We start from the raw sequence: 576,716 nt of genomic DNA on the forward strand, positions 1-576,716 counted from the left end.
GCTACTGAGTTATAAACAATGTAACTTCTAACTGAGAATAAGGTCAGGAGAAGCCCATGCTATGTTACCTTTGGACCATCTAGCTCTCATTCTCTCATGGGCTCATCTTCTTTGTCCTGAGGAATTGTAGTGAGTGTACCTCACATTACTCAAACCCTTATCTGGGTATCAAAGTGGGGCTTTCTAAATTCAATTTGGCTTTAGATTATCAGTTATTATCTTTCTAACCAAAAAAAAAAAAAATTCCAATAATAGAAGTAAAGTTATCATAAAGCTTTGATATAGGATTGAATATGATATAAGAAAAATAGAGCAACCATTTCCCAAATGAGCACATTCCCATTCTTCTCTTTCCCACTATAATCCAGAGAAGAAGTTCCCCTTCATCCATTTTACCTATAAAACCATTGTTGGCTGGCACTTTGACCTTCCATATCAGCACTCACCGCTAAAAGATCCTACATGTCTTTTTAACTTTGCTGCCTCACCTCATGGCAGCCAGCAACCTACCACTCTTTTCTGATTCTCCCCCTTCCTTTCTGGCTTCTCCTCTGTCTATTTGCTGGCTGGCCCTCCATTTCCTTCTGGGTCAACCCTCTAGGAATACTCTTTACCTACTCTGCACTTCATAACTCCTCATATGCTCAAAGCTTAACTCGGTTCCAGCAGGTATATAGTAACTATTGGTGGTATTGGTTATCCTGGATTTTCATCTCTTCCCCAGATACCACAACCTCCTGTGCCCAGACATGAATCTTTGAAAAGTCAAACCCTAGTCAATCAGATTTGTGTTTGCTGTACGTTATACATGTGAAATCATGTAAAACTCATTAGCCACCTTGCAAAAAAAAAAAAGAAAAAAGAAAAATTTAAAAAGTGAAAGTGCTTCAATCTGAACTCAAAATTCATCAGTTCTCTCTCTGGAAGCAGATAATATTTTTCATCATGAGTCCTTTGGAATTACCTTAGATTATTGTCTTGCTCAATGTAGCCAAGTCTTTCAGAGCTGAGCATAATTACAATATTGTTATTAATATGTACAATATTCTCCTGATTCTGCTCACTTCACTCTGCATCACTCTGCAAAAGTCTTTGCAGGTTTTTCTGAAATCATTCTGCTTATTCTTTCTTATAGTATAAAAGTGTTCCCTTACAATCATATACTACAATGTATTCATCCATTTCCCTCAATTTCCAGTTCTTTACCATCCCAAAAGAGCTGCTATAAATTTGTTGTACATATAGGTCTTTTTCCTTTTTATTTTTCATTCTTTGGGATACAAACCTAGTAGTGTTATACAAGCAAAAAAAAAGTGAAATGAAAGCAGCTAATTCTAAAGAGAATTTTTTAAAAAGGAAACTATGAAATTAGCTGGATGTACTTTTTTTAACCTATTCTTATGAAACACAAAACCACAGAAACCTAAAATCTCAGATTTGTTAGAGCTTTCTTGTGTGGTTCATATCAAATCTCTTCTGGGAAACCCTTAGGTCCTATCTGCTGGGAGCAAAAAACTGTTAGCTTTGTTTCATGTCATTCACTCTCTAGGCCAGAAAATTCATTTCAATATCTTTATTTGATTGGGCTATGGACCATATTGAAGTAAATGATTAATTTTTTATTAAATCATTTTACTTTAAAAACATATGCATGGATAATTTTCAATATTCAGTGTTGCAAAAACTTGTATTCCAAATTTTTCCTGTCCTTCCTCCCACCCTCCCCCCAAATGGCATGTAATCCAATATATGTTAAACATAGTAAAATACATGTTAAATCCAATATAGGCACAAATATTTCTACAATTACTTGCTGAACAAGAAAAATCTGATCAAAAAGTAAAAAAAAAAGAGAGAAAAAAATAAAATTCAAGCAAGCAACAACAAAAAGAATAAAAATACTATGCTGTGATCCACACTCAGTTCTCACAGTCCTCTCTCTGAGTGCAAATCATCACAAGACCATTGGAACTGGCCTGAATCATCTCATTGTTGAAAAGAGCCATATCCATCAAAATTGATCATTGTATGATCTTTTTGTTGCCGTATACATCCTGATTCTGATTCTTTCACTTAGCATCAGTTCATGTGAGTCTATCCAGATATCTATGAAATCATTCTGCTTATCATTTTTTATAGAATAATAATATTCCATAACACTCATATGCCATATGAATTTGAATATGAATTCAGCCATTCTCCAATTGATGGGTATCCACTTTATAATATAGTTTTAGGTCTGGTACAGCTAGGCCACCTTCATTTGCATTTTGTTTCATTAATTCCCTTGAAATTCTTGACCTTTTGTTCTTCCAGATTAACTTTGTTATAATTTTTTCTAGATCTGTAAAATAATTTCTTGGGAGTTTGATTGGTACAGCACTAAATAAGTAGATTAATTTAGATAGTACTGTCATTTTTATTATATTAGTTCCGTCTACCCATGAGCACTTGTTTTTCCAGTTGACTAGATCTGATTTTATTTGTGTGGAAAGTATTTTTTAATTGTGTTCAGATAGGTCCTGACTTTTCCTTGGCAGATAGACTCCCAAATATCTCATATTTTCTAGTTATTTTAAATGGAATTTCTCTTTGTATCTCTTGCTGCTGGACTTTGTGACTCCATGGATTTGTGGGTTTTATCTACAGGTCATAGCCTGTCTGTAATTGGCCATCCTCCATAATTTTTGTCCATAGTCTTCCATAAGTATACCACATAAGCATCTCTTCACAATCCATGCCTTACCATAGGACTTAAAAAAAAAAGTCTATCCCATTAAATCCCTCTCCTGGGGAAACTAATCATTAAAAGTAACATAGTATTCTGGAGATGAAAGAGACATTAGAGGTCTTCTAGTAGCATAATTAAAACAAAATTTCTCTTTTTAAAATGCCTTACATATCTATTTACCTCATTTGACCATTAGAACAATTCTTCCAAGTAAATAGTTTAAGTATTATACCTGTTTTACAGATGAGGAAAGGCAGCAAGCCCAATGATTATAGAGGCTTAGATTGGGTTAACCTGACTGCTTCTCATCCACTTGAAGAGCCTTGGTAGTCACTTAAACCTCCTTGTCATCAGAAACCTTCTTTATAGGAAGAGGGAGTTTAAGTGGCTGATCTGTAAGGACCTCTTTGATTCTATTATACTCCAAGGGTTTCTTGATTTGCCCAAAGTAATACCACTGATAGGGATACAATTCAAAATCATATTTTATCAAAAGTATTTCTTTTTCTAACTTTATTTTATTCTGAACTTAAGAAATAAAACAACCATTTCCATCATAGTAGAATATTTAAAAATTGATTATGCATGAAACTACAAATCTTTCATGTACAACTTGGCCTATTCCCTTTAAATATATAATAAAATTATCATGTAACTTCCCCTTCCCCCTCCCCCAACCCTGCCTGCCCTAAAGATGGATATTATTAGGTACATATATGTGTGTGTGTATACATATATAAATATATATGTATCTATATATAAATATGTAGAGATATGTAAAGCCATTCCACATGTATTACTATTTATCACTTTTTTTTTTCCTTTGGATGCAGATAGTATCTTACTTAATGTCCTTTGAGTATTTATAATAGCCAAAATTATATTCATTCAAAGTTGTTCTTAAAACATTATTGCTATTTCTATATACAACATTCTCTTAGTTCTGCACATTTAGCTCTTAATTATTTTATGCAAGTCCATCCAAATTTTTCTAAGATGATTGAGATCATTATTTCTCATACCACAGTAATATTCCATCACAATCATATACCACAATTCATTCAGTAATCAAACAAGATTACTTAACCTGGGGTCCATGGATAGATTTCAAGGGGTCTATGAATATATGGGGGACAAAACTAAATCTTTATTTTAAAATATAATTTCCTTTACAAATCTAATATTTTATTTTATGTATTTAAAACATTATTCTGAGAAGTGACTCAAAGACTTCATCAGATTACCAAAGGAAGCTCCTGTTCCTCCATGATGATGGCAATTATTTCCAAGTTAACAGGCTCTATTAGAAAAAGACAGCATGGCAAAGCAGAGGAGCTTCCTCCCCCAGAAGATCGCTAGCGCAATGAAATTATTGGTCCATATTTCTATTATATTAGCAGATTTGAGAGAAATAGAATATGCCCATGAGGAAACTAGTACTTCTGCCTTTTCTTGCCTTTGAAAATCATTAGAGTAAGGTCTTAAAAGCCAAGAAGATCTAACAAATGTCTCTTTAATGGATTCATGGTTTTGTTTATTTGACTCACCCTGGCTGAAATAACTTAACCTTTTGTGCTTCTGATATTCTTGGTTGAATAGACCTGCTAACACTTTAGGTAGTTTTCAGTGGCCATAAATGAAATGGCCCTATTTGGATAGAATAGGTCAATAGCAGCTAGGCAATTTTTAAAAGCAGGTGCTTGGAATTTTGAAAGTGACATTTATTTCTGTTTTTTGTCACTCATTACCAAAATTATTTCTAAGAAAAAAGTTTGAAAAGAATATTTCCTTTATTTTTTCATGACATGAAAATTCTATTGTCAGTAGACCTACACCTCCAAAGATATCAAAAAGAAAAAGGATCCAGCATTGATTTTTGTAGTAGCAGAAAAAAACTGAAAACAAATGGAATAGGATGCAGGAGTTTCCCATTACTGGAAACAACTAAACATATATGGTTTATGAATATAATGGAATATTATTATATAATAAGAAAGAAAGAATTGGATAGTTTCAGAGGAAATTGGTAAGACCTCTATGAGCTGATACAATGTAAAGTAGACAGAACTAGGAGAACAATGTATACAATGATAACAGTATTACAGGGGCAGCTAGGTGATGAGATGGTCCTGGAGTCAGAAGGCATGAATTCAAATAGAAGAACATGAAAGGAAGAAAAAAAATATATGTTAATTGGAACAAAATAGTAAAATAAAATTCTTGGTAATTTCTTTTTAAAAATTCTATTGAATAGTTTTTAATCTCACCTAAAAGACCTCAGGGGCCATGGGTGATGTTCAAGGATGCTAAAAGGGGGAAATGAGGCCAGATTAAAGGAAGGATGGTGAGGAGATAGTCAGGAAATGGATTAAAATCCAGGTTCTGGACAAGAGAAGGTGAAATATTACCTATTGGAGTCAGACAAATGGAAAAGGCTGATGAACTGGAAAGCCACTTAAGTTAGAAGGATTATCAGGTTGCTAAAGCTACCACCAGAGTGAAAGAAGTGGTTAAAGACCAGAGATGAACAGTAGTACAGCTCCTGAAGTCTTTTTAAAAAGCAGGAGATTAGCCTAAAGGCTGGAAGATGACTTAAAGAAGGATCCAGACAGGGACCTACAGATACATGGAACAAGCCTCAAAAGCAGAGTCATCACTAAGAAATGGAGACATGGGAGGACCTATTCTTTCTGGCCAAACATGTCAGATGATATAGGAAGAGTACCAGTACTAGAAAATGTACTTCCAGAGGGTTCCAATTTTCTATTAGTGCTAGAAGGTAGAAAGACTTTTTTGGGTCTTTCTTTGTATTTTAAGCACTTAGCACAGTATCTGGTGCATGTTATTCAGTCACTTTTTTAGTCATGTCCAAGTCTTTGTGATCCCATTTGGTATTTTCTTGGCAAAAACACTAAAGTGGTTTGCCACTTCCTTTTCCAGCTCATTTTACACATGAGGAAACCGAGGCAAACAAGGTTAAATTATTTGTTCAGGATCACCTATCTATTAGAGATCCAAAGGCAATTTGATTCAGGAAGATGAGTATGACCCCAGAATCAGGCACTCTAGCCATTGTGCCACCTACTTGCACCACATGGAGCACCACACTTAATAAATGTTTGTTGACTCACTGAGAATGAGAGAGGATGAAGTATAGGATGAAGGATAGTCTGCTGGCATAAGAACTGAGTCTTAGAAGGCATAGTGGAAAGGGGCACAGAAGGACAGGTTCTGGCAAGAAGGTACAGCAGAACTAGATGTAGATAAGAAAAGTTACAGGGAAAGGGGGTTTTCAAATCAGTAACTGATGATTGAATCTCATGTAAGAGCTATGTCTTACTAGTTCAATAGGCATATTCTAAAGAGCTTCATTTTGCAACATCTGCCAACCATTTGTTGACACTGGGGCACAGTTTCAGCACTCACTTGTTCTGAGATTAACCATCTAGGCTGGTAAAGCTCTCTTTCTATTACCCAAAAGCAAGAAACATGAAGGTTAAGATACCAAATGATAAGAAGGAAATGGAAATAGAGAGCAAAGGGAATAGTGATCACAGTATTAGAGAGGAGCACCTTTCTCTATCCTATTCTACTGGGGTATTGGAGGCATTCATCTGTTCTTGTTCCAAAGAATGTTAGGTGTGAGGACTGATGGGGTAGAACCATGGTACAACAGTTAGACTTCTTTCATTCCTTTCAATGCCAGAGCTATAGATTCCATGCAGCTATGTAATACTTAGACCTTATCTTTTAACTAGGAAGATGGGGTCACAAAAAGCTTTCTGGAATGAGGGACAACAATATCACAGACATCAAAATGTAGCATCAGTAGCAGTCTTCTGCATCAGGGTATTAAAAGAGAACTATTTCCCCAAACCTGGCCACATAAACTAGAGTGAGTTTTTTCTAAAGTCCCAACTCATGCCACGTTAGATGAATTTTTTCTTAAAAGAAAATGAACTCGGCCAAAGGGTTATAAAACTGTGCATAATCTTTGATCCAGCAATGTCTCTACTGGGTCTGTACCCCCAGAAAACAGAGCTTTTTGTAGTGGCAAGGAACTGGAAACTGAGTGAATGCCCATCAGTTGAGAAATGGTTGGATAAGTTATGATATATGAATGTTGTGGAATATTACTGTTTAGAAATGATCAGCAGGATGATTTTAGAGAGGCTTGAAGAGACCTACATGAACTGATGTTAAATGAAATGGGTAGAACCAGGTAACATTGTATACAACAGCAACAAGATAATGTGATGATCAACTCTAATAGACTTGGCTTTTTTCAGCAATGAGGTGACTCGGGTCAATTCCAATAGACTTGTAATAGAAAGAGTAATCCACATTCAGAGACAGGACTGTGGAAACTGAATTTGAATAATAACATAGTATTTTCACCTTTTTTATTGTTGTTTGCTTGCTTTTTTTCTTTCTCATTTTTTTTCATTTTTAATCTGGTTTTTCTTGTGCAGCATGATAAATGTGGAAATTTAAATAGAAGAATTGCACAAGTTTAATATATATTGGATTACTTGCTGTCTAGAGGAGGAGGAAGGGAAGGAGAAAAATTTGAAACACAATGTTTTGCAAGGGTGCATGTTAAAAAACTATCTTTGCATGTATTTTAAAAATAAGAGGCTATTATTAAAGAAAAAAGAAAGAAATTGAGCTCTCTGAAAACTTAATTGTCCCAGGGAATTGATACTTCGGCTATCAATGTAGCTTCCTAGTCTCTTGAATACAAAAAGGACCAAGAAGCATGAGAAACTCCAATTAATCTTTCAGGTTTCTAACTATGAACCACAGAGCCAAGGAAGCTTCATTTAACTGAACTGAGACCATATACTTGTTGTATCTTTCCATGTTATGATGGTTAAGCAGAGCTCCTTTTGTTAATTGCTAAATGTTCCATAATTGTCTCATTTTATTATGCTCTTGAACATGACCCATCTGGCTGTCTCAAAGCAGACCTGACCAATTACATTGATGATAATGGGCAGGATTAGAATGGAAAACATTCCCTGAAGAGGAGGACAGGGATATGCAGAAGGTGAGAACAGGGTGGCCCTGTGTCTGGTGGTGTTTCTGGTGACATTGGCTGCTGATGAGAATTGTCCTAACAGTCTCTAGGAGATTAAAGTAAATTCTCTGTGGACTTTTAGCAACTAGAGACAGATGCTCTCTGTTTCTTAAGAACTATGTCCTGAAGATGATAACTGCAGTAACTGTTGTTTGTGGAACAGCCATTATCTTTATATTTGGGAATGATAGTGATCTCCAGACCCACCAACTGTAAAGTCTGGGTGCCAGTCCCACCCCAGTCAGAGACTGGAATTCATTGATTGTCTTAAAACTTTGCTGAAGTAGTTACTTTGGACTTTTTATGTGGCATTTGGGAAGCCATTAAGATCTGCACATTGTGGACTTTATTGGTGCTTTCGGTGAAGAGCACTGGGGAGGCACTAGAAAGGACAGTGCTTGATCCTCCTCAGGAATCCAGAGATCTTTCCAGAATGGAAAATATACAAATACATTCCTGGTAGGGAGAAGGGGAGGAAGCAAAGCTTTTATGATTTAAAATGTTTAAAAAGAGGGACAGCTTCTACTCTTACTCTGAAACAGTGAATTGTAATTTTTCTTTTTATCTCTGTCTCTGTCTCTGCATCTCTGTCTTTGCCCATCCTGGAAGAAATGGTGACTGCTTGTATATGGCAAATAGAGCATGTTTATTGGCCTAAAAGAGTCCCTTTTGCTTCATGTCCCTTTCTGTGAGCAGGGAGGATTAATCCTGAGTAGACACCTTAGTCTTAGCAGTAGTTTGGTAAAATCAAGAGTTTCTTGGTCCCTCAATTGGAGATGACTGGCAGCAGGAGGAATTTCCTGTGTTGGAAAAGATGACCACTGACAGGTGGAGAAATCCAAGCTCTGGACTAGCTGAAAAGATATGGAATTTCATGGAATTTATTTGGAATTTCCTGACTGATATTCCTGATTTCATCAATGTGACTGACCAACCAGGATCCGTGACCCTTTGGCTTGAAGCATTGGAGACATGGGGATGGGGTGGGCCTCACATCTAATCTGGCACATATGGCATTGGCCCAGGATCTGGGCACAGTGATAGCAGGCAATGGCAGGCTCCTTAGCAGCAACAAGCAGTATCTTGAAACCTAGTGGCAGCCACAAGATCTATGGCCCCAGTGGTAGAAAAGTAGGCAGAAATACAGGCCCCATTGGAGTGGGCAGTGATATGAACAGTGAAGAAGACAAGTCAAATGTAAGACTTTATTCACTGTAACCTGAAAATGATCCTGTCCCTTCATATTGCTACCACAAACTCAAAGGTAATTATATGACTCTTCCCCAAGAAGAACTTGGAGAAGCAAAAGGTTGTGTTGATGAGAAGCAGCATTACAGGAAAAGTAAAGTAGTTTATCTCCTTTCCCCTCAAAAAAAAAAAAAAAAAAAAGAGGCAGAAGCAAAAATCTGATACTCCGAAGTTAAGAAACTTGCTCAAAGTTTCACAGTCAGTATGCATCAAAGCTGGAGACAAACCCTATTCTTCCTAGCTTTAAAGCCAAATCTTTAACCATTAGACCATGATGCCTTTTTGTTTTGTTTTCTTTCTTTTCTCCTGCCCATGCTATCTATGACAGGCTTTTAATATCCTCATTGTTAAAGTTGTCTATAAAAATCATTTAGGTAGCAAAAAGCCTCTAGAAAACATTTAGAACCTAAGCACAAGGTAGTAGATTGTAAGAGGAACAACAAATATTTCCCAAGTTCTTGCCACATGGGCTGAACAAGCTTTTCCTAAGGCTTCATTCCTTGAAGGTTAGACTAAATTTTTCTTAAAAGATATTGAAGCTATGATCCAAACTTAATGAATTCAAGGGACAAAAGCTTCAACCATTACCTTGGCTTCCTGATCTCTGACTACAAAAATGACAAAAAGCATAAGGACCATTATCTATTTCCTTAGATTTCTGACGATGGACCAGCATAGGCAATGTAGAGGCAGAGAAGCAGCACTCTACACAATCAAGGCTATATTCTTGGTGAGTATCCTCTCCATTTTTTAACTAGGTGAAACTCCTTTTGTTGACTGCTAAGTGTTAACCATTATTAGCAGCTAAATATTTGTTAAGTACCAAATTGACAAAGACCTTTTATTCCAGTCTTAAATCTGAAGTCCTAGCTTGTTATATAAGAATCCAGCTAGGGAGCTATGATGCACAGAATGAACTTCAGAAGAGGAAGAATAACTGACAAATGGAGACATTGGAGAGGTCTGAAATTTGTAAAAAGAGCAAGTCTGAAGAACAAGAATTATGGCTGTTGTTACTGGGTAAGAACGTCCAGTACTAGAGAATGTAGTCAGGGATACAACATCTAAAGGGTTCCAGGTTTTTGTTAGTATCAAAAGAAGGAAAGAACTTATTTATTGTTTGTTTGTTTGTTCATTGCCTTTCTTTGTATCTTCAGCATTTAAAACAGCAGCTGGCACATGACACTTAAATGCTCATACAAATCTTACTATATTTACCCCTACCTCCATGATTTTATTGTAGCAACCAGACTCTTTTTTTTTTAAATTTTTTATTATAACTTTTTATTGACAGAACCCACGCCTGGGTAATTTTTTACAACATTATCCCTTGCACTCACTTCTGTTCCTACTTTTCCCTTCCATTCCGCCACCTCCTCCCCTAGATGGCAGGCAGTCTTATACGTGTTAAATATGTTATAGTATATCCTAGATACAACATATGTGTGCAGAACCTTACAGCTCTCTTGTTGCACAGAGAGAATTGGATTCAGAAGGTAAAAATAACCTGAGAAGAAAAACAAAAATGCAAGTAGTCCACATTCATTTCCCAGTGTTCCTTCTCTGGGTGTAGCTGATTCTGTCCATAATTGATCAATTGGAACTGAATTAGATTTTCTCTTTGTCAAAGAAATCTACTACTCTCAGCATACATCCTCATACAGTATTGTTGAAGTGAGACTCACAATCTTAAACCAAACTTCTTGAAGTCTGGGTCTAAGAAAGTACAAAGAGGTGGCTTAGGGTGTTGGTAGCATTTGACATATTGTATTCTATTTGTCACCACATATTTATTTGATATCATAATGTTTTCAATTTTAAGTATACTTGTTTTTGCTCTCATTACAATTGAGATCATGTGATATATCCTGACTGATCTGGAAAGTTATCTTCAATGAGTGGGACTCAAAAAAAAAAAAAAAATTCCAAATGAGTCAATTTCTGGGTTAGTCATTTGGGATCCTGTAATAGTCAGGAATAAGGAGAGGAGGAGGTAGAAGTTTTTCTGACAGAATCAGTTCTGACAGAAGTTCCTCCCTTTCTGGATCTTGTGATGACTGAGGATAACATTAGCTTCTTCTCCCTCCAAACACAATGAAGTAGAGAATAGAAGCAGCGAAAGGATTAAGTTGTGTGTCTGGAACCCTAAAGGCCAGTTTCAAAACTGGAAAGAAACTTAGATGTTCTCTAGTCCATTTCCCTCATTTTATAGGTGAAAAAACTGAGGCCCAAAGAAAATAATGATTTTGTTTAAGTTTCCACTGATAGTAAGTTGAACAGCCTAGACTTGAATTCAGGTCATCTGACTTCAAAGCTGACATTGGGAACTCTTTCTAATATTACACCAGGCTCCTCCAAATCAACTCAGATATTACTAGGTGGCACTGGGGAAAGCCACACAACAAAGTTCATTGAATACACTATAAATTTATATTATTGTAAATAATTTATGAAATGTTATTGTTCTATAAGAAACAATCAGCAGGATGATTTCAGAGAGGACTGGAGAGACTTACACGAACCAATGTTAAGTGAAATGGGTAGAACCAGGAGAGTTATACATGGCAACAGCAATATACAATGATCAATTCTGATGGACGTGACTCATTTCAACCCCAAGATGATTCAGGCCAATTCCAATGGTCTTGTGATAGAGAGAGCCATCTGCACCCAGAGAGAGCTGTGGGGACTGAATGTGGATCACAACATAGTATTTTCACTCTTTTTGTTAGTTTGCTCGCATTTTGTTTTCTTTTTCACTTTTCCTTTTTTGATCTGATTTTTCTTTTGCAACATGATAATTGTGGAAATATGTATAGAAGAATTATACATGCTTAACATATATTAGATTATTTGCCATCTAGGGGAAGGGATAGGGAGAAGACGGGGGGGGGGGAATTTGGAAAACAAGGTTTTGCAAGTCTGAATGTTGAAAATTATGCATGTGTTTTGAAAATAAAAATCTTTAATAATAAAAAATGTTTATTATTGAACCTCAACTAGGCTCTTATTGCACATAAGAAGTTCTTTTAATGTTCACTAATTAGGGCAGTTAGGGGGCAAAGTGGAAAGAATACAGAGCCTATAAGATGACAGGAAAAGATAATGATGAATGTTGGAGGGGATGTGAGAAAACTGGGACACTGATGCATTGTTGGTGGAGTTGTGAACTGATCTAACCATTCAGGAGAGCAATTTGGAACGATGCCCAAAAAGTTATCAAATTGTGCATACCCTTTGATCCAGCAGTGCTACTACTGGGCTTATATCCCAAAGAGATATTAAAGAAGGGAAAGGGACTCACATGTGCCAAAATGTTTGTAGCAGCCCTGTTTGTAGTGTCTAGAAACTGGAAAATGAATGGATGCCCATCAATTGGAGAATAGTTGGGTAAATTGTGGTATATGAATGTTATGGAATATTATTGTTCTGTAAGAAATGACCAGCAGGATGAATACAGAGAAGCTTGGAAAAACTTACATGAACTGATGCTGACTAAAATGAGCAGAACCAGGAGATCATTATACACTTCAACAACAATACTGTATGAGGATGTATTCTGATGGAAGTGGATATCTTCAATAAAGAGGAGATCTAATTCAGTTCCAATTGATCAATGATGGACAGAATTAGCTACACCCAGAAAAGGAATACTGGGAAATGAATGTGGACTATTTGTATTTTTGTTTTTCTTCCCAGGTTAATTTTACCTTTCTAAATCTAATTTTTCTTGTGCAACAAGAGAATTGTACAAATCTACACACATATATTATATCTGGGATATATTTTAACATATTTAACATGTATAAGACTGCCTACTATTTAGGGGAGGGGGTGGAGGGAGATAAGGGAAAAGTCAGAACAGAAGTGAGTTCAAGGGACAAAAAAAATTACCCATGCATATGTTCTGTCAATAAAAAGCTATAATTAAAAAAAAAAAAAAAAAGAATACAGGGCATAGAATAAGAAAGAGTCACCTTCCTTAGTTCAAATTCAGCCTCAGACACCAGCAATATGATCCTGGGCAAGTCATTTCATCCTGTTTGCCTCAATTTCCTCATCTGTAAAATGAACTAAAAAAAAAAAATAACAAACCATTCCAGGATCTCTGCCAAGAAAACTTCAAAGGGGGTCATGGAGAGTCACACATAACTGAAAAAATGATTTAACAACAACTTATTTACTATCCCATTCCACACAATAACTGTTCCAAGCCATCCCTTTGCTCCTTCAGACTCACATGCCTTCTTAGCCACTCAATTTTGGACTTTTCTTCTTACTTTACTAAGAAAATGAGACAGTTCATTTTAAGTTACCTCTTTTTCCTTTCTCTGCATCTTAAAATCCTTGGCATCAGCCATTCTCACTTTGTCTTCTTTTTCTATAGCCTCTAATAATGAGGTGGCCCTTCTTGCCAAGACCAGCCCTTCTCCATGTACCCTTGATCCGATCCTCTCCCATCTTCTCCAATAAATTGCCCCTTTAATCAAACCTTTTCTCTAATATTCAGTATTTCTGAAGTTACTCACACAAGCCATTCAGTCTTGCACCTCTGAACTTTTGTACTGGCTGTCTCTTATTCTTGGAATAGTTTCCCTCAATCCCTCCATCTCATAGAATCTTTTATTAACTTCCTCCTGGATGCAACTAAAGTACCACTTCCTGCATAAAGACTTTCCTTAAACTACTACTTCCCTCTCTAATTCTTTGGATTAATTTTGTATTGGTTCTTTATATATTGACTCTTCTAATAGAATGTCAGCTCCCTGAAAATTCAAGATTCTTTTTTGTGTGTGTGTGTGTGTGTGTGTGTGTGTGTTTGTATTTTCTACTCATATCACACTGCCAAGCACATAGAAAATCACCAAAGTGATTTTCCTAAAGCACAGAGTCAACAATGTCAGCCACTTATTCAATAAGCTCCAGTGAGTGACTCCCCGTTGCCCCCAGGATAAAATATAAAACCCTCTGCTTGGCATTCTAAGATCCATCCCACTTTTCCAGTCCTCTTATACCTAGAGGCAGGTAACCTTGCCCAGCCCTCCCTCATTCAAATCCAATTCACTTTACATGTCATGGCATCCCCTCCCCAATATCATTGTATTCTTTGAAAATGAAGGACCAACAACTCTTTAGTTCAGTGACACTGACCTCCAGATTGTTCCACTAACAAGATGTATCCCTTGACACTAGACATGTCTCCCATGCTTGGAATGTTCTTTCTCCTGCTTCCTGACTTTTGGTTTCCTTTAAATCCCAATTAAAATCCTAATTTCTACAGGAAATCTTTCCCAACCCTTCTAAATTCTATTATCTTCCTTCTCTTAATTATTTCCTACTTACCCTATATGTAGCTCAATGGTATCTTTTTTTTTTCTTATTGTCTCCCCGTTTAAAATATAAGCTCTTTGAGGACAGACACCATCTTTTACCTCATTTTGTATCCCCCAAACTTAGCACAATGTCTGGCATATAGTAAGCACTATTAAATGTTTACTGACTAATACTATAGGCAATTAATAGATGCTTAATGATAGATAGCATTTATATGGGACTTATTATGCCCCATATTACAAAGCAGTAAGCATTTTGTAAATATAATCTCATTTGGTCCTCATAAACACTCTGGGAATTAGGGTACTATTATTATACCCATTTTAGAGGTGAGGAAACTGAGCCTGAGAGACATTAAATGACTTGCCCAGGGTCACCCAGCTAGTACATATCTGTGCCCAAATTTGAACTCACTATTCTTGATTCTAACTCCAGCATTTTATCCATTGTTCCACCTAGCTGCTTGATGACTGATTGACTGAAGCCAGTTCTTTTGCTGTTGTCCTATATGGCAGGAGTTGATACACTCCCAGAAAATATAGCAAACATGTCATTTACGCTTAGCTCCTGGTTAGTTTTGATCTCGGAGATCTTAGTACTAGCAGCAAAATCACAATGCCTAGGGACGTAACTGAGGTGGGGCTTGTGGGGGCTTTGCCCAATGGCAGACAATTGCTAGTGAACTGTCCGCAGAGTCACTTACTGAGTGATTCCGTTCCTCTAAGAAAGAAGGCAGGGTGGGGCAGAGTGTCAAAGAGGGCTTAGGAGTGGGGAAGGGGTAAACCTGGTGTTTAGCATGGGGTAAGGTCATAGAGTCAGTCAGGAATGGAAGAGGAAGGGGACAAAGAAGGGAAATAACAACTCCATTCCTGCTGGAAGCTTGAGCCTTTCTTGAGTAACTGCCAAATCCCAGGGTCCTTCAACAGATTAAGTGTTGGGGAGGAGGTATTTGTGGGATGGGCCAAGGGTAGGGGATTGGACTTGGCTGGAGAAGGAAGTGCCCTTCCTCATAGCTAGCCTAGGAAGTGGGAATGCCCTCAAGGGAGGAGTTCTCCACTATCACCTACCATAACTCAGCACCTTCTGCCCCATGAGGAAGGAGATGGAAGTGGGGACATGGGAGTTACTCTGGTGACACAAAACAGCAAAAGGAGGAGATAAAAAGGGCACCCTCCCAAATTTCTTTACCTTTCCCAGGATTAGGGGAGGGGGATGAACTTGGGAAAACTTTAAAGGATTGAACCTCCCTCGACTCACCTAATTAACTGCTTATTCTTGAACCCTTAGACCAGAGACTTCTGCTACAGTAAGACTATTGCTACTCTCAACCCACCTCCAACTCCCAGTCAAATTTCACAACTTGGCTGAACAGTCTCTGGCCTAAAAATTAAAAGAACTGAGTTCTAGTATCCACTCGGACACTAACCAGGGGCTCTGTTTCCTCTTCTATGAATTGAGGGGCTTTGTACAAGTTGGTTTCTGAGGTTCCTTCCAGCTCTGACAGTCTGAGTTTTTGAGCCTTGGTCTCCTCTTCAGCATAGATTCAACTTCAAGAATAACTAAAGAATAACTGAGCCTTCCTTAGTGACATTGGACAAGGCACTTCCCCTCTGGGGCTTTAATTTCCTCGTCTTGCAAAATGAACAAATTGTGTTAGATGATCTCTAAGATCTTTTCCAGAACATGATATTTCGAACGTGTAAAGTTGGGGACTGGGAAGAAATTGGCTTCCAGGCCTTCTTTAGCCTTGCCCTTAAAAACCAGAATTTTGCAAGGTTACCACTCTATCCTTAACCCCTAATAATCAAGCTTCTCTGCTGCCCCAAGTGAAGAAATTACTGACCTGAGATGATTTCTAAGAGCTTTTCTAGAACATGATACTTTGAAAGTTTAGCGCTAAGGGCTGGGAGAAGGTTGTTTTGGAGTCTTTCTTTAAAAGAATTGCCCCTAAAAAGCAAGGGTTTTACAAGGGTTATCACTCTATCCTTCATGCCCAATTATCAAGCTTCTCTGATACTCAAAGTGAAGAAACTCTGACCTCATTACCTAGATATTGAGAAGAGTTATTAGTTTAAATAGGAAGCAACTTAGCAAATAGTCCAATTTCTTGTGGGAGGCTAGCCTCTTTATCTGCAGCTGCCTCGTGGTTTTCTAAGGTCCCTTTCTCCCCAAAAGGAATGGAATTCACCACTACCACCCCCCAGATGAGGGGCTCTTTCATCTACTTCCCTTAGATGCTCATTCTACTTTGACATTCCTAATTATTATAACTTTTCACTCATCAAAACCAAATTTACTTATTTTCAACTTCTATCAATTGTTCATAATTCTGACCTTCCAAGGCCAGGAAAAAAAAAATCTAATCTTCATTCATCAGACAACTTTTAACTCCTTGGAGATGTCCCCTTGTCCCTCTCCTCCAGTCTTCTCTTCCCTAGGCTAACTGTCCTTGCTTTCAGTTTGTTCTCATTGGGCTTAATCTCCCATTCCCTAATTATCCTGGTTACCTTCCTGTGGACATACTCTAGTTTAACAAATGTGTTTCCTAAAATGTGGTAACCAGAACTGAACACAATACTCTCTCTATAATCTGACCCTGGCACAAACACACACACACACACACACACACACACACACACACACTTCCTTCTGCATGACCTAAGCCTAAAACATTAGCTTTGGGGGTTAGGCAAGGGAGGCTGTCATGTCACATTGTTGATTCACATTAGGCTTGCAGCCCACCAAAAATCCCAGCTCTTTTTTCACATAAACTCCTCTGTAGCCATACCTCCCTCACTGTGCTTGTGTATTCTCTTTTCCAAAACAAAGTGTTGGTCTTTTGCCTTTGTTTCAATTTCTTTTTATCTTATAAGATTCCTCCCAGTCTCCTTCAGTACCTCCTCTCCCAGTCCTGACTATCTCATACTCTTAGTCTCTGTCATTTACAAGATGATGAACCGGTATGCAAGGGTGCAGTCTTATTGCCACAGAAGACAGAAAAGTTAATTGACCTATACAGGGATTGAACTCCTGACCTTGGCCTCATTAGCACTGTGCTCTGATTAGCCATGGAGATGAACTTGCATTCTCTTGGCCCCTGAGGTTCTGTTTCAGGGTATGAAACATAATTGTAAGACTGTTCCCTTAGAGTTCCCAGGGGCTGAAGTCAGTATCCTTCACTGGGCAACTTTTTTCTTCAGAGTGTTTATCTCATAACATAATAGGCACTTAGGAAATTCTTCTCAATTGACTAATAGAATATATAAAATATCTTCTTTTTTACTACTTTCATCTGTTTGCATATTTTGTCCTCCACTTAAGACTGTAAGCTGTTTGTGGACAGAGACTATTTCTATTACTTTTTTTCCCCTTCCTATAATGTTTAAAAAGAGTTGTTAGCTAAAAAAAATTTCAGTGTGTTAAGTTTGGATGAATTAGAAAATAATGTTGCTGATGAAAGGGATTTGACACTGGGAATAAAAGAGCAAGTTTGTAGGAAAACAAAACAAAACATTTGTTTGGACATAATGAATTTCAGATTGTAGCATGAACTATCCATTTAAATATCCTATAGACAGTTGGAATTACAAAACTGAAGCTTAATTGAGAATTAATGAATGGAGGCACAGATTTAGGAGTCAGCAAGAGAAACATGATTTGAGCTATGAGCAAGGATTTCTTAATGGATTGTACAAAGGATGGAAGACTCAGCTTAGTGGTGGGAGGGGTTGAAAGTTGTATCAAGACTCTGGGGGGGAAAAGGAATTTAGAGAGCCAAATAGGCATGGAAAGATCATAGAAGTTAGAAAATTTGGGTGATTTAACATGAAGAAGCCCAGAGAGAGTTTAAGGAGAGAGCCATCATCATCTGGACTGTTGAGAGATCAAGGAAAATTCAGGGATTGAAAAAAGTTAAAACAGTTTGCTCAGAAGGTTTACCAAAAAGAAAAAAAAAAAATCAGACTAATGGTAGATACAGAGGATTGATTTTAAGGGGTAAAAGAAAGGGGGTGATAAAATCAAGGTCACTTGGAGGAAGGCAAGAGATAGGCAGCTTGAAGAGAGAGGAACAGTAAGCGCAATAGATTTTTTTTTTAATATAGGATAGCACTGTATATACTTTGAAAATAGGGAAGGAACTAGTACAGAGAGAAATAAGAGGTGATGGAGAAAAGAGAGAGATGGGAAAGGATCAGAGCTCTCCAAATGATTTACTCTAGCTGGTAGTTGGTCTTTAATCTTCACTTCAATGGTCATCAATGTAAATATTCTCCCAGGGAGAGCATACTGAGCTGTGCAGCAGAAAATCCCTTTATAGAGCTATTCTGAAAGGCTACAGAGGATCTCTTCCAAATCTTGCCTGTTTACTTAATGAGGTATGTGATGACCTCTACTGGTTCATGTGTGTGCATACAGAAAATGTCATTCATAGCATGTGGCTGTTTCTGACATCGAGATCCAGGTTACAGGGCTTAATTCCAGGAAAGCAAAAGAAGGATTTGGAAGCATAATATTGTAACCAAATCCTAGGCAATTTCTCTGGTCTCTCCCTTTTATGTGGGAACATGAAGAGGATGAAGAAACAACCATAAAAGTGTGATGATCTCTTGAATCGGGTTACAGGGGAGTTGAATCGGAGGTTGCTTGGGTTAACTAGGTTGTCAAGGGAATTTATCTCTTACCTACAAACTATTTACATCTTTTTTTCTTAGAGTAAAATTTTCAAGAGCTTATTACATACTTTCCTTCTTTCTCTTCTACGGGGGAGGCAAACTGGAAAGAGTAAGGAAATCTGGTTTTATTTAGCCGCTATAACTGTATTAGCTAATTGTAGGACTTCAGTTGTGGATACTCTCTTCACTTCAGGGTCTTCATCTATAGGATGAAGCTATTGCACTAAATGATTTCTAAGCTCTAATGTTCTGATTGTGTGAGTCATGAAATTGATTTGAACTACACTAAATATAATAATAGAAAATAATAATAATATAACTCCTTTATGTAGGCAAAACACTTTTACATTAATTATCTCATTTGACAAAATCATAGGAGCATAAATTTAGGAACAGAGGTTCCTATTCCCTGCCTACCAGCTCCATTTTGCAGATAAGGGAAACTGAGTTACTCGAAGATTGGACATCTTGATAAAAGCTCATGAGATTAAAACATTATTGTTTGTATACAAAAGCACATGGTGATAAATGTGAGTAAATGTAAATAAATACATATCTATATACAAAGAATATCTTATTAAAGTATATTTTTAAAGCACAAAACAAAAGAGAAAACCTCTTTAATTAAGCTAATTGGATCTGTGTGCACTGCAGATTGAGTGATTTGGATCATAATGCCCATTTTTTGACTAAGATTTTTCGATTGGGCTGTCTAATGAATTCAGGAATCAATGTCAAATGTGTACCCTGTTGTCTGCAGACTGCTTTAGCTTGTGGATTTCTTAGGACTCGGCAATAACATTTGGGGCCAAAATTGAAAATGGTCTTGGAAGAACAGGATTGTCGTTCTGTAGTTTCCCCACAGACTGTGCATCTTTTCTTGTCCACTGGAGCTGAGAGAGGGAGAGATTAGCTCCCTGGGTCTTCTGAGACCCCCTAGAGTGAATAGGCAGCCTCCTGGGCAGCCACCATGTTCGGCAAGCAGCTTTTTAAACGCCTGGAGAGAACGAGTCGGTCTCCGAATGCAGTACAGCCTGTGACCACAAGGGGCGCTGCGAAGGGCTGCGATTAAACCCCCAAGCGCCCGGCGCGCTCTCTCAGAGTGCAGCTGGGGGCCCGCACACGCTGCCGCTGTTGCAGCTGGAGCTTCTTCCTCTTTTCCTCCTGCTCCTCTTATTCCTCCTCCTTCTTTTCTTCCTCCTTTTTCATCTTTTCTTGCATCTTTTCTTTTTTTTTTCTTTTTTTTCCTTCCTGTGTCTCTCTGAGCTTCCCCACCCCCCAATCTTTTGGGGAGGCTCCGGTCGCTCCTGCCTTCCCCTACTGCTCTCACATTTCTGCAATCGCCGCCGCCGCCGCTGCTGCTGCTGTTGCTGCTGCTGCTGCTGCTGGCGCTGGCGTTGGAGCATCTGCATCCGCGCCACCCCTGCCGTGCTTGCCTGGAGGGGGGCTGCTTTCCGCTCCCGCCTTGCCATCTCTGGGTGTATTCCGCATCCTTAATTGTGTATTGTCTCTAGGTGAAAGACCTTTACCCCTCCCCTCTTTCATTCGCTCCCACCTTCCCAAAGACCCAAGACCAGGGGCTGAGCGGAGCGTGGGGAACGAGAGAGCTAGAGAAAGACTGGCCACGGAAGAAGCTGCTGCGCACCGTCGCTTTCCTTGCACGGATTCCATGTGGATCTTTCGGGCTTCCCCTCTGGTTTTTGGATTACAAATCAGCACCTGAATGATCGCCTTGTCCCGAGCCGGGAATCTGCGTCCGGGCCAGCGGTAGCGCCTGCAGACCCCAGAAGAAGAGCTGGAGGTGGGTGGGTGGGAAGGGTGGGAACACTGGGGGAAGAAGAGGCTCCCGCAAGAGTAGGACGGATTGAACGGGCTGCATTGACAAGAGAAGAGAGTGTGGAGAGCGGAATGGGGAAATTTCAGTCCAAACACGGTAAGAGCTGGAGTTCTTGCTGCTGTTGGGAAGTGGGAAGAGGAGAGGGTTTCTGGGATTGGGTTAAAGAGGGAGAGAGCAGGTTGTGGTGGGCACTTTGCATCAAGATGTTGCATCCTTTTGCATGTTGAAAAACCGATATCTCAACTGTGTTTTTCCCCCCTTTTCCCTTCTCCTCTCCTACTCCTCGGCTTCCCACCTCCCGTCTCTTCCTCTTTTCTATTCTGCCTTTGCCAACTGGTGACAGCAGCATGCAAGAGAAGAGAAAACCCAGAAGGTGAGAGGAAAGGGGGAATCCGGGGTTGGGGGGGGGGGGGGGGGGAGGTGTGAGTGGAGGGATAGCGATCCGACTGGGGTGCTTGCTGTGAAGTGCCTAAAGCGGGCCTGCTGGGTGCTAGCCGGGTCTGGGCTTGGTCCCGTCCCTTTACTTCCATCTGGGTGTGCGGGAGGAGGTATGAAGATGCTGCCTTCGGTCCTGGGGAGAAGATGCTGTTCTCCCTGCAGTTTGGTGGTTGGTGTCTGCTTAGTTCACTGACCCGGGAGGGATCGGAGGAGGTTAATAAGTAACCCCGGGTATCTCCTTCTAAGCCCTCGGGGTAAGTCGTCTCAACTGACTGCAAAATTTGCCTTTTCCTACCCCCGAAGGGACAAGCTTTGATCACCCTTTGATATCGGAATCTAAAAGACTGATTTTCCTCTCTTGGGAGAGATTGGATTCTGTATATCTTCCTCCTCTCAGCGGGGGGTTAAAGAGAAGTTTGGGAAATAGTTAAACTGGCTGGGAAAGACTGCTGGCTACTGTGGGACCTCACTTTAGACTGGGTGAGCCCCTCCTGGCTGCTTATCTCTCGCGGACTCTCTCCTGTAAAAGGAATACTCCGCCCATACGACCCCGCTCCGCACATGCCCCAATTCAGTGCAAGTCTGTAGTGTGAGAATCGGAGGTCGGGTTGCCTCCTGTCTCTGGCTTGTCCCTGGAAGCGCATCTTGTAACCACTAGGAAGTGTGTGGTTTTGCCTTCATTAATAGTTTGCTTTCCCCCCTTTCCTTTGGGTTGTCTTTTCCTCGTGTGTCCCGTGCTGACCGGGTGTTGCAGGGGACAGCTTTGTAGTGAACTCCTACGTGGGCAACCGTAAAGGCTTGGAAGAAGGAGACAGGTTTGGAGTCGGGGAGCACAGGTCGAGAGACAAACAGGTGAGAGACGCTATTATGTATCCCGCCTAGTTTGAGCAGCTGCCTAACCCGACAGAGGAAAGATCTTTCATTCTATCCTTTTGGTTCATTTCTAGTGATAAGTTCGTGTTGATGGTCTGGCTTCTTCCAGAGAAGAAGAATTATTCTTCTTTCATCCTTACTTGGAACCCCAGTATTTATTCAGAAATAATAGGAAGTGAGCCGGTTCCTAGTGTGAAATTATGCATCAGAAGTGTATAGTATCTCCCATTTGTTTGGGTTAGAAGATTTAAGATATGTGTGGAAATATAGGGAGGTACAGCCTCTAGAGCAGACTGATTTTTTTACCCGTAAAGTGGAAATAGAAAGCCCCTTTTGTATTTAAATCAGTTAGAATGCCATTACCTACCATTTACCAACCATGCTAAAACCTGAAGACATTAGAGCAAATGCCATCAGTTGTTGGCCACTTTACCTCTTCCTTCTGACCAAAAGAAGTATGTTCCTTGGAAGAAAAAGGAAGAATCATGGGTCTAGGTTAATGGAGACTGAGAGGAGATTGAACTCTGATTGACGTGGCTAGACTTTGGAAAGAACCTTTGATTAAACTCTTAACAGGTATTGGAAATGCATTCACACTCATGGATCATTCCATAGGAGTTTACTTATTATAAGAAGGGTAATTGAACATTTTTACACTTTTCTTTATTCTTCTCATTGTTTCCCCACTTTGAAGTATACAATTTCAAGAGTTCCTAAGCTTTGGTCTGTGAGCATATTTTTAAAAAAAATTCTGGATGACTATATTTCAACATAATTTTAATTGACTTTGTAATATTGTAGATTTTGTTTTATGCATTTGAAACGTTATTCCAAGGAGTCCACAGACTTCACTAGGCTGGGGGAAAAAAGGACCTATGCCATAAAAAAAAAAAGGTTTAGAGACCCTGGTTTTTTTTTGGGGGGGGTGGTTAATTTATTTTTATTTATTTTTTGCTGAGGCAATTGGAGTTAAGTGACTTGCCCAGGGTCACACAGCTAGAAAGTGTTAAATGTCTGAGGTCAGATTTGAACTCAGGTCCTCCTGACTTCATGCCTGGTACTCTATCTACTGAACCATCTAGCTGCCCCTAGAAACCCTGGTTTTGATGTAATGAGGCACATTGGTCTTTAGGCAATGAGAGGTGTTTTGAATGTAGAACAGCATTTTCTAAAATAGAGGGAATCTTGCCTTTAGGACTGACATCATGGTCTTATAGTAGAGTGTAAGCTACTTGAGAACAAGGATTGTTTCATTTCTGCCTCTGTGACTCCTATCCATAACACTGACTCAAATATTTTAGACATGTAATAAATGCTATTGATTGATTGATTCATAGGATATTCAAAAGTTTAAATACCAAGTTCAAATTCTGCTGCTTCCAAACTGTATGACCATGGACAAGGTACTTAGTTCCCAAGCCTCTATAAAATTATGATAATAAAGCCCTATACTTTATAGGATTGTTGTAAGGTTCAAATAAGATTACATATATATATATATATATATAATATGGAAAAATACACTAGATTAATATAAGTATTATTCTGTTTTATCAGAATCTCACCTCTTTATTTGCCAATGTGCACAAACCGACTGCAAGTAGATAGGAAAATTCATTTATAGAAAATTGAAAGGGAGATGGTTCTTGGATATTTTCAGATGCCAGAGTCAGCTTTCCAGCAGCACCAATCAAGCATAAAGGTGGCTCATACAACTGTGGCCAGATCAAACTCTACCAAAAAACATAGTTGACTTGGATTCATTCATGAGCTTGGATATGGCCAAAGTGGATGGTAGGCACATGGAGTCAGCAGATTTGTTCATGTGTGGAGATAACATCTGGTAAACAGGACCCACCAAATTTTTGTCCCCAGGCAGAATGAAATGACTACTTGGCAACCCTCCCATCAGTGTGATCAATGTAGACTGCCAAACCAAGTAACCCAGCCCACTCCCCCATACCACCCTCACCCCCACCATAACCATCCTCCCCAAACTTTCCAGTGGATTTTATGGCATGATATTAATGGAATTGCAAGACTGTTCTAATGAAACTGATCTCCAGAGCATTTAGTTCTGCTCTTTTCCCCTATTAGTCTTACCCTCTTCACATAAATGAATTTGAACCTAAATCATTTAAGATAAGTTCTAGTCTATGTATATGTTTATATGTGGGCAAAACACTGCTGTAGTTCCCTGAAGCTGGGATTAGAATGTGATATATTGGGGGAAGGGGGGTATGTGTGTATGGTTAGGCTAGGTACGTGTGCATATGTGTATATATATGTGTATGTATACATGCACTCCTAATTTATCAAATCACATATCAAAAGTGGTAGAAAGTATTAAGCACAAATCTTATACACATACATAGAATAAGAATCATGCTTAATATTCCTACCACTTTTAATATAGGAAACACAAACTCTTCTCAAACTAAATATTTGCAAAGATGATAACATTTTAAAAGGTACCAACTATGCAAATGTTTTTACATATTTAGGAGGCATACTTATATATACTATTTCTCAGCATTTTTTTCCATCTACAAACTTGCTTAAGATGTTCACCCATTCTTATTTCTGGCAGAATTAAAATATTGTCTATTTGTTTTTTTATGAATTCCCTATTGTCTCAGGTGGATAGGGAGATTTGTGTATGTGTGTGTGTGTGTGTGTGTGTGCATGCGTGTAGATGAGTGTACACATATGTTTATCTCTGTCTTTATCTCTTTCTATGTCTGTTTCTCTCTTTAGTTCTCTCTGTCTTTATATCTTTCTGTCTATCTGCTCCCCATCCAACTTGGTCTTACACATCTTATCTAGCTCTCATTTATATGTCATTAATTTCCTTACAGTTTTTTAAGATGAAGGAAGGAATAGTTGTGGATTACCAGGTTGTGGTAAAGACTTCCTAAACTTGCTATTAAGTCTTGTTCTTTTATGACTTTAGGTGTTTTTCATTTTCCATACCTTCTCCCTTATCTGAAAACAAAGCACTTATTAACTGCTCCATAGGGCATGATCAAATCAATAATAAATGTTTCTAAAACCCTTTGAATTAGTCTAATTTGCATGCTTTGGAAACTGATCTATTAGATAAAGGTAAGTTTGCCTACTTGTTCTGAATGGGGTGTGGAGGAAAAATAAAAGCAGGTTCAAACAAGTAAGATTCAAGTATTTTCCCCAAGTGTATCTGATATTGTAAACCTCTACAAAATTTGAATTGATTATCCTATCTTATGTGTGTTATTGTGCTGCATCTTATTGAATTAGGATTGCTTTTAAAAGGGCGAATGTTTCTTGAAGAAAAGTCTCCTCCACTATGGTAGATATGAAAAGCTTTTGCTCATATTCTTCTTGAACCCATAGCTTCTTGGAGTTGAAAAAGACCTTTGAGTTCAACCTTTGCTGGATTAGGAATTCCCTTCCAACATCCCTTATAGCCTCATTGGTACTTCTCCAATTGTAAGGAATTGTCTCCAAAAGCAATTCCATTTCTGACTAGCTTTAATTATAACAAGATTCTTCCTTTTGTTCAGCTAAAAAATGCCTCCTCTAACTTTCATCAGTCAGGCACGGAGGCTATGGAAACAAAAATGAAAATAATTCCTCTTCCCAATGACCTTTTTATCAACTAACTTCCTGGTTTAGCCTACCTCTTTCTGCATAGAATTCCTCTTCCATATCACCGCCCTTCACAAGTATCATGCTCTGCTTCTCTTTTTGAGGGTAGAAAAATCTCTTCAGTTGTTTTAATTGTTCCTCATACACCATGGTTTCCAAGCTTTTCAATATCCTTATAACATATTCTAGTTCATCAGTCTTTGTCTTTAAAATGCTAGCACTCAGAACACATAAAGTCTACCCTGTATGTACTAACTAGTTTCAGAGTACAGAGATTGTCTCCTTTGAAAATATGAGTGTTTTACTTCTCTTTTGGCAGTATGTTAGCAGTGGATGACAATGAGCTTGCTTTCAGTAAAGTTAAACCACTTAGCCAGATTATTAGGACAAATCTTCTTTATTCTATACTAGACCCTTGACTTTTTAAACCTATGTTCAAGACTTTATATTTATCCCTGTTAAATTTCATCTTATTTTTTTCAGCTCATTGTTCCCAACTTGCTGATATGCCTCAAGCTTCTCCTCACTCCAATCCATATACCTCTGTTTGGTGTTCAAAGCACTTTATAACCTAGTCCATCTCTCCTCCATATTTTTCCAATCTTCCTACACCCTTTCTTCCTGCCACATACTCTTCTGATCCAATGACAAAGCTCTCCTGTCTGTTCCAAGAATAATACTCCATCTCTCATCTCTGGGCACTTTCTCTGCTTGTTCCCCATACCTGGAATGCTCTTCCTCCTAATCTCCACCTCCTGGCATCTCTCACTTTCTTCAAGTTCCAACTAAAATCCAATCTTCTAAAAGAAGTTTTTCCCAACCCCTAAAATTAAGATTTTAGTGCCTTTACTATTTTAAGTATTCCTTTTTTATTTGCTTGTTGTCTTCCCTATTAGGTTGTGAGCTCCTCGATGGCAGGAACCATCTTTTGCCTCTTTTTGTATTCCCATATGATACTGTGCCTGGCATATAGCAAGCACTTAATAAGTTTCTATTGACTAGCCAAGAATTTTGATAAACTCTACTTGACAAAAGCAAAGGAAAATGGTGCAATACAATTGCCTTTCCAAAAAATGACTCAGTTGAAAATTGTTTGGTTATTAGAATGGGGAACTATGAAGCCATCTTTTGTCACATCTGCTTTAATATAAAGGTCCTGGAAGAATCATTAATAGAGAGGCAGAATCACCAAATAGTAGAAGCAGAAGGAGTCTCATTTAGACCAACCTATTTATTTCCTCAGATGAGGATGCTGTGGAAACCTAAGGTTACAAGGCATAAGTGAGCTGTTCTGAGGTTAGATGGGATCCTGGCAACTTAAGAGTCCTCTGAAGAACTGAGATTTCATTCACAATTTATTTCTTATGATTGGATTCCATAAGGTCATAGCATATTAAACCTGCAAGGGAGAATGCTAGTGATACATCATCTAGTCCAGTTTTTTGTTATATACCATTCTAAGAGAAGAAGAAAGCCCTCTAAGTGTTATCTGGCTCAGCAAGGTCCCCCAAGACACCTTCTTCTAAGCTGATAATAGTTCCTCCAGAGCAATTTCAATTTTAAAAGATGAGGATGCTTTGAACATTTAGAAAATGTGGACTGAATCTTCTCTGATGGTCTGCTGGGTACCTGACAATATTTTGTTTTGTTTTGTTTTTACTTTCCTTTTTTGTTTTTCTTTTTTTTTTCTATTCTGTTTTTTCTCAGTTTGCAATTAGTTCAAATAAAAAATAGAAAAAAAAAAAGAAAATATGGATTGAAATTGTTGTATATAACAAGTGCCCTATGGAGAAAAGTAATGTTTGTATATTTATCACTGTCATTCAGACATAGTCAAATTTATGTTTGACATACAGTTCTCTTAAAAAAAAAAAAATGACCCTGCCATTGAAAAGTGTTTTAGCTAGTGAAGAAATCTATATTCAGAGTAAATTTAGCTAGTTCTTGGTTAGGAAAGTTTATAGTCTTAGTTTGGGACTTTAAAGAAGGTTTGTTTTTTGTTTTGTTTTTTATAAATGAGGGATAGTTTAAACATGAAATAGTAATGGCATTCTATTTCAACATAGCATCATTGCTGACACAAAGGAATTATCCTAAATAATTTAAAAATGGTTTTTCAATTTCCCATGGAAATCAGATATGAAAAAACAAAGAGTTCTCTTCTGAAACAGATTGGACAAAAGGGCTAAAGTACAATGACAAGAACAAAGAATTTGGATTCAGAATAGTTGACTTCTCTGACTCTGCTGTGTGACCCTTCAAATCATCTAATCTTTCTTATCCCTAAAATTAGTGAGTTGAATCTCAAAGATTTCTTCCAAAGTAAATTTTATGAACTGTTTCCTGCTTTTGGAGGTTACCTGTATCTGTTTTACCAACTGACCAATTCTACAGTCCAGAAAGGAGAGATAATTTAAGAACATGTCCTGTGTTGCATATGAGTCAGTGGGCTGAAATTCCAGTTTTTGAAAGCAAAGCTTTTTGAGCTGTAATATCAGCTCCCCTCCAGTTAGTCTGCATGATTTGCCATGGTTTTATTAGCTGATTTTTGGAAGTTTGTAAGAAAAAGAAATTCATAGGCAGGAAAAAAGGCCAATATACACAAAAATTTTGTGCCAATTGAGTAACAGTTTGTTTTCTTTCTCCATCACTTTTATATTTGTGGCATATTTACCTACAGAATTTTAGTTTTATTAGTTAAGAACTTACATATTGCTTTTCCTTAAGAGAACATAAGGCCTATTATAACTATCAGAAATTCAGATCTTGAAAGAAAATCATCATTCCCTTCTATGCATTCATGAATAGATGTCTATATGTTGCCATCCATCTAAACAGAGACCTAATTTTAAAGAAAATATTACAAATGCAAATAGCAAATTATTACACTTTGGATTCACTTAGTAAAATTGTTTAGTACGTGGTAGTAATGAAACTATAGTCAAAAGTTCAATAATCCCCATGTTCTCAGGCCACAGATTCCCACCCAGATGTGTACAACATTCTTTGCAAAGTTTTCCTTGGGTGCTAGTAAGAACAACTGGGTGGAAGTGTGAATGGATTGGCATAAATTCATCTCTGCTACTGGAAAAATTACTCTAAGATCATGGTAGGCCATTATGATCCAGAACAGAATATTATGGTAAAATATGGTATTATAGTTTAACTAGAAGGTGGTAAACTTTAAGACACAATCAATTTTCAGTCAACTTGACAGATTTTCCATTAAAAAAACTATATACTTTTTAGGGGGGAAAATCATCATAGTTGAAAAATGAACATCTCATGAAAGGTTTAAATATAGATTTCAATAGACAAAATTTTGGCAACCATCAAGATTTTGTAGTTCATATGAAAAGACAGTGTGGAATACTGGAAGGAAGAATGTGATTAGCATCAGGAGAGATCTCAGTTTAAATCCTATCCCTGATCCTTGCTGGCTATGTGATCATAAATAAGTCAACTAGGTTTTTTGAGTCCAGATTTCCTCAGCTGTGGGATATCTATGGTTCCCATCACATGTTTTGGGTTTTTTTTTTGAGAATTTATGTAAAATACTTTTAAAAGGCCTTAAGGGTTAGAGCTATGATGAAAATAAGCTATTAAGACATCTCTGTTCACTTTTAGTGATTTATTCTTTATCAATGGAAATAGTGGTTTTGTTGTTTATTATTTGTACTGTAATCTTTTGATAATTGCTTTTAGGGATCAATCAAAAAAAGCAGCCATAGAATCCTGGACCAAGAGAAAGAGTCAGAAAGATGTGAATTCAAATTTGACCTCAAATACTCTTGTGATTTGGGGCAAGTCACTTAATTTCTGTTTGCCTCAGTTTCCTCACACACGCAATAAGGATAATAGTCACCCAACATCCAAGGTTATTATGAGGATTAAATGAGATAATATTTGTAAAACTTCTTGTAAATCTAAAGCTCCATATAAATATCATTATTATCAATTAATATCTTTTTAGGATAAGCCTGTTTGATATGGCTGTTGTTAATAAGATTTAGTTTTAGTTCTAATTTGGAACAGCTATGCTAAATAAGGTGAATATTATTATAGAGATCTTGACTATCATCTCTTTTAAAGTTATTTCTGGTGGCTGAAAACATCTGGGCTCTCAGCTAAATTTGGTGCAATATTAATATTTGAGAGAATTACTATTGTTTCTTTGGAAACTAGCCAACCATAGCTTAAATCCTCATACATTTAGAAAAGTAGAAAAATGTGGGCATGGGAAATGACAGAATTTTAGCCTGTATGTCTCAATTATTCACATTTATCTGTATATGGGATACAGCAATAATGTAATGGGACTTGGTAGAAGAGTTTCTAGTCCAAGACAGTATTTTAATTTGGTATTCTATCCACTGTGCCATCTAGCTTCTCCTGATCAAACCCTTATTTAAAAGTTAGTCTGATTATGATCCTTTTGGTAAAGCCAAATTTTTTAAATGTATAAAATACATAGGATTGCAAATATAAATCATTTCATCAAAATACAGTTATCAATTTTTTTAGTTCATAGCCCCAGATTCAGAACTCTCAATTTAATCAAACCGATTTAAAGAATTTAACAGCCTTCCCTCTTCTGTAGGAGAGAAAAGAAAAGAAAGGCAGTGGAAAGATTCACGGAGGCTCCTTGGCATGGAAAAGTCTCCTTTTGGCTACAGTCTCTGTATCTCTTCCTTGCTCATTTGATTTAGTTTCATATCCCTCACTTACTATATTTGTTCTTGCTAGACATGCTGTAATGCTATTTCTCCATTGATGAAAGGAAGCCATTTCTGTCTTTTTGGCTAACTTCAGTGAGTTAGTGACTTCTTGTTGTTGTTGCCTTCTTAAATGGAAAAAAGTTTCTGAATCAGAGTCCGGCACAGTTTATCTCTTGATATTTGGAGCTTTCCGAAACAACCTGGAAGTGTACAGAGAGTCATTCCAACAGGAACCAGGAGTTGATGAAAGCAAACCAGGTTGAGTCAGTGCTTACGTTTCAAAGGAAAATGACCCAAACTGGACAGAGCCGAATTACATCCTGCAGGTGTCTTACAAAAACCTCTCCCAGTTTGGGTTTGACTAAGGCTTGTGAGGAAACCATAAACTGACTTCAGAAAAATAACTAGGTTTAGAAGGAAAAGCCTTATATAATCTTATGAAGTTATTAAAGAAATATTATCCAGAACTCTATGGAAGTCCAGAATGAAATGCGGTCACGGCATCCTGCCAGTGTTAGTGTGTGGTTTGTTACCAAGTTGAACGAGACCTGACAGTTGTTTCTAAGAGAGGAAAGGTATTGCTGAGCACTCTCCTTGCTGGAGATCCTATGGGCATTGTGGTGAGGCAGGCAACTCAAAGGATTTATTCATAGAGCAGCCCCAACTTGAATCTCTTTCTACTTCTGAGGAACTTTTTAGAAAACATCATTGATGGCTGGAAGACGTCATGCTCCTCGCCTCACATGTTAATTTTAGATCAGACATGAGTACAAGTAATCTAAGAACCCCTGTCTTCCAAGGGGAAGCCAGTGAAAAATGTGCTCAGTAAGTAGTACAGATCCAAATGGAGGAGTGACTTCAGATTCAAAACTGGATCTCCTAAGTCCCAAATGTCACCATCTCCTCCAACCATCTTAATTTTTAGAAGAAGAAATGGGAGTCCACATGGATGAAGTGACCTGTGTAGGGTCACGCAGGGAATAAGCTACAAAGGTGGGATTTATAGTCTTTGTTGAACCTTCCTCCTTACACTGCCACTGACCATTTCTGATAACCTCTAGGATAACTATCCTGCCCGCCTTTGTCTTGTTTAGTTTCCCACAAGTTCCTTTCAATTTTGATTTCTCTTCAAGTTCCTTTCAATTTTGATTTCTCTTCCAGGCAGCCAGGTGCTCTCTGTCCACTGATGGGTGAGAAAAAGGAAAAAGAATGTCAGCTCTCTGTTTTTATTACTTCTGGAGGATTGGTCAGCAGCTATTTTCATTCTGCTCACAGTTAGTTACCTCTTAGACTGGAGGGAGTTCTGGTTTTTCCCTTCCTTTTAAATCATTCCATTTGTAGTCTCTTCTGTTCTCTGTTTGAGCTTTCATCTGGCAGAAGTTCCTGCAGGTGAGGTACATATTGGAGAATGGATCAGTGCCCAGGGAAGCCACAGGCCTGCTCTTAAAAAGAGTAATCAAAGATTGTATGTCAGGACATTTAGGGGGGAATCTTTTTCTTCCTTTTTTCTACATTCTCATCTCTTTTCTACCAAATTATAATTTCTCAGAGGTGCCACCTTTTGTTTATAATTATCTCCTTATTGGGTAGGCCTGTTAAACCAATAGCATCCATCATATTTTCTAGAGAGGAACCAAGGGATTCTTATTGTCCTTTTTTCTTTTCTTTTCTTTCTTTCTTTCTTTCTTTCTTCTTTTTTTTTTTTTTTTTTTTTTTGGCTTCTTTTCTCCTTTAGTTGCTCTTAGAAGCATGTACAAAAGTCCCTGTAGTCAGGTTACAAAAGCCCTTTCATGTTGGAGTTTAAACTTTGTGTTGTTTGGAGTGAAGTTAGAATCCACAAGACAGAAAATAGCAAAAATTCTTCTAGGGAAAAGAGACCTCTTTCTCCCAGGATTTGGATTTTTTTTTATTTTTCATTTTTTAAAGTATGGTACAGTCTGAAGTAATGTTGCCTCCTAATATTCGCTTACATCAGTTATGTGGACTACACTTTCTTCTCAATCCCTTTAAGGAGTAAAGAAGTTGAAACAATTCTTAGCTTTCTCAGGGGAAAAAACACAACCTATTCATTAGGCCGAGAAACTTTGTTTTCACTTCACATGGAAATAAAGAAGAGACTATTCTAGATTTGCTTTGGTTAAGTTTCCAAAGTCATAAATGTGGAAGCATAAGGAACAAAACCCAGCTCATTACACCCTTTGGATTTGGCTTTGTTCCACTAAGCAGAGGAGTGGTTTGGTTCTCTTCCCTGAGATTTGTGTGTCCCTCCCATCTCTATAAGGTCATCATCTTTTCCCACCATCATCCCCAGCCTCATCAGCTCTATTAGTCTGGAGCAGCAGTTCTCAAAATGTGATCCAGGGACCCTAAGTGGTCCCTGGGACTCTTTCAGGAAGTCCATAAGACCAAAACTATTATTATAATAACACTAAGGTATTTTAATTTGTAATATCATAAGACATCAATAGTTATAACCCATATAAACAAAAACTTTTTTGAAAGGATCTTCCATAATTTTTAAGTATATAGGGGTCCTGAGACCAAAAATTTGAGAACCCCAGACATAGAGCAGAGGAATCAAATCCATAGCTCTGTGGTCTGCAAAACTTCCAAGTTTGGCCCAGACTAGATTACAATTGAGAAATGTTTAATAAAATAAATTTAAAATACAATACAACATAGATAATATTAACTGGTGGTTTCCTCAGTCAATACGCAACTCACAAAGATCTATTTCTATTTGAATGTGATACCATTAGTCTAGAGAATGAAAATTTTCAACATGGTGCAGCTCACTGGGATTTCTTGATTATAACAGGTTCTTCCACCCATATAGGGAACAGGCAACCTGTGGCACTGGGGACCATGATGATCTGTGTGATATCGGACATAGTGTTATAATGGAGAAAACTTTGGACTCAGACCATACTGCCTCCCACCAAGTCCTGGTCCTAAAGCTTTAGGCTTCCTTGATCCTCTGTGGCCAATGGAACTCCTCTCTTGGGGAGGACTTCATTGCACTGAATTTCTTTACTTCCTCAGGGTAGATCTAATAATTTAAACTTTCTCTCTCAGTTCATAAATGTTCAACACAGACTTTTGAGATCAAGTAAGAGTTCTCCTGCCACATTATATTTTCTTCTAGAATGGTCATGAACTTCTCAATGAAACTAATGTTATTGCTGTGCTTTGATTCCCCTTCCCCCTACATTTTAGAAAGCCTTCCAGCACCCAGCTGGGATGTGTCAGTGTCACCATATTGTTAACCCACATTTTTACATGGTGAACCTTTTTTTCCCCCTGGAAAGAGTTTTAAGTTGGAGGTAGGACTTGGGGGGGAGGGGGGAGGGTTGTGCCTTTTTTCTTTCATTTCCAAAGCCAATTACTATAATTCCTCCATGTTGTTTTAGTTGGAAAGGAGGGTGGGCTTTTTTTTTTTTTTAACTGTGTCCCAAATATCCAATTTTAATAGACCTTGTAAACGTGTTTCCCCTGTATTCATCAGTAAAAGAAAATGTATTTAAATGCAATTCAAGCTTTGAGCACTAATTTCCTTTCACTCCAATGAAATAGTAAAGAGTTTTTACAAGGGCAAAGAGAAGGTTGGTGGATAGGTTATAGGCTGGAGAAGTGCTTGGTTGGGGGATGTTTTTAAAGAATGGGGGAGGGAGAATGGTTGGGCGTTTTCTCAAACAGTTGGTTAATTGGATTTGCCATCTGCTCCCGAGAAACATCAAAGAGCTTGAAGGGGGAGAATTCGAGGCCCCTCTTTCAATCACTAGCAGTGATGATGATGTCCTGTCTCATGACCAGCTGCTCCATCTTCTATCTTCTCCCTAGACAGAATTTTTTTTAAAAGAAATTATTGGTTTGGCTGGGAAGCAGAACTAACACCTGCCTGAAGTCCTTCTAGGCACAAGAATATGCAAACTCTGGCCAGTGAGGCAGTTGGCCAATAGTCTATAAGCTGCATCTGATTCTGCTGAAAGTTACACCACTGATCTGTAATGGGAAGAGGCATCTTGGGGACCATGAAGGTGCTAAGTGACAATGTTGACTCTTATTCCTAGATGCTTTCTTTTCTCATAGCATCCCATTGGCTCTTATATCAATCTTTGCATCCCCACACTCATCCACAGGCCTTTTCCATCTTACAGACTTAATGTTCTCTCTAAAAAGAACTCAAGTTTTTATAGGTTTATCAGTCATCAGAATACTATATGTTGTATACCTAATCTGTACCATTAATCAACCTCTTTATTTTTTTAACTAATACCAAATAGTTTTGACATTTACAGATTTATAGTGTAACTTTAGATCTGGTATTGAGAGGCTCCTTCCTTCCCTTTTTTTTTTTTTCATTATTTTCCTTGAAATTCTTGAACTTCTTGTTTCTCTGGATTAATTTTGGTTTTCTTTTTATTTTAACTCTGCAATGCAATCCTTTGGTGGTTTGATCAGTATAATGCTGAATAAATAAATTAACTTAGTTTTATTTTATTATATTGGTACAATCCAACCATGAGCAATTAATATCTCTCCAAATTATCTAGGGTTAATTTTCGGTTTTTTCCTGTAAATGGTATAGATATTTATGAAGTTTCTCTTAAATTTTAGTGGGTAAATTTCCGATATTCTGTAATTATTTTGAATGGAATTTCTTTTTCTTTCTTTTCCTGCTAGGAAGACCATATAGAGTAGTCAGGAAAGCCAACATCATGTTTCAGAAAGAGGATTAGATTTAAAGTTAGAAAAACTAGGCTTGGGTTAACTAGTTGGTACAGTGGATAGAGCACTGGCTCTGGAGTCAGGAGACCCTGAATTCAAATCTAGTTTTAGGAATATAACATTTACTAGCTATATGACCCTGGACAGGTCACTTAATCCCAATTGCCTTAACCAAAAAGAAGAGCTAGATTTAAATCCCATCTCTGTGTGAATTTCCCCGTGTTAATTTCTGCCAGTCACTTCATTCTTCTTGAACTCAGTTACCTCATCTGATCTGTAAATTGAAGATTTGAACAATAACTTCTAATGCCCATTCTAGTTCTAAATCTATAAGGCAGTTAAGAAAAGCTCTGCGCCTACCCTGGGATTAAGTATTTCAAAGGAAAATTATATTAAATGATGTTTACTTGTAAAACCTGAAATGGGGAGAAAAAAATTAGAGGTAGGCTTTTAAACTTTGTGACACTTTATAGAACTCAAATATAGAACTGCTTCATCCAAGACTTTCATTTGAATTGTGAATTCTTACTTTGTGGTTCTCTAAACGAAGGAGAATTTGCCCATTAAAATCTTCACATCTGACAGAAAATGACTTTCGTGGTTTTCACTGTGGATATTGCTTAATTTTGGAAACAATGGATATAATCTCAGCTATTCCAACACTATACCATACCATTCTGTGCCTTATTCCTTGCTTAGAGGTGGCTCTGTGTTCTTCAAGATCTAAACTAGAGGAATACAAGTTCTAACAGCTTCTAAGAAGATGGGATGGCTCCAAGCAGGGAGGAGCCCAACAACAGTTTACATGTGTCTGTCATCTGAAGACCAGCCTAACTAAATTCAGAGAGCCACATCACTGGGACAGGTGGTGACATTTTTGGCTGTAGTAACTTACATAGCTTGTTCAGTAAATTATGGAAGGATCATGATATGAATCAGTAGGGAGAGGAGAGAAGGATTATCTAAATAGTTGTTCATAAAATCACAGAAGCAAATGATGAACTTGAGAAGTAGCATGATGTTATATATTGAGCTGACTTTGGAGTGAGGAAGACCTGTTATATATTCTTACATAAATATCATATATATATATGTATATATTCTTATATAAATTCTTATTTTGATATCTATTGTCTATGTGAGTCTAGATAAGTCACTAGGTGGCACCATAATGCATAGAGTGCTGGACCTAAAATCAGAAAGATCTGAATTCAAATTCAGAAATGACATTTACTAGCTGTTCCTGAGCAAGTCACTTCACTTATGTTTGTCTAAACTTTCCTTATCTGTAAAATAGGAATTTTAATAGCACCTATCTCATAAGATTGTTGTGAAAATCAAATGAGACAATATTTCAGAACAGCACACAATAGACACTCTGTATGTTAATTTTGTTAATATTATTTAATCCCACAGTCTCATTTCCTCCCCCCACCAAAAAAAAGAAATCCCTAAGATTTTAAGACTTCTCTACTGCTATTTGATGCTAGTATTTTCTCTTTGTGGATTATCTCCAATTTCTCATGTATATTTTGTATGTATATATTTGTTTAAATGATGTCTGCTTCATTAGACAGGAAGCTCTTTGAGAGCAGGTACTATCTTTTGCTTTTCTTTGTATCCTCTGCCTGGACATAATAGGTACTTAACAAATGATTACTAATTGACTAAATAGCTATAATTTGCAGATAAATTTCTAATCTGCATCATTGTAAAAGGAGACTTCATATTGGGACTTCCCTACACCATTGAAATCAAAAGTCTAGACCAAAAAAAATTCAAGAAATATTTTCTTTTCCTTCAGTTAATTTTTTTTTAACTAGCAAGTTATGTAAACTTCATTGAGTAGACATTTTTAATGTAGTGATTTGATTTTTATTTAGCAGTATAGATGAGAATGGTTGGATTTTGATCTATGTCTATATCATTGAAAAAAATACCCATATTGAAGGGGATCTATTAGCACATTGGAGTAGGGTGATCTGGCTAAAGAAGGGAATGTTTGAAGATGAGATGGATAGATGTCATGGAAACAATGAACATGAACCTGGACAGACTTGAAGAGAGAATGGAGGACTAGTGTGCAGTTAGTGGTCCATAGGGTCATAAAGAGTCAGACATGACTGACCAACAAATTCATATATTCCCTGATGCTTCATCAATCAACTTTTGTGCTTCCCACCAGGTCACAGACCTAAAATGACAACCACCTCAAATTGGGTGGTAGGCCAGCCTCCAATGAGTTGTGACTCTACACTTAACCAGGTAGTCCAGATTGGCAAGTATTTTTAGCATCCTTGGATTTTTTTACGAGTGGTATATACATTGTATGTACATTTATTTAACTCAGATAATGTGGACTTTTCTCTGCAATTTATAGATTAATCGCAAAGATGTCCTTTATATTTGCCTCCTAATTTCTTCCAAATTGTTTTGTTTAACTGATAATCACAAAGTAAATAGAGGAATAATTGCAGTCCCTTATAGCTGAGGAAGTGGCTAAATAGGAAAGCAAATTCTTCCTCTTCTTGAGTTCAAATCCGGCCTCAGATACTTACCAGGTATAGTGATCCTAGTCAAATCATTTAACCCTTTTTATCTCAATTTCCTCATTTGTAAACCTAACTGGAGGAGGTAACAGCAAACCACTCCAGTCTCTTTGCCACAAAAACCCCAATAGGGTCATAACAAATCAGACATAACTAAAACAACTGAACAACATTTAAGACCGGTATTTGGAGACATCTGTCATATATATGGCGATGTGGGAAGGGAGACCCCAAATTTTTTTGTAGCATACATTCTCCATAATAACTTCACTAGTCTAAAGCATTATTTTCTCTCATCAGTTAGTTTCCACTTCATATTATATTAGATGCAATTTATGTATGTCATTTCAGAACTTGAGTAAAAAGTTGAAGAGGATGGAAAGTCAATTCAAGATGAAACTGATATTCCTCTTTTAGACTGACATCAAATGGCCTGACTCTGAATGTTGTTTGCCTTTTTTGAAGGCTTCTATGGCCTCCTTAGTTCACATGAAGCTAGTAGGAAATTTTGTCATAAATGAAACTAATGGAAACAATTATATTTAATTGCCTGCCAATTTAAAAATAGATTTCATTACTTTTTCTTTAAACTTAATGGTCTATTTCAAGTTGTCATGAATAACCTTTATCTGCCTTATCCTATTGCAGCATTGAGCTAAGTGATTGATAAGATAGATTATTGCTTTTGGTTGGTTGGATATATGAGTACTTCAGATCATGAAGTGGGTCTTCCTGTTATTTAAGGTCTTTCATGTTAACACTTCTAAACATTAATGAAGCTTAGCTATACTTTAATACTGTTGTTCATTCATTTCATTCGTATCTGACTCTTCTTGATTTCATTTGGGGTTTTTTTGGCAAAGACACTGGAGTTTTTTGCCATTTCCTTCACCAGTTGGGTTTACAGATGAAGAAAATGAGACAAAGTGGGTTAAGGGACCTGCCCAGGATCACACAGCTAGTGTCTGAGGCCAGATTTAATCTCAAGAAAGATGAATTTTCCTGACTTCAGCTACCTCTGTGGTTCTTGAGTAAATTAGGAGGCAGTTTGGAGGAACAGAATGATTTCTTTACTTGAAGTCAGGAGGATCTGTGTCCAAATTCCATTTGTGATATTAACTAGCTGTGGGATGTTGGGAAAGTCATGTATCCTCTCTTGAGTAAAATTCCTCCTTTGTGAAGTGGAGGTAATGATATCATTTATCTCACAGAGTTATTGTGAAGCTCAAATAGCATAAGATCTGGAAAATACTTTAAAAACTTTAAAGTGCCATATAAATGTCAGCTCTTATCTTGTCCACCCTCCTTTATTTACAGATAAGGAAACTGAGACCCAGAGAGGCTACTAGACTTGTATAAAGTCATTTTTCAACTAAGAAACTAACCTGTAAAATGGGGATGATCAAAAGCCCTGAGATAATAAGTATAAAATAGCAAATCTCAAAGTTCTATACAAATATTAGCTAGTGTAACAAATTATTGTTTTCATCTTACAGGTAGTCAATGTGAGTCAACAACAAACTTGAATGACTTTAAGATAACTGCTATCATTAGTGATAGAAATTAAAAGTTGCACATGTACCAGTTAATTCATAGTTATTTCCTCCAATCATATTCCCAGTCTTTGTGAAGTTGCTAACAAAGGTACTTCCCTTGAAGGTTTCTTCCACCTGCATTCTGTACAGTTCTTCCTCCAGGTCCATGTGGTCTTGGCTATTACACAAGAATGGGTAGTTTAAGAAAAGAAAGATATTATGAAAAAATATAAGAAGAGTTAAGGAAGATGTTTGAATTACTTGGGAGAATAAAGAAAATTGCTGATAGCAAATACAGACCTGAATTACAAATCTTATCTCTTCCTATTTTGTGAAGCATTAAGAAAAAAGCATTATTTTTTTCAGGTCCCAGGAAAAATGGAAACCATTAAAATTTTTTGGAACTTAAACAAAAGCAAACCATTATCCAGCCACTCTCTCGGATTAAAAGATTATTGTTAAGTGCAAAGAAATGTTTCAATTAAAGTTTTAGAGATAGAATTCAGTCTACTGGCTACCAGGTAATCAATCAGCAGGTATTTAGGGAGAATCCACTATGATAACAATGTGTGTGTGTGTGTGTGTGTGTGTGTGTGTGTGTGTGTGTGTGTTTCTGAAATCATGCAGGTCTTTGCAAGTGTGTCTAGCATGTAACCCAGTGCCTTATATACAGTGGTTCTCTAAACCATTTTTATTAAATTGACATACGGATATTCCTGATTTAAGTTTGCATTCAGCATTTTTGGGAAAATCTGCAATGTTGAGGTTGCAAATTTGTTTATTATCCACAGATCCTTAATCTTCCTTTTATAATGGACCCTTTTGGCATTCTGGTGAATTTTATGGACCCCTCCTGAATATAACATTTTTAATGGACAAAAAAAAAAAATGCATGAAACTACAAAGGGGACCAAATATATTGAAATACAATCATTAGGTGGTTTTTTAAAACAAGTTCATGTACCTCACATTAAAAACCCCTGGGCATGCTACTCTCCATTTTACTGAGAAATGCTCAATAAGCTAGATCCTAAATCTAAGGAATAAGCTTCATGTCCCTAGGAAAAGTTCATTAGTGATCCCTGGGATCTGCACATTTAGAATGCTGACTAGAATTTGAGCATGCATTAAAGCTATACTCCTGGATTGTGATATGATCAGTATGCTAATGCAATCAAATAAAAAAAAAAAAAAGAAAGGAGATAAATGATTGTTTCCCCACACACACAGGTTCTTAGAGAATAATGCCTTTTACAATCTTTATCTTATTATACCTATATAACCTTGTGAAGGAAGCAGAGCAGATATTATTACTATAACCTTTTACAGATGAGGATACTGAGGCAAAGAGATTAAATTTAACTCTTTGGGGACAAACACAAGATTGAAATTCAGTCCTCTTTGTTTAGTATTTTCCACTATATTATAGTGCTTCCTATAGTTTTTCTATCTGTTGTCTATATATCTTCTGGCAGTGATTGTGGGTGACCCAAAGGGAAATAGCAGTCCAAGAGGTGCCTGGTGGATGCAAGTAAGCAAAAGAGCTGACTTGAGCTCTATCACTTCATCCTTGAAAAAGGACATAAACTGCCTTGTATGGTGAGATCAAGGGATAGCAGGTACACAACCTGAACAAGGTACATCCCTCTGGATGTAGAAAGGTGATCCCTGAGGTCCTTTCCAGATCTATAGCTGACTTAGAGGAATTCTTCTAGTGTGTGAAGACATCCTCTGTGGAGAATTGTGGACAAGAACCGGGGGCACTCAGGAAAAGTTTGGATGGGTCACAGTCTGCACCAAGGAAAGGAATTTCTTATAATGATGAGATGACAAATCTGTTTGAAGCAATGAACTGGGAGTAATGAATGCAGGGAAGCTAATTCTATCATACTTCCTCTGCCTCTTTGGACTCTATATTCCAAAAAGTGATTGTGATGGTCTAGCATTTGGCAGATGGGTTTGACCCTGCATGATAAAGCTACCTTGCATTTCATATTATTTTTGGAAACCAGGCATAGTCCTGGGTGTTGAGTGCCTGTTATTCATCTTTCCTGTTACTAGAGAAGAGCTTCCTCTCTTCAGTTAATTATAATAATGTGAACCATCCATCTCCTTTGTACAGCTTTCATGACTTGGATCCATGCTTCAAAAGCATTTAGCAAGCACCTAGTTATAGAGGGGAATGGTGTTAGGCACTGTTTCCCAACTAGAAAGGATAACAAGAGCTTAGATCTATCCCATTGATGCAAAGGGACTTCAGCATGAGCTTGGGGAGCTAAAGCTGTGTCTATGTCTTAGAATCTGGTCTCTTCCTTCTTTTAAGGCTACACTCACTAATGACTTAATTTCTAACCTGAGTTGAGAGACATTCCATCAATGCACTAGAGACATTTTCCACTGCATAGTAAATGATCTGTCTTTGGCTAAGTCCCACAGTGAGGTTCTAAAAATTTAAATGTAGCATTGGCTTTGGTTTGGGCCATCTCCTTGGGATGCTAATTCTTAGCATTAAGAACCTGAATGTAATTAGACATAATGCTTTTCAGAAACCCAGCTCTCCCCTCAAAGTGAATTACATCAACTGCTCTCGTTTATGTGAGCTCTCATCTTCTTTCATGTCTGGGGAGTATTTGGCAAGGCACCGAGCTGGCAGGCTTTTATGCCAACATTAAACAAATTGGGTCTGTTAGATCCTGTTTGTTATGCTGTAGCTAGAATTTATTTATAATGATAGCCAGCTCTTGGCAGTTTGAAGTAGGGGGATTTATTTTCCTTTTGTTCTACACAGTGTCTTCCCAAGGAAATTGCAACTAGTTGTGAGCTATGAAGTCAGGAGGAGCTAGCTCCTAGCAGAGAATATTTTAACATGAAACAATTCAAATTGGGGATTATGTTTATGTGATAGTTAAAATGTCAGGGCTGTTTTGAGTTTACTGCTGATGATGTGGTTGGGTTATATTTGTAGCTTACAATTGAGAGTTAAGAATACTGACTAATAGGAGCCATCATTCTCCTTCAGGACTCATAGAATAAGCACTAGATGAGGGAGAGCTTTCTACCTGAGAGATTCTGTCATCAATGGGTAACCCCTTCTTCCATTTTTTGTTTTCTTACCATTTATTAGCATTGGAAATCAAGTGTTAATTTACTTGTGTACCTCAGAATTATATGGTATGCAGTACCCCTAAGGGGGAGGAGATTTAGTTACTGAGCTTTTTCTCCTTTCAGTTCACTTTCATTTTAATTGGGAAAGCAATTGAAAATAATTTGAGTTGTTGATGCTCTCATTTGCCCTTTGACAAAATACTCTTATCTTAATAGAATCTCTACCCCTGGAGGAGCTCTGCCTTTTGTGGGAGCACGTAGACCCTTCCTGTCACTTCTCTTTTCTTATGGGTTTTTAGCCTTCTGTTCTTAGCTTTCAGGTCTAGTTTTCAGGCTAGGACTTGCCACGCTATCCAGGAGAAGAAGGGAGCTATGACGCTCCTGATTTATTTTCCAATGCAGAGCCCCAATGCTTCTCCAATAATCCCATGTGTGATTCATTATGTGCTTTTTGGTTCCTTTGTTGTACGCCTGCTCATTTCTAATCCTTAGTAGAGACTTCTGGGCACAGAGAAATGCCAGGCCCAAACTAGAGCCCTAGCAAATGGTGACTTCAAATGCTCCTCAAACAGTTCTTGTCTGACTTTGGGGAATGTGATCTGGTGGACAAAAGGGAGGGATACTCAAAAGGCACCAGGATTCTGTGGCTCTGCTTTTGATCATTTGTTGGCTTTGGGAGACTAAAACAAGAGAGACATGCAACTGTTCTGTGATTCCCTCTTCCCTACCCGCCCCCCCCCCCCAACTTGGAAATGGAGAGGATTTCATCTATACCTTTTGCTCTGTGATGAGGAAAATATTTAGAGATTCTTATGCACTGAAAAGTTATGGATCTTAGAAACATGATGTTGAGAGCTTTTGAAGGACTTCAGAAGAGCCCAACCTTTCTCATTTGACAAATGTGGAAACTGAGGCCCAGAGAAAGATAGTGTCTGTTTCCTCCGAGGCCCATCTATTTCATAGCAGATGAAAGGAACAAAAAGCATTTTGCATTAAATTGGCCTTAATCCAATTAAGTTGGAGTTATTTAATTATTCCTAAAAAAACCCAGATGTGAAAAAAAGTGGGTCAGTCATTTCAATAGGAAAGAAGTTCCATGAGGACAAGAATGGTTTAGTCTTTTTCTTTATCTCTCTGTTTCTAGGCCAGTTCCTAGCACATGATAAATAATTACAAAATTTGCAGCCAGATTCTACAAATGGGCTGCCAGAATGCAGATAAAAGACTAAAACCATAGCCCTTTTCTCTCAGGGCAACTACTGCATAAGCATATGAAAAATAGCTGAGTCAAAGCAGCCTGGTCTCTAGTGGACACCAACTTCTATCAAATCAGGCTCAGATGATTGGAAATGCCAATGGGCAGAGAGCTTGTTAATTGTCACAAAGAATGATGATGCCTTGTAGAGTTTTCTGAATTCCAAGGGCTCTTTATTGTGTCTAGCAAGACACTTTTTTGTTGTTGAAGTTATCATGGGAGGGGATGAAATAATAGGAAAACAGAAAGATAGGTTATTTGTTAGATACAAATAACAACTCTAGTCTACTTCAGATTATTCTCTAGTCATGGGACTGAAACATATAAATTGTGATAGAACCAATATTATGTATAGATGTATTCAATATTGGCAACTTGGGAAAAAATTTCCAAACTCTTCTTGAGTTAGAATTCCACATGTTTTATACACATGTATATACAGTCAATCCTCAGCATTCATGCATTTAACTTACATTACTTCAGGCATTCATGTGATTTTATAAGTAACCTCATTTTCACTTTTGTGTTGGCAACCACATACATTCTGGACTGTGCACAATAAAGAAAAAATGAGAGGCACGAAGCACCAAATTTTGTGTAGCAGCTGGTATCCTTCTAAGTGTTTTGCTGGTCTTGTTCACTCTATCATAGTAAAAAAATTCACCATGTATTCACTGCAAATTTTCATTGCCTTTAAATTTAAAGTTTTATGTTGTCCCCAAAGTCATGAAGAGGAGTCTTTCTGATTTCAAGCCCCATGGTAATCTACTGTGCTAAGACATACTTTATATTTTCATAAACTGATTTATTGTGCGTCCATTTTTGGAAGAAAATTTATACTGTCTTTTACATCTACAAAATGATTTCCTTTTTTCTTTCCTTCCTGATCTATTCCCACCTGCTGTCCTCTTTTTCTTCTTCCCCTTCTTGATGTTCTCTTCTCTACAAGTCCCTTCATAAAATGACATTAAACTGAACGAACCATTTGTAACTGAAAAGGTGTAATTTGGGCCACCTAGTCCTAAATCTCAAATATCTGCAAGATGCCTTACAGCAGTGTTCTGATTTGGGTTTGGGTAATCTCCAACTTAAAATATGCAAATTGTAATGAAATTTCCAATTCATAGGGATTAATCAGATTTTACTTTAATCGAATTTTGAGTTGTGTAACCATATGACAGGTTATTTAAAATAACCCACCAAATATAAATGCATCATGTCCTGAATTTCTTCAAGTAGTTCTTAAGATTTAAACTGGGGGGCAGGGAAGAACTTGATTTATGTCCATTAGTACTCATATTACAATTTTAGATGACATATTATAAAGTAGTAGCATTGAAGAAACATGTTAGGTAATGGAAATAGTTCTTATTTAGATTAAGAGAACCTATGTTCTAATCATTACTCAAATACTTACTGCTTATATGACTTGGGGCGGGTCAATTCCCAGTCATGGCACTCAGCTTGTCTATCTGTAAATTAAGGAATTTAAAACAACTTCCCTTTCCAGACTCATTCCATATTATTCTTCCTTCAGAACTCTATTCCAGTCAAACTGGTCTACTGGGAATTCTCTTTACATAGCACTCTGTATCTTGTCTCTGAGTTGTTTCCTGGCTATCCCTGATTTCTGGAATGTTTTGCTTCCTCATCTCCTCCTGACCTTCAAAGGCCAGCTCACAAGACACTCCCTACTTTGAAGACTTTCCTGATTTCCCAGGCTGCTAGTCCCCCCTTCTCCCCATTTGTGTTGTTCAGTCATTTTCAGTTATGTCTGACTCTTCATGATCCCATTTCTGGTTTTCTTGGCAATGATTTGCCATTTCCTTTTCCAGCTCATTTTACAGATGAGGAAATTGAGGCAAACATAATTAAGTGACTTACTCAGGATCATGCAACTAGTGTCTGAGATCAAATTTGAAGTGAGGAAGATAAATCTTCCTTCTTCTAGACCTAGGGCTCATCCACTGAGCCACCTAATTGCTTTTCATCAATTAAATCGATTTAATTTGTATATCTTTTATATTTATCTATCAGTGTGCATATTACTTCCTGCTAACAATATAAGATTCTTACAGGCAGGGACTGTTTTGTTTTTATCTTTGAACTTCTAGCACCTAGTGCAATGCACAACACCTAATACATGTTGGTTTTAATTTTGCTGAATTTGACTAAGTGACTTCTAAAACTCCTTTCATCTTTATATCCTATAATAATGATGAGGATAGCTGATAGCTGATATTTATATGATGATTCATTATTTATTACATTCATAATTTTGTCTCATTTAATATTATATCATTTTAGCCTTATATCAATCCTGTGAGGTAAGGACTATAGGCATTTCTTACAAATATATCCATAACAAAATATTTATTGCTGCCATTTCTTCTTTTATCTTTCCCTTGTTACCATCCTGATTCAGGCTTTCCAGGTGACCACTCAAATACTATCATGACTTCCTAACTAACCTGTCTTTTCCTTCCTACAAAGTGCTGCCAGATTAAGCTTCCTAAAACAATGCCTCTTTGTTTCATGAGCTCAGACAAGCCATTCCTTTTCAGACATCTGTTTCTTCATCTTTTAAATTTAGACTAGATAATATTTAAGGTTACTTTTCATCTTCAGAGCTCTGTGTCATTCCTGAGCTCAGAAATCATCAGTGACTCCCTATTATCCACAGAATACAGTACTTAGTCTGGCATTCAAGGATCTCTCTAATTTGACTGCTTTCCTCCAGGTTTATCCCTTAATAAAAATAAAATAATTAAGGCATCAAGGTGACAGAGAAGTTAGAGCAGGAAGACCAAAGACTGTGGGATTCTGGGCAAATCACTTAACTCCTATTTGCCTCAGGTTGCTCTGAGATCAAAGAAAATAATCATTGTAAAGTACTGAGCATAGTGTCCGGCACATGGTAAGCACTATATAAATGATAGGTATTATTATTAGTAATAATAATATTCTCAGAAACAGTCCTGAACTGACTGTTTCAGCCAAGCTGGTCCACTCATCATCCCTCACTTTCCTTCCCCTCATGCTGTTATTCACACCCTTCCTTCCTTTGGAATATTGCCCTCTCTCTTTATCCAAATCCAAACCATCTTTTGAAGTCCATTTTTCATTTCTCTTCTTCCCCTCAGGCTTCTCAGATCACAGTAGTCCACAGTGATTTTTGACTTCCCCAAATTCCTAGCTTTCAATGGCAGTTTGGCAGTTACTCCTTTCCTACCTGCAACATAACCTCCTGCCCTCAGTTTCCTCACATGATAAAATTAGGAGAATTGGACTAGATAATCTCTAAAGTCTCTTCTAGTTCTAACGTCTTTTTTATGTTTTTTTGTTGTTTGACTTTCCAAACATGTGTTTCTTAGAGTCTGAACTCTTTAAAGACAGGGTACACGTACCTTTGGCTTTTTAATGGCCCCAAAGGAATCTTGAACTAGTAGTTGCTTAATAAAATACACTTATTTTATTTTGATTTGATTGTAGGTTGGGCTTATCAGTTATAAATCCATTTTTGAAATATTTTCCTATAAGGTTTGCAGATGGGCATCTGAACCTGAAAGAGAACATTGTGTTCCTTTCAAGAAAAACCCTTAGTCAAACAAGACAACACAAGTGAAATTTCAGTGTATTTCCTGGAAAATTGGCTCAGGCAAGAAGTAAAATTCCCCCATATGTTAGAGATAAAAAACAGTCCTGTCCCATCTACCTTTTATTTGAATGAATTTAGAGCCATTATGTTTTGGTTTTGGTATGATATTTTGCCAGACTAAGTCTAACTTTTCTAACCCATTTGAAAAAAAAAAAAGTTGCAAATACATATACTATGTACAGTTTTTAAAAGGTTTTGAACTTTCTTTGGATATGAGAAGTTATACTGTGAGTGGTTGGGGGATAATTTGACTAAGGAAAGAGTTTGGGTTTAAGTTCTATTAATAGTTTGGGGAGGACATGTGGAAGAAAGGAAGGAAGGAAAAGAGGAAGGGAGGGAAAAAGAAGGAAGGAAGAAAGGGAAGGAGGAAGGGAGGAAAGGGAAAAAAAGGGAAAAAGAAGGAGGGATGGAAGGAGGAAAAGGAAGGAAGAAAGGAAGAAAGGAAGGAAAGAAGGAAAGAAAGGGGAAAAGGAATTATTAATCACCTGCTATGTGCCAAACATTATGCTGTGTTTTATTTGATCAGCAACCCTGAGAGATACATACTACTATTGTTCCCATGCACAGTTGAGGAAAATGAGGCAGTCAGAAGTGACTTGCCCAGAGTCATTCAGCTAGTAAATGAGAATGTGGTTGAGCTCAGGTCTTCACCTTTACAGCCCCAAAACCGCCTGTTGAGTACCACATGCTAGCATATTTAAAAAAGGCCAAAAAACAAAACAAAACAAAACAAAAAAACTCTCTACTTTGAATGAGCTCACAATTTAATGGGGTAGGCAATGTGCAAAAAACTATTTAAAAAAAAAAAAGATATACATGGGATAAATTGAATTTAATCTTAGAGGGTAGATTTCTGCTTAACTAAATAAATAATGTTAAAATAAAAATACTTTAGCTTTTATAAATACTACTAACAATTAGTTTTTTGAAAAATTTGGGCTTTGCTGTTGTTTTTTAAAGTGGTCTCCACAGTGTTTTCTTATCATTAGGATAATCTATGTCCAAAAAGGCCATCCAGATTGGTACTAGTATAAAGGAAAGACCACGGCTTTGGAATCAGAGGACTTGGAGCCACATCCTCCTCTTACACTTACTACCTGTCCAACCTTGAATAACTTGGTTAATGTCCCCTGGATTCCTTTTCCTCTTTTAAAATAAGAAGACTGAGTAAGACAATTTCTAAAGTTCCTTCTGTTTTTAAATGATCATGCATTTGGATGATACCCAAAACAAACTAAAACAGAAGAGGAAAAGGGCAAGGGAAGAAAGTGAAGAATTAAACAATCAGGTTTAATTCTGTGGTTCTGAATCACTTTCTTCTTCGTGACTTTCCCTGATGTCTTTCCTGTTAGCTTTGAACCCAGTTTTCGCTCTATTGTGTATATATGCTTAAGTTCATAATTTTAATAGCACTCCATTGTAATACAGATCAAATAAACTTAAACAATTACCACCTACAAAAATCCTAATTGTGTTTAATTTGTGGTTCATGATACCCACTGACATTGCTGACACATTCCTGAATCACTCTCTGCACTTTTGTGACTGTTACTTGCTTATATGCCATGTTCGGCCTTGTCCTTCTAAGTAGACTAAAAGCTCCTTAAAAGCAGATATTTTGATTTCTACTTATTCTTTTCTCTCTTTTCCAGCTTTTTCACCTCCCAGTGGTCCTATAGTAATTACTGAGTAAATTGCTTCTCCTATAATAAAAGAATATTAGCATTATTTTTTCCCAAAGCACCTGATGCTATACTTAGCTCATGATGGTTCCTGAGTATATTGTTTCTTGATTGAATGGATGAATATCAGCAATATGTATTTTTTTTCTGGATATCTAATATAGGCAACTCTCCTAAAATTAGATGGGTTGGTCTTCTTTTCTCTGACTTCATAATTTTACAGGAAGAAAATTGAAACCATTCTGTTTGTTTGAAAACTAATCCCTCTCTCTCCAGTTTTTCTTTCATCCTCTGAATTTACAGCTGGATTCCTTTATTTTCTGCTGATTTTTGGGAAATCTTTCCTGTTCTCTCCCAGCATATGTTCTTAGCCCATAGGCCAGGCTAGAAAAAGTTGCATCATCCGGATTGAGCAGATTGAACAACAGGGCAAGAGGAAAGATTAATTTTGAACCTTTGTAAGGGGATCTTTTTTGCTTTGAGTCTTTATTGGTTTTGCTGAGGCATTTCTTAATGCTTAGCAGGAGTAATGAGGGCTCCTAACTCCTTCTCCCAGGATTTGATAGGAAGCAATTAACTAGCTTCAGACTCTCCCTCTTCTTTTCACAAGAGAAGGCCTGATGCTCTCAGCCAGGGAATATAAAGACAATTCAGCATAACCTAGTAGGGTCCTGTGCAGTAGAATGTGCTCACTCCAAGTCCTTGATCAATATACAGTTTACCAAAAAAAAAAAATAAAAAAAAATAAAATAAAATAATTTATATGTATATGTGTGTGTGTGTGTGTGTGTGTATATATATATATATATATATATATATATATATATATATAGTTTACTTTTGGGATGTGTGCTAATAAAACCAGATTAGTGGGTTTGATTCCACATGGGCCTTTTAACTTACTTCAATGACCCCAAAATGCATGCTACTCTGACAATGGCCTCGGAGCCATGTCCTACAATCTCAAAGTAAATGTCCTTCTGAGGATGGACTCATCATATCATCTTCATGCACTTCTACAGCATTTGACGCCCTGACCCCAAAGCAAGGATCATGGATTTTGCAATGGAAAGGACCTTCAAGGACATTTGGTTTCACCACGATCAACAAATAGGCTTCACTTTTCATTTGTGAGACACTCATACCTGAGATTATACTTAACAAATCAAGCATTTCCAGAAGGTCAGACAAGGCTATCATAGAAAACAAAGGAAAGCTGGATAACCCAAAAGAAGTACTTCCAGAAGGTCAGACAAGGCTATCATAGAAAACAAAGGAAAACTGGATAACCCAAAAGATTTTGTAATATGGCTGTGCTTTCTTGAGCAACTCCAGAAAGTTTTGCACCAAATACTCTTGATAACCCTTTCTCTGATTACATGGGCACTGGTGCTATAGTCATCTGCTCACATGGTCTCTTGGAAGGGAATAAATAGAAAGCACTTCCCAAGTTAGGAACAATTTATCAATATTCATTCTATAAATAGCTAAACCAGTCTGAGGCTGGGGAGGGATTTCCCTGACATCCATAAGGAGAAATAATTCTCAAATCACCAAATTCTCTTTTCCCTAAGAGTCCAGAAAGTCTCATAATAGTGGGAGGGAGGGGAGCTTTTATTCATAGTGCTAATGCATTCCTTCCTCAGATTGTCCCAGAGAATAGTACTATAAATTGCAGTTATGTTTCCACATCAGCCCATAAAAGCCTTTATTTAACTGTGAAATTGTTCAAAATAAGAAACAGATATGATTTTATCAGTGGAAATGATATTGAAGAAAAGGGATTGCCATCTGCTTTTCTTGCCACTGTAACAAATGGACCCTGGAACCTTTCTATTTGACTGACAGCTGAAACCCAGATGTTGTCTTCCTCATTAGAATGTGAGCTCCATGAGAGCAAGAGCCAACTCTTTATTTTCTATTCCTAGGCTTAGAACACGTGATCTTTGCACGTGATCTTATTTTATTTTTGTTGTTCAGTAGTTTCATTCGTATCTGACTCTGTGACACCATTCTTGGCAAAGATACTGGAGTGGTTTGCCATTTCCTTCTCCAGCTCAATTTACAGGTGAAGAAATTGAGGCAAATAGGGTTAAATGACTTGTTTAAGATCACACAACTAGTAAAGCCCTTCTGATGGATTTGAATTCAGGTCTTCCTGACACTCTATTCATTGCACTTTCTAGCTGCCTCCTTTTACGTGGCTGATGCTTAATAAACACTAAGGTTTTTCATTCATTCAAATATTTGAAAGACATGTCATGTGAAAATTTTAGCAGACTCATGCTTTTCTGGTTTCTAAAAGCAGAACAAGGAAAAATGAGTGGAAGTTGCAAAGAAGTCAATTTTAGAGCAATAGTTTGGGGTAGAAGGGACCTCCCCTCTCTTGAGGTGTTCAATCAGAGACTGGACAATCCCTAGTCCAACTTCTAGAGGGAAGATTCCTTTTGTGTGCAAGTTGGACAAAATGGTACCTGAGGTCCCACTATTTCCAATTCTCAAATTCCATGATTAATGAGGCTCTTCCACTTGTTCCAAGTTTTCTCTCTTCTATCTTCTTTCTCTCTTCCCAGTTTTTACTTCAGGTACCTTCTTCTGTGATAATTGTTCCTTTGATCTGTTCTGAGTTTCTGAGGAAATAAAAAACAACTCATGAAATGGCTGAAAAACAGGATGAAAGGATATCAGTGGAAAAATTAATAATAATAATAACAACAGGGTCACAGAATTTAGAACAGGAAGCGACTTTAGCATTCATTATTCAAACCCCATCAAGACACCAAGGCCCCAGAAGATAAAATGGAGGATAAAATGGAATAAATTTTCAGCTCTTTTCCCTGCTTCAGAAGGGGAAGGGAAGGAAACAAGCATTTATTAAAAGCTTTCTGTATGGTAGGCACTGAATTAAGGACTTTACAAATGTTCTTTCATGTAGTCCTCACCACAAATTATATGCTACTATTATCTCTGTTAACAGTTGAGGAAACTGAGGCAGGCAGAAGTGACATGCTCAGGGCCATACCAGCTAGTTAACCAAAGCTGGATTTGAACCCATACCTGGTACTCTATCTATAGTGCCACTTGACTGCCTCTAAATCCTATAAGATTGCTTCTCCATCTTGAAAATAACATAACAACTCATACTTTTATAACAGTTCCTACATAATGACCCTTTAAGGTAAGAACTGCAAGTTTTATTCATCTCATTTCATGGTTAACTGAGATTTAATGATTTTATTCCTAATGACATACCTAATAAGTATCACAGGAAGTATTTGAATCTGGCTCTCCTCCCTGCATGTCTAGCAATTATTCTTTCTACCATGCTATTTCTCTAATAATAAATCAAAAGTCAATAGCACTTCAAGTTCCTTTGTAACAACTTTATAAGCCTTCCCCCCAGAAGCCATTGTTCTCACCCTCCTTAAATTATGTTATGTATTTGCTTTACCATTTACCCATTGTTAGTCCAGAAGAGAATAAGATTCTTGAAGTCAAACACTTTTTCACACGGTATTGGAATCACCAGAGCCAGTACATAATAAGTCCTTAAATGCTTTTTGGGTTGGATTGGAACAAAAGACAGAAAAGAAAGAACAGGAAGAAGAGAAACCCATAAGACAATGATCAACTCGTTGGAGAAGCTGACATTAAGACAATTGCTACATTGTGGACAAGATAGGTTTTTGTAGAACCTTACAATCCTTCCCCCAGAGCAACCAGGTAGTGCAGTGGATAGTGCAGGACCCAGAGTCAGAAAGATCTTTCATCTTTTTGAATTTAAATCTGGCCTCAGATACATACAAGCTGTGTGAATCTAGAAAACTCACTTAACTTTGCTTGCCTCACTTTCCTCATCTGTAATATGAGCCAGAGACGGAAAAGACAAACAACTTCAGTATCTTTATCAAGAAAATCCCAAATGTCGTCACTAAGAGTCAAACCCAAATAAAAACAACTGAACAAAAATTAGTCCTTTTTTCACATCATTTCTGTGAGAAAAAAAGAATTTATTCTGTGTTTCAAACAAGCTCGTAGCATAACCTGTAAATTGGAGCCCATCAACTTTAGAATAGAATTTCCTATTAATTGCATTTTTGAGGAGGAATTTTAACTCAATGTCATTACTTATTGCCCTTAGCTTTTCTCAGGACAATCCCACCTTACTTACATGCTTACATGCCAAGGTCCATCCATGAGAGAACCAGAGAGTAGAAGCAAATATTGTTGGTGTCTTCCCCTCACCCAGCCTTCTAGGTACCAGGACTTCCTCTATACCACATTAGATTTTATCTCAGGAGAGAGTGCCACCTGCTGAAGGACCAGCACCAATGCCAGAAGCATCCGATTTTTCTTGGAGCTCTCCCATCTGCTGACCTAACCTAACCCTGCTTAACTCTGGAGAGTTCCTGGGCTTCTGCTCCAGGATGTGGAGGCTACACGAGGAGATTGGCATCCCCCAGCAGACCAAAACCCACACAGTGGATTGCATTGCCATCTGCTTTCATTCCACTGATTTTTTCTTAATGACCCATTTTTTTTTTAAATTTCAGAAGAGAAAAAAAAAAAAAGCACAACTAACTATTTTAGGACCAAAGATAAATATAGCTTCTGGATTATTTCATTCAATTATCTTTTAAAAAGCCTGAAATATATTTTAAGATCCAACCAACTATGATTTTGTAAAAGCAAATCAGGCAGAGGGTATGGTAATGTCTCAATCATGTTTGGGCATCCTTTGGGAATGATATGTAAAGTGCCACTTTATTTCTTTAACCCTCTCCTTTTTTATTTTTTAATTAAAGTTTTTTTTTTATTTTCGCAACATATGCATGGATAATTTTTCACCATTGACCCTTACAAAACCTTAGGTTCCAATTTTTTCCTCCTTCCCTCCATCCCTTCCCCTAAATGGCAAGTAATCCAATATATGTTTAATCCCCTCTTCTACAGCACAAACTGGCTAGCTCCCTATTGACTATTGTATTAGTTGTATATGTGAAATATATTAGTTATTGCCTCATAGATGGAAGGGTGGGAGGTGGAGAGGAGGGAAGAATGTCAAAGTTGGGGCAAACGATGCAATCCCCAGGAGCTGTGCTAAACTGTTTTCAGCTACAAATCAAAGCATTTCCCACAAAAGAAGAGCCTCCCAGTCAAAACACTGCTGACTATATTTGCTGCTTCCAGCCTTCAATTAAGATAATAATGCTCTGTATTTACACAGTGCCTTTCATCCGAGGAACTTAAAGCACTGTACAAACATTTTCTCATTAGATCTCACCACACTCCTGTGAGATGAGCTGAAGGCAAATGCTATTTTCCTTGACTTCATAGATGAGAACACTCCCTGAGAGATTATCTCTAGGGGACTTTTCTTTTCACCAGGTGGCTTCTATTTTTGTTTCTTCTCTCCTTTCTTTCCTTTTCCCCCCTGAGGTCCAACAAGAAGAGCCAGGAGAAAAAGTCAGTGTAGAGAATGAAGATGCTGAGCTGGCTCTCCCTATTCAGCTGAAGAGTAGGGAGACAGGAGAGGCTTGGAATTCCCCCAGATCAGAGGGTGACAAAGGAATATGGGAAGGATCTATCGTTATAGGATCAGAGTGCCTTCCTTTAGTGGAGGGCTCCCCATCACACACCTGGGCTCTGCTGGACTCAGAACTAACCAACTACCTAAAGTTCTTTCTCTTGAAACAATCTACCTCATTGCCCACTTAGTTTATAAAATGTGAGATTTGATGAAATCACAGCTTAAATTGATGTGATTACTACATATGTAAGGAGAGAGGTAGGGTCTGTACCTGAGATTTTACTGGTATGGGAGTTCCCTGATAAGGAAACCCTCCCTATCCATGAAAGTGGACAACTATTCTACCATTTATAAAATTTCAGAGAGCTGTACAGCATGATAGCTTAAGTGACTTGCCTTGGATCATATGGCAGGATCTGAGTCTAGGTTTTCCCGGCTTTTTTAGTCAGCTCTCCATCTACTACTGAGCTGGCCCTTTCCTTCTCCCCTCCCCCTCTCCTCCTTGCTGTTTCTGATCTCTTAGACAGAGAAAAGTATATTTATGTATATACTTATAATGATGTGTATATGTATATATCAGTGTTGCATGTATTATATCATATATTATATGTATATATGCATTATGTGTATATATCACTGGGAATTCCTTATATTCATGAGATCACAGATCCAAGCAAATATATATATATATATATATATATATATATATATATATACACACACACACATATATATACATATAAATGTATATATATATATACATTTATACATATACCTTTACTTATATCTATAATACCTATAACTACACTTATAACTGTACCCATGCCTATACTTATACCTGTATTCATACTTATACCTACAATACCTTTAACTATATTTATACCTATACTTGTACCCATACCCATAACAATATCCATACCTATATATCAGTGTCAAGATTTTGCCATTTGACTTTCTTGATGAGGGAACTTTCTCCACTAAAGTTTCAGAAAGTTACTATGATAAAGAAAAGTTAAACAATTTGTTCATGATCATGCAGCAAATAATTATCCCAGATAGGATTAATTCCCAGTCACTGTAACATCAATACCAGTCCTCTGCCCTTTATGTAATTCTGCCTCCTCTTAACCTAAATACAGACTACAAGTATCTGTCTCCTGAGTTTGTATTTGAATCATATGAAGTCTGAACCATCAGAGTTAAGCAGAGCTCTTTTCCAGCTCTCAAATTTTAAATAAAACTGAGCTTCATCTTATTTTAAAAACACACTAGGGTTTTCCTTATGTCCCTTCCTTTATAATGGTCAAAACCACTGTGTGAGAAATGCTGTGAGCACTTTTCTATCATTTACAGTTTTTCCTGTTCAAATCATTTTTGCTGTTTTCAAACTATTGCCTTTTCTGGTACAAGATAATTTATTGTTCAGTAGAGATGTGTGTGTGTGTGTGTTTGTATACGTTCTTTTATAATATATATGTTATATCTGTGTAAGTTTTTTTATAATACATATGTATTATGTATATGTATCTTTAATCTTTATCATGTGAGGTCCTGACCAAATTCTTTTAATTTATTGGGGGATTTTGGTTCGTGTTTGCATGAATTACTTATAGTCCTCTGGCCCTTTAAAATTCATCTAAGTCCTTGTTGCCAGATATCAAAGCATAAAGAAAATACCATGACTTGAAGTTGAGGCTTACTGCAGACGTTTTTGGCTTAGTCTGCTGGATTTCATTCCCCTTTTGATCTCGTGTTGCTTCTAGCCAACAACAACAGAGCTGGGTTTAAAGGTTATTAAATTGTAGTGTGCAAGGTATGTTTCCACATAAACCTATGTAGGTTGCTTTAAAAAAAAGTTTTATTACTGTTTTTTCAAAAAAGCTTAATCCTCAGGGTCCTAATGCTGTAATCAAATATAACCAGTTCAACATTTTCAGTTTGTTTATCTTTCTTAAGTACATTCACATTGCACTTTAATATATGGTGCCTTCTAAATTTAAAAATATAAAATGTAGTAGGATTCTTTTCCAACTTTGGAATTAATCTTCCTTTGAAATAGGAAACATGAGGTTTCAACACCCAGGGAAGAAAGCAAAAAATTGTCCCAATGAATTTTTCCCTTGTACTGGGGAACAAAGGTAGAGTGATTGTGGGCATTCATTTTAAACAACACAGTTCAATTAAGCCAACTCTAAAAATAAAAGATTTGAAATTGGACTCTTTTTTTCAGATTTAGGGATAATTTTAGTGGGCCTTGTGGTTCTAATAAGCCATTGTTCCTTTGATTTTAAAATAGGCTGTAAATTTGATTTTTGTAGATGCTTAAAAATGCAAAGAAAATTTTGTCCCTTAAACTTATAAGTGGTCTTAGAATATGTTTGATAGCAGCAGTATCTGTATCTTTATAATAACTTATTTAGACATTTTACCTTGTTTATTAGATTACAACTTGTCCATTTAAGCACAGCCCAGTATGAAACAAAGGATCTCCATATTTAGAATCAAAGGACCCAGATTCAAATTTTGCTTCCTATTAGTATGAATTCTGGCAAGCGGATTCATATTTCTGGGCTTTGATAGTGCCACTAATAAAATGAGGGGAATGGGACAAATGATATCTGAAGTTGCTTTCAGCTCTCAATACTATGATTTTTCTAGAAGACTGATCTGATGATTTGGAGGAAGAACTAATAAAAATTGTGAATATTTTTAGAAAAAAAGGATTAAATTATTAAAATTTAAAGTGATAAAAATCCTTTTTATTTGTATTGTATTTTAAAGCTTTAAAATTTATTAAAAGCTTCTTTTAAAATTTATTTTTCAATGCATAATTTCCCTCTATTCCACCCAAAAAAGTTGTCCCTTTATTATTAAAAAAAAAATTTTAAGGGAAGGGAGATACAGTTAAGCTAAGCTAGCTAACTCATCAGCCAAGGACATCATTACATGTAGCATCCCACATCTAAGGTCCCTCAACTCTGAAAAGAAGTCAGATTTGTACATTTTCATTGCTGTTCTTTGCTAAACTTGATCATTGTCATTTCACAACATTCAGGGGTTTTTATTTTTTTCTTCCAATTTCAAGGATTTTCTCATATTGAGAAAGTAAAGTATTGGTTCTAGAATCATAGGAACTGGATCTAAATTCTGCCTCTGATACAAGAGGTGTTCTGGAGCCAACTGAAACTGAGTCCACTTGTTAAATTTTCAATGTCAGTATTGCCGATCAGAAATTGGCAAAGCTATATATTGACTTGTTTTATCATTTTGTTGATTTCTGGACTTAAGAAAGTGATGGGATAAATCATACTAAACTTAATGGGGATATTTTCCCCTCTTTTCCTCCCCACCTAGAGAACTTGTTGTAATGTTTTACTAGCATAACCCTATTCTCACACTTCTTTGTTTCATTACCTTGGTCAAGTTACTCACCTCCCTGTCTATCTTCAGTTGTAAAATGAGGGTTTAAAATACATGACTTCTGAGAACTCTTTCAATTTTAGGTCTAGGATCCTAGAGTGTCATTTGATTTTCACAACAACCTTTTGCTGGAGCCAGGAGAAGTATTTGGAAATTAGGGAACAGCTAGGTGGTCCAGTGGATAGAGCACCAGCCCTGAAGTCAGGAGGACCTTAATTCAAATCTGGCCTCAGACACTTAATACTTTCTAGCTGTGTGACTCTGGGCAAGTCACTTAATCCCAATTGTAGAAAGGAAGGAAGGAAGGAAGGAAGGAAGGAAGGAAGGAAGGAAGGAAGGAAGGAAGGAAGGAAGGAAGGAAGGAAGGAAGGAAGGAAGGAGGGAGGGAGGGAAAAGGAAAGAAAGGGAAGGAAGGAAAGGAAAGAAAGAAAGGAAAGGAAGGAAGAAAAAGAAAGAAAAAAATAGAAATTGGGTTAAATATGGTTCCTTGATGCCCTTGGTAAATGGAACACCCTGGTCAGTCAATTAATTAATAAACAGTTATTAAGTACCTACTATGTTCTGTATTGAGTTCTGGCATTGACCATGAATCTTCTTATATACAGAGTACTGTTAAATTAAATGTCTTGAGCACTTTTTCCAGTTGTAAGGATCTATCTTAAACTTTTGTCTTCCATCCCTGGTATCTACAATGGCACAAATTTTCTAGTTGGCTTCCTAAGATTAGATTGTAGTTCATGGCTGTAAAACAAAGAAAAGCTGTTGGCACATAGGGAAATCAAACCCACAAGCTTAGCTTTGTTCACTGACCAGTGAATTAGTTTTTAGCATATTGATGAGCACAACAATAGTTGCTCAACAAATTCTTGTTGAATTAATAACAAATATATGTCTATGTGTGTGCATAATCCCAAGATCCCAGCATGGCATTTACTTTATGCATCATGATGTAATTCATACAGCATTGGATTGAGGATTGGTACTTCAGGATTCAAGCCCCCAGTCTCAGCTCAGTCATTGATACCTGTGTAAACTTGGGCAAGTCACATAATTTTCTGAGCTTCAATTTCCTCATTTGTAAAATAAAGATGATACCCCTATAATAGAATTCATCAGCAAACAAGGGATAACCACAGAGTGGCTTATATGGTCCTGTTATGTCAAGTGAAATCAAGGAAGGTCCCCAGCCTGTTGGGGACTGAATTTATAGGAAGATTAGGTTTAACTCCCATGTGGGGCTCACTCTCTATATGACCTTGAGCTAGTGACAGCTTCCCAATTTCCTTGTCTGTAAAGTGATGAGGTTGGATTACATGGTATCTCTGAGAGATCCATTCTAATTCTAGAGCTATACTATAATGGCATAGGCAAAGGTAGCAAATTTATTATTGTGTGGCAAAGATACTGGAGTTATTTGTCATTTCCTTTGCCAGCTCAACTTACAGATAGGTAAACTGAGGAAAACAAGATTAAGTGACTTACTCAAAGTCACACAGCTAGTAAGTATCCTAGGGTACTATGAAGCTACCTAGTAGCCCCATGACAAATTTTCTGGGGAACAAATTTACAAGGGTGGCACAAAACAGATGTGAATAGGTGGCAAACACCCTTGTTGGTAACATCCAAATCTATGAGATCACAGGGAAATCTGAGTGTTTGAGTACTTAATACCTGTCTAGCCTACCTTACATTGCTTTTATGAGCATCAAATGAAAAAGGTGGTTATGAAACTGTTCTATAAGCACTATGTCTGGGTACAATCTGAGCAAAACAAGACACTGACTATTTCATGGGATTTTGAATAAATCCTTTTGTAAATCATAAAGTGCTATAGAAATGGGAACTATTTATAATGATTATGAGGTCATGATGATGGGGATGGAGGAGATGGTAATAATGTGTTTCACATCCTTGGTTGCTAAATAATCCTCAATCATGAAGTAGAACTAATGGGAATGAGAGTTAAGGGGCAGTGGTGGACAAAGAGGGTAAAAGAGAAAAGGAGGAAAAGAGAGGTTTTATTTTTTTTTCCTAGCCTAATATTATATTCCCCGATAACCTTGTGGAAAATTATAGAACTTAACATTCATAGAGTGGGAAATTTATGTTTTTAATAGAAGACCAATTGATCCCAAAGTTTCTCAGCTTTTAAATTTAGCATCTGTTCTTTGGTTCATACAAAAAAAAAAAACCCCTCTGATTTAAGTAAGCATCCAAATAAGTAGAACAGAAAAAAAAAAAAAAAAAAAAAAAAAGAAGTGAAGCCTCTTTAAAAACACAGCCCTTCAATGTAATTTAAAAAGAAACATACCAAAAGACCTAGGAGTTTCTAGCCAGGAACTCTGTATCCCGACTCCTTTTCCCTCCCCCACCCCTCCAGGAAGAATGCCTGGGTTTTCATAGCCCTTTAAGCCTTTCGTTTTAAAATCAGAAGTTCAGAATAACATTTGAAAAGTAGGCCCCTTTTAGAATGGAAACCATCTTTCATTATTGTTGTAATCTACCCTCTGTGGACCTCAACTGCACATATGTAGGTATTATTAAGCCCATAAAACTACATTGTCACATCTGAAACTGTTTAGCTGTTGAAACGGAGACTTTGACTTCAAAGCTTGCCCTAGTGTTTCCAGACAGACCCGGCTTTCAGATCACCTTGAAATCAAATTCCACTCAGATGGTGAACATGTAGAAAATGTGCCTTTATTACCTTAACAGATTTTTTTTCTTTTTCTTTATTTTTAAAGGAAAAAAAAAACAACTTGATTTCTTTAGACATACAGAGGCAGATGTGCTCACTGTCACCACAGACACTGGGACTTGGTCACATTTTGGGAATTATGATTGCCTCTGATTTTGTAGTACAATGATGTTTCAAAATACTTTTTTTTTTAAAAAAAAAAAAAAAGGGAATTTGAAACAGTCACTCTACTTTGATTCTTTTAGAAACCCCATATGTGTCTGAAGCAATGGTGGGTAATGGGATATATACCATTGTTAGTATATAGGTGGATAGGCCAAACTCAACCTGGGGAAGGATGATTGAAAGCCTGGATTAAGTTCAGTTGTTGATTTTAGTTCCCAGTGGACAAGTATCTTTAGGAAAATTCCCACTCACTGGAATTCAGTAAATATTTATTAAGCACCTACTATGTGTAAGGCATTTTTCTTAGCCCTGTGGGAGGTCCTTATTAAGCTTCCCACCAGAGACTCCAGTCATTAGGTCTGGTCACTTAAATCCTCAAAAAAAAAAAAAAAATGGTAACAGGAGTAGGTCATTTATCTTTGTCAGGATTGAGGTACAGTGATAAGGAAAAGCTATTGAGTCAAATTGGGATATTTATTGAATGTTTGCTATCTGGTGAGTAATAATGCATAACCTCAAGAGAAGAAAAGACAGGAAGGGACTAATAGGAAAGTATGCTGGGGGAATAGAGAGGGATGGTGGATTGATTGGCCATTGGATAGCAATTCAGATCAAGAATTATAAACAGCTAGCTCCTTAAAACAAATACAAATACAAAAACAAATACAAGCAAAAGACAACCTCTGCCCTCAAAAACATTATATTCTTTTTTATGATGTTTTCTTTTTAATTTAATTTTTTTAAAATTTAAATAAAAAAATTGGAATAAAACAAGCATTTCTATAATATAATATAACAAAAAAGATAATTGCACATAAAAATACAAATCTTATATACAGATTGCTGTCCCTTTTCAAATAAGGGATAAGAAATAATATAATAAAATAGATTATGCTATTTTAAATCATACATATATGATTTATATTTATATAATTTTATAATAAAATTATCATGTAATCATGTAAATATATAATAAAGTTATCATGTATCTTTTTTTCTTCCCTTCCTCCCCCTACCCCCACTTTAGAGATAAGTACTATTAGATACAAAAGGGTATATTTGTGTAATTTAGTATATGCATACCTCTATATATTATATTTAGTATATGTATACATCTTTCTCTGGATGCAGATAGTACCTTTCTTTTTATGTCCTTTATAGTAAATTTGGGTACTTAAATTAGTCAAAATGACTTATTCCCCCCAAAGTCATTCAAAGGAATGCTAATCTCAGTTTGAGCTATGCTTTGAATTTTTTTTCCTAGGAAGAACAATGACTTTTTGCTTAGCCTTCTACACTGTTTTGCCTGATCTAATTAATCATGTTCCTTAAAGGTATGCTGGAAAGTCTCACTTGAATTTTTGAAATTTTTGACATTTACTTACCTGGCCTGAGAATCTTGTCCAGCTCTGATCAACACAGTAAGGTATCTGTCACGTGACAATTCTCACCAATATAATCCAAAAGTATGCTCATCCTTATCCTGCTATCTTGTTTCCCATGAAGATCCATGTTAGGATGAATTTTCATGGCAATGCTGGACTTATTAACCTGTGGATGGGTTGCAGCACGTGCAGCAAATCTATTCTAGAGTCTGGACAATCCACTTATTTACTAGGAAACTAAGTGTCATGGTGGATAAAATGGATAAAGGGGTGGACTTTTTTAGTTTAAATAGCCTGGAATTGGAATCTTGCCTCAGCCACTTATTAGAACAAGTCACGTAATTTCTGCCTGCCTCAGTTTCCTCATCTATAAAATGGGGCTAATATATATTATGTATTATGTATAAACATAAATGTGTATATACATACCTTTCACAGTCTTAAAGCTCTGTAGAAATGTTAACTGTTACCAAGTCAGTTCTTGGGGCTTCAGTTTTTTTATCTGTTACATGTGAAGGATAGACCAAATAGCTCCTGAGATCCTTCTTAGCTCTAAATCAAAGGATGCTATGCAGAATGTGCTCTTCTTCTGCACATGGCTACAGAAGGTTCTGGGTAGCAGAATTGTTTGGAGAAAGCTACACATCTCGGAGACTTTCACCAAAGGGGAGGGAAGTTTTCCAAAGGCCTCTATATCCCGGGATAGAGTGGTCCTAGTCTTGTAAAGAGGACATTTACCTACTTAGCCTTGATGCCCAAACTTCCTTTTGAGGACCAGAACAAGAAATATAATAAAGGAATTAGATAAACACAAAATAAAAATATCCTTTACAATGTAACATATATTCTACCATGTTTAACATATATTGGACTATTGCTATCTAGGGGAGCGGGGTGAGAGATCACAAGGTTTTGCAAAGGCTAATGTTGCAGAATTATTTATGGATATGTTTTGAAAAATAAAAAGCTTTAATTAAAAAAATGTAACATAGAAATAAGTGCTAGTATTATTGGCAGCCTGAATGTGACTTCTTTTGGCAATGTGTTTGTACACACGTGCATGACACTTTCCACCCAGCTCCAACTTAAAGGTCTTTTTGGTTAATAGCCATTCTACCTTGGATTTCTGACCTGACAGGGATCTCTTTCCCACCACCTCCTTTCTTTATCTTCAGAAAGATCAGGTACAGATCAGGTCATTCTTCCCTGCAACCACAACTCCTTACTTTCTTTCTTTCTTCTTTGGCTCTAGACACAGTTAAATCCCCCTTAGGCAGTTCCTTCTCTCACACACATCCTCTTTAACATTACTTCTGCTTTTCTCTAATAATTTCTGCTCAATTACAGGGGAAAAAACTTCTTATTTGTGATATTTCAAAACAACCCTAAGCAGACTGATTAGTGTACAAGTAATACCAGTGACACTCTCCTATAAGAGAAAAGGAAAGTCTTTAAATTAGATTTTGTAATGGTGATTGTTCTTTGTTCTCAAATAGGACCAAAATGACATCACTTTGTTGGAGTTGAATTATAGTGTGACCGACTGTGGCTAGTCAGACCAATATAAACTTTAAATGCTCTGTCACAGGTCGAACACAAATCGTCCCTATGAATGAATGAACGATTATTATATAGAAGTGATGTCTGTATGTTAAGCAAGAAATGTAAAATGCAGATTCATGATTTCACAGAGAGTGCTTATTTTGTATTATGTTATATATAGAAATACTATCTTTTTTGGTGTTTAAATTCAGAATTAAAAAAATATTTTTAAAAACACCCCAAAGTCCCCTCTAACATCTCCACAAAATTTCTAAGATTTGTTTCATCCTCTTTTAAAATATGCATTTCCTTAATCATCAGTATTCAATCTTATATTAAGAGATTATGCAGGATTTTTTAAATTGGTTCAGTTATTATCATCTCTTAACAGAATTGTTCTCCATTATTTTCACTTGAAAATTAGGTGACCTTATGTACCACCAGAGGGACTGTAAAAATTAAGGTGACTTCATGGATAAAAATCTTTTATTAAAAGATTATTCAGGATTTTAAAAATTGGATCTGTTATTAGCATCTCTTGACACTATTGTTCTCCATTATTTTCCCTCGAAAACTAGGGAGCCTTATGTACCACCAAAGGGACTGTAAAATTTAAAGTGACTTCATGTATAAACTATATCAAACTGCTACAGTCTTTGGAAGAGGGGAAGGGAAAGAGGGAGAAAAACCGGGAACTCAGAATCTTGTAAAAGTGAATTCTCAAAATTTTCTTGACATGTAACTGGGGTGGGGGGAGGGAACTTTTTTAAATTAAGGAAGATTTTAAGGTCTTTGGATGTCACAGATTTTTCAACCAGAGGATACTTAAGTCAAAATCATGGTTGGGAGGGAAATTTACTCTCCACAGGACCCTTCTCAGGGGTGCCCTATCTGTTACAGAATTCCCTTGGTCACTCTGAGAAGTCTCCAGAGGTAACTCAGGACTGCTCAGGATATGCACTTGGGTGGTCCCAGTGAACCTTATCTTGCCCATAGCCACACCAGTAGACTATCTGCTGGTCATAGTTGATTCCGGGAATTTGGGAGATTTGTCCACTGGACGGTTTTATCAAAGGGAAGAAACCAGGGTCAAAGAAAATCTTAAGGTGCAGATGTTATCCAGGGAAGAATTTGCACTTTGGAAGAAAATTGCATACCTAGATTAACTTGTATTATTAGGTAATTTTTTGATGAGTAATCAGGGCATTGCTTCATACCAGATCCCAATTAATGTGAACAATGGACCTCTGGAAATGCTCTTCTATATTTGAATACACAATTCAGAGTTTAAGTTATGAAAAACAAAGTCAATGAAAATATGCAGTGAGACTTCAAATAATAGTAACACATCAGGGAAATTCATTATTCACTTTACTCAGTTGTAGTTGTCTTAACTATTAAAGTTATAGGCTGCCATGTTACACTGTTGATTTCAATCCACTAACACTTTTAGATCTTAACAAAAATATTGATATTATATATAACATACTGTAAAATTATATAAACACTATATTTTTATCCTTTACTATATTTGTGAAGATGTTTTTTGAACCCATGGGTAGAACTTTACATTTATTTCTATTAAATTTCATTTTTCATTATAGCCTTTTGAGATTTTTGGACCTGGACTCAGTCCTGCAAAATGTTTGTTGTCCTCTCTAGTGGGAGCAAGGTGGGACGGTACACGGAACACTGAGCCTAGAGTCAGAAAAACCTGTGTTCAAATTCAGCTTCAATCTCTTCAGGCAATCAGTCAGTAAACATTTATTAAATGGCATTGTGCTAAGCTGAGGATACACTGAAAAGCAAGACAGCCCCTGTTTTCAAGGACCTCACACACTGATGGGGCAGACAACATACAAACAATTAAGTACAAACAAACTATAGACAGAATAATCAACAAAGGGAAGGCACTAGAATTAAGGATTGGAAAAGACTTCCCACAGAAGATGGGATTTTAGCTGAAATGTTAAAGATGCCAAAAGGCAGAAATGAAGAGGAACAACCTTCCAGTATTATAGGATAGCCCATAAAAATGTCCATAACCAAGAGATGAGATGTCTTGTTCAAGGACAGAAAAAGGTCAGTATTAGTGGATTTCAAAGAATATATGGTGGGATAGGAGGTGTAAGAAAACTGGAAAGGGCAGATCTCCTTCCTAGCTTTGTGATCCTGAGCAGGTCACTTAACTATTACCTCCCTCAGTTTTATCAACTGTGAAATGGGGTTAATAATAGCATGTAAGTTTCTATGAAGATTAAATGAGATGATATTTTGAAGAACTTATTGCAGTACCTGGCACATAGTAGAGATTTAATAAATACTTATTCCTTTAGCCTAGTTTCATGTCATTTTCAGAATTTCACAGATATGTCATCAAAGCTTTCATTCAAGGAACTGATTTAAATGTTGAATAGTACAGGACTTGGGATGAGGCCAGCTCCCTAAGGGCACTTTACTGGAGACCTTCCTCCAAGTTGGTATTAATTTTCTTGGTCTAACAAGGCGACATAATTATATCTTTGCTCATGTGTTTACTGTTAATTTTTGCTTTTGTTTTTATTGATGCTTCCATTTTTTTTTAATACCATAGCTTCCCAAGATGCTCCTTTTTTTCTGCTACTATTTTTGTCTGCTCTTTTTTGATTACTTTTATGGATATTTTGCTGTTTCTTTTTTCTGCTACTATTTTTTGTTGTCATTGCCTTGTAGAAACCTTCCTTGTATCAATGAAAGCAGTTCATAATAACTTCATTTGTATGGTGTTTTGTAGTTCCTTCTCATTTTCAAAAATATTCTCTTAATTCTTGTGAGGATTGTATAAGGGAAAGAAAGGTTTATCCTCACTTGACAGAGGTGCCATTTAGATGACTTGACCAAGATCACATCACCAAGTAGTTCAGAGTCCACATCTTCTGACCGCCACTTCACTACAATGTCCATATCTTACTGTCCATTCTTTACTTGTGTCACAGTCCCACTGAAAAGCTTTTTAAAATTACTATTGTAAGTCACTGAGATCTACAGATAAAAGAAAGAATAGGTGTGTCTAGTGCTATTAAAAGCAGCATCATTATTACAGTTCTGTAATAACCATCTAGTTCCTAATTATTTTAAATGTGCATTTGTGTTCATCTAGGAGAAATAAAGAGAAATTCTGCTCCATTCTTAGGAGCTATTAGTCTGGAATTTTGTACAAAAATAAACTTTTTGAAAAATAGCATCCTATTTCATCATAGTAATTCCTTTGAAATTATTTTTGGAGACATGATATTAATCGCATTTATTTCACTGTTTTTTTGGTACAGATTAAGTTATGTGTGAGGCAGACAGGCGCCATCCCCACACCTCTCCTCCTGGCCACCCAGGACTTGCTCTAATATCCCTCTCTCTTGCCTTCCTCCTTGTCAACCCCCTGAGGGGGCAGAGTTGGGTTCTAAGTGATGGATGGCACCACTCCTCCCAAAAAGGAAATACCTTTTGTGCTCTTTTCACTTTTCTACCCCACACCTAAGTTTTTTCTGATGGCAGTTATACTAAGCTATGGCTTTAATGCACATAGATTCTTATGGGTGACCAACACCGGTCTGTGAATAACTGTAGTTGTTATTCAGTTGTTTTTCAGTTGTGTCCTGCTCTTTGTGGAGCTTTCTTGGCAAAGATAATGGAGTGGCTTGTCATTTCCTTCTCCAGCTCATTTTTTATAGATGAGGAAACTGAGACACACAGGGTTAGGCGACTTGCCCAGCAGTAAGTGACCATATTTGAATTCCGGAAGATGAGTTTTCCTGACTCCAGGCCTGGCACTCTAGCAACTGTATAACATAACTGCTCCCTGTGAATAACTAGTCTTTCCTTATTGCTGGAGGGCCCAAGCTATGAACTTTTCTAATTATAACTCTGGTTTAAAAAAATAACCACCAAAGTGGGCCAAACCATCACAAAATATTGAAGTAGAAACAAATAACTAGATTCATATAAGGAGTTCAGAACACTTCTAGCTACCCCAAACCAGGCATTATAAAAATCAGTGTGCCTCACTATACTATTAAGTTCTTAGAAGTTATAACTCTGCACAAAAATAAAGGTGACGCCTATAAATTTCCCCCAACCTTATGTGTTCCCTAAAAGTAGTCATTTAAATAGACCATGAAAAATTGAATGAACTGATCTGAGTGAATCCTGTATGATTTCACTGCATTTGTGTAGATGCAGCCTTAATGCCAGTGGTCTGATGGGCTCACCTTAGAGTCTATGAAGGAATGTCCATGTTTGCCAACATTTAGTTATGGCTCTATGTAGGTGAAACTGGATTTTTATTAAAACAAAATGTTCTTGGATCCTTTCACACACACACACACACACACACACACACACACACAAAACCATGATCTCGTTTCCTCTTGAATCCAGAGTATAAAGTTAATAATTGGCGTAGGAGTAAATATTTGCCCCCTGGAGAAAATGGAATTCTCAAATATACAGACTCTGGATAGGATTTTTTTTGGAATATGCTGTGAAGAATTCACTTTTGGCACCAAGCATGTAGATGTTTCATCTAAGTATAGCTTTCTGTGAACTTTTCTAGTTAGAACTCTGGTTTAAGAAAAAGAATAATTCATAATTGTAACTGTAATCTTTCAGAGCTCACATTTTATCCTTACTGTGGAGCAGCATGACATAGTGGAAACAATCCTAGATATATAATCTTAGGCAAGTGATTTTTACCTTTCTGATTCTCATTTTATTCATCTGTAAAATGGGGATTTGACAGCTGAATGGAAGATGGATTAGAGGAGAGAGAGATGAAACTTTCACAAGAATTATTGTTTTGAGGTAAAATGTTTTGTCAGCTTGAGAGTACTGTATTCTTGCTGTGGCATAAGAATACCACTAACAACTACCTCTGGTTTTTTTCTTTTAGTTTAGGAGTCTTAACACTCAGCATTACAACCTTCAATGAGAATCAAACGCATTAATTATTACAAAATTCAACTTTGTTGGGAGGAAAAAGCCTCCAATGCTGCTGGCCTTGGTCTAGGCAAACTTTAACCATATTATAAAATGTGATTGTTTGCTGTGACTCATCTAGAGGATCCCGGAGGGATTGGTCCTGATGATCATGTAGGATTAAGAAGCTTTAGTAAATGATAGTAACTAATTTTTCCACCTAGATATATCTTGATTATATTTTATATGTGCCTGCTCTGGAATCCATCAAACCCTATTTCTATGCTCTGCTACCAGACTTCCAGTTCTATCAGGACTAGCTACTTGAAACTCTACAAGAGCTTTAAATATGAAAAAGATGCAGGCGGTTAACTGACCCTTGGAAAAAGTAAGTATTCAGTGGAATTAAAATTCACAGGACCCTAGTTTACTCTGAATATTTTGTGATTATAAAGGGGACAGAAATTTTACATTAGAGAGATACCTTCTAGAAAGTTGTGTGAGATCCAAGGGAAAAGCATTGCCCACGAGAAGGTTTTATTTAAAATGTAGCATTTGAATTGGAGATAACTAAGTGGATCAGTGGATAGTGTCAGAAAGGATCAGAAAGACTCATCTTCCTGAGTTCAAATCCAGCCTTGGACACTCAGCCAACTATGTGACCCTAGACAATTCACTTAACCCTATTTGCCTCATGTAAATGAGCTAGAGAAGGAAATGGCAAACCACTCTAATATCTCTTCCCAGAAAACTCTAAATGAGGTCAAGAAGTCAAGGTCACAAAAAATGGGGTCAAACTGAAAAAAATGTAATTGGTCATTTATACTTTCATAATTTTAAGTTGTTGTGGTGATGCTTATTGTGATTGTTATTGTTGTTGGTAGAGCAGCAATCCTGAAACCAGTCAGGAAGACTCATCTTCTAGAGTTCAAATGTGGCTTCACTTAATCCTATTTGCCTCAGTATCCTCATGTATAAAATGACATGGAGAAGGTAATGTCAAACTACTCTTAATATCTCTGCCTATAAAATCTCAAATGGGGTGTCAGAGAGTTGAATACAATTGAAATGAATGAAAAATAACAGTGCCAAAATCCTTTCTTACTCCTACTTAATGTTAATGCTGAGATTATCTCCAATTTATCCTGTACATATATTCTTTGTACATTCCCCCAATGAACTGTGAAATCCTTGAGAGCAGGGACTATTGTTTATCTTTCTTTGTATCCCCAATTAAATCTTCCTAATTCTGGGCCCAGAAAGTTATCCATTTTCTATACTGTCTCCTAGATGAACCTCAAGGTCCCTTTAAGCTCCAAATCTGTGATCCTGTGACCTGAAATAAAAGGAAAGCAACTCATTTGCACATAGCAACCAACATGAATAAAAGCATATGGATGGAAGAGGCAAGAGATTTAGGTTTACAGACCTCACCCCAGAATAGAAGTTTACCCCTATACTGACTGCATACATGATATACCTGAGTTATCAACTCCCATCTTCCATCAGAAGACCATTTTCCAAAAATTCCCCATGCTGTCTAATGATAGTATCTTAGATTTTTCTTAAGTACAATATCAGGTGGATAAGACTTCTAGTTCATTTATCTGTTGGCAGCAAATGATCACCAAACAGTGATATTGATAAGTAAGCTTTCCATGTCATTTTCTACCTCTATGTTCACCAGGAATGTGTATTATATAGGCTAATGGAGTCTAATTAAAAGTTTAGCCTTGGAGTTTTCTCATAATAATGAGCCATAAATAGTTTAATGACTTAATACTTTATATTTGTATATTTCTTTATATTTCATAAAGCATTTTCACTTCCTGTCTTTTTTGATTCTCACAACAGCTCCCTGAGATAGATAAGTCAGGTGTTATCATCCATTTTTTACGGATGAAGAATATGGAACTTGGAGAAAATTGGTGGCTTATTCAAAGTCACATGACTTCTGAGTATCAGAGCTTGGAAGAGAATATGAACTTTCCAATTCCCAGTCTTTTTTCTATATCACATAGGGAAGTATATCTTTTAGAAAATGGACACTCACCAGTGCTAGATTGATGCTTATAATTTCTGACCTATTTTTGACTCTTCCTTCTTCTTGAGTCCACACACCAGAATGCATTATGTCCACATCCTTCTCCTTTACCCTCATGATATCCTACTAATTGTTCTTACCATTTATTGCACCTCTAATTCAGACCTTCCTTATCTTTGGTTTGGATTGTGGAACACCTTAACCAAGTGTCCCTGACTCCAGTATTTTTCCCCTTTAATCAGTTCCATATATCATTAATATATTAGTCCTTGGATATGCTCATGTCCCTCCATTTCTCAAAACCTTCAGTGATCTCCTATTGAACACCAAAGAAAGAGATAATTTCTTAACCTGGCTCCAGCCTTCCTCCAGCTTGATCTCACTGTCCTTCACATACTTGGTACCTCAGTCAAACTGGTTTTCTCACTGTCTCCTCTGACATTCTTGTTGTGTCTCCATTTGTTCAGTTACTCAGTCATGTCCAACTCCTCATGGACAACAGCATGCTAGTACTATCCAGTTTTTCTTGGAAAAGATACTGGAACAGTTTTCCGTTTCCTTCTTCAGTAGATTAAACCAAACAGAGGTTAAGTGGCTTATCCAGGTTCACATAGCTAGTAAGTGTCAGAGGTCAAATTAGAACTGAATTCAGGTCCAACACTCTAGTCCCTGAATGGTCACCTCCCTGCCCCTTCATGTTTTAATTAATATTTAATTTATCTGAGCATATCCCACTACTAGATTGGAAACTCTTTAAAGGTAAAGATCATAGTCTGCTTCTTTGTTTTTCCTTTAACATCTAACACAAGGCATTGTATGTTGATGGTGTTGGTATATAGAGTAGGCACTTTAAAAAGGTTATTGAATAAATGAACAAACATACTTTGGACGTAGTTAGTCAGGCACAGATGTGAGTGATAACACAGCTCATTCAGTCCATAAACTACTACTTTACCCATGTGTCACATGTGTTCCTTTTATTAGGATCAGAGATCATAAGATTTTAGAGTCAGAAGGAACATAAGAGATCATTTAGTCCAATCCCTTTGTTTTGGTCTGTGAGGTCTGAGACCCTAATCTCTCGCCTCTTCTATCCATATGCTTTTATTAAGGCTGGTTGCTCTGCCAAAATGACCTGCTTCCCCTTTCTTTTAAGTCACAGAAGTATAGATTTTGAGTTTAAAGGAACCTTGAAGTTAAGCTAGAAAACAGATGAAGGACTCAAGATCCAGATTAGTAAAGCAATTTATTTCATAGGCTTCCAGGAACAAATCTGGGATTCAAAAGCCAAGAACTCCAAATCCAAGATTACATATTACAACTCAATTTCCTCCTGTGTGGAATGAAGTGGTTGGACTAAATGGCCTTTGAGGGCCTTTCCAGCTCCCAACCTATGATCCTAAGAACTCTGTTCACATATATTCATTCTTTATATTCTGTCACTCATTTAGAATAGTACTTATGCTTAGAAATGGGGAGAGGAATAGAGGAAACATTTAGCCTGGAATTAAAGTAAACTGGTCAGGCCTCTGGGCAGCCCTGGCAGGGGGCATTAAGCCGATTAGATTACAAGAAAAGTGAATTCCTACTCTTTGTTTAATAAATGTGATTGCCAGTCAAGTAGACTTGTCCTCACTAGGGAAAATAGCTGCACCATCAGTCCGGTGGGCCCAGCTCCTTAATTACTATTTTTTCATTATAAACTCAGCTGGAAACTAACTGCAGTTGGAAAGTCACCCAGGCAAGTAAACCAAGTAAACCACCACACCCTCATTTCTCTCATCTTCCTGAAATATCTTTCCTCCACTATTCTCTTTTTGTTGTTGTCGGTTGTTGTTGGTTGTTGCTGTTGAGTCATTTCAGACATGTCCAACTCTTCATGATCATTTGGAGTCTTCTTGGCAAAGATACTGAAGCTATTTGCCATTTCCTTTTCCAGCTCATTTTATAGATGAAAAAACTGAGGCAAATAGGATTAAATTATTTGTCCAGGATCACATAATTAGTCAATGTCAGAGGCTGGATTTGAACTCAATTCTTCTTAACTTCAGGCTCAGGGCTCCATCCATTGAGCCACCTAGCTGCCTCCTCTAGCACATAGTATTTTCTTAATAAACACTTTTTTCATTTATTCACTCCAAGTCAATACATATATACATTTGAATATTCAGAGCGAGAGTATTGTCAATTAAAATGAAGACATTACTGAAAAGAAGGATTTTTCGTTTTATTAACATCTTGTAAATGTCTCAAAACAAGTTTCTTGTTTTCTCTGACCTGGTATATAAAAGGAATTCAACTGTTATGTAGATGATATAATAAAAGAAGGAAAAGTAAATGAAACTTGGGGAAACAGTTTCCCCAAAGAGCTTGGGGATAATGTTTTTACTGTGTCTACCTCAGTCAGAGTTCTCTGAAGAAAGCTCACTTTGGGGGAGATGCAGACACTTTCAATGGAGCACGCCTCATTTGGAGCCATCAGATCTGTCCTAGGCACAGGAAGCTGTCCATAATTTTAGAATCATACATCACCATACTCTTGTCATCACCGTCCAGCCAGGAAAGCCTCCAGTGAAGGTGAAGGAGAAGGTAGCCATTTTCCTCACTGGCTCTCTAGCTAGAGGTACCTTTTCCAGAACTGATTAATGATTTATCTATATGATAGTATTAAAACAACAACAACAACAACAACAACAACAACAACAACAACAACCCTCTAGTACCATTGCTAAAGGGTAATACAAAGACTCTTATGAGTCTTCTGCAGATTAGTCTCTTACTATTCACTATTTATAGCATTTATAGCATATCCCAAAAATTATTGAGCTATAAGCACAATACCACATAGGAGCTGCTCAGATGCAAAGAAGAGCTTGATTAAGGACTTAAAATTCAATGAAATTGTCTTTAATGATGCTTTCTGATTTTAAATGATGTTCATTTCCAAATATAAATTTCTTCCTACCTTTTCTAACTCCCAACTTACTATCCACTAACAAAGATTGATTCTAGCAAAGATTTTAAAAGAAAGGGAGAGGGGGAAAGTAGTAAAGCCAGCCAATACATCGATAAGTATGTTCAGTATTCCACACCCATAGTGTGCAACAAAAGGAGATACATTTTTTCAACACTTCTTCAGGGCAAGAGTTTGTTATTATAGTAATGCATCATTCAGTTTGGTTTTTATTGCTCTTTCTATTGACATTGTTGTAGTCATTTATATTGTTTCCCTGGCTCAAATTTTATCACTATGAACCAGTCCACAGAACTCTTTCTATACTTCTTTGAATTGAATGAGAGAGAGAGAGAGAGAGAGAGAGAGAGAATACATTTATGTAAAAATTTCCCATTTGATTAAAAAAAAATCTATTGGGAAAACTAGAAAACAGTTTGACAAAAATAGGTTTAGACTAATATTTTATACAAGAGACCTTACTATGTGCCAAATCAGCACTTGACTTAAAACACAAAAGGTTATCATTTTAAAAAAATAGAGACAAATATATGAATAATTATAATTATAAATATGAGTATAGACATAAATATATTCATATTTCTCAGTTTCCTCTTTGACCATCTTGGTTCAGAAGCATATGGGATCTCAATATCTAGCCACTTAATTACTTTTTTAGTGTAATTCCTGAATAGTTGGACCAATTCGCAGCTCCATTATCATTTTTATCAATATGCCTATCATTCTATTATCTCTATTTATTTGTTTTTGTAGCCTTAGTTGTAAAAGAAACATCCATTCATTTTTCTCTATTCCTTCTTAATTGTCATATAGTAAGTGTAAATTATGTCCATTTGACATTTTATGGAATATAGCATAAAGTGCTGAGATTTAAATCTATTTTTGTGAAATTATTCTCCGGTGTTCACAGTAGTTCTTGTCAAACAGGGAGTTCTTCTCCAAGAGTTCATTTCGTCAGATTTATCAAAGATTGGGGTATTGAATTTGGGTATTTATCATTCTTGTTTTTCTAGTTTGTTCTACTGCTCTGCTTTTCTATTTTTTTAACCAGTTATTTGTTGTGTTCAGTGATTTCAGTCATGTCTGATTTTTCATGATTCCATTTGGGGTTTTCTTGGCAAAGATTTGCTATTTCATTCTCCATCTACATATGAAGAAACTGAGGCAACAATTAAATGACTTGCCTAGAGTCATATAGCTAGTAAGTATCTGAGATCACATTTAAACTCAGGTCCTGCTGGCCCCAGGCCTGGCACTCTATCTACTGTACCACTTGGTTGTCAACTTTATTAAATGCCTATACTAGTCATTTAATTAAAATAGAAAAGAGTCCATGTGAAAATATGAGTGAGCTGTGGGTTAAAAATAAAGGCAATAAAAGCAAATTTTCATGCAATTTTTTAAATGGGTTTTTTAATGTTTTTTTAATTCATTGTTTTTCAGGTGTAAAAAAAAATTCATCTAAATCAGGGCTTCTTAAACTTTTTCCACTTGTGACTCTTTTTAGCCCAATTGATTTTTTTAAGGCTTCTGGTATGTAGCTATGTAAAATAGGTATACAATTTCAAACATTTACTGATAATAAATCACAATTTTGCAAGCCCCCATATTCAATTATGTGACCCTATAAGGAGTCATAACCTATAATTTAAGAAGTTTTGATCTAAATGATTTATAGCTTTTTATTTTATTTATGTTAACTGCATTAAGAAACAAATCAAGATTTTCTTGGGATATACATAGCTATATCTCATCTACATATTGGCAGATTAACAATTTTTCAACAGATAAGTCTTGAATCAATCAAACATCTATGCCAAGGCAGGCGTTTGTTAATTTGAAAGAAAATTTAGAATTTAAATGCCTCTACTCCTAGGGCTGTGCTAGTTAAGCTTTCTTTTCAATTTGGACTGTGAAGAAATTCTGTGAAAAGAAATCTAGATCCATTCCTGCCCATCAAAGCCTAATTAAAAAGCAAGGTGGCATAGAGTAAGATGCAAGACCACAGTGGAAGAGCCTTGAAAACTATTTGGGATTTGATTGGGTAGAAAGAAAAAGGGAAATTCCAAGCTCAGAAAATAATGCAAATAAAAAGGAGAAGGGAAGAATGAAGATCTTCAGGGGATACTGAGGAAACCTCCCTGGATAGAGTAGAGAGTGCTGTTGAGAAATGGTAGAAGAAAACTTTAGAAATTTAAGTATGATGCAATTCCTTAAATTAATGAATTTGGACATGATATGATAAGCTATAAGAAATCATTCTAAGTTTTTAAGAAGGAAAATTGCATGAATAGAAAGGTATTTTTCTAGATTAACTTGGCAGTTTGGGAAAAGAAAGAGTCTAGCCTTGAATATTAGAAGACCATCTAGAAGACTACTGAAATAAAATTAGGAGGCAATCAAAGTTGTGACTTGCCCAGGGTCACACAGCCAGTAAGTATCTGAGAGGCTAGATTTTAACTCAGATCTTCCAGTACCAGTGTTCTATCTGTTGTACACAGATACACAGGCCCAAATTTTTAACAGTATTCTTCCAATGATGCGATTTGGCTTTAAGTTGGAGAGTACTATTGTCTCCAAAGAATTGAAATTAAGGATCATCCAAAGATCAGTGGAGAGATACATGTTGGATATGAGCATAAAGCAACATGACACAGATATGCAGTGACAGGAAATAAATAAAATATACAAGTTAAAAATAAAAACAACAATGCCCACAGAGATAGCAATATAAAACCTGAATGGTTTAGAAATTTCCTTCTTAAAAAAAAAAATCAGGAAAATTCAAGGTAGACTTATCACATGCTGGATAAATCCCTCTCTAGCAGGCTTATGGGAAGACCTACTACCCAAGGATGGCTGTGTTCTTTGTTGTTAAAAGTAATGATTGTGTTGATGAGCTCACAGATGCATTGAGTAAGTTGAGGAAGACCTGGATTGGGGTAGTACTAATGTGAAGGAGAAAAAAAGTAATGAGAGACATTACGGGTATAGAAGAAATCAAAACCTGATACTTTTGTAAAAAGTCCATGATGACTTCCAAGCTTTCAACAAAAAGGAAAAATTAGAAAGCCTTATTGTATAAGATTTTATGGAGCCATAAAAATAATCAGAAGAATTTTTTTAACATCCATAGCAGAACTTCCTTACCAAAGCATAAACTGCTTGAGGGCAAATAACCATCTTTTATTTATCTTTATTCTTTCTTCAGCCCTTTGCCCAGAATAGGCATATAATCAGTAATCTTATAATTAAATGTATACTTCCTAATGAGTTTTCCTGGGGGGAATGATGTCCTTATTCCAATGAGGCTGTTACCACTAAAAGCCTTTTAAAAACTTCCTCTTTGAGAATTGACTTCCAAGCCAAAAGCAATGCTATTTGGAATAGACTCACCAGTGCCAAATTTTCTCTCTCTCTTTTTTTCTTTGTGAGAGTGGTTTTGATTTTTGGAAACAACTAAAAGGCATTCAGATTCAGGTCTGTTGAGTGAAGTGAGTGATGAATGTTGTTTAACATTCCTATTTTTGGTCAAAAAGTAGGACCATAAAATAACGAGTTCTCTCAAATCAATTATAACTTCTTTTAGCATTTATTAAATTTATTAATAGTGTCTACTATGTGCCAGGCACTCTGCTAAATTGTGGGCATACAAAGAAAAGCAAAAGATACTCTTGGTTCTCAAGGAGTGCATAGTTCAATGGGAGAGAAAACATGCAAAAAGCTATGTGGCTCATAATTTAGCTTTTAATACAGTCCCCCAAGAAGACTTTCACAAACATTTGAGCACTGGCAGAGCCTCTTAAGGAGTTGTTGCAAGTAGGTGAAACAAACATCATTCTTCTCATTTTACAAGTGAGGAAATAGAGGCTCAGTAAGGTTAAATATGCTGAATCTAGTCTTCTTGCCACTACAAAATGCAATCTCCCTATTGAAAAGTCAGTATCCTTTTGTATGTGTAAATTCTCTTATATTTATTAACAAATTAATCTCATTATTTTGTATTTATGCCTCACATACCATAAATGGATTATCAATTTTCAGAGGATTAAAATACACCTAACACCAAAACCATACAGAACCTAATTCCTTTTCTTTCCTTTATGATTAAAGTGTTTCAGGATACACAGCACCTACAGATCACTGCAAATATCAATTATAATTATACCAGAGATATACATCAGTGTCTGTTCATAAGAAACCAGATCCTAAGATTTAGAACCAGAAGTCACTTTATGATGAGCAATCATCTCATCAATCCTCTTATTCCAGAGGTGGGGCTGAAGGAGACAAAACGATTAGCTCGAAGTAACATAGCTAATAAGTAGCAAACCTGGTATGATTGAGGAATTACTGCACATTTTAGAAATGTTAATTTGAATTAACAATTTGCTTTGAAATTTTCTGGAGATTTATTTAAAAGGTGGTTCCTAGAGTGCTACAAAATTAGCTATTCCAGTATAATTCAACAAACATTTCTCAAGTATCTGCTATAACCAAGGCACTGCTGTAGACTTCAAGGTTACAAAACCATAGTTTTTGTTGAGATATGTACAGAAACAGAAGACACATCCTGCCTTCAAGAAGTTTTCATTCTAGTGGGGGGGGGAGGGAGAGGAGAGGAGAAAAGTACTGATAGAAGTATAAATACACAACACATAAATAAATCAAAGTAATTTCTAGGGGTGGGAGGAGAAAGAAAAGAAGTACTAGCAGCCAGAGGGCTCAAGAAAAGTCTTTTGAAAGGAAATTTTGAAGGAAATCAAAGATTTTAAGAGAACAGGGCAAGAAGAAAATAGTTAGGCATGGAAAGACAATGTGCATAGAGATAAAAGAAAAGATATCATGTGTGAAACTCCAGGAAAAAATACCCCCCAAAAGGAAGCAATTAGATGGTGCAGTGTTAGAGCACTGGTCCTAAAGGCAGGAGGATTTGAGTTCCAATAAAGCTCAAACATTTGCTAGCTGTGTGACCCTGAACAAGTCACTTAACCCCAATTGCCACACAAACAGGAAAAGGAAAAAAAAATACCAAAAAGGGTAGGTTGGCTAACTTTAGAGTACATAAAGGTATTATGAGGTTGGAAAAGTAGCTGGTAACTAAGTTGTGAAGATCCTTAAATGCCAAACAGAGGGGTTTGTATTTTATCCTATAGTTAATGGGAAGCTACCAGGGCTTATTATTGAAGAGAGTGACATGGTCAGAACTGGAATTTTTAAATATTATTTGGAAAGCTTTGTGGAGGATGGACTGGAAGAAAGAGAGACTTGGGATAGGGAAACCAATTAGGAGGTTATTGTAATAGTCAAGGAGAGGGGGGGCAGGGAAGGGCACAGATGTTGACAGATATAGTACTATCCATTTCCTAACTGGGCATTTTCTCTGGCTATCTCTGATATCTAGAATTCTTTTCCCTCATTTCTGCCTCCAATTGAAGTCCTACCTTGAAGAAGCAGCCTGTCCCGGTTCTCCTTAATGCTAGTGCCTTTGATCTGTTGATTATCACCAATTTATTTTACATTTATCTTTATTTATATGTAGTTTTCATGTAGTCTGTCTCAGTTTGTGAGCTTCAGGGTTTCTTATTTTGGGAGAGGGGTTTTTTTTGGTCATTTCTTTGTATACCCAGTTTTTAGCGTTGGGTTTAGTAACTAGTAGGTGCTTAATAAATGCTTGTTGATTTTATAGTAAGTAGGGTTGTGTGGGGGAGAGGCAGTCAGTTGGTAGTGAGAAGTCCAGTTTGACTTAAATATAGACTTAAAAATGCTGACTGGGTTTTGTAAGTACAGGCTAACTCTAGAGAAAAACATTGTATTGAGCCAAATACCTAAATGGCCACAATTGTTGCTGTTCAGTTGAGGTTTTCTTGATAAAGACACTGCTGTGACTTGTTCTTGCCTTCTCCAGTTTATTTTAAAAATGGGGAAACTGAGGCAAACAGGAGTAAGAGATTTGCATAGCTACTAAGTCTCTGAGGACAGATTTGAATTCAGGAACAAAATTCTAACAGACTTCAAGCCTGGTATTCTATGCACCAAGCCCCCTCATTGCCAAGGTGTATTATAGTACAAGAAACTAAAGTTTGATTCACATACCTACAACTATTTCAAAAGTTTCAAAGCAAAACTTAGCAAGTTCAAAGTGCTTTCTAGGAAAATAACAGTTTACGAATATGTTCATTTTTAGGCTCTAGTAGAAGTTTAATAAAAGAAAAGGGGAAAGGAATAAAGGAAATAAAAGGAAAAGGATATTTGTAACTGCTTTTCTCCCTCATTTGATTGTTTAAATAAACCTTTACAAAATCATTTAGAATGAGGAAAATGAGAAATAATTACTGAATAAATGTCATGATGTTTGACTTTGAAAAAGCTTTATATTACAAAATCTGCTTTTGGAACCTTCATTGTAGAGATAAGGAAACAGGACCATAACAGTAAAGGGATTAAGGTTTAATTAGTGACAGAAGCAACATTAGAATACAGATCTTCTGAGGTTTAAGCCAGGAATCTTGACACACCTGTAAAGACTTAGTCTATTAAAAAAAAAAAAAAAAAAAAAAAAAAAAGATAAATCAATAATGTTTGTTTCTATTAGAAGAGAACTTTTTACTTTATTTTTAAAAATTCACCCTGAGATACTTTTAAATGTCATACTCCCCCTGAAGTGCTAGAAATATGTTTTGATTTATACACAATTTTTCAAGGAGAGAACTAGTACATTTATTTATATACTCCTGCCCTCTCACCTTTCCCTGATATTTTATCCTAAAATATGATGGTAGATATCTGGGGTTATAAGACCATAAACCCTAATTGCTGCGCTGCAATCTTCTAGAATTCTCAATATGCTCGGACCCTACCGGGAGCTTCATTAGCAGCAGTAGACTCTTTTCAGTCTGAATCAATGAGAATTATTACAAAGGTACAAACTGTGATTATTCTTTGTACTTTGCCCTCATAAATTTTATAACAAATGTATGTTTATATATTTATATGTATGCATATATATTTATATATATATATATGTATGTTTATATATCACCTGATTTATCACTCCTATTATTAAAAATTAAACACTTATAGGCCCAGGACCCATAGATGTGGAGTTAGCGGAGACCTCAGAGGCCAATTTATCCAGCATTCTCATATTACAGATGAAGAATATGAGGTAGATTTATCTAAGGTCACACAACTAGTGAGTGTGAGAGGCAGGATTTGAACCCAGGTTTTCCATATTCCAATTCTAACACTATATCTAGAGGCAGCCAGGTGGTACAGTGGATAGAGTACCAGACCTGGAGACAGGAAGATTCGGCTTCCTAAGTTCAAACCTGATCTTAGACACTTAGTAGGTGTGTGACTCTGGGCAAGTCATTTAACCTTGTTTGTCTCAGTTTCCTCATCTGTAAAATGAAATGAGGGGGAAATGGCAAACCATTCCAATATCTTTGCCAAGAAAATCTCAAATAGGATCACAAAGAGTAGAAGACAACTGAAAAATGACTGAATTGAATCCACTATGCCATGCTGTCTCTTTATGTTCACCTATTAACTTTATTCCTCAATTATGGAATATATCATTCTATTCATGCAATTCATGTTTTGTTTTCTTTTTATAATTACTATGCATTATCTTTATCAATACTCACCTTAAGTGGAAGATGAAGAGGGCAAGGAAGAATTATATGTGTTAATTCCCAAAGGCATTTCACAGAAAATAGAAATTCTAATATCTAATAACGACTATCAGGTTATTGGGTATGAAAATGAATACAAAAATCTCCAAAAATTCAGACTGACAGACTGATAATCAAAAGACAATAACATTTCTCAGGTATTTTGTACAAACCAAATCACATAAGCTGGGTAGCTTTAACTTTTAAACAACAAAAGTCATACTATTGACAGATTTTTAAATATATAAATATAATATATATCATGTCATATAATATATAAAATAAATATATGTAAATCCTTTTCCATTGGATTATCAGTACATAAGATGATGCTACTTGTCATCAGAGAAAAAAATAACCAAAATACTAAAATTCCAAATACTTTTATGTATATGCAAAAACCTTAGAATTCCATGAGAAAACAAACCTTTTTATTGAAATAAACTGTGCAGTATCAAAGTGAAACCAGATATCTAAATGAGTTTCAAAATATTGAAAAATCAAACCAGTTGCCAAATATGGTAACAAGTTGTATGTGAATATAAAAGAAATATATATTAAAAAAAAAAAAACTTCCATAGCTTATGTCAGCAGCAAATAGTGACAGGATTTAAAACTGATCATCTCAGGCTTGGAACTCATTCACATGGCATATCCTGTTAAGTGCTTTCAGTAGAATTTTGAAAAATTCCTTTTCTTTTGTATTAAAAGGAAAAAAGATATCTTTAGATATTCACCTTCACATAGGAAACATGGTTTGCTATATTAGTTGGGTCTTAGGAAAACCAGAGAGTTTTATTAAAACTTAGCCTTTGCCAGAAATTGAACATGCAAATCAGACGTCAGCAAATAATGGATAGTGCCTGTTGATGCCAAAAAGGAACCTGCAATAAGACTCATCTTCTTAAAATACTACTTTAGTTATTTAATTCTGTTACTTAGGAATCTTCCTTACTGACCTCAGTATAAAGCCCAAGAGTTCTTTTTAGTCCAGTGGGCAAAGTCCTTTACAATTTGGCCCAATTTTTGCTTTTCCAAATTCCCTTAAATGATGCTTACACTTTAACCAAACTGGTATACTAAAAATTATACAGTATGAGAATTAGAAATGGGTCCTAATAGGAATTCCCTAGACATAATGACTTTCCTGTCCACCCCAACACCTGCCCTCATATTTATTTGGAGACTTTAATATCTATCCTTACATCTTTTCTAACACTCCAGCCTCCAATCCCTGCCAAAGAGGTGAACCTTAATCCCAGCCCATCTGGTCTGCTACAGAAACATGCCTATTCTATCATTCAATCTCACTCATCTTTAAATTCTATATACTGGCTCTTCCTCCATTACCTAAAATACATGAGTAGATCAGAGCATCAGAGATTTAGAACTTGAAGGGACCTTAGAAGCCATTTAAGTTCTTACCCCTCATATTACACAAGAGGAAACAGAGGACAAGGGAGGTGTAGGGATTTGCCCATGCTCTTTTCATATATCTGTGATGATATAACTAGCAAGAAGTCACTGAGGTGAAATTTTAACCTCAGACACTGACACTTGTGTTCCCCTGCACCCCTGCAGAAGTCATTTAACTTCAGTTACTTTGTTCCCCCCCCAAAAAAAAAAAAATTTCGACCCTAGTGGAATAGGCAATGTGTTCTGTTCAGGCTTGGATAGGCCATAAATTCTTTGAATAGATTGCCCAAGGCTAGGAATGGTCTGGGTATAGAGATAGTCTCTATCATAATAGACATAATAAATATCACTCCCAATTCCTCTTTGAACAGCTCTTTTAAAGGTATATAAATTGTGAGCCTGCCGCTATGATTGTCTTTGGTCTAAGAGAGAGATGGCCAAATAACCATCCTTTTATTAATAACATGTTTACCTTATTAATAAAATGATTAATTACTTAGAAACTATCTCTCTAACCTTTTTAATCATCACACATCTGTTCTTGAAAGATCACTACTTTGTTCTGCCATGCCCTCAAGGTTTATTCATATTTATCTTCTTCCTTTCACAGCCAAAGGGAGAAAAAATAATTTATACTCATTGCCTTCAATTTCCTCTTCTCACATCCTTTTCTCAACCTCTTTTAGTCTGGTTTCCCCCTCAACACTTGAATTAATTCCAAAATTACCCAGGATTGGTATCCTCCATGGATGTCCAGTGACCTTTTTTCAGTCTTCATCCTCTCAGTTTTTGTTTTGTTTTTTTTGCCCTTTTTGACATGGTTGACCAGACACCCGCAGGATATCCTCTGCTGCCTAGGTTTCTATAACTATTTTTTTCCAGTCACTTTTATAAAATGATTGTGTGAGTTGAATAAGAGCAAGAACTGTTTAATTTTGACCCAACAATGCAAAAGCCTTGCATAATATCTTGCATGTAGTAGATGTTCAGTATAAGATGTTAAATTAAATTTCCCACTGGCCATGCTATGTTCCCACCACCTGGAGTGCCCTTTTCTGCTCCCTCTACTTTAATTCTTCCCAACCTTTAAAATCCAGCTCAAGTTTCACCTCCTTTGTGAATAGCCTCCCTTGAACATTTTCATCTTGCAAACTATATTGATTTGAATATGAGCCATTTTGTTTTTGTTATTCAGTCATGTTAGTATATCCAACTCTTCATGACCCCATTTGGCAAAGATATAGAGTGGTTTGCCATTTCCTTTTCCAGCTCATTTTTCAGATAAGGACACTGAACAGGATTAAGTGACTTGTCCAGGGTCACATAGCTAATAAGTGTCTGAGGTCAGATTTGAACTCAGGAAGATGAGAGGTGAGTCTTTCTGACTCCAGCCTGGACATCTATCTATCCCACTATCTAGAGGCCATATATAGGTCATACATTTCCCATAAGATAGTTTATATAAATCCTAAATATAAGTATATATCTATATTTATATCTATCTATATACATACGTATGTATGTATATATATATATTTGTATTGTGTGTATATATATGTATGTATATGTATTTGTATGTGTATGTTTGTGTATTTTTATGCATGTATTCAAAGAGATTTCATTTTAAGAGAGAAGGTGGCTTGTGTTCAGAGCAATACAGCATAGATGTTATCTTCCCAAGAAGTACAAGAAGTTTGTCTTATGTTTCCTTATGTCGAGTGGAACCTATCACAGAATATCTTGTGAGTGCTCATATAGTATTAACAATGAAATGTCAGCTTCTCAAAGTTTATGCCTTTTTTTGTCTTTGTGGTCCCAAAACTTAGCATAATACCTGACATATAATATTCAGCCCTAGATACTTGTTAACTGATTTTCAAATTATTAGTAAAAAGTATATAATGAATTGCTGGTCCTGAGAAATTTTAATCAACATAAAAGAAATTATGTTTGATTGATATCTTTTTTTAGTATAAAACTTAACTTCTTGTTCTGTTTTTTATGGCTCTACCAAATTAGACTTCAATCTCCTTTTCCAAATCTCCTTATGTGAATTCTCCCCTTCAGCCAAATTGATGTATTCGTTGTCCTCTGATTATGCTATGCATATTCTCCAGAACAAGGCTGATTTCTCTTCAAAAATACATGGATTAAGTTTTCTGAAAGAAAATGCTTATACAACATACATTTTTTGAATACCTACTATGTGCTAAATATTATGCTGAACTTCAAAAATACAAAGAAAGGCAAGACAATCCTAAAGAAGCTTCCTAAGGGAACTCTATAGTCCAGTGGAGAAGATAATATATTAACAACTATGTAAAAATAAGGTATATACAGGATAAAGAGGAAATAATCAGCAGAGGTGTTATAATTGGGAGGAGTTTAAATAAGGGCTCCCATAGAAGCTAGGACTTGAAAGAAGGCAGAGATGAGTAGGGAGAGCATTCCATATATGGAAGAGAACTTAAGAAAATGCCCAGAGTCAAGTAATAAATTAATGCATCTCTTGCTAAGAACCTTTACAACCTGTTGAAATCAAGACAGAGAAGGGTCAAACCAAGCAAGTGCAAGTGGACTGGACTCCACTTTAAGTAGTAATCCTTCAAACAGGGATTCTTAGTCAAAGTCTGTGAATTTGTTTTTTAAACTATTTTTGATAGCTGTATTTTAGTATATAATTGGGGTTTTTTTTTTGGTAATTCTAAGTATTTTATTTTATGCATTTAACAACATTAAGGCATAAGTTTTTCCAAATTGCCAAATGGTCCAGGATACCCACAAAAAAAGGTGAATAACCCCTTCTTCAGAAGTCTGAAAAAATAAAATTTTATTTCAAGTGCCATGGGACAGTTCCTAATTTAAAGGATCCTTAAAAGATAGAATCCTTTTTGTAATGCAAATAGTCATTTCCTAATTCCTTCACTTTGAAAAATATGTATATTCACATATATTAGATATCCTCAAGGCTAGGCTCATCTGTAATCTTTGAACAAACACATTCCAGTGTTTTAAGGGTGGTCTGTTTTCCTTGGAATCCACAAAACCCCTGTACCAAACAAAAAGAACTATTTCCACAGATTTTTGTTTCAAGAAACTTCTTAAGAAGCATAGTACAGCCAAAAAATGATTCCTTTCTTGAGAGAACAACCTAAAAGAATGTAAACATTAAAGAGAAAGGAGGAAGGGCAAGAAGTCATCACCAACTGGAAAGCTGCCGATGCCTTTCTGAATTTTGCCAATGAACTAAGACATGAGACAAAACTTTTTAGAAACTCGCTAACCCACCTGTTTGGTCTCCAAGGTGTTAACATGCATATTTAGCCTCATTTCTATATCATCATCAGTCAAATAATATAAACAATGCTCAAATGAAACAGATGTTCCCTAGCTGAAGCAACTCCAAGGGAAATTGTTCAGCTGAATAAAACGAAAACTGAAAATGAGCATCCCTACTGGAAAACAGAGGGACCATTTCGGTCTGCTAACAGAGCTCATGTACATAGGAACTTCCAAGCCAGATTTTCTTCTCTCTGTGGCTTTAAAATGGGGCATAAAATCTCTGCACATTCAATCCAGACTCACATTGCCTATTAGGCAAAACCTACTGACCACAGGATAACGCAAAGAAAACAGAGCAAATCCATATCAAAGGCCGCCAAGAGTAGTGTGGGAAAGGAGTTTCACAGTTCAAACAGGATGTTCACCCTGTTTCTGGCGATCGCAGTGAATTCTTAACACTCCATTCCAAGATTCTGGCCCATCCAGCACGCTCATGGTGTGCACGCGAGAGCTGATAAAGCTGAAGGGATTTGTTCCACATTCCAGAGACCTTCTTCAGAGCACACAGCCCTGCTGTGAGAGAGATGGTCTCCCAGCTTGGGCCAAGTCCCCCGTGCTATGAGATACAGCCAGAAACACACACACATAAAATAAAGAGCAGGACCTGGAAGCATCATAGTATGGGTGGCAATATAATCCTCATTTTGTTCACTCAAGGGACATATCAGGATTTTTTGTTATTTTTTTTTTCATTTTTTAACAAAATGCAGTTTGAATCCCGTTGGTTTTTGCCATACTCCCATTAATTCATCTTACATTTCTTTATTGTAGGATTGGGCAAAACAAGTCTCGGTGACATTAATACGTGCAAATAGGATTTGTAAGAGAGCAAAGGGCTAGGAGTCTGTAGACTGGAATTCCAGCTGTGGCTCAGTTGCTAACTGACTGTTTAACTTTAAGCAGCTACAGGAGAGTAGCAAGAACACTGATTATGGTCCTGTCACTCACTTCCTGGGAATATTTTAGCCAGATACTACTTCTATGAACTTCAATTGCTTCATTTGTAAAGAAAATTAAACTAGATGATCCCTGCAGCTCTAAATCTTATAATCATAAGTCACAGAACTATTCTTCCTCATAGTCTTCACCCATTTTTAGATGCAAATTTATAGGTAGAATTATATCTAGGTATGTAGATAATACACACAAATATATGCAAATGTATATATGTGTATGTGTACATGAACATGTATACATGACATCAGACCAAAGAGAACGCTATAGTCAAGCAATGAATAATTGGATGACTTGCTAACAACCTTCACTCAAAAGATGTTCTGTTTCCAGAGCCTGTGTCAAACCAGATAAGTGTTAAATTTTGTGTGTGTGTGTGTGTGTGTGTATACACAGGCAGCATAGTATAGTAGATGGAGAGCTGACCTCCAAACCAGGAAGGCCTGAGTCTAGGTCTCATCTTTGACATTTACTGTTTGCACAGGGTGGTGGGCAAATGACTTTACTCACTGCTTTAGGCAACTTACTGAGATTCCTCCTTCCACTCTAACTGCTTTTTCTCTGTCTCCTTTACTGACTTCTCTTCCAGATCATGCTCTCTAATTTTCCCTAAGCTATCCCTTCAAGGTTCAGTCCTGGACCCTCTTCTTTTCTCCCTCTATACTGCTTCACTTGGTGAGGTCATCAGCTCCCATAATTACCATCTTGATACTGAAGTAGAGTAACTAGGAGGTACAGCATTAGACCTGATATCAGGAAGACTCATCTCCTGTGTTCAAACTTGACTTCAGATTATTAGTTCTGTGACAAGTGACTTAAACCTGCTTGCTTCAGTTTTCTCATCTGTAAAATTAGCTGGAAATTGAAATGTCAAAGAGCTTCAGTATCTCCAAATGAGACAACTGAAAACAAAAACAGTGCTGATGATTATCAAATCTGCATATTTTATCCCAGTCTTTCTGCTAACTTCCTATCTTCTATCTCCAGCTATCTTTAAAACTTCTGAAAATCAATGTCCATCTTAAACTAAATGCATCCAAAAGAGAAATCATTATCTTTACCCCTAATCCCTCCTTTTCTGTTACATTCCTGTTGCTGTAGAGAGCAGCACCATTCTCCTAGTTCCTTGGGCTCCCAACCTAGGAATCATCTTGCATTTATTATTTCTCATCCTCTCTATCCAGACTGTTGCCCAGGGCTGTCAACCTCACCTTTACAACAGCTCTTAAACATATCTCTTTCTCTCCTCTTTGGGGACCTTGGATCTCAGTCCATCTTCTATTCCAAAGGAATTTTCCTAAATGACATGGTCCAACCATGTCATTACTCCTACTCACTAAATTCTACTGGCTCTTCTTGCTTCCAGGAGCAAATACCAAATGCTTTGTTATTAAGAAGTCCTTCATAACCTAAGTTCCTCCTACCTTCCTGGGTTTTTTTTTTTTTAATCTTATTGCCTAACACAAATTTTTCAATCAAGTGACACTAGCCTCCTGGCTATTCTACAAACAAGACACTCCATTCCTCACCTCCAAGAAATTTTGTCTGGCTGTCATACATATCTGGGACACTCTCCCTTCTCTACTCAGACTATTAACCTTCCTGGCTTCCTTTAAGTCCCATATAAAATCCTGCCTTCTAAAGGAAACCTTCCCCAAACCCTCTTTATTCTAGTACCTTCCCTCTCTTAATTATTTCCCATTTATCCTCTACATAACTTGCTTTGTATATTTGTTTGCATGTTGTCTACCCATCTGTAAGCTCCTTGGGGAACTAGGTGGTGCAGTGGATAGAGCACCAGCTCTTTAGTCAGAAGGATCTGAGTTCAAATCTGGTCTTAGACACTTACCACATCCTAGCTATGTGACCCTGGGCAAGTCACTTAATGCCAATTGTCTCCGCAAAAAAAAAAAAAAGAAAGAAAGAAAAGATTGTAAGCTCCTTGAGAAGAACAGAGGCTTTGTTTTGCCTCTTTTTGATTCTCAGAATTTAGCATAGTGTCTGGCACATTGTAGGGGGAAAAAAAGTGCTAGCTAATAAAGTTAGTACAGAGAATTCCTCATCCCACCGAAATCATCAACTCAGTCCTCACTGTTGTCCTACAGTTATACCAACTTTCTTTTCTTCACAGATTTGTGGCCAAAAGGGAGTAAAATTGTTATATGCATTCTCATCTCTGCCTTTCGACAATTCAGTTCACCACTTAAGAAACTATTGTGTGTCATAGAGTAGTGTATCAGATGGAGAAACAAAATCATAGAAACTATGGCCTCTGTCTTTATTACAGCTTATAGTTTATGATGGAATAAGAAACACAGGTAACTATAATATACCATATCTTATAACAAATGCATTAAAATAAGGTTTGTAACAAAATACTGTGTGGTAAGCAACGCATGGAGATTGAACAGCCCAAAGCATGTTAGATGTTAGTTCAGTGGGGCTAGGGCAGGAAAGGAGCAATATGAAATAAGCCAGGGAAGGTAGGAAGGAACTAGGTTTTAGAGAATTTTGAATGTTAGACAAAAGACTTTGACCTTAACCTGTAAGACTGTAAAGAGAGATTTTTGAACAAAGGTGTATGTGTGAAAGATTTTTGTGGTTTTACCATGAAGGAAGGGTGGGAGGAGAGTAGAAACTAGGGCAAATGTACCTGTTAGTTGATTATTTTAATAGTCTAGGCAAAAAAGGCCTAGCATGGCAAAAGTGATAACAGAGCAGAGAGGATGGATTCCAGAAATGATAAAGTAGACAGAACCATTGAGTAGTGAGACACTGGAAAAAGCCAAAGAGAATGCCAAGCTTTTGAATGTGGGACAGGGTAAAGGGTGGGACCAATGAGAGAAATTATGTAAAAAATTATAAAAAGACAGAATGAACTCAATAATTGGTATTGAGTATGCAACACATGGGGAAGAATCCAAATATATATATAAACCTGGACCTAAGTGTTGTGGTCAAAATCTTCTTCCTCCCTTCTTCTATAATAGACATTTTTATATTCCCCTTTCTCTAACACCGCACAATGTTCTCCCTAGGCTGCATATGTAGGTGACTATGAGAAGTTAGCTGTATCTAGCAGTAACAGTAAGGAATAAGAGATGGTTAGCTAAGTCAGTTGTTGTTGCTAAACATAGTTAAGAGTTCCTGTGTTAAGCTTAAACATGAATGAAGGAATTGTGGATCTTGACCCTCATCATGGAAAGGAGTCTCCATTTTAGACTCTTAGATCAATTCTTTTCATGTTATGAGCTGCTCTAGGAGGAATAAGATAGGAATATAAAACAGCAGAGGATTATCTCCTTCCAGCCTCAGCCTGCCTCTTTAGAGTTTGCCAGTACATCCCAAAAGAAAGAGTCAGATTCTCCAGGGAAGGTTTTTCAGGCAATGGCTATCCAATGCATAATATTCATTTGTTTAGATATTTATAGCTAGAAAAGAAATTGTAAATTTATAATTGAATCAAGTAGTATATGAATAGAAGTTTTAATGAAGCTATTAATTTTATTGCTATATTTATTAATTTTTAGATAGTCATTTTCATGGATTGTTAATCAAATCTTGGCTTACATTTCCATACTCAAACATATCTATTTGACTTCAAGACATTTGGTAGCTTTTAGGAGCATATTCATTCCCATAACTGCCTACCACATACACACAGACACATAGAGAGAGAGAGAGAGAGCTCAAACATAGTGCCCCTTGACTTAGGATTTTGACAATATGAATATCTCTTTAGCACAAAGACAGAAATGGCGAAAGTGGAAGTCATAAGTGTAGACTGGGAAGCAACAGACATTTGTGCCTTTTTAAAAATGAATTTTAAATATATTTTATTTTTACATTCCTTACCTTTCCCAGAAGTTATTAAAAAAAAAAAAACTTAAGAGAAAAATACTTCAGAAAAACTAGATCAGAAAAACTTCATAGGAGATATTATATGCCTTGTTCCATACCTGTAGTCTTCCACTTCTACAAAAAAAAAAAAATGAGAAGTAGAGGATGGGGTTAGCTATCTTTTCATATCTCTTCTTGAGATATGAGACAAATCCAGGCTTGGACATCATTGTTATCATTAGGCAGCTGGGTGGTCCAATAGATAGAGTGCTGGGTCTGAAGTCAGTCAGAAAAACATATTTCTAAATTCAAATCCAGCTTCATACACTTCATACCTTGGTCAAGTCACTTAATACTGTTTCCTCAGTTTCCTCATCTGTAAAATGAGCTGGAGAAGAAAATGGCAAACCACCACAATACCTTTGCCGAAAAAAAAAAAAAAAAAAATCATCTCACAAATAATTGGACACAACTGAAAAAAAAAACAAGAAAAAATATGATTTCGTTATTATACTTTTATAGCATTCAGTTTTCATTGTTTTTATGTTTGTTCATTTTGCTTTTGCTTATTTTCATTGTTGCAATTATTTGGCATTTTGTTTTCCTGATTCTACTTACTTTATTTTGATTCAGTTTACATAAGTCTTCTGTGTTTATATTGGCTGTTTATTACAGCACAATAATATTCTATTTCATTTATATACCATAGCTTGTTTTTCCATTTCCCAATTATTTGGCATCTACTATGTTTCCATTTCTTTGCTGCTTCAAAAAGTTTTGCTATAAATATTTGCCCTTTTTTTTTTAAATAAATATGGGCCCTTTTTTTCTTATCATTGACTTTATTGGGGTATGTGCCCAACACTGGAATCTCTGGGCCAAAGAATATGGACATTTAGTCATTTTCTTAGCATAAATACAATTGCTTTTTAGTATGTTTAAATCAATTCACAGATACACTAACAAAGCATCAATATGTCTTTTTTTCCCCCCACTACCCTTCCAAATGGTGACTGTTCTCATCTTTGGCAACTGGTCAGGTGTAAGGTGAAACCTTAGAGTTGTTTTGATTCACATGTAGTGTGATAAATTTGGTGCATTTTTATGTGATTGTTACCAATTTGCAATTCTTATGACCCTTTATGTATGGGAGAATGACTTTTCAAGATCTTCATTCTGACTCCTGACATCCTGACTCTTGAATCACTAAGCTGCTTCTTTGCCTTGCCCCAGATTTCCTATCTACTTTCCTTTCAAGACCTTGAGGAGTTAGCAGTATCTTTGGCTTTAGTAGTTTGAGTCAAATGAGAGTGTGTGGTTGCCACACAAAATCCTATGCAAACTATGAAGGCATATCACTGTTCTCTGACTGTTACAGACAGCTGTGGCTAGATAGAGCCAGATGTTCATCAATTAAATCAAGTTAGTCTCTCTTTCATCATTAACTTTACCATTATTTGTTAAATGTCAACATTTGAATTGACCTTCAATTGATTATTCTTGGGTCTCACACCAGCAACAGAACAGTGGAAGAGCTGATCCTCTCAGGGGACAATGAGCTTGTGCCCAGAACCCTGCAGAATAAGAAATCTGCATCATTTGCACTTTTCCAAGGGGTGGGGGAGGAGTTGATTAGAGATTCTCAGTAACCCTAAGATCCAAAATAATCTGTGCCTGATATCTTGAGAATGCTTATGCTTTGTAAAGGTGATCCCACCTTCTCTTAGAGAGTAGTTATTTAAGTTAATAAATAATCATTTACTAAGTGCTAACTATGTGCCAAGAACTGTGCTAAGAGATAGGTATACAGAGATAGGACTCAAAAAATTTACATTCAAATGAAGGAAACAATGTGTAAATAACTGAGTATGTGTAAGATATATGCAGAATAGATAGAAAGTAACCTCATCTTTATAAAAATAACAGAATGATGCCGAGGAAAACTAGATTGAAGAAAATGCTACCAGAAAAGAACCAAGCAGAATCTGGTAACTTGGCCACCTAGGAGTCTGCACATTGATGAAAGCTGGCAATTATGAGTGGAAAATGAATTGTGGCCCCATGAGAGATTAAGCTACTCTCCAAACAATTGGAAAGTGTGCCCCAAAATCACTAGGATTAGCACAACATAAGTATTTAATAATAATTTGTACCTATTAATAGTTCAGCCAATACCCACATGCTATGTGGGAGATTTGGGACTTCTCTAATCTTATTTAAAATGAGGTAAGGCATCCTAATGGCCCCTGCTCAGTAAAGCACTTGGAAAATATTTACTTTGAAACTCTTTCAGAACCTCTCTTGTAAACAGGAGATCCTGTAGGGTCACACTTCAGTGTCAAAGGCCACTATTGTTTCAGTAATAGTAAACAGGCTTTACAAGGGAAGAGTCTGCTAGTGCCAAACAGTCAACTCTATACTACAAAGCCCTGAGCAAGATGCCTGAAAAAGAGAGGAAAATAAGAACAGTCTCTCACTAACCTCTCCAGACTTGTAAGTACTCTCCTCCTCCTCCCCTTTTAGAAGAAAATTTTCCAGTCAGGAAATAGTTAACATCATCCCACCATTGTCCACCCCTTTACAATGACATGAATTACATTGAATTTTTTGTTTAAATTCAATGGCCAAATTTGAGTTTCTGATTGCCTAAAACCCTGAAAAAAGACATGAATAAGATATTGGACTTTTATTTTCAATGTTTTAATTCATCAAACAGGATTTTTAAGGATTGTTGATTTCCCCCCACCACTCCTCCCCACCCCGACTTGACTATCCCAACTGATTCAAACATCAGTGTAAAAATCCACAGAACTCCTCTGGGATGGTTTCCTGTTAAAAGGACTGGAACACTTTCATTCTGTGTGGAATATAGCTTTTATTATAAGAGTTTTTTTTTTTCTAGTTATAAAGGCAGCAATTGTTAGCTTTTATTGGGAAATGTAATTTATATTCCAAACTTGAGTCAGAATATGTAAAGAATTAAGCCTTGGTACAAGGATCCAGGAAACAATGGTTTGTACTTAGCCCAAATCTGCTATAAATGAGAATTAGAGTAACACTGGACACAGTTTAAATCTCCTCATCCTTCCCTCACTCAAACCCTACCCCCACCTCCAATGTTCTTTTATTGGAAGCCTGAGGAGAAGATAGCTGAGTTCTTTGTGCTGTGGGAGGTGGTAAATATAGGAATGATAGCACTTTGCCTGTATGAGAACTGCTAACATGCTGAGAATAATGTGAAAGACTGAACTTTGATCATCCAAGCATTTTTTTTTTTAAAGAGGGACAGTTTCCAGAGTCAGTCTGGCTTTGATCATGAAAAGAGGAAAGTCAGCCAATGGGAAAAAATGGCTGTGTCTCTCAATAGTTACCGGTGCCTGGAGCCCTTGGAGACCCAGAGATCTTAATACTTAGGAAATAACTGTTGAAGTTTGAGCCACTGCATCACATCTGTTTTAGTGTGGCCAGCCCAGCCAGATGTAAATGATCTACAGACGATTTAATAAATTGTAATTAAAGTTCTTGGCCCCTTATATTGAACAAAAACAGCCTTCGATCAGGAGAAGGGCAGATTTATTGGAACTAAGTTGAGTTTCCTTTAAATCACAATTTAAATCGCTATTCAAGACTAGATTTAATTGTTTTCAACCAAAAAGGACTTTCTGGTCATTTGTCACATAACCTCAATACTTGTTCTTCACAACCTAGAGATAGATGCAGATGTAATTTTTAGAAGGAACAGACTGTACATTTTAAAAACACTAATTCTTTCTGCCCCCTCCTTTTTTCCTTAAGATTAATTTTGCATCTACAGCATATTAGAAAACTAAACAATGGTTTGTTTGTTTTATTTGCAAAAACCATTTGAAGCAGATTCTTTTGAAGTCACTGGGAGTAAAACATCTCCAGTTCAGTAACTGATTATGAGTCTATTGATGATCTTTTGCCAATTTTAGAAGAACCATCACTCCCCTTCTAAAAAAAAATTGTATTATTTAACTGAAACAATAAATGCATATTTTCTTGTTATTTTTCTTAACAGCAAATATATAATGATTTTACAAAGTAAATATATACAATGTAGCATTAAACTTTTAATCATAAATTAAATATTTTCTTATTATTTTTTATTATTATTAGGAATAAGGAGAGGCCAGAAGTGTTTTCATTGGTATGGGGAAACTCTAAGTAAAGATACTCTTACAACCAATGCAGATGGCCACTAATCTTAGTATTATATAGTTGTTTGTAGCACAAAGAGGTTAAAATTTGCCCCAAAGTTACATGGATTGTATATGTCCTAGTTAGAAGTTGAAACCAGGTCTTTCTAGCTTCAAAACTGCTTCTGTATCCTTGCTGCTAGTTTTTCTATCCCTACAACTATTATTAATAACAAAGATAATAAGCTCTCAGCTACAGGCCAGTATGAGAAGTCAATTCTAGCACAGTGACTGGAATATCATAGACAATAAATGCTTGTCAATCGATTGACTGAAATCTACTTACTTTTGCTTAATCTAGAAAGCATCTTTCCTGCTTTTTTCAATTCCCAAACTGTTTCTCAATTTATGATAATTTTTCAAAGTATGAAAAACTTTTTTCTATATCTGAAGTTACCATTGTTAAAAGATGTTAAAATTTAAGTGTTGCATTATCTCATGATAAAGTGATTTGTACATAGTGATAAATATAGTGATTATGCTGAACATTTCTTAAATGGTATGACCTTAGAATTGATATTTATATTCTATTTGACATTACAGAGGAATAGATTGAAGGATTCCACATCTTATCCAATTGATCCCTGATCATTAAAGACTGATCCTAGTTCTAGTATTGAAAATATTGGCTCCCCCAAATCAGCTGAAAATAGAGCATGACCTGTGGTGAACTGTTTATAAAATCCACATGGCTTAAATGGAAACTGTACATTTAAGCAACTTCTAGTTCACAAAAGACCTATACATTTCCAGAATATCTCCCCTTCAACTTAAAGAATCCCCACAACTGAGCAGTTGGCAAAGTTCTGTTTCCTACTACTGGCATGGTTCCCATGAAAACTACCCTCCCAATGGAACCTTGGGTCCCCAGCAAAGCCACTCTAGCAATTTGGAAAAGGTACTTCTTTAGAATTTTAGGTATATATTTCTATCATCCCAGTTTGAAACTACAAATTTTGTATCATTACACTGAGGGACGTGTGATTTCCTTGGTGCTAGTACAGCCTATATGGAAACTCTTTCTCTACTAATGCAAATCACAAATGGCCTATAATTTATAGCCTTATAGAGTTACCTGTAAAGTTAAATGGCTTGTTCATTGTCACACACTCATAAGTCTGAGAGGAAGGACTTGAATTTGGGTCTTCCTGACTCTGGATCCAGAATACTATCCATTACACCACTCCACTGATAAGGTTTCATCTTATTAAGATTACAATTCAGCTGAATTGAGCTTCAATAAGTGTTTGTGTTTTACTGTTTTTTTTTTTTAATCATTGTTCAAGTGGAGAAAACTGAGTTCCAAAACCCAAGCCATCTACATGTAAGGAGCTTTTTGAACAAAACTTTAATTTCTATACCATAATTCATTCACAGAATGAGATTTACCACCCCCTCACCTAAGTGTAGGTAATCACAGATGAGGAGTACAGTTGTTCCTTGCCACACACAGGTTAGGTTATTTTTTTATAAAAACACACACACAAAAAAAACCTTTTCATAAAAACATCTTCAGGCTGTTTGAAAAAAAAAAAAAGCTAACTTCTTTGAAAAGTTATTGCTTTTTTTTTTTTAATCCATTAGGATCTAAGCTCTTGATGAAATGCAGTCAGATAACCCAAAGAGACCCCTAATATCTTTCTGGTGCCTCTGTTCTGGGCAGTTGAGGTTGTTTGTTAAGTAAGAAACTTGTTTAGATATGACCCCAAGTTAAATTCATTAGATATGTAACTCTAGCCAAAATATTTTAAGTCTTTTGAGCTGGTGTGGTAAATCAGAGTCTTTTGAAGTTCAGTTGGCTACTTTGCTAGGTTGACAAGACAGTGTTAATGGAAGAAAGGAAATAATACTTAAAAATAAGAAAAATGGATGACATTTCAAGTCCATATAACTTTTATTGCCTGCGGAAATGAACTGATTCCAAATTTATGTCAGCCTATACATGATGGTATCATCCACTATCAGAAAAGGGACCTAGAATTTCAGAAAGCTTATCAGTAGATCTTATCCCATTTTTCATCCCAGTTGCTTTTTTGCTCTTATCAAAGTTAGCATGCTTAATTTCATTGTACAAGATGTTTATATAATTATAGATTCTTCACACTGGTGAGAAAGAATTGGATTTTTTAAGCCATCCAGCTGCAAAAGTTGAGCTAATAAATGACTTCTTTCTAACTTTACATTGACATGGTACAATAGTAATATTCCAAAAATCTAATGAACCTCCAATCCAAGTAAGTTACATGGATCATTTACAATGGGATGTCACATGAAACATGTGCCCTTCCACACTATCCCTTGACTGATGATTACAGCCTGCTATATATTAAGAAAATTTTTTCTTTTTCATTTAAAAATATTCATGTTTTTTTATTGGACTACCTGCCATCTAGAAGAGAGGGTGGGGGGAAGGAGGGGAAAAGTTGGAACAGAAAGTTTTGCAAGAGTCAATGTTGAAAAACTACCCATGCATTTGTTTTGTAAATAAAAAGCTATAATAAAAAAAAATATATATATATATATATATATATATATATTCATGTTTGTTTCTCACACATTTAGGGAAAACTCCTTTTATTCTTCCTCATTTTCACTTGGAACAATGATACTTCCACAGTGGTAGAGTAGCTAGAGTGTTGGTCTTGGAACCTGGGTTCCCTTGCATTTTTGACATTGGCAGCCATGTCACTTTGAAAAAGTCTCAGTCTCCCTCCTTCTTCCTAACTTTCTCCCTCTCCATTTTCTTCTTCCTCTCTCCCTCCCCCCCCCCTTCTGAGACATCATATATAAGGCTAAAAAATAATTTTTTCATCTATGGGAAATAACAATACTCATTGTTCCTACCTATAGACATACAGACCTCACATAGTGATGTGCTGGTAAATGTTTAATAACCAGCTTTCTGAGAGAAAGAGTAGGAATGATATACTTTTAGTTTTTTCCACAGTCAGGATTAAATGACTTGTCCAGGATCACATACTTAATAAGCATCTAAAGTCAGATTTTAACCCAGGTCCTCCAGGACTGTTACTCTATCTACTTGGCCATCTAGCTGCTAAAGAATGATATACTTTTAAGTTTATTCTGAATTATTAATATTTTCTCTATCACTTTCTTAAGTCTGTACAATCAACATAACAATAAATCAAGGATTAATTTGTAGTATTTGCCAACTTTGGAGGTGTAAATGCTCATGTTGAAAATTTAACAATTGGCTCTCACTAGCTGGTTTATGCTGGCTCCTGCACACCCCTGGGCTCACATGAGATGAAGCCTGCAATATGCTTTATAGTCATTTCAGTGCTAAATCAACGTCCAAAAAAAAAAGAGCAATGGGGCCTTTTAGAATTTTATGTAATGGTTGAAAATCTACCTCCAAACTTTTATAAAACCACAGTTTGCACACTTTGGAAGAGAAGAGGACAGGATAGGGAAAAGATTTTCTTTTTAGTTTAATTTTAGCTGTTGCATCATGCAGAGGAAAATGTTACTCCTGTAATTATTTTCTTCATTTATCACAAAGCCACCTAATTATTTTTTTAAGCAGCTTTGCATTTTCAACCTTTCTATGGAGTCTGCTGCCTTTCCTTTTAAGTCCTGCTGACTGACATGTGCAAGTCCCCAAAGGTGGAATTTCTGATAGTCTGATAAGTTTGCCTGGTTTTCTTTGAGGAAAAGGTTGAAACAAAGATCTGTAGTGTTCCCCCAACCAGCGGGGGTGGGTTGAGAGAGCTGGAGATTTGGCTGATGTCACTGGGTCCTTAGCAATGAAAACCTCAGAGTAATCTGATATCACTTAAAAGGCTGGTAAAAGGCCCGGCTGAAGGATGCTTGGCAGTGATGTTGCAAAAACAGGAACAAACAGCCAGCTGATTCTTTTGTTTGTTTTCCAAGTGCCTATCAGGCTGATCAGAGACCTCTCTCTGTCCTTGTGGAGCAGCCCCTGTGTGTAACTGTAGAATAAAGCCCTAACTGGCTTTCACTATAAACAAAGACTCAAACAGTCATTTACAAAGGTGATGGATTTCATTAGCGTTTCGGTGTCTTTTGGGGTTTGTGTGCCTTTAATGAGACATAAGGCGGGAGAGGAGAGAGTCAAGGTTTCCCTCATAAAGGCTGGATGGCTCGCCCCTCCATCCGGCCCAATTGGGCTGCCAAACCCTTGGAGATTGGCACTTCCTTTTATTAGAAGCCCTGGCTGCTTGCTGGGGAGATGGCCTCCCTCATTGAGTTAGGCAAACACAAATACTTGTCATTCCAAAACAGAATGCTGGCCCTGGCAAGGTGAGGGCCCAGAGCCGCCCCAACCATATGGTGAGGTAATACGCTAGGCAATAGCTGGCCGGGAACCCACCAAGCAAGGCTTCCTTAAGGCAGCAGCTCTGTTTCTGGAATTTAACCTTTCAGTGGAAAAGGTTGCCCCCGAACACTCATTTTTTTTTTTAAGAGACAGATCAATACGGTAACTTCTAGTTAACTAAATAACAAGGCAAACTCAAAATTGACTGTGGGGGTGATTTTATTAAGGCTTCGATTTTGAAGCCTGACTGGGGGGGCTGGGTGAGTGCTCCTAGCTCCGGTTTATTGGCCCTTTATAAACATCCATGTGGACTCAGCAGAGGGCAACTGGAAAGGGCCCTGTCTGGTACTGGGGAACATTCCTGGCCGCTCTCCTGCTGGGGACCCTGATTAATGACAGCTGCTCGCAGGAGGGACCCAGAGATCCCTGGCTATTTACCTCCATCTGTGGGCAGCATGCACTTTATGGGCATCTGGCTGGAGATAAAACCATTTTCATGATGCAATACTCCGACAGGGAGGCAGCTGGAGAGTTGAGAAGCCCTCGCTGGGGTAAATCCTTCTGGCCTCCTGCCCAAGACAGATTCTGCAGAGCGCCACTGATGCTTTGGGACTTAAGCCACACAGAAGATCGGAAAGGGAGATTATGAGGTTTCTCGAGTTACATAGGATAAAGCTCTTTGTCAGGAAGAAATAATAAAACTGTAGGAATTATGATAGCAATGTCTGAGGCAGTTAAGCAGGCACAGTAATTATTCACTTCGAAACAAACTGAGAGAGATGGTTCATTTTCAGAAGCCAATATTCATCCAGGGAGATATTTTCAGCTAAGGCTTGGAACAAAAAGATCAGTTTCTCACCTACATAACAACTTTCAGGAGTGTCCTCATTAGATTTCTCCTTAGGATGGAACTCTATTACATGGCATAGGCTAGTCCTCTGAGCATTACTTTGCTATTATTGAGAACATGGTGACAGTAGTTAGGGTTTGCATGAAAACAAAAAGATGGTGAAAAAAATTAATTCTAAGCTAATGGGGGAGCAAGAGTCTTGCATTGTTTTGCATTATTTTGTAAGGATTTCTAAGAGTGCTTTCAAAATGACATTTTCCCATATTACTTTTCCCCAGTTGGGAATTTATTAATTATTTGTCATTAAAAAAAAAAAAAAAAAAAAAAAAAAAAAAAAAAAAAACTTTGTTGTTTTTTGGTTAACTTTATTCACCTGTGTTTGAAGTCTTCCCTCCCCCATATCTGATTCAGAGATCTGTTGCCAGAAGTGTTGCAGAGTTCTCTCTAAGGCAAGCATTCCCTCACTTTGGCCCTTAGAAACGCCAAAGAAATCCTAATAGCGCTTATCTTTCATCTCCTCATACTCAAGCAATTTTGCCCAGAGAAATTTACTGACCCTGGATTGCACAAGGCAACTTCATCATGGAGCAGGACAATTAAGTTTTTTACATTCCACACCAGAAAGTGTCATCAGCTAGGTCAGGGATGGAAGGGGCCAGAGTTTCTGCTAAAAATTGCTTTGTGAATGTGTGTCTGTCTGTCTGTCTGTCTGTCTCTATCTCTCCCCCTCTTACTAATGGATCTTCAGGTATATCGTATCATTGTCATCAGATAAGAGAATCTAGGGCTGATAGAGGCAATACTCTTTATTTAAGATGCAAAGATGAGTGAAAGCCATTTGTGTCATTTTCACCAGCATTTTCTCTAATTGCCTCATTTGACATGTCAGCCATCATGTACTGAGCAACCCTATTTTTGTCATAAAGACTGTCACAATGAAATCTGACGATATAATAGAGTATGTGTGGTATTTTGATTTCTGAAAATCTGAAACTTGAATGAGGCATAAAGGATTTGGCAGTCGTTAAATTTTTTGGACTCAGACAGTGTAACACAATAGCCTTGCAGATGTTCGGTTCATATGATGGGACTTGTTCCCAGATCTCACATCTCAGAACTCTAGATGTAGGAAATGCTGCTGCCTGTAACTGTTTGTTTTCACTGGGGCTGCAGCTGAAATCCTGCATATTCACTTACAGCTGGGCCTTGTTCTCTCTGCAGGAGTTACTGAATGGGGAACTGAAAGAGGGACATTTTCGGGAGGACCAATGCCCCCTGGAGGGTAAGTACATAATCTTGCTCCTGCAGCTAGGGAGAAAACTCAAAAGTCCACTTACTTTCCTGTCCAGTAATTTAAAAACATCCACATGTGTATTCAAAAGTCAGAGTCCTTTTGAAAATCTGGATTGAGATGCAGACCCTCGTCAGCTTTTCAAATAACTAGTACACCTACATTTAAATCTAAGCAGAATTCGTATTGATGCCTTGGTTAAAAATATAAAATCTAAACAAAGTTCAGAGTGATGCCTTGATTAAAAATATAGTGTTTGTAATATAAAGATGTTAAACTAGCAAGCATTTGGTGTCAACTTTTTTCTACGCACACACTTATTGTTTTCATTTTAAGTAATTCGTTCTTCAAAAGCAGCTTACAACATATTTTTAGCATTACTACTTCCCTACATCTTATAGGCTTACACCTCAAAACTCGAATTTTTAGAGAATGAGAAATTTGCCTGAATTGTATAAGAATCATTTTCTTGATTTTTACAAATTTGGATGATGTGTGATAACAATAAGAGCAGTATACATTTATACATTAATTGATGGTTACAAGGCACTTTTACATTGATTTACATTGAAAGCAAGACGTTCCTCCTTTCAGTGCAAAGGTAGGAGCTACAGATGTATATAAGGGGATCTGTATCATCAAATGTGATTACTATGTTGACCATGCTTAAATGATGAGTGGGGATTTTTGTTTATTAAAATATTTTCAGGATGGGAAAGGTAAAAAAAAAAAAAAAGATTAAAAAAAATGAGTTGTTAACCCCATTTTACAGAACAGGAAACTAAAACTCTCAGAAGTAAAATTACAGGCTTGACTACACAACTGATAAGCTAGAGAGCCAAAATTTGAATCCTAGCCTTCTTAGTTTACATCCTAGAGTAATCATTCTCAAAGCGGGGTTTAGAAAATCCTGAGAGTCTCTGAAACACTTTCAGAGGGTCTAAAATTCAAAATTAATTTTTATTTGTAATATGGTAAATATCTATAAATATAAGCCAAATAAAAACTTTTTGGACAGAGCCTCAATAATTTTTAATAGTATAAAGATCTTGAAAACAAAAGTGTTAGAACCACTGCTCTAAAGTATTCCTTATATTCTACTATGGAGCAAAGCTTCTTAAACTGTGAGTCACAACCCTCTATGGGGTTATGTAGTTGAATGTGGAGATCATAAAATTATGCTTTAGTATAAGCAAATATGTAATTTATATACCTATTTTATATACCAAATACTTGGGGTAGTGTAAAAATTTCTCAGGTGAAAAGGGGTTGGGAGTGGAAAAAGTTTAAAAAGCCTTGCTTTGGAGTTCCCCAGTATGAAACCCTAAATTAAAAGGGAAAAGAAACTAACTCCTAAATAGAAGGAATGAAGAATGGGGGAAAAATATACTGTTACAAAAGCTTTGTGATAATTCATCAGGTATTTGTAAGTTAATAATACTTTCTCGCCCATATACCATTTTGTTTCCCTTTTCTACTCTCTATTCCCCTAACTCCACCCTGGAGAAGAAACCTTGAGAAATCATATCCATAAAAATGGTTCTATTGATGAGTTAGGACATTCTTTCTTTATGCTATCCACATAGCAGTGAACCATTTATTTTCCTCAACAAGATCTTTATTAACTTGTTAAAAGAGCCAGTGGATGCTATTTGGTGGATAAGGCTGAAGTTTCCTTTTTTTAAAGATAGTATTTTATTTTTTCAAATATGTGTAAAAATGGTTTTCAACATTCATTTTTGTAAGACTTTGTGTTCTAAAATTTATTTTCTCCTTCCTATATCTGCCCTCTGCCCAAGACAGCAAGCAATCTAATATAGGTTAAATATGTGCAATCCTTTTAAATTATTTCCATTATTTGTCATGTTGTGCAAGAAAAATCAGAACAAAAAGAGGAAGAAAAAAACAAGAAGAAAGAAAAAAACAAATAATTCAATCTCCATAGTTATTTCTCTGGATATGATTGGCATTTTCCATCCCAGATCTATTGGAATTGCCTTTATTCACAACATTGTTGAGAAAAACCAAGTCTATCCCAATTGATTATCACATAAACTTGTTGTTATTATGTACATTGTTCTCCTGGTTCTGCTCACTTCATTCAGCATCAGTTCATGTAGGGTTTTTTCAGGCTTTTCTAAAATCAGCCTGCTCATCATTTCTTATGGAGCAATAATATTCCATTACCTTCATATGCCATAATTTATTCAATCATTCCCCAACTGATAGACATGCATTCAATTTCCAGTTCCTTGCTAAAACAAAAAGAGCTGCTACAAACATTTTTGCACATATGTGTTCTTTTCCTTTTTTAATATCTTTGGGTAGTAGTAGGAAGTAGTGAGACCAGTAGTGAGACTGCGGGATCACAGGGAATATACAGTTTCATAACCCTTTGGACATAGTAAGGAAAACATTTCTTCTCCTTGCTGTTCCTTAGCCTAGACCTGGCTTTGAAGGACTAGGATGAGAGAGATGAAGAAGGTAAGAACACAGGTTCAAATTTCTGACTCCTGATTTTAAATATGCTGGTCCAGCCAGTAGTTACACCCTGGAAGAATAGTCCCCCAATGTAGTTGAATTAATAATTAAACTGGAGAGATTCCATACTCTTCTTACCAGTTTTTCTTTTGGCTTTACAGTTGCCCTTCCTCCTGAGAAAATAGAAGGATGTGATGGTTACATACAGCCTTTTAATCTAGAAGATGGAGAAAAAGTTGCGAATAAAGACATAAACCGAGGAATGGGAAAGAAGCGGTTAAATATTGATGTATGTTGTGTCTGTATCTGTTTTACTTGTAATATGTCTCTTTTTTCTGCGCATCAGTTCATTAGATCCTGAGTGTCTTTAAGGTACATACTGGCCTTTTGGCCAAATTTGGGTTCCAATTTGACTTTTCAGGAAGGAAATTCTCTTTTATATTCTACCAAATTATAGTGTGTTAAAATACGTGGTGGAATTTACTTAAAATTTGGCAGGTTTGTAGGGGGCAAAGGATCCTGCCATGGAATTTTGCTAATAAGGCTAAAATTGTTTTGCATTACATTAAAATCTTCTTTTAAAAATTCATTATTTTGCTTGGCTTTGCACATTTTGCACTACAGAAGTGATATAAAGTAAACTTTAGCAAACAATTTAGAATTCCTTGGCATGTGCACAAGGTGCCCATTGTAAGATATTTGGTATTATTGGAATAAAAAGTTATTATTTTGCAAGGTAAGCTACAGTTGGGGATAGAAGGGAATGAAAGAATGTTGCTTTTCCTTCTTCCACTTCTATTTCTGAACTTTAAAAAAAAAATGACATTCAGTGATTAGTTTTATAGTATGTGATAGATAACTCATTTTCCAGGTATTATTAGCAGTGTACACAGTGGAGAATATAAAGTGTGGCATCATGAGACAGGAATTATAAGCCATAGTTCCCTTTCCTCCATTCTTCTCCTCATTATGACTTAGTTCTTTAACCCTCTTGAAGCCTCAGTTTTCCATCTGCAAATTGGGAACAAAGATCTCAGTGATAACATTGGGACATATGAATCTACATAGCCAAGGTAGAAACTTCTAGAGTAGGTCGGAAAGGGGGTTTTCTGCATTCCACCCTAATAAGTTAAAATATTAGTTCCTACCCAGAGTGAGAAGGGAGAAGAATTTAGCCCACTGTTTTCTCTGAAGTACTGTGCTTCTAAGGTCTTTCAAACAGCTTTGGCAAAAAAAGGAAGGTTTTTCCATAGGAGTATTTAAAATTCTTACTTAAAGTAATGTAAAGCTTAAATTGTAAGCACTAGAAACCTTCCTTCAGACTTTGAAGCTTATTTCCTACAAATGATTAACGACCTTGCCTTAACATAAAAGCATACAAGTATGCTTCACTACATGCAAAAGACATTTTTTGAAAGTTCTGAAAAAACAAGGCTCAAAAGAAATCTTAGTGATCATCCAATCTAACACCCTCATCTTTAACAGATGAAAAAACTCAGGTTACTCAGCAAGTAAGTCAAAGGACATGATCCAAATTCTCTTAACCCACTCCAGTGTTTTTGTTGTTGTTGTTAAGTTGTTTCGGTTATGTCTTACTCTTTTTGATCCCGTTAGGGTTTTCTTTGAGTATTTTGCCATTTCCTTCTCCAGCTCATTTTACAGATGAGGAAACTTTGCCCAGGCTATTAAGTATTTGAGACCAGATTTGAAATCATGAAAATGAATATAGCTTATCAGGTCTGGAATCACTAAGACTTATACCAAATGAATTTTCATAAATGGAGTAATTTTATTAAAATTCTCTAAGGGAAGCAAATGATCTTTTAATCTGTTTTGTAAATTTTTATTTTTTATTTGGATTTTTATATATCATTTCTGCTTAAAGTTAAGTATTTGTTTATAATTAAACAAAATCAGAAAGATATACCAATATAAAGCACATAAGCATATGCATATCATAAAATAAATAGGAGAAATTATTAATTCCTTTCCCCTCTATCCCATTATGTTCTATAAAACTGGAACAGAAACATGGTCCCATCTTTTGCTACATATGGCAAAGATGTCACATAGTCTATTGAGGATTTTTCATTTTGGATAAAAAGAAATCCTTGTTTTCAGGAACTTCAGTGTGATGTTTCAGTGGAAGATGACAATCGTCAAGAATGGACATTTACCCTGTATGATTTTGACAACAGTGGAAAAGTAACCAAAGAGGTAATATTTATTTTTACCCAGAAAACAGACTGACCCCTTAACAGGATAGACTATAACCTTATATGCAGGGATTGGTCAGAATCAACCAAGATTTGAATATGCAGCAACAACAATAACAATAATTAATATTTAATGTAGTGCTTACTATGTGCCAGGCACTGATAAGTAATTAAAATTACTATTTCATTTGATTCTCACAATAATTCTGAGGCACATGCTATTGTTATCATCCCTATTTTACAGAAAAGGAAACTGAGGCAAATGGAGGTTAAGTGAGGTACCCACAGTTACATATCTTCTAAGTTTCTGAGTCCAGTTTTGAATTCAGTTCTCCCTAATTCTGGGCTCATCACTTTATCCACCAAGTCACCTACCTGCCTTTAGTATAGTCAAAAGACATCCCAAACACGCTCTAACATAACTGCTGACTTAGTAAACTTTTTTTTCTTTCTCTTCTGAACATACCATGGCCCTCCTCTACTGATATGTTGCTCTACTTCTCCCTTAGAAAATAATAATTCCATTAGTAGAGCCCTGCAAATGCTCGTAGTCATTTCAGTGGCAAATGTTGAAGGTCCTTTGAGTCTTTTTTTCCAGTTTCAGATAGCTAAAGTGCTTTTAGGGGAGCACCCCCGCACTCTAAATGAACCTGGCATCTAGAACATGGGTTTGGCCTAGGAATAAGTTAAAAATAAACCTGTGTTGAGACCAAATCTGTTTGAAATTTTAGACACTTAGAGATATGTCTTTCCAAAAACAATAGGAATACTTCCCTTTTTTCTCTCAAGTTGTTGCAACTAAATTCAAAGATGAAATTCTATCCCTGACTACTAGAGAGATGATGCTAGAGTTCTGTCAGAGCTGTTTAAATGAACTGAAAATGAAAAATAAAGTGGAAAGAGTGGACATGAGTTTCTTGCTTGATTAACATTAAGTTTTTGGTAGTATTTGTTGTTGACTCATTTCACTCAAGTTCCATTTGGGATTTTCTTAGCAAAGATATGGAATAGTTTGCCATTTCCTTCTCCAACTCATTTTACAGATGAGGAAACTGAGGCAAATAAATGCTGTTTATTTTTAGAGATAAGATGTTCATTAATTCTGGATACTGATATTTTCTTGCTTTGATCCTTACACAAGGACATGTCCAGCTTGATGCACACCATTTATGAAGTTGTGGATGCTTCAGTTAACCATTCCTCCACCAATAGCAAGACACTTCGTGTGAAACTCACTGTGAGCCCCGAACCTTCCAGCAAGAGGAAGGAGGGACATCCAGGTAAGTGTGCCTAATTAGTGATTGTACTGGTGAACTACCAAATGTAACTTTTCATTATAAAGCAGTTCTCATTATGTGTCATTTAGATAGAGAAGCTGTTCGATGTAAGACCGAAGGAGAGCACTTGGAAGAAATGAGGATGGCAGACAAGAGACTATCTGCTCATGTGAGGTAAAACCTAAAAAGTTTGCAGTCTTTTAACCAGAAGTTGCCTTGGTCTCATCTCATATGAGGAAAAGTGATAGAAATAATAGCGGACAGACTTTCACTTTTGATCAAGTCACACCTTACAAAAGACTAAAAAGCTTCAACAGTGAAAAGATGATGTCTACTAGAAATGGCTAGCGGGAGGTTAAGACATACCTGTTTGTTTATTATGCTTCATATGCAGGAACCAAGGACTCCATTATTCTTATGAACATGTGGTATCTGACTTAAGCTCAGTCAAATAAACAAATCCCTGCCCTATTTTTTCTCTACCTTTCAAAAAAATACCAAAACAAGCTTTTTAGTTGGTTCATTGTTGTGTTCAAGGAGTGATGGCATATGTATTACTATCGGTCTTTTTCAAAGAGTAATAGTGTTCCATTTTGGAGTTACCTTAAATGAGCAAGTATATATACCCAGTGAGCAAAATATATTTAGAAATTCAAAACACTTCTCTTAAATTATTCGCTTCCTTCTTGCTTTTCCTTTTATAAGGGTTATTCATTTAAAGTATCTAAATATAATATAGTATTCAACTACAATATCCCCAAAAGTGTTTACAATTTTATCATGTGATTTGTTTCCTATAAATTATTGATTCCCATTTTAAGCAGTATTACATGTCATCTTTATCAGATTGACCCCACTATTATACCTTCTTTCTCTAATCTTCATTTTCTCTCTGACTGTTGTTTTTTTTTTTCCTATTACTTTTAAGCACACATTTAAATCTCCCCCATCTTTTGTCTCTAAGTCTCCTTTTCAAAAGGGTTGACTTGAGAAAGCTGCCTGAGTTTGGCAACTTCTAATAACTTCATCATTCAACTGTAACTACTGTCTCCAAAGTTACCAGTAATCTTAATTTAATCTTTTTCTTCATCCTTCTTGACCTCTCTGCAGAATTTGACATTATTGATTTTCTTCTTCATTGAGTATTCTCTTCTGCCTGAGTTTTCATGATACTACTCCTTCCTCTGATTATACCTTCTAAGTCACTTTTGCTGGATCTGCACCATATCATACTGATTACTGTGAGTGGATCCTCCAATGACCCTCTTCTTATTTTTCTCTATATTCTTTCAGTTCATGATTTCATCAACCCCATGAAATTCAGTTATCAACTTGAATAAGTTGAGCCTGTATTTATCCAGCTACTTATTTATTTATCCTAAGACTATTTATCTCTCAGGTCTCATTTCTCTCTTGAGTTTCAAGCTCGCCTTAGGGCATATCCAAAATAAAGCATATTATCTTTGCCATCCCCCACCCCATCTGTGTCTCTTCCATACTTCTCTATTACTATTGAGAATGCTGCTATTCTTCCAATCACCCAGGATCACAATCTCAGTATTATCCTTGATTCTTTGTATTATTCATCCACACAACATATCCAATTGCTTGTGAAATCCTTTCATTTCTAGCTCTATTAACATCTCTTGTATGACCACCCTAGTTTAAACCCTCATCACCTCTTGCCTGGATTATTACAGTAATTTCCTAATTGCTCTACCTACCTCAAGACCTCTCCTATCCCATTCCATGCCCTTCCCAGTTGTCAAAGTTCTTTTCCTAAAGAGAATGTCTAACAGTGTCACCTCCCTTCTCAATAAATTCATGAGCTCCTTATTTCTCTAGGATCCAATATGAATTGCTCTGTTTGTCATTTAAAGTTTTTCACAACATGACCCTATTCATGTTATTCCAATTTTCTGACACATTACCCCCTTTCACATACTCTATGATCTAGTTGTACTGGCCTATTTGTTGTCTCTCAGGTCTAACATTCCATCTGCTTTTGCCCTGGATATCTCCCATGTCTGAAATGCCCTTCTTCTTCATTTCTACTTCCTGGCTTTCCCAACTTCTGCCAAAATTCAACTTATATCCTTTTCTACACAAGATCTTCCTCATTCTCCCAAATGCTAGTCTTTCCCCCTGTAAAGTTTTCTTATATTTACTTTGTATGTACCTTGGATATACTTCTATACTATATTGTTTTCCCCATTCAAATATAAGCTTAAGAACAGGGTCCATTTCACTTCTTTTGTATATGTAGCCACATCAGTGTATATAGTAGTGTTTAATGAATGCTTGAGTACTGCCTATAGAGCACTGAACTTGGCTGCAGTTCTTTTTTTCCAGTTCTACTCTTATTAATTAAGTGATCTTCAGTCAATTACTTTACCTCTCAAAATTAACCCAACTAAATGAAAGCTATTATTACTGTAATGCCTTAATACCTCAATCAGCCCTCTGCTGTCCTTAAAGTATAAAGGAAATAATCATTATAGTAAATCACATTTATACAACAATTTAAGTTTTTGAAAATCCTTCTCTACTCCTCACCAGTAGTTGTATGGCTGGTAATAGAAATATTATTATCCTTGTCTGACAGATAAAACTCAAAAAAAAAGTTAAGTGAATTGAAAATTGTCACACAAATAATAAATATTGGAACTGGGATTCTGAAGTTTGCCTCTTGAGTTCAAGAATGACATCCCTTCCACTTTATCATACAGCCTCTTAAAGACACTTAAGTAGGGATTTTGGATGCATGTATATTTTTTGTGTGTTTTTACCTCAATCTGATTTTTGTCTTGTAACTAAAATATTCATATCCTATTCATTTTTTAACCCCACAGGAGGCCAAACAATGACCACCACCATTACACCGTGCGGGAGCAGTACTGTGTTGATGAAAATACTGAAAGAAGGAACCATTACCTTGATCTTGCCGGAATTGAGAACTACACTTCAAAGTTTGGGCCAGGTAGACATTCCAGACCAGACACAAGAAACCTTCAAATATAGATTAATCTTCTTTTTAGGGATCCAGAAGCTAAACAGTAGAAGGATTTTAGAGCTCCTGTAAAACAAAAATCTAACTTTATCATAACTCTTCCAATTTCAGGGAAACGCATGCCCTATTTACTTATTGAATGTATGGTTTATAAACTTTTCATGCTAGGTAATTTGAAGAGCTGTGTCTTCCCAGCCTCTCTTTTCTATGATTTTGCTGTTGTTTGGGTTCAGTCATTAATTCTTTGTGACACTGGAATAGGCCAAAAGGAATTGCCATTTCCTTTTCCATTGGATTAAGACAAAGCCAGTGAGTGTCTGAGGTCAGATTTTACTCTATGCACTCAACCTAGTTACGTCCTATTCAAACAGAGGTAAAGTGAGTGACCCAGGCTCACAGAGATAGTAAATATCTGAGACTGGGTTTTGACCTGAAATCAGACCTAGCATTAAATCCACTGAATCATCTAGCTGACTCCATATAAGTAACATAAAATTATCTATCTATGATAAAGCATGAATTCACATATCAACAATTCTCAGTAGAGCAGGACACTTCTCCATGGGCTACCCTGTAGGAAATGGTCAATAACATCCTTCCATCTCAGCTTACAAGGCAACCTGTTGTTCTCTGTTTCAAATAATAATTTTACCAAATAGATAGAGGAAAGATGCCATAGAATTTCTGAATTATCCTAAATTTTTCTTATCAACAAATTATCACAGAAACCCAAAGTCTAAAAGGGATTTCTAATGTATCTGGTACCTTGTACCAGCAGATCTAAAAAACTGTCAATCAGCCATTATAAAGAACATCTACAGCAATGGGTTACTAAGCACCAGCCAAGGTACAACTGATGCAGAGATTATACTGCTTAGTCATTGTTTTAAGGAGAAGTAAAGGATTCTGTTATTTATTTGGGTTCTATGCACATAGAATCCATGCAGCTAGCTGCAGCATGGGCCACTATGGTTGCAGCAGATAGCATGTTAGATTTGGCTTTAGGAAGACCTATGTTTACATTCTGTTCAGTTCAATTTCTTTCTTAGACATTAACTGTGTGTCCCCACTTACTCTCCCTCAGCCTCAGTTCCCTCATCTGTAAAGTAAGGATAATAGTTAATGCTCTATAAATTGCTAGGTATCATTATTATTATCATCATATAATTCAAGTGAACATTTAGGGTAGGAAATAACTAAAATAAACATGTGGATGATCATTTGCTAATCTGACCTTGAGTTCTAAAACATTTTCATCATGACCTGTTTCTTGAACCAATAAGTTCTATTCTGACATGTTGAAAGGAAACCTGTAGCAAAAGACTTCCTGCTATGTTCTTACTGGCCTCTTTTCACTCTTTTCTGCTATATTTTGTTAGTCTCTAAAGATCTAAGAAAAGCAAAAGGGAAAAAGCAAAGGGAAATTGTTTTACTCTAAATAGCATGGAGTGGAAACACTATTGTAGAAATGTTCTTGAAATATCCTGACCCAGGGGATTAGCAAAACGGTGAGGCATAACATCCAAAAAGATACCTAATGGCTTCTAAATCCAAACTAAACTTGGAAGTGGTTTTTTTTTCACCTTCTAGAAGTACCAACAGTTTAACTGATATATCCTGTTTTTCTAACAATGAGTCAGATGAGTGCATTAATTAAAGAGTATTTTCTATTGGATATCTCTTTCGTTAACAGTGGGGTGCTTGCCATCTAGGGGAGGGAGTGGAGGGAGAGGGGGGGAAAAATCGGAACAGAAGTGGGTGCAAGAGATGTTGTAAAAAATTATCCTGGCATGGGTTCTGTCAATAAAAAGTTATAATAATAATAATAAAAATAAAAAACAGTGGGATTTGTGCGTGGATTGTGGGGAGGACCAAATGAACACTTTAAAAAGAAATAATACCAAAACATTTTAAATTTCTTTAATTTAAGATGTTGGAAGGATATTCAAGAGGAGTATAGGTAGTAAAGGAATGGCCTAAAAGTTAAGAGACCTTAGATTCAAAACCCACTTCTGATATCATTATCTGTGTGATTCAGGGTCAATCACTTAACCTTTTATTACTGCCAAGAAAGTTTCTAAGGCTATAAATTACAGAGTAGTTGTTGATCTGCTTTAATGACAGGGAATTCTCCGCTCAGAGTTTTCTATATTGATAAGCTCATAGGTTCAGACCAAAAGAACAAAATAAGAAGATTTGAAGGTAATTCTTTAAAATGAATAAACTTAATTTGCCCAATATTGAATTATCTGATAAGATCATTTCCTATATTACTCAAGATAGCATCTATCTTTAAAAACTCTAATGGCAGTCACAGGTGTTCAAAGCCATTTTCAGGCTCATTTCTTGGCATGGCATTTCCATACCTTAAATAACCTCATTGTTGAAAAGAGCCACGTCCATCAGAATTGATCATCCCATAATCTTCTTGTTGCCATGTAAAATGTTCTCTTGGTTCTGCTCACTTCACTTATTATTAGTTCATATAACTAATAATAAGTAACTTTCCAGGTTTTTCTAAAATCAGCCTGTTTATCTCAATAAACATTTATCAAGCACCTTCTATGTGCTAAGCACTGACCACATGCATTTTCATGCTTCTCTACAGAGGAGGCTTAAGAGAGAGACCTTAACTTTGTCTCCCTTTCTATTTGCAGGTTCCCCTCCAGCACAACCCAAACAAGAACACCATGGCAGACCCTCTCATTCCCAAAACAGGTCCCGTTCCCAGGAGTCCGAGGCCCACATAGTGCATCATCGGAGGTCACAGGTGCTTGCTGATTATTCTGTCCCGGCTGCTGACCCTACCCCGAGGGTCTTGGAGATGCAACAAAGGTTGAAAGGTCAAGAAAAGCAGTTCCTGAAGTCGCCAAAGGGTTCGGGAAAAATGCCAGCCATGGCAGGGGGGAGTGGGAGCGGGAAGCCAGGGAAAGCATTTAACTACTACATGCCCGCCGCACCCTCCCCAGCGGCTCAGGATGTATACCATCTCCAACAGCAGCCACATCCTCACAAGAAGTACCGGCAGAAGGCTAAGGACTCCCACTCCCCCCTGAAAGCCACTCACTCCCAGCCTGCTGTCTTGGAGCATGAGGTGATCAGGGATTTACCCCCTGTCCTAACCAATGAGGGCTACGTCATTCCTGTGATTCAGAGACACGAGCATCATCACCACCACGAACATCACCACCATCACCACTATCACCACTATCATCAGTCCTGAGGCAGGAGCTGAGTTTCACTCAGGAGGCAATCCCAGTGAACTGTGTCTCCAGGAATGGAGTTTGGGACTGGAGAAAGAGAAGGGGCAGCAGGGACTGGATCAGAAGGGAAAGGAGTGTATTTATCTGTTTACTAATTATAGCCTTGGGGTCATCTTTCCTTCTGAAATGAAATGTTGGCAAATCCATGCAAAAACAAAAACAAAAAATGCTGGATTTATAATTGCTATTCACTTAAAAAAAAAAAAAACCACCCTACAGATGTGCATAAAAAATATTCTTTTCTTTTCTATTAAATATTTAGCTCTAGATCTCAGGTGTGGGTACAGCTATAAAGTTGTACCATGATGCTCTACAGAGAGGTCTTTTTAAAAAATATACTGTAGTCTCATAATGTTTTTAATGAATGCGTTTGAGGCCACTGCCACCTCTCAGTTAGAATGCTGTTTTATGTACTCCATAAAAACCGTATATATATTTGTAGAAAGATAAATTTATATCTGCTTATGTTTATAATTCCAAGATGAGGCCTTCTTTTTGGTAAATAATAATAATAATAATAATAATAATAATAATCTCTGCTCAGATGATCTTAAGATATTTTCTCACAACTTTGTTGGTTATTTTTATTGGTGCTTCCAACCATTTTCTGGGAAGTTGTCAGATGATTGGTAGCTAACCTGTGAGGTGTGTATGTCCAGAGTGAATGTAATGCATTGTAACCTTTAAAGTAACTTATTCATTATGAGATCATGATGGTAGTTTGACTAACAACAGCTTTTTCATGGTCTGCAAAGTTGTGGGTGGTTCCTTTTGATATGTGGTGTCAAGCACTGAACATAGTGAGGGAAAGGCAGTAAGTAGCATGGTGTTGAGTGTTTGCCATTGGTCTGAGTGTTATTGCTGTTTCTGGGATAGGAAACTTAGGTGGCTTTCTACCTGAGATCCAACTACGTGAGTCATGTGACTAGAGAAACACCAGTAGGACATCAGTTCTAATCCTAGCTCTTGCCCACAAGCTGGGGGTGTTATCACAGACAAATCATGACTCTTCTGGACCTCGGTTTCCTCATCTGTAACAGGATATTCTAAGTTACCCTTTAAGTCCCCTCCAGCTTCCTAACTCAGTGACTCAAAGAAATGTTAGATTTGAGTAAAAAAGGAAAAATTGGAGAAAGGTAAACATGATTAATGGCTACCATTTTATTATAGCAATGATACTAGTCTGGCAAACTAAGGAAAAGTAGTCCTCTTTATTTGGGGTACAGCCAACAATAAGTAGATTTAATAGATGGAAAGTGGAATTGTAGTAGAGAAATGGGTGGTTTTGGAAATGGAAGGGAGCAGAAGGGGGTAGGATCAGTGGATTGGAGGAAGAAATCTGTTCCTAGTTTTACGATCCTGAACTCTATTTCTTTATGCCTCAGTTTACTGATCTTTAAATAGGCATCTCCCACATTGGAAGGATAGTGTATGGATTTTATTGTGAGTCAGTCACGTGAAGAGTAGAGAATAGCATGATATTAACTGGAAGTATTATTGTAACTATGACACAACTATTTTCTGAGTTGAGAAAATGAACATTTTTAAGTCCTATATCCCCGCCAAAGCTACCTTCTTAACAGTTAAGTCACCTTTTTCAATTAAAAAAGGATGAAAAATTTGGGATGCACTATCCAAAAGTTAGGCAGGACCTTGAATAAATTTTAATGTTCTGTAGTGTAAGGTAAGCAGTTGAGACTCATGATTCTGGTGAAGGTGGGGAAGTGTACAGGATACACTAGTGGAAAGGTCAGAGATATGTTGTTTGGGTTTGTTAGGGTTTGTTTTGGGGGATGGGTTACTTGTGAATTTGTATATCTGACAATGTATTTGCTTTCTTAACATTGTATTGGTATAATAATAAGTAACATTTCATTGGATTTTTTCAGATGTCATAATAAAGTGTGTGTCTTTATAATATTATACACTACTTTAAAAGCAAGCTTTTCCTCATATATACAGTCCATATATATCTATGTCAATGTATGATTATAGATATATAGATATGCACACAGTATATATGCACTTGCTATATAGAGAGCATATCTATCTGTATATATACATTTATATAAAAAAGAAAAATTAATATATATATATATATACATACACACATGACTCCATATTTATGGATAAAGTTATATCTTTTCCATTATGCTGCTCTCAAAGAAAAACTGAATTCTAAAGTAGATTAATGATAGAGGGAACAAATTCTATACCATTGCCTCAAGTTAGAGAGACCAAGTTGTAAATGAGAATTTTGGATCTTTGTAAATAGAAGTTTGGTTGTTGGAGCAAAGCAAGCCCCTACTTTCTTCTAGGCACTTATTCCTATTGCTCTCCCATTTAATAGATTTTTATAATTGTGTTCAACATGAAAAGTAATTGGTTTCCCCTTCCACAATCTGAGGCCATAATTGACTCACACAGAAAGGGAAGTGGAGAACTGAGGGAATTATCTGGCTCATTCAATCCCCAAACATCTTTTTTGTCTTAGCTATCTAAATGTGTCAAGGCAAAAAGCCACTAAGCAGGAGGAGGGAGACTACAGGAGCTCAGAGTTGCCCTTTTTCACATTCCATTTGCATGGAATCTCTGTGAATGCGTGTGTGCCACTAAATGTTTTGGACAGTATTCTTCCAATAAAATCTTAGTGTAACAAAGTAGCTCACATCACTGTATGGATATTTTTTTGCAAAAAAAAAAATGCTTTGTAATAGCTGTATTGGATTTCATTTGTACATGGACTTAAATAAATTCATTATTTATTTAGTTCCAGCAGATTTATTGAGTGTTGTATAAGGGTCTCCAGCATAGTATTACAGTCTTAAGACTGAGCTGTACTGTAATCAACCTGTCAACTCACTGACAAGGAGCGGGGAGTGTGGAGAGGAGATGATGTTTCTCCATGGCCCCTCTGAGTTTGGACTTTGAATTATTTGAATTCAAATCCTTGTTTGAAATGGCTTTGAAACACTCCATTCTTCAATGATGAAAGAAATGAAATACCGTCAGGTCAAAACCAAGAGCTGAGCAAGTACTGCCTTAGTGAAGGAGTCTGGGAAGCCAACAGCCAGATGGATGTCATTCCTGCATTCCCTTCTTTTCTCCCTCCCCCCACTCCACTTTCCCTTTGAAAACTGGAAGCTTGGATCAGGCAGCAGGAAGAACATGCTCCTACATAGAGTCTCCAGCAACAGCTTGCCCAGAGCAGGGCCACAGGTCAGCTACAGACCTGTGAACTCCAAGTGGGGATGCTGATGGAGGTATAGTGGATAAGAATGGTTATATTGATTTAAAAGAAACCATCAGAAAAAAGTCTGAGATAAGAGAGCTGGTAGGCAGAAATAATACATAGAAAAAAACATTCCAATAATATTATGGAAGATAATTATGCAGAGTCAGGATAAGATACTCACAGCTTCTCTAGATTTCAGCTCATTAAGTACAACATGAAAGCTATGGTAGCTTAGTGAATTGAAGGAAAGCCTGAGTTTTAAGTCCCATTCCTGAATTCTGGACAAGTCATATAACTACTCGATGCCCTTAATAACTCTTAAAGATTATAATTAGCAGAAGAGTTGACAATCTACATCAGTGAAAGGAGTTTCCTTATCAAGAGTTCCTTGGAACAATGAAATCACAGATCTAGTCCAAGACTATCTCGTCTTGGTACACCTTGTTCTGTTCAAGTAACTTCATCTTCTTTATGAACCAAAGTCAAATTTTTATGAATGATTTGCTAAAGCAAAAGAAAACCTTTTAAAACCAGTAATAGTAACCCCTCATTGAGTTGTTCTGTAAATTGAGGTTTTCATATATTGGGTTCTCTTAGAGGGGAGCCCACCCATATTGTATTTTCTTCTTTGCCTTCATGAGCCCACATAGACCTATGCATTTCACCAAAAATATGTTTGGTTTCACAACTTGAGTCCAACAGAACTTTCTTGTTGAAGTCTGCAATGATCTCCTCCGAACAAGATTCAATATTCCAGGATCTGCCCATTGTTTCTGACAAGACTCTCTTCCTTAAAACCCTTTCTAGTCTCAGTAAGGAAATCATTATCATTTTCTTTTTTATTTTGTTTTTAACTATGGAATAAAACATTTCCATAAATAGTACAATAAAAAAGTTATTGTACATGAAAGGATATGAATGGGTAGTTTTCCAGTGAAGAAATCAAAACAATTTATAGTCATATTTTTAAAATGTTCTACATCATTATTCAATAGTATGCAGATTAAAACAATCTTACTATTTCATTTTACGCCTACCAGATTGGCTAAAATTATCGTTTTTCAGCACCTCTCTGACCACATAAATTTGGGTCTCTTCTTTTCCTTTCTTTCTCATTCCCACTAATTATCCCAATATCAGGAATTTCATTGCCAATCCCACACCATCCCCTACAGAGAGCTCAGTTGCATGCTTGATATCAGATATGTAAAGGATTCTCACAATAATTTTTCTCAACTTCTCTCGAGCATTACATTTTGTCTTCTCTGTCTGCAATGTATCTATCTAGGCTGTTGCTATCTAAGATTACATTGAAGGAACAAAACTCATCTTCCCCTATCTAACCTACTCCTATTTTTAAGCCACCTTTGTGTCTAGAGCATTCTTCTTTTTCCCTAGGTGCAAAAACTTACTGCCATCTTGAGCAGTTCTCTCCCTTGCCACACATTCACTATGTTACCAAATTCTAAAGATTTTGTGCCATTACTTTAAATGTGACACTCATCATTTCCACATCCAGATCCCTAGACCAGGGACTTCACATTGTAAATTCCAGGATGTCAGAAGGGCCTGATTTTTGCCTTTTGTTCCCATGGTACTTAGTTATAATACTCTGCATGTGGTGAACACTCAATAAATGTTATTGACTGGTGGCCAACAAATGCTTAGCTAGGCCATTGCAAAAGCCTTACTAGTCTCTTTACCTTCAGACACTTCCTTTCACAGTCTACTCAAACTCCTGAGGGCTTTCTGTGGTCCTATTTAAGACCACAGGGATTATCTTAGTTAAATGTAATTTTGTACATAGAATCTCCTTTTCAGAACTTTGAAATGGCTCCTAGTTGGGATCAAAGTCATGAAGACTTGAGTTTAAATCCTGTCTAGGACACTCATTATCTGTATGACCCCCAGACAAGGGAATTTAACTTCTTTCAAGATAATAATAGTTCCTACTTCCCACAGTTGATATAAGAATCAAATGAGATAACTTATGTACAAATACTTTGCAAAGCCCAAAATGCTATATAATTACTGGCTTCATTATTATTATGTTGGGACCTGCTCCAATTCTCCCCTTCTGCAAACTTCTCATATTAATAATCAGAATTTCTTTCATACTTTCCATTCTAGTCAAGGGGCCCTATCTGACATTCTACCCTAGATTGGCCCTACCCTATGATATGAGTTACTCAGAGAAGCTCTTCTCTCAGTGCTTTACTTTATTAGAGCATCTAGCTTTGGCTATTATCTCTTGTCTCAGTGAATTCACCTTTAAAAAAAAAAAAAGCATTCCCCATTTACATCCTCAAAAAAACTTCCCTTGATTACTCCTACCTGGCCTTTCTCTATTTATTGCAAAAATAAAATACCCATGCCTTGAGAAATGCAATAATTAAAAGTTCAGGACTTAAAGTCAGTAAGATTCAGGTACAAAACTGGGGTAGCTGAGTAGCACAATGGATAATTTCAGGCCTGGAGCCTAGAAAATATAAGTTCAAATCCAGTCTCAGAAGATGGCTGTATGATTCAGGGCAAGTCACAACCTCTGTTTGCCTCAGTTTTCTTTACAATACTTCCCCCACTTCCCAGAGTTGTTGTGAATGGAGATCAAATGATATAATAATTACAAAGCACTTAGAACAGTGCTTAACACATAATAAGCACTATATAAGTGTGAATAATTATTAAACCATGCTTCAAATACTTACAAATCATGTGACCCTGGATGAGCAAGGCCTTAGTTTCCTGTAAACTAAGAGTGGCAGATTCAGAATTTGGATTCAATTCCTCTGACTTTAAGACCAATCTGTCTTTAGGAATTTTTTTAAGTGACTCAGTTTCCTTATCTGTAAAATAACAAAGTAGAATTAGATATAAAGTCCCTTCAAATTCTAAGATCTATACATAGCTGTACTGACTGAGAAGTGAAGTACTATTATGTCAGGAATACAAGATTTCATCACTATATTAGAAAACTATAAACATAACAGCTGGCCATTATTTTTAAAAAATAAAAATTATGTCAATAGATATAAAATAAGCTTTTGACAAGATGTGACAAAAATTTCTGTTAAAAAAATTTTTTTAAGTTCCTAGTGTAGTACCACATGTCTTCAATCTCATCTACTGGGGATGCTAAGATTGTGAAATCTCTTGAGATCAGGAGTTTTGAGCAGCAGTGAACTATGCTGACCCTTTGGTATTAATATAATAAGCCCTCAGGAGCAGGGGCCACCAATTTGCCTTAAAAGGGGCAAACCAGTCCCAGTCAGAAATAGAGTAGGTCAAAGTTTCCAAAGCAGTCAAAATAGGATCACATCTCTTAGTCCTTGTACTTTCTAGCTAGGACAAAATGGGGAGTCACAGTCTTAATTTTTTTAGAATTTAAAACAACCATTTAAAAACATAGAAAACAAAGCAATTAAAGCAATATATCATGAAGATCATATACTAGGATCATTATGGATTTTATGCCAGGAAGGCAGTCTTAGTTCAATATTAGATAAGCCATAAACAAAATGAACTATATTAACAACAACAACAAAAATAAAATCATATGATTATGTAAACAGATTCAGAAAAAAGATTTTGACAAAAAAAAAAAAATACCCATTCCTATTAACACTGGAAAGCATGGTACTAAATGAAGACATTTTTTTTTTTAAACTGAGGCAATTGAAGTTAAGTGACATGCCCAGAGTCATACAACTAGGAAGTATTAAGTATCTTAGGACATATTTGAATTCAGGTCCTCCTGACTTCAGGGCTGACACTCTATCCACTGTGCCAGCTAGCTGTCCCTAAAGCCATTCTTAATATGATATGTAATATCCATTTAAAATTCAAATTACTCTTAAATGTAAATAAACTAAAAGCCTTTCCAATAAGATCAGGGGTGAAGTAAGGATGTCCACTATTACCATTACCATTCATTATTAAACTAGAAATACTAACTATAGCAATAAGACAAGGAAAAAAAATCAAAGGAATTAAGAAAAAGCAATGAGGAAACAAAATTATTACTTTTTACAGATGATATTATGCTATACTTACAAAACCCTAGAGAATCAACTAAAAATCTAGCTGAAACAATGAACAACTTTAGTAAAGTTACAGGATGCTAAATAAATCCACATAAACCATCAACAGCATTTCTTTAAATTAAATTTCTTTAAATCAGCAAAACCCAGCAAGAAGAGATAGAAAGAAAATATTATTTAGAATAACTGCAAACAGGATGAATACAGAGAGGCTTGGAGAGACTTACATGAACTGATGCTAAGTGAAATGAGCAGAACTAGGAGATCATTATATACCTCAACAACGATACTATATGAGGATGTATTCTGATGGAAATGGATTTCTTTGACAAAGAGATCTAACTCAGTTTCAATTGCTCAATGATGGGCAGAAGCAGCTATACCCAAAGAAAGAACACTGGGAAATGAATGTAAACTGCTTGCATTTTTGTTTTTCTTCCCGGGTTATTTTTACCTTCTGAATCCAAGTCTTCCTGTGCAACAAGAGAACTGTTCGGTTCTGCACACATATATTGTATCTAGGATATACTGTGACATATTTAACATGTATAGGACTGCTTGCCACCTGGGGGAGGGATGGAGAGAGGGAGGGGAAAAGTCAGAACAGAAGTGAGTGCAAGGGATAATGTTGTAAAAAAATTACCCAGGCATGGGTTCTGTCAATAAAAAGTTATAATTATGAAAAAAAAAATAACCGCAAACAGCAAAAAGTATTTTGGAGTTTACCTGTTAAGACAAACCTAGGGACAATATAAACATGAAACACTTTTCACACAATTAAAGACAAATCTGAAAAATGGGAGGAATATTAATTACTCATGGAAGACCAAGCCAATATAATAAATGATAATTATATCTAAATTTATTTATTTATTAGTGCCATAACAACCAAATTACCAAAGACTTTATCTTATAGGGCAAGAAAAAAAAATAAAATTCATCTGGAACAATAAATGAAACAATGTGAAGAAGGTATTTAAGCAGTGTCAGATTTCAAACTATATTACAAAATGACAACCATCAAAACAATCTGGTATTTGCTAAGAAATAAAGTGGAATGGATTGAACACACGATTCATTATAGTAAATGCCTAAAGTAACCTAGTGTTTGACAAAATGCAAAGATCCAAGTTTTGGGGACAAGAACTCGCCATTTGATAAAAAATTTCTGGGGGAAAAGGAAAATAAGTTTGTCAGAAATTAGGCATAAATCAACATTTTACATTATATACCAACATATAGTCAAAATAGGTACATGATTTAGATATAAAGGATGGTATGATAAGTAAATTAGGAGAGCTGAAAAAATTTACCTGACAGATCTATGGAAAAGGGAAGCGTGTATGACCAAAAAAGAAACAGAAAGGATCAGGGAAGTAAAATATATAATTTTTATTAAATGAAATTTTAAAACTTTGGCACAAACAAAATTGATATAAACAAAATTAGAAGGAAAGCAGGAAACCAAGAAAAAAATGCAACAATTTCTCTTTCTCTAATAAAACCTTTATTTTTCAAATATAGTGAAAACTGATCTAAATGTAAAAAAGAAGAGCCATTCTCCAATTGGCAAATAACCAAAAGATTTGAGAACCTATCACCATTCACATGAAAAAAAATTGCTCTAAATCACTAATGGTTAGAGAAATGCAAATTTAAAAAAACATACACCTCATACCTATCAGATTGGTTAACATGACAGAACTGAAAACTGACAAATGCTAGAATGAATATAGGAAAATATGTACACTAATCCCTTACTAATGGAGTTGTGAACTCATCTAGCCATTCTGGAGACAATTTGGAACTATATCCAAAGGGTTATAAAACTACATACTCTTTGGCCCAGCAATACCATTACTAGGTCTGTGTCCTAGAAATAAAAGAAAAGGAAAAAGGATCTATATGTATGTACAAAAATATTTATAGCAACTTCTTTTTGGTGGCAAAGAATTGGAAATTGAAGAGATGCCCATCATTTAGGAAATGGTTGGCCAGGTTGTGATATATGTTTGTGATGGAATGCTACTGTGCAAATAATGCAGGGGATCCAGGAAGATTTTTATGAACTAATGAAAACTGAAGTGAGAAGAACTAGCATAGTATTTCCCATAGTAATAGTATTATTATAACAGTGATCAACTGTGAAGGACTTAGCTATTCTAATTAATACAAAACTCCAAGACAGTTCTAAAGAATTCATGATGGAAAATGTTCACCTTTAGAGAGAGAACTGATGAAACTCTGAAGGCAAATTGAAACATACTTTTTTTTCACTTTTTTTGCCTTTTTTTTTCAACATCACTAATATGAAAATATGTTTTGCATGACATCCGATGTAAATGTAAAAAAAATGTAAATGAATGCTAAAAAATAAATAAGTTAATTTTTTAAAATATAAAAATAAATGGTATCTATCTAAAAGCAAGAAACACTATTCTATAGAATGGAGAAATGCTAGAGACTTTTCTAATAAGATCAAAGAAAAAGGAAGAATGTCCATTGCCACAACCATTATTTGATAGAGCGCTAGAAATACAAGCCATAGCAATAAAAACCAAAAAAAAAAAAAAAAAAAGTACCTGAGGGAATAAGACTAAGTAAAGAAGAAAGAAAATTATCAACTTTTCAGATTATGTGATGGTCTACTTAAAGAATTCTAGTGATTCAAGTAAAAATTAATTTAAATAATTAATAACTTCATCAAAGTAGCAGGATATAAATAAACCATACAAATCATCAGCCTCTCTATATATTATCAACAAAACTCAGCCGGCAGTAATAGAAAAAACTTCATTTACAATAACTACAGAATATATAAAATATTTGGGAGACCACCTACCAAGACACACATGGAAATTCTATAAATACAGTCCTAAAAAATTCTTTACAGTAATACAGACCTAAAGAAGTGGAATGATATTAATTACTCATGGTTAGACCATGCCAATATAATAAAATTAACAATGAGACCTGAATTAATTTACTTATTAGTGCCATACCAATCAAATTACCAAAGGGTTACTCTTGAGAGCTGGAAAAAAAAGTAATAAAATTCATCTGGAGGAACAAAGGTCAAGAAGCTCAAGGGAAATCACAAAGGAAAAAAGTGAGAAGAAAGCTGGCCTAGCAGTAACATATCTCAAAGGAGGCTACAAAGCAATAATCATCAAGAACCCTTTTGGTACTGGTTAAAAAATATAAAATTTGACCAATGGGACAGATTAGGAACGTAAGATCCAGAAGCAAATGAACATAAGAACCTAGTGTTTGATAAATCTAAAGATTCCAACTTTTGAGATAAAAACTCACTATTTAAGAAAAATTACTGCCAAAATTAGAAAGCAGTTTTGTCAGAAATTATGATTGAACTACTATCTCATACCATATACCATAATAAACTAGATATAAAGGATGAAATCATGAACAAATTAGAGGAGAACAAAAGGAGATACCATTTTACAACTGCGGAAAGGGAAGGATTTTTTGACCAAACAAAAAAAAGAGATGGCAAGAGTTAAAATGGATAATTTTTGTTACTTATAACTGTAAAACTTTTGCCCAAATAAAAATAAATGTGGATAAAATAAGCAAGGAAACAGCTAATTATGAAGAAAAAATCTTCAAAAAAACTGCTAATATCTAAAGTATATAGAGAACTGATTCAAATATATAATAACAAGAATCTAGTAAAATCCCATTAGGTAAATTGTCAAAGAATATAAATAAGCAGTTCTCAAGGGAAGGCAGTTCTTAAGAGAAGAAATCAAGTTATCAACAACCACCACAAAATGTGTGAAATAATAAATAATAAGAAAAATTCAAATAAGAACAATTTTGAGTTCTATATTAAATCCATCAAATTGGCAAAGATGGACCAAAAAAAGGGAAATGTGTAAATTTTAGAGGTTTCTATGGAAGGACAAGAATGCTAATGTTGTGGGAGCCGTGAGTGGTCTGGTTATTCTGGAAAGCAATGTCCAACTACATACCAAAAGTCATTAAAATGTGGATATTTGATAATCTTGGAGTATTATGGTTAGTCATATATAATAATAATTAACTTTGGTGTAGTGCTGTACAATTTACAAAGCACTGCACATAAATTATGTTTTTACTTTGTTTTAATATTTCTTATTATCTCATGGAGTTGTTATCTTCTATTTGTTCCATTATAATTTTCAGAGAGTTTTTTGTTTGGGAAAAGTTTTGTATTTCTTGTGCCAGAATTTTAATCCCCTTTCTAATTCTTTCTTCCATAGTTCTTATTGTGTTTTCAATTTCTCATTTCATTTATAAAAATTATTTTAAATTCTTTTTAAAAATCTCTTGTTTTATTTCTTCTAGGAAATCTATTTGAACTTGTATCCAAGCTGTGTTTTGTTTTGAGGTTTTGCCTGTAGATGTTTTGGAACTGTTTTCTTCCTCTGGGTTTGTGGGTTGAGTATTCCTGTCATCAAGGAGATAGTATTTAATAGTTGAATTCTTTTTTTTTATATTTGTTTGCTTATTCTAGTGTGTTTGGACTTATGTTAGAACTACAGGATCCCTTTTGTTTGGGATTCCTGCCCTGGTTATTTTGCTATAGACTTTAGACTAGGCTGGAGACTGGAATTCCTAGGAGCATGTTCTCTTTTCAGTCTACCCTGCATCTGTGACCCAGAACTGGAGAGTAACAGAGGGGGCAGTTGGTATTATCCCTGCTCATTGCACAAAGTCAAATCCCTCTGTGCTGGATTTCAGGCCTCATTTTGCCATAGTACACAGCCTTTCCTTATGTTAGAATGTTTTATATGGCTATACCTGTCTCTATAGAAGGTATCCCCTAACATGTAGCAGGATAGTGTTACATGTGGCTTGTAGAGATATCACAAAATGGCTGTCTCTATCATCTCCTTCCCTACCCCTTTTCCAATGAAGACTTCAATTATGCATGGAGAAGAAGCAGGAGGTTGGAGGTAGAAGGTTAAGCATCTCCCATTAGCTATACGTACTAGCAAATGCCATTCCATTAATCTGTCTGAGATGTTTTGCTAATTCACTCCCTCATCTTCCAAATAACTTGTTTGAAAGTCTGCAACTTGACTCCATTTCTGCAAAAGGCACATTGTGGGATCATAAATACCAAGTGCATTTCCCAAAAGGCCAAGAAGAAGAAGAAGCAACTCTCCTCACATGCAGAAAACCCCCAGGAGAATCAAATATCCAAAAGAGGGCCTTGTAAATTTCCAAAAATATAAAAAAGACACCAGATAAACAAAACTCTGTTGCCCGAGAAACCAAAGAATGAAAACAACAGTTTCCTTTAGAGAAAATTCTACTATGAATTTGGAGGGGAATAAAAGTCACTCTTTAGATCACTACCTTCTGACAAAATCAGAATGCTTATTCTTAACCATAACTACTCTGTTTTCTAGCCTTATACATGAAGATTTTCAATCCTGAGATCAATGTGATCATCTTATCTTCCTGGGAAGGTATTTGGTCTTGGGGAGAGGTTCAGCAGTTGATATGAGGAGCCCTATCACAAGAAGACTAGTGCTTAATGATGGAGAAATCAATTGGGGGAAAGGAGTAGAACATCAGGCAAGTATTCATTCATACATAAGCATGGCAGCAGCCAAGTTACTGGTGTTGTCCAGAGCCCTCTCAGCTAGATCCAGGCATTTGGGGGCCAATCATATCTTAGACTTTACCAATATATCTTGTACTAGACCAAGTGACATGGTATTAATTAAAAGCAAAAAGAAGTCAATTAAAAGATAATAACAGGGTTACATATTAAAGAGAAAATCCACATATACAAAGGATAACAATTTCCCACAGAATACCAGTGGAATAGAGTGGAATGCTCCTAAAGGGGTTCCCCCCCCCCCCCCCCCCCCCCGCTTAAATCCTTCTATCATTTCTTCCTCTGATCCACCTACTAATTTCCCTGGCTTTCTTCAAGTCCCAAATAAAACCCCACCTTCTACAGTAAGCTTTCCCCAACCCCTATTAATTTCAGTGTCTTCCCTTTTTAATTATTTCCTATTTATCCTGATAAAGCTTGTTTTGTATATATGTGTGAGCATGTAATCTCCCTTTCTAGACTGTAAGTTCCTTGAAGACCAGAGTTGTCTTTTGAATTTTTTTGTACCTCCTGCTCTTTGCACAATTTCTGGTACATAGTAGGTATTTAATTTGATACCTACCTAGGTAAAATGTAAATGTTTACTAATTGATTGATTGTGTCACTTCAGTTTCCCAGAAAATTGTGCCTTCTCAATCAACTAAAGCTGCCATTCTATATTTACCTAAAGAACTGCTGTTATCATTTGATCCTAAGCTACTTTTCTACTGGACTCCTAATTTGAAGAATTTTTGCTGCTGAGAATTCTTCCTGAAAGGGAAGTCTTTCACTTCTGTGGACTCCAGATTAATTACCCCTGCACTAGATGATGAGCCCCTCCATAAGCTGTTTTTGGGAGGTGAAATTGTGCTAATTACATGAAGTCCTGAAAGTTAAATTGTGATGACCACACTAGCACCCAGGATACCTTAGAATTAGCCAGAGTCAGGATAAGCAAAAGTCCTTAGTCTTTATTCTTGGTCTTTAGAGGTAGAAGTGAAGGGGATGGAAATAGGATCTCCGCAGACACCTACTTCCTCATTCTCCACCAAAGTGACTCTGGCTAGTCTTTCTCCATCCCCTAGTCCCTCCTACAATCCTCTGTATACACCAATCATTGAGCCAGCACAGGATAGTGGGAAGGTCCATTTTCCAAGCATATGATCATAGAGTATTGTCCAATCGGTAGTTAGCCTCAAGTGCTCAGCTGTCCTGATCTCAGTGCATCAACTCAAGAGTTTCAGCCCTTTACATTAAATAACCAATTTAAGCAGGTTCATTATCATTCAAAAGAACCATTCATAAAATTTGGAAAAACCAAATGAATTAAAGATTTCTATTGTTCTGCCTGTGACAAGTAGTTGAATGCCTAGCCATTTCTTGGGCTAGTCCAACAGTGCTTATATCTAGGATGAGTAGTGCTAATGGAAAATGAACCAGACCTAGAATTAAGAGAACAGAATTATCTGAGCTGCATGTGGGAAAACTGTTGTTATTATTGTTCAGTCAATTCAGTCTGTCCAACTCTTTGTGACCCTATTTGGGGTTTTCTTAGCAAAAAATACTGGAATGGTTTGCAATTTCCTTTTCCAGTTCATTTTACAAATGAGGAAATCAAGGCAAATGGGTAATTTGTCTTGGGTCACACAGCGAGTAAGAGAGCAAAATTAGAGGGTATGAGCTGGTAGGGGATCCAACAAAGGAGATAGAGAAGGAGCAGTCAATTGGAGAGCAGGAGAACGAGGAGAGTAATGTCCCAGAAAGTTAGAAGAGAATATCAAGGAGAGAATGATCAATGACAAAGATTGCAGAGAGGGCAAGAAGAATGAGGACTGAGAAAGAGTCATTGGATTTGCCAATGAGATGATCATTAATGAGTTTGAGAGAGTAGTTTCAGTGGAGTGATAAGGTCAGAAGCTAGATTGTAAAGGATTAAGAAGAAAGTGAGAAGAAAGAAAATGGAAGCACTAGTGGTAGGTGGCCTTTTGAAGGAATTTAGCCACAAGATTAGAAGAGATATAATATAATAATTAGCAGAGATAGAAGGATCAAATGAGGATAGAGGACATATGAGCATCTTTTATCAAATTTGCATTAGGGGATGAGCCCAGCTGATGCAGAAAGATTGAAAATAAATGGAAGCATGGGGATGACAGAGGAGACATTCTGTTGGAGGAGACATGATGAAATGGAATCATTTGAACAAGGCTGTTTCACCATTTGAGACAAGATTAAGGAGGAGATAATGGTAGAAAGCATCTCAATGATGGATAATGAGAAAGAAAGAAGAGAATGCTTATAGAAAATGGCCTCCTTTTTTTCTGTAAAACATGAAGCAAGGTTTTCTTGAAGAAAAAAAAAAGAGAGAAGATGGAGAAGGAGAGATGAGAAGGTTTAGAAGAGCTGCTGTGGAGACTGGAAGAGGGAGCTATTGAGAAAACTTTGGTCCATTAGTCCTAAGTCTGCTCTCTGGGGTCAATCAGTCAAAAGTAATCTCTTTTTCATGCAACAGTCCATTAGATACTTAAAAACAATGATCAAATCACTTCTTAAGTCTTTCCTAGTTATGTCACAAAGTCTTCATTTGTATTACTTGCTTCTTCTAGATACTATCTAGAATATTTAGATCCTATCTAGGTCACTATCTTTCAGAAAAGATGGTGCTTAGAATTGGACACAAAATTCCAAATGTGGTCTGCCCTAGAGAGAGAGAGAGAGAAAGAGAGAATGACCTCCTTCGTTGAAGAATGAATCTCTCTTAACATTACATTTACTATGATTGATTCGTTTTCTTAGCTGCCATACCCAGTGTTGACTCATACTGAGAATGTAGTTCTATTAACTCTCACATCTTTTTCTGCTACCTATCAAATCTTGCATTCATGAAGCTGACATTTTGAAAACCAAGTGTAAGACAACATAGATTCAAATCAGTGTTTTAACTTACTAAGCTCTCTTCAATTTCAATTCTATCATCTAATACATTAAATGACTTTTTCAGTTTTTTGTAATTTGTAAATTTATAATTCTGCCTTGTATGACTTGACCCAAGTGATGGATAAAAATATTAAAGAGCCCAGGACTAAGCCCAGATCACTGGAGCGCTCTCCTGGAGACCTCCTTCCAAGATAGCATCTCAATGCTTACTCTTTGAATCTGGTCAAGCAAACAGTTCAGAAAGTACTTTGTAAAATTATAGATAAAGTATGTTTACATTTATCACATACTTTGCCAATCTGACCTTAAAACTGCATTATGATGGACTCAAATGAGATATCATAAGTGAAGCATTTCACCAACTTCAGAGAACAACATACCAGGGACAATGATGATGATGATGATGATGAAGCAACACATTGTATACTAACATTAGAAGTTGGATATATAGATAACTATTCTAACAGAAAAAAATTTTTTGATAAAAAAGTTGACAAGTATTTTCCACTTGGTTTGTTAGTATTTTCCTTCCAGTTTCATCTTTAAATGTTCTTGGATGATCTGGCTTAATTGGTTCTCTAGTCAAGGTATCTTAAAATGTGTTTGCCTGACATTATTTCTCACTGTCTTATGAGGTAATATTGCTCATTTTATTGCCCCATTCTTCTTTGGCATATATATTTTAAATTAAACTATAATCTAAACCATTGTTTCCCTTGTTTGCCATCTCTTTCCCCTTGGCAAGGAGAAGCTTCTTCCAAGAGATCAAGTTGTTGCTGGCTGAGGCAGTTTCTAATTCTTTTTGGCCTATAATTAATTTTCATGGGTTAAATTTCTCAAATAAATGAAAATCAACTGTATTGTTTGTGCCTTTAATCATTTCTTAATTGTCATCAAACATTTTGTTTAAATAGATTAGGTAAGAGCCATTTTATATGTAATTCAGACCTAATCTTTTTAGTTTTTGAATTTGGTATTGATTTTTACCTTTGTTCCAACAAATATATGGTCTGACTAAACACTGGCAGCTGTTTAAAATATCACCTCCACAATGGCAACTAGTTGATTTCTGTATGTTAAAATATTGCCAAGATATTGTGACTTTTTTATGTGATTTGTCTAGTAGAACATGAGATATAGGCTTTCGAACAGAGATTTTCTCTCTACTTGTGTCCAAAACATCTAATGACAGTGTCTGGCAAATAGCATAAATACTTGCTGATTTATCCAGTGCCTATTGATTCTGTTTTTGAAGGAAATATACATAATAAATAGGCATAAGAGTTATTTGTCTAGAGTCTACAATCTTTTTGTCTCTTTTGCTTTTTTAGCTTAAGCTATATTTTTTTTTATTTTTTATTATTTTTTTTATTTAATAGCCTTTTATTTATAGGTTATATGCATGGGTAACTTTACAGCATTAACAATTGCCAAACCTCTTGTTCCAATTTTTCACCTCTTACCCCCCCCCCCCTCCCCCAGATGGCCAGATGACCAGTAGATGTTAAATATATTAAAATATAAATTAGATACACAATAAGTATACATGACCAAACCGTTATTTTGCTATACAAAAAGAATCAGACTCTGAAATATTGTGTAATTAGCTTGTGAAGGAAATCAAAAATGCAGGTGGGCATAAATATAGGGATTGGGAATTCAATGTAATGGTTTTTAGTCATCACCCAGAGTTCTTTCTCTGGGCGTATTAAGCTATATTTCTTAACACATTGTTCACCTTCTTCCCTTTAGCTTAGATTACTGAACATTAAAGTATTTGTTGATTTCATTTGTGGAAAGGGCAGGAGTATAAAATTGTTAAATTTTAATGTGAACATTTATACTTTGGAAAAGCCAAATGCTACAAATCACAGCTTGATTTATTGTTTTGTTTATTACCTAGATTCAAGAAAGAAATAGAGAAAATGTTAATATAAATTAAGCTTTAAATGTGTTAAGCATAGTTCATTTTTTCCTTTGGAAAGATAATTGTTAAACATTTATCAGGAAACCCCTAGGGAAAGAGTTGTTTAGTTGTTCAATGATATTTTGCTACCTAGTCTCCTTTGCAGGAGATGAATATTAGATACAAATATCTCTATGATGGTTTTTTTGTTGTATGCTCATCAGGAGCATTGAAAAGAAGAATGACCAAGCATTCCATGAAATTGGGATTCTTGATGCCTGGGGACATGCATTAAAATCTGACTCTGCTGCTTCTTTTCTTTGCTTCTTTAAGGAGAACCTGGGAGTGATAATTCTACCTAATAACAATCTCTTTATTGTCTCCTTGTTTAATTTATATTAAAAATATCAAGATTAATATGACTTAATTCCTTTAGTGGTATGCCGATTTGTTGAACATTGCACAAAGATCTTATATTTAGAATACTAACACTTAATGTTTACTGACAGTCCCCAGAGTGATGAGATTCATAGCAGGATTCTCTGTCCCCTATTATTGTTTATTCTACCCCACCACCTTCACTGAAAAAAAAAATGGAAAAAACCCACATATAAGTGAGAGATATTTCATTTTTTCCTTTGTATGTTGCTATATTCAAAAAATTAATTAGCTAGTATATGGCCTATTAGTAGTAGATATATCCATAGACGTACCTAGATCAGTTCTTGAATAGTAGTCAAAGTGTGAAACTGGGATCATATTTTAAAGCATGGAGTTAGAGTTTTACCACCTTGAATTCTTCTACCATCACAGAAAGAATCAGAATAGGATTTTGGTCACAAGGGACCTCAAAAGTGAAGTTGTCCAACCCAAAGCTTTCTATGCAAATTAATACAATTCTTTTGCTTTCTTTCTCTTACAATATAATTGGGGGCAAGTGGAGACATATAGTTAGGCGGAAGTTGGAACTGAATGTTTGGATGGATCCAAAGAGTTAACCAATCAATGAACCATTGTCAATGTAGAAGGTTTTCAGAACAACTTTTGGATTTGTTCTTGACCTTCATCCATTCAACATTTTTAGCAATAACTCACAATCTGGCTAGAAACTAGCAATGAAGGCATCGGTGATTGTTTATCAAAATTTATGGGTAACATAAATCTGGGAAGGAGTTAACATTTGGATGGTAAACAAGAACAAATGAAAGTAACAAGATGAAACTTAACAGGGAAAAATATCAAGTCTTGTTTCACGAAATCAGTTGTACCAATGAAGAATGGAAGATACATAGCTAAAAAGTAATCCAAGTCAACACAACCTAAGTGTTGTTGCTGTGACAAGGTGCCATAGTGGATAGGACTGGAGTCAGGAGAACCTGAATTCATCTAGCCTCAGACACTTACTGCCCTTCTATACTATATTGTCTACACTAGCTATATAACCCTGGGCAAGTCATGCAACCCTGTTTACCCCAGTTTCCTCATCCAGAAAATGACCCGAAGAAGGAAATAGCAAACCACTCCAGTACTCTGCCAAGAAAACCCCAAATGGGGTCACAAGGAGTCAGACATGAAGTCAGCAGGAATAACAACGTCTGAAATACATATTCAATTCTAGGAACCTCATTTTAGAAAGGATATTGACTCTGAATTACTAGAGGAAAGCAATCCAAAAGCTGAAGGGACAAGAAACTGTGGCATTTGTGGATCGTGCCATGGAGAAGGAAAGGCTTAGGTGTATGATGCCAGAATTCAAATATTTCAAGAGTTGTCAGGTGGAAAAAAGAATTAGCCTTGTCCTGCTTGGCCCTGGAAGGCAGAACAAAGAAAACATGGGGAGAAAGATTTCGACTGAATATACAAAAATTAGGAACTCTTGATTCATGAATATTGATTCAGGGGATATGTTGGACAAATGATTTCTTTGGTCCCACCAAACACTGAGATTCTGCAATTCTATGGCAAGTTCCAGGCATTTAAATCCTCCAGAAATAGCCCACACTTTCAGGCCATAGAAGATTGAGGAGGAATTTTTTTTTTTTTTGCTTTTTAATTCTGCAGCCAAAAGGAAAGATTCATACATTCAAAAAGTCTCTGAAGGGCCAGGAATATATGTACTTATGGATGACCGGCTTATGCTAAGAGCCTTGTAGAAGAGGGCCATAGGTAACTCCTATTCACTCTGGCAAGTACCTTGTGCAGGTAAACACCCTAAACATCAAAAAGGATGACTTAAGATATGAAGATATAAGGCAAGGATGTTCTAGGCTCCATTTTGCCTGATATGCATTTTGGGGGAGAGGGAGAGAAGATCTGGACTTATGTCTTCACTCATGTGGGGCTTTGCCAATATGGCAACTCCTTCCATGAATTCATGTCACCAAACTTACTTTACTATGCAGTTTAAGAGGCACTAGAGGACTAAGTGGATGGAGTTCTGGGTCTGGAGTCAGTTTAGATCTGACTTCAGACACTGACCAGCTGCATGACTAGCTGGTCAAGTCATTTAACTTCTGTTTGCTTTAATGCACTGGAAAACAAAACAGCAAACCACTCTAGTATCTTGGCCAAAAAAAACTCAAAACAATACGAGCTGACAAAAAGTCATTCACAACTGAACAACAGTTTTACAGAATTGTCTGGAGGCACTGAAAAGTTAAGAGACTTCTTCATGATCAAACAGTTAACATATAATAAGGATGTTACTAAAAGGCAGGGCTGGAACCCAGGACTTTCTGACTCTCACAGATCTGCCCTGTATATCTATTATGCCTCACTACCTCTCATATAATTTATAATGGAATAAAGAATCGTGAGTCATTCTAGTATCCTCTTTAACAGGACTATAGAATTTTGTACCAATGCAGTCCCACACATAATAATGGTGTCCTGCTAAACCCAGATAACTGGAGAGAAGGAAGGGGAGTGTCCACTGGCATCTGCATATTCAGGGACAGGAAAAGGTCTCCAAATGCCTAATATGATCTTGGTCCATAGCCACAAGTGGAGAGAATCTTATAGCAGTGAGACATGAGAAAGGGACCTGATTTCTTAGGAGTTAACAGAGATGAGGTTCCCATTCTTGGCAGTCATATTTTCCAGTTTAGCAGTCACTTTCTTATTTCAGACTTTTGGAAGCTGGGTGCTTCACTAGGTTATAGATTTTTGAGACTGGAAAGGACTTTGGAAAGGTGCCTATTCCGCCTCCCTTCGCCTGACCAGGCTCCATCTAAATGGCTTCAAACAGATAAGAATCTGGCCCTTCTTTAAGATCTTTAGCAAAGGAGAGGCTGCAATGTCCCTCAGTAACTTGAATGTTTATTTTTAGTATATGTTTTCATAGAAATGTCTAATCCATCTTTGGTTTCTCAGAGGTGGGGAGGAGCCAAGCGTTCCTTTAAGCCTTCCCCTGTGCCCTAGATTTCAAAGACCAAGTGATTTGGTTCCTCTTTTCAGACCTGCCAAGCTTTTGCTTGACCCTTTCTGCGACCTTGCCTTCATGCTCTGCCATGTTTCCATTTCCCGCCGATCTATTTTGAGTGAGTCCTTGTCTCTGGGCTGGAAGAAGCTGCCAAGTTTCTTGATTTCCTCAGCCCTCCCTTTTCTAAAATCTTTCTTCTGTTGCTGTGGGACTTTGTTGAGGACTCCAAGGAAGGGGAATCCTGTAGGAGAGGTCTCCTTGAAATGGTTCTATTTCCAAGAATGCCCCCTCATGTTCAAAAAAGCTTGACATGAAGGAATCCTCACAACTCACACGTACCTAATAACTTAAGGCTGAGTAGTGTTGGTGAGTAGAGAGGATGAAGAAACAGTCTGGTCATTTCCTCCCATGTTCTACTTAAACCCTAGCCAGGTAATGTTGTGCCAGGAAACTAGCTCCTATAAGAACTAGAGAAGAATGGACCACAAGAGTGCCTGTGCCTCCAAAATTTTGCCATTTCTGCCAGATCTTGTCAGGGGCTAATAGTTTTTGTCAGTCTATTAACACAAACTTATTAAATCTGGCACCTCCTCTAGAATCTGCTCCATGACTCTGGATTCTTTTCTGAATCTATTTTCTTGGTTTATTGAGATAAAATCCCAGCCACCTCTCTTGCCACACTTGGGATCATTTCCAATCCCTTCTCCCAGTCTCAAATTTCTGCATTTCTCTCCCCTGTATTCTGAAGCCAGCATCTTCTTCAGGACAGGTGTCAATGACTGGCCATCAGCACAAGTCTGACTCAGATGGCTCTCGGGTGACCTCTGCTGGTAGTGGTAATCCCTGCCAGATCCTGGTCTTTCTTCACAGGAGCCAGAACCATTTTACTTAAAACATATGAGCCTAAAATTTGTCAAATTATCAAGCTCTCCTAATTCTATTAAACATTTTCTATCATCATCAATGTTCAAATAATTTTTAATATTTTTGGTTTTTCAGTATTATAAGTTTCTAACTGGAAGAGATCCCAGAGTCAAATCCTCTTCAATTAACAGATTAAGAAATTGATGTCCAAAGGTTAATAGACAGAGTGATCAGTGAGATGTGAGGACTTGTTGAGCCCTTTCCAGGGCTGCTCCTCCACCTTTGGTGTCCATCTGGCACTCAGCTCTCATTGATGGCTCCAAGAAGTTGCAGCATGAATGGCCACACCTACATAACACCATTTTGGCCGACAGACTAAACCAAGTTAAGAGTAACTGATAAGTCGCAAATCTGGCAAATCTGTCTACCATGAACATGTGAAGATTTTCCCCCAGTAGAATGAGCAGATGAGAACAATTTGTTCCAACAGCTATGAAGGTGACCAAAGAAGGAGCTTGAAGCCCATCAAAGATGTCAAGATCATCCACTTGCATCCCAAGCTCCAAGACCATAGTCAGTTATCCTGACTTTTGTCTTGCTACTGGACTTCGATGGATAGGGAAATAAGTGAGTTTGTGCAACTCTGCCTCATTGAAATCCAATTCACAAGCAAGCCAAGTCATCATCCATGAAGTCATTTGTCCTCTTTGAAAATGAAGGATGGACAGCAACAAGATCACAGCCTATTTTTAGTCCCAAATAAGAATTTTTGCCTTATTGTTGTTTTTATTTTTCCTTCATTTTACTAGAAGCACTTTTATTTTACCAAAAATAATTTTTTAACTCAAAATATTATCATGATGTAGATTTCACTCAAGCTACACCCAGACCCTAATCAAAGCCTGAGTTTTTCAGAATCTAGCGCCCTTAGGGATTAGTATTCTAGTGGAATCAAGTCAAAACAGTCTGAGGTCATTCCGGGAGAGGAAGTGAGTTGATTAAGCCAGAACATAAATAAAATCCAAGTTGGGGAAAGTTAGAAGAGGTGAGAACTGGATAAGCTAGACCAGAGTCAACAAACAGAGCCAAGGTTTGGTACACAGGGGCATCCCATGGAAATCAAGAGGAAGGAAAGCAAGCATGTATAGCAGGTTGACAGGAATTACAGGTTGGAGAGCTGAGACCTCCTCTATTAAGAGAGACAGAGACAGAGAGACAAAGAGAGACTGAGAGAGAGACAGAGAGAGAGAGAGAGAGAGAGAGAGAGAGAGAGGGGGGGGGGGAAGGAGGGGGGGGAGAGACAAAGAGACAGAGACAGAGAGAGCCCACTAGGAAATTATACTTACAAAAAGGGCAGGTAACTCTCATGCTTGCTGTGCTGGTATTCATATTGTATATTTCTAGGTACTGGGCATCCTAGAGGTGTCAGGGAGCAACTAAAGTTTATTGAGTAGGTGACACTGTCAAATCTGTCCTTCAGGATTATCACTTTGATAGCTGAGTGGGGAAAGGATTGGACTGGGGGGATTAATCCAGGTACGAGATGATAAAATACTGCACCAGCGTCAGTGTCAGTGCACCACCAAAAAGGAGGTATCTGCAAGGGATATGACAGATAAAATTAACAGGCCTTGGAAACGGAGTTGATGACCCCCAGGTTGTGAACCAATCATCAGGAAGATGGTGATACCCTTGAGGGAATTTAGGAAGAGAGAATAGATGGGGACGGGGAGAGGGAGAGGGAATAATGAGTTTGGTTTTAGGTCATGTTGAGTTTAAGATGTCTACAAAACATCCAGGATGAGTTATCCAATGGATAGTCAGAGATGTGAGTCTAGAGGTGAGGAATGAGGATTAGACTGAGTAAGTGAATTTTCAAAATCATCAGCATGGAGATGATAATTGAGCTCATGAAAGGTATTGAGCACCAAATAAAATATAATAGCAGAAGAAAAAAAAAAAAAACCTAAAACAGACCCTTGAGAGATATCAACAGTTAGCAGATCTCGCATGGATAAAGATCTAGCAAAAGAGATTGAGAGAGAGGGAGCAGCCATATGGATAGAAAAAAAATCAGAAGAGAGCAGTATCATGAAAACCTAGAAGGTCTAAGAGTGTATCAAGGAGAAATGTGGTCAATACTGCCAAAGGTAAGGTCAAGAAGGATGCGGATTGAGGAAAATCCATTGAATGGGACAACTAAGAGATAGTTGGTAACTTTGGATTGAGCAGCTTCAATTCAATGATGAGATTCAAAGCCAGACTATAGAGAATTGAAAAGAGAGAGGAAAGTGGAGATATTTATTGTAGATACTCTTCTTAAGGAATGTAACCAAAAAAGGGAAGACAGATAAAGGGATGGTAATAGTTAGCTGAAATGGATAAAGTGAGGGTTTTCTGAGGTTATATAAGACATGAACATGTTTGTAGAAAGAAGGGAAACAGCCAGTATACAGAGAGATTAAAGATAAGTGGGGGAGTAGGGAGGATAAAAAAAGGTAATTTGCTGGAGAAAACAGGATAAAATAGGATTATTCATGCACATAGAGAAATGAGTGTATTTGAGGAGAAAGTCCACTTCATTATGAAAAATGTAGCATCTAGATGATGTGAAATGGGGAGAAATAGAGAAAACTCTTGGTAAATGTCCTCATTTTTTAAAGTAAAATATGAAGTAAGATTCAAAGCTGAGAAGGTAGGGGAGGAGAGTAATGGGAACTTTGAGGAAGGATGAAAAGATTTGAACCCTCATAGGAAAAAACTCCAGATTTGATTCAATTTGATTTTATTTGAATCAACCCTAAAGTTAATAATTCTGGGAGAGCCACTTCCAGGGGAGGATCAGAGTATTGTCAGGCCAGAAAAACATTTAACTAATGTGCAACCAAATGGGAGAGGGGGTTATGGAAGAGGGAATGAAATAAAGGCACTATTTTGTAGCTTCTATGTTTAATCATTCTTGCTGACTATTTTCTAACCTACTAAAGAAGTGCTCTCACAATATAAACATTTTTAAAATTATACATCTTAAAATCAAACTTTTCTGCCCTTTAATTGTCATTGTCCAAAGACAAAAATCTAGTTTCTCTGCCTTTGTTATAGTTCTACTTGTCTTTGGTCAGACGTTGAGCACTATATTACTGAAGGCTCTTTGACTTAAGGAGCCAGGACACTCAGGGCCTCAATAGATACAATGTTACAATGGAAGTAATTCCTCTTCCAAAAGAAATAATAGTGTAACAAAGAATCATATGTGGCTTTCAGATTTCAGAAGATTTTCTCTTTCTCAGAGCAAACATCTTTTATTATTTCAACTGATCCCCAAAATGTTATTTTGGTGGGGAAGGAGAAGGGAAGGGCAGCTCAGTGGTGAAATGGATAGAACACTTGGAATCAGGAAGTCCCATCTTCTTGAGTTCAAATCCTGCCTCAAACACTGGTTGTGAATCTGAGAAAGTCATTTAACCTGGTTTTCTTGAGTTGGAGAAGGAAATGGCAAACCACTCCAATGTCTTTGCCAAGAAAACCCCAAATGGAGTCACAAAAAGTCAACAGGATCAAACAACAACAAGAATCCTTTTGGAAGTTGTCTTATTTTTTTTTTTTTTTTTTGACTTTCATTATGGCTGAGAGCCCCTGGTATTTGTAAGCTCCCCAAAGGGCAATAACTCTTTCATTTCTATCTTTGTAAATTCTACAACAGCTTTCTTTCATAAAGCTGATGATTAATAAAGCTAAATTAAACTGAATTGAATTAAAACAGTTCTAGCCTCTCCAAACCTTTGAAAAATGCTAAATGCAATATCAATGTGGAATACTGCATGTTTTCCTCTTTTTTCCTCTCTTCTTAAAATCTTTGTTACAAAAGATGGCTTGCTGGATAAGGAGAAAGGGGGAAGGGATATATTTAGAAATGAGTGGGATGTAAATATGAAAGACATTAAGTTTTTAGCTAAAGTAAAAGCAACAGGTCATTCCAAACTAGCTTCATTTCTTTTGGTTACTGGATAACTAGTTAGGCTAATTAGATGTATGAGTTCCATCATATGATCATGGATTTATATCAGGATCTTAGAATTGAGAGACACACTCAGAGACAGAAAGAAACAGAAACAGAGGAGAAATGGAGAGATGGGGGAGGGAGAGAAAGACACAGAGAAACAAAAACAGGAACGGATGGAGGGAAGGAGAAAGGAAGGGAAGAAGAGAGATAAGGAAGAAAGGAGGGAGGGATGGAAAAACAGAAGGAAACAGAGCAAAACACAGACACAGAGAGACAAGAGGGAAGGAAGAGGGAGAGGTAGTGAGAGAAAACCAAGAAAACAAATTTATAAGGAGGCTAGACTATAGATATTGCTGGTCCCTGGTATGACCTAATGACTTCTAGAGAAAGCAGAACTGATCTGGCATTCTATTCTGGCACTAGCTGTAGGATAGGATTATCCTACATGGATAGGAATTCCTCTCTGAACCTGTGTCTTCACCTGTAAAATGGGGACACTAAACTAATCACCATTCATCACAAGGTTGTCATGATTAGAGTACTTTTTAAACCTGAAAGCCCTATGAGATTCTTTTTTTTTTTGAGGCAATTGGGGTTAAGTGACTTGTCCAGGATCACACAGCTAGGAAGTGTTAAGTGTCTGAGATCACATTTGAACTCAGGTCCTCCTGACTGGTGCTCTATCTACTGTGCCACCTAGCTGCCCCTCAATATTCACATTTGCAAAACTTTCTACTCCAAATCTTTCTCCCTTTCCACTCCAACACAGCAAACAATCTGATGTAGGTTAAACGTTCAAATCTGAACATAATGCTTCACCAAAAAAAAAAAAAAAAAAAAATCAGCTCAAAAGGGGAAAAAACTATGATGCTCACAAAGTTCTGAACCAGATGCTGGGGTGTTCAACAATATAATCTTTGGTTTAGATACATGGAAAAATATTGAGCTTGTCAAATTTGCAAATGACATGATGTTTGGAGCTTATGAAAGAGACCAGATCCAAAAAGACATTAACAAGTAGAATCAAGAAGATTAAATGTAATAGGACAAATGCAAATTGCTCTAAAACTGTTTTACAAGACAATTGGGTATAGTTGAACTTAGAGACCCAAGACCTCAGTTCAAATCTTGACGGTACCACTCATTACAGGAATGATTTTGAGCATGTAAATACTCACACCAAATTGCCAAGAACTCATATGAGTTGGCTCCAATACTCTCCTAATAATTTTCCAATCAATGCACACTGACTTTAGAGTTCTTTGCTAAAAACAACAACAACAACAACAACAACAACAAACTCGACATGAATATTTCGGTGTATATGAGACTAGTACTGTCTTTGGCCTCCTAAAATAAAACAGAAACTCTCCTTGAGTTATGTGCCTAGCAATGAGGAATCTCTGGGTCATAAAGTATGAATATTTGGGTCATTTAAGTAATATTTTATTTTTCATTTGTGAACAAAAAAAAAGCACATTTTCATAACATAGTATAAAAAATACAATGGTTGCACATGAAGCTGCGAATCTGCTATGTACAACTTGCTATTCCTTTTAAATATATTACATATATTTAAATTTATAACATTTTAGTGATTTTTAAGTCTATTTCCAAAGTTGAACCAACTTATTGTTATCAATTTACCTGTGTATTTGGCAGTGCCTATCTTCCTGTAGTCCCTTCAACCGTATTTTCATCTTTTGCCATCTTTACCAATTTGCTTGTTGTGAGATTTAAACTCAGTTTCCTTATGCGTGATTTAGAACCATCTTTCACATGGTTATAAAAAGTCCATCTTGTGAGCTGTTCATCTTTTCCCCTACTATTCACTGAACCCAAGACCCCTGACTCTAAATTCACTTTTCTTTTCTCCACCCAATGTTTCTATTGGGTAACTGTTACATACTCATCTCTTCCTCTCCTTCCACTAGATCAGGATTTCAAGGACAGATACTTATTTTTTTTTTTTTTGGTCTGACACATAGCATCAGATACCTAATGCATTTTAATCTAAATTAAATAATGTCTTCATTTATTTATTCTGCCTCATAGGTCTTTTACAATTAGGAGCAAAGAAAGGATCATAATAACCCCAATTGCCTCAAAAAAAAAAAAAAAAAAAAAGAATCTCATAGGGCTTTCAGGTTTAAAAAGTACTCTAATCATGGCAACCTTGTGATGAGTGGTGATTAGTTTAGTGTCCCCATTTTACAGGGAGGAAAAGAAAAAGAAATGCATTTTGTACATGCAATGCTGGCATTTTTTTCAAGATTAATAATAATCACTGACAATACTTTCTCCACTGTGATTTGTACTTTGATGGTCCTGTATAGGTGAACAGTAGCATCCATTTGCTATTACAGAAGTTATAGCTATCTCCTTTATCCAAGACCATTCTGGCCTTTCCAAGCCCAAGCTACTTGGATAAGGAAGCCCCATTTTCTCTGGTACTCATTAAAACTACACAGTCAACATGGCAAGTTATTATCATACCTGCTTCTGTCAGTCAACCTCAGCAGAGAAGCTAATGAATTAAAAAATATATCCTGTGTTTTGAAATCCCATTCCTCCTTCCATCTGAACCCATGCTGGCATTTGAAGCTCTTCTTTGAAATCTAATCCTGTCTCTTTCCTTACTCTGGTTCACTCCCCCCTTGTAACTGCACATGCCTTTTAGGTCAATTGGTTTTTCTCTTCCCACTCCAAAGTAACTGAGCACCAGTATGGTCCATTCCCCTGTGATTCAGGTTAATGCACAATGCATTAGTGCCTAATGGTGCCAGAGCCCAATTTCCCATGTCAAAGGGTTAAATACTACTTTGGGTAGAAGTAGCCAAACCCTATTTTGATCTTTCAAACTTGAGTGGAAGCATGACAGACACCGTATCCTGCACTTTCTTCCTCTCAGATGCTAGTCCTACTTACAAAAATTCTGTATTTCTCCAATAAAAAGCCTTAACAAGAGTTTAGAAAGTTTTGATGAGGCAGGGCTCATTGTGAATTCATCAAAGGAATTAATGAGACACCTTTTGCAAAGGAGGAGACATGCTGTTTTATGAGAGTAAAATAGTAACAGCTAATATTTACATTTTGTTCTCACAAAACAGGTGTTAATTTATACAGCAGAAATTAAGACTAAATTACTTTCCCAGGTTCATACAGCTAGCAAACATTTGAGACAGAATTCAAACTCGGGGCTTCCTGATCTATCTAGTACACTATCCATTAGGCCACCTTGCTGTCTCCTCCAGATGTTCTTTTCTAGTTCTGCATTTTTTCAAAGAAGGCATCATATCAGAGTATAGATTAAGACATTAAAGACATGAATAATGGAGAAATAAATGGAATCTAAACATCAAAAATTGAATCAGCAAGGACAGGTATGTGGTGTAATGGATTAAATGCTGGGTCTGGAATCATGAAGACTCATCCCTGTTGAGTTTGGTCTCGGGCACTTGTAGCCATGTGACCCTGGACAAATCTCTTAAAACGTTTTATGTTTCTTCATCTGTCAAATTAATTCAAGAAACTCTAGTATCTTTACCAACAAAATCCCAAATGAGGTCAGAGTCAGATAGACTCTTTTTATTAAAGAAAAAGTAGATGGTAAAAAAAAATTCATAATTTTTTAAAAGTTTAAAAAGCAGATTGTTTTATAATTTTCTCCTTAAAAGACAAAGTTAGTTATAAAGCAATAAATGATGCATGTATTAAGTTTGTGTGCGATTTAAATAGCCACTTCTATCTCTAAATCAGAAACGTAATTTTTTAAAGAAACCTCACGGATATTTTTTCCTACTACGGTTTCTGCTTCTATTTGTTGGGGGGAGGGGGAGTTTGTTTCTATTATTACTATTTTTAATGAACATTTTTTATTGATTCTATTTGAATTTTGCAAAGTTCAATGTCATACAAATCACTGTCAACTTTGTGTAATCACACAATTCTTGAGGAACCTCTTGTTCACTGGCATCCCTCCCTCAATCCCACCAAAAATTGACTTCTACTAGTTAGTTTTGGAAACTACTGGAATTGCCTAATGATTTTCTCAGGAGCACAGGGAAAGAGTTTAGAGGTCACAATGGTAATGAAGAATAAAGGGAAGGGAGGAGACAAAGTTGTAAAACTAACTACAAGACCAGATGTTTCCCCTTTTCTTTTACATTTTAAGAGATTCTCCAGATAGATTACATATTAAAATTTTGAAATTTGGATTTATTTTTTTTTTTATACCAGATTTGGGAGATGAGTCCTTAACTGCCTTCTTTTTTCTCTTGGGCAAATCCAGCCAAAGGTACCTCAGAGGAGAGATGAAATGCCAAAAGACTATTGAAATCAACCCTGTCTACATATATACAACTATAGAAAGAAGTCACTCAATAGAGACACTGGGCATCTTTTTAAACAGATTTCATCCCATTTTATTTTTTTCTAAAGAGAATCATACAAAGACAAGAAAACGTCAAAAGCAAACATTAAATCATCTCTAAATGGCTGCACTTAACTGGTTACAAAAATGGTTACCAAGTAGAAAAGATACACTTGTTTAAATGAACAAAATACTGCAGAACAACCAAGGACGAACTGTGGACACATCAACATCTGGTGAATATATGCATGGTTTTGTACAAAGAACATTGGTGTCAAGAAACTATCTTCAACCATCCCAAGATGACCTGGATTTTAGCACCACGTATGAAGTGTGCCCCATTACATAAGCTACTTTAAAGTAAAACTGGGCAAAGCAAGAAGCCATTTACCCTATAATACCTTCTCTTTGATCACCCCTGTGTGTCCTTATGATTTCTCAGCAGGCAGACCTCCTTTAACAATGGTCACACACATGCACATGCACACACACGCACATGCACACACTCCTTTAAGAGCAGGAGTATGGCATAATTGTGATTATTGCTAGACATCATCTCTGAACATACAAAGATAAGAGAAAGATCAACTCTTTGCTAAAACATCATTTTGGCACACATTACACGTTCGATGGTTTTTCCACCCAGCTGAGGGTAAGATTTTGGAGATTTGGCTTCCTATTCAGCTGGATTCCCAGGGCGTCTGTTAATTCCTTCATGCTCAAAGATGTGCACTTGTGCAGAGGGATGAGAAAGTGGGAATGAAAGAAACCCCACTCAATGAAGGATCCAGCGCTGATTTTCTGTGCTCATTAGTGACCTGGAACTTGTAGACTTCCAATGGGCTGAAAAGGAAGACCCTTGTATCCCCCCTCTCCTGGAAATAAACAAAAGACTTGGCCATCTCAATCCTTTCCTCTCTTCTGATCATGGAAACACTGCCCTTTTGGGATTCTCTTTATGCAGCCAATCTATTCATTAAAATGTCACTTGGCATGTATAAATAAATAAATAAGCCACAAATACCAAAAATCCATGCCCTCCCCCCCACAATAATAAAACACCCTACAGATTAGATAATGGAAAAACCAGGAGATAAAGTGCAATAATCAAGCATCCATGTGAAAAAAAAAACAAAAACAAAATCAGCCTGTCCAGACCACTGAAGAGATATATTAAAATTGTTTCTTTTGGGATACTGCTGTAGTCATGTGCTAACAAGAGACATTAGGGAGATATCCTAAAAGAACAATAATAGATAGGAGATTTTAAGCAAAAACAAAACAAAAAACCCATCCAAAAGCAACCATGATGACCAAAAAACCCAGTGCCAGCATGTTGGCTCAAATACAAGACTAATGATTTCTTAAAGGTTGCCATTCATTTTTTTCAAAATACAAGAGGTCTCTCTCCATCCCAGACTCTCCCAAAATGATTCTTAGTTCTGATGATGAACAGAATGCACACTTATACTAGTGGCAAAATGATATGTGCATATCTGATACTGAAAATGTTGGTATGCCCACAGCTTTAAATAACCTTTGCCATTTAAAGTTCTACTTGGGAGTCTCAAAAAAGCATATTGCACTTTTGATGTTCAGGATACTTCTTTCTATGAAGTTGCTTACTTTTTGAGTATTTAAGACATTGGCAAAATTTCCAAGATGTGGGCTAGAGCTAGCCAGTGTCAATGCTTAGTCAAAGACCAAAGATTATTTACAAATCAGAAAAGTGAACACAAAGAATGCAATAGTTGGGGAGAGAATAAAGGTATCAACAGTAATATGAGTCATTAAAAAAAGTAGAAACAGGATATCACAGAATATAAGAATTAGTTTGGGTTGTTTTGTAAAATATAAAACCTGGATTATCATACAATTTATAAAGACATAAATGAAATATCTTTATTTTTAAAAGTCTCAGTAACAGTGGTTGCTCTTTCAAGACAACTGGAGTTAAATTGTCTGCCCTCCATGGACCAAAAGCAGATGTCTGACCATGGGCTTATTGTTATGGAAAGGGTACCACCCTCATCCCCTACACAAAACTTGCCCTCTCCAGGGCCAGCAATGGAAACATCTCTTTATGCACATTAAAACACTAAAATGACTGATCAAATGATTATATTTGAGGGAAAAGGATAGGGGGTGGGGAGAAAGACTTGACTTTAGAAAAGTAGCCAGTTTACTTCTTTATAAAATGTACTTCTGAGATCACCCAGAAAATAAACTTCAAGAACAAAAGTGGACTTCATATAAATCCATATTCTAGAGCTAGTAAAGCTAAAACATAATGGTTAGAAAGACTGTTAAGAGGCACATCCCAAGAAAAGTCTGAATCCAGAATTGTAAAATATCAGTTTTAGCCAATTTCAGTTTGTCACTGAATAAACTCGGATTTTGCTGGTACCAGTTAAAAAGCAAAACAAAATTTAGGATTTTTTTTTTAAAAGAGATATCAGTTTTATCCCCAATACATAGTACAATAAAGTAGTGAGAACACAATTATTAATATTCCAGATACTACAAATAAATGGAGGGTGGGAGAGAGAGAGGAAAGTGTGCAGAAAGGAGGGGGTGCTTTTGAAATTCTCTCTCTCTCTCTCTCTCTCACACACACACACACACACACACACACACACACACTTCTCTCATACTTCAGCTTCCTATCCCCAACCCCTCCCCCCAGTCTTTTATTTAACAGTGCAGACAAGGTTTCTTCAGTAATAATAAGAATTTTGCCCTAGGTTTAAAAAAAAAAAAAAAAAAACGATCACTTCTTTTTGTTTTTTAAAAAAAAAGCATTATCATGGATCAGCAGATCAAGCTGGCAAATCATTTCAAGTACACAGGAACATCTCAACTTCCAGAAATTCAAAACCTGCTTGTCCAGTGTTTCTATCCACCTAGATATTCAGTGCCACCATGTTCTAAATAAAGCTCTGGATGGTCACCAGCAGCATTAGGAGTAGATGGTGATCACCTCCCGACCTCCACCTCTCACCAAAAGCACTCGGTTTAGTCCTTCTGTCAAGACTTCTAGGAATTCCATATCTGTGAGGTGAGAATTAAGGTACAAGTGGTCCAAGATGTTGAAAGATGAGGGGAATGAGAAAACCAATCAACATTTCAATCAAGTAATTTGAAACTTTGAGATATGGTCTCTTATTCAACTATAGTTTTATCTAAGAAACAGGATGAAACAGGCAGAAAGGCATTGAATTTAATTTTCAGGAGATAAATCTGCCCAACAGTTTCCACAGAAACAAAAGGTACCAGTTAAGATCCTTTACTATATTTAAATCAAGTAATTTTTGAAAAACAAATCAGAAAAAGGGAAAGAAAGAAAAGAACTATTAGACATGGAAGGGAATCTCAAGTCATATAGTCCAAACCCTCATTTTACAAATTAGTAAACCGAAGCTGAGAGGTTAAGTAACTTCTCAAAAATTTCCCACATATTATATGAATGTTATGGAATGTTATTCGGTAAGAAATGACCAGAAGGATGAATACAAAGAGGCTTGGAGACACTTACATGAAATGATGCTGACTGAAATGAGCAGAACCAGGAGATCATTATATACCTCAACTATACTGTATGAGGATGTATTCGGATGGAAGAGGATTTCTTGGACAAAGAGAAGATTTAATTCAGTTTCAATTGATCAAGGATGGACAGAAGCAGTTACACCCAAAGAAAGAACACTGGGAAATAAATGTAAACTGTTTGCATTTTTGTTTTTCTTCCCAGGTTATTTTTTACCTTCTGAATTAAATTCTTCCTATTCAACAAGAGAACTGTTCTGCACACATATATTGTATCTAGGATATACTGTGACATATTTAACATGTATAGGACTGCTTGCCATCTGGGGGAGAGGGTGAAGGGAGGGAGGGGAAAAGTTGGAACAGAAGTGAGTGCAAGGGATAATGTTATAAAAAAAATTACCCAAGCATGGGTTCTGTCAATAAAAAGTAATAATAATAATAAAAAAAAAATTTCTCACATACTAAGTAGCAGAGTAAGATCAAAATTCAAGTCCTTTGACTCTTTAATGAAAGCATTTTCCATTGTAAAAGGAAGCTTCTTCCTGGTCCCAACCTAAGCTCATTTTTATTAATGAAAATGGGGAAGAGAAAGTGACTACTGAGGAAGGGGTAACAGGGCTTGTGAAAGTTCATTTTAATTTTTGGATATGATACTAAGCAGGAGCAGAAACTTAAACTGCAGCATCCATGCCCTAAATGAACAAGATTAGCTCATTTGGGTAACCCAAGTACATCATTAGTTAATTAGAAACAGGGCTATGATTCATGACACAGTAAGCTACTAGGCAGACCATGATGCTCCACAGGATAGCTGAAAAACCAAAGGCAGACATGGTGGGCTTTAAAGCAGGCTACTGACCATTACTGAAGCCATTTCTTTGTTAGGGACTGCTGCCATCTGAGGTAATCAGAGTGCTTACTGGAGAAAAGCTAAAAAAATTTAGATAATTGCTTCCAATTTTGAGGTCTTTGTTTATTTCAAGGAAATATTTCAGTTTCTGGTTTCTATTAAAAACAACTTACATAAGCTGTATCACATTTTGCCAATGAAAAGAGTGCAAGTTCTCTCAATGGGGGCTGTTCTCTGCATTCTCTCAACCTGTTTGTGAGAGTAGCTACCAAGGAAACAATGATAAAAATTAGATAAACTGTAAGCAAGAACATCTTTGCAAGAAAAAGTGCTGGGGAGAGGGAAGGGAGGAGAAGAAGGATGTGCAATGCATCACAATATTTAGTTACAAGAAGACCTCCTCCCCACAAATCCCTCAGTTGCGAATCTTCCACACAAGTGGTCAAAGAGATCTTAATCTTAAAAAAAAAATGATACCATGTCAGCACCTCAAAATTAGGAGCAATTACTTGTAAAGGCTGAAGAAATATGATTTCACAAACACTTTAGATTCACAGGGAGATGAGCATCACAATTATTAGCACTAAACATTTGTAAATTTGAGGAAAAACTCTTAAGGCATAAACAATCTAACAAGATCTCAAAAAACAAAAGCAAAACAAAACAAAAAAAGAACAAACAAAAACCCCACAAGAATAGTCTAATTAGGTTATATAGTACATTGTTCTGTATTTTCTAGCCTTACTATGTTATTTTTAAGGAAATTAAAGGAAGTCAATGCATAAAAATGATATTTTTATCAATACCCAAAGTACTTTACAAATATTATCTCATTTGATCCTCATATAAATCTTGAAAGGAAAGTGCTAATATTTATTCTCATTTTATAGAAAAGGAAACAGAAGCAAGCAGAAATTAGCTAATTTGCCAAAAGTCACAATATCCGAGATGTAGGTGAGGCCAGATTTGAACTTGGTCCACATCTATTGTTCTATGTACTATACAAGCTGGCTGCTTTGTAGTAGAGGATGGGGGATGCGAATAAAATAAAACCTACATTAATCTCAAAGCCTCATATTTAAGTCAATGGTTTGAAAATTCAGTTCAATTCAACAAACATTTACAAAGTTCCAACTATGCTTTAGGCAATAAGGATATAAAGCCAAAATAATTTCACTCTCAGGAATTCTACTGGGAAAAAGCAGCCCTCCCTGATAATTAATATTCCTTTTACTAAGGCTACTCAAAGTTATTTAACTGATTTGGGTCATATCTAACATCTCATTTTCAATCTTCTTTTTGTCTCCTCCCATGTCCTTTATATTTATTTGCCAAGTACACGGTCATTTGTATGTTACCTCCTCTATTAGAATGGAAGTTTCTTGAGCTCAGGAACCTTGTTTTTGCCTTTCTTTTCATCCCTAGTATCAGTGCCAGGTGTCTATACACACATGCATGGATGGACACTCAAAGGATAGAAGAGAGCCAGTATAGTCTTGTTCTTCCCTTTTTTATGAGAAACCTCATTCTATTTCATTCATTTTATGAGATACTTCATTCTATTATATATCCTAATTACACAAATCATAAAATGTAAATAAATACATGATCTCATCTCCCACAATGACAGTAAGTTCCTTGAAGGTAAGGATTGGGTTTCATCTTTGTATCATTTATTCTAAGTTCTTATACACAGTAAATAAATACTCGATCAATGTATTAAATGAATATGGAGAAAAGAGAAAAGAAACCACCGAAAAACAAGTGTTTTGGAGTAACTGGGGGCCTTTATAATCCTAGATCCAAGATGGCACTAGTTAAGTGGACAAAAAGAGTTTATGGTTAACTCCACACTAAGGGACTCTTCCTATGATGTATGATCTGAGAAAAGCTATTGTAGGGTTATGTTAAATCAACAGAATGGTCATTTCAAAGGCAGGAAAGCAGTAGCATAAACCTTGGAGCCTGAATGTTCAGAATAATGGTTACATTGTACATGTATTTAGCTCTTTTATCTCAAGAACAGATGCCACTTTGTAAAAGCCTTCTTCAATATCTACAGTAATGTGGGAAATTCTGTTTCTCTCTTGTATATAATGGAGAAAAACAGAGGCTCAGAGGTTAAAGTACAATGATCAAAGTCCAACAACACATTAGTGATTTGGGAATACAATCTTGGTCTCCTTGTCCAACAAACTTGCCAAAATCACCTGGCCTCCTTCCATGCTCACTGACTAACACAAATCCAGTTTTCATATAGGGCAAGTAACCCCAGTATTTCCCAATCATCTATTGGTATTCCAATTATCATCACCATTTGGACATTTTGATCTGATAAAGGCTAAAGTTTTCCATGTTCAAGTTCACCCCATCTATTATTCTTATCGATGCCCGCTGGGACTCCTTCATGCTTTTCAAATATTTGGAAGATAGTGTCACTTTCCATTAAATGTTATTAGGGAAGCAAAGTACATCGAGTTAATTTAGTATTTTCTTGTAATTCAATCTCTGCATTCCTTCTGTCTCCCTCTCCCACCTCATTATATGTTGTTATACTTATTGTTGTTATACTTATCTTAAATTTCTAACAGACTATTTTTCTAATGTTTTAGTAGTTTAACATTTGCTGATAGAATTCATCTCTTCATTCTAAACTATACTGTTTTACCAATCTGTATGGGAGCATAACACATAGAGAGCAAATATATAGTGGGCAGAGCTCTTGCCTCAGAATAAACATAGAAGCACATAGGAGGTTTAGTAGATTGAGTGCTGGATGTAGAGCCAGAAATATCTGAGTTCAAATTTGGCATCAGAACCTTACTAATTGTAAACCCTTGGATAAGGCACTTAAAACTCAAATTTCCTCACCTGTAAAATAGTTATAATAACAGTACTTCTCTTCCAGGATAGGATTATAGTGAAAGTTATATAAAATAGTATTGGCAAAAGGCTTTTTATTTAAAGTTGTAGATAAATGTTAGCCATTTTATTATTATTGTTTTTCTACTGTCAGCTCTAGCAACTTTACTTTAGTGCACACTATATGAAGTGGTGAAAGAAGCTAAAGATTATGTAGACTCTTGTCCCCAAAGACAGTCTACTCACTTTACCTATGAGAAAACTGACTCTTCTTGAAGAAGAGGGACAGTTTCATTTGTCTTTTATATACACCTCCAGCACATTGCTGAAGAAAGGCATTTAATGAATAATTTGCTAAATTGAACTTCCCAACCTGAGCTTCCTCTTTTTGTTTAGACAGAAAATTCTTACAGAAAACCTGAGTAGAACCACTGGACAGGCAGTGTGGGGCAGTAAAGTGCTAGACTCGGGAGCCAAGAAAACAGAATCAAAACCCATCCTTGACACGTCTAAGCTATGTGATCCTCTGAAAAATGTTTAAAACAACTGCAAAATAGAGGTTCAATTCAAAGGCCTCCGATATTCTTGAAAATCCCACGAACACAAAATTGAAAAAAGGTGATTTGCATGCATTTTTGCACAGCATAAAACGCATCAAGAAAGGATACAGTTTTCATCTCCTTGTCGATTTTTGGGGGGACCAGGCATATTCAATAAGACCAGCTGGGCATCCTGGGATTTGCTGAGGACCACCCCATTAAGCTTCACTGCTGTATGCATCCTCCTGACGTTGGACTGGTTTCTAGAGTATGAGAGGAAATTGAACATTTATCATAATCACATTTTAATCCTATTCAGCTAAAAACCAACCATTTCTCTTAATCCTATTTGTCCCATACTGTTGACAGTGATTTTTTATTTTCCATTGTTTAGAGCTCTAAAGGGTATGAATGAGGTAGAAATGAACTAATTCAATCAACTTCCTCAATGTAGGGAGACAGCTAATGATAATGTTGAAACTCAAAGATGCATGTTAAATCAAATACTATATTTTAGTTGTTTTTATGATTAACAACTGACTTTATATAATGCTTTAATATTTGAAAAACATTTTATATTTGAGGCCCACAATCACAGAATGACAGGTACTCCAAATACGAAGGTAAATATTGTATCAGAGGGCTGCTAGACTTACCACATTGCCACTGTTCCATGTGTTCCATTGAAATGACAACAGAATGACTATAAAATTATTTCTTAAAACTTTTATTCCACAGGCATTCTACAGAAATGGGAACAGGCTATCATTTAGTTCAACTTCCTCATTTCATAGATAATAAAAAATGTGCCCTTAATGGCAAATCATGCTTATCTTGAAAATATATCTATGCAATAAGATGACAACAGATAAGATTTTATTACACATTTAACATGCACTGCAGATTAAGCATTTTGTTGACATTCCTGATGCCTATATGTTTGATTCTGGGGAAATTATAATCTCCCTCATCTGTAATTTCCCCATATGTAAAATGAAAGATTTGATAGCTGCTGGGATTCCTCCTAGCTTAAAATCTATAATCCTATGATTTTAGCCAAGTTTGTTGTCTTAAACAGAAACAAAAACTTGCTTCTTAATAATAATTAGTACTTATCATTTATATAGTGCCTTAAGATTTGCAAAGCACTTTCAAGTCATCTCATGTTTAAAAAAAAACACTTTTAGGATATGGGAGGGGAAAAAATCCCTGAATTTATTAAGCTGGATTTTTTAAAAAAATGTATTTATTAAACACTTCTGTTTGATGCTATCATAATGCTTACCTATTATTATTTTAGTTACTTAAATTAACCATTGCTTTTTTGAGTTAAAATCAGAACCCATGGTCAAATATTTTTACACCAGAAACACTCATTGGATTAGTCTCTTCATGCTAATAAGTCCCCCTGGGTAGAAGTCACTCTTAATACACTGTACAGTGCAAGGGAAAGAGAACTGGTCTTAAAAAGAGAAATTGAAAAATGATGATATCACTTAGTTCTCACAGAGCCATCATGGGGGAAAGCATCATAGAAGACTTAATATCCAACAAAAATCAGTTATTACATAAATGGGATCCATTATACTTTCAAGTTCTTGATTCACCCAATAATAATTAACCTAATACATGATAGCAAAAAACGAGTCCATATCATCATTATATAGCCTTTTTCTAGATCCCAGGAAACTAGATTCTTCCCTCCCCCCACGCCCCCCTTTGCTGGTCTTCCTTAATTTGACTTTCAATAGCATAGTGTATTGAGCACTTATAAGGAAGAAAAGCAACATTGTGACTTACCACCTAAGTAAAAACATCTGAACAGAGAGAATGACAACTGTCATTACACTTACAGATAAAAAATCTACCCAGTGTGAGTCATTGATGCTATTATCAAGTCAAGAATCCTTTTCTTTTGGAAGATTAAATAATAGATAATTCAAGGCATGTATAAGTCATATCACATTAGGACACTAATAGTTACTAAATACAGAGCTGCATGCACATTAACTAGAAAACTAAAATCTAGCATACAGAAAACAAGGCATTGGTGTGCTACATGTTTAGATTAAGAGAATGCCTATACTCTGCAAGTTTTTGGGTAACAAAAGCCACACTGAAAATCAAAAAATAAAAAATAAAAAAGCCAATCCATAGAAGTTTGCAATGCAAGCTTAGCAATAAGCACTTACAGTACATGTCTCCATTCAACTAATTTTTCATCAACTCCAAAATCCAATACTAAAGTCCAATTATCAGGAATAGGATTACCAATTTGTTCCCTTTATTTCTGACCTACCCAATTTAGTCAAAATGAATTGGAGGGAAGGGGGGGAGGAGGGAGATGGATATTGTCTATCTATATAGTTCAAGCTATCCAATTTTAAGGATAAGAATTACATGTAAAAGACTGTGTGTCTGTGTGTCTGTGTGTGTGTGTGTGTGTTTTGTGAGACTGAAAGAGTATAGGTATATAAACATAATGTATACATGAAAACATGTATTTATGTATACATATATAATATCTACATACATATATTACCTACAATATATACATTATATGTATATAAGATTTATGTATATATATACAAATACACATGCGAGTATATGTATGTTATATGCCTGTACCTACATATACACGCATACACATTATTTTTCCACCCCCAATTACAGGGTAAAAATTACAAGTCAAAGTGATTTTTAGCTTTCATTTATAAAATTTTGAGTTTTGAATTTATCTCTTCCTCCTCTTTTTGAATTTCTCTCTACCCTCTTCCAATAATGAGGTAATTCAATAGATTATACTTGTTCTGTCATATAAAACACATTTCCATATTATTCACAATTAAGAAAGGAACTGATCAAAAGAAAAAGAATTACAAATAAAGAATAAAGTGAGTGAAAAAAATGCTTTGATCTGCATTCAGAGTCTATCAGTTCTTTATCTAAATGTGGATAGCCTTTTCGTTTATGAAACCTTCATATTTATCTTTCTGAATAGAGTTCACACACATATATACATGTACTAGGGCACACATAATAATATTTCAAGTATGAGCTTAAGAATCAAAGAATGTCAAATGTATGTCTAAGGTATGGTACCCTGATGCTTATGATCCAGTGCTATTTGTACTGCAATATACGTTGGTAGAATATGTAATTTTCAAGCAAAGAACAAAGGAAAACTCCTCCCTATTATGACACTGTATAAAGGAAACAGAATGATAATTGTATTAGATAAGGATTTGTGTTTAGTTTTCACTAATAAATCATGGTGATCATGATTCATAATATTTCTCCTATGATTAGAAAACATCAGTTTCCAAAAACGGATATTAGAGACACTAAACAAGCAATAAATAAAATGTACAATAAATTCTTTGGAACACCAGACCCTTTGGAAAATTGCAAGCTTGGCAAATAAAACTACAGGTTTGGAATCTCATTTTATCTCAGTATGACAAAGAATCACTTCAAAAAGACCATTTTTTGAAGATTCAAATGGGAAATGGTTATCTCTCAATTATCAACTTCTTTTGAAGGTCTGTTGTTCCCCCACAAGGCACTCAAGGGTAGAGGGTTCTTTAAGCATCTCATGCCAATTTAAGGAATAATGCCTTTTTAAAAAGTGCATTTCAACACAAAGACTAGAATTCTTTATAAATATACATTAAATAACTTGATTCTTGATTCCTGCCACCCCCCCAAAAAATACATTAAAGATCATTTATTTGATAAAAAGAAGTTCATAGCACAAGTTATGAATAGATCAGCTACATAAGATATGAAGGATTACTACAGCAAATGGAGAAGAGTTGAGATCTGATAAGCAGAAAAAGTGGATATATATACTCTATAAGTAGATGATGAAAATGACAAGACAAATCTGAACTATCATTCTTACCAATATTATTAAGGCCATTAGCCTATAGGTCTTTCTTATCCTCTCTTCTTTATTGGTTCATCATTCAAATGTTTTCTCCCACTCACTCTATATGCATAAATAATTACACTGCCATTCTGTCTCCTCCAGCAGACATCCACCCTCTACTATATCTTTTATGTCAGGGTTCTTCATTCTTTCCCTATTTACTACTGGTTGGCTGTCTACAACAAACAATTCCATTCCCAAAAAAACCCGCACTTGATTTATTCATCATTGCTAGTGATATATTCCAAAGCTGTCATAACCCCATAAGGGGCCACATGATTGAATTCAGGAGTTATGAAAAATTTGGCAATAGTAAAAGGTACCAAATACTCTGCCAAGATTTAATTCTTTTTTTACAAGCACATATATCTTGTTAATATGAATTTCCTTTCATCTTTCAAAAATGGTAAAGTTTTTTATATATTTATATATATGAAGAATTGTTTTAAAATAAATTTATTCATGATTTTTATTATCACTAAATACTACACCTATATACAAGTTCACATAAAAATCTCTCAGACAAAAAAGGGGTAACAAGGCGAAAAAGTTTAAGAAGTCCTGTTACATTCTATATTTTCTTCCTTTTGAGGCTATTTTTCTTGCTTCTAACCTCTAAATTCAACTGAGACTGTTCTCAGATATACATGCAAAACTGAACTCATTATTTTTCCCCTAAATTTTCCCCACTTATTAATTTCCCTATTATTGTTGAGCATACCACCATTGTCCCCGACACCTCGGCACATCACTTCTTACTTTCCCTAACCCCCAGTCTTTTGCCAAGTCCAATCAATTTTACTTTTTAAAAAACTCATTTCTCTGACAGAGCCAAGACCTAATGTAGACCTTCATCATCTCACATATGCTCCACTGGGAACAGCCTCCTGACATGTTCCTACTCGTTTAACTCCATTTAAATTGATCCTCTGAAACGGAAGGTCTAACTATGTCATTTTCTTAATTCAATCAATTCCAGTGGCTTCCTACTGCCACTAAGACATAATATAAAATCCTCTGATATTCAAAGTCTTTCAAAATATAGCTACCTTCCATTTTTACAGACCTTACTCCTCCCTCCCTCCCCACATATTCTGCTATTGAATAATAGACCAAAAGTTACCATCCAGATCAACTTGGATGGACTTTCCAAAATGAAGTGATTCAGACCAGTTCCAATGGTTCAGGAAAGGAAGGTGATAAAAAACCAAAATATATCAATATTAAAAATAATAAGGAAGGGACAGCTAGGTGGCACAGCGGATAGAGCACCAGCCCATGAGTCAGGAGGACCTGAGTTCAAATGTGATCTCAGACACTTAACACTTCCTGGCTGTGTGACCATGGAAAGTCACTTAACCCCAATTGCTTCAGCCAAAAAAAAAAAAAAAAAAAAAAAAATTAGAATAATTGTTTTCATGAAAAACTTTCTAGAGGAACCCACTTACCATTCCACCAAATATGGGGAGAATGGCAGAGAAGGACATTAAGTATTTTACATACTTATCAGAAAAAAATCTGAGTTTTTACAGTTCCTTTTTATAAATCATCTAATGTAGTTATTTCAAAAGAGCTGACATTTTATGTTCTCAGTAATATATATGACTAACTAGATCATTAAATAACTTTGAATCACCAAGTGCTTCTTCCCTTTCCCAAGGCAGTCTTAGCACACCTTAAGTTGGAAAGTACAGCATAGATTAAACAGGGATTTGCAAAAACATCCTTCTGCCCCTCATGCAGGAAAACCACCTGGGAGACCAAAGTTGACAAAAGTTTTGCAATTTTCCACAGGTTGTAGTGATCCCTATACAGGTGACAAATTCATATGTGATTATTAAGAATGAATAATTTTAGGGGTGGGAGAAAAGCAAAACTTCAAAAATCCCAGACTTGCAGGAGACATTATGCAGATCACATTCACATGCTTCAACACAGGGGTCAGATATAAACGATAGCTAATGGAAGGGGTTTTTTGATAAAGGAGACATGCAATGTAAAACACTAGAAAACCAGGAAACAACCTAAAATAAATCAAATGTCACTTACAGATTTCCCCATTCTCTACATGGAAAGGAAACAAATATATAAAAGATTGTTATTTCAGGAACAAACATAGCACATTTTCAGAATAATTCCCTGGGGCTCAATTCTGTGGGGACCTAGGGCAAATAAGCAAAGCACAAAGAAAAAAAAAAAAAAAAAAGGCTTACCTTACTGAGGGGAAAAATAACTCTTACTGCTAGGCAAAGTCCTGTACTCCTTACCACCCTTTTTTTGTACAACAAAGTGCTTCCTTTTTCTATCATCACCCTGAATTTTTTTTCCTGTTGTCAATTAGCATGTCCTCACAGAGAACCTTGCATTTAAACATCTAAAAGTACTAGGGTAAACAGGAAACAAACTCTGAGACAGCCACTGCAGACCCATGGATGGATGAGTCACAAGGAAATCATCCCCTTTTTCATAAACTTATTATAAAGTAATAAAAACATAAAATAATACACTGAACTTTTCATTGTTTCAGATATGAAGGGAGATGATATTAAAATAGCAATTTAATAGTAATTTCACATAACCAAAAGTTTCTACTTTTCTATACATGAGACTATTTGCAAACAAAATGAAGAATAATGGTTTGGGAGGTAATGGACCAGAAAAAAATAATGAGAAATTATTAAGACTTATTTCTAGGAAATGGCTAACATGGATTTCTCTGGCTTGTTCCAGTTGTTATCTGAAGAGAAAAAAGCCAGATCCTTTTGTATCTTTCCTATAGAATTAGAACTGCAAGGGAAAAAAAAAAATAGAAATGAATGGTTTAGTCTAGTGGCTGGCACATAGTGGGCTCTTAATACTCTGAATTAAACAAGGTGCCTTTTGCTTAATCCAATTCCTATAGCCAAAATTAACTTTCTCCAGGCTAATTAAAATTCCCAGTACTAGTTGACTACCAGTAGTCAAAAGGTATCTCATTTTTCTATGTTATCTGTACTAAATTAAGTAGAGAATCTACCCAAAAGGCCAAAATTTCTACTCACGGTTTCAAAGTGAAAATGTCCCTGAATCCAGCTACATATGTGTCTTTGTTTTTATGTTTTTCAGAGGTGAGCTTTTCCTTAGTCCATGTCATCTGAACTTTCTCAGGTGCAGCGGCTGCTTTTGTCCTCGCCACTGCTGCAGTGTTTCTGTCATGTATCAACTGAGCCTGAGAGATGAGAAAAAGAGGGAAATTTTTAAACTTCAGAATTTGTGGAATGTTTGCACAAAATCAAAGAAGTATCAACATTTAGTTTTATAAAAACTAAAGAATGGTTGAAAATAGCTTGATCCTAAAGATGGATCAAGACCTTGATTCATCTATAGGTAAGATTGTGAAGAGGTCCTAGTTTTAATTTTCATTGCCCTTCTTCCTTCCTTCTTTCAAAATAGATAGTATGGGTGCAATTATCCGACTTATTCTAACAGCCTGCTAAGTGTAAATCCTTAAGAATATATGGACACAATACCTTTATCCAAAATAATGCCTTCCTAATGGTGTACTACACCAGCAAAATTAAAAAAAAAAATTTTTTTTTGGAAGGGTATTGGGCTTTCCTAGGACCTCTTCATTCCATTATCTATTGGTAAATGCAGCCTTCCTATAGATACATCAAAAACAGCTAGGATAGCAGGGGCTAAAGGAAGAAAGCAAGGTTTACAAAACACACACACACAAGAGCTAAGATAACACACATAGTATTATGTAGACCACCTAAATGACATTAAAAATTATATGACTTGCTTCATTAGATGTAGCATCAGATATTAAAGCAGGAAGCTTTGTGCTTTTCATAGGCAGAGGAAAAGTGAATTTTGATAGTGACCCTTTTTTTCCTTCCCATCTCCATGCCCCTCCTACCACCTCACCAACAGGCTAATAAGAGGTTTATAAATATATGTACCTCAGTTTCCCTTTCTGCAAAACAGGCATGAAACAAACCATTTGCCTGAACCCTGGAGGGATCTTAGAGGAATGAATTAATGCTTACAAAATGCTTTGAAGATGAAAAGCTAAATATTGTGATTATATTTAATTACCGAGTACTTTCTTAAATACATTAATATTCAGTATGGCTTGAAAAAGAAGGGTTGGAAAGATGGAATATACTGAGAAGATGGGAAATTGTACTGTCCACAGCTTGCCTAAACTCTGCCAACAACCAAAGCCTAAAACTAGCAATGAGTGAGTGACAGTATGAACTTTTATAGTGTTTGAAGATATCACTAGGCTAGCACTAATTTCCAAGTCTGTTCCATTAGCCAAAGTATCTGGATGGATTTCTTTCCCATTCCCTTCTCTATTAAACACCAAAACAACAGCAACAACAAAAAGAAATTCCAAATTTCAAATCACTCACTTTTTCCAGATTCCTATAGCCCAAAGGAGAAAAAAAATGAGTTGTTTCTGAGTACTTATAAGTCTAAGTTCTTGTTTTGAGTTCTCAAATTTACCAAAACCACATAATATTAGTAATGTTTTTCTAATTAATTAAATTATTCACGTTTTCAGTGGTTGCCTTCATTTTAAAACTTCAACTAAAAATGCAGGTGTAATGGTAAACAAATTAGACCACTATTCAAATAGTAGTTCAATGAGTATTCATCTAGAGGTATTTTTATAAAGACTTCCTATAAGATGCCATAAAATAAAGTTAGTTGAAAGCAAGTTAATTAAGTTAATCCAACAAAAATGTGAATAACTAACATGTCTGTTATTTCCCTGAAGTTTTTCTTGTTGAATCTCTTAAGGAAACTTAGTAGGAAAAAAAAGGATAGCAGTTAGAACTATGATTTGATTCCCAAGTAAGAAAATTCATTCTTAATATCAGAACACTGCCCCTTTCTCAAAATTCTTAGATCTATAAAATTGAGATAGCAAGAGCAAATTGACGGAGGGGGGGGGGCTGTCGGTTCACAATTATTTAGAGGAGATGGGGGAAGAGAAATGTGAAGATAAAGGCCAATTTGTAACCCCTGGATCAAGTTTCTATCAAATGAATTGCAGCACAGACAAACAGGCTGGTCTTATTTAAACCAAGCCTATCTTGGATATCAGCATACAGGCCAGTACATTATTACATTAAATTATTACATTACCCTATTGACTGTTAAAAATTTTATTTTCTTACTTTTGAGATGTGAAGACTAGTATTCAAAGCTCGTTGATTTTGTAGCACAGCTGTCGGTTCACAATTATTTTAAAATGAAGGGAACACTCTTTACAAGGCAAAGAAATTTGAATTCTTTTGAAGGTAGCCTTCACTATGTAATCCAGTGAATTGCATTTAGTCTACTATGGAGAGTAGGCTGTATAGGCCTAGTTTAATGCATTTTATGGTTCAGTTCTATATAAAACATCTGTCCCCAAAGTCTTACTGTATACAAAGACTTCTGGAACACCTTGCAATGTAACATTAACTTCACATTAAACACCAAGTTTGTTTTATCTTATTAATGCAGTATCAAGTGCCAAATTGATTGTACCAAACTGTGCCAAAGCCTCACAGTATTATGAAGGAGTCCCACAATTCTTCCTTTCTATAAATGTTGATACAATTTCTCTGATTTTAGACCACAACAGTAGCAAAAGGTCTGTGGCTATTTTAAAACACATACCTCTAAATCAGAAGAGACCATACTTAGCAAAAATAAGAAATCATTAAAGTATTTCCAAAAATACATTACATTGAAATGCTCTGGAAAATAAATTCCATGCAATTCAAATTCAATTCAAATCACAGGCCCTAAAAATACCATAGCAGAAATAATGACTAAAATATTTTCCATTCTGCATCAATTTGACAATCAAGATTTAGCAAATATATTAAAATAAGTAAAAGGAGGAAACACTTTCAGCAGTTATAATTAAAGCTTTTGATTTCATAAGACTATTCCAAATGAAATCAAGCAATTATATCTGCACCAGGTAGGAAGAGAACAAAACAGTCATAATGCTATATAGATGGGTAATATTCCTGTCTGTACAGGAAAAACACTTAAAGTGCCATATTTTATCATATAATTTAATTGGCTCATTTCATTCTTTCATCATGACAAAGCAGATAAAACATCAACAGAAGCTGAAAAACAGATTTTTTTTTTAAATTAAATTATCTGGATGAACTTGGAAGTGAAGATGGAGGGTCAATTGGCTGAGGTCAGACTATAATATCATGCATTAAGATGCTTTTTGTTGTTCAATCTTTTCAGATATATTGTCATTCCATAAGGGTTTTCTTAGCAAAGATACTGGAATGGTTTGCCATTTCCTTCTCCAGCTCATTTTACAGATGAGGAACTAAAGCAAATAGGGTTAAGTTGACTTATTCAAGTTCACACAATAAGTGTCTGAAGCTGGATTTGAACTCGGGCAGCTACCCATTAAGTGGAAAAAAGAATGGATTGTATTTTTGCAGTGAACATTAGCAAAAAATCAAAAAAAAATTTTTTTGAATCAAAGTTTCATAGTAGTTTCCATGTGAAAATGATGTCAAGCTGCTCAGTCACAAAAAGTTATCTCTCTTATATCAGTCTTATATTTAGTGATATAAAATGGCAATTCATGATATATCCTGACCTCAGGAGATTCAAACTTATAGGTGATTCAAGGACACATAATATGTGAAGGGTAGGCAATAACCTGCAACTTATGAAGTCTTCTGGACGACTAAGATGAGGGCAAACATTATCAAGGAGATACATGACAAGCAAAAATGGGTCAGTCACAAAGCAGATGTAAAAGCACAAACAATCTTCAAGAGAATCTGCAAATGGTCATATCATTGGAAGGAAGTTGATGTTACATTATGGTCTACTGCATATTACTATATAGGATGAGAAAGCCTGGATTTCTTAATTCTTGTGGGGGGAAGTATCCACAAGAGTAAGATTATGGAACCAAAAAAGAAAGTAAACAAAATAATTTAATTTCTGGTTTTTCAAGGCCATCCATTGCCACTATTCTGGTATTTAAAAAAAATTAAAGTTGGACATCTAGCATTTCTTAATTGAAATTCACTGCCCAACTGTTTAATCTTCATTTGAAATCAATACAGCCAATTAGCAGCCCTGGTTTCTTCCTACCAAGGTATAATAAAGCTGAAAGCACAAATGAAGAATGCCTTTGTTTAAACAGGTATTTTGCATTAGCTGAAAAGAATTCTTTATAATCCCAAGAAGAATAGGAAAACAAGTCCAATAAATAGGTAGACCTGTTTTGTTTAGCATAAACTCCCAAATTAAGACAGCACTTTATTCAAACTAAAAGCACAAATTAAATTCCACAGCTGAATGGAAATAATTATCTAGAGCAGAGTTCTTTTCCATTTGGAGAGATTCTTGATTCATCACTGACAAAGCATAGTATAATAAAAGAGCACGGGGGAAAAAAATTTTGCTATACCTTAAGTGTTTTAGTCTGAAAAGATTGAAATAAATGTCTAATGTGACCCCCAGGAATAAATTCCTAAAAGAATCAAGCAAGGAAACTAGGAAGAATGTAAAATAGAGCAAAGCATAGAGGAGAATATCTAAAATCTGCATTTTAATCTTTATTTTTTAATTACTGACTTTGTACGTAACCTTAGGGGGAAAAAAATCACTCAAGCTCTCTGCCTCAGTTTCCTGTATTTCACAAGGTTGTGAAAAGAACAAATAACCAACCAGGTGTGAAACACCTACTCTACAGAATAGTACAAAAGTAAGGCACATTATCTAAATAGTAAGATCCTGGGGATTCTAAATAAATGGTTGTATTTGTAATATAAAAGCTTTAAAATGCAAAATGTGAGGGGGGAGTGGACTAAGAGATTGATTTGAAATATAGAAGATTCAACTAATTCCCTAATTGGATGTCACTCAATGTTCTGTTTCCACATCCATAAAGGTTCCTTTCCAGAGATGGAATTATGGCCTTATGAAGACTTTTTTTTTCTTAATTACAAAAATACCAAGGCATAACCCAGACAGAAGTATCAAGAAAAATTGATCTATAAACTGTCTGTACAATTAAAAGAATTCACAAAAGACAGAATGTATCTAAATTAAATTGTATATCTTGTGGTTTGACAAGAAAATGGTTAAAACACTTAAGGCAAATAAAGACAACTAACTGTAAGAAAAATTTCAGATTCTGAGATTTGTTGAATTAACTGAATAGAATGGATACTTTGAGCCCAATTTTCAAAAATAAAATAACATGTAGTCACCATAATCCAAGATGCACAGCTGTGGCACTTTAAGTGTTGGAACTGGGATGGAATGTGTAACCAGTACAACTTTAAACTACCTCATTCTCTTGACTGTCATTAGGCAGCAGGGCCTGTACATCCTGACCAATGGATTGTGGATTAGAGCGGCTCTTCCTTCTGATAGAGCAGCGAGATTCATTAGAGATGCTCTGAATCTGGGACATCGAGGTCACCAGGTACAAGCAGACAAAAGAAAAAAATTTATTACTCTTAAGACAATCTGTTCAAGTTTACAATTACTACTACTACTACCACCACTATTTTACTACTACTACAGCTACTGCTTCAAAATTCAATTATGTTTGATGTCTCACACAGATGATATAATACACATTTTCTTCGCCCAGAAGAAAGTACATTATAGTAGCTGGATATAGCCACATAAAATTCTTAAGACTCCTTCAAAATATAATTTGAAAATCAACCATAAAAAATTTATTTCAGGTAATTATATTTTTCTACATTACTACTACATAACTACTAGTAACAAGCAAATGGAGCAAATTGGATATTGAATCACATATTCAAACTTGTCTACTGAGCCTTAAGACACAGGACACAATCAACCACAAGTTTGTTTTTACTGAACATCCATTGTACAGAGTGTTGAAGGAAGAAATGTGGACTCAGCTCTCCCATTCCAAGAGCTTACAAATGTAATTGTGCTTTTTATTAATTTGAAATTTTTTTGAATGTAAATGCACTGTGTTCTTTGTGGCCCCCAAGACCCTTTTATGGCCAACTCTAAAGAGGCAATATTAAATCCCCAAGTCAGAAGGAAATGAAAAGTAACTATTACTAGCATCAACTGTCCAATTTTTCCAACCACATTCAGGCAAAGGATTATGGGATTTCTGGTGAATTGCATCTCCTTTTCATAAACAAATACATTAGCTGTCTCAAACAAATGAATAAGCAGGAACTCTATGGTGGGAACCAGATAACAAGGAGAAACACATTTCCTACTTTCTCACTTTTTACTTTATGTTGAAGGGACCAGATTCACGTTCTCAGGATCTTTCTCTAGATTATAGTGCTTTAGGAAAGAAGCAGGGCCCTAACAATGGGAAACATTAAATCTAGTTTAAAGAATGAAGTAATGTAACTTTTGCTCATTCATTGAACAAGTATGGAATAAAAATTGATTTAAGTACAAGGCAGTGATCTAGGGATCTAAGAGCTCTGAAAGTGTAAGAGCATGGACTTTATAGGAAAAAAATCACAATATAAGGTCCAGAAAGGTCTTGACTATTATGTATTAGGTCACAGTGATTATGCACTCATAATTTCTGTAGAAGCATGGCCAGGATGTTACACTAGCTTCTGTGTGATCTGTCTTCAGGTTGTGCATCTAAGCTATAATAAAAGTTAGATGTGAAAGCAGGGAGAAAAAAACATATTAAGAAGGAGGAATTTATAAAAACTATGTTCAGACCTGGTGGAACCCTTTCCCTCACTGCATCAGGATGCAAGGGTACTTCTTACATATGCATACTTTCTTACTGGGTCCAACAGAGAATCCCTGGCCTTCACAGAATGAAAAAGCATGGAAGAAATGGTTCTTCAAGACACCTGCTATTTGTAGAGCTAGTGATTAGAGATAACAAGATAAGGAATAAAGGGAAAAGATATATTAGAATGTACTTCAAGATTTCCTGTCCTAGAAAAGGCACTATACACTGTTGCATCCTCCAATTACTCAGCTTCCACCATTAATAGTGAATGCAGTTGAGAGCCACTGCACCTAGCTACAATTCATTTTAAAATGAAAAATATTTGAAAGCAGGAAAGTGATATGCAACTAGTAATGAAATTACAGTAGTGAGTAGGAGGCTGCTTATTTAGGATGAACACTAATCCTGTTCTCCAAAAATTCCAACTCCTGTTGAACCATTTGCAGAGAAGAGTGAAAGCTACTGAGTTATTCACTGCTCAGATTACCATGTGGTTGGTTGGTTAAGTGCCCATATCAAAGTAGACAAGAATAAGACAAAAACTTTACACAAGAATCAGTTTTGCCTTTCCAAGTTTAACAATTATTAACCACTTATCTATATCATGTCTCTTTCACCTGGTTTTGCCCACTCTGTATACCTAAATAGCTATTCCTTTACAACCACATTTGGAATAAAAGGTCATTCATTATTACAAACTATCAACAGGAACAGATCTGAACACCAAATATCTATAATAATAAATGATTTTTTTTCAATTTCCTCATTTATAGAGATAAGAGGCACCAATGAGAATTTTCAGAAGGGATCCTTGAGGTAATCATTGCTTGTGTATAAAGTCAACAGATTTATAACTGAAATCAGAAATTCAGCTCAGTGCCTGCCACATAGTAAGCACTTAATATACTGTTTGATAACGACCCAAAATTCCAAAGGGGGAAAAAAATACTTCTCAGTATTGTCACCAAATGGCATACTCGATTTTTATTAAGTAAATGGCAATAAGAACCTCCCAGAACAAGACAACTTACTCAGGATCCTCTTTCCCATCACAGAATGAAGAAATGAAAGAGTAAATTATTAGAGGAAAACTATGAAAGATGCATTATATATAAGAGAAATGACTCCAGTTTTATTCGAGCATCCCTAAATCCCTAGTTGGACATAAAAAGAACTAGGTTGGAGTTGTCATTCTGTACCACCACCTATGTGACCTTGGCTAAAATGCATCTGTGCACACGGCCCCAGAGAACAACTAGGAACAATGAATGGGTGTAAATGGCAAAGAAGGGATTTTACACTTGGGTTAAGGACAAATTTGTTAGCAATTTAAAGGTAACAGAGATGGGAAATGGATATGCGATTTCAATGGTAATAATAATAACAACTCAGAAGTGAGGAATTTGCCTTTACACATGGAAGTGGGCACAATTTTAGGCATTCAAGAATCAAAGGAACTGCTAATTTAGGACTAGAACAACCACTCCCTGGAGACAATGTAAAGGGGATTCAGGATCAGCTACAAGTTGGAGTAGATAGGTTTTAGATGTCTCTCTCAATGCTGAGATTCTGCATCCATTTCCTCATCTGTAGCTGGACCAAATTATTCCTTAAAGGTGTTTTTGTGTTAAAAAAAAAAAAAAAAAAAAAAAAAAAAAACAGATGATAATAAAATTACAGATTCAACTGTACAATTATCACACTACTTAACAGGCTAAGCAGTGATAATCCTATAAAAACATCTGTACAGACATCAATATGAGCACAAAGGTAGCATGACTGACAAAATTAATTTAGTAGGTGGATCACTGCACACCATCTTATAACATGTGCACACTTTAAACAAGCTTCTTTGTAGGACTCAAGAAGTACAGGGATGCCTCCATTTATGTAATTACATTTTTGGCTACAAGGTAATGGGCAGAAACTCGGAGGGGGGTGGCAAACACACTCAGAACAGTCTAACCTTACGCTACAAAGTTTGCTTTACATGGCAATTTATTGCAGCTGAATGAGTGAGTGCTTTAAATTTCAATTAAATCGAAATTTAATATCTCACTCTCTTCTACAAGGACAGGGCAATCAATTTTACTTCTCTCCTTTCCATTCCCTGATGTAATCCTCAGGGGAATACTTTGACTCATTCAGCAATGTTTACATAGCTGAAGGAGAAAAGCAATGGAGTCTTTCTGAAGCTTCACATCCTTCACAAATGATATTTAGACAGTCCATGGCCATTTGGATTTAAATTTTGGGGGTTTTCCCCTTGTTCCAATTCAAAATGAAAGCCTGAGGCATTGATACTCGTGGAGTAAGTTCCAGACAGTTTATGAATACCTTGCTAGAGTTGGCAGTACCTGAAAACAATTTCTGTGAAAGATTCTGATTTGGATCTAAAAACTCATATATTCAAAGCCATTAAAATCTGTAGAGCTTTAGAATGTTGGATATTACATGCAAACTTGCCATTTTGTACTGTGGTTACCTGGGGTAAGAGAAGTTAAAACATATGTCCTACAACTCTTAAATTTTAAGTTGCAAAATTAAAAAATGACAATTTGATTCAGTAACATGCTATGAGATTAAGAGTAATATTAGTTCAGAATGCTAAAAGATAAAATGTGTTAGTAATTATATTGCAGGTTACTTTAAACTAGGCTTAAAACATACCTTTTAGAAAATAACATTCCAACCCAATAATATTCCAGATACATTTCTCTTAAGTGTGAAATCATAAGTGACAATGGAGAGAGGTAAATAACAAGTGACTTTTGCAAAATTGCAAGCAAACATTAAAGCTTCAAAACTATTTACCTCTCTTTCTCTTTCATTCTTAGAAAGCTGCATCTGCGTCAACATCTGGGATCTCTGCTCCATCATTAATGTTTTTTCATAAGTAAAAGCTGAAATATCATTTTCAACCTACAAGATTAAGAAACAAAGGAAGTATAATGTTTTATAAAGTATTCATTGTGACAACAACATTTTCCATGAAAAATATTCCTGTAGTATATTACCCTGGGGGAAGAAGGGATTTTTGAAATTGTTTTACATAGCTTCCCTATCAGCACTGGTTGGTCTTAAAGGTCTTTAAGATGGGTTTTAAAGGAATGCAGTGCTTTAGAGCAGAGGTGGGAAACCTTTTTTCTGCCAAGGCTCATTTGGATATTTTATATCATCATTCAAAAGCAATACAAAATTACTGACTTATAGAACTCAAACAGAGGTTGTGGCACCTAGCTTTCAGCTCATCATGACCTGATCATTATGCAATTGGTTTAATTGGCCTTATATAGCCCAGGGGAAGGGTGTTCCCCACTCCTGACTCAGATGTACCAATCTCTTTTCTCTCCTCTCCTCTCCTCTCTAGTAATACCTGAAACAAACTAGACCAATACACGAAACTTAGTTAATCAAGTCCAAATCCATCCACTTCTACAAGGGGTGAAGGAAGAAGATAAGAAAGAAAAAAAGACACAGACACACATAGACAAAATAAATAAATAAATAAAGTCCTGTTTCTGACTTTCTGGACTTCATAGCTACTGTCATATCCTGGTATTTCTATAAAGCATTTCTGCATGGAGACAGAAATCAAAAGGATATTAAAAATCAGGCAGCCTTCTCTTGGTGCTGCCTCATAAATCCCACTTGGACTTAAAGATAGGGAAATTTCTAGTATCTTTTGAGGGAGTGAGAAGATTTCTACAGCCCTGTTACCTTTCAAACTGGCAAGCCTGCCGATGTGGGAAAGTCAAATATATGTTCACAAATACACCAAAGAAGTAAAAGCCTTCAGAAAAATAAAGGCCAAGTCTAGCTTACCATTTCAACCACCTCGACCTCAGCACTGATTCGCAAATGATACAAAAACATCTGAAGATCTTTCTTCATTTGAATGCTGTTGTCATCCATTTGAGCTACAGTAAAGATACGCATTCTGCACTTTCTCCATACCTATCAAGAGCAAGGAAAGTTACTTAAGGGCTTTAAAAAAAAACAAAATAATTGTATTGAATCAAGTGCACACAAGCTTGAAGATTCAGGGTGTAGCAGAATAATTTCTTTGCTCTCCAGGTTAAAACAATAAAGGGGAGAGGCTATAGTTTCATGGGTAGCAGTTTTAAAACTTCCTGCAAAAGGCCTTTCTTGAACCCCCCTATAGTACACACCTTCCAAACTCAGTAATGCTATTTATTTTGTACATTTTTTAAATGTACTTATCTGTGCATGTCTCCTTCCAATAGAATAGGATCTCTTTGAGGACAGGATCTGTTTCATACTCTTTTGTATCCCCAGTTTTAGCGGAATGCCTACTATATGCAAGGCTGAAATGCTAGCTGAAGTGAAATGAATCTACCTAGTAAATCTATCCAACACACACAGTTTCAGGCCCAATTCCAAAAGGAAAAATGGGATCAATTATGGAACCTTGTGCTGGCGAAGCAGAAACGGCAGAAGCATTAGCATGCCGCCATCATGAACAATCCACCACACATCGATGTTCCCTTCCCTAAAGCGCTCCTGGTTTTGTGGGAATGTGTCGATATTTTTAGCCACCAACAAAGCTTGCTGTGCTGCAGTTGTGTCTCGGACAGTATCTGTGGGAATAAAGAGAAGATTCATTCAGCAGATGTGTCTACACTGGCTCAGAGCCAAAAAGGAACAAAGTCATAATGATCAACAATATTCTAAGCCTGAAAGTTTTCCTTTCAGCTAATGGATTGCTATAAAAGCACCTTCATCCTGAAGATGAAGAAGGTCAGACCCAAAGAGATAAAAGCAATCCTTTGGCAGATTTACAAGGAAAGGGGAAAAAAAGCCCAAAGACTTCCAAGAAGCCATTTCTTTTAAAAATGGATGGCAAGTCAGAGCCAAATGAGCTCAGAGGCATTCATTAGTTTTCAAATTCCATGTGCTGCCCCCAATTATTTTAAGATTTCAAAGAATAGCTGGGTGGTGAGCATTCATGGACAGTAAGCAGCAGGAAGAAGCAATAAGCCATACAAACCAACAAAATTCTTCCACGAGAAGGGGTTATCTGAGAGCTTCCATGACGATGGCCATGCCATAAGTACGGTGTTGTGCTTCATCCCACCCAAACCAGCAGATTGAATCAAGTGGGACATCCCATCTCTCAAGGTGGAAGAGACCACCAACTGGCAGAACCCTTTGGTCTTTTCTACGGACATCAAGGAACGGATGTTCTAACAAAATAAAAAGAAAGAAAGAAAACAAAAAGAATAAAAAAGGATTATCGCTTACAATGAAAAGAAAAAGTATCTGAAACATAGATTCATCACAATAATTATAATAAAGATGGGCATAACACTATGGTGACGGGTTTTTTATCCATTTGCTTTGAGGGGTCAATTCCCTTTTTAAAGCCATTGCTATGGTGGTGTTAATTAAAAATGGATGAGGAGATCATTATACATGGTGACATCAATGATCAATTCTAATGAGTGTGACTTTTTCTAACAATGAGATGATTGTGGCCAGTTCTAATGATCTTATGATGAAGAGAGCCATCTACACCGAGAGAGAGGATGTGGGAAATGAGGGTGGATCACAACATAACATTCTAACTATTTTTTCCACTTGCATTTTGTTTTCTTACTCATTTACTTTCCTTTTTGATCTAATTTTTCTTATGCAGAAGAGAACTGTATAAATGTTTACATAGATTGGATTTAACATATTTTAAGGTTGAATAATTAAGGCAAGCAGTAACCAATCTTCAAAATTCTATAATAATGCCATTAAATGTGCCATGGGGCTTTTCCTTGGTTCCTGTAAATATTTGGGTTTAAAGTCAGAAAAAAAAAAACAACAAACTCTGCTACTTTCTGCTTGTATGTGACCTGAAGAAACCAAGTCCCAGAAAAGTTAAGAATTGGCTTGAGGGACAGCTAGGTGGTGCCATGTATAGAGCACCAGCCTGCCGGGTTCAAATCTGGTCTCAGACACTTCCAAGTTGTGTGACCCTGGGCAAGTCACTTAACCCCAACTGCCCCAGCAAAAAAAGAATCGGCTTGAAATAAAACGACAAAATTTCCTATATGACCTATACCATCCTTTCCCAATTTAAATGCAAAATAATACTGTGTGAAAGTGGAGAGAGTTAGGTCATTTTGATTAGAGCTGTCAGTGCTAGATATAAATTGTCAACCATATAGGATGATTCTCAAATGTAGTTCTAGTGTTCCAAAGCAGATAACTAAATTCTGTTTTTAATGTTAAGATACACAATCACTACTTATTTCTTGTGGATAGTTTTTCTCGCTTTGCTATATACATATGGTTGGTTTAAAGCTTGGCTACAATGTTTCACAGCCAGCAATCCTTTCTGAAATATTTGTGAGGTATTTTATGAGTTCAAAAATAAAATACCAGACAAATGATACACGACACACCAGACAAAACAACCTTGGTATTGTTTCTTTTTATTGTTCCCACATGCAGGAGAATTCTGGGGCACTAGAACAACATTTGGCCTTAAATGCAAACTGCATTTAAAGCTACATTTAATTTTCAGAAATTCAAACCATTTTGAATATTTTAGTAAGATTTTTTTCAGTTCCTAACAATCATACAAAAGATTGTATTGAGATCTAGTAGCTACAGGTTTTCCAAGATATGAAAATAAAGACAAGCAATTTAATTTCTTTGGGGGTTGGGTTATTTATATGCATTCAAAATGAACATCTAAAATGGAGAAAGGGAAGAATCCTCTGAAATTTGATTCATAAGCTTACAGTGATTAATTTTGTTCATTATTCCCCCCCCCCCCCAAACAGAGTTATTCCCTGTAAATAAAGCCCCGGAGGGTGGATGGAAGGAAGAAAAGATAGAAGTTCAGAACAACTAAACAACACAATCTCCTATCTCAGCAAATAAAGGAGGAACAAGGAACATTCTGTGGATAATTCAAACTAGTGTCACTTAAGGATTTATTGATGGGCAGCTTTTATTTACAAAGCTAATCACACAGCCCAATATAACAAATAGCTATTCCATTTCCTCTTCCTACCTTGCCTCCCCCTGAATTCAAATGAAAATTCAAGAGTTAAACCAAGAAGCTCAAGCGATGAAGCAGCTGCTCTACTTTGGGAATCCCTGTTCCCTCCACACTAAATACTATGATCCTTCTAGTTATACTAGAAACTATATATAGCAATAGCAGCATCTCCTATAAAGAAGCTATCTTGATGGCAGATATGTCATGTGTTCCTTTGCATTCGTATTGCCCTGTTCACATTATGGTACGCGCACTCTAAAAGGTTCACCTACATCTATTGTTCTAAATGCTACCAATTGGGGCTTCCCACATCTCTACCCCCATCACTCCATGCCTGCTGCCAAAAATCCCCTCATCTTATTACAAGCATTCTTATTTCTTTGCTATTAAACCCTAAAACACATCATCTCCTGCTACATCAAAAGAAATTTCTCTAATATACAAAAACATATTCTGAGGAGGGATCCAATCCAAATAAAACTGATATGATACAGTAGAAATATGGCACATTGAGGGTTTCAACTCAGAACACCTGGATTGTTGTTGAATTGATTGAGTTGAAACCTCAGAACACCTGGATTAGATCACCCCCAAAAAAACTATTTTGTGTCCTATATTTATTTTAAGCTTTGAAATAGCTACTACCCTATCCACATGATGACACATGGATTAACTAAAAGGTTCAGCCACATGTACTGGACACTACCACTGGGGGGAGCAGGGGGGAGAGAGGGGAGAGAAGAGTTTCCTCTGATGCTAAAAAAAAAAATTCCCTAGTCTTATTCTACTACAAGACCTTTCCATATCCTATATCAAGGGCAGAATCTATAATTTACAAACAAACAAACAAACAAAAAAAAGTTTGAAAAAGGATATCCTCCTCCAAGTTGATCTAAATACAATAGAAATATATTACCCTGGGGATTTGGATTTAGAATATTTGGGTTTAAACATTACCTATGTAACTTAATGAAGGTAGTAATACATAGAATCTAAGACCCTTTTCTAGTTCTAAACCTACATACTTACATAGTAATTTTATCCATTGAGGACCAACAATTTGCCACACTTAGCTTCTAATCTACATCAGGACATAAAGATGCAAAGAAATGGGATGTTCTCAGTTTACCATCTAGTAGTCTAGTTGATGAACATGGGGGAAATTGAATTTAAAAAAAAAAAAAGATGGTTAACATGGTTAGCTGTCAAATAAATGAGAGATATAATTGTTTTTAAATGACCAGAGCAGGGAGATCACTGAGCTGAAATGTTAAGATCATTTCACAGAAAGTTTTAAAAGATGACTAGACTTTTAAGCAGTTATAGAGGTCTACAGAGGGTAATCCAAAAGCAAGGAGAAGGAAAACACCAAATGTTTAGCAGAAGGGTTCTCCAATCTCTTTTACAACATGAACCATTTTGAAGTATGGCGATATCTATGGGTCGCTTTGTGGGATAAAATCCACAGGATTACAAAGAAAACCAATTACATTGAAAATGAAAAATGAAATAGTTATCAAAATATTAAAAGAAAAAAAGTTTAAAAAAAAAAAAGTTAATTGACCCCGGGTTAAGCATCTTTCTACAAGGCACAAGTTTTCTGTTCTAAATAATGCAGAAGGTCCAAGAAAGTTGGAAATATAGGAAAATTAGGTAAGAGATTTACTATGAAAGACCTTCATTCTTAATACCCTAGAAGGTAGAGGTACCAATCTATTCTTATTTCTAAGTGCTACAGCCAAGCATGATTTCAGTTCTTAAATGTTATAAAAATCAATATCTGTCAATGCAAAAAAAAAAAAAAAAAAAAAAAAAACCTTTCCCCCATTTCTCTAAGTACTCTTATATACCACTTTTTATTTCAGTACTACTGATTCTACTGTGCCTTCTGAAATCTTGAATATGGTCTACCAAGCTCTCCTCTTATTCTAGATCTCTTCATCTGGAGTATTTGCCACTTTCTTGGTATAATGGAAACTTGGCTCCCCTAAGAAAACATTATGTCCCTAGTTACACAGATGATCCATTATTGAGAACTCATCTCATCTCCCTCTTCTGCTCTAACACTGAGGCAATAGGATGAACAGGTGTGTCCTTTGCCACTCCATGCTATTTCCAGAGGATCCCTTTGTCAGAACCAAACAGCCTCTCCTCTTTTAAGATTTACTCCATCTGTCCTTATTTCCAATTCCAGATGTACCATATAAGCTCATATAACCTCAAAAGAGTGGCTTTCCAGTTCAATCAGCTCCTAACCTTCCCTGACCTCCAATCTTCATTTCACCTCAGTCATTTATGGAAGGCAGTTCCTTTGCAAAGAGACACACTTGTTGTAGAACACTCTGTCCATGACTGTCTTCAATAGTCGAAAATCACTTACCCAAAATTCCTTTGGAAGGACAAGCTAAGCCTGACCTTACAGGAATTAGCCCAAGTGTCCCCTAGCAGGTGCTTAGCAGACATCTGCTAATGTGCTTATCCTACAAACAATGACATATTCATCAAGCTGACACATCTCTCCTCCCTCAAATTTATTCATTAAAAAAAAAAAAAAAAAAAAAACATAATCTCTTTTGCTGTGGTGAAAATTTTTCCTCTTATCAGTTAGTCCCAAAGAGGGAAGAGGGGTAGAAAGGCTAAAACACCTTTTAAAAAATGAAGGTTTGACAACAGGAAAATCATCAAAGCACACCCTTTCCCCATTGTCTTCCAAGTGTTTCATAAGTCAGAATATAATGAGAATGCAAAAAAGGCTTCCCTCAACAATTTTTTTGGTGAGATTTTTGTGGGCCACTGAGAGAGATATTGTATAAATTGGCTTTTTGTCTAATCAACAATTCATCTTGTCATTTTAATTTTTATTTTAAGTTTAAATGGCTAGAAGATTTTAACTCAAAAATTCGTGAAAATATGAATGACTGGAAAACTGGGCTTATTAGTAATAATGCTGAAAGCACAGACCGCCCCGCCACCGCAAAGAAAAAAAAAAAGGCCTAAAGTAGTACTCTTTCAGCTACTTCCACTATTGTCCATTATAGCCATAATTATATATAGCTCCATTTGGGGTTTCCTTGGCAAAGATAGTAAAGTGGTTTGCCAGTTCCTTCTCCAGCTCATTTTATAAATGAGAAAAGAGTTAAGTGATATACCCAGAGTCCACTAGGCTAGTGTCTGAGACCAGATTTTAATTCAGGTCTTCCTAACTCATCGATCTTACCATAAGCAAGGGCCTGTATATTATCTCTTTACATTATTCTCCTTTGATCACAACCTTGAAAGGTAGATAATATTACTTACACTCTCACTTTGCAGCTGAAAAAACTGAAGTAAATAAAGGCCAAGGTCCCAATGCTAGTGAGTGTCAAAGTGTTCAAAGCTGGACTTGAACTCAAGACCACTGTGCCACCATATTAGTTATTTAAAAAAAAAAACAACATTAAAATATATTTTAAAAATAACTAATATGAAAATGTCTAAAATGACTGTACGTGTCTTGGGGAGGTAAGAGAGGGAGGGAGAAAAAACTGGAATTCAAAAGCTTGACAAAAACAGAGGTTGAATAATATCTTTATATGTAATTGAATAAAATATTATTAAATTTTTTAGACCATTTACCTTTTGATTATACATATGTTTGCTTGTGGCACAAAGTTTTTTGCTTAATTTTCAGGCAGCTTCTTATTTAGGGTGTATCTCCCAAGAACCCTTCTATAAATTAGAGCAATATCAATGAATTCAAACCCATAATGTGTCAACACAAAAATCAATGAGATTAATGACTACCAACCAATTAATTGCTGTATTCTAAGCTATGCAAAATCCAAATGATTCTAGGCATTATCTGCTCCCTTCTATTACTGTGAAGAGTCAATAGATACATGCCAAAATTCATACCTCCTATTCTAGGATGTGATACTCACATTCTACCTCCTACCTAATCTACCTCCTAGCTAGAAGTTGTATCTCTAAAAATTTTAAAACAATTTTTTCAGAAAGCGATCAATAGTAACACAGATTTGGGGATCTCTAAGCATGTAGCTTTCCGTTACAACCTTCTTAGGGAGAATACATGACACGTAGATCTCACTGGAGATATTGGAAGAATACTACCGATCATTCTAAAACTTAGTAACTTAATTAACTTTTAGTTATTTAAAACTATAGAATTTAGCTAAGTGAAATGAGCAGAACCAGGAGACCATCATATACCTCAACAACGATACTGTATGAGGATGTATTCTGATGGAAGTGGATTTCTTCAACAAAGAGAAGATCTAACTCAGTTTCAATTGATCAAGGATGGACAGAAGCAGCTACACCCAAAGAAAGAACACTGGGAAATGAATGTAAACTGCTTGCATTTTTGTTTTTCTTCCCGGGTTATTTATACCTTCTGAATCCAATTCTCCCTGTGCAACAAGAGAACTGTTCAGTTCTGTACACATATATTATATCTAAGGGGTGGAGGGAGAGAGGGAAAAAGTCGGAACAGAAGTAAGTGCAAGGGATAATATTGTAAAAAATTACCCTGGCATGGGTTCTGTCAATAAAAAGTTATTTAAAAAAAAAATAGAATTTAGTTCTAATTATGTAGATTTTTCATTGAAAAAAGAATAAGATAGGACAACTCCATAAACAGTCTAATAGAGAATTCTTGGATCCAGACTAGAAGATAATATTGCCAACTTCTAACTTTAACTCCATTCAAAGTGTGAATGCAAAAAGAAAATTACTTTTCCTCCTCCTTCTCCTAGTGTTCTCAGTAAGAAGGATAACAAAAGCTTCACAGAGTTAGTTGCTCTTAAAGGGCTTCAAGTATATTTTATGTGAACCTGGAATTATATATGGTATTGAAAATGGAATCACAGTTAACTTCTAGAAAATTGGGAGTTAAGCAATTAAATTGCCTGTGCCCAGCAAGCAGTCAGTATTAGGGGCCAATCTTGATGACTCCAAATCTAGTTCACTATTCACTGAGCCATATTGCCCAAGACATCCGAAGTTTCTCAACCCAGTCAGCTGAAATTACAATCCTGATGTCCCAAATATTAGAACACAGTGTAATGGGAGACATTTCTATTTTGGAGAAGAAATGTTGCTACAATATGATCATTAAAAGATGATGTGGCTGGTTTTGGACTCAAAAAAAATTTCTATGGATGCCGATTACGATGCATGTAAATGCACTAAATTAGAAATTAAATGTTGGGCAAGGAAATCTTAAATTCAAATGCTATTACACTTTTGAAATGACACACTGAATTTTCTAACTATAAAACTCTAGGTTTATACTATCTGTTACTATTTGGCCTTTGATAACCAAGAAAAGTGTCTTGGAGGGGGAGAAGAGGGAAGGTGGAGGTGGGTGTATACCTCTTCAGCTCTCTGGGCTTCGTGGTGTTTATCCAAGTATGTTCCTTCCAGGACAGAGCCAACAATTGTTAAGCCTTTTCCAGCCTTCAATTGGGTAGTAAATGAGAGTAACCTTGGATGCTTTACACACTGCTCTGAATCCAAATTCAGCATCACCAGAACTTGAGGTCTGCAATATAAAATAAAATTAGTAAGAGGAAAAAAAAAAAAAAAAAAAAACAGGAAAAAATAAATCAAGTGACAAGGTAGAATTTGTTTTAAAAATTGGTCTAAAAGGCCCAGTAGTTCAAGACTGCTTTTTGTTGGTTTGTAGCACCCTCTGCTGGATAAAAGTACATATAGATATTTCCAAATTATACTACAGATCACTCATTAGTAGTCTATAAACTGAATTCTTATGAAGTAAAAATATAAAAACTTATTTTTCACAACCTATCCTGTTATAGATGTATAAGATCCACACGTATTATATGCTCACACCATGTTTTCAACATATTGATCTGCTGTACTGATTTCTTCCCTTATGTGGGTCAGTTATTTCAATCATGTCCGATTCTTTAGCATCCCATGTGGGGGTTTTTGGGCAAAAGTTGTTTGCCATTTTCTTCTCCAGCTCATTTTAGAGATAGGAAATTGAGGCAGCCAGGGTTAAGTGACTTGCCCAGGATCAGGCAACTAGTAAATGTGAGTTCAGATTCGAGTTCAGGAAAATAAATCTTCCTAACTACAAAAGCCAGCATTGCATCTACTTCAACACCAAACTGACCTATCTAAAAATAATTTTGTCATATAGAAAATGTCTCTCTGAGAAGGGAGGGAAGGTTGGAATAATAGTGGTGATATATGAAACTGATAATATTAAGAAAAACATTTTAAAAGTTACTTCTTGCTTCTGGTCAATAATTCAAATGTTTGAAAGAAAATGAGATTCCTTAGCAAACCAAGAGCTGTATTTTGATTTCTTGTATGTAGTTAAGCTAGAATTTTAAGTGTTTGATAAGCCAAATAGTATCTCAAATCAGAACAAGGGGCTTCAAAAACTCATGAAGTCAGATGAACTACTTAGACAGGAGAACAGAACATTCAGGGTAGGGGTGAGGGAGAATACATGAGAATGTTTGAAGGAGTGTCATGGGAAAGATGTTTATTGGAAGTCTTAAAGGGGCTAGATACCTATATTTTGTCAGAGAGGCTCTGATGTGATTCTTTTTCAAGTGTAGGTAGTACTAGATGGCAACTAAAATTCTTTTTGCTTTTGGGAGTTTTTTAGAGGCAATTGGGGTTAAGCGACTTTCTAAGTGTCCCACAGTGTCTGGAGGTCAAATTTTAACTCATTATAACCATTATAACACCTAGATGATCCTGCAGGTCTCTGATCCTGTGATTATCCCCAAAATGAGACCAATATTATCTGTTTCCAAATACAGTGACAATTTTTGACATAAGTCATCCGTGGACCTCAAAAATCACCATTCCCCTTCACATCTCACCAAGACTTTGTTTTGTAATTCTCAAACATCCTTTAGCTTTCTATATGGGTATCTAATCTCCTGTCTTGACTGTAGGCTCTTAAGAGTAAAGAACTCTGTAGCTTCACTAGGACCTAGTACAGTGTTTTGCACACAATGAGTGCTTAATCAATGTTCCTAATTAAAGTAAATTAATTAAATAAAATGCTACAAATAAAAACTAATAATTTATCTTTTGCTTCCTATAATCTTCCTCTTGTGCTTCTGAATGAACATGCTAAAGTCTACTTTGTAATGCATTGACTTTGCTTCAGATAGGACATGATAATATTGGGCTGAACAAGAATGGGATTTAAGACAGAAGGATCATGGGAAGCTTACCTCCAGTTTTTAGTGTGAGGAGGGCCATGTTCTACCCGTAGCAATGCATAACGAGCTGCATTCAAAGATAAACCTCTTATTCCATCACCCCATTCTTTCTCGGCTCTTAAAAGAAAAACGAAACTCACTTTTAAAAACAGTTTGACAATGTATGGATCAATTGTGCTGACTTTTTTCCCCTCTCTAAAAAACATACTATTTGTCATATTGGATGGTTGTTCAGGAGGACAGAGAAGGAGGGTTACATGGGATACCATGGAGTTATATAAGAAATAGAAAATATCAATCAAAAACATTTTTTAAAAAGCTGCCAGTCATTAGGTCATTACATTAAAGCTTAATAACCTGAGCCAGAACATATTAATCACTGTGCTGACTAAACAGCATACCACAATAAACTCCTATTAAAGAATAGACTGTGTTTCAAAGACATATCAGATAAAAACTTCATTATCAAAAACAAACCTTTGTTCTAAGATGGCATGAGGCATAAGTGTATGCAGTTAATCAAACAAAATTATTATGTACCAATTAAAATAATGCCAAATGTCTATTTAAAATACAAGTATGTTCACATACCCACACCCAATTATTTTTATTTATTTATACAGATAATTATACATATAATGAGAACATAATATATAAAATAGGCAAAAAGAATGGGGGGGGGGGAGAGAGAAGAGGAGAAAAAGACATTAGTGTATAGAAAATTGAAAAGTTACAGAAGACAACCATTAATGAAAATGACATTTTGAGAAATGAAGTTGAAGTGGAAGTATATCCTAGGCACGAGAGACAGCCAGCAGAGAGATATGGATATAGGAGATGGAATACTATGTATCTAAAATAGGTTTGGGGTTTTTTTATGTTTGTCTGTTTTCTGGGGTGCAACTTGGCTTGACCTTATAACTGGGAAAGCGAATAACACCTTTAAATACATATACTGAAGTCTCAGTGAAGAATGAAGTATTTTCATTTATTTTTCTTGTTTTTAGTATTTTTTTCTGCAACACAAGTTGGGAAAGGTATACTGCCTTCAGATTGTGATAGGCTCTAAATGCCAAACAGATAATTGACATTGGATTTTCTAACAAGTAGTTCAGAACATAGGGTTGAAGATGGAGTTGGCCCAATTTTCCATCAAACATGATGATAAATAATAAAAACCACCCAAGAAAGGATTTTTTGTGTTTTGTTTTTGGACAAATGTGGCAGAAGATACACTTGGAACAAGAGGTGTATTTTATATGCCAATAAAATTAAAAAAGCAAAGAAAATAACCAGGGGCAATGTGCCAAAAGCTCACAATAACTCTTCCCTTTTAAAATGCTAGTATAACAATGCTACAACAATTAGTATACAGTATAGACACCATTTTAAATTTTCACATAGAGCAGAAAATTCAAGGGATGCTATCAACACAACAGGCTTCAAAGCAGGTTACCAGAAAATTGAGGTTTTGTCATATATTTCATCAGATATGAGATACTGTGTAAAAATATACCCAAACTTGGACCTCACTTGTCGCCCATAATTTGTTTGTTGTTTTGTACAAGCCAAGGGCAAAGAACATTTTTACACTTTAAAATAAAGTTTTACTGCATTTATAAACATTAAAGATGTCCTTTAGCACAAGGGTCAAAATTAACCAAAAAAGTCAGTGGGCTGGACTTGGCAAATGACACCTCTGATTTTTAATCAACTAAAATGAATTCTATATCTCAGAAAAAAGAAAATGGAGGGGATTCTTAGTTTCAATATAGGCATGCATATACATATATAATACTGATACATGTAAATTATGATATTCATTCATTTGAAATTTCCCATTTTTTTGAGCACATCTCCATCTTTTATGAGTGCTAAATTCATTAAGCTAATTAATGCATAATAAACAAGAAACTTAGAAGAAAAACTGTAAAAGAAAAACAGAACCACTTACCCTCTGTATTCAATGTACTTATAAATACAGCCTGCAATAAGCATGGCAAACAAAGCATAATACCAAGAACAAATGAACATCAAAGCAAGACATAAGCTCATCCCAAGAAAGGAAAGAGTCCTATGGAAAAAAAAAAATTTAAATATTATAAAACTGGATTATTTTTTTCCACCAATTGTAAATTGGCTAAGATGGCTAAAGGTAGAAACGTATTTTACCCGAGATAGTTGTGAATTAGTAGCTACCTCTCAAGTTAGTATGTCAGAAATTACAAAAAAAGCTCTCTTTTCAAAGGTAAGTTTATAGCTTTGATATTAATATATCTGTAAGAACCTAAGATTTTGATATGAATTCCATTAAAGAAACTAAAGGATTGATTACAATGCTGTTTTGAATGTAGAGGTTTTGGAAGTCAGCAAATACATGGCTGTGTGATAGGCAGCACGGCTGCCTGGTTTTTTAATCCAGAAGATCCAGGTTCATGTCCAGCCTCTTTTCCAACAGTCTGGGCAACCCTCCATAGCTCTGAGCAACCTTCAAAGGTCATGGAAGTTGCAAGAAAAAATGACATTATTCATTAGCATTATCAGCCAAAGCTCCCTTATATCAATAGAATCACAGAACTAAAAGTTGTCCAAACATATTTAAAGTTGTTAAAACCTAATGAACAGAGCCTACATTTATCCACCAAACGTTGCACCAACAACTGAAAATGCTGCAAGCTGAACAGAAATAGAGAAATTAGCTTACCAATGATAATATTTGAAACGAGGACGCCAGTTTGGGGTGCGCAGAAGAGTTTGTAGAGCACAAGCCAAATTCACAAACATGTAGCACATGAGGAAAAACCTGAAGAACAGAAAGTATAAGAGATCACACTAAATGTTGCACAAACACCGCAGTCTTGGTTTGCTGCTGAAAGACCAGAGCTCTTTCTGGCTAACTATCATGGGTCAATGAAAGTTGGGCAGGGATAGGAAAACTGAAGGCTGGGTGACCCACCTTGATTGAGGAAACCGATAGACAGTGGGTACACAAAATGTAAGCTGTTCAAGTCATCAACGAACTCCCTAAGAAAAAAAATCCCCAAAGTCCAGATGGATTCATAAGAGAATCCTATAAAAGGGTTCACAATGAAAAATGCTATCCATCTTTAAAGACATATACTGAACTCTCAGTGAAGAATGAAGTATTTTTCATTTATTTTTCTTGTTTTTAGTATTTTTTTCTGCAACACATTGCTAATATGGAAATATGTCACAAATATAACTGATATCACATTGGTTGCTTTCTCTCTTGGTGGGGAAAGAGCTGTAAAGGAGAGAATTCAGGAACTCAAAAATTTTTTCAAAAACAATTTGTGTGTGTGTGTGTGTGTGTGTGCATGTGTGTTTGTTTACATTTAGTTACAGACTTTTCTAGTATATTTATGAGGGGGACAAGGAGAGGAGGAAATGAAATTATAAAGCAAAGAATAAAAAGAAAACCTAGAAGGAAGAAAAGTATTTAGAAAATAATGCATAGGATTTATTATATAGGTTTTATGAAATAGAAATTTAATGCTTTTGTGAAATGGAAATTTAATGTTCAGCTGCATACAGGTGGAAGATTTTTTTCTCATTTTATATTTAAATTTAAAATGAATTTAAAAAAACCTTTCTTATTAAAGCATTCCAAGAGGCTTCAATTACATTAATAACTTAACTCTATGAATTATTATTCTTAGCCTTGGTCGCAAATCCAATGTACTATTTACATATATAGTAAATGCTAAAATTTATTTCCATTGCTATCTAATAGGAAACATGGAAACCAAAATAAAGTTAGGAACACTGCTCACTAAAAAAGTTGTCTAATAAACTCATGCTCCTTCCCAGCATTCAGGAATATGTGTTCTGTGAGAAATCCCTTCCTCTTTAGTGCTTAACTATCTCACAGGTTCAAATGTTTTATTTACTGCTGCCAAGAAGCAATCTCTACTTGGATAATCTGTCACCTTCTACTATAACAGGTTCAAAACTAAACTACTGTTTACATTCAAAGAGAATTTTCTTTCAAGGTTCAACATTTCCATTCATGGTAACTCAAGTCACCTGGTGCTACAGATTTTTTGATTCCTCAGCAGTCTTGATTCTCCCATACATTGAGATATCAGATCCAGTGTCATTCTTCAAAAAAGATTTTCAGATCCATGGGTACTGCTATCAGTCTATCCCATAAACAATAACTTATTTGTTCTCTCTAGTCCAGTCTTGCCATCTTTCTCATCCATTTTTTACACTCCACTGACATACCAATCTTTCCAATGTCTTCCATCATGATTTGTACTACCTCCACAGTCTAGTTATTTTACACAATTCACCAAAATAAAGCCTCTGATGCATTCAGGTTGTTATTAATTGTCCCTTTTCATTTTTTCCCTCCTTTTCCACTTTTTGCCTCCTAAACCTTTCTTATTTCACTTTCCCACTCAAAGAGCTTCAAGGACAACAGCTGCTGTGAAGTCTCTTTTAGATAACCAAATTTAAGGCTACCTCCCACCTTCCTTAAACTTTTATGGCCATGAGCAACAACATATGTTGCCAAGCACCTCTATAGCACAGTAGAAACTAGGCAATGTTAAGTCAGGGGACCAGGTTCAAGTCCCATTAGTCTTGACCATGAATAAGTCTGTTTACTCTTACTCATCTGTAAAACTGGGGTGGTACATGGCTAAATTTAGTACTACTACTACTACTACTTAATCTCCTTCAAACCTAAAATGATATGCTATGTATTTTACCTATTTGTATATTATGTATTTTATATATCGTGGGATTTTTACCGTACTCTACATTGTTTCCAGTTAGCCTATTGAGGTCTGAATGAGAACATATCCTCACAACACTCCAAATATTCAATGGATTATTTGTGCCCAATCTGTGGAAGAGCCTTTCAAACTTTTATTGGCCTAATTAGCCACAGTCATACCCAACTCCAACTTGGTTCTTTTGAGAACCAAGGAAAATGACCATCCTCACTAGCAGTGTGCTTACATAAAAATTTCAGACATTTGATAAAACACATTAACTTGGTCATCAGGAATTCTCAAATGTATTTTTAAAGTGTCAGATGGATTTTTAATTCAAGGAATTATATTTGATAAAATGTTTTAAAAGGCAGTGTAGATTTATAAGCTCTTGCCATTTTTAACAAGGATGATTTTTCAATGGAGACATGGAAAACATTTGAATGTTCCATAAAAGAAAGTAAAAAATAGAATAGTGCTTCTTTGACAAAGTCATATTATCCCAGGTTTAGCGCACAACACGCAACACTGAGATCGCTCTAAAAAACAAATATTTTGTGGGAAATCAACTTAAGTTCTGATTAAGGTACTTTGGGAGGCTATCTTTAGTTTTTCTCACTTTCTCACTTTTAGAAGTAGTCTTCTTCAAAACCAAGTCCTACATAATCAGGTTGCTATGTCAGGCAGCTGAGGATCAATCCAAAGAGCTTGGCTTGAATTAATGCCTTGAAATTATTAAGATTAAAGCCATTTTCTTTCAAGTTAGAATCTTCCAGAATTTGATTCTTACACTCCTAAAAGATCTTTTTGATAAGCATCTATTCCAAGAACAAGGAAGGCATTATCCTAGCAATGAGATTGAGTCCAGAAGCATTTTGTGCCATCTTTGTCTTTGAGAATCATCCAGAGTTTTCAGAACTCGGAGCAAAATAGTTTTTTTGGGTTTTTTTTTTTTTAAATAAGTTTATAGCTAGTATTGCCTTCATTTAAAAAAAAAAAAACACAATGATATTATAAGTTCTCACATACCAATCTGCTGTCATTTGTTGTATGGGTACTTCTTGAAAGACAAGCTTAAATTTTTCCTACATTCCTTTTGGGAAGCTCACAACAAAACCCTTTCTACTGCTTTCACCAAGTGAACAAAAGAGACAGGATGCTAGTCCTGCATTGTCAACAACAACAAAAAAATCAAGGATATTAAAACAGAAAAACCAACTTGTGTCAAAAAAAAAAAATAATAATAATAATAATGACTGGTACCTATCCTGAGGGGCCATTCACTTTTTCCTTTGTTGAAAGGTGTCTCTGATAAGATATCTATCACTCCAGAGCCACCAGCAGGGCTAGCCAAAGGGAAATCCAGGTTGGGGAAGGCTGGGATGGAAGCTTAGTGGGGCCAGGAGCAGCCATCTCACAGATTCCCTGATTCAAGGTGCTAAATTGTTAAAAACTGGAAAAGCTATTACTAAAAAAGAAAAAGAATTATGGTCTGGAAGAATGAAGGAGAATAAAGAAGAAAACAGTATTAATGAAATTACTTAAACAATGTTGCATTTCTGTAATGTAATAATGTATTACTATATTTCCATTCTGACAAGTATACTTACATTGAAAGAATTGGAGCCACGCTGTCCAAAGAAGCAATTAGGATTCCTATTTCACAGATGAGAGCAGTAAGGAGCAAGGCCCATGTGGGCTCCCCATTGGCTTTTCCATGACCAAACACCTAATTCAAGTAAAAAGCATAAATGTTAATTATTTTTCAAGTGCATTTTGTGGCAGAGGTATGACAAAGGACCACATTCCAATAAATCAAAGTCCTCTTAAAAAGAAAAAAAACAAGGCTGAAACAAAAAAAGCCTGCTCAGCTTTCTTTGTGCATAAATTTCCCACCCTCACATAACAAAACTTAAGAAAAACAAAATATTTTCCCAAAATGTCAACATAACTGCAAGACCAAATAACTCAAAAAGGAACCAAATGTTGGGGGCTAAACTGTTTAACTGCTTCTGAGAAGCAATGTCCAATACAAATAAGAAAAAGCTATCCTCAAGAACTCTGCATTTGTCTTCAAAGATGGATGACTCTGGAGGGAACTGAACTAATAATTCTAAAAATTATTTTAGTTGGAACAATAATCAATGTGCATTCTCTTGACTGCAGATTAGTGTACTGACCTCAAAGCTGTGAAGTAAAAAGGGGGAAAGGGTCAGGAATTGGCCCTTGAGGCATACAAAACACATCAATAAGGGCATAAACATTCTTCATGGTCAGCAACTGCTTCAAGCCAAAAATAATTCTGCAACACATATACATCCATCTGGTGGCATCAGTCAGCTTCTTTGGGAGGATTTTTTTCATTGTTAATCTCATTCTCCTGAAATAAACTCCTCTATATTGCTCCTTCAATGCCTTATTAGCTTAGCATGGTTACTTTGTGTTCCTTAATACTTTGCCAATAGAATATAAAATGCAAGCTCTGAAGTCTCGGGTTGCTGCTGATAATGACAATACATTTATTGTCTGAGTTCAGCCAAGTCCAGAAAGAGTCAGCACCATAAATCTGATTATCATAAAATAATGATTTGGGGGAATCCAATAAATCAATTAGGGGCAGCTGGGTAGTACAATGGATAGAACAGATAGATCCGAGTTCAAAGTCAGTCTTAGACTTGTTCCTCATCTGTAAAATGGAGACACACTAGAGAATGAAATGGCAAACTATTCCATTATCTTCCCCAAGAAAACCCCACAGACATAGTAGAGGAGGGTCACATAGATTCCTGCACTACTATGTAATAATAAATTTGGACTTAACCTAAAGCCTGAAAAAATTATAATGTATATCAATTAAAGGAGTACTTACTCTAATGAAGACATAGATCAATAAAGTGCCCAATAGAAAATAGTGTGCTGTAAACATCTACTAAAAGTTGAAAGCATTGTAGTCATCATTTGCAAATCCAGCTACCCAAAATTTTTTAAAACCAGAAATTCTAACATCAATCGTTAGTGACTGGGATAAAGACATTCAGAAAGAGTATGAAATTTGTCATTTCACATAAATTATAAAATATCTCAAATAGAGAAAAACAGTGGTTCCATTTTTTTCCTTTTTTAAAAAAAATAGTTTAAAACTGTATACATCTTTGGCACCATCTTTGGCACTTTTCATTGAAAGGGAAATGTAAGATATAAGTGAAATGTAAGTCTCAACATACATCACCATAAGACAGTTGAACAATCAACATATGTTTAGCTTAAAGAATAGAGAAGGGAACAAGATAGCATTTCTCAAGTATTTGAAGGCTTATTATGTAGAAGATGGTACAACTTACTCTCTATAATGTCAGTGAGTAAAGTGGCCAGTGAACAGAAGTTATAGGAAGCCAAAGGCCTCCTTATAAAATGAGCTTCCAAATAACACAACTGTCCAAAAATAGAAGGTGAACTCCTTGTTAACTTATAAATTCTCTGATCCTGGAAAAAATCTTCAAACAGATAACTACCTCTTTAAAATATAATTCACAGGATTCTTATGTCACAATATGCACAGAATCTTAAGGACCTTAATGAATTATATTTGTGTTTTATCATCGAGACAGAGACAGTGTGACAAAATGCATAGAATGTGGGCTTTGGAAGAATCAATCTAGGAGCTGTGTGATCCTGGGCAAGTCACTTAACCCCAATTGCCTCAGTTAAAAAAAATTATCAATCTGGGACCTACACTTGAGGTAATTAAAATTTTCCATTTCTGATGCTTACTGGTGACTGAGTAAGTGAAGCTCCTATGCCTCTAGCTACTTTCTTAAGACTTCTTTTCTAAGTGAAAGAGGGGTTTCAATCTGCTTTGAAAAGGGAGTTTTTACACAGGGACTGCCCAATACACTGACAAAAGTCATAGACCTTTTGTTTATTGATCTTTTAAGGAGATTATTGTATTGAGTGGATGACTGGATGAGAAGACCTTGAAGGCACATTAAAACTAAGTCCTAAATGAATGTAAACTGTTTACATTTTTGTTTTTCTTCCTGGATTATTTTTACCTTCTGAATCCAATTCTCCCTGTGCAACAAGAAAACTGTTTGGTTCTGCACACATATATTGTATCTAGGATATACTATGACATATTCAACATATATAGAACTGCTTGCCATCTAGGGGAGGGAGTGGAGGGTGGGAGGGAAAAATCAGAAAAATCTTACAATGATATGAAATAATTCAGGTCAATAACTACCTAAGCAAAAAAAAAAAAAAAAAAAAAATACAAAGACAGAAAAAATTGAACAAAAAACTGGACTATATTACTTTATTCTGACTAACTAAAATCATCTCATTGTAAGTAATCAGGATAATGATAAAATGATCAAGGTCTTTAAGGTCTTTTTGATGTTGCTGCTCATCTTTTCCACTTAAAAAGGCCAATAACTTTGGGAGGGTAATGACTGGCAAGTAAATTGGATTTAAGTGAGGTAGGGCTGTGCAGTCATCAGCCTTACTGTCACCATGGCCAGTGGCAAGACAATTTGGGTCAGAACAACTTGTAATGGCCCTACATCTGAGCAATATCCATTAAGTGATTTAAGTCTAGATAAGAAAAAAGGCAAAAACAAGGCTTGGGAAAAAGCTTATTGGCCAATCAGTGATAAAATGATCAAACGATCATGGTCTTTTTGATAAATCCATTCAGAAAACATTTTTGCAGAAAACATTCATGATACAAGAATATAAAGGTCACTAGTAGTTTTCTTTAAAACCAAAGTCACTACCCACTATTATATTCTTCCCTTGTGAACCCTTAAGAAAGGCAGCTTTTATTTTCTCTCCAGAGTTCATATGGACATGTGATGGACATCAGCATAATCTTATGGCCATATTCCATGATAACATGGTTATGTTTCCTTTCGAAAGTGTCAGTCCATCATTTCAGAAGAGCAATGTGATATCTCCCTGAAGAAAAACGAAGTTGAGGACAAGAATTGTTCCGTTTTTGTCTCTATTCCATTAGCACTTACCACAGTGCCTGCATCAGAGCTGCTGTTTAATAAGTACTTGGTGACTGCCATACCCAAGTTAGTGAGAAAAATTGTTTAAAAAAAAAAAAAAAACTGTCCTCCCTCACCTGAAGGAAAGGTACAATTCCATCTCTTGCAATAGCCTGCAGGAGCCTAGGTGCACCTGTTAAGCTCTGTAGGCCAGCCCCACATGTAGAGAAGAAGGAACCAATGACAATGACCCAGGGTGATGGCCAGGCCAGCATACCAATCACAAGTTTTCCATTCAGGGCCTCTCCAAACCTAAAAAGGAGGAAAGGATGAGTACTAGAAGGGATAGGTTTTTGATTTGCTAAAACAAAAGCAGATGAGTTCACTGATTTTTTTCACTTTTTTGGGTTTTTTTATGGTATTACTAATAGACAAATAGAGGTAATGTGAACTTGACTCAGCATTTTTGATTCAGAATGAAGAAAATTATTATTTAAAAGTAACTACAAATATTATTGAGGATTCTACCACGGAAGATTATTTAAACTAGACTCATTTATGTCTACATGTGAAAAATATATTCTGTATTATGTAGAATATAAAGCACTATTATGTATACTATATTTTATATATATATGCACAGCATAACAGTATTTTGTATATTCAGTATGACTATATATGATGTATATTATATACACAAGCATAGTATACAGTATATGTAACATATAGTTATATATACATTAAAAATTATATACCCACGCAAAAGAATACAATAAATTATTTATCATTCCCAGAATATACATTATACAAATGTATATAGTAATGTTTTGGGTACATAACATTTTACTAAACTTTAAATCAATCTCTTATTTAAATACATTTTAATTATACATTTAATTATACATTAAATAAATTTAAATAAATAAATGCTTGATGAAATCAAAGCTATCAAAGTTTGCATGTTACAAACTAAAAATTGAAATGAACTTACTTATCTCTCAAGATAACACCTTCTATACAAGCTCCAAAAAGGACAATGCAGGACAAATCTATTTTGGTAAGTTAAGAAACAATTCTAACAACAAATATAAAGAAACAAGTTCAAATAAACTCAAGAACTAACAAAGCTATATACTTCTTAGAGGCATTGCCAAATTTCTCCCCACAGTATGACAAAATAAAATAGCCTCAAAAGATTGGGAATGTTCTTAGAATCACAATCAGTCAAAAAACATATAGACTGTATCTCTAAACCCATTCTACCCACTCCCCAAGAAAGAATTTCAGCGTGTGTATATGTACGTTTCCTTTTTCCTCTCCCCAACATTCTGCTTTTCTCCAAATTTACTGAACAACTTTCTGCTGGCACAAACAATTCTATTTGCTTCAAATATTTAGAAAAACAACAATTATGGTCACGGCTTCAGAGAAATTCTTTTGGAAAAAGAAATCTGCATTCTGATTCGGATCAGTACAGTTGTTAGAAAAGAAATATGTTAAGAGAACTGGGATGTGAAATTTGACATTCCACAAAAGAAGACCAGAACAGAGACGCTTAACTTTTCAACATATTTGCCCAAAGGATACAGATAAAAGATGTGGTCACAATTGCCAAAATTGTTCCAGTAGGGATGGATTTCTGAGCATCCCTTAGATCACCAGATCGATTTGAACCTGCCATAATACCTAAAATACAAACAAAAACCAGTTATTTTATTCTATCTTAAAATCTATAAGAGATATGCAAATGTTTTTTGGAGAATCATTTGGGTTAATTGACTTGCTCAGGGTCACATAGCTAATAAATGTCAACCGTCTCAAGCCAAATTTGAACTCAGTCCTCATGATTCCAGGGCCTATGCTCTCTCCATTGTACCACCTGGCTGCTCCAATTTGCTTTTGTTTTTGTTTTTAAAAGGAATTCTTTGGTTTTTTTATTGATGCTGGGTACTTAGACATGATAGCATCAGTTTTTTAATAACCAAATTGGTTTTCATTCTATAAAATGGAGGCACATATAGCAAAGCAGAACTAAGGTAAACTTCCTAATAATATGGACAAAAATTATACCATTAAACAAAGTCACACTTTTAAATAAAAGATAATATTCTTTCTCTTCCCTCATTTAAAGCATCAATTTTACATTTAGAGCTGGCTACACATCCCTTCTCCATGGCAAGGATAGGGACATGGCAAACCTGTAATTGAGGAAATCTGCATAAAATGTTACGATCTTCCCCTCATATCAGAAAAGAGGTCTACATCATTATCTTATTAAAAAATAAAATATGCTGATATTTTACAATACTATGCATATATTATATGGATTTCTGACTTTGTAAACTTTCTCAAGTCATTGATATCTCACAGCTTATCTGCAGCTTCCTCAAGACCAAAAAATTCCCATTTAACTTATGATAACCTGCTATACCAAAACCAAGAGGAGGAAAATCATAATGTGAAAAAGTTAACTGTACTCACTCCTACATTAGAATTTTATCTCAAATCTCAACAATTGCTTAACTAATCATTGGGTGTGGTCTTGTTTAGAGGGCCTCCTACTTTATAATCTGAATGGCCTGAGGAAAAAGAATTCTTGGTAGAAAGTTCTAACAAAGGTTAACTGACATTACTACTTAAAAGTCTGTCACTAGTGAAAATAAATCTGTTTAGTTCTCATAAAACACAATTAACTGAGCTCTTGTAACAAAGTAATAAAAAATAAAAAAATAAAAAAAATTTAACAAGTAACAAAGAATACATCAATCAGTACAAGAGTTCTTAACTGGCCATGGCCAATATAAAAATATATTTTGTATTATATTTCTTAATTGGTTTCCTTTCATTATATATATATATATATAGTTTTATACATATATATTATGAGAAGGGGTCCATGAAATAAAAAGCTCAATAACCCTATAAACTCACTGTTACTGGGCAAGGTACAGGAGAGATAAGGGATTCAGGGTAAAGATGATGACTTCTTGTTTAGACAATGCACAACTATTTCTATGTTGCTTAAGGGCTACAAGTACTGGTACTCACCCTCTAAATTTCCCTCTCTTAGGACAATACCCAACCCTTTGTCCTTTTTTTTATATCTGTTAGAATATCATTTCTATTGAAGGAATCCTGTTTCTTTCTGAACTCCAAGTGAATATAGCTGATCTTACAATAGTAAAATTGGTCTCCAGGGCCCAAGGAAAATAAGTTAGTCCATTAAAGCCTTCTTTAATCTACCTTGTAGGTAAATGCTTTCTCTGTCACTGGCTGAGAAATAACTTAATAAAATATGTGATCCAAAAAAACTCTGCTGTTGGAAAAATGTAGTCTGTTTTAAAGAGAAAGAAACAATGACAATGAAAGGATTTCTTAGTCACAGATTATGTATGTGTGTGTGTATATATATATATCCATATGTATCTGTGTAAACATATTTAGCATATTATATAATATATATAAAATACACACATATGCATATACAAGTGTGTGTAAATTATGATTTCCCTCCTCGTGGTTTTGATATATTGCAGGTTGTCTTAAGTTAAATGGGAATATTTTGGTCTTGAGGACACTGCAGATAAGCTGCGGGGTAGCAATGACCCTGATATATTATTTTTAAAATTTCGCCATCTTTATTCACCAAGATGATTTCATGCCATGCAACAGGAAAATCTGGCTATTTCCCAATTAAATGTAGAATACATTCTACAAAAATGAGATGTTCATTCTCAGCAATTTGAAAAAGCATTCACTTAGAATAAAGAATCTTAACCAAGTAAAACTTGGATGAATCTAAAGGTTATACTTTCTGTCCCAACGACATCAAGACTGAATGTTACCAAACCCAAGACATACATAGCACCCCCAGGTTCAAAAAAGAGGATTAAGCTTCCCTTCTTCTTGGACTGGCTGAGGATCTAGTGGAACATGGTGGTAGCTAAGTAGCTCCACAGTAGAAGCTCATCTGAAGCTATTTTTACATGACCACTGGGAGTGACTCCTTATCACTAAATTAGAAGTTTCATGATTCTATTCTGAATGATTCCATTGCGTGGTGAGAAAGGCAGGCAGAAAAAGTTGGCAAAATTCCAGTGGAGGCTGACTATCATTTCACTGGATTTAGTTGTTATTCATCTAATCTGACCCTTTTATGGAAGATAAGATGTATTCAAAGCTATTAAATCTCTCTCTACATGCAGTCATGCTGGGGTATCAAATGAGGATTATGACACAGACTTCTGAGGATCTGGAACAAGTGTGAAGCCGAGTTGAATGTTACCAAGATAGCATCATGTCCCATTTAGAACATTGTTTGTTCCCACAAAGTAGAAGCACTACAACCACTGCTCTACCTAAACTGGTCTTTTAGAAAATCAGGGACTTTGGTTTTGACTAGAGCTCCAGCTATCTAGATGCTTTTAAAACAAAAAGGAAGATACATAAAGACGATTGGCTTTCCAATCTCATGAGGATACTGAGGGGTATGGAGGATCATTTGCCAGAAGTGGGTACTGACAGACTGAACTCAAGCAGATTGCTCATTAAAAGCTGAGCTATTCTTGCAGCATTACATTAGTCTGTCTCAACTACATTAGTCTCAAAATATGCCCTTTCAATTCCCAGGAAATGAGAAGAGGAAGGGTCTAAAATAAGTGCTTTGGGGCAGCTAGATGACACAATGGATAGAGCACTGGTCCCAGAGTCAAGAGTACCTAAAATAAGGGCTTTACATGTATAACCAACATCTGAGGGAGAAGAAATAATCTGGAAACCAAAATTTCAAATAAAAATTCAAAAAATCCAAAAACATATATATATGAGAGAGAAGGAGAGAGACAGGGGGATAGGGGAGAGAGAAGTCATACCATAACTGGATTAAATTTTTTCTTTAAATAATAGCTTTTTTTTCCCCAAAAAAAATATATGCAATAGTAGTTTTTAACATTCACCCTTGTAAAACCTTGTGTTTCAAATTTTTCTCCCTCCTTTCCCTTAATCTCCTCCCCCAGAAAAAAACTATGGATTTAAGAATTTTGAAGTTCTCAAAAGATTCCTCTAAAAAGCTAGGATACTATTCCCAATTCCATACAGTTGAAGTTGATCTTAATAAAACTGCCTTAAGATTTTAGAATGAAAAATACTAGCTTTTAACTAGAAAAAATAAAGACTATAGAATAATTTATTATATCAGTAACTTTATTTATGACAAAGTCCTGAAAATTCCCAGATTAGTAGTAGTGGAAATATACAAAAAAGTGGAATTTTAGGAATTATCTATTCCAATTCTCACATTTTTAGATGACGATACTAAGACACAAAAGTTTAATAACTATAAGGGCAAAGCTGGCTAAGACTTCAAAGGTTATTCAGCTCAACTACTCCATTTTGTAGATGGGGAAACTAAGCAAAAATAAGGAAATGTGTGAGGACATTGACTCACCCTAAAGCCAAAACAAAAACAAAAACAAAAAACTCCACAAAACCTAATCCAGTGCTCATTCTATCAGAGGTACTATCCTGGGAGGCAGAAATCAGTGTTTTGAAAGGAATTACATAAATATTTAAGAGTTAATGTTTGTCCATTTGTTTGTCCATTTGCTTAGAGCTTAATTTTTCAAGATGAACTGTTGTGTGCTATATCATATGCAAGTAAATTAATCTTCAATGAGCAATGGGAAGAGTCTTTTCTATGGTTCTCTTTTCATTTTTTTTTAATTTTTGGACTCTAAAATATTAATCTGTATTCCCAAAAAAATGAAACCTAGGACCTCTGAGAGTAGCATGCTCTGTTCTTATGACATAAGAAAAACATTTTGGAATATACTTTTGGATGAGATACAGTTGGTTCCAATGCTGAAAATTTGAGCCATCTTAACTATCAGTAGCTTAATTCCCTTTGCCTTGAAAATAAATTTAATTCCAGGAGCAACTAATTGATATAGTAGATATAAATTTTTTTTAAAAATAAAATCAATTCTGATTATTTCTAAAATATAAATTTTGAAGATAAATTTCCATGGACATGTGATAAAATAGTACTTTTTGTGATCAAATACACAGTTGCCTGAGCGGAGACAGTAAGTCAACACTAAAAATGATCCCCTTCCCTAAAAGATTTGAGAAAATTATTTCAGAAAAGATAATTCAGGTAACTGTTACCTAGCTATTTTTCTTAACTTCCTCAAGGTTTCTGGATTCTTAAGCTTTCATACAAAGTATTGCAGAGGTATAATTACCTTTGAAATCACCTAGTCCATGGATTCTTAACTTTTTTGTGGCTTGGACCTATATGGCAGTCTGGTAAAATCTATGGATTCCTTCTCAAAATGCTTTTAAAATCCATATAATACATAGGATTACAAAAAGATAATATGGAATTATATTTTTCAAAAATACTTTTTATCTTAAAGAACTCCCCAGACCCAAGGCTCAAATTTAAGCCACAGTTGCTAAGCTCACATATGTGCTCAACTTTATTTTTATGGAAAGAATACTGGACCTTTTGTACCCTCACAACAGCTCTTCCTCCCAATCCCTTCCCCCAAAAAGATTAAAAAAAAAAAAAAACTTCCAAATGAAAGACTGTATTACCTGTCACAGATGGGAAATAAATTCCTACTAACATCGTAAAGTAGGTCATGATGTCCGTCAATACATAAGGTAGGCTGCTAGTTTTTGTTTCCTCTGACACAGAGGATGAAAGTATGCCTTGCTTTTCTACATACGCCCCCTTTTCTGCATAAGTACTCCACAGATTTTCTGTTAACAGCAAAAAAAAAAAAAAAAAGTTTTTATTCTCTTAGGAAATGTGATTCTCATAATATAAAACTACGTTCATGAAATAATAACCTGGAAGTGATTATGTCAACCTCAAGGCTCCAAAGCCTTTGATAATACAAAAAGCAGGACATTCTACAGCAAGAGTTAGGAATTAAAAACAAAGCTCTAAAACTTATAAAAAAAATTTTTAATGTTGAACTGATTTCTAAGACACCAACTTTTATGTTTTTTAGTTTTCACCTGATCCAATCAATGAAATTTATATATAACATCCAAGTCTGTTTCTTCATCTCTACAATAAGTAGTCCACTGGACTCTTTAGGATTCAATTCAAAACTTATAAGAACACACACACACACACACACACACACACACACACACATATATATATATATATATATATAAATTTTCTATCTAAATTCTCCATTTTAAACCTAACCAATGTCTACAAAAGGATGAGCGACTAGCATGTCTCAATGTAAGAAAAAAAGGTAATTCTTGAAACACAAGAAGGGAGTGTTTCGTATCTGTCATCAATCCTTTTCCATTTACTTTCTTTTTTCTTTTCTAGCCATCCATTCTTTTCTTTTCCAAACAGTTTATCTCAATTTTTGTGTTTAATCAAACATACCCCGTATGACACCACTGGCAATCCCTGGAATTCCCTGAATTTCAGTCACATTGTTTTGGGAAAAGTATTCATCACATGTGGCATTAAGATTAGAGCTGTTGCAGAAGAGCCCCCAGAGAGGTGTTGTCACCGTTTCATAATTTATGTGTTGGACTTTAGCACAGACATCAAAGTCGCGTTTCGATAACGTGCGATTCCCAAGAAGACAAATCCTAAACAGAATGAAAACCAGAAGAAGAGCATGTAGTAAATCTGTCTCCTAATTCCAATTGGCCAAAATTATAGAGAATGCATCATGTGGCAAATTTCAACATGTGACAAGTCTCATGTAAACACAAAAACACAAACACACACATACACATACTAAGTTTCCCCAAATATAAAAATGAGAATAAATTGTTTAGGAAGATCAAAATAAAAAACTTAGCATAGTGCTTGAAACATAATAAATGCTAGGAAAAGGGCTTATTCCCTTTTCCTCCCTTCCCTACTAATTGAATATACCCAACTACAACTCATCGGTATTGAAATAATCTATATTTATCCTCCAGAAGAAATCCTCAAACTCCCAGAAATTCCGTTCCCCTGAGAGAAAAAATGAACGAAAATTTATTTGCCCCTTTCATCTGCCCTACTATTATAGGCATCTCTACTCTACCAATTATTATAATTTTCCCTTGTCTTATCTTCACAACATTTAAACGTTGACTCCCCAATCGAATTCAAATCCTACAAGTCTGACTCATCCGACTCATTACCAAGCAAATAATAACAATACATAATAATCTGGGTCGCACATGAGCTCTTATACTCATAACCCTTATCCTATTTATTGCTACGACTAATCTTTTAGGCCTCCTACCTTATTCATTTACCCCAACAACACAACTTGCAATAAATATCAGTATAGCTATCCCTCTTTGAATAGGAACTGTAGTCTTAGGTTTTCGAAATAAACCAAAAGCCTCATTTGCTCACTTCCTACCACAAGGAACTCCAACACTTCTTGTTCCTATGTTAATTATTATCGAAACAATCAGCCTCTTTATTCAACCATTAGCATCAGCAGTCCAATTAACAGTTTTAATATGGGGTTTTAATAAAGTTTAATATGGGTTTTTAATATGGGATATAACTATAACTTTTTCTGATCAGCAATTATCCAGTGTTACTGCAAAATTTGTTCCTTTAGAATTTTTTGGTTTAAAACTATGTTTTTTTTTTTTTTCAAAATGGAGCAATTCATTATGGGGAGAGAGATTCTCTCTCCCCATAATGGCAACCATAACTTACAGCCTTACAGAATTATGTAAAGTCATTTATGTAAAAGTCAAATTATGTAAAAGTCAAAGTGACAGAGTTCAGAGAGGGGCAAGATATAAACCTAAATGGTTTTGTCTAAAGAAATATTCCATGCCAAACTACCTACTGCCTTTACTTCAATCCTATAAACATGAAATGAAATATGATTTTGCCCAGTGCTTCTTATTGGTAGTTATTTCATTTTTGCTGAATTGTTCTGAATCCATGAAAAATTCAAATATCTCATTCAACTGAAATATCTTTCTAAACAGAAACACATTTTTCCATTTTGTAAAAAACAAAACAAAACAAAACCAAAAAGCAAACAAACAAACAAAAAAAAACCCTTTTCCTCATCCCCAGACTAAGTATACCCCAAACCAAGTATACTATGACCCTTACTTAAGACCCCTCGACACTGTTACTGTTCATAGCTCCACATATCTACAACATCTTAACTATGGATGCCAAGTCCTTATAAAAGAATTTCACAGTGCAAATTAAATTCCATCAGCAGCTTAAATCAATCAATTAATTCTACTGAATGAAGAATGTTGGTTGACCTGAAGGTTAAGAAAACCTCTACTACAGAGATCATCAAGATAAGCAATGAATCTCACTCATCATTATCACAACTACTCTGAGCAATAAATTTGCCCAACGATAATTTGTTGTTATTCATGGAAAGGACACTGAATTTGGTGCCAGATTTCAAGTCATTTTTCATTTATGTCAGGTTTTTCATGATCTTGGTTGGAATTTTCTTGCAAAGACAATGGAGTGATTTGTCATTTCCTTCTCCAGTTCATTTTATAGATGAGGAACCTGAGGCAAATGGGGTGAAGTTACTTGCCCAAGCAGCTAATAAGGATCATACAACTAGTAAGGTCTGAGGAGAGATTTAATCCCAGAAAGATGAATCTTTTTGCCACTAGACCTGTCACTCTACTAAATACTCTATTAAATACCATCTAACTGCCCCAAATATAACTCAGTAATATGTTAAATTAAATAATGGTGGTGGTGGTGGTAGTGGGGTTTCCCCCAATGATTTTTAACATTATTTTTAATTGTATCAATGAAATTAAATTTGATCTATATCTATCTATCTATTTAAAAATTCTGATACAGATACATACACACACACACACATATATATATCTGTCTGTATCAGGATATTAGAATAGCTTGGGCAGGGAATTAGCTTTGTCCTAATGAATCTTTTAAGTTATTGGTTGATTGATCTGGAGCTACCAATGTGATGATTTTTAGATCACTACATACATTAACAAGAACAACAGAAAATTAAAGCACAACAACATTAAGGAAGAAAATAAGCTTAAGATCTCAGACTTCAGGGTTTCTGTAAAGATATCAACTGGAAAAGCAATTCATTAAGTAGTTCAGATATCCAACAGAAAGAGTGTTAGACCTGAAGTCAGAGTAAACCAAGTTCAAATTCAGCCTCAGACAGTATTAGCAATGGTCTTGGACTTAGTTAGGGTCTTTAAACCCTAACAAGGGCATTGATTTAGCCTCGCTTCCTTAAAAGATAAATAGTTCACATTTAATAGTGGATAAAAAATTAGAATATTTCTAAAATATTAGAATTAAATTAAAATTAATTTAAAAATTAGAATATAGAAAATTAGAAAACTCCTTCAAATCACTCTTGTTTTCAATAAATATCATAAACAAAAATCACAATGATAAAAACCCAAGGCACATTAATTAATTACAGAAAAAAAAATGTGGTAGGAGAAAAGGACACTGAAAGGATTCCTTCTTCGCTGACCCACCCCAAATTCTCAAACCTGACTACATATATGCAACCAATACAAGCGTCATAGAAGATTATATACACTCTGCACAGACTCACAAGTATGCAAGTCCAATTAAAAATTTCCAAAAGCAGACAGTACTAGGCCACATCAAGTAATTAAGATCTCATTTTAACTACTAAACACAGTGCAATACACTTCTATGAAGAATGAGGACATCTTACGGAATGTTCGGGGGATCAAAAGCGGTCTTGATGACACCAGCATAAATGGCAAGAATGGAGAGGATCACACAGGCCAGAAATACCAAGGCAAGCTTATTGACATATTTCACGCCTACAAACACCACCATGGCCATCAGGGCAAGTGTGCATGTCCCGTAAACTCGCATGTTGTTGAGCATGGCTCCATTTTCTCCTTCAACATCTTCCGAATGGAATATGGCAGCACTTGGAGAAATATAAGTCTGCAGGAAGAGAAAAACATATTTATATGAAATTTCTTTAAAGTGTACATTTTTTTTCTCCCCTTTCAAAAGATAGAATTCTTTAATTTTTGTAGGTTGGACACAGCCTAAACATGCAACTTTTTTTTTTTTTTTGGGGGGGGGGGTGCAGATATCCTAGAATCTTATTTTCATCAATTAAGTTTTCTTTCTATAAAGTTATTGACTAGTCATAAAAGAAATTGGAGGGAAAAAAGGAAGTGACTTATACTGAACATTCTTTTCTTATCCCCAGCTAACATATATACCACTACTCATGTGTCAAGCACTGTGCTACATACATTATAATTATTATTTCATCTGATATTCGGAATAACCCTGGGAGATAGGTGTTATAATTATCCCCATTAACAGATAAATATTTTCAACATTCATTTTTGTATGAGTTTCATTTTTTTTTTTCTCCCTTCTTCCCTTCCCTTCCTTCTTCACAAGAAAGCAATCAATCCAATCTTGTCTTGTATCCTCCTTGTTTGGCACAGTGCTGAATAAGTGCATATTGTACAGAAAATTACTTAAGACTCAAATGAAACAGAAAGGGTCTGTAATTTTTGGTAACCTCATCCATGGAATGGGCTGGCAGTGTGGTATCAGGACAACCCAAGATAAGTCCTACCTATAACATATAACTAACTGACTGCGGCAGGTCAAGAAGCATTCATTAAGTGCTCACTATGTGCAAAGTTATGTGTGACCCTGGGCAAGTATATTAATCTCTTCTAGCTAAACCTACATGATGAGCCAATAGGCTTTCCTCACACAGAAGTTCTCTATACCAATGAAATTACAGGCTCAGTCCCAGTGAATGAAATGATAACTTTGATCACAGAGAAAATGTATTTCAATATAAGCCAACCAACAAAAGACTTACCAAAAAAATTTCAATTGTTCCTAAAATATACATAGCTCCTGCAAAAGTGGTCCCCAGATAGAAGCAAAGTCCAACTGCCCCTCCAAATTCAGGACCCAAGGACCGTGAGATCATGTAGTATGACCCTCCAGCTACAAAAAGCAGAGAAAAAAAGAAAACAAAATCAGTAGTGAGTGTTTATTTTATAGTGACTGAAGGCTGGAGTTTCAAAAGAATGAAAGGTCAATTCTGCCCTTCATTTGAAAAAAAAGCTTCAGTTCCAAATGAAAGGGAAGAGAGTCGGAGAAGGAAGAAACATTTTTAAAAATGAGTCTCAATTATAATATATTCATAATAATTAGCATTCTTGCCTAAATTAAAATGAAAGGGAATTGAATGTACACAAGCAAATATTAAAAGCTAGTCCTATTAACAAACATCAAAACCCTGAAATTCTGTTTGTTATACCCTGCCACAGGGTTCTACCCCAAGCCTCAAAATGATAAACTGAAGTAAAAACTCATCAATAAAATTACCTTTGGTGAAGGCTGCTTATTGTTAACCACAGCAGCCTTCTAAAGAATTTAGAAGCCTTTTCCAACAATTACTTTCAAGAATTAGAAAATCCTTGCTTGACTGACTTTTTAAAAATACTATCAGTGTCTCAGAAGCAAAATAAAATGCTCATCTTTGTGATTTGTTGGCTTCTTTGTTCAAAAGAAACCCTATTTATAAATAACAAATTAACTAGGAAAGAAATATTGGGAATGCCCTGCAAAATTCACAAGATTTTAGGGTGTTGTTTAAAAAAAAAAAAGTTTTTTTAAGTTTTTACTAATTCCCTGGAATGCCTAGCACATTAAAAATACTTTGCTGTAAAATAACGTTTTGGTCATGTATACTTATTGTGTATCTAATTTATATTTTAATGTATTTAACATCTACTGGTCATCCTGTCATCTGGGGGAGGGGGTGGGGGGGTAAGAGGTGAAAAATTGGAACAAGAGGTTTGGCAATTGTTAATGCTGTAAAGTTACCCATGCATATATCCTGTAAATAAAAGGCTATTAAAAAAAAAATACTTTGCTGTAACACTACTTAAAGACAAGAAATGTGCTATTCCTCGAACATGACACTCTCCTGATTCTGGCCATTTCCACTGACTGCCAAGCCTTGAATTCTCTCCTTCCTCATCCCTGCTTCCTTAGCTTCCGGGTTCTATAAGTCTTTTCTCCTCTACCCTTCCAACTCCATTCTCCAGTCTTCATGCTTTTATAACTTAACTATTCCACGTTCTACCACCACCTTGCCAATAAAATTAGATTTTTGATGCCTTATTTGAACATGTCAATTTCTCAAAAGTAGAACATATTATTTTAGCAAGCCATATCAAACTGAGACTATTTCAAATAAGTGTCAAGCAGCAAACTTTAATATGTAAAAACCAGCCTGAATCTGGGAAGATTAATGGTTAGCTATCATGAGAACAAGACCATAGTAACATGTCTCTGTGATTACAAGCCTGAATCAGTAGAACTTTAATTCAGTCTGTATCAATGAAAAACCCATCTTTTAAAATACACCACCACCTCTCTCCTTACCCCATTATCCCCATTGGATTTTTAATTGCCCATTTAAATAACTGATTTGTTTGGTAAACATTACTCAAAGAGATTGACAGGCTTTGCTACATTGCCACAAAATATTAGTTGCCTCTAAAACAGAGGATTTTATTCATTTTAAACAATGTGATGAAAGTTCTAACTAATAATTCATATTGCAAGTCCTAGTTATTTCACAAAGCAATAAAAGTACTTCCCAAAAGATATAAATATCATTTCTTATAACAGACCAATTTTTATTTATTACTGTTGGGCTGCAAAGGCTGTCAAGAGGTATTTGAATTAGTGTTAAATCACCATTGTGCTTCTTTATGAAGGCAGCAGTAGGTGGTACAATGTACAGAATTGAACCAGAAATCTCAAATTACCCGAGTTCAAATGAGGTTGCAAATACTTAGTATGATCCTGATACAAACATTTCATCTTTGTCTGCCTCAGTTTCTTTATCTGTGAAACTGGGATTATAATACCTACTTCCCAGGATTATTATGAATAAATGACATCGCATTGGTTAAGAACTATAAAATGCCAATTATTATTAAGGCAGTCCCTCTTTTCAATCGGCATCCATAGAGGGAAAGCAAGAATGTGGTTTTTATAAAAGCCACCAATCACTGTATGTTAAAATTTATAGCATTCATTTTTTTCAATACATTTTACAACTTTTTTTTTCTTCCTGCCCCCACCCACAGGCCTAACATAAAGACACACCATAAAACATACAATAACCACCCACCACCCACATGTGTATCATTTTCTAACTTTCCAAAAAGAAAATAAAAGGCTGAACTTCAAAGAAAATAACAGTTCTGTCAGGAAATAAAAATTCAGAATAAACAATATAGTTCATGAAGAAAATGTAGCCTTTCCATAAAGATAAGGGTGTTTAAGCTTTAAATGACTAAAAATAGACTGGGCTAAAAATATTCTTTAGATTAGAATGAATTGCTATCTTATTTAATAGGACACATGCTGCACAATTAAAAGTAATGTCTGAATATGGGGGCTGGTCATAAAATGTAAGTTACAAGAGTCACTTTACAAAATGGCGCATTTAAAATAAAAGATCAATAAGTATTCTTCAAAGAAAACATCAAAAATAAGGGTAGTGTTCATGTACTATAGAACTGAGTTAAGTCAGAAAAAAAAGGCAGTGAGATCATTAGGGTCAGGAAGAGCCATACCAATTATGTGAAGCAAATTACTACTAGAATTCAAGGGTCACCTTCAAAGAACCCGACCTAAGCCCCAAGAAGATCCTGCTAGGATACTGATGCACCACATATGGCAACATTCACAGAGCAGTAATCACTACCAAATGTGAAGAATAAGAGACAAAGCCAGTAACACAAACGGTCCAGTTAGTGAGGAATGAGGGACCCTTAACCATGCAACTCCAAAAAAACAAAAAAACAACCAAAGAGCTACCAAATCCTTTTTTTGTTTCACCTCATTTACTTTCACTGATACTAGATGTTGGTAACCTCTGACAAATAGAAACATTTTTAGACTTGTCTTTGGAATAGCAATCATTACTTAAACTGAGAGAGCTGTCATCTGCTATCATTCTCCCCAAGGTCACATTATAATTAGTCACTGAATTCTTGGGCTTCCTTGACAAAAGCCAGTCTTCAAAATACTTAATAAATGTGAAACAAGGTTAAGAGGATAGAATGATCCAAATTTGTTACCTGGAACTACACCATTTGTTGCTATGGCGCTCATAGATATTGCTGTCAGCATCGTCTGGAAAAAAATTTGAAAGCATGTTTTCTTAATCACTTTAGATAAAAAGAAGCATTTAAAAGACACAACTGTATCAACTTAAGTTTTTACCTAAGAAATGTTATTGCATTGTGAAAAATTAATTTACAAGTAATATTTAAACTTCTATGAAGAGCTCAAAGACCTTTTCTTAGTCATTTGATCCTTTAGAGCAAAGTTGCTTAAACTATGGGTTATGACCCCAAGTGGAACCATACAACTAATTGTGGTGGTCACAAAAATTATGATTTTTTTCAGTAAATATATTTTATACACCTATATAATCTCATTAAAAGTTTCTTGGGTTAAAAGGGGTCACAAACTGAGTCAATCATTTTGGGCATAGCCTTTTTGCTATTGTTTTCTTGCATTTTCTTTTTGTTCTCATTTTTTCCCTTTTTGATCCGATTTTTCTCATACAGCCAGATGATTGTATAAATATGTACATATTTATATGTACATATTTAAATGCAAATGTGTACATATTTATACAATCAACATATGTTAACATGTTTTAACATATATTGATTACTTCCCATCTAGGGGAGAGAGTAGGGGGAAATTTGAAACACAAAGTTTTGCAAGAGTCAATGTTGAAAAATTTACAATACTTTAATATTAGTATTTAGAATGCTTTAAAATACTATTTAGTATTAGGTATTATTCCTTTCTTAATAGCCAGAATTGTCTTATTTAAAAGTTCATGGGTGATCTCAGTCTATAAATGCAGTTTTCCTTTTCAGGAATGCATTTACCCAACAATTAAGACAATTAACAATTAAGACCCTTTTGTGACACAATTTGGCCAATTGTGCATTTGAAAATCAAGACTGTATAATATGTCTTGTATATTGCCTCTGACACATATAAACTGTGTGAACCTGGGCAAGTCATTTAAACTCTCAGTGTTCAAAGATAAAAGTATGAAAATATTTGGGTCACATGTAGATTACTCAACCCAAACCAAATTAAAACGTAGTAGACAAGTGTTTAATAAAAATGAGCAAAAATTCACACACAGATAGCGTTGAATTGTTTTCTATGTCAATGTGTGGTCACCAGGGATCTGTTTCTATTCCAGTCTGACCCTACCGGTCTAAGCAGCTTTCTAAAGCTAAAATAGAGAAAATGACCCCTTTCCCTGGTTCCAGTGATATTACACATCTGCCCAGTGTCTATCCCCCATCCTATAAAGTTAAAAAAGCTTTCTTCCCTTGTTAAACCATTTCAATAATGTTATTACAGAACCAATTAACAACACCAGTTGTATGCTGCAGTCAGCCCTGTGCAAGACATCTATTATCAAGAAAAGGGGGACCAAAAAAACATTTTTTAATAGGGTTTAAGCTTAGGAGAACTTTATAATCTAATTCAAGAGATTTAAAAAAAGAGATATATAGTTAGCTAAAGGCACGTCAAATACAATGAGATTAAGAGCTCAAAATGTGCCACTCTTACAAGGAGAGTTGAGGAAAGATATGAACCCACATGGAAATCCTGAGGCAAAAATAAGCCTTTAAATGGATTTCACTGAGGAGTATAATCTAAAAATCTGGGCAGATGACAGGAGAGGGGGAAGGAGGGAGAGAAGAGCATTCAGATAAGAACATGAGCAAAAGGTTGAAGGCAGGAAAAGAATATTTATTGGAAGGGTAGCACAGAGAATAGCTGGAACAGAAGGTACAGGAGGATAGACAAAAAAGGTCTGAACTTGGATACTTTTTCCTACAAGTAACAGGTGATGGGGATTTGAGCAAAGGACTGACATCATTCTTGTCCTTTCTGAAACATCTGATGCAGTGGATGACCCCTTTTCAAATTCAGGGGCTAATCCTACTTCTCTACTTTTGATGACATACCCCTCCCCCAATCTACCTTCTCTATTCCCCTGGCTTTGCTTTTTTGGCCCTATGTTCACACACACACACACACACATATGAATGTAAATACACACATACTACTAAGTTTACATATGTTGACTTGTTTAGAGAGTCAATTCAATTTCCTAGTATCAGCCATCAATGTGCAGGTACCTATCAAATATATTCCTCCAGGCATCAATTTCTTAATATTTAACTTAGCATTTCTATAATGAAACTCTCTACCCCAAACCCAGTTACTTTTTTGGAGTTTTTCCAAATTCTCTCCCTTCCTCTATTAGGTAAATGAGTGAGAGAGAGAGAGAGAGAGAGAGAGAGAGAGAGAGAGAGATCAACTATACATGTGGATATCATGTAAAACATAAGAAAACACACTAAACTAAAACAAGAAAAACAAAGTGAAAAAAGTATGTTTCAAGCTGCATTCAGAGTTCATCAGTTCTCCTTCGGGAGGTGTATAGCATTTTTCATCATGAGTCCTTTAGAACTGTCATTGTTTCATCCAAGTATTTCATGGTTAGTCATCGTTATAATATTGATATTACTACATACTATGTTCTCCTGGTACAACTCACTTTATCTGCCATCAATTCATAGGACTTCCAAGACTTTTCTGAAATTTCTTGTACCCTACATAAGAAATATTTGCTTATATTTGCTATTTCTTAAAGCAAAAAGAGTATAAGGATTATTATCATTCTTAACAATGCTACCCTTCAAGGCTCTTAGGTTTGAAACTTCAGCATTATCTTGGTGCTTCCTTTTTTCTTATCACCAGTAAATCAAATTATATATACATTTTTTATACTCCCTTAAACGCTGCTTTATATCTATTCTTCATGTTCTAAGTGTAGTTCAAGCCCTCAATATCTCATGCCTGGGATTATTCCAACAGGTTCTGAACTAGTCTTATGACATTTAGTCTAGTAAAAGCTATAATCTGACAGTGAATCCATCTTAGAATAATTCCCACTTCACAATTTGCAATGATTCCTCACTATTATTCGTTCCTTTGTAATCAAGCCTCCAGATGACCTTTATGTTGTTCTAAATATTATGAGTGAATGCCTTACATCTTAACTTTCTCTTATACGTTTCCTCAATGGGTTATTTATTGCTACACTCAAATGGGGCAGAACCTTTAAGTAACTTCCTTTTTCACTTCTGCTCCAGAACTCAATGCTATGTCATTACCTGGTATAGCCAACCAGAAGCATACCTGACATCATAAGATCTTAATTCTGACATTGCAGAATTATGGTCAAGCTATGGCATTCTCACCTCTAAAATGTGCCATTAATATTCCATTTAATAAAGATATTGTTCTTCTTGTGCAACAAGAGAACTGTACGGTTCTGCACACATATATTATATCTAGGATATACTATAACATATTTAACATGTATAGGACTGCTTGCCATCTAGGGGAGGGGGTGGAGGGAGGGAAGGGAAAAGTCACAACAGAAGTGATAGTAAGGGATTATGTTGTAAAAAATTACCCAGGCATATGTTCTGTCAATAAAAAATTATAATTAAAAAAAAAGAAAAAAACAAGGATATTGTGAGGGAAGGCTTTTCTACATTTTTTAAAAGGAATTTATTAAAATAATCCTCCATTATTATTCAAATTCTTCTCTTTCAAAATCTAGCTCAATATTGATATTGAGGACTTGACCTACACTTAATCATGGTTCATTATGTCCACAGAACAACCATGTGTTACAATTTATTTCAGATTTGTTTGGAGGAGGGAAATCATCATAAGTACCTCATCATCCATCAAATCATCAACAAGACATAGATATAGTAGAGGGTACAACATCCCCACACCACCCCCAAAACATGAAATGTTCAAAACATCAATCATAGATCAGGCTTTTTAAAAAATACAAAAGGACTAAAGATGTTTGTCAACAACGATTTTCAAATAATTCAAACTATCTGACATAACATTTACATTATCAAGTTTTTAGTTATTTTTCTTAGCTCTGAACTTCAAATAACATATACTTTTATTCTGAACTGTTTTATGTTCTATCTCACCACTTTTAGGCTAAAGAAAAGTAATTAAGGCTGACTAGGATAATTATTTTTAAATGGTTATGGTTAAATCATCTTTTTAAAATCCAGAAGAAAATATTCTAGTATTGTAATTCATGAAATATAGAAATTTAAATCTAAAACACATGAGGAATTTCATACCCCAGTACTCCATTAACTCAGGAAAACACTTAGTTATCATCAATCATCTACACAGTGTAGGGCTATTCTAATCCCATCACAGCTATTAACCTTAAACATGTCACTCTTTTCTGGAGGTGGGAAGAGAAGGGAGGAGAAGCTGTTCTTAAGGTACCTCCCATCTGTGATAATGATTCTAAGGCTTAATCACAAAATAAACAAAAGGATAATTTGGTCTCTGCATATCAAGTACAGGTTCTAGTTCAGCCTAAATTAGCAATGTGAATCTTGGGACTTTTTTTTTTAAGAAATGTAATTTGACTTCTTTCCTTATAAGGTTATCTTTTGATCATATTATATACTATTCTGCTATTTCAAGAATGTGATAATATGATTGAGTGTACTACTCACACAAGTACAGCACATGGACACAATGATGAGGGACTCGAGGATTCCTGCTGTGCCTACAATCCATGTCAAACGCAGAAAGAGAATGACTCCAAGGATGTTCTGCAGGCAGGGCAAGTATACACCAATGAAGGTTCCCATTCGTGGAGCCTGAAACAAAAGGAGAATAAAATCTAAGATAACATCTTCTCAATTAACATTGTCTCAATCCCTCAGAAATGTTTTATTTCTGGCTTTGGAACTACAAGAAATTTAATATTTCCATAATTCCTTAAAAGTTCTCAAGTTCTTATGGAAGACAGATGGCCAACAAGGGTACTGTTTTATTTGAGGACATCTTCATATAGTACAGAAATAAAGTTTAGGAATAACTGCTTATTATAAGTTCTAAGATTTGGGAATCTAAAGTGTGATCATTTTTTTCCATTTGCAGACTGTTTATGAATTTAATTTTGTCCAACATTCCCATCAATTAAGGCTACATAGATACACCAGAAAAGTTACCCTCCTGGAAATTCTTTCTTCCATTTTAGTTCTACACAAAGCATTCTCTGTGACAAAGCCAAACAGCTTTAAGCTAGTATACAATATAAAATGTCACACTAAACTGCAGTAAATCTTGGGACACCCTATATAAAAATATTCACACCCTCTTTTATTACTTGAGAGATAAATTTACAATAAAAGGATTGCTGAAGAAAAAGGAGAATATTCTCAATGTAAATACCTTAATTTCTTTTCTTTTGCTATCTTCATCCTCCTCATGTTCGACCACACCCTGACTCAGATTGGTATAATTTGCTAGTTTATTAAGAAGTGAAGATACCATGGGATTGCTGTCCATTTCTTCCTGTTTGGATATGAAAATAACAACAACAAAATTGAATTGCTGTAAAGAATGCACTCTTCCCACTTAATAGCAGTATTTTATAATTCTTCAGTAGTTTTAAAAGAAAAAAAATCTCTTCACATGTATTGAACAAACCACGATGAAGGAAATCAGTCTCTTCAATTTACAGAGCATAATTATTTACCTGTCCTGAGTAAATGAATAAATAACCACTCCCCAAGTGGCTCTAATGCTTATCAATGAAATATGGAGGCATAAAATTAACTTTTTCCTTCAATAACACCAATTTGAATGAGTTGATTCAATGGTTCTCTTATAACAACCAAATGAATGCCAACTTTGTACTTCCTTCTCTCCCTGCTTCTCCAATTTACAATAAAGAGAAAACAATTTAAAAAGGATAAGGAATGGCAAATGTAGCCATTCTCTCTCTTTTGACTTACTGGCAAAAACTACTCAACTACTGAATATACACGTTTTTGCTAATTTTACCATTCTAATTCTCATAACTGATTATAAATAGCTGGTAAACAAAAGTTTATTATGAGTAGAATTTATCTTTTCCCTTTTTTCTTTATGTGTGATAAGCTTCAAATGCAGTTTGACTCAATTTTAGAAAAGCAATATAAAAGGGAAAAAAATTCATTTAAATTACTCTTAAACATTCACTAATCTACATAAGAATAAAAAGGCAATGTGTCTATGTGCCTTTACCATTCTAAATCAGAACCAACAAATACCCTTGATACAAATTAACCATATTTGTATACATAAAAGAAAGCAAGTTACCTCAAATAAAGCCATGTTCTTCCCTTCATAGTTATTCTCTCTTTCCATGTCAGTATTGTTAATGAAAGGGCTATTTTCTCTAGGGGATCCATCTCCTGTTATGAAGAGGAAGAAAAAAGTATTCTATTAGTCCATTTTGAAAAAAATCCAAGTAAATACAAAGGTATTAACTGAAGCTGTGGCCAACCTGTATGCTCCAAACATATCTCCCCATTCCCTTCAACAACACCACATCCATTACTTTTTTTATTAAGTGTTAGAGGCCAGACTTGAACTTGGGTCCTCATGACTTCAGGGTCGGTGCTCTATCCACTCTGCTACCTAGCTGCCCCTACATTTATCACTTTTTAGAATGTGATATGTCAAGATTTCTAATCACTGAGACAAAAAGGATGGATATCTGTGAAAAGGAGCAGCTTTGGGATTGCTAAAAGCACTATGCAATTTCTAAATGCAATATGGTCCATTCTCTTTTTTATTGTGCACCAGTCCCAATTTACTGGCCATCTGCAATGCCATATACCTAACAAGTATACTACAAGTGTATATATATATATATATATACAAGTATATATACTACAAGTACCAACAGTATAATAGATTGGCCATCCAACTGCCTGTTACATGTCGATAACTAGCTAATTCCTTTCTCTGGGATATATTCCATGACAGTGTGTTCTTTAGAAAGAGCTAAATGGAAGGGTATTGGAGGAAGCGGGAGAATAAGGGGAAGGTGCCTAGACCTACAGTAAGAGTTATACTGGGGGCAGCTAGGTGATTCAGTGCATAGGAATTTCAAATCTAGCCTCAGACACTACAAGTTGTATGAACCTAATTTAAGTCCATCAAAATAATTATACTGAAGGAATGGTTTGCATAACAATTGGCTATTACAGAGGGATTCTATTGCATGTCCTAGTTAAATAAGCAAGGCAATAAGCATGTATGTAGTGCCTCATAATCTTCCATTTCTCTTCACAACCCCATGAGCTAGGTGCTATTATTGCCATTTTATAACTGAGAAAACTGAGGCAAACTAGCTTACTTGAGGTCCCACAGCTTACTGAGGTTAGATTTTAACTCAGATCTTCTTAACTCTATGCTCAGTTTTGTGTTTTTTTTTCCTACTATACTTAGCACTTAGTGCAGTACTTAATTCATAAATGTTTTAGAACAACACGTGAGAAGAAAAAGTCTTTAAAAACCATCTTTAAAAAAGCTGAGACCTAAAAAAGTAAAAAACAACAAATTTGGTTGTAAATATTGCGCAACTAAAATTTATAGGTAAAAATATATTCCACATAGATTTTGTTTTACAACAGAAAGACACCCATATGCACAAGTTGTACTAACAAATGTTTCCTGGAGAATAATTGGAGCAGGAATCTATTACTTCTGTAAATAATACTGATCTACAAAACACAGCCTAATCATAAGGTTTTGTCAATAAAGGTCCAAGGCAAAATATAATGTAAGCCCCAGAAAATCAGGGACTGTTGTCTCATTGTCCTTATCTGAACTCTGCCCTCTCCCTAGTAGCATAGTGCTCTCTGTATCCAGGTATTTAATTCATCATCACTGACTGGTACGCATTTATTAAGCACCTAGCATTTTCCTGGCTTAGAATCGATTGCATGACATGAGAGATGCTGGCAAAGAACTGCCCAGCATGACATCAAAGAGAGCACTGTGCTCTAAGAGTGAAGCAGAATTACAGTGGCTCAAAAGAAGCACGAGATGCACAAAAAAAGAGACAGCTCCACTCCAAATGTTGACGTGGACTATTTGTGGTAGAGCCTTCCCAGACTTTTTTAGTCAGACATGGTGTACCTTCATTCCAATGTAGCATTTCTAGGGATACTGTGTTTAATGAAGAAAAGAAACCCAGAGATTCGGATGGTTCAGGGGCTTTGGAGGATCTGGAGATCATCTCTAGATGAAGGGCACTTTTATTCATCAGTTCCACTTAAGGAAACTGAAGTCTAGAAGCTGAGCTGGAAAATGGTATAAAAGTTACCTAGTCCAAATGTTCTCCTTTTTAGACACCTGTAGAAAAGTAGCCAATGCTCTACCACTCTACCACGAACTAAATTTCCAAGGTCACAGTTCCTAGAGTGCATTTCATCAGCTCTCAGAGATATAGACTACCAACTATTTGCATCCTTTAGTTTTCTTTCATTTTGTGAGATGGAGAGTATAAATATTTCCATTTTAAGGATGGATAAAGTGAGACTCAAGATTCAGTCCCAAAGCTGAACACAGTCCAACCCATACAAAAATCCTGACACGAACATCCCCAATATATACCTAACTTCCAGTAAAGGGCTAGACCATCACCAACCATCTAGGCTTGCTGGTGGACTCAAATGGCTTTGTAAGAGTAAGGTTGATGACAACTCTGTCTCACTTAAATCCAACTTACAGGCAAGTCAAGACATCACCCTGCACCTCTTGGGAAGGAACAATCCCATAAAGGGGAACCCACCCTACTGCCTAAAGTAATGTATTCCACTATAAAGTAGCTTTTCCAGAAAGTATTTTCCTCTTAAATCAATTCAAAACATCTCTATACCCTTCAACACTTATCTCAGAGCTCTGGCCTAAAGGTAATATAGAACAAGTCAATCATTTTAAATCCTTATAAAGGGAGAGGCATTGGAGATAAAAAGGAAAAAAAGTGAAATAATCCCACACCTTAAGGGTGAGGTGGAGATGGGAATCAGAATGAAGAGTGTGGAATACAAAAGACTGCAGAGGACACAAAAATACAGGAAAGTCCAAGATGAGGAAACTCTCTTTACCAGTGTACATGGGCACCTCTGTATAGTGCTGGAAAGTAGTCTACAACTTTGAGAGGTTACTTGACTTGTCCAATATCATAGAATCTGTAATTGTCAGAGGCAAGATTTCAATTCAAGTTTTTATGGCTTCAAGATCAGTTCACTATACTTGCTTTTTGGGGGGAGTCCTTAGAAGCTCAAAAGAATCAAGAAAGACTTCCTATAGAAAAATTGGGGTAAGAAAATCCAGGGGTGCCAGCCAACTAGTGCACAAGAAGAAAGATAAGGTCTCAAACACAAGAAACATTTAGAAAAGAACCAAGTGTAGAAAGTACTGACAACAGATTGTGAAGGATTTTTTTTTTTTTAATTTATCTTATTCTGAATTTAGGGAAATCTGTGAAAAATGGATTTGAAAGGAGATAGATTTGTGGTGGGAAGAGGCTGTAGGAATAATCCTGAGAAAAGGCGAAAAAGAATAGAGTGATAGCCTAGAGTGACTAGAGTAGGAAAAAAGAACTGAAGGTAAGAGGGTTGAGTATAGAAAGTATAATAGCAATTGAATATTATATGTGGGGCAAGAGAGAGGAATCAAGAATCAAACCGAGATTGTAAAATCCAGAATGACTTAAGGGTAATAGTTCATAATTCTGTTGCTCAGAGTTTTTCAGTCATTTTCAGTCATGTCTAACTCTTTGTAACCCCATTTGGAGTTTTCATGGAAGAGAAACTGGAATATTTTGTATTTTTCTTCCCTAAAGTGCTATGAGAATATTTGGGGAGATAAGTAACTGGACAAGTAATAAGATTTTTTTAAAGAGGGCCACTGATGATACATATAGACAAGAAAACAAGGACTAAGAAGTACTGAGATTTAGAATAACTTTGAAATCTACAGACTGAAATTATACAGTTAAAAAGAAGGGTAGCAATGTGAGAGAGACCTGCAATTTCATGTATAATCCTTTTTTCTATTCATTTTCTATTCATTCATTGAACATGAATATGTTCAATTTGGAATTTAACTTCAGAATAAAAATAAAATTAAAAAACAGAATATTCATTATGGAGTACCACAATAAGACACTGGAGTCATTTTATATAATAATTGATCAAAATTATCCCAAAAAATTATTCCAAAAGTATGGCAGAATCTTGTAGTGCTTTAGAAACCCTATTATAAACTGTCTATATAGTATTACAGAGAGAAAAGGTGTATGATTTTGGAAGGTCTCAGACCTCCCCTTCTCAAGTCCCACTGTCTTCAGGGGCTCAGCTCATTAATTTTAGGGAGGGATTCTAAGACTAAGGTCCCTCACTATAAATTTCAAAACTCCTATTACTGCCCATCTGACCTTCTCCCTCCCTTCTGAATTATAGGTGGCTCCTTTCCTTGTCAAGGCCAAGCTTGCTACTTACAACCTTAATCCCAAAACCCATCTGGAGCTCACATCAATCATTCTTTCTTTCTTATGTTTCCTCTATTTACTGGCTCTTCACTGCCAACAAACATGGCAAGATCTCCCCAGTCTTAAACCTTCACTTATCTCTGTCCTCCTCCGAACTCTAAACTGCCCTCATCTCCTCATTCCCCACCTTCTTCAGATCCTTACAGCCACTTACCACTTACTGAGTTTAATAAACAGTGATATTGAAAGATTTGTTTCAATCTCCTTTCTATTTTTACTATATTATACTATATTATAGGGAAGTGCTTATTTTAGTTGATGTTCATAAACAATGGTCTCTTGAACGCTAACTTTCTCAATCCTAATCATTCTGCAAGCTGCTGATGCTTTTAATCTTCTGCTAGACATTCTCTCCTCCTTTAGGAGAGGTCCTATGCTGCTGCTTCTCTTAATGGCTGTGAAAACTGAGGCAAACAGGATTTTTCCAAGTCACACAGATAAGTGTCTCACACTCACACACACACACACACACACACACACACACACACACAATATGCTTTTAACATTTTTTAGATTATGCAATTTTTTCTCTCCTAAAATTTTAAATTTTGTTTTCATAAAAAGGGGGAAAATAAGAAAGAAAAACCATGCAAACAATAAAACTATGAAAATACTATGATGTGATTGATCCACATTCAGTCTTCATAGTCTTCTCAATAGGGTATATCCCTAGTATTGGAATTTCTGGATCAACAGGTGTTCTCCCCATTTTACAGATGAGGATACTGAGGCAAACAGGCATTAAGGAACTTCTGCCCAAACTCCAACTCTAACCTTAATATCCTATCCACTACGCCACCCAGCTGCCCCAGAAGCAAAGGTATTCATGGAAATAACATATTAAAATAATAAAACCACCCGAGTAGTAATCCAGAGGCCAACACTAATTTCAGTTTGGTTTCTATGCATTAAGTGAGCTTAGATGAGTCACGTAAATTCTCTAGACATCAATTTGCTCAATAAAAATAAAGGGAGTAGGTTAGCTGGAACTAATCCTATGATTAAGAGGATCGCTCTTTGCAATCATTTTCTTTTCTAGATACATCCCAAATGGAATGGATTTTCTTCTACTAGAAGTCACCTTGACCACATGTTGGCTCTCTTATGGAAGAGACTCTTTATCTGAGGGTGAATTTACACTACATGACACAAGTGGGGTGGGGTGAGGTGGGAAATGCCCACAGTAGAACAACTGACATAGAAAAGACCAGGCTACAGAGATGCAAATAGATTAGTGTGATCTTGTCTAGGACCTTTCAAATTCACCATCTGTAAAATGGGGAGAAGATGAGTAGAGCCTACATTAGAGTCTTGAGGCAATTGTTTGGTCTTCATGTGCTAAAAATTAATGACAATTAAAAGTTTGATGACAAATTTTGCAAGCAGGGAGACATGTTGCCTTATAGGGCTCCCCCATTATGGTCAGCAGAGGGCAGCAGCAAGCTTAGCTGCTCTGTGGAACAATCCTGGGGGGAGAGAGCTAGCATAATGTGCAACCTGATGTTTTCATCCACATTCCCAATCAAATGTCCTCGGATAGTGTCCAGTACCTAGATTTCTTATTTCTAATGAATCAAAGCATTCTCTGGGATCTTAAATTCACATTTATAAATTAAAAGATTTAACTGATACTCTAGTCTCTGTCTCCCCTTTTCCTCCTTTAAACAATATTAGTATTAAAAATTTGTATATACTTAAACAAAACAAATTCCTATACTGAGTTCAGCATCTCTTCTGTCCTGTCAGCTACCTTGGATCTTGTACTAAAGAAGCTGATTTCATCCATTGTAAGTATGCAACCTATTGATCTAGCCAAGAAGACAACTTATCCAACATTAGCCTGTTGAACTTTTTGAATCTTTACCCTACTATTTAATGTTAGCTATCCTTTCTTATTTTGAGATCTTGTAAATTTGCTGTGCCTGCCATCTGTGCCTTCATGCAGATAGTTGATAAAACCCTGGCACAGGGACAATCATAGTTTCCAGGTCTCCCCATAAGATATCACCATATCCATGGCTACTCTTCTGTTTCTAGTCCAGTTCCCCTTAAATGCATTCTACCTAGTCCATTCCTATAACTCAACCATGTTTAGTCCATGAAAGACTTATCAAAAGATTTTGTCAACTCCAGCTAAATGCCCACTAAAAGTCCACTGTCCTTTGCAGTCTACTTTCTTTGACAATAGGGGCAATATTTGGCAGGGAAATCCTGTAGCTCTTCTCACTCCTCAGTTTATGGTCATTATCTAACTGAGCCTATTGAACTTAAGACTCCTTTAGAGCAGCTAAGGGTTATCTCTCTTACACTATCCCTGCTTGGCTTGTTTACATCTCTCTCTGTCATTTCTGAGATGTCCTTTCCAGTCCAAAGGTCACTGTTGACCAAGAATATAGAAAGAATACAAACCGAGCAGCTCTACCTTCTCTTACTTTTTGATTAGATTCATCCCATTCAACATCTGTTGAATTCCCCTCTCTTCTAACCCTCTACTAAAGCAAAATGATTTGACTTAGTTGATTAACTTTGGGGAGCTGATTAAAGTGCAGACTTAATTGATTTTTCTTGGATCAGATAACAAAGAGGCCTCAAGAGCCATTCTCAACTTGGTTTAAGAAAAATCTTGCAAATAACTAGACTTTTCTAAAAATGGAATGGATTACTCTTCCACTGGAGATCAGCTTGACCACTAACATGTTGGCTCTGTTATAGAAGAGATTTAAATCTGGATTTATACTACGTGACTTCTAACTCTAATTCTATGTACAACCATAACTGTATAAACTACTGAATATAAACAGTACACAGTTAGACTTCAAACATGTAAACATTTTGAATTTCATAGGAATCTTACTTCAGGGGAGCATAACCAACATAAAAAGTTCATTGGGGGTTATAATATTAGTATTAATACTATATATATATATATATATATGTAAATCCAATTTTAATATCTTGAAGGACAAAATGATTGAGGGCAGGGAGTGCTGGAAAGTCACTTAATAAACATCTTTTCAATTTTCAATTAAGTCGGTATCAGAAGAGTCAGTACATGCAGTGGGCAGGATATTGAATTTACAGGGCAATAACAACTCTACTACTATGTAAGTTGTCATAGCCCGTTTTATAATTTCTCATTTGTTAAACCAAGAGACTGAACCAGATGATCTGAGGTCTCTTCTATCATTAACACTCTGTGGAATAAATGTAATTTATTCATATGTAATTCCATATGTAAATGTAATAAATTCTAAGTCACTACTAATTTATCCTATGCAAAGTTTTTTTTTTTGTTTGTTTGTTTTTTTTTTTTTTTTAATAGCCTTTTATTTACAGGATTTATACATGGGTAACTTTACAGCATTATCAATTGCCAAACCTCTTGTTCCAATTTTTCACCTCTTACCCCCCCCCACCCCCTCCCCTAGATGGCATATCCTATGCAAAGTTAATGCCACTTGTATGAAATGACCATTTCTTCTAGCTATGGGTAGCACCAGTAGTCTGCTAACAATGGGTCAGCTTTCTTCTTGATTTTCAAAACAATATATTGAGAACTGGAAGAATCTGAAGGTACCCACCTAGTCCAATCTCCTCATTTTATTGATGAGGACATTATGTTAAGATCTAATGATTCAAATTCAAAGATATCAAAGACAAAACTGGAACCAGACTCAAAAATTCAGCTATCTTTCAAGAGTACCATATGGCACAAATGCAGAAGTTAGACCTAAGTAAAAGGAGGGAGACAATAAAGGTAAATAATGTACTTTGGACTGACTAGTATCTTTCTTCCCAGAAACTAGCTCAATGCACATTTCCACTTTATTATTTCATAATCATTATACTTCACATTTACATAATACTGAAGGGCTCCCTAAGCACTTTTCTCAAAACAGCCTTGGGAAGGAGGTAATACAGTTCTATCAGGGATGAGCTGGTAAATGTTTTAACAACTGGCTCTCCAAAGAAAAACATGCCCAAGACATGTTAAGTTTAAAATGTATTACATTTTATTTGTTGTTGTTCAATCCTATGGACGATATTGTCCAAAGGGTTTTCTCAGCAAAGATACTGGATAGTTTGCCATATCCTTCTCCAGTGGATTAAGGAAAATGGAGATTAATTGACTTGCCCAGGTTTACAAATCTCTGAGGCCATATTTGAATTCAGGCCTTGTGTTCTACCCACTAAACCACCTAAACTGCCTCCGAGGCAAAGAAGTTGTGACTTGCTCAACATCACAGTTAATAAGTGTCTCAATAGATTTTGAACTCGGTTCTTTCTGACTCCAAACTCTATCCACAGTTTCACATATTTGTCCTTATCACATTTTTTAGTCTACATAATTAAAATAATGAGGCCCTGATTTGTAGTGTATAGTTCCTTCCAAGTTACTGTTCTCCTGAACTATCAGCCCAAGCATTCAGAATAGCTTATACACAATTGATGCTCTCTGATGTTCAGAAAAGATCAAACCTTATATCAGTGGACAGATTCAAACACAGAAAATGATTTGGACACCAGATCCAACATTGTTTTTATATCATGCTAACTCTGCCTCCTAACAAACTGCCCCAAGTCTTTAAAAATAGTATGGGATTCAAGTACAGATTGAACATAAATATTGATGTCAAAGGGAAGCACACATATATTAAAGTTAAGAGTCATTTATGACAATTCATTTTCTTATTATAAGTAACTGGCTTTTTATTTCTCATGTGGTAATAGATAAAATAAAACCAAATCTTGTAATCTTTCCATGTAAGCTACTTCAGTATACTCTTGCTATACCATACCAAAAACAACATATTGAGGTACCAAAAAGCAAGATTCTGACTGTCTTTCATTAAATTATTATCTCAGAGAAAAAGAATAAAAAAGGGGCTTTCATATTGTTTAGGGTGGGAGTAGGGGAGATATAGAACTATATAGTTCAGTATGGGAGACCCCAACGAAGAAATGGCTTCTATCAATGCAGACAGACACCTGCTGTGCAATTTAAAGTCTACCTTTTTGTAGGTAGAGATAAATAAAGATAAGACACAATGGCCATTCATTTTTTAAGCACTTTAGGAACTCAACTGGGAAAGAGTTTTGCAGTGAGTGTCCTGCTAAAAGGAAGACATTTTTGTTTTTCCATATGAACTTTGTTTTTATTTTTTCTAGGTCATTAAAATAGTTTTTTGGGAGTCTGATTGGTATAGCGCTAAATAAATAGATTAGTTTAGGTAATATTGTCATCTTTATTATATTTGCTCGCCCTATCCAAGAGCATTTAATATTTTTCCAATTGGTTAGATCAGACTTAATTTGTGTGAAAAGTGGTCTGTAATTTTGCTCATAAAGTTTCTGATTTTCCCTTGGCAGATAGATTCCTAAATATTTTATATTATCAGTAGTTACTTTAAATGGAATTTCTCTTTGTAACTCTGACTGTTGGATTTTGTTAGTGATATATAAGAATGCTGATGACTTATGTGGGTTTATTTTATAACCAGCAACTTTGCTAAAGTTGTGGATTATTTCTAATAACTTTTTAGCAGAATCTCTGGGGTTCTCCAAGTATACCATCATGTCATCGGCAAAGAGTGATAATTTGGCTAGGGAAGACATTTTTAACTACAGTGGGAAAATCAATCAAATTTATTCACACAGACTTTATTCTAATATCTATATAGTAGATACAATAAAGCAAACTCAGATGCTGATTTTAGGATAATATACAAAGTCCTTAAGAGCCACATGATTTTAAGATAAATATTAAGAAAAATAAAGCAATACCAATAAATGTGTTCTTATTTCAATTAAAAGTTCACTATTAAGATATTTGTTTGATGTTTTTAAAATCTAAATCCAATTAATCGATGCAATGAAATTAGAAAAAAAAAGTCCGATACATTTTTCTTGGAGTGGTTCACTTCTATTAAGAAAAGCAGGAATGCTTGCTTAAGCTGTCTCTAAATCCTTTTACATAAGGAAAAATTCTAATAGCAGTTACTAAGCCTTAACCTCTGCAATACTGAAAAAAATCAGAAAATGCTAATTTTATATTAAATTGAGAGGGAAAAGAGTTACCAGCTTATGCTGTTTAATTTATCAAATTTTTTAAAACAAAAATTCTGTGTACACAAAACAGCAGCTAACTACAGACAGGAAGAGGGGCTTGTTCTTCCCAACACAAACCACAAAACCCTCCAATATTTTAAGGGAAGCCACCCCCCTCAAAAAAAAAAAATAATCCAACTCACCTGGTTTTGCTTCTCTTTCATAATTATGTTCACTCATAATAGTAAATTCAAAAAGTTAAAAAAATAAAAAAGAAATGGGAATAGAAATCCTGACTTTTCAGTGATCAAGAATCAACCCAGCAAGGACAGTAAATGCCCCACTCACTTCTCTGCACGTCCTCAAATACTCTTAGGAATAGTGAATTGTGGTAGATAATCCTAAAACAAGTCCATCAAGGGTTTGGGCATTTTAAACCAAACACATGGCATAGAAACCCAAGCACTGCCCCCGCGACAACAGCAGCAGTAATACACTCCAAGAGAATTAAGTGGAGGGATAATCATCAGTGATAGATAAGGGGAGGGCCTAAATAATTAAGATCATGTGACTTCAAGTACCAATCCTTAAAACACAGGCTTCCCAAAGTAACTGCAGGTATATTCCATACTGCCCTGCCAATTGAGTCTTTGTTCCCCAAGAACAAGTATGGAGCCAGCAGGCAACCACATTAGGAAAGTGGTATAATAGAGAAAATTAATCTTGTCTAATGGCTACACTACCATCTGTAAAATGTTTCACATGACTTGTGGGTCAGGTTTTTTAATCCTAGGTATAAGTAAAACTGCATGGGATTAGATATAATACTTTCTATCATTCCTTCCTTCTTTTCCCCACCCAATTCCAAGACTAACAAATTACAATTATTTCCCCCTTAAACTCTATGACACTCAAGAATCTCACTTCATCAGAAACAGTTTTTCAGGAGTTGTTCTGAAATCTGAAATGAGCAACCACTAAAGTATGCCTTATGTTAACACTTAACAGAATTCATCTCTTACCCTTAATCACAGGATTACAGAAATACCCAGAATTGAGCAATCATCACGTGCCTATTACTTTATTCCCTCAGAGAAGGATTTGGTTCTTCCTACATTCAATTTCAGATTTTTTTTTTTAACTCGACTAAGCTATCTTTACAAAAAACAGCAAAACCTGGCTTTCCTACTGACTAAACGTATCTTTAGAACAGAGCCTATTTTCTCTGGTTCTCAGTTCACTGTAAATAATGATCTCTACCAGCACAACAATTCTACAATGGTACAATTATTCAGAACACAACCCTCAACAATGTTTCAGAAGGCCTGTAGTAGCAGCAGAGGTAGCTCTTCGTTATCTGGCTTTGTGGTTCTTGCCCTTCATTCTCGAGCAGAACCATAATATCAGGGACGTGATCTCATGACATGGAAGTGAGAGAGGGCTTTGCAAAGTTGCCAGCTTCAGTCTCTCCTCCAAAGTCATTTAGGTCCAGTGGCCAGATATCAGGATGACTGGGGGTGGCCCCAGAAGCAGCCTCCCCCATTTAGTGAAATACCTCACTGAGTACTTGTGAAAATCAAATGAAAAAACAAAAGTAAGGTGATTTTGCACTACACTGTTAAGTGCTTACTTAACTTTTCTTTGCCTAGAGACCAAGTTTTCCCTGATTATCCAGATGGTAAGTGGAACATATACACACAAGAATGGAATAAGTACAAAAATGAGCATTCCTGGCTTCCTACAAATTCACCTTCTACAGGAAGCCTTTCCTAATCCCCTTTATAATCTGTAGAGTATTTCCAGTTTATTCTGTATTTGTTTTGCATATGGGCATTTGATCTTACAATTGTGGTCAGAACCTTGGATTCCTCAACGAAAAATGTATAGATGATAATTTGTTATACCAACAGTTAATGAACCTGATATTATGAACTATTAATGTAAAACAGGAACATTTGTGATGTATGTTTCACTCATTTGGGTGTATTTGAAGAAATTTTTTCCAAGAGCAAGAAGAGATGGAAAAAAAAAAAAAACAGAAAACCTCCAATTTTAGAATACCAAAAAGCATCAGAAAAATTAATTCCATATCACAGAAATTCTAACTCTCAGATAGGGACATAGTATTTTTATTGGCAGAACCCTAGCATTGACATTTAGTAGGCATTTCATTCATGTTAACTGAACATTAATTCAGTCAATAGACTGAAGTGTCAAGGCAATTGAAATTTTCCTTTATTTCTTAATTTAAAAGATAGTAAAAATTTCAGAATATGGTTTATACCATATCATATGTGGCACTTTGACAAGTAGTAATGTTTAAATTAATTTAAGGACTCCTTTTTATGGAAGAGGAAGCTGCTTAAGGATGTGAACCAAGTAGATGACTTGACAGTCTTGTGGTTAAAAGCAGAACAAGTCCTATAGGACAAATTTAGTCCTATGAAGCTTTTTAAGAAATAACTAAGTTCCAAATCATGTCTGTCTCCAATCTTACAGCTCCTTAACTTATTTGTTCTATGAACTCCTTTGGTAATCTGGTGATGTTCGTGAACTGATTCTCAAAGTTTTTAAATGAATAAAATAAATCTGTAGGATTTTTTTTTAAATCAATTTTTAGAAATTTTCACAGACCCATTGCCTTGGTAATAACTACTGCAAACAAATTAGGTAACCTGAGACATGCAGGCAATCTATGGTGTGAACTTATTGCTCATGATACTGTGTCATTCCTTCTAATATGGTAATTATAGACAGCTGGGACTGGATACTCAGATTTAGGAGACCTTGGTTCTTATTTTTATTTTTGTATCTGTAAATGTGATCATCAGGAGAGTTTACCTATAGGGAAGAGGAAGACAGGCAACAATAATAACTATGTGCCAGACATTGTGCTAAATGCTAAGGACACCAAAAAATACATTAGACAGCAGTTCTTGTCCTCAAGGAGCTTACAATCTAAGGGGCAAAACAGTATGCAAGCAAATTTGTATGTGAGTGCAGATGTGTGAATATTATCAAGTTACAGATAGACAACTAGGAATTAAAAGAGGAAAATTTAAATTAAGGGTTAGGAATGGCTTCCTGGATAAAACTAGATTTTAAATGAGACATAAAGGAATCAAGTAGGCAGAGATAAGAGATAATATTTCAGGCACAAAAGAATAGGGCCTAGATCACTTAGTTCATTGTTTTAAAAGGCTCCAGTGAAGAAGATCCTTCCACCAAGATAGGTGAACACCTTCTCTGTAATTTATAAAGAACTGCCTTGAGCAATGGTGGCCAAACTCAGATGCAAGACCATCTCTTTAACCCTATACCCCAATTTCTTAAACTATGGGTCATGACCCACATAGAGTCTCATAAACTACTGGAGGCTAAGAAAGTATGGTTTATTGTAGTAAATGTGTAATCTGTATACCTATTTCATAAACTTATATACTTGGGAGTTGTGTAAAAATTTCTTGGGTGAAAAAGATTGAAAAGATAAAAAAGAGGTAAAAGTTTAACAAGTCCTGAATTGTACCACAATGCTGTTCCACTTAGTTTTCATCTATAACTTCACACAAGTGCTCTAATACAATCCATAATACATAGCCTCTACAGAAAACACAAATATCTACATTGTGTTAGCAAAGCTGATGTTAACCCACATTAGTACAAGAGGAACATGGAGAGGTATCACTAACACTGGCATAGTTTTAAAAAAAAAAAAAACAAAAACCCAAGTCACCTATTGTCTTTATAACATATCTACTCCCAAACTGAAACACCAGCCACAGCTGAGACACGAATGAGTTATTAGAATTTATACCATTCCCCTCTCCCTTTTTTTGATAACTTGGGTTATTATTTTAAATGAAAACTCAAAGAAGGAAAATGGCTTCTGCTGGTCAAGTTCAACTAACCTCACTTCATCCAAAGAAATAAATGAGTTCCTTTTCTAAAAGGTATGCATTATACACAGTCCAGGTTAGAAGTTTCAGGGGCCTTTTTTTCTTCTTCTTGGGCCTTCACTTTTTCACTTGGGCCTTTTTTTTCCTCCAAACTTCAAACAGAACACCTCATTATAAGTAGGAAGTTTCAATGTAATTTTTTCATTTAAACAAAGGTATCAGTGACTGGGGTAGAGAAGGGATAGAATGTTTATTGGGTATGTGGCAATCAAAAACTACATACACAGATGTTAAGGAGATAATATAAAGGCAAATTAAAAACACAAATATTCTCCAAATTTGTTTTTTAAAAATTTAGCTTCTTATTTTCAAAATATATGCATATAGTTTGCATTTTTTTAAGTAACAAAATCACAAACCTATGGCTAACTTAGCCTTTCATTAGAAATAACAGGAAATAAATACACTATTAATTTCTCCTAGATAAAAACTGCTAAAGCCTAAGGAAAAGCATATTGGCAAGCAATGACTGAGATTAACTTGTAAATGTCATCTAACAACTTCATAAATTGACAATTACAGGTTCTGAAGGAGACTATGCCAGAATTTTTTTTCCAAAACAATTTGATTCTTTTTAGTGAGATCAATAGCTTCCTTTGAGTAATCTTTTTTTATAGCCTCCCCAGATGCATATTTAATGGCCTATAGTTGCCTGCTCAGCTGAGCTGCTCTGGTATATCCGCAAAACGACCTAGATATTCAATGTCTAACACGCAACACAACTCACAGGTGCATTCTCCCTCAGATCTTGTCTAATCTCCCAGTGACTACTTTCTCCCTCTAGAAATCTCTTTGTATTAAGTACTAACTAAAATTCCACTTTCTAAAGGAAGCTTTCCCTAACACTTCTTTTAAATTACCCACCAGAGTTTACTTTGTATCCATCTGCATATTGTCTCCCCATTTAGATTATAAACTCCTAGAGGGTAGGAATTATCTCTTGCCTCTTTTTTGTTTCCCAGTCATTTAGCCCAATGCCTGTTACTGATGTATGTATGTGTAAATATAATTAAAATCATACATAATTAAGACATAAATGTGAGTGCACATCTCTTTCCCCTCCTATCCCACCCCCATGCTCTTTGAAGGTAGGGATTTTTTTTCCCTTTGTTTGTGGTCCCAGCACCTCATACACACAGCAGGCTCTTACAAAATGTTGGATGAAAATACTGTTTCCTTGAGACTTAACCTCCACGTTCACATAAAAATCCATATAATGGGAGACAATCTGAAGTTGTGTAGGATTCAAAATTAGTTAAAAGGAAAATGGACTATATTTTTTCCCGATTCATATTTGAACTGCCAGCATACAAATATATATTTAACCCAATTATTTTGGTATTGTAAAGGCTGAATATACACGTAGGTTGCTATATTTTCAAAAAAATAAAAACATTTGTTTCTCAAAAAGATTGTGAGATTTGTAAAGTACTAATAAATTTGATAAATTAATAAATTAAAATATTAATAAATAACCTAAAATTTGCATTATCCTGTAAGCTTTAAAAGATAATTCTATAACCAAACTGAAAAGTTTTTGTACAAACAAAACTAATGCAGACAAGATTAGAAGGGAAGCAATAAACTGGGAAAATATTTTTACAGTCAAAGGTTCTGATAAAGGCCTCATTTCCAAAATATATAAAGAATTAACTCTAATTTATAAAAAATCAAGCCATTCTCCAATTGAAAAATGGTCAAAGGATATGAACAGACAATTCTCAGATGAAGAAATTGAAACTATTTCTAGTCATATGAAAAGATGCTCCAAGTCATTATTAATCAGAGAAATGCAAATTAAGACAACTCTAAGATACCACTACACACCTGTCAGATTGGCTAAGATGACAGGAAAAAATAATGATGATTGTTGGAGGGGATGCAGGAAAACTGGGACATTGATGCATTGTTGGTGGAGTTGTGAACGAATCCAACCATTTTGGAGAGTAGTTTGGAACTATGCTCAAAAAGTTATCAAACTGTGCATACCCTTTGATCCAGCAGTGTTACTACTGGGATTATATCCCAAAGAGATTATAAAGAAGGGAAAGGGACCTGTATGTGCACGAATGTTTGTGGCAGCCCTTTTTGTAGTGGCTAGAAACTGGAAACTGAATGGATGTCCATCAGTTGGAGAATGGCTGAATAAATTGTGGTATATGAAAATTATGGAATATTACTGTTCTGTAAGAAATGACCAACAGGATGATTTCAGAAAGGCCTGGAGAGACTTACACGAACTGATGCTGAGTGAAATGAGCAGGACCAGGAGATCATTATATACTTCAACAACAATACTAGATGATGACCAGTTCTGATGGATCAGGCCATCCTCAGCAACGAGATCAACCAAATCATTTCTAATGGAGCAGTAATGAACTGAACTAGCTATACCCAGAAAAAGAACTCTGGGAGATGACTAAAAACCATTACATTGAATTCCCAATCCCTATATTTATGCACACCTGCATTTTTGATTTCCTTCACAAGCTAATTGTACAATAATTCAGAGTCTGATTCTTTTTGTACAGCAAAATAATGTTTTGGTCATGTATACTTATTGTGTATCTAAGTTATATTTTAATATATTTAACATCTACTGGTCATCCTGCCATTTAGGGGAGGGGGTGGGGGGGGGGTAAGAGGTGAAAAATTGGAACAAGAGGTTTGGCAATTGTTAATGCTGTAAAATTACCCATGTATATATCATGTAAATAAAAGGCTATTAAATAAAAAATAAATAAAAAGATAATTCTATAAATCAATGCTTATTAGCATTTAACATTTAACAGACTATTAAAAATCTGTGACAAAGAGAAATCAAAGTAATATAAAAACAAAAAATATCAATAAAAATACATTTTACAAAGAAACAAAAACCATATATATATGCAAAGCTCTGATCAAAACTTGTGGGGCTTGCTAATTAAGTTGTGTCTGGAAGGTTTAAAAAGGTACCTAATCCTCAAACCACATTTCACTTCAGTATTGAAGAGCTATCATCTAGAAATGTATTTCTCACTTACACTTTCCATTAAATCATCCATCTTGCCTTGCCTGTCCTTCCTGGGTCTTATCCAGGGTTCTCCTATAAATTTACCACAGAATAGCTATCCCCACATGCTAGGGCCTTTCCTTTTTGTTGTTGTTGTTGTTGTTGTTGTAAGAATACCTCTTTGTGGCTATGCAACAAAAGTTCATCTTTTCTGATCATATCAAATCAAAATATATGGATTACATTTTTAAACCTAACAGTCATCAATGAAATTACTGTCTTTAATAAAATACTTATAAAACATTGTGGCTCTAGGGGAGGGGGGGGGGTAAGAGGTGAAAAATTGGAACAAGAGGTTTGGCAATTGTTAATGCTGTAAAATTACCCATGTATATATCATGTAAATAAAAGGCTATTAAATAAAAAAAAAAAAAAAAAACATTGTGGCTACCACCCATGGGTGGTGAAGAAAAACAAGTTTCCCTTTCCAAGTTTCCACCCTGGAATATAGTTTTCCTTTCATTCCTCCAAATACTTTCTCATTTTGAAGACACTTCATTTCTTCAATCCTTTACAATTCAAAATACTATAATGTGGGAAAATCTTTACATTACTTAACTCCACAGTTTATTCAATTCCCCTCCTTTAGCCAACAAAGATTTAGTGTCTGTACAAAAAGCACAGTTGAGGCTAACTATCAACACTCTAATTCCCCAATTGGCTGACTCACTCCTATATCCCACCTTTCATCTCTAGTTTCCTCAGTCCAGTGTCAGCATTCCTCAAAGCCACCCCAAATCTTCATACCACAAAGCCTATTCATCAAAATGTAGAAAGGCTATGACTTACCCACTGGTGAAAGGGAATAGCAATAATACTATAAGAAATCGAGAATTCTTCAAACACCTATTATTCAACAACTATCCTATATTTTTATATTTGTTAATAATTTATATAAATTTCTGGTTCCCAAGAAAACAACGTACACGGCAATAAAATTATGCAATGACCAATCCTAATGGACATGGCTCTTTTCCTTTTTTTCTTTTTTTTTTTTTTTAAAAGGCAATTGGGGTTAAGTAACATGCCATGGGTCATACAACCAGGAAATGTTAAGTGGTGGGGGTCCTCCTGAATTTGGGGTCAGTGCTCTATCCACTGCTCCATCTAGCTGCACCAGGAAGTGGCTCTTTTCAACAAAGAGATGATTCATGCCAATTGTAACAGACTTGAGAACCTTCTGCAACTAGAGAAACATAGGGACTGAATGTGGATCACAACATAGTATTTTCATTGTTTTTGTTGTTGTTGGCTTGTTTTTTGTTCTTTCTCACCTTTTTTGCCTTTTTCATTTGATTTTTCTTGTATAATATGATAAATGTGGAAATATGTTTAACCTGTATTAGATTACTTGCTGTCTAGGGGACCAAGTAGGAGGAAAGAAGAGAAAAAATTTGGAACACAAGTTTTTGCAAGGGTAAATGTTGAAAATTATCTTTGCATATCTTTTGAAAATAAAAGGCTATTATTTTAAAAAATTATTAAGTAAATTCCGGGTTTCTTACACTAATTCTCTCCCAATCCCTCTTCTGACACTTGCTAGTCTCCCATCTACAAGGAAAGTCTTTAGTTGTGACCTTATGGTCTCAACAATCAAATTTCGAATATATTTTAACTGAAAGGAATACTGGTTTTCATTCAATTGTTTCTTTTTCGTTCTTTTTTTAAATTTTTGGGGGGCGGGGCAAGGCAATGGGATTAATTGACTTGTTCAGGGTCACAAAGTGTTAAGTGTCTGAGTTCAGATTTTGAATTCCTCTGGACTCCGGGTCTGATGCTCTAGGTATTTTATCATCTAGCTGCTCTGTTATGCTGCTGTTGTTTTATAGTTGTACAAGTTTTAAAGCATAAACCTAAGTACAATTAAGTCTAATAAATTTTAAACATAACTTATTTTCACCTTTTTACCTTGAAAGGAAAACTGTCAAAGTACCTCAGCACAGCTCTGAGTTTTACCTCTCCTTTTATCTCAACCTCTCCCTTACTCAAATAGCACAGAAATAACAAAAATCAAGACAAGAAAGCCTCTTTTCTACCCCTCCCCCTTTCTGCATCCTATCTCAGTCTTTAATTCAGGCTAAGTGTGTAATTCATTCCCTCACAGTCTGCTGCAGTAAATCCTAAAGGATTAATTTCTATTCAAAGTTCTCCCTTCTCCCTCCCTCTTTTACTTAGTTTGTAGAAAAGTGAAACCATGGATAACCCTTCAAAGCTCCAGATCTGCTATCCAGGTAGAGATGCTACAGAGATGTCAAATTATGAAATGGTCAAAGGAATGGTCTCAGAATTTCCACCTTTTAGGAAGGTGACATTAAGAATTGTGGAAAAGAGAAATTAAAAGAGATTTTACTTTGAGGGTTAAGTAGAGAAAAAAATGGCAAGTAGCTCTAGGTGTTTTTGCCTAATTTTTAGGTATCCTGCTCCTCTAATACTTAGCTGCTGCTACCAGATGGTAGTATTTAGAACTAATATGACAGACAGGGACTACTGGAAACTAACTGAGGTTAACTACTGGAGTTGTCTAGGGTGAAGGAAGGGAAGATCAACTCAATGCCCTCTAATTCTCACTTCTTGCCCAAACCTTCTTCCTGTTTCATTAGAAAATGAAGAATTAGACAAACCAAATTTTTCCTTTTCTTAATCTTAGCTAATTTAAGATAAAATTGGAGGTCCATTTACACTGAATGGTCCCTTAGCAACGATCAAGGACAACTCCTTTCAAATTCAAGTGAATTGAAGCAAGAGTTAAATGTTTAAAAAAAAAAAAAAAAGGAATTTATCTGATATTTAATTTTAAAGACTTAGACCATGAAAAGTTTTTTTTTTAAATGAGTGATAGTATAGCACATAGAAGAGCATATAATTTCAATTTTTCTAGTACTGATGTTGCACCATTTGGGATTTTCTTGGTAAAAATACTGCAGCAGGTTGCCATTTTCTTCTCCAGCTCCTTTTACAGGTGAGGAAATTGAGGCAAACCGAGTTAAATAATTTATCCAGGGCAACACAGCTAATAAGTATAAGCCCAGATTTAAACTCTTAAGAAAGATAGGTCTTCCAGACTCCAGGACTAGCATTCTACCCACTATCTGCCTAGCTAGTGATTTACTTATTAACTGTCCATTACAATCCCATTTGTGATCCATAGCAAAATTTCTTAAACTGTGGGTTGCAAAATATCCATATACCAGGATCATGTAAAAATTCTTGGCTGAAAAGAGTGATCAGTGGGAAAAGTTTAAGAAGCTCTAATCTATAGTACTCACTTGAGTTGGCCGATTTAAGGGAGCTAAGAATGTACTTTGTGACTATGGAACAGCTGTTTTATTCCTATGGGGCTGATATCCATCACTTTGCTTTATATTGTACTCAAATGAATTAAATCAGATTAGTTCTCAATTGAAGTGAGAGGAAATCAAAAGAAATAGCGGATATTAGTAGACCAAGAACATGAATCTGGCCATGAACATAATATAACTTTGAAAAATCCATTAATTAGATGGTATTAATGAACTGAAGAACTGAATGTTTGGAAAAAGTCCTTGAAAGTCCTTTTGAAAAAAAAAAAAAAAAAGGTTTCTAACTGGAAAATGAATGGATGCCCATCAACTGGAGAATGGTTGGGTAAATTGTGGTACATGAATGTTATGGAATATTATTGTTCTGTAAGAAATGACCAACAGGATGAATACAAAGAGGATTGGCGAGACTTACATGAACTGATGCTAAGTGAAAGGAGCAGAACCAGGAGATCATTATACACTTCAACAACAATACTGTATGAGGATGTATTCTGATGGAAGTGGATTTCTTCGGCAAAGAGAAGATCTAACTCAGTTTCAATTGATCAATGATGGACAGAAGCAGCTACACCCAAAGAAAGAACACTGGGAAATGAATGTAAACTGTTTGCATTTTTGTTTTTCTTCCCGAGTTATTTTTACCTTCTGAGGCCAATTCTTCTTTTTACCTTCTGAGGCCAATTCTTCCTGTGCAACAAGAGAACTGTTCGGTTCTGCACACATATATTATATCTAGGATGTACTGTGACATATTTAACATGTATAGGACTGCTTGCCATCTGGGGGAGAGGGTGAAGGAAGGGAGGGAAAAAGTCAGAACAGAAGTGAGTGCAAGGGATAATGTTGTAAAAAAATTACCCAGGCATGGGTTCTGTCAATAAAAAGTTATAATTATGAAAAAAAAAAAAAAGAAAAAAGTTTTCTAATCTAAAAAGACAGCTTTAACAAGATCATATCATGTTTCCCTCCCACACTCCCTTATTGATGGAGAATATAATAAAAAAGTTAGCTTAAGACAACAGAAAATACAATTTCTGACAGAGATAAGACAATTTTTTTGGTTATTTTTTAAAAATTTGTCAAGTTCAACCATGAATTAAAAATTAACTTTTCTGATGCTAATCATAAATTGATGAGTTTTAATAGAAGGTATATAAAGACTCCAGCTATCTGTTTCACGGAAGCCTTCCATTAGCAAACACTGCAAACTCCATTTCAGAGAAAATAGTGATGTGCAACTCTTAAAAAGAATGAAAATCATCCAGAAAACTGGGGCCAAAGAGGGCCCAAAATCAAGCCACAAGAAAAATAATTGAAGATTTTAAAAATATTTAGTATAGATAGAAGATCTGGGGGGAGGTAGAGGAGATGGAGGAGAGGCAGGACATAATTGCTGTCTTCTGGACAGGCAAAGAAAGGCATAGATCAATGATTACAGTTGAGTCTATTAGATTAAAAGCTGTCAGAAAACCGAGTTCTATTTTTGTCCCAGAAGAAGGAAGAGTTCAATTATTTACCAATTAGGGAAGTCACTTGACTTTTTGCCTCAGATTGCTCAACTGAAAAATGGGGATAATAACACATTACCTCCCAGGGTCGTTGTGGGGATCTAGTGAGAGGCTTTGTAAAGCACTTAGCATAATATGTGATAGAAAGCTATACATCAGCTATTATTGTTGGGGGTTTTGTTGTTGCTCTGATTTCATCAGCATAGAGAACTTCTCATGAAGAAATTTTTTCAACTCAAACTCTCTTGTCAGTTTGTCAATTCAAATCACCCTGCAACTAGGCAGAAATTCCTAGGCCACTGAGAGACATGGCTCACTATCACAGAGATCTGTCAAGAACAGTAAATAAGAGAGAAGAAATTATTAATATAAACTAAAAAGTAGATACACAGTTCAATGGGTTATTTTATGAGTTAATGAGTTCATTCAGTATTCAGGAAGCTTGATCACACTTCTGTCAAAAAGGTCATAAAGCGACATTCAGAATGCAATAAGTAGGAATAGACTGCATGTTGTATATATTAACTCTCAATCCAATGGGCTAAATCAGATTAAAATATAATTGGGATATGTCCAATAAAATAAGTAAAAATACAACATAATGTTAATTTGTGGTTTTTCTAAGTCAATATACTGCCCACAGAGATCCGTTCCTATTTTGTACTTTTTTGCCATTGAATAAGATCACTAGAGGCAGCTAAGTGTTTCAGTGGATAGAGTGCCAGGCCTGGAGTCAGGGAAGCCCAGCTTCAAATTCAGCCTCCGACAATGATTAAGATATGTGATTCTGGGCAAGTTACTTAACCCTAGCTTGCATGAAATTTCCTCAACTATAAAATGGAGAACAGCATTGACCTTACAAGGTTGTTGTGAAGATTAAATGAGATATTTATAAAGCACTTAGCATAGAGCCTGGCACCAAGAAGATGCTATATAAATTTTACTCCCTTCCCTTCTCCAGTCAATAATTATTTTAGGTATAGAACTTCACAGTGTTGTCACCAATACAATCTGAAGAAGTAGAGTCGTATATGCATGATTCTCATTTTATAAGTATTATTTCTCATTTAGAGGAGAAAAAAAGACTCAAAGGGACTGACAATCACATGCTGGATAAGAGGACTTCTGAGGGCAAAGACCATTATTTTTCTATTCATACCATATATCATCCTCTCTAAGTAATATCTCCAAGGTTCCTTCCACCCAATTTTGCAATTTGGCCATCCTTGCTCTAAGATTCAAGTATTAATATTTTGCTTCAGGTTACACAGAGTAGTGCAATGAAAATAACAGAAGACTTGAAAGCCAAAGATCAGAGTTTAAGATGCAGCTCTAACATTTACCCAGAGGCACACATAGGGATGCAAAGTTATTCTGAGCTGCAATTTCCCCATCTTTAAGATGAGTATAATAGCTGCACTACCTGCCTCACAGGGTGGCTGTGAAGGAAATCACTATGCAAACTTTGTTATCCATTATTTCTAAATCCAAGTATTTCCCTGGGCCTGAATCAGATTCTCCCCTATGTTCTCTCCAATTTACTTGGATCTTTTCCACAAAAAGTTTCCAAAAAGCATTTCAAACGTGGCATTTCAGCAAAATCAAACAGTGAGTTCAATGCTTTGGTATGTATAGCTCCTAATTACATTGCCCTTTACTTGTCCCATCTCACATTACAAGCGTATCAAATGAAATACACAGTGGGCCCAAATTAGACTTCCATTATCTGGATGTGAGATCTTTCAAAGCAGCACAGGATTTCTCCCTCTCTTTCCTCCACCAGAGTATTTGTGGAAAGAGCATTACTGCTGTTGCTCCTCCTCCTCTATTTACTCTCTCTGGAGCCAGTCCAGAAGAGAGTAACCTTTGCAACCAGCAGCCCAGAAAAGCACCACCAACTTGGGAGCTGCCAGTTCCTGAGGTTAGTCTGAGCAATAAAGATGCATTTAAGGGAATGACTGCATTCTCTCAGCATACCAGCCCCAACATTTCATTTGCCTTTGGGTTTTCTAGGATTCCAAAGAGAGCGTTCCCTAGACCAGAAAAGGATAGACCCAAAAGACATGTTCAAGACAGCATATACTGCAGTATAGCAATCTGATATCCTTTTCTCAGTATCAGGGAATGAGGGAGGGCAGGCAAGCTAAGTGTTAAATCATTCATCAGCCAGAAATCTAGGAATTAGACCAGATTATCTCACAGTTCCTTTTCAGATTAATTTGGAAAGAAAGGGTGACCCCAGACTATATCCTGACATTATCAGACCCACAGGAACGCCACCATGCAAGATTATTACTTCAAAATTAAAAGAACTTTTAAGAAGTATTTTTTTGCCTTTAATTCCTCTGAGTTCTTTTGGTAATGAAATGAATAACTAACTCTGGAACTTACATAATCAAAAGATATTATTACTAGTTCCTAAATGTTTCCTAATTCCTATATTGTTTGTTTTCAAAGGAAATGCACTTGAAAAGTGTATGTTCTGAGTTCTGAGACATAGAAAAGATGAATTAATTGACAATACATTTAACTTGAGTCTTGGCTATGTGGCCTTATAACTCCCTAAATGATGGTTACTATTTGTTTCCTGATAAATGTATCATTTTGAAATTCAAAATATTACATAGATATCAAGTACTATTTTTTCACCCCCTCCTAATAAATAAATCTGAAAAGGACCTATGAAATAATCTGGCTTAATTTTTAAACATTTCTCAGCTTTGATACAAGGGGTTGGAGGAATTTTAGTCATTCATCAACTTGAAATCTATCAGTTACATCAGTATATCAGATATTGCAGCACATACTGTCAGGAAGACATCTTTGCAACACATCTTTTCCTGGAATCAGAGATTTATAGAATTAACACTGAAAGGAATCATATGGGCCGTCTGATCCAACTTTGTCATTTCACAAACAAGGAAGTGAGGTCCAGAAAGATAAAGTGATTTGCTAAAATACCTGTATGGAGAATTATTTGAGAAGGCAGGATGAAAAGTACTAGTCCCACTCTTCCCTATCACTGTGGCTAAGTTTTAGGGCATAACCACATGGTCTTGGTGCACTGTAGTCACTGAAAAAAATGAATTTGTCCTCCCACCTAACCCTCTAACATTTACCCAGAGGCATAAGTATGGATGCAAAGCTATTCTGAGCTTCAATTTCCCCATCTCCAAGATGGGAATAATATCTGCAAGTGGGCCTAGATTTCACAATAATGAAGAAACCAAATTAATCAAAAGTTAAGATTTGCTTTCTGGCTAAGTTCAACAGTAAATGTGACTCATAAAAAACTTCAGGGCTGAAACATCTCTGAAATTATGGACTCTCATACATAAAAACCTTGTCTATTGCTTAGGAGAGCTGAAGTCATCTAGAAGATGCAATTCAATAAAGAAGAGCTTAAGATGAAACTAGGTCATCTTACTGACTATAAGCACACCTACTGTGCTACAAGCTACCTCTAGATACCCCAAAATATCTTCAACAGTACCAACATGCTAACAAACATCTACATTGATATAAGGTGGGTGTAAATATGTTGTAAGCAATGAATTACCCAAAATCTCATGACAAACTTTCAATCCAAGAAATAGAATAAAAACCAGGAAGTATTGCAAGAATGAGATATAATTAAATAAATAAATACCCTGATGTTATAAAGATTGTTATACTGATTCCCACAAAATAGTTTAGTTTAAGACACAGAAAAAAGCCTGTAGGATATTGACTAGTTACTTTATGGAAGATCAAGGGGAAGGTAGAAAAACATTTTAGATAAATGCTACAGTCCACTCCATAGAAATATGTGCTTCCTTCTAAAGAGAACATGAAATCAAGCAGGCAATGTTCTCTAAAAACATTTTTATTAGTTTTTGATTAATCAATGAGGAAGCCTCTCTGGTGGAAGAAATCATGAGTGGAATAAACAGTGTTTGACAAATTCCTTCATCCTTCAGTTTAATTTTGACAACATACATGATAATTACAGAGGAATAAGGAGAATGAATAAAATCTGAATTATAACATGGGAGAGAATGCAAAGTGTCTTTGAGATTAAAGACCCCCTAGAATTATTAAACAAGTGGTCTCAGCAATGTTTGGCTTGAGCCATCTCTTCCTTTCCTGGCCTGGGCCCATTTCCTAACTCTTCCCTGGTACCATTGCTTCTTGGGCTCTTTGTTTCATTTTGGTCCCAAACTTCCGTATTTGGCTGGAGAGATGAGAAGGCACTACCTCATTATCTTCCATAATTTCCAACTACATTTCTAAATGGATAACCTCAAATTTGTGCTTGGAGCCTGGACTCTAGCTCCAGATCCTTGAGGACGAAAACTGTCCTTTGTGTCTCTGTACCTTCAGTGAAATGTGTATTTCAAATGGTATTATCTACTAGTAAATGAGTAGTGTCAGTCCTGGTAGTCAGAGAGTCATCTTCCTGGGTTCAAATCTGGCCTCTGGTTATCTCACTTTGTTAGGTGACACCAATTAGGTTAGTCACTTGCCTCAGTCTCCTCATCTGTAAAATGAACTGGAAAAGAAAATGACAAACTACTCCTATCTGTACAAGAAAGTTGCAAACAGAGTTGTGAAGAGTAGGTATGCCTGAAATGACTGGACTATAGAAAGAACAGTCCAATCGCCTAATCTCTCATGTTTTGAGAGCCTGGAATGATTTTAGAATACTCCTTTTTCCTCATATTTCTCACGTGAAGTTTTAAGTGTTATCAATGTAAGATCTTCAAAACCCATTGCATCCACACCTTTCTCTCCCTATCATTTCATTGAAGTCACCTAAAAGATCTTCTTCCTCTCCTTAGCCTTCAATCTTCCTTTAAAAAATCTTCTTCATGTGACCAGTCAACACCTTTCAGATGATAGACCTACTGTGTACCAAATGTAACCTTTCACTTCTTAATCTAGGCTTCAAAGTCTTCCAAAATTTAGCAGTTTCTTTACTTCCAGACATCTGCTATTCTTGCACTCCAGTCAAATTAAACTACTGCCATCCCCAATAAGTATCCTATGGAATTCCTTCTGACTTCATTTTTGTCTTTGTCTCTCCCTTCCTCTCCTACCAATATCTCATATCCTATAGAAGACAACATGGGACAGTGGAAAGAACCTAGACCTAGATTTTTGTCTGAATTCTCTTAGATCTTTGGACTTGATATAACAAGTGCCTCTTAGGCAATTGTCTTCTTAAAAAATTTAAAACTACTAGCTTCCTACTACATATAAAATCAATGTTAAAAAAAGGACATCTGCAAAGTTATAAAAAACTCTTTGGGTTGAAAATCTTATGAAAATAGGAAATACTTTTAAGTTGAGAAAATCTATGAGTGGCAATTAAGTACCAAAAAATAATTATGGTTATTTCCTTTATAGTCTACTGGTTGTTACATGGGACACAACCATGTTTAAATTTAAAACAAGAGGGTACAGATATCAGTAAACAAATGTCACCTGCTTTCAAATCATAATGATTAAAATCAAACTAGGAAAATGTGAGTTGTCATACAGGAAATTCTATATGGCACTGAGTATATACTAAAAACTAGCCTCGTTTGGCTAGAATTTACCCCCTTTTTTAAGATCATATAAAGAGTGTAGTTTCATCAACATCCTAATACACAGTAAATGCTCTACCTAGCAATGGAGAAGGATCATGTGATGCATTTTTATAACAAATAAATCAGATAAAAATGATGAATTAGTTATCTATCATTTCACCTTCTTGGATAACTCAAATGACTTGTTGCTGTTGAACTGTTTTAATCTTGTCCAACAATAACCTATTTAGAATTTTCTTGGTAAAAATGCTGGAATAGTTTGCCACTTTCTTCTGCAGCTCATTTTACAAAGTTTAATGGCTTGCCCAGGTCACACCAGGTAATAAGTGTATGAGGTCAAATTTGAACAGAGAGACAGAGAGAGAGAGATGCTTCAGTCTGTATTCATTCAGACACAATCAGTTCCTTCTCTGTGTACACATAGGAATTTTTCATCGCGTGGAATTCAGAGCAGACATGGATGGTACACATATATATATTTTTTAAAAGTACTGGGTTTTTTGTTCCATTTGTACTTTTGCCGGAAACTTTGCATTCTTAAAAACTTTATATTCCTTCCTACCCTTATTTTAGATAGATGAATGGAGGAACCATAGAGAAATTTTTCTTTGTATGTTCTTTGAATGTTACCACCAACTTTGAATGGAAATTCCTATTTCTTGGGTTCAGATCCTGGTTCTGCCACTTAAACCATATGATTTTGGACAAGTATCTTCACCTTACTTGGGCCTAGCTGATCTCAGAGAGAGTAAAGAAACCTTTCCGCCTAATTCGGGCTCTTATTCTTTTCCATTTAATGTGTCCATATAATCTGCATCTGCTTGTCTTTCTCATTAATGCTTTTCTTAAATGTTTGTTTCACATTTTGCCTGCCTTCAGAAAAGCTCCAAGAATTTTCACATCTATCTCAATATCCTGAAGGAAAGAGTACAGTAGATACACCCTTCTGCTATGAGCTTGCCAGACTGGCATGTTCCTATCAATGACTAGCCAAGAACCACAGTTGCTTCCTGGCTGCCATTCTTCCCTTAAATGCTGGGTCCATTCCCTATTGCTCTTCAGGGAAACTTGTCAATGTCTTGGGCCCAAGTCCCAATGCTATCTCTTCTTGTACTATTACAAGAAGAGACAATAGCAGCAGAGAAAATATTATATAACACTTTGTATCCTGGCACTCCATGTTTCTGATTCTCTCTCTATCCCTTCTTTTCTTTCCTTTTTCTCTTTGTAGCCCCTTCTCCCTTCTTCCTCTCTTTTCCCTCCCCTCTGCCCTTCCTCTATCTCCTTTTTTTTCTTTTTTCCTCTCTTCTCTTCCCTTCTCTTTTCTTTCCCTACCACCCCCATTATTGCTTTGGATTTTCTCATTTATCTTTCTTCTTGCCTCTTCCCCCAAGTCTTAACCTGAAATATCATTTCTGCTTATATCTTTTAGCAACTCTGATCTTTTCTATGGTAAAAGTTTCTGTAAGTACCCATTCACAATACAGGTAGTTGGACAATGACCTCACTTCACTTCCTAAGTTGAACTTACATTATTATTAGCTGAGTCATGTTAACTGAAAGGATATGTATATACATATATCTCCTGTGGTACTAATGAGCAATTAGTACTACTATAATGTTTGGTGGTATATTTATTTTACTTTTTTTCTAAATTAGCTATGTACACAGAAAAGCATGAGAACTCCACCCCATGAAAGCCTGTTATAAATACTACATTGCTTTTAAAGCTGCCCAGCTTTTCTTTGCTTCCTTCTTTTTTGGTTTTCTTTTGTTCTCTGCTGTGTACATTTTATTATTTTATTATTTTTCCCTCTCTCCTATCAAAGGCTACAATTAAGCATGTATGTGTATATATATATATATATATATATATATATAATAATAATATTGAAAATATATAAATATACATACATCAATATATTTATAGGATATTATATATATATCCTTATCTATGAAATATAGCTGGGGAAAATAGTAAATAAATAAATATGTGTATGCATATTATTTAGAGAAAGAGAAAGGAGGAAGAAGAAAGGAAGGAGAACTTTTAGCTTAAATCCAGAAAGGAAGCCAAATCAAAGAAATACTTAATGAGTTACTCTCTATATAGGAAGGCAAATTATAAATATGGAAATGGTTTCTGAATAATCTCACTAACAGTACAGTTAAAAAAATTACAGATGACATTCCACCATCTAATCTTGTTACCACATACAAAACCATAGAATAGCAATTTATGAATTGGCTTATCCCTGGCTATATAAATATGTATGTGTGTGTGTGTGTGTGTGTGTGTGTGTCCTGCAAGTTTGCATGCACACAGGATAGACATCTTAATCACAACTCCCTCCCATGAGACATTAAAAAGAAACACACACAAAATAGATGTTAATGGGAAGGATTTGTCCATCTATAAAAATAATTCACATTCAGAGGACCTGCCCTTTTAAATTCTTCCAATCATTTCTTAAAGTATCTGTCTCCCTTCTTTTCCATGAAAAACTTTAGGATCTTTTATGAGGAAGACAAAGACTAGAGACTGTGTTATGGTCTCTGAAGACTGCTGTGACTGCATATTAGTACCTCAGACTTTCTGGCATATCTCCCTCTTCCAATCTTGCACACTCCACTGTCTCCTTGCCCCCTTTCCCCCCCAAGTCTCAGATAGTCTGCATCCTATTCCTCTATTACTTCTTTCCCCTCCTTTTAACATTCTAGAAAATAAGGAGGGAGGTCAGATCTTTTGGAACCTGAACCTAAGACTTCAAAAATCTAAAAGAAGAGCCTTTTCAATTACAGGAGATGGGTGTTGAGAAGGGATGGCAGTGAAAATGGAAAGAGAAGCCTTGAGTATGTATAGGTTTACACAATCTCAAAAGGTTCCAAACAATATACTTTATGGCAAAGAATTAGAAACTGAGTGCATTCCCGTTAATTGGGGAATGGATGAATAAGTTATGGCACATGAATATAATGGAATATTATTGTTCTACAAGAAATAATGAACAGGTTGATTTCTGAAAAAACTAAAGAGATAAACCAACTGATGATGAATGGAGTGAGCATAATTAAGTGAATAGTATACATAATAACAACAAAGTTACATGATGATCAGCTATGATACACTGAGCTCAACAATACAGTATCCAAGACAATTCAATAGATGGAAAATGCCATCCACATCTAGAGGAAGAACTATAGAGACTGAATGTGGATCAAAACTTACTATTTTCACCTATTTTTCATTGCTTTTTTCTTTTTCATGGTTTTTTTTTTTTTTTTTTTTACCCCCTTTGGTTCTGATTTTACTTTCACAATATGGGAAATGTTAAAAATAATTGTATATGGGGCAATGAGATGGCACAGTAGGTAGAGCACTGGTCCAGGAGTCAAGTGGACCCAAGTTCAAATTCAGGCTCAGAAATTTAACACTTTCTAGTTGTACTAGTCACTTAACCCCAATTGCCTAAAATAAAATCGTATTTGTATAATTTTTATCAACAATATACTTTATGGCAAGGAATTAGAAACTGAGTGGATGGCCATCAATTGGGCTGAATAAGTTATGGCATATCAATATAATGGATTATTATTTTCCTACAATGGATACAGTTTCAAGGTTTTGTTGAGTTTTGGGTATTTGGTTGTTTTTTATACCAAGCACTGCCCTTTCCCCAGTTCATGAACCAGCTTATGCCTAACTAGAGATTCATTAAAGGGAAGGGGGAGGAGGGACTTGGTAGGAACAATAATGGCCTGCTTCCTTTCCAGAAACAGATGTCACTGTTCAAAACCATTTCCTAGGAACTGTCAAGCAGTCTTCTAAGCTTTCTCTAAAAAAGAGTGTGAGAAGTAAAATAAGAGGAACTTCTGGGAAAGAAGGGAAGTTTCCAGATGTAGCCAAACCAAAAAAAATGGCAATAAAATATTTCTGAGTTCTAAGGACATCTAAAAGAAAATAACCTATAAAGCACTTACACAGCTGAATATGTTAAATATTTGAAAATATTCTGAATTGGTCCCAGAGATATAAGTTGCACAGTTCATTCATTCAGCATAAAAAGCTGTCCAAAAAAAAAAAAAAAAATGGGATAAAGGAAGATTTCTCCACTATTAAAAAAAAAAAATTGGAAACAAGCCTCAACTACCAAACACTACTCCTTTTGGATGAGTAGAAAAAAAAAATGAAGGCATTTCCTTTCTTATGTTTACATGTACACAATAAAACACAAAACATACACAAAGTCCTTACAAATTAAAAAAAAAACACCAAGTTCAATGCTATTTTAAGCAACTATGCATAAAGTATGCTTTTCTTAGATTCTTGCTAGTAAATAAAATAGCAAAGAAAGCAACCTTTCCACAGCTCTAAATAATAATAAACTTTCCTCTCTAAATATTCATGTGAATCATGTAATAAAATTTTAGATGGCATGCCAAATAAAACAAAATCCAATCAAAACTTTAAAGTAGAAGTTATAATACTTTCCCAAAGACACTAAAAGTAATGAAATCACCAATTTTTAGTCATGAAATACATTAAAAACTAGAATGTACAGGTGTCAAAACAAGACATATCCCTCATAGAAACTTTTCCAAAAATAGAATTCCTTACCAGATCAGAAGGTCACTTAAGAATATTCATAATCTCCACAGCAACAAGTCTTTCTTTGAAATGGCTGCCCAATACAACTAAAGCTGTAAGGGCCTAAGATTCCAAATTAAGCAAAGAAAAAAGTAACCACCATTAGACAAGACCACTATTAATAAAAGCACTGTATATGGTACAAGTTCTTCTCAACCTCACACCACATTTCACTAGCAGTAAAATGCTCACCAATTATATTGGACAACTGTTCAATTCCTATTAGGGCACAAGATCATAAGAGACAAGAGGTGGAAAAGACCATTCACCAAGTCTTCACATGTAGAATGCTTCTGGTTTTTTTTTTAACCTTATCTACATGAACCAGATCTCCTCATTGTACAAAGATGTGGGAGTTTCCTACTTTTCTTAACTATTTCTATTCCATTTGTTCACTTTCAAGAAACACTAATATAAATTGTTTATGTAGAAATTATCAATTAGATCTCATACATATACTGATACCTATCACATAAGCAATAAACTAACTCCCAGTCATCCAAAGACCAAGATTTCAGAGTTAATTGAGGCCATAGTCCCCATCACCCAAAATGCCAAGACTCTCCCCTGGATTAGGGTTTTGGACTCAACCTTTTCAGACATCAGCCAAATTATTTATCATTTACTATTTACCATTATATGTGTACATGTTCTGATGCAGATAACCAAAAGATCCTATGCTAATTATTTAATATTTCCTGAATAGCTTTCAATGACAAGCTTCAATTCAATTAACTCATTAAAACCAGCCAACTTAATTCCTAATCATTCAAAGTTTTAGCTCTTTACTATTACAAGAAATTATTGACATTTTGTAGCAGATGCTGAAGACAATTAAGAAATTAAATATAAACTACAAGACAACTTTTTGTTTTAATTAAATCTATTAAGCATTAAAACCTAGGGCTATGGATACAACCTACATTAACTTTCCTCTCCCTTACACTGAATCTTTATTTTTGGCAAACTAGGTATACATATCGTTGCTATTTGTTCTTTGTTTTCAAAGAGAACAAGTGATGTCCCGATTTTTTTGGTGAATTAGATTTAAAGTGAGGTAATTACAAAGCCATCAGTCTTACTCTCTCACTGAGTCAATGCCAATAAATGGTCAAAGTATAGGAACTTGAATATGAATGTGAATATGAATAGGCAATACTCGAGGGAAAAAATTCCAGCTATCAGAAATATACTCCAAATCATTAATAATTAAAGAAATATAAAGAGCAACTAAGTGGTACAGTGGATAGAGCAATGACTGTGGAGTCCAAGATCTGAATTCAAATCCAGTCTCAGATACTTAATAGCTATGTGACCTTGGGCAAATCACAAATAGGCAAAACTGGAAAAGACAATGGCACACTATTCCAATATCTTTGCCAAGGGAAAAAACTCATGTCCATGAGTTCATAGTCACACACCACTGAAAGACTAGACAACAAATTAATCCCACTCTGAAGTTCTTCCTCACATCTATCAAATTGGCACTGTTGACCAAAAAAAAGGAAAAAAAAGTTGGATGGAAAGAGCCATCCACACACAGACAAAAACTGTGAAAATGTGGATGAAAGCATATATTTTCACCTTTTTTGTTGCTGTTTGTTTCTTATGCCCAAAGGGCTATCAAACTGTGCATACACTTTTACTTAGCAGTGTTTCTACTTATATTCCAAAGAGTTCATTAAAAAGGGGGAAAAGACCCACATATGCAAAAATGTTTGTGGCAGCCCTTTTTGCAGTGTCAAAAAACTGGAAATTGAGTGGATGCTCATCAGTTGGAGAATGGCTGAGTAAGTTATGGTATATGAATGTTGTGGAATATTATTGTTCTATATGAAACAATCACACTCAGCGAAAGAACTCTGGGAAATGAGTATGAACCACTACATAGAATTTCCAATCCCCCTTTTTATCTGCCTACATTTTTTATTTCCTTCTCAGGTTAATTTTACCTTATTTCAAAGTCCAATTCTTCTTGAGCAACAAAATAACTGCATGAATATGTATACATACATTTTATTTAACATATACTTTAACATATTTAACATGTATTGGTCTACCTGCCATCTGGGGGAGGGGAGGAAGGAAAGGAAAAGTTGGAACAGAAGGTTTTGCAAGAGTCAATGCTGAAAAATTACGCAGGCATGTTTTGTAAATAAAAAGCTATAGGTAGGTAGGTAGGAAGGTAGGAAGGAAAGATCAGCAGGATGATTTCAGAGAGGCCTAGAGAGACTTACAGGAACTGTTTGATGCTAAGTGAAGTGAGCAGAACCAGGAGATCATTGTACATGGAAACAAGACTACACAACGATCAATTCTAATGGATGAGGCTCTTTTCAACAATGAAATGATTGAAGCACATTGCAATGATTTTGTAAATGAAGAAAGCCATCTCTACACCCAGAGAGTGGACTGTGGGAACTGAGAGTGGATCACAATATAGTATTTTCAATCTTTTTGTTGTTTGCTTGCATTTTGTTTTCTTTCTCATTTTTTTCCTTTTGATCTGATTTTTCTTGTGCAGCATGATAATTATACAATAATGAAAAATATATTGGATTTAGTATATATATATTTTAACATGTTTAACATCTATTGGATTACCTGCCATCTAGGGGAGGGAGTAGGAAAAGTGGAAGGGGGGTATTTTGGAACACAAGGTTTTCCAAGGGTCAATGCTGAAAAATTATCCTTGCATATTATGAAAATAAAAAGCTTTAATAAAAATAAATAAATGTTCTAGTTTAAAAATAAAAATTAAAACAAAAAAGTAATGATGCTTTCAGAAAAACCCAAGGAGACTTATATCAACTGATAAAAAGTAAAGTGAGATGAATACAAGCATTTACAAAATATTACCAAAAAGAACAATTTTTAAAGACATAAGAATTCTGATCAATTGCAATTTCTAAGCAGGAAACGAAAAGATCCTTGATTTTACATCAACTATACCCTAACTATACCCTAAAACAAAAGTGATAGACTAAATAAGTAAAATTAGGCAATGATGTTTGACTAGATGTGCTTTTTAAAAAATATTCAAAAATGTTTAAATTTATTTATTTAAAATATCTTTAAAATATTTTTCCCTTTTTTCACTGGTATAAGGAACAGGAAAATAGGAGTAAGAAAAAACAAAATGAATGTTAACTGAAAAAAATTAATTAAAAACTTTCCCCATGGTTCTTACTTCTGCCCTTCAGAGCCAAGAAAAATAAGCCTAATTTCTAGTGTTTTTTAGGACAGAAGAGTACTATATTTGGCTTATCTTCTCTGGACTGAACATTTCAGGTTTGGTTGAAATTTAAAAAAAAAAAATCAACTTTCCTCATATGGCCCAGTTCTGGGTATCTTCACCAATCTAATTGCTTTACGTCAACATGCTACACTTTTGTACACTTTACATTTTTTTTCCTAAAATATAAAATGGGGAGGTCTAGAAATGAAGAACACAGCTAATTTGGTCTGAGAAGAGCAAAGGATAGTAAGGGGGAAATTCTAGTAAGTTTTTATTACTGTCACTTAAGACTTGCATTTTTTTTTAAGTGCTATGTAAACTATTTGGACATGTATACTAATATTGTATTTAATTTATACTTTAACAAATTTAACATGTATTAGTCAACCTGCCATCTGGGGGATGGGGTGGAGAGGAGGGAAAAATTGGAACAAAAGGTTTGGCAATTGTCAATGCTGTAAAATTACCCATGAATATAACTTGTACATAAAAAGCTATAGTAAAAAAAAAAAAAAAAAAAAAAAAAGGTGCTATATATTACTGCTGACTTCTCTATAGGTAATAGAGACCTTCCCTCATCCTGGCCACATATCCAGTCACATTTTCCCCATTTTCTTGGACTTTAAAAAATTATTTGTAATTTATTTCTACACAGGTATTTGCTAAACAAGTTATTTTAGAAAACAGATTCCCTTATACTATCAATTAATGGAAGCATATCCTTTTACTGACTCTTTATAACTTCTCTATTTACATTATTCTCATTGTAGAGTGTTCCTTTATTGCAATGAATAGAATGCTGGGCTTGGATTGAGGAAGCCTCAGGAAGCCCGAGTTCAAATATGCTCTGGCACTTACTAGCTGTGACCCAGGCAAATCACTTAACTCTATTTGCCTCAGTTTGCTCATCTATAAAATGAACTGGAGAAGGAAATGGCAAACTGCTGCTTTATTTTAAGAAAACCCCAAATGAGGTCAAGAGGAATCAGACATGATTAAACAGCTCCATGTTTCCATGACTTCTTTATATTCCTTTTTCCTTTTGGTGTGCAAAAATTTCACTGCATTCATATACCATAGTTTTATTTGTTCCGTTATTCCTCAATCAATTGGCATTTTTGTTTCCAGTTATTTATTACAACAAATAATGCTGTCCTAAACATTCTTTAAACATATGGGTCATTAATAAAGTTTGGAATATAGTCAGGGTAGAAATGAATCTGAGTCAAAGAATATCTGCAATCTAGTAAAATTTTTGCATGATTACATATTGTTTTTCACAACAGTCAAACTAATTCACAATTCTAGAGGCAACAAATGAGTGCACTAACCTCATAGTTATCTTTCAGCATATTTTTCTGCCTTCAGGATTCTAATTTATATCTAATTATATTGACTTTGAAGATACTTTTTCAAATGATTATGGGCAATTTATAGTACTTACTTACTATATTATATATTATATATATTATAGTACTTACATTACTGAACCGTGAAAACTGCTTGTTTAGAGATAGCTAGGTGGCGCAGTGGATAGAGCCCCAGCCTTGAGATCAAGAGGACCCGAGTTCAAATTTGACCTTAGACACTTAACACTTCCTAGCTGTGTGACCCTGGGCAAGTCACTTACTTAACTCTAATTGCCTCAACAAAAAACAAAAACTGCTTGTTTTATATCCTTTATCTGTTTATGTATAGAGAATGGATCTGAATTTTATATATGTACCAATCCCCTACTGATTCTGGATAGACCTTTAAGATATAGTTAATATAAAGATATTTTAATTAATCCTATTTCTTCTCATTCAAGTTGTAATTTAAGAAGTAAAACAAGTCATAATATCATCATTTTGGACTAGTTGCCAAAGACTGTCCTGATAATGACAAAGTGTTAACTATCATCAAGGAACATGAAAAAACAATTCCTCCCTTAAAAAGGGTTTGCCTAATTTTTCCAAAATATCTATGAGCTTTCCCCCTCTCCTCATCCTAAAGCCAAGGTTTAAGTTTTACTATGTAAAACTATTTATTAACAAATATTATCTGAAATCCTTAATGGAATACGTAAAGTCAAAAACTAAATATCTATCAACATAAAGAAGCCTAGAATCTACTATCACAGGATTCTTTTAGGAAAAACGAGGCTAGGCACTGGGAGACAAGGTTTCAATCCATATTCTGCCATGAATTTGCTGTATGTTTTAAAAGGTTATTTCAGGTCTTAAAAGAGTACCTGGACTACAGGAGATTCTTTTAAAAATTACTCTTTAACTGGACTTCATTTCAGAATTTTGGTTTTCTCAATGAACCAGAGGATTACTGGAATAAGAAATAAAAGCAGTGAGTGACTCATAAGTGTTTTGATGTTGGAGAAGCATTCCAACAAATTCCCAATTAATTGTGAGCCATTGTCATAATTACGTTGACATATTTGAGAGGGAGTTTGGAGTCTGAAAAGTTCACAGCTGAGACGTGTTATCTGAGTTCAAAATCCATTCAGCTAACTTATTACTTGTGACTTAAGTAAAAGACACCTTAAGTTGTTGAACCATTTCAGTAATGTTTGACTCTTTATGATGCTCTATAGGATTTTCTTGAAAAGACCAAAGTAGTTTGCCAATTTCTTCTCCAACTAGATATGTAGATATATTCTAAAGTGAGCTAATTTCTACATATTAATTTTTCCATTGGATTCCAAATTCTGGAATGGGTGTTCTGACCTATCTTTGAAAACATCTCATAAGAACAGTACCTTTAGCATAGCATTTGATTATCTCTGTGTTTTTGCCTTTCTTTGTATTCTCATCACTTAGCAAAGTGCCTGACACATATAGAGAACTTAAAGGCTTGTTGACTATGACAATATCAAAGTATACTACAATGGAGTATTTGTATGCTTATAATCTTAACACACCTCAAAATGAGAAAAACATCTAGACAAAAATAAAATCAAAATGAGTTCATTCAAATCAATAAACAATTTTCAAAAAGAAAAAAAGCAAACATATGAAAATGTTCTTTAAATCAATGATGAAAGAAACGCACATTGAAGTAATTCTGAGATCACAACTAAATTGGCCTAGAATAAAACAGAGAAAATAATATTAGATGAGTTGTGGCAAGATAGGCACACCAATATCCTGTTGGTGGGGCTGTGAATTTATACAAACATTCTGGCAAACAATCTGGAATGGAGTAAAGACACACACTTTGAATAGTGTGTGTCTTTACTCCATTCAAGATTGTTTTAAGAAAGCCTAAAGAAAGGACCTATATATTTTTTTAACAGTTTTTTGGTAGGTAGCCAAAAAGAAAATGTTTTTCTCCTCATGGCTAAACAAAATGGAGCAGATGGATGTAATAGAACATTACTGAACCATGAGAAATTCAGAGAGGATTTGTATTAACTGATAATAGAAGAAATAGAAGCGGGGGGAGGGGGGGAAGATAATGCCATACAAATATACTTATTGCATATTTTTTGGCAACACCAATTGTTTTACTTAAAAGTTTTTCTTTGTTATTAGGAAGGATTCATTGGGTAGGTAGGGAATACATGCAGAAATGACACATGAAAAAATAAAGGCTTACAAAACAAAATCAAAGGAAATGAGAAAGTTAATATTTCTAAGAAAACTAAAGAAACATTATTACTAGAGATTTAATGTGATTGGAACCCTGGCTATTATAAATAGATTAATGTCATCTATATGTAATAGAAAGAATCATGAATGGTATAGGAGATACTTGAGGCAGAAAGACCAATTAAGAGGCTACTCTTTACTACTGTAAAGGTCACCAGAATAACCTACTGTAAATGAATGGCTGAATTAAAGTGGTAAAGCTGTATGGGGGTAGATAGAAGAGGTCAGAGGTGAAAAGATGTTACAGAGGAAAGAAAGCAAGATTTGACAACTAAATGGGCATGTGAGGTGAAGAAGAGTTGAAGGAGAATGAGTGAACACCAAGGTCATCAATCAACTCTGTAATCTAATTGAACATCTGCTTGCCAGTGTTAAGAAAATTGGCTTTTGGAGGAAGGAAAGAGATGGACTTAAAAATTAAGAGGCAAGAGTTTAAATCCTACCTCAGACCCTTGCTCATGTGATCATAAGCTCATCATCTCAGAACTTAATGATTCTAATCTATAAAATGATTAGTAAAGCAAGTGCTCAGAACTCAAAATTGTAAAAACAATTTCATAAAATAACTTATTCTGAAAAAACATGTTATTAAAAACTAATTTATTCATTCATTTAACTTAGTTGCAATTCTCACCAAATAGCCAAAACATTTTTTATAAAACTCATTTTGTAAAGGTTAGAATGATGGTGAAGGCAAGAGTTGTGATGAGCATTCATGGTACAACACCAATTCAAAATTTTGAAATTAAGAATTTGGCCATTAGGTGGATTTAACCAGCCAAGCTCCCAACTTCAGGGGCCAAGAGTGTTTAAAGTGTTTAAGTGAAGACAAGAGTTTTGAGTTGTTTTATTTCTTTTATTTTTATTTTTTTAGTAGGCAGGATCAAGGCCTAATTTAGATAAGACTGCTCCCCAAGGGAGTAGCTGTAATTCAGCAACCACCACAAATACTACAGGGGCCAAAGTTTGAGGATTAAGTAATACTAACTCAGAAGGTACATTTTTCTCCATGCATTTTACCCTACTGCCAATAGCCAAATTAAGTGACAGCATTTTGTAGTAAGCAAGCGCATACATGTGAACACACATACCACTGGCAGAGTTGTGGATGGGTACTATTATTCTGGAAACCAATTTGGAATAGCTGGATTATGGTATATAGTACAATGCCTCAGTTTCCCTGGTGGCAACCTTCCCCTCACTTCTTGGCCATTGGGACTGAGATAATTAGGGTTTGGGACTTCCTGTCCCATCTCCTGCTGGACCACCTTCTTCACTCCCAACTTATCAGAATTTATGGTCCTTTCCTGCAATTTCTATTCACCCAGCACTCAGCCCCCTTGCCTTTGTCTACCTGAGTGCTGGTCTCTGGAATTATTTGCTGGTTGCTGGATGCTTTGAGACAAGAGTCCAATCCAGTTGGCTAGCTATAGCTAGTATGGATATGCTAGTCCAAATTCTCCACTATTAAAATATTTAAAACCTCTAATCTGTCTTGCCTCAGTTTCTCTAGCATCACATTTCTGGAGGCCCCTGTGAGGTATGAGATCTGAGAGCAAGATTAGAGATTAGAGATCAGGCCTCCATGGGAAGCCTTGAACTGTCTGGGTCTGAACTTTTTTTAGGGATTACAATTCAGCAAAACTGAGGCATTACATTATCAATGGAATACTACTATACAATAAGAAATGAGAAAAAGGATTAATTTCAGAAACAAAGAAATAATACTGCGATATAGCAATCAAGAATGAAGTGAGCAGAACCAAATCAACTTATGCCATTACATAAAGATTTAAAAAACTGATATGCTAAATGGTCAGTTAATGATCACAGTAGATTGGTGAGAAAGAATGGACCTCTTGACAATGGATGAATGATTAGGCAAAATGATGAAGTTTCTTTTTGTTTGTGACTGATGTGTGAACATTTTACTTGACTATGTGTATGTAATATAAGAATTCTGTATTTCTTTTTCCCCTAGTTTTGTTTTGGGTTGTTTTTTTTTTTGAGGGGGGGGGACAAAAAGAATACTTACGATTTTTTTTTTCAATTTAAATGTTAAAATACACATATACATACCTGCAACACAAGTTTACAAGTATGAGCACATCCATCTGAGATTAAATACAGGATTATTTTACGAAGCTAGCTGATTTTTTTAAAAAGGTCATTAGTCAAATAGGCAAATGCACCTTCTTAAAGGAATCCTGCCAGAATAGAGTTGGCCTTTGAGTCAAAAAACTGGGTTCAAGTTCAAAACTCCAGCTGTGAGGCCCTGGGCAATCCACTTTTTACTAACCCTGGCAACTAGCTAAGACTTTTTAATACAAGTTTCAAATAACTGCTCATCTGCAGAAGTCTCTTCACCAAGAGTTAACCTGTACCAGTGAAATCACTGGTAGAGACCAAATAGCAACAAAACCACATTCCAAGAGTTTACAGGAACAAACTCTTTCAAAAAGATGAGGATATCTTACAGTTATAAAAAGAAGCTCAAATACAAAAGGAACACTTTGAAATTACATTGGGTGAAAGAAAAAGTGGAGAGACAGACAAGAAGATTGAAAAAAGGTTTACGATTCTGAAAAGCTAAGGAAAGCCAATATCCTTGTGGAAATGTCCAAGTGGACATAGAGAAGGGATGGAAGAGTGAGGGGAGAGGGAGAAGTCGCAGAAAAGAATTATCTCAGTTTAGGTTAAACCATTTGTCCACATTGTCTGGAGATTCAAAATAATTCCAATTTGGCGTACAGACTAGCCTGGTTCTCTTCAGAACACATCATGGAAAATTCTCCAAGATGCACAACAATGAGTCACAGGCAAGTTTGACTGAACTTGTGAATTTTTAATCAATTCCTGTAATTCTCCCTAACCTTCGATCCTTCTAGGTGATGCATCAAAGAGACAAAGGAATCAGTCCTTCAACCAGTCACATGCAAGTGTGCATAGGCTTAACAGAGAAGGATGAAAGACATCGTTCAAAACGGTCTCTAAAACGCCTGAAAAACTCTAAAAATCTCATTTTAGATGGGATTTGTTATGGAGAGAGCAAAGGGCATAGTGTGTGTGCTCCATATAACACCAGTAAACTTAGATCCTATTAGAAAAAAAAAAAAAAATACCGATTATCTTAGTATTAACACCTTTCTTTCCAGAAATATAACATTTCTATAACTAATAAAAAGTGAAAGGGGTCATAAACATTCATTATGTTTATATATATAACTATGTGACAACTTTTCAGTACTTCTGCAGGCTACAGATTGACTTACAAAACTACAAATTAATAGTTATGCTGTATTTTTATTTATTTTGTTAAATACTTCCCAATTACATTTTAGTTTGCTTTGGTCAGTGCTCTAGAGTTTTGTGGGTCTGGAATGCTAGGCAACCTTCTAAGATTATAAATTGAAAAAAAGATGCCAACCTCAATTGGAAGCAGTTTCTTCTTCTGGGAATCCCTTATACTCCCAATGAATATGTCCAGTCCCAACCCCCAGTAATATTAAAATTCAAAATTTCACTAAAGGTACAAACTCATATTCTATGAGAGACAGAGATGCAAAGAATAAAGATTAGCACTTCAGAATCAGAAAGTCCTGGGTTCCTATTTCAAATGAGGTTGCTGTTCAATCTTAAGAAAGATAGAATCTCCTTCAGGCTATTTCCTTAAGTGTAAACTGAGGATAATAACAGAAGCTACTTTCCAGGGTCACTGTGAGAATCAAATGAGATAATATAGTAAAGGACCTTGAAAACTTTCAAACAACATATAATTTATCAATAACTTCTTGGTGGATCATAATGCAACATGTCATAGAAAAATAAAGAAACCTGCCAAGAATCTAAAAAAGAAAAATTAACTCAAGCACTCCAGGTCCTTCCTAAAACTGGCTCATAATTTGAGTCTTGGTTTCCCATTCTATGGGAAATAAGGGGCTGGTTTACAGGTCCCTATATCCATCTCACTCCTAAACTCGAGGTGCTGGGGACAAGAATAATGACATCGAACATATTTATGTCACAGAGTAATTGAACAAGAAAAGCTTCGGGCTGAAAAACTACAAAAATTTAATTCTCCAAAATTTCCGACAGTAAAGGAAAGGACATAATATTCCAATGATTTAAATTTTTACAGGGAAATGCTAGTCCACATCCCTACGCCTTCCTGAGTTGCCAAATTTCTGGCTTCCAGGACATGCCACAAGTGCCCTTTCCTCAATCTTGTTAAATCATCTTAAACCAAGAAGCTATTCCGAGTGGTGGAAAGAATATTAAAATTACATAGCGATTCAAATTGTTAATATGTAATAGGGAAATTTTTTTTTTAATTTTAAGAGATTCAAGAGAATGATTAAAAAAAAAGCATACACATACATACTAACCATGACTACAAAGGCATAGAAAAATCAAACTCTTTGTATACAGGATGTATACAGGAGATAAATTAGAATAATTCTTTGTGGTCCTCACTACTTCTCCCTGCTTCTCCCTCTCCTGCCCCCATCCCACTCTCCATATCCCCTGACCAAAAAACATGCCCATCTTCAAAATTCTTCTTTCTAATCTCCTGTGGTGCAGTAACCCATGACCCTGATCTTTCCTTTACTCTTCCTTCACCCTACTTACACTGCATCTCTTGCATCAATTCCCCTCTTCACTAAGTTACCATCCCAGTTCAGACCCCTATTACCTCTCACTTGAGAGACTAGTGGAAGAACTCCCAAACTGGTCTCCCCATGAATCCAATTTCTCCTTTCTCAAATACATTCTTCACATAGCTGACAAAATAAACTTCTTATGAAGATTAACAATAACCATATTGATCCAGGATTTTAAAAACCTTCAAAAACCTCCCTATTGCTTCCGGGATAAAATGGAAATTTTCCATTTATCTTTCTAAACCTAAGTCATACTTCCCCCAAACTCAATAGCCTACCTATTATGTCAATGCCAATCCTCACCCTTAATTTTGGAATCCTGTTCTTTAAATAGTAAATTTATGTGATGCCTTTTATGAAAGAGCCTTCCCTGACTTCTACCCATTACAAGGTTTATTACTGCTCTCTGTTCAATTTTTTTCTAGCACTATTCTTATCTATGCACATGTTATTATCTAAGGAAAATATAAACTTCTTGAGAAAGACTGTTTTATAATATGCATTTTTATATTTTTTAAAATAATCAACTGTTAACAAATATATATTTATTATTGTTTGATTTCATTGTTTAAGAATCAAGTTGAAAGTACCTAGGAGATCACTTAATTCTCCTAATATAATACTCTTCATTTTTCAGGTAAGAAAAGACCTAAAGAATAAAATTTGGTGTTTAGATAGTTTGCAAAGGGAGTTGCATGCATTTGAAGACAAGTGATATGCCCAAAGTCATAGAAATAAGAGGAAAGATTGGGACATGAACTCAGATCTTTTGATTCCAAATACAACATTTTTCCTGGGTAAAATGTTATTTTCTTGTAACAAACAAAAAAATTCATCTCCTAAACCTTCTCCCTCCCTCTCTCCTCCCTTCCTCTCCCCACTCTCTCCTTCCTACTTCTTTCTCTCCTTCTCTCCTCTCCCTCTCTCCCTTCCTCTCCCCCTCTCTCCTCTCCGATCCTTCCTTCTTCCCTCCTCCCTTCCTCATTCTCTCTTCCTTCCCAATTCCTTCTGTCTCCTTACTTCCCTATTCTTTCTTTCCCTCTATCTCCTTCTTCTTCCCTCTTCTTTCCTCTCCCTCTCTCAGTTAGGTGGTATGCTGGATACAGTGCCAGGCCTGGAGTCTAGAAGAACCAAATTCAAATCCAGCCTCAAATATTTCCAGCTTTGTGACCTTTTAACCTCTTTTTTTTTTTTTTTTTTTTTTGCTTCAGTATCTTCATCTGTAAAATGGGGATAATAATACCCACTTCCAATGGGGGTTGTGAATATCAAATGAGATAATATTTATAAGGCAGTCAGCAGAGTGCCTGACATGTTAACTGTTAGATAAATATTTCTTATTGAAGATGATGACCCTTATAAACAGAAGAAATGTATTGAGTTGGGATTGCCCTGGATGTTGCATGGCACTGATAAAAAGTGTTTTAGACTGTTTGAAACAGTAAATGTTCTTTAAGTCTTTATAGAAAATGAAAGATTAGCTGTAAGGGTTTATCAGATTGGGGGGAGGAGGTTTGCTTTAGAGAGGAGACAAAACAAGCCCAAGCTGCACCCATCAAGCCTGCTTTGGATATGATTATTATCTATCTGTTCTGGCAAAAATCCTCAGGTTATTAAGTAGAAGAACTGACTTTACAGAAAAGTACATACTTGAAAAAAAAAAAAAAAACTACTTTTACTGCTTTGAAATGGTTATACTGGTTCACAAAAAGTCTACTGGAAATGAACCAAATGAACTCTAATGTTCCTCCAGGACAAGTCAATGATTTTGTTAAGTCTGTCAGCTCCCAGGTTAAGAACTTTCGTGATCCTAATGATCCTTTTGATCTTTACTAACAACACCTTACAAGTCCCAGGTACCTTATCCACTCAGTTTGCCCAAAATATGGAGAGCATGCTGGAAGGGTATGCCCCTGAGAATGCCATCTGAGGATTCAATAAACAAGTTAATTGAGACTGGAGCCGTCTTTGTTTTATAAGCAAAGGCCACCAGCCCAAATTAGTTGTGCACAATAACTAATATGTATGACAGAATAACATGCAAACTCCAGTCTGGCACTTAAGAATCACCATAGACCACTAGCACATCCAAACAGCCAACCAACAAATGCTTCCAATCTTTCCATCAATGGTAACTTAGAAGCCATACTCCCCTTTAATTAAGAAGCATGTAAATTCCGAAAAATAACAAGACATTTAAAAAAATTTTTCCATAGACCTTCATCTTAGTACATCCAATAAATTCATACCACACTATTACTCACTTTTAAGATTTGTTTGTCCATCATCCACCAAACAGAAATACATTATATTTTCTCTAATATCAACTCATTCTGATATTGAGGCACAGAAAAATTCTCAATCTGTTCCATGGCCAAACAAGGATTGAGTTCACACTAAAAAAAAAGAACACTTCAAAAAATAACAAAGAAAACTATTTATAATAAAAAAAATAGTCTGAAATTTTCCATGGTCAGCATACAATTAAAGAAAAAAAACTACATAAAGCCAAAGGTGTCAAATATTTTACCAGAACATGGGATTCCCAAGGGCAAGGTCTATAACTGCTCAGCTCAAACAGTACAGAGCGTTATTGTTTAAGCTAATAAATGTCCTAAAAAACACTAGGCCAAGGAAAAGAAAACCTGTTCACAGGATCATATACTAAAAGGCTCAAAGGAATCTTGATGTTGTATAGTTAAACCACACAGGAATAAATTCAATCCTAATAAGGACTATGGACCAAAAAAGAGAACAAGGAAGAGAACAAAAATAAGGAAAAAGTGTAGTGTTGAATAGAAAACGGAAAATAAAAGATACCAGTGATGAGTTGTAATATATGAACTGGTGAAATGGAGAGAAAGCACCAAATCTCCAGTCAGAAGATGGAAGTTCCTGACATCTAGGAGAGGGGGTGGGGGAAAAGGAGAAAAAAAGTTGGAACAGAAGGTTTGGAAGAGTCGGTGTTTAAAAATTACCCATGCATGTTTTATAAATAAAAAGCTTAAATTAAAAAAAAAAAAAAAAGATGTAGGTTCAAACCCTATTAACAACCACACATGTGACTCTAAACAAGTTTAAACAACTGGACTTCCATGGCATTATCCAGGACCAAGTGCTATTAAATAGCCAGAATAGAAAATTAAAATGTTTTTATCATAGCAAAATGCAATTCAAATCACAAGAACATTAAGAATGTCTAATTAAAGTGTGCCAAAGCATGCCATGACAAGAGTTTAAAATGTAATAGGTAAGAAAGGGATAAATCTGATACAAGGTACAGGGAATGAGATTAAACTTCTTTGCCCTTGGGTATACATCAAGAAATTTGTGATGACAAAGATCACTTTCGGCTGGAGATTGGAGGAGAGGAATCTGGGAAGGCTTTGTACAAGTGTCCTTATAAGTATATTTTAAAGAAAAATAGGTGGAAAGGGGACAGGAGTACATTCCAAACAAATGATAGCCCATGTACAAGGCAAAAAAGAAAACAGCAAGTATGTCTATGAAGATTCTTCAATGCAGACTGGAGTTAGCATGTTATCCTATTAGTGACAGGGAGTCCCTGAAGGTTTTTAGATCAGGAGAACTAACCACATCTTTACAACAGAAAATTTATATTGATTGGAAAGGAAGGAGGGAGAATGGAGACTAATGGAGTTTATTAATACTTTTCTGTACAATTTTAATAAAGGCCTGGGGAAAAGGGGAGAAGACAGTATATGGTAGTATGAATAGTGTGAATGCAATGGATGAAAGATGGTAGAGGCAAAAAAGACAGACACCCAGTTGATATGGTAAAAAAAAAAAAATGGTCATGTAACCCAGAGGCTTAAGGATGAGGTACAGGTAAGATAAACCAGTGGATATGTCCAACAGTTAGATGGTGATGAAAGACTAGAGCTCTGGTGCCAGACATATTGCCAGATAATTTGGGAATTACCCAGAAAGCATTGATAGCTTTGTTTATTGTTGGGGAACAGCTAAGAAACTTCAAGGGGATAGAAAAATACAAAATAGAGGTCAAAACCTTGGAACAACAATGGCAAGGCTTCAAGACATTGACTGAAAACCTTGTTATATAGAATATTGATATCTTTAACTGTGAACAGAAAGGAATCTTCCAATTCAAACCTTTTTTTCATAGTTATTTACACATTTTAATAGTACTTCACAGTTTTCTGTGGAGCTTTTACATGTCTCATCTCATTTTTGCCTCACCAATCACACTGGGTAGTAGGTGCTGTACTTATTCCTAGTTGACAGTGGAAGAAAGTGAGAAAGAGGTTAATTAATTTGACCAGTGTTACATCCAGCACTCAATCTACTTTATTCAAAAGGTTAAATGACTTCATCATGGTTACATAGATAACAACTAGATTTGAATCCAGGTCTTCTGACCAAATCCAACACTTGAACCTGAAAACTCCGGGGGGGGGGGGGGGGGGGGGGGGGGGAAGCCAAAAGTTGGAAGTTTCGGAAGGGAGAGGAAAGGGGGGGAGGTACAGATTCCAGCTAGACTCTTACATTGGTCATTACAAAAATAAAATTTAAGTGTTTTGTAGAATGGCCCAAGTATTACAACACAAGACACAAAGGAAAATGGAAACTTCCAACTTTTGGCTTCTATCAGGCTATTGATGAAATATGTAAATAACACATATCTTCTGATAAATAACTAAAATATACTTACACCAAGTGACCCCATTATTTTCTCAAAAAACTCAGATACCCATATCCTGTTTGTCTATCCTTAGTAACAGATCTGTTATTCCTGCACTTTGATGCTTTTTAACCTATAAACAGAAACACATCCTTTGAAGGTTCTGGTTAAGTCACTTAAGAAGCAGGTAAAGGAAAAGAGATCCAGTCTAGACCTAATAAGAGGAAAAAAATAAAGGAGAGAGATGTGGCATGGGAATGGAGAGATTAGAGGAAAAAATTAGGCAATCGTGGCTTCATCATAAGAAGAAAAGCTCAATAATACAGGACACTACATTTGCAGTCAGAAGACTTGGCAGCTTTGTATCCCATCTCTGTCGCTTAAAACAGTGCGACAGAGGACAAATAATTTGACCTGTTTGGATTTCAGTAGTGGACTAGTCCAACTTTAAAGTCCCTTATCTTCATGTCTCCTACCAGATCCCAAATCTCATAGGGCTCATAGAATCAAAACTTTTTGGAAACTGCAGGAGTTCTAATTCACCCTTAGTACCAACTGGGTAAATTTCTTTGCTTTCTTGGGCATTATTTTTCCCCACTTTAAAGAGACTGGACTATCTGATGGCCTCTAAGGTCCCTTCCAGTTTCAAGTAGGAAAATCTGTAATAAGTGGCGAGTTAATACTGTCCCAAACTCCACAAGCTGGATAAGACCTAGTAGCAAAAAAAAAAAAAAAAAAAAAAAAAAAGACTAGGTGAAAACTTGGTGTCAAGGGGAGGGTGGTATTGGGGGGAGGAATTAGAAGCAAACAAAACACAAATGCTAGGAGTCAAGGCCAAGATACTTCCTAAGTAGGATAAACCGCAAGGGCAGGCATCCTCTTTCTGTTTGTTGCAAGGAAATTCCATCCTTCCTTTTTCCAAGTGATAGAAGTTCTGTCAAGGTCGCATGATGTGGAAAATGAGCTGAGAAAAAAGCAACCGACTTCCCACCTAATTTCCCACACTAAGTGCCCAAGAAACCCCTCTCTCCATCCATCCTATCACCACTTGTGGGGTAATTTAATCCCATCCCCAAAGCACCAACCAAAAAACCTAAGAGGGGGCTTCCTATCCTGCAACTTTTTTGTTTCTTCGGCCCCCGCCCGGACCTCCCCGGCTTCTCATTGTGCCCCAACTCCGGTGTCCCAAAGGGCTTCAACCCAGGCCCGATATTCCAAGTCCCCAAGGACAACGGTCCAGCTCTCCCGTCCCAACCCCCGCCCTCCCTGCAGCGCTCCTTCTCCCTTCCTCAGCCGCAAGAAACAAAGACCCAAATGACCCAAAGGAAGCGGGTCAGCCACAAAGACCGCCAAGTCTCCCGGGCGCCCACACCAGCCCTGGGGCACGCCAGCTCCGTCTCTTCCGTCTTTGTCCCAGGCTCAGGTACACGTTCGGTCTCCTCGAGTCTCCTCCCTCCGCACCGCCCCAAGCCGGGCCAGGAACTTGGAAATCAGTTCCCCCCGCTGCCGAGATCCAAGGGCTGGGCTGAGCTGGGGCTGTGGGACTACGGTGGGGTGGAGGGCATGGGAACTCGCGGAGGTCTCCCAGTGGAACGCCTCCTTTTCTCTGACTTACCCGGGATCCCGGAGCTGCGTTCTTGCGGCTCCTGGCTAGGCGCGGGCTGCTCCTTCGGGAAAGCCTCCGGGTCCGGCGGCGACAACGACTGCCGTTCTACCTCTTCCTCCTGTATCCCGGGATCCCCGGAGCCGTCCGCGGCGTCTCCCTGCGCCTCCACGGGCACCACGGTGAAGTTGGTGGGCATCGTGGCCCCGGACGGTGCTTCTTTCTCTCCTGCTCTCGCGCTTCAGGGGTGCGCGCCTGCAAAGGGGGAGCGGGGGGAGTCTGTCCCTGGACTCGGTCCGCGGCGCCTTGCCCGTGCGCTGCCGCCGCCGCCGCCGCCGCTGCTGCTGCTCGCTCTCGCAGCCTCCTCCCGGGCACGAGTAAGAGTTAGACTCCCTTAGCTACGGGCTCTCACGTGAGAGCCATTTCCTTATTTGGGGGGATGGGCGGGGGCGGAGTGTGGCAGGCAGCCCCCGCCGCCTCCCTTCCCGCCAGCCTGCCCTCCCTCCAATCTAGTCCCACATGACATCACCTGCCAGTAGCAAGTGGCTATGGTCTAGTTTTTTCTTCCCTTCCCCGGCGGCCGGGCACCTCCCACTTTATTTGTAAAGAAGAGAAAAGTTTGTCTTGCCAGAACGCCGAGGAACTTGGAAGAGGAAGAAAAAAAATCGCAGGGGGGTTGGAAAAGGAAAGGCTTGGGAAGGCAGTTCCTCTTTCAGACAGGTGCACGGTACCGCCAGGCTTGTTCCCGTCCCCGTGTGGCGAAGGCTTGTCTGGGAAGGAACCTCGCCGCTGTCTTAAAAACTTACGCCTTCTTTTCCTGTAAGACTTGTTCTTTCATTCAAAAATCAATCATTAAGGGCTCGCCACGTGCATTCTTACCGTCGATGCTCAGTAACAATCTCATCTTCTGCAAGAAGTCCCAATTTATCTTGTCGGGATCTTGTTTATACTTGGGAGTATACGTGCAGTTTCCCCATCTGACAGGGAGCTCCTTGAGAACAAGAATTATTTTTTGGCCATCTTTGCATCTGCAGGGCTTAGCACAGTGCCTGGCACCTAGTAAATGCTGGAGGAGGAAATGGCAAACCACTCCAGAATCTTTGCCAAGAAAATCTCAAATGGGATCACAAAGTGTCTGAAACGACTAAACAACAGCCACAAAAATTAATGCTGGTTGATTAGAGGCTGGGTGTATAAAGACAAAAAAAAAAAAAAAATTAAGAGTCTTTACTGACTGAGATTTCAAGCAAAGTTGGATTTATGGTTCAGGGAAGAATATAATATACGGCTTTATAAGTATTTAAATAAACCATCCACAATACTTTGTGAAGGGGATGGGGTGAGGAATTCAAGAAAGGAAATTCAGCAAGGATAATCACTTTATTAGAACAGATTATCTAGTCCACTCCTCTCATTTTACAAACCCTGCAAGGTTCCCTTTCTCTACCCATCTATATCAAACCCACACAATCACTGAAAGCAGCTCTGCTAACATCCAACACCTCTGTAATCAATACTCAAGATTTTGTTTTGCAAGAAAGAATAGTTATCCACTTTAAAGTTTTGATGTTTTCCATGATAGGCTGTTTGCAAACCCAAATAAGAGATACAAGACCAACTTATCAATTACTTGATAATTTGTATATAGTTGTATGTGTACGTGTTGTTTCCCCTTATAAAATGTAAACTCTTTGAGGAGAAAGGACTGTTTCATTTTTGTTTTTGTAACCCCAGCTTCCACTACAATGCCTGACACAAAGTGGCATTTAATAAATGGTGATAGGCCAGTCGATTGATAAATCCACAAAGGAAAATCTGACTGAGGACAGAAATTGTTTTCTGAGATATACTCGGAAGATGTGGTGATATGAGTCCTTTGAGGACAGAAAGGATTTCATTCTTTCCTGAGGCCTCCCTTGGAAAGTTTGCCCTGAGGACTAGTAGATAGGGTATTGGACTGGGACTCCAAACCCACCTCAGACACTTAAACCATTTGTGTGATCTTAGGCAAGTTACTGAACTTCTCTGTGCCCCAGTTTCCTTTTCTGTAAAATGAGAATGTTAGACTGGAAAGATAGCCCTGATGATTTTTCCAGCTCTATGATTCTATGATCTGTCATGCCTGCACAGTTATGTAATAAGAACTTGTTGAAAAAATAAATTAAAAAGCTGTTTTTCTCAGCAACTCCACTCTCTCCAAATGTTTCTTTTTCTGCATTGTCCTAGCTCTTTTCAAATTTCATCTCCTGAAGAGGGCCAAGCCCTACTTATTTCATGCTCTTTGCTCATTTTTCTTCAGGAGAAGCATAAATGCTATAAAGGCATGGATCTACCTTACACTTTTTTTCCACCCAATTCACTCAAATAGGGAGACTCTCCCACAAATGCTGCCCACCTCTGAATCCTCTGAGCAGTGGGAGTAGGCTTGGCAGTGTGGATACGTGGCAGTAGCTAAAGCTCCCAATGTCCCCATCTGCTACTGTGCCCAGTATCACTCGACCTTTCTGTTTAAGCTCCCAAAACCCTTTGTTGACTTTCCCCCAGAGTGCACATAAGGCTTTTTCTGCTCACCAGCCATCTAAATGGACCAAACACTTTGGAATTTGAAGCAGCTAAAGCTTCTATGCTGCAAATAAATCTTTCTAATTCTGGTATGATTCCACTGTACCCAATCTTTGCCTCATTTTATTTCCTTCCTTATAATGCAACTTTTTGAGATCAGCAGAGGGGTCTAAAAGCAGTTGCCCAAGTTTCTATAGGATTTGTTTATCAAGATATGGGGCTAAGGCAAAAGCAGAGGAGACAGTGAAAAGGGTTTTTTAGAGCTGGATAATAGAGATGAAGGCTTTATACAAGTATGTGATTTTTCTCATCATAATCAGAAACCTACACTTTGCAATGCTTGTTTTTAGAAACAGGATTAAGGGGGATTTTTCACTGTTTCCCCTACTCTTCAGAGCTTCTAGAGGGCTTCTACAGACCCAGGCTGTATTTGTTTGTCTTTACCTCTTTCTTGTCCCTAATTTCTATAAAGCAAGAAAGGAGCCATCAAATTCCTTGTATTCCTCTTAGATATCCTTTCCTTTGCTACTCTAGCTAGCTCAGGGTTATCAACTGAGGAGTTTCAGCAAGCAAGAAGGACCAGTTACTATTCTTTGTTGGATGGGAACTTCCACTCCAAATATTGTAATTGTTGTTTAGCGATTTCAATTCAATCTGACTCTTCATGACCCCATTTGGGTTTGGGTTTTTTGTTGTTGGTGGTGGTTGGTTGTGGTTTTTGACAAAGACACTAAAGTGATTTCTTGTCATTAAGTCATTTTCTGTCATGTCCAATTCTTCATGACCTCTATTAGCGTTTTCTTGGCAAATTCACTAGAGTAGTTTGTCATTTCCTTCTCAGCTCATTTTACAAATTACGAAACTGAAACAAAAAGGAGGAGTGACTTGCCTAACTTGGGCCTTGGAACTCTAGAAGAGACGGTACTTTATGTTTGAAAGCTCTTTAGTAATCAAAAGACAAAGGAAAAAAAAAATGATCATCTGGCATCCAATCAATCAGCATTTATGGAGTATCTTTTTCTGTGTCTCTATATCTGGCTACTGGACCCAGGTGACTCTGGAGCAGAAAGAGAGGCAGGTGACCTTGCACAGTCCTCCCTCTCTTAAATCCAATTCACTTGCATGTCATGGCATCACCTTCCTGATGTCCTGGTCCTCTTGGAAAACAAAGGACAAACTGCAACCTTTCTATGCCTCACATGTTCAGAAGAAACATCTCTGTCAGGAACATGCACTGAGCATGGGGCCAGATGGCCCACCAGCATACCCTTGGGCAAGAATTGTCATCTGCCCATCCCTTTTTTATAGAAATGAACACAAATGCCATATTTAATCACCCATAAATTTGTTTCTCCCTGAGGAGGGTAAAAGCCAAAGGTAAATCATGCCTGAGGGTGTGCCAAGAAACTGAGGCACACCCAGCCAGCCACAATCTATGCAGAACTATGATCATCAGAGTAATAATAGCAATTACTCATATGTCTATAGTACTTAAAATGCTTCTCTTACAGCACTGTGAAAGAAATAAAGCATATTATTGTCTCCCTTGGATAAAAAAGGAAACTGAAGCCCAGAAAAAAAAAATGAGCCTCAATTTCCTCATCTGTAATATATAGATAATAATACTTGCAGTTTATGGCGAGTAAAGAGCTTTGTAAACTATAAAATACTATAAAAATTAGATTTATTGTTATCATCTTCAAATATCTTTAAGAATTAGAGGATTTTTTAAGGATTAGAGAAGATACTTATAATTAGCATGGCAAATTTTATAAATAATATGAATAAAATCTAATTTTCCTTTAGAAACAATATCATGATAGTGGGCTACATTACAAACTAAGGCCTGATGCCCAACTTTTTATAGAAATGATCATAAATACTATCATTAATCATAAATGCTATGTCTGTGTACTCTGTATTAAAGACTTTTCTAAAGTTTACAGAAACCGATTAAACAAAAAAGACAGTAATTCATAAGGTTTCCAAAGAGCTAAAACCTGAACAGAATTTTCAAATTCTCAGATCACTATTCTTCCCATGCTGGACTGCCCCAATTAAAAGATGAGATCAAGACAAGAATTCCCCAAAACCCACAGAAGGAACTTTGTGATCTCCTAAGCTTACTCTGTTGAATTGTATTTCAAATATAGGATCATAGCAAAAGCAAAACACAGCTTTCCTTGGCAAACTCCCTGCTTGAGGCCTGCTCCTTCTCCCTGTGATCTAGTAGATAGGTAAATTAAATTTGTGTGACTGGTCACTGCATTGGACACTGTTTAATTGCTTTATTTCTACTTTAGAAGGTAATGTATTGTATACAGAGGAAAAATACCCATGCCTATTGGGATAAATTCACTTACCCAAGGTCACAAAGGTAAAAGATGAATTTGACAGATAGGACTTATCTCTCCCTACCACTGTTGACTGTCAACTTTTCTACAATTTCCCTTAATGGTTATAAATTACTTTACTTACAAATAGCCTATAAAGTCTTTATTTGTCATGTGATGAATTCATACTCTGCTAACATTGCATACTTTATTGAGAGACAATCATAATAAAACAAATACTAAACAAATAAAACAAAATACTAAACTACTTCCACACAACTATTGAATAAGATGAAACTTTTTTTCTTCTCTTATCATTATGCAAATTTTCACCCAAATTAGCAACTAGGTCCTGGAAAACCTCAGGCTATATTATTGGTAAAAACTTAGATACATTAGCATAGCAAGGTTTCTAAATTCCTTAGAAATCCTAGCTACAAGCCACAGACCCACAGATAAAGTTCAGCCATTAGTAATTATACCTATTCACTGTCATGGGTGTCAATGGAAATAGTTGTGAGTTTCACAGTTACAAGGGTTGTTTTTCCCAAGAAATGCTGAGTCTAAAATGTCTTTTGAGCTAAGGAGGAGCTGGCCATAGTGGACAGCTACCATTGTCCAGCATAAAAGTGGCCAAAGCACAACCAGAAGAATTTCCAATGTTAGTCAATCGAACTACAGATCTAAAAGAAAAAAACACTCTGATGGGAATCAGGAGATATGGATTCCAGCTATGTCATTAACTCCCTAAGAACTTTCACTCATCTTTTCTATGACTCCTCATCTGTAAAATGGAAGCAGTCATTTAGGTGGTCTTCGTTAATATTTATAATATTAAATGGCCTTAATATAGTGCTCTAAGGTTTCAAAGTATTGTAAATACATTATCATCTCCAACCTCATGTTACATACAATACCAAGACTATGGCTTGGGGGGGGGGGGGGGGAGACAGGGGGGGAGAGAGAATCGATCAAGTTCTACCCTCATAATTTGTTGGTGGTATCACTCTGGGCAATTTACTTTAATTTTCCTGAACCTTTGTTTCTCAAAACTGAGATAATAATACTTTCATGACCTGCCAAGAGAAAAGTTCTTTTAAAGTTGTAAAGAGCCTAGATTATAAACTCTTATTATTTGTTCCATTTGGATACGTTTCAATGAGAACAAGAGATTAGGCTTTATTATTGATTGAGCAAAATGAGGGAATGCTGAACAGAAGTAACGAGTACCTGATTAATCTATTATTTAGGGTTACAAAAAGGACAAAAAGGAAAATATAAAGTAAGTTCTAATTTACAACTATATAACTCACTATGCCACAGATGAATTATACAAAAAGGAAAATTATGTCTTTTGTGGAGATGCTGATGTATGTAGGGAGTTATTTATGAGTATTTACTAGGAACTTATTTATGTTACAGTCACAAGAAGTTCAGTTCCCTCACAAATGGAGATGTGACCATTGAAGGACTTCTTTACCCTTCACTTTTTCCTTTATTTATTGTATCTTCAATTTCCTTAAATATAAAGTAGAGATAACAATATTGCATATTATATGCTATAATAATATTACCATCCTGGAGATTGTGAAAAGTACTAAATATTAGGCTGAGGATTCAGTTCTTTATTTTTTTTCCTAGTGATAACAGAGAGCTGACAAAGCTTTGGAATAAATTTGGAATGGTAAAATCTCTGTTCTCTTTATGTCAATGTGGCAGCTATGTTAAAGATGGATTGGAGAGCATGGAAGCAGGTGGACCAATGAAGGAGGTTTTACATTAGTCCAGGTGAAATGTGACATGATCCAAGCCTTGTGGAAAGATTGTTTGAGTGGAGAAGAGAGAATACATTCTAAAGATGATTTAAAGTAGAATCAATAAGACCCAGCAACTAGTTGAACATGAAAAAGATATTTTTATGGAACATAGTCTAAATAAATAATGTGGAATTATGAATTAGTTCAAAGGGTCTGGAGAATAATTTGGAATTGTTCAAAAAAGAGGGGCTAATTTTTTTCATGTTCTGACCTTTTAACAAGTAAAGCTACATATGTATAATAGAAGCAAAAAGTTGAAAATAAACTGTCTCTCATTTGAGAAAGAGCTAACCCTAATTATGTATGAATGAAATGAAACATTATTGTTCTGTGAAAAATAACTAAAATTAAGAATTCAGAGAAACTTGAAAAAATTTATATGAGTTAATAGATAGAGAAGAAAGCAGAGCCAAAAGCACAATATAGACATTAATTATCATAAGTGTACTGAAAAGAAAGGTGACTTTAGAGTTAAAGGACTTGAAGTCACAGTTTGTCTGCTACTAACTATATTGATGTCCCAGAGATAATCATTTAACCTTTCAGTGTCTGTTTCCTTGTCTATAAAATGAGAGGGTTTATTTTAGACAATCTCTAAGACACCTCCAACTACAAACCTATAATTGAATGTAAAGAAAATCAACATAGAGTTATAACAAAAATCTGGTCAATTTACAATAATCATTGTTTGTGCCAAATGGGCAAAATTAAAAAACACATTCCTCCACTGTGTAGAAGCAAAATGTATCAATAATTTTAATTCTCAACTTAAAAAAAAAAAAAAGAAATTAAATATTTGGAGAAATATGTGAAGACATAAAGTGACACAGAATTGAAAAGGGGAAATCCCAAAAAAAAAACCATCCTAATGTAACAATGATTCAATAAACATTTCAAGAGTGTCAAAAATAAAATCAATAGAGATTGTCCAGAAAACTGGTCAAATGCAAAAAAGCAAAGCAAAAAGATATATTTCCATTAATCTATTAGAAGACTCTACTCAGAGGAGCTGGACATGGTGTTTGTTGAGAAGATTTTTGGGTCCAGAAAAATGTATCAATAAATCCAAATAAATGAATAATTAATAATTGCTACATACAAACAATTAAATCCCTTAAATACTAATTCATTTAATCTAGTTCCCCCACCCTACCCCTTTTATGACTTCAAAGAGAAAAAGGTTTTAATCCTCTCTTACCTACTTACATTGATACTCCCTGGTAAACAGCTGCCCAGCTGTTGCTGTTAAAATCCCTATAGTTTCTTTCCTTAACAGTGCTGGCCAGATAGCCATGCCCTCTCAGCCCAAAATAGAATTAATTCCCCAGAGATTTTAGCCCCTTTCTCTTCCGAACTCTGCTTTTTCCTTATACAAGGTTTGATAGAAATTGGAAGAGAGAGATTACAGTTATAATGTCCATCCAATGTAGAATGAGTCTTTCAAAAGAATTGCACCTTTTCAAAAGGTATGTGTCCCCATTCCCATCAGGCACTGGGCAATGGCTTGAAAGAATGATTTCCTTAATGACCTCTAACATTCAATTTGGCTCTGAATTTGTACCCTTATGCCTTGGAATCTTAGGGGAAAGGATGAGTGAATCTTTGCTAAGATTTCTGCTTATATGGAAAGAAATAAAAAAATAAAAAAGAAATAAAAAGGGAGGAAACCTTTCAAAGGAAGGAAGTGATGAAGCGGGGAGTGAAGGGAAGGAGGGGACATGTAGGACTTACAAGAAATCTTTCTAGGATGCCTATGGAATGGACTTTTCTAATGGCTACAACTTGGCCAACACCAGTTTTTCTCTCTCCAAAAGAATGAAGAGTTGTCACATTTTTGAGAAGATGAATAGGGTTTGGGGGGACTGTCTAAACCTATGATTTCATTAGTGTAGGGAACTCCCTGTGTGGAAAATCATTCCACCAATGCAGATCTGAAACTCTCCTGTAATTTTAACTCTTGAAAAATGATTGCCTGACTGAGAGATATAGAAACACTTTAGACATGATCTGATGAGGACACAAGACAAATGTGGAAAAAGTTGAATAAAAATAAAACATTCTGTGGAACCGCTCAAGATGACAATAAGAAAGATGATACAAAGTTGCTTCAATGATTAGCTATCAAATTATTTATACAAAAAAATTGCCTCAAGAATTCTGAAAAGAGAAAAATCTGTGGCAGGGTGAGATAAACTGGAAGATCAGGATTTATTCAAGTGTTTAGCAATAAGCATCACTTAGAAACTTGGACAAGTGGAAAGGAATGGGGAAAAGGAGAGAAGCATTTCAAGCAAGTGAGTGGTAGTGATCAAAAGCAGAAAACAGGAGTAACAACAATAGGATTATCTTACATTCATAAAGTGCTTTATTGTTTAACATTTTTTTTTCACTCACATGAGTAAATAAGTGGGTTGGGAGCAGAAGGATCTTGGGGAGGAAAAATAGAAGACAAAAGAAAAGGCTGGACTGGAAGGAAGGGTGGAGCCAGATTGTAGTGGACTTTAAATCAAGGATTTAGGATTTAATAGTCAATTGTAAATCCTTGAGTGCAAGAACCAATTTTTTTCTTCTCCCATCCTAGTATTGCTAGTATTAGGACTTAATACAAGTTGAATTGATTTGAATATATTCTTTGAAACAATGCTTTCCAAATTATTTTGATCTACTACTCGTATCAGTAAAAAATTTGTGAGCATGATGCATATGTATATTTATAAATAATATGTACTTTTATACTAATAATTGTATGTATTGTTGCTTGGGTTTGTCCTTTCTTCTAGATTCAGCGAGATAATGCCACGACATGCAACTGAATTGCATTTAAGTGAGAGAGGGCTGAAAGTATGCATTATAAAATGTCAAAAAGACAGTGTAAAATAATGAGATAAAGACAAAAATGATATTTGACCCTAGTGACAATAGGAATCAAATGGAGTTTTCTGAGTAAAGAAAAGACACAGTAAAACCTGTCAATGTTTGCACTCTGAGACAACTGCTCCTAAGCAATGTGGGACTCTTGAAGGTTCTGAGCAGCTAGAAATATATGATCAAAAGTATGATTTTGTATTTTGAGAAGAGTGGTCTGAATAACATGCAAGATCCGTAGAAGAAAACCCAGCCCAGAGATTATTATTATAGTACAGATGGAAGATGACAAGAGTTTTAACTAGAGAATGGACATGGGGGATATGTAAGAGATGGAGAAGAAAGTCAGTTCTGTTGGTGATTTATTGCACATAAGGGACAAGGGAAATGAAGAACTAAATTCTAATAGAATTTTTTTTTTTAAGTCTGGGTGACTTATATGCCTAGTTTATAACCAAAACCGTATTCAACTATAGAAGAAATGGCAAAAACTTACATTGCATTGACATTATCCTATTGAATCTTCAACTCACAAAAGAGAATTAGAGTAGAATTTTGTAGAAAAGAATTCTCGTAGACCTCACCAAAAAAAGAGACCCGATTTTGAATCCCTATTAGGCTACTTACTACCTCTGTGTGACCTTGGTAAATTATTTAACCTTTCAGCTTACTCATCTGTAAGAGGAAAGGGTTACAGTAGATGAATTGTTAATGTCTCTTCCAATTCTAAATCTATGAATATATCACTCAGAGAATGATAGTACAAGATAATGTCAGTTGAGGGAGTGAAAGGAATTGGCCTTGAGTTCAGTTTTAGTCTCAGTTCAAAGAGAAATAGAGAGACAAAGAGAGTGAAAGAGAGAATCTTAGAGAACATCCACCTTCAGGGCAAGAAAAGGATCTGATAAAAGAGACAGAAGCAGGAGGAGAAAGTACTTGCTAGACTATGCAGTCTCCTACTCAGCTGGCCACTTTCTAATGAGCAATCTATAACAGCCCCACCTTCTCAAGTACAATGATCTCTCTGCAGGAGATTTGTAAGAGATCAAGGATAATGCACGAATAAAGAAGCATGGATGGATACTGATCTTCAGTGCCAGAGGGAATAGCCCACACTGATGAAGTAATAGATAAAGCAGAATAAGGCGACTTTCCAGGGTAAAATGTTAGTAGAATGCCTGTGGTGAAAGGGCAGATAAGGGTTTAGGAGAAATGAGGAAACACCAAGAGGTTATAAAATTCTTTCAAAAAGAAAGAATAGGGAGGAATGAGACACAACTAGTGGTAGAAGTAGGGTAAAATTAAGACTTGTTTTATTTCTTTGAACTGGCAACAGATTTGAAAGCAGAAAAGAATTAGACTGTGGAGAGGGAAAATGTTGAAAATTCTGGAGAAAGGAGAAAATTCTGGCAAGGTTTACGAATAAGCTCCTTCAAATGCAGTTTATCCAGGAAATCCCTAATAGACTTTTTTTTTTTTTTTTTTTTTAACCAAGTAGAGAAGAGGTTAGCCTTGTAAAAGATTTACTTCTTTTTACTGAGATATAGGGTGTGCTCGTTGAGCCAGTTCAAACCCAGCTTTCCAAACCAACTGTTAAATTTTCAGAGTAAGCATTTACACCTGGGAAATCAGCAAATACTACAAATCAAGACTTAATTTATTGTTTTATTGATTGTCTAGTCTTAAGAAAATGATGAATGCAGATCAAAGCCTTCTTTTCAATTTTTTTTCTCATTTTTTCCTTTTTATCTGTTTCTTCTTTCACAACTGTGACTAATATGTTTACATGATAGCACATATATAAACTATATCAAGCTGCTTGCCATATTTGGAAGAGGGAGAGAGAAAAATTTAGAACTCAAAATATTGTAAGAATGAATGCTAAGAATTTTCTTGAAATTTAATTAGGGAAAAAGATAAGTTAATATTTAATAATAAAAAAAGAAAATGACAGAGAAAATGTCAATAATTCCTATTAAATTAAACCTTAAAGAGTATTATGTGTGTGTATTCCCCCCTAACTTTCTCCCCCTTACTCCATCCCCCACTCCCCAGACTAGCTAGTCTTAAATACTTACCAGAAAACTCCTGGACATAGGGAGAAAGAAGAGAGGATATATGTGTGGGATATATATTTAGAAATGGAGGAGCTGGAAACTTACAATTGATTGCTTCTCACTGTTCAGTATGAAAGTTGTGTGAAAGTAGTGAGGTTTTTTACTGAATCTGAGAGATGGCAGTAGATATAGTATATCTAGTATAGATCTGCAGCAGCTATTTGAAAAAGTGAACTATGGTACAGACAAGAGATGAATAATGGGCTATGTTAAGTTCTTTGGCTATTTCAGCAATTGCCCTCTAACATTTAAAACAAAACAAAACTAAACAAAATAAAACAAAACAAAAAAAACAATCTCCCAGATACCAGGGAGTCCTTAGGGATGAGTCAAAAGGAAATTCAAGGGGATTGAGAGTCTAGGGTGCTAAGATCAATATTGGCTTTCAAAGTGAGGAGGAAGGAAAGGGAAATCATACTTGAAAGTCATTTAAGGTTTTAAACTCTGAAAACAAAGACCCAAAATTGACAAGGAATATAAAGCCTGAATGAATATCTCATAGAGATTCAAAGGGGACCTAGGATCTAGGATTGGGCTTATTGTTTTAATTTATGAATGATTTAAGTAGAAATAAATTATCTTAATTAGATTAAAAACTTATTCAGTTCATTCTAAACCATTTTGTAGGTAACCATGAAGATAACACCCATAACCTAGGAAGTCACAGAATTACCAAAATCCTCCCCAAAATCATTTTAAAATGGGCATAATAGGAAATGGAGGACAAGATTTAGATTAGAAATCAGCTCATGATTTCTCTTTTCTCCTGTACGATACAATTTCTATATTAACTAGTCTAGCTGCTTACTCTTATACCCTTCCCCCCAAATTAGTTAACATGCAAATAGATAAATTAATAAATGAATGAAGAAAAAAGAAAGAATTCTATCTATTCTATCTACAGAGGGAACATAGCATAGTAAATAGAGGGCAAGCCTTGAAGCCAAAGAGAACTGACTTTAAATTTTTTACTTATGATACATACAGGTTATGTGAACTTGAGTGAGTCACTTGAATACCTCTCAGAGTCCTAAACAGCTAGGTTTTTTTGCCTATGCATTTCAGAGGTCATGCTAACCCATCCTATGAGTTCCCTATACTAATGAAATCACAGATCCAATCCCAATCCATTCTATTCATGTCTAAAGATGGTAAATATTATAATTATTATTACAAGATTATCACCAACCTATTTATCTCTAACCCAACAGGTACTAGGAACTGCAGTAATATTTATAATCTATTGTTTATAAGTGTATCCAAATCTTTATTTTTTTTTTCAGTCACCCCAGTTCACTAATTTAGAGCTACAACTTTAAGTCTGATGAAACAAAAATTTATTCTTACTTCATGGATGGTGCTGCCCAGTCCAACTATTTTGCAGGGGTCCTCAAACTACAGTCCGTGGGCCACATGCAGCAGCTGAGGACGATTATCCCCCTCACCCAGGGTTATGCAGTTTCTTTATTTAAAGGCCCACAAAACAAAGTTTTTGTTTTTACTATAGTCTGACTCTCCAACAGTCTGAGGGACAGTGAACTGGTCCCCTATTTAAAAAGTTTGAGGACCCAAGGCTGAATGCTTTCTAACAAATTTATGCATATGAAAGAATCAGCAAATTTGTCAATAAACATGTATTAAGCACCTATCAAGTGCCAGACACTGTGCTAAGAGATGAGGATACAAAGAAAGGCAGCAGATAATCACTGCCCTCAAGGAGCTAACAGAGACTAATAAAGGGAAACAACACATAAATGGAAATTGAAAAGAAGGAAGAGAGAATTGGATTACCTTGCAGTGCATCATAAAGACCAACTGTTGAATTGGAAATGATGGGATTGCTGCCCAGGTAACCCTCCTTAAATAGAAGATAAGAGGAAGTCTTTGATGTCCATCCTCTAACCCCAGCAATCTGAGGGAGGTAGGGATCTCAGGCTAAGGGAGTACAGAGGAGGCATGAGCTAATGTGATCTCAAGATAATGAGTTTCTGGAATCAATGACAAAGTCTAAGAGAGTAATCAGGTGGGAAAAGATGAGATAGCTGCCCTGGGTGCCCTCCTTAAGTGAAGACTTGGGAGTTCTCAGAATCTCAGATCTAAAAGGCCCTTCAAATGTTAATCCATACCTGGACAGCAATATCCTAACACATTCAAGCAAAAATGGTCAATGGGCCTTTTCTTAAAAACCTCAAAGGAAGCACAGACCCTCTTGAGACAGCCCATGCCACTTTGAGACCACTCTTCCCTGCATTGAGCCCAGATTGGTCGTTTTTTGAAATTGTCATTCATTGTTCCTTATGCTACCTTTCAGAGACCAAGAAAAATGTTTTTTCTTCCATGTGACAGCCCTTAAAGGGAGATCTGTTTCTCCCCTATAATTCTTCTCATCTCCAAGCCAAATATTCCTTTATTTGATCAAAACCATTTACTCTTCATCTTTATGTCTCACATTCCCCAGGCCAGCCCTGTTCTTTATCATAATTGTGACCTACTGATACATTCCCCTCATACATTACTCAACTGACGGATATCTCTTGACGGTCCAGTTAGGGGATTGTTTTTTGTTTTTCTTTTTGCCAACACACACACACACACACACACACACCACACACACATACCATGCTGTAAATATATATATATATATATATATGACTTTTACCTCTTTCTTTGATCTTTGTGGATATAAACCTAACAGTGGTTTAACTGGGACAAATGGTGTGCATTGTTTAGTAACTTTTTGTGGGTAATACCAAATTGTTTTCCCTAATGGCTGTACCCATTTTCCTCTATCTGCTGAATCCTCTGCTCTCTACAAACATTGCTATGGCTCACCTATCCATAAGTAAAAACTTTCATTTCCTTCTTCTATCCTGCTAAACATTGTCCTATATCTTTCCCAGCTAAGTTCCTTGAGAAAGGAGTTAATTATACTACAAACAATACCTGACCTTTTTTTCTGACTGGATTTTAATTCCTTTGCAGTTTGGTTTTTAACCCCATTATTCCATTGAATCTGCTCTCTCCAAGGCATCAGTGATTTCCAAATTACGAAATTGAATGGCCTTTTAGCAGTCTTAATCCTTCTAAATCTCTCTGTACCTTTTCACACAGTCAGCCTCTTCTATGGGATACTTTCTTCTCTAAGTTTTCATGACAGTATTCTCTTCTACTTCTCCTAACTTTCTGACCATTCTTTCTCAAGTCTTCTTTGCTGGTTCTTTACCCAGGTCATATCCATTAATAATGAGTGTCTACCAAGACTCTTGCCCTCTTCTCTTCTCCTTTGTTGTTGTTTAGTCATTGTTAAATTGTATCTGACTCTTCCTGACCCCATTTAGGGTTTCCTTGGCAGAAATAATAGAATGGTTTGCCATTTTCTTTTCCAGATCTTTTACAAATGAGGAACCTGAGACAACCTGAATTAAATACTTTAGAAGATATTCTCCCCAAATCTAGGGTCAACCAGTTAATAAACATTTATTAAGCTTCTCCTGTGTGCCAGGTAGCATGCTTAGCTCTGATGCATGGCAGACTATACCTAATCATTCTCTGATTAGTCATTCTAAATAGGTATTTTTTTGGACAAATTGCAACTCTTTTCTATTTTCTTTTTATTGCTGTTTGACCAGGCAATATCCTCATACAATTAGTCTAGTTGCTCTTTTGTTCAATGAACTGTTCCATGTGGGGTTGTACAGATTGTCTAGGATGGTTTTGTCATTTTGGCAGTGTCAGGAGAGTCAAAGTCACTGGGGAATACTTTACAGGGTACCTGAACTTGATTTACTACATGTTTACAAAGTTTTGAGCTAGTTACCCCATTTGGCCCTATCTGTTTACATGCTCTTGACCCTAATATGCTGGCTGTATAAATAAAGAAAATAAATCATTCTCTAAAGCATGAAATATAGATGTCTCAGCTGGGATACTAAGATTTATGATATAAGGATATATAAATAGAATGAACCAAGCAATTCCTCTTCAAACTGTAATGGGCTGAAGTTCGAGTTGATGCACTGAGGTCCCAAGCATGTGAGGCTAAATAGCAATTGGACCATACTCTATTAATATATATGCTTGGAGAAAGAATGGCCCCTGCCCACTCTTTGTGCAAGTCCTGATGTGTTGTATAGGAAATGACTTAGGATGATTTTGGTGGGTGGAGACAGAGGGGCAGCAAGAGAGGCACAGAAGGACTGCTGGCTGGGTTCGTGTTGCGGCTGCTCACATTGCTATCGCCATCCCCCTTCACCTCCACAAAGAATAAAGATAGAAGATTTTCCCTTAACCTGAATTCCTGACTCCAGCTGATTTTAAAATACATGGTCATTACATTTGGTGCCCAAGTGTGGGGACCAAGGATCCTACTTTCACTGAAGAAGTCTCCAGTAACCAGGAACTTAGGTGAGTATTGTAATAGACAAACAAGGCACTTATTTTCTCAAGGACTAAACTAGTAACCTTTTTTGGCTAAAATGGGACAGACGCTAGCTAAAGATTCTCCATCCCCACCGCCACCCCGGAGTGTGCTATAGAAAGCATGCTTAAGCTGATAGAAGGACAAGGGCTACTTATAACTTGGGAACAGATAGCTAGACTTCTGGGTACATTAAAACGCACCTCCCCTTGGTTCTTAGAAGAAGAGCAAATCTCTTTTTTTTTTTTTTTTTAATTTATTTAATAGCCTTTTATTTACAGGTTATATGTATGGGTAACTTTACAGCATTAAAATTGCCAAACCTCTTGTTCCAATTTTTCACCTCTTACCCCCCACCCCTTCCCCCAGATGGCAGGATGACCAGTAGATGTTAAATATATTAAAATATAAATTAGATGCATAATAAGTATACATGACCAAACCGTTATTTTGCTGTACAAAAAGAATCAGACTCTGAAATATTGTACAATTAACTTGTGAAGGAAATAAAAAATGCAAGTGGGCATAAATATAGGGATTGGGAATTCAATGTAATGGTTTTTAGTTATCTCCCAGAGTTCTTTCTCTGGGCGTAGCTGGTTCAGTTCATTACTGCTCCATTGGAAATGATTTGGTTGATCTCATTGCTGAGGATGGCCAGGTCCATCAGAACTGGTCATCATATAGTATTGTTGTTGAAGTATATAATGATCTCCTGGTCTTGCTCGTTTCACTCAACATTAGTTCATGTAAGTCTCTCCAGGCCTTTCTGAAATCATCCTGTTGGTCATTTCTTACAGAACAATAATATTCCATAATATTCATATACCACAATTTATTCAGCCATTCTCCAACTGATGGGCATCCACTCAGTTTCCAGTTTCTAGCCACTACAAAGAGGGCTGCCACAAACACTCATGCACATACAGGTCCCTTTCCCTTCTTTATGATCTCTTTGGGATATAAGCCCAGTAGTAACACTGCTGGATCAAAGGGTATGCACAGTTTGATAACTTTTTGAGCATAGTTCCAAACTACTCTCCAGAATGGTTGGATTCGTTCACAATTCCACCAACAATGCATCAATGTCCCAGTTTTCCCACTTCCCCTCCAACAATCATCATTATTTTTTCCTGTCATCTTAGCCAATCTGACAGGTGTGTAGTGGTATCTTAGAATTGTCTTAATTTGCATTTCTCTGATTAATAATGACTTGGAGCATCTTTTCATATGACTAGAAATAGTTTCAATTTCTTCATCTGAGAATTGTCTGTTCATATTCTTTGACCATTTTTCAATTGGAGAATGGCTTGATTTTTTTATAAATTAGAGTTAATTCTCTATATATTTTGGAAATGAAGCCTTTATCAGAACCTTTGACTGTAAAAATATTTTCCCAGTTTATTGCTTCCCTTCTAATCTTGTCTGCATTAGTTTTGTTTATACAAAAGCTTTTCAGTTTGGTATAGTAGAAATTTTCTATTTTGTGATCAGTAATGATCTCTAGTTCTTCTTTGGTCATAAAGTCCTTCCCCTTCCACAGGTCTGAGAGGTAAACTATCCTGTGTTCCTCTAATTTATTAATAATTTCATTCTTTATGCCTAGGTCATGAACCCATTTTGACCTTATCTTGGTGTACGGTGTTAAGTGTGGATCAATGCCTAGTTTCTGCTATATTAGTTTCCAATTTTCCCAGCAATTTTTGTCAAACAATAAGTTCTTATCCCAAAAGCTGGGGTCTTTGGGTTAGTCAAAGACTAGGTTGCTATAGTTGTTGACTGTTTTGTCCCTTGAACCTAACCTATTCCACTGATCAACTAATCTATTCCTTAGCCAATACCAAATGGTTTTGGTAATTGCTGCTCTATAATATAATTTTAGATCTGGTACAGCTAATCCACCTTCATTTGAATTTTTTTTTTTTTTCGTTAATTCCCTTGAAATTCTTGACCTTTTGTTTTTCCATATGAATTTTGTTATTTTTTCTAGGTCATTAAAATAGTTTTTTGGGAGTCTGATTGGTATAGCAGTAAATAGATTAGTTTAGGTAATATTGTTTATCTTTATTATATTGCTCAGCCCTAACAAGAGCATTTAATATTTTCCAATTAGTTAGATCAGACTTAATTTGAGTGAAAAGTGGTCTGTAATTTTGCTCATAAAGTTTCTGATTTTCCCTTGGCAGATAGATTCCTAAATATTTTATATTATCAGTAGTTACTTTAAATGGAATTTCTCTTTGTAACTCTGACTGTTGGATTTTGTTAGTGATATATAAGAATGCTGATGACTTATGTGGGTTTATTTTATAACCAGCAACTTTGCTAAAGTTGTGGATTATTTCTAATAACTTTTTAGCAGAGTCTCTGGGGTTCTCTAAGTATACCATCATGTCATCGGCAAAGAGTGATAATTTGGTTTCCTCATTGCCTATTCTTATTCCTTTAATCTCTTTCTCAGCTCTTATTGCTATAGCTAGCGTTTCTAATACAATATTAAATAGTAACGGTGATAGTGGGCAACCTTGTTTCACTCCAGATCTTATTGGGAATGGTTGCAGTTTGTCTCCATTACATATGATGCTTACTGATGGTTTTAAATAGATGCTGCTGATTATTTTAAGGAAAAGTCCATTTATTCCTATACTCTCAAGTGTTTTTAATAGGAATGGATGTTGGATTTTATCAAATGCTTTTTCTGCATCTATTGAGATGATCATATGGTTTTTGTTAATTTGGTTATTAACATGGCCAATTATATTGATAGTTTTCCTAATATTGAACCAGCCCTGCATTCCTGGTATAAATCCTACTTGATCATAGTGTATTATCTTGGGGATGATTTTCTGTAGTCTTTTTGCTAATATCTTATTTAAGATTTTAGCATCAATATTCATTAGGGAGATTGGTCTATAATTTTCTTTCTCTGTTTTCAACCTACCTGGTTTAGGTATCAGTACCATGTCTGTGTCATAGAAGGAATTTGGTAGAACTCCTTCATTCCCTAGTTTATCAAATAATTTATATAGCATTGGGGCCAATTGTTCTTTAAATATTTGGTAGAATTCACATGTAAATCCATCTGGTGGGAGGAAGAGCCAATCTCTCCAGATAATTGGGCATTAATTGGGCAACTCTGAATTAATTGGCTCTCTGAATATTACAATGAAAAAGGCCCTCATTCAATTTCCATTGAGGCATTCTATATATACAATATAATACAGTTGGCCTTAAAGAATCCTATGATTTATAGAAAAAAGAAAGAAAGCTCTAGGAATAGCCAAATGGGGTAGCCTGAAATGAAGACAATGAACAGATTAATGACCATATCCCCACGAGGATATAGAGAGTTGAGTGAGGCTCAAGGGTGTGGTGAATCTCCATCCCACAAGGCAGCTTCAGCCTCACCTAAGGAGCAGGTAATTGACTCTCCTCCGTCAACTCCACCTTCCAGGATGGAAGGAGGAGGGGTACAGCACCAGCAACTTCCCCCTAGCATCCAACCACTCCTATGACTAGATTGCAAAAGGGACTAATTAAGGCCAAGGTGGAAGGGAGAGATGTAACTGAGCTCCAACCTCACATTTGTCCTGTGATTCAACAGTTTAACTCTTCAGGTCAAGAAAGTAGAAAATATGCTCCTTTTGATATAAAAATCTTCAAAGACCTGAAAAAGGCTTGCACTCTTTATGGGGCTACATCAGCTTACATTAAGATGTTATTACAGAATTTGGCTTTTGAAATCTTAACTCCTAAGGACGGGAAATGTATAGCAAGGGTATGCTTAGAACCTGGACAAAACTACTTGTAACTTTCTGAATATAGTAAACTCTGTGGGATACAAGCCCAACAAAATAGTCAAAGTGCAGTTCATGCTGCAATCACCTATGACCTACTAACAGGTGTAGGTTCCTATGCAGACGTTGCAGTATAGATTAATTATTCCATAGCAGCATATGAGCAAATTGCTGCTAATGCTATCAAAGCGTGGGCTTCTCTCCAAAATAAAGATGACAAGGGCCTTCACAAAAATAACACAAGGGCCAAATGAACCCTTTACTGACTTTGTGGGACGTTTGCAGACAGCTTCACATGAACTATTGGTGAAAATGCATCAACAGATGTTTTAATAAGGCAATTTTCTAAGGAAAATGCTAATGAGGTTTGCAGAACAATTATACTAGGACTGTGCAAGGATGCTCCTTTAGAGGAGCTCATAAGACTCTGTGCCACAGTGGGCACAAATGCCTTTTATAGCCAGGCTATGATGCAGACTTCCCAAGATCCCAACATGGGAAGATAGGGTCCCTACTGGCAAGGGACTTCCAGAGATACTGATCAGTGCTTTCAGTGTGGTAAAGTAGGGCATCTGAAAGTTCAATGTTGGTATAGAGACAGAATGAGAAAACAGGGTGGGAGAACAAGACCCAATACCCCATGTCCAAAATGCAACAGAGACTTCCATTGGGCCTCAGAATGTAGACAAGTTCAGGGAAATGGGATGAGGGGCCCAGCCCCAGGGCCCCAGGCAAAAAACACTTGGGGCATGATGGCAGCCAATGGTGCACCCAGAGAGTGCCTAGAAGTCCAGTACCCAGACATGACCAATCAGCCAGGAAGCCATATGATGGGAGAAAGGGATTACACAATCAATCAACCAGGAAGCAACCTGATGGGAGAAAGGAATTACAACTGGGGAGAATAAGAGTTGTATGCAGCTGGGACAACTGAGATACTCCCTGGAGAGGTGAAATCTGTTCCTCTCCAGGCTATGGATCCCTTGCCTCCAGGCACAGTAGGCTTGACCATTTCATCTCCTGAGAGTACGTACAAAACAGTGTCCATTCACACACTGATGTGGGAAACTGGGGAATGTGCAGATAATATCCCAGTCACCAACATAGGCAGACAATGTGTGACTTATCACCAAGGAGAAATAGTAGCATCAGGTTTACTCATACAGAATCCTAATAAGCAACCTGGTGATAGTCACCCAGGTTTAACTCCAGATCACAAAATCCAGGAATATACTGGACAGCAGCTGTAACAGCTGACCGACCTATGCTCATGATCTATATAAATGGCCTACCATTAGAAGGATTGCTAGACACAGGTGCAGATCGTACAGTCATTAGAGGTGCCAATTGGCCCAGTCACTGGCCAAAGATTAAAGCAGACACCTACATGTCTAGTGTAGGAGGATCAATAGCAGCTGAAGTTAATGCTGCCCTTATGAGATGGACTTTTGAAGGCAAAACAGGAGTTTTTACTCCTTTTATAGTTGAAAAAAATCCCCATCAATCTGTGGGGAAGAGACGTTTTATAGCACTTAGGGTTAAAAATGAGTACTTCGGTTTTTTTAGGCAGGACTGCTGTTGAAGGCCTGCCAACACTTTCACCTGTTCCTATACAATGGAAAACACCATTTTACACCAGTGTGGATAGAACAGTGTCCCTTAGGTAGCGATAAATTCAGGTCTTATTAGATATAGTACAGGAGCAACTTGACCAAGGACACTTAAAACCTTCTCTAAGTCTGGAATTCCCAGTGTTTGTTGTAAAAAAAGAAATCTGGAAAATGGAGGATGTTGACTAATTTAAGAAAGGTGAATGAACAGATGGAAACTATGGGAACTCTTCAGCCTGGACTTCCATCTCCTACTCAATTGCCGAGAGAATGGCCTCTTTGGGTTATAGACATTAAGGATTGTTTCTATTCTATCCCTCTGGATAAGGAAGATGTGAAAAGATTTGCTTTTTCAGTGCCCAGCATTAACTTAGCTGAGCCTTATAAAAGAAATGAATGGACAGTTTTGCCACAGGGAATGAAAAACAGCCCCACTATGTGTCAAATGTATGTTGCTGCTGCTCTTGCTCCAGTAAGAAAAGCATTCCCAAAAGTTATGCTATTACATTATATGGATGATATATTGGGATGTGCACCTGAGGGACAAATGTTAGAAGCATGTCTACCATAGAAACACTAAGGAATTACAAATTGTACATGGCTCCAGAAAAAATTCAAAGACATGCTCCTTTTCAATATTTAGGATATGAAATATACCCTAAGGTGCTTACAGTACAAAAACTGTCCTTAAGAACAGAGAAGTTAAACACCTTAAATGATTTTCAGAAATTGATAGGAGATATCCAATGGATGCGACCAGTATTAGGCTTGACTACCTATCAATTGCAACTGTTATATGATATTTTAAGGGGAGACAGTGCTTTAAATTCACCATGCCAGCTTACAAAAGAAGTTCAAGAGGCTTTGAGAGAAGTTGAACTGGCTTTATCCAATGTGGTTGAAAGAATCGCTCAACTCTAAATGAAAATGGGTAAAATGAAACCAAGCCAAGAGTTTGTAGTGTTTTCCCATTTTCCTTGGCAAGCTAAATATTAAGCATTTCATAGTTGTTTTTGAAGCAACAGATAAAGATTGAGAGACTCTAAGAATGCTCCCTCTCTCTTTGACATCAGATATTAGTGTGAACTATGCCTAGTCTAACAAAGGTGGCAGAAAGCATCTGAAGCAGTGAGTTGAAGCAGAAACTGTTCAAAATCTCAGGAATATCTAGAGGGAAATAAGGAAGAAAGATTGGAAAGAGTAATTTGACCTTGAGAATAATTTACATTGAAATTATTTTCCAGGACAGCTTGTGATGGATTTAAAAAAAAAACAAAAAACTTTTAAGACAGAATTTAGAAAGGCCAATAGAAAGAACAATTGTTATTATAATAAGGGAGGAGATATTGTGTTGTATACTTAGGATAGCTTATTATGTATAATGCTTGAAATTGGAGTTTAGATAGAGTATTTTAAACTATCAAAGTTTTACAATGCCTCTAAGACTTTTAGGGCACTTTGTATAAGGTAGATGAGAGATATTAACTGTCTCTCACAATAAAGGGAACTGGATAATTGTTTTGTTTTTTCCGTAAGAAAAAGCATTTCTAAGCATTATCTGTTTACTTTACTTTTTTTTCCAATTTTATGTAAAAATAATTTTGATATTAATTTTTTAAAATTTGAGTTCCAAATTCTTTCTTTCTCCTCCCCTCTTCCTGAGATTCCAATCAATGTGACAGAGGTTCTATGTGTTAAACAGTGTTATTTGTGAGAGGAAGTGTGGCACTGTGGATGAAGAGCCTTGCCTTAGAGGCAGAAAAGACCTGGTTGGATAACCTGTTTCTGACCCATACTAACTAGGGAACATAGGCAGATCTCAACCTCTTGGTGTCTAAGGCAATACTTGGATTCTGGATCTACTTCTGAAGAAGTAAATTGCATACAAGGAGTTCTCTGCACTGAGGAAATTTTAAAAAATTCTTTGTACATTTTGAGCAGCAGCAGCAGCTTGGTAAGACCAAGGGCTAACTAAAGTTATAGTCTGTTCACATTTTGAACTATCTGACCTCTCTTCAAATCTATTTTAATAGCATTTCAGCTGCAAGTTTGTTACTGTGTTTATTTTTGTATTTGTATTTTTTTTAAACATTCTTTGGTTCTTTCCAATTTATAGAACTGTTTAACTGTATTAAGAATTATAAAGCAATTTATACAAATCTATGTTCTGCATAAGTTTGAATTTTAACATGTGCCATGTTAAAATAAAAATAAGCTACTGGCAAGGGTAAAAAAAAAAAAAAAAAGAATCGCTCAAAAACCCTTGGAAATATAGTTTTTGCTACACAAGAGGCACCCACAGCAGTCCTTCATCAAGGAGACAGTGTGATAGAATGGGTGAACCTCCCAGCACAACCAGAACAAAGCCTTAATCCTTACCCAGTGCTTGTGGCTAGAATTTTATTAAAAGCCATTAAGCAAGCAGTACAATTATCTGGGACAAGACCTGACAAGATATACACCTTTTATACTAATGCACAAATTAAGGTGTGCTGTGAGACCATACCAGAGTGGCAAATTTTATTAGCCATGGCTCCAAATTTTTTACATGGGTCTCCATTAAAGATAACTAGACTATTACATAATTGGTGATGAATTCTTGAATAAAAAGTTTCTAAAGTTCCTCTTAAAGGACCAACTATCTTCACGGATGCATCCAAACATAATATTTGTGCTATATACTCTCATGACTTAAGTATAAAGAGTGTAGTTAGAACTCCTTTTCAGTCCACTTAGCAGAATGAATTGTCCATGATCATTCTAGCTCTTACTTATTATCCAGGAGACATAAATATAATATCTGATTCGGCCTATTCAATAGGTGTGATAAAAAGAATTGCCACAGCCCAAATAAAATATGCAGTCTCTAATATATATCAGCTCTTTAAGAAACTTCAAGAGCAAGTGAGAAAGCATCCAGGTAAGATTTATATTTTGCATGTCTACTCTCGTAGTGAACTTCCAGGTCCCATTTTTGATGGTAATTCAAAGGCAGATAGCCTTCTAACCATGTTGGTCAATACTCCTTATTCCTAGAAGCCCAAGAATCTCATTCTAAATATCATCAGGCTGCTCAAGCTTTACGTTTACAATTTGGAATAACAAGAGAGGAAGCAAGGAGCATAGTAAAAGCCTGTACAGCTTGCCTTCCTTTCCATGCTCCTTCACTGCCTCCAGGGAAGAACCCCCGTGGTTTGAGACCCAATGAAATCTGGCAAATGGATGTGACCCATTATTAATCTTTTGGTCACCTGTCTTTTATCCACATTGTGGTGGATACCTTTTCAGGATTCACTTTTGCAATAGCAGCAGCAAAAGAGACAGCCCAAGTGGTCACTGAATTCCTCATACAAGCATTTGCCATTATGGGTGTGCCACAAGCAATAAAAACAGACAACGGTCCTGCATATACTTCTAAACATTTTGCACACTTTTGTGCACAGGATAAGATTTTATATACCACTGGCCTACCTTTTAATCCTCAAGGATAAGCAATAGTAGAGAGGAGAAACAGAGACATTAAGACGCTCCTCCAAAAACAAAAGAAAGGGGGAGCCACAGGTAACCCTAGAGAACTTCTAAATCTAACCCTTTATACTATTAACTTCTTGATTTTTGACAAAGATGCACTGGTTCCGGCAGACAGGTTTTATAACCCACCAGAAGGGCAGTGTCCAGTGTGAGCAGCTCCATTATCTTTAGATAATCACCAGGTGATGTGGAGAGACCCAGAAAGTGGTGAATGGAAGGGACCAGATAGGTTAACTGCTTGGGGGAGAGGGTTTGCTTGGATCTCTACAGGTGGAGAAGGGATCAGATGGGTGCCAACAAGCCATGTTCACCTTGTCCATCGCAGAGAGACAGAGCAGACCCTTGAAACAAAGGAGAAGACCCAAGAAATATCGGGTGGTTCTGTTGCTGATTGTGCTCACCATTGAAAGAGCATTGCTGTTATGGCATTTGACTCATGGACATCGAAAATCGTTGGACTTCAAAACCCTCAGGAATCATTGGATTCTCTGAGACATGATAAGATTGTTGTAGGACTTGAAAACCCTCAGGAATCATTGGATTCTCTGAGACATAAGATTGTTGTAGAACTTGAAAACCCTTAGGAATCACTGGATTCTCTGAGACAAAAGACTTGAAAGTCCTCAGGAATCATTGGATTTTCTGAGAAATGATAAAACTATTACAGGACTTCAAAATCTGCTGGAATCATTGGATTCCCTAACACGTAAAAAGAATTTTGCAGGACTTCAAAAACTTGGGGGGAATCATTGGATTCCCTGACATATGAAGCAATGGACAATGGATTGGTTTTGGACTATCTCTTGGCTGCTGAAGAAGGTGTATGTGTGACTGTTGTTTATATACCCTCTTTCTAGGACTTCTGGCGATCTTTTACAACACCATGTTGATTTATATTGTTTGTTATATCACTACTTGTGTGTACAATTCATGTTTGTTACACCACATCCAGCCTGCACTGACTGTGGGGAGAGTCATCACTAATAGCCTCTGCATTATTGCTATGTGTTTGTGTAATACCTCCCATGCTGTAGGGTTTGTACATAATAAAACCTTTCAGCCCAGAAACCTGCTAGCAACCCCCACTTCCCTTTGGTGCTTTTCATCTCCCTTCCTGAGATGTCAGGGAGGGTGTGATCATCTCCTTTTTAGTGCTTTCACCTCCTTTCCAGAGAAATCAGGGAGGGTGTGATCACCTACCCTTGGGGCTCTGACCTCCCTAAGAAGTCAGGGATGGCATGACCACCTGTGTTCTAAAACAAAAGAAAGTGGGAGATATAATGGCTGAAGCTCCAGTTGATGCACTGAAGTCCCAAGCACGTGAGACTAAATAGTAATTGGACCATACTCTATTAATATATGCTTGGAGAAAGAATGGCCCCCACCCACTCTTTGTGCAAGTCCTGATGTGTTGTATAGGAAATGACTTAGGGAAGATTTTGGTGGGTGGAGGCAGAGGGGCAGCAAGAGAGGCACAGAAGGCCTGCTGGCTGGGTTCGTGTTGCGGCTGCTCACATTGCTATCGCCATCCCCCTTCACCTCCACAAAGAGTAAAGATAGAATATTTTCCCTTAACCTGAATTCCTGACTCCGGCTGATTTTAAAAGTACACGGTCATCACATCAAACCTTCTATATAGGAAGTTTGCCACAGAAAGAGCTGTGAATAGAAGAGAGGGAATTACAGGATGAGAAAGAGAATGGGAGGAATATATCCATAGTAGCAAATACTTGAAATCTAGGCTCTGAAACCTGACCAATTTCAAGTCCCATTGCACAGATTCTCAAGTAATTTAGAGTTAGGGAAATAAATTGGGTAATGAAGTGTGAAATACATGAGGAAGGATGAAATGGTTGTGAATATTGGCTGAGCAAATTGTGGTGGTAATTACATGGATCCTCTCTCTTCATTTATGCCAAAGGAAAAACAAAAAATGAAAATATCAACAAATCTCCCAAAGAGATGTGAGAGATTTAGAGATGGAAGGAAATTCCAAGGTTATCTAATCCAACAATTCAGTTCATTTCATTAAAAAAATATTTATCAAGTCCTGGTTATGTGGTACCATATTAAGTACTGAGAATACACAGATAAAAAAAATGGAAGTCCCTTCCCTCAATGGACTTAGTCTCCTTCCTTTTATAGATGAGGAAACTGAGACCTGAGATCATATAGCTAAGAAATGGCAGAGCTAAGATTAGAACCTATTTCTTTTGAATCCAAATCCAATGTTCCGATATAATTTTTGGTGTACCACACCAAACCACAACACATATTTGTATATATATTTACATATACATCTGGAGGTGTATACATATTTTGTTGTTTAGTCATTTTTAGTTGTATTTGACTTTCTGAATCATTTGGGATTTTCTTGGCAGAGATACTGGAGTGGTTTGCCATTTCCATCTCCAGCTCATTTTATAGATGAAGAAACTGAGGCAAGCAGCGTCAAGTGACTTGTCCATGGTCACCCAGCTAACAAATTGTCTGAGGCTCTGAAGCCAGATTTGAACTTAGGAAGATGAGTCTTTCTGACTCCAGGCTCAAAATTCTGCTGATTGTACTATCTACATGTGTGTGTGTATGTGTGTGTGTGTGTCTGTGTGTGTCTCTGTGTGTGTCTGTGTGTGTCTGTGTGCAAAACTAGATATCCATGTCTGTATAGATAGTGTTATATGTGTGTATTTAAGTATATATATGTTTGTATGTATGTATGTGGATATGCATACATCAGGGAAGGAATCAGGAACCCCAATTTTTTTTTTTAATTTTCCCTGATTTTATCTAAGAACACATATAATAGTAATTTAGTAAAGGCTTCAGAAATTTCTGGGAGTTAAAGAAAATTCTATAGAAGTGTATGTGATCTCTGAAATCTCTGTCAGCTCTAAATTCTGTGTAACTCCTCTACTTTTTGGATGAGATAACATATTTAATTCTAACTGGATATGATTGAGACCAAGGAAAATGACAAATTTGTTTAGCCTTTGCCCTACTTCTTCCACTCTTCTCTTCCCCTCCTCCTCCCCCCTCTAAAGATCAAAGGTTGATTGATAATCTGGGAAACTAAGTTAATAACTGGAGGACAGATGGTCATAACAAAAATCATCCCTTAGTTTGCTTGCAGGAATTGACATAAATAGTCACAAAGTGGGAAGAAATCAATTTCCAATGAGAGCAAATTTTCTAGATTATTGCAGTGTTATAATTTGAACATTTTTTATAATTATGATAACTTCAAATAAGTTAGTTAACAATCTTCCAACTTTCACAAGTGAAATATTGTTTCAGCTGTAACCTCCTCTTAACTAAAAAACAAAGGTTAGAAATATCCAGTTTTCTAAATTGCAGTTAGAAAACATTATAAAGTAGGGTTAGCAGGGCTGATGAAGTGTCAGGGTTTTTTTGGTTTGTTTTTTACTGAGGCAAATGGGGCTAAGTGACTTGCCCAGGGTCACACAGCTAGAACGCGTAAAGGGTCTGAGATCAAATTTGAACTCGGGTCCTCCTGACTTAAGGGCTGGTACTCTATCCACTGCACCAGCTAGCTGCCTCTAAACATGTCAGTTTTTAAATAGTGTTTCCATTTTCTTTTAGTTGTTCAATTCATTAGGATGACATTTAAATTATTGTTGTTAAAAGTTGTTCTAGATGTGGTAATAAAAAATTGTAAAATGAGTAGATGAATATCAATTGGAGAATGGCTGAATAAGCTGTGGTATGTGGAGGTAATGGGATATTATTAAAAAATGATGAAGCTCATTTTAGAAAGACCTGGGAAGATCTGCATGAACTGATGCTGAGTAAAACAAGCAGAATCAGGAATACATTGTACACAATAAGAGCAAGAACGTGCGATGATCAACTATGAAAGAATTAGTTCTTCCCAGTGATTCAGTGATCCAAAGCAACCCCAATAGACTTTTTGTTTTTTTTGTTTGTTTGTTTGTTTTTAATTTAATAGCCTTTTATTTACAGGATATATACATGGGTAACTTTACAGCATTAACAATTGCCAAACCTCTTGTTCCAATTTTTCCCCTCTTACCCCTCCCCCCTCCCCTAGATGGCAGGATGACCAGTAGATGTTAAATATATTAAAATATAAATTAGATACACAATAAGTATACCTGACCAAAACGTTATTTTGCTGTAGAAAAAGAATCAGACTCTGAAATATTGTACAATTAGCTTGTGAAGGAAATAAAAAATGCAGGTGTGCATAAATATAGGGATTGAACCCCAATAGACTTTGAACAGAAAATGCCATCTGCATTCAGAAAAAAAAACAAAAAAAACAAAAAACAAACAAAAAAAAAAACTATGGAGATTGAATGTAAATCAACATATGTTATGTTCACTTCTTTTTTCTGTTGTTTTTTTTCCCCCTCTCCCATGGATTTTCCCTATTGTTCTGTTTTTTTCTCTCCCAACATGATTCATAAAGCAATGTGTATTCAAAGTAAATTTTTTAAAAGTTGTTCTAGAATTATGATAGGTTTTAGATGTGACCATTATATAATTCTATTGACCATTAGGTCATAAAATGATTTTCTATGTAAAATAATTTGGAAATGCATTCAACAGAATTGAGTTCACCTGATCCTTAATGCGTTTGTTTCCAGTTTCAAATATACAATAACTGTTTATAGCATTGTTATGTTTTAAAAATTTCTCATATTTGTAAAATTTTAAAACAAAACTAATGACATATTAAAAACTTACTTTTACAACTATATAACTAATTTAAACTTAAGTGACCCTTTTCAATAATTTATCTATCATAATATAATTTTTTCTCATGAATTGCTACAATTCAGGTATTAGAACTCTGTACATATTTAGTATTCCACACAATCTCACTCTGAACCTTTTTTGTAATATGGACCACTGGCACTCTGTTGGAATCTATGGCCTCTTCATAAATGTATAAAATAAAATATACAGAATTACAAAGGACGCCAAATATGGTGAAGTATAGTTACCAATTTATTAAAAATTGAGACCTCAAACTAAGAACCTATATATCTGGTACATTTCAGAGATTCCCTATGTGTCATAATATCTTGGGTTTTCTGATTTCCTTACCTCCCTGATATATTGCTTGATTTTATGTATTGTTATCAGCAGTTACTAGTCTAAAACTTGATAAAATCTTGGTAACTTTTGCTTTCTTTAAAGTATATTCCTCTTATGTAATTACTTACTCATTCAAAAACACTAATTAGATCCATGTATTCTGCCAACCACCTTCTAAGTTTACCAGTGCGACATGGTATTTATGAATAATGTCAAGCAAATAATTTAATTAGCAAAACAATGGTTTTATTCAGTCACTATTTTCATTTTGACAAGTGACCATTTTTTCTTACTTGGAATTAATCTTTGACAAATGTTTGCTCTGGGAACAAATGGACAAGGTCACTAGTTGTTTCACTGTATGCCAAGTAAACAAAGCACTTTCATTTGACAAAGCAAGATAATTGACTATAACGTGTTCTGAAAGAGTCCACTTAATTGTTAGAACAAGTAGGGATCAAATTCTCAACTCACTAAGGTGTATTCTTTATTCCAAATGAGCCAAAGTAGGGGGAAAAGGAGTTCATTCAGTTTAAGAAATTGCTGAAATTAGAAACCACAGTCAATTCCTGATTATCCAGAGGGATTATCTACTTTGAGAATTATACATGCATGATGTGTGAGCTTGTGGGTATGAACTATTTCTTGTTGGATTTTGATCTACCTCACTAGATAGTGAGCTCCATTAGGTTGAGTAAAAATACTATTTCTGCCTTTCTTTGCCTTACTACTTCTTAGTAGAGTAATGTTTATTAAGTTGGAGTAAAGATTGAATTTCCTGTTATTTAACTGCATCCAAATCCGTGTTTTCTCACTTCAATTTCTTTGTCACATGGGATCTACCTCTGACTTTCTTCTGGCCCTTTCAAGAATAGTTGGTAGGCCTACTACTTTGTTCTCTAGCAGTGGTCTAGTTAGGCAAATCAGTTTTCCTGATAACACATCACTAAGGATGAAATGATATAATAGATGGAGCCGTATGAGGAACAACAGAGTTGAGTCAGATAATTTGAGTTTGAATGCTAGTTATACCACTAGTTACTAAGTCAGCCTCAGTTTTCTCATTTCTACAATGGGGATAACAATATTTGCCCTAAGTCAGAGATTTGTGAAGAAAGTGCTTCATAAATTGTAAAACATCATATGAATGTTATTATGTGTCATCAAGGGTTGATTTATAAATTTCTGAACTAAGGGAAAAATGACCAGCTTATGATGTCACCTAGTTTGTATCAGATTGCTTAAGAATATATCGATATTTATACCAGCAATCAAGAGAAAAAAAGATTGTAAAAAATGAAGACTACATATCAGCCCTGAAGTCAGGAGGAGCTGAGTTCAAATCTAGCCTCAGATACTTAACACTTCCTGGCTGTGTGAGCCTAGACAAGTCACTTAACCCCAATTGCCTCAGCAAAAAAAAAAAAAAGAAGACTACAAATCAATTTTTATAAATAACTATCATGTCACATTGTTGGACTCTGGAAGTTAAAATTATTACTTTGGTAATAACTTTACCAAAGCCTTTGGGCTTTTTTCATGATTCAAAAAATATTTTTTTTCATGATTAAAAAAAAAATGAAAAAACATTTTGAAGTCTGTGCGTTTACCTCCAAAACTGCATTAAGATAACAAAGCAGTGAGTGGTTCTTTAAAAAAAAAAAATCAATGAAGCAACTTTATTTAAAACACATATAGAACAGTGATCCTTATAATAGAATAGTATCTTTCTTTCAATACTCTTCCCTCTTCTAGATTTCCTTATATAGAGAGGGCACTACTATTTCCCCAAGCAGCCAGACTTGAAACCTAGTGTAACACTCTCAACTCCTTTTTTGTACTTGCTCATCTCCAATCTGCCGCCATATTTTGTTGTTGCTAACTTCCGATATTCTATAAACTGCCCCTTCTCTCTAGTCACACAGCCATGGCTCAGGCTCTCCTTAACTGACATCTGGACTCCTCCAAAGTCTGTTCCCAGTCTCTCCACCCTTATCTATCTTCCACACAGCCATTAGTTCATTATTAAATTTTTGGTGCATCTTTTTACAACTCAGAACAAATAAGGTTTTGATTTATTGTTTTGTTGACTACCTATACCACAGAAAGTAAGAAAATGTTAATAATGCAGATTAAATATTAAAGGGGGCAGCTAAATGGGGCAGTGTCAGACCTGGAGTCAAGAAGATTCGTCTTCCTGAGTTCAAATCAGATGCTAGATGTGTAACAATGAAAACGACAGCAAACTTAAAAGTGTATATTATATTCCAATTCCCCCTTAGCATCCCCCCACAACATCACAAAGACAGTTGTTAAGCATTTACCCCAGTATAATATTTGTTGGGATTTTCCTTATATTGAATCTGACCTAGTCATCTCCTTATTCAATAAACTCCAGAGGATCTATTACCTCTGAGCGCACTCTGTTTAGCATTTTGAATCCTTCACAACTTGGCGATTTCTTGTTTTTCCAATCTTTCCAGTTACAAGTTATTCTTCTCAAACTATTCCATGATTCAGTAACAGTGAACTTGCTGTTCTTCACAGTAGGCTCAATGTCTTTTCATTGGCTTTCCTTCTTATTTAAAAACATCCTCTCTTCTCATCTCCATCTTCTAACTTGTTTTAAAACCCAACTCAAATCCCACCTTCAGAAGGTCTTTCTCTATCCCTAATACTGGTGAATCCCTCTCAGATTCCATTCACATAGTATTTCTCATAATGTAGACAATTATTTACATATTGAATCCTATATTAGAAGGCTCTTGAGTGCCTTGAGGAGAGAGATAGTGTTTTTGCCTTTATATATAATGTCCAAGGCTCAGCACAGTACTTGGCATAGGGGAAGCCCTTAATAAAATCTTGCTGACTAACTGGCTAATCAAGGACCACAAGATTGCTAATGCCCCCTATGTGATAGGGTTTAATCTCTGAGGACTATGTGACTGGTACCTGCAAACTCAGCTTATCTCAATTTGATTAGTACATGAGAAAAACTGGCTCCTATAGTTCAAACTCACAGAAAAATATGTTATGCCAGATAGCCAATTTAATCATTTGTATGAACTACAATTAAGATGACCCAGGGCACTAGCTAATGCATTTTCTCTTCCAGAGAATCTTCATGGGAAAACACATTAAGATCAGACAACCACTTGGTGAGCAGATAGTATTCTGATATTATAGAAATTTTTCCATACTACTGGCACATCTGTCAGCCAGGATGGACAACTTCTCCTCAGACAATGTTGAGAGTAGCTATGTATTTTTTTATTCATTTAAAGACACTAAGGAGTCTATAGGCTTCACCAGACTATAAAAGGGGTTAATGACATACACAAAAAATTAAGAACCTCTGACCCTAATACTCTCATTTCTTTTTAAAAAATTTTTATATTTAATTTTTTATTTTAATTTTTAAATTTAATTTTTTATTGAAGTTTTTTTTTTTAATTTTCAAAACACGTGTAAGGATAATTTTTTACCATTGACCCTTGTAAAACCTTGCGTTCCAATTTCTCTCCCTTCCATCTACCCTTTTTCCTAGATGGCAAGTAATTCAATATATGTTAAACATGGTAAAATATATATATATATATATATATATATATAATACCCTCATTTCAAAGATAAAGAATCTCAAGCACAGAGAAGTTAATTATACTCAAGGTCACATGCTCAATTTGTGATGAATTTGAACCCAGAACTTCAGACTCCAATTTCATCTTTTTTCTTTTTTCCCCCACTGAACATTTGTCCAGATTCAGAGTGGGTGAAAACAATGAGAAATAAGATTTATGGGATAGATTGGAGAGAGATTGTAAAGAATATGAAGATTCAGGTTCAGGAACTGGTATTTTCTCTAAGGAGCCATTTGATACTGTAGAAAATTTTAGAGCAAGGGAATAATTGTAATCAGAAGAAACCGACAGTAGTATGAGATTGAAGAAAATTAAAACAAGAGACAAATAGTACTAACAGTAAACAATTCAGGTGAGAGGAAATAAAACCTAATTGTAGGTAATTGGTGGCTAATAGTATAGTAGGAACTGCTGGGAGTGCACTGAGCTTGCAGTCAGAAAATTCATCTGCCTGAGATTAATTACTTACTAGCTGTATGAGGCTGGACAAGTCACTTAACGCTGGCTGTCTCAGTTTCCTCATGTGTAAAATGATCTGGAGTAGAGAACGTCAAAGCAAGCTAGTATTTTTGACAAGAAAATACCAAATGGGATCATGAAGAGTCAAGCACAACTGAAAAATAGTTGAACAAGTTGTAGTAGACATGGAAAGAAAGGAAGAGAAGATCTATTATGGGGGTAAAGGCAGGGGGTCCTGACACCTGGTTGAATGTTTTGGGTGAAGAAGAGAGATTCAGAGATGACTGAGGTTTCTAGTGTGGATGACTGGGAAATTAAAGTTATCCTCCACAGACATAGAGAAGTTTGGAGGACAAGATGGGAGAAGAGAGAGGATTTTTTAGACAAAAAGAAATGATGGATTCCATTCTGAACAGATTAAGTTTGAGATAGCAGCAAGTCATCCAAGTGACCCATTAAGCTCAAGTCTCAAGTTCAGGCCTGTGGATACATATTTGGAAACTACCTGCATGAAGGTGGTAAAGAAAACTCTAGGTGTGGACATGGATACCAGAGGATAAGCTACAGAAGCTTCATACTTTTATTATGTAATGGAATTCTTTGGTAATCTGGAAAAGTCCATGGACCCCTTGTCAGAATGGTGTTTTAAAATGCATACAATAATGCAGAAGATTATAAAGGGAATCAATTATGTCAAAATAGTTAAATTTTTTTCTTGATTTTTATTGTCCCTTAATAGTATTTTATTTTCTCTAAACACATATAAAGATAGTTTTCAACATGCATTTTTGTAAGATTTTGAGTTCCAAATTTTTCCTCCCCCTCCCCAAGATAGTAAGCAATCTAATATGGACAATCATTTTAGACATATTTTCATAATAGTCATGCTGTGAAAAAAAATCAGAACAAAAGGAAAAAAACATGAGAAAGAAAAAAAATTAATATGAAAATACTATGCTTTGAACCATCAAAATATTTTTAAGAAACCCCACAAGTTCACAGACCCTAAGTAAAGAGAGAACATAAGAGGACAATGTGTACCTTTGGAGATCCTGTCACTGAGGGGATGAGAAGAGAAAGAGACTAGCAAAAGACATATAAAAAGAAGTGGCAAGTCATTTAACCTCAATTGCCTTAACAAAAAAAAAAAACAAAAAAAAAAACCCTCTAGCAGAAGATGGGATTTGAATTGATTCTGTGACACTTGAAAATTTACAAAACACTTTATATTATTAATGTAAACATACGTGTTTATATATATATATATATATATATATAATATGCAAATATATGTATATAAAATAATACTTAACAATTTTTATTTGTAAAAACCTTATTCAATATTTAGCACTAACACCTGACAAATGAAAATGAAATCTCAAATGCATAATAAAAAATTAATATTCTTCCATTTTACCCCAATGTTCATTCCTTCAGGTCATTTCAAACCAGAAGGATGAGTATTGACGTAGGTGAGAGCTAAATAAGGCAACACCCTGATGCCAGTACTTTCCTCAGATACTTATGCTCCTTTCACAGAAGGGCTAACAGTAATTGTGCCAGTGTGCAGAATCATGATACTTAATACTGACTTCAGACTTGAGATTCACTGTATACTGAACTAGAATATGTTCCCTAGATTTTATTTAAACAGCTCTAGCTTCCTAAATATTAACTGAAGGATTGTAAATCTTTTCCAAGTAGCAAGGGACCCAAAAAGTATATAGACTTTTTTCTCCTATATAGACTATGTAGACTGAAGACAGTTTTTTTTTATTACATACGGTTCATTTTCAATGTTTTGTCCCAATTCATCAATAATATGATCTCTGCTAATCAGTTCCTTTCTAAGCATAAACAAATTCACATCATCACCTAATGATTCAATCACAATCACAATTCTATCCTCACTGACCAATGACAGATGTTATAAGCAAGATTATGGTGAGCCAATTAGTGGCAGGATATGAGGTGTTAATAGGAATTGCCTCACTTACCTTTCTTTAATTAAAATAACCTAAATGGTGCAGCCAATTAAAAAATATATTCCTGAGAAACATGCAAGGTGGTTTCACAACGTGCTACTACATTTAATTACTGTTCTGAAGAAACTTGCCTCATCCAGGAAGGCATTTCTGCAATGCAAGATGCTCTGGATATTGTTTATACATTACAAAGATTTCGATCACGGGTAAAGTGAAAGTGAAAATGGGCAATAGTTATGCTAGTACAGCTCTGCAAAACTACAACACAACAGAAAAATATAGACGTCTGTATGACTTCTTCAGGGATTTTCTTTAAGGAAAGAAAATAGAAAAGAACTGGAATTAATATCAAGGAACCTGAATTCAAGTTCTTACTCAATTATTACCTATAGGACTTTGGACTTAACCTCTCAGCAATTTAGTTTCCTTCACTTATAATATGAATTTGTTAAGCTAAATAATCTCCAAGATCCTTCTAATTCTAACTGCTATGACTTTTTTCTAAATAGTTTGATACTCTATTTCTTTTTTTTTTTCCCTCTTTTTTTTTTTTTAATTTAATAGCCTTTTATTTACAGGATATATACATGGGTAACTTTACAGCATTAACAATTGCCAAACCTCTTGTTCCAATTTTTCACTTCTTACCCCACCCCCCACCCCCTCCCCTAGATGGCAGGATGACCAGTAGATGTTAAATATATTAAAATATAAATTAGATACACAATAAGTATACATGACCAAAACGTTATTTTGCTTTACAAAAAGAATCAGACTCTGAAATATTGTACAATTAGCTTGTGAAGGAAATCAAAAATGCAGGTGTGCATAAATATAGGGATTGGGAATTCAATGTAATGGTTTTTAGTCATCTCCCAGAGTTCTTTTTCTGGGCATAGCTAGTTCAGTTCATTACTGCTCCATTAGAAATGATTTGGTTGATCTCATTGCTGAGGATGGCCTGGTCCATCAGAACTGGTCATCATATAGTATTGTTGTTGAAGTATATAATGATCTCCTGGTCCTGCTCATTTCACTCAGCATCAGTTCGTGATACTCTATTTCTTTTTCAGCTCCATCTCCCCCAGAGAGCTATGTTTGAGTGTGAGGGTCTTCTCCAGTGGTTCTGATCTATATTTGGCCACTGGACCCAGATGGCTCTGGAGGAGAAAGTGGGGCAGATGACCTTGCACAGCCCTCCCTCACTTAAATCCAATTCACTTGTATATCATGGCATTGTCCCTGATGTCATGGGCCTCTTTAAGACCCGAAGAAGATAAGCTTTCTTTTCCCACCTATTTAAATCCCCCATTTGGCTTATTCTCCTGCTCTACCTTCAATCACCTGAAGCTTTGTTTCCTTCTAAGTCCTGGAAACTCAGGTATTTTAAAATATACAAAGCAGAAACTTATAGATTCATGATTTGGCCTGTATTTATTTATTATGCAATTATTTGTAACAAACTTAAAATGAGCTGGGCAGTCTATTAGGTGATGGGGATAGATACAAAGATGAGATCAGACTACATTCCTGGTGATTCAGAATGCTTAGAGTGAAGTAACATATTTGGATCAATTAGATCATGGATCAATCAAATTCCAAAAATATAATTGAGACAATAAACAGAGAAGTTGGCAGCTGAGTGCAATGAGAAATGACTTACAACTACAGGCCTAAGAGGCAGTGATTTCTGGAGAACTAGAATAGACATTCTTCTAATTCTCTCAATTCAATATCGTTTATCTGTTGAAAGGTCTAGAAATCATGTCACATGAAGAATAACGTGATATAAAGTTTAAAGACAGTTAAATTTGGAGTCAAATGTTCAAATTTCTATGCTGCTAAGTGACTATGAACAAGGCACTTTTATCTCTTGATATTTTATTCCTCATGTGGAAAATGAGGGGGGTTAGACTAAATGACCTTTAAGGCCTCTTTTGACTCTATGTGTATATCCTACAATCGAAGAATTTATCACTGAGATTAAAAAAAATAAAACAAAACATGTTGTTGTTGTTATAAATAAAGAAATGAATTGAATGAATGAATTGGGGAGGGGAAGATCCTCAGGGTACCTAACCAAAACAGAAATGACTGATATTTACATTTAATCTGAGTCAATCAAGACTCAAACATGATTAAATGAGGTTTGGCCTGAGACCTATTAGTGGCCAATTAGAATCAGAGTGGTTTGGGTCCAAGTCCCGGTCTTTAAGAAAGAATTCTAACCAGTGAAAGAAAAAACAACCTTAGAGAATAAGGCTGACATTGATCAGAGAAATGCAAATTAAAACAAATTAAAATGCAAATTAAAATCTCAGAAGATAGCACTACATACCTCTCAGTTTGGCTAAGATGATGGGAAAAGATAATGATGAATGTTGGAGGGGATGTAGGAAAACTGGGATACTAATATATTGGTGGAGTTGTGAACTGATCCAACCATTCTGGAGAACAATTTGAAACTATGCCCAAAGGGCTATAAAACTGTGCATACTCGTTGATCCAGCAGTGTCTCTACTGAGTCTATATACCAAAGAGATCATAAAAAAGGGGAAAGGACCCTTGTGCAAAATTGTATGTAGCAGCCCTTTCTGTAGTGGCGAGAAACTGGAAACTGAAGGGATGTCCATCAATTGTAGAATGGCTGAAAAAGTTATGGTTTATAAATATAAATGGTATATATGGTATGGTAAATAAAAGTTATGGAATATTATTGTTCTATAAGAAATGATTAGCAGGATGATTTCAGAAAGATCTGGAGAGATTTACCATGAACTGATGCTAAGTGAAGTGAGTAGAATTGCACATGTTTAACATATATTGGATTACTTACTGTCTAGGGGAGGGAATGGGAGGCAGGGAGGGAGAAAAAATTTGGAACATAAGGTTTTGCAAGGATGAATATTTAAAACTATCTTTTAAAAATAAAAAACTTATTTTTTTTAAAAAAGAGATTAAAATTGGCCTACAAATTGGAATTGGTCCTTCCTTCTTTCCTTCTTCCTTTTTTCTTCCTTCTTTCCTTCCCTGCCTCCCTCTCTTCCCTTTCTCCTTCCTTCCTTCCTTTGTCCACAAATGCTAGGGTATCATAACCTTACCTACAGAAACTCTTTAAAAAAATGAACAGAAAGTACTAAAAGGAGGGAAGGAATATTATGTCTTTAGGTTTTACTACTGCAGAAATACAAATATTGTGAGTTAGGCTCTATCTTCAAGAAACTAATATTCTAATATTGAACACAATGTATATTAGATTTTGGGAGTCTGGGAATGAATTCAAGGTCTTGGAAGTCACTTTAATGGTGAGTGAAATAATAGGACAGTTAATTGATTTCTCCTTTCCCAGTGTAATGGTAGTATTAATTTGATTACAATTCTTAGAATCAGATTAGAATTAGATTTTGGTTGAAATCTAGCCAGTAAACCACAAAATATCTTGGGAGAATTCAGAGGTGCAAAAAAAAAAAAAAAAAAAAATGCATGAGAGACAGCCCAGTCCAAGCAGAGGCAAGGTGAGGGTAGATGGAGTACTATGTACAAGGAGCAGAGAAAAAATCAGTCTGTTGGGATTGTAAAGAGCAGGAAGGGAACACACGTTAACTGTCTTCAATATGAAAAAGACTGTCTTGTGGAAGGGAAGTATTAATAGCTGGGCAAATTGATGGAACTTTGAAGGAGATTAGGGATTTTAAGAGGCAGAGATGAGAAGGGAGTAGATTCAGACCAGTACAGAATAGAAAAAGGATGCAAATACTTTGGATTGACTCGCTGCTAAGAAATAAACTTAGGCAATGTATTCACTCTTCTTTGTGCTTATTAGGCACTAGGCATGCTTAGCATTCTGTTCTAGTACAAAATTTATTTTTTAGAAGATGAGGCTCTGTCAATCAATAAACATTTAAGACTTACTATATGCCAGCACTGTGCAGAGAATAGAAGGACGAAGGCTAAAAGCACTCAAGGAGTTCATATTTAGATGTCCTCAAGACTCAAGAAGTTTACATTCTAGTAGGGGAAATGATATAAATACAATATATTTGTGAAATTCAAGTACATTCCTATTCATTGCATTATTGTAATTAAAGCAAAGGGTTTTTGTTTTGTTTTTTAAAATAAATTATTCAAGCCAAGAAAGTAAACTTTTTAGCATTACAGGAAAAAGTTGCTCAACATGTTTTCCTGAAGACAGATTCCTCTGTCAAGGTGTGAATATGAAAGTAGGAAAATGTATATGAAAATGATGAAAGGAGAAGTAAGTAAAGGAAAAGAGAATAAGTCGTTATTATGGAATAAATGTGTTTTGGTAGAATGATATACTCAATACTATTTTATATTTCCAAATACATGTAAAAATAGTTTTCAACTTTCAACATTACATGTATAGTCTTTTAAATATATTTCTATATTTGTCTTGTTGTGCAAGAAAAATCAGAACAAAAGGGAAAAACCATGATAAAGAAAAAACAAACAAACAAAAAGATGAAAATACTATTCTTTGATCCACATTCAGTCTCCATAGTTCTCTCTCTGGATACAAAAGGCATTTTCCATCTAAGTCTATTGGAATGTCTTGGATCACCTTATTGCTAAGAAGAACTGTTTATTGTAGTTGATCATCACATAATCTTGCTGTGTCTGTGTACAGAGTTCTCCTGATTCTGTTCACTTCATTCAGCATTACCATAGCATTATTGAGAATATCTCCCTTTTCTGGAAAGCACCTTCTCCTCCCATTTGCTTTTTTAGAATACTTTGTTCCTTCAAAGCTCTGTTTACTTTCGACATGAAGCTTTTATTAATCTTCTTACCTACTAGTGTCTTCGTCCTCCAAATGATCTCACATTTATTTTGCATGGATTTTGTCTATACCTATGTATACATACTATCTCTTCAGAGAATATAAGCTTCTTCAAGGTACAGACTGTATCATTTTTGTCTGTATCCCTAGTACTTAGCAGAATGTCAAGCATAAAGTAGACACTTAATGACTGTTAATTATTCAATTAGTTGACCACATGAGAATTGGACTTCAGTGAAGGATATATATCATTGTAGGAAAGCTCATCATAAAAATCTTGTCTTTGTATTCTGCCCTTTTTCAAAGCAGTTCCTTCACTTTACTGGATCCCATGCAAAACATACAGCCCTCATGGCCTGCTCAGACTTTTCTTGGTCTCATTCCTTTATGCTTTTATGCCATGAGAAGAAGTAAAGGAATTGATTGATCTGTCTCTGCAATCACTTGATCCCTTTCCAAAGGTGGAAATCAAACTGTGGAGGTAAGACTAAGAAAGACAGCTTGGCAGCAAAAGTCAGGGAAAATGGCCTGTGACAATAAGGGGTAGGGAGATTTAGGAATCAGAACTATGCTCTGATAGGCAAAATGAGGCTATTGATCAAAAGATCTGGTCCATTTCTGGATAAGAACAGTGACAAGGTAATTCCAGAGTTAGCACTAAAGAGCAGTACCTAATTTTATCAGTTTGAGGAACTCCCCGTGTGACTCAGTATTATTCCCCTAGAATTCAGAGTCTTACAGTAAAGCGCAGTCAAGTTAAGTAACTTGCTCTGAAATAATGCAACTGGTAAAAGTCCTGGGTAGAGCATGAACCTAGACCTTCTTGGCTCTAAAACATTTCCCTATCCACTGGACAACTTTGCCTCAAAACATAATTAACAATGTTAATTAGGTGGTGGAGTGGATAGAACACCAGCCCTGGAGTCAGGAGGACCTGAGCTCAAATTCAGCCTCAGACACTTACCAAGTTGTATGACCCTGGGCAAGTCACTTAACCCCAACTGCCTCAAAAAAGAAAAGAATTAACAATACTAATAATGATGATCCCTTATATCTGTATAATTCTTCCTATCTTTCAACATTTCATATCCATTACATCAACAAATCCTCATGGACCTTCTGCTGGTTAAGTAAAGAAATCTATCTCCATTTTATAGAAGAGAAAACTGAGACTTGAGGATAATTGAGTGTCTGTGGTTACAAAACTAGTAAGTTATGGAATCAGGAACTAGAACTCAGACCTTCTGCTGCCTAATGTGTTGTTCTTTGCACTGTACATCCTTTGCTGCCTCAGAAAACTGAGATTTACTGCATAATTAGAGAACAATACAATCCAGGATGCAATTAGGTATCCAGGTCAATGGGACAGGTGTAATGGGATTTTTAAAAGGAGGAAGATGTCAGTGTGAGCGCAAATTGTCAGAGAAGGCTTCATAGGAAACATGGCATGAAGTAGATTTGGAAAAATGAGTAGATTTAGGATAGGCATAGAGGAATAGGGGAGGTATTTGGTAATCAGGTAATTGGATAATAACACATAGGATGGGAATGAGCACGGCATCTATTGAGTCACAGGTTAAATACCAGCAGTGTTGTGCTGCACCCCACTCAAAGGAACCCAAGAACCTAATGGTTATATTTTCAGTGTGAGCATTTGTACCTCAGAAATCAGCCAAAGCTACAAATTAGAGCCTGGTTTATTCCATTGGTTGTCTAGAGTTAAGAAAATGATGGAGAAAATATTAATTATGAATATTAAACTTAAAAGTATGTTATGCAGATTTTTCTTTTTTCCCCTTCAGAAAAGTAGTTGTTAAACATTTACAAGCATGCCATTGGTTTTGTATTAGGAATCAGTGGAAAATAGGTCTGGCAGATAGGAAGAGACCAGATTGTGGAGGGCTTTAATTTCAGATGAGGGTATGTGATATAGGATCAGCAATGAAAGTCATTAGAATATTCTCTTCATGATCATATTAATAACAGTACTTATTAAGCTTGACACTTTATGTATGCTTGATACTTTGCTAGGTGCTAGGGATACAGACAAAAGCTTATATTCTTTATTTTAGGAAGATTAGTTGTACTATATTTCTGAGATCAAAGAATTAGCTGGTGTATGGTGAATTCATGAGGATTAGCACGTCTGGTGTGAGGGCTGACTGAGCCCTTTTCAAAGCTATTCATTCACCTTTGTGTCTACCTGTTATCCAACTCTCACATGTGGAGAGACCACATCCCAGTAAACTGTTTTGGCAGATGGGCTAAACCCATTTGAAAGTAATCAACAGGTCTCAAATCTGTCATTGAGTTAGGGGGATGTTTACCCCAAATATGTGAAGACTTTCCCTGGCAGAATGGGCATATGCGGACAATTTATTCCAATGGCCAGGAAGGTGCCTGAAGCAAGTGCTGTAGAGTGCTTGGAGTTTGGTCAGACATTGGTCAGACAAGGTCATCCACTACATCCTAGCCCATCAACAGTCACCTTGATTTTATCCTACCACTGGACTTCAAAGGAAGAATGAGGTTGACAACTTTTTGCAACTGTGCCTCAATGAAATCCAATTTACACACTAGTCAAGATGTCACCCTGTGATGTCGTTGGTACTCTTCAAAAATTAAGAACAAAGAACAACAAATAGATTGAAAAAAGGAGGACATGGAGGAAGGGGAAGGAGTAGAAAGCTGTTTCAATAATCCTGATATAATGGTGATGATGGTGGTGATGAAGAGAGAGACAAACTAAGGAGACATTTGGAAGATATTTTAAAATACATAGATACACACATACATAATTTTGTTAAAGAAATAACACATACAAAACAGAAACAAAATATACTCTGAAAAATGTTATGCAAAGTATCTGCAAATAAGTATGTGCACTGGATAGCTTCACCTCACTCTTCCTTTTCTTTGGAATCTTCCTCCAGAGATTTGTCTGCCACAGTGTCTCCCTGGGGGTATTCTTCCTTGCCAATACTCCCTCAAGGGTAGGGAGTGTTTGACTTGTTTATATTTGTACCCCCAACATAGTGACTGGCACAAAATTCATAAATGTCTCATGAAATGGACATGTTTGTAATTAGCTATCTTTCAGTAAGGGAGAAGAAGACTGTGTTTGAAGTTTAACAATCTGCTATTTTAATTATTCAAGCTTTGTTGTCATTTAATTTTATCTTTATTTACATAGCTATAGCTCTGTGTATTTTTAGATCCATTTTCTTTACTCTTAGAAGGAAAATTGTACAGTCCTTGGAGATGATATATTGGATGTTTTGGTTGGAAATAGATGGATCTAAATGGCTTTTATGTCTCAATGGCTGGAAAAATGAGGGATCCATGAGAGTGAGGGGGGCTGCCGGAGAGGGAGGATTGTTTATTTGGATACTTTTTGTTTTGATACAAATAACACTTCCCAATAACTCTCAAATACAAATGGGAAAGTTATAGAAGAAATATATGTGAACTCACCTTTAGATATGTTCAGTTTCAGGGGACAGTAGTTCCTCTGAATAGAAGTAATTTTAATTATACATGTGGTTGTAAATTGTGTACTCGAGATAAGTAAGAGCTCATAATATAAAGACAGATCTGGAATTTATCAGAATAACAGGGATAGCTAAGGACAAGAAAAGATAAACTCATGGAGAGAGAATATATTCAAAGAGGGAAAATGGAGCATTAAGCATTGGTGAATGCCCATTATTAGGGTCTAAACAGAAGAAGTCTAAAAAAGTGGGGGGACAGAGAAAAGCAAAGACAAGGTACATAAGAAGAGGTGATTGAAAAATAACTTTTAGTCGTTTCTAACTCAATGATACATAATTCTTTAACTTCAACAACTGCTTCTCTCCTCAGTTATATTATTTAAGAAACCTTTATTTCTGGTATCTTATATTGGTGCAATATTCCTTTAGCAACAGATATATAGAGTGTCCCAAAAGTTGTAGTGCAATTTTAAGCACTGACAACTTAAAGATCGGCTCAAGAATTAGAAATCCTACTTTCCCATGCACTATCCCCTCTCATTTCTGGAGTACTTCAATTCCTATTAGATTCTAAAGCACTAAAGAACCCTTTAAAGTACTTTTGGTTTGGTTTTGCTTACCCATTAGAGGCAACAAAACATAGAAGGAAGTATTGAACTGGGATTCTGAAAAAACCTGAATGTAGTTGGGTACTGACTTTGCTACTTAGCTCTAGGCAAAATATTTGTTGTCCTGAAAAATTTGCAAAATGATATTACAGTATTAACTGTGCTTATCTCATTGGTCTGTGGGGAGGATCTAATGAAATTATATAGTTACAAATATATATATATATATATATATATATATATATATATATATATGTAAGCTATTGTTATTTTTTAAAATTCTATTTCTTATTTCCAGTCCAAACTTTCTTACTTCCACCCCAACCCTATAATGAAAAAGTAAGGAAAACAAAATCCAATATAAACATGTGTAATCAAGTAAAACAGATTCTTGAGTTGGTCATGCCCCCTTATACATACATACATACATATAACCAAAACATACACACACATACTATTTTGCCACAGTTCTCTTTTATTGTCTCGACTCAGTTTCCCTAATTATCCTGACCCAGTCCTGACTCAGTTTCCCTAATTGTTCTGCTTCAGTTTATAATTATCAGCTCAAAGCTCAGTCCTGCAAAACCTCCCCTCCCTCTTTATCAGAATATTTGATAAGAATAAAAGATCTTATGTTCTAGAATATCAGAATGCCTTTCCCCATCCCAAGAATGTAGATACTGTCTTATCAAGATGCCTTCCCTCATTTCCAGAGGCTCACCCCACCCTGTCAGAGTCCCGTTCCCAATCTCAGCACCAGGATTCCTCCCCTGCCTCAGTCTACCCCCTGAGTTTGAGCCATATGTATATATGTCATAGAGAACTCGCATTATTTGCTGTCTTGGAGACAATAGTCTCATTCAGCCTGGGACCAAACCATGAATCCATTTGGTCCCAGTAAATCTCTCCCTTTTAAATAAATTATTAAATACTCTCTAATCGCTTTCTTGCTCAGTTTCTCTGGCATTACAATACAGGTGTGTACATATACAAACACACATACAATTGTACCTATATATGATTTATGATAGAAAATATTATTTGATAAATAGAGGGCTCCAGTCTTCCCAACCAATTTCCTTTTGGTATGAAGGCCACTTAATGCATTAATTAAATCATGTGGCACACACAATTAACCATTCCCTGAATCCTATGGCATAAATGTATGTAAGTACATAAGGAAAATGGCTCTGGGATTTTTGCAGTTACAGATAGCAAATCTTTCAGATTGTATGTAAGAAGGAAGAAGATGGTGAAAACATTTAACACTGGACCAGGAAACAACTAACTAAGCAGACATTAGAAAAAAATCTGGCTCAGGGGCAGTTGTGCAACTGGCAAGGAGAAAAATTTTATAATACTACAAAAATCAACTTGTTGATAGTCAAAATATTAAAAAGAATTCATTTGGAAGAAGATATATAATTTATTAATCATTTTTGAATCAAAAGCAGCTCAGTTATAAAATCTATGCAACTATAAATAATGTACACTAAACAAATTATTCCAAAAGAGGAAAATGTATTAATCAAAATATTAAAAAAGAATATTAAAAAGAACTAGTTTAGAAGAAGATATATATAATTTGTAATCATTCTTGAATCAAAAGCAGCTCAATTATAAATTCTATGCAATTATAAATAATGTACATGAAAGGGACTGATTGGGTGAAGTATTATTTCTCAGTATTGAGTCATATGATCCCTGTTCCCAGAGCTGGTACCCTGGGGTGGTCATATGATCTCTGAAGGGATGAATTTTGAATCCTGGGATACAGGAAACTAGTGAAGTTGTAGGAAGTGACGTAACCTGTGGGAGGCAGCCAACACTGGTCATCATTGGTCAAGGATGATTACATCCTTTTAGTCTATCCAAAGAGAAGGCTCAGGTCTTTTGCTTTTAAGTCCTGGACAAGGCGGAAGCTGGCCAGGTTTCAGGAGCACATGGCGGAGTTGGGATGGCTCCCAGGTGTGCTTGGGCCTCTTCCTGCAAGGACTAAATAAATGCTTTCTCTTTGTACCTGAAGATGTCTCTGATTAGTTAATTTGGGAAAGGGGGGCTTGCACCTATTCCACACATACACTAAACAAATTATCCCAAAAGGGGAAAATGTCATTACCTAGATTTAACAAAGAATGTTAATTAAATGAAATAAATAAGCAAGCTTCCTGGAGATATAAACCAGGCCAAGTTCTCTGCCTGGGGATATTATAAACTTAAAACAATAAGAAAAAAACGAGGGGATAGCCTGTTGAAAAGAAGCTGCAGTTATTCTCTTGGCTATTCTAGTAATAACTTAGACATTGTAAACAAACCTGAAGTTGTCTATCAGACTCAAGGAACAGATATTAAATGTCCACTATGTGGGATCAATCAACAAGCATTTATTTAGCATCTACTACTTCATTGATAGGGGTATGCCTTTCCAGAGAAGATCACTACTCTCTTGCATATTAGTAGACTGTGTTCATAACCTGTACCTGGGGAAAAATAAAATAAACAACCCCCCCCCCCCCAAAAAAAAAACAAAAAACAAAAAAACAAAACCCAATCCTTTATTAGTGTCTAATTTTCTGGAGGCAAAGCTACATGACCTATGCAAGACTAATCTTTTGATGACATACAGTTCATTGCCAGATATATACACAAATTCCTTCTAGCGGAGGATGTGATATAAATATAAAAAAAGTTAGAATTCCCATGGAATAATTATGTTACTATAATAATTATTATTATAGTTATTATGACTATATATTATATAACTATAGTTATTAAATAACTATAAAAATATAAAATAATTATAAGTACATTGTCCTATGCTAAAGGCCTACTTTATTGTCTCATTTGGCTAGGAAATGACCTTGGGTTTATAATAATTATTTCATGGGAATTCTGACTCCTCCACTCCAACCAGAGAGAAAATCACCGTGTTCTTCCCTTTTAGTATTATTATTTAATTCAATTATTAAACAATTAAAATGTGCTAGGCACTTTGTTGTCCAGGTCACAGGGCAATGGATATAGCAAAGGGCCTTAGACTTTTACTAGTTGGGTCAGCCTACTTGTCATAGTTTCCTCATCTGTAAAATGAGAAGGAAATGGCAAACAATGCCAATGTCTTTCCCAAGTAAATTCCAAAAAGGGGGTCATGAAGAATCAGTGCTAAAACAACTGAACAGCAGCAGACACTTTGCTGGGCTATAGAGATACAAAGGTGAAAGAAGTTTGTTCTTAAGAAGTTTGCATTCACTGGGGAGTGAAGGAGGGAGAGGGATGGTGGTTATGGAATATAATATGTACCCAGATAAACAAATATGAGTGTATATATATATATATATATATATATATATATATATATACTATCAATCAGCTATTAATTTTGTTCAGTCATTTTCCAGTCACATCTGACTCTTCATGATCCCTTTTTAGGGTTTTCTTAGCAAAGATAGTGGAGTGGTTTTGCCCTTTTCTTTGACATTTCCTTCTAAAGCTGATTTTATAAACAAGAAAACTTAAGCATCACGATTAAGTGACTTATCCAGGGTCACATAATTAGTGTCTGAGGTCAGATTTGAACTCAGATACTTCTGAATTCAGTTATTACCATTCTATTCACTCTGCCACCTGGCTGCTCCATTAATAGAAGTAGTCATATGAAAGCTGTTCTAACTTTGGTCACTGAGATCATGTTCTCTTATCCTGATTTCCATCTCGCATCCAAAGCCTAGTAAAAATGTTCCTGCTATGATTTCAGAGAAACCTGGAAAGACTTACATGAACTAATGCCAAGTGAAATGAGTAAAACCGAGAGAACATTGTACATAGTAATAACAAGATTATGCAGTGATCAATTCTGATGAATGTGGCTCTTTTCAACAATGAGATAATTCAGGCCAGTTCCAATGATCTTGTCATGAAGAAAGCCATCTATACCTAAAGAGAGGACTATGGGAACTAAGTGTGGACTACAACATAGCATTTCACTCTTTTTTTGTTGTGGTTTGCTTGCATTTTATTTTCTATCTTTTTTTTTTTTTTTTTTTTTTTTTTTTTTTTTTTTTTTTTTTTTTTTTTTTTTTTTTTTTTTTTTTTTTTTTTTACTTTTTGATCTGATTTTTCTTGTGCAGCAAGATAATTGTATAAATCTATATGTTTATTTTGGATTTAACATATATTTTTACCATGGTTAACATATATTGGATTACATGCCATCTAGGAGAGGAGATGGGGGAAAGAAGGGGAAAAATTAGAACACAAAGTTCTTCAGGGATGAATGTTGAAAGTAAAAACTTCAATTTAAAAAGTCCCTGCTTTTCTTTTCCAATCCTATCACCTTCTCTGTCCCCACCTTATCACCCATTTTCTGTGGGAACTCCTTCCAGCTTACCAGGACCTGGAGTCCTGACCTCAAACTCTACAAACCCAAGTCTCTGACTTCTCCTACCTACTACCAATGGAATCTGGTGCCATATTTTCCCCACCTGCTGCTTGTCATAGCTGGCCCTTTCTGACAGGCACATGCTTGCCTCAATCCCTCTTTGGCCCCAGCAGTGACAGGGACTGCTGGTACTGTACTAACAACTCACATATCAAATGTAATTATATTTTCGTACTTCATATTAAGAGAGGGAGGAGGCTGCAGTCAAGATTTGTTTTAAGAGTGACCGTGAAGACTGTAATGATTAGATATAATCACACTCAGTCTCTCACCTGCAACAGTTAAGATAAGAGTCTGGAGGTTAGGGGCTAAAACAGACAATGCAATAGGTCATTAATAAACATCATATGCCTATCTTGTAGAGACAAGAACATTCAAAATATTTGCGGGACTTAGTTTGCCAGGAACATGCTATTCTTAATGGAAAGATATTTTGATTAAATGAACAAGGGTAAATAGAAAACTTACAATAAAGGTTAAAAGCTAAAACAATTAGAAACTTATATGAGGTATATTTCTGATTTATACTTTATGTGTGTATTTCATCTCACCTTTTATCTCATGGTACATGCACAGTAATTATTTCAAGCTAAATTATACTTTTGAACTTTCTAAAAACAAACTTATTTTGCTTCTTCTTTTTTCCATAATGTACTAGTTAAGTCTGTTTTATCTATTTATATTTTTGTTTTGGTCTATAGTTATGTTTTCACTTCAGTTGATGTAGATTGACTACTCTATTATTTTTCATCTTAAAAAAAGATTCTGGGATATGAAGGCTAGGATTTTGAAGTTAACTGACTTGCCCAGGGTCATGTGGACATTATGTGTCAGAAGCAGGACTCTAAACTAGAGGAGGTTCTCATCTTCTCATCTCCTGAATAAGCACCTAACCTGTGTTCCCCTATAACTTTATAGTTGGAGTTAACTTGCATAGGATTTCAGTAGAAATATTAGGGGAAAATGTAGAAGAGAGAATAGTATTTCCTGGCCTCAAATATATTGAGACAGATGGTAGATGGCACATTGAGAAACTGCCTAGAACTTTTAACATGATTATACTATAGAGAAGAATTCAGCCTATAAGTCTTCATCTTTGAAGGGTTAGATACTTAAGAACTAAAAAAATCCTCATAATGAAGTAGCTTTGTCTATGAGGTAAAATTCAATAAATGAAACCTGAAAAGAGCACTCTATTCAATGCCCTAGTATCTTATTGTTATTATTTCCATTTAACATAACTAGTAGAATAGCAGAAATAAAGAAAAAAACCAATTTCTAAATTTTTACCTAGGTCTTCTCAGACTTAGAGTTATCCAAGAAATAATTCATCAGAACCATATTAAATTTATACCAGGGATTCAAGGATGAATCAACATGAAGAAAAAAAAATGAAAATATTTAATCATACATATTAAAACCAAAAGCATCTAAAATCACATGATTTATGATCCCAATAGATGTAGAAAAAGCCTTTGACAAAATATACATAATTGTGCAAAAAAAAAAAAGTCCTATAAAATATAGGCACAGAGGAAAAGTTAAAAAAATTAATAATAGCTTTTAGTTTTCAAAAATACATTCACCCTTGCAAAATCTTGTGTTCCAAATTTTTCTCTCTCCCTTCCCTCCACCCCATCCTAGACAGCAAGCAATCTAATATATGTTAAACAGGTGCAATTGTTCTATACATATTTTCACATTTATCATGCTGCACAAGAAAAAAACAGATCAAAAAGAAAAAAAAATGAGAAAGAAAACAAAATACAAGCAAACAACACTAATAAAAGGTAAAAATACTATGTTGTGATCCACATTCAGTCCCCATAGTCTCCAACACAAATGCATTAGAATAGGCTTAAATCGCCTCATTGTTGAAAAGAGCTAAATCCATCAGAGTTGATCATCACATAATTTTGTTGCCATTGTAAGGTTCTCTTACTTCTACTCAATTCATTTAAATTCAGGGACTTTTTAAAAAAAAATGTAACAAAAAATATGTATCTAAAACCAAGAACAAGTATCATATTCACTGGGAATACATGAGAGCTTTTCTCAATAAATACAGAAATAAAGCAAGGATATCTGACCTCCCTACTATTATTTGGGAATGATAACAATAGTAGTAAGTTCTGGAAAATAGTTCTGAAAATGCTAGGAATAGTAATATGACAAGAAAAAAGAGATTGAAGATTTAAAGATAAAGAAGAGATAAAACTATCCCTATTTGCTGGTGACATGATAGTTTACTTGGAAAATCCTAGGAAATCAGTAATTGAGACATTTAAAAACTTAAACTCATTAGCTATAAAGTAAATCCTCAAAAAACAGCAGTATTTCTATATGATGGCAACAAAATCCAAGAGGCCATAATAGAGGGGAATCCTGTTTCAAAAAACTAAAAAAATATGCAAAATATATAGAAATATATTCTTACTTGTTGGAATCTTTACAAAGTGTTAAGACATTGGAGTTGATTTGATCTTAGAAAGATATATTTTGGGCCAGAACTTGAAACAAAGTACTAAGTGGAACTGATAGAACAATGCTTGTGTTCACACCTTTACAGAGCTCATAAGTATCTAAGTACTCAATGGAGTTCACACGTTTGGGAGAGTTCAGGGTTAGGGTTTTGCACTCTGGGAGATAACCCAGAATCTCTCTCTCTCCAGAAGGTGGAGTTAACCTTTGGGAAATCACATAAATAGAGGGAGCTCTTGGAGCTTGGGAACGGACTGGAGCTACAGAGAGATTCATTGCATCTTCCAACTTGGTGCTGGCTGGAGGCTGAAGAAAGCAGAGGCAGAAGCCAAGGACAAAGCTGCAAGATCTCTTGGAGCCAAGCAAAGAGTTAGGTCTCAACTAACTGGGCTAATTTGGAAGAAGAAATAAACATTTGCATTTTTACCAGCTGGCTGCGATTTTGGAGTAATTATTGATTGTAATTTAAACTAAGGCTGCCTCCAGAAAAATTTCACATTTTGGCACCTGAACAGAGAGTGCCTAGAAGTCCAATACCCCAATCCAATCAATCAACCAGGAAGCCATATGATGGGAGAAAGGGATTACACAATCAATCAGCCAGGAAGCAACCTGATGGGAGAAAGGGATTACAATTAGGGAGAATAGAGTTGTATGCAGCTGAGACAACTGAGATACCCCCTGGAGAGGTGAAATCTGTTCCTCTCCAGCCTATGGATCCCTTGCCTCCAGGCACAGTAGGCTTGACCATTTTATCTCCTGAGAGTACATACAAAACAGTGTCCATCCACACACTGATGTTGGAAACTGGGGAATGTGTAGACAATGTCACCAATACAGGCAGACAATGTGTGACTTATCACCCAGGAGAAATAGTAGCATCAGGTTTACTCATACAGAATCCTAATAAGCAACCTGGTGATAGTCACCCAGATTCTGATTCCAGATCACAAAATCCAGCAATATACTGGACAGCAGCTGTAACAACTGACCGACCTATGCTCACGATCTATATAAATGGCCTACCATTAGAAGGATTGGTAGACACAGGTGCAGATCGTACAGTCATTAGAGGTGCCAATTGGCCCAGTCACTGGCCAAAGATTAAAGCAGACACCTACATGTCTGGCGTAGGAGGATCAATAGCAGCTGAAGTTAGTGCTGCCCCTATGAGATGGACTTTTGAAGGCAAAACAGGAGTTTTTACTCCTTTTATAGTTGAAAAAATCCCCATCAATCTGTGGGGAAGAGACGTTTTACAGCAATTAGGGTTAAAAATGAGTACTTCGGTTTTTTAAGCAGGGCTGCTGTTGAAGGCCTGCCAACACTTTCACCTGTTCCTATCCAATGGAAAACTGATACACCAGTGTGGATAGAACAGTGGCCCTTAGGTAACGATAAAATTCAGGCCTTATTAGATATAGTACAGGAGCAGCTTGACCAAGGACACTTACAACCTTCTCTAAGTCCTTGGAATTCCCCAGTGTTTGTTGTAAAAAAGAAATCTGGAAAATGGAGGATGTTAACAGATTTAAGAAAGGTGAATGAACAGATGGAAACTATGGGAACTCTTCAGCCTGGACTTCCATCTCCTACTCAATTGCCTAGAGAATGGCCTCTTTGGGTCATAGATATTAAGGATTGTTTCTATTCTATCCCTCTGGATAAGGAGGATATGAAAAGATTTGCCTTTTCAGTGCCCAGCGTTAACTTAGCTGAGCCTTATAAAAGATATGAATGGACAGTTTTGCCACAGGGAATGAAAAACAGCCCTACTATGTGTCAAATGTATGTTGCTGCTGCTCTTGCTCCAGTAAGAAAAGCATTCCCAAAAGTTATGCTATTACATTATATGGATGATATATTGGGATGTGCACCTGAGGAACAAATGTTAGAAGCATGTCTACAAAAGACCATAGAAACACTAAGGAATTACAAATTATACATAGCACCAGAAAAAATTCAAAGACATGCTCCTTTTCAATATTTAGGATATGAAGTATACCCTAAGGTGCTTACAGTTCAAAAACTGTCCTTAAGAACAGAGAAGCTAAACACATTGAATGATTTTCAGAAATTGATAGGAGATATCCAATGGATGCGACCAGTGTTAGGCTTGACTACCTATCAGTTACAACCGTTATATGACATTTTAAGGGGAGACAGTGCTTTAAATTCACCACGCCAGCTTACAAAAGAAGCTCAAGAGGCTTTGAGAGAAGTTGAACTGGCTTTATCCAATGTGGTTGAAAGAGTCACTCAAAAACCCTTGGAAATATCAGTTTTTGCCACACAAGAGGCACCCACAGCAGTCCTTCATCAAGGAGACAGTGTGATAGAGTGGGTGAACCTCCCGGCACAACCAGAACAAAGCCTTACTCCTTACCCAGTGCTTGTGGCTAGAATTTTATTAAAGGCCATTAAGCAAGCAGTACAATTATCTGGGACAAGACCTGACAAGATATACACCTTTTATACTAATGCACAAATTAAGGTGTGCTGTGAGACCATCCCAGAGTGGCAAATTTTATTAGCCATGGCTCCAAATTTTTTACATGGGTCTCCATTAAAAATAACTAGACTATTACATAATTGGTGATGAATTCTTGAATAAAAAGTTTCTAAAGTTCCTCTTAAAGGACCAACTATCTTCACGGATGCATCCAAACATAATATTTGTGCTATATACTCTCATGACTTAAGTATAAAGAGTGTAGTTAGAACTCCTTTTCAGTCCACTTAGCAGAATGAATTGTCCATGATCATTCTAGCCCTTACTTATTATCCAGGAGACATAAATATAATATCTGATTCGGCCTATTCAATAGGTGTGATAAAAAGAATTGCCACAGCCCAAATAAAATATGCAGTCTCTAATATATATCAGCTCTTTAAGAAACTTCAAGAGCAAGTGAGAAAGCATCCAGGTAAGATTTATATTTTGCATGTCTACTCTCGTAGTGAACTTCCAGGTCCCATTTTTGATGGTAATTCAAAGGCAGATAGCCTTCTAACCATGTTGGTCAATATTCTTTATTCTGAGAAGCCCAAGAATCTCATTCTAAATATCATCAGGCTGCTCAAGCTTTACATTTACAATTTGGAATAACAAGAGAGGAAGCAAGGAGCATAGTAGCTTGCCTTCCTTTCCATGCTCCTTCACTGCCTCCAGGGAAGAACCCCCGTGGTGAATGGAAGGGACCAGATAGGTTAACTGCTTGGGGGAGAGGGTTTGCTTGGATCTCTACAGGTGGAGAAGGGATCAGATGGGTGCCAACAAGCCATGTTCACCTTGTCCATCGCAGGTGGAGACCCAAGCAAACAAAGGAGAAGACCCAAGATATATCGGGTGGTTCTGTTGCTGATTGTGCTCACCATTGAAAGAGCGTGGCTGTTATGGCATTTGACTCATTCGAAAATTGTTGGACTTCAAAACCCTCAGGGGAATCATTGGATTATTAATGATAAGATTGTTTAGATTTGAAACCCCTCAGAATCATTGATTCTTGGAGACATAGGACTGAAAACCCCAGGAATCATTGATTCTCCGAGACATAAGATTGTTGTAGAACTTGAAAAACCCTTAGGGAATCACTGGATTCTTCGAACATAAGACTTGAAAGTCCTCAGGAATCATTGGATTTTCTGAGAAATGATAAAACTGTTACAGGACTTCAAAATCTGCTGGAATCATTGGATTCCCTAACACGTAAAAAGAATTTTGCAGGAGGGCTGGTTCAATATTAGGAAAACTATCAATATAATTGGCCATGTTAATAACCAAATTAACAAAAACCATATGATCATCTCAATAGATGAAAAAGCATTTGATAAAATCCAACATCCATTCCTATTAAAAAACACTTGAGAGTATAGGAATAAATGGGATTTTCCTTAAAATAATAGCAGCATCTATTCAAAACCATCAGTAAATAATGTAATGGAGAAAACTGCACCATTCCCAATAAGATCTGAGGAAAAAGGTTGCCCAATATCATTACATTTAATATTGTATTAGAAACGCTAGCTATAGAATAAGAGTGAGAAAGAGATTAAAGGAATAAGAATAGAAAGAGGAAACCAAATTATCACTCTTTGCCGAGAATGATGGTATTTTTAGAGAACCCGAGATTCTGCTAAAAGTTATTAGAAATAATCCACAACTTTTAGAAAGTTGCTTTAAAAAAAACCCACATAAGTCATCAGCATTCTTATATATCACTAACAAATCCAACAGTCAGAGTTACAAAGAGAAATTCCATTTAAAGTAACTACGATAATATAAAATATTTAGAATCATCTGCCAAGGGAAAATCAGAAACTTTTTGAGCAAATTAAGACCACTTTTCACACAAATTAAGTCTGATCTAACCAATTGAAAAATATTAAATGCTCTTGATAGGGCAGCAAATATAATAAAATAAATATTACCTAAACTAATCATTTATTTAGCTATACCAATCAGACTTAAAAAACTATTTTAATGACCTAGAAAAATAAAACAGTTCATATGGAAAAACAAAAGGTCAAGAATTCAAGGGAATTAATGAAAAAAAATCAAATGAAGGTTTAGCTGACCAGATCTAAAATTATATTATAGAGCAGCAGACCAAAACATTTGGTATTGGCTAAGAAAGATTATTGATCAGTGGAATAGATTATTCAAGGATAAAACATAACAACATAAACCTAGCTTTAAAAACCCAAAGATCCCAGCTTTTGGGATAAGAACTTACTGTTTGATAAAAATTGCTGGGAAAATTGGAAACTAATATGGCAGAAACTGGCATTGATCCAAATTAAACCCAACCAAGATAAGGTCAAAATGGGTTCAACCCAGGCATAAAGAATGAAATTATTAATAAATTAGAGGAAAAGGATAGTTTACCTCTCAGACCTGTGGAAGGGGAAGGTTTTATGACCAAAGAGAACTAGAGATCATTACGATCACAAAATAGAAAATTTCGATTATACCAAACGAAAAAGTTTTTTGTAAAAACAAAAACTAATGCAGACAAGATTAAAGGGCAAATAAACTGGGAAAATTTTTTACAGTCAAAGGTTCTGATAAACCCTATTTAAAATAAGAATTAACCTAATTTATAAAAATCGCTTCTCCAATTGAAAAATGGTCAGGATATGAAAGACAATTTTGAGAAGAAATTGAAACATTTCTAGTCATAAGGAAAAGATGCCCAAGTCATTATTAATCGAGAAATGCAAATTAAGACAACTCTTAAGATTTCCACTAAACACCTTGATTTAAGATGAAGGAAAAAAAATGATTGTTGAGGATGCGGGAAAACTGGGACATTGATGCATTGTTTGGAGTTGTGAACAAATCCAACCATTTTGGAGAGAAGTTTGAACTATGCTCAAAAAGTTATCAAACTGTATACCCTTTGATCCAGCAGTGTTACTACTGGGATTATATCCCAAAGAGATTATGAAGGAAAGGGACCATGTCAGAATGTTTGTAGCCCTTTTGTAGTTAAAACTGGAAATGAATCGATGTCCATAGTTGGAGAATGGTTGAATAAATTTGGTAAGAAAATTATGGAATATTACTGTTCTGTAAGAAATGACCAAAGGATAATTTCAGAAAGGCCGAGAGACTTATATGAACTGATGCTGAGGAAATGAGCAGACCAGGTACATTATATACCAACAACAATAGAGCAGTAAGAACTGAACTAGTAGCCCAAAAAACAACTGGGAGATGACAAAAACCCAAATTGAATTTAATCCCCTTTATTTATGCACACCGATTTTTGATTTCATTCAAGCAATTGTACAATATTTCAGAGTCTGACTTTTTTTAAAGCAAAAAACATTTAGGGGGGGGGGTAAGAGGTGAAAAATTGGAACAAGAGGTATGGCAATTGTTAATGCTGTAAAGTTACCCATGTATATATCCTGTAAATAAAAGGCTATTAAAAAAAAAAAAAAGAATTTTGCAGGACTTCAAAAACTTGGGGAATCATTGGATTCCCTGACATATGAAGCAATGGACAATAGATTGGTTTTGGACATTCTTAGTGCTGAAGAAGGGTATGTGGACTTTGTTTATATATTCTTTCTAGGACTTCGGGACTTTTTACAACACCATGTTATTTTATATTGTTTGTTATATCACTACTTGCATGTACAACATGCTTGTTACACCACATCCAGCCTGCACTGACTGTGGAGGGTCATCCCAATATCTTGCTATTGCTATGTGCTTGTGTAATACCTCCCATGCTGATGGGTTTGTGCAAAATAAGACCCTTCAGCCCAGAAACCCGCTAGCAACCCCCACTTCCCTTTGGTGCTTTTCATCTCCCTTCCTGAGATGTCAAGGAGGGCATGATCATCTCCTTTTTAGTGCTTTCATTGCCTTTCCTGAGACGTCAGGGAGGCTGTGATCACCTCCTTTTCGGTGCTTTCACCTCCTTCCCTGAGAAGTCAGGGAGGGTGTGATCACCTCCCCTTGGGGGCTCTGACCTCTCTGAGGAGTCAGGGATGGCATGACCACCTGTGTTCTAAAACAAAAGAAAGCGGGAGATGTAATGGGTTGAGGTTTGAATTGATGCACTGAGGTCCCAAGTACCTGAGGCTAAATAGTAATTGGACTATACTCTATTAATATAAATGATTGGATAAAGAATGGCCTTGCCCACTCTCTTTGCAAGTCCTGATGTGTTGTAGAAGGAATGATGATTTTGATGGGTGGAGGCAGAGAGAGAGCCAGGAAGAGAAGCTGGGAGAGATTTAGCCTGAGTTCCATACTCTTAGCTGCTGGTCCTGTGGCTGCTGGTCTAGCTAGCTTCTTGACTCAGCTGCACACATTGCTATTGCCACCTCTCTTCCACCTCCGATCTTTCTTCACTGAGAATAAAGATCGACGATTTTCCCCTAACCTGAATTCCTGACTCCGGCTGATTTTAAAATACGTGGTCTTCACACTTACTGAAACAAGAGATAGAGGCAATTGCAAAAGATAAAACTGATAACTGATTACATGAAATTGTAAAACTTCTGCATAGTGAAAATTAATGCACCTAGGATACAAAGGAAAGTGGTCAAATGGGAAAAAAAATCTATCAAATTTCTATGGTGAGAATTTGTTTTTCAAGATATTTAAATAGTTAACAGATATGTTTATATGCTATATATATGCATGTGTGTATATATATATCTGTATATATCTATGTGTGTATACACATGTATATATATGCAAATATGTATAACCAAAAGCCATCTCTAATAGATAAATGGTCAGAGGATTATTAAATTATTAAGATTATCAAAAATAATCATAAACTATTAAAAAGCAACCATATGAGAGAATACTCCAAATCACTACAATAGAAATAGAAATCAAAACAACCCTGAGGCTTTGCCTCATACCCAACAAATTTACAAAGATTGAAACAGATGGAAAAAGCTAGCGGTTGGAGGAATCTTGGGAAGATAAGTACACTGGTTTATTGTTGGTAGTGATGGCCATAAAAACAGAAAGCAATTTGCAATTAAAATGTCTAAAATGCCTGTTCCCTTTTACCTAGAGATTTCACTATGAGACTTATCCCCAAAGAGGTCATTGATAAAAGAAAGTTTCCAGATAAACCATAATATTTCAAGTAGCACTTTTGTGGAATAGAAAGGAATTAGAGTGGGAAATAGCTAAAGAAATTGTAGTATATGAATGTATTGGAATATAACTATGATGGAAAAAATGATGAATATTATAAATATAAAAAGTCTCTAACTGATGCAGAATGAAGTAGAACCAAGAATGCAATATACACAACTACAACAATGTAAATGGAAAAAAAAAACTATTAAAAAAATCAAGTAAATGTTGCAGAATTATAAAGAACATGTAAAGTTCCAATAAGACATATGAGAAGGCTTTGCATAGATGAAAGGTCCATGAATGTGGTACATAGAACATATTTTCAGATTTATTCTTTGTATTGATATCTTCTGTTTCTTAAATCATTGCAGTTATTCCTGATCTTGTATTCTTTTTCCTCCCCCTCTTAGAGAGCTATCCTATAAAACAAATAGTATTTTTAAAGGTGTTTACACTTCAATGAATCAATCAGTGATGATCTTCTTTCCCTCTTTTTCTGTTTTTTAATGTAAAAACATTATTTGTTTGATGCCCTGTATCTCTAGAAGAGAGAAGGAGGAGGATAACTGAGGGGAAATATGGTAAGGTAAAAAAAGTATATATATATATATATATATATATATATATATATATATATATATATACATACACACACACTTGCATTTAAGAAAAAAGTAAAGAGAAATATGCAGTTGAAGTATTTTCTGAGGAATGACTGCTGGATACACTATTCAAAAGGCATGACAACCCAGTCTTTCCCTATTTTCCTAAAGCACAAAATTCTAGCCAGGCTTCCCTCTTTGCTTCTCTGGGATCAACTGTCTATAAGGTAGAAGAGATTGTTATTCAGTAACTGTGTGGGTGAGATACCGCCAACACATTTCAAGAAACAATGAAGGCAGAATTTCCTGGCATGATCTTAAGGAGCTCTGCCCAGATGAAAATGCTAGCTTTCCGGTTAAAAAAATTAATAAAATAAAGTCAAATACAGATCATTCATTATTGCTTAACACCCACCTTCATCTATCCACCCCACCCCTGGAACTTTTTTTGGAAGCAATGACTCAAGTCTTCCTTAAGTACCTCCCTGGGGTACCAGCAGTGACTCTGGGTATTCAACAGTTATGGAAGTGCAAGCTCTGGCAAGTCCTTTCAATCTGGAAGGGCTTCAAATATGTTCTTCTTCCTCTTGCCCAGTGCCAGTCATCAAGGAACTAAATTGTCAAAACCTAGTCTGGCCACTGAAAAAAGAGGTATTTTTGGCCACACAAACTTGTGAAGGTATTCTATGAAAGGTCTACAGAGGTTGAGAACTGAATAGGTAAAAGTACCTACATCTGTAAGCTTGAAATAAAAAAAAAAATGCATATATGTACATACATATATACATGTTTATGTATTTATATGTAGACACACATATACACAATAAAAATACTCTCTTGAAAACTAGTTTGAACACTCAATTAACCCAAATTGAATCAAACAGACATATTCATTCCAGTCAATTCAATTAATTTCAACCAATCAATAAGCATTTATTAAGTGTCTACTATGCATTAGACTATATACTAAGCACTTGGGGATACAAAAAGAGACAAAAGACAGTTCCTACCCTCAAGAAGCTCACAATCTAATGAAAAAAAAAATTAGTTTTTTTTTTAAATTTAATACCCAAACAATTACAAATATGCAGATAGCTGGAAATGTTTGACCAGTCAATCAATCAACAAGCATTTATGCACTATTATTTTTATGCTCCTTAGATTGTGATCTTTTAAGGGCAGGGACTATCTTTTACCTTTCTTTGTATTCCCAGTGCTTGGCAGCATGTCTGGCACATAGTAGGCACTTAATAAATACTTATTAACTGAGTAGACACTATGCTGGGTGCAAGAAAATAAGTACAAAGAAAGAAAAAAATACTTATTTATAAGGAACTTGCATTCTGATGAAGATAACAAATATAGAATAAATATAACAAATAAATACAAATATATACAAAGTAGTTAAATAAGAGGTAATTTGGGAGGAAGGCAACTAACAATTGGGAGATCCAGCTTTCTGGGAGAAGCAGAAAAGATTTTATGGATAAGATGGTGTTTTAACTGAATTTTATGGGAAGAAAAGGACTGTACAAGACAGAGTAAAAAGGGAACACATTCCAGATATGGGACACACAAAGACAGTCAATGGAGTAATATATGAAGAATAGAGAAGACAATTTGACTGGAGAGTGTGGGAGGAAAGTAATACCCAGTGCCATCTGGAAAGATAAGTTGGGAACAAGTTGTGAAAGGTTTTTGAAGCTAAACAAGAGGGATTTATCTTTCACTCTAGATGCAAGAGAAAGTGCATTTGATTAAATAGTAGAGTCACAAGGTCAGATCTTCAGGTAAAGAATATTTTGGGTGCAGTGTATAGGATGGACAGGAGAGATGAGAACCAGAGGCAGAAAGACCCATTAGAAAGCTGTTGCAATAATCTAGGTAAGTGATAATTGTCTGAATTAAAGGTGGAATTTTAAGAATGAAAAAAAAAAGGGTTGAATAGGAAGGATGTGGAATAAAAGCAATATTCCTCAAATGATTTGATTGGAACGAGTAAGGAGTCAAGAATAATGTCAAGATCTGGGAAACCAGAAAGATGGTAGTGCTTCTGACAGAAATACAAATGTTTATAATTAAACTTTGTTCAGTTTGAGTTTAAGATGTCTCTAGGACATCCAGTTTGAAATATCCCCTGGGCAATGGATGATATGGGACTTAGAGTTCAAGGGAGTCATTAGAACTAAAAATCTATCTATTTGCCTATCTATCTATTTGCCTCTGTTTATTTCATGGGAGCTGATACTCACAGAGACAAGGAGAAAAAGACCAAGGCAAGGAGGAAAAAAAAAAGAAGTCCAAGATAGATCACTGATGATGCATAATGCCATAAGATCTAGCAATTAACTAATTTGCTTAATGCTGGCAGTTTTCTTGGGGCAGTTTCTGATATGTTTAATTGATCAAATAACTGATTATTGCCAAATTTGCCTTTCATTTTGTGCTATGTTGACCCATTGTCTAGAAATAATTATTAAGCTGTGTGAAGATCGTGTATTTTTAAAATCAGCAGGAGTCAGGAATTCAGGTTAGGGGAAAATCGTCAGTCTTTATTCTCAGTGAAGAAGGATCGGAGGTGGAAGAGAATCGGCATAGCAATGTGTGTAGCTGAGTCAAGAAGCTAGCTAGACCAGCAGCCACACGACCAGCAGCTAGGAGAATGGAACCCAGGCATAATCTCCCCCAGCTTCTCTTCCTGTCTCTCTCTGCCTCCACCCACCAAAATCGTCATTTCCTATACAACACATCAGGACTTGCACAGAATGGCAGGGACCATTCTTTATCCAATCATGTATATTAATAGAGTATAGCCCAATTACTATTTAGCCTCACATACTTGGGACTTCAGTGCATCTACTCAAACCTCAGCCCATTACAAAGCTGGGGTAAAATTCCCACTCCAGCCATTGATAGGAACTTAACATTCTCTATTATTTAATATCTTCAACTTTCTATGATGTGAAAATGAACAGTGAAGTAGGCTCAGGCTAACCAGCCAATTATCAATACCTTCTTTCCATTCATACAGTTATCGTGTTAGTTCAGATCCTCATTCCCTCTTACCTAGATATTGCAACAGCCTCCTAATTGATCTTCCTTCCTCAGGTCTCATACTACTCCAGTCATCCTACACATTGTCACTAAAATAATATCCTTTATGTGCAGATCTGACAGTATGACTACTACTCAATCAAATCTAGTGCCTTCTATTTCAACTAAGATAAAACATAAACTCTTTTGTTTTTAAAGTCCTTCACAATCTGGCTCCAATGTGTCTTTCCAAATGGATTTTACTTCTTATTATTCTATAATCCAGCTAAACTGGCTTTCTCTTTGTTCTTTATAAATGAAATCTAGTCTCTGGGCTTTTAGCATGATCATTCCCTTGCCTAGAAGTCCCTCCAAAATTACTATCACTTCAGAAGCACTTTCTTCCTTTAAATGCAGCTTACTTATCATTAAAGGTAAACAAATGGTACAGTGGCATCGTAACTACAGTCATAATAGTTCAAATTCAAACTGTATATTTATTAGCTGTGTAACTATGAGCAAGTCACTTAACAGCTATCTGTTTCAATTTTCTCATCTATAAAAAAGAGATAATAATAGCTCCCATCTCCCAGGATGATTGTAAGGAGAATGGGTAGGGGGAATGGGATATTTCCAAAGCATTCTGTAAATCTTAGAGTGCTATATAGATGTAACTCTATCATCATCATCATTTTATGCATGAAATACTTTCCAGATTACTTTTGACTATTGGTACCCTCCTTCTTAAATAACCTTTTATTTAATTACTTCATGTTTATTCATTTTATATTTATGTTGCATAAACTTATATAATACTTGTTTCCCCTATTAAAATATAGGTTCTTTGCTCAGTGTTCTTTGTGTCTATTTCACAGAACCTAGTAGGATTGTTAATTGACTGATTGAACATAACAACATTAGCCTAATATTCTAAGTTCTCTGAAGTATAGTTTCTTAAACTTTTTTCTACCTGCAATCCCTTTTCACCTGAGAAATTTTTACATGATCCTAGTAAATAAGTATATAAAATAGGGTTAAAATCAGGTATTTACTGATTATCAGTCACAATTTTGTGATTCATTCAATTACATGATCCCATATGGGATCACTACCCCCAATTTAAGAAGCTTTTCTCTAAAGAGTACTCAATATAGTTGATGATCATAGTTGATCTCTGAAACAACTGTAAGTGATTTTGGTATAACTGGTTCTGTCCCACTGAGACTTTAGTTATTCCTATCCAATTCATCTTAAAAACTTCAGGAATATTCATTAAGCATCTACTATGTTTGCAGTACTCTTTGCAGATTTCAAAGTATCATGAAAGAAAACATATCTCTTAGAACCATAGGGCAAAGTGAAAACAGAAAGATTTTGCCAGTTATAGTTCTTCTCAATATCTACCACAGTACCTGACATTGGATGTGTGATTAAAAATATTTTTGATTGGTTGATTAAAAGAAACCCTAAATTGAAAATCCAGAAATGTCATAGTTAATTTTCAAAGCTACCAGAACAAAGAAAAAACAGTGCAAACAACTAGAAAAAAAGAATTCAAGTTCCAAGGAACCATAATAAGGCTCATACAAGACTATGTGGCAACAACTATAAAGAATAGGAAATTGGGACAACTAAGTGGCACAGTGAATAGAGCACCAGCCCTGAAGTCAGGAGGACCTAAGTTCAAATCTGATCTCAGACACTTAATATTTTCTAGCTGTGTGATCCTGGGCAAGTCTCTTAACTCCAATTGCTTCAGCAAAAAAAAGAAAGAAAGAAATTTTGAAACATGATATACAAAAAATAAAAGAAAAATACTATCAAGTACAACTTATCCTACAAAACTGAATATAATTCTACAGAGAAAATAGACTTTAGTAGACTAGAACAGAGATGAAAAATATGTCAGGCCACATGCAGCAGACAACATTCCCAAGTGTACCTGAACCAAATTAAAATAGAATTAGACAAAATAAATAAGGAAAACAGTAAAACATATATAATATTACATTTTTAAAAAAATACCTAGCCTATAAGGATCCTTATGTCCAGATTAATTTATATTTGACTTTAACATCACTGAACTAGAGGACTTTCAAATATTTCTGATAGAAAGACTGAATTTGGGTAGCTAGAATTTTTAAAACTCAGAAAATACATAGATGAGAACCCTAGAAAAGTAAAATTCATTGAGCTGCTGAAAAGGGCTGTATGATGAAAAAAGAAATCAATTATTGGGCTCCTTTAAGAACTCTGATTAAACAAATACTTGAATATTTCAAGAAATCATAAAAAGTTCTTCTGTTCAAAGATTTTGGAGCACTCAAAAGGTCAACATTGACTCAAGAATGTCTAGCAAAATTACAAATGATGTATCTGTGCTTGCCCATCCTATGCAATACTAGTTTGTGGAGGTCTATCTTCCTTGTCAATATGGAAGCCTTTCTAAATTTCCTTTCTGGGGATAGACAGATTTTTAAAAAGCCACAAAATATCTATTTTAAAGGACCTAGCTTATGATTTTGATGTGATGCTGCAAATTTGACGTGAATGAAATGCTGTAAAAATATGTGAGTAGGCAAAAATCATTTTCAACTACAGAGATCAAGGAAAATTTCATGAAGAAATTGACACCTGAGCTAAGCTTTGAAGGAAAAAGAGTTTAGTAGAAGGTAAGCTGGACAGTGAATTCCAAATAAAGGAGGGACAGCTGTTTGGGAATATGCATATTTGGGAAAGATGAGAATGGATGGAATTGGGAAAAGCCAGTAGACTGGTTTGTCTAGAATGTAGTGTGTAAAAGAGAAATGTATGAAATACACTAAGCTAAAGAGGGATGGACAGAGTAGAGAAGAGAAGAGGACTGTTAGCAGGGACTAAAGTTTGAAAATGGTGATGGAACAGAAAAGGGTGATTAAAATCCTCCTTTATTAGAAATTCATTTTCTGGATGAAAATAATGCACATAAAATTGTCTGTGTTCTTGTTTATTTGATAAATAAGTACTTAGTGAGCCAAAAGAATTAATGTAATTTATTCCTATTCAATGACTGGTTTAAGATTGTTACCTTTGTTATTCTTTTTCTTTTTTTTCTTTTTTGCACTCATTTTTTAATTAATTTATTTTTTAATATACATTGCTTTATGAATCATATTGGGAGAGAAAAATCAGAGCAAAAGGGGAAAACCATAGGAGAGGGAAAAAAAAAAGCAAAGAAGTGAACACAGCATGTGTTGATTTACATTTAATCTCCATAGATTTTTTTTTTTTGGATGCAGATGGCATTTTCTGTCCAAAGTCTATTGGGATTGTTTTGCATCACTGAACCACTGAAAAGAACCAAGTCTTTTATAGTTGATCATCACACATTCTTGCTCTTATTGTGTACAATGTATTCCTGGTTCTGCTTGTTTCACTCAGCATCAGTTTGTGTAAAGATTGCTAGCTTTCAAAGTACAAGTCCAAATCACATGACAATGACTCTAAAAATATAAATAACAAGGATTTTTTCCATAGTAGGTTTTGTTGGATTGGATAGTATTTGAAATATACATAACAGAATGTTTACTAAAATGTTAGCTAAATTATGAGTTTTTTTTAAAGGAAGAATTGGCTATGAGTAGAGGCTGTCCCTTTCTTTAAGAAAATTCATCATTTACATTTCAAATGTCAACAGTTTTAAGATGCTTCATCTGAAGGAGATTCAATCCATTGCCAACACTTAATAGATAGAATTTGTGAGCTGGAAGGAACCTTAGAAATCATTTAGTCCAACCCTCTTTTTACAAATGAGGAAACTGAAACTCAAAGAAACTAACTCCCTCAGGGTCATATAGTTAGTAAGTACCTTGGTCAGTGCCCAAGTCTCAATTTGAAAAGCACTCTCAAGACTTGACTGTTATTAAACTGATCCCTCCTCCCTCCTCTTATAACTTGATCCTCACACTTTCATGAAGAACAGCAATGTTTCATCTGCCTGGTTTTTTGTGGAATACACAGTAGGTCACATAGCTAATTCACAACAGCTGCAAAACAGCAAAGGCATCTTGGACTGCTAAGGAGATCAGAGCTCACAAGGTATAGAGACACAAAAGGGAATGGGTGATTCAGAGAGTATATGGCATGGACTCACTGCCCCTCTCTTTTCACTTGAGAATCATTTGCAATCCTTCTCTCATGTAGTGACTGATTGAATGAGAGAGTGATTTCCTTTAATCTGCACACACATCTTGAAGAGAGAATATTCTTCTTTGGCTAATACACAATATAAATTTGTATGTCTCTTTGTAAATAATCTTAATATGCTATTCATCTATTTCCTTACATAATCAATGTTATTTGTTTAATTTTTGGTCAGTTGATCCTGGTCATTATGTGAAAGCCATTCTACCTGTATTCTATACCTTATCCTCACCTTCCTTTTACTAGAACCTTGGACTTTGCTCCTAGAGTCACTATGGGCTCAATTCATTTTGTCAAAAACCAGGCTTCCACTTCCATTTCCAGCTACCTTTTCCAAACCATGATACTCTGCAGCACCCCCTTCCTGGACCCCTTCCTCTCCTTCCAGCTTTCCTTTATGGGTTATTTTCTCGTTACTAGAATGCAAGTTGCTTGAGATCAGGAACATAAGGGCATACTTGCTTATATTTACATCACTAGCACTTAACACAGTGTCTGGCAAATAGTAAGTATTTAATAAATTGTGTCTCTCTTTCTCCCCTTCTCTCTCTCTCCCTCCCTCCCTCTCTCTCTTTCTCTCTGTGTTGTTCAGTCTGTCTTTTTCTCTCTGTCTCTGTCTTTATCTATGTGTGTATATGTGTGTGTCTTTCTCTTTGTCCCTCAGTCTCTTTGTCTCTTTTTGTCTCTGTCTGTCTCTCTGTCTTTGTCTCTAACTCTGTCTTGTCTCTTTCTCTTTCTCTCTCATAAAAGATGTGGCTAAGCAAGAGTTTATATGAAAAAGACCTAGAAATTTGGAGAGAGTATATGGCATTGATATGCCATAAAGTAGTGGAAGTGCAGATGATAAGACCAAGGTGCACCTCTCTTTTCATCAGTTTTTAGCTGATGAGAATGATCTCAGACCTGAAATGGTCTACCCCTTCATATTTGCTAATGCATTCTATCTCTGATTACTTTCCATTTACTATGCATGTGTCATATGTACCTAATTATTTATGTATTATTTCCCTCATCCCAATGTAAGTTTCTTGAGATTAGAGATAGTGCTTTTTTAATTTTATTTTGTTGTGTATTCCCAGCATTCAGTAGAGTGCCTATTACATAGTAGACACTTAAAAAATACTTGTTGACCAATTGACTATTATACCCAAAGTGAGAATATCATTGTTTATCAGCTTCCATCTCAAGTCTGATCTGATTCATGAAAACACTCTGACACCATTCATCTCTCTCTTTACTGATCTCCTATAATGTTTACTGTTTACTTGATATATTGTGACCCCTGGTTATATATAATTTAATACTTAATGATATGTTCTCGGATTTTTTCAAATTATTTCATGATTTCAAGGTACTTGAATATAGGAACCATATTATACACTTAATTTGTATCTTTCACAGAGAGTACAAGATACAGTACATGGTATTGAGCCTTATATGTAGGCTTCAAAAAAAAAGTTTTGAGCCAAAAGAAGAAATGTATTGAAAAGAAGAAAATAATAATTTATCTGCCTAGCACTTTGGTAAGTTCTTTTCACAACTTATCTCATTTGAGACAATTTTTTTGACCCTCACAAGAAGTAAAGTGAGTTCTATTATTCTCATCTTACAGTGGACAAAACTGAGGCAGCTCAAGGTTATATAACTTGCTTAGGGTCACACAGCTACTAAGAACTAAAGGCTGGATTTAAATTCAAGTCCTCTTGACTCCAAGCCCAGTGCTCTATCCCACTGTACCATCAAATTAATGATGGCATATTCAGATAGATGTTTCATAAATGCACATATTTTTCTTATTTACTCTCTCAAGTCCCAGTTTAATGCTGGGATGGAAAGCCAGTTTATAAAAAAAGACATAAGAACATAATATTGCTAGCAGCTACATTTCAGCAAAACTTTAAGGTCTGCCAAATACCAGGTGATAAAACTGTGATTTTCTGGTGGTCGCACAGTAGGTCTAGGATTATAACTTAAAGTCCCACCCGCTCAGACTGGTGTCTTTCTACTACATTCTGATACATTTTAAAGTTGCTGACCAAACATACAAATAAATATAGGGGATGTTGAGAAGGTATAATAAGTGCCAGATTCAATTTCTGAGAAGAAGAAGAAAGAAAAACCAGATTCTGCATTTCAGGAAGGAGGCCTCCCACTTTGTCACTTAGCCACTGGAGAAGGTATTATCTACCATGAGGAATTCTGCACTCAAGAGTCACTTTTCTTTTCTGACACAGACCAAAGCTGTTTTGCCCAGAGCTTGAACTAATCATACTTTTAAAATAGATGGCTAATAAAATCAAGGTCATAATTATTCCAACTGTCTGATAGAAATGTTGTTTATTTTCCTAAAGAGCAAGGACTCAGACCTAAAAGACATATCAAACAAAAGAACAATAGGCTAAGACTTAATCTACTTTCTGTCTGACAAATAAGCCTGTATTATTCAAACAAAGTTTTTGAAAAAATTAAGCCCCTGACTTTAAATTCTTGCATTCTGGTCCTGGCAGGTTTCCCTACTATAACATTTAATCTTGCCCTGACAAAAGGAGGTTTCATAGTGTTGTAGAAATAGTACAGGGCTTGCATCAGGCAGATAGTAGCTCACTATGTCTATATAAGTTTGGGTAGATCACTCAGTGCAGCTAGGTGGCACAGTGGACAGCATCAGGCCTAGAGTCAGGAAGAACTGAATTCAAATCCATCCTTAGACATTTACTAGACGTGAGTCAATTAACCCTGGCTGCCTCAGTTTCCTCATCTGTAAAATGAGCTGAAGAAGAAAATAGCAAATCACTCCAGCATCTTTAAGGAAAACTCCATATGGGGTTATAGAGTTGTATGTGACTGAAAATAATTTAACAACAACAACAAAAATGTGACTTCTTTCTGTTTTTTCACTTTTAAAAAAATATAATAGCATTTTATTGTTCAAAATACATGCAAAGATAGTTTCAGCATTCATCCTTGTGAAACCTTGTGTTCCATATTTTTCTCCCTCCCCTCCTTTTTCCTCCTCCCCTAAATAGCAAGTAATCCAATATAGGTTAAACATGTATAATTCTTTTTAAAATTTTTTTATTAAAGTTTTTTATTTTTCAAAATTTATGCATGGGTAATTCTGCAACAATCCTTGTATTCCAGTTTTCCCACCATTCTCCCACCCCACTCCCTTAGGTGGCACTATATTTTAAACATGTTAAAAATATGTTTATATATATATATATTCCAATATATGCATACACAATTATACAATTATCTTGCTGTATAAGAAAAATCAAACCAGAAAAAAAAAGATGAAGAAAATAAAATGCAAGCAAACAACAACAAAAAGGGAGAATGCTATGTTGTGAATCACATTCAGTTCCCACAGTCTGCTCTCTGGGTATAGACTGCTTTCTTTATCACAAGATCACTGGAACTGGTCTGAATCATCTCATTGTTGAAGAGAGCCACATCTATCTGAATTGATCATTGTATAATATTGCCTTTGTTACCATCGTGTACAATTCTATAAACATTTCTACACTTATCATGCTGCACAAGAAAAATGAGATCAAAAAAGCAAAAAAAAAAAAAAAAAAAAAGAGAGAGAGAGAGAAAACAAACAAGCAAGCAAACTACAAGTACAACAAAAGAGGAAAATACTATGTTGAGATATACTTTCAATACCCACAGTCCTCCTTCTGGATGCAAATGACTCTCTCCATCACAAGCCTTTTGGAACTGGCCTGAACCAGTTCATTGTTAAAAAGAGCCAAATCCATTAGAGTTGATCATGGCATAATCTTGTAATTGCTATGTGCAGTGTTCTCTTGGTTCTGCTCATTTCACTCAGCATCAGTTCTTGTAAGTCTCTCCAGACCTTTCTGAAATCATCCTGTTGGTCATTTTTTACAGAACAATAATATTTCATAATATTCATATACCACAATTTATTCAGCCATTCCCCTACTAATGGGCATCCACTCAGTTTCCCAATCCTTGCCATTACAAAAAGGGCTGCCACACTGTTTCTTCCCTTTGAAAGAGAAGGGCTGAAGTGAGGGGAAAGGTCCTTCCTCCTGTCTACCATTTTCTGTACCATTTACTAGGAAATGGATGGCTGTCATAGACAGGGTCAAAGGAGCAGGGAGGATGAAGAAATATAATAGAAGAGCTTGGTGTTTGGTATTCTGTCTCCACATTTTATTGATAACATGAACTTGAGTCATGACTCAAGTTTATTGATAACATGAACTAGGATTAACCCTGCAAGAAGGCAGTTAGGGATATAGTGGATAGAGCACTGGCCTTAGAGTTGAGAACCTGAGTTCAAATATGGCCTCAGATACACTTAGACCCTATTGCCTTAAAAAAAAAAAAAAAAAAAAAAAAAGACAAAAGTCCTGAATGTAGAACTACTTAACATATAAGATAAAAAACAGTCCTGCCTTTCAAAGAGCTCACAGTCTAATAGGGAAATAATGTGCAGACTAGTATGTACACACAGGATGGAGACAAGATAAAATGGAGCTAATCTACAAGGGAAAGATACTAGAATTAATGTATGAGAAATAGTTTGTAGACAAGCCACCATTTTCCAGATTTAATCATATAATATCTTGTCAGCACTCACCATTTACTACTCATATATTTAGACAGTAATTACTTATCAACCCTTAGTTATAAAATACATAATGTTCTCCCTCAAAGGACTGGATAAATCATTAACTCCTATAAATTTAGGTATTTATTTGACTCTTCCATGGATAGATGTTTCTGCATATCCATCTGCATCTTTTTTTGCTATTATAAATCCTTAGTTCTAGGAGATCTTTATTTGTAGGATTTCTACTCATACCTCTATTCATAATTCATTCTAAGTCATAAAGATGGAGTCTTGCTTTAATTGATAGTTCAAATCTGAGGTCAGGAAAGCAATATACTAGCTTTGAATCATGGGAACAGGTCAAAGTGATCTGGTAAATTGATTTGACATTGTTGGTACTAATTCTGCATCTTTGGAGGGCAACAAGCCCCAGCTGGCTTCATTGAGCTGGGCTTTAAAGAACCCTTCAGCAGGGGAATTCTCTTGGGCCTAACATATTTCATACGACCAGTTGTATTGATTGCATAGCAATTGTGAAATAGCTCTCAAAAAGGCAGCTGATACTGCAATAGTAACATGGCAGGATAGGATTTGGAACCACATAGTCAGGATCATTTAACCTTTCTAAACCTCATTTGCCAAGTATGTAAAATGGGACTAATCATATCATTATATAAAAGAACAAACGTGTATATACAGATTTTTCTATGTGTGTATCTTTATATATATGATTATTGTTGTTCTTCATTTTCAAAGAAAGTTTTCTTTGTGATGTCTTTATTTGCATATATATTGGATTTAAGTGAGGCAGAATTGCAGTCATCAAAGTCCATGGCAAGATAAAAACCAGGAAGATTGGTGATGGCTGGGAATGCAAAGAAAGCAGTTGGGAGGGAAAGTCAGAGGGCTGGTACTTAGCTCAAGTGCAAAAAAGTCTATTTACAGCACTGATGAATGGTTTTTAATTCTGGCTCTCCTTTTTGGATTTTGTTTACTCTTTGGGGTATCTAGCTCAAGCTTCTTCTTGGATAACCCTTACTATTTCACCCAGATTGTAGATTATCTCCCATATACTTTGGGAATTGAAGACTCAAAACAGGCCTAAGGGCTACCCTAAATCTAGATGGAATCATAGTGAATCTGATCTTTGAGAATCCCAATAACATTCAATCAGAATTGTTAATCTATAACAATTGTGAAGATAGCAAAGAAGATGAGATTAGTTACTGAGGGAGTTAGCTGCCTAAGATAAAATCAGAAATTGCTAAATATTCTGTTTTATGGGATGAAATCAAAAAGTAGAAAATCTGTTTCCCTCAAATGTTGGAGTAGAATTAAGAGGCAGTTTTCACAATCAGTTTAGGATCAGCAGAAAATCAAAGAAATATAAGAAGAACTAAAATAGAACACAGAAAAATGAATTGTACTTTTTTTCCCCCTGAGGCAATTGGGATTAAGTGACTTGCCCAGGGACACACAGCTTGGAAGTGTTAAGTGTCTGACACCAAATTTGAATTCAGCTCCTCCTGACTTGAGGTCTGGTGCTCTATCTACTGTACCATCTAGCTGCCCCAAATTTTACTTTTTTTAATTAAAGCTTTTTATTTTTTAAAACATATGCATGGATAATTCTTTAACATTAACCCTTACAAAACCTTATGTTCCAATTTCCTCCCTCTTCTCTCACCCTCTTCCCTAGATGGCAAGTAGTGAATTGTACTTTCTTAAGATTGAAACCAACTTGGCCTAATATGGTTTTTGCAAAAAAATAACAAAAAACAAAAACAATTCATTATTTGAAATGATTCTTTTTCCTCTGTTGTGGGGTGAAGAGGGGGGAGGGGAAGGAAGAAAGGCCATCAGCCGAAAGATTCAATTGTAGCTAACAATTGATCAGGTGGCAAAATGGATAGAGCATTGGTTATGGAGTCAGCAAGATCTAAGTTCAAAATTGACTTCATACACTTACTAGTTATGAGACCCTGGGCAAGTCACTTCACCCTAGGGATTGTCATTTCTTAAAAAAATGACAGCCATTCAATATACAAAGAAAACCCAAGGAGGAGCAACAGTCAGATACTACTGAACAACAACAATTTGACCTGATCTGTGGTCTTGAATCTCATCACATCTGCCAAGTATGTCTACAATGCTTACTAATACCAGCCAAGTTGACAGAAATCATGAATAAATGTTGGGGGTACAAACAAAGGCTCCATGCAAGGAGACTTTAAAAAAAAATCTTTTGGACTTATGATGAAAAGTGCTATCCATACCCAGAGAAAGAACCGATTGTGTCTGAATACAGATTGAAGCATATTTTTTTAAACTTTATTTTTTGAAGGTTTTTTTTTTTTATTAGTTATTTTCCAGTGACTAGTTACATTTCCTTCCTTTTGACAGAAAAGAACCCTTTAACTAACAGAATTCTTCCTTTTTTTTTTTTTTTAACAAGAAGCACAGTTAAGCAAATCAAATAAATATATTGGCAATATCTGACTATGTATACATCATTCCATACCTATAATTCAACTACCTCTCTATTGAGAGATAAAAAACATGGTTGCTGTCAGTTCTTTGAAATCATAGTTGATCACTGCATTGATCATTATAGAGCAATAAAAGGAGTGTTGGATTTGGGGTCTGAGATCTTGGGTTCAAATTCTAGCTCTGCCACTTACCATCTGTGTGATCTTAGGTAAGCTACTTAAATTTTCTGGGCTTCAGTTTCTTTATCTGTAAAAATGAGTACTTTTGACTCTCAACTCTAAATCTATGACCCTATAACGCTATTATCTATGATCTTAAGATCAAAATTCTTAAGTCTTTCAGTATTGTTTCCCTTTGAATTATTGTGATCATTTTGTAAACCAGTCTCCCTTCCCTGCCTACTTTGAAAACTGCATCAGTTTGTACAAATCTTCCCAAGTTTCTCTAGTCTTTAAATTCACCATTTCTATTTGGTGCAGTAATATTCTATTACATTCACATATTACAATTTCTATGGCCATTCCCTGGTTTATGAGGACCCACTCTAAGGAAACTTAAAAGAGAAATGGGATCTAAATAAGGTCCATATTTTACCCACACTGGCCATATTGTTAGCTTTCTCTATCACTTCCTTGTTGGTGAAAGCCAAGTTTCTGAATGCAGCTTTAGATCACATTAATTTTTTTTTTGGTCTGCCATATCACACTTGACTCATGAGGCTTGCCATTCTCTAAACCCATTAAATCTTTGTGAAGCACATTGCTGCCTCTTTATGTTTTGTTCATTTTGTACTTGAGAAATTGATTTTCCCCTAGGTAGACAGACAGTGGTTAATACTAACAAGTATTAGAAGAATAGGAAGAAGTTTTTTTTTTGTTTGTTTGTTTGTTTTTGTTTTTGTTTTTAGGTATTCTATAGGGCAACAGTAACAAGTAATCAAATAAATTATGGCTTCCATTGATCTTTCCCCACTGGAAGAAACTGTACTCAGAAGACTGTATTGGAGATTAAAGGAGGGTACCACAAGTTTAAGGAGGACTTTGATAATATTGTGGGCAGTTAGGGGGTGCAGTGGAGAAAGTACCAATTCTGAAGTCACAAAGATTCATCTTCTTGAGTTCAAAGCTGGCTCAGATACTTCCTAGCTGTGTCATTTAATCCTGTTTGCCTCAGTTTTCTCATCTGTAAAATGATCTAAAGAAGGAAATGGCAAACCACTCCAATATGTTTGCCAAGAAAACATTAAAGGGGGGTCACAAAGGACATCACTGAAAACGACTGGACAAAAATTTGATAATCTTGTTTTTCCAGGAGAGGTGTATACAAAGACCCAGATATTTGCTTTTGTATCTAAATGCAAATAAGAAAAACAAAGACAATCCTTTCACTCAGGGAGCTTACAACCTGAGGGAGGAAGACAGTGCACAAAGATAAGCAGAAAAGGCAAAGGGGGTAGGGCTGCGTGAAATTTCCAGAAGTTGAGTCAAAATTGGAAAAGGACTAAAAGTTCTGAGCTCTCAATAAAAGAAGGCTTTGGGAAGAGTTTATTATTTCATTCCACTCCCCACCCTTCCAATCAGAAGGGAGAAGAAGCAGGGGGATTTTCTAAGTCAAACAGCTTTTCAAAGTATTTTGATAACTTCATTTCAATCTAATTAGTTTCCTTTGTAATTCTATGTGTTTTATTTTATGTATTTAAAGACATTATTCTGTGTGTGACCTTAGGCAAATCACTTAACCACCAATCGCCTCAGCAAAAAACAAATGAACAAACAAACAAATAAAAACTTTATTCTGAGAAGGATTCCAGAGGCTTCACCAGGCTTTATTAGATCACAAAAAAGGTTCTGCCATCACAGGCAAGTGAAAAAAGGACAAGGTTTCTTCCCTTCAGTCCCAGCATCAGAAAATAACTCTTTTACCTTTAGATAAATTTGCTATGCTTGGAATTTTTTTAAAAATTTATTTAATAGCCTTTTATTTACAGGTTATATGTATGGGTAACTTTACAGCATTAACAATTGCCAAACCTCTTGTTCTAATTTTTCACCTCTTACCCCCCCTCCACTCCCTCCTCCAGATGGCAGGATGACCAGTAGATGTTAAATATATTAAAATATAAATTAGATACACAATAAGTATACATGACCAAACCGTTATTTTGCTGTACAAAAAGAATCAGACTCTGAAATATTGTACAATTAGCTTGTGAAGGAAATCAAAAATGCAGGTGGGCATAAATATAGAGATTGGGAATTCAATGTAATGGTTTTTAGTCATCACCCAGAGTTCTTTCTCTGGGCGTAGCTGGTTCAATTCATTACTGCTCCATTGGAAATGATTTGGTTGATCTCATTGCTGAGGATGGCCAGGTCCATCAGAACTGGTCATCATATAGTATTGTTGTTGAAGTATATAATGATCTCCTGCTCATTTCACTCAGCATCAGTTCGTGTAAGTCTCTCCAGGCCTTTCTGAAGTCATCCTGTTGGTCATTTCTTACAGAACAATAATATTCCATAATATTCATATACCACAATTTATTCAGCCATTCTCCAACTGATGGGCATCCGCTCAGTTTCCAGTTTCTAGCCACTACAAAAAGGGCTGCCATAAACATTCGTTATGCTTGGAATTGAAAACAGATTATCTGTTAAATCTCTCATACTAATACATCTTTAACCTTGTGGACCTTTTTTTTTTTTTTTTTAAACATGAGAATGATCTAGGTCTTTGCTTCGGAGCTGACAAACTACAAATTTCACTTGTTAATGTCTGAGGTGTCCTTCACTAAGGAACTAAAATCTCACTGGCCAGAGATTTTGAGGTCTCTATAATTGTTATTTAGTTTCCCTCCTAGACACACCTTTGGGCATTTTGCAAATTAAGCACCACTTTTCCTTTTCACCTCCGGGTTACACTGTTCCACAAGGACTACTAAAATCTCATTGCCTATGCATCTGACATTCCAAGGTAGGAACAAAGACAGAATGCCCAGTGGGATATGGGTCAGCACATTGGGCAATAAAACAAGCTACTAATACAAATAACCAACTTCATTCTCAGGCTCAATTTTATTGTATAGGAGAAAAGCAACAATATGTTGGGATGTTTGTTGAGTACGAGCCTTGCTTTGATTTCCTAACTGAAGAATGAACATTGCAAGAGAAGCCCAAAATAGCTTGCTCCAAATAAAAAAGGCAAGGAGGACCTTACCACTCAGGTTTAGGTGCAGAAAGAGATGTCAAGATAAAGGAAACAAGTCAGTACAAAATATGGTGAGAGCATTAAGAGGAACTTGCAAATCACATTACTGTATTGAAAGGGACCTTTTTTTTTCACTTGTGATCACCAAAAAGTTTCCAGTGTAAAATCAATAAAATTATCAAATCCTCTGTGCTAAGTCTGTAAAGTATCTGAGAACAGATGAAGTAGGGTGAGGGATGTCAGTAAAAGTCAGAAGAGAGAGGATGGTCCCAGGAAATATAAGAATGAAAAGATGGAAAGGATCTGAGGGAGGAGAGGAGGGACAAACTCCTGGAGAAAAGGGATAAGCCCATGTGGAGATTGATCTTTTGAGAAACTTCTCAGTTCAAGTTCTCAAGTTCACTCCATCCTCATATTTTTTCCTTGAACCTCAGGAATGTATACTTCAGGTATCTGTGGATGTGCTTCCCTTTTTTCAATACTATTCCTCTTGCTTCCTACCAAAGTTTCCTCCTTTGTTCAATGATGGAACAAAATACTTTACTGTGTCTGAAGCAAGCATGTAATACTTTGTAGGTTTCCAGTGGTATTATTTGTTAGTAATGGGAAACAGGAAATCAATTGTATCCTTCCAATATCCATGTCATTTTCCGGGGGTACTTCCTGGACCTCAAATGCACTCTTTTCTTTTTCAGAGATCAGTAGTCCTAATAACATGTTTCTAAATACAAAGATTAAAGGAAATTTTGTCAATAATTCAAAGGGGAAAAAAAGACTAGTCATTTCATTATAAGAGCTGGTGACGATATAGGGGCTCTGAAGGGAACTGGGACGTGATGGCTATCACAAAATGAAATCAGGAAGACAAAATCAGTGAGGAGGTATGTGTTTTTGCAGGGGTCCTTAAACTTTTTAAATAGGGGTCCAGTTCACTGTCCCTTAGACTGTTGGAGGGCCAGACTATAGTAAAAACAAAAACTTTGTTTTGTGAGTCTTTAAATAAAGAAACTTCATAGCCCTGGGTGAGGGGGATAAACGTCCTCAGCTGCCGAATCTGGCCCGCGGGCCGTAGTTTGAGGACCCCTGGTAAAGGATGGGGAAGGAGAATTTCTCTTCTTCCTCAGATTCTAGACTTCATTACAAGATGAGACATAGGAATAGATGGAAAGGATGTGGTGGGGGAAGGGCAATAATACATCTCAGGAACTCAATAAATAAGGAGGAAAGGATTCTAGGAATATGGGAAGAAGAGGAGGTCCTATAGCAATATAGTTGCTCCAGTGGCTTAGCTGTTTTGTAGTGATCATGAAAGACATCGGAGTTGGAACCAAAAATACCCCAATTCAAATCTTATGTATGATATTAGTAGAAGTGTGAACATGGATAAGTTACATATTAATTTCTAAAATGTGGATAATGATACCTCTAATGCATACCTTATTGGGTCAGTCCAAGATATCAATGAGATAATAATACATGTAAAGTTCTTTGAAAATTTTAAAGCATGATGGAAATGTCTATTTTTTTTTTTTTTTTTTTTTAATAATCAAAAGAGGCAGATTTTGGCTCGATGTTAGGGGAAATTTGATAATAATTTAAGCTTTCCAAAAAATGTAATGGAATGATTCAAAAGCTAGTAAGGTTCCCCCTACTAAAAGTCTTCAAGTTGAGTGATTACTTGTTATTTAGAGTATAATGTGTAGTACTTTGTTGAATCTAGGTGGGGTTAGATGGCTCCTGAAAATCCCCACTAACTCTGAAATTCCATGATTTTTTATTTTGGTTGCTTTTTTTTTTTCTGAGGCAATTGGGGTTAAGTGACTTGACCAGGGTCACACAACTAGGAAGTGTTAAGTGTCTGAGGACAAATTTGAACTCGGGTCCTCCTGATTTCAGGTCTGGTGCTCTATCCACTGCCCCACCTACCTGCTTCAATTCCATGATTTTTTAAGAGACACACGTAACTGCTTATATTTGTCATAGACAACAGCCAGTCTGCAAGGTTTAAGAGTAGCAGAGAAAGAATTGGGGCATTCTATTTGGGAAAACTATTGCATCTATTCAGATGCCACAATAATACATGGGCTACTCTTAAGAAGTGAAAATAGGGGGCAGCTCAGCGGGCACAGTGGATAGAGCACCAGCCCTGAAGTCAGGAGGACCTGAGTTCAAATATGACTTCAGACACTTAACACTTCCTATCTGTGTGACCCTAGGCAGGTCATTTAACTTCATTTGCATAAGCAAAAGAAGAAGAAATTAAAATAGTAAATTATCCCATTCTTCTACAAAAGTAAAGTTAGCAAGGTCATGGCTGTTTGAAAATCAGGAGAAAGAGAAAAAAAGAAATATGGGACACAATTTCAAATAAGACACGGGAAAGTCAAAAGGGCAGATGGTCTACCAAAAAACAAATGTCTTGAAAACCCTGGAATCTATGGCCAAATAAGAAGTTAATGTTCTCATATAAGGGTAACTCTACTTGGGATTTTCTTGGCAAAGATAGTGGAATGGTTTCCCATTTTCTTTTACAGAAGAGGAAATTGAGGCAGCCAGGATTAAGTGGCTTGCTCAAAGTCACACAACTAACTAGTGTCTGAAAATAGATTTAAACTGACTTCAAGTGAGTATTTTATTCATTGTGCCACTCTCTGTCCCAAAGAGATTTACAGTGAAAAAAAAAAAAAAAAAAGATCTCTACTCAGGTATCCCCTTACTTCTCCATTGCAGATATTCTTTACATATATACATTGCTTCTGGGTATAATTTCTAGCCCAGGATCCAAGTCAGGAAGAGGCAGGTGCTTGGAAGTGCTTGGAAGCAAACTTGGGGAGGTAAGTATGAGAAGGGCTCCTAGAATCAGGAGTCTCAAAAAACCTTCAGCGCTGTGTGTGCTTCCAGTTTGAACTATTCTCCCTAGGAAAAGAGTATGTAAAAAAGAGGGTGAGTCTCTGGCTTTGGGACCCAGTTTTGTGCTTGCTATGCTATCACCAATATCCCTTTTAAAGCCAAATGATACCAAATGGTTGGTTGCTATTAAGTTCACCAGCTAATTAATATGGATCTGGGGCACACTTGATGGGGCACACTCAAGGAAGGATTGGGATTTCCAAAAGTCTTATTCCAAAGAGAGTGCTGCAAAAATCATTTACATTTAGTGCTTTCTCCACAATAACCCAGTGAGGTAGATAGAATTTCCCCTCGCCCTTTCTCACTCCTTATGCCCATTTTCTTTATTTTTTTTTTAAACAATTAGAGTTAAATGACTTGCTAAGAAGTTTCTGAGCCTAGATTTGAGCATTGGTCCTCCTGTATCCAAGGTCAGCCACCTAGGTATCCTTCATCCCTGTTTTTTATAGTGCTTTCTGCAGGTATGATGTAGTATTTTATGCCACTGTGTTCTAGTAATTACTAAAGGAAAACAATTACCTAAAGAATAGAGCAAAGAGACAAGGAGAAAAAAAGGCCAATGCTAAGACTTATTATCATAACATCTTAGACTCCAGAAGGATGTTTGCAATGGGATGATTATAAGTGGTTAACTTGTTTCAAAGGACTCAGAAGAGTCAACATTAAAACAACTCAAATAGGTTTTCTTAAAAAGTGAAACAATTACCACATTGTTTCACTGAAAAAGTTTCAGCAAGTAATCCTGTAGGATATAATTTCCAGATATGATTAAACAATTTAGTAGCCTAAGAAAGGGGAAAAAATGAGCAAAACAGATTTTGGAAGAGATTACATTCAGAAACCTTTTGGAGCTTGACTTTAAAAGGCAGCATTATCCATTTGTCCTGAAATGTTGTCATTCACAAAGAAAACCCTCCTCCATTGTCGTCACAGGTTGGACATTTTATACAGCTCATTGTTTCCCATGTCTTAAAAGTTCATTCAATTTCCATTTACAATAGAATGTAGTCCAGTTCTAGAATCATGCCATTCTTAAGTGTTCTAATAAGTAGAGACCTCTGGGTTCATTTATTTATACCTCATTTCTTCCTCTCAGCCCTAATAATTTGGGTATTTTTATTATCAAAAGCTGTTTCTTTCTAAACTAGCTTTTCATTTTTCCAAATACATGCAAAGATACTTTTGAATATTCACCTTCGTAAAACCTTGTGTTCCAAATTTTTGTCCCTTCTTCTCCTATCCCCTCCCCTAGACAATAAGCAATACAACATAAGTTAAACACGTGCAACTCTTCTTTTTTTTTTTAATAGCCTTTTATTTACAGGTTATATGCATGGGTAACTTTACAGCATTAACAATTGCCAAACCTCTTGTTCTAATTTTTCACCTCTTACCCCCCCACTCCTTCCCCCAGATGGCAGGATGACCAGTAGATGTTAAATATATTAAAATATAAATTAGATACACAATAAGTATACATGACCAAACCGTTATTTTGCTGTACAAAAAGAATCAGACTCTGAAATATTGTACAATTAGCTTGTGAAGAAAATCAAAAATGCAGGTGGGCATAAATATAGGGATTGGGAATTCAATGTAATGGTTTTTAGTCATCACCCAGAGTTCTTTCTCTGGCCGTAGCTGGTTCAGTTCATTACTGCTCCATTGGAAATGATTTGGTTGATCTCATTGCTGAGGATGGCCAGGTCCATTAGAACTGGTCATCATATAGTATTGTTATTGAAGTATATAATGATCTCCTGGTCCTGTTCATTTCACTCAGCATCAGTTCGTGTAAGTCTCTCCAGGCCTTTCTGAAATCATCCTGTTGGTCATTTCTTACAGAACAATAATATTCCATAATATTCATATACCACAATTTATTCAGCCATTCTCCAACTGATGGGCATCCATTCAGTTTCCAGTTTCTAGCCACTACAAAAAGGGCTGCCACAAACATTCGCATGTGCAACTCTTCTAAACATATTTCTGTATTTGTCATGTGCAAGAAAAATCAGATCAAAAGGGGGAAAAACACCAGAAAGAAAAAAAAAAGTAAATTAAACTACACCACTAACCAAGAAAAAGTAAAAATATGCTTTGATCTATATTTAGTCTCCATAGGTCTCTCTCTGGATGCAGACAGATCTTTTCAAAAAGCAGTTTTTTTTTTTTAAAGCATATACTTAGAGTTCTTGCCTACAAAAGACATTAAAAATCAGAAAAATATTTCAACATTGACCATTATCACTCATCTGTAGCAACAAGACATCCACTACCTGCCACAGCAACTCTGACCTAGTCAACTCCAGCTCATTTTACTGATCTTATGTCCTCTGAAGTTGATACAAATCACTCCAGCCTGATGACCCACCTGCTTATCTTTTTCAAAGAACTGCTTGCTACAGAGAAATATTTAATACAAGATATTTTCCAATTTCACTTAATGGCATTTTTTTATGCCCTCTTTTAAAGGTATGTTAATTTAGCAGACACAATCCTGGCTCACCAAGGACACCATTATGAAGGGTGAGTTTTAAAAATCAATATCTATTAAATGGCATCCATGGGATCACAGTTTAATTTATCAAACGTTTATTAAGTACATATTCCACATAAAACCTTGTGGTAAGTGATAGGAATACAAAGATGAAATCATGTGGGGGGGGGGGGGGGAAGGCATTGGTTCTGTCCTCATGAAGCTTATAATCTAATAGCAATCAAACAAATATAATGCTAGATAGTATGCCTGCAATAGAGCAAATGCTTAATAAATGCTTATTCAATGATTTATTGAATAATATAAGCTCAAAATGGATACCTAGCAATTCCAGTAAACTTTGGATGGAAACTTTCATCAGCATGTAGAGAGAGAACCATGGAAACTGAATGTAGGTCAAAGCATACTGTTTTCATCTTTTTTTTCACTCTCATGGTTTTTCTCTTTTGTTCTGATTTTTCTCTCCAACATGATTCATGTGGAAATATGTAAAAAAAAAGTATGTACATGCATAACCCAATTAATTAATTAATTAAAAGGACACCTAGACAATATTCTTAGAAAATTTGAGGTAGTGAAAGAAGTGACAACCGAATTGAACTTTGAAGGAAAAAAATATATATACTGAGATGTGGAAGCCGCTGTTGTTCATTCTTGGTTTTAGAAGAGGACCGATGACATGACAAGAGTTGTATTCTGATTTGTGTGTACCCAGACTATTTGGGCCCAGTTTATAACATATTTTACGTGTGCAGCAGTCCCAGGCTGCCTGGAAAGAATGCAGGACTAGGAAGCAACTGGCAGATCAGTTTGGCTGGATTATAAGAAGGTATGGAAAGCACAGTATTAGTGTAAAGTACTGGAGAATTTCTCACTAGTGCCTAACATTGGAGAGGAGACAAAAAATTTGGATTAACGTGGGATATTTTTAGTTCCACCATGCATATGAAAATAGTAGTGCATTTAAATGGCACTTGATGATTTATAAAGTACTTCACATACATCATATAACTTGAGCCTAACCAAAATTCAGTAAATAGGTTGTTCTTCCACTTATTATATTCTCCTATTTCCTCATCTTCTGTCTTAGAAATCCTGGGTTCCTTTAAGGTTTAGCTCAAAAGCCACTAGCTACATGAGGCCTTTCCTGATGTTCCTAATTGTTAGTGTTCTGCTCCAGAAATGTATTATTTTGTACATCCCTACATATGTATATATGCCCTCCAATAGAATGTAAACTCTTTGTAGGCAGGGGTGATTTTATTTTTGTCTTTGTATCCCCAGAAGCTAGCAGGGTAGCTTGCACATAGTAGGTACTTAATAAATACTTGTTTATTGATTTATTTTCTAAATGGGTCACTGAAGCTCAGGAGGGTTAATTGTCTTTGCTATAATCAAAAAGCCAATTAAAAAGGGGAGCAGCTAAGTGTTGAAGTGATTAGAGAGCTGGACCTGAAGACTCATCTTCCTGAGTTCAAATCAACCTCAGACACTTCCTAATTATGTGATCCTAGGCAAGTCACCTAACCTTATTTGCCTCAGTCTCCTATTCTGTAAAATAAGATGGAAAAGGAAATAGCAAATGACTCCAGTATCTAGAAAACCCCAAGTTGTGTCACAAAGAAATGACTGAAAACAACTAAAAAACTTAAAAATTAAGAAATGACTGAAAACAATGCAGCAATAACAAATCAATAAATGTCAGAGTAAGAACTCAGAATCAGTTTTTTTAAAGTTAATTCTGGTGTATTTTCCACATGCTGCCTGTCTCTCTTACTCCAGAACCTCTCTCCCTCTTTCCCCTTCCCCCCCCCACCCCCATTCCGTCTCCTTATCAAAGCCCTATGAGTGAATAGGAGGGATATGCTTAAGGCTCAGAGTAGGGAAATAGGGAAAATATTCCATTTCTCCTTTTTTGGCCACCTCAAGTCAGGTTGTCCTCATGTTACAGGCTGTGCTTTGTGAATGGAAGGAGACTGACTGCCAGGAGGAGAGAAACTAGTCCCTTCATCTAGATTTGCTGTGACCTTAGTGCACTAAGGTGTGATTGCTTAGAAACCAAAGCCTGACCACATCATAGCCATGCAAAACAGGATGCCCACAGAGAACAAAGGATGAAAGAAATTAATCTAGAACCAGAAGAAATTAGTCTTCAAGAAAGTAAGCATTTTAATGAATAGCTTACTGGCTATGGACATTCATTGATCCAATACTACTAAGGGGAGGAAAAATTCCAGTTCAAAATAAAAGTTTTGAAGTTGTCCCAAGATTGTGGTATATGGGTTCTCTGGGAAATCTAATACCAATTGCCTGGCACAGGACCTTTGGGAAATAAATTACCTTTTGGGCTAGTAGGCATTTTGAAACTATTTTATTGAGATACTTTTCAAAGAAAATTTTTAAAAACACCTTTAGTTGGTGTTTAGTTTGGTTAGTTTAAATAGGAAATTGACACCAACTGGTAATAGTAATTTACATTTCTATAAAGAGGTATTTCCTTACAATAAACCCATGAGGTAGATTATTATGACAATTATAGATGACATTTATATGTAATGCTTTACATTTTTTTCTTCAAAATAGACCAGGAAAGTAGCTAGTATAAATTTTATCATCATCATCATCATGATTTTATGTAACTCTTAACTCTGGAAAGCAAAACTGTTCTTTATTATGAATCAAGGTGTGACAGTGCACTGTCATTGATCATTCCTTTGATTTCCCAGATCAAAATTTTCTTGCCTACCCTCTGGAGTTGTACTTTTCTCCCTTACCCCCATTAGAATGTTAATTCTTTGAGGTTACAAGTGTCTCATTTTCCCATTTGTATCCCCAGGGTCTATCACAGTGCCACATTAGATACCTATAGATAGATAGATAGCTATCCTTCCTTCTTTCCTAATAGGTAAAATGTATTAATAATCATGTACTCTATATAATTTTATTGTTACTATAAGCTATTAATAATTAACCATGTTTATATTGTTACTATATTAATAAATTTGTTCCATGTTACCATTGCCAATAATATATTCTACTATTGCTATATTGATAATTATTTTATTATATTGTTATTATGATTCATGATTACTAATGATAATGCTTTTGTTATAGTATTAAATAAATAACAAAAATAATGTATCACTACTATAGATTTGAAAATTAGTAATGTTATAATATTGCATAGCATTACTATAGAGTAGTCTCTTTAATATTAATGATCTTAAGGCTTGCCACAGAGTTTACATTCCAGTTACTTACTTCCATTTTACTATGAGAGTGTAAGCTCCTTGATAAATGGATTTGTGTATCCAGCTTTACTGATTAACATTACTGATTGATTGATATTACTAATCAATAATGTTTAATATCATATTACATTATATTATTAGTTATTAACCATTTATTATATTATATTTTGTTGCTGTGAATAACTACTAATTATTCAAAGCCATTAATCTTTTATTGAGCAACTAGGTGGTGCAATGGATAGAGTTCTGGGCCTGGAATCTGGGAGACTTATCTTCCTGATTTCAAATTTGACTTCAGATACTTATCTTCCTGATTTCAAATTTGACTTCAGATACTTATTAGTTGTATGACCCGAGGCAAGTCACTCAACCCTGTTTGCCTCTGTTACATTATTTGTATAGTGAGCTAGAGAAGAAAATGACAAACTACTCTAGTATCTTTGCCCAGAAAACCACAAAAATGGGATCATGAAGAATCAGACACAACTGAAAAAAAATCACTTAACATAAAAAAAAAAAATTATTATATTGTTACAAGATAATTAATAAATTAATAATATTTATATCATGTTATCAAGATATAATAATTATTCATATTTATTATGTTACTACTAGATATACCCTAATCATTGATCATTCTTATATTATATATCACTGCTCTATTAATAATAATAATGCTCTTCCAAAACACTTTCTCTCTATGATCTCATTAGATTCTCACAATAACCCAGGAGCTAAGCAATACAATTATTATTTCCCCCTTCAGACAGATGAATAAATTGAAGCTCTTTGGTGAGGTGCTCATGGCTGGTAAGCTTCAGAGCTGGAAAAAAGGGGGTCCTTAAATTTTTAAATCCAGTGATTTCCACCCTCTTTCTCCTCTCTGCCAGGCCAGGCGGATAGATTAAATGGTGGAAATAATCTCATTTGGAAAAGAAATCTCCTGCAAAAATCCCAGCACTGACCTTTCCCTCCCCCCAAAAAACATTTTGAAATGAAAAAAAATTGTTTGAGTAAAAGGGAAATGTCTGTCCTTTCTGTGCCAATGATTCCTTAGGAAAGATGACTATATATATGGTCAAACCCAGATAACATAAAAAGTTAATCAGAGTGATGATAATAATTAAAATGCAGTTGGACACATGGAAATGAGTGAATAAAAAATTGTATAGAGATTAAAAAGAAGATAAATCATGTGTCCCTACGATATGTGAATTTTGTTGAAATAAAAAATTTAAGACTGCACAGTTCTAAAGCTAAACAGATTCATTTTACACTGGGTTTTGTATTTTGTTTTATCACCCTCCCATTTCCCCTCTTTCTTTTCCCTCCTTGAAAAAATAAATATATAATAAGTAAATAAATAACATTTATTTAATAATGAAATTATTAATAATAATGAAATAGCTTCTTAGGTTCTTTCCAGCTCTAAATTTCAGAGGCTCGGATTGAGTCTAAAAAAAGAATTTTTTTGTTTGTTTCTAGACCAGGATATCTCCTAAGATCTCTATTGCCACCTACTGTTGCCTCATTTACTTACCTCAAATCCCCAATTGAGAAAACGAATTTGCTAAGAGGTTACTGAGTGTGGGGAGAAATACACATTGGATTCAACAATTAAATAACTGTGAAGGATTGTGCTAAATACAGTATAAATGCAGTTCTCAAAGACTCTCATGATGAGAATGGAAGCGAGTAGCTGGGACACAAGCCCTGTAGGATGACCTAAGGTCAAAAAGAGAGGGCAAAAGTGTCAGGAAAATCTGGGGGTAGGGAAAGCTCTTTTTCAGATGAGATGATTGGACAAGACTCCATGGAGGTCACAGCTGAAATGGGTCTTTAAGAAAAGGAGAATATCGAGGGAAGTCTATTTTCAAGATGTTTGTTGTTTTTCAGTCGTGGATAATTCCATGGACCATGGCACAGCAGTGCTGTCCATGGGATTTTCTTGGCAAAGATAATGAAGTGATTTGCCATTTCTTTCTCTAGTAGATTAAGGCAAACAGGGTCAAGTGATTTGTCCAGGTTCATACAGATACTAAGTGACTGGGATCAAAGTTGAACTCAGGTTTTTCTGACTCCAGGCCCAGTGCTCCATCCACTGAGTCAGCTAGCTATTGCCATTTCAGAATTAGGGCCATTTCAGTTAAAGGTGAAAGGCAGAGATGGGAGAGGGCAAGATAACTGAGTATAGTGGTCCAAATCCTCTGAACAACAAATCCTTTGAGCAACAGAAAGAGGGTAGTGTGAGATATGACTGGAAAGAATTTGAAGGCTGATTGGGAAAAAGATGGATTTTTTAATTTTATTTATTTATTTATTTATTTTTTTTGCAAAACAATGGAGAACCATTGATTAATGAATCATAAAACTGTAGGATTGGTAGGGACAGAATGAAAGTCTGAAATTTAAATCTCTTCCAGTGATTCTTCAAAGATTTTTGAAGAAGAGTGTAACATGATTAGAGCCCTTGCATTAGGAACAGAATACTCTGAAGTAATTATAAAAGTCATGGTGATTTGGTTATTCTCTGCCTGGTTCAGGGTTTCTGAGCCAGTTCAGCTAACCATAATCAGGAAGGTTATTTTCTGAATGGTTGCAGTCAGATAACTCTGACGTGACATTCCCATCCATGGTCCTACTCATGGAGATCCTTAAAAAGGCTGAAAGGAAAGAATAGGAAAGAAATCCTACAAGTCATCCATTCCATTTTTGGCCAATCTACTGGCCTTAGTTTCCCATATGTATAATGAGCTGAAAAATGAGATGACAAAACACTCCAGTATCTTTACCAAGAAAACCCCAAACGGGGTCATGAGAGTCGGACATGATTGAATAGCTATTACAGTCATTTCCCAATTATCTGTCCTAATTGGGATCAAAGAAAGAATTACTAATTGAAATCCACAGGTGGTCACCAAAGCTGATTTTTAGTTACCTTTTTTAGCTATCAAATCTTTCATTAGTTACTAATAGGCAGTAATTGGACTGTTTAGTTTTACCTCCTTTTTTCTCCACTTAACACAAAGCATTATGCATAATAAGTATGTCAAATGAATGAATAATTCAATCCATACTTTTTCTGGCAGAGCTACAATAAGCTTCCAGATAGTATCCCCAAAGCTGTACAGGCAAAGAAGTTAAATACTAGGCTTTGATAATCCACATAGTAATTAATCAACCCCTATCCCTATCCTTATTTAACCTCCGTTTGCCTTAATCCATTGAAGAAGGAAATGACGAACCACTCCAGGATTTTTGCCAAGAAAACCCAATGGACAGTATGGGCGCAGTATAGTCCATGGAATCATGAAGAGGCAGACACGACTGAATAACAACAATAACATCCCTATCATAGGAAATGGGTTGCTAGTCTTGCAAAACTGATCTTTTGACTCCCATGCAGTTGAAAGCCTAAACCTGAAATGATCAGTAGCCAGCAACTTGCTAAGTGGACTGTCTATGACTTGCATTCAGACCACAAACTGACCAGAATGTCTGTTACCGTCACAATTACAGTATTTTTCTAAGGAACTTGTACAACTATAATTTATGAATAGCAGCAGGGAATGAAGGACAGAGAATCAGCCTTGAAGTCAGAAAAATCTGGTTTCAAATACTATCTATGACACATACTATTTATATACTACCATGGGCAAATCACTTAGCCTTTCAGTAACCCAGTGACTCAAAGACCTTAATTGTTAAAAAGTGATGAGAGTCTATTCACATCATCTAACAAAAGTAGATAATGGGACTGGATCAGTACTCAGGAAGACTAGGATATGAATTCTGCCTCATACATTTACTAGTTATGTGGTCTTGGGCAACTCATTTAACTGCTTCCTGCTTCAGTTTCCCCTTCTGTTTTTTTTGCTGGGGGGAATTGATTTTTTTAAATACTATTTTCCCCTCAAATACATATCAAGATAATTTTTTGGGGATTCATTAAAAAAATTTTAGTGGTATTTTATTCCCCCACACACACTCAGTTACCTGTCAAGAAAAAAAATTAGCATTCATTTTTATAAGTTTTGAGTTCCAATTTTTTCTCCCTCCCTTCCTTCTCTTCCTCCTAAAATGGTACGCAATTTGATATAGATTATATCTATATGCAATTATGTAAAACGTGTTTCCATATTAGTCACAGTTGTGAGAGAAGAAAAAGATCAAAAGAAAAAAAATGAAAAAAGTAAGCTTTGAGTTGCACTTAGAGTGATGGGGATAGCATTTTCCTTCATGAGTCCTTTGTACTAGTCTTGGATCATTGTTTACTGTGAAAAGCTAAGTCATTCACTATTGATCATCAGACAATGCTGATACTATATGCAATGTTTTCTTGGTTTTGCTCATTTCACTTTGCATCAGTTTGTAGAAGTCTTTCCAGGTTTTTCTGAAATCTGCCTGTTCATCATTTCTTATTGTACAATAGCATTCCATTATATTTACATGCCACTGTATGTTTTTAATTCACCAGCTGATGGGCATTCCCTCAATTTCTAACATTTGCTACCATGAAAAGGAATACTATAAATATTTTTTATAGATGGAGGTTCTTTCCTCCCTTTAATGATCCTTTTGAAATATGGACCCAGTAGGGATATTTCTGAATTAAAGGGTATGCATAGTTTGGTTGCTCTTTGGGTATAGTTACAAATTACTCTCCAGAATAATTGTTTCCTTATTTGTTAAAGAAGGGAGTTGGACTTGACAGCTTTCTGCTTCTAAATTTTTGATGCCAAATCAGAGATCAGGCTTAATCTACCTCTATTCTCACTTTCTCCAAAACAGAAAATCTGACTGCCCCAGAACATCACTGGAAGAGATTTATATTTCAGGTTTTTCCATTTTGTCCTTCCTACCTCCATAACTTTGTGATTCAACAACCAGTACCCCGGTGATAAGAAAAAGGACAGAAATTCAGAGACATTTTAGTTTGAGAATGGTGCAAATCAGACAAATAGAGATTAAGTCTAACAGTACTTGAAGAACTATTTACATTTTATTCTATTCCATTTTAACTGTAAAGCCCATAAAATACATGACATGTTATCAAATATAAAGATTCACCAAAGCAATATCTTAATGCCTAAGATAGAGGGGAGAGAAGCAGACTTAGATTCTTAGCCTCTGCTCTGTTACTAACTAGTTTAGTAACAAAGCAAGTTGTATAACTTCTCTGAGATTAAGTTTTCTTATATGTAAAAAGTTTTTTCTAAGTTCCCTTCCATCTCAAAAGTGTTATCCTGCTTAAGTTCTTTAAAATTTTAGGGGGTAGGGATGAGTCTTTTAATTATATATTTTAAAAAAGATTTTAAAGCTACAATTATTTCAACCTAATTTTAGAGTCATATGGCCAGGAGACAACCCTATAGGTCATTTGGGCCATTCTTATTCCGTGATTAAATCTTCCTAGACAAAATAATGGTTTTATTAAAGATCTTTGGGAAAAGGATTTTCCTATTTTAAAACCCTCACTATTGGGGCAGCTAGGTGGCGCAGTGGATAGATCATCAGCCCTGATGTCAGTAGGATCTGAGTTCAAATCTAAATTCAAGACATTTAAAGATTCCTAGCTGTGTGACCTTGAGCAAATTACTTAACCCCAATTGCCTTAGCAATATAAATACATAAATAAATAAACAAATCATCTTGATGTAAGAAAAAGAAAGAAGGGATCCCAGATAACTCAGACAGGATTGGAACAACCACTATTAAATGTAATTTTTTTTTTTTAAAAAAGGGAAATATAAATAAATTGTACATAAAAGAAGCTCACACTTTTACATATAATGCTATTGTATGTTGAAAGTTTTATGTTTTCTGATGTTTATTGAGTTCATGTTAAAAGACCAAAAAAATTTCTAATCACCTGAGTGCTATAAAGAAAGCAAACACAGTCCTATCTTGTAGAGTTCGTCATGCTGTCAAATGTGAGGAACAGAGAAGGAATATTAGAAAATCAGTCTCTTGAATTTCCCTACCTTTCCACCCTTTTCTTAAGTTAACCTTCCTGTTCTTTACCATCTTTAATTGTCTTTCTCTGTAGTCTATGGTTTCATCTTATAGCCTAACTTCAATTCTGTAATAGTCAGACCTGAGCCATGCATAATATGTATGAATAAAGCTGGTCTTAGGTATATGGATGGGCAGAGCAGGTAGTCACTTCTGTGGTGTAATTTGAAGGGTACTTCATGGTCCTCTCTATTCCCAAATACTTCCCTCAACACATTTGCTAACGTATTTGAAAATCCATAGTTGAAGTTTTATTTCTTTGAGTTAGCATTGCCTTCTTTTAAAGCACAAATTGATCCAGTAGACTTGGGATGCATAATGTCATCTGCATCTAGAGAGAGAACTATGGAGACTGCATGTGGATCAAAGCATAGCATTTTCACTTTTTTCTTTCGTTTGTTTTTTCTTTCTTGTGCTTTTTCCCTTTTGGTCTGTTTTTTTGCATAAAATGACAAATATGGAATTATGATTAAAAGAAATGCACATTTTAACCAATATCAGGTTGCTTGCTGTCTTAGGGAGAGGGGAAAGAAGAGTTCAAAGAGGGAGGAAGAAAAATTTGGAACACAAAGTCTTACAAAAATGGTGTTAAAAACTACCTTTACATATTATTTGGAAAAATAAAATACTACTAAAATACAAATTGAACTAGGAGTAAGAGGTTGTATTTTTAAAGTTCTTTATAGAGCAAACAGTGCCTTATGTGTTTTATCTTCTTGGATCTTGACAACCATTCCAAATCAGAACAATGTAAATATTATTATTTTGAAATTAAATTCAAATCAAATTTTCAAATTTCTTCAGATGAAGAAACTGAGTCTCAGAGATGTGAAAAGATTGTCCCATGGTCACAAAGCTGGCAGGGAGCCTCAAACCCTGTCTATAAAATTCTTGTCAAACACTTTCTCTACTATAAAAGGATGAACAATAAGTCTCTATAAGGTGTTTTCAAGTTGGTTAAGGGGCTGAGGAAATCAGTTTTGATGAAAAGGAGGAGGGAAATATAATTAAGGAAAGCTGGACAAAAATACCCAGGGAAAGAATGCTTAGATTTTACAGTTAAGTGGGAGACTCCACCTCATATGGGAATAGCCCAAATGCCAGTTGGGATTGTAGGAAAGCAATTCAAAAACAGAAAGAGATGTAAGGGAGCTGTTATTTTAGTCTATTTCATCATTTGGCCTGTGACCAGTTTTGGATACCATTCTCTATAATCTGGAAAGTAACGTTCTCTTTTAACATAGAGACTAAGAACACAGCTATACCAGAGTGTTCTGTAAATGTATAGAACCACTAAGTGATAGGGCTGAACACATGGTTCAACCCATCAGCAAGGCATGCAAAAAGTCTTTTAAAACAATTGCTTTAACTGCTACCTTTCAGTTATCCAGATGTAAATATCTGTTATTCTCATAGTACAATTTCCCCCCTTAGATAGCATCTCTTCAGTCCCTTAGCATATTGCTAGTTTTTCTTTATTTACTATCGGATGTATGGTTGGAGAAAAGTAGCCTGTTTACATGTTATTTTAAATAAAATTGTGAAGGTAAGCCAGTTGTCCCTCTTTCCAGAATCAATGAATATTCTAATATCCAATACAACTGATTTGGGGGTGATCCTTAATAGTTGGAGTAGCTAGATGGTGTAGTGGATAAAGTGTTAGGCACAGAGTAAGGGAAACCTGAATTCAAATCTGACCTCAGACATTTACTCAAGTCATTTAACCTTAGTTTCCTCCTATATAAAATGGGGATAACAACAGCACCTACCTCACAGGGTTATTGTGGGGGTCAGATGAGAATATTTACAATGTGCTTGAGTGCATAGAAGGTGTTGTATGTTAGCTATTATTACTACTACTTTCCATCAACCTGACTTTCCTTCTTTCCAGCTGATTTTTAAGAACTAGATGTTTGATTATTCCAAACTGAGAAAACAATTTCTTTGCTGCAGTTTGAATTCCTTCCTCTAGCCCCTCCCTTACGTTATTAGGAGCCATTAGGAATAAGAGGCAAGTAGATGCTGTCCATTCTTCTCCCCCCTCAATGTATCTGAGCTTGCTCTTCCAACCCTGTCCTTTCACTGAACAGTTTCGAAGTCCCCTCATAAGACATGTTATCTTGGCTTCTCTTGCCTGCTTCTGAGATGACAATCTCATTAAAACAGTATAAAAATGGAACTGTAATGAATTCCGGAGCCATAATGGCACCAGATGAGGCCATTGTAATTGGTATTCCAATGGACAACAAATACAGAGCCAGCCATCACTAATGCATCTGACTACTTAAAGTCCTTCATATTTTAAGGTCTCTCAAATTCACATATTTTCAGAGCTAAGAGTTGACTAACAGACCAGTTCTCTTACAGTGAGTGGAAGATTTTCAAAAGGACAAAAACATGCGTGTTTCCCTTGGGGATTCCACCAATTTTAGTCTCTTGTGTGGTAGGCAATTAGTAGTGAACAAAGCAGAGAGACCCACAGGCTCTATTCTGATTTGGGCTTGATCAATAAGACTCGGGCAAGAAATACCATCGTCCAAAGAGAATGACTGTTTAGGTCAGATTTTATTGTAGATTCAAAAACATCTGGAAGCAGATTGATGAGACAGTTAAGGCAATTAGTTGACAGCCATTTGTGATGCTGCTAATGACCCATAATTGATAACTATCACTTTTCGTTGTATTTCATGTAACTTTAAATTGTTTGCTAGAGGAAGCACTGCATCTTAACTGAAGGTTTTCAGTGAAATTCATTTACTTTTCATCTTCCTACTTTCCAGGCTTGGAATGTTTCTGTATAAATCTCAATGGTGATTAAAAGATTATAGAGGCTGGGTAGTACAGAAACCACACAAGAATATAATAACCCCCACAGAGCACCTTGTTCTTCTGTAATGATTACTTGCTGAGAATTTCAGGTTACTGGGTTACTTGCTAAGTAATCCTGGATAAGTAACTTTCTCTCTTTACCAAAACAATAGCTAAATACAGCGAAGTTATCATGAATTGTGGATCAGATAACTTGGTTTTGTGGGAATCTCACTAGATACAAATGACATTAGAATCATGGAATAATGGAGTCCAAGAATAAAGGAACATAGAATTAAAAAGCACTGGATTTCGGAAGAAATGGAATATTGGCTCTACCCTAATTTTATTAGTAAGCAGTTTTGGGACTTCAAGCAAGAAACTTCTCCTCTCTGGTTATTTATTAACTTCATCCTCTATAAAAATGAAGGGTTTAGATGACATAATCCTTAAGTCCCTTCCAGCTTCTATAACCATTTATTACTTTGAAATACATACAATGACTTGAACTAAATACTCTCAGGAGATTGCCAAGTATGGGTGCCAAAGCCTGTTTCAATAAATAGATAAAATCTGGTATGTAATTTCTATGCAAATTATTTGTATATGATGCTGTTATTCTGTGTTTCTGATTCTTTGTGACCTCATTTTGGGTTTGCTTGGTAAAGATACTTGTTTATCGTTGCCTTCTCTATCTCATTTTACAGATGAGGAATTGAGGCAAACAGGATTAAGTGATTTGTCCAGTGTCTGAGGCCAGATGTGAACTCATGAAGATGATTTTCTTGATTCAAGAGCCCAGCGCTCTATCTACTGCTCTATCTAGCTACTTATACAAATAAAATTTTTCATATGCAAACAAGTGCATTGGAATACTTGAGAAAATAATCTAGTTTGTTTTTGTTTTGAGGCGATTGGGATTAAGTGATTTGTTCAGGATCACACTGTTAGGCAGTGTTAAGTATTTTGAAGCTGGATTTGTCCTCAGGTCCTCCTTACTCCAGGCTAGTGTTCTATCTATCAGTGCAGTCAACTGCTGCACCATCAAGCTGCCCCACAATTTGTTTTCTAAAGAAGAGTTATGATTTACTCCCAAATGCAGAAATCCTTTATCAATGACATAAAGGCAAATTTTTCCCCAATTCAGATCAAATTAAAATAAATCTTAATTTAGACAAGTCTATAGGAATAAAATGAGATTGTACAGTAAAGGCATCAACTCAGCTTCCTTTGTTATAAAATGAAAGTAGTGGAAAGGTAGGTCTCTCAAAGTGTTAAAGTGTTTCAATCTAGCTAATATGATATGAAATATTGCAGGAGTTGTGCCTAAAAAGTATGGATACCTTAAAATTAATCAGATATGAACTAAAAACCAATGGCCAATTCATTTTCATTTAGCAAGAATGAAAATGATATATTAAAAGGTAACCATTAAGAATGAAAACCCTTGATAGATAAAAATTTGTTCAGGGTTTATTTGTGACACAATTTCCAATGCCTTTGAAGGACCCACTCCGTCACAGAACTAATAAAATTAATTAATAGTTTCTAGGTTATACTTCTAAAGCTCTTTATTAGTTTAGTTAAATAATTTTGGACCCCTTTATTGCAATCAAAAATAAAAAGGTACAATTACCGATGATTTTCCAGATTTTACATTTCAAATGAAGGACCCAATCTAAGTAAACATTTCATATTAACATGTTTTCTTCATGTGTCCTTGAACTAACATTTCTACCACTTGAAAATAAAATATTTCCATGCTAATTCTAGCTTTAATATTTCACTGCCTTTAATCATCAAATCCATTCATTCATTCAATCATCCATTCATCAAACATCCCTTAATGGCTGTTGTGTGCAGAACACTTGTTAGATACTGGAAGAGATTGGATATTGACATAAGAAACTTCCTGTCCTCCAGGAGCTTATCCTCTTGAAATTTCAGCAGCATTTGCTACCTTTCATCAGTCCCTTCCAGATACTCTCTCCTTGTTATTTCTTGACACTTTCTCTTTCCTGCTTCTCTTCCTACCTGTCTGGCAGATTTTTCTTAATTTCAGTGGCTGGATCTTTACACTACTAACTGCAGATTTAACTCAAGTTTCCTGAGGGTAAGAACTGTTTTCTTTTTTTAACTCTGCATCATTAGTGTCTAGCAAAGCTCTTGGCACGTTGTAGGCACTTAATGCATATTAAATGAATAAATGAATTCAAATGTAAAATTTGAGGGAATAATAAATCATCTTTTTAAAAACTACTTTAGCTTCTGTTTGAATACGTTTAATAAAATATGAGATGTACCCAGTACCTAAGAGAGACAAAATAGCTTAGCAGAAAAGTTATTAGAATCAGAAAGCCAGCAACCTGGATTCTGTTCTTAATTCTGCCATTTAACACTTGGCCTGCCTTAAGTCATTTGACCTCTGAGTACTAGATTCTCTCTCTCTCTTTCTCTCTCTCTCTCTCTCCCTCTCTCTCTCTCTCTCTCTCTCTCTCTCTCTCTGTCTCTGTTTCTCTGTCTGTCTCTCTCTCTCTCTTTTAAAGATAATATCCTATGTACTTAATAGTATCATAAGGCTCAGAATAGATAATGTATGTAAAATGCTCAAAACACTACATATATATATAGCCTATTATTGATTTATTTTGGAGGGCAGCTAAGTGGCAGTGGATACAGGGCTGGGCCTGAAATCAGGAAGACATCTTCCTAAATTCAAATGTTTAAACATGTGTTTAGTAGAAAACCAAACTCATGATTTTATAGTCATACCTTGTAAATCAGCCCAGTCTGTAAGTATCCAGGAGAGAGCACTGGGTTTGGAATCAAGAAGACTCATTTTCTTCAGTTTGAATCTGACTTGTTAGCTGTGTGACACTAGACAAATCATGTTATCTTATTTGCCTCAGTTTCCTCACCTGTAAAATGAACTGGAGAAGGAACTGGCAAACCATTCCATTGGTGGTATCTCTGCTAAGAAAACTCCAAATAGGGCCATGATTCAATTGAGACTCAATTCCCACGAACAGCAACAATTCCCACGGACTGGTGAACTCAATATAGGGGTAATCGAAGTAATAAACTGAACCTCAATCAGCTTAAATATCCATTGAAAGCTTCCATTATCACTCAAGCTAAGTCACATCACTTTTTTGGCAAGCCAGGATAAGAACTTGCATCTTTAAAAAAAATAATAATTCATTTGGAATTTAGACAATTAGTAAAGAAATAGAGAAACAATCCCATATAGTAGTCAGAGAATTTGGGGTTCATCCCCAAGCAAATAGCCTGAGGGAAGTACAGAAACCAATTCCAAGAAACTTATGCTTTGTGATAAGGAAGGCGTTACCAAGTCTCTGCTACACCTCAAGACAGGAAATTGGAAGTAGGGAAGAGTTACTTCAATAGTACCTGGTACTATTTAATCAGATCAGTCCCAGTGGGAGGTGCTCTTTTACTACTTGCTTCAGCTTGTTCTTAGTAGACATTGAGAAAGCACCATGACTAGTTTCTTTTTGCATCCTCCACAGGAGGTCAAGCTCTATCTTCTCCAATCTCTGGACTTGGCACATAGCGCTCCATTTTCAGCAGCCTTAGGAACATGATGGGACTTCCTGAACTCCCACTTATTTCTCCATGTGAATCACTTTCTTTGTCTCAGGATGAAATATCTAAGCTGTCCAGTCAGGGGTTTCTTTCTGGATTTGAAAATCAAATTAGTCCTGTCCTATGAAGTAGAGCCTTTTGGGAAATAGAGTTCCTTTCATCAAGTGGAGGTCACTTGCATAATATCAGTTATGATTACCATCTGGCCTCCTTCCCTTATTTTACAGTCAAGAAATAATAATATAAATGGTCAAAGGATATGAAGAGACAATTTTCAGGTGAAGAAATTAAAACCATTTCTAGTCACATGAAAAAATACTCTGAATCACTATTGATCAGAAAAATGCAAATTAAGACAAATATGAGATATCACTACACACCTCTCAGATTGGTTAAGATGACAAGAAAAGATAAAGATGAATGTTGGAAGGGATGTGGGAAAACTGGGACACTGATACATTATTGGTGGAGTTGTGAATTCCAACCATTCTGGAGAGCAATATGTAACTATGCCCAAAGAGCTATCAAAATCAAAAAATGGCCCAAAAAGGACTATCAAAAATGCTCTTTTTTTAAGAGAAGAAAATTCCTTATTAAGCATGTGTGTACCCTTTGATCCAGCAGTATTTCTATTGGATCTGTATCCCAAAGAGATCATAAAAAAGGGAAAAGGATCCACATGTGCAAAAATGTTTGTAGCAGCCCTTTTTGCAGTGGCAAGGAAGTGAAATGTGCATGAATGTCCATCAGTTGGAGAGTGACTAAGTAAAAATGTTATGGAATATTATTGTTCTATAAAAAACGATCAGCAGGATGATTTCAGAAAGGCATGGAAAGACTTATATAAACAGATGCTGAGTGAAATGAGTAGAACCAAGAGAACATGGAACATATCAACAAAAAAATTGTGATGATCGTTATGATAGATGTGGCTCTTTTCAACAATGAGGTGATTCAGGCCAATTCTATAGACTTGTGATGGAGAGAGCCATCTGCATCCAGAGAGAGGACTGTGGAGATTGAATGTGGATCACAACATAGTACTTTCAACTTTTTTGTTGTTTGTTTTTTGTTTTCTTTCTCATTTTTTCCCTTTTTGATGTGATTTTTCTTGTGCAGCATGATAAATGTGGAAATACGTATAGGATAATTGCACATGTTTAACATATATTGGATTATTTGCTGTGTAGGGGAGGGAGTAGGAGGAAGAGAGGGAGAAAAAATTTGCAATACAAGGTTTTGGAAGAGTGAATGTTGAAATCTATCTACATATATTTTTAAAATAAAAAAAACTATTATTTAAATAAATAAATAAATATTAAAAAAAGAAAAAAGTCATAATAATACCAAATACTCATATAGTGCTTTCTACATGTACTTGGCAGGCACTGTACTAAATAAGTGCATTACAATTATTATCTCATTTGGTCTTCACAACAACCTTGAGAAGTAGGTTGTATTATTTCTCCCATTTTATAGATGGGAAAAACAGGCAAATAGAAGGTGAATTACTTGCCTAGCACCACACAACTATTAATCATTTAAAGCTGGATTTGAACTCAGTTCTTATTAACTCTAAGATCAACAGTCTAATCACTGTACACCTAATTGCCTAGGTTGGTTATAGTTATATGATTTATCCAAGGTCATACAATTAATGACTGAGCTAATACTTAAATGCTGGTCTCCTGAACACAATTCAATGCTCTCTCTCCTATGCCATGCAACTACCTATTTTAACTTAGAATAGAAACACCTATAGAGATAAGGATAACCAAAATTATCAAATAGACAATTTATTTCCTTCAATTTATAATCTTAGAGAACTGTCTAATCCTAAAACACTTAGAAGCTAATGACTTTTCCAGGATCATATAGTCAACACAGGTCTTCCTGACTTCGAGGTTAATTCTCTATCCTTTATTCTACCCAGTATTGGCTGACGGTACAATGCATATAGTTCTGGGTCTGAAATCAGAAAGACCTGAATTTAAATCCAGTCTCAAACATTTGCTAGTTGTGTGACCCTGGATTAAGTCATTTACCTCTGTTAGCCTCAATTTCTTCACTTGTACAGTGGGGATAACAATAGCATCTACCTTGGTATATTGTGAGGATTAAATGAGACAATGATGTTTATTAAAAAAAAAAAAAAAGGCCTAGCACATAATAAATTCTATATAAATGCTGATACCCTTTACCTCTACTCCAAACTCTCACTCTCTTAAATTTATATTAGAATGATTTCTTCTCAGAGCTTAAAGGAAACATTCATGTAAAAATAATATGAATGCTAAAATAAAAATGAAAAATTTAGCAATAATTCCATGATTTATATGAGCATTTATTATCTTCCATTTTAGGTCAAGGATTTGGATTATATGGAAAAATAAATAGGAAGGAAAATCAGAAAGAAAAATTAATGCCAATAATAGGGTTTTTAAAAGATAGTGGACAAAGGCATAATATAAACTTTTTAAATGGAAGCTTTGAAATTTTTCTCTTACCCCTAAGAACTATAGTCAATTTAAACATTTTTTGGTAGGAAGACTATACAGAACTTATGATTTCTTACACAATATTAAAAACTCCAAAGATATAATTAATCAGATTTGTGCCTATTAATTTGGAAGCATTTGGTATTAAAATCTAAAACAGAGCCTCTGAAGAATCCGAGTGCTTTAAAAAATAATGTAAGTTATGGTCGAATGCCCCTCTGTTTAATATCTCTGTCTATATCTTAACTGTCTTAGGCACTGGCCCCAGACTAATTTGCATTCATTGGATGCCAGATGATAGCTGTGTCTATAAGCATGAAATGAGTGGATTGTGCCTCAGTCCATTCAATCATTTCAAGTACTTAACATAATCTATTTGGTTGTCCCATGATCAACACTAACATAGTTATGGATGATGAAGGTCAAAAGGGTCACAGAGTTCTTGTGATAAACTTTAGGAGTTATGACTACTGTTGGAATGACTAATGTTCCTCTTCCCTTTGGGAAGAAGGTAATCTGATTTTCAAAAGACAGCTTCTTGTTTTAGAGAATCATTATTTGTTAAACCACAAGATGTCTACCTGCCCATCACTGATATAGAGTGTTAGTAAATAAAAGTAGTTTATATTATTATTGCCAGATGAAGGAAAAAACTAAATCGTATGTACAATCATGTTGACAAAGCTTATTAACTCTCCCTCTACAATATCTTATCTCTTTCCTTTCTTCCCAGTCAGTCTAGGCTAAGTCCCCACTATCCCTCACCTGAACTCCTGGAAGAAAACCTTGATTGGTTTCTCTGACTCGAGTTTTTCCTTTCTTTAATCTGTCCTCCCTTCAACTTGTTGTTTGTCCTTTGTTCTGGAAGAGGACCATGACATCAGGGAGGTGATGCTATGACATGAAAGTGAATTGCATAAGTGAGGGAGGAGGGCTGGGCAGAGTCATCTGCCTCATTTCCCTTCCAGAGCCATCTGAGTCCATTGACAAGGTATCGATCAAAATGACTGGAGATGGCCCTAGGTGAAATGGGAGACCTGAGCCTTTTTAAGCTAAGATCCATACAGCTACAACATAGGCCTGACCATGGCATTCCCCTCCTTAAAGATCTTCAGCAGCTCCTCTTTGCTAGAAGGAGAAAATACAAACTTCTCAACTGCTTTTTAATCTCCTCTTCAATCTAGCTCTAAAGTATCTATCTTTTCAGACATATTTCATATCAAACCCCTTTCACAAATTTTACATTCAAGTAGATCAAAGCATAGCATTTCCACTTTTTTTTCTTTGTTTTTTTGTTCTCTTTTGGTCTGATTTTTTTTTTGGGGGGGAGGCTAAGGCAATTGGGGTTAAGTGACTTGCCCAGGGTCCTGACTTCAGGGGTGGTGCCCTGTGCCACCTAGCTGCCCCTTTTGATCTGATTTTGATTATGCAACATGGCAAATATAGAAATATGTTTAAAAGGACTATATATGTTTAACCTATATCAGATTCTTTGCTGCTTTTGGGAGAGGTAAGGTAGGGAGAGAGAAAAATTTGGAACAAAAAATTTTACAAAAATGAATGTTGGAAAATATCTTTATGTATATTTGAAAAATAAAATGCTATTGAAGTTAAAAAAAATTAGCAAACAAATTCTAAATTCAAACAAACCCAACTACTTACAAGCTATTCCCTGAATTCTCTAGCCCTTCACCTGCTTCTATGTATTCATTGTTCCTTTCCCTTCACACCTGGTTTACAGATTTGTCTCCTCTCTCCTCTTTCAATGTTTATCTCCTTTCAAAGTTCAGCTCAGATGCTACAAGGTCTTCCTCAATCCCTAAGTTGTAATGACTTCTTCCTTTTTGAATTACCTTTTATTTACTTCATTGTTAATGTTATATTTTCTCCTTAGCTTTGGCCTTAAGTGTGAACTTTTTCAATTCAGGACTGTTTTATTTTTCTATCATTTGTACCTAGCACTTGTGAATAATAAAGGTTGAAACTGGCTGAATTAATCAAAGCACAATATACTGTATCACCTCTTCCTTCCCCTACAAATATTATGGAAGACATTTCATTGTGCTTATCTTAATATGGCTACTTAGGTTTCTTGCATATTCCCCCCCTTCATATTACTATTTCCTGATATTTCTGATATTTTTGAAAATGAAAACCACATATAATTACATATTTTTAGTTTTTAATGGAGATGGTATATGATAGTGCATAGAGAACTGGCTTTGAGGCCAGCAGGATCTCAGTTCAAATTCTGTCTTTAACATATGGTGGCTATGTGACCTTAAGTGAGGTATTTAACCTCCCAGTGTTCCAGACAACTCTCTGAGACCCATAAGGTGTTAAGAAAAGACCATTTAAATTGGTATAAGAAATTCCTTACTAAATGTTCCTTATACCAATAAAATTGTAGTCCTTATATCTCTTACTTTCAAAAATATGATCATAGATGGTAGGACCATAGATTTAGACGTCTTTTGTGAGGTCCTCTGGCCCAAACTTTTCATTTTACTGGTGAAGAACCTGAAGTGATTTGAAGATTACAAAGATTGTGTAATTGATATTTTGGGTCAACCATTCCACATAAACTAAATGAGGTGGTTATCCCTTTCTCTATTACTGGCCCATTTTCTCATCCCAGTGCTAAAGTATTCAAAGTCTATAGTCTTCTTTTTCTTTACTAAATACTAAAATGGCAACATCTTATCATTAAGTTAACTCTGAGCTATATCCCAGTTTATTAAATATTATTTAATAAACTAGAAAAACCTCTTTTCCTATAAATAAGCTTTCACTCATCCTCTATTTCAAAATCCTTCATTTCCTTGGAAACATTAAGGATATTGGCCCCACTATTTATTGACAGTATTATCAATATAAAACAAAACAGTAAATCAAAAGTACAAACAAATAAAACAAAGCACAAATATTTATAATATATCAGCTATGAGAGAGATCACAGCCAAAGTTAACTTTAATCATCACTACAACTTGCTAACTTTCCTTAGTTTTAGAAAACCACTATTCAATTTTCTCAGGAAACTAAATGATGGCTTTTCTCAAGAATTCTCTTCATGTTTCTTCACAATTACATTGAAACTCAATTCTCTCAGGAATTAAGCTCTCTTAGTCCTTTTTCTTTGTTCTCTCTTCAGTTATCACAATTAAATAATCTCTCCAGAATGACAGCTAAACTGTTTCCTCACAGAATGACAATGTTAAACTGTCACATGGAGATTCCATAGCCTGTTAAAGAGAAACAGTATCTATAGTCTTTGTGGGAGAGGCTGTTGAAGTCAGGGTTATGCAAGCTTCAGAAATGGGATTTGAACATAGATGTTCTCTAACTCTAGAGGACTATAGGATACTGCCTCCCTTGTCTCTCCTCACTTTTTGCATTCCTTTTATGCTTTTCCAAAATATTCAATAGGGTGGATCTCACATTATGTTTACATTTTCCTTTTATGTTAGTGAACAGGTAGAACAGCTACTTCTCTAGTCACACAATGAAGGGAGTGACTCTGTAACTGTCCCTCTACCTAGGCTGGCGGTCTGCCATGCAGATGGTGTAGGTGTTAGGAAAGATCAGGCAAAGAACAACAATAAACACAGCACTTTCACAAAACCAAATTCAGATCCTATATATTTAGTGTGTCTGGGAGCCTTCATGTTCCTGATTCTCTTGAGTCTCTGAAAACCAAGTTTTAGACTGGTAATGTAATTTTAAAATGAACAGCTGCCAGAAAAGCAAAAACCATGTGAAAGAGAACTATACTGACAGGCTGCTAAATGGGGGTTAGGGAGAAAAGAGGAAGGAAGGGAGGGAGGGAAGGAAGGAGGAAGAGAGGGGGAGAAAGAGAGAGAGAATTGCTATACTGTATATTAGTATACTTTCAAAATACTTTGTAATAGAGTGAAAATAGGAATATGTAATTTATTTTCCAGAGAAATTATTGTATTCTAGATGATAAGGAAATGTCTAACCTTTTATCTCTCAATCAATTAATTCAGTTGAATAATCAATAAAGTACCTATTATATGAAATCTTTGATCCTTTGAACTATTTGATACCCATTGTGTTTTTGCACTATAAGTTCACTAATAGAGGTGAACTAGTAACAATTTGATCACCAAAATAAAATATTTTTAAAAAATATAAATATTTTTAAAATTCCTTTAACATATAATATATGCCATAACAATCTTAAAATAATATGATAAAACTTGCTAAACAACATCAACCTAAAATAATAGGAAATTATTATCTGGGCTTAAGGAATAAGTATTGACCACATTTTGGAGAGCTAGATTGTCCTGGAGGCTATTTCTTATCTTACTATTCTTATATATGCATAGAAACATATACTTCTAATGTTGGCAAAGAAAACCTCACTGTTAGGCCTCTCCCCTCCTCTGCCACTTTAAGGCCAAATGTAATTCTACCAGTAAGAGCTTATACCTTTACTCTAGACATAGTTACTCTTACTGCTTTCCTGAAACATGACATGAAGATAGCTGCTAAGGAGAGATGGGGAAGAGATCTAGATTCCTTCAGTGATAGCTTGGAAGAAACAGTCTTAACAAAGATTCATTTTCCTAAGTGCCTTTGACAAGCTTGGAAGAGACAAAAGGGACAATGAATAAATAGTTAACTGCTTACTAGCGTCAGTTGCTTATTAATGAGAATCTTTACTAATAAAGTTAATATTCATAGTTAATAGTTTAAAGGACTTTATCTCATCTTTCACTTATATAGTTCAGTCATCTCTTACCCTGTATAACATCCAGTTATCTCTTTAGTGAAAGGTAATCAATGATTCCAAATCCTTTATGGTCCCTCTGTCAGAATGGTATAGAAGAGATTGTCACATTGATAACATGGTCTCCAACATTTCTTTCAACTCTAATGTTCTGGGATCCTGAGATTTTACTCTGAAAGCTATGAATATCTATCCGAAATTTTTTAACAGAATAAAAAATTGGGATGTTATCCTGTCATTCCTAGTTTCCCTGCTTAATTTTGCTTGATATTGAAAGGTCTCTCTTAGCTTCCTTGGGTATGAGCGCATACCAGACTCTTTTCTGTGTGTGGAAGAACTAAAGACATGTCAATAGAAGAAAGGAAGGATAAATAGAGATTTAATTAATTAGGAATTTTGCTAGAATTCAAGGAGTCCATCATTCCTTCCTTATACTAGAGGTTTGACATTTTCAGCAAAAAACTTTCCATGATCCTTGTCACAAGATAAATGTAGGTTTCAGTTCTACAGAGCTTTGGATCTTACTCATATCTGCTCTTACCACTAATATGTCTGGTAGTAAAGAAAACAAATGTAAAAAAGATGGTTACTTTTGCCTCTTTAGACCGGGTCATGTCTATATCCCAGATGAAGATAGGAGTGAAGTGAGCTGACTTTTCTTCAACATTATCAAAAGTGCTAAAAGGCAAAAGAGGATGAGAAAAAGTACATGTGATTTTTTTACTGATTTTTTTCTTCCATTTATTCTCTCTTCTCCAGTCCCTCATTCTGTCCCCTAACTGTGGCTTGCCATAAAATTTTAACACACAAAATGGCTGCAATTTTAAAAGTGACTGGAATGAGAGGTTGCTGGCACACAGAAGTATGTTCCAGCAGGGCCAAGACACAAACAAAATTGTGAAATATGCAAGAGTTTATCGTCCCCCTTGCTCCCTTAGCCCTGTTAGAACCTTGGTGTTTTCATAAATTTTTTCACTCTTTGTTAACAAAAGTTGCTTAAAAAATTATCTGAAGCATTCATTCATTTGTTCAAGAAGTAGTTAATTAAGCCCTGATCATGAAGTACAAGATTCGAGAGAAACAAATGTAAAGAAGTTACTTTCCCTGTCCTCAAGACACTTTTAATCTAAACAGCAGAGATGAAACATGAATACACAAGCATGCATCAAGCAGATATGGGTCAGCAGTTTATAACAGTACATGGAGCCCAATTAATAAACATTTATTCATATACATGTTTAACATATATTGAATTATTTGCTATCTAGGAAGGGGGTGAGGAGAAGGGAGAGAAAAAAATTTTGGAACACAAGTTTTTGTACAGGTTAATGTTGAAAATTATCTTTACATGCTTTGAAAATAAAAAGCTTTAATTAAAAAAATAAATAGATATCTATTTAATACTTAGTATGTGCCAGGCACTGTGCTAAACTTTGAGGATTAAAGAGACAAAAGGAGGAGACAACATGCAAATAAATATATACAAAGCTATAAATGATAAGTGGTAAATAATTAGCAGAAGGAAGGCACTGGAATGAAGAAGGATTGGCAAAGGCTTAGTGTAGGAAGTGGGATTTTAGCCAGGACTTAAAGAAAGCCAGGAAAGTTAATACGTAGAGGAGAGCAGTCCAGGTGTGGGGAACAGGTAGGGAGAATGCTTGGAGCTTAGAGATGGAGTGTCTTGTTTGTGGAATTGCCTGAAGGCAAGCAGACTCATCAGCAGACTATTGCAGCAATGTGCAGTGATGGATGGTTTGTGCTAGAATACGGGTATTATTAGAGGAAAGAAGAGTGTCTATTTGATAGATAGTGCAAAGATAAGATTAACAGATTTCTTTGGCAGTCATTTAGTTTATAGTGGAGGTGAGGGAGAAAAGGAGAGATAACCTGGATAACTACTAAACTGTGAGCCTGAGGGACTTAGAGGATGTGGTTGCCCTCTATGGTAATAAAGAAGATTGGGGGGAGGGAGAGTTTATTTTTTATTTATTGGATGGGGGAGACTATCAAGGTCTGACTTCCTGACCCCATTTAGAATTTTCTTAGCAAAGATACTAGAGGGTTTGCCATTTCCTTTTCCAGCTCCTTCCATTTGACAGATAAGGAAATTGAGGCAAACAGGATTAAGTGACTTGCCCAGAGTCATACAGTTAAGTAAGTGTCTGAGACCAGATTTGAATTCAGGTGCTCCTGACAACAGGACCAGTGTTCTATCCACTATACAACCTAGCTGGCTGTGGGAGAGTTTAAAGAGGAAGATAAAGAGTTTTGTTTTGGACACATTGAGTTTAAGAAACTATTGGACATTGGGAACAGAAAAAGAAGGAATGCACAAGAGGGATATTATATATATATGCCAAACTGTAGGACCTGGGACCTGATTAAATATAAAAGAGAAAGAAAAGGTATAATAAAATTGAATAATTGAGACATAGTGGTGTCATTATCAGAAATAAAGAAGCTAGATAGAAAAGCTGATTTGGAAAAGGAGATGATGATTTTGAACCTCTATAAAATCTTCTTTAATACACAGTCAAGATCTGGAAAGAATACATCACTCTAAATCAATTAAGGATTTCCTAGTGTGTATAGGCAAATGGTTCTTTAGGTAGATGTCTCGCTCTCTGTCTCCGTCTCTCTGTCTCTGTTTCTCCCTCTCTCTATTTCTGTCTCTGTCTCTCTCTTTTTTGGTCATTCCTAGATAACAAATGAAAAGTACAATGAGGGCATCTTTTACTGATGCCCTCAATGTGAATTTTGTTGTTGTTGTTGTTGCCCTTTATGAGTTTGTTTTTGACAGTCAAGAACCAGAATGGTTTCCTCATGAGTATTTGACCAAGGTTCTAAGGTGTCTGCTAATTCTAAATGTGGTGACTACGTGCTGCTTTTCATTTGCTCTGTGAATTTCCTTCTTCACCTTCAGAGCAGGTTTAGAGCTGATTTTAAAAAGCTTTTCTTCAACTTCCTTCTTAAAACCAGTTTGTGTCAAGGAGAATAACAATAAAAGTAGCTACCAATTTCTCAAATATCCTAAATATTTGACTCCGCAGTCAGTCAACATGTTAAAGTAAAAATTATTCTTTAAAAAGCTGAAGCAGATTAAAGAGAGAGAAAGCAGTTTAGGATACAGCATGTTTTTCTTTTTGTTTGTTTGTTTTCTGAAACAATTGGGGTTAAGTGACTTGCCCAGGGTCACACAGGTAGGAAGAGTTAAGTGTTTGAGGTCAAATTTGAACTCAGGTCCTCCTGATTTGCACCATTTAGCTGTCCCAGATGCAGTATGTCTTAACAGATATCTGTGATTATTGTCATGATTTGAATCATGTGCTTTCCAAGGGATAGATAAGATTGATCTCCAAGGTCTCTTCCAGTTCTCACACCCTGTGACTTTGGGATATCCTGATGAGACAGTTTAGCTATCTTAGGATACCAAAGAATGAATTAAATGTCTCAGAAACAAGAAATAAAGATCTCTACCTCTCAGGAAAGACAAATGCACTAGCCGAAGTTATTTTGCTAATATAGAATTCACAAAACTTGGCAAGTAGAAGATGTTTGGAATGCTTGTTGACTTGTTCTCTATCCTATTTTCAACAATTATTTATTAAATACCTTAATAAGTACCTTATCTCCACTTCCTCCTCCAATCCCTCTTTGCAGTGTGCCCAAGGGCTCCCTTAATAGAATGCAAGCTCTGGCAGGTCCTTTGAAAATGAAATGACTTTAGATGGGGATCCAGTGATCAACTGTTTGCCTATTACCTGAGGACCAGCCTAGCCAAATTTAAAGGAAGTCATTACCAAATTAGTCCTGGGGTGAGACTGTAACTAGCACAACCCGTCAAGGTCATCTGCAAAGCAAATGAGAAATCTTAATCTGCTTTGTTGGAGGTAGAAGAAGAGAATCCTTACTAAAATGATCACGAAGCCTTAAAGAATTGGAATATAGTATAAATTTTGGAACGTACAGATAGTAACTGCTTCATATATGGTACATTGTTCCCCCAATAAATTAATTAGGCTTTCTAATAATTATATATATATTCCAAGCTGCCTCTAATCAAGTTTAGCTGGTTTAAAACTACTACCAGTTAGTAGTTTCAGTAATGCCATACCAGTGTATAACCACCACCCCATCCTAAAAACTAGAGGGTGCCAGTGAGAAAAATTCACTATTTCCAAATAAGAAAATTCTACTTGCTTTACATCCTGGTGAAATTGCCTATCAAAGAACATATCAAGGGAAAAGGATATCCACTAAAATGGATTTTTCTGATAGTAATAGAATAGCACTTACTTAGCAAATGGATTGGTTTTAGAAACATTTTATTTTTAATTTTTAAAAAATGTTTTATTAATATTTTGCTTTTTTATGTTGTTATAGTTTTCCCCAATATCTTTTCCCTCCTTTTTTCCTTTTCCTGCCAGAGTCACCTAACTTAAAAAAAAAATAGTATTTTTTAAAGTCAAAAAATGTTTTTAGCATAATATTGAAAAAGCCTGAAAATATATGCAATGTACAACACTTATAGACCTTCTACTTCTGTAAAGGGATGGAGTAAGAATGTCTTCTCATAATTCTTTTTTATTTTTTTTTTTGACTCATGCTTATTTTTTATAAAATTGAAGCATTTTCATTTAATCAATCAGTTCAGGACTCAACTTATCATAGTTTGTAGCTAACCGTTGTATTTTGTAGGGGATAGCAGAAGGATTTTTTGTAACTAAGTTTGAGCCCATATAAAGGGGGGGAGAGTTGAGGGATGAAAGTTCTATTAGCTCCTTTTTTGATTTATTCTCTTTTTCTCTGTTACTTCCTTATTCCCTTTATTCATCCCAATCACTATGGCATACTGATAAAAATGGAATGAATTAAATCCTACCTCTCACCTTATGCTCATGAGGAATTGGGAAACCTTGAGAAGTTATGGCTTTGCCAAGGTCATATAAATAGCAGGATAAAAATTCAAACCTGTGGCCTCAAACTCCAAATCTAACTCCAAGAACCATTCTGGTTCTTAACTATGAAAAACAAACTCTTTATCTATGACATTGACTCAAAGAGGCTTATGGCTAGGTTAACCACAGAGCAATGACAAGTGTCCTATAACAAGTGCTAAGATCATCTGCGGGCAAAGCAGTTGAGAAATATTAATCTGTTTTCTTGGGGGGTTGGGATTGGAGTGGATGAGTAGAGAATATTCTTATCAATTGATCATTGATCCTTAAAGTAGGAAAGTTTCCCTTTAGGAAAAGGAACCTCTTTGGGTCTCAGTTTCTTCATCTGTAAAGTGAAGGGATTGAATCAGATAACTTCTGAGGTCCCCTCTAGCTCTATGATCTTTCTGATTTACCTTTTTCACTTACCACACTCACACTCCAAATGAACAATTCTTAACTGACCTGGAGTGAGGAAAACTCATCTTCTTGAGTTCAAATCTGTCCTTAAACATTTATTAGCTGTATAATCCTGGGCAAGTCACTTAACTCTGTTTGCCTCAGTTTCCTTATCTGTAAAATGAAGTGGAGAAGGAATCAGCATCTCCACCAAGAAAATTCCAAATGAGGTCCCAAAAAGTAGGACGTGACTGAACAACAACAATCACATCTAAATATGTGAACATTTTTTTTAATGTTATGATTATATTCCCTTATAATGAACTTGGTAAATTCTGGATAAATGCTTCACATTTGGAAAATGAGAAGACAGGAATAATGGTAAGGTCCTGTATTTTTGTTCCCTCTAAATGTTGAACAACATGGGACAAAAAGCCTATAGTTAAACATTTGTTGTAATATAAACATTAAGATGAACCAACATAATTTACTTTCTATACTCAGGAATCTTCTTTCTGCATTGGAGCAAGTTAAAGTGGACCACCAACAAAAGAGATGCACAATGGAGCCTAGAAAACATAAATGTTAGTCAAGGCCCCCAAATATCTGAGTGTTTTCTTGGGTTATCAACCAATTTACTGGGAGAAAAGGAAGTTCATCCAAAGTATGCAAACGTACTTGAAATTTCTCTTTCTGGTTTCTGTTTTTTTTGGCACTCATCTGACACTTAATAGCTGGAGTCTTATAAGACACAAGGATAGTCATTCAAGTATACTTTATTAACATAGGAACTTGAGCTATCTTTTGGGTATTTGTCTGAATATTACTCTAAAATAAGAAAGCCACACCTTAAGGAACCAGAAATTTTTTAATGGTGACATCAGAATCATCAATTTTGCCCCTACTTTTATGGATAAAATGAATATTAACTGAATATTTCACCTTTTATTTAAAACTCACAGAATTCTATTTCATTAGGCTAATATGTTTAATGTTAGATAATTATCTCTCAGACATCTCTTCCAGCTCTAAAATCAGTGAATTTGTGGTCAAATATAAAATTCCATTTAAGTGAAGTCATCCTGACATCTAGTTCTAGAGAACAAGACAACTTTCATATGGCACGTAAAGCATGAAGGGCAATATTATTTTTTCTAAGACCTTCCAGGCTAATTTAACAATTATCAAATGGCAATATGTTACTTTCTGTTGTGAAGGCAGATTTCTGTAAGCTACCAGAACAGAAAGGATTATTCTGATTCTAACCTGATTTATACCCTTATAGGGGGGGCAACATTGCCCCTCCCTGACTACCCACCAAAAAAAGTAATCACTGGATTTGTCACAGAACCTTCCAAATCCATTCTTAGTAGGCATCTAGCTCTGGGATCCCAGGAAAGTCACTTAAATTCCCTGTGCTTCAGTTTTGTCATCTGTAAAATGGGAGTAATAATAGCAACTTTTGGGGTCATTGCAAGGATGAAATGAGGTAAAATGAAAAAAGTAAGAAAATGAGAAAAAAAACACTTTTTCAAATCCTGAAGTATTGCAAAAATGCTAGCTATAATTGAAAAATAGACTATGGCGTTATGTATTTATTGTTATGTTATGTATTTATTGTGCTACTAATTTGCAGCAAGACCCATATACTTAACAATCCTTATTCAATGTTTCTCTCTTTATCAAAAAAGAGAAGTCATCACTATTAACAGTCAGTATGTCAAAAAGATTACAGGATAACATTGTCATGTTGTGCAAGGAAAATCAGACCAAAAGGAAAAAAAAAATGAGAAAGAAAACAAACAAAAAAGGTGAAAATACTATGCTCTGATTCACATTCAGTCTCCATGTTCTCTCTTTGGTTGCGGATGGCATTTTCCATCCTGTTTATTGGAATTACCTCTTCATTGTTGAGAATAGCCAAGTCCATCAAAGTTGATCATTATATAATCTTGTTGCAGTATACAAGATTCTCTTGGTTCTGTTTGCTTCACTCAGCATCAGTTCATGTAAGTCTTTCCAGGCTTTTCTGAAATCGGCCTTCTCTAGATTCAAATCATTCTACTGATCTTTGACTATGTGAGTGAATATGGACAAATCACTTCTCTGGACTGTAAAATTTTTCCTGTAAAATGGAGATAATAATAACTATAGCTCATCACACGGATAAGATAAGCCTCCAATTAGATGATTTATATAAAGTACTTTGCAAAATCTGAGCTATCATATCAATGTTTTAATATATAGAATCAAATGTGATAAAGAATTAAAATTTAAATTTGTAAATCAAAAAGCCCAAACAAATGTCAGTTGTTTTTAAATTGTGTCTGATTCTTCATGACTATTTGGAGTTTTCTTCGCAGAAATACCAGAGTTGGTTGTTATTTTCTTCTCCCGCTCATTTTACAGATGAGGAAATTGAGGCAAACAGAGTTGTGACACCCTAGATCATCAACTAATAAGTATCTGAGATTGGATGTAGACTCAGGTCTTCCTGACTTCAGGCCTGGTGCTCTAACCATCATATCACCTCGCTGCTTTCCACCTATAAATACTATTTACAAAAGATAGAGTTCTAACTTAAATATATAAACATATACATTTAAAATCCTAAAGTATTACCAAAGCAATGCCTTGAAAAAAAAAGCCAAATTCAGCAGTTATATTGCTTTTAAACCTAGTAAAATTAGTAAACATTATGAAATGCTTACAATATGCCAGGCATTGTGTGTAGGGCTAGGAATACAAATACAAAAGAAAAAGAGTGATAGACTCTGTCCTCAAAAGCTTTGGAATGGATAATAGTGGCCTTTTCTGTAATGCATAAACTGGATATTCCTTTATGTACACAAATATTTTAAAAATCCATTTCAGTCCATCCCTTATGTACAAAACAGTAATGAATTTTTATTATAATAAAGTTTAAATTCAAATGGCAATTTTGATTCCCCATTCATGGGGGAATATATGGGAATATAGGATCATGGATAGATTTTTAAGTTAGAAGTGATTTTTGAGGTCATCTAGTTTGACCCATTCATTTTACAAATGAGGAAGTTGAGACTCAGGTTAAATGATTTGCTCAGGGTCACACAGGTTATAAACATCTGAGGCAAGATTTCAACCCATATATTCAAGAACGGAACTCTTCTTCTTTTTTTCTTTTTTTTTTTTTTAATTTAATAGCCTTTTATTTACAGGATATATACATGGGTAACTTTACAGCATTAACAATTGCCAAACCTCTTGTTCCAATTTTTCACCTCTTACCCCCCCACCCCCTCCCCTAGATGGCAGGATGACCAGTAGATGTTAAATATATTACAATATAAATTAGATACACAATAAGTATACATGACCAAAACGTTATTTTGCTGTACAAAAAGAATCAGACTCTGAAATATTGTACAATTAGCTTGTGAAGGAAATCAAAAATGCAGGTGGGCATAAATATAGGGATTGGGAATTCAATGTAATGGTTTTTAGTCATCTCCCAGAGTTCTTTTTCTGGGCATAGCTAGTTCAGTTCATTACTGCTCCATTAGAAATGATTTGGTTGATCTCGTTGCTGAGGATGGCCTGATCCATCAGAACTGGTCATCATCTAGTATTGTTGTTGAAGTATATAATGATCTCCTGGTCCTGCTCATTTCACTCAGCATCAGTTCGTGTAAGTCTCTCCAGGCCTTTCTGAAATCATCCTGTTGGTCATTTCTTACAGAACAGTAATATTCCATAATTTTCATATACCACAATTTATTCAGCCATTCTCCAACTGATGGACATCCATTCAGTTTCCAGTTTCTAGCCACTACAAAAAGGGCTGCCACAAACATTCGTGCACATACAGGTCCCTTTCCCTTCTTTATAATCTCTTTGGGATATAATCCCAGTAGTAACACTGCTGGATCAAAGGGAATGCACAGTTTGATAACTTTTTGAGCATAGTTCCAAACTACTCTCCAAAATGGTTGGATTCGTTCACAACTCCACCAAGAATGCATCAATGTCCCAGTTTTCCCGCATCCCCTCCAACAATCATCATTATTTTTTCCTGTCATCTTAGCCAATCTGACAGGTGTGTAGTGGTATCTTAGAGTTGTCTTAATTTGCATTTCTCTGATTAATAATGACTTGGAGCATCTTTTCATATGACTAGAAATAGTTTCAATTTCTTCATCTGAGAATTGTCTGTTCATATCCTTTGACCATTTTTCAATTGGAGAATGGCTTGATTTTTTATAAATTAGAGTTAATTCTCTATATATTTTGGAAATGAGGCCTTTATCAGAACCTTTGACTGTAAAAATATTTTCCCAGAGAACGGAACTCTTCTAAGTACAGAACTCTTAACTACTATAAAATACTATTGACTTAACTTTACTTTTAAGACATATGTGTGTTTCTTAAATGATTGTTATTAGTGAAACATTTACCCGATGTCAGTCTTTAAAGTCATAATTGGGCTTCCAGCTAAAACTACTTTACAAAACCAAGCAAAGTTCAAACCTCTGTTAGTTCCATTTCAACAATCCCATTTATAAAGTTGGAAAACATAGTGAAACCATTTGAATTACCAAGACACATTACAATTAATAATTTAAATAACTCAGCTGTCATCTTGGCTTAAGGCAGAGATATGATCATGAGGAGGAAGAGCAGAGATAGACCCTGTTCTCAGGGAACTTATATTTAAATGTTGAAGTCAATGTATATAAGGTTTTGGGAGCCTGGGAATGGAGTCAAGGTCTTTGCTAAGAAACCTTCATTAGCTTCCATTTACTTCTCTAGGATCAAATATATTTATTCTTTGGTTTGGCATTTCAACCATTCCATAATTTGGCTTTCATCTGGTTTTCCAAATTTATTTTATATTCTATATATGTGTGTGTACATATATTTAATATTGTATATATGTATGTATATTTATATTAATCTTTAATAATGCTCTACAATCCAACAAGATTGGTCTTTAAATTGCATTCCATCTTTTAGAAAGAAGATTCTGACATTCTGACACAGGCTTTGCACAGTTATCTTCCCCATGCCTAGAACTTAATCCCTCCTCAACTCTGTCCCTTGAAATCCTTGGCTTCTTTCAGTTAGTGAGTTCATAAACATTTATTAAGCATTTACTAGGTATTATACTATGGGCAACTAGGTGACTCATTGGATAGAGCACTGGGCTCGGAATCAGGAAGATTCAGCTTTCTGATTTCAAATCAGACCTCAGACATTAATTAGCTGTGTGATCCTAGGCCCATTACTTTTAACCCTGTTTGCCTCAGTTTCCTCCTCCTCCTCCTCCTCCATGAGGAACTAAAGAAGGAAATGGCAAACCGCCTCAACATATTTGTCAAGAAAACTCCTCATAGGGTTAGGAAGAGTGAAGTAACACAATAACAATAGACATAATGCTATATTGGGGATACAAAAAGGCAAAAAACAGTTCCTGTTTTCAAGGAGCTTACAATGTAATGGGAGTAACAACATGTCTGTAACTATGGACAACTATAGAAGGAATAAAGAGGGAATAATCAATTCAGCTTAGGTGAAACCTTTTATACTAATCCTGAATTCCCATTAGCACTTTCTTCTTCCTCAAATTACCTTCTGTTTACTTATACCATATGCATTATTAATACTATATATATTGTAGTATTATTACTATATGTATTATACTATACAAATACATTATTTTTATATTATGAAACTTACTTTCTGTGCTAGTATCTTGTGTATTATGTTTCAGTCCTTCCTCTGTGTTTGTTGTATGTCATTATACTATAGAAGCTCCATCTTCCAAATCAGACTGTCTGAAACCATGGAAGCATACAGCCTCAATCTTCACGAAGTCATTTTCTGCTCTGCTGCTTCTAGATCCACCCCCTTCCTCTAAGAATTGTTGTTGTTTTGTTATTGTCATTTGTCCTTTATTCTGGAAGAGGATCATAAAATCAGAGAGGGGATGCTATGACATGAAAGTAAATTGGATTTAAGTGAGGGAGGGCTGGGCAAGGTCACCTGCCTCATGTTCCCCTCCAGAGCCATCTGAGTCCAGTGGCAAGATATTGATCAAGATGACTGGAGATGGCCCTGGATGAAAGGGGAGACCTTGTCCTTTTTAAGATCAGTTCTTCAACAGGTCAAAGTTTGACTGAGGAAACACCCATTCAGTGATTAAGGTTAGGTAGCAATTGAGACAAAGAATCTCCTCTTTCACCTAATCCAAAAAATATCTAAATAAATTATTGAATCTGGGAGGGGAAGGAATGAGGGAAGGAAGGAAGGAAGGAAGGGAGAAAGGAAGGAAGAAAGGAAGGAAGGAAGGAAGGAAGGGAAGAGAAGAAAGGGGAAGGAAGAAAGAGAGGAAGGAAGCAGTCTTCCAACTGACCAGTTTTAATTTCTGAGCCAGCTTTACTCACAGAGGTTGTTGTTTTGTGTCTTTGTTTAATGGCTAGATTTTTTTCTTAAGGATCAAAACTAATCTGATTCTAACTGGCCACCAATAAGTTCTGGGCCAAGCCCCATTCAGTCATTGTTTGGGTCTTGATTGACTTAATTGAATGATTGAATATAAATATCAATCATTTCTGCTTTGGCCAGAAACCCTGAGGGTCTTCCTCTTTCAGATTCATTTATCTAATCCATCCATCCATCTATCTATCTATCTATCTACTATCTATCTATCGGAGTCTAAGAATTGTAATCAAATCAACACTATCATTGCCTTTGGGAAGGAAAAGTCATTGACTGTCCAATTATTTTACTCACTATCAAGATGAATTCTAAGATCTTGATTTCATTCCCAGACTCCCAAAACTTAATATACATTGTCTTCTTAATATACATTAGATTATAAATTTCTTGAAGGTGGGGGCTGTCTCACAATAATTGTATCCCTGCAGCAGCAAAAACCAGAAGATGAAATCCTCTTTCCCTCCCTTTACCACTTTCTGCTTATTTTTATAAAGTAAATGGAATGCAGAAGACATGAGGCTTTCTCAAAAAATTGACCATTACCATAGTTTGGGGAACGGCCATAGTCCAGGAAAATACCCTCTTGCTTGTACCCTGCCTAATCTGGCACAAACTTCTTTGTAATCTATAGTCCCCCTGTTATTGTACCTTGGAGTATAGATTGTAAGCCTTGATACTAACCCAGGGACAGCTAGGGCCCAAGATGTAATAAAGTTGTTTTAGGGTATTAAAAAAAAAAAAAAAAACCTATTCTGTTGCCAGTCCTTTGTCTCACTTCACTAGATTTTGGTGAAGGGAACGTCCCTTTCCTGCAGGAATTGAAAAAACTGCTTTTTGCTCTGGCTCTGAGAAACTCTATTTGAATTATTTTGGGTTAGTGGTCACTGTCCCACACAGATTTCTAGGGGCTCGTCTGGGACTTGTGTTCCCTCACTGGCGAGTCTCTCTCATCACTCCCAAAGGCAGGAGTCTGTTGGGGGAGCAGCCCTGATAGTCTTTGAACTTGTTGGCAGGGGGAGAGAGAAAAAAAGAGGAGGAGAGCCCTCTGTGGGAAAGTAGGAACCCGAAGAGACAGACTCACCAAAGCAGAAACCAAAAGAAGTTCTAACAGACTAAGAGAGAAAAAAGTGAGAGCATTATGTAAGATATACGTGTATACACCTGTCAGATTGGCTAAGATGACAGGAAAAAATAATGATGATTGTTGGAGGGGATGCGGGAAAACTGGGACATTGATGCATTGTTGGTGGAGTTGTGAACGAATCCAACCATTTTGGAGAGTAGTTTGGAACTATGCTCAAAAAGTTATCAAACTGTGCATACCCTTTGATCCAGCAGTGTTACTACTGGGATTATATCCCAAAGAGATTATAAAGAAGGGAAAGGGACCTGTATGTGCACGAATGTTTGTGGCAGCCCTTTTTGTAGTGGCTAGAAACTGGAAACTGAATGGATGTCCATCAGTTGGAGAATGGCTGAATAAATTGTGGTATATGAAAATTATGGAATATTACTGTTCTGTAAGAAATGACCAACAGGATGATTTCAGAAAGGCCTGGAGAGACTTACACGAACTGATGCTGAGTGAAATGAGCAGGACCAGGAGATCATTATATACTTCAACAACAATACTAGATGATGACCAGTTCTGATGGATCAGGCCATCCTCAGCAACGAGATCAACCAAATCATTTCTAATGGAGCAGTAATGAACTGAACTAGCTATGCCCAGAAAAAGAACTCTGGGAGATGACTAAAAACCATTACATTGAATTCCCAATCCCTATATTTATGCACACCTGCATTTTTGATTTCCTTCACAAGCTAATTGTACAATAATTCAGAGTCTGATTCTTTTTGTACAGCAAAATAATGTTTTGGTCATGTATACTTATTGTGTATCTAATTTATATTTTAATATATTTAACATCTACTGGTCATCCTGCCATCTAGGGGAGGGGTGGGGGGGGGGTAAGAGGTGAAAAATTGGAACAAGAGGTTTGGCAATTGTTAATGCTGTAAAGTTACCCATGTATATATCCTGTAAATAAAAGGCTATTAAATAAAAAAATAAAATTAAAAAATTAAAAAAAAAAAAAAAGATATACGTGTATAACCCACAGGAAAAAGATGAAAGATGAACAGAGAGAGACAGAGAGACAGAGAGAGAGGAACAGGATATTTTGGCTGGTACCAAAAGATGTGGTTCCAGGACCCAAAAATGGAGGGATAGAATAAACACCAGGGATAGTAAATATGAAACAGTGGAACTCACCATTTGCCAGGAGAAAGGAAACACCCCATGCAGTTGGTACATGCCTTTAAGCTATCAGGCTAGGTCTTGAAAGGGACTTAGCACCCTAAAAGAGTTAGCTATAGTAATGAGAAGTGGAGTTGGACAACATAGTGGAGTTAGGGGAGACATCACACGGAGTAGGGGAAGGGGAAGGGAAAGATCTGTGGGTTTGGGAAGAAGAAGCTTAGTTCACCCTTCCCCCACTGTTGTGGCTGCTTTTTAAAAATGAGAAAACAAACCTACTCACTGGAACTCACCCTCCCACATACACTTTTACCCCCCCCCCCCTTTAAACGAAATTATTTTAACATTAATTGCTTCTATTGTTTGAAGGAATAGCTTACATTTTCATGGTGTTAATAACTGAATGTTTGTTTTTATTTTTCAAGTCTGTGGTTGTTTTAAGGCAAAGTCATTTGTGATACTACATCAAAGGTTCTGCCACTTAGTAATCAAGGAACTTCTAAGAGAACTTTGTTAGATTTATGGTTAACTACAAAGTCTCTGAAAGTGGTTATTTCAAAGCTCACTCAGCAGATAATCTAACATTTTTTAAGTGCATCATGGTCTCATTGTTTAATGAATGTGATCTATAGCTTTCTTGCTCTACAGGCATATGAGATAGTTTAGGATTTGAAACCTGATTAGTGAAACTTGCTATTGAGATGACATTTCTTGGGATTATAACTGTTAATGTTTTGAGTTTTGAATTTGGGAATGATTATCTGATGAATTATTAACTTAGTAACCCACGATCTGAAAGCTGAATTGGCTAAAGTGGGATTGTTATTACATGATTGGTTGTCAACTGTGCCCTCAGACTGAGGCCTTAAAGGATCAATTTTGATGTTATTATAATCATGTCCCTGCTTTTTCCTCTTATAGCAAATTTCTATTAGAGTAAGTGGTCAATAGAAGCTATAAACACAGATTAAGTATGTAATATTTTGTTGTTTTTGATCTGAAAATATGTAGTCATTAAATCTTATAATTAGGTAAATTAGCATTTGGCCTGGTCATCTATCTGTTGTGAAATAATGTCCTTTAAGGACTTTATGTGAATGGAAAAACAATTGATTGTGGGATCTGTTATTTTATTGAAAATTGAAACAGAAGCTGAAATATCTTTCATATGGTTTAGAAAAGAGGATTTTAGTGTAATATGTATATTATTATATACTGGCAGAAAGGCTTCATATATGCCTCATACAGAAGTCTGGGTTAATCTCTATCATTATCCTGCTTTTGATAGGTAAATGAGACCTATTAATGAAGGTTTTTGTGAATACCTCTGTTATTCTGATGGGATTCCACCTTTCTGAGAATTGCTTTTGGCATATAATGTAGTTGATATTAAAAGAAATGTTAGGGCAACTAGGTGTCAAAGTGGATAGAGCACCAGCCCTGAAGTCAGGAGGACCTGAGTTCAAATCTGTCTCATACATTTAACACTTCCTAGCTATGTGACCCTTTGCAAGTCACTTAATTCCAATTGTCTCAGCAATCGAAAAAAAAGTAAAAATAAAAAAAAATAAAAGAAGTGACATCTATTTACAAAATCCTCAGGGAAGGTGTAAGCAAGGATGAGGGTTCTGCTCTTAGTTCTCTCTCTCTCTAGTTCTCTTAGGCAATTCACTCAGCAATTCACTTTCAAATGCTCAGCACTAGATAGCTGTACTGACCAGCTTCAGGTATTTGATTCAACCCATTGGATCTTCAACTCAACTCAATGCCCATTGTCATTAGGAAGTAGTTTCAGAAAATGAGATCATCTTCCCACATCCCAAAAGACTTTGGGCTCCATTGGTTTGAGAAGGAACTGGAACTGCTTGGTGAATGGACCCTAAACTACTCAATGTCTGAGTGGGTTCCCTGTAAAAAGTCCATCAATCCTGTGAAGGGGGGAGGTTATATAGAATGAATGCTATACCCCTGCAGCAGTAGTATTTGGAGTTTAAGACAGGTACATAGAGTTAAGATTTGGGTTAATATTATTGGGAAAGGATATCACATAAACAATTCAGTTTGATGCTTGTCAAAATATAGAATTGTAGAGGCTTGACTAGCCTTGACATGTAGGTACAATTGTGTCCTAGTAGAGAAAGAGATATTTTGTGGAACTTCCTGTCCAATTTGGAAGGATATTCTGTTTGCTACAAGGGCTAGATATTTAGAAAATGCAGATTAAAGAGTAAGTTAGTTATACATGTAATAGATTTAGATCTCTTCAGAAGATTTATAATCAAATTAAAGACTTAAGGCAAGTGATAGACACCAATGCCTGGAAAGAATTGTTAAAATATTCTGTAAAAGAGTTTGAACAAAAAACAATTTCTATGTCTGTGCTACAGGTAGCCCCATGTCCAGACATACCATTCCCTTTGGATATGGAAAAACACGAGAATTAATTCCTCCTGTTCCCAAATTAACATTCCTGGGGAGAATTGCAATGCTTTATACTAGTCCCTTACCTCTGGAGATCAATCAGCTTGCCTCTTGTGGCAGGGTGAAAGATTCCAGAATCTAGGGACTGTAGTTGCATGTACCCGAGTCTGGAATGTAACTGAGGGTAGTTCTGGTCATTTTTCAGATGAACATACCCCAAGCAAACATGGGTTGGAGGCAGCCCTCTCAAACTTGCTTTGCCCGGGGAACTGAGTGGACACCTGTACATTGATCCAGTTGACTATTTCTTTTACCTCAGCATTTGATGAAATAAGAAAGACTGAATCAGGAAGAATTAAGTCAAGGATAGTAAATGATAAATTCAAGACTGGAAATATAGTTCTAGATTTGGTCATTCTTACTCTAGTGAGTAAATATTATTACATAAGTTATACCAGAGAAGCAGTGAAGGGAGGGTTTAGATGCCACTGGCAGAATGGCATGAGAACATAAAATGACTCTAGAAAGGTTATGGGCAGGAAGAGGAGGAACATGTGTTACAATTGGAAGTAGTTTCCACTCCTAGTACAGCTCTATCAGAAGAATTAGCAGAGAATTCAGGGATTCATTTGTCCATCCTATGTAAAGGAGACCTGTGTCGGAATTAATAGACTTTTATGAAACGGGATGTAAAAAAAATTAGCCAAATGTGAGGAGTTAGAAAAGAATGTGAAAATTCAATTATTAAAAAGAAAACAAAGTGGGATTATGAGAAATGGATAGAAATGGATTGATATGATAGAAATGATAGAAATGGATTGTTTTTCACAATTATGAAAATTAAATCGGAGAAATGAAATTTAAATTAGAAAACTGAAACTCACAAGGACATTAAGGAATAATCAAAGGTAGAGTTTACTTTCTCCCCAAAAAATGTAAGCTCCTTGGGAGCAAGGACTGGTTATGTTATGATAGATGGAGATTCATGTCCTATAACTTCTGTAACATCTAATTAATGAAGAATCAAGGGTGTGAGCCTATAAGTCAAGAAGATAGGGGAAGTTAGAAGTGAGATATATATATAGAAATTGAAAAATTGTATGAGGATTGGCATGAGAAATCCTCAAATGGACACAAGAAAAGGAAGGATTAAATGAGATGTAGAACATGTGAGGCCTTCTCAGAAAACTGACCACTGCTATAGTTTGGGACTATAGTTCCAGAAAAACCTCCCTTGCTTGTACCCTTGTCTAATCTTGCACAAACTGCTTTGTAATCTATAGTAATCTTGTACTATGAGGGTGGAGTATAGATTGTGAACCCTGATACTAAGTCAGGGACAGCTGAGGCCCAAAATTTGATAAAGTTGTTTTAGGGTATAAAAAACCCTACTCTGTTGTCTGTCCTTTGCCTCACTTCACTAGATCTTGATGAAGGCAATGTTCTCTTCCTGTAGGAACTGAATAAACTGCTTTCTGCTCTGGCTAGTGTTAGCTGTCCCACACAATAGGAATGAGAAAATGTGGTTTAGAATCCAACCATTCTGGAGAGCAATTTGGAACTATGCTCAAAAAGTTATCAAACTGTGCATACCCTTTGATCCAGCAGTGTTACTACTGGGATTATATCCCAAAGAGATCATAAAGGGAAAGGGACCTGTATGTGCACGAATGTTTGTGGCAGCCCTCTTTGTAGTGGCTAGAAACTGGAAACTGAATGGATGCCCATCAGTTGGAGAATGGCTGAATAAATTGAGGTATATGAATATTATGGAATATTATTGTTCTGTAAGAAATGACCAACAGGATGATTTCAGAAAGGCCCGGAGAGACTTACACGAACTGATGCTGAGTGAAATGAGCAGGACCAGGAGATCATTATATACTTCAACAACAATACTATATGATGACCAGTTCTGATGGACCTGGCCATCCTCAGCAATGAGATCAACCAAATCATTTCTAATGGAGCAGTAATGAATTCGACCAGCTACGCCCAGAGAAAGAACTCTGGGTGATGACTAAAAACCATTACATTGAATTCCCAATCCCTATATTTATGCCCACCTGCATTTTTGATTTCCTTCACAAGCTAATTGTACAATATTTCAGAGTCTGATTCTTTTTGTACAGTAAAAAAACAGTTTGGTCATGTATACTTATTGTGTATCTAATTTATATTTTAATATATTTAACATCTACTGGACATCCTGCCATCTGGGGGAGGGGGTGGGGGGTAAGAGGTGAAAAATTGGAACAAGAGGTTTGGCAATTGTTAATGCTGTAAAGTTACTCATATATATAACCTGTAAATAAAAGGCTATTAAATAAAAAAATAAAATAAAAAAAAACACATGCCTATAACAAATAATAAAAATAAAAAATAAAAAAAAAGAGAAAATGTGGTTTACCCATAAAAAAGCCTGTCTTGTAGAAGATTTTCTTTCTGTCTCTCTGTGGATGTTAACTCATTTGATAGATATGTTAACTCATTTGATTTTCACATAATAAAGTAGGGGTCATTTTTTTAGATGTTATCTCCATTTTCTAAAAATCTTATCTACTATGTCACCCACATGCTTCAGATGATGAAACATGCTGCTCACCTCCTGAGAGAGAAGTAATAAACTGAAAGTTTAGAAAGACATTTTCAAACATAACTTAGATGTGTATTGAGGTATTTATTCTTCATTTTAAAAAATTGTTTGGTTGGGAGGAGAATTGTAAGGTCATTAGAAAAAAATTTATATGCCAAACATTGTGGAGAGCAATTTGGAACTATGCTCAAAGGGCTATCAAACTGTTAATCCAGCAGTGTCTCTACTGGGTATGTACCCAAAAAGATCATAAAAAAGGGAAAAGAATCCCACATATACAAAAATGTTTGTGGCAGCTCTTTCTGTAGTGACAAAAAACTGGAAACTGAGTGGATGCCCATCAGTTGGGGAATGGCTGAATAAATTTACAAGTTATATATGTGGAGAAAGAGAGAGATAAATATAAATTTCTATAAGAAATGATCAGCAGCATGATTTCAGAAAGCTCTGGAGAGACTTATATGAACTGATGCTAAGTGAAGTGAGGAGAAGCAATAGAATATTGTACACAGCAATAAGATTTTGTTACTGACAAAGCCCTTCAGTAAGAAACAGAAAGAGTAACTCCATTTAAAATTACTGAAGACAAAATAAAATGATGGGGATCTGACCTGCCAAAACAAACCCAAGAACTATATGAATACAATTACAAAATACTTCTCACACAAATAAAATCAGATCTAAACAACTGGAAAATATCAGTAGTTCATGGCTAAACCAAGCTAATATAATAAAAATAACAATTCTGCCTAAATTGGCCTACTTGTTCAGTGCCATACCAATCAAACTGCTAAAATGTTTTATAGAACTAGAAAAATTAATAAGAAAATTAATCTGGAAGAACAAAAGGTCAAGAATATCAAGGGGGTTAAAGAAAAAAAAAATACAAAAGATTGTGGCTTAGCAGTTCCAAACTTAAAACTATATTATGAAGCTGGAGTAATCAAAACCATTTGTACTGGCTAAGAAATAGAGTTGTGGATCAGTGGATAGATTAGATAAACACAACACAATAATCAAGGCCTATAGCAATCTAGTACTTGGTAAACCCCTAAACTCCAACTTGTGGAAAAAGAACTCACTATTTGACAAAAATTACTGGGAAAACTGGAAAATAATATGTCAGAAACTTGGCATAGACCTACATCTCACACCCCATACCAAAAATAAGATCAAAATGGATACATGATTTGGGCATTAAGGATGATACCATAAATAAATTAGGATAACAAGGGATATTTTATCTATCAGATCTTTGGAGAAGGGAAGTATTTAGGACCAAAGAAGAACTAGAGAACATTATGAAAGGCAAAATGGACAACTTTGATTACATTAAATTAAAAAGGTTTTGCACAAACAAAACTAATAGAAACAAAATTAAAAGGAACTGTCTTGGGAAAGCTGGAAAAAAAATCAGCCAGGTCTCCTTTCTAAAACAAGATTATGTGATGATCAACTTGATGGACTTCACTCTTCAACAATGAGGTGATTCAGGCCAATTCCAATACACTTGTCATGGAGAGAGCTATCTGTCTCCAGGAAGAGTATTGTGGGGATTGAATGTGGATCACAGCATAGTATTTCCACCTTTTTTGTTGTTTGTCCCCTCTCATTTTTTTCCTTTTTGATCTGACTTTTCTTGTGCAGTATAAATGTAGAAATATGCTTCAAAGAATTGTATATGTTTAACATATATTGGATTGCTTGCTGTCTAGGGGAGGGATGGGAGGAAGGAAGGGAGAAAGATTTGGAACACAAGCTTTTGCAAGAGTAAATGTTGAAAACTATCTTTGCATGTGTTTTGAAAATAAAAAAGCTATTGTTTTTATTTTGTTTTTTTGCTGAGGCAATTGGGGTTAAGTGACTTGCCCAGGGTCACACAGCTAGGATGTGTTACGTGTCTGAGAGAAGATTTGAACTCAGATGCTCCTAACTTCAGGGCTGGTGCTCTATTCACTGCACCACCTAGCTGCCCCATAAAAAGCTATTGTTAAAATAAATAAAGATTTTATATGAAAAATAAAAAATAATAAGCTTATTTTAAAGAGAAACAGTTATCAAAAATATTCAATATTTAGATGAATGGCTAAAATAAGGAAAAGGAGAGGAAAAGGAGAGAATAAGGAGGATTCTTTAAAAGAGTGTAGAATATGGAGGGATTAGCAGTAAACTAGAGGAGGGATAGGATAAAAAGAGATCCTGAGGAGGACAATCATGAGGAAAAACAGGATAGAGGGAAATACACAAAAAGTAATTTCAACTTTGAATGTGAATGGAATGTATTTGTCCATAAAATAGAAATAGCAGAATAGATTAAAAACCAGAATGTGACAACATACTGCTTACAAGGAACACATTTAAAAATGAGAGATACACAAAGATTTAAAATAAAGAACTGGAGTTAAAAATAAATAGTTAATAAAGAGTTAAAAATAAAGAACTACATTATGCCTCAGCCAATGCAAAAAAAAAAAAAAAAAAGTCAGAGGTAGCAATTATGATAGCAAAGTCAAAGTTTTACATATGATAGATATCTTGAATGAATTGAATTGAAGTATAAAGAAATGCATCTTTTTTCTCAGAAGTATGTTTACAAAGATGGGTCACAAAAATATATTAGGATACAAAAAGTTTATAGTTAAAACAAAAAAGCAGAAATATGAAACTTTTTTACAGACCAAAATGTAATAAAAATCATATTTAATAAGGAGCCATGGAAACACAGGAAAAAACTAATTGGAAATAAAACAACCTATTTTTAAGGAATGTATGGTTTAAATCAGTGGTTCCCAGAGAATCCTGAAAGTCTCTGAAACCCTTTCAAAGGGTCTAAAAATTTAAAATTTGTTTATTTCTAATACAATATATATATATATATACATATACATGTGTATATCATATATGCATATACATATATATCACTTAAACTAAAGTCTTTGAATATATCCTCAATATTTTTAAATAGCCCTTTAATAAAGGACTATGAAAAACAAAAGTTTGAGTCCCACTGGGTTAAAGAACCAACGATAGAAACAACCAGTGCTTTCATTAAAAAGAAATATGACAATGAGGAAACAACATATCAAAACTTATGGGATGCAACAAAAGAATAATCAGAAAAAAATTTATATCTCTAAGTCATATCAATAAAAAGAGAAAGAACAGACCAATGAATTGTGTATGCAATTAAAAAAAACTAAAAAGAGAATTAAAATTACCCAATTAAATACATTAAATTAAAAATCCTAAAAGTTAAAGGTGAAATTAATGAAATAGAATGTAAAAAAATCTATTGAATTAATAAAAGAGTTAATAATATAAAAATAAATTAAAAATTTAATATGATTTTAAAACAAGAAATAAAAAAAAACTAAATTACTAGTGTCAAAAATGAAAAGGATAAATATATCACTAAAGAAGAGGCAATCAAAGCAATTGTAAGGAGTTATTTTGCCTAATTATATACTAAAAAATTAACAATTTAAGCAAAATGGAAGGATATTTACAAAAATATAAACTGCCCAGATTAACAGAAGAGGAAATAAAATCTAAATAGACCTATTTTAGAAAAATAAATTGAACAGGTTATATAAACAAGCTTCCTAGGGAAAAAGTATCAGAGTCAGATGGATTTACAAGTGAATTTTGTCAAACATTTAAAGACCAACTAATTCCAAGAGTAAATAAATTATTTGGAATAATAAGCAAAGAAGGGGTCCTACCAAACTTCTTTTATGAAACAAATTTGTTTGGCCATTCCCTAAATGGTTGGATTGGCTCACAGATCAACCAACAGTGAATTAAGGTCCCAAATTTTCCACATCCTTTCCATTTCTTTCATTTTTGTCGATCTAAATGACATTTCAATGACATTTCAAGATTAATTAATTTGCATTTCTCTAATCAATAATGATTTACAGCATTTTTATATGACTATAAATTGTTTTGATTTCTTTATTTAAAAACTGCCTGTTCATATTTTTGACCATTAATCAATTGGGAAATGACTCTCATTCTCATAGATTTGACAAAGTTCTTTACATATTTGAGATTGTTGTTTGATCTGTGAGTCAATCCATCCATTATGGAGAGAAATTTGGAATCATGGCCAAAGAACTGTAAAACAATCTGTACTATTTGACCTAGCAATACCACCATGAGGTTTGTTTTCCAAGATGATTAAGGAAAATGGAAAAGAACCTACATGTTCTAAAATGTTTATAGTAGCTCTCTTTGTCATGACAAAGAATTGGAAATTGTGAGTTTGTCCATCAATTAGGGATTGACCAAACAAATTGTGATATACATACACACACACACACACACACACACACAGAGTGGAATGTTATTCTGCTATAAGACTATAAGAAATGATGAACTCAATGATTTTAGAAAAGCATAGAGAGACCTCTGCAAAATAATTAAGACCAAAATGAGCAGAACCAAGAGAACATTGTATATAGTAATAGCAATATTGTTTTAAGAACAATTTTAATCAATCAAATCATTCTATTATATATAGCCAAATTAATTTCAAAGATCATATGAAGGAAAATGTTGTCTGAATTCAGAAAAGAATATTGCTGTGGTGTTGAAGTTGGTTTATCTAGAAAAGTTTGGACTCAGGATGAAAGATGTTATCCATTTTCAGGTAAATAGATGCTAAGAGAAAATAAACATAGTGCAGTCTTACATATATGTGTATGAGAATATATGTTACATGTGTATACATGTGTATGTTTACAGATATCTGTGTTTATGTATGTATATGATTATGCTTAATTGTAGTCTTCTTTAGGGTGTATAGGGGAGGTAGGAGAGAAAAATAAATAATTACACAGCAGAGAACAAAAGAAAAATAACAAGAAAGCAAAGTAGGGCAACATTAAAAACAATATTTTGTATTTATTATATAGATTTTTTTGAAATGGAAATTTATTATTTTATATTGAATCCTCTCTTATGGTCTGCAGTGTATATGTCAATTTGTTTTTTCTTTTCTCATTTTATATTTAAGTGTAAAGTAAAAAAATACAAAAAGAAAAAAGGAAAGGAAAATCTTTTGAGATACCTGGTATAGCTCACTTCTCTATTATTACTATCAGCTTGCTTTGATTTGTCAGCATCATTCTAAAAAATGTTTATGAATTTTGCATCTTGATTAACACTAGATCACCTTAACCTTCAATATCTCACCTCCTCAACCAATCAACTTATGACTCTGGGATCTCAGCCAGCTTTTTAAATTTTATTTTATTTATTTATTTTAGTCTGATATGGTGTAGGAGTGGGGGAAAGAGCTAGGTTTTATATGAGAAGGTTGCAAAGACTAGTCATCTCTCCATCTTTTAGACTTTAAAAAAATAAATTTGATTTTACACCATCTAGAAATGGCAAAATCTAAACTACTCTGGTTTCACATATGCAATTAACACAAGTTCTTTTGAGCTGAGAGCTCAGGGAGTATAATTAAATCTTCTTAAATTGACAGACATTCATTACTGGAAGGAAATCAATAGCATTAACACCATGTCAAAGGAGAGGAAGTTTGAGTTTGAATTTATTCTCCACCTTCTATTTAATAATATTTTTGATTACATAATCAAACTACCCATGGCTTAGGACCTTGCCTATTGATAAAAATGGAAATGGCCTGACCAAGTTGCTCATTTCTTACCTTAAACTTTCATTTAAGGAAGATTCAAACAGAAAGATTTGGGTCCATGCAAATCTTTCTGTTGTGTGGGATAAGAAGCCAAACACAAACTAATTCTAAAACAAAAAAAAAAAAAAACAAAAACAACTTCAAGGGTCAAATAAAAATAGAGAGCCTAGTACTAGAAGTGCTAGTGTCCTATAAGGACAAAATGTCAAACCAAATGCTTGTTCTTTTGAGATCAAATACAGTTACATCTGAAGAACTCAGTTTACAAATTAACACTTAAGTTCAAAGGTACAATAAGATGTTTAATAATAAAACAAAAAAAAAAGTCTATTTCAATAAAGGAGCAAAAGGAACAACTTAAATATCAGAACTGAGTAAATTCCTAAACTTCAACTATGAATTCAACTTCATTTTCTAGCTTTTAATGCAAGGATTCTTAACCTGAGGTCAATGAACTTGATTTTTTTTTTTTTTTTAGTTTAATATTTTGACAACTGTAATTTAAAAAAAATTGTTACTGGCTTTTTTTTTTTTTTTTTTTTTTTTTTTTGAGGGTGGTGGTTTCTATCATCAAAATTTTTTTCTAATTTGCTTCATCTGAGGTGAAATCTTCAGGATATTTTGATTTGCAATTCTCTCACATATCAATTCTCTCACATTCTCTCACATATTAGTTATCTGGTGCATACTTTCATATGGTCATTAATAATTCTCTTTTGGAGAACTGTTGGTTCATGAGAGAAATGATTATTTCTCCTACATAAATAGACAATTATTGAATTAGGACTAAGATTTTTCCCTTTTTCTACTTCTTCATTCAGAAATTAGTCCCTGTAAGTTATTCAGGCACTCTTTAAAGTACAGGGCTGAGATCTGAATCCTAGGTAAATTTTAGTTTTGGTGAATTAGTAGATTTGGTCTATTATGTTTTATTCAGGCAGGTCTGGTAAAAGTGAATTTTCCCTTTTGGCTAATTAATCCTCCGTGAGACAATGTTCGTATAGAAAAGTCTCTTTGACCAAGACTGAGTGATAAGTCACATCCCTGCAAATCCTCATTAGAATAAGCCTATCTTTCATTATAATACTTATTCTCTCATTACTTGTTGACCAGTCAGAGTTGATGACATCCTCAAGAGCACCATTCTTCCAATCACTTATAAGCATAGAATGGATTCATGAGTTTGACATTTAAGAGTGGTACTAAAACTTTTACTAATTATATGCTAACATGATTAATCAAATGATTAATTATCCTGAAATTATGTCTCTTGAATCTTTTATGTCACATTCAAATCCTTTAATTACTTATCTATAGCCATGATGCTCCCTCTTAATTTTTTCTGATGATTGAAAGTATAGGAAAAGGCGTTTTCTCATCTAAGTTCCCTTTTCAACATCCCAATTTTATTCTAAACTTGACCATTGCCAATAATATGACAGTTTCTATATGCAAAGAATAGAAAGATACATAGAACTTTAAATCTTCATTATGTAGATGTTTCTTTTAAAGTATGTAATACATTCAGTATGTTATTTCTAAAGCTGTCAAATCACCTATTACCATTCTCAACCAATTTCTTTCTTTTTAATCTCCTTTGTCATTAGTAAGCATAGTCAACAAGACAAATTCTTCCATTTGTATGTGTGGACATGCATGTTCCCAAATCTATATGTTCATACATTTAGACATTAGCCATGTCTAAAAATGTATTTCTCATTCTTCATCTCTAGTCTCTGATCTTTCTGTCAAGACAAGGGAAGTAAGTTACATCTCTGCTTCTTTGCATTCTCATCAGTCAGTGCATTAAACAAAGTTCTTAAGTCTTTCACAGTTATTTTTCTTTGCATCATTGTAGCTATCTGCTTGTTTCAATTTTCATTAATTCATACATCCTCCCAAGCTTTCCTGGATCCTTCCCTTTTATGATCTCTTAAATTATAATAATATTCCATTATAAACAACATAATTTCTTTAGTCATTCCCTAATTAGCAGACACCTTCTTTGCTTTCAGTTCCTCACTACAACAAAAAGTGGCCCTATGAATATTTTCACATAAACAGATCCTTTCTCTCTTTTAATTCTTTGGGTCTGAAGATGTACACATTTAATAATTTGAGGGATACAGTTCCATATTGTGTTTTAGAATAGCTGTACTAATCCACACCTTTAATAACAATTAGTGTCCTTCTTTTCCCAAATACCCTCCAACAATTGTCATTTTCCTTTTCTATTTTTGTCATCTTTGTCAATGATAGGTATGATGTTTTAATGAATCAGTCTTAATTTTTATTTCTCTTATCATTAGTGATTTGGAACGATTTTTTCATATGATTGTTGATAGCTTAGATTTCTTCCTTTGATAGTTCATATCTTTTGATTATTTATTGGGAAATGATTCTTGTTCTTAAATATTTGAATCAACTTCTCTACATACCTTGGATAGCATACCTTTATTAGAAAGGATTGGTATTTAGATTTTCCCCCTAGTTAACTATTTACCTTCCAATTTTTGCTGCTTTGATTTGTACAAAAACTTTTCAATTTTAATAAACAGATTTGTCCATTTTATCTTCTGTGATTCTCTCAATTTCTTATTTGGTCAATAATTCTCCTCCTACCCATAGCTGTAAATAGTATTGCCTTCATTGCTCTTCTCATTTGTTTATGATTTGACCTTTTGTATTTAGGTTCTGTAAAGCATTTGAAGTTCATTATGAAATATTGTGTGAGACATTCAATCTATCTTTCCAAATTGATTTATTATTACTCCCTCTCATACGCTTCTCATTTCAGCCAAAATGGTTTATTTGATGCTATCTATATATAATATCCCTTCTCTTGTCATTGTGTCTTTGCACAGCCTGTCTTTTATGCCTTGAATTCATTCCTTTCTCCATCTGCCTTTGGAATCTTTAGCTTTCCCTCAATGTTGAGCTTGAGGACTGTCTCCTGGGATTTTCTGATTCTTTCCTCTACATAGTGGTTAGTAATCTTCACCCATCACTTCGTATGTACTCACTTTTCTGGGTATGGGTAGCTCCTCCCAAGTTAAGTATAAGTTCCTTGAAGGCAAGGACAGTTTGTTTTTTATCTTATCATCCCTAGAACTTAAGTACAATTCCTGGCACATAATAGGTACTCAGCAAATGCTTACTGAATTTTAAACATGATCTGAGTACTCTGTTTTCAGATGATCTAATTTAATGCAAGGATGGAACTTTTAGTATTTAGTTGAATGGACAATGAGCATGGTCTTTAAATGGCCAAATATCATATTTTTGAGAAAAGATAGAAAATAAATCTCATTCAGTCCAAAATCAAATTTTCTGCCAAGTTCCTATAGAATTAAAGATCATAATCTATTTTGTTGATTAAGCTACTTTGTATCCCAGATATGAGAAGACCAAGTTGACATTCTATTTTAATCTAGCATTAAAAAGAGCATCTGATAGCCTCAAGCACTTTCTGAGAAGAATCTCTGTATCCCCTCAATGATTAAAAACAAACTTGAAAAAACACTCAACTCTAGACCATGATGATATGTAGTATATCATCATGTATATTTTTTGAGGCAAATATAATCACCTGTCCAACTTTTCCATTAAAAAATCCAAATAAGAATCACATAGTTTATCTTTTAAAAACCTTGCTTCAGCTGTAAGTGTATTTAGTGAAAAACCATTGAAATAAACATGCAGAGGTCAGGCTTGAACTGGTATTGCTCACCTGTGACCTGCACTTGTTTATTTACACTTGAGATTTCTCAAAGAGGAGCCCTTCAATTTAGAGTCTCCTGGGGAATGTTCAGGGAATTTTTGCAAAACACCTATTGGGCTACATAGTCAAAACAAAAATACCTTAAGAAAAACAAGAAAATTAAACCCTCCACAAACTACCTCAAAACAGACCTCTCTCTGGCTAAGTGGACAAATACAAAATGATAGCATGCCAACTAGTTTGCTTAAAATGAATGTACACTTAAGAAAAAGAATTTCAAAGATAGTGCTCTTTCCCCCTTGAAACTCTTCACTTCCAGTGTTTTTTAAATTCTCATCTCTTGCTATTGCTATCAACTATACAAATGGGATTGGGAGGATGTCTGATTGCTCCTATCTGATGAAATGCCTAGTGATAGTGGCAAAACTCAGTGGGAATAGTAAGGCAGGAATGTAAACAGTGGGGAAGGTATAGGAGGAGAAGAAGAAGGAAGGAATAGTGTCCCTTTATGCCTGTCCTCTCTCTTTTTCCTTCTCTAATCTACATTTTCTTTCTCTACATTTCCTTCTCTAATCTTCATTTCCCTTTCAGACTACATATTTTATTTTGTACTTCCCTTATGCATTTATAACTTATTATGCATTATAGTTATCCTTCTATCTTACCAATTTTTCCCTCCCTCCTCTCCCATTACTAGATTGAAAGCTTTTTGAAGGCAGGGATCATGTTTTATAAATAATTTCTTCACATGCCCAACACATGCCCATCAGTTAAATATTTTAAGTGCCTATTTTGTGTCAGGCACTGTGCTAAGAGATGGGAATACAAAGATATAGTAGATATTTAATTAATAAAATGCTTTCTAAATGAAATTTAATCTCCTATCTTCTAAATATAGGAAAATAATTTCCTACATTTCTCTTGGTACTAGAAGTCATAGGATGGTCCACTAAGCATCAAATGGCAAACTGCTTTTAAAGTTAGCCTGCTCACTAAGCATCATAATGGCGACCTTCCTCTGGTTAATTATGAATTCCTAAAGGGAACTTCTCTCTCACCTATCTGCTTGTAAATTGCTAAAAATCTCATATGGAAAATAGCCTTTCATCAGCAGTGTAATGAAATCTTTGCCTCTTGATTTGGAGATGATCTAAGCCTGCAAATGCTTTTGACACCTCAGAACACCAACTTGAAATCCAAATATACTTTTAGGGTCCAAACCCCCCAATCTCCAACACTATCTACCTTCAGAAAAAGAATTTATAGAGTCTGAATGCAGATTGAAGTATACATTTTTATTTTCTTTATTATTCTTGTTTATTTTGTCTATATTTTCATTTATACCATCTTTAATTGGAAATGTTTTACATGACACCATGAATATAATCTATATAAAAGTGCTTGCCTTCCCAAGGAGAGAGGTGGGGTGAGAGGGAGGGAGAGAATTTGGAAATTAAATTTTAAAAAATGTTAAAAATTTTGGTTTATGTGTCATGACAAAAATGAAATAAATGCTTGTTTCTTTCTCCTCCTTTCCTAATTGTGTCATAGAAAAAATAGGGAATATCACCTTGAGCAATCTTAAACAAATCTGTAAGAAGCTACCTCTCACTAAGACTAGGGAGAAGAAAATTTCATTCTAGTTCAGATTCTGACTTTAAGGTATTTTTTAGACTTCAGGGCTCTCAAAACTTCACCACTCCAGTTCTTTAAATAACAAGAAGTTGGCTTTAGTCTTTTGCTTTACAATTTTTCAGTAACTCATTTTCATTTCCCTTTCAAGTGCAATGCAAAGTCATTCTTAAAACGGAAACCCTTCCCAAACCCTGGGATCAGTCCAATTACTCCTGGGAAAATTTCCTCAGGACAACAGGACAATGAAAAAACCTTAGGGAGGTCTTTTTTCTTCCCAGGACAGAGTTCTTGGAAACAGCATTTTCAAGCAATAGTCTTACCCCATAGATTCATGTCAATTTGACTAAGTAAGAAAAATTAATTGAGGAAGCAGAAAGCAAAAAATGAAGTTAAAAATAAGAAACAATCAGTTCCTGTCGTGGTGGTGGAATAGGTAGATAAAAGCAATCAAATCTGTATGTTGACTGCAGCAGCTTATTTTTTTCACCTTTGTATGTAAGGAGGAGGTAGCCAAGATGTTAGGGATATAGATAATTAGAACTCATGAAATCCCCAGATAATCTGCCCCACCCTTCTCTCATTTTAAAAATCATGTAAAATAAGTTCTTCCTACATGTCCAGGCTCAATCTAGTATTTCCATGTTATGCTTTACATTTCAATCAAACTGGACTACTAGTTTTCTAATGCTGATATTCATTTTCTGAACTTTTTTTTTTTTTTTTTTTTTTAACTTTTGTAGGCTGTCCACCATGCCTGGAATGTATTCTCACTTCGAATTGGCCTCTAAAAATCATTTTTCTCCTTTAAGGACCAGCTTAGATGGCAGCTTCTCCATTGAATACTCTCTGATTTCCCCAATTTAAAGTGACTGCTTCCTCCTCACATATCTGATAGCACTCCAAAATGTGATTATTGCTTTTGACCTTTTTAGCATATTTATTAAAGTCCTAGGATCCTATGATGAGAGACTGAGAGTCATCCAGATCTTAAAAGTGATCTAGACCAACTCCTACTTTTTGTAGATGAGGAAACCAAAGCTCAAGTAGTTAAATAGTTTTCCCAAATTTACAAGATTATAAGTGAGTAAGCCAAAATTTGAATCTGGGTCCCTTGATCCCAAGTCCTGCTAGTTGGATTGTAAACTCCTTGAGAATAGCAACTGTGTTGTTTTTCAACTAGGCTTGACTTAAAGAGTCAGAAAGACCTAAATTCAAATTCTTCCCAACACTCTTACTAGCTGTGTGATTCTGGGCAAATTATTCTGGGGCAAATTAACTTTCTCAGCCTCAGTTCTCCCACACATAAAATGAAGATAATAGTACAACCAGAGTTGATCCAACCATTCTGCAGAGTGGTCTGGAATTATGCCCAAAGGGCTATCAAACTGTGCATGCCCTTTGACCCAGCAGTGCCATTCCTGAGTCTGTATCCCAAGGAAATCATAAAGAAGGCAAAAGGGCTCTTTTTGTGGTAGCAAAAAATTGGAAAATGAGTAGATGCCCATCAATTGGGGAATGGCTGGATAAGTTGAGGTATATGAAGGTAATGGAATATTAATGTTCTATAAAAAATGATGAACAAGCTGACTTCAGAAAAGCCTGGAAAGATTTACATGAACTGATGTTGAGTGAAACAAGCAGAACCATGAATATATTGTACATAGTAACAGCAAGAATGTTTAATGATCAACTATGAAAGACTTGGTTCATCTCAGTGGTTCAGTGATCCAAGGCAATCCCAATAGACTTTGGATAAAAATACCAATTGCATCCAGAAAAAGAACTATGGAGACTGAATGAAAATAAATACATGCTCTACTTCTTTTTTCTTTTTTTGTTTCTCTTCCACAGTTTTTCCCTTTTGTTTTGATTTTTCTCTTCCACCCAACATGATTCATAAAGAAATATGTATTAAAAATAAAGAACATTAAAAAAAAAAAAGAAAAAAAGATAATTTCCTTCCTGACATTTTGCTCAACATTGGAAATACAGGAGAAAAGACACTTCGGAAAAATTCAATTTTAATAGAGCATTCTATTTGATGAAGCTATTTCCCTCTCCTATTGGACGGCCAAAAGGAGGATTTGTAAATCTGGTTACAATAAATTCTATAGGTTGAATAATCTACAAAAAAAGATCCCTCTTCATATAATAGTCATTCCATGTCTAAAAGTACTCAATTCTCTGCCAAGGAAAGATCACATAGATTGTACTCTATAATTCTCTTTACCTTTATCATTGTTAAAAAAAAAATAGCATCATATAGCCAAAAGAATGCTGGGCTTGAAATTCAAAGGCCATCTATGACCAGAATTGTAACAAGGATGAGGTGACTGGAACTTTGCTCAGTGTACCAAAATTTAGAGGGTGCTGATAGTACTTTCAACATGTAAAAATAACTAAGCAAGAATAATTACTTAACCAAGAAGTTACCAGATGTTCTGGCTCTATGCCATAGGAATCTGATCCCATTCTATTCTCTACCCAATCATTTCCTAGTGTCACGGGTTCTCTGTTTCTCTTGATCAGACCTTGTGTCCTGAGCCTTCTATTCCTCACCTTAACTGAATTTGTCTTACAAGACTGATGATGAAGCTTTAGTGCTTCATGTTCTGGATATATTTTACATCATTAGAACAGCCAGTTATGCCTGCCTCTGATACTTACTACTTGTCTGACCATAGAGGAGTAATTTAACTTTGAATAATATTTGTAGTACCTACCTCCCAGGGCTGTGGTGAGACTCAAATAGCTGGGATATATATAAAGCTTAAAACTCAAAGCCCAATAAAATGGAGGAGTGATTGCCTTTCTCCTCCTTGTTTCAAACATTCCAACTATCTAAAAAAAATAACGACTACCAAATCATTCAATAAAACAAGACAGAAAGCTGAGACCTGACATTTGGCAGAGGCAAGTATGAAGTTTGGTGGTATTTATATGAAATTTCCCTCTTTTCCATACAGTATGCAGAACCAGAGGCTGGGCGTCAGCCCTTTCATTTCCTGTCAAATCTATTTCACCTCCAAGTTCAGCAAAGTGGGAATATCATTCCTACTAATGTGCTTATTTGATCAAAATTTCAGTACAATAAATAATGTGGACACCCTGTGGAATTTGGTGAATTGGGATTTGAGCCTTCTTCTATGTAACAAAATCATCTTATTTTCATTTTGTCTGTACTCTGGATATCAGTTCTGGTTGAGGTGCTGAAAAGCAACAAAAGCAAACTAAAAATTGGGTAAGCAGAAAACAGCAAAAAAGAGGGACTAAAATCCACAGTATTTAACATCTAAGATATGCTGAATATTGGCCTTTGGACTGAGGTAGTGAGTTATACTCTACCTAGACAGTATCTGATACACAGAAAGCACCCAGAAAATACAAAAATATGGTTAAACTTGGAAGGGAATTTAAAGATTATCTAATATAATCATCTTATTTTAATTTTTAAATTTTATTTTAATAGTATTTTTTCAATTACATGTAAAAATGGTTTCCAATATTCATTTTTGTAAGGTTTTGAGTTCCAATTTTTTTTTTCTTCCTCTCTCCCTTACCTTCTCGCTCCCCAAGACTGCAAGCAATCTGATATAGGTTATACATGTACAGCCATTTTTTTAACATTGCCATATGAGTCTTGTTGGGAAAGAAAAATCAGAACAAAAGGGAAAAAAACAAAAATAAAACAAAAAAGGTGAAAATGCTATGCTTTAATCCACATTCAGTCTCCACAGTTCTCTCTCTGAATTTTCCATTCAAAGTCTCTTGGAATTGTTTTGGCTCACCATATTGCTGAAAGAATAAGTCTATCATAGTTGATCATCATACCGTCTTGTTGTTATTGTGTACAATCTTCTGATTCTGCTTACTTCACTCAACAGCAGTTCATATAAGTCTTTTCCAGACTTTGAAATCAGCCTGCTCATCATTTCTTATAGAATAATATTCCATAACATTCATATGCCATAATTTATTCAGCCATTCCCCAGTTGATGGGCATCCATTCAATTTCCAATTCTTCTCCACCACAAAAAAAGAGTTGCTACAAACATTTTTGCACATATGGTCTTTTTCCCTCTTTTATAATCTCTTTGGGATAGAGACCCAGTAGAAACAGTGCTGGATCAAAGAGTATGCACAGTTTGATAGTCCTTTGGGTATAATTCCAAATTGCTCTCCAGAATTGCTAGATCAATTCACAATTCCACCAAAAATAACCTAGTTTTTCCCACATCCCCTCCAATATTTTTCATTATTTTTTTTTATCATCTTAGCCAATCTGATAGGTGAGAGGTAGTACCTCAGAGTTCTTTTAATATGCATTGCTTTAATCAATAATGATTATTTTTTCATATGATTATGATTGGCTTTAATTCTTCATCTGAAAATTGTGTATTCATATTCTTTGATCATGTATCAATTGAGGAATAACTTCTTTTCTTACAAATTTGACTAAATTCTCTCTATATTTTAGAAATGAGGCCTTTATCGGGAACACTGGCTGTAAAAAATTGTTGCCCAGTTTTTTTGTTTCACTTCTAATCTTGGCTGCATTGGTTTCACTTGTGCAAAAATTTTTAATCAATTAATGCTATCAAATACATCCATTTAATGTAATGAAATATTCAATTTAACATAATCAAAAATATACAATTTAATGTAATCAAAATATTTATTTTTCTAGTTCTTATTGAACTGGTTGTCTAGTTCTTATTTGGTCTTAAATCCTCCCTTTTCCAAAAATCTGATAGATAAACGATCCCTTCCTCTCCTAATCTTTTTATAGTTATATAATATAATATATATAATATAATATATATATTATATAATATATAATATAAATGTATATATATATTATATAATAATATATAATATAGTTTTATAGTTATTCCAAAGTTATTCCAAAAGTTATTCCAAAAAGGGAAAATTACATGAACTGATGCTGAGTGAAATGAACAGAACCAGGAGATCATTATATACCTCAATAATGATACTGTATGAGGATGTATTCTGATGGAAGTAGATTTTTTTGACAAAGAGAAGATCTAACTCAGTTTCAATTGATCAATGATGGACAGAAGCAGCTACACCCAAAGAAAGAACACTGGGAAATAAATGTAAACTGTTTGCATTTTGGTTCTTTTTCCTGAGTTATTTTTACCTTCTGAATCCAATTCTTCCTGTGCAACAAGAGAACTGTTGGGTTCTGCACACATATATTGTATCTAGAATATACTGTGACATATTTAACTTGTATGGGACTGATTGCCATCTGGAGGAGGGAGTGGAGGGAGGGAGGAGAAAAGTCAGAACAGAAGTGAGTGCAAGGGATAATGTAAAAAATTACACAGGCATGGGTTCTGTCAATAAAAACTTATAATTATTTTTTAAAAAAAGAAATATTATTGTTCTGTAAGAAACAACCAACAGGAGGATTTCAGAGAGGCCTGGAGAGACTTACATAAACTGATGCTAAATGAAGTCAGTAGAACCAAGGGAACATTGCACACAGTGGCAACAATTGTGATCAACTATGATGGACTTAGCTCTTTTCAATAATGGGTGATTTAGGCCAGTTCTAATGGACCTGTGATAGACAGAGCCATCTCCATCCAGAGTGAGGTCTGTGGGGACTGAGTGTGGATCACAACATTGCATTTGCACCTTTTTTGTTATTGTTTGCTTGCTTTTTCTCCTCTCTCATTTTTTCCCTTTTTGATCTGATTTTTCTTGTGCATGATTATTGTGGAAATGTGTATAGAAGAACTGTACATGTTTAACATATATTGGATTGTTGCTGCCTAGGGGAGGGAGTGGAGGAGGAGAGGGAGAAAAACTTGGAACATAGGGTTTTATAATGGTGAATTTGAAAACTATCTTTGCATGTATTTTGAAAATTAAAAGTTATTATTAAAAATTAAAAAATAAAAACCCTCAAGAAAAATTAAGTTTAAGAGAAAGAGGGAGAGAGGGAGGAAGGGAGAGACATACACAGACAGAAAGATAAAGACAGAGACAGAAAGACAGAGACAGAGAGGAAAGCTTCAATCTGTGTTAAGACACAATCAATTCCTTCTCTGGGTATGGATAGACTTTTTCATCATAAGTCCTTTAGAGTAGCCTGAACTTATCTTGAGATAGGGTGTGAGATATTGGTCTATGCATAGTTTCTGCCATACTATTTTCCAGTTTCCCAGCAATTTTTGTCAAATTGTGAATACACCAAACAGTAGATTACTAGAGTGATACAGTGTCTTGTGTATCTAACCTATTCCACTGACCCGCCACTCTTTTTCTTAGCCAGTACCAAATGGTTATGATGACTGCTACTTCATAATGCAGTTTTAGGTCAGCTATGGCTCAGCCACCATCCTTTGTATTTTTTTCCCATTAATTCCCTTGATATTCTTGAACTTTTAGTTTTCCAACTGTATTTTGTTATTATTTTTCTAGCTCTATCAAATATTTTTTGGCAGTTTGATTGGTGCACCACTGAATAAGTTGATTGCTTTAGGTAGAATTGTGATTTTGATTAGATTAACTCAACCTACTCATAATCTTTTCATTTAAAGGCAAAGAAACAGATTAAGTGATTTGTTCAAGATCACACAATTAGGTACCAGCAAAACCAGGGAGGGATTGAAAATCTGCTTTCTTGACCATACTCCCACTTTCTTCCTGTAGCACAAAACAGCATCTCTATTGTCATCTCCTCTTTCCAAAAGAGATTGGAAATGGCATTTGAACAAAATGCAGCATGAGATGGGTAGCAGCACACAATCAGAAGGTCATATGGGATGCTCTGCGTCACTACTTTTCCCTCTGAAGGCTGAAGATTAAGTAGGAAAGGGGAAAGGAGAGGGTAGCTGTACCTGTACTTTAGGGAGAAAGAAATCCTGTTCTCCATCAGTCTTTTTCTTCTGTCAAGACATAGGCACAGCAGGAGATGAAAGGCCTGATGTCAAAGAGAAGGTTGATCCACTTTTCCTTGGGGATTCTCTACATACAAGTTTTGGAACTAGGACTAGCAGCAGAAAGGAGGAGCTGCTGGGTGCTGACAGATTAAAAGTGTCCAGCTTGGCCCCTCACTGCCTTTTTTCAGGGAAAATGCTTTGCCAGTGGGAGCTAGGAGATACCCTTAGGTGCTCATGTTTGTATGGCATGTAAATTTTGTCAAGTGCTTTACTACATAGCACAGGAGTTATTACATTAGCCTCTTAATCAGTCTCCCTGATTTGTCTCTCCTAATGATAACCTAGTGACGTACAAAATACATCCTAAACAGCAGGTTTACTGGTACATATGCTTTTAGCATCTTATAACATATTAGTTATGTTATCTGTCTAATTCCTAGGAACTATGAGGCAGTAAGATGTAGAGCCCTGGTCCTCCAAATGTGGTCAAAATGGCATACTTACTGCTCCCTGAACAAAACCCCCATCTCCCATCTCTTTACTCTTGCAGAGACTATGTACCCCATTCCAGGAATGCATCCCCTTCTCACCTCCAGTTCTTGGCCCTCGTCATTTGCTTCAGGGTTCAATCCAGAGTCCATCTCACTCCAATAGACTGATCCATCTCAATGCAATCTTAATAGCAATAGTTGCCCTTGTATCCCTAGTCCTAATACAGTGCCTGGTACACAGCAAACACCAGCTGAAGTAGCAAGATAACTCAAAGGAGTGACCAGAGATGACCAGAGATACTACTACTTCCTTCACTCTTTTGAAGACAACTCAAGACCCTGAGCCTCCCAGACTGGTAATCTTACTTCCACAACAGCTCTTAAAATAATAATATAGCAGTCAATCCCCAGAGAACAGACCCAACATCTTCACCATCAGAAGTGCCAGTTGCTGACTAATTGCTAGGAACATGCAGATAAGCACAAGAGCCTGGAGAATAACAGTGCTCTGCAGAAGTGAGCAGTGCTCTCAACCAGACCTTGAAGCCATCATTCACAGGACGGCTTCATTGCATTCATAGGAGAAAGGTCCAGTCAAACTGAGATAGTATGGTATTCTGCGGCAGTGACAGGTAAAGTATGACAAGCAGATCAATTCACTACCATCTCCTTTGAAAATACAGTGGATGGGGCAGCTAGGTGGTGCAGTGGATAGAGCACTAGCCCTAAAGTCAGAAGGACGAGTTCAAATGTGTTCTGAGACACTTTACACTTCTTAGCTGTGTGACCCTGGGCAAGTCACTTAACCCAAATTGCCTCAGAAAAAAAGAAAGAAAGAAAAAAAAATTCAGTAGAGATCTCCCAGCAGCAGCCCAATCCCCATGACTGACATCCAGAGAATCAATCCCTATGGAGACTCAATCTAGCAACTGTTTCTACAAATGCTAGAGCCCCTAAATCCTGAGAAGTCACAAATATTCATGGTCTAGAAAAGATCTTACCACCAAATGCAACCTTTGCAGATGTTGCTATTCTGTCCTGTCCAATTCTTCATTCCCCCATTTAATGTTTTCTTTTCTTTTTTTTTTTTAACTGTATATTTATTTATTTATTTATTTTTTAATTTTTTTTTTTTAAATTTAATAGCCTTTTATTTACAGGATATATACATGGGTAACTTTACAGCATTAACAATTGCCAAACCTCTTGTTCCAATTTTTCACCTCTTACCCCCACCCTCCCTAAATGGCAGGATGACCAGTAGATGTTAAATATATTAAAATATAACTTAGATACATAATAAGTATACATGACAAAACATTATTTTGCTGTACAAAAGAATCAGACTCTGAATTATTGTACAATTAGCTTGTGAAGGAAATCAAAATGCAGGTGTGCATAAATATAGGGATTAGGAATTCAATGTAATGGTTTTTAGTCATCTCCCAGAGTTCTTTTTCTGGGCATAGCTAGTTCAGTTCATTACTGCTCCATTAGAAATGATTTGGTTGATCTCGTTGCTGAGGATGGCCTGATCCATCAGAACTGGTCATCATCTAGTATTGTTGTTGAAGTATATAATGATCTCCTGGTCCTGCTCATTTCACTCAGCATCAGTTCGTGTAAGTCTCTCCAGGCCTTTCTGAAATCATCCTGTTGGTCATTTCTTACAGAACAGTAATATTCCATAATTTTCATATACCACAATTTATTCAGCCATTCTCCAACTGATGGACATCCATTCAGTTTCCAGTTTCTAGCCACTACAAAAAGGGCTGCCACAAACATTCGTGCACATACAGGTCCCTTTCCCTTCTTTATAATCTCTTTGGGATATAATCCCAGTAGTAACACTGCTGGATCAAAGGGTATGCACAGTTTGATAACTTTTTGAGCATAGTTCCAAACTACTCTCCAAAATGGTTGGATTCGTTCACAACTCCACCAACAATGAATCAATGTCCCAGTTTTCCCACATCCCCTCCAACAATCATCATTATTTTTTCCTGTCATCTTAGCCAATCTGACAGGTGTGTAGTGGTATCTTAGAGTTCATTTAATGTTTTCTTAACAAAGATACTGGAGTGATTTGTGATCTCCTTCTCCAGCTCATTTGATAGACAAGGAAACTGAGGTCATCAGAGTTAAATGATGGGGTTATGAAGAGTCAGACACAACTGAAAAATGACTAAGCCACAAAATTAGAAAAAGGCATAGAAATGGGAAATAGATATGTTGAATGTAAGGAACAACTTGTAGTTTTTCAGGAAAGTAGGAGTCACATGAAATACATATTGAAAAGTAGGTGAGACCCAGAAGGGAAAGAGCTTTATTTCCAAGTGATAGAGTATATTTTTCATACTGAAAGCAATAAGAGGTCACTGAAAATGATTGAGCAAGTGAATAACACAGTCATGGAAGATAGATTGGTAAGAGGAGAGAATGGAAACTGGGTGACCAATTAAGAGACTAAGGCAATTGTCTAGGAGAGAGCTGGTAAAGACCTCAAGAAGAGCAATAGAAATATGAGGGGAAAGTGGGATCAATTCAAGAGATATCACAGAAGAAGATCCTACAAATTGATTGCCTATGGTAGGGTAGGAATAAGGAAGTCAACTTAGGTGACTTGAGAGTAGGCCTTGAAAATTAAACACTGGAAAATTGAATTTTCTTTCATTGACAAACAGGGAGCCATTGGAGCTTTTTGATCAGGGATCAGAATCATTTCTGATTAAAATGATATTTAGTGTGTTTTTATTAAAACATTACCAGACCTGTGATGTCATCACTGTGGGAAATCCCAGTGTAGGAATTCCCTCTACTTGTAATTTATAATCTTAGTGATCTGTTGAATGGTTGAATAAAGCTGCAGAAAATTCCAGTAGGCATTTGAATTATGAAACTAGAATTGAGGCAAGAGGACACAACTAGAATGCAGAATTAAGAGTCATCAGCACAAAAGTTACAGAAATCTTAAAAAATGGGGGAATGATATCTAGAAGATAGAGCTAAAGCCTTATTTTTGGGAAACACTCATGGTAAAAGTCAGGGAGGAAGAAATGCAGGAAGATAATTAATATAATATAGCATCACAGAAGCCAACAAAGGTGAGAAATAAATAAGGAAGTTCACCCCATTGGTCACCAATGGCAACAGATGGTGTAGAGAGATAGATCAAAGAGGAGAGGGTTTGACATTAAAGATGTCATTGATGACTTGCAGTGAAAGCAGTTTCTGATTGAAATTTCAGGAAATTGAAAAGGGGGAAGAATGAAGATCAAATCCAAACAGTGGGTGTATCCTACTTGATTGAGTTTGGCTGTACAGATAGAAAAAAAGACTAGATTTATTTTGATTTCAACGTGGTTTGATATCTGAACCCTGGGTAGCAGAAGGGAAGGAGGCAGTGCAAAAGAAAGGATCGAAGTGAAGTGCAGGAAGGTCTTGGGGAAACAACATGATACATGTAAAAAGCACCAGTGCTAGAAGCAGAGAATTCCCAGGAGACTCACCTGGCTTCCTGCCCCTTCAGCTCTCTCAGCCTGACAGGTGTACCTACTTAATCCCCTCATAGAGTGGAACCAATCATGGCCCTAGGGAAGAGTGTGTTTATACTGGGAACAGGGGAGGGAGAAGGATTAAAAGAAGCTGACAGCTTAATCGGTCTGGCTCTGCACTGAATAATTTAGTTTTGTGGCCCATCCAGTTGAGATCTTAGTGACCTAGTTTCCCAGTTGCTGGGTTCTTACTCCTTGTAATCTAGTCCCTCACTGGAGGAGCCCTGGTGTCTTATTCTCCTTCCTGGTGCACTGTCCCTGAATCTGGCTGGTTGGTTAATCCGGTGACCCTATCTTCCTGTTTCTAATGACTTTAGGATGATGTCACTCCCTGACCTCTGTGGGCTTGACAGCCAGGTGAACATTTATCTAACACATGTTGGTTAGTTCTTCTTTTATTTCTTGCCTATTCAGACTTTTGCTGATTGCCTAATCAGCGGACTAACCTGACTGTTCCAGTTGTTGGACTTTGCATCAATCTTAGTTTATAGTTCTGGAGTTCTGGCCTGTCCTTTCACTTTGGACTTTGGGGAAAGCTACTTTATTTTTTATTTTTTATTTTTTTTTATTTTATGAAAACATTTTATTTTATTTTATTTTGTTTATAGTATTAAGTATTTTTAATTAAAGCTTTTTATTTTCAAAACATATGCATGAAGGCAATTAGGTGTCATGGTAGATAAAGCACAAGCCCTGAAGTCAGGAGGATCTGAGCTCAGGTCTGGCCTCAGATACTTAACACTTTCTAGGGAAAGCTACTTTAGACACTTACTGGCTGTTTGATCTTGAAACATCATTTAATCTCCTATTTGCCTTCGTTTCAATTTTAAAAATTGGGGTAATAACAGCGCTCACTTTGTAGGAGTGTCATGAGGATCAAATGAAATAAAAATTTATCATAATACATAGTAGATACCATATACATGTTTCTTCCCTTTCCTCTCCCTTCCCCTTGGACTGCTTTCCAGTTCTTAGGTATATCTTCTTGTTATCCACCTTCTTAAGCATATCTGTAAATTAAGGACTCTTTCTCTGATTTTGTGAACTCTCCAGAACTCTTAGTTCTAACTTTCCTTTCTTGGTTTGGTCTGAGCTCGATTACTGCAATGTCATCCAATAAACCATAGTGACTCCCTTGTAAAAGTCTAAATGGGCATAAACCAGAATTTCTTACCTTTTTTTATGTCAAAAATCCCTTTGGTAGTGTGGTGAAGCATAACTTCTGAGGTTCCCTCCTCAGAACAATGTTTTTAAATGCATAAAATAAAATACTCAGGACTACAAAGGAAATAGATTATAATGAAATCTATTTATTAAAATATTAAAGAACAAATTCACATATCTCAGATTTAAGAACCCCTAATTCTGTACACATTGATCACATTAAGGACCCCAATAAAATTTAAAATGCACAAATAGGCTATAAAAATAAAACTATTGTAGTATTCATTTGACCTATCCAAAATTAATTTTGGCTATAATAATTTTGGGGGATAGGAGGGGAATTGGGATTAAGTGATTTGCCCAGGATCATATGGCAAGTAAGTGTTAAGTCACTTAAATTGAGGTCAAATTTGAACTCAAGTTCTCCTATTCACTGTGCCATCTAGCTATCTTTGGTTATAATAAGTTTTAATGAAATGGGTTCTAATCCTATAACTAAGTAGTTAAGTGTCCTTGGACATATCTCCTTACCAGTATGGATCTCTATTTCCTAATCTGTAAAAGGAGGAGTTTGATTAACATAACTTCTGAGGTTCCTTCCTGTTCTAATAGTTTATGATTCTCTTTGGTTAATAACTTTACATGCTTCTTAGAAGAGATTTTCAACTAGGACTTTCTTTTTTCTTTCCATTAATTTCTTTGTAATAGGAAAAAAATAATTAGAATCACTTAATTGATTATTCTTTTTAAGATGAGCCATTCTAATATCTAAATTTTTTTAAAGATATCACTCTGAATTTCATGATGGTTTGGAGCAAGATTCTTTTAAATCCTGTCTTCTTGAGGGAAAGGGACCTGTATGTGCACGAATGTTTGTGGCCGCCCTTTTTGTAGTGGCTAGAAACTGGAAACTGAATGGATGTCCATCAGTTGGAGAATGGCTGAATAAATTGTGGTATATGAAAATTATGGAATATTACTGTTCTGTAAGAAATGACCAACAGAATGATTTCAGAAAGGCCTGGAGAGACTTACACGAACTGATGCTGAGTGAAATGAGCAGGATCAGGAGATCATTATATACTTCAACAACAATACTAGATGATGACCCGTTCTGATGGATCAGGCCATCCTCAGCAACGAGATCAACCAAATCATTTCTAATGGAGCAGTAATGAACTGAACTAGCTATGCCCAGAAAAAGAACTCTGGGAGATGACTAAAAACCATTACATTGAATTCCCAATCCCTATATTTATGCACACCTGCATTTTTGATTTCCTTCACAAGCTAATTGTACAATATTTCAGAGTCTGATTCTTTTTGTACAGCAAAATAACGTTTTGGTCATGTATACTTATTGTGTATCTAATTTATATTTTAATATATTTAACCTACTGGATCCTGCCATCTAGGGGAGGGGGTGGGGGTAAGAGGTGAAAAATTGGAACAAGAGGTTTGGCAATTGTTAATGCTGTAAAGTTACCCATGTATATATCCTGTAAATAAAAGGCTATTAAATAAAAAAAAAAAAGGCAGAATAAATATCTGTTTAAAATGTAAAAAATAAATAAATAAATAAATAAATCCTGTCTTCTTGGACATCATTAAAAAAAAAAATCTTCATCCACCAATAATAGCAGAAAGGCTTGAAGGGGGAAATGAAGTCACAGGGAAGAATATATACGGAAGAGGACAACTATACTTCTTTGCCTTGCTGACAATGAGTTTATAGTTAACTCAGAGGTTCTTAAATTTTCTCAGTGTCTCTAGGTCAAAAGAGATAACAAACAATTCCAGCAATTAGGTTGAAATTTTAAAATAGCCCGGGATGCCCTAATGAGTTCCTGGCAGCACTTTGATGTTGTGGTGCACAGTTTGGCAACTGTGGAGTTACTTGTGTGTATACAGTTTGAGACTGTCTGTTGTTCTCTTACATCAACTGGTCTGGAATTCACCTCTTTATTCTTCCCACTCCCAAGCTCTTGGGCCAATGCCCAGGTACTGTTCAGCTAAAAAAGTGTAGACAGGATGAATAAAAGCCTCTTGATAAGTGAAATATGGGTGTCAATTAGTTGTTTAATTAATTCATTAAAAGGAGAAGTGAAGGAAAAAGCAAGGTCAGCAAAGGTGACCAGTTGAGCATTGGGCATAGAATCAAAAACCCTGGATTTGAGTTCCAGCTCAGTCTTTCAGTAATCTTGGGCAAGTCACTTTGATCTGAGTTTCAGTTTTCTTTATCTGTAAAACGGAGGTAATGCTTTCACTATTTTGCAGAATTACTGTGAGAAAAGTGTCTTTAACACTAAATAAATATAAAATTTTAAAAGCTATTGTATTAAGAAAAGCTGAATTGTATCTAAGTTATACTTGTGTTCAGACATAGAGTTAGAAGAGATACAATTTGCTTTCTATAGCAGCTTCTCAGATTCTTTCTGGAGTTGGCAGAGGCAATAAATAGTTCTTAGGTGCTTTAAGAAGTTGTATAAATAAAAGGACATTGCATTGTATAAGGAGCCCTGAGCTATCAGGCTGGAGACCTCAACTCTGATCCTAGCTATACCAATAACTTGCCATAACTAACAAAAATAAATTACTTAATCTCCCTGTCTCAATTTCCCAATCAGTGAAATGGAGATGACAACTATCTACCCTCCTATATCACTGGGTTTCCTGTATGCATCAAATGAAATAATTGTGTAAAAATGATTTGGTGTTTTAAGATGCAACCTGGTTCCAAAATCCATAACATCATAACCCAGAGTTGGAAGAGACCCCAAAGACTATTCTGCTTCAACTATTTCATTTTTACAAATGAGGAAACTGAGGCCTAAAGAGGTAAAGTGAAATGATCTGTCCAATGTCACACAAAAGCCAGAATTAAATACATAACTCCTTAACTACCTAACCCAGGGTTTTTAGATTGCCCTGTGATTCTAAGTATATTGTGCTATATAAAAAACACAAATAAAATGTTGAACCAAGTTACCTCTCAACTCTAAGAGTTTTATAATTACACAAGGGAAAAGCATTGGGAGGAAAAGGAAAGTGTTCTCTGGTTGCCATCTTTGAGAGGCTAAATGATGGTATAGTCTAAAAGGAAAACATAAGCAAGGTTGAGAAACCAATGGACTTAACCATTTTTACCCACTAGTATTGTTTCTAGGGGGAAAAAAAAGGTTTGGATTAATATTTCTTTCCAGTCAGGATGATTTTCATAAATTAACATAATCCTTTTCACATATATGGGTAACTTGCCTTTTAAGACAGAGATAAAGAGATAACATCCATAAAAGGGAATGAGATTACTTCTAGACCACTGTTCCCCCAAATTAATTAATCAATACAAATTAACTCAGGTATTCTGTCCCAGTCCCTGGGTTAAGCATTGGAGATACGAATACAATAGTGTAATAGTCCCTGACTATAGGAAGCTCACAGTCTAATGGAACCAGATAATGTATATTGTAAATATGTGGATGTAGCACCCCATTGGCTTACCCCAAAATTTGCATTCATATTCAAAGTTTGAGTCCCCAGAAGGTAGTTGCTACTCCAAAGTTCAAGGGCATCTACTCCTAAAACTATAAATCATAACCCCCTACAAGGAAGCCTCTCATTAATACTCTTTCTTTTCTCTTAGCAAAGATATTAACATGACATCATAAAAACAAGGGATAAAATATTCTCCTATAAATCTTGTGCACACTGTACAGTGTCCATATGAAGAGAAAGTACATGCTTATAGTGGTAGTACATATAATGGTATAAATATAGGGAAGGTGTGGGATCTACATCACTCACAGGTCTGGGATTGAGTGGGCTGGAAGGGAAGTCTTTTTTGCAATTCAGCTGGAACTTGCTAGGGCTAGGTCTTTCTAGGTCCACAGCTATCTCTCTTCTCTGCTGCCAAGAGTCATACTTGAAGCTTCTCCTGGTCTTTAGTGATGGTCTCTCTAATTCATTTCTGTTTGGAGAGAATATTTCTGCTCCTTTAAATGGGCTTCAAGCTCTCTGGAGCTCATGGCTAGATGGGTTGCCTCCTTCTGAGAAAGTATCTCCCTTGCTAAATGACATGGTAAATGCAATTATGGGGCAAGGCAGTGGAAAGGGAAATCTCCTCCCTCTTAAGGGTCCCCTCCACAGACAGCCCAGTTCATGGGCTGTGCAACTCCAGAATTAAACTCCAGAGTTTCCATTCTCCATTTCCAATTTCCTTCCCCATCACCAGGTATGGCCAATTTGTTTGCTGCTTCTTAATTTAATCAGAGAGTAGGATGTTCCTCCTTCCTAAAGAAATCATCAGATATTAACATCTTGTTACTACATCATTACCTCTTCTTATATGACTTGATGTCATTACTACATCAACTAAGCAGGAGGGTTACAAATCAATCTACAATAGATCTAAGGCCCACAGGGGATCATCACTGGGACAGCCTGCTTTTCAGACCTGCTCTTTATGTAAATAAATAAATCAATTAAGTAAGATGAGCACAAGGTTCATTTTTAAAAGATAAAAACTCACAGCATAAGGAACTATTAAAAGTACCACTTTTAGGAAAAGAAACAACTGAATTAGAAAACCAGACTAGATTTCCTTCTTGCAGAGTAATATGAAAGTTCTACTAGGTTCCTAGGCTGGCAGAAATGCACCCCAGCATTACAAAACCTGGACTCCAAAGACCCATAAATTTTCAGAGCAATGAGAAAGTTGTTCTTAGTTACTATGTCACAATACCTGGAAATGGAAGGGCAATTCAGGACAAAGTACGTAACTCAGCTCTGGAATTCCCGGACAGCTTAAGTCACAATAACAAAAAACTTCTTGTGTTTCTCTGTATGTGTATTTGTGTTTTAATTTAATATACACTGTCTTATTGGTAGTACAAAATAATGGGGCTTTTCTGTTAACATTTAATCTACATGACACATAATCGGATGATCAACTTTTTTAATATTTCATTTTTTAAACTTGTTTCTATTCATTCAAGGAGAAGACTTTATCCTACTTAATTAAAGAACAATAGTTAAGCATATTGATTTTTTAATTGTACCATGAAAAATACTTTTTTATTTGAATGCTTTGTGCATAGGTTGGACTAAGGGAAGGAGCCAGCAGAATTCAACAAAGGACATGACTGTGCCACAATTAGAATTTAAGGGCTGATCTGCTCTAGTTGGGGATAATCACTGTTGATAAAGTGGCTGGATCTTAGATGAGACATAGCTACTCCCTTTCTTTGCCACCCCTATCCCACCATTTATTCCTTTTTTCACTCTCACTTTTATTTCTAGGCTAAATTGAATTAGTCAAAGGGAACAAGGAAAGCCTAAAGTAAAGAAATGCATTGAACTTCTAAGAACCTGATCTGGATTGATACATTTCAATCCATGTCTTAGAACACAATAGCAACAACAGCAGAGGTGAGCTTCCTGGTGTAATTTCATATTGATAATGACTCTTTGCCCTGATATATCCCTCCTTTATGAGTTAGGTGCTGCCACATGTTCATTTAATTAAGAATAAAGCTGTAAACTGATTCTATAATTAAAGGTCAAAATTAAATGTGGAAGAAGGTAAATGGTGTAATGAATAGAATACCAAAAAAAAAAAAAAAAAAAAAAAAAAAAAAAAAAGAATGATGGATTGGGCTAGAGTAATAATAATAAGCAATAACAGAACTTTTCTGAAGAACAGGTTTCTTTCTTTTTTTTTTTTTTTAAAGTATTTTGCTTTTTCAAATACAAGCAAAAATAATTTTTAAAGGGCAGCTAGGTGTACAGTGGATAGAGCACCAGCCCTGAAGTCAGGAGGACCGCAGTTCAAATCTGGTCTCAGACACTTAACACTGTCTAGCTGTGTGACCCTGAGCAAATCACTTAACCCCAATTGTCTAAGCAAAAAAAAATTAATAACAATTTTCAACATTCACCTTTGCCTAATCTTATGTTCCAAATTTTTCTCCCACTCTCCCTCTTCCTCTTCCTCCAGACACAAGCAATCCATCATTGCTATATAGAGTTAAATCCATCATACTGAGCAAGAAAAATCAGATCAAAAGGGAAAAAATTAGAAAGAAAAAAATCTAACAACAAAAACAGTGAAAATACTATGCTTTGATCCACATTAATTTTCCAAACTTCTCTCTCCAGAGGGATGACACTTTCCATCACAAGTCTACTGGGAATTCCTAGAATCACTTCATTATTGAAAAGAAACAAGAGAAACAAAAGAAGACAGGAACACAGGGTTTTTCAAAGGTCAATGTTGAAAAATTATCTTTGCATATGTTTTGAAAATAAAAATGTTCAATTAAAAAAGAAAAGAAAAGAAATAAGGAAGAGGAGAATTCACAGAAGGAAAGCACTGAAGACCTGAATGAGATAAGGAAAAGATCATAGAAACAGCAAAGAGGGAATAGACCTAAGCATGTTTTACCCTTTGGTAAAAATTTAGTCTCCCATTTTTCCCATCCAGTAGGAAGAGGAAATCAAAAGACAAAAGTTAAGTATATCAAAATGTTTTTTTAAAGAATCTCCACACAGCCTTTTTTTTAGTGGCAAGAAACTAGAAACTGAGTAGATGCTCATCAGTTGGAGAATGGCTGAATAAGTTATAATATATGAATGTTACAGAATATTATTGTTATATAAGAAATGATCAGCAGGATGATTCCAGAGAAGCCTGGAGAGACTTACATGAACTAATGCTGAGTGAAGTAAGCAGACTCAGGAGATCATAATACATGGCAATAGCAAGATTATGTGATGATCAATTCTGAGGAACGTGGCTCTTTTCAACAATGAGAGGATTCAGTTCAGTTCCAATGGTTTTGTGATGAACAGAGCCATCTACACCCAGAGAGAGGACTATGGGGGTTGAGTGTGGAACACAACATAACTTTCTCACTTCTTGCTGTTTGCTGCATTTTATTTTCTTTCTCATTTTTTTTTTCATTTTTGATCTGATTTTTCTTGTGCAGCATGATAATTATATAAATATGTATACATATATCATATGTTTTAAGATGTTTAACATATATTAGATTACTTGCCATCCAGGACAAAGGAGGAGGAAGGGTAGGAAAATTTGTAACACAAGGTTTTGCAAGGGTTAGTGTTGTAAAATTATCTATGCATATGTTTTGAAAATAAAAAGCTTTAATAATAATAAAAAAAGAACCTCCACAGAAAATATGTATAGAAGAAATGCACAACTTTAACATATATTGGATTGTTTTCTGTCTGAGGGAGGGAGAAAAAAATTTTGGAACACAAGGTTTTGCAAGGGTGAATGTTGAAAATTATGTATGCATAAGTTTTGAAAATAAAAAGCTTTAAAAAAAGAATCTCTACAGAGAAAAAGCCCTAAAGTAAGAGAAGGAGCAGAGAAGAGCACAGACTCATATCTGAAAAGGCAAAGTTCTTTGGGGACAATCTGTTCAATACTTAAATTTTGCAGATGAGGAAACAGAGACCCAAAAGTCATATGGCATTGACAGGTGAGAAACTTGGGTTGTCTGACTCCAAATTGGCTATTCTTTTCACTTCCCTGTTGATCTCTTAAGTGTCAATCCTCTGAATCCTGTTTCACTCAGGTTGTTACTTCAGAATGAATTGTAGAAAAATTCTCAGATTGAAACACTGTGCCAAGTGCATGTATGGAGACTGTGGGCTAACTGAGGGGTTTTTATTTGCAACAACTACCAAAATTAGGTTGCATAACAAGTATCCACCTAAATTCATAAGAGAGGCAAGTATCACCAGCATGGCTTAGAGGAAAGAACTCCTTACTATGGAGACTCAATGTGGATCAAAGCATAGTATTGTTGGGATCTTTACAAACTGTTAAGTCATTAGAATTGATAGAGACAATAGTTATCTAATTTAGCATGGCTCAATATGATTGATTTGATCTTAGAAGGAGATATTTTGGGCCAGAACTTGAAACAAGGTACTAAGTACAACTGATAGAAACGATGCCTGTGTTCACACCTTTAGAGAGCTCATAGAAGCAAGAAATATTTAAGTACTCTTTGGAGTTCACACGGTTTAGTATGAGATATCCGAATTTACAGCTCCCTTAAGCCCTGCCTCCAGAAGGAGGCGTTAACCTTTGGGAGATCATATATATGGAGGAAGCTCTTAGAGCTTGAAAGAATTTCTCTGGAACATTGACTAGGGTTGGAGAGGAGCACTCTGGGAGGAAGCCCACAAGCCCTCTCTCAAAGGCAAGAGAGAGTCATTGCATCTTCTACCTTGGTGCTGGCTGGAGGCTGAAGAAAGCAGAGGCAGAAGCCAAGAACAAAGCTTCAAGAGCTCTTGGAACCAAGCAGAGAGATAGGCCTCTGAGCTAACCGGGCTATATTGAAAGACACAATAAAAGATCTGAACTTTTATCAGCTGGTTGAAACTAAAGCTGCCTCCAGAAAACCTCCTCAAGAAACCTGCTTTCTCCCAGAGAGAACTCTTATATTTTAAAGAAGATCACCAACAAATATTGGTGGAAAAATCTTAAACAAATATTAGCAAAGAAATTGCAGCAGATTATGCCCAGGATAATATGTCATGACCAAGTTGGATTTATACCAGAAATGCAGGGCTGGTTCATAGTATTTTCACTTTTTTCTCATGGGAGTGTTTGTTTACTTTTCCTCCCTCTTTCTTGTGTTTTTTTCCCCCCCTTGATATAATTTTTCTTAAGCAACATAATGAATATATGAATATGTTTAGAAGAATTGCACATTTAACCTATAATGGATTGTTTGCTGTCTATGAGAGAAAATGGGAGGAGGGAGAAACATTTGGTTTTGCAAAAGAGAATGTTGAAAAAATGTCAGCATGTATGTGGAAAAACAAAAAGCTATTTTAAAAAAGAACATAAGCTTTTTGAGGATAGGAGCTACTTTGCTTTTGTTTTTATATGTCCAACATCTAGTTTAGTGACTCTTCCATGAGCCTGTGGACTATAACCTGCCAATACTGACCATTGGTTTTTTTGGCAAGACACTGAATAAATCTGATTTTCTAGTTCTTTTCCTAATGGATTAAGGTAAACAGAGTCACACAGCTAGCTGAGGCCAAATTTGAATTCAGGTATTCTAGACTCTCCAGGCCCAGAATTCTATCCAATGAACCATCTAGCTGTACCTAATAGGTATTCAATAAATGCTTATCGATTGATTGAGGAAATGCAACATGTACACCGGGGACTGAGACAACTTTTCCCACTTAATTTCCTTTTCTCACCCCAAAGTTATCCAGGCTATTGGGGGCAGCAGGCCCTCCCAAACCAATATCCTTCCTCTCTTGACTTATTTTTTGGTTCTTATCTGGTATTTTTAAGAACCACACCACTTGGATAAGATTGGGATTTGTATTATTGTAATTATTATTATTAATTATTTATTCTAATTATTGTAATTGTAATTATTGTAAAATGAAGAACCACCAGGTCTTGCTGTCTGTCCACTTCTATCTAGGAGTTCTTCATATTTAAAAACATTTTTTTTTTTAATTAGACTTTGGCAGTCTAATGAAAATTATAGGTCTTTTATCTTAATAATGTTTTTAAATAATCAAAAGAAATGCTAAATTTCAGCTGGAGATTAACAAAAGTAAGGACGTATTTTTTTTCCTATCCAAGTCTGTCGATGTCTTGAAATTTATCCAAAGACTTGTTATATAGGTCTATGGATCTCACAGAGGTTCTTAAGAACCTGAGGGGGGATCCGCCAGTTGATTATCACTATCATCTAAAGTTACAAACTATGGACACCTAGGCCTTATCATCTGTCCTGCACTAAATTTTCTTTTAGATGTTATTTCTCTCAATTAAAGTATGAGCTCCTACAAGCAAGGATTGTCAATATTACTATTTCTTTCCTTAGAGCTTAGCAAAGTGTGTGACACATAGTAAGCACTTATTATTCAAGCACCCATTCAAATCTAAGATTCTGGGGTTCTAAACTGAGCATTACTGCTATTGCATATTGTTGAATTCACATTTATGAAACTTTACATTCATAAAGAAATTTTTATACATGATTATGAGAAAAACTAATTTATATCCCTACCAGAAAATTATTTTCATTTCCTGAACTTTTTGTATCCATAATATAGGGAAGGACAAAGAAAAAATACATTCAAGGACTTCAGATACTCAACCTAGTTCTCTAATCTCAAGTTTAATTTATATAAACAGGTCTGTGCTAGATGAACAACTTGTTTCTAAATCCCTAAATTCACTTGTTTGTCTCTATGGTTTATATGGACAAATGAAGGAAAGTTATTCATTAGTATTCATTCATTCATTCATGAATACTAAAGGAATTCTATCACCAAGCAGTTGTTTTACTGTCATTTGTTGGGAAAAAAAAAAAAGGGGATGAGGTCTAAAATTGTGATTTCATTGACTTAGAGAATGTCCAGAGACATTTCCTCTACTAATACAGATTAGAAATTGCTCCCCAACTGGTAGTTTAAAGACTTGCCTGGGGCAATAAGAGATTTCATGACTTGTTCAAGGTCACACAGCCAATATGTGTTAGAGAGGAGACACTTTAACCTACCTCTTTCTAAATCAACGCTAATCACACTGTCTCTCAAGCAAAATAAAATCTAGGGATTTTTCTTTAAGATTAGTACAAATTTACCTTATTGGATTGTCCTCATCATTTGGATAAGTAAGCTATAGGTAGATGTTGCTGTTTAGTTATTTCAGCTGTGTTCAACTCTTCATGACTCCACCTGGGGTTTTCTTGGCAAAGATACTGCAGTGGTTTGCTATTTTCTTCTTCAGCTCATTTTACAGATGATGAAACTGGGGCAAACAGGGTTAAGTGACTTCTCAGGGGTTATGTAACTAGTTTAGTGTGAGGCTGGATTTGGACTCATGAAGAGTTTTCCTGATTCCAAGTCCAGTGCTCTTTCCACTGTGCCATCTAACTGAGTGTTTATCTACTCACCTGATGTGAATAGAATTATTAATATTATCTTCATTTTACAAAGGAAGAAACTAAGCAAAAGAAAAAAAAATTGTTCAGTCTGATTTTTTAACTTGAAAGACCCACAGGGAGGGAAATGAGAGGATGCCAAAGCACAGGTTGAGGCTGAGATCCCTTGCAGACACACTCCAAAATACAGGTATTTCATATTCATAGGTAATAAAAGGAGAAGAGACTTTAGAGAAAACTACAGTGTGAGTGGTAGAACCATTTTATTTTCCAGATACAAAAACAGAAACCCAAGGAATGGGCTCAAAAACACATACAGGCAACCTGATCAGAAGCAAGAATTTAATTTAGTCCTCAGATTCCAAATCCATTAATTTTTCTACCAAGCTATACTTCCCTCCCTCCTCAAATTTTGAACTTTGGGACAGATCAGCTCCCTAAAACCTCTATTATTTGAGTTGGGCTGACTGAGTAAGGGCCAGCTCCCATTGCACAGGTTTGATTGTGAAGTACTAAAGCCTGACTCCTCATAGCCTGACTCCTCATCTCTATTTTGACCAGCCCCAAATCAATCCAGACAGTCCATCTCTTAGTTCATTCCAATTTGGTCTCTGGAGCCCAATAGTTTCTTGAATTTTTCAGTCAATGCTCCTTCCATCTAGTTACTTTGACAGGAATATGGCTTTTCCCCAAGGACAGTACAGTCCTTTCAACTCTCTTTACTGAAAGATGTTCTTTCTACACTTTTTATAATCTCTCATTCATATTAAATCTATTCTTTGTCTCCATCATGACTTCCAGGTCTTTGACATAGTCCCATTCTCCCAATACATTTTTCCTCTTCTAGCTTCACTTGCCTCCATGCATAGTCCAAAGCTTATTTTCTTCCACTGTTATGGTTCACTAGCTGGTAATCTGGAACCCTTTATTCCCCTAACTTTCTAAATTTATTAACCTAATAATCCTGATTCTTGAGTAATCCTGTCATCTGATTTTTTTTTTGAAAATTTCTTTTACTTTATTCTAAATAAGCACTAAATCAAATGAGCATCTCCTTATACAAAATAGAACAGAAAAAGAGAAGGATACATGAAATCTTGAGTCCCTATTACTGACAGCTTCTTATCATTTTATTTTTATACCCCTACTCCTAGGCTGCTGATTATTATTAGAGAAAGTATGATTATCAAGATGACATCACTTATGACTAACAAATGGTGCCTCACTAGATGAACAATTTATGAAAAAGCAAGAAATAGAAAAGAGTATTCTTATCCATTCCCTATCATATTTTCCATAGCAACTATTCCAAAATTTCTCCTCTCAACACAGGCTTCAAATTATATTCCAATGCCTCCTATTTACAGCTAATGATTCAACTTTCATCATCCCTTAACTACATACTTCATATCCAATCAATTACCAAGTTGACTCTACATCCAAGTCTAAACCTTTGCCTCTGTTCTGTCAGCTCTTACCAACTCTTGCCTAGACGATTCCAAAATTCTCCTTTAGATGATCCATCTTCATGGAAATGCCAAATTGTCATTTCTAAAGCACAAGTCTCACCATGTCATTCCCTTGCTAGAAAAGCATCAGTAACAACAATAGGGTTTTAAGAACAACTTTGAGTGATTAAGTCATTTGGCTATTATAAAAATCCAGATTAACTATAAAAACTGATTAGGGAAGATGCTATCTGCATCCAGAGAAAAAACTGATAAATCGAAATACGTATAGAACACACATACACACGCACATGCACATGCATACATACACACACGTTTGTATCTTATGGTAGTCGATATGATTTAGGAGAGCAATTCTTGATTTTAAATGATGTATTTGGAGTTTAGCATCAAATGATGAGATTGTTGTAAACACCAAATATTGGGTTCGGTTATGTGAAAAATTCACAATGGCCAAGATAGGTTTATTTAGGAGAAGAGGTTACAGACAAAATGAAGAGATCCAATAGACACCAGGGATGATAAATATGAAAGAATTGGGAGAGCATATAGTCAGCGAGGAAAGAGTGTTTTTGTTGTTGTTGTTGTTGAATAATAAATGATGGAAGGTTTTGCAAGGGTGAATGTTGAAAACTATCTTTGCCTATATTTTGAAAATAAAAAGCTATTATTTTAAGTAAAATTAATGATGGAAAAGACAAGTTCCATAATGGAATCCATAATTAGCCAAGAGAAAGGGAATACTTCATAGGGTTGGAGCATGCCCTTAGCTGGCAGGCTAAATAGCAAAAGATATTTAGCACACTAAAAGAGTTAGCTGTAAGGAGAAAGACACCATGAACTACGGGGGGTGGGGGGGGGAGGGTGAGAAGAAAGATATCAAGTAGCATGGGGGAAAAGGGAAGGGAAAGACACATGAAGTAAGGTACTATGGTGAGCTATGACTCCAAGATGGATTCAGTAATGATGGCATTAGCCATGGATAGATTTATAGGGAAAATTCAACCTCAGGGATCTGACACAATTCAGATTTCTGACTGGACATAACGAGGCAGAGTTGCCAACAACCTCCACAGAGGGTGGGACTAAAATTGATTCCTACTAGTGCTTTTCCCTGCCTGCCCCAAGGAACGATTCCATCAATGCTCCAGTCCCTCTCTGGCTACCTCACCCAGTTACTGGGGACCTTATCAGTGGGCATCTCTAATGGGGAGAGGGAATAAAAAGAAGGGGGGAGTTACATAATAATTTTATTCCATATTTACAAAGAAAAGCAAGTTGTACATAATAGATTTGCAATTTCATTTTCAATCATCTCCCTCTTGCCCATTTTATGATGTTATGGAAATCCTTGTTTTATTTCTTAAGTTCAGAATAACATAAAATTTAAAACAAAAAGAAGCATCAGTAGCTACCTACTGCCTCTACAATAAAGTATAATGTGTTTTTTTTGTTTTTTTTGTTTTTTTTTTTTGGCATTTAAAGCCCCTTACAATATAGCTCTAGACTGACTATTTTATGGGCTCAACGCTGATTTCTTTTCCTTTCAATTCTTTATATTCCAGGCAAACTGGCCTACTGAGTATTATTTGTACTTGACATCCCATCATTTGCCTGCATGCTTTGGCAGGGATTTTCTCTCATTCTTGGAATGTACACCTTCTCCACAAGTTGGAATCCTCAGCTTCTTCTAAGGTTCAACTAAAGTGCCATCTGATTCTCCCAATTGCTAGTATCCTCCCCTTCTCAAAAAACAAAACAAAGCAAACAAAGAAAAAATAAAAAACAAACATGCTTTCCAGTCCCTCTCCCAACATAGAATGTAAACTACTTTTGTTTTTGTCTTTGTATCTCCAGTGCCTAGTACAGTACCTGGTACCTGGTGTTTCATAAATGTTTACTGAATGAATGAATGAATAAATGAAGATTAAGGGTAAAGAGTCAGAATATTAAAGTTCAAAAGATCTCAGAGACCACTTGGTACAACTTGTACCTGGATAAGAAACTCTACAAAATTCATGACAAGTGGTCATTGCTAGATGACTTCACTTAAAGGTCTCTAGTGAGAAACAAACCATTGCTTTTGTAAGCAACACATTCCATTGGGGAATTTTAATGAATTTTAGTTGGAACTTAAAGCCAGGGAGGTCAGTATTGACAGTGGAGAAGTAATGTACCAACTATGGTGGGCAGAAAAAATGCCTGGAGCCTGCACTAGAGTGGTAGCAATGTCAGGGTAAAGGAGGGGGAACTATAGGAGAAATGTTGCAAAGATGAAATCAGCAAACCTTGGCAACAGCTTGTATATGGAGGTTGAGAGATTGTGAGCAGTTCAGGATGACACCTAGGCTGGGAGCTTAAGGACTAGTGGATGGTGTTGTTTGCTATAGTAATAGAGAAGACAAGGGGTAGGTGAGGAAAATCATTTAGAGGAAAAGATAATAAATTCTGTCTTAACCATATACCTTTGCCACATTCCTTCCTCCCTCCTTTTAAGTCTTTGTTCTAGCAATCACCTTCTCTCTATTGCACCTTCTCTTTTTCTGCCTTTCTAAGTCTCCCTCAATCCTTCCTTCTCTCCTTCTTTCCTTCTCTCCCTTCCTCCCTCTCTTTTTCCCTCCTTCCCTCCCTCCTCCCATTCCTTCTTCCTTCTTCCCTCCTCTCTCTCTCTTTCTCCTCCCTCTCTTTCTCTGTTTCCCTTTGTCTCTGTCTCTCTCCATTTCTTCCTTTACTATCCTTCATGGATTCTTTCTCATTAATATGCTTTACAAACCCCATTGATTTAAATTACAATGGGCATTTTGACTGATTTAGAACTAAGGTCCTTCCTTAGCTCCTCATTTGGGAGACATGTCTCCAGACCAAGTAAACCACTGAAAGTCAGGAAATCATCTTAGAGAACTCCTTTCCAATAAGAATCAGCTTCATGAAAAATGGAATCTGCATGTTTAACTTTAAAATCAATACTTTGTCTTAAATTAATTTGCCATACTATATATATAAAGTTCTCCTGTCCTTCAAGGAAACTAAAGACTGAACAGACCATAGCCTTATCATCTGTCAATCTCCTATAGTCAGAAATTTTCCCTCCTTATCCTCCACTAATTAGATTTTCTTTTTGAGGTGATTTAAATTATTATATTGTAAAGTCCTATAGGACAAGTCAAATCCCATTAATTTCAAGCTTGGAAAATAAACAATACAACCTTTGGTATTTACTATCTGTGTGACTAATGGCAAATTAATCTCTCTGGGTCTCAATTTTCTCCTCTATATAAAGAGGGGATAAGACAAAAATGACCTCTAAGATAAGATCCCTTCTGGCTTTAACTCACTGAATATATATATATATATATATATATATATATATATATATTTTTTTTTTTTCAGACAGCTACCAACTTCTCTCCTCAACCTCACTTCATAGTATCTGTAGCTTCTTTCAAAGCACTGCTCAGGTGTTAACCAGAAACATTTTCCAAATTAAATTCATCTCCCATCTGTAGTATACAAATTACATAGAGAGAAAATTTCTTCTCCACAAAATACTAGATTAATAACCCCTAAAAGACTTTGTTCAGCACTTGAAAAAAATAAGTAGAAAAAGAACCTGTATTTGGAATCAGGACCTGAGATGAAATTCTTTTGTTTGGTATTTACCATCCTTGTAATCTTGGGTAAATCCCTTAAAGTCTCAAGGCCTCACTCAGTTCCTTCATGTATAAAATGAAAACTGGACTAGGTAACATCGAGACTACACTGAAACTTTAAATTTAGACTCTTAAGTCCACTTCATGGTTAGAGTTCTTTTCAGTTTTGTCTAAGAGAGATTATTGCAGATCTTACATTTCTTAACCTGGAGTCCAGAAACTTGATTTAAAAGAAAACATATGATAAATACATGCCAATGTAATTGGTTTCCTTTATAATCTTAAATACTTTATTTTATGCATTTAAAAACCCTATTCTTCAAGATAGTCTACCGGTTTCACTAGACTGCCAGAAGGATCCATTACACACAAAAAGAGCTTTAAGAACTTCTTCATTAGAAGGAAAAGAGACATTTCTTCCCTTATATTCAGCACTTAGTTTTTCTTCTACTTGGGCTAAAACTATTACCACAGAAGAAAATAATAACAGACAAAAGAATGGTTTTTTTTCAAAGTTCTGAACTGTATGTATAATAAAAAAGGATGTATCATAAAAACTGGTAGAGAAGACACTTTGAAAGGACAATTATTTCAATAATTCATCTTCCTCAAAAGAAGCTCTTCTAGACCGGGACACCTCGAAAGAGTGGAAGTCCAACCTCTTTCCAGGTATGCTGGCATAATCGAGAGAAGTTTGGGATACCGAGTGGGAAGAGGGGAGAGGGGAGTGGGTTAAAAAAAAATTTGGTTATAGTCCCTACTTAGGCCACGTATTCTCTTGAGCAAAAGAATCTCTTCGGCTGTCTGGAGAAAAGGATGGATTGGATCAAGGGTCTTAACTTGGGTGTAGGAACGTTTTCTCAGAATGTTGCTAACTGTATTTCAACATAATTGCTTCCTTTGTAATTCTATGTATTTTATTTTATGCGCTCAAAAGCATTATTCTGAGAAGAGGTCCCCAGGCAGTCATCACATTTTTGGTCTGATTTTCATCTTGGTTTTAAAACTTTAGGATTTCATAGGAAAATAACACTAAACAGTCAGAGAATTAATTAACACATCTATCACTGACTAAGCACCCATCCTCTTTTCCTCTTCTTAAAAAAGTAAGGAGGAAAGCCCAATTTCCGAGATAAATTCGACTTTCCTCCCTTTCCAGTTACAATAGGAACACTGCCAGTAGGAAGTAGACAGGCTGTCACGATAGGACTAAGAAGCAACCTTGGAGACGACCGTGGCTCTAATCACATGATTTCTTGAAAGAAGATCAACAGTACTGAAATGCACCCGGAAGAGAGCGGGTGGCTAGTAGGCGGTATTCACAATGCACGGATGGAACTCGGAGGTAAGGAAAGGATGTCTTGGGTGGCAAGAGATGTAGATAAGGGGCAAGTTTATGAATGATTAAAGTTTAACGTTCACCAATAGTACAGAAGTAGCCAGATCATGCCAATACAGATAAATTGTCCAGTCAATGCCAGTGAATAAATCTCAAGGACGCCAAACTTGTCGGTACTATAATAGTCCCGATTTCAACTCTGCAGACCAAGATCATTACCATCTAATCACTTGGCTGAAGGTTCTTACACTCGTCTGACATGCGAGAAACAGAAAGCAACGTTCAAAGAAGTCTATTTTGGGGGCTGCTGCTCGAATTTTAGCCCAGAGTCTGTGAAGCAAGTGTTACGAGTCGCAATAAGCCTGGGATCCATAAACACCCCACCGGGGCACAGCTCTTTGTTTTTCTCCTGGGAGGCCCCCAGGGAATCATTCAGCACTGCCCTCAGGACGGAATTCCCACTATTGGGCAACTCTTTCCAAGCCGATACTGGACTTAAAGATCCCGAAGAAAGCCAAGAGAGCCACTTTTCAGCTTCTTGGCTTATTAGAATCAGCATTGCTGCTAAGATCAAAATGGAAAGATTGGAGTGGATAGAATAAGGAAAGGGGATTAACGGGACCAGGAGGGGAATGTAGAAGGGTCTCGTCATCCTGAGAGCTCTGGGTTAATTACTGGCGATTCCCTCTCCCTTCCTTATTGCACCACTCATCCCCAGCCCCGGGAAACTGGGGTAACAATACCCCCCTATATACCAAACAAAGGTCTGTAGGAAAATGCACTGAAGTTTGGGGTGATTTGTGCCAGAGGCGGCAGAGGTCGTGGATAGCGGGGCACCTACCGTATCTACTGGGTTCCCGACAGTAGTGCAGGATAGGCAACGCATCATCCTTGGCTACCTTCGTCCCCGGCTCTGCGGGGACCTTCTCGCCAGCCAGTCGCGCCCCTGGACGAGGACTGGGACTGGGGCTGGGGCGCGGGCTGGGGCGCGGGCTAGGGCGCAGACTGCTTCGGCCGCTGAGCTCTGGCTCGGTGGCGCCGCCGCTCTGAGTCCTCGGCTCTACCAGCCCTCCCGCTGCGGGGGTCACTACAAAGCGCTGGGACATGGCCCCAGGGAGGGAATTCCTCTGCCAAAGGCTGGTGAAAGACCGAGGAGTAGCTGCTGCGGCTCCGGCCGCTGCGAGGTGCGCGCGGTCGTCAGTACTCCCCGGCGTCTGAACCCTTAGAGCTCAGACTCCCCTCGGTCACTACGGCATCGGGGGCTGAGCGATGCCAAGTTCAAACAAAAGTCGGACGCTAACCCGGCACATTGTCTGGGTGGAGGAGGTGGGGGGCGAGGGAGAAGGGAGAAGGAGGGAAGAAGGAGTGAAGGGCGGGGATACCGGCCGAGAGACCCCGCCCCCTGGTCCTCAGACCAAGTGGAGAAGCGGCTGGTAGCTCAAGGGGCTCAAGAGAATGGTGGAAGAGAGGGTGTCCACTGAGGAAGAGAGGCCAAGGAATGGACTAGGCAGAGACTGCTCCCGGGCGCCTTGGAGAGGCATTTGACTGGAGACAGAGAATAGAATTTGACATCCAATTTCCAGATATAAAGAAGTGGGCGGGTGGGTTGAAGAGGAATCCAATGAGAACATTAGAATAAGGTACACAGAAAGTCCAAAGATCTACTCAAATGGTACCTTAAGGGCAGAGAGAGAGAAAAGGGAAGACTGCATGCCATAGGACATGATAAATACTTATCATGTGCCAGACACATGCTGAACACTTTATAATTATTCTCTCATTTGATCTTCAGAACAATTCTGGGAAGTAGATACCATTACTGTCCCCATTTTACAGATAAGAAAACTAACACAAATAGAGATTAAATGATTTGCCCAGGAGCACACAGCTGGAAAATCTGAATTTGATTTGACTCTTCAATCTTCCTCACTCTAGGCCTAGTGCTCTATCCACTATAGCACTTAGCTAAAATATTGCTATTATTAAATAGGTAGGGTTTTGCAGAAGTAAGCAGTTTCATTAAAAGTATTGTGTGATTTCCAAAATATAATTCAATTTAGTCCAAATACTTTTTTCCCCCAATTTCTTCTTCCTATGAAATATTCAGTCATTCAGGAAGAGATAATGGAGACTGTTGGAGGGTATGTGGAAAAAGTGGGACACTAATACATTATTGGTGGAGTTATGAACTGATCCAACCATTCTGGAGAGCAATTTGGAACTATGCCCTAAGGGCTATCAAAATGTGCATACCCTTTGATCCAGCAGTGTCTCTACTGGGCCTATATCCCAAAGAAATCTTAAGAAAGGGAAAAGGACCTATATGTGCAAAAATATTATAGCAGCCCTTTTTATAGTGGCAAGAAACTAAAAAGTGAGTGGATGTCCATCAATTGTAGAATGACTGAATAAGTTATGGTATATAAATATTATGGAATGTTATTGTTACATAAGAAACAATCAGCAGGATGATTTTAGAAAAGCCTGGAGAAATTTACATGAAATGATGCTAATTGAAGTGAATAGAACCAGGAGAACATTGTGCACAGCAACAGCAAGATTATGTGATGATCGTTTCTGACGGATGTGGCTCTTTTCAACTTGGAGGTGATTCAAGCCAATTCCAATAATCTTGTGATGGAGAGTGCTATCTGCACCCAGAGAGAGGACTATGGGGATTGAGTGTGGATCACAACACAGTATTTTCAGTTTTTAAAATTATTGTTTGCTTTCATTTTATTTTCTTTCTCATTTTTTTTCCTTTTTGATCTGATTTTTCTTGTGCAATGTGATAATTGTGGAAATATATATAGAAGAATTGTAAATGCCAAATATATATTGGATTACTTGCTGTCTAGGAAAGGAATGGGGAAAAAGAAGGTAAAAATTTGGAACACAAGGCTTTGCAACAGTGAGTGTTGAAAATTATTTATGCATATGTTTTGAAAATAAAAAGCTCTAATAAAAAATAAAAATAAATAAATTTTGAGTCATTAACAAGTGAAGAGATCTGAAAGGGTATCTCCAATTCACATTTTGGGGGAAATAGGAGGTCTACAGATGTTATTTACACATTTTTTACTTTTTCAATGTGTTGATCAGCTTTAATGGTTTTTTTTAAAAATACTATTTGTTATATAGGATGACTTTCTGAAAGGGGAAAAGGAATATAGGGGTAATTATAGATGATGTTAGAAAAAGAAGACATCATAAAAACTTATTTTAAAAAATTCTGAGCTTATTTTAATTGTATGGCTGCAGTGCTTGTCAGGTATGTGTGTTTTTATGTATATATGTATGTATGTATGTATATATATATATATATGCATGTTTGCATGTTTGTACAATATATTGCCCATATAATCAATTGTTCTATAATCAAAGCAATATGCAATTTTTCAATTTTTTTCCTTCATTTTTTTCCTATGTGGATTGTCAAGGAAAACTCTTTCAAAAGACTATAGTTTTTATTGAAGAGAATTTGTAGTGTTTCAAAACTCAGCCCAATTAGTTCAGTGTCTTCTGTGAATAAGATTTAAAAACCCTTTCCAATAGAAAATCCTGTTGTTTGAGATAATTCTCCATGGCATTTGCTAGTCTCTTTGTTTTGTGTCTCTCTGTTTTGTGTCTCATTTGAATCTGTACAATTTGTTGAACAAAATTATCTCCATGGCAATAAATATCAGAAGATTCTAACCTGTAGGCTGACATCTTGTTTGAAAAGAACCTTTGAAAACAGGTCATAAACAATAGATAAGTGGGATTTTATATTCTCTCTATCGCTAAGTTATTTAATTGTGAAAACATGATTTACTTTAGAAAATCATCTGAGAAAGTTTAACTGTTAATTTTCATTAAAGATTCTGCCACAAGCACATAATGTTGTCATAAAGATTTTGTAGAGATGAAAAAAAATGACACATGAGTAGATAGTTGCTGGTGTTATAGGATCAAAGAGAAAGATGTGTAAGATCATTGACACACAATTGAGGGCTGGAAAATAATCCTAACTGCCTCATTTTACAGGTGAGGAAATTGAGGCCTAAAAGTTAATAAACTTATTTAAGAATGTACAACTTGTAATGAGTAGAATCAAAATTCAAACTCACATCTTCTGACTTTTAAGTACAGAGCTCTTTCCACTGCACCATAATAGAGGAAGTTTATCTTCTTGGTTGCCCCTTTTCTTTTTTTTTTTTTTGGGGGGGGGGCGGTACAGAAGTACTATTTGTGAACTTCTCCATTCCTTTGGTCTCTTCTTGGAGAGGTTTCTTAAAAATTAATCTCCCTGTATAAGGAAGGAATTTATGACCAAAAAAAGTACTAGATTACATTGTGAAATGCAAAATGGACAACTTTGATTACATTAAATTAAAAAGTTTTTTGCACAAACAAAGCCAACACAAACAAGACTAAAATAAAGTTGGAAAAAAATTTTACAGCCAATATTTCTGATAAATGCCTAATTTCTAAAATATATAAAGAATTGTTTTAAATTTATAAGAATACAAATCATTCCCCAATTGATAAAATGGTCAAAGGAAATGACAATTTTCAGATGATGAAATTAAAGCCATTTATAGTCAAATGGAAAAATGCTCTAAATCACTATTGATTAGAAAAATATAAATCAAAATAACTCTGAAGTGCCACCTCACATCTTTCCAATTGCTAAAATGACAAGGAAAGATAATGATAAATGTTAGAGAAGATATGGGAAAACTGGGACACTAATGCATTGCTGATGGAGTTGTGAAATGATCCAACCATTCTGGAGAGCAATTTGGTGCCCAAAGGGCTATAAAATTTTGCATACCCTTTGATCCAACAATGCTACTAACTGGATCTGTATCCCAAGGAAATCATAAAGTAGGGAAAAGGACCCACATGTGCAAAAAATGTTTGCATCAGCTCTTTTTGTGGTGGCAAAGAATTGGAAAATGAGTATTTGCCCATCATTGGAAAATGGCTAGACAAGTTGTGGTACATGATAGTAATGGAATATTATTGTTCTATAAAAAAATGATGAACAAGCTGATTTTAGAAAGGCCTGAAAAGATTTACACAAACTAATGCTTAGTGAAACAAATAGAGCCAGGAATACTGTGTACACTGTAAGAGCAAGAATATGTGAGAATCAACTATGAAAGATTTGGCTCTTCTTCTTCTTCTTCTTCTTCTTCAAGCTTTTTATTTTCAAAACATATGCATAGTTTTCAAGATTGACCCTTGTAAAACCTTGTGTTCCAAATTTTTTCCCCTCCTTTCCTCCCACCCCATCCTCTAGATGGCAAGTTAAACATGTGCAATTCTTCAATATATATTTCCACAATTATCATGTTGCACAAGAAAAATCAGATCAAAAAGGAAAATAAATGAGAAAGAAAACAAAATGAAAGCAAGCAACAATTTTAAAAAATGAAAATATTATGTTGTGATCCACACTCAATCCCCATAGTTCTCTTTCTGGGTGCAGATGGCTCTCATCACAAAATTATTGGAACTGGCCTGAATCACCTTGAAGTTGAAAAGAGCCATGTCTATCAGAATTGATCATCACATAATCTTATTGTTGCTGTGTACAATGTTCGCCTAGTTCTGCTCACTTCACTTAGCATCAGTTCTTAGCAGTTCAGTGATCCAAAGCAATCCAAATAAACTTTGGATAGAAAATGCCATCTGCATGCAGAGAGAGAACTATGGAGAAAGAAAGTAAAGTAACACATGCCATGTTCACTTTTCCCCATTTTTTCTTGTTTTTTTTTCCTCTCATGGTTTTTCCCTTTTGCTCTGATTTTTTTCTTTCCCAACATGATTCATAAAGAAATGTGCATTAAAAATTAATATATATGTATAACCAGAAAAAGAAAACAATAAAAAGTTTTTTAAAAATTAAAAAAAAACTAACTTGATCTCCCAATCCCTTTACAATTGTGTCAATTCCAATTCAAATTTTTCTTGTATGAACTTGGTTAAACCAATGGCCATTTTTCCCAGTTTCAACTTAGATGTCACTACTTCTACATAGAGTAATGTGTTGTGGCCACCTCTGTTTTTAAATCATCTAGCATAAAGATACTTTAATCACAATAGATTTAGTTTGGAAATTCCTATCAAGAACTCCACAGACTTTATTTCTTCAACTTTTGTCAAAGTTATTGGTAGAAAAATTGTGCAGATTAGTGAATCAAGGACCTGGATTCCACTCCTGATTCTGACACTTACTGTATGATCTTGGGGAGTCAATAAGACTCAGTTTATTCATCTGTAAAATGAATTTTGTCTACTTTGTTTACACTCCTCACAGGGCTAATTTCAGGGGGGAAATGGTTTGTAAACCTTACAACATTTCTCTTTCAACTGAAAGGATTAGGTTAAGTTTTATGAAGAAAAGTCGTAATTTGGGCATTGAAGAAAAAGGATTTAAATTGGTGGAAATGAAATGCAAATATATTCTAAGCATGGGAATAGTCTATACTAAAGGATGGAGGTAGGAAAATAGAAGATGACATCATTAAATGTTTAGTGTTTTAGTTTAAACTAGTGTTTAGTTAGACTGGAAAGTAGGGTTTGGGATGAGTAGTCTAAAATTAGTCTGGAAAAAAGGTGAAAACCAGATTGTAGAGGGTACTAAATGCCAGACTGAGTAAGTTTTATTTTAGATTATGGCAAGTCCAGAACTACCAAATGTTTATTTGTTTGTTTGTTTGTTTTAATCAGGAAGGTGATCTAATCAGATTTGGGCCTTTGAAAGATTATTTTGGCAGCTGTCTGAAGGATGGTTTAGACCGGATGGATATTCAGAGGCAGAGTTACTATTACTGGTTAAAAGGCAGTAACAATAGTGTAGGAAAAATAGTCTGAAATTAAAGTTGCCTTTAGGTACAGGTTAAAATCAACTCTGCCCAGTCCTTTATTTGAGTCTAAAAAGAGAATCTGTGATGTCTTCCCATTTAGCTGCAACATTTTTATGTTTCTGGTGTCATTTATGATGAAAATGTCAATATATTTGTAGTTCATTTACTCTAGTAGTATGTCAACTTCTTGGTAGCTAGACACAGGTTATATTTTAAGAGGACTACTTTATATTTTTATCATGAATATTGTCTATTTTGTATTTTGGCCAATTTTGTGGCTCAAAATTATCTGTCAATATTCAAGTTATCAACTGGGAAGTAAATATACTACAAATAATTATTCTTAATTCAAAACTATGGTATGTTTGTTCCTGGAATGTTGGATAAAGATACATTGTAGGTTCAAGGAGCAGGTAGGTGGTGTGGTGGTTAGAGTGCTGGGCTTGGAAACAGGGAGATTCATCTTCTTGAGCTCAGATCTGCCCTCAGACACTTACTAGCTGTGTGACTCTGGGCAAGTCACTAAACCCTTTTTACTTCAGTTCCTCGTTTATAAAATGAGGGAGAAGGAAATGGCAAACCTCTCAAGTATCTTTGCCAAGAAAATCCCAAAATGGGTCACAAAGAGCTCAACACAGCTGAACATAGGTTCAGTGGGTAAAGTTGAGAAATAGCAGGTCAGAAGGCTTAGTATGTAGATTCAGGTGAGAACTTAACATTATGGTACAATGTGTTAAGAATATGGTAAGAACTAACAATTCTGATTGTTGATTGGATAATATGATGTAGACATGAAGGTCATTGGTAGTTAGAAGGGGGAACTGATGTTTTTGAACCCCAGGAAGGATAGAGAAAAGGATAAAATTCCAGCAAGAAACAACTAAAATGGGGGGGGGCAATTAAAGGATAAATATTTTTATTTTTAAAATTTTAATTAATTTTTTAATTATAGCTTTTTATTTTCAAAATACATGCAAAGATAGTTTTCAACATTCACCCTTGCAAAATCTTGCATTCCAAATTTTTCTCCCTCCCTCCCTCCCATCTCCCTTCCTTAGACAGCAAGTAATCCAATGTAGGTCAAACATTTCTTCTGTGCAGTTCTTCTAAACATATTTCCATATGATAAATATTCTTCAGATTAGAAAGCTGAAAGCAGAAATGTGATAAAACCAAAACTGATAAAATCATACATGAAGGAGATGGGGAGTTGGGGAGCTGATAATAAATAATCACCAATGTCCACAATATTAAAATGAAGAGTTACCCCCTAGAAATCTTAGAGGTAACTGTACATTGCTTTTCACAGTGAGGGATGAATAAATCAAACTCCTATAAACCCTTTTATAAAGGCAAAATTGTAAGAGAAAGTACCTCAGGACACTTGGTGATGGGCAGTGGAGAGCTAACTCAGATAATCCTATTGATGATTGAAAATCAATACATATATACACACATACATACATATGTGTGTGTGTATATATATATATATATATATATATAGATATATGTATGTATGTATGTATTTAGAGATAACACAAGTATTAAATGCAGCAAATTGTGACTCATGATAGACTGTACTAACCCATTACATTTGTTCCCCCTTGCTGCTTCAATTTAGAGTGGTAGCTTACTGAAAATAAGATAGTCAATACTAATGCCTAATAAACTGTTTCCCAATTCAGCTTTTTTTTTTTTTTTTTTTTTTTTTATTATAGTAACTTTTTATTGACAGAATCCATGCCAGGGTAATTTTTTTACAACATTATCCCCTGCACTCACTTCTGTTCCGATTTTTCCCTCCCACCCTCCACCCCCTCCCCTAGATGGCAAGCAGTCCTATATATGTGGAATATGTCCTAGTATATCCTAGGTACAATGTGTGTGCAGATCCGAACAGTTTTCATGTTGCACAGGGAGACCCAATTCAGCTTTTAAAAGTCCTGAAATGTCTAAGAAAGTATAAAATATTTTTCTAAAGATTTCTAGACTGTCAAGGAAAATAAGAAAAAAAAACAGAGGAGAATTTTCAATTTTAAAATTATTCTATAAAGCAAAAATCATTCAAGTAATTTGATGTTAATTAAAATAATAGAAAATGGGACATTAATGAACTGTTTGTTAAGTATTGAACTAATTCAGTCATTCTGAGAGCAATCTGGAACCATGCCCAAAGAGTTATAAAACTATGCATCCCTTTGATCCAGCGATATAATTACTATGTTTCCATCCCAAAGAAATTAAAGATAAAGGAAAAGGACTTATATATACAAAAAATGTTTTTAACAGCTCTTTTTTGTGGTGGCAAAGAATTGGAAATTGAGGGGATCTCCATTGATAGGGCAATAGCTCAACAAGTTGTGATACTATTATGCTATAAGAAATGAAGAGCTGGATGGTTTCAGAAAATTTTGGAAAGACTTAGATGAACTAACATAAGGTGAAGTAAGCAGAACCAGGAGAACATTGTACATAATACAATGTTGTAAAAGCAATAAATATTGTATGATGCTCAGCTGTGAATGACTTAGAGATTTTCATTTATATAATGATCCAAGACAATTCTGAAGGACTTATGATGAAACTGCTATCTACCTACAGAGAAAAATTGATGGAGTCTAAAAGCAGATCCAAGCATACTTTTTTAAACTTTTATTTTTCTTTGGGTTCTTTTTACTTTATTTTCTTTTGGAACATGAATAATATGAAAATATATTTTGCATGACAACACATGTATTATCTATAGCAAATTGTTTGCCTTTTCAAGGAAAAAGGAAGAAGAGGGAGGGAGGGATTGAATTTTGAACTCAATTTTTTTAAAGTTAAAAATTGTTTTTGCATGTAATAGAGAAAAACAAAAAAGACAAATAAAATATGGGCCATTTATAAGTGGAAAATAAAATAAAATTATATTTCCCTTGATTCTCATAATTATTCAAACATGTCTAAAATAGAAATTGTGTGCAAAAGATGAAATAAAAATAAAATAGAAAATCAGGTCAGTGAAACAGCCCAGATAAGAAAGAATTAGAGATAACACCTTCAATAAACTAGTGTTTTATATATTCAAGAACATAATTTATTTGAGAAAAATTCCCTGCTATATACTGGGGGGAAATCATTGTGTCAAATATCTCTAATAAGAGTCTGAGATATATTCCAAAGAGCCATTCCTCCAATAAAAAATATGAATAAGCAGTTCTCAAAGAATTGGCATGAACAATATTAGAAAAGATATCTTACTAATAAAAACAATCTTATCTCACAACTATCAAATTGACAAAGATGATAAAAAGTGGGAATTTGTCAACATTTGAGAGATTATGAAGAATCATACACACTGATACAGAGTGGTTGGAACCACGACTTGGTTCATCCATGTGGAGAACAATCTATAATTATACTGAATCCACTTAATCTACTCTTTTAAAGGATTAACAAGACTAATTTTATTGCATCTTTACAACTTTTCTGTAAAATTCCTTATTTATAATGTGCTTATACTTCTTCATTGTCCTTTGTATAATCTTTACCTTGCATTCTTCTCTTTCTTCTACTTATATGAGTCCCAACATGAACATAATTGTAACATTACTTGCTACATTCAGGTGACATCTTACTCCTCCAGGGTTAATGCACATTCCATACTTTGACATGTCCATATCTACCCCAACCATCAATACCAGACATTTATCAACACAGAATTTGTAAATAGTTGTGATGTTTTATCAATACCAAAGTGCTTGTAGAAACAGAATAATAAAGTATGTCCTCAAATTTGTCCTTAATTCATTATTAAGCAGCAAATACTAGAGTTAAAATGTCTTGTTCCTATTGCAGGCATTCTTCATCAAGATTATCCTGATTTTTACCAAATAAATCTTTACAATTATTAAGGAGATAGTGAGCCAAAAAATCTGAATGGTTTCGCTCTTCCCAAGTAACACTTGGACCCAAACCCAGCTGTTCATGGACCCATTCAGTGCTGGCCCTCTACCTATCCCCCCTTTTTAAGACATACTAGAAAGCACAAGGGGCTAAGTCAATGAGTATAAGAATAAAACATGCAAGAAAACAAATTGTAAAAGCACAGAAGTCAGATTATTTTCACAATTTACAGGATATCTTTTTAACCACTCAAATGTTTGGTTTGCTATGTTATTAGCATCAGTTCCAGGGACAGTACTTTTTGCAATGTTTTCTGTCAAGGCAGCTAATTTAGCTATGTCCCAAGGGACACTGGAATCATATATAGCTCCATTTATTCTGTTTCTTATTTGAAATCATGTCACATTGGTGGTATCATTAGTCCATCTGTAGAATTACATATAAATGAGTAAATTTAACATTGCAAGTTAGTTGTGATCGAGTTTCCAAATTGTTTACATGATCCCCTAACCATATTAATGATTGTTCCATTAACATTGGTCCTTATTTTAACTCATCTGTATTAATTTGTTCTTTAAGAGCTTATGACACTTATTTTTTTGCTAATTGATTTGCTAATTGACAATCTGAATAGATTCTATTAGGAGCTGAAGCTGAAATAGCAAGTGATGTAATAATTGCTATAGTTGCTAGAATTCCAGCAATGAATAATTCAACAATTCTTCTTTTCCTACTTTTGTTTTCTAATTTTCCTTTGATGTTATCTCAAATCTGTTCACCTGCTGACCTATACCAATGGTGATTAATCTTAGTAGACATCATCACATAGGATAGATGTCCAAAATAAGAACCATAGGTAGGGAATTAGAAAACACTTGGATAGAATTAAGACATTTGGATAAAACGCAATTATAACATTTTACAATATGCCCTCCTAGCACATTCATAATTTGGATTCTAGTGCCATTCCTTAAAACAGTATCTGAAATTAGAAAAATCTGTGGATATTTTTAAACATACTATACAAATATATTACTGAAGGGCTTGAAAGCATCATGGAATCCCATATCTGAGATATGAAAATTTGTGCCATCCTAAATCCTAAATACATTGTAACAGGAGATCCATCCAGAGACTGTATAATTTGGGGTCCATTCACCAATCAGTTCCAGTTCTTCCCCAAACCAATGGGGCTTAAAGTCCTCTGGGAGTTGGGGAAGGGCGGGGGTGATCTCATCTTCTGAAACTACTTTTTACTGAGAATGGGCATAGAGCTGAGTCACCTGCAGGGTCCCATTCTTTCATGGAGAGTTGAAGCTGGTTGAAGCATCCAATGGTTGATTCAGTTCCTTGAAGCTGGTCAATGCAGCTGTAAGTGACCAAAATCTAGAATACAAAGCAAATTTAACAGATAGAGTTTAGGATAATCTGAGATAGAAAGACTAGTCTACAAGGACTGCTATGAGATGTAAAAAGGCCAACGTAGTTTGGCTAGCAGCTTTTCATGTAATGAAATATATTTGTGTCACAGGATACACAGTATATACAGATATTAAAAATATTTCAGCTTTAGTTTCAATAAATAATAAAATAACAGTTAGGTCTTACAGATAATCATGTTAATTGTTCTTATATTATTTTGGAAACCTATAAGGACTTTTATCTCACACAAACATCTATATGTATTTAACAAATAGATGGTTAGGCCAAATACTCATTCACCAAATTATTTAGGATATAATGACGATATATTTTTCAGGTTGAAAATAAGAAGATATTATATAATCGAATTTGTGTCGATCATTTGCTTTTTGTTTTTCCTGAGGCAATTGGGGTTAAGTCATTTGCCCAGGGTCATACAGATAGAAAATGTTAAGTGTCTGAGATCAGATTTGAATTTCGGTCTTCCTGACTTCAGGGCTGGTGCTCTCTTCACTACGCCACCTAGCTGCCCCTGACCATTTGCTCTTATAGAAATTTGTTATGCAAGGAAAATACAGGGGATATGATAAAACCATCAGAACTTGTTCTTCAGGACTCAGCCTGGGAGCATACACTTGATAAAATAAAGCTTCCTTACTTTAGAGTGATATCCAATTATAATAGTCCTACCTTATCAGACTCAGGAATGATCAGGTGGTAAATAAAGAAACAGAACTGGAAAACTGAGCACCATGAGCAGAAGCTCCCAAATCTTGTCCAGATACAGACCTCTACTTGTTCAGGATCACATTTCTCTGAGTAGCTTATGATAATTCTCAAGTGGTAGGTTACCGATTTAATGATTAGGCAATCAAATTCAAAACTCCAAAAAAATATATCAGTTACAGTTCCATGAGATTTTATCTCTAATAGCAAATTCTACTAATTGCAGCTTAGGGTTAGATAAGTTATTTTTTTTTAAAGTTTACCAAAACTTAGACATATAAGAGATTGTTTAACTTGTTTTGTATATTAAAACTCATCCCGGTACAAAGAATTAATCATTAAACAAGCTTATAGATTTTTAGTAGATACTTTCCTTGTTTTATATATATATATCCTAAACAGGCTCATCTCTCAGGGCTGATGACCTTATTTATCCTGAAGGTTAAGAAAACTGGCAAGCTTACAAATTAAGGTGAATTGACAAAGGCCAAGGGAAGGAGCTGAGCTGTTTGTTGCCCAACCTCCATAATTCTTTGTGTTTTTATGGGTTGTGCTGCATACAATAATTATCAGATTTAGGTTTAACATGATGACAATAACTCCAAACAACTTAGTTAACAATTTTAGATTTTTCCTAAGTAATAACCAAATAGTTTTAGTTGTAAATTTCCTTTTAATTTTCTAGTGACAGTGAAAATACCTAATTCCCTAAATTTCCTTCACAAAATAATATAAAATAGGATTAGCAAGCCTAAATAAACTTTCTACTTTCTTTTAGTTGATAAATGTATTGTCTCCAAATTGTTGGAGCTAAGAAGTTCTCAGGGAGGATTTTCATTCCCTTAAGTAATTTTCCTTTTTGTTTTTAGGGAGGAAATAAGATCAAAATACATTTTTAATTGAAATAGAACATATTTTAAAATTTATTTAACTTTAGTTCATAAGATTTCTTAAATATATATTAAATGTTCCAGACAAACTGAATTGCCATTTGGATATTTTCCAATTCACACAAATAATTTCTCTTTTGTAAGCCAGAAAAGAGTTAAGATGTTATTTTTTTGTGTGTGACTGGGCCCTGAGAAGCCTGACTCTAGATAACTTGAAAGCAGGTTGGTTTTTTGGCAATTTTTTAAGTATCCATGAACTGCTTTTCTGTTTTCTTAAATTTAGTGCAAATAGATTACAATTTATATATTACTTTAGTGGGCCTTGATTAAAGCTCCTTTAAAATTGCTTTTATTATTTTATCTCAAATAACAAATTTCACTGAATTGTGTGTATTTTCTTTCTCTTCTTTTTACTCCTTCTTCCAGTCAGGGAAGGAGGGAAGGAAGAGGAAAGGGAGAGTCTATATATTATCTTCCTAGGCCTAGTGAAGACTTAATTTAACTGAATTATTTCCAAAAATTATTTATCTCAATATTGGCATTGTATGTTGGTCACATTTAAAAACCCATAAAGTTATCAAATATGAAGCAATTTTATCCAATAAAGCAATTAACATTCATATAGCATTTTTTTTTTACTAAGCTCTTTTACAATCATGTGAGCTTCACAACAATCTTTATTAGTTATCTTTACAAATCAGAAAACTGGGCAGAGATAAAATAATTTGCCATAAGTTATATAGCTAATACATTTCTGTAATTGAAACAGAGACTAGTGCGTTTACTGAAAACAGAGGCCGAGTGGCTTTTTCACTTCATGTTGCCATGCTGGGTGCTGCCAGGGGCACCTAGATTCTTCCCAGGCCATTCATGGAAAAACCTGCTGAAAGCTGGGTGACTGAGACCAGAGCTCGGGGAAGGCTGACCATGGAGCCTTGAACCCACTCCATCCCCATTCTCCCAAGCTGGGTTGGGGTAATGTTGGGCAAGATTGTGAGCCCATGGCTGTTGCTGCTTTCCCTACAATACTTTAGTATTCTCTTTTCTTAATCTAATCTAAATCTGAAGTTAGCAAACAGAGAGACTTGGAACTATATTGATATTGCCAGCAATCCTTAGAGGGTTCATCCTTAAACCCATCTGAGATGCTTAAAAGGAGACTCCAGACAAGATAGAAGTCAAAGAAGGGTTAGGAAAAATAAAATTGTTGTTTTGACTAGTTGCCAAATTCCTTAATCAATTTGTCTCAAAATTTTGAGAATTTGCTAAGATGTTTTGCTCTCAAAACTTTTGAGAATCTGTAAAGATGTTATTTTAATTTTAATCAGATAACTTTTTTTGTGTAGACCCCAGTTTGGCCAGAGCTGAAGTTCATAGAAAAAAGTTAGGCTTTTTAAGAAATTTTCCAGCATTCTAATTACAGCATAGAGGTTTTTTCCCTGCTAGTTGCCTTTTAAATCTTTCCAGGTAACAAAATCTAGTTCACAGAGCAAACATAACATAGACATTCTGTGCAGAAACAGACACAGACAACATAGAGAAGACTGTTCCAGTTTTGCTGAAAAACACAAACTTGAAAAATAAAAAACAACTACTCAGTTATTAACATTGTGCAAATATAAACCATTCTTTTAAGCAATAGAAATAATCATTATTAAAGGAATCTCATATTCATTCATTCATTTTTTTTATTAAAGCTTTTTATTTTTCAAAACATATGCATGGATAATTCTTTGACATTAAACCCAACCTTGTGTTCCAATTTCCCCCATTCCCCCATCCCCTCTTCTAGTTGGCAAGTTATCCAATATATGTTAAACAAGGTAGAAATATATGCTAAATCCAATATATGCACACATATTTATACAATTATCTTGCTGCACAAGAAAAATCAAATCAAACTAGAAAAAAATGAGGAAAAATAAAATACAAGCAAACAACAACAGAAAGAGTGAAAATGCCATGTTGTTATCCACAGTTCCTACAATCCTCTCTCTGGGGTTCTCTTCATCACAGATTATTGGAACTGATTTGAATCATCTCATTATTGGAAAGAGCCATGTCCATCAGAATTGATTATCATATAATCTTGTTGCTGTGTACGATGATCTCCTGGTTCTGCTCATTGCACTTAGCATCAGTTCCTGTAAGTCTCTCCAGACCTTTCTGAAATCATCCTGTTAATCATTTCTTATAGAACAATAATATACCATAACATACATATATCATATCTTGTTCAACCATTCTCCACCTGATGGGCATCCACTCAATTTCCAGTTCCCACTACAAAAAGGGCTGCCACAAACATTCTTGCACATACAGGCCCCTTTCCCTTCTTTAAGATCTCTTTGGGATATAAGCCCAGCAAAAACATTGCTGGGACAAAGGATATGCACAGTTTGATAGACCTTTGGGCATAGTTCCAAATTGCTCTCCTGAATGGTTGGATCCATTCACAATTTAAAGGAATCTGATTTTAACCAATAGAATGTCCAGGACTGGGTCTGTTTCATAAACAGCAAATTTGCTATCTGAAAAAATATTGAGGTTCTTGAACAGTATACAATGTAGTAATAATTGCATATAACTCATTCTGCTGTATATATTCAAACAGGATATTAAAAATATAGTTAGTACTAGGTGAAATATATATATATATATATATATATATATATATATATATATGTTGTTTATTAGTAGCATCTGTAAATGCCATCTACTGCTTGCAGCTGATCCTCAGACTTCTTTTTGAATTGGATTAGAATTTTCTCTTTCAATTTTGTCAATTCATGTTTCCAATTTCAAATACAGTTTTGTCCAGTTAATATCCCTCACCAATTTTTGATAATCATTTAAAGTAACTAAATTATCCCTTCTAATTTCTATTTTAAAATTGGCCTACAATCAAATGCCTAGATTGCATCCAGAATGTCTCTTTTCCTATACCTCCAAAACCTTCACTACCCTGAATTTTCATGTTTTATTTATTCACATATATATAATTTATGTTTTTCATATTATTTTGTAAGGCATTATTAATGACTGAGCTATCCTCCCCCCCCCCCCTTTTTTAATATTGTGGTGAGGAGTGGTATAGCAAAGAATACATATTTTCCCCCAAAATCAAAATCTACTACTCCAGGCATAACCTTAAACCCCAGCAATGCCTATGAACTACATCCTAAAATGAGAGCTAGCTTACCAGAAGGAAGTAGACCTAAAACCAAAGGTCTATCTGCTGAAATTGCAATGAAATGCAACTTTTTGAGTAATACAATTTTTTCTTAAATGATCCAATTGTCCACAATTATAGCATCTATGAGAATTGTCCTGATTTAGTGCAGCAATCATTACTGTAGCTTGAAAAGTAAAAGTCCTAATATTCTGACATTTTAAAATTATTTATACTAAATTCATTTTTTGGTTTTCCCCCAGCTAATGCATTTTTACAACTGGCATTATCATTTTCAAAGGCAAATTGTTTCAATAAAATTTAAACTGCCTCCCTATGCTGATTGAAGGGTGGATTGCTATCATTAAGCAATTGACAAAGTTAGCAAAAGTCACATTAGGTCCTTGCCAGATTTAAATTGATATTCTCTTCTAATATGAGATGGATTATTAGGATCAGGAGCTTCCATAACAGGAAAAGCTAATTGCATTTCTAAAGGGACGTCCTCTCTTCTTTCCTTGGCTCTCTTAATTGGCTCCTAAACTGGTCTATGGGGTTCCTAAGAATTCTGCTTCCCTTCAGATCTATGTTTATGTGAAGGATTCAGATAAGGAGCAGAGAGGCGGGGAGGTGGTGAAAGGAGTTGTAAATTGTATTTATTAGCATTCTATAGTTTTAGTCATTTCTTCTTCCTCCAGAGTACTGGTAGGAGAATCTACTTTAAGGATTTTTATAATTAAGGGAACTGTCTCTGATGGTTGAAGACATTTTTCATCTTTTTCCTACCTATCCCATTTTTCCAAATCAATCATTCCCTCTTGAGGAAATCAAAGATAACATATTTCTACAGACTCCAAAAATTTTTGTAACTGTCCTGTGGTAATTACCAATCCTTTTTCTTTATTTTTTTTTAATACTTTCAGATAATATTCTCTGTCCCTGTTACCTGATTGATTTTATCCTGACCAGTATCACAAGGTGTCTCAAAAGAATTTGCAGGCTTGAACCCATCTCCTAGTCAAGGGACAAAGTTTATTGAAAATAATAAAAATGCCATTACAAAGCAGACTGGATTGTAAGGGAATTCAATAGAGAAACAAAAGCAAAGGAAATATTTTTATACAGCTTTCAATCATAGATATGCTAATTCTATGGCTCATAAGTAGAAAAGAGTAGTCTCTGGAAGGAGTGGTTCTTGGTTGACCAGATTATTACTGGCCAGATTATAAATCAGCAATACAATGAGGTGTGGTCTCTGGAAATTGGTTATCACTGACCAACAGATTATCTATCTGACAGTGAGCAATGAGCATTCAATTAATCTATTCACTATTGTCTCAGGAGTTTGATTTGTGGGAGTTTCCTGAGATCAGTGGTCAAAATCAGACAGATTGAATATGGGAGTTTCCTGAAGCAGATTCCAAAGTTAGAAGATTTAGAACTACTGATTTATTGCCCCCCTAGTCAGGGGACCACAAAATCATATTACAGCACAGTGACTCACTTGGAAATAATCAAAAGAGAGGCTCTGGAATTAAGGGGGATTGGGAAAGGCTTCCTCTAGAAGGTCAGACTTTAGCTGAGATTTGTGGGAAGCAAGTCAGGGAATTGCTGAGGCAGACATGAGGAGGGAGAAGTTTCTAGGAATGGGAAATAATTGAATTTTGAGGAAATTTTGAAATTTCTTGTTCAAGGAACATTTAGAAGTCAATGTTACAAGATCACAGAGTATGTCATCAGTAGGGCTTTAAGGTTTAAGAAAATTGAAAAGAAGGAGAAGACAAGTTATGAAAGGTTTCAAACACTAAATAGCATTTTATTACTAATTCTGGAGATGATAGGGAGCCCCAATAGTTTATTGAATTGGGACATAACCTGCACTTTAGGAAGAGAGCTTTGACTACTGAGTGGAGGAAGGATTGGAGTGGAATTAAAAGGACTACCCTGGAAAACTAATTCCTACTTATAATATTGTTTCCATGAAAAAAGTAATGTATTCTAAATTGTAAATAATGGCTTAATAAATGAACTCTTAGAACACAGACCATTTGTAGTCATATGACTGTCTGTATTCTTTGAATTTCCTTCAAACTGAAAATCTGTTTTGCCGCTAGTCATTACAAAGTCTATTAATAAATTTTCTTCCTCTTCCTAAGCAAACTTTTGAGAGCCCTAATCAAAGAAGATATACTTTAAAGGGTAAGAAAATGAACTGGCCCATACATTTCCCAAACCCCTGTGGTCTGAGCGAAGTAAGAGTGAAGTTATTAATGACTCCTATATTTTTTAACTTGTCATGGGACCTAGAGAGACCCCTGAGATCTGAATGAAGTCCCTATCCCAACTGTTCAACTTTCATCTATAGCTTTGTTCCCCCAAAAGTTTGTCACTGAGCACTGGCTAACTCTTGAGGTATATGATTATTTGTCATAACACAAACTGATTCCCTCTACCTGAAGATTTTATGTCTTGGATATTACTTATCTGACCTTCATCCTTTCTACCTTTCTTTTTCCTGGTCTGCTGTTGGGCAACCAGGACTCTCAGATGTTGTGGGGACCCTGGTTCTTAGTGTTACAAAAGTATTTCACTTTTCTTCCAAATGCAGAGCTGTCCTTCTCTCCTCTCTTTCCTTTCTTTCCCTCTTCCAAACTGCTTCCAAATAGAATTTTTAGTTCTCCAAATGATCTTAGCCTGGTTTCAGAAAACAATGATCATATTAAACTTATTCACATTTAAGTGCTTCTTGGGGTAATTGTATTTTTTTTTGTTTTTTTGGGTTTTTTTAGGTTATACATGTACTGTGCAAAAATGTTTGTGGCAGCCTTTTTTGTAGTGGCAAGAAACTGGAAACTGAGTGGATGCCTATCAATTGGAGAATGGCTGAATAAGTTATGGTATATGAATGTTATGGAATATTATTGTTCTATAAGAAATGAGGGGGAGGATGATTTCAGAAAGGCCTGGAGAGACTTACATGAACTGATGCTAAGTGAAGTTGAGAAGCAGGAGAATATTATACATGGCAACAAGATTATATGATGATCAATTCTGATGGATGTGACTCTTTCCAACAATGAGATGTTTAAGGCTAATTCTAATGATCTTGTGATGAAAAGAGCCATCTACAACCAGAGAGAGGACTGTGGGAACTGAGTGTGGAACACAACATGGCATTTTCATTCTTTTTGTTATTGTTTGCATTTTGTTTTCTTTCTCATTTTTTTCCTTTTTGATCTGATTTTTCTTATTCAGCAAGATTATTGTAGAAATGTTTACACATACTGGATTTAACATATGTTTTAATATGTGTAACTTATATTGGATTGCTTGCCATCTAGGGAAGGGGATCAAAGGATGGAGGGGAAAATTTGAAACACAAAGTTTTGTAAAGGTCAATGTTGAAAATTTATCTGTGCATATGTTTTTAAAATAAAAAGCTTTAATAAAAAAGTTATACACGTATAATGAACTTTTTAAACATATTTTCATATGAATCAGAACAAAAAGGGGAAAAGAAAGAAAGAAAACAAAACAACAAAAATAAAAAAGATGAAAATGGAATGCCATGATCTCCATTCAGTCTTCGTAGTTCTTTCTCTGAAAGCAGATGGTATTTTCCATCTAAAGTTTATTCAAACTGTCTTGGTCACTATATTGCTGAAAAGAACTAAGTAAGTCTAGCATAATTGATTATCACAGAATCTTGCTGTTACTTTGTATAAGTTAATGTTTTCTTGGCTCTATTCACTTCATTCAGAATCAGTTAAAAGATTCTGGTTTCTAAGTCTTTCCAAGCTTTTCTGAAATCAGCCCATTGTCATTTCTTATAGAACAATAGTAATAATCATATTTTTCAAAAAAATAGAACTACTGCTTAATTATAACAAAGGCTAATGAGGTGGGGGGGAAGAGGAAGGGATATCTGGAGACACAACTAAGCAAATACTAGAATATATGCAATGTGAAAGAAATATGAATCTATCTTGCCTATCTCTACCTTTCTTTTTTTCTTTCTTTTTTATTATAATAACTTTTTATTGACAGAATCCATGCCAGGGTAAATTTTTACAACATTATCCTTTGCACTCACTCCTGTTCCGATTTTTCCCCCTCTCCCTCCACCCCCTCCCCTAGATGGCAAGCAGTCCAATATATGTTAAATATGTCACAGTATATCCTAGATACAATATATGTATGCAGAATCGAACAGTTCTCTTGTTGCACAGGGAGAATTGGATTCAGAAGGTAGAAATAACCCAGGAAGAAAAACAAAAATGCAAACAGTTTACATTCATTTCCCAGTGTTCTTTTTTTGGGTGTAGCTTCTACCTTTCTTTAGAAACAACTTCTGTATTCTTAGAAATAAAATGTATGAAACAGAAATTGGCCATCCTCTCTGAATTTCTGAAAACTAATCATTAGATGGATTCTGTGTAACTCCAGTAAATAAAATCAGGAATAATGGGCATGAAATATAGAGGTAGAATTTTCCTAAATATAAGGAAGGTTTTTTTTTTTCACAATTTAAGCTTTTCAAGGGTAGAATGTGATGCCCTACAATGTATGTGGTAATGTTCATTTTGTTTAGTGTTTGTTGCATTCAAATATGAAAAAAAATTTTAATTATAGTAAAGTCATTGATTTATTTTTCCAGAAATGAAGAACTCTGAAGTTGTCATCCTTGAGGAAAAAAGGAGACTGGCAGGAATTTTGTAAGAAAAAATAGTCAAATGACTCCTTGCAGACAGAGGACTAGTAGGGATGTTCCTGGGAGCAAGGCAACACACACCACATGCACAGAATACTCCTCTGGCTCTGGGGTGCTGGCTGCACTGCTATATCTCCTTGCTACTGGCACATTCATTTATTTATTTTTTTTTCCATGGTGGTGCAATTTATTTATTTATTTATTTATTTTTACTTATTATCATTTTATTTATTTTTTTAATAACTTTTTATTGACAGAACCCATGCCAGGGTAATTTTTTAAAACATTATCCCTTGCACTCACTTCTGTTCTGATTTTTCCACTCCCTCCCTCCACCCTCTTCCCAAGATGGCAAGCAGTCCTATACATGTTAAATAGATTACAGTAGATCTTGGATTCAATATATGTGTGCAGAACTGAACAGTTTTCTTGTTGCTCAGGGAGAATTGGATTTAGAAAGTATAAATAACCTGGGAAGAAGAACAAAAATGCAAGCAGTTTACATTCATTTCCTAGTGTTCTTTCTTTGGGTGTAGCTGCTTCTGTCCATCCTTGATCAATTGAAACCAAGTTAGATCTTGTCTTTGTTGAAGAAATCCACTTCCATCAGAATATATCCTCATACAGTATCGTTGTTGAGGTATATAATGATTTCCTGGTTCTGCTCATTTCACTCAGCATCAGTTCATGTAGGTCTCACCAATCTTCTCTGTATTCGTCCTGCTGGTCATTTCTTACAGAACAATAATATTCCATAACATTCATATACCACAATTTACTCAACCATTCTCCAATTGATGGGCATCCATTCATTTTCCAGCTTCTGGCCACTACAAACAGGGCTGCCACAAACATTTTGGCACATACAGGTCCCTTTCCCTTTTTTAGTATCTCTTTGGGGTATAAGCCCAGTAGAGACACTGCTGGATCAAAGGGTATGCACAGTTTGATAACTTTTTGAGCATAGTTCCAAACTACTCTCCAGAATGGTTGGATTCGTTCACAACTCCACCAACAATGCATCAATGTCCCAGTTTTCCCGCATCCCCTCCAACAATCATCATTATCTTTCCCTGTCATTCTGGCCAATCTGACAGGTGTATAGTGGTATCTCAGAGTTGTCTTAATTTGCATTTCTCTGATCAATAGTGATTTGGAACACTCTTTCATATGAGTAGTAATAGTTTTGATTTCATCATCTGAAAATTGTTCATATTCTTTGACCATTTATCAATTGGAGAATGGCTTGATTTCTTATAAATTAGAGTCAATTCTCTATATGTTTTGGAAATTAGTCCTTTAACAGAACCTTTGACTGTAAAAATGTTTTCCCAGTTTATTGTTTCCCTTCTAATCTTGCCTGCATTAGTTTTGTTTGTACAAAAACTTTTCAATTTGATATAATCAAAATTTTCAATTTTGTAGTCAATAGTGATCTCTAGTTCTTCTTTGGTCATAAATTCCTTCCTCTTCCACAGGTCTGAGAGGTAAACTATCCTATGCTCTTCCAATTTATTTATGATCTCATTCTTTTTGCCTAGATCATGAACCCATTTTGACCTTATCTTGGTGTATGGTGTTAAGTGTGGGTCAATGCCTAGTTTCTGCCATACTAATTTCCAATTTTCCCAGCAATTTTTGTCAAATAATGCATTCTTATCCCAAAAACTGGGGTCTTTGGGTTTGTCAAACACTAGATAATTAAAGTTATTGGCTGTTTTGTCCTTTGAATCTAACCTATTCCAATGATCAACTAGTCTATTTCTTAGCCAATACCAGATAGTTTTAGTAACCGCTGGCACATTCATTTAACAAAGATTGAATGAATGTGCCTTCTATGTTAGACACAGGGTAAACTACAAAGATATATAAAACTGGATCATATATACTTTTTAAAATTTTAATTTTTGTGTAGGAGAACTTTGTAAGATGAGTTCAAGGAATGACTTGTAGGAGAAAGTTGCAGTGGTAGATTATAGTAGTCTGGGGAGGTTATAGTAGTTTGGGGGTCCTAGATACTTTTTCCTCTTCTTCCTTTGAGCCCGCATCTCTATGTGCAGCCGGTTGCTGATTCTCTGGAAGGGATAGTCAGGAGTACCATAATTATGGGTTCCTAGGGTGATCTGGGAGAATGCAAAACTTTATTATACTACTTCACAATGCCCACCATTGGTTCATAAAGATATAGTATGTTCCTGTTTCCATGTAGAGCTAAATTGATAATTGTTCCAGTTATGTCCCCTCCCCAGTCCCTGACCCACTAGGATGCTCCAATGATGAAAGAAGAGGCAGGAAAGTATATGGTTTTAAGAGATATTAATATAGTTTGACTGGAATATCGGATATGTGGTAGGGAAGAGTATGACATGATATTGAAATGATATGTCAAAAGATTATAAAAGGCTGGAATACCAGGATATGGATTGTTTTCTTTTGAGGGATAGGCATTGGAGAGACAGTGATAGGGGTTTTAGAGGAGTATTTATTTACACTTTCTGTTTCTTATATCACCATGATTACCTGAAGTATATTTTCCCTTCCTAGAGCTATATCATATGATAAATAGAATTTCTTACACAGAGTAAAAAATTGAGTCAGAACAATTGATTGATAACTTGGAAAAAGTTCCAAAACATGTATAATGTATAAAACTTATGGACCTTTTACTTCCATGAGAGAGTAGATTGGGGGGATATATTTTAATCTCTCTTCATTTGAGTGCCCTTTGATTTTTATAATTTTGTTGCATTTACTTTTGCCTTTTTTAAAATGTAGTTGTCATTTCCATTTGTATTGTTGTACCATTTCTTTTTATACAGCACTATTCCTTTAGATTTGTGTACCACAGTTTGTTTAACCATCATTCAGTTGATGGCATCTGCTCTGCTCCCAATTTTTAGCTATTACAAAAAGGTTGCTATAAATATTTTGGAGTATATAGGGAATTTTTTTTCTTGCCAATAGCTTCCCTGGAGTATAAGCTCAGTAATGGAGTTTCTATTTATTTATTTTTTACTTTGGCAATTGGGGTTAAAACAGTCCCACAACTTGGAAGTGTTAAGTATCTGAGACCAGATCTGAACTCAAGTCCTACTGACTTCAGGGCTGGCGCTTTATCCACTGTGCCACTTAGCTGCCCCTGGAATTTATATTTTAAAAGATATGTATAGTTTAGTCTCTCTCTCTCTCTCTCTCTTTCTCTCTCTCTCTCTTTTTGCAAAATTCCAAATTGTTTTCCAAAGTAGTTGTACCATTTCATAACTCCACCAATGATATGTTAGTGTGCATGTCCTTCTACAACTCATCAAATATTGACTGTTGTCATTTTTTGGACATTTTTGCCAATTTACAGGTATGACTCTCAAGGATGTTCTGATTTGCATTTCTCTTTGTACTAGTGATTTGGAGCATTTTTTCATGGGATTGTGAATACTACTTACTGTTTTTTTTTTGGGGGGGGAGGAGGGGTTGAGAATAATTTGTATTGATTTACCATTTATCTATTAGGAAATTAGCCATTAATTTTCCATCACTACAGATATTTAAACAGATGTTAAGTGACCATCTTCCAGGGATTCTTCAGAAGGAATTTTTGCACATATTAATTAGAAATCTAGGCTGCATGTTCTCTAAGTTCACCCAAAACTAAAAAAAAATATTTTTCTGTGAGATATATAGACTGCATTCCAAGTCTCTGTGTAGCATACATTTGTCTGAATAAGATTGACTTAACTTCAAGATACACATAAATCTCTAAATGCCAATATTTCCATTTTGACAAGTGTTCTTGATTTTTTTAAATGATAGCTTTTTATTTTCAAAATACATGCAGAGATAGTTTTCAACATTTACCCATGCAAAACCCATATTCCAAATTTTTTCTCCCTCTCTTTCCCCACCCCCTCTCTTAGGCAGCAAATAATCCAATGTATGTTAAATATGTACAATTCTTCTATACATATTTCCACAATTATAATGCAGCACAAGAAAAATCAGATCAAAAAGGGAAAAAATGAGAAAGAAAAAAAGCAAACAAGCAACAAAAAATGAAAATATGATGTTGTGATCCACATTCACAAAAGCCTTTCACATGAGCATTGAATTCACCTGTTTTTAAACTTTAGAATGGGAAACATGATACTTAATCCAATTAAGTTTAATAATAACTGATTTTAAAAATAGTGCTGTGATCACTTTGGAGACAAAAAGGAAGAAAGATTGTATATGGAGAAATAAAGAGAGAAAGAGACAAAGATTCAAGTGAAAAGATGTGGGGAAGAAGAGGCGAGAGAGGGAGGAAAAGGAAAATGGAGGAAAGAGAAGAGAAGAAAGACTATAGAAGGAGGGAAGGAAAGTAAAAGAGAGATATTGATAGAAATAATGTAGTGGAGAGATTAGGGAGAGAAAAAGGGTAGATTGAAAAAAGAGGAAAAAAAATGAAAAGTAAATGAGGCCAGCCATGGTGTACACACTTATAAAAGATCTCTTGAACTTGAGTAGTGGGTAGTGGGCTTAAGCCAATCAGGTATCTGCACTAAGCCCCACACCAATCAATATAAATGAGGGTATTTAGAGAGAGAAAAAGACACCGGCTGCTTAACTGACTCAGTTCAGAAATATCAGATTAAAGATTTCTAGGCTGTGTGATTCATCCATGGGGAGCCACTGTACATCAAACCTGAGGTAAGGAGACCTGGTCTCTAAATAACCCACTAAAGGGAAAACCCAAATGACTGAATAAAGTCAATGAATCATCTGAGCTCCATCTAGTTTTTCTCTAAACAACATTGAAAGAGTACCTCAAAACAAAATCTGAAATGGCAGCACTAACAAAAGAATAGGGTAAAACAATTTTTCAGCTGAACACAAATTAGAAGGTCAGAAGGAAAGGTCTAACTCACCGGAGTAGGAGTGGAACACAGTCCTGCCCAGGCAATCCTCAGAAAGCCAGCAGCAAGCCTTGGGGGCCATTGAATCAGAGCCTTCCAGGACCCTAGCCTATAAAGAACAGAAGAAGACTATAGGGGATCCTTCAAAGCTGGCACTGGAAGCAGGACTTTGTTGTATTGCCCATTCACAGTTCTGGGTTGCAGTACCAAAGCAAGGAGGAGCACTAACAAGAATAGAGACTCTGGTCACAGGAGATCATTATATACTTCAACAACAATATTTTTTGATGACCAGTTCTGATGGACCTGGCCATCCTCAGCAATGAGATCAACCTAATCATTTCCAATGGAGCAGTAATGAACTCGACCAGCTACGCCCATGTGGGGAGCCGGCACTAAACTACAGCCACATAAGGCCAACCTTGAATAGGTTGAATCTCCTAATCACATTATATCAAAGACTTCCTGAATAGGAATCTCCTAATCACATCCTAACTTTGAATGGGCAGATATCTAGGCATCCCCTAATCACATCATAGAGCTTCCTGCCACCAGAAACATCTGAGCAGTTCATCCTTGGGCGGGATACCAACCCTTTGTCATGGACCCCCCCACCCTGTACTGTGTTTGAACAACCCTGCCTTCTTTTCTACTGCTATATATATCTGTACTATTGCACCCATTAAAATGAGGCTTGATCAGAATGATTTGACTTGCCTCCATTTTGCCCGTCCCCTCTTTCTTGCCCTTATCTCTTTTCTTCCAGGGTCCACACACACTGCCTCGCGGGCCGAGGCACGCCCAGAGAAAGAACTCTGGGAGATGACTAAAAACCATTACATTGAATTCCTAATCCCTATATTTATGCCCACCTGCATTTTTGATTTCCTTCACAAGCTAATTGTACAATATTTCAGAGTCTGATTCTTTTTGTACAGCAAAATAACGGTTTGGTCATGTATACTTATTGTGTGTCTAATTTATATTTTAATATATTTAACATCTACTGGTCATCCTGCCATCTGGGGGAGGGGGTGGGGGGTAAGAGGGAAAAAATTGGAACAAGAGGTTTGGCAATTGTCAATGCTGTAAAGTTACCCATACATATAACCTGCAAATAAAAGGCTATTAAATAAAAAAAATAAAATAAAAAAAAAAAAAAAGAGAAACTCTGGTCACCATTTCAGGACAAAAAAAACCTAGTACTTGTGGTCATTCACAGATTAGACCACAGGCCAGGAGAGCAGTGATCATACTTCTCCTTAGAAATGCAAGAACTAAAAACTTACGGATCTCCCTGATAACTACCTCTGAAAACCTGAAGCTTAAGACAGTGCTCCCTCCATCCCAGGAGCAGAGCCCAATTTTAACAAAAAAATTAAAAGCTAAGAAATAGCCTGAGAAACTAAACAAATAACAATAACAACAATAAAAAGAATCTGAATACAGAAAGTTACTATGAAGGTAGGAAAGATGAAAACACAAACTCAAAAGATAACAAGTGTCAAAATAATTGCTTGCAAATACTCTTTAAAAATGAACTGGTCAAAGCCCCCCCCCCCCCCCACCCAAATAATACCTTGAAGAGCTCAAAAAGGAGTTTAAAAATCAAATAAGAGATATAGAAGAAAACTGGGAAAAGAAATGAGAATGATGTAAGAAAAACATGGGAAAATAAAGAGTGAATGGCTTGGGTAAAGGAGGCACAAAATAATACTGAAGAAAATAACACCTTGCAAAACAGAATAGAGCAAACAGAAAAGAGGTGCAAAAATGCATTGAACAGAACTCCTTGAAAAGTATAATTGACCAGTGAAGAAAGGAGATACAAAAGTTAACCAAAGAAAATAATTCTTTAAAAATTAGAATGGAACATGTAAAAGCTAATGACTCTCTGCAACATCAAGACTAATAAAATAAAATTAAAAGAATGAAACAATATAAGAAAATGGGAAATATCTCATTGGAAAAACAATTGATGTGAAAAATAGATTGAGAGCTAATTTAAGAATAACTGGAGTATCTGAAAGCAATATATATATATATTTTAAAAAAGAGTCTAAATAGTACATTGCAAGAAATTATTAAGGAAAAACTGTCCTGATCTCTAGAACCAAAGGGTAAAATAGACATTGACAGAATCTACCAGATGCCTACCAAAAGATATTTCAAAATGAAAATTCACAGTATTATAGCTAAATTTCAGAACTTTTAGATCAAGAAGAAAATATTGCAAACAGTCAGAAAGACACAATTCAAATATTGCTGAGCCACAGACAGGATAATTCAAGAGTTAGTGTCAACACTAAAGGATCAAAGGGTGTGGAACATAATATTCTAGAGGGCAAAGGATGTAGTTTATAACCAAGAATCACTTACTCAGCAAAATTGAGAATAATCCTTTGGGGGAAATGGATATTTAATGTAATAAAGCACTTTCAAGAATTCCTGATGGAAAGACCAGAGCTAAATAGAAAATCTGACTTTTAAAGACAAGACTCGAGGGGCACTTAGATGGCCCAGTGGATAGAGCACCAACCCTGAAGTCAGGAGGCCCTGAGTTCAAATCTGGCCTCAGACACTTAACATTTCCTGGCTATGTGACCCTGGGCAAGTCACTTAATCCCAATTTCCTCAGCAAAAAATAAAAATAAAATAAAATAAATATAAGACTCAAGTAAGAATAAAAAAGTAAACAGAAAAAATAAACCCTAAAGTGATTTGATGGTATTAAACTGTTTAGAATACATATACAGAGGGCATGAATTGAATATGAAGGGATAATATTAAAAATGAATTAATTAATGAGAAAAAGAAATGCATTGGGAAAAGAAGGAAGGGAGGATGGAATGAGGTAAATTATATGACATAAAATTGATGAAAAAGAGCTTTTACAGTACAGGGAAAGATGGGGGTGGGATGGGCAATGCTTGACCCTTACTCTCATTGGGATTGACTCAAAGAGAGAATAATATAGAAATAACAGTTGGAGATAGAAATTGATCATATCCTACAAAGAAGTAGAAATGGAAAAAGATAAGAAAAGGGAGGACAGAGTAGAAGAGATAGTCAGAAGGAAAACCCTTTTGAGGAGGTTCAAGGTGAAAAGAGAGAGAAAGACAGACAGAGAAAGGAAATGTGGTAACACAGGGTGGGGAAGCAATATGAAGAGAGAATATTCATTCTGTAGGTAAATGGGATGAGGTCATAAAAACGAAGCAGAAAGGAGAGTGATTAAAAACCAGAATTTTAGGATATGTTGTTTACAAGAAATACACTTGAAGAAGAGAGACACACAGAGATTAAAGATAAGGAACTAGAGAAGACTCTATCATGCTTCAGTTAAAATAAAATTTAAAAACAAAATAGGTAATTATGATCTTAGACAAAGCAAAAATAGATCTAATGAAAGGAATAAATTGGGAAACTACATTTTACTAAGAGTTACCATAGACAATGAAATCATAACAATACTAAATATATATGCATCAAATGGTATAGCATCCACATTATATTAAATTTAAAAAAGATTTTGTGTAAACAAAACCAATGCAGCCAAGATTTGAAGGAAAACAGAAAATGGGGGAAATTTTACTTCTAGTTTGTCTGATAACAATTTCATTTCTCTGATATATAGAGAAATGAATCAAATTTATAAGAATACAAGTCACATTCTCCAATGGTCAAAAGATTCAGTGTTCAGGTGAAGAAATCAAAGCTATCTATAGTCATATGAAAAAAAAAATGCTCTAAATCTCTATTGCTTAGAGAATTGCAAATCAAAACAACTGTTAAGGTACCTCCTCATACCTATCAGATTAGGGGACATGACAGAAAAAGTAAATGACAAATATTGAAGGAAATGTGGAAAAACTGAGACTTTAATAAACTCTTGGTGGAGTTGTAAATTGATTCAACCATTTTGGAGAGAGATTTGAAATTATGCCCAAAGGACTATTAAACTGCATACCCTTTGACCAACAATTTCACTACTGGATCTGTGTCTCAAAGAGATTTTTTTTTTTTTAAGAAAAAGACTTACATGTGCAAAATTTTATAGCATTCCTTTTTGTGGCAACAAAGAATTAGAAATTGAAGGGATGCCCATCACTTGGGGAATAGCTGATCAAGTTGTGGCATATGATTGTGATGGAATACCATTGTGCTTTTAGAAATAGCCTGAAGGATGGTTTCAGAAATACCTGAGAATACATACATTTAATTGATGTAAAATGAAGTGAGCAGAACCAGGACATTGTACATAGTCACGCAATATTGTACAATGGTCAATTGTGGATGACAGCTAGTCTCAGGAATACAATGATCTAAGACATTTTCAAAGGACTTATGAAAAATGCTGTCTACCTCCAGAGGAAAAACTGTTGGAATCTGAATACACATTGAAGCATACTTTAAAAAAAATTTTATTTTTCTTGTTTTTTTGTCTGTTTTTTGGCAATATTATTAAAATGGAAATATGTTTTGCATGACTACACATGTATAGTCTGTATCAAATTGTTTGGCTTCTTAATGAAGGGGAGGTTAGGGGAGGGAAAAGAGGGAGAAACTTTGGAACTCAAAAATAATAAAAAACAAATGTTAAAATTGTTTTTGCATACTATTGGAAAAAATAAGATTCTTAAAATCTATGAAAAACAATAAATAATGAAATCAATGTGTATGTTTTGTTGTGATCAACTGGCATCATCATGCATCCTTGATTTCCTTGGTAAGACCCTTCTATTTTTTGGCTACTAATGTTAAGCCTCTTTTCCAGAGAGGAAACTGAATGAAAAGAATGGAGAAAACAACCCAAGATGAACTTAGGTGGAAAATATATTATTTTGGTTTGAGTATTACTCTATAATTGAGTTCCTTTTTCCTGATGTAAAAAAGCAAAGAGAAAGAATACCAAAGTTCTCCTCATCATCACTTCAAAAAATATTTATAATTTCAGGATGTTAATTCAAGTACCTTTTCCCATAAGAGTCCAACTTCAGTGCTCCTTTACTCCATGGAGGTGACCTTGGATTCTCTAACTCTTCACACAAGTTCTGAGAGTACCACTATACTGGTTCTGAGAGTATGTACTCTATAATTATCATGTAAGGACAATTTGGCTAAAAGACAACAACAACAACAAAAATTACAGAGCAAAAAGCTTCCAAAAGTAATTTCTTGTCCTTTGCTCCCATCAAAAAAAAAATCTAAAAATCAAAGAACAAAAATCCATCTTAATTACTTCTGGCCAGTGGCCCTTGTGCTAGGCTGGCACTGAGGGAGAAGGACTCTTGGATCTGTACCATCTGGGTCTGTGTCAAATGGGCAATATCCAGTATCTGGGTTTACTGACTTTCCTAATTCAAGAGAGTGATGGAGAAATACACAATAACTGCTAAAAGTTCATTTTTAATATCAACATGAAGGTAACCTCAGCAATTGCAGATCCAAAAGGAGTTAGTAAGGAACTGTGAAGAAGGAGAAGAGAGAGACAGATCTCTTTGCTTGCCATCTCTAGCAGAGAAACCAGAAAAATGAGCAAATACAAATATTTTAAACCAAATCTAATATAATTAAAAGATACTATGGGTCAAGAGAATCTTGGGATAAAATCCCAGGAATAGAGAACAATACCATAAAAAACAAAAACAAAAACAAAAACAAAAAAACAACCCAACAACTCAGAAACCCCAAAAAAAGAATGGATTGAACACAAGAATTCAAGAGTGGTTAGAAAGCTATAGGTCACAGACAATTTGGATTCAAATCATGAAAATATCAGAATAAGAAAGATCAGGATCAGAAAGATCCACAATAGCAAAAAATAAACAAAAATTACATTTTTCATTCAGCAAAAATCTGCCTTCTCTCATTCCTACCCCACATTGAGAACAAAAGAAAAATAAAACTCCTGTTATAAACAAGTTCAGTTAAACAAAACAAATTTCATTTGTCTTTATCATGTTGTTGACATGGTATAAATTATTTTTCCAGTTCTGTTCACTTCACTCTACATCAGATCATTCAAGTCTCCCCAGATTTCTCTAACACTATTTTCATCATCATTACTTGCAGCACAATAATATCCCATCTTATTTATATAATTTGTCCAGCTACCCTCAAATGATGTATGTCTTCTTAGATTCCAATTCTTTGTCACCCCAAAAAGAGTTACAGTTTTGATCATCCTTAGTTTGTTTCTCCTTAATCTACTTATCCATCTAATTTCCCCAACTCCTTTTTCCCTTCCCCTATCTCCCTTTTCAGTGAAATATATTTCTGTACCCAATTCTCTCTGTATGTGTTGTGTGTATTCTTCCTTCTTTTAAACAGTTCAGATGAGAGAACTTTGAACAGTTCAGATGGTAATAGAGATATCCTCTTTTATACTCACCTCTTTTTTTCCCCTATAAACTATCTGTGTTGCACAGACTAACATGATTATAGGAAATATTTTTTCCTTTTCTTTTTCCTTCAGATGAAGAAATCAAAGTTATTTATAGTTATATGAAAAACTTTTTTCTTTTTCTTTTCCCTTTCTTTATATTCTTCTTTTAAGATTATCAATTTATAGAACCACTCAAAAGTCTTTCTGTATTAGTAGACTCCTATTGCTCCTGATTATAAGGTTCAGAGGGGACACATGTATCATCTCCCCACATTAGAATATAACTCTTCTATTCTTGTTGTCTCTTCCAATTATGTATTTGTGTTTATCTTGTAATGTTTATGTAATTCCAATGTTTGAACCTCAAAGTTTCTATTCAGAAGTGGTCTTTTCATTGGGAGTGCTTCCATTTCATTAAAGATGCATTTCCACTTGTACAATTATACTTGATTTTGTTGGAAAAATTGTTCTTGGCTGTAAGTTTATAACTTTTTTCTTCTGGAATATGATATTTCAAGATCTCTATTCTTTTAGAATTATGACTGTTAAATCATGTGTGATTCTGATCGTAATTCCTTGATACTTGGATTCTTTTTTTTTTTTTTTTTGGTTGTTTGCAGTACTTTTTCCCTGACCCAGAAGCTCCAGATTTTAGATATATTATTTCTATGAGTTTTCATTTTGGAGATTCTTCATAAGATGACTGGTAGATTTTTAAATTGGTTCTCAGTTCTCTGATTCTAAGAGATTTGTGTAGTTTTCTTCCAAGATTTCTTGAAATAATGTCTAAGATTTTTGCTTTATTTTGTTTTTGTCATGGCCTTATAGTAATTAGATGATTCCTTGATCTGTTTTCCAAGTCAGTTTTATTTGCCAAAAGATACTTTATATTTCCTTCTTTTTTCAGGTTTTGACTTTGTTCTATTATTTTTTTGTTGTCTTTTGCAGATGTTTGATTTGGTTCATTCCAATTTTCTTTTTTTTTAATTGTAGCTTTTTATTTTCAAAATATATACATGGATAATTTTCACCATTCACCCCTAAAAAACCCTGTGTTCTAATTTTTTCCCCCTCTCTTCCCCTCCCCCTTCCCCCAGTCAGCAAGTGATCCAAAATATGTTAAACATGTGCTATTCCTCTATACATATTTCCACAAATATCATGCTGCTCCAGAAAAATCAAATCAAACAGGGGAAAAATGGGAAAAAAAATAAAATTCAAGCAAACATCAAAAAAAAAAAAAAAAAAAAAAAAAAAAGAATGAAACTACAATGTTATGGTCCCTACACTCAGTTCTCACAGCCTTCTCTCTCAGGATGTAGATGGCTTTCTTCATCACAAGACTATTGGAACTGGTCTGAATCATCTCACTGCTGAAAAGAGCCATGTCCATCAGAATTGATCATTATATGACCTTGCTGTTGCCATGTATAATAATCTTCTGGTTCTGCTCATTTCACTTAGCATCAGTTTATTTAAGTCTCTCCAGGAATTTCTGTCCCTTCCAATTTTCAAGGAATTATCTGAGCAATATTTTGTATCTTTTGTTCCATTGGTCTTTTGATGAAGGAAGCCTTGGAGCTTTGACCCAGATCTGGGTTGAGAGTCACAAAACTGGCAATTTGCACTTGTTCTTGAACCTTCTATGAGATCATGGATCCCTTTTTTTTGAATCTTGTACCTTGTATCTCTCAGTGCTTAGTCTTGGTCCCTTGAATCTCACTTGAATCATCACTCCTGAAAGAGCCTGTCTCCTGTATCCACAGACATACATCCTATCACACCCTCATCCATGTCTGCCCAAACTGATTTAATTGAACATTATGATTTTTTTCCTTGGATTTCCTCATCAAGATTTAGTTTGTTTCACTTTCTAGATCTGGAGGAGGGCAATTTATTTATTTTTGGTAGAAGAAAATATACTATATGTTTTTTTGTTACGTTACCATCTTGGCTCCACTCAAAATATAGTTTTTCTTAAATGTGAAAAAGCTTACTTTTCTTGCAGCAAAGAAAGCCCAGGGAAAGATGCTGAAAAATGACTGGAATCTTCCAGAATCATAAGCTTGATCTGTATGGAGACTTCAACAAGACTACTTAGGGTAGTTCTTCTAATTCAGATTTCCCTTGGGTCTCTAATTTAAAGAATCATTTAAGACTCCAGGAAAATATTATAGATAAAGGGGTTCCACAGGCTGGCTAGGTTCAAACTATAGTCACTACCTGACTGAGCAGTAGTTGAAAGTTCTACTGACTAAGTTCAGAAGCTGAAACTAAGGACTCCCTTTGTTCACTGTCTTTCAATATAATGTTTTCCCCAATTTAAAAAAAATCTTCTACAAAGCACTATAAAAACATAAAAGAAGAAATAAAGAACAAAATTATAGCTTTTGAGATAAAACTAGGAAAGATAATGAACTGTTTCAAAGTTCAAAAACCTTAAAGTCATGGTCACCTTGAGAAATAGAATAGAGAAAATAATTCGCAATACAATCAACTAGAAGGCAATGAAAAAAAGTTTGCTATAAGTGCTAACTATAAGCACTCTGCTAGTGATATGTAAATGCCTCTCTTTACTAAAAGTATCCCTTGCTTCAAATAGAACACAAGTGGTCCACAACTCCCCCACTTCTCAGGAAGGATGAGACACTCCAAGGGGAGATGGGGAGCCAAATCAGACAATGTCAGCAGGTTCCCTCTGGGCTGAAGAGTCTTATACCTCACCCAGAGTTCCCCCAGTGGCTGAGCAATCTACAATACATATCACCATTTTTTTTTTTATTTTGAAAAAGGGATTTTATTATCACACACCAACATTCATTTTTAATGCATAATCACAATCTCTTTGAACAAAATTATTTTAAACAAAAATGGTTAATCTTTGTAATTTCATTAAAAATATGATCAACTGTTTAATATTTCTAAAATCAATTCACAGTAGTTTGAATTAAAACTAGTCAGAGTGATCAACATGTTTCAATGCTTATGAAAAGAGTAACTATAATGCCCTACAATATGGATGACTACTTTGAATTGTTACATTACTCCTGGCATATTTTTTCAGAATTTAACTTCATACCACCATTTTTAGCAGCAGCAGGATAACATTCTTATAATACTTTAAAGAAGCAAAACTCTTTACAAATATTCACTCAGTTTATCCTACAACAATGCTCAGAGATAGGTACTCTCATTATTCCCATTTTACAAATGAGGAAACTGAGATAGATTAAGCGACAAGTCTAAGTTTACACAGCTAGGAAACATATGAAGCATGATCCTAGTCTCCCTGACCTTAAGTTTAATTATCTAACTACTGCAATACCCCAGCTGCCCCCTCTCTCTCTGGTTGTCTCTGTCTCAAATATATATATGTATGTGCATACTTGTATGTATATTTGTACATATAGGTACATGCATGTATAATTGGGAAGTATTTAAATCTAACATTCTTTTTTAAAAAATTAATCTAAGATTCTTTAATTATGAGTTTTGGGGGCAGCTAGGTGGTGCAGTGGAGAAGCCTGAAGTCAGGAGGACTTGAGTTCATATTTGGCATCAGACACTTAACATGCCCTGGCTGTGTGACCCTGGGCAAGTCACTTAACCTCAATTGCCTCAGGAAAAAAAAAATTATTAGTTTTGAATTTTCTTTCTCCCTTCAGTTCTTCTTTCACTTCTCCCACCCATCAAGAAGGCAAGCACTATATCACACAAGTATATGGGTGTGTATCTTTCTCTCTCTCTCTCTCTCTCTCTCTCTCTCTCTCTCTCTCTCTCTCTCGCTGTATATACACATACATATCTATCTATCTATATGCATACATATGTATCTCTCTATATACATACTTATCTGTTTACATACATACATATATACATACATAATTTATCTCTCTATATATACATATCTATCTCCATACATACATAGCTATCTATATATATACACATATCTATATAAATGTATACAGATAGAAATAGATATAGATATCCTGATTGATTCAGATTGAATATAGATAAGTAATTTTTGCTTTGGCCAGAAACTGTGAGGGTCTTCCCCTCCCAGATCCATTTATTTATTTAGATTTTTTGGACTAGGTAAAAGAGAAGATTCTTTGTTTCAATTACTCCCCAGTATTAATCTCTGAATGGGCATTGCCTCAGTCAAACTGAGACCTATTGAAGACCTTAGCTTAAAAAAAAACCAAGGTTTCCCCTTTCATCCAGGGCCATCTCCAGTCATGCTGATCTATATCTGGCCCCTGGACCCAGATGCTCTAGAGGGGAAAGTGAGACAGGTGGTCTTGCCCAGCCCTCCCTCACTTAAATCCAATTCACTTGTCATGACATCACTTCCCTAATGTCATAGTCCTCTTAAAAGAACAAAGGACAGACAAAAATAATACTTGTATATGCATATATAAATAAATAAATAAATATATATATATATATATATATATACATACACACACACATACACACACACACACACACACACACACACACAGTCAATCCTCAGATTTTGCAGGGGTAATATTCTGAGAAAACAGAGGCAAAGTGAAAAAATTAATGTTGATACATTGAACCTATGGAAAATGGGGGCTTAAGTTCCTGTGACACCCCAAACTGCAATCTTTTGCTAGAAATTGCTGAAAAAAAAACACTTTCCTGCATATAATTCTTTATGTCTAAACATTAATTCAGATAATATGCACTTTTCCTACAGTAACCACAAAATAATCCATGAAATATATAAAATAAAATTAACATTTTTTCTCAGTAGTAATTCCTTAGAATTCTATGACCATTTATGTAAACATCTCAATTTAAAAAATTGATTTCAGACAATATTCCCTTTTTATAACTTATGAAATCTATAGTACCACAAATAGCATATAGCAAATAAAATTCTTAAAATGAGAACATTTTTTTTTAAAATGAATTTTATTAAATATTGGAGGGGATGTGGGAAAACTGGGACATTAATATATAGTATGTGGAGTTGTGAACTGATCCAACCATTTTGGAGAGCAGTTTGGAACTATGCCCAAAAGACTATTAAACTGTGCTTACCCTTAGATCCAGCAGTGTTCTCTACCAGATCTGTAACCCAAAGAGATCATAAATAGGGAAAAGGATCCATATGTGCAAAAATGTTTGTAGCAGCCCTTTTTGTAGTAGCAAAAAAACTGGAAACTGAGTGGATGGCTATCAGTTGGGGAATGGCTGAATAAGTTGTGGAGTATGAATGTTATAGAATATTATTTTTCTGTAAGAAATGACCAGCAGGATGATTTCAGAGAAGCCTGGAGAGACTTACACAAACAGATGCTGAGTGAAATGAGCAGAACCAGGAGATCATTGTACACAGAAACAGCAAGATTATATGATGATCAATTCTGATGGAATTGGTTCTTTTCAACAATGAGTCAATTCAGGCCAATTCCAATAGACTTGTAATGGAGAGAGCCATCTGCACCCAGACAGAGGAATATGGGGACTCAATATGGATCACAACATAGGATTTTCACCTGTTTTGTAGTTGCTTGATTTTTTTTTATTAAATAACTTTTTATTGACAGATAGTTGCTTGATTTTTTTTCTTTCTCTTTTTTTCCCTTTTTGATCTGATTTTTCTTGTACAGCATGATAAATGTGGGAAAATGTTTAGAAAAATTGCACATGTTTAACCTAAATTGGATTATTTGCTGTCTAGGGGAGGGAGAGAGGGAAAAGAGAGAGAAAAAATTTTGGAAGACAAGATTCTATAAGGATGATTGTTGAAAACAATCTTTACATGTATTTTGAAAATAAAAAGCTTTTGTTAAAAATTAAATAAATAAATATGCCACATGGAAAATAAATAAACACCTGAATCTTACATTTTGCTGCATCAGATGGCAATGTGAGAGTGTTGTACTGTATACTATACTGCTGTAAATCTCTCTACCTTGGATGACCTCTGAAAACTGGGGGAGAGATTCCTGGGACTTTCATCTCTGCTTATCAGAAGACCCCCAGACTGGTGAAGTCCTAACATCACCTCCATCCAATACTCAGTTCTTCATGGGTGGTGGATGCCATTGGAGGGCCTGAAAGACAAACCAGCTTGAAATAATCTCTCAGCAACATCTGCTTTGCCTTTGGCATTGTTCAGGGTCTTGGAGTGAGGCTATGATTGATGAAGGGATTGGAAGCTTTCATGGCTCTAGATAATTGATCATTTATATCAAGCTATACTTTGAGCTCGGAAACTGAATGGTACAATCTTGGGAACTTGTCTGTCATCATCATCTTCACTGTTCTGAAAACCTTCCTGAGTCATTTACACCTAACTCCTTATTTGTTACCCACTTCACAAATTTGCATGTATTGTGCATTTCATTTTCCCCCCTGTACTCTATATAGCCAGACCTGACATTTACCAATCAGAAAAGTAAAAATGAGATTACTAATAAAAATCACTGGAATGCTTGAAGTCTAAAGTTACATAAGAATGTTGAGAATTGACTATGTTTCTGTGTGTGTCTCTCTCTCTATATATGTATGTATGTATATATTAATAAATGTATGTGTATGTGTTTGTATATATTAATGAATATATATCTACGTGTCTATATAGATGCAGTGGACAGAAGGTTAGGTCTGCAATCAGGAATCTTCATGAGTTTCAATCTAGCCTTAAATACTCACTAGCTAAACTGTTTGCCTTCATTTTCTTATCTATAAAATGAGCCAAAGAAGGAAATGGCAAACCACTGTATTATCTTTCCCAAGAAAACTCAAATGGGGTCACAAAAAGTCAGACATGATTAAAATAACTAAACAATATAGACACATACATACATACATAATATAGGAGAGACAACTAGGTAGATAGGTGGTACACACACATATATATACTTAAATATTTTATTCTATTATACATATAGTATATGTTTATGTACATCTACTATATATATAATATATATATATATATATATATATATACATATATATATGTATTATATGTGTGTGTATGTAGAGCAAAACCCTCTACTCTATGTTCTCAGGAATTTCTAGAGGCAGGTTTACCATACCTGAATGCTCATAAAATTAATCCTTAGCTCATTAGTCTATATTCCGTGATATATACCCAAAAATATTAATAGCAGCATTTTTTCTGATGGCTAATATCATCATGCCCATCAATTTTTGAATGACTAAGCAAATTGTGATGTATGAATATAATTAAAATTATTGTAACTGAAAAATGATAACTGTAAAAGAATTTTAAAAGAAAAAAAACCGCGTAGACTTACATGAATTAATGAAAGTAAGCAGAACCAAGAGATGATATTACAGAAAAAAACAACATGGAAAAGCATTAGAACTTTAATCAAAACAAAGATCAATCTTAATTGTAAAGAAATGACAGCAAAATATACTCTCTTTTCTCAGAGATAGAGTGCATCATAATAACAAAAAACTTAATACTAATACTGTACTCTGTGATTTAGGATCAAGTCTGCAGAAATTTGTTTTACTTAATTTAATATTAAACTATACCAGTTATTTCTAGTTTGGAGGTGAGAGTTACCCAAACTGTTACAGCCCTCCCATGTCCTCCAACGTGACTCTCTGTTCCAAAACAATTTCATGGTAACATTTTAAGATATCTTGAACAAGAAAAAGATCTGTTAAAATATAGACTGGGCTAACATTCCAGAATTGAACAACCAAATCACTGGCACAGCACCGCCCAGCATAGCGTGCTCTCATCAGAGAAGGTGCTGTTCTCCACGAGCAAAGCAGAACTAAATTAGCTCAGATGAAACATGAGATGCACAAAGTTAAAGAGTCCACCCAAATGTTCATAGGAACTACTTGTGCCTGACCTGTGGCAGAACATTCTGAGCTCACATTGGTCTGATCAACCACAGTCGAACCCACTGTAACTTGACACTAACATAGTGATATCATTTTTGGTCTTTTTCAAGAATGAAGAACAACAACCAACCAACCAGTCTATCCCTTCTGTACTATTCAACACTCCTGGAGTTAAATAAAAAGACCTGGTGCCTTTGGTTGATCTTAATTCTTTCCCATTTGGGGAAAAGTTTTACTCAATTCTTCCTTTTTTTATTATTTCTTACCATGTAAATTACAATTAATTTACCATAGTTTGTTCAAGCATCCCTAAGTTTATAGGAACATCCTTAGTTTCCAGATCTTTGTTACAACAGAAAGTCATGTTATAAATCTTTTTAAAAGTCCATATGGATTTTTTTTTATCCGTCTTTACCTTTTGGAGATACATATTTTGTAGTTACCATTAGGTCAAAGGATATGCTATGTATAGTGACTTTTGGGGAATAGTTTCAAATTGTTTTTATTTTTAAAATTAATTTCTTTTCAATGATCAATTATTTGTTTATTTTTCAACTTCCTACTTTCCTTCTCTTCCCATGATAGAAAAAGAAAAAAGAAAAAAATTACTTTAACAATATGCATCATCAAACAAATTCCCATATTGACCAAGTCCAAAAATATGTGTTTCATTTTACTTTGTATTTCATAACTTGCCCCCCTTACTAAACCTTATTCTCTATATCCTACCCCTTCCTTTCTCTTCCTGTATTCTTGGTTCAGAAATACTCATCTCCTTGCTCTTCCTTATACAAGACACTTGATCTCTTGACTGCTTGCCTTTGTTTTGGTTCTTCCCATACTTGGGATTTTCTCCTCTTCTGCCTCCTAGCTTCCGTCTTCTTTCAAGTCTCAAATTAATATTCCACCTTCTACCAGAAGCCTTTCTTAATCCCCTTTTAATGCTATTTTCTTCTCTCTTTTGATTGTCTTCAGTTTATGCTGTATATATGTTGTTTGTCCATAGTTATTTGCATGTTGTTTTCCCTATTAGACTGTAAGGTCCTTGAGAACAGGGTCTTTTACGGTTTTTTTGTATTCCTAGTGCTTATTTAGCATGGTATTTGGAACATAGTCACTGTTTATTAATTGACTGATAACTTGAGGAACCTATGTGGTACAGTAGGTAGCTAGATGGTTCCATAGTGCACAGAGCACTGGACCTGGAGTTGGGAAAACTCATCTTCCTGAGTTCAATCTGGCCTCAGATACTTACTAGCTGTGTGCCCTGGGCAAGAAATTTAACCCTATTTGCCTCAGTTTCATCATCTATAAAATGAGGATAATAAATAATACTTGCCTCAGAGAGTCATAGAAACTAAACAGATAATGCCCATGAAATACTTTGTAAAACTTAAAGTATCATATAAAATATCAGGTGTTATTATAACTTTTTAATATTAAACCTTTATCATAAATTTATTACAAAGATTTCCACAAGTTAACTCTTTCCATTTTAATTTTAAACTACATTGATTATATTCATACAAAAACTTCCCTGTTTTATGTAATCAGAATTAGCCATTCAACCTTTTATGTTCATGTTTATCTTTGGTCAAGAATTCATAGTTGTGAGAGGTATCATCTTTCCTTCCCTTTTAGTTTGTTTATAATTATTGTTTATGAACTTTTATGGTCAGGTCATGTATTCATTCAGAATTTATTATGAGAAATTGTGTAAGATATTAGTCTAAATCTAATTTCTTCGGATCTGCTTTCCAAATTTCCTGGTATTTTTTATTATTGGTTTGTTTAACATGCTACATGTTTAATTGATTGGGTGTCTTGTCTCCATGTTTTTAACCTATCTCCCTTTCTTATTTTTAAACCAGAATTAGAAACTACATAACTGAGAAAGAAGATAAAAGGAGCAGAGATGCTATTTAGGCAGATGCAATTCTATCACTCTGCTTCTTAGCTTTATTGCCTTTGGCAATGATTTATATAGAGGTCACATTCTCTTAATATACATAAAATGAAATTGATGTAGTAATTAGGAATTCTATCTGATTTTAATGCAGTAGACCAAGCCCAAAACTAATCTTATTTCTCAAGGAGAGGATGACAATTTTGCTAGTTCGAGTCTTATGGATTATTTCCTATTCTCAATGGAAAAGACAAGTTCCTTAATGGAACTCACACTTGGCCAGGAGAAAAGGAACATGTCATGAGGTGGGAATATGCCATTTATTGGCAGGCTAAATCCACAGAGGAGTTTAGGACTCTAAAAGAATTAGTTAGCAAGGAAAAAGGTATCATGAGGCATGGAGGGAGGAGGTATGTGAGAGGAAGGACAGAATGCTGTGGTAGGATAACCCAAAAGGGATTCAACAAAGATGGATAGACCATGGGCAGATTTATAGAGGAAATTTAACCTGTGGGGATTGTGACATCATAACTCGGTTTTCTGATTGGATACAGTAAGATAGGGTTTCCCAACATCTCCACAGGAGTAAGAGTGGGCTGATCTCCATCAATGCTCTTCTCTGCTTGCCTCAGGGAGTAATCTTATTAATACTTCAGGCTTTCACTGTCAACCCTACCTAATTATCCAGATCCTCATCAGAGAGACTGAATGATTGCCCAATCATGCAGCTAGTAAAGGTCTGAGATGGGATTTGAACCCATATTTTCCTGATTCCTGAATCCAAGTGCAGTAACTTGTTGAGTATGCTATGATCCCTGTGGAAAGGCTTCAAGTATGGTTCTGGTAGCAGACTGACTGTCTGTTTGTTATATATACATATATCTATCTGTCAGGATCTACATGTATGTATATAAAATACATATATTCATGCATGTGTATATTATATGGATATGCATATATAATACATATATGTAATAAGTGTGTGTGTGATGACTAAGAGAATCCATTTAAATGATGGGGCTCATTATTGCAGTGTAATGAATTTCCAATTGTAGCAATTTTGTGGGACCTGAGTCACAAAAAGGTAGTGATCTGAGTAGGGGAATAGGAGTGCCCACGGTGAGGAACTCACAGATTCCTGAAGTATTGATATGTTGAAATTCAATATCTCCTTATAAATGAGAATGGGAAGAGCCCAGGGATTTCAGTTGCATAGATTCCAAATGTTTGTTTTTCTACGGAATTTTATTGCCTCTTGGACAACTTCCTACTTAAGTTTCCTGAATCTTATTTTTAAAAGCTGATTCATTTGATGAAAATAAAGCCTTGTATTCAGTAACTTAGTATAAACTTTAATTAAAGACATATTTCCTTGTTAAAGGTTTAATAAAGATTCCTGTAACAGAGGATATGATTTAATTGCTAAGCCTATTTTGGTAATAAGCTTAAGATGCCTATGCAGGAAATAAGTATTTGCATGTAAACATAATAGGGCATGTACTTTGCGTGCTTTGTCTGGTGGTTAAGTAGGGAACTTTTCATACTTTGTGCTACTGTTATATGGTATGATGTTATATGATATTGAACAGAGTAAAGCTGAATTTAGTGAAACTAAAATGCTTTGTTACATGAAACATGATGATATATGATTTTGGAAGTATGAAAAACTTTTGATATGGGAGCTCTCTCTTTCCAAATAGCACCTCCAAAATAGAACCATAATCTCTCTAAGACTTAGATCAGACCTCATTGTGACTGTAGACACAGAGAAATCTAGAGTTTGCAGTTTAGTACCAGGCAAGTTTTCCTGACATCTATTCTAGCACTTTATCTACCATTTCCTGGCTTCTTTAGAAATTTCCCCCCTGCAGTCATTATATTCACCACAATGTATATTTGTTAAGAAGTTTCTATATGGGGGCAGGTAGGTGGTGCAGTGGATAGAGTGCTAGCTCTGAAGTCAGGAGGACCTGAGTTCAAATCTAGTCTTAGACACTTAATACTAGGAATAGCTGTGTGACCCTGAGTAGGTCACTTAATCGAATTGCCTCAAAAAAAAAAAGTTTCTATATTAAATTCATTTTGATCTGTTATGGAGGGTACAAAAAAATGAAAGGACAGACTCTGTCTTCAGTAATCTTATGTTTTAATGGAGGAAATTGCTAATTTTTTTTGTATTTACATTCTTAGTATTCCTAGTCCCTATGACAATGCCTTGTATTTAATTTGTTCAATAAATATTAAAATATAATAAATAATGCTTAATAAATATTAATTGGGTTGTATAGTAATATAGCTTACAATAGGAGAATTATAAAGGAAGTTACTAAGGAAAGTGATAACACTGTGTTCCAATTATTTGAGCTAACCTCTCAAAAGGAAAGAACTGCAGAAATGGAATGGAAAACATCCCTTTATAGGCCTAGCATCTTTTTTTCCAGGATTGCTGTGAGAATGAAATGAGATATTTGTAAAAGGCACTTAGGAAAGTGCCTGTCACATACTCTTCCTTTTCCTTCTATAACATATTCCAAGATTCTACTTAGTGAAGCTGATGCAAGTTGACCACAATTTTCTTTTCTTTCTTTTTTTTTTTTTGCTATTGTTAAATTAAAAGTTTATTGATTCTTTTTGTTTTTGCAATGCAATAATTTCTGGATATCAATTGTGCCTTCACTCCCCATTGCCCAATCAGTTTTTTTGGTAACAAAGAAATGATATTATGCCATCCATTAGGGCATATAAAAGTTGTCATCTGTAAGGATAGAAGAAATATTCACACCATGGGTCCTTAAAGACAAAATAGTTGCTGAATTAGTATTTTTCTACATGACCTGCATCCTGTCTGATGCTATGGCTGTTTGATACAGTGGCACTATCCCTGGGGAAGATGATAGAGTTGAGGGAGGGGAGAGCTATTGTAATATTGTAAACCATTATTGCAGAATTCCTCTCCACCCTTTTGCATCTTTATTCTGTCCCCCAGGTTGCTTGTCATTTCTGATTTTTTTCCTTGTCAAATCCCATTTGGGACAAGTCAATAGGTGAAACCATCCTTGTGCACAGTGAGGCAATTGGGAACCATATTCAAATCTTCATTTTCTTTGACTATTAACTTAGCAACATACAACTGCTCAGTGGATGAAGTCTTCTACTCTTTTCTGGCTCTGCTCCATGTGTGGTTTGGCATTGTTTTGTTGCATCTGAAGAAACTCTGTAGCCTAGTGAGCAGTGCTTGTAGCAAGAACAAGAGAGTTTGTGTAGCTCCAAATGCCAATATTTATTTTCATTAGCAGATCTTGAGTATTGATGAAATACATGGCTGCCTTTTCAAAACACAAGAAGTCTACAATCATGTTTCTATTTTAAATTGTTGAACCAAAATTCAAGATTGTTGCCCTCCTCCAATTCTCCAACTTTCCCCATTCTCAGGCTAGATTATACATGTAAGTACAAACACATATAAAATGCACATTCAAGTGAGAATTGTAGATATATGATTATGCATATTTAGCCAGGAATATACACACACATTCCCACCTGAAAAAGATTTATGTGTGCGCACATATCTTTATAGGCACACACACATGTTTGTGTACATGTATTATGCATACACAAATGTGTATTCAGATGGGAATTACATGCATGTTGTTGTGTATATTCAACTTAGAATTTATATGCACACATCCCCACTGGGGAAAGATATGTGTGTATGCATGTGTGCACACATGTGCATATGTGTACATACATGGAAGCATATACAAACATAAAATTTATATGCAAGTGGGAATTATATCTACATTATTATCTATATTCAAATGGAAATTTATATACATATACATACATTCTTACCTGAAAAGATACATGTGTGTATACATCTATGCATATGTGTGTATATAGGTTCACATATACACATATATGTTATGCACATGCATAAATGCACATTTGAGAATTATAGATATGTTATATATATTCAACTTAGAATTTACACACACGCACACACACACACACACACATATTCTCACTGGAAAAAAGATGCACGTATGTATATGGATGGATATATGCTCTCACACTCACACAAACACTCAGGATACCCCAAAAGTCTTAGTGAAATTTTAAGCTAGTAAAACTTAAGATTTCACTAAGCCCTGTATATTAAGTATGTGTATATTAAATATAATAATTTATATTTATATTTAAATATATTATTTATTATACATAATAAGATGTTTAGTTCAAGTTCATCTCTCGGATCACATCATCACATTTTCCACTCTGACAAAAGGTTTTGTGTGACACTTCCCTTTTATTGCAGCTTATTCCAGCTTATTCTCACAAAACTGCTCAGATTGCTGTGGGGAAGGAGAGGTCCTCTTGCCTCCCACAATGCCATGCTGTTATCCTTTACCTGAGATCCTCCAGCCCCACTCAGTGCATGGAAAGGGGTGAAGCACTTTGGTCTTGTGCTACCCTGGCCACAGTGCCAAACCAGTTTCCCCTTGGCCACTCAGGTTCCACACTTTTACTGAAAATCACGTCAACAAACAGTTTTTCCTTAGCCAACACACAGTCAGGAATGCAGCTGTTATGGGACTTTCCAGCAGTAGTTAAGCATGAGCCAGACCACCCTGGGGTCCTTCTGGTGGGAGGTTTCTGATTCAGTGGATTCCCACAGAAAGAATCTAAGTATAGAGTCACAGGAGGGCCAACAACCGCAGAGGGGGACCCTAATAATCTTATGTTACCCTGAAAAAGAGAATAAGAGTATCATACAAAGCTGTCAGATTTCAGCCATAAAATGTGCTGGCCCAGGGATTTAGTAGAGTGTGTGTGAAAGATATTTGGGGTCTTTATTTTGACCCTTCTTTTGTATTTGTTCATATATACACATGAACACACAAATATAGATGTGTAGATGGTACAGTGGGTAGAACACCAGGAATCAGGAAGATTCTTTTTTCTGAATTCAAATCTGATCTCAGACACTCACTAGCTAGATGATTCTGAGCAAGTCATTTAATACTTTTTGCCTTAGTTTCTTTTTCAGTATCTTTGACCAAAAAAACTCCAAATGGAGTCACAAAGAGTGACACACAACTGGAAAAAACCCACAACTGAACATACAGATATAAAAATATACATATTTATACTGACATATATTTGTTTATGTGTACACATAGTAGACTTCATGGGCTCCCGTCTTTGTTTAGAGTTCTTATTTTGTGGAGTGATTATACCACACCATTGAGGCTATTCATATAAGGCTCTTTTCAAGCCAGTTACTGCCCTTGAGGCTGAATGAAGTCTGGGCTCCCTTGTTAATCAATCACTTTAGGTAATTTGGGGGATGGCTACGAGTATTCTTGTATAGTTTCGTTTTCAGCATATAGCTTCCACAAGTCACCCAATATGCAATGTGGCAGATTGATGACTCCTCCAACTTGATTAGAAAATTCTTTCATGACTTTGGAGTGTGACTGAGCTGAGAGGAGGGGAGTCATCAAACAGTGATTTCTCAATTAAGAGTCCGCAGTCTCTCAGGAAAATTGCTTAAGTGTATAGTGTTAGGTCTTTTGTTGATGACGTCTTTTACTCCTGTTATGAATCCTGAATTGATAGGTATGTTTTAAAGCTTTCATGGAAGGTTTCATGAGAATAGTGGACAAAGTCATATTCCTTTTGCTTATTACCTTTGCTTATGGAATTCACATAAATGCTTGAAGTCACCATATTCTCTAAGATAAATACTAGTTGCAGGAGACCATAATGAAGATACTTACATAAGTGAGTTACTTTCTCCATGATCAGAACAAGCCATTTAATCTCTGTCTGTCTTATTTTATTCATCTGTAAAGTGTACTATAACAATTATCTCCAAGAGTTTCTGGAGGATAAAACAATATCTATCGAGCAATTTGCAAAGCTGAAAACACTATATAAAATACAAAATGTGGTTGTTGCTGTTTTTATCAACATAATTATTTTTAATGCCATTTTGGGGGTCATCTGATCCACATTCTTTGGTAGCTCATAACTTTGGGGGCCCTCAATTTTCACCGTCCTAGGTTGACCTTTAAAGAATCTTTCAGCTCTAAATTTATGATCCCACTCCTTGAATTCCTAGTATATAAAAAATATCTAGAAGCCCTAATTCTAGGATATAGATATCAAAAAGTTTCACGTGATTTTTTTAGTCTACATCTGTGATTTTAGTGGTTTAATGTAAACTCCCTGTGATAAAACCATTTCAACCAACACAAATTAGAAACTAATATGCAATTTATAATCTTAGATGCCTGGGGCACTAAGAAGTTAAATGATTTGCCCAGGATCACCTAGCCAGAGTATGTCAGAAATAGGATTGGAATGCATGCCTTCCTAATAGGAGGTTCACTTTGGGGACATTATAAGCTGTTCAGATTTGCTTTTATCAGGATCCTAGAATCCACCAAAGGCCAGAATCCCTGAAAACTCAACCCCTGAGTGAACTTGAACTAGATGAAGATCCTGGAACTGATTCTAAGAGTTTTTCTATGCTGTATTGGTGAAAAGAATTCTTGGGTTGACCCAATTCTAATCTGAATTCTACCATTGCATGGCTATATACTATGCAAGAAATTTTTATTTCATAAATATATGTAATATACTTTTTATCTAACCAGAGCAGTAATATGGGTTAGACCAAAGAATGGATGAGTCAAATGCCCAGCTCTCCGATTCTATGATCTCAATACACAGGGATCTCCCTATGAGGAATTTTCTCTTTCATTGCAGATTGGTACCTATTCTGCATTTTGTAATCTTAGAGAATCACTTGGAATACCAAACAGTTAAATGACTTGTCTAGGACCACAGAGTCCTAAGAAAATATCCCAGATGGGACTTGAATCTTCCCATTTTCCTCATCCACAAATTGGCTCTCCACAAGGAGGCAGATTTTCAGTTCAACTTCCTAATGACTACAGCTGCTTAAAAGAAAAGTGGAATTGGCTGCCTCAGGAGATAATGACCTCTCATTGGATCCTTATTAAAATGATATTTGCCAAGCTGCTATTGAAGCCCTTATTCTAAAAGACTAAAAAGTCAGCTTAACAGATGATGTGGTTCTGGAAAAGATATTTGGCTAGCAGAACAGAGAAACAGAGAAAACAGGACGAATGTCAGAAATCCTCTGGCAAAAGAAGGAGCAAGATTTGTGAGCCATTTAACTATAGTGTGAAGAACCACAATTAACATAGATTGATTGACAGGGAATGGAGAGTACTTCCAAGCCTGGCAAGATACATGGAAGGGAAACAAAGAAAGAGGAGGAAGGGAAAAGGAGGATTTTGAAGTGAAAATAAGAGGAAGCCTATCTAGGAATTAAGTTTCTCAGAAACATTTCATATTTCTGTTAAAATCTCTCAATTCTTTTTTTTTTTAATTTACATTTTTATTTTTTTCAATTTCAAAAATCTGCCTTTTCTTTTTTCTATCTAACTCCTCTCCAATCTCTACCTTGACTGAAAAAGAAAAACATGCATAGTCAAGCAAAACAAATTCCCCCATTGGCCAAGTTAAAAAAAAAAAAAGATTGGAGCATCTAGGTGGTGGAGTGGATAGAGCACCAGCCATGAAGTCAGAAGGACTTGAGTTCAAATCTGACCTCAGACACTTAACCCTTCCTAGCTGTGTGACCCTGAGCAAGTCACCTAACCCCAATTGCCCCAGGGGAAAAAAGATCTTGTGTTGCATATTGAGTGCATGTGCACTTTTCTATCAGGAGTGAGTAACATATATCATCTTGAGTCCTCTGAGTCATGGTGGGTCAATATGTTGATCATAATTCTAAAGTCTTTCAAAATTGTCTGTACAACAATATTGTTATCACATAAATTACTCTCCTGGTTCTTCTTATAACAATATTGTTATCTCATAATTATTCTTCTGATTTTCCTTATGTCAGTCCAAATCAATTCATACAACTCTTCCTAATTGTTTTCCTGAAAAAAATTTGTCATTTTTTTATTTACAGCAGAATTATACCTAGCATATTAATACAATATTCTTGGGATTTTCTTTGTGTTTCTTAATAAAGTTTATCAGATCAAGGCAATTCCAATAGATTTGGAGTGGCACCCACATTCAAAGAGAGAACTATGGTGACGAAATGTGAATTGAAGCATAGTATTTTGACCTTTTTGTTGTCTTTTGATCTTTTTTTTCTTGTGCAACATGGCAAATATGGAAATACCTTTAAAAGGAATGCATCTATTTAACTTATATCAGATTGTTTGCTATTTTGGGGAAGGGGGGAAGTAAAGGAAGAAAAAATTGGAATACAAAGTCTTATAAAAATGAATGTTGAAAGTTACCTTTACATATATTTGGAAAAATAAAATACTGTTGAGAAAAAAAAATAATCAGATACATTTTGATACATTAACTCAAGAAAGGCAACATAGTTGCAGAGGTCCTCAAACTTTTTAAATAGGGGGCCGGTTCACTGTCCCTCAGACTGTTGGAGGACCAGACTATAATAAAAACAAAACCTTTGTTTTGTGGGCCTTTAAATAAAGAAACTTCATAGTCCTGGGTGAGGGCGATAAAAGTCCTCAGCTGCTGTTTCTGGCCTGCGGGCCCTAGTTTGAGGACCCCTGGAGTGGGTTGAGAGTAAAGAATACTTGGGTTTTCGGTTTGTTTTTTTTAAGAGACTAGCTTGGAAGTGCAATGGCCACTCATAGCCTAGCTCCACTGCAGAAGCTTTGAACCAGACACTTCTCATATGAGCTGATTAAGCCCCTCTCTAGATAGTATGTTTGGAGTCCTTCCTAGAAATTTTCTAATTTGATATCAGACTTAGTATGGGTGATTGATTGGCTTTAGTGCTATTGCATCTTAGAACTCCCAAACTCAATCAATCTACCAGCCTCTGCTTCCCCTAGCAGCAGGCATTACTGACATACAACACACCCATGTCCCTTAAGATTTAGGCTTACGTCTAGTTTCTGGCATAAATTGGACAATGTGACCTTAGTGAAGTGCCTTCATTTCTTTTTATCCTCAAGAAATTTTCTTAAAAATAGAAGTTACATAGTGACAGGAATATTATATGATGATCAGTTGTGAATAACAGCTATTCTCAGCAATAAATGATCTAAGATAAATCCTAAGAACTTATGATGTAGGATACTATCCATATCCAGAGAAAGAAATGATAAAATCAAAATGCAGATTGAAGTACACTTTTTTCATTTTGTGTGTTTTTTCTTTTGGCCTGTTTTTTCTCCTTTTATTTCATCATCATCCTCTTTTTCTTCTTTTTTTAATGGACTCTTTGTTTTATTGCACTTTTATTTTATTTTTTTTACTGAGGCATTGGGGTTAAGTGACTTGCCCAGGGTCATACAACTAGGAAGTATTAAGTATCTGAGGCCAAATTTGAACTCAGGTCCTCCTGACTTCAGGGCTAGTGCTCTAATCATTGTGCCACCTAGCTGCCCCATGAATATTTCTATGATTTGTTGTTTGACCTACTCAAAGTTTAGGATTACATTGTTTTATTTTCAATTAGTTTTTAGCCTATCTTTTCATGGCCCTTTATTACAAGTAACTTTTTTCCCCTGAGGCAATTGGGGTTAAGTGACTTGCTTAGGGTCACATAGCTAAGAAGCATTAAAGTCAAATTTGAACTCAAATCCTTCTGACTTCAGGACTGGCACTCCATCTACTGTACCATCTAGCTGTCCCTTACATGTATACATTGACTATCTCTGTCTTTCTTCATTTGATTGTGAGGTTTTTAAGCCCCAATATAATACTTGGTCAATTTTGTGTACTGCTGACAAGAAAGTATATTTCTATCTTCATTCAATTTTTTCCAAAGATCTGTCATATTTAAGTTTTCTAAGATTCTGTTCAACTCCTCCCAACTTTTTTCTTGTTTATTTTGTAGTTAGATTTATTTAATTCTGAGAGGGAGAGATTACAGTTTTCCATTTAGTATAGTTTTGTTGTCTATTTCTTTCTATAACTGACAACTTCTCCTCTAAGAATTTAAATATTGTACCACTTGGTGCATAGATATTTAGTATTGATATTATTTCATTGTCTGTGGTACTTTATAGCAAGATGTAGTTTTCTTCCTTATTACTTTTAATTAAATGTATTTTTGCTTTTGCTTTGTCTGAGATCAGAATTACTTCAGCTGAAGCATAATATATTCTTCGCCAGTCTTTTCCCTTTACTCTTTCTGTATCTCTCTGCTTCATATGTGTTTTTTTCCAATCAATATGTTTTAGATTTCTGGCTTTTAATTCCCTCTGCTATTTGCTTCTATTTTACGGGACAATTCATCCCATTCACATTCACAGTTATGATTACCAACTATCTCCGTCCTATTTTTCTCCCTGTTTATACCTTTTTCTCTCCTCGTCCTCTTCACTAGTGTTTTGTTTCTCTCTACTCCATCCCTCAATCTGCCCTCCTTTCTATCATCCCTCCTCCCTTCTCTTACCCCTTTCTCCTACTATTTCCTCCCTCCCTTCTATTCAGCTTTTCCCTTTTCTTTCCCCTTTCTCTTCCTACTTCCCTATAGGCTAAACTAAATTTTTATATTCAACTGAGTATGTATTTAATTTCCTCTTCGAGTCAAAACTGATGATATTAAGCTTCAGACAATGCTCATCCCCATCTCTTCTTTCTGCTCACTCTCTGCTGTAATAGGTCTTTTGTGCCTTTTCATGTGATATACTGTACTCAATTTTATCTACCTTTTTCTCTTCACCCAGTCCAATTCTTTTTCCATCTTTAACGTGTTTTAAAAATATCATCATATCAAAGTCATCATATATCCATACCCACTGTCTATATATACACCATCTAATTGCCCTAATAAAAGATACAGTTCTCAAGTATTATAAGTATCATCTTCCCATATAGGGATGTAAATAGTTTAACCTTTAAATTAACATGCTGGCATTTTTTTCCCTTTCTTGTTAATCTTTTTATTCTTCTCTTGAATCTTGTATTTGAAGATAACATTTTCTGTTTTTTCATCAGAAATGACTGAAAGTCCCTTACTTCAGTGAAGATTCATTTTCTTCCCTGAAAGATTATGTTCAATCTTGCTGGGTAGCTGATGCTTAGTTGGAATCCAAGCACCTTTGCCTCTGGAATATGACATTCCTGTCTCTCTGATCTTTTATTTTAGGAGCTGCTAAATCCTGGGTGATCCTGACCATGGCTCCTTGGTATTTGAATTGTTTCTTTCTAGCAGCTTGTAACAATTTTTCCTTGACCTTATTATTCTAGAATTTTGATACAATATTGCTGGGATTTTTCCTTGTGGAATCTCTTTCAGAAAGTTATTATTGTATTCTTTCAATGATTATTTTGACCTCTGACTCTAATATATTGGCATAGTTTTTTTTTTTTTTTTTTTTGATGATTTTTTTGAAAGATGCTATTCAGGCTCTTTTTTTTTTTTTTCAATCATGACTTTTAGACAGTCCAGTAATTTTTGAATTTTCTCTTCTGGATCTATTTTTCAAGTCAGTTGTTTTTCCAATGAAATGTTTTACATTTTCTTCTATTTTTCCTTCTTTTTAATTTGTTTGACTGATTCTTGATGTGTCATAGAGTAATTAACTTCCATTTGCCCAATTCTACTTTTTAATGTATGATTTTCTTAAATTAGCTTTTGTACCTCCTTTTCTATTTGACTCATTCCACATTAAAAGGGGTTGTTTTCTTTAGTCAGGTTTTGTCCTTTTTCTAAATTGTTGACTCACTCTGGCATACTGATTATTTTCCCCAATTTTTCTTATACCTTTCTTATTTGACTTTTAAAATCTTTTATTAGCTCTTCCACAAAGGATCTTTGGGCTCAAGATCAATTCACATCCCCCTTTGAGGTTTTGCATGTTGGCATTTTAAACTCTCCTGATTTGGTGTTTTGGTCTTCCCCATCACATAGTACCTTTCTATGGCTAAGGTTATTTTTTCTTCCTACTTTCCTCCCTCCTTCCCTCCCTTTTTTCCTTCTTATATTCCTTCCTTTCATTTTGAAGTGGGGGAGACAGAGGCAGAGAAAGACAGACAGAGACACAGAGATAAACAAACACACAGAGAGAAAGAGAGAGACAGACAAAGACAGATAGAGATAGAGACAGAGACAGAGAGAAAGACACATATACACACACAGGGAGAGAGAGAGAGACAGAGATAGAGACACAGAGACACACAGACAGAAAGAGATACAGAGACACAGAGAGAGAGACAGAAGGCAAAGACAGAAAGACAGACACACACACAGAGAAAAGGCACTGGGGGGAACTTTAATACCTTAAGGATCTTGGTCAGAACCAAAAAAACCTGAAACATTTCTTCATTAAAATAGAGACATTGGGGAGATGTCATATTGTTTTTAATTCTGAGAATCCGCATAACACTATTAAAACTGAGCCACATCCAAATCCTAAAATGTTCATGGCCAAAGGGGAACAACAACTATATATGCCTCTTTATTCGTTTTCTTCTGAGGAGACCAGCAACTCAATTAAGTAGTTAGACTTGCTAGAACAAAAAGTCAATTATTTCTTCATCACTTTTTGCAACCACAAAAATATATTCAACAGAGAGTGAAGATAAGGGGGTGATGATGGATTTTAATATCTGAAGAGTTATATGGTGGTGGAGTTCATCAGACTTAGTGAGGACTAATGCCAGGTTGACTGGAGAAATTCACCAAGGGGTTACCATGGAAAAACACAAGAAAGGAATTCTGAAATACACACAATGTGTCTATATCTCCTTTGAGTTGCAAGCAAATTGTGTGAAATAAAAGATAAATGCTAGTATTATCTTTTGTCAGTACATTTTTCCATTTAAAGAGGAACAATGGGGCAATAATTTTTTCAACAAAGACAGGAATCCATATTAATATAAATATTTCCGTACAACTCCCAAAATGCAAATGCCAATATCTATGGTTTTTCCATAAGAAGATGGGCCAGTTTGATTACCCCTTTGTATTAAGAGGGCATTCTACCACAAAGAGCCAAAGATTTTCCAGATGTGTATAAGAGAGCAGGTGTACAAGACAAGCAAACGAGCCCAAACAGCATTATGGAAAACACTGAGAAATTTGCTCCATGAGGATTATGGGCCCTAAAAGATAACTGGATCAAGTAGCCTGATCTGATATAGGAACATATAAAACTGGAAACTTTCCATGGGGGCCTCATACTGCTGGAAAATGCATTGTTACTGGTCAAGATCAAGAGAAGATACAATGTTGCTATCCTCGTTTTCTGTTCAAAATTGTTGTTCAATGAGATCAAAAGTCTTCTGGTAGATTTCCTTATTTTCATGACTCTATATTTTCTTTATCAGTGCACAATAGTGGTGAATGTCATTGCCATTCTTCTGGCTTTTTGCTTTCCAAGCCTCAGAATGTTTTCTAAGCCATTCAGGACAACTTATACTATCTTAGAGTCCATGACTTTGAGGAGATCATGGAGTACTTCCACTAAGTATTTTGTCTGTTCAGTGGGATACCCAGAAGTGGCATTTGCAATAGTTCAAGCAGTTTCTTTCTTTGTACAAAACCCAGAAATTTGCTGTATGTTAATGAAAGCTGCAAAAATATTGACATCTATCACAGTCTGGATCTCATCCTTACTCAGTTGTGATATTAGATGTTATTCAACAGTATGCTTTTTGGATAGATTTCTTTGGGCTACAGAGTAAATGCAATAAATTCTAAAAGGTTGAGCAATTCAAAATTACCTGTGTCTGAACATCATCACCTGTAACACTATTTCTTGCAGTCCATAAAGCAGGAGAAATCACTTTGTAGTCATTTTATGCATCAGTAGCTCCACTAGTCTACATATTCTGCATCAAATACTACTTGCATTTTATCATTGGGCTCATCTGACAGATCTAATAGTGACCAGCATGTGAGGCTAGCACAGTATCATTAACAAATAACCAAGATTTGAATAGGGGGAGACCTTTGCAAAATCTGGAGATGGAATTTTTTTTCTCTATTCTGAGTCATGGTCTAATGGTTCTGCTTTGAAAGTAGCCACAAGAGAGAGGGGAGAATGTTTCAGTTTAACACAGTCACATAGTACTGTCTCCAGAGATATTACCAAGAGCCCCAGACTATCTGCTTCTGCACATCTTCAAATTCTGAGCTGAGCAACTCTATGAAAATTGGCAAGCTTCTGCTTGAATCACAATTTGAGTCTAAAGGGAATTGCCTGAAGCAATATTTGTCAGCACCCAAGCTGATTCAGACTGTAACATAAAATTCTTTTTTCCTTTGAGAAATTCCACAAAGCTGGTCACCACTCCTGGCGTGTTGATGACTTCATCAACTGGCAGATTAGGTTCTTTTCAAAGTAGCTTTCTACAACTCTGGGGTGCTGAAAGTTGCTGCTCTGAGCTCTAGGAAAATATCATCTCAATCATATCAAATATAATGACCACTCTCGAGGTTATCTCCATGCTATTGATTTGGGCATCATGGAAGCTTCCATCTGACATTAATTCTTCTGCTATGATATTTTTTTTTTGCTTGAACAAGTACTCTACTCTACTCTACTCTTTTTCTCTTGCATAACTGAAGTCCTTCTTCTTCCCTTCTCCAATGCATCTTATTAGGATTCAGGGACTTGTTCTGGTAACTCTGTTTAGTTCTCTTTTACTGAGGAGGAAGGAAGGAGAAAGAAAATTTGGAACTCAAAATTAAAAAAAAAAATCTTTACAGATAATTGGAAAAATAGAATATCATTAAAAATAAAATTGCAACCTGCATATCATAAGTTGATTTGCATTGATAAAGAAAGTTCCTACACTAATGAGATCATAGCATTTGTGAATTGGAAGAGACCTCAGAAGGCATAGTATAAGTACTCTTTGTTACAGAAGAGTTGTTAATCTGCTTTGGTGAAAGAAGTTTTCACACCTGGGAGATTTTTATACTGATGAAATCAGAGATAAAAGATATCAAAGAAGATATTATGAAACATATGCATGGCTTGTGGAGATCTCTTATTCCATAATTACACAGCATATACACCACAATAGTAGAGTGAGTAGTTTTGCACCAGGGTCAGAATATTCAAAGACCAGACAGATTATCAAGACAGCTGTGAAAAGGAGAAAAAGTTCATCCTTAACATGAATCTGGGAAATGACCATTTTTTATTTACAACATTGCTGTACACTTTTACAATCAGCCTCTTCTAGCCTTTGAATTCCTCACCTTGCTGGCAAATTCTGACCTACTTTTTGTGATGCAAACATGGAAACTTTAGCTATCTGACCTGGCTGTTTCACTTGACACACAGAGACCTGATCTCTGCCCAGCATTTTCTTTCCCCTTGTTCCCCTGGGATAGATAAGGTTTCCTAGGCTTAGCTTCTTGCTTGCTTCCTTCCTTGACTCAGTTATTAAGTGAATCCAAGATAATCCAAGATTATAACCTGGGAAGTCTGATCCCAAGTCATTCCTTCAGTGCCCAGACCCACCTAATAATTTGAGAGACCAATATTGAACAGGTCAAAAAGACTTGTAGCCGGATTTAAAGAAGGGAACCACAGTGGGGAAAACATAGTCTTCCTTTCCATCCTGTCCATCCTCTCTATTCCCCAACACATGCACAGTGCAAGGGGCTCACAGGAATCCTTATCTTAAAGCCACTCTGGGAGCATATCAATAATCAAAACTCAGCAAAAAAGGAAAAAACTTTTAGCTCTTGACTTACCCGCCTGCCTGCAAAACAGCAGCTATTACTGTCCAAGTTCCCTATCAAATTCACAGCTTTGTGGATCTGGTTTCAAGTGGGACTCTTTTTCACAGGTAACAGGTTGTCAAGATATTTGAAAGTGGGCTCATAGGAAGAGATTTAGGGGTTATAATGGTATGGGAAAGAAGAGGAGAAATTTGAGATCTGGTTGCAAGACTATGAAAGATAGCTACATCTTTCTGTTAAGGGCTGGCTCAAATGCTTAATTAAATGGTTTCTGAGGTCCATTTCATTCCAGAGATTCTGTGATTCAATACTTTTCTAAGTTTATTAGCTGAGTACCAGAGTTAGTGGTCCTTTCAGATATACAATTATAACTAGTATTTAGATGGGCAGTTAGATGGCTCAGTGGATAGAGCAATGAGCTTGGAAACAGGAAGACAAATTTTCCTGAGATCAAATCTGGTCTCAGAAACTTCCTGGTTCAGTGACCTTGGACAAGTCATTAGCTCCTCATCTGTAAAATGAGTTGTTGAGGTAAATGATAAATCACTTCTAGTATCTTTGTCAAGAAAACCCCAAATGGGTTCTTGAAAAGTCTAATAGGACTTAAATGACTGAACATCAAAAGTATTTCTATAACACATTAAGGTTTACAAAGTACTTTTTTATTATTATAAGTATTTTCACCTTTTTGTTGTTGTTTGCTTGCTTTTTACTTTCTCATTTTTCCCTTTTTGATCTGATTTTTTTTTTTTTTGTGCATCATGGTAATTGTGGAAATATGTATAGAAGAATTGGACAAGTTTAACATACTTGCTGTCTAGGGGAAGAGATGGGGAAAAGGGAAGGAATTGAATACAAGCTTTTGCAAGGATGAATGTTGAGAACTATCTTTGCATATATTTTGCAAATAAAAAGTCTTTTTTTTTTTTTTAAAAGCTACTACATTCAGCTAAGAAAAGCCAAACAGAGAGCACCCTGGTTAAGATTAAGTAAATTATTTTTGTTTTCTTTATCTGGACAGGAGAAACCTAATACACAGAATTATTTTATTTAGGATTGGACATTACCAACTTTGATGAGGTCACAGATACCTTGAAATATCTACTATTTGCTCTCTTTTTCACCTTGGGTACTTCATGTAAGCTTTCTGAACCTGTTTCCTCCTCTGTAAAATGAGTATTTAAATGCCCTACCTATCTTATAGGGTTATATATGTGAATCCCCTTTATAAATGCAAATATAAATTATGCTTAAAAGAGAGTGGACTCAACTCAGGTTCTTTGTTTTCTGCCTTTTATTTTTTCAGATTTTTTTTCATCTCATTGTTTTGATTACAATTATAACATAGTCAAAAGAAGACTTTCAGAGAAAAGTGATTAATTTTTTCCTGAGCTCTTGCTTATAAAAATCTGTGCATAAAAAGTTGGTTCCAAGGGGCCACATGACTTGGATGTGCCACAGATACTCTACAATCATGAACAGTTTAAGATGGTGTTGATTTTTATACAATGGGATGTAGAATGAACTTCACTCCTAATGCTTCCCAGGATGTTTCTAAGGCCAAGGCCAAAATTGCAGATGTATACATGAACCTAAATCTATTAATTCAATTTAATGTAATTTATTTAGCTTAAAAGCATTTATTAAGCAATTACTGTGTAAAAGTTATGCATGGTAAATGGGAGTAAGTTATATACTCAATGATAAACTTAATGGATGAACAGGAGTTTGTTTCATCAATAAAATTTATGATAAGAAGAAAAGATGGACTGATCATGTGGAGAGGGATGAAGAATGATAGATGAATGCACAGAGTGATCTTTGATGTCAGGAGAAATTGAAAAAGGCCTCCAGAACACTGGATGAACTCTTTGAGGTTAACTTATGGGATAATATGTACAAGAATGATTTAAGATGAACAGGCACTGATGAGTTTACATGAGATTATAGAACCATTAAATATATGAAGTATTTGATTATGTGCAAGGCACTGGAGATAAGAAGATGGAATAAGATATCAACTCCATAGGGAAATCTTATTGAAATTAATAAATTATATATTACATCTCACACTCCAGCAAAATGAACTTCTGCTAATATAGAATGAGGTCTTATTGTGGACAACATTTTGTTCCCCTAAGTATTCACTTGAGAACTCAGAGAAAAAGTAAAATAACTCAAAAGAGTAAAATTTATCAATTATATGGCAAAGTTTTAGCTACAGAGAACTTTCAATGCTTTTTTTTTCCCCTGAGAGAATTGGGGTTAAGTGACTTGCCCAGGGTTACATAAGTAGGAAGTGTTAAATGTCTGAAGTCACATTTGAACTCAGGTCCTCCTGACTTCAGGGCTGGTGCTCTATCCAGCCACCTAGCCGCCCCTTCAATTCATTTCAATAAAGATTAGTTAACCGCCTACTGTATACAAGGGATAGTGCTGGTGGATGGGGACACAAATCCCAAATGAACAAGTCTGTGCTTTAAAGGAGCTATATGGCATTCCCTTTCTGCTGGCTGTGAAAGGCAAGGATACACTATAAACACAAGTAAATAAATGCAAAATACCTAATTTCAAGAGAAAGAGAATGCATATATTATCTTATGCAATGGAAAGAGCGCTAACTTTAGAGTGAGAATACATGGATTTAGGCAAAAGAAGTGTAAAGAAAAACAACTCATAGGTTTTACATTACCTTGCAAATTGACAAAGATGAAAAAAGATGAGGACAATGTTGGACAAACAATAGGGACAAAATTGGATAACATAAGCATGTGGGTTCTTTTTGGTGATTGGATTTCAATTTGGAAATTTTCAAGAACATGACCAAATTGCCCATACTTTTTGATCCTGAAATCATATTATTGGACATATACTTTTAAAAATCCAAAGACAGAAACTAGATTCACTACATGTACAGTAAAGTATACAAATAATTTTAAGGCAAGTTCTAATCTGAGAGAATGGGGTGAAAGATTCAAGAAGAGAGAGTTTATTTATAAAAGCAGAAATCATGGAAAACTTCATGAAGACAATTTGTATTGTTCTCCAAAACACTTTGCCTTCAAGAAGTTTTGCAAGAGGGAAAGGGGCAGCATCCTCTAGTTTGTCTAAAATATCCTTCAAAAGGATAGGGACCCACATGAGCAAAAGTGTTTGTAGCAGCCCTTTCTGTAGGGACAAGAAACTGGAAACCAATAGACACCCATCAGTTGGACAACAGCTGAATAAATTATGGTATATGAATGTTATGGAATGTTATTGTTCAATAAGAAACAATCAGCAGGATGATTTCAGAAAAGTCTGAAGAGATTTATATGAACTGATGCTGACTGAAGTGAGCAGAACCAGAAGAATATTGTACATAGCGACAATAAGATTATACGATGATCAATTCTAATGGATGTGGCTCTTTCAACAATGAGACAATTCACTATAGTTCCAATAATCTTGTGATGATGAAATCCATCTACACCCAGAGAGAGGACTGTGGGAACTGAGTGTGGATCACAACATAGCAGTTTCACTTCTTTTGTTGTTGTTTGATTGTATTTTATTTTCTTTCTCATTAAAAAAAGAAACTACTTAAAAATAAATAAATAAAATAAATTTAAAAAAAAAAATAAAATTAATAATATGAAATAAATCTTAAAAGTCCAAAAACTGATTTAATTTGTGGGTCGTTGCCATTCATTCCAAAGTTCTTTCACTCTCTCTATAGAGTTTTTCTTAAAAGGTCAGGGAGAAGAGAGATGAGTTATTCCATTAGAGGAGTTAGTCTAGCATGTTAAATACAGCTCACATATATAAGATTAAAGAGTTTATCAATATGAGAAGAATATACCTTTTTTGTGATGTCTAAGAAAAGAAAAGTATGAATAAGAAGCTATATGAAAGTGTTAATAATATAATCTTGTCAGCTACAGTTATACAATCATGCTGCTTATTTATCTATATTTTTCATCTCATAAATTAAAAACAAAAACAAACCATGAATCATAGGCCCAACAGCTTTCAAACAGAAAATTTAACAGATAGTCTCATCCAAAGTCCTGCCATTCAATATTTGCTGACTTGGTGATGAGAAATGTGTTCTAGAAAATGCTATCTTTACCATCAACAAGTCTTGATAACCAAGGTTTGGATGATGGACATTGTAGACATGTGGACTTATCTGGTCACTTAACTAGAGGGAGGATAGAGGGCAGGAGGAAGCATCCCTTTTGCTCTGCCACCAAAAAAAGAAAGTTGTTGGGAAGAAAGTTTGTAAAATAAAGTTCTGTGATGGAATATGTTGGAAGTGGAGCAATTTACATTTCTCTTGCATAGGTAGCTAGGAGGCAGAGACAATAAGGCACTGGGCCTTTCCTAATTCAAACATGCCCTCAGATTCTCACTAGCTATGTGATCCTGGTTGGATCTGAATTCAGGTTTTTTTTTTTTTTTTTGAGTCCAGGCTCAGTGCCCTATCCACTGAGCCACCTAGCTGTTGTATGCACACATGCACATGTATGTATATATGTACATGTGAATATACACATACATATATATGTATGTATATATACACATATAAATATTCTAAAATGTGACTGAAATAAGAAAGGACCTAAATTCTGTAAATCTATTGAATTGAACCACACTGAAAAATTTACAAAATATACAAAAATTATAACCCCACTAATGAACAGCTGAATTCAGTAAAATTCAGGAATGTCCTGATCCCCCCTACTCAGAGACATTTAGTTTCTAAAGTACTGAAAGGGCCTTATTACCAAGTATTTTTTTCCTGTAAAGTTGTTCTTTGATCTGAACCCTAAGGCTAATTTTATAACAAGTTTTCCCTGAAGTACAACATGCCTGCATTGAGTAGAATCTAACAGGCTTGAAGTGAGAATGACCTGGATTGAAATTGCACCACTGACATGTTGACTATGTTACCTTGAATTTCAGTGCTTTAAGTAATAAAAAAGATTAAAACTTCCAGAGAAGGTGTCAACCTGTGTTGGTGGAAGGAATTTCCTTTTCTGGGGTTCACTCTTCTGATGAAATCACAGGTCTAGTCTCTGTCCTTATCACCAACTCTGCAAAGAAGTGAGAGTGGTAGGTACACTGTGTAGAGAATGCCATAATTTATATTCAGTGATCTCCAGCTAATTGGGATATTTCTCCATTCTAGATCTGTCTTTTGCATCCTTCCTTTTAGTGAAGGACAGTATTAATTTCCTCTCTGTATCTAAATGGGAGCTCAAGAGACAAAACTCATCTGAGAATTCTTTCTCCTTTGGTCTTTATAAGGAAGAAAATTCATAGTAGAAAGGTCCTGGATTCCAAGCAGGAAGATTCCTTAGGAATCATCTAGGTCAGAGTTTGTCAAATATTTTGGTTTCAGGACCTTTCTACAGTCTTGAAAATTATTGAAGACCCCAAACACTTTTTATGAATTATGCCTCATTAATTATGTTAGAAATGATAATCAATAATTTAAAATACCTAACAATTTATTTTAAAATAACTCTAAGCCCATTTTGTGTTCACCTAAGTAATACTGTTTGGAGGGGGGGGACCCTAAATCTTCCAAAAAATAGAAGAGTAGCTTTATTTTACAGGTTTTTCTAAATTCTTTAATATCTTACTAGAAGACAGCCGTATTTTCATATCTAATTTTGCATTTAATCTCTTATATGTTATTTTGGCTGAAATATATCAATAAGAATCTGGCTTCAAGTAGATATGTAATTGAAAAAGAGATGATTTTCTATTTTAATAGGCAAACAATAGGTAAATCATCATGAAAATAATTGTCTTCTTTGACTTCCCTCACAAGGGTCTCAAGGGACTCTAGGGATGATTAGAGCACCAATGAGAACTACTGATCATTTTCTTTTTCATAAGTTAGGAAATTAAGTCCCAGAGATGTCAAATGATTTACCTAAAATTGCATAGGTAATAAACAGAACAGAGAGGATTTGAAACCGAATCTTCTGATTTCAAATCCAGTGTCCCCCCCTCCCCCAATATATCATGCTGTTTATAAAGCATTCTGTTAGCTATACAAATGAAGCAGAAGAACTCCAGGTTATATAAAAGGAGCACTGCCATGTGTTTGAGAATAGGTGGGGTGAAGGTTGTGATTTTTTAAAATCCCATAGAACAGTAAGGCTAGAGGTATGGCATGCTTGATGGAACCTAGTGATGGAAATTCTCAAGAGAACTCTGAGAGCTCCCTCAAGTGGACAAGAACCACCAAGAATTGGGAATGAAATGGTCCAGATGACAAAGATTACATTCATTCATTACACACCTGTTTTTAGAATAACTTATATGCCTGAAGACAAAAGGCTAGACCAGATGGTTTCAAAGGCCTATCTCTAAGATCTCTATCCTTATCACCTTTCCACATCTATATCTATCTACCAGTCTATATCTATATCTCTATAAATCTATATCTGTATCTCAATTAATGATGAATATTTATTATGTCTATATTGTCTATTATGTGCCAGGCTCTGGACTAAGTGCTGGACATATAAAAAGACAGACTCTGACTCACACAAGCTCACAATCCAAAGAAATAGAGAAGAAGCAAACAAATTTGTACAGAAAGATAATTATTACAGGATAAATAGGAAATAATCGGCAGAGAAGCAGGAATTGGAAGGAGCTGGAAAAGGTTTTCTATAGAAGAAGGGATTTTAGTTGGGACTTATAGGAAACTAGTAGGTGGAGATGAGGAGGGAAAACATTCCAGATATGGAAGATAATCAGAGGGGGGAAAAAGAAGCCAGAGAGTCTGGAGATGGAGTGTCTTCTTTATGGAACAGTAAGGAGACCAATGTTAATGGATTAGAACATGTGACAGAGAGTAAGCTAGAAGAAGACTGGAAAAATTGTAGAGATCCAGGTTAAGGACCCCAAACAGAGAATGTTGTATTAGATCCTAGAGGTGATAGGGAGCCACTAGAGTTTAATGAGCAGGGGAGTGATATGGCTGAACTTGCACTTTAGGAAAATAATTTTTGTTGACAATGATGGCTGGATTACAATGGGGACAGACTTCAAGCAGGCAGACAAACCAGCATATTATTTCAATATCCCAGGTAGTATCAGAGGAGAGAAGCTGACACATTCATATTACAAAGGTAAAGTTGATGAGTCTTAACAACAACTTGGATATAGCAGGGGAAAGGTGAGAGATGGTAAAGAGTCCAGGATAATCCCTAAGTGTAAGCCTCAGGAACTAGAAGGATGGAGTTACCCTGTTCCATAATAGGGAAGGCAGAAGCTAAAAGGGCTTAAGGGAAAAGATAATGACTTCCATTTTGATCATGTTAAATTTAAAATATCTACATTTCTGAAAGGCAGTTGGAGATGTGAGATTGGAAGTCAGCAGAGAAATTAGGGCAGGACAGGTAGATTTGAGAATCATCAGAATAGAGATGAAAATTAAATCCATAAAAGCTAATCGGATCATCAAGTAAAGTAAGAGAAAGGGAAGAGGGCTCAGGATAGAACTCTTACAGATAGTTACAGTTAAAAGGTGTGATCTGGAAGAGAATACATGAAGGAAAATGAGAAAGAGGTGGAGATACATCAGACAGATACTTGGAGAGCTAAGAAAGAGCAAAGTCTGGGAAACTTGGAGAAGGAATATCAAGGAGAGGAAGGTAATTAACAATGTCAAAAGCTACAGAGAAGTTATGGAAAATTAGGATTGAGAAAAGGCCATTGGATTTGACAACTAAGAGATTAGGAAATTTGGAGAGAGGAGTTTTAGTAGAATGATAAAGTTGGAAGCCATATCATAAGAGATTAAGGAGAAAGTGATAGGAGAGGGGCAGCTAGATAGTGCAGTGGATAGAGCACCAGCCCTAAAGTCACGAGGACGTGAGTTCAAATCTGAACTCAGACTCTTAACACTTTCTAGCTGTGTGACTCAGGGCAAGTCACTTAACTCCAATGGCTTCAGCAAAAAAAAAAAATATATATATATATATATATATATATATATATATATATATATGAGATATATTGATAGGAGAGAGAGTAGAGGTAGCTATTGTAGTTGTCTTTTCAAGGAGTTTAGCTACAAAGAGTAAAAGATAAGACAATATTTATCAGGTATGGAAGCATCAAGTGAGGACTGGGAATTTTTTTAGGATGGGAACGATAAGGGTATGTTGCAAACAGTAAGAAATGAGCCTATTATTATGGAGAGATTGAAAACAAGTGAAAGTGGAGATGACAGAGGAAGCAATCTGTTAGAAGAGAGGAAGGAATGGGATCACTCAAACAAGCAGAGGGGTTAGCTTTATTAGAAGTAAAGCTACTTTATTATTTAAGATAGTGGCAGAAGAGTGACAGAAGATAAGGAAGAGAGAAGAGGGAACTCTTGGCAAATGGTATCAGGCTTTTTTGTAAAATATGAGGAAACTTAAGAGATTGGGGAGAGGGGAAGCCATGGGAGGTTTGAGGAAAGATTAAAAAGGTTTGGAAGAACTGTTGTGTAGAAGGATAGTAGGATTGCCTAGCATCAAGGAAGGACCCACAAGAGTTAAGGTGATAAATAGTGAACGTAATTCAAGGCTGAGAGTTGGCTGGGCATAATCAGTGAAAAGATAAGGGGTCTTGGGATTCAGAAGAAGAAAACAGTGTAGAGTCTCCTTGGTTGAACAAAGAGAGAATTTAAGGATTGAGAGATTGGAGTTCACAATAAGGTTGAAGAACAGAGTTAAGTAAGAGAAGGCAGAGGGCAAATAAATAGGTTTCAGAATTCTTTTTTTTTTTTTTTTTAAATTAGAGCTTTTTGTTTTCAAAATATATGCATGGATAATTTTCAACATTCATCCTTGCAAATCCTTGTGTTTCAAATTTTTTCCCTCCCTTCTCCCCACCTCCTCCCCTAGATAGCAAGTAATCCAATATATGTTAAACATGTGCAATTCTTCTATACATATTTCCACAAATATCACGCTGCACAAGTAAAAACAGATCAAAAAGGAAAAAATGAGAAAGAAAACAAAATGGAAGCAAATAACAACAAAAAGAGTGAGAATACCATGTTATGATCTATATTCAGTTCCCATAGTCCTCTCTCTGGGTGCAGACGGCTTTCTTCATTACAAGACCATTGGAAATGGCCTGAATCATCTCATTGTTGAAAAGAGCCACATCCATCAGAATTGATCATCGTATTATCTTGCTGTAACTATGTATAATGATCTCCTGGTTCTGCTCATTTTATTTAGCATCAGTTCATGTAAGTCTCTGCAGGCTTCTCTCAAATCATCCTGTTAGTCGTTTCTTACAGAACAATAATATTCCATAACATTCATATACCACAATTTATTCAGCCATTCTCCAGCCGATGGGCATACATTCAGTTTCCAATTTCTGGCCACTACAAAAAGGACTGCCACAAACATTTTTGGACATATGGGTCCCTTTCTCTCCTTTAAGATCTCTTTGGGATATAAAGCCCAGTAGAAACTCTGCTGGATCAAAGGGTATGCACAGTTTGATAGCCTCCTGAGCACAGTTCCAAATTGCTCTCCAGAGGTTGGATCCATTCATAATTATTTCAGAATTCTTGAACATGGAGATGCTATATTTGTGGGTGATAGTAAGATTTAGAGTATGATCATCTTTGTCTGTGGCTAAAGAGGGTCAGAGGAGATGGGACCTGTGAGTGTGTCAGGACTTGTGTTTTTCTAAAAGAGTAGCAGCACAAAAAACCTAAGGGACTTGAGGTCAACCTTTTTTCCTCTGAGGAAGAAGTAGCATATCTGCCAAGGACCTTAGTGGCAGCCAGAAGCTGGAAGCAGAGAACACCACTACATTGTGTCCCAGAAGCAGCCAGCAGCAGTTGTTGATGGAAGGGGAACAAGCATTTATATAGCACCAACTATGTGCCAGACATTGCACTAAATGCTTTTATAGACTTTGACCCTCACAACTCTATAGCATAGGTAATTTTATCCCCATTTTCCAACTTTCCATGAAAGTGAGTCACTCTCTGTCTCTATCTCTGTCTCTTTTCTCTGCCTTTGTCCTGTTTGTGTATGCTACTGGTGGTGTACATATTTTGGGGAAAGAATTTTTTCAAATTTTGGTCATTTTCTTTACATTATTTTATTAAATGATTTTGATTTGAACTAATTGCAACTTCTGATTCACTAATAAAGGTAGACAAACACATTAATGGGGACTTCTGGACTATGGCTTTCAGTAAATATGAACCCACAGAATATCAAGAACCTGGGATAGCTTTATCTGAAGGCATTTACTCTGTGATCTAGAGAGAGCCCTCAAGTGCTACACAATCCTGCTGGGTAGACAACATGTACACAGAAGCATTAACAGGACAAGATGATGTGAGATGTGCCAAATGAATGATATGGTCAGTGTTACAAGAGTTGAGAATAGGAAAAGATAGAGATTCAGCCTACAGCTATGCCATAAAATGGAAATATAGATACATATGATCATTAACCAAAAGAAAATTCCTACAATATAACAGAGCCCACTTTATCTCAAAATAAAAGACCCTAAACTTTTTGTAATAAAAAGTGCAAAAATCAGCCAACCTCCACCCCCCAAAAAAAAATCAAAGGAGCATTTAAGTGTCTACAATGTGCTCCACACTGGGTTAGTTGCTACACATAGACAAACACAAATGGAACACACCTCAAAGATTTTATGCACTATTAGGGAAACACTAGAGAGAGAGAGAGAGAGAGAGAGAGAGAGAGAGAGAGAGAGAGAGAGAGAGAGAAAAAAAACACATTTTTATTGGTTTTTGCCAAAAGGAAAAGGGGAAGAAGGGTCAATGGGAATGTTTTCCTAGGGTGTACAAACACATCTGGTCCATATTCTAAGAAAGCAGTTCTTAAGCTTTTGGACTTCAGGAATGAATATTTGAAATAAGGGAAAGTGAGAAGTGAAAGATGACAAAGGTTAAAAACTGGAGATTTTGGAAGTATAGCAAGCTTGGGGGGAAAAGATAATCAGTCCTGTTTTATACATGTTGAATTTGGGATGTTATTTGCTATTGTGGTTGTTCAATTGTGTTCAATATTTCATTACCCCAGTTGGAATTTTCTTGGCAAAGATACGTGGAATGGTTTGCCATTTCTTTGCCCCAGTTTACTTTATGGATGAGGAAACAGCCAAATAAAACTAAGTGACTTGCCCAGGGCACACAGCCAGCAAATATCTGAGTCCACATTTGAATTCTGGAAGATAGATAAGTCTTCTTGCCTCCAGACCTGGTGCTCTATCCCACTGTACCACTTAGCTACCCTCTTTTAAGTTTAACCTGCATTATTAATGTTTTCTTACTTTCTTAAGCCTAAATAATCAATAAAAGAATAAATCAAACCTTGATTTGTAGCATTTGGCAATTTTTTAGTTGCAAATTTAATAATCAGCTTCTAAGAGTTGGGTGATCAGAGGAGACTTCTGATTTGCTAAGTTAGAGGCCACATCAGTTTCCATGGAACCAGAATGTACTTGCCCAGTTCCATGGGCAAAAGGAAGGAATTTCCATTCAGCTCTGATAAAATTTCACTATTACCTGGCCTTAAGGTGATGGGAAATGAAAGAGACAACAAACAATCCTTTTGGTGTGTTCTTGTTTATTTTAATTCAACCAGATTCATTCATTGGTTACATCAATTCTTTTAATATTTTTAATTCCACATATAAAATGATTGAGCCATATGTTGTTAGAAGAAGTGACAGAGTGACCTGCTGTGGGAAAATCACATTTTCCTCCCATCCTTTCATTTCTCTTATCTTTTAAACTTTCCCCCATTCTTTTCTTCCTTACTCAGCCCCCCTCAAATAGAGATGGAAGGACAAGGATGATTTGGTTTGGTTAGTTTGAGAATATGACACTATATTAGTTCTCCCCATTTCCCTACCTAAGCCCAGAAACAAATACAACTTAGTGAATTAACCAGAGAATAATATTTTAGACTATTCCTGAGCATGAAATCTCTCACGGAAGATGAACTTGATTTGAGACAACCCTGCAAGACATATCATGTAAATAATAATCTCTGGGGAAGCATAGAATGGATAATTCAATTTGTTGTGCTAATTTAGGCATGTTTTTATGATACAAAGACTAATATGGCTTGGCTCACATGTAAAAATATTCTTAACTCCAATAACAACTAGCATTTATTTTTAATTACATTGAATAATTGGGATTTTATTGTACTATCCTCTTTAGTAAGTTTCTAATTATAAATAAAACACTATCATAGAAGAACTTTGAATTGTGAATATATGAGACTTCAGGGTTTTTACTTGATTGTTATTGTTCATTCTACAAAAAGAATATGACATCAGGGAGATGATACCATGACTTAAAACCTAATTGGTGCAAAGTCACCAGCCTCACTTCTCCTCTGGAGTCATCTGCCTCCAGTATTGAATGCCATATATAGCATAGTGTATCCCACCAACATTTTGTTGGAAATGAAAGCTTCTGCTGTGGCAAAAAAGTTCGAGAACTACCAGTCAGAGTTCTGAGTTTCATATATGTACCATCTCCTCAGTAAAACAGTGTTTTCTTTCATTTATTCTCATCTTATTTTGTGACATAATTGTCAGAGGGACACTCTTGGAGTAAGGAAAATCTAGGTTCAAGTACTGCCTCTGAAGCATTTTACCTAGATAACCACAGATGAAATCACTTAATGTAATTCTAAGACTTTAAATTATAAACTAGTTGCATTCATGGAGGAAATGACCATGCTAGAACTTTCCTGTAAAATGGAATTATGGATTCAGATCCACCACAAAAATAAATATTTCTTTTAAATTTCAAGAGATAACTCAAGTGATAATATTTGGGATTTGATCTATCATCTGTGTTCATTCTATCCCTGTGTTTTACAATTGTAAATTTAGATCATCTTTCCCTTCTCCACCCAAGCCCATTGAGTCCACTGAGAGTTGTGCTCTCCTCAAGTAGAAAAGAGTATTGAACCAAAAATTAGAAAACATGGGTTCTAAACATGACATTTCCCCTGATAATCATGTGACCTAAGTCATATCACTTAATGTTTTTCAGATTCCTATATGTTCTAAAATGTTATAGCAGTTGTCTTTGTGATGGCAAAAAACTAGCAATTGCAGGAATGCCCATCAACTGAGGAATGGCTGATAAGTCCTTGCATTGTTCTAGCTCTATTTTGATTTTTATTTGGTCTATTTATTTCACATAGGGTTGTTCAAATTTATGGTGCTAAGACCTTCTAGAGGAAGGTAATTCAAAAATTTGAATAGTTACAAGAGAAAAAGTAGGGAATGTTATGCCAAAGTTCTTTTTTAATGTTTGACCCAGTTTCTTCAATTGTCCTATTTAGTTATTCTGACTTAGGTTATAACCGTCCCCTCTTAATGTCTGAGATAAAGGTTTTATAGACATTCCTTCTTAATGTTTGACAAGAAAAAGGTTTATCCATTTTAGATGTCATTAGACTATCAGTAACCTCCCTCCATTAGGTTATCCCCACCTAGGTACATCCATTATGTCATAGTTCTTGTTATTCTATAAAAAGCTTGCTGTCCCGGGGGTTAGATTCTTTGAGATGATAGTCTCGTCTAGCCCTGAGATCAAACATGGATCCATTGGTCCCAGTATTTCTCTTCATTTAATAAACTATTGAATTGGTCTCTTTAAAAAAAAAAACTGAGGAATGGCTGGACAAATTGTGGTATATAATTGTGACAGAATACTGCTATGCTATAAGAAAGGACAAGCTCAATGATCTTAGAAAAACATGAAAAGACTTGCATGAAATGATGAAGAGCAAAATGAACAGAACCAAGAGAACATTGAAAACTGTAACAGCAATATTGTTTTAAAGTTACTTTGAGGAGCAGGTAGGTGGCACAGTGGATAGAGCACCAGTCCTGAAGTCAGGAAGACCTGAATTCAAATCTAGTCTCAGACACTTAACATGTCCTAGCTGGGTGACCCTAGGCAAGTTATTTAACCCCAATAAAACATTACATTAAGCAAATAAGTTATTTTGACTATTACAAATGCCTAATACTATTATTATAATAGTATTTAATTTTTTTCTATTTAATTATAAATGCTATTTATTATAAATATTATAATACTATTATTATAAATACTCAAATTAACTATAAAGGATATATGAACAAAGACACTATCTACATCCAGAGAAATAACTGATAAATACACATATGTATAGAATGATTTTACATAAATATATGTATATATCTACGTGTATGTATATATATATCTGCATCCAGAGAAAGAACTGATAAATAAAAAAATATATAGAACAATTTTACATAAATATATGTGTGTGTATGCATATACCCACATACACATATACCTTTTTGTGGCTAATGGCAGCCATTTCTAGAATGGAGAAAGAGGGAAAGAAGACCAAAAAAAGAGAGAAATTTACATGATATTTTTGTTATATTTGTGAAAGGAATAGCAAGTTATATATAGTAGATTTGCAATTTCATGTACTATCATTTTTAATGTACTGTTATAGAAATGCTTGTTTTATTCCATAAATTAAAAATAAAAATAAATTTTAAAAGAATAAATCCAGTTATGAAATTTTTAAAAAATACTTTATCCATAAAATAAAACAACGCAAATTTCCAGTTGGAAGGGACCTTAGAGGCTATCTTATTTTATAATTGAAGATAGAGGGGCCCAAGAGGGTCATGATTTGTCCAATGTATCACCGGTTAAACCTGAGGAGCAGGATTTAAACATGTCCTTTAGATTCCTAAATGAGTGCTTTAGTGTAGCAGGTAAAACTTGGACTGAATCTCTATGATTCATTTCCAACTCTAATAGATAAAGTCTATGAGTTATATTGTAATTATTAAGATCCCTTCATGATTTATCACAGATCTTTTTTCCTTTTTTTTTTTTTTTTTTTTAAATTTGTCCTTTTCTCTCTTCTTAGAAGCCCTAAGCCTGACTTGTTCTGAGAAATATTCTGATTTCAATGAGCTCATGCCCTTTTGGTTCATTCTTCAAAGTACTTAATGGACTTTCCCATTATGAAATCTTTAATGCTCTTGGGTCATGCCCTATGCCTACCATCATTCATGCTGTATGCTTCCAGTTTTGGAATAATTTATTATTTTCCAGTTTAATTTCCTATTACTTTCCTTTATACACTCTTTGTTCTGCTTGTGATGTGCTATCTGGTCTCCATATGAGATAGTCTCTCTCTAGCTTTAATACCTTTACATAGGTTATTCCTTAAGGCTGATATGCTTTCCCTATTTTTTCCCATAGACTTTTCCTGATGACTCCCTCACTTAAAGAATCTTGAAATTACTTTGCATTTACTAATCTATGTACATATCCATATCTCTTTAGCACAAGACAAGCTTCTTGAGGGCAGCATTTGTGTTTTAGTTTGTTGAATTGAAAAAAATTCAAACATTGGTGTCAGAGAGAAAAAATACCAAGAATAATAACAAAAGAGAACCTTTGAAAAATAGTAATTTTCCTAACCCTCAAGGAACTGAATAAAAACTACAGCAATTTCATGGCTTGTTTTCAGAAACCTTTCAGAAAGATTTTGTACTCAAGTCATTATCTCAATGCCATTAGTATTTTGAATGTGTGAAAGGAGAGTATAGAAGATAAAGGGGAACGAAAGCTTAGGATTAATAATCAGAAGAAAATTGCTTTTATAAAGGCACTTCAAGCTGAGAAGAGGAAGAACAGTAATTAGCTATGGATTCAACGATTGACATGTGATAGAGTTAGCTAGGTCAAGGATGCCTATTGTAGAATTTCAGAACTTAAGGACAGACAGAAGTCATGTACTCTCCCTGTATCTTTATAAATCCTAATACTGTTGAATTTGGGCATTTGGTCTTCCTAGGAAATCTCAGGATGGTGTATAGGGTAGTTATGAGGATCAAATGAGATAATTTATATAAAGCTCTCTGTGAACTTTAAAACGCTATATAAATGCTTGCTATTTATTATTACTTGTCAAGTAGTAAACAAACAAACAAACAAACAAATACATAAATAATAAATAAATAAATATAATAGTCTTGGTGCTTCCTTGAAAGTTTTTTATGAAATCCTGGTATATGTAGATAAACTGAGTCTGTCTCCACCTCCCATAATAGCAAGAGCTAGCATTTATATACAGTTTTAAGGCTTGCAAAATGTTTTTTTCTAAAAAAAATAAATAAATGTTATTTCATTTTTTCTTACAAGTCTAGGAGGTAGGTGCTATTATTTTCCTCATTTTATAGATGAGAATCCTGAAGCACCCAGAGATTAAGTCATTTACTCAGGGTCTAAGGCTAATTTTTTCTCTTATAGCTTTTTATTTATAAAACATATGCATGGGTAATTTTTCAACATTGACCCTTGCAAAACCTAAGACTAAATTTGAAATCTGACTCTGACTCCAGGTCCAGCACTCTAACCACTGTACCACCTAGCTCCTACTCCAGAATACAGTTTACCCCTCTCATATAGTGACTTTCCTCATTGAGGTTTCAATATATTTTGAGTTGGCATAAAAAATTAAATGGGGAATTTTGGGGGGGAGTTGTGGAAGCCTCAGATGATATATCTGTCATCAGCAGATAATACAGAAAAAAGTTTAGAAACACATAAACACATAAAATTTATGTATAGTATATAATATCAACTGAAATTATATTATATTATTATTATTGTTATAAGATATTATAAACACCCCATAAAAGAAAAAGAAAAAATTTCACATTTCTTCTCTGGTATGAGAGGGGAGGACAAACATTTTACTTGGATTTTTCAGATCATGGGAACCATGTCTCTAACTTCAGTAGTGTGAAAGGGACAACTGCAGCCTTCCACATAAGAATTATAATATTCTCAGGGGTCACTAAATCAAGATCCCCCAGTGATATTGCTCCAGACCAGAAGTCATCCTACGATGCTATCTTAGGAAAAGTTAATATAGAACATCGATGAGCAAACCCAATCTTGTAGGGAAAGTATCAAAGATCACCAATGTGGTCTATCTGCTAAGCTGGGAATCAACTGAGTTCCTCACTACAAATCCTGTGAACTTTCTTCTATATCAGTGGTTCACACCGTGTGGTGCAGAGAATCCTGGGGGGTCTCTGAAAACCTTTCAGAGGATCTATAAATGCAAAATTAGTCCTTATTCCTAATATGGTAAATATCTATAAATATAACCCACATAAACAAAAACTCTGGACAGATCCTCAGTAACTTTTAATTTTAAACAAAAGTTTGAAAGCTGCTGTTCTACATCATGCTAGAAAACCTCTTGGTAAGTCACTATTGGACCAAGTCCAATAAACCCTTTCTATCCAAACATTTATACTCCTCCCCTATAGTGTGGCTTCCAGAAGGGACTTGGAGTTGCCCAGCTTTTTTACCTTGTGAGGTCAGGTGCTTTAAGGGAGTAGTTCTCAAACTTTTGTTCTCAGTATCTTTATACTATTAAAAATTATTGAGGATCTGTCCAAAGAGGTTTTGTTTATGTGGGTTATATTGAAAGATATTTACCATGTTAGAAATAAAAGCTAATTTTGAATTTGTAGACCCTCTGAAAAGGTTTCAGAGATTCCCCAGATTCTCTGGAGCACACTTTGAGAATCACTGCAGTTTAAGGCATTCTACTGACTAGCTTTTTGTCTTCAGAAAAAGTAATATAGTGTAAAGAATCTCATGAAGGTCATTATTCAGTGGTACTGGAACTGTGTATTAGCCTCCCAACACAGACAGCCCCACCTCAGGTTTTTAATTATTCCTTTGTGGATACTCCACATTCATCGCTTGTCTGGGGAGATCACAGTGACTCAGCTTTTCCCTTATTATATTAATAGAGAAATGGTTGCTGTGCATGGTTTTTCTGCACCTTGCTTATGCAGTTTTTGGTTTCCCCTCCCCCAGAGATTTTTTCCTCAGTATATCGCTAATCAAGTTTTTATATTTCAGAGGGCATATGATTCACTGGAGCAGACTTTGATCAGTGTTTCCTGTGCCATGTCTTTTTGGACAACAACAACAATAGGTGAAAATGTTTGAAAAATATTTGTCTCAAGCTGGATGTATGCATGAATTCTCTTCCCATCCCTTCTTCCCCATCCTCCAATCATCAAAAGTTTACCAAACAGGAAGGAGAGGACCAATGCTAAAAGAGGATTCACCTTCCTCATTTATGTCAGAATTGAAGAAAGCTTCTATTTCCCAAAACACAATTTCTATTTTGTAAACTTAAATTTGCTTATTGTAATAAATACAAAATAAGGGAAAAATAGGAAAAAGAAAGAAAAGGAAAAAAAATGAAAAAAAACAAAAACAAAAACAGAACATTGCTGTGTGTTCAGAAAAATATCAATTCAAAACATATAAGAATAAATTTCCATTTCAAGAAAGCACATATAATAATTGAAGAAATTATACTTATGAGTTTTTATCTTTTTTTTTTTTTTTTTTGCTTTTTTTGTAGGCTGTTCTTTTGTTCTCTTTTGTGCACTTGGTTTACCTCATTCTTTTTTCCTCCTTTCAAATCCTCTACCTCCCCAAGCAGGCTACAATTAAGCATAAATATATTTATACACGAATATATAAATATACATATATACAATATACATATATTTTTACACTCACCATAGACCCCCGCATACATGTATCTATATATAGAACTACATGTGTACACATTTACATATACTCACACACATGTATATATATACACATTCTCACTTGTTCATATGTAAACATGCATCTAAAATAATATTAATATGGCTGACATATAATGTAAATTTCTCTCTTGATTGAATCATTAAATGTGACTTTGTCTAGGATCAATGATTACCAGCCCTATATATTTTTTTCTAATAAATTCTACTCCTGGATCCTTGTTGTAGTGTTTATTTATATAGTTTTTATTTTCTATTCCTGACAACTCTTCTACTTTAATTATGCTCTATAACTTGCCTTGCTATTACTTAATCTTCCCCCACCCGTGGATCTTTCCCTTGTCTTCTTCCTTCACCCTTTGCTTTCTCCTCCTCCCATCCATCCCCCTTTATTTCTTTATAGATTTTGGAGGGTGCTATTTGTGATATAGATATAGATAGATAGATAGATAGATAGATAAATAGTATTGCCTATTTAACTCTTCCTGATGCAAGTAGGCTTTCAGAACTAGGAGCCTTCCTCCCTCCTATAATGCCTCTGTGTAGTGCTTCTGCACTTCATTTGTACAACATAATTACTATTTTTAACCTTTTCCTAGATAGTTTTGTTTTTTGGAGTCAGATAACAATCAACTTTGATTCAATCTTTCTTTGGAACTACTCAATTACTGATGTCAATTTTAAATATACAGAATATAATTCCATGTAAAAAACATAATTTGTCCATGACCTTGAAATTAATCTTGGATATTGGCTCTTATATGTTAAATTTTCTATTAAGTTTGGTTTTGGTTGAAAGTCTTAAAAATTTGCAAGGTCATTGACTATCCATTATTTTTTTCATTCAATATTATGAATAATTTTGCTGGATATATTTTTGGCCACAGGCCTAGTTCTTTTGATTATCAGTATATATGATTCCAGAACCTGTGGTCTTTTCTTGTAGCTGCTGATAAGTCTTGTACAATTCTAATTGTAGTTCCAGCATATTTTAATTTTTTTCTTGTTTCTTGCAAAAATTTCTCTTTGATTTGGGAGTTTTGAAATTTGGCAATAATATTTCTAAGTGTTTTTCACAAAGGATCTCTTTGAGGTGGTGGCTAGTAGATTTTTTTCTATTTCTACTTTCCTCTCCTATTCTATTACTCCAGGATAATTTTCTTGGATTATTTCTTGCATTGTTTTGTCAAGTTCTTTCAGATAATCCAACTATTCTTATATTTTCTCTTCTTGATCTGTTCTCCAGATCTGTTGTTTTTCTTATAAGATGTTTCACATTCTGTTCTATTTTTTCATTCTTTACATTTTGTTTTGTTATTTCTTGGTCTCTTGTGGCATCACTGGCTTCCCCTTGCCCAATACTAATGTTCAAAGAATTATTTTTTTCTTTTTTTAAAAAACTTTATTTTATTTAAAGAAACAGAATAATAAAAAAGAAAAAAAAACAGAAAAGGAATACAAAACAAAAGATAATATTGTCATGTGCCCAGCAGAATATCAGAAAGGATTCAAAAATTTTATATATATATATAGTATAACAAATAACATATATATAACAAAAGAAATATATATTATATATATAACAAATACGGTTCAAGAAGTATATATGTATGTATATATATGAAATAATTTTCATGAGTTAATCTTTTTTTTACTTCTTGTAAATTGCTCTTTTATTCTCTGCTTTGTATTTTTTTTTACTTTACTCTTTTTTTCTGCCTTTCATCCCCTCTACCCCAAGCAGGCTATAGTTTAAAAAAGGATATACTTATATATACAAATGTAGATATATGCATGTACATACATACACACACATATCCCCCTACATACACACATGCACACATATCTTTCCTATCTCTGCTGACTCTTTGCTTTAATTCTGCTCCTAACTTGCCTTGCTATTACTTAACCTCTTCGAATCTATGGATCCCTCCCTTGTTTTCTTCCTCTACTCTTTGCTTCCCTGTCCACCCATCACTTCCCATTTATTTCTTTATAGATTTTGGAGAATTGCCTATTTAACCCATTCCTGATGTGCATAGGTTTTCTTTTTTTCTTTTTTTTTTTTTATTTAATAGCCTTTTATTTACAGGTTATATGTATGGGTAACTTTACAGTATTGACAATTGCCAAACCTCTTGTTCCAATTTTTTCCCTCTTACCCCCCACCCGCTCCCCCAGATGGCAGGATGACCAGTAGATGTTAAATATATTAAAATATAAATTAGATACACAATAAGTATACATGACCAAACCGTTATTTTGCTGTACAAAAAGAATCAGACTCTGAAATATTGTACAATTAGCTTGTGAAGGAAATCAAAAATGCAGGTGGGCAAAAACTCCCAGAGTTCTTTTGCTGGGCGTAGCTGGTTCAGTTCAGTACTGCTCCATTGGAGATGATTTGGTTGATCTCATTGCTGAAGATGGCCAGGTCCATCAGAACTGGTCATCATATAGTATTGTTGTTGAAGTATATAATGATCTCTTGGCCCTGCTTGTTTCACTCAGCATCAGTTCGTGTAAGTCTCTCCAGGCCTTTCTGAAATCATCCTGTTGGTCATTTCTTACAGAACAGTAATATTCCATAATTTTCATATACCACAATTTATTCAGCCATTCTCCAACTGATGGACATCCATTCAGTTTCCAGTTTCTAGCCACTACAAAAAGGGCTGCCACAAACATTCGTGCACATACAGGTCTTTCCCTTCTTTATGATCTCTTTGGGATATAAGCCCAGTAGTAACACTGCTGGATCAAAGGGTATGCACAGTTCGATAACTTTTTGAGCATAGTTCCAAATTGCTCTCCAGAATGGTTGGATGTATTTACAGTTCCACCAACAATGTATCAGTGTCCCTGTTTTCCCACATCCCTTCCAACATTCCGCATTATCTTTCCCTGTCATTCTAGCCAATCTGACAAGTGTGTAGTGGTATCTCAGAGTTGTCTTAACTTGCATTTCTCTGATTAATAATGACTTGGAGCATCTTTTCATATGGTTAGAAATAATTTCAATTTCTTCATCTGAGAATTGTCTGTTCATATCCTTTGACCATTTATCAATTGGAGAATGGCTTGATTTTTTATAAATTAGAGTCAATTCTCTATATATTTTGGAAATGAGGCCTTTATCAGAACCTTTGACTGTAAAAATATTTTCCCAGTTTATTGCTTCCCTTCTAATCTTGTCTGCATTAGTTTTGCTTGTACAAAAACTTGTGAATAGGTTTTCAAAACTACAAGCCCTCCTCCTCCCTCTAGTGCCTTTGCATCTATTCTTCCACTGCTCCTTATTTATATGACATAATTACTATTTTTACTTTAACTCTGTCCCAATCTTTCTTCTGAGCTCCCCTATTGTTGATGTCAATCTTAAACATATGCTACACATTCCCTTGTTTAAAAAAAACAAAATAACATAAATACTTTGTTTTTGTTGAATTCCTTGAAATTAGTTTTTGATACTAGCTCTTATATGTTAAATTTTCTATTAAGTTCAAGTTTGGTTGATAAAAAGTCCTGAAAATCTGCAAGTTCGTTGAATGTCCATTTTTTTCTCATTAAAAATTATAGATAATTTTGCTGGATATGACATTTTTGGCTGCAGGTCTTGGGTATTTTTTCTATCTCTCCAGTATATATTTTTATTTATAATAATTATAGTTAACATTTATATGGCACTTACAGATTTGCAGATTGCTTTACAATTATTATCTCATATTATTTTTAAAATACCCTTGGGAGATAAATGCCATTTTTATTGAAGTTTTTTTTTTTTTAATTTTCAAACCATATGCAAGGATAATTTTTCAATATTGAACTTGAAAAATCTTGTGTTTCAATTTTCTTTTCCTTCCCTCCATTGCCTCCCCTAGATGGCATGTAATCCAATACAGGTTAAGCATGGTAAAAATATATATTAAATCCAATATAGGCATACATTTTTATACAATTATCTTGCAGCACACACACACATACACACACACACACACACACACACACACACACACACAGAAATCAGATCAAGAAAGAAAATAAAATTCAAGCAAACCACAACAAAAAGAGTGAAAATGCTATGTTGTAATCCCCTCTCAGTTCTCACAGTCTTCTTTCTGGGTGCAGATGGCTCTTACCCTCACAAGATCATTGGAACTGGCCTGCATCATCTCATTGTTTAAAAGAGCCGAGTCCAACAGAATTTATCTTCATTTAATCTTGTTGTTGCTGTGTAATATGTTCTCCTGGTTCTGCTCATTTCACTTAGCATCAGTTCATGTAAATTGCTCTAGGCCTCTTTGAAATCATCCTGCTGATTACTTCTTACAGAACAATAATATTCTATATTCATATACCATATACTATATTCATATACCATAACTTATTCAGCTATATCTCCAACTGATGGGCATCCACTTAATTTCCAGTGTCTTGCCAGTACAAAAAGAGATCTAGTTTTTTTTTTTTTTTTTTTTTTTAATTGCTGGTATATATGACTCCAGGACCTGTAGTCTTTTATCGTGGCTGCTGAGTCTGGTACCATTCTGATTGTAGCTCCAGCATTTTTGAATTTGAATTTGAATTGGTTTCTTATTTCTTGCAAATTTTTTTCTTTCTTCTAGGGATTTCAAAATTTGGCAGTAATGTTCCTAGGTGTTTTCCACAAAAGATCTTTTTGAAGTGGTGACTAATGATTTTTTTTCTATTTTTCAGGACAATTTTCTTGGATTATTTCTTGCATTATTATACCAATATCCTTTCTTTTTGGTCACAACTTTCAGGCAGTCCAATTATTCTTATATTTTCTCTTCTTGACCCATTCTCCAGATCTGTTGTTTTTCTTATGTTTCACATTCTGTTGTATTGTTTCATTCTTTACATTTCCTCTTGTTATTTCTTGGTCTCTTGTAGCATCACTAACTTCCCTTTGTCCAATTCTAATTTTAAAAGAATTATTATTATTACTTTCTTCTGAGGCAATTGGTGTTAAGTGACTTGCCCAGGGTCACACAGTTAGGAAATGTAAAGTGTATGAGATCAGATTTGAACTCAGGTTCTTCTGACTTCAGAACGAGTGCTCTATCAGCTGCGCCACCTAGCTGTCCCAGAATTTTTTTCTTTAAGATTCTATGTCTCCTTTTCCAATTAATTAATTATTTTTTTTAAAATAATCTTCTTGGGTTTCTTTGTGATGGTTTTTTATTTTTTATTCTTTTGGTTTTTCCTAATCTCTCTCATTTGATTTTTAAATTCTTCTTCTTCTTTTTCTTCTTCTTCTTCTACAAATTCTCTCTGAGCAGGAGGCATCTGACATTACTCTTCAGGGTGAAAGAAGCTTTTTTTTTACTCTTCTGAAGAGAAGCCCCAATCTTCTCTATACCTATAGTATTGTTTCTCTACTATATAGTGTATACTAGTATCCTATACTATGGTATAGTTTCTATGGTTGGGTCCTTTCTTCTTTGCTGGTTCCTTTTTTCTTTTTAACTGAGAAAGTATTCATGTGAGCATCTCTAATGATGGGTTGGAGAGGATGGTGCCTCTGCCTTTATTTCAGCTCTCCCCTCTTACCTGGAATTGAAACCAAAAGTTCTGTCCTCTTAAGTTTTGGCACCCAGCAGCAATCTTGTCCCATTGTTTCTTTATTCACCGGGTATGCTGATTCCTTCTGTCCTAGGGTAGCTTTTATACAGCACAATGGGCCTGGTGTTCCTAATCAGCCAAGATTCCCTCAGTCTTCCTGGACTCAGATCCCAGACTCCTCTGGTAGTCTGCAAAGTGAAAGTTTTTGTGGTTCCTGCTGAGGATCCAGTCAAACCTAGCTAGCCCCAGGGCTCCCCATTAGAAGATTCTGCTGAAGTAACAGGGAGGTGTTTGCACTTCACACTAGTTAATCCCTAGCCCGAGGTCTTCCTTAGAGTCTTCCCTAGGCTGTCCCCAAGTTTTCTTAGTGTTTCACTGTGTTTGCCCAAAGGTTCGAATTTGTTATGTTTGTGGGGGAAATCTGGAGAGTTTGAAATACATTGACCTACTCTGCTATCTTCCCAGAATCTTCCAATCTGTCTCTTTTCTTTTAAAATAATTTCATTAATTTATTTTTAGTATTCATTTAAAAAAATTGAGCCCTAAATTACCTAAATTACCCTAAACTGGTAAAAACCAGTTATTCCCTAACAAATTGAGAAATCACTGGTAATTGGCGATGGCAGCTATCACCAGCTCCATCAGATTTCCCAGCTGGAAAGGAATTTAATCCACCAGTAATATATCAATTACATATATAAAATCATGTAATATTTATTAGTCATGTTGCAATAAATAAATAAGAAACATAAAAAAATAGAAAAATATGCTTTGATCTTCAGTCAAGAGGGCCTGTTTTTTATTAGTTTGTTTTTGTGAAATAGAGAGCATTTTTCATCATAGATCCTTAGGAATTTGTTTACCCCAAAATCTGTTTTGGAAAGAAAGTATTCAATATCCACGTATGTATTTTCTAAACAATCTATAAGCTTTTGGGCTCATTCTTTTCTTAATTCTAAACTATATCACAAATACTGTTCTTATCTTCCCTTGTGCCCCTTATCACATGGAAGTCATTGAAGACCAAGACAGATATTGATTTGGTTTGGAGAATCAAATTCTTCATAAAATATTTTGACCTTTTCATTTTCCTTAATGGAAATGGTACACAATATGCAATTATCTCCATGGTGATCTTTTTTTGTTTAATTTTATTGTGAGAAATACAAGGTAAAAAGACTGAATGTTCCATGAAATAATGTTTCTTATTACCTTTGAGGATAGGGTGGAGCCAAAGCTGCTAACTCCTTTATTAGTCTTTCCAAGAACAGCCTAGAAGCCATTATTCAATTTAGCTAAAACCTTCTTACGTTTTCTGGTTTCATCTGTAGTAAGAATATCAGTGTTAATGTGGTTCCTTTTTTCCAGCAGAATAATTCAGCTCAGTCCTTGTTGGACAAAAAAAGCCTAAAAGTTCAACTAATGTATGAAAGACATTAAAAACTATGATTTATCTGGTCTCCTTCAAAAGGTAATTAAAAGGGACAGCCCAGTTGCATTATACTTATCAAGAAAATACATTTGGTGAAGTGAAAAAAAGAAATCCAGGAATCAGGAAAAATAAAGGGGATCCCCCATGTTTTCTTAAGACGCGTGTTTCTATCTTATTCTGAGCCTTTTTTGGTTTCTTTGACTCATCTAGGAATTATCTTCAAATGGTATTAGTGTACTAACCGACTATTTCAAAAATCCTCATGAGAAACTGCCTATTGGCTTTTTTGATCTTTCTAGAGACCCTCTACTAGTCTGCCTACCTGAAGAGATATTAAATGGTTTTCCTGACATTCCCATTTAATGCTTTTTTATGTAAATCTTATCCTTTTTTTTTTTCCTGAGGTAAATGGGATTAAGTCACTTGCTCAGGGTCACACAGCAAGTCTTGGCCTTTTTATCCATTCCTCCCACCCCCTTTTTACTTGTTTTTTTTAAAGTGATTGTTATTTTTTAAAAACACGCTTTGAAAATCAAAACAGATAGCAAGTTAAGTTTTCTAAACTGAGATTAATTTTTCTCCCAGTTTTTACCAAGTTGGAAACATTAACTTGGAAAACCATTGGTATACCTCAGTTATTTTTAAAAATGGCTTATTTTTAGAAATATTTTATATTATATAACTTCAATGATTAAATTTGTTTTATTTTTCATTTATTTTAAGGTGTACAAGTCATTCCTCTAGGTTAGAAGTTGACCCATTCAAGAAATGGAAACTAAGTGGATGCCCATCAGTTGGAGAATGGCTGAATAAGTTATGGTATATGAATATTATGGAACATTATTGTTCCATAAGAAATGATCAACAGAATGATTTCAGAGAGGCCTGAGAGACTTATATGAACTGATGCTAAATGAAATGAGCAGAATCAGATCATTATACATGACAACGGCAAGAATATACAATGACATGGCTTTCATCAACAATGAAATGATTCAGGCCAGTTCCAAAGATCTTGTGATGAAGAAAGCCATCTGCACCCATAGAGAGGAGAGTGGGAGCTGAATATGGACCACAACATGGTATTTTCACTTATTGTTGTTTGCTTGCATTTTGTTTTCTTTCTTTTTTTTTCCCCCTTTTGTTCTGATTTTTCTTGTGCAGCATTATATTTGTGGAGATATATATAGAAGAATTTGCACATGTTTAACATATATTAGATTACTTGCCTTCTAGAGGAGGGGATGGGGGAAAGGGAGGGAAAATCAGAACGTAAGGTTTTGTAAGGGTGAATGCTGAAAATTATTCATGTATATATTTTGAAAATAAAATCCTTTAATTTAATTTTTATAAAAAAGATCCTTATTTGCTCATTTCCCCCTCCTATGTGTAGAAGCAGTTTGGCATAGTGGTTGTAGTCAAGAACTAGTTTTGGATTTAGGAATACTGGAATTGAAATCTTCTCAAACACTATGTGAATTTAAACAAATAATAACTTCTGTGTACAACTGCTGAAGACTTATCTACTAAGTTGTGGGTATCTGAGAAGGAGGGATTCCATTCTGGGAATTCTATCAAAGCAGACACATTATCTGTTTTTGTATGTTTGTATTCTAGAAGTGCTTCCTTGTAAAATATAACTTGTGAACAATAAATTTGGGTTTTTTTCATTTTATCAAGTACCAAAATATTCATGAAAATACAGATATTTTAATAATTATTATAATAATTTCTCAGTAACTATCAATTTCCACTTATTTTTGGAAGATAATAAAGTAAATATTATCTTAAAAGGTTTTAAAATTTTGTTTTAAAATGCTAGCTACTAGCAACCAAAGAGCAGTTAAATGGCATAATGGGTAGAGTACTGGGCCTGGAGTAAGGAAGACTTAAGTTCAAAATCCAGCAACATAGACTTATTAGCCTTGTGGTCCTCTGCAAGGTATTCAATCCTCTTCAACTCAGTTTTCTCATCTGTCAAATGAACTGGAGAAGGAAGTGACAAACCATTCTAGTATCTCCATCAAGAAAACCCCAAATGGAATCATGAGGAATCAAACACGGCTAAAATGACTCAACATCAATAATTCTGCAACTCAAGAGACTTAGAAGACAGCTGGTATCCTGGATGTTCTGATAAATATATTAACATCAACCAGCCTATTTGTTTTTTTAAAAAAATATATTCTTAAATCTGTAGAAATGATACTCATGTAGAGCTCAATAGATTTGTTTTGTTTTTGTTTTTGTTTTTTGCTCTTGGCACTGTCAGATTTGAAGAACATAGTTAATAAGAACTCCACTTAAACATCACTAATATCTTTCTTCTTTAGCCAATGAATTTCCTTTTCCATTTCCTCCTTTGATATTTTGTTGCTTTCTTTTTCTCTTCAACTTTCTCTATTTAGTATCTTCTGTCAATTCTCTGAACTTCCTCTGCCCAAAATACAGTGTCTTTTTTTCTTTTCCACATGTTGCTATTCTCTTTTGGGGTAACCAAATTACTGAATTTAGGAGACTGATGAATACAATGAAAAGCTCTTTTTGCTAGTCTATCGGAGAAACCTGTGGCACTGTCTGGAATGTCACAATTCAACAGTTTCATCTTCCTAAAAATGCTTCGCTGTGTTTTCTTTATAGTTTCTGTATATATATAGGCACAATATAGTATTGTGTCCTTCTCTGAAGAATGTAAGAGCATTCAGTAGTGCTACCTGTTTCTCTTCCTTTGGGCATAAGACTTTTATCTTAAGAGCTCCTGGTTTCTATTTTTGATTGCTTGGTGATTCATGCCTAATTCAGTGTGGCTGAAAAAGTTATTTGATCTCTATTCAATTTCTGCTCTTTTCCAGACATTAAGTATGCATTTCTTAATTAATGAGAGAGTACTGTGTTAGGTGGATATGAACTTTAAACAAATGGACTTGTGAGATAGCCATATTGGGAACTGGAAACTGCACTCTTTTTCAGAAGAGTGATGTACCTAAAATATTGTTTTGCAAAAGATTAATCTTGCAGTAGTATCCAGAAAGACCTGAAAGTGGGGACACACTATATATAGGGAAGACATAAACCCTAGTCTCAGGGACTTGGCATCCTAAAAACAAAGTAACTAATCATTTGGATTTTATTGTTACCTTTAAAAATCAGTTTTATAACATACAAATCATATCTTAACCTCTCTTTTCAGAGGGGATAATTTAATGTTTTGGTGATAGCTGAGGAGCATGGTTCACAGCTCTTTGTTCTGCTTTTTAACCCTTTTCAGAGTTCATCCATTTTTGGTGTCCACCTGCCACCCAACTCTCACCTGTGGCTTTAAGAAGCTGTAGCATATACAGGAACTATACCTAGTAAACTGTCTCAACAGATGGGGTAACCAGGTTCAGAATAACCAAGGGCCTCAATCTCATTGGTGAGTTGGTGGAGAAAGTTGTTTACCCCAAATATGTGGAGACTTTCCTGGAGAAATAAACTGATGTGAACAAATTGTTGCAACAATTCATGAAGCTGGGAGAAATGGACACTGTAAAATAGAGTTTGGTCAGACTTTTAAGACACCAAAATCATCCACAGAATTTTGATTTTGTCTTGCTACTGACTTCAATGACTCTGGAAGAAAAAGTGAGACTGATGACTTTGCCGTATTCTGCCATACTTAAAATGATTATCTATGAGTCAAAAAATTAACTATACAATTTTACTATTTACCATATTATGACTTTATCATTTTACTATCCATCTATTTTTTTTTATTTTTCATTTTAAAATTATTATTATTTTGCTGAGGCAATTGGGGTTAAGTGACTTGCCCAGGGTCGCATAGCTAGGAAATGTTAAGTGTCTGAGGTCATATTTGAATTCAGCTCCTCCTGACTTAAGGGCTGGTGCTCTATTCACTGCGCAACCTAGCTGCCCCTTTTAAAATTTTTATTATATTATTATTTTAGTATTTTACCTACCTTGAAGTATTATATTAATGCATGAGAGGTGAATAGGTGTGGATACACTGGGAGCTGTAAGTCACAACTCTATACATAGACTGGCTCAGGTCATGAAATCATCTTCTCAATGGACTGAAACAGCAGTCCTTGGGTATCTAAGCAGCCCTTTTTTTTTTTTTAAATAACGTTTTATTGACAGAACCCATGCCAGGGTAATTTTTTATAACATTATCCCTTGCATTCACTTCTGTTCCGATTTTTCTCCTCCCTCCCCCCACCCCCTCCCCCAGATGGCAAGCAGTCCTATTACATGTTAAAGAGGTTACAGTATATCTTAGATACAATATATGTGTGCAGAACCGAACAGTTCTTTTGTTGCTCAGGGAGAATTGGATTCAGAAGGTATAGATAACCCGGGAGGAAAAACAAAAAGACAAGCAGTTTACATTCATTTCCTAGTGTTCTTTCTTTGGGTGTAGCTGCTTCTGTCCATCCTTGATCAATAGAAACTGAGTTAGATATTCTCTTTGTCGAAGAAATCCACTTCCGTCAGAATACATCCTCATACAGTATCGTTGTTGAGGTATATAATTATCTCCTGGTTCAAGCAGCCTTTTTAAGGACCAGACTGTTCACCTCCTGGTGTGAGAAAGGGGTTAGAAAATGCCTGCTTCATCTAATCATGCTTTGCTTACGATGGCAGGTGGGATTTTGCTTCTCCAGGCAACAACACCTATCTAGCAACACCTGCTTAGCTGCAGGATTCAAAGTTATCTCGACCTGGCTTTGAACCCTCCTTGAATCTCCCTAAAATGTCAGCCAGCAGATGAACAAAGACCAAGAAGAATTAGGAATGAGTGTGTTGGGCGTGTATCATTAATTAGGATGGCAAAGGGGTACAGCTGTTTCTGTAGAGAATGCCTAGTTTCTACCAGTATACAAAACATTGTCCCTTCATGGACTGATTGATCTGCTTTGTTTCCTTAGTAATTTTGTGGGTTTTAGGTTTAAATATGAAGAGCATTGGCACAATAAACAGAGAGTCTTGTCTTGACTATCTACACTGGTGTTTTCTGTCTTTTCTTGCTTTCATGGTCTCTGTGAGAGCTGATACAGCACTGGCATTTCACAGGGATCCTATTTTGCAGTCAAAAACCACAAAAAATGTACACAAACTTTTGTGAAAATGATTCCACTTATTCCTGGTGTATGAAATGTGCGCATGCTTATGGACAACCAGAAATCCAATAAACCTGAAAGATAACTCTTGTGAGAGAACTCAATAGGTACTGCCTCCAAACAGTAGCCCTGAGTATAATAAGGCTAGTAAATGAAGGCCAACTTACTGGCTGGATACACATTTTTCTGAAGTGGCTGTAATAATGTAGAGTACATGAAGCCAGGGTAAGTTTTGCAGTTAGATATAATCTAGCCAACAAACTTGGATGCTTTGTAAGCTACTTGCAGAAAAGTACTATATAACCAACATTATAGTGCCTATGTTCCCACTATGAAAATCCCTAATGAAGTCAAAGAAGCATTTTATGAAGACCTTTGTCATCAATATGTTGAAAGAGGACAAGTTTGTAATTTGGGATGACTTTAAGACCAGAGCAGGTACAGACTATAACAGGGAGTCTGTGGGAAGAATAGCATCAGAAATGTTAACAGCATTATTGGTCAATTGCTACTGAAGATTTATGTATCTCATGATGTTGCTCATTAGTGACATTGTCTTCTGTTTACCAATGCACCTTCACAACAAAAATTTGTATTTAAAGGGCAGCTAGTTGATACAGTGGATAGAGCACCAGGCCTGAAGTCAGGAGGACCTGAGTTCAAATCTGTCTCATTCACTTAACACTTCCTAGCTGTGTGACCCTGGGCAAGTCACTTAACCCCAATTGCCTCAGTCAAAAAAAAATTAGTATTTAATAGACTATGTCAACATAAGAAGAAGAGATAGACAGGATGTGAATGTGAAGAATATGTGTGCTAGACCAATCTTAGACATCCTCTATAAGCAAAACATTCTCATTCAACAAAAGGAATGGTCTCAAGGTAAAATAATTGTCACAAGATTCAACCAATGGATTAGATCTCTTCTCCATGTCTGAACTGTTTTTTTTTTTTTTCTTTTTCTGACTTGAAGGAAATTGAATCAGCACATCAGAGCAGAAAAGGAGTGACAACTAGCTTTCAGAGATTTGGTATAATCTGCACTGCATTTATTCATCTGGACTGGAATACTTGCAAACGTCAGGATTAGTTTGATAAAAATGATCGCGCTCTTCAGAAGCTACTAAATGAAAAACAAGAATTCCACTGAGTTTATTAGCAGGTTCTAAGCATCTGTCTCTAAGAAGACAATCTTTAACTCCATTAAAAATAAGGTACAAAATTTTAGCTACATATTTTTTGGAGAAAATCATTCTAATTATTAAAATTAACCAAAGTAAATTGCCCATATCTATAGCTATGTAACTAGTAAATGTATGACAATTTGTTAAGAGTGATATAGAAAGGCTTTCAACTTACATAACGATTACATTAGATCAGAGGGTCTTAATAGTGGGATTATAATTTTTTTAATAGTATAGATAGCAGGATTCAATATAATTGTTTTCTTTTGAAATATCATGCATTTCAAACTATCAATATAATTGGCCATGTTAATAACCAAATTAACAAAAACCATATGATCATCTCAATAGATGCAGAAAAAGCATTTGATAAAATCCAACATCCATTCCTATTAAAAACACTTGAGAGTATAGGAATAAATGGACTTTTCCTTAAAATAATCAGCAGCATCTATTTAAAACCATCAGTAAGCATCATATGTAATGGGGACAAACTGCAACCATTCCCAATAAGATCTGGAGTGAAACAAGGTTGCCCACTATCACCGTTACTATTTAATATTGTATTAGAAACGCTAGCTATAGCAATAAGAGCTGAGAAAGAGATTAAAGGAATAAGAATAGGCAATGAGGAAACCAAATTATCACTCTTTGCTGATGATATGATGGTATACTTAGAGAACCCCAGAGATTCTGCTAAAAAGTTATTAGAAATAATCCACAACTTTAGCAAAGTTGCTGGTTATAAAATAAACCCACATAAGTCATCAGCATTCTTATATATCACTAATGCCATCCATTTATAAGCCTGATATTAAAACTACCCCTTATTCTGTCTGACATTACAATGCCATATGACTGGCAGGACTATTTCCTTTGTGGTATTTGGAATGGAAGGCCACTACTACTAAGTAGGTCAGCCATAGTCCACTTGTAAATGAATTGCATGATTCATTGGTTTAATAGGAAGGCTTAACAAAACCCATATAAAACTACATAATGCTTTGTCCTCTGCTAACTCCGTTTCCTGTGAGAAATAGCTTAGTGGGTTGTTTTCCCCCTCTTTCTTCACATGGCCTTTGTTAACCAACCTTATTTCCTCTTCAAAAATAAAGTTGTTTGTTGTTACGGGAATCATTTCTTCCTTGAAATGTTTTAATGTTAGCAGCTTGGTCATTTCTATGCCAGTTCAGTGTCAGATATCTTTTTTCCTTTTCCTCTTCTTTCTCCTTTTTTAGTTTAGCTTTTCTAAAAAGGAAGCTTTCTCTTTTCCTGTTTGCCTTGAATTAAAAGCAATCCCTCCCTTTACTGCAGAATCACTTTTGTAAGGTCATAAGAGTGACTTTCAAATGGCCTAAATCTGTAGATGATAAGAGTAGAGTTAAGACTATGGAAAGAAAAATGAACATCACAGAACTTTTAAGTTTCTGAAGAGCTTCTTCTGTCTGCTATGGAACTCATAGGCAAAATTACATGGAGTTCCTGGTATAATAGAAAGGGCATTGAGCAGCTAGGTGGTGCAATAAATAAAAAGTTGGGCCTAGAGCTAGGAAGACTCATATTTATGAATTCAAATCTGTTCTCAAACACTTATTAGTGGGATTTGGGGCAAGTCACTTTGCTCTATTTGTTTCAGTTTCCTTATCTATAAAATGAGTTGTAAAGGGAAATGGCAAACCCCTGCAATATTTCCAAGAAAACCCCAAATGAAGAGTCAGACATGATTAAAATGACTGAACAATAACAGCAGCAGTAACAACAATCCATTCTCACCTCCTTGTGAGTTATGTGATAGCAGACAAAGCATTACCCTTCTTTGAGATTCAGGCTTGCTGAGGACAAAAATAAGATGACAGTGCTTGGAGGTTTGCTGGTGTCACTTGCAGCAGTCCCCACCCTAACTCAAGAACTATGACAAGAAATTTTAGCAATTTTATTTTCTAAAAGTCATGAGACCTCAACAGAGGGGAGTCATCACAGCAGGTATGCTATTAAGTAAGTTTGATAATCAGGAAGGAGGCAGATATGGAATGAAGTATCCTGAGAAGATGAGGAGGGTAGGAATGCATTTGTGTAGAATCTTTGATCAAAAAATGTGATGCTGTTTTCCTTCTTAATTTTTTTTTGTGTGCACTAAGATAATTGGGGTTAAGTGACTCTCAAGGGTCACACAGCTAGGAAGTGTTAAGTGTCTGAAACCAGATTTGAACTCAGGTCCTCCTGATTTCAGGGCTGGTGCTCTATCCATTCCACCATCTAGCTGTCCCCCTGTTTTCCTTCTTAAAGAGAATTTTTTCCCTAGTAGACTATAAGTTCCCATCTAGGTGGCAGGCTCTGTGAAGCAGGGATCGGGTTATCTCTCAGTATTTAAAACAAGGTTTCCCACAAAGTGAAGTTAATTAGTAAGTGAAGTTAATTAAGGGCTTGTCTTCTAAAGTCCCTTTCTGTTTATGTGTATTTTAGCAGGTGATTGTGTAATTATTATCCTAAATAGATTAGACCATATGGCAAAATAAGTGTTTGAGGTCAGAGTTGTTTGATGTCTTCTATAACTTCTCACCCAACTTCACTTCCCATACCCAAGCCAGTCTCTTGCCAAGGCTTGTCTATTTAGCCTTTGCATGATGTTCCTTATATGCCCTCTTTTCTTCTGTGACAATGCCATTATGAAAACCATTAAGAACTATTAAGAAAAAAAAAAAAACTAAGTTGTTGAATTTATTTAAAAGAAGGGGAAAAAAAAGAACAATTGAATTTGATTTGGTATAAGACTTAGCCGATTATTTTAGCTCATTCTAGTTCATTCTATTTTGGGTAAAGTCAAGTTCAAGTCTCTCATTTTCATGTGATAATTGACAATATGAAGATTGTTTTTTAAATTTTATTTTAAATCAGTATGTTATAGGTGGTAATTACCTTTCCTCACCTGTGATTATAGGAGCATAAATTTAAAAATTAAACTCCAGATGATATAACTCAATCCCATTAGTTTTTACAAGGTTGTTATAAGGATGGAATATTTTGCAAACCCTGAAGTACTGTAAAGTGCTAATTGTAATTCACTACAAGTGAGAAGACTGAGACTGAAAAGGTGAAATGATTTGGCCAAGATCACAGAGCAAATGAGAGTCAGGTTTGAATCCTGATCCCTAACTACAGAACTGCTGTCCCCTCTGCCTTCCTGTAATTAAAAAATGGCAGTAATAAAAAAATTTTTACAGGGCAAATTATGTGTTATATTAAAAGATATATAATTTAAGATATAATTTTATATAATGAGTACATTATTCATGAGAAATATTTATGTGACGCTACCATAATTATTGTATGAATTTCCTGATCAACAATTCATTAACATTGAAAAGTACATATCATTTTTGGTAAACATGAAAAATACACTAATCCTCCTGCTTCCTTACTCTCAAATGCCATCAAGGTAACTTTATCTCAGTTATCTCAACAGTTTAAGAGAAAGTGCATCAGGAACAAATTGATCTTATATCCAGCAGAACTTAAGTTTCTTCAGGACAGGTACTGCTTCCCTTTTGAGGGAGAGGGAAGGGCTTTATATTCCAGTTTACTATGTTAGGCTTGGGCAGCTATGATATAGTCTATAGAGCACCAGGTCTGGAATCAAGAAAACTTGTCTTCTTGAATTCAAATCTGATCTTGGACAATTATTAGCTGTGTGATCCTAGACAAGTCACTTAATCCTATTTGCCTCACTTTCCTCATCTGTGAAATGACCTGGAGAAGGAAATGACAAACCACTCTCTGCAAAATGGCAAACCATATCTCTGCCAAAAAAAAAGCCCAAATGGGGTCACAAAGAGCCAGATATGACTGAAAAAATGACTGAATTAAAAGCATAGACTTGCTTAGCAAAGGCAAAAAGAAAGGAGTAAGTATTTATATAGTTCTATTCCAGGTACCATGCTAAATGCTTTGCAGACATATCATTTGAACTTCACAACAGCCCCTGGAGTGAGGTACTGTTATTTTTCAATCTTAAAGTTGAGGAAAGAAAGGCAAACAGAAGTTAAGGGACTTGTTCAGGGTCACACTTCTTTGAGGTTGGATTTGAATTTAGGTTTTCTCTGCCTCCTAGCAGTTTGAATAAGTAGGTACATGCCAGAGATTTATTCAATTGAATTGTGGTTGTCTTTCATTCTCTGAAGGGGCTATCAGGGAGATGATGCCATTACATGCAAGTGAATTTAATGTGAGAGAGGACTGTGCAAGGTCACCTATCTCATTTTCCCCTGCAGAGCCATCTGGAACCATCTGGTTCCAGTGGCCAGATATAGATTAGGATGACTGGAGATGGCCCCAGATGCAATGGGAGACCTTGGCCCTTTTAAGCAAAGATCTTCAACAGATTTCAGTTTGACTGAGGCAATGCCCATTCAGTGATTAAGGGAAGAGAAGGGAAGAGAAGAAAAAAGGAAGGAAAGGAAAGAAAGAGAGGGGAAGGAAAAAGATGGGAGGGGAGGAGAGGAGAGGAGAGGAGAAAAAAGAATAGGTGGGGGAGAGAGTGACAATAGAATTGATTAAATATAAATTGATAGATTAGACAGACGATAGAGATAGCTAAAATATTTATTAATTATTTACTATAGGGGGGTTCTTAACCTAGAATTCATGGATATCTTTCATAAACTTGCGTGCGGGGACAAATTAACATCTTTATTTTCACCAGCTTCTATCTGAAATTTAGCATTTCCTTCAATTATGAATAAAAAAATTCTGAAGAGTAACCTATAGTTTTCACCAGACCAGAAAAAAAGTCAAGAATTCATATTTTACTATATGCCAAGCATTGTGCTAAGGATACAAAATAACAGTAAAAAGATAATTTCTATCCTGCAGGAGTTTATATTCAAATAGATATCTTATAAAGAAGAGAGAAAATTGGATGGAAGAGGGAGAAAGACAAAAAGATAAGGAAAAGGAAAATCTAGAATCAAAATAAAATGAAATCTATTTTACTATAATCAAAATAAGTAATAGTTCTGTGGTCTATTAGTCTTTCTCTCTGTTTGATCTCATTTATCAATTTCTACTTAGATACCAAATTGAAATTCACAGAACAATAGAACCATAGAAAGTCAGGAATGGAAGTGACCATAGAGAATATCTAATGCAACTCTCTCATTTTACAGTAGGAAGAAAGAAAAGCCCAGAAAAGTTAAATAATAATTACAGAAGATACATTATGGAACCATCGAAAAAATATATGGATGTTGATCTCTATAACAATGAGATGATTCAAGTCAGTTCCAATGGTCTTGTGATGGAGAGAGGCATCTGCATCCATAGAGAGGACTGTAGGAACTGAATGTGGATCACGACATAGTGTTTTCACTTTGTTATTACTTGCTTGCACTTTGTTTTCTTTCTCAATTTTTTTCCTGTTTGATCTGATTTTTCTTGTGCAGCATATTTGTGGAAATATGTATAGAAGAATTGCACATATTTAACATATTATTATTTGCCATCTAGAGAAGGGGATAGGGTAAAGGGAAGGAAAAATTTAAGACACAAGATTGTACTAGGGTGAATGTTGAAAATTTTCCGTGTATATATTTTGAAAAGAAAAAGCTTTAATTTTAAAAAAGGAAAATATCATAGATATAGTACTGTAAGGAATCTTAGAAGCCACCTAATTAATCCGACTACCTCATATTACAGAAGAAGAAACTGAGGCACAGGAAGATGAAAATTTTGGCTACCATTTAATTTTAAAGTGGCAAACTATGCCACAAATTGAATTTAAAGTATATTTTAATCTTTTAAAAGTACCAAATTTGGCCAAAATCAGTCACTCTCTTTGAAAGTTTTCAAATTTGCAGCAATGAAGCAAAAAAAAATTAGGTAACTGAGATATACAAGGAACATCAATTTACTGATTTCTTTTTTCCTTTGAGAGTAGAAGCCCAAGATAAACTTAGTTCATTGTCTTTAAGAAGTGTATCAATCTTTTTTTTTTTTTTTAACTCCCTCAGGATATGATTCAAGAAAGACAAATCAGCCTATATATATATATATATATATATATATATATATATATAGTTTTATTCCTCCTAAGTAATCAGATATGTATATGGGAGCACAGTTAGAAGTGAGCTCAAGGTGGGTTTAGGCAGTAAGGATTATAAAGACAAAAATCACAAAGGTAAAATGTAATCACATAGTGGTCTTTATCAGGTCATCTTTGGGTTGAATTGTTTTTCAGAACTGTAAATTCATCCGAACCAGTCTGAGTTGGTTATCTGGAATAGCAAGGAAAGTTCTGGTTTCATGTGTGCTGATAACGGAAGGAACTTCCATTGGGTGGCTGTTGCAAGAAACTCCTGATGTGTCCAGCAAAGAATGCGCAGTTTTATCTGATTCCCTATAATTTCATAATTATGTTCAATCAGGTCACTTTGAGAACTCACAATGGAATAGTTCGGAGGAGGGAGATTTACATATCCTTAATTGACATAATTATAACATCAATAATTAACATAATAATAACATCACATAACATTACATTGGCCTGGAGTGTGGGGGGAAAGGAGAAAAGGCGAAAGTTAGAATAGCACACCTTAGGGGGATATAGTATTCAGAAAGGATAGTTCCAGATGTCTTGTCCTTTGTTGTTTCTATCCTTATCTAAATCTTGTACCTGTTACAATGTTTGATATAATTCATTAGTAAACTTATCTAATTCTAGTGCTTTTTTTCCTTAAGAAGCTCATTTATGACCTGTATGTCTGCCCTTTAAAATTATGAACCTATATATAGTTCTTAGAGAAAAATAGTCTAATCCTGTTGCTTTTCTCAAAATTTACTATTCCATTTAATAGAAAACTTTCACATTACTTTGTCTAACCAGTCCATTCTTTGGAGGATATAATCCTTATATTATAATTTAATCATAAATATAGGTCATAATTATAAGGTGTTCATACTGCATCCTATTATAATATCAGAGATGTTCCAGTAATCAATCTACTACTTAATAGATTTAGTGTTGTACTTGATTATAAAAAATCACTATAAAAGAATAGGGGCATAAGGAAAAGTGTTCCCTTATTTTGATGTCAATCCCAGGCAAAAGTTACATAGATGGCCAATTGCATTGAGCCAAGCTTAAGTCAGCCAGGTGGAATGTAGAAATTCAACTTGGAAAATTGAGTCAGGAGAATCCTACTTCAGCTCTATGCAAACATGATTCTCCGGATTTTTCCCATGAGAACTCCACATATAATTTAGGTATATAAAACCCCATAGAGTTCTGGCATCATGGATGATTGGCTCAATAGCATTCCTTAATGATCATTTCTAGAATAAGAATAACATCAATAAACAGTTCCATAAGGTCTTAAATAGGAAGTTCCAATAATTAGAGGTTCAGCTCTTTAAGGATCACAATTCTTGATTTAGTTAGTACTCATGCTAAGTTTGTTGTCTGACAAAAAATTCACAATTTATCTTGATTTAGTTAGTACTCATGCTAAGTACTTTGTTTTAAGTGCAACATTACACGAGTGATTTTGCTTAAAATACTTAACAATGTGGTTTGTAAAAAAATTCTAAATTGTATATCACGAACAGATTTTGTGAAATGTTGTCCACAGTAAAATATGTTCAGTTATTAATCATGTTCAGAATTTCCAGAATTCCCTTAAGTAATGGGAATTTTTTAAAGGTGACTTTTAAGTAATGCAATTTAATACAATTCTATACATGTTTGAATTTCAAATCAAATAACAAACATAAATAAAAGATTTCCCAGTAGGATGACACAAGATAACTCATGAAATACTACTCTTCATCAACATAACTGTACTGAAATCCTATTCCTTTTTTTATTAAAGCTTTTTATTTTTCAAAAAGATATGCAAAGATAATTTTTCCACATTAATCCCTGCAAAACTTTGTGTTCCAAGGTTATGCTTAAGTCATAGAATGACAAATTCAGATCAAAACAGCAAAATATTTCCCACTTACTTTGTTGCAATAAATCAGCTGCCTTTGTATTATTCTAGCAAACTAACAAATCTAATCACAAAAATAATTCAATATTGCAATGGCAAATTTCTACTTTTTGTCTTCTCTGATAATAGAACTTTGCTATGAAGGTTACAAGCAAGGACATCAAAGCTGGCCCTCAAGGCTTGTACCACTAGAAGTTCACTAAGGGTGAACAGTGTTCTCTTTCTCGAATTTTTTTCTTTTTGATCTGATTTTTCTTGTGCATCATTTTTGTGGAATTTACACATGTTTAACATGTATTGGATTATTTACCATCTAGAGAAGGGAATGGGGGAAGGAAAGGAAAAATTTAGGACACAGGATTGCACAAGGGTGAATGTTGAAAATTATCCATGTTTATATTTTGAAAATAAAAAACTCTAATTAAAAAAATAATTCTGAATAATAAATAATAAATACTATGGCTCCAAGTCTGGTTACTATCAGGGAAGAGTCCAAATTTTCCAAATCTCTATTGTCCTTTTTGAGTTACATGGCACCATTAATGTCAAACTTTTCCCCAGAGTTTGGTCTAAGAAATATAAAACAGGTTGTATCCATGGCTTTATTCCTACTAAGTGGAAATGTATATACATCTGCTTGCTTAGGAGGAATGAAGTCACCGAAATAACCTAATTGTTTTGTCTTTTTTAATCTGAACTCTGAAAAAATAGATTTATAAGGTGCTTATAGATAGAATCTTTAAGTCTTTTGTCAAAGGTTTTAGAAAAATTTTTTTGAAAGGTTGAGCCAGAAAAATCACATAAATCATATATAAATTTCATTTACTATCTGTGGGACCAAGGAAATCACTGGACCTCATTGGCCCTCAATTTCTTCATTTATAGATGAAGGAGATGGGACTAAGTAACATCTAGGACCTTTTCTAGTTCTAATACTGAGATCCCAAGTTAACTGTGCTTTCTTGATACTGACCCTTAGAGAACAGAAAGCTGGCTGGCTGAAATGTGTTTAATCCAATGTGACATTTTAAATGTTGTTAATAACTTTAAGTATATTTTTAGAAATCTGTATTTACCTATGAATGAATCAGCTATCATTATTCTCCACTAAGAACTGAAAATGAAAAAATAGCTTTCATTGATTCATCAAATAAGCATTTCTTAGTCCTATTTACAAAGGATTGATATGCATAATGGGTGCTGAATGCATAACAAATTATTCAGACTAGATAATAAAAAAATCTTAACCAAAAGATTGTGAGAGATTGCCACAGATTTCCCTCTGTTTATCTCCCCTTGTGGAATTTTCTTCTTTGGAACACTTTAGGAAAAAGATAGAAAGTCTTAGGATAACATTTTTCTGTGTTGGCCCTTGATGACTATATTGTCCAATGTGAATGGGTAGGACCACAGTGAGTGTTCCAGTGAGTTCACACCTGTAGTTTGAAAAGTTTATATCCAGATAGTGACAATTCATGTAGATAATTATTTTGTAACCAGTATCAATAGACAGATTTCAGGATGTCTATAAACTTGTATGTGAAAGAAAAATTACATTTTTAAATTTTTACTAACATTTAACTAAAATTTAACATTTCCTTCAATTATTTAAAAAAAACATTATCCATGGGGCAGCTAGGTGATGCAGTGGATAGAGCATCAGCCCTGAAGTCAGGAGGACCTGAGTTCAAATTTGACCTCAGATACTTTTAACATTTTCTAGCTGTGTGGTCCTGGGCAAGTCACTTAATCCCAATTGCCCCCCCCCCCAAAAAATTTTTTTTTAAAAATTAAAAACATTATTCAGAGAAGAGGTGCATAGACTCCATTAGTCTGCCAAAGGCATTCATGGTAGGCTAGAACAACCCTGCTTTATATGTATGTTGTTTTCTAAATCAGTTAGTTCTGATTGAGGAAAAGCTCAGCCACTGAACCATATAATAGAATTTAGAAATATACAACCATTTTTCCTCTTCATCTCACTCCCCACCACCAACCTCAAACACCTCTTTAGCCCTGTGCTGGCATACAATACAATAGGTATCCAAAATATTTTTTCATATATTTAAAAATAGTTTTAAGTGTTTCTTGATTAATTGGGGGAAGATAAAGTAAGGGTGGCGCATTATCTTTCTTTGGAATTTCTTTCCGGACATAATTTAGTTCTTCCCACAATGAAAGTTGCCTGATTAGCCCACACACATAAAGTATATCAAGATAATGAAGATTAGTTAAACACATCAGATTTGCAAATCTGCAGGTGGATTCTTTGGCTAAAGTAATAAAATTTGGAAGTCTTGCTATATGAAAAAAAAAAAAGAAAAAGAGGGAGAGGGGGAGGGAGAGGGAAGAAGAAGGAGAAGGGAGAGGAAGAGAGGGAGAGAGAAAGGGAGAAACTAAGTCATGTCACTGCAGTCTGTTTTTGGATGAGTCATTCAGCCTAGTAAAGTCTCAATTCTAATATGTAAAGTTAAAATGATAGTTCTAACAATCTGAATGTGTGAAAGTGATATATGGATAGAAATGAACTCAATTTATCATTTCATTTAAAAAATGAAATAAAGCATAAGGTGGTCCATTTAAGTTAGGTCCCATTTAAGGTTATAGTGCATTGTCATTAAAATAGGTTTCTCTGAATTTTTAACACAGTAGGAAATTAAATTCAAAAAGTTCGTGAGAGAAACTTCAAAATATTACAGTCAGTGGGTGAGTGGAAAGTATTTTCTTCCCAAAATGAAAATAAAAAATTATATAATAGCTGACACCAGAGAGCATACTTTGGAAAAGCTCAATATTAACTGGGCAGTCTCTTGAAATCCTAAGTAGTAGTAAGAGAAATGCATAAAAGAAAATTCAAAGAAATTTCTAACCTTCAATTTAAAAGCATGTCTTCAAATGACATAGTCTATCTTCTGGATTCTGACATAATGATGATAATTTGTATTTTTATAGAACCATTCATGGAGGAAGTTTCAGAAGGATTAACACCGGTATAATTACAGCTCACAGCAGTCATCAGAATCTGCTGCGGAGCTAAGTGTTTTTCAGTTTAAATTAAATGTGGTCCCTACCAACTCTTCTTTCAGTGTTAAGACAAATTCAAGGCTGCCCAGAGAGGAAAAGCTCAGCCACTGGACTGAATAATAGAACATCTTAGAAATATACAACCAGTACATCCTGAGTACAACCAAAAAGTAGATGATTAGAATGATAAAGGATCTGGAAATCATGACATATAAGGATATTTTAAAAAAAGTATTGAGCTCATACACTCAAAGAAGCCTGAGAGTAAATTTTTTTTTGAAGGTATCTTCAAGTAGTTAAAGGACTTTCCTTTTCTTTTCTTTTTAGGTTATATGATCTCTGAGATGCTGCCTAACTCTAAAATTTTAAGTCTTTACAAACATCAGGGGAAGTTAAATGGCACCATGGTGCATAGAGTGCTGGGACTGAAATCAGTAAAATTCACCTTCCTGAGTTCAAACTTTAGTAGCTGTATGATCCAAGGTAAGTCATTTAAAACCCTGTTTGCCTCAGTTTCTTCATCTATAAAATGACCTGGAAAAAGAAATGGCAAACTGCTCCAGTATCTTTGCTTAAAAAAAAAAAAAATTACAGTAACAAGGAATTGCACATGAATGAAAACTACTGAATAACATGGACATCAGGATATACATTCAGCATGATACAGTAGAAAGAGTGCAGAATTTGGATTTTGGATCTTGGATCAAAGGATCTTGATTCAAATCTTACCTCTGCCATTGTTTACTAAGTGATCTTGGGTAATTTGAATCTCAGTTTCCTAATCTACAAACTGAAAAGATTGGGCTGGAGGATCTTAAAGGTTATCTTTCCAGCTTTAAACCTATGATCCTATTATACCCATATTCTTGGGTAGTGGACATTACATTCAAGGTCAGAGGAGGGCCTTCTCCATGTTATTTGATGTTTTCTTTTTCTAGTGTTTTCTATATAACTAAAATCTGGCACTTTTTCTTATAGAAATGTGGATTTCTGGGTATATATATATATATATATATATATATATATGTATATCAGAATTATATGTTTATGATTTTTGTTAAAAATAATAATGGTTAACTAAACATCTCTCAGATTGCTAAGATAACAGGAAAAGATAATGATAAATGTTGGAGGGAAAATTGGGATACTACTAATATGAACTGGTCCAACCATTCTGGAGAGCAATTTGAAATGATGTCCTAAGGGCTATCAAACTGTCCATACCCTTTGAGCCAGCAGTGTCTCTACTGGGTCTGTATTCCAAAGAGATCTTAAAGGAGGGAAAGGGATCCACATATGCAAAAACGTTTATAGCAGCTGTTTTTGTAATGGCAAGGAACTGGAAACTGTGTAGATGCCAACCAGTTGGGGAATAGCTGAATAAGTTATGGTATATGAATATAATGGAATATTTTTGTTCTATAAGAAACTATCATCAGGATGATTTCAGAAAGGCTTGGAGAGATTTACATGAACTGATGCTAAGTGAAGTAAACAGAACCAAGAGAACATTGTACATGGCAACAACAAGATTATGCAATGATCAATTCTGATGGACATGGCTCTTTTCAACAATGAGGTGATTCAGGTCAATTTCAATTGACTTATGATGGAGAGAGCCATCTGTATCCAGAAGAGAACTGTGGGGACTGAATGAGGATCACAACATATTTTTTTCACCTTTTTTTTGGTTGTTGTTGGCTTGCTTTTTTTCCTTTTGATCTGATTTTTCTTGTGAAGCATGATAAATGTGTAGAAGAATTGCACATGTTTAACATATATTGGAATACTTGCTGTTTAGGGGAGGGGAAAGGGGGAAGGGAGGGAGAAAAAATATTTTGAAAATAAAAAGCTATTACTGTATTTAAATTTTTTAAAATAATTTTAATTCATCTTGAACCAAATGCAAAAATCCAGGAAAGAACATTTTCATGTACTCAGTACAACATAAAAAGAGTATTCAACACAAAATCACGAATTTCCATTTCACACTCTTTCTTTTTATTGAAAAATAAATGTAATTAATTAATAAGTATTAATAAGTAATAAATGCTACATGCTGTTTTCAGACAATAATAATAATGGTTAATATTTACTTAGTCCCTTTAAGGTTTGCTTTGTATATGTTGTTTTATTTAATCCTTGCAGCAACCCTGTGAGTTATGTGGCATCACATCTCCATTTTACAGATGAAAAAACCAAAACTGAGAGAAATTAAGGGACATTCCAGAACTGTATAATTTATATCTAAGGGAGGGTTTGAACCCAAGTTTTCCTCATTTCAAAAGCAGAGCTCTCTTCCTTACACTTCATTGCCTTTCACATGCCAATGTTATTGTACACATCTGATGAAGAATTCACAGACATGGAAGTAACAACCTGGGAACAATGATTTCACATGTGATCTAATTATTTGTGTATTATGAAAGGACAGCTGTACAGCAAAAATTGATACCTACAAAAAACAGTGCTCTCTTATGTTTTCCTCTACTTTTCCCCATTCATGGTGTATCAATAGAGATGAGAAGGCAAAATCTTTCTCTTAATTTCAAATGTCCTGCTGTCTTAATAATGAGTTAACTATCTTAGAAATGGGCTTTTTATATAATTAAAGTGTCTAAATTTTTACTTGTCCTCAAACATAGTAATCCAGCTCCCAACTCCATGGTTTTTCTCAATATTCTTGGTAACTTGAATGATCTTCCTCCATAATTCTGCTTCTTGGCTTTGGGGATTTCCTTTAAAACAGGTCAAATCCCATCTTTTTCAGAAGCTTTCCACTTTTCTATCCTCCCTCTCTGAGTGTCTGTTTGTTTCTACTCCTCCTCCTTTTCCTCCTCCTCCTCCTGTTCTTCCTCTTCCTCCTCCTCCTCCTCTTCTTCCTCTTCCTCCTCCTCTTTGTCTTCTTCCTCTTTCTCTTCTTCTTTCTTCTCTTCTTTCTCTTCCTCTTCTTCCTCCTCCTCCTCTTCTTTCTTCTTCCTTTTTCTTTCTTTTTTTCTCTCTCTCTCTTTCCCCATTCTTCTCTCCCCCTCTCTTCTTTCTTCTCTCCTGGAAGATTGTGATATGTAATTAAAGAGCCAATGGAAAGAGTAATACATTTGGATTCAGAGGACCTGATTCAAATTTCCTTTGCCTCTTACTGCTATGTGATTTTGGGCAAGTCACTCTCTGAGCCCTAGTGTGCTCATCTGCAAAACTGAGGGGCTAGACTAGATAGTTTCTAAGTTTCCTTCTAGCTCTAAGGATCCTGTGACTCAAAGGACTTATCAATCCCTCTGTCTCTGTCCCTCTCAAATATAAATGTATCTTCTTCTATACATATACATATATGCATACATATGTTCTTAAAGTAACTTTGTGTCTATCTATCCCTTTGTTTGTCTGTATATCTGTCTGACACTAAAAATAGATAATGAATTGGGTCCAGAGTTGAATAGAAGGATGAAAAGAGGCAGGATTGCCTTTAGAAAATTGAAAAGTTCTTTCTATGACTCCTAACTTCACCTAGAAATAAAGGCCTATATTTTTAATATTGGTGTTATATAGTGGTGATGTCTCTAAAGATTTGAAAACGAGCATCATATAGAGATCAAGGAGAGGTACATATTGAACGTGAACTTTCTGCAATATTTAAAAATAAGGAAACAATATCACCCTGGAAATAGATCATGGGAGAAATGAGATGGGCTGGTTTGTAGTGAGGGAAAGATAATGGGCAGTTAGTCCAAGTCTTCTATAGATATCCATTCATTTTACATCAAAACACAGTGAATCAGAGGCTTTCCTGTGGTACCTTATCTGTGTGGAAGACACAGGTAATAGTTGTAAAGAATTAGGAAATCTATAAATTGAGTAGATTACCCATCCATATGAGTATTTGATAGTATAGTACTTTCACTTTAAATCTTAAGCTCTCTCATGAATTCTTACCCAGTTCAGTGGGAGTGAACCTTCTTAGGAATTACATGTGTGGAATCCATATATGAGGAATTCAGTGACATCCACATGTGAAGGGATGCATGCAAAAAACATGTATGACTAAAGTATACTTGTAACAGATCCACTCACAACTCTTGACCCTGATGTTTTCTCCTGATGTCATCATACTGTTCTTGGATAGGAATGTTTTCTATCAGGTATTAAAAATTTTTTTTTATTTGCAAAGCGATTGGAGTTAAGTGATTTGCCCAGAGTCACACAGCTATTGTCAAATGTTTGAGGTTGGATTTGAAGTCTGGTCAGGAGCTATGCTCTATACATTATATTACCTACCTGACCTCAGGCATTAATTTCTGCTGCCACTGCTAAACATATGGTTATTATCTCCTAGGTGACTTTATATCCTGAAATAATATCCACTAGGGATACTATGGCTGAAGTTTATCACCAGTTCTTTTAGTCATCTCCACCATCCTCAGGAAGTGCAAAAACCTTCTCAATTATAGTCCTCACCTGAGAAGTGTTATCCTTCAGATTAATCTCCTAAGTCATTTTTCAAATTTTAGAGGTGCTATGAATAGCAAGCCTTTCACCTGCAACAAATGACATTGCTATCTTCCCTCAGCATTCTCAATCAATAGCTATGGAGTTTTATTCACTTTTCAGCTAGATTCCTCTTAGCTAATTGGCTATAAAGTTCTGTTATCCCTGCTCAGTTGCATCAGGAAGTGTAGAAACCTAAATCTGATTTTTTCCTAGAGCTTGTTTTATTAACTTGAAGCTTTTTGGAGTTTTTTTTTTTGTATTTGTAGTGCTTAGCACAGTACCAGGCACATGGTAGGGTTTTTTGAATGATTGATTCATTAGCTGCTTTTCTTCTCCTGCCTCAGTCCATCTGCTGGGGTATTTACTACGAATAAATGCCACCAGGATCTCTTTCCCCAAACTTTTCTGCCAGTTTCTCCCTTTCCCTGTTCTGCTAGGAGGACACTGATTTGGAAGATACTAGTTCTATCAGCTTACTGTCATTGGTGGGAACCTAAAATCTATTCAGTTCTAACCCCTGAGTACATTATCCTCCCTCTTTAAAAATGTCATGGGCAGACTTCCCACCCACCCCTAACCCTTCCCTCCCACATATTTACTATTGCCCACTCTGCCTGGTTTTAACACAAATACTATGTTTTCCCCCCAGCATAAACCCATCACTTGAGATTTCATTATCTTGGGGATATTGATTGTGCTTTGATACACAATATTTGCTCAGTACCCTCAGTTGCTTCTTTCCTCTAATTGAAAAGCTAGAGCATGGAATGATGAACTCCACTCAAGACCTCCCTTTATAGGTTATATATATAGGTTATAATCTCCCTTTATAGATTATAAGGACTCTGACTTTTCCAACTCATTTGACTTTCCATTTGCTTTGCTTAATTTTGATACTAGAAATGTAATGTGCCCATCCATGTAACCCCTGGAAGCCTTCCCCCCACTCCCTTTCATATAATCTTACCCCATTAGATCCTAAACTTTCAGTCAGGGACTATCTTTCTTTTTCTTATTTATAACCCCAACTCTTAGCACTGAACTTAGCACATAATAGGTACTTACTAAATGTTTATTGACTATTGACCTTAAGGTTCATGACCACTCACAAAAGATGGAAGAATAGAAACTCACTAATAGTCTTTCTAGAAGCTGGAGGACCACTGATTCTTACCATCTGCTGTGGTGATACACCTTCCAAAACCAAATTAGATCTGCCAATGCACCCTAAGGGTTATTAGACTTTCCCATGTATCTTGCTACTAAATTTTAGGTACCTTTGGGCCTTTCCAGTTGCCATGAATATGACCCTTCTTTTTATGTTGTCCCCCCTTATAAAAATGTTAGCTCCTTGAGAATAGGAACCATCTTTCTATTTGTATCTTGGGGATGATTTTCTGTAATCTTTTTGATAATATTTTGTTTAAGATTTTAGCATCAATATTCATTAGGGAGATTGGTCTATAATTTTCTTTCTCTGTTTTCAGCCTACCTAGTTTAGATATCAGTACCAAGTCTGTGTCATAAAAGGAGTTTGGTAGGACTCCTTCAATCCCTATTTTTTCAAATAGTTTATATAGTATTGGAGTTCATTGTTCTTTAAATGTTTGGTAGAATTCACATGTAAATCCATCTCTCTGGTCCTGCATATTTTTTCTTAGGGAGTTGGTTAATAGCTTGTTCTATTTCTTTTTCTAAGATGGGACTGTTTAGGATATTTACTTCTTCCTCTGTTAATCTGGGCAGGCTCTTTTAAGAATTTTTGAAGGTATTCTTCCATTTCATTTAAGTTGTCGAATTTATTGGCATAAAGTTGGGCAAAGTAATTCCTAATTATTGCTCTAATTTCCTCTTCACTAGTGGCGAGTTCTCCCTTTTCATTTTTTAAGACTAACAATTTGATTTTCCTTTTCCTTTTTTAATCAGATTTACTAAGGTTTGTCTATTTTGTTGGTTTTTTCATAGAACCAACCCTTAGTTTTATTAATTAATTCAATAGTTTTTTACTTTCAATTTTATTGATCTCTCCTTTTATTTTTAGAATTTCAAGTTCAGTGTTTGACTGGGGGATTTTAATTTGTTCCTTTTCTAGCATTTTTAGTTGCAAGCCCAATTTGTTGACCTTCTCTTTCTCTATTTTATGCAAGTAGGCCTCTAGAGCTATGCAATTTCCCCTTTTTACCACTTTGGCTGCATCCCACACATTTTGGTATGATGTCTCATTATTGTCGTTTTCTTGGGTGAAGTTATTAATTATGTCTATGATTTGCTGTTTCACCAATCATTCTTTAGTATGAGATTATTTAGTTTCCAATTATTTTTGGTCTACTTACCCCTGGCTTTTGTTGAATGTAATTTTATTGCATCGTGGTCTCAAAAGGATGCATTTACTATTTCTGCCTTACTGCATTTGAGTTTGAGGTTTTATGTCTTAATATATGGTCTATTTTTGTATAGGTTCCATGAACTGCTGAGAGGAAAGTATCTCCTTTCTGTCTCCATTTTGTTTTCTCCAGGATCTATCATATCTAACCTTTCTAGTATTCTATTTACCTCTTTGACTTCTTTCTTATTTATTTTGTGGTTTGATTTATCAATTCTGAGAGTGCAAGGTTGAGATCTCCACTATTATAGTTTTGCTGTCTATTTCTTCTTGCAGCTCTTAATTTCTCTTTTAAGAATTTAGATGCTGCACTACTTGGTGCATATATGTTTAATATTGATAATGCTTCATTATCTATGCTACCTTTTAGCAAAATATAGTGCCCTTCCTTATCTCTTTTAATTAGATCAATTTTTGTTTTTGCTTGATCTGAGATCAGGATGGCTACCCCTGCTTTTTTGACTTCACCTGAAGCATAGAATTTGCTCCAACCTTTTAATCTGCATGTATCTCTCTGCTTCAGGTGTGTTTCCTGTAAACAACATATTGTGATTCCTGGCTTTTAATCCATTCTCTCTTTCTTCCTCTTTATGGGAGTTTAATTCACATTTATGGTTAAAATTACCAATTCTGTGCCATCTTGTTAACCCCTGTTTATGCTTTTCTCCTGTCTTTCCCCTCTCCCCTTCCCAGTTTAAACTTGACACCACTTGCTTCTCACAGCCCTCCCTTTTAGTATCCTTCCCCCCACCCCCCCCTTAGAGTTCCTCCCCTATCCTCCTTTCCCTCACAGTTTCCATGTTCCCTTCAGCTTAGCTTATTCCTTCCCTTTTCACTTTTCCTTCTCACTTTTCAATGAGGTGGGAGAAGTTCACCATAAATTGAATATGTCTACAATTTTTTCTCTTAAAGCCCATTCTGGTTGGAATTAAGATACCCACTATATTCATCCCCTCCATTCTTTCTCTCAGATATAATAGGTTTCCTTTGCCTCTTTGTGAGTTGTAGTATCCCCACTTTACCATTTTTCTGGTACAATGTCCTTTCCACCTCTAGTTTCTAGAACAAGGTATACATGTATTCTTTATACATCTTTACAGAAAAAATATAGTTCCCAAGATTTCTTTTTACGTTTTTAGATTTCTCTTGAGTTCTATATTTGTAGATCGAACTTTTTGTTAAGTTCTGGTTTTTTCATCAAAAATAGATGAAATTCGCTTATTTCATTGAATGACCATCTTCTTCCCTGGAAAAAGATGCTCATTTTGGCTGGGTAAGTTATTTTTGGTTGCATACTGAGTTCCTTAGCCTTTCAGAATATCATATTCCAGGCCCTTCGATCTTTTAATGTGGATGCTGTGAGATCCTGGGTGATCCTTATTGTGGCTCCTCTATATTTGAATTGGGATTTTCTAGCCGCTTGGAGTATTTTTTTTTTCCTTTGTTTGAGGGTTCTAGCATTTGGCCACTATATTTCTTGGTGTTTTGATTTTAGGATCCCTTTCAGTAGGTGATCAATGAATCCTTTCAATGTCTATTTTACCCTCTGTTTCTATGACTTCTGGGCAGCTCTCTTTGATAATTTCCTGGAAAATAATGTCCAGACTCTTTTTTTCACCATATTTTTCTGGGAGTCCAATAATTCTCAGATTGTCTCTCCTAGACCTATTTTCCAGGTCTGTTGTTTTCCCAAGAAGGTATTTCACATTTTTCTCCATTGTTTGATTTTTTTGGTTTTGCTTGACTGATTCTTCTGCTCCTCAGTCATTTCAATTCCATTTGTTCTATTCTGATTTTCAATGAAGTGTTTTCTTCACTCACTCTTTTTATATCTTTTTCTAATTGTCCAATTGTGTTGTTTTGTTCTACGGAATTTTTTTCCATTTCACCAGTTTTATTTTTTAGAGAGCTATTTTCTGTTTCCAGTTCACTAATCCTATTTTTCAAGGATTTCATTTCTTTATCCATTCTGTCTTTAAGTGAGTGGAATGATTTCTCCAGACTTTTTTGCCAAGCCTCCCTCTCCTTTTCCCATTTTTCTTCTAGCTCTCTTGTGAAAGCCTTTTTAATTTCTTCTATGGGATTCATCTGTGCTGAGGAACAGATGATCTCCTTCTGTGGGGATTCACCTGGAGATAATCTGCTTTTAGTCTCCTCAGGGTTTAGTCTGCTCTCTGTCCGTATAAAAGTTGTCAATCATTAAGGTCCTTTTCAATTTTTTGCTCATTTTGTCAGAGAAGAATCAGAGACAAACTAGCAAAGAAAAAAAAAAAAAAAAAAAACCAAATGGAATCTGCTTTTTGGTGGGGAGGGGCTGGGTGGCATTACCAAGCTTCCTCTTCAGACTGTGGGAGGCAGCAGCGAGGCACTAGCAGGACTGTGCTGTGCCTGCACTTCCAGACTCTGAGAGTGTGCTGAGACTCTGTGGGGGAGGGGTGGCCAGGTCCCGAGAAACTCCAGCTCTTTGGGGTTGTATTCCTCACCCCCGGTGTTTTTAGCTTCTCTACTGGGCTACTGACTTGCTGCCAGGGCAAAGTATCCAAGTCTGTAGCAAAGCTCTCCCCGCAGAGATGGCTGAGATCACACCCCACCCCGCTCTGGTCTGCTGGGCTGTGAGCTGCCTGCCGAGCTCCCGCTGCCTCTGCCCTCAGCCTGTGCCCAATCTAAAACTGTCCCTGCCCTGAAGCAAAAACAGACCTTTCCTGTCAAATCTCAAGGATGTCTTCTCTTAGTAATTATTTGTGGGTTTTTTTTTTTTCAGTCAAGCATCAATTCAGAGGCTTGTAATGAGTTGGATTCTGAGAGAAAACGCAGAGCTTACACAGCTGTGTGCCTCCTCGCTGCCATCTTGGCCGGAAGTCCCCTTTATATTTGTATCTATAGCATTTAGCACAGTGTTTGGCATATAGTAAGCATTTAAATGCTTTTCTGTTCATTCATTTTTATGAATCCTGCTTTTCTTAGCTCTTCTTAGACTCTTTTCAACTGTGAGCTACAATGCGAGTTATTTTTTTCCTTGGGTGTCTTGGTTCTACTGTCACTTAAATTGTTGTCAGAATTTATTTTACTCCTATGATGGGTCAATGGATGGAGCAGTAACTTGGAATCAGGAGGACCTAAGTTCAAATTTAGCTTCAGATACTTACAAGCTGTGTGACCCTGGGCATATCACTTAGTCCTGTTTGCCTTAGTTTCCTTATCTATAAAATAAACTAGAGAAGGAGATGGAAAACTATTCCAGTATTTTTGCCAAGAAAAACTCAAGTGAGATCACAGACAATTAGACATGACTGAAACAATTTAATAGCAATCATTTCTCCCCGGTGTTTAAACAGAAAAGGGATTAAGGCACCCTGTGGTAAAGAAACTTTGAATTTTACTCCAAAAGACTTCAATTCTAGGCAGAACAACAATGATATTGAGGATGTCTTATGCAAATAGCAACTCTAACATTGTAGGTCTTCCTTCACTTCCCTCCCCAAAATATATCACAAACTGATCTCTTTCTTTGACATTCCCACATCATGATCAAATGAGATAATATGCATAAAGTTTTTTTTTTTTATAAATTACAAATAACTACATAATGTTCGATTGACTATAATTGGGCCAAAGTTGGACAGCAGCTGACTGTGTGGCTGCACAAAGAAAAACCAATTAAAATGCCACTTTGCTCCCAAATATCTACTCTGATGCTCTTTTAATAGATGCCTTTAATTTCCACATCAGTAATTCAACAATATTTATTAATTTTCTACTATTTAGAAAACATGTGTTTTTTTCCAAGGAAAGATGTAAAAGAAGTCCTGCTTTTGACTGCCTCAATTTCTTTCTCCACATTTCCTCTACTAGTACATGTCTATACTCTTCATTCTCCTAATTGATAATAGTAGAAATCCTATCCTGACCTCAGGTTCTGGCTTAAATGCTGTATCCTCCATGAAGCCTCCTAGTCCAACTAATACTTGACCAAGTATTATTTCTATTACTAGTACAACATGACTGACAAGTATTTATTTATTCTCTTATTTTTAAAACCCCTGGGAGGGGAGAAACCATTATTTCATGAGGCATTTTTGAGAAGATCAAAATTTTTAGGAAATTTTTCTTTATATCAAGCCAAAAATATTACTGTTCTGTAAGAAATGACCAACAGGATAATTTCAGAAAGGCCTGGAGAGACTTACATGAACTGATGCTGAGTGAAATGAGCAGGACCAGGAGATCATTATATACTTCAACAAACAATACTATATGATGACCAGTTCTGATGGACCAGGCCATCCTCAGCAACGAGATCAACCAAATCATTTCTAATGGAGCAGTAATGAACTGAACTAGCTATGCCCAGAAAAAGAACTCTGGGAGATGACTAAAAACCATTACATTGAATTCCCAATCCCTATATTTATGCACACCTGCATTTTTGATTTCCTTCACAAGCTAATTGTACAATATTTCAGAGTGTGATTCTTTTTGTACAGCAAAATAACGTTTTGGTCATGTATACTTATTGTGTATCTAATTTATATTTTAATATATTTAACATCTACTGGTCATCCTGCCATCTAGGGGAGGGGGTGGGGGGGGTAAGAGGTGAAAAATTGGAACAAGAGGTTTGGCAATTGTTAATGCTGTAAAGTTACCCATGTATATATCCTGTAAATAAAAGGCTATTAAATATATATATATATATATATATATATATATATATATATATATCAAGCCAAAATCTCCTTCTAAGCCACCTACTCATTGCTTCTGGTTCAGCCCTCTTAATCATTGAATGGGTATTGCTTCTGTCAAATTGAGACCTATTAAAATCCTTAGCTTAAAAAGAGACCAAGGTCTCCTACTGCATCCAGGGCCATTTCCAGTCATCCTGATCTATATATATAATTAATAAATGTTGAAGTACTTAGCATATAATTGCCTAGCACATAGTTGGCAATTAATTAAAAAATGCATACTGAGTATACATAACCCTTAAGATTCTGGAAGAGAGGTCTCAGGTGCTACCTCCCCCTCCTTCTCCCCAACTTTCATTCCCCTCTCCCCACCCCAAAGTCTTCTTTTCTCTAGATCAAACATTTTCATTTTCTTCAAAATCTTTATATGGCACAGTCTGACCATCCTGGTTCCAATACCCTGGTCCCAACTCATACTCTAGGCAGATTGCATGCAAAGCACACTGCTTTGTGCATAGTAGACACTACTTATCTTTGTTAAAATGGTTGAAATGAATTGAGTACTACTTAAGAGATAAAATGAGTTGCCTGAGGTTACCAGAAAATTTCTGGCAGAGCCAGGACCCTGACCCAGACTTCCTGATTCCTATGCCTCTCATTTTTCCCCACCAGGCAAACATGGTTCTGTGAGCTACTTTTCATTTCTGCAGATTAGGTAAAGAGTTTTCCTTACCAGTTGCAAAGGGTGAGACATGGGAAAGAAAGAAAGAAAAAGAGAAGGGCCAGAAAGAAAGCTCTTTTTTTCTCTTCATTTTTCCTCCCAAGTCATGCTTTTCTTGCCCTCTTTTTATCCATCATGATATGATATAAAGGAAAAAGCATAGAGTCAGAGACCTAAGTTCAATTCCTGTTACTCTTACTATCTGGGTTTCCTTGGGTAAGTCCCTTAATCAATAAAATGAGGTAGTTGAATTAGATTAAAATGAAGCAATTAAATGATATATTGCCTTAGCTCCTTCCCAGCTCTAGGACTATGATACTATGATTTTTCCCTGCCTTAATTGATCCAAGGATGGTGTGCCATGAAAAGGTCTTGATAACAGGGTCTATTTTTATTACAAACTTTCTCCCTCTCCAGCAATCTCAACAAGTGTAAAACACCCCCACAACAGGCTTTTTCATGACCCCTTGCTATAGTGACCCCCTAGGTCTGATCTGGAATTGGGAATCCTTCTTTCAAAGGGTTCTATTAGAAAAACACTAGAGGGCATCAGAGAGTCACATTATGTCAGTTCACACATATGTTGTAAAAATGCAAAAGATCAGATAAGTCCAGCTTTTAAAATTCTATGATTTGGAGATTAATGAAACAACTTAAGACAGTATAAAGGGTGTGCTAAACTCGATATTATAAATGCTGTAGCATACCTATATATGCCTACATATATATACACATACACATGCACCCCCCCAAAAAAAAATATATGCAATATATATTGCAACTATCACCAGCTTAGATCATTAACATGGAATTAAAGAGATCTCAAAAGCATTTAAAGTTAACCTCCTCAGTCTTACATATGAAGAAACTGACCCTAGAGAGGTGAATTGATTTGTCTAGGACACATAATGTTTGGGGCGGGATTCAAATCTTCCTCATTTCAAGTCTTCAGTTCTCTACCCAGGCAATCTCTCCTTTACTCACTGTACTCTAACTCCCTTTCTCACTTTCCATCTTGACCCCTTGGTGAATCAGTTCAACTCCACATTTTCCTGTTTCCTTGAGTTCCTCGCCCTCCTACTGTATTCCACTCTTGCCTTTTAGCCCTGGACCACTCTGACAATGCATAACTTCTTGCCTATGCATTTGTTACTGAAAGAAGCTCAAGAAAATATGAAATAGTGCTGACTAGATCCACTACAAGTTTATATTGCTTAACTTCAACTGGGCTTTCACTATGGCAAAGTAATCCTTTGGAATTAACATACTATCCTATTCACCACAGTGGCTCTTTCAAACCTTTTCATGCTTCTTCAAACCTCTTTAAACCTCCCATGTCTCTCCTTCTCACACCGTCCTAAGTGAGAATCTTGCTCATATTATACTGAAAAAGTTGAGCTCATTCATATTACCTCTTTCTGCTTTCTTATCATCTTATAGAACTCAGATGCTGATTTTTACTCCTTCACCTGCCTCCCATAATGCCTTTACATGCACAAATAATTCCATTCCATTCCATCTTCTCCAGCAGATTGTATCATAGTTATATATGCTTTGTTTTAAACCCTCTTGTTACAGGTAAATTTTTTTGAGGGAAGGAAGAATATCTTACCTAACATAACATTCTGCATACAATAGGTTCTTTTCTGGGGGCAGGTAGGCTTATTATTAAATAATTAAATAAAATAGCTAAATTGTACAAAACATTTCACATTTCTCATCTTATTTGATTCTTACAATAAGCCTGAGAGGTAGGTGTTGTTATTACTCACATTTTACAAAAGAAGAAATGGAGGCAAATAGAGAGATTAAATGATGCCCAGAATCATAGAGATAGTGTCTGAGACAAAACTTGAACTTATATCTTCCTAAAACTTTTTCAAATGCTTATAATAGTTTCTTTCTTTTTTGAAAAATAGTTTTATTGATTTTTAAAATATTATCAGTTTCCCCCAGTACTTCTCCCTGCTCCATCACAAGAAGCCATGCTATATAACATATTTTTAAAACAAAAAAAGAAAAATTAGCACAATACATTGAAAAAAATCTGAAAATGTACAATGTGCAGTAATCATCAGTCTCTTACCTCTGTCTTTCATATCTATTCTTTTGATCCATGCTCGTTCTTTCTGATTTTGCAACATTTACTTTTCATTCTCTCTTTGTATGTTATTGTTCTTTTCATTTATATAACTATAGTCATTGTGTATACTATTTTTTTGGCTCTCCTTAATTTCATTCTGCCTTAGTTCATACAGAACTTCCCATGCATCTTTGTATTCTTCACATTTGTCATTTCTCATAGTCTGTAATATTCCCTTATATTAATGTATCATTTTCTTTTTTAGCCATTCAACAGTAGTTGGGTATCTGATTTGTTTCCAAGCCTACTAATAAAATCTCTGGATCAAAAGGCATAAATATTTAAGTCATGCTTTTTTTTTTGTATAATTCCAAATTGCTTTCAAAATAGTTCTACTGATTCACCAACAATGTATGTTTTTTTCCCTCTATAGTGTCTTGAACCTACAATAGCTTTTTAATAAATGATTGTTATGAGGATCAAAAAAAGATCTCATTTGCAAAAAAAAAAAAAAAAATGCTTAGGACAGTGCCTATATAAAAACAGTGCTATATAAAAATTTTTTCCTTTCATTTCCCCCCATACTTGAGGGAGGGAGGGAGGAGAGTGAGATCAGAATGCATTGCCACCCCCTAGAAGAATCCCTTTTTCATTAACATGTGAAGTTCCCAGACTTCTAAAGCATGTTCATTGGGAGTTGCCCTCTTTCCCTTGTCCTCATAATCCTATGGAAGTAAATTTGCTATAAAAGGCAATTTTTAGTAGTGTTGGCTAAAGACAAAGATCATAACAAGAATAGTCAGCTTATAAACTTTGCCCACATAGATTTGACTATATAATATTACAGGGAAATCATATACTGCTTGTATATGCAGTTATCATTATCATTTTGCAATGATAACAGGAAAGAATGTAATAAAGCTATACTTCATATAATCAAAGTAACCACTGAATTACAATTACTTCATGAGCACTCACTGTTATTTCATATTAATATCGTAGCCCCAGTAGTTTCTTGCCATCATCCAGTAGCTATCGTTAGATTGGCTGCCCAAATCTATCCCTACTTTGGCAAATACCTGCTTTCCTCCTGGATACCTGAGGAAGCACCTGAGGATTATAGGATAGAGCTTAGGACAATCTCTCTTCTTTGGTTTCTTGGATTACCTTGTTGCAGAATACAGAAACTGAATCTCTCTGTGAAGAAGAATTACATAATAGAATTCCTACTACTTTCAGATAACTTGCTTCTCTGATTAAAGGCAATTCAAATGACTGGGGCCAGGAAATGTGATTCATTGACTATTTCTTCCTGGGTAGAACATTAAAAGTATTTACTACTGCTTTCAAGAAAAAAAAAATTACCTTTGAACCTTATAATAAAGTTCCTAGTACAGGCAGGACATTATTACGACTCACTTGGACCACCTCACCCCCAAATACATACTTCATAAGACCCATCCCTGAACCTATGGAGCTATGAGCCTATGATTCATTCTACTTATTCCATAGGAAATATCTTCCTCTACCCATTATTTAAAGCCCAACTCTAATACCACCTCTATGAAGCCCTTTTTAATCTCATTTGCCAGTTATGACCTTTTCTTCCTCAAGCTTCCATCATACTTTACCTACACTACTCAAGTATTTATCCCTTTTCTATGTGTGTGATTGTTTTTTTTTCCCTTTTATATTGTTGTACTTCTTATGTTTTGTTCTTTTTTCCCCTTGTGTTATCTGGGACGCTTCCCAGGTATCTTGATCTACATCTTTCCGGATGGCTCCAGAAGACAGAATGAGGATGATGAAGGTTCTCTCTCATATATTATCTTGCAAGTCATGGAATCACCTTCCTGATGTCTTGGTCCTCTTTGAGAACAAAAGACAAACAATAACTCCTTGTATATAGTGTCTTCTTGGTTCTACTTACTTTTACTCTGCATCAGTTCATATAAATTTTTTCATGTTTTTCTGTATTCTTCACATTTGTCATTTCTTATAGCACAATGATATTCCATTACATTTATGTACCACAATTTGTTTAGCCATTCCTCAATAAATGGCATCTTTGTTTCTAATTCTTTGCTTTCACAAAACTGCCATTTATGGTTACTTATATGTGTATATATGTATATATATATATATATATATATATATATATGTATATATACATTAGATCTGTATTGAATTGTAAACTCTGAAACTAGGAACTGTGTCTTATCTAAACTTTATATCTTCTCATTTCCTAGTACTTTGTCTTATACATAGAACTAAATTGAATTCAAAGGATTCAAATATCTCATCTACAAGCTATTAACAAATGAAAACATGCCCAGAGAAAGGTATCTTTTTGTAAACTCAAAGAAACCAAAAAGTAATTCTAAAAATCTCATTCAAATGGCAGTTACTAAGTCAAATAATATGGACTTCTTTTTCCATTCTTCCTGTTCCCTCCAACCCAATCAGATTAGTACCTGTGAGAGACACTCTGTTCCAATAAGGAAGAGGGAAGAAAACTTGAATTTTAGGGGAAATCACATCAGATAGAGGCCAAATTTTTCTATATTAAAGCCTATGTATAACCTATCATATTTTTTTACAGCATGATAAGTTTGCATATGAAATATATAGTCAGAAGAGGCTACTATAAAGGAATGAGGTGATTTACATGTGTCTGGAGTAGGGATAGAGATTGATGGAATGACAAGGTGATTTGAGAGAGATGGGAGATGGAAAGGAAACGAGGGATATGTGTGTATGTATATGTGTGTGTGTGTGTGTGTGTGTGTGTGTGTGTGTGTTCATGCTTGCATGGAGGAGGGAGTATTGAAAAGTTCATGAAAAGAACAAAAAGTAGGGTAGAGGATGTACTGAATGTACCTAGGAGCTGAACATTTGTCACCAAATCCTAGCTCTTATTAAGCTGTTTGCTGTTGAGCAAGTTTTCTTGACCTCTTTGTGGCTCAATTTTCTCATTTGTAAAATGGGAACATATTGTTTCCCCTACACAGCATACAAAGTGAATGTGAGGAAAGTGCTTTGTAAATCTTAAAGCATTAAATAATTGTGACACTAATATTATTGTTGTTATTATTAACAACAAGCCAGAAAACCTATACTTTATAAAGAGGATATTTAATGTAATAAAGTTCTTCCTTAAACCTATGTACTATGGAAATTCCATAACTTTCAAACAAACCTTAAGGTTCATTTTCTCAGGCCTCTCATATAGCCTTTGCTCCCGAAGTAGTTATTTCTTTTTTTGTTTTCATCTGGATCATGCTTTAAAAAAAAAAAAAAAAGAAAAGGGGGCGGGGGGAATAGTGTTCTATTCTTTTCCCATTCCAGAATCTAGAATGCCTAAAAAGCCCCGGAAAAGGATTTGATTCCTTTTATTATCTGTGGGCAAGTCACCACAGGATAAAGGTAAAACTCTAGCTCTGGATGAATTTTGATTCTCCAAAAGGATCAGGGAATTTCATTGATGACAGGGTTATCATGCTGTATCTCAGAGATCATAAAAAAGGGAAAAGGACCCACATGTGCAAAAATGTTTGTAACAGCCCTTTTTGTAGTGGCAAAGAACTTTAAATTGAATGGATGCTCATCAGTTGGAGAATGGCTGAAGAAGTTATGGAATATGAATATTATGGAGTATTTATTGTTCTATAAGAAACAATCAGCAGGATGATTTCAGAGAGTCCCTGGAGAGACTTAAATAAACTGATGCTAAGTGAAGTGAGTAGAACCAAGAGAACATTGCACACAATTACAACTAGATTATACGATGATCAATTGGACATGGCTCTTTTCAACAACAAGGTGATTCAGGATAATTTCAGTGGTCTTGTGATGGGAGAGAACCATCTGTGGCCAGAGAAAGGAGGGTGGCGACTGATTGTGGATCACAATATAGTATTTTCACTTTTTTGTTGCTATTTGCTTGCATTTGGTTTTCTTTCTTTTTTTTTTTCTTTTTGAACTTATTTTCCTTGTACAGTATGATAATTGTATAAATATGTATAGAAGAATTGCACATGTTTAACATATATTAGATTACTAACCTTCTGGAGGGGGAAGGGAGAGAGAAAAAATTTGGAACACAAGGTTTTGCAAGGGTGAATGTTGAAAACTATCTATGTATGTGTTTTAAAAATAAAAAGCTTTATAAATAAATAAATACAATTTTTGAAAAAATTGATGCCAGCTCTGCAAACTTAGAGTTGCCAGGACAATTGAGAAAACAAGTGAATTGTGCATAATTACAAGTCCAATGGGTGTTAGAGGCAGAATTTTAACCCCAAACACCCTCATGTACAGGTTGCCTCAGCTGTTGTAATTGTACCCTTTGAAATGATGTTTTTTGTCAGGTATCCTGTGGTGTTCTTTTTTATAATGGTTCTCTGTGAGCAGGTTTCTTGGGGAGGTTTTCTGGAGGCAGCCTTAGATTCCGTTCAACGTAATAATCACCCCAAATACAGCCAGAAGTTAAAATCTAGTCCTTTATTGTGTCCTTCAAAGTCTTGAGCTTCAGCCCCTAGCTCCCTGCAAATGTCTCCAGCCAGCAGAAAGGTGGAATATGGAATGACTCTGTCTCTGCCTCCGAGAGTGGGCTTCTGTGTCTGGCCCTGAGAGCTTCTTGCTTATATGCTGTACACTGAGTACACACCAATCATTATATCACTGGGAAACCATTATTTGTTGTAGGATTAAATCAATTCTAAACTAGATTTAAACATTGTCTCTTCAATTCCACTTAGTACCTTATTTCAAGTTCTGACCCATAACATCTCCTTGTAAGATCAGATCAATCATACTGAACCATGCTAAATTAGATAATTATTGTCTCTATCAATTCTTATGATTTAACACTTTGTAAGAATTCCAACAGTATCCCTGGTGTTTTGCGAATCTAATTGATTTGTTATTTAAAGCAACAATAATGATTATAGTAATTGTCATTATTATTAATGCTAAAAAAAAAAAAAAAATGGGGATGTGAACTAATTAATCACTGTGCCATCATGACAGCCCAATCTAGATCTTTGAACTTTATCTTTCTCTAAATCTAGATTTTCAGCTTCCTCTTTTTTTAAAAAATTTTTCTTTTGTTTTAGATAATATAGAGATATTCACTTCAGGAAAAAAATCAAAGCACTGCCCGGATCACTTCAGGAAAATAAAGGCATAGTTAAATATAGCAGTAAAACCATTTACAATTTGCCCACGGTCATGGTGGAAGAACAGAAAATCTTAAAAATCATAAAATTTCATTTTAGTTGCTATGAGAGATTTCATATTATGCAACTTCTGTTCAATTAATATTAATAAATATTTATTAAATGGCTAGGTGCCAGGCACTGTATTGGGTACTGGAGGTTTTTTTTTTTTTTTAATTAAACTGGAAAATGGCATATAAGCTCCATTTTAGTATATCAAAGGTCATTTTTAAATGTGCCATATGAGCTTACTTAAAGAAAGCTTATTATGATTCATTTTGTTTAGTTTTCTGGTTGGATTTGGTTTGTTGAATTTTCTTAAAGCAAGATAGCCTAGTAATTTTAACTACCCCTCCCATGAAAATGCAGCTGCTAAAAAGAGGTCTGCAAATTTTTCATCAGAAGACTGGTATTTTCCATGATACTTAAAATAGTCCATTTTGTATTAGTTCCTATATGTCATTCTCTTTTCCTATGTTCTTGTCTTGAGTCTTTTATGACACATAGAACATAGTAGGTCCTTGATGATTCACTTCTTAGAGATAAGGAAATAGGTGCTCAGAAAAATGATCTATCCAAGATCATTTAATGCAATAGCCCAAGGGTAAAGTCTCTTTTCCAATACACTATGCTTTTTTTTTTGGGGGGGGGGGGGGGGGGGGGGGGGGGGGGGGGGGGGAGGGGGAGGTAGAAAGAGAAGGAAGGAAAGAGAATAAGTATTTATATAGTATCTACTATGTATCAGAAACTGTAATACTTTAAAGTATGACAGAAAAAGATGGTACAAGTACAAAGGAGAATGTCTCTAGTATCCTTATCTGGCAAGAGACAAAACTCTAATAATGCAGTTACAGGCCAGGAAACCTCTTCTCCAATAAAGTATATCTCTTCTCCAATTCTTGTTTCCGGCTTCATAAAAAGACTATCATCAAACCTCATTTCCAAGAGAATTCATTAGCAACATTAAGATTCAATATGACGAATAAATTTTTCTATATTCTTTTTTCCTCAGGCAGTATATTTCTGAAAAGTGGCTATCCATCATTTCTTGAAGACTTCCTCTAGGGGAAATGCACTTAGCTCCCAAGATAATACTGTTCCATTTGGGGAAGGTTCTAATTGTTAGGAAGTGTTTCCTTACCTCAAACCTATATGTGTTTCTCTTCAGCTTCTACCCTCAAGTTCTGCCCTCCAGAGTCTAGGATCTAGTCCAGGGCCTAGGAGTAAAAGTCTTATTCTTCTATATAACAGCCCTTCAGAAAAAAAAAAAAAAAAAAAAAAGCAGTTCTGAAAAAAGAAATAGAACAAAAGGAAAAAGCCTTAGAAAAAAACAAAGTCAGTAAAAATACTATTTTCATCTTTATTCAGAGTCCATCAGTTCTTTAGATATGGATAGCATTTTCTATCATGGGTCCTTTGAAATTGTTTTGGATCATTGTATTTTGAAAAGAGCCAAATCATTCATAATTGATCATCACACATTATTGTTACTACAGTATACAGTGTTTGTTTTTTCTGCTTCTGCTCATTCCATTTTGTATCAGTTCATACAAGTTGTCAGATTTTTCTGAAATCTGACTTCTCATCATTTCTTATTGCACAATAGGATTCTGTTAACATTCCTATATAACTGCTTGTTCAGCCATTCCTCAACTGACAGACATCCCCTCAATATCTAATTTTCTGCCACCACAAATAAAACTGGGATAAATATTTTTGTACATGTAAGGCTTTCCCCTTTTTTTATGATTTCTTTGGCAAACAAACCTCATAGTCATTTAATCAGTTCTGAATCCTTCTAACTGTATCTTTATGTTAGCTACATCTTTCTTACTTATCCATAAAGCATTCTTTCTATTAATGTAATCTAAAATGCATAAAAACCTTTGGAAAAATTAACCTTATTGCCTTAGTTTCTACTGATTTTCCTTTTGAAAAATTGAACTTTTTCTTTTCTTCAGGCCTAGTGTATGTTAACTAATCATTTCTCTTCTATCCTTCTCAGGCCAGAGATCATTCTCTTTCTAGGAAAAACAAAAGTTGGGAAATTCACTCTTCTTCTCATCTCCATAATCCATGAAAAGCTTTATCCCTTCTTTGATTCTCCAACTGCCAAGTAGCTTTTTAGAAAGCCTTTTTGTCTTCTGAAGCATCTATCGCCAGCTTCAAAGGCCTTAGGGCATGGAGATGGTAAAAAAGAATAAACAGTTTTCAGAGACTAGTTAACCATGCAACCACATAGAAACTTCTAACACTTTGGCAGCTTTTTACTACAGGAAATCAGTTTTCTGGAGTTGCTAGCAGTACCTTAGAAGAGTGAAAGAAACTTTGATTTGATGCAGTCAGGTAGTGGGAAAGGTTGAACCCCTTATTGCCTTATTATTAAATGAAAAACATTCTGGTCAGAGTGAGAAAATAGCTGTGTGTTGTTTATTTTGGAGGAAAGGGAGAGAGCCAATGATTTGTTTTCTCACTCCCCATGAAAAACTCCCTCTACCACTATAGATCTGCAACTTATACTCCAAGAGAATCACCTGGAGGCACTCTAAGTCTAAGGGATTTACCTTAGTTTTAAAGCTTGAACTCTGGTCTTTCTGACAGTGAATCGTACCCACTAGCCATGTCAAAGCTTCTCGTGAGGAGATTTAGCCTCTTAAAATTGAAGATATTAATGATCGTTTTACTACTTACTTTCTGGAGTTATTGAGGATATTAAATGAGATAAATATGCAAAGTACTATATAATGGGAAGCTTATTTGTTTGTTTCTTTAGGAGAACTGGATAAGAGAAATCTTTCAAGAAGGGGTGCTGGCCTTGTTTACCAATAGGAGAAGCTAATGAACCAAACCTTGGGGATCAAAGGTGGGGGGGGAAAAAAAAGGAGTCACAGGAAATCAGCCAGGGCAGAGAACAACAAACCTCTCCCCATGTTATCACTACAATACTGTCAGAGAAAGCACTGGTGATTAGAGGCACTGTGGCTTGCTGCCAAAAGCCCTGGACTTGGACTTACCTCACAGATCTGCCATATAACTCATAAATTTCTTCAGGCAAGATATTTCACATCTTTAAGAGAGATTATTAAATTTTAAATTATAATTATAATCAATTATAAAAATTAAAATTTTGTATAATATATAATTTTATTAAAAATAATACTAATTATAATCAATTGTAAAATTCAGAAGGTTGAATTGGTTGACCTCTGAGGTACCTTTCAGATCTCATGATTATGGAATTAGTCATTAGGGACATTCTTCAGTTGCAGAGATAGGATGGTTAAATGAATAAACCAAGATCATTTAGTGAGTCATTTGTCATTCTGCAGACCCTAAGATAATTGTTCAGGTCATTGCACTTTCAGTTCCTGAAGCTAACTCCTTCTAAATTATTTTTAACTGAATGAAGTATGATTAACCATCAACTAAAAGAAATGATATCTCTGAACATAGATATTTTTCCAAGAAATACCTGTCCAGTACAAAACTGAAGCCACATCAGAGCATCATTAAATTAGGTCTGGAAGGGATCTTGGAAATAATCTGATCTAATTTCATTTTACAGATTAGGAAACTGAGACCCAGAAATTTGGGTACAACCATACAGATAGTATTGGAATTGACCATAGGTTTCCTAATATTAAACCTATGAAAGATTCTAGAATAAACAAGGGTTTACTTTATTATTCCTAACTGTTTTCATGGCTAATTGATTTGACCCCAAGCTTTAGCCTGTTTCCCAAACTCCAAGCTGCATTTCTGACTGCCTACTGAACATTACTATCTTTTTGGACTACTGGCACGCTCAAATTCAGTAATCAGTAAATCAACAAGCATTAAACTCTTACTGGGTTCTGGGCATTCTGCTGGGCTTTGGACATATAAAGACAAAAGTAAAACAGTTCATGCTTTAAAGGAATTCATATTTCATCTTTCTAATGATAACAATAACTGATGACATAAAATAAAGCTTCTAAAGTGCTTTACTAACACATTAATCTAATTTATCTTCACAAGTGTTGCTATAATTATTCCTGTTTTAAAGACAAAGAAACAGGTTCAGTGAAGATATATACACACTCATATATATCATACAAATATTCATGTAGAAAATGTGTGTATATTTGTGTATATATATACAACATGCAAACGTGTGTATGTGTGTGTGTGTGTTTGTGTTTAGGGCAGCTAGGTGTGGACTGAGCACTCGGGTTTTAATCAGGAAGACTCATATACCTGAGTTCAAATCCAGCCTCCGACACTGAATAACTGTTCCACGGTAGGCAAATCACTTAGTCCTAGTTTCCTTATCTGTAAAATGGGCTGGAGAAAAAAAAAATTGCAAAACCCTTTGGTATCTTTGTAAAAAAAAAAAAAAATCCTAAATGAGGTCACAGACTCAAACACGATTGAAAACAATTTAACAACTATGTATGTATGTATATATGTATCTGTTATCTATATATCTAGATTTGTATGGAATACATTTTAGATATATTCCTTCTCACATGGGTCAGGGCTAGGGACTGGACTTGTGATTTCATTGCTATAGGGAACATGAAGAAGAATCTACTAAGACAACTCTTTCTAGTTTCTCTGCAATTTCTAGTCTTAGAAAGTCATCTAGAGCACTGGGGGTGGAGGTTGAAGGTTAAATGACTTCTTCAGGGATATATAATCATTATATGTCAGAGAGGAGACTTAAGCCCAAGCCTCTTCCAGTTTGTAAGAATTAAATAATTCATCATCATAATCCCTTTTCCTCTCCCTCTCCTTTTCCCTCCCTCTTCCTATCCTTGTCCCTGTCCTTCTCTCCTTCTCTCTCTCCATTCTTTTCCTAACTTTCTGCCCTTATATTTATATATACAAATATACACACCCAAAATAAAATAAATTCAAGGCAATTTGGGTGAGGAACAGCTTGGGAGATAAGGAAAGGCTTTATGTAGAAGGTGCCACTTAAACAGATTTTTAAATGTCATATTATGTAGTCACCCTGGAATGACTATGCCAACAAAACACATGTGGCTACTCTAACCTAGCCAGAACACCTTCCATCCTGGGTCTAACAACTGTGTGTCTGTTATCTTCCAAATTAGCTAAGGCTAGGGATATTAATCATCAGAGTTTTGATCATGAGGAAATGGTTTGGGTTTTTTTTTTTTTTTTTTTCCTGATTCTTTAAGGAGAAGACAGACATCTTAAAAGTACAGAGGAGCTGTGATCTGCAGTAGTAGAGGAATTACAAGAGCATGGTGAAACCCTAGCTCCTTGGTGTCAGCCTAGATCCTTAGGAAGGAAGAATGAAAAGAAATGGATCTGGAGTCAGAAGAACTGGCTTTGAATTCTGCTTCTCTTATTTACGACCTCTGTAATATTGGTTGAACAAATCACTTTTCTCTGGAGCTATGTCTTTTTCTATAAATTGAGAGGTTTGGATTAGATGACCTCTAAGATTTCTTTTTTAAATATTATATCCTATAATAAACAGTTTAAATCTTGAATGTGTTCTTCCACCTTTCCTATATTAGGTGATATTCACTTTTATGCCTACATATCTCCCAGTCATGTGGCCAAGAATTACCATTGAAAACATACTTTACAAGACTTAATCTACTGCAACCATCATAATTATCATTATTAATACAACTTTAAGAACACATATACATTATAACCTATCGGTACTTTTGTCAAATATCACTATTTGGCAAGTAGGATGTTTTCTGACTGGGATGCTTTTTGGGTCCTTTTGTTATTATTATTATTAAGGCAATTAAATTACTTTGGTTAAAGTTGTAGGGGGGAAAAGACAATCTACTCTTCAAAACATTACTCTCAACTTTGCAAGTTTTCATTAAACTCGATATTTCTCAGTTTTATTTGAGTGTATACGTGCGTATATATGTATGTGTATGTTTTTTAAGATCACATTTCTCCATTATCTCCTAGATTGGAAGTACATATGCTCATACCCAATATTAATCATCTCAGGAATTTTGCCTTGCTTTGTTTTCACCCTGGACAGGTTTATTTCTCCTTGGGTAATCTAGTGATTCCTATACCTGTATTACACTTGCACTGTATTGATGCAATACAGTAGTATACAATCAACGTAGTGCAGACATCTAATCTACATAGCCCACTATAGCTCAAAACCCCCAAGCTCAAGACATCTTCCAATCTCAGTTTCCCCATTGGCATGACAGTTATGTGCCACCTTATCTGACTCAAACTATAAATTTCTGGAGAAAACAAATGGATTTTTTTAAAAATATGGGTGTTTTGAGGAATAAATAACTTTTAAGATATCTTTTCATTCTTGCAACTAAAATTCACAATTCTTTCATGGCCCAAGGCTTTTGACACCGGTTTTGTAGATGTAGTTCAGAGATATAAAGATATCCTGAAGTCTCACTATAGTACAACTTACTATAACTGTATCTTGGACAAAAATAAATTATTTATACTATTATAAATGGACTGGTTCAAGTTATGGTCCAAGGACAGTATCATAGAAAGTCTAGTATAGGTGACTATATAGGTGCCTGCTTTATAATAAATGTTAAATTGTAATCTAGTTTTGCCCTTCTTTAATAATTAGTGGCATATCTTTTTGTAGTGGCAAGGAACTGGAAACTGAGTGGATGCCCATTGGTTGGAGAATGGCTGAATAAATTATGATATATGAATGCTATTGAATATTATTGTTTTATAAGAAATGATCAGCAGGATGATTTCAGAAAGGAGAAACTTAACATGAACTGATATTGAATGAAATGAGCAGAACCAAGACAACACTGTACACACCAACAATAAGATTATGTGATGATCAACTCTGATGGATGTGGCTCTTGTCAGCAATGAGTTGATTCAGGATAGTTCCAATTCTTGTGATTGAGAGAGCCATTTGTACCCAGAGAGAGGACTGTGGGGACTGAATGTGGATTACAACATGATATTTTCACCTTTTTGTGTTATTTGCTTGCTTTTTATTTTTCTTTCTCATTTTTTCTCTTTTTGATCTGATTTTTCTTGTGCAACATCATAATTGTGGAAATATATAAGAAGGATTGCACATGTTTAAGATATATTGGATTACTTGCTGTCTAGGGAGGAGACTGGGGGGAAGGGAGAGAGAAAAATTTGGAACACAAGGTTTTGCAATGATGAATATTGAAAACTATCTTTGCATATATTTTGAAAATTAAAGGCTATTTTTTTAAGTTAGTGGCACAAATGTGCAAAAGTAAATAGTTTTTATGTAACCTGGGTCTGCCCAATGTTCAATTACTTTTTTTAGAGGCATGGTTTGTGACCCTCAATAAAGTTTGCAGATTATCAAAAACAAGACTCACCAAGTGCTGATTTGACCTCAATTCTTAGTGAAAATGAATTAGATGGACTAGAAATGCATCTGGGCCTTTTTTAGATCAGAAAATATATAGGGTATTGTGTTTTATCATATTTTTGGAAGGGTACTCACTGATTGGATTATTTTCAGAGGAGCATGATTATGATAGTAAGTATGAACTTCAGATATTAGTTGGAGGCACTTGGGGACGTTTAATCTGGAAAAGAGATGACTTAGCAGAGAGATAGTAGCCCTGTCTACACATATTTGAAGGGCTCTCATGTGGAAGAGGGATTAATTTTATTCCATTTGACCCCACAGGGCAGAATTGGGCCCAATAGATCAATGGATGGAAGGAGGGAGGCAGATAATTCCTGACAATTAGAAATACAAAAGTAGAATATATTCCCTCTGTTCCTTGTAACTGGAGATTTTCAAGCAGAGATTGAATAACTATTTATTGGAAAGGCCATAAAGGCTTTTTTTTTTTTTTTTTTTTTTTTTTTTTTGCTTCATTCATGTTGAATTCTATGATCTCTAAGATCCCTTCTAACTCTAAAATTCTATGATAAGCAGCATGACAAATTGGAGAATGCTGTATTTAGAGCTGGGAATACCTAATTTTAAATCCTACTTCTGACACTGTCTTAAACTCAAGTCACTTAAATGCTAGGCATCAGTTTTCTCATCTGTAAAAAGGAAATCTGTCTCACAACAAGGCTCAAATGAAACAATATGAGTTAAGCATTATATAATGACAGTATAATTATGATCTATGAAAAAGTTGCATCCTTGTTAATTGTTAAATTTTTTTTTTTTTTATGAACCTAGATCCTGAATGGTTTTAGGAAATAGTGAATGCTTCTTAAGCAAAAAATATCAGATTATTTGTCGGTGCTCAGTTAACTTTATAAACCAAATTTGTGGAGAAATAATCATCACAAAGTGAATTTTCATTTATATATGTGAATTAAGAATATTAATTGACCCTTCTTTTTTATTTTCATTTTTAAAAAATCACCTCTTAGAAGATCAGGGAAATGACAAAGTTATTTAGGATTGTAAATTAAATGCAAATATGCTTGTGTAACATTTCCTTCATAGCTTCACTTCTCCATATTTTTAATACATTATATCCAAACTACACATTGACCCCTGAAATTCTACTATGTTGCTGTTTGGCCAATTGCACATTTATAACATAATTCCCATGGAACTAATGATCTTAATAATGTTATTTTGCTAATGTCATATTTTCCTGGAACCAGTTTAAAGCCATTAAGTATGGCATCTCTGAATTTATTTACATGATTATATGGGCATAATTTCATTCATCCTTACAGTAGGGAACAAGGCAGTTCAATAACAATATTTACTCACCTGTAAAACTGGAATAAGAAGAGCATCTATCTACGTCTCAGAGTTGTGAGGATCAAATGAGATAATATTTGTTTTGTTTGTTTTATTTTCTAATTTTTATTTTCCCCAGTTACATGTAAAAACATTTTTTGGCTACATATGTGCATTTTTTTTTTCATATTTCCTTATTAATTATGTTGGAAGAGAAAATCAGAACAAAAATGAGAGAAAAAAAAACAGAAGAAAAAAAGTGAATATAAGATGTGATGATTTATATTCAGTGTCCATATTTCTCTTTCTGGATACACATGGTGTTTTCCAATTCAAAGTTTATTGAGTTTGCCTTTGATCACTGAACCTCTGAGAAAAACCAAAACTGTCATAGTTGATCATCACTCAATCTTGCTGTTACTATGTATAATGTATTCCTGGTTCATCTTGTTTCAGTCAGCATGAGATAATATTTGTAGAACTCTTAGCACAATGCTTGCATATAGTAGGCACTTAATAATGCTTGTTCCCTCCTTTGTTCTCTCCTTTCCATAGCATAGGTCCCCTACTTTACAACCCAAGGGAAAGTAATTTATTTCATCTTCTCTCCAGAACTAAGATTGGCCACATAAATCAATGAATTCCCTATTTTCAGATCATATAGGAAGCACAAATCAAAATGCTTTGTTAAGGATTTATTAAATCTTAATCAATGTTTTATTAAAACTGAAGAGCAAATTAATTCAAATGAAAATCAACAGAATAGGCCAACAAGATGAGGATGAGAATGATAGCTAACTATTAGCTAACTATATAGTGTCTACTATGTGGCAAGCACTGTGCCAAGCACTTTACAAATACTATCTCATTTGGTACTCACAACATTCCTGGAATATAGATGATATTATTATCCTAATTTTACAGATGAGGAAATTGAGACAAATTTTCACACAACTAGAAACCATTTGAAGTCAGATACCCCAAGGTAGTCATTCAAAGACAGAAACAATGCACACCAGCCTAGATTACTTGATAAAAAGGAATTCAGGCACCAGCCTGATGTTGAGAGTTTACTTAAAAAATAATAGCTCTTCCTCAAGCATAATTGGTACTAAAGTTTGACAAATCCCTCTTGCATTGTTTTTGGTTTCATCCTCATCCAAACTTTTTCTTATCTTCCTCTTACCTTCTGTTTGATCCCCTTTAACCATAATCTAGTAGAGATACAAACAAAAATCTAGGTCATTCCTGTGTGTCCTCTTGATCGAATTTCTGTGTCTCAATGTGTTCATATCTGGATCTCTAATCCTTCAGTAATGGTTATGGAAGTGTATGCCCTAGGCAAGTATTTTCTCCTAGATGTCCTACTGCCCTTTACTTTCTTCACCTAAGTTATCATTTCACAGGATTCCTGATCATAGAATCATTGGCTATGGCTTGGGAAAGTCCTTCTTATTCCCTGAAATATGTAATCCTTGATTACCAAGACAGAAAAAATATTTCTATTTCTATTCTATTCTATTCAGGTTTCAGGTTTATACTTCCCTTATCCACAATCTGGTTATCTCCATTTTCTGGATGTATAGCCATTTGTCCTTTCACCTCCATTAGTCCATTTTCTCTCATTTGGGGCAGTTTATAGGGAAAAAACAACTCTCTTGCATAACCCTTGCTAGTGAAATTCCTCTTCTATGAATTTCTTAATCTAAATAAATCTAGACCTAGAAAAAATAACAACAAAGTTCATATGGAAAAACAAAAGGTCAAGAATTTCAAGGGAATTAATGAAAAAAACATCAAATGAAGGTGGCTTAGCTGTACCAGATCTAAATTATGTTATAGAGCAGCAGTTACCAAAACTAGTTGGTATTGGCTAAGGAATAGATTAGTTGATCAGTGGAATAGATTAGGTTCAAGGGATAAAACAGTCAACAAATATAGCAACCTAGTCTTTGACAAACCCAAAGATCCCAGCTTTTGGGATAAGAACTTACTGTTTGATAAAAATTGCTGGGAAAATTGGAAACTAATATGGCAGAAACTAGGCATTGATCCATACTTAACACCGTACACCAAGATAAGGTCAAAATGGGTTCATGACCTAGGCATAAAGAATGAAATTATTAATAAATTAGAGGAACACAGGATAGTTTACCTCTCAGACCTGTGGAAGGGGAAGGGTCTTTATGACCAAAGCAGAACTAGAGATCATTACTGATCACAAAATAGAAAATTTCGATTATACCAAACTGAAAAGTTTTTGTACAAACAAAACTAATGCAGACAAGATTAGAAGGGAAGCAATAAACTGGGAAAATATTTTTACAGTCAAAGGTTCTGATAAAGGCCTCATTTCCAAAATATATAGAGAATTAACTCTAATTTATAAAAAATCAAGCCATTCTCCAATTGAAAAATGGTCAAAGGATATGAACAGACAATTCTCAGATGAAGAAATTGAAACTATTTCTAGTCATATGAAAAGATGCTCCAAGTCATTATTAATCAGAGAAATGCAAATTAAGACAACTCTAAGATACCACTACACACCTGTCAGATTGGCTAAGATGACAGGAAAAAATAATGATGATTGTTGGAGGGGATGTGGGAAAACTGGGACATTGATTCATTGTTGGTGGAGTTGTGAACGAATCCAACCATTTTGGAGAGTAGTTTGGAACTATGCTCAAAAAGTTATCAAACTGTGCATACCCTTTGATCCAGCAGTGTTACTACTGGGATTATATCCCAAAGAGATTATAAAGAAGGGAAAGGGACCTGTATGTGCACGAATGTTTGTGGCAGCCCTTTTTGTAGTGGCTAGAAACTGGAAACTGAATGGATGTCCATCAGTTGGAGAATGGCTGAATAAATTGTGGTATATGAAAATTATGGAATATTACTGTTCTGTAAGAAATGACCAACAGGATGATTTCAGAAAGGCCTGGAGAGACTTACACGAACTGATGCTGAGTGAAATGAGCAGGACCAGGAGATCATTATATACTTCAACAACAATACTATATGATGACCAGTTCTGATGGACCTGGCCATCCTCAGCAACGAGATCAACCAAATCATTTCTAATGGAGCAGTAATGAACTGAACTAGCTATGCCCAGAAAAAGAACTCTGGGAGATGACTAAAAACGATTACATTGAATTCCCAATCCCTATATTTATGCACACCTGCATTTTTGATTTCCTTCCCAAGCTAATTGTACAATATTTCAGAGTGTGATTCTTTTTGTACAGCAAAATAACGTTTTGGTCATGTATACTTATTGTGTATCTAATTTATATTTTAATATATTTAACATCTACTGGTCATCCTGCCATCTAGGGGAGGGGGTGGGGGGGTAAGAGGTGAAAAATTGGAACAAGAGGTTTGGCAATTGTTAATGCTGTAAAGTTACCCATGTATATATCCTGTAAATAAAAGGCTATTAAATAAAAAAATAAAATAAAATAAAATAAATAAATAAATCTAAAATAAGCCTTATGATATGGTATGGTATGATATAGTATGATGAGAAGAATCTCTTCCCATGCCGGGTTATGTTGCAAACCTGGACCCTAATAATTTCAGTGTTACCACTCATTGTTTACCAGAGAATGATAGACATTTTCCTTGTTCTGATGTAAAGGATCCAACCATTTTTCTATCCTAAGAAGAGTAATGGAAGGCTAATGGTTGCAACCTTCTTTCAGAAAATGGATACAAAAGATTATAGAGTATCATAAAATATAAAGCTGGGAGGAACTTTAAGGTTACATGGTCGAACATGCTCATTTGACAGATGAGGAAGCAGGTCCAAGAAGGGTAGGTACTTTCTTAAGGTTACCTATATAGTAGCAGAGACAGAATTTGAACTTATGTTCCCTGACTCCAAATCTAATCCTTTTCATCATCAATCAGAAAACAATTATTAAGTATCTTCTATGTGTCAGTACAGTGTTTGACAATTTAATAATTGTCTACCATGTGTCAGACACTGTATTAAGTACTGGGAATACACTGTCATAAATGTTTAATAATAATTCAAAAATATATAAAATACCTGGAGAGACTTGCATTAACTGATGCTCAGTGAAATGAGCAGAACCAGGAGATCATTGTACATAGCAACATCAAGATTATATGATCAATTCTTATGGACATGGCTCTCTTCAACAATGAGAGGATTCAGACAAGTTCTAATTGTTCAGTAATGGAGTCATCTACATCCAGAGAGAGGACTGTGGGAACTGAGTGTGGTTCACAATATAGCATTCTCACACTTTTTGTTGTTGTTTGCTTGCATTTTATTTTTTTCATAATTCTTTTTCTGGTTTGATTTGGTTTTTCTTGTACAGCAAGTACATAAATATGTATGCATTTATTGGATTTAATATATATTTCTACCATGTTTAACATATATTGGACTACTTGCCATCTAGGGGACCGGGGGTTAGAAAAAGGGGGAAGAACTAGAACACAAGGCTTTACAAAGGCTAATGCTGCAGCATTATCCATGCATATGTTTTGAAAAATAAAAAGCTTTAATTTAAAAAAAAAATACATAAAGTAAAATTAGAAAACTCAATCTATTCAATGAATATTCATCCACTCATTCATTCAATATTCATTGCTTAAGTGCTTACTGTGCTTACCAATTTTTCCCCTCTTTCCCCCATCCCCTCCCCCCCATGGCAGGTTGACCAATACATGTTAAATATGGTAAAGTTTAAATTAAATAAAATATAAGTATACATGTCCTAATAATTATTTTGCTATACAAAAAGAATCAGATTTTGAAATAGTGTACTATTAGCCTGTGAAGGAAATCAAAAATGTGGGTGGACAAAAATATAGGGATTAGGAATTCTATATAGTGGTTCATAGTCATCTCCCAGAGTTCTTTCACTGGATGTAGCTGGTTCAATTCATTACTGCTCTATTGGAACTGATTTGGTTCTTCTCACTGCTGGACATGGCCACATCCATCACAATTGATCATCGTATAGTATTGTTGTTGAAATATATAATGACCTTCTGGTCCTGCTCATTTCACTCAGTATCAGTTCATGTAAGTCTCTCCAGGCTTTTCTAAAATCATCCTACTGGTCCTTTCTTACTGAACAATAATATTCCATAGTATTCATATACCACAATTTATTCAGCCATTCTCCAAATGATGGGCATCCACTCAGTTTCCAGTTTTTGGCCACTACAAAGAGACCTGCCCCAAACATTTGTGCACATATAGGTCCCTTTCCCTTCTTTAAGATCTCTTTGGGATATAAGCCCAGTAGAAACACTGCTGGATCAAAGAGTATGCACAGTTTGATAACTTTTTGAGTATAATTCCAAATTGCTCTCCAAAATGGCTGGATGTATTCACAATTCCACCAACAATGTATTAGTGTCCCACTTTTCCCACATCCCTTCCAACATTCCGCATTCTTTTTCCCCATCATTCTGACAGGTGTATAGTGATATCTCAGAGTTGTCTTAACTTGCATTTCTCTGATTAATAATGACTTGGAGCATCTTTTCATATGGCTAGAAATAGTTTCAATTTTTTTGTCTGAGAATTGTCTGTTCATATCCTTTGACCATTTGATGATAAATTATCAATGTTAAATCAGGCATATATATATGTTTATGGCAATTGAGAGAATTTGTTTCGTTATGAATATTTTTAAAAGAAACTTGATGTTACTTTTTTTTCCCTTTAAATGGTAGAGAATGGGAAGGAGAAAAATTAGTTTGTTGTTAATATATTTTTAAAATACAGAAGTGGAGAGGGGCAAAATGAATGTTAAATGTTGTATGCCTTTTAAGATGAGGTCACTGTATTATTAGTTTTGATAAACTATTTACTTTGGATTTGAACAGACAATTTTTAGATGGAAGAAATTAAAACCATTTCTAATCATATGAGAAGGTGCTATTGATCAGAGAAATACAAATTAAGAGAACTATGAGATACCACTATACACCTCTCAGATTGGCTAAGATGACAGGAAGAGACAACGATGAATGTTGGAGGGAATGTGGGAAAACTGGAACACTAATACATTGTTGGTGGTACTGTGAACACTTCCAGCCATTCTGGAGAACAATTTGGAACTATGTTCCAAAAAGTTGAAACTATGTTCAAAAAAGTTATCAAACTGTGCATACCCTTTGATCCAGCAGTGCTACTACTAGGCTTATATCCCAAAGAGATCTTAAAGGAGGGAAAGGAACTCACCTGTGCAAAATGTTTGTGGCAGCCCTTTTTGTAGCGGCTAAAAACTGGAAATTGAATGGATGCCCATCAATTGGAAAATGACTGAATAAATTGTGGTATATGAATGTTATGGAATATTATTGTTCTGTAAGAAATGACTAGCAGGATGAAGTCTGGAAAGGTCTGGAGAGAATTACATGAACTGATGCCAAGTGAAATGAGCAGAACCAGGAGATCATTGTATACAACAACATCAAAATTACACAACAATCAATTCTGATGGACATGACTCTTTCCAACAATGAGATATTTGATGCCATTTCCAATGATCCTGTGATGAAGAGAGCCATCTACACTTAGGGAGAGGACTGTGGGAACTGAGTGTGGATCACAATATAACATTCTCACTCTTTTTGTCATTGTTGGCTTGCATTTTGTTTTCTAACTCATTTATTTTCTTTTTGGTACCTGATTTTTCTTGTGCAGCAAGAGAATTATATAAATATTCTTATATATGTATTGGATTTAACACATATTTTTTAACATGTTTAACACATATTGGATTGTCTGCCATCTAGGGGAGAGGCAGGAGGAAGGAGGAGAAAATCTGAAACTCAAGGCTATGTGAGAATAAACGCTGTCAAATTATCCGTGCATTTGTTTTGAAAATGAAAAGCTTTATTAAAAAATAATAATAATAAACTGTTTACTTTGTAAAACATTTCATGGACCCCTCATAAAGTAATAATGATAATAGCTAACATTTCTATAGCACTTACTACAAAGCCAGAAATAGTGCTAGATGTTTTACAATATTATTTCATTTGATCCTCACAACAATCGTGTGAGGTAGGTGCTATTTTTAATCCCCATTTTACAGAAGGAAATATAAATCGAGTCACTTGCTCAATGTTACACAGCTAGTAAGTGTCTGAAGCTAGATTTAGAATTTAGAACTTGACTGCAAACTGGACATTCTATTCACTATATCACCTGACTGTCTCTAAGAAGGAATAATCTGTTAAAAAAAAATTGTAATAGCAAAAAATAAACTCCATCAATAAAACTTTTTTTTTTTAAAGGAGAAATGCAGGTATAGCAGGAAAAGAAAAATGAGAATTGGGGGAGGGGGAATTGCCTTTAGATTTAGTGATTATGTAGTTACTTTGAGAAGGCAGTTTCTGTGGCATTAAGGGCAAAAACAAAATTAGGGCTTATCATTAAAAGGACCAGTTGGTTTCAACTGATTTAAAAAAAAAAATTTACTTTGAAATAACATATTTTTCATCCCATTTCTATTTTGTTTGCCTTGTGAATAAAACAAAGGCACTTCATCGATTGATACCTTCAAAGTATTCTTAAATTCCAGAGATAGTTAGGTGGTGAGATGAAATCATACTATTTACCGAATCCTACCTAGATTTAACTATGATGGAAGGGAGAGAGATGAGATTATCTTTATGATGTAGAAGGTTCAAAGAAAAGCTTTTTGCTTAGGATTAAGAAGACCTATGTTTACAGATAAAGGATGAGATAAAGAATAGGGAAGCAGAAAATGTATGAGAGAGAAGGAATGACCACTGGATTTTGAAAAAGAAAGGAACTAAGTTAAAGAAAGGTAAAGTTGAGGGGTTAGCTTTAGTAGGCTTACTTTCATGACAAGAAAGAAGAAGGAGAGAGTGGATGATAATGCTGAGACATTTTGGGGAAGAAAAAAAATAATCTATAGGAACTCATTAGCCTAAGATTTTTCATTGAAATAGGAAAGTAGCTCATCTGCTCTAAGAGTGGCAGGTAGGGGATGAAGGTGAAAGAAAAAGAAAAAAGCAGAGATTTGGAACAATGGCTGTGGGGAATGAAATAGGGAGTTAATAAGGTTAATAAATAAAGTTAATAAGTAGAAAGATCATTAAGCATGAGGACAGGTCTGGTTTAGACAAATAAGAATTAAAGAAAAGAGAATCAGATTAGGAGCCAGACAATCGATCCCAGCTTTGTTTTGGTCAAGTCACTTAATCTCGTTGACTCTGTTTCTTCATTTGTAAAATGAGGGGATTTCTAAAGCCTCCTCCACATCTAAATCCTATAAACCTCTAATTTGTGGGCTTTAGGAGCCAGGACCTATGGTTGCATCAGTATAGGGAACTACATAGAAATTCTCTCCTGATGTCCATCAAACTTGTGGGTCAAAATGGGTCAAAGAACCAGACTGCAGTAACATAAACCTTAAGAAAAGTCATCTAGTTTAAACCACTCATTAGGGATTTGAGGGCAAGAGGGATAGAATGGATTTTCCCAAGATAACATAAGTAGTTAGTGTCTAAACTAGAATTTCAATCTTTGGGCTCCAAAACAAGTCTTCTTTCCACTGTACTATGTTAATCTTGGCATGTTAATATTTCCCTAGATGCTAGGCAGCTCAATGTACGTGGTCTAGAGTCATGAAGACCTCATTTCAAATTTGGCTTTGCACATTTATTAGCTGTGTGACTCTGAGCAAGTCATTTAACTTTTATTTGCCTCAGTTTCCTCAATTATAAAATGGGAATGTTAACAGCACCTGTTTTACAAAATAGATGTGAAGATCAAATGAGATAATATTTGTAGGATATTTATCACAGTACTAGTACATAGTAGGCACAATGTGAATGTCAGTTATTATTAGTAGTATTATTGTTATATCTTTGGTCTCCTGATATTCTGTAATTCCCAATCTGTGCAAGCTATTCCCTGGACAACTTCCCATTATCCAGTTGTTTATTTTATTTTATTTTTAGTTCCTATGTATGGAAAAGGTAGAGAGAATTTCAAAATTTTGAATGTTGTTAGTGGTGTAGTTCAACTAGAATCCTAGTTGCAAGGGTATAGATTTGGGCTCAAAATAAAGAATTGCTTGCAATTAAAACTTTGTAAAAATGAAATGACCAGAGGCTGAACTGACTGCGCTGTTGGAGGAAGGAATTAATTATGAAAGAGGGAGTTTGTTGGAATGACCTTTGAGGTGCCTCCTAAACTTCTTCTCATTCTTGAAGTTCCTACTATCCCATTTCTGAATGTCTGCAGTCTATCCCCCAAACCTGGAATATATGCTTTCTTCCTTTTGGCCTTATCAAATCTTAGTTTTGCTGGAAGTTCCACCTCTTCTTAATGCTTCCTTAATCCTTCCCTTTAATCATCACTTCCCTGAGAAAATAATCCTTCCGGATCTCTTTTTTTAAATCCTATTCCACTTCAGCCCAGACTAGACTCATTTGTGCGGAAGGCATCTCCACTACCTAGCCACTTCACACCTATGCAGGAGATATAAAGTCCAAAAATGATGTAATTTTTTACATTTGTATACTCTTCTTCTGTTGCAATGTCTTGAAATGTTTGTTTACCTGTATTATTCTATTCTAAGACATATATTGCCTTAATATCTCAAACTGTCATTTTAAATTTTTAAAATTTGGCTTTTTTCATTATTTTAAGTTGAGGTTTGCCTCCAGTTTTTAAGATATTTCTGATGTTCTTTTTTTTTTTTTTTTTTTTTTTTTGCACAGCATGATGAATTTGGAAATATATTTAGAAGAATTGCACATGTTTAATCTATATCCCTATATAGCATTGCTTGCTATCTTGAAGACTGGGGAAGAGGGAAGAGAAGAATAATTTGTAACAAGATTTTGCAAAGGTGAATACTGAAAACTATCTTTGCATGTATTTGAAAAAATACTATTATTATATAAAATTAAAATTTTTAAAAAGAAGTTATTTTCTGAATACTAGGGTAGAGAGTTTGATGTCAATGTCCAATTAAATCCTAGAATGGAGTATTAAAAGAAATGTTTTGTGAACACTTAGAAAAAGAAGTAGGATCTACTCTGAGCTGATACAGATTGATTAAAAACAAATCTTACCAAATTCAATTCACTTTCCTTTCTGTCAGTTAATGAACCAGGGTATTCTTCAAAAGTTTAAGAAAACTAGGGATAGTGGAGTACTACAAGGGTATAAGAAATGTGGAAATAGGTGTCTTCAAAGAGACATGGAAAGATGAATGAATTGATACAGACTAAAGTAAGCAGAACCAGGAGAAAATTCATACTGTAATATAAATGTTGTAAAAATGAAAAAATGTTGAGGACTTTTATAAATTGCTGAAGAATGAAATGAGCAAAAAAGGACAACAATTTATACAATAATAATTGCAAAAACAACCAACTTTAAACCCTTCCAATGAGGCTTCTGCAATGGTTGCTCCAAAGGTAACAATCTAGATTTCATCTTAGACCTTTTCCTTTTTTGTATCCTTTATCTTCTTTCATTAACTGAGCCCATGCTCCCTCCTGATAACACTGGAGTGGTGGGTGATAAGGAGTACTCATTGCTCTGCATTGGCACTGCCAGATTTTCCATCCCCCTCCCTCACACAAGAATTTCTCCTCATTTAAGGTCCATTCAATATATGTGTAAAATTCAGTGAAGATTCTGGAACTATTATCTACAGACTATCAGGATATTCCCATTCCTTAATGAGTTCATTGTCTGGCTCAACCTCCCCACTCCTATCACACTAGGAGATTTCAATAAACATAAAAATATTTCTTCAATACCTTAACCTCTTAATACTTCAACTTACTCATTTCCTATGATTTTCTCCTACATTCAGTTATTGTTCAGTTGTATCCAATTCTTTATAACTCCATTTAGAGTTTTCTAGGCAAAATTACTGAAGTGGTTTGCCATTTCCTTCTCCAGCTCATTTTATAGATGAAGAAACTGAGGCAAACAGGGTTAAGTGACTTGCCCAAGGTCATTCAGGTAGTAAGTGTCTGAGGCCATGTTTGAACTCAAGTGTCTTCCTGATTCTTAAGTCCTCAGTATTATATAGTCACCCTAGATCAGTGGCATCAAACTTAGATGGAAATGAGTCCCCATTGGCCACATTGACTTAGAAAACCAGACATTAACATTATCAAAGTTTTATTGTATTTTTATTTATTCCAATCTTTATTAAATTTCATTTTAATATGTTTGGGACCCACTCAAGAGTAGCATAGGCCATGGAAAATTTACAAGAACTGATGCTGAGTGAAGCAAGCAGAGCCAGGAAAACATTGTACATAGCAACAAGAAGATTGTGAGATGATCCATTATGAAAGACTTGATTCTTTTTTTTTTTTAATTAAAGCTTTTTATTTTCAAAATATACTGGAAACTGAGTGGATGCCCATCAATTGGAGAATGGCTGAATAAATTATGGTATATGAATGTTATGGAATATTATTGTTCTATGAGAAATGAGGAGGAGGATGATTTCAGAAAGGCCTGGAGAGATTTACATGAACTGATGCTAAGTGAAGTGAGCAGAACCAGGAGATCATTATACACGGCAACAACAATACTATATGAGGATCAGTTCTGATGGATGTGTCTCTCTTCAAAAATGAAATGATTCAAACCAGTTCCAATTGTTCAGTGATGAAGAAACTCATCTACACCCATGGGAACAGCGTGGCCCACAACATAGCATTCTCATTCTTTCTATTGTTCTTTGCTTGCATTTTGTTTTCTTTCCCAGAGTTAAAAAAAAAAAAAAAAAAAGAGTAGCATAGGTCACAAGCAGACAACAGGTGGTGTTTTTTGATACTTTTAGACTTAATGATTTTGGATTTATCAGCTGTGATTTCTCTATTGTTCTGGATGTCCCAGTCTAATCAGCCTAGTGCTAACCTGACTCCTCCTTTCCTTGACTTCCAGAAAAGTCAGTGTTCTCTTCTGTCCTGAATTCATCCCAAATCTAATGTGAACTTTTTCTTTTTACAATTTATTCAGCCCAAAGGTATGATGTTGGTTGATCAGTTTATGAGCTGCTTAAAAAATTTGGTACAGATTTCTGGTTTCATTGATTGGAAAATACCAGTTTAGAAACTCATAGTTGCAGCTGGGCAGCTCTTTTATAACTTACTGAATCTTTGTTGGTTGCCTAAGGCAAACTTCTTTAACTGTGAGTATGAAATATGTAGCTGAATGTGAAAAATTTGGCAACAGTAAAAGGATTCTGAATGTTCTATGTCCTGCAGTATAAAAGATGACACCAATGATAAATTCTTTAGGTAAAAATGAACAAGTATGTTCATCTCATTAGTATTCAAGTTTGCTTTCATTTTTAATTAATAGTAAAATTATTATATGTATCAAAGAATTGTTTTAAAAGAAATTTCTTTATGACTTATCAGTAAATGTTTGATTTATATACCTGTTTTATAATTTTGGGGCAAAAAGCAGTCAGAAATGGAAAACATTTTAAGAAGTCTTGACCTAAGGCACAAAGAATTTAAATGATTTGTCCATGATTGCACAGCACAGTATGGTAGAAGAAGAACATATACCCAGGTCTTCCTAATTACAAGAACATGTCCCCTAGATGAAAGGATTCCAAAGTTGGGTTCATCTATCTCAGAAAAGATGCAATAAACTATTGAGGGGGTATGGAGAAAATATCAAAACTTAGATTTATTTTATTCTCCCCCAAAATTAAGTTTTAATAATATTCAATGAATAGAACATCATTGCTGTCTTCACTTAGTACATAGGTAGATGGCCAACTATCACATGTAGTGTGTAAGGGAGGGAAGATTGAAAATTCCACAGTGAGGAGAGGTCATTTACCCTTATTTGTCTGCTTTCAATATATAATAATGTATTCAAGTTTATATATATATGGTTAAATAGAGTTCTTTATTATACTATCTGGCTTCAACTATCACAAAATGGACAAGTACATTTAAAAGATTTTTCCAAAGAAAACATAGATTTAAAATAATATTAAGTGAGCACAAGTGAACAGCAGTAAAATGGTAAAGCTTACACTTCTCTCCTCATGTTAGGAGCTATTTGTCAGCAGTAGGATAAGGTTAAAACAATGACAAAACTAATCAGATCTAACAAAAAGATCAACTCAAAACTTGAAATTATAGAGAAAATTATTTGAAGTAAGGATTAATATTTAGCATCACTAACAATGAACATAAGAATTGTGCATTAATGTATTATGTAATGATAATATGAAACCATAAGAACTAAAAGAATATTTGAAAACCAAACTTTTATCCCTAAAATGATATCAAAATGTCCACCAATAAAAACTTTCATTAGTACTCATTTTAAAGAGTTGGAAATGGAATCCGTTTAAAAGTCTTTCAAACATGGTTTTTGTGGATTATTAAGCCATTTATTTAAAATGCAAAATTGTGACAACTTCTAATGAAATTGCAAGAATAGCTAATTGGCATCAGGAAAGATGCAAATTTCCTAACTCAGTCTAAACAAAAATCTTTTCATAATTGGTGGATGGGAATGGAAAATAAGTATCATGATTGAGGAAGTACAGTCAAAAATGTATTTCTTCCATTTGGATCTCTTTGTCTTTATGAGACCCATTTTCCAGCTGTCACAGGCATTAAAGCCAAGTATTTAATTAACCCACAAAATTAATTAACCCATTAAAGCAAGATTTTAAAATAAATGAATTATGTTCAGTAATATTGCTCTTACTAAAATACCATTACTAATCAATGTTATATTGAGAATAGTATTAGCAAGAACAAAACAGCTTAGTGCCATTAAAATAACATAAAATTAATTTTAAACTATCATTTCATCTTTGTATCCTTTTTATTTCTATTCTTGTATATTTTACAATATATATTTTGAATGGGTATAATTCATTTTGGACCAGACTATGATTTCACTCATAAAGAGAACTTATCAGAGAATTTCTTCTAACAAGACAGATCACCTCTTTATTTACAATCTGTACTCTCAAGAGAGTTGGTTTAAGGCAAAGGTGCCGAACATGCAACCCACAACACTCCCAAGTTTGTTTACACCAGATTAAAATACAATTAACAAACAAAAAGATAAAATGTAGATAATGTTATATTCTAAAACTAAGTCAGCATGCAGCCTGCAGGGACTCTTGTATTGTTTTGTTGTATTTTCATATGGACTTTCCTAGGCAAAGATTCTGGACTGGATTGCCATTTCTCTCTCCAGCTCATTTTTACAGATGAGGAGACTGAAGCAAAAGGGTCATGTGTCTTGTCCATGGACAAGTCCCTGAACACACAGCTAATAAGTATCTGAGGGTGGATTTGAATCCAATAAGAGGAGTCTTCCTGATTTCAGGGCTGGTAGTCTATATACTGCTCCACCTAGCTATTCCATTACTTATGTACCCATGTCTATTTAAGTTTCATATTAATGACCTATGACATTAAGAGATTAGGTGATTTAGATAGGGCCCAAATGTGTGCAGGACTTGAACACCTGTCCTGACTCTCAGTATGCTTCATCTGTGTATAATATATAAACAAATAGACATATACTAGAATTGCATATTCAAAAATATTATACCAGTAGGTTCACTCAAAATATTTGCAGACCATTACATTATACTATAGATACCGTCCTTCCACTGCTTGTTATTTATATTATTCTTTTAACTCTAATATTGAAATGGAGGCAAAATCCAGTCCACATCTGATCTTAGTTTATCTCATTGGAGAAATTTCTTTGAAGACCTCAAGGTACTAAGGACTAATGAGAGTTCCTGATATACCCAGCACATTGATAATAACTTGGGAGAATAGCCAATCTAAACATAACAATTTTTTCAATCAGTCATATACACATCAAACCTGGTTAATTACTAAGCATGAGTGAGAGTGAAAGCTACAATGGTTCTTTGTCCAATAAATTTCCCAAGAACATGGACTCAGTGCACAAGACTGTCAAGCCCAAGCCTGATTCTCCATTTCAATTAGTGTTAAATTTAGATCCATCAGACCTGAGAGAGAGAGCATAGGATAAGGGAGAGAGAACTTCTGGATTCTCAAAGTCTCAAAGCCTCAAAGCCAGGACCTTCTGGATCCAAGTTTTATCTCTGATTCCTATTAGTTCTATTATTTTGGGCAAGTCATTCAATATTCAGTACTGCTGAGCTGCTGCTGTTGTTCAGTTGTATCTGGATTGTAGAATACCATGCTGTTTTCTTGGCAAATATACTGGAGTGGTTTACCATTTCCTTCTTCAATTCTTTTGACAGATGAGGAAATTGAGGCAAATAGGGCTAAGTGATTTGCTAGGGTCTCACAGTTAGTAAATGTCTGAAGCTGGCCTTGAGCTCAGATCCTTCTGACTGGTTTGGTGTTCTATCTACTGGACCACTTACTTGCCCATAAGACATTGGCATTACAAAGCCATGAATGAAATAATCCCTTCCTTCAAGTAGCTAATATTCCTCTGGGGAAAACATACACAGGTAACTAAATAGAAAATTATATAAATATAAAGTAACTGAAAGAGATGGGGGACACTAAGGAGTGGGGACATTAGAAAAGGCTTTATAGTAAGAAGTGGTACCTGACTGGACCTTGCAGGGAGCTAGGGATTCTACAAGTAGGTTGGAGGAGGGAGACTATTCAAATTAGGGAAAGGTGCTAAAGCCTACAAAATAGAATTTGGTGTTCAGAGAACACCAATATGTCAATGTGACCAAAAAATAAAAAGGTGAAGGTAACTATGAAATGTGTGAAGGTGAAATGGATTCATAAAGATAGGCTGGAACCAGATTTCAGATAAAGGAATCCTCTGTACTTAGAACTCTAAGCAAGTTCTGCTCTCCTATAGAGAATGAAGGTAGATAAATCCCTTATCAGAGGGGAAAGGTTTAAATATCCTATAGTTTATGAAACACTACCAACTGATCTTGGGCGTTTTAAATCACTGAATCATTAGGAAAACAAACTGCTCCCTCTCAGGGTATTGGTTAATGATTTTTAATAGCCCGGGTCTTGGCAGATCTCCTGTTTCTTTCTTAATCCTTTATATTAGAGGAAAGACCTAACAGCAAGATCTTGATTAATCCCCATTAATAAATTAGTATTTTTAAAATCAGTGATACCTATCAAGCTGAAATTATCATATCACATTTTGGAATTTGATTGGAGGTCATTGTATAAATTTGAGATGAAAGGGATTTGCAGATCTTACTTTAAAGATGACTACAAAATGACACATCTGGAATTTGAACCCATATTTTCTGATTTCATATTTAAAGACATGCTTTCAATTGCTTCACACCTTGATCTTATTCAAGTTTTTCTTTTATTTCTATCCATTGCCAGTTGGCTAATATCAGCTGGGTTAAAGATATGAGGAATTGGAAATTAAGGGGCCCATCAGTTGGGGAATGACTGAATAAGTTATGATCTATGAATGTAATGGGATATTATTGTTCCACAAAAAATGATGAGCAGAATGATTTCAGAAAAGCCTGGAAAGACTTATACATATTGAAGCTGAGTGAAGTGAGCAGAACCAAGAACAACATTGTACATAATAACAGCAAGATTATGTGATGATCCACTATGATAGACTTAGATTTTCTGGGCAATGTAATGATCAGAGATTATTCTAATAGACTTGGAATGGAAAAAAAACTATGGAGACTGAAGCATAATATTTTCACCTTTTGTTTGTTTGCTTTTCTTTCCCATTTTTTTTCACTTTTGGTTTCATCTTTCTTGCACATGGTAAATATGGAAATATGTTTAAAAGGATTGTACATGTTTAAATTATATCAGATTATTTGTCTTCGCAAAGTAAAGGAGGGAGGGAGAAAAAAATTTGAAACTGCAAAATCTGTTGAAAATGAAATTTACATGTATTTGGAAAAATAAAATATTGAGAAAAAATAAAGATATGAGCCTATTCAGTAAAAAATAACAAATTTCTATTTCTAATTTTGACATAGATATGTAGCATTGTTGATAGAGTGTCAGATTTGTAATTAGATTTGTAACCCAGCTGTGTGACACTAAGCAGATCACCTAATTTCTCCAATCCTTAGCTTCCTCATCAGTAAAATAGGGCTAATAATAACTGCTGCCTTGCAAAGTTGTTGTAATTACCAAATGAGATAACATATATAAAGTGCTTTGAAAACTTAAGATGCCATATTAATGTGAGCTATTATTACTATTAATTATTCTATGCTTAGCCTTATATAGTAAGTTGTTCCTTCAGTTAGATCCTAGCACTTGAATTTTTTGATTATTCTAGTAACATCTTTTCTCAAAATGAACATTGGTCCAGACTTTGAGTGAACTATTACATATTCTATCTAATACTTGCTTCAGGTTCATTTAGTGTCCTTTATTATTCTTAGCTGGTTAGGGCCATATCTTTCCCAATGCCAAGGGGATACCTTAGGTCAAGGTCAAGGTCCCTGGGCAGATGGTCTAAATAAGGTTGGTCAATGATTTACAAGCTAGTAGCTAACTACAAGTTGCAATAATTTGTTCTGGGAGAGGATTTCAAGAGGGTTAAGGTCTCATTGCTACTGGGTGTGATTCTGTTTATGACAACTGCTGAGAAGTGAGATTTCTTTCTTAGGTCAATGTGTAGCATATGATCAACAAGGCATAGTTTCTAAAATGTTTCCAATGGAAACATAACTATATGTTTTAGAACATAAAAGTGGGCATTAATAAGAAATGCCCAAATTATTATCCTTTTACTTAGGGAAGAGCTCTCAGATTACCTTGAACTGGTGGTAGGGCAGAGAATTCCAGAGGACATATTTTCTCCATGATGATGTGGGGCTCTGAGGGAAAAATAAAAATTTTGTGAAAAACACTGATTTCTTTTTTATTACTATTATAGCTTTCTATTTACAAGATATATGCATGGGTAATTTTTCATCAATGACAATTGCAAAACCTTTTGTTTCAACTTTTCCCCTTCTTCCCCCTACCCCTTCTCCCAGATGGCAGGTTGACCAGTACATGTTAAATATGTTAAAGTATAAGTTAAATATAATATATGTATACATATCCAAACAGTTATTTTGCTGTACAAAAAGAATAGGACTTTGAAACAGTGTGCAATTAGCTTGTGAAGGAAATAAAAAATTCAGTGGTTCATAGTCATCTCCCAGAGTTCTTTCACTGAGTGTAGCTGGTTCAGTTCATTACTGATTTGGTTCTATTGGAACGCTATTAGAACTGATTTGGTTTATCTCATTGTTGAAGAGGGCCACATCCATCAGAATTGATCATCATATAGTATTGTAGAAGTATATAATGATCTCCTGGTCCTGCTCATTTCACTCAGCATCAGTTCATGTAAGTCTCTCCAAGCCTTTCTGAAATAATCCTGCTGGTTATTTCTTATAGAACAATAATATTCCATAATATTCATATACCACAATTTATTCAGCCATTCTCCAAATGATGGGCATTCACTTAGTTTACAGTTTCTGGCCACTGAAAAGAGGGCTGCCACAAACATTCTTGTACATACAGGTCCCTTTCCCTCCTTTAAAATCTCTTTGGGATATAAGCCCAGTAGTAACACTGCTGGATCAAAGGGTATGCGCAGTTTGATAACTTTTTGAGCATAGTTCCAAATTGCTCTCCAGAATGGCTGGATGTATTCACAATTCCACCAACAATGTATCAGTGTCCCAGTTTTCCCACATCCCCTCCAACATTCCACATTATCTTTCCCTGTCATTCTAGCCAATCTGACAGTTGTGAAATGGTATCTCAGAGTTGTCTTAATTTGCATTTCTCTGATTAATAATGACTTGGAGCATCTTTTCATATGGCTAGAAATAGTGAGAAACACTGATTTCAAAAGACATCAGCACATCAGTGAGTGATTTCACACACATTTAAGTCATAAGCTCCAACTTTTTAAAACACGAACTGTTTTATAGTCAGATGCAGATTTGAGTACTTTATTGATAAAAACACTGACTAAAATTCAAACCAGCATTAGTTTTTTAAAAATGATTCCCCCCCTCCCCCATTTTTTTGTCTTTTGATCTTGAAAGCCAAGTCCATGATCAACAAGCATTTATTAAGTATCTATTGTACATCACATACATGTGATGCTGGACGCTGGAGATACAAAGATGATTCCAAACACTTCATTTCATAGATATGGGAATTAGGATTGATAGAGATTGTGACTTGCCTAGAATTGAACAATGAATGTTGGAGGCAGAATTCGATTCCAGGTCTTCCTGACTCCCAGTCTAGTGCTTCATCCACTACATTACTCTGCCCTTAAGACCTTTATATCCTTTTGAGGATATAAGTAAGGACAATATGTATGTATATATATATATATATATATATATATATATACACACACACACACACACACGTTAAATTGGGAGGCAAAGATGGGAGGGAAGGGTACTTGCAGTTGGAAGATGAGGGAAGATTGTATAAATACATTCAACTTATTTCTTGATAGAACTCATAATTTATTACAGATCTGTTTTAGAAGGCATATCTAAACATCAAAGAGATGGTGCATTATGGTATTGCAAAAAAAAAAAAAAATGGATTGTACATTAGGAAATTTGAGTTCTTGCCTTAGTTCTTCTGCTTACTGAGAAATTCTGGACAAGCATATCACCTCTGGACTTCAGTTTCTTTGCCTGTAGCGTATCAGGGAGCTAGTTGGCATAGCAGATAGAGTGCTAGGCTTGGAGTCAGGAATATCTGAGTCATATTCCAGAGACAGTTCCTAGTTTTGTGATCCTGAGCAAGTCACTTAACTATTTGCCTCAGTTTCCTCATCTACAAAATGAGCTGGAGAAGGAAATGATAAGCTACTCCAGTAGATAGATACTCAATATCTTTGCCAAGAAAACCC

The 576,716-nt window shown here is 35.4% G+C and overlaps 2 protein-coding genes, 1 long non-coding RNA gene and 1 pseudogene across 9 annotated transcripts; 2 read left to right on the top strand and 2 right to left on the bottom strand.

Moving 5' to 3' along the window:
• The first annotated feature begins 20,886 nt into the window (after positions 1 to 20,886).
• NKD2 (NKD inhibitor of WNT signaling pathway 2) lies at positions 20,887 to 116,683 on the top strand. Of its 2 annotated transcripts, none has more exons than XM_023495899.2 (10): positions 20,887 to 20,999; positions 21,250 to 21,276; positions 22,096 to 22,193; positions 101,599 to 101,659; positions 104,311 to 104,438; positions 106,271 to 106,366; positions 107,507 to 107,645; positions 107,732 to 107,816; positions 110,495 to 110,622; positions 113,310 to 116,683. In XM_023495899.2, the coding sequence occupies exons 1-10, from the start codon at positions 20,975 to 20,977 to the stop codon at positions 113,873 to 113,875; spliced, it is 1,353 nt and encodes a 450-aa protein (XP_023351667.1). In that variant the 5' UTR covers positions 20,887 to 20,974; the 3' UTR covers positions 113,876 to 116,683. The 2 variants fall into 2 exon arrangements, with proteins under 2 accessions (XP_023351667.1, XP_012396644.1); XM_012541190.3 differs by having other exon boundaries at positions 20,897 to 20,999; positions 21,247 to 21,276.
• A 27,647-nt stretch (positions 116,684 to 144,330) lies between these two features.
• Positions 144,331 to 428,464, bottom strand: SLC12A7 (solute carrier family 12 member 7). 6 transcript variants are annotated; one of them, XM_031946098.1, is made up of 26 exons: positions 427,846 to 428,464; positions 211,095 to 211,189; positions 210,183 to 210,305; positions 209,459 to 209,605; positions 204,914 to 204,968; positions 201,622 to 201,752; positions 200,470 to 200,711; positions 197,163 to 197,374; positions 196,343 to 196,510; positions 191,333 to 191,431; positions 190,737 to 190,794; positions 189,883 to 190,057; positions 186,365 to 186,483; positions 182,717 to 182,815; positions 181,967 to 182,086; positions 180,025 to 180,129; positions 178,175 to 178,343; positions 170,792 to 170,987; positions 170,212 to 170,381; positions 169,606 to 169,737; positions 168,595 to 168,702; positions 164,365 to 164,481; positions 159,077 to 159,243; positions 158,085 to 158,099; positions 152,234 to 152,367; positions 144,331 to 147,355 (listed from the first exon to the last, which is right to left on the bottom strand). In XM_031946098.1, exons 1-26 carry the CDS (start codon positions 428,108 to 428,110, stop codon positions 147,264 to 147,266), a joined length of 3,513 nt encoding a protein of 1,170 aa, XP_031801958.1. In that variant the 5' UTR covers positions 428,111 to 428,464; the 3' UTR covers positions 144,331 to 147,263. The 6 variants fall into 6 exon arrangements, with proteins under 6 accessions (XP_031801958.1, XP_031801956.1, XP_031801953.1 ...); XM_031946096.1 differs by lacking the exons at positions 164,365 to 164,481; positions 427,846 to 428,464 and adding exons at positions 243,404 to 243,496; positions 243,626 to 244,643; XM_031946093.1 differs by lacking the exon at positions 164,365 to 164,481 and having other exon boundaries at positions 427,846 to 428,460.
• Positions 164,413 to 167,439, top strand: LOC116420538. The gene is made up of 2 exons (XR_004230887.1): positions 164,413 to 164,502; positions 166,554 to 167,439. It is a non-coding gene; the product is annotated as an uncharacterized LOC116420538 (long non-coding RNA).
• A 54,404-nt stretch (positions 428,465 to 482,868) lies between the features above and the next one.
• Positions 482,869 to 485,016, bottom strand: LOC100913915 (annotated as a pseudogene).
• Between the last annotated feature and the right edge of the window lie 91,700 nt (positions 485,017 to 576,716).

Source organism: Sarcophilus harrisii, chromosome 1 (assembly GCF_902635505.1).
Source record: "Sarcophilus harrisii chromosome 1, mSarHar1.11, whole genome shotgun sequence".
NCBI classification, from domain to species: Eukaryota; Metazoa; Chordata; class Mammalia; order Dasyuromorphia; family Dasyuridae; genus Sarcophilus; species Sarcophilus harrisii.

Bases quoted from the DNA above. Each gene is read 5' to 3' on its own strand.
- NKD2 (XM_012541190.3), top strand. From the start codon at position 20,975: ATGGGGAAATTTCAGTCCAAACACG. The intron at 21,000-21,246 runs GTAAGAGCTGGA...AACTGGTGACAG, and splicing joins GAAATTTCAGTCCAAACACG to CAGCATGCAAGAGAAGAGAA. The intron at 110,623-113,309 runs GTAGACATTCCA...TTCTATTTGCAG, and splicing joins CACTTCAAAGTTTGGGCCAG to GTTCCCCTCCAGCACAACCC.
- SLC12A7 (XM_031946098.1), bottom strand. From the start codon at position 428,110: ATGTCCCAGCGCTTTGTAGTGACCCCCGCAGCGGGAGGGCTGGTAGAG. The intron at 197,375-200,469 runs GTAAGATGTCCT...CATTCTGTTTAG, and splicing joins TTTGATCCCCCGAACATTCC to GATTTGTCTTCTTGGGAATC. The intron at 190,795-191,332 runs GTATCCTTTGGG...TTACCAAAATAG, and splicing joins TGTGACCACATCTTTTATCT to ATTTGTCCTGCATTGTCCTT.